Source organism: Leptidea sinapis, chromosome 30, assembly GCF_905404315.1.
Source record: "Leptidea sinapis chromosome 30, ilLepSina1.1, whole genome shotgun sequence".
Classification (NCBI taxonomy): domain Eukaryota; kingdom Metazoa; phylum Arthropoda; class Insecta; order Lepidoptera; family Pieridae; genus Leptidea; species Leptidea sinapis.
Window position 1 is genome coordinate 1,876,029 of NC_066294.1, and position 559,572 is coordinate 2,435,600.

General features: G+C 35.2%; 4 protein-coding genes and 2 long non-coding RNA genes across 11 annotated transcripts; 2 read left to right on the top strand and 4 right to left on the bottom strand.

The window, feature by feature from the left end:
- Window positions 1–52,112: 52,112 nt before the first annotated feature.
- On the bottom strand, window positions 52,113–52,946 carry LOC126973744 (ommochrome-binding protein-like). The gene has a single exon (XM_050821067.1). The coding sequence runs from the start codon at window positions 52,944–52,946 to the stop codon at window positions 52,113–52,115; it is 834 nt and encodes a 277-aa protein (XP_050677024.1).
- Window positions 52,947–80,457: 27,511 nt separating this feature from the next.
- Window positions 80,458–211,604, bottom strand: LOC126973865 (potassium voltage-gated channel protein Shaw). Of its 4 annotated transcripts, none has more exons than XR_007731434.1 (10): window positions 211,396–211,604; window positions 118,006–118,144; window positions 117,432–117,642; window positions 112,141–112,258; window positions 99,803–99,997; window positions 96,742–97,422; window positions 95,642–95,777; window positions 90,121–90,246; window positions 88,483–88,700; window positions 86,596–86,741 (listed from the first exon to the last, which is right to left on the bottom strand). XR_007731434.1 is itself a non-coding variant. In XM_050821219.1 (10 exons), the coding sequence occupies exons 3-10, from the start codon at window positions 117,638–117,640 to the stop codon at window positions 86,730–86,732; spliced, it is 1,458 nt and encodes a 485-aa protein (XP_050677176.1). In that variant the 5' UTR covers window positions 117,641–117,642; window positions 118,006–118,144; window positions 211,396–211,604; the 3' UTR covers window positions 86,601–86,729. The 4 variants fall into 4 exon arrangements, 3 of the variants coding, with proteins under 3 accessions (XP_050677173.1, XP_050677176.1, XP_050677174.1); XM_050821219.1 differs by lacking the exon at window positions 88,483–88,700 and adding an exon at window positions 87,809–87,870 and having other exon boundaries at window positions 86,601–86,741; window positions 90,202–90,246; XM_050821217.1 differs by lacking the exon at window positions 88,483–88,700 and adding an exon at window positions 87,809–87,870 and having other exon boundaries at window positions 86,601–86,741.
- Window positions 211,605–217,723: 6,119 nt separating this feature from the next.
- Window positions 217,724–444,607, bottom strand: LOC126973862 (potassium voltage-gated channel protein Shaw-like). Of its 3 annotated transcripts, XM_050821212.1 has the most exons (10): window positions 444,452–444,607; window positions 399,417–399,566; window positions 351,695–351,827; window positions 317,251–317,430; window positions 290,965–291,195; window positions 265,628–265,942; window positions 259,135–259,344; window positions 221,295–221,445; window positions 220,348–220,449; window positions 217,724–219,473 (listed from the first exon to the last, which is right to left on the bottom strand). In XM_050821212.1, the coding sequence occupies exons 1-10, from the start codon at window positions 444,493–444,495 to the stop codon at window positions 219,007–219,009; spliced, it is 1,983 nt and encodes a 660-aa protein (XP_050677169.1). In that variant the 5' UTR covers window positions 444,496–444,607; the 3' UTR covers window positions 217,724–219,006. The 3 variants fall into 3 exon arrangements, with proteins under 3 accessions (XP_050677169.1, XP_050677170.1, XP_050677171.1); XM_050821213.1 differs by lacking the exons at window positions 217,724–219,473; window positions 220,348–220,449; window positions 221,295–221,445 and adding an exon at window positions 228,731–228,795; XM_050821214.1 differs by lacking the exons at window positions 217,724–219,473; window positions 220,348–220,449; window positions 221,295–221,445; window positions 259,135–259,344 and having other exon boundaries at window positions 265,805–265,938.
- Window positions 444,608–467,561: 22,954 nt separating this feature from the next.
- Window positions 467,562–468,854, top strand: LOC126973937 (uncharacterized). Its single transcript, XR_007731441.1, has 2 exons — window positions 467,562–467,731; window positions 468,734–468,854. It is a non-coding gene; the product is annotated as an uncharacterized LOC126973937 (long non-coding RNA).
- A 442-nt stretch (window positions 468,855–469,296) lies between these two features.
- LOC126973745 (serine protease inhibitor swm-1-like) lies at window positions 469,297–474,990 on the bottom strand. The gene is made up of 4 exons (XM_050821068.1): window positions 474,987–474,990; window positions 472,430–472,606; window positions 471,030–471,215; window positions 469,297–469,680 (listed from the first exon to the last, which is right to left on the bottom strand). The coding sequence occupies exons 1-4, from the start codon at window positions 474,988–474,990 to the stop codon at window positions 469,421–469,423; spliced, it is 627 nt and encodes a 208-aa protein (XP_050677025.1). The 3' UTR covers window positions 469,297–469,420.
- A 1,690-nt stretch (window positions 474,991–476,680) lies between these two features.
- LOC126973938 (uncharacterized) lies at window positions 476,681–480,007 on the top strand. Its single transcript, XR_007731442.1, has 2 exons — window positions 476,681–477,002; window positions 479,866–480,007. It is a non-coding gene; the product is annotated as an uncharacterized LOC126973938 (long non-coding RNA).
- The last annotated feature ends 79,565 nt before the right edge of the window (window positions 480,008–559,572 follow it).

Sequence of the window (559,572 nt, forward strand, 5' to 3'; positions counted from 1 at the left end):
TTTCTCTTAGTTATTTTATCTCTAACGTCAAAATTTACTGTATCTTCAAAATTGTATGTAGTTCGAGTCCAGCTTATTCCCAAAATTTTTAAAGTATCATTTGCCTTCATATGATTTAGCGTTACGTAATTTTCCAGACCCTTTTGATATTCTTCATCGTGTCTAAACTTCATTAACAGTTTTTTTTAGTTGAATAAAATACTTTTGAAGCTAACTCTTTAAGCCGTTCTTCTTTACATTTGGATTTGTATTTTTTGAACGGTCGTAATACCACGTACCGCCCATCGTTATCTCTCGTAGTTATAGTTTCAAATAGGTTTTATTACATTGAATTTCTTCTTTGGTCAACTTCTCTTTGAAAATATTATTAGATTCCGTCTCTAGTTCCCAAAATTGTTTTAGTAGATTGTCTCCTCTGATTTGAAGATGCATGTTAACTACTCTTTTGACTCGCGTATTTGTGTTATTTGACAGCTTTCCCGATATAATCTATCCAAAAATAGTGTTTTGGGCAATTAAATTGCCTTTTGGATGTTTGATCATGCCCTCTGTCAATATTTCACTATAAGCTTCAGCTCCAAGTAAAAGATCGATTTTACTAGGAGTTGCGTAGCCTGGATCGGCTAGGAATAGATTTTCAATTTCTTTACCACCAGGTGGTATAACATTAGTTGACGGAAGTACCCATGAAAATGATCTCAGCACATACGCTTCTACTTGGATTGAGTTTTTGGGATTCTGGCGTGATTCGACATGTATTGAAACCATGTGTCTGGCTCTCGTTTCACCAGGACCCAGACCTGACACCCAACCATTAACTGGTGAGCGCTTAAGTCCAAGCAGTTGAGTTGTAGCTTCCGTGATGAATGACGCCTGTGAGCCCTGATCTAAAAGTGCTCTGATATGGTGCTCACAGCCATTTCGTTCTTTTGTCTTTAAAAGCACAGTTGCAAGTAGGACCTCGCTGGGTTGAAGCTTCTCTGTTGCGAAGTTAGATATAATTCTCGTCTCTGATCCCAACGAAGTTGATAGTTGCGCAATATTCTCAGTATTGTTCGATTCTTTGTTATAGTGCAAGAGAGTGTGATGACGTCTGCCACATTTCTGGCAGGATTTTGATAGCCTACAGTTTTTAACCGAATGGGTCGGAGCTAAGCAGTTAAAACACAATCATTTGGTTTGTACAAACTCTTGTCTCTCTTTTGGTTGTTGTGTACTAAATTTTTTACACGTAAACAGATAATGATTCTCTCCACATAATGTACAAACAGGATCCTTAACCGAATTGCTTTGGTCAAAAACTGAAGTATGAAAGGATTTGGTTCTCGGAATGTGTTGAATCTGCACAGAAGCTTTACTTCTACTTGTATCAATCATTTCTAGCGCTCGAAATCTAGCTTCTAAGAATTCAGCAAGTTGACTCCATTTAGGCATTTCTTCTGGTGCAGTATTACTCATTTGTATTTCCCACTGCTTATGAGATTCAGAATCTAACTTGGAAACAACTATATATACCACGATTGCATCCCACGATGCTATGTCAATACCCAAATTTTTCAACTGTTTCAGACAACTTAGTGTTGTACCAAGGATTAGTTTAAGTGCGCTGGCTGACTCATGATTGATTTGTTTAATGGAAAATAATGTCTTAAGAACAGCGTTGCAATTAAATCTTTTATTGTCGTATCGCCTTTTTAATAATAACCAGGCCTCCTCATAGTTTGCATCAGTTATAGTTAAATTGCGAAGCAAATCTTCAGGTTCTCCGCTTAAACAACTCTTCAAATAATGAAGCTTCTGTACACTCTTTAACTTCTTATTGTTGTGAATTAAGCTCTCAAATAAATCATTAAAAGATTGCCATTCATTATATTTTCCAGTAAATGAGGGTAGTTTAATTAACGGCAAATTTACTTCATTATGCATAGAACATGTTCCAGAATTGGGCATAGAAACAATTATATTTTCCTTTTATATTAAAGATTGAAGCTGTTCAAGTTTACTTTTTAATAGTGATTCGTAGGCAGTATAAAATTCTTCAAATTGCTCGTATAAATCCTCAGAAAAGTATGATAATTCTTTTCTTATATCTTTAGTAGCTTGCGCCACAATTTCTCGATGATCACACTTAAATTCGGTCCATAATGTTTCTAAAGTCTCCAACCTAGATTCAGTCATAACCTTTGGTTACTCTCTCTTTCGGTGATTTTTTATAATTTCTCTCCGCTTTCATTAAGTTTTCAAAACGATCTTCTTGTACCAAAATTAACGACTGCATCTTTATTTGAAAACTAATTAATTTAAAACAAAAGTTCGATAAACCAAAAGTTCAGTAGTAGCACATAAACAATTTCAAATGTCCAATATATCTAAAGTTCAATCATAAACTTATCAATATAAATGTCCTATTGGCAACAACAAAGTTCATATAAGCCGCATTAACTAAGTCACTATTTCATCAAATATTTGTACAAGTTATTCTCATACAAAATTTTTCAAAGTCTATATGGATGATATTATCGTCTACAACGCGAAATTTTTCTAAGTCTAAACAAACACTGAATTGTACCAAGTCTTTTTTTTAAACACTCGAAACAGTTAAAGTTAATTTATAACCGCGATTGCACTAAGTCTTTTTCACTGATATTTACTTAAGTTCTATTACTCACAGTTTTCCCGGGTTTCGGCACCATTATGTTTAACATTTTACTCAACACTCTTACCATATGGCTCACAATAAAACACACTCTTGCACTGACACCTTTATTCTTCTCAAACACTATATTGAACAAATAATAAACATGAGTATAAGACCTTGACCTACATGAATAGTAAAGAACACATGATAGTGCGATGTAATTTTGTACCCTTTGGGCACAGCGCCATCTCTCGGAAATTTTAGGAATTTTATTAATTACAAAGCAATCATTTCTCACTAACTTAGACAACACCTCAAGAACGGCTAGACAACTTTTTCTGTTGTTAGATTTTTTGGATTTCTCCGTAATAGGATAATAAGTAATAAATTATCAAAAACATGACGAAAAAGTATTATTATAAAAAAAATAATTTTCTGATACATTTTGTATGGATTGACATTTTGATGACATCTCGAGAATAGAAAGAATTCAATGAAGTTTTTTGTTAGTTTCACGCTACATGAGTAATAAAATACAACTGACAGTGCACGTCATGTTATTCAAGTTGACTGGTTAGTGTGTTTGTTTCGAGTTTCTATTAGCTTATTGTGCCGATATTATCATTAACAATGTCACGACCAAGACGATCAAATTATTCCCGACAGAGACGTAATGCAACTAGGATTCGAAACATTGCGAATGAAAGGACTGAAGAAGAACAAGAAATTGCAGGTGAAAAGAACCGCGTCAGTATGGATCGACTTCTTGCTATGAATCACAAGAGCAATGCGAGGCAGCCCGTAAAACGGATCGGCTGGGAATACGAAATCGTCCAGTAAAACCTCAGCGATCAACAACTAGATAATTTTCGACGCACAAGAAGAAATTGATGAAGTACTGATTTGAATCGAGGAGCATTTCGATACGATTGCAGTACTTGTTACTGTTTGAGAGTGGGAAACTACCGAATGACCCCAGTTGGGGCAGACATTATCTAAGAACGAGGACATTCAAGGTATTTATTTATTGATATACTTACGCACAAGACAGTAGAAGAATAACATACTTACTATACTTACTCCTGTGTATTATGTGTGCTAATTCTACAAAAAGTATTTATAGATCAGTAATACGGACTTTGCTTTTGATATTGTAGATATAAGGACAGATTCACCATCGGATCGGATCATTGCAACCTCTCGAAGATGCACAGCATAAATTTTTACAATTATGCTACATGGGCAACATGGAGGAATAACTTGATCGATGTCAAGAGATCAATGCAGCAATGATAATAGCAATTCTTCAAGATCTGCAGCAACAACTTCATGAACATTTTGTATGTCGAGTTAGCCCGCAAATCTTTCCTTTCCGATCCGTCTCGCCTTCGCCCTGACCATTCAAATCTTAACCCCAATCCTTGAAAGTTTGTTGTCTGAATCTAGAATCCATTATGTTCAATTAATTATAAGTGGCATGTTCGCCGGATGGTAGACCATCTGCGTTATTTGCTTTTGGGCATGATAATGAAATGGTAAATGTCGTCTATCACAAGGTGCTTCAATGAAGAGTGCAACCCAAGCATAAAAATACACAGCCAATAAAGAACTTGATTTTTTTTATTTCCTGATATTTATTATCCTATTAAAATATTGACATTAATTAAATCCAAAATCTGCTCATTTATTGCCTCTAAGGCGGGACAATGTTCGCCGGATCAGCTAGTTAAAAATAAACATAATATAAATATTTTTAGGGGGTTCTTAAACACCATCATAGTATGAGATGGTTTCGAGAAACTAGTCAAGTAGCCTATTATTATAACTATCGTCATGCAACGTAACTTCGCTCTATCGAGCCAACAATTTTGCGTAGCACGAGAAACACAGTACAGCTTCAACCCGTATGATACTCATGAAAAGTGACAAATGACACGGAGGTTAAGTTCAAAATATTCCGATTCAATGTCGTATTGGTGAATGGATATAAGTGGTCAACATATCTCGTATCAAGTCTTTGTGATCCTTTGCAATAGCCTCGGTGTCACACAAAATATAAAATAATGGCACGATCGACCAGCAGATCAAATGTCAAAAACGGAACTGGTTTTTTATTTAATGAAAATAAGAGACAAGATGAGCTGGACGTTCAGCTGATGGTAATAATGATACGCCCTTTACATTAGAATGCAGTGCCGCTCAAGATTCTTGAAAAACCCAAAAATTGCGCTCGTCACCATGAGACATAAGATGTTATGTCTCAATTGCCCAGTTATTTCACTAGCTACGGCGCCCTTCAGACTGAAACAGAGTAATGTTAACACGCTTCACGGCATAAATAGGCGCCGTTGTGGACCCATAATCTATCCGGAATCCTGTGCAAAGGAGACTCACACTGGTAAAACTCTTTAAAACTGTATATATTTTATTGGTAGCGGCGACTAGTTGCGCCGCCGTGATGTCCGGTGAAATATTGTCCTTATTCTATTGTGATTATTACAATTGACCATGGTTTGTTTTCTCCCATTCTCAATCGATATCTTAACAAAGTGTGAGAAAAGTGAGTGTTAAAAGTCACTTTCGGGACTGATACAAATTTCCGACAGACGTCATAAAGATCGGGACTGGATAACAGCCAGTCTTAGGTCTGATGAAGAGCAGAGACTAACATATTAAGCAACATAGTGTTGAACTTGGCGTGCCTGTGCCGATCGTTTTACACCTTTTTTAAAAAACATTTTGTGTTGTGGAATGATTTTCATTTGTACGTAATACAGACATCGAGTTATAGTTAGGCATCGGTTATTCAATAAAGAATATTGCAAATAAAATATTATATAGTTTTTTGCTGCAAAAGTTAATAAACTCTGTATGTAGTAAGAAATAGTGGACCATGATAACAAATTACTATAGCATAAAATCAATGAAATCCCTATCGTACGTATAGAGATATATGCTCGTACAAATCCAATTAAAACGGGTCCAATAATTACTCTGAATGTTAATGAAACATAAATAATGTAGATTCACGGCGTCATTTGAACCATTAGACATGGCTTACTTCGGGAGGAAATTTGTCGCACAAGTTAATTATATGATTATCGTTGAGAAGTTAATTTAAAAAATATTTAGAATTATACAAATAAATAAAGCCAAATATTATAGATTTTTGGGACCATTTTGATAAAATTATACATGGGAGTTTCATGGCATGGTCAACGTCCGGTGGGCTTATAATTACTAAAGAACTTATTGATTTCAAATTTCATGAAATTACAAGAAAACTATCATTACGATATGCAAAATGTATCTACATATGATTCGATTTTAATAGTTCTTGGATTATTATTGTAAAAATTACAAAGTTGTTTCGTCCAAACGTTGGACTAATCCTCCAGACAAAAAGATTCATTTCAATGACTAATTTTGAATGCATGAGATAAACAACTGGACCTATGTTTCATATTTCATTTAATTTCCAGCGCAGGATTGATCGTCGTCTTGACGTCTTTCGGATGAAATGATGATAGTGACGATGTTTCATATACTTCATACGAATGAAAAAATGTGTTTCTCTGTCTCTTGCCTATTTGTTTTGGTGTAATTTTATACAGATTTACCCCGCCAACGGTGATGTGGGGCATTGAATTGAATGTTCTCGAAGCGATCGAGTTACGCCACTTACGGACGTACTGACGTACACCACATACACAATCACAAACACACTACACAATCAAACACATATATATATTCACAGATACTTACATTCGTACATACACAAATATAGAAATACATACATACACAAACATTGGGCTGAGGAGATACTGTTACCAGGCGCGTTCCCCATGCGGATAGAGGGAATGCTCACACCGACTTTCGAATAATGAGGGTAGAGACGAAATTAAATAGTCTCTGCGGACAATACACGACCCAAGCCAAGATGTTACAGACGAGACGTGGCACCAGGGGAGAGGCGTTACGAACGGTTCATCAAGAGAAATAGGTTCAAATCCAGGAGTATTTAGGCCTTATTCCAGCAACCAGGGCTGTTGGAGCGGCCCGCGTACTTCCCTAGGTTCTCGTGGAACAACATGAATGAAATGAAAAGCAATAAACAAATACCAAATGGTACAATACACAGTATGCTCAAAAGCCTCTGCAAAGTGTAAGCTCTGATATAGGAAAGGCGACTGTTGTTGCGTAGTGTTTGTGGCCTCCATCTACCCCACATGCTATGTCGCTGGAAAAGCCAGCATAGAGGAGGATTTTAGTCGGTGTACATACAAGTCCGTCATATCCTTCAGGGTCTAAGTATGTAAAGTGTATTTTCATTCTCTCAACAAGAAAAAAGCACGCATGATGCCCAATGGCGTCAGGCCACTGCGGGCACCAAACAAAATCGCGGCCATAGCAGTAGTCAACGATATAATAATGTGCACCCGTAGATGATAATCTTTTTTATTTCTATTAACAATATAAACCAAAACTTGAAGATTGAAATATGATATTAATATTCGTGTATTAAAAATGAACGATTTAATGTAATGTTATTGAGCAAAGTATTAAAGTGTATGTCTTATTAATGAAATATTAATCAATTGTTTTTGTAGAGGCGAAGTTTGTAATTCTTGTTTGTTTATGCACAAAAATATCACAGCATTTCGTACTCTTGCGCAACCGTTTTTATAAAATATTACGCGGTCCTCTCGGGGTGGGGTCGTCGACCCGCATCGGTCGTCTAGTGTCTCAGCCATGCCCGCGTCGAACGTACATCTAACGCTATAGATAAACACGTTCGAGTGATTTTTGCCTAAAGTGTTGGGAAAACCTCGCCTTAAGTGAAATGAGTTATGACGGGGTGGATATTTCGGATTAAGTATGCGGGGATATTTATTTCAGTGACGGATTTTTAAATATTAAGCCGTAAAATCACGGTTAGGATTTTTAATGTTATTCAAAATAGTAAAATAATTTATATTAGAAACTGGACAATCAATCAGAAGGTCAGTTACTCTTTTCCCTTGGAGTCAGATGGATGTATCTGTCTGTCTATGATACAAAACTCACATAAAGATCACTATCAGATTTCACATATTTATAACACATCGCATTTACTGTACGACACGACGGTTTTTAATTATTATTATAATTTGCGATCAAAAGCAACACATACCTGGATTTAATTACATGACTAAGTACGCAGCACAACTGTATAAGTGAACCAGAACTCTAGGTGCCAATAAAATAGAAAGCACGACATTGAGCCAGTCAGCAAAAAAGCGAAGAGAATAAACATCCTTGTTGCGTTTCTAATAATATGAAAATTAAAAATGATAATTTACAATATTTTGATACTTGATATATTTGCATTAATAACTGCAGTGATACTGTCCTCGAACATGGTAAACAACGATATGACTGTCATGGCCAGGTGTACTCTCTCACGACACCTAATATTATATATTAATGTAACTATGATTAACTTTAGCAGTACAGAGTGTAGAATACAGGTAGGTGTGAGAATCGGCGAACATCCAATTTTCATACCCCTAAATGATAAGGATGACCACCTCTAAATATATTTCTTTTATTTTATTTAAATAAAGCTGTGGAATGAGCTTCCTTGTGCGGTGTTTCCGGGACGATACGACATGGGTACCTTCAAAAAAAGCGCGTACACCTTCCTTAAAGGCCGGCAACGCTCCCGTGATTCCTCTGGTGTTGCAAGAGATTGTGGGCGGCGGTGATCACTTAACAACAGGTGACCCGTACGCTCGCTTGTCCTCCTATTCCATAAAAAAAAAAATATAAAATACATACAACTTAAAATTTTCGCCCTTCTACGATCTCCAACTAATTTCGTATCGCGTTTTTTATATTATTCTGTTTCATTACAATTCCGCTATAGGGTTGCAAGATGGCAATTGAATAGTAATATAATAACATAATTATTGTAGTACGATGAATTTTAAGTAAGATATAATATTTGGTAGGTTATAGAAGCGGTCGTAATCTATTTTTTGTACCCTACATATTTTAATAATTGAATTTTTTTATTACTTTATATGGCAATACAACGTTTTCTGGGTCGGCTAGTGTTTCAATAAAAAGCAGGTACATTGTTTAGTTTACAGCTGTCACATGTTTAAAATCAAACTCCTATGGAATTTCATTAATTAATAATAATATTTGACGACCTGTATAGCCGAGAGGTTAGCGATCCTACCTACTAAGCTAGAGGTTCCGGGTTCGAATCCCGGTAGGTGCAAGCATTTATATGATGAATATGGATGTTTGTTTCCGAGTCATGGATGTTTAAATGTATTTATGTATGATTATATGTATGTTTATATGTTTAACTAAGTATATTGTATTAAATATATCGTTGTATTGTAACCCATAACACAGGCTATATATGCTTAACTTGGGGCAAGATAATTTGTGTAAAAAGTGTGTCAATACTATAAAAAAAATATGAGTGATCATATAAACCCATATCGTGTAAATGGCGAAACTCCAATGATGAATCATGATAATTGGAATAGATAACTATACGGTCCAGGGCACGGGAGGTGTAGACACAAGACTCGTTCAAACTCTGATTGCAGTTTAATAATGCAAGCGCTCGAGATCGCTCTAGATGACACAAAACGAACGGACGCTATGAAATCTGCGACTGCTTTTATCGTACTATTTGTAAGAAAATTGTGTTCAAAATAAAATAATACCTATAACTATATTTAGAGTACAAAGTGTACCAAGAATACTGGCAGCATTTCCGCGTTTGATAGATTGCGATCAATATCTGTCAGCGCTGTTTCCAGTAGGGTTGTTGTTGTAGGGCGTAAAATCAAATCTAATGAAAAAAAAGTAATTTAATTACATTACACTTGAAATATGTAATTTATACATTGGAGGGTTAAGTTTTACGCGTCCGTAGGAGCTACCTAACCACAACTGCTAATGAACAACTTACGCGCCGAGTTGTAGGCAGCGGCCTTGGCTTCATCGCCTGGGCCAAGAGGAAGATAACCTCCATTAAAAATAACCCCAATCCTAAGGCGGGAAACGCGCCGACAGGATGAATGGCTGAAGGAATTCAGTCTCTAGCGCCAACCTCGATGTATCTGGCCAAATCGATATAAAGTGCCTTCCCACAGCAATGGGCGTTACCCTGTGGGCGACCAACAATTCGAACCTTGTCGTGGGAACAAAAGTGAGTCAAATCCCTCAAAAAACCTTCAACCTCAACACTAACTACTAACACAACAAGTACTCCTGTCAGATATATTTAACAGACAACGCTCTGCATCCCTTTCCGATCTAGGCAGGTTATTACAAGACAACCACATGCTTAATGATGCTGAGCAACCAAATGAGACTAGTTACTCACAGGAAGCAACCATGTTGGAAGACATCCCTGAACATCCTGCCCCACCACCATGGCAAAGGGTCATCACCAAAAAAGGACAAAAGAAGCAGTACGAAAAGAAAATACTGCAGTTCTCCACCAGAGGCCCAGAGTACTATCACTGAAAACCGCTTCAGCGCCTTGCCTTTAGACGCAACGGATGAATCATGCCCTACCGATCGTTCCAAACCCAGCAAACCTCCACCTATCGTCCTCAACGGCATAGAGGATGTTACGGAGCTATCGAAGCTTCTTCAAACCGTCAGCAGTAAAAAATGTTTCAGATTCAAATAAATCAACATAATCCTACTCCACATACTTGTCAACATTGCTGAGGAGTACAAGAAAATCATAGCAACAATAAAAGCAAACGGTCTCATAGGGCATACATTTACCCCTAAGGACATCAAATGCTATCGAATTGTCATTAAAGGCCATTGAGACTATGAACAATAAAATTAAAGGCGAAATCATCAATGCACGATACGGGCCTGACAAAAAACCCACATCAACAGAATAGTATTACAAGTTTTTATTTTCAATAAAATTTACGAATAATTTCAATTACATTATGTTGGTCTTAGTGAGTCATACATCTTTATGCCCTTTGGTGTCGACACTTGGCTCGTGGGGCCCAGAGGCGCGGAGAATGTTCAAAATACTATCTTCGCGCCCCAATAAGGCTACTGGAAACCCAAGCGCTGGCAGCTATCTCGGACAACGGATCAGCCTAGCTAACCAACGCGGAAATGCTGCCAGTATTCTTGGTACCATTACCATTCCACGTAATGACAGTTTTAATTTTATGTAGTCACAGCATTGTAAAGATAGTTATAAGATTTGTTTCATAAAATTAAATGAAAGGGAATTTGTTTCAATTACAATATAAAACGTCAAATTCTATTGTTTTAAAAAATTTGGGATATTTCAAAATACACATACCACTCAACAGTTCATCGGTGCAATCGTTTTAGTTAATTACAGGTTTGCCTAGTGCGGGTCCATTGTAAACCTTTATATTATGATTCTTTTCCTTTTTGTACAAAAAGATTTTTGTATTTTATATTTTGTAAATACCTTACACGAGTAAGTAAACGAAAATGTAAATTAATAAGTAAAAACAAGAATTATTGAGTATATACATATAGTACAATACCTACAGTAGATGCATCAATCTATACATATCGTAAATAAATTAAAGGCATTACTCGCATAATGCATAATGGCATAAAAAATAAGCAGAATTCACGGTAACAGGATCATGCAGCCACCACAAGAAGCGCCCGTAGATTTTATTTATTTATTCATTTAGAGCTGCCTAGAGATGTCCATCCCATTTCCATTTTAAACGTTTACAATATATAGCTACATCTTTTGCTTTGGGTTTCTTTGTCATTTTAATGTTTTTAATGTTATCTCTTAGTCTTAGCCCCATATAACTTCTCTCAATTCCCCTCTGACAAACTTTAGTTTTTCTAAGTTTCTATCGGTCAGAGGCCATGTCTCGTAGGCATGAGTCAGGCGTGGCATTAAACAAGTGTACATAGCTTTTTGCTTCCTTGGCAAGTTTGATTAAAAAATTTCCTTCAAGCACACAGATAGTACTTCAAAAATATTCCATGTCTCTGGTCTCCACAGGCCAATTATAACCCATCGCTTGAGTTCAAAAAAGGAGGAGGTTCTCAATTCATCGGTATGTTTTTTTTTTTGTTTTTTTTTTTTATGTTTGTTACCTCAAAACTTTCGACTGGGTGAACCGATTTTGGTAATTTTTTATTGGAAAGTATATACTTCAAAGATAGTTTGGTGAGAGTTTGGATAGGTTCTGATCACGAAATCCATGACAAAGTATATGAACTCTTCAATTCTTAGGAGCAAATTAATGATACTCGCCCGAATCATTTTTATGCAGTTAGGATATTTAAGTCAACTACCATAACAAAGTTATGGTCAAGTAGTTGTGGTAGTCGAATATGAAAAACTGTAGGAGTCGGTGTCATCCAAGATAGGTTTGTAACTACATACATAGGTATAGGTGAGATGTGCTTGAGTCGTGAGGAGGCGAGAGGCGAACCGGTACTAGGCAGCCCGCCTAAAACTAAGAATGCTGTTCTATATGAAGTGGAATATACACATTATATAGCTGAAAGTGCTGGCTTGAAGATTTCTTTTCCATTGAATTTTTGGTTTCCAAAAAACGCTGGGTAACGGTATAAAAATAAAATTATAGCTTCTCTAATTTAATGATCAAGTTAATAACGCTTGTAGGCTATTGTAAAATGTATTATATTGAATATATTAATATTAGATAATATATAAAGCTGCAGTGTTTGTTTGTTTGTTTGTTTGTTTGAACGCGCTAATCTCTGGTACTACTGGTCCTATTTGAATGATTCTTTCAGTGCTGGGTAGTCCATTTATCGAGGAAGGCTATAGGCTGTGTTTTTTTTTCAAAATTAGGGATCTGTAATAAAATTGCTATTTTGTAACACAAGGTGTAAAATCGAAAACCTATTTTTGCGTGCGCTGCAAAAACTATTGACAATAGAACAAAATGATGTACAGGCTATAATATAGGCAATATTTTATTACTTATAAAACTATCGCGTGAATTATACTTTATATGGCAAAACAACGTTTGCCGGGTCAGCTAGTTTTTAGGTATATACGTTCGAGCCCTTTTTGCCTATAGTGTTGGTGAAACCTCGCCTTAATCAATTATACAATAATATAATGTGCTTGGTAATATCAAACAATATGAGTAATAGTATAAGTAATATCGTGAACTTTTCTGCAATAATTCAGATGTTTCGATAATGTTCTACAATATTCCATATTTCCCAGGATACTCCAGACTTATCCAGAATGTCCTAGGATATTAAAGATGTTCCTGAATACACCGAATATTTGTAATCGATTTCTCATACATTATTTACAACGTAAAATTAACGTATAATATAATATTGACACCCTGTTACACAAATTATCTTGCCCAAAACTAGGCATAGCCTGTACTATGGTACAAGACAACGACATATTTAATACAATATACTTACTTGAACATACATAAATATATATAAACATCCATGACTCGGAAAGAAACATGCATATTCATCATATAAATGATTGCACCTACCGGGATTCGAACCCGGGACTTCTAGCTTAGTAGTCAGGGTCACTAACCATTCGGCTATATGGGTCGTCAATATAAACTGATTTTGTAATTAGGTGTGCTACATAATTTGACCCGGGTAACGCCGGGTTTCCCTGCTTGTATTAGATAATTTGCGTCTACAGACTGTGACAGCTATGAACACTCCGAAAAAAATAGCGGTGAACTGCTAGCCTCTATTTTCAGCAACGTATAAATTATCTAAATTTTCTTAATATTACTGTGCTCCGGATCTGAACAATAATTTCGAAGAACTGTACTGACTTAAAAAATATTAACAATCATTCATTATAAAACTGCAGTAAACAAAATGACAATCTAGTGGCCATACAACTCAGCTCGTCTCAGGGAATTACTTAAACTTAGCTGGAAGGTATGTGAAACAGGTTAAACTATGTTTCGCATATTCTAATTGTCGAAAACAGAATTGTTTATATTTTACATATTTTATTTTTGTTATATTTGGCTGTCTTCCAAATAAGGATTTTGGTATATATTTAGATATTATAAATACATTATCGTATATAGTGTATTAGTAATGTCTCATATATGAAGTTAAATTGAAATCATGTATTTAAAATATTTATATTAGTAGATATAGCTAATAAATAAAATTTTAATTCTAATGTATTTCTATGTTGATGATGCGAGGGAGTCAAAATGGGGTGCGGTGTAATGCTCGATGTCCAGGTTAAGTGAGGTTGCGGGTAAGATTACCTAACTAGATAGTTTGGCCTGTTCACAATCAATAAACATAAAACGCCAAGTGGCTGAAGTACTCACCTGATACTGGTCAGCCCTTTCCTCAGACAAGCACTTCACTTGGCACTACGATGATGCGAAAGAAGTAGTATAAAAAACCACGTGCGACAATGATGCTCAAATGCGTAACGCGGCGCGTGCGTGGTCAGCGGTGTCCACTCGAACAAGGTCAATCGGTAAGGGTCGCGTTGTAAGCGGCCAGAGAGTCGTTCAGCGCCCGATGCGAGGACCAGGGTGATGCCAATTGCTCAGATTGTACATCAGCCCCCCAGGTGGCGCTATATGCTATTGAATGCGAAGAATAACGGCGCAAACATACTCCCCGGCTTGGAAATCCATGGGATTTTCAAAGGTAAAACGCGGGTAAGGAAAAGGTGTAAGAAAGTTTTTTTTTTTTTTTTTATGGAATGGGAGGACAAACGAGCGTACGGGTCACCTGGTGTTAAGTGATCACCGCCGCCCACACTCTCCTGCAACACCAGAGGAATCACAAGAGCGTTGCCGGCCTTTAAGGAAGGTGTACGCGCTTTTCTTGAAGATACCCATGTCGTATCGTCCCGGAAACACCGCACAAGGAAGCTCATTCCACAGCTTCGTGGTACGAGGAAGAAAGCTCCTTGAAAACCGCACTGTGGAGGACCGCCACACATCCAGATGGTGGGGATGATATCGTAACTTGTGGCGTGTCGTGCGAAGGTGAAATTCGGCGGCAGGAATCAGGTTGAACAGCTCTTCGGAACACTCCCCGTGATAAATGCGGTAGAAGACACACAATGAAGCGACGTCTCTACGCAACGCCAAGTGATCCAGCCGTTCACAGAGTACTGGGTCCCCGACAATTCGAGCTGCTCTGCGTTGCACGCGGTCAAATGGATCGAGCTGATACTGGGGTGCGCCAGACCAGAGATGACAGCAATACTCCATGTGAGGCAGGACCTGCGCTTTGTAGAGCGCTAGAATGTGGGCCGGCTTGAAGTATTGCCGTGCTCTATTTATGACGCCCAGTTTCTTTGAAGCCAGTTTGGCTTTGCCCTCCAGATGCCCACGGAATTGGCAATTGCTCGAGATTTCGAGACCCAGTATTCCGATACTAGGCGAGGCTTTAAGGGAAGTGTTCTCGAAGAGCGGTGATACGGCAAATGGGGTTTTTTTTTGTGGTAAACGCGCAAACTTGAGTCTTCTGGGGGTTAAATTGGACAAGGTTCAACTTACCCCATTCCGCGACCTTCTCGAGAGAGGACTCGATAGAAGACACAAGTTTCACCCGGCACTGGTCGACGTTTTCCCGAGAGAGACCTGCATGGCCCGTGTATACGGCATCACCAGTGCTGTCATCTGCATAGCAATGCATGTTGGCGGTGTCCAACATATCATTGATATGCAGAAGAAACAGCGTGGGAGATAGCACACAGCCTTGGGGCACTCCAGCGTTCACGGGCTTGGGATTCGAGCAATAACCGTCGATAACGACCTGTATGCTGCGCCCAGTGAGGTAGCTGGAGGTCCACTTGCATAAGCTCTCGGGAAGCCCAAATGATGGAAGTTTTGCGAGGAGCGCCTTGTGCCATACACGATCAAAGGCCTTCGCTATATCCAGACCAACTGCCAGGCCTTCCCCCTTGCTTTCAATAGCCGCCGCCCATCTGTGTGTTAGGTATACCAGAAGATCGCCAGTCGACCGACCATGGCGAAAGCCGTACTGCCGGTCGTTGATCAACTGGTGACCCTCAAGGTATACCAAGAGCTGGCGGTTAATTATGCTCTCCATAATTTTGGAGAGTAGGGAGGTAATAGCAATAGGCCTGTAGTTTGCCGGATCCAAACTGTCTCCTTTTTTTGGGATCGGATGGACAAGGGCTGACTTCCATGAATCAGGGACTACGCCTTTTGAATAAGAGTGCCGGAATAAACGCGTTAGCACCGGCGTCAACTCAGGGGCACACGTTCTAAGCACGATTGGAGAAATGCCATCCGGCCCGCTCGACTTCCTGACGTCCAACGAAAACAGAGCTCGCCTAACAGTTTTCTGTCGGAACTGTACTTCAGGCATGGAGCTCTGACACCGCGGGATGGTCGGCGGTGTTTTTCCGTTGTCGTCAAGAGTCGATTTGGAGGAAAAAAGAGTGCACAGGAGATCGGCTTTCTCTTTTGCCGTATGGGCCAGGGTGTCATTCCTCATCTGCAACGGCGGCATGGACGGCTGGTTGAAGTTACCAAGAGCAGCTTTCGACAACGACCAGAACTTGCATGTTCCGGTCGGGTAACTGGAAAGCTGCTCGCCAATTTTGACGACGTGCTTCGATTTCGCACGGGCGATTTGCCGCTTAAAAAATCTGGAGGCACGGTTATATTTCCTCTTCAGAACTTTGCAGTTCGGATCCTTTGAGCCCAGCGCCGCAACCCAAGTTCGATACGCCTGTTTTTTGCAGTCAGATGCTGCTTTAACTGACGCATCGAACCAGGGCTGTGATCTGCCACCGATCGGTACTACAGAGCTTGGTATAAAAATATCCATGCCCTGCAGTATCACATCGGCTACTGCAACGGCGCAGGCACTAGGATCATCTTGAAGGAAACAAACCCTGCCCCAAGGGTAGGATGCAAAAAAGGAACGCATCCTATCCCAATCTGCTGACTTGTAGTGCCAAACGCGGCGGGTCGCTGGTGGTCTGCGACGTTGGCGTCGGATAGGCACTACACTCCTGACCAGGCAATGGTCGGACGTTCCGAGAGGGGCGTCGACAGAGACCTGGTAACCATCGGGATGTGTAGTCAGCAGAAGATCTAATAAGGACGGCATGTGGCTATCCACATCCGGGAGCCGCGTCGGCGACTCAACCAATTGGGACAGACCATACGCCAATGCAAAATTATGCACAGATCTGCGTAGTCTGTGGTACGTGATCCAAGCCATTCAGCATTGTGCCCGTTGAAATCACCCAAGACTACGATTTCAGCGGAGGGGATCTGAGCAAGCACGTCATCAAATGCCGCTTGAACGCAGCCCATGAGGTGATCCGTTTCTGCGTTACCACTATGGGACCTGTAGACACACGCATAGATGCGGACGCGGTCCTCTAAATCTACGCGGAGCCAGAGAGTAGACAGGCCCCTACCCTCAAAATTGCCGAGACGGCGACAGCAGATATCCTCCCTAACGTACACACATACCCCGGCATGAGGCATGAAATTATGCTCAATTTTGTACCCGGGGTACGTTAAATATGACGTATCGCTAGGTCGAGATATCTGCGTCTCCGTAAGGAAACACAAGGCCGGCTGCGCCGTCTCAAGGTGGTGGTGGACGGCGTTTAAGTTGGAGTGAATTCCCCGGATGTTACAAAAGTCCACATTAAGCGTGGAGCGGGGTGCCGTGGTGTTGCTGCCCTGTTTGTCCTGTGACATACGCGGTACTGTGCCCTCCCCAGAATACGAGGGGCAGCCCGAGCGCGAATGCTCGGGGAGGGATTCTCCGGCTCTACAAGAGCCGGTTCCCTCCTGGGGTAATTTATTTTTTAGGACCACTCTCATATTTTGTTGGGGGGGGGGGGAAGGACGGAGGGGAATGGCCTCCGGTCCTCGACACTAACCTATGCGAAACATAGCGGCACTAGGCCGCTACTTCACGCCGGTATTCTGTGCGAGTGTGGTAAGTAACCCGGACGAGTCTGGCCCGATTGTGCTGACGTCATAAGGCAGCAGCGTGACTCTCCCACTTTCAAAAAGCCCGTAGTCGCCTTTTACGACACCCTTGGACCTGGGACTACCCTATTCTTTTTACGCCCTGAGGCAGCACAGGGCAAAAAGTAGGAGAGGGTTATGATCAGAAAATTTGGCATGAACATACCAATATTTAAAAATGCGGTGCGTAATATATAATATGAGATGCGGTGATGCGTTAAATTAAATACGAATACAAAAAAAAAATGCTTAAGAATCTATGTTATTGATAAATGTAATAGTTACTGAACAAAAATTATTGTGATGGAAGCGGACACAACTTAACTACTGGACGCTTAAAAGTTCCAGTAGCAGTGCATACTAATGCAACGCGAACAACTCCGTCTTTTCCGGGGAATACTTGTTCAATAATACCCGTAGGCCAGCGCAATGGTGGTGTATTATCTTGGTGAATGAGAACAAGAGTACCTGGCTGAATTGGTCTATCTGGAGTGTTCCATTTTTGTCTATGTTGCAATGTGTGTAGATAATCTACATGCCACCGTTTCCAATAACTATGAACTAAACTGTCTAAGAGTCTCTTTCTGTTCGAGAGGCTCATAGATTCGTCCATTTCATATGTGGGCAGAGACTGTAAAGGTGTCGTGTTTAAAAAATGTGCGGGAGTTAGAATAGTATGTGGTTCATCCGATATTAAGCACAGTGGGCGCGAATTTAAGAGACATTCAATTTGCACTAGTAAAGTCAACAATTCTTCATAACATAACAACTGTTGACCTATGCAGCGATATAAATGAGTTTTTATGCTTTTTATGTTGCTCTCCCACAGTCCTCCAAAGTGAGGTGCGCGTGCAGGAATATTCCGCCACGTTATTCTATGGCTGTTTAATTCTGTTTGCAATGCGGTAGACATATTTTTTGAACATAAAAAAATGTATAATTCATCCAATTTCCGTTTCGCACCAATAAAATTGGTTCCATTATCGGAATAAATACAAGATACTGGACCCCTTCTAGCTAAAAACCGTTTAAGGGCGTCTAAAAAAGTTTCGGTGCTTAAGTCAGATGCAATTTCAATATGCACTGCCTTCGTTGTTAAACACACGAATAGACATATGTATGCCTTTTGACTTTTTACGCCACGTTTTCGGGTAAGAGTAATATTGACAGGCCCAGCATAGTCGATGCCAGTGTGTGTAAAAGGCTTAGCTTGCTGTACACGAGCAGGAGGGAGGTTTGCCATTATAGGCGAAAGATGCGACGGTGCGACCTTAAAACAGAAATTACAATTTCTTATGCGTTGTCTGATAATATTTCTAGCCGAAATTATCCAATATCTCTGTCTAAGTAATGACAGAAGAAGATGAGAACCTGTATGACAATTTGATCGATGATAATCATCAATTATAATATCAATCAAATGATCACGACGAGGTAAAAGAATTGGATGGCGATTTTCAAATGGTATATTTGCGTTTATTAATCTACCACCAACACGAAGCAATCCGTTATCATCTACAAACGGATTTAGTTTTCTTAAAGAAGGGGATGATACGTTACCCTTTTTTATGTTTTTTATTTCGTCAGAAAAATATTTTCTTTGTAATTCTCGAATAATTACCAGTTCAGCAGCCTCAATGTCAGCGATGGGAATTGTAGTGCTGCGTGGTAGTTTTTTCATAAAACGAAGTATATAAACAATGATGCGTAACAATTTTTTCCAAGAAGAAATTCTATGCGATAATTCCAGAACCGGCGAATTGTTAATATTAACTGTAGCAGTCAGAGTAACTGTACTTTTAAACTCGGGAACTATACCATCAATACGTGATGGTTCAAATGGCACTATAGGCCAGTCCGTTGTCGGACGGCGCATCCATGGAGGACCATACCACCAAAGCGGGTGATTTATTAATTGAGAGGGTAATAAACCTCTTGATAGGCAATCACTTGGATTTTGTGACCCATCTATGTGAAAAAAGCGTTCAGGCGAAAGAATATCTTGTATTTTACTGACTCGGTTGGCAACAAATACTTGCCACCGATGTGGAGATGAATGAATCCAAGACAATGCGATTGTGGAGTCAGAGAAAACATAGATTTCGTCTATAGAATAGCGGTCATGAAATGCAGAATGCACTTGTTTCACAAGCTCAGATGCAAGCAATGCGGCACATAATTCAAGCCTTGCTAAAGTAATTGTTTTAAGAGGAGCCACCTTTGATTTGGCGCAAACAAAATGTATGGAAACTTCATGATTTGGATGTGTTACATGCAAAAATAATACGCAGCCGTATGCTTTGATACTAGCGTCCCCAAAGGCGAGCATGCGCACAGTACAGCCAGCTGCGACACCTAAGTGGCGTGGTATTTGCAAGTTAGCCAATAATGATAATTCATTTTTAAATTTAATAAAACGTTCGGTTATAGTTTCCGGTGGTTCCTGATCCCATTCTACTTTTGCAAGCCAAATTTCTTGTATCAAAAGTTTTGCGTATAATATGACAGGTGCAACAAATCCTAGAACGTCAAACAAGCGAGCAATAGTTGAAAGTATCGCCCGTTTAGTACTGCCTACAGATGTTGAGGATATAGTAAACGTGAAGGTATCGGTAGTAGGTATCCACTTCAAGCCTAACACCTTTAAATTACTATTGTCATCGCTGAACTCAATCGACGCGCGGTGTGACTCCGGTAAGTGTGTGAGAAGAACGTGCGAGTTACTTGCCCACTTTACCAAATTAAATCCTCCGGATTTGAATAACGCGCGTAACTCGTCCGCCAAGCGTATACCGTCGTCAACAGAGTGTACTGAGGTGGTCAGATCGTCCATGAATAGTTCCTGTGTAGCAACATCAGCAGCGAGAGGAAAGCGTTCACGTTCATCCTCTGCGAGCTGTCGTACAGTCCGCATAGCTAAGTACGGACTAGAGCGAAGGCCAAAAGCCACTGAATTAAATTGAAAAATGCGATTTGGTTCGTTATCAGCGAAGCGGTATAAAATTTTTTGATATTTACGATCATTTTCTGACAAAAAAAATCTTAAATACATTTGTTTTATATCTGCGTTTAAAGCGATTTTAAAATAACGAAACCTTAAAAGAAGTGTAAATAAATCTCCCTGCAAGTTAGGCCCAATATGCAATAAGTCATTAAGCGATACGCCAGAATCGGTTTTAGCACTTGCGTCTAAAACTATGCGAGTTTTTGTAGTCGATTTATCTGGCCGAAAAACAGCGTGATGCGGAATAAAGTAGCCGTCAGATATAGCGTTTAAAGAATAGGGAATTTCTGATAAGTATCCATTTTCAATATAATCTACAATAACTTCATTGTAGGCTTTACGTAAAGCGGGAAACGCATGGAATCTTCGTTCCAACGCGGTCAAACGACGTTGAGCGTAAATAAAAGAATTACCTAATAACTTAGGATCGCTCTTAAAAGGAAACGAAACGATATAGCGACCACAAGAACTTCTTGCGACCGTTGATTTAAAAATCTGCTCACATTCCTTATTTTCAGGACTTATATTATTAACAGAAGGCACTTGCTCCAGCTGCCAAAAATTTACTAAAATGTTATTTAAATTATTTACTAAAGGGCCGAAGGACCAGACTATATCGTTAGAATGAGTGGAAGGTATTTCCCCCATAACAATATAGCCAAGCGTTGTTTCAAGCGCGTGGGGTGCTGAGCAAATGACACTGGACGAGTGAGCAGAGCGACCGAACGGTGGTGGTATAACTTTACCGCCCAATAATATAAAAGCGAACATCTGAGCACCGAGAATGGCGTCTATATTTCCGGGCGCGTTCCAAGATGCATCAGCGAGCGATAAATGTTCAAAATAATGTACAGTCGACTTGTCAATCGTGTGCGCCGGTAACGGTTCAGTTATATTATCTACAACTAAAAGAATTAAATTGTATTGAGCGTCTGAAACACGTGACTGCATTGTAAGCGAAACGTAACCTTTAATAGGAGTGGAAATAGACCCTAATGTCTTAATCGATGAATTTATGAGAGGTTTAACATCTAAATTTAATCTAATGCAAGAAGCGCGCGTGATAATATTATTTTGCGAGGCGCTATCAATTAAGCACCTTATAGTACTTTTTCGACCACCAGTCACAACATATACTTGCGTGGTTGGTAAAATAGATAAAGTGTCAAAACTATGCAAATGACGTAATGCGACGTTACTATTAGCCGAATGCATGCAGAGCGACTGCGCACCATCCTCGAGCGGCCGCTCAGCTGTACTGGACGAGCCTACAGCTGTCTGATGTTCCGTATGTATCAGCGGTTGCGGAACCGGTTTGTTGTTAACAAAATGGATTAATGAGTGGTGCTTCTTATTACACTGCTTGCAAGTATTTTTTGAATTACAATTAATCGCCATATGTTTTGAACTTAAACAATTAATACATAACTTATTATTTTTAATATAATTGAAGCGTTCATTAACTGGTAGTTTTATAAAATCCGGGCATTAATATATATGAGAATGTTTTGCGGTTTTACATAAATTGCAAGTGTTGTTGTCATTGTGTATTATTGCAAAGGTATGAGAATTATGCGATGGTTTAGAAACGGTTCCGCGAGATCTTTGAACGTTCGATATATTATTTGGTCGACTGGTGTTGGTTGTTCGTTCTAGAACCTTAACGTGGTGTCTTATGAAATCAACTAAGTCGGCACTCAATGGAATATCTTTTTTAATGGATGATTCAAAGCGTTGTACTAAATTTGTATCTAATTTCTTAAGCGCGAGATGAAGAAAAATAAAATCTGTTAAATCTGAAATTTCTAATTGTTTTAATGCGGACATAGACGCATGAAAATTTTCAACAAAACTATTGAGGTGGGAGGGGGTCTCAGATGCATACCTAATGTCGAGTATGTTATTTAAATATATAGTACCAAGTGCTCGCTTGTCTTGGTATTTATCAACTAACGACTGCCATATTGTCGAATAGTTATGTTCATTAGGCATGATACCTGCAAAAATGTTAAGCGCGGTTCCACTTAGCTTGCCTACCAAATATTGCACTCGTTGCGAATCATTGAGTTGCTTATTATTATGAACGTTTGTGCTAAAACTGTGATAAAAGAGAGGCCAGCTTTCGGGTTGTCCTGAAAAACTAACCAAGTCAAGTGGTGGTAGGCGACAATCATTTTTAACCGAATTAGATTTATCCGGTTCAACTTGATGACGACGAGATTGTAATAACTCATTCCGAGTTTGCTGTACAACAGAAAATAATGTTTGAAATGCGGTCCAATTGTTAAAATTCAATTCAAATTTTGGGTTTTGTTCCAATAATAAAGCGTTATGTTGATCACATAGATCGTTAAATTCGCTATATAATTTCTCAATATTCGCCGACGTGGCCACAAATTCTTGTGAACTTCGAGTATTTGTATCAATAGAAATCTTTTCTGCAGTGCTATATAGTTCATTTATATGCGAAAATATTGCCTGTTTCTTACCAACTACAGGTTTGATTTTTGTTTCAAGCACCATATTGAAAATGTGTTGTAAACTTGTAATGCTTTTTTATGAAATGTATGTTTCGTTATGATACTGTTAGATTATGCGAAATTAATGAGTAACGTGTTTATTATTGAACAAATATTTATATAATAAACTAAAGTAAGTAGCTAAATATATTAACACAATGCGAAGGTTGGAAATAGGTATGAATTGCGAATCGATTCTAAGTTAGGTAAGCAAAAATAAAAGAAAATTAAATAGCAAAAGCTGCTGGTTCTATCCGGCTCGAAGGACCAAAATTAATGATGATGCGAGGGAGTCAAAATGGGGTGCGGTGTAATGCTCGATGTCCAGGTTAAGTGAGGTTGCGGGTAAGATTACCTAACTAGATAGTTTGGCCTGTTCACAATCAATAAACATAAAACGCCAAGTGGCTGAAGTACTCACCTGATACTGGTCAGCCCTTTCCTCAGACAAGCACTTCACTTGGCACTACGATGATGCGAAAGAAGTAGTATAAAAAAACCACGTGCGACAATGATGCTCAAATGCGTAACGCGGCGCGTGCGTGGTCAGCGGTGTCCACTCGAACAAGGTCAATCGGTAAGGGTCGCGTTGTATGCGGCCAGAGAGTCGTTCAGCGCCCGATGCGAAGACCAGGGTGATGCCAATTGCTCGGATTGTAAATCAGCCCCCCAGTTGGCGCTATATGCTATTGAATGCGAACAATAACGGCGCAAACATATGTTCTGATATTAAAAAATATAATAAAAACAAAACAAAAACAACACTACTACATAAAATATAATTAATGAGAACGAACGAGAGAAATAACACGTATTTCAATGATATTCATTTACGAAACTCACGAATAAATATTATTTTAATATCGACGAGCAATAACGGGCGGGTTGTCGCAACTTAATATTAACTTGCAATATTGAAACTCATTGAATATTTAAATGAAGAGGCTTTTAAAACTTGTCTGTACGCTACAACTATTATTTATACGACGTGATACTTAAAAGTATTAAAACAATACTAGGCTTCTTAATGATTAGATAACTATATGGAGTTGATATTTATTGATTTGATTTTAGGAAAATGATTAAAGAAAGAAAAATATTTATTTCACAAAGCACTCACAGGATACACTTAATATAAAAAAAGATAAAAGTACAAAACAAACCAAAAAAGAACGTAATATTTAAATAGTAATTGTTTTTTGATATTGGAGAGTTCCTATGCAGTGCAGGAAATGGGTCACCGGCTCAGGATTATCTGTGACACGGCCATGGCTATATAACAACGGTTCCCGTTTGCCTTTGGAGATACAACAGTGTGCTCGACATGTAAAAATAATTCCTTATAATAATATATACATAAATCTTACAACAATTAACGTATTTAGATCGTGATGGTAGGGTCCATGTGTCGGACTTAGCTCGAAATCGATCGAATTTAGTCCAAAAGCTCTTCCAGCTACATAGAGGGGGGGAATCGTGGAGGTCTCAAACCTTATAGCTCATAGACACGCGGCATCTGGAAGCGGGAATTGAACTTCGGCCCGACGCGACGGCGCGCTGGGGTTGAGACAAAATTCGGACATTTGGATTAAAGGTACTTTGCAATCCGCGGCAGTATGTTGCAGTGTGTATAAATGTGTATATGTGTGTTATTTGTGTATGTTGTGTGATTTACCTGAAAACGATTGCATGTCAAAATATCTTGTGGGGGTTCCATCAGGGTATTTAACTTGGTCATGTTCTAATTTGAGGACAGCTATCCAATGCGTGCCAAAGGTTTGGTGAGTGTGACCACGCTAACATCTTCGAACGTGATGTTTCTGTATGGTAATGTGGCAAAGTTTGTCACAACTTTCAAATGTGCAGGAAGCTTTGTCGAGTGAATGAGTGAATATGACTCTTGCGTATGACAAAATAAGACGTACTGTGTTTACAACTTTGTGTTTGAACAGTAGTTCGTAGTAGTATTCTCTGCTTGCGCAAAAGTGAAAAGAGGCAGCAGAGAATTAATATCAAAACTGGACTTTCTACTATAGTAGCCTTCATAGGGTGCTGGGATTCTCCAGATATTGCTCGTAAAGAGGGTCACAATCTTGAACATCTGATGGTGACAGTCAAGGTAGATGGCAAACGGCCCAGACGACGCAGTCCCACGAGATGGTCGGACCAAATACGATCTTCTCTGAACATCAACTTCCACAATGAGTACTGCTGGTTACGATAGCTAAGTACTGCCTCAAAAAGATCTACCACGCTTTACATGAACTTGTCTAAAACCTCTCTTTCGCCTGTCTTCCAGTTATGTGCGGGGAGCAGGGTGGCGCTTCGCGTGACTTGTATTCTGGCCGCTGTGATCGGTTCGGTATGCAAGCCATGCGAAATGACTAGTTATATTTTTCATAACTACCCTCCAACAAACGAACACACCAATCAAGTATGTCATATTATAATATTACATTAAACTATTTATGTTTAAAATGTAACAGTTGTTCTGAAAGTAAATTTTATTAAAGACCTGTAAATACTTAGCCTGTTAGTTAGGCATATAAGATAATGTACATAAGTGTTTTACTTATGTTTGTTGTATGTTTAATATGAACAAAGAATTTATAAAAAAAAAACAATAATATGACGACCCCTATAGCCCAGTGGTTAGTGACCCTGCCTACTGAGCTAGAGCTCCCGGGTTCAAATCCCGGTAGGTGCAAACATTTTTATGATGAATATGAGTGTTTGTTTCCGAGTCATGGATGTTTATATGTTATTATGTATGTTTAAGTAAGTATATTTTATTAAATATATCGTTGTCTTGTACATGCCTATTTTGGGGCGAGATAATTTGTGTAAGAGTGTGTCAATATATTATTATTATTAGTATAATTATGCTCTAAATGAAAATTGCAATACTGAAAACAATTTCCAACAGAGGTACTCTCCCTTAGAGTTTTGTGTATGCAGCGATGACTGGGTTGTTTATTAGTGCTACGACGGTACATTAAAATTCATGAATCTCCTAAATAAATAAAAACACTGTATAAACTGCGCATTATCATTAATTCAACGTAAGCATTACTTGCATAAAGCGAGAACAAACGCTGCAAAATTTTCAGCATTGCATGAAAAAGATAAAGCATGCTTGGAACATATTTTACTCGTACAACCTGAGGCCGGATATTAAAAAGGCTTTCATGGCTCGTTTGCACAGAACGGCGCTTTGTTTAAAACAGATGAGTAATAGATTACCAAATAGTTGTCCATTGTATGGCCAGTACTACAAAGTCCGGCCACGGGTTCTGTTACAATTAGAAAGCCACTATTTTATCATGAAATAATGTCAGTTAAATAAACATTGTATGTATGTAGCTATCGAATATTCGGCAATTAATGAAAAATAAAATGAACGAAATACAACAATTACCATACATAATAAACAACGACCTTTGGCTTCGAGACAGGCCTTTAAATCATCAGCCTGGAGTAGATTTAGAGAATTTTGGATATTTTCCCCAATTCATGTAGAATTGTCATTCCTTGAGCCTGTGTATCCAGTCTTTTCCACTTCGGTCAATGCACGTCTATTCATCGTCAGTACTAACGCAAAGGTATGCTAGTATATCTCTCGGCAAGAGCTAGACCACGACTGAGCGCCACGCAGATCATGAAAGCCTCGTGATGGGTGAGTGTGTGTCGATGATCCCGTTAATAATAATAATAGTTCTGTTCTATAAGAAATAAATACTCTACTCTTCTCCTTCCTTCCCCGTCCTTTCAAATTCAAATTCAAATATTTTTATTCAAAATAGGATGTGAAATCACTTATTGAAAGTCAAAAAACTACCACCCATTCCAAAGTGAATGCCTCAGGCCTGAGAAGAATGGGCGCAACAAGCTCAGCGGGCTCTTTTTTTTCATCAAAAATATGTTTTACAATTAAAGTAACATTTACAAAGTAACAAAGTAACATTGTAAAATTAAACTTATTATTTAATAGCCTGAGGGTTGTCGCTCCATTCCCAATCTGTGGTATCATTAAGAAAGTCATTTATGTTATAGTAACCTTTACCACACAAACGTTTTTTAAGAATTCTTTTGAATAACGTAATACTTTTGTTTTGAACATTTTCTGGGATCTTGTTGTAAAAGCATATACCCCACAAAAGACTTACTAACTCGACTTCGCCGAGTAGTAGGCATCATCAGTTTATGTCTGTTCCTGGTGTCAACATTATGGTTATTTATACAGTTTCTGGCAAATTCACTACAGTAAGACTTAAGACGTTAATAAGATTAGTGGCCCGAGTGTATTAGACAGGTAAAGAAAGAAAAACACAGTGCCGCTATAAAAACAAATAAAAACATCAATATGGTCAAACATGGTAGTCATGCGAATAATAAAGTTTTTTTAAGTATTCCAAAAGTAACTACTTAGTGTTATAATTTGTACTATGTGAAGGGACCCTTAGTGGCTGACTCACACTTAACCACCTTTTACTATTCTATAACTGTCATCAGATTAAATGGTTGTATATATTTTATAATTAAATTTATTGCTAAATGGTTAAAATTTTCACCAAAGTCAAACTCGTATGCTCTGTTTTCAAAAAATATTTATAGCAAATCGTTCGTGAAACACATATTGTCATTAGTGCGTCAAAAGCTTAAAAAACAAAGAGGATCACGGGAATGGATTGCTGCGAATGTAATGGATTAGTTTTACTGATGAACGGGTTTGGATTGCTGACAAATAGAATTTTATTGTACGTAGCGGTTGAAACTAACGCGAGGAAAATAGGACATTGAAAGTCCAATTCATTTTATTTGGGAAAGGTGCTGTTTTTGCATATCATATCGCAATAGTATAGGAAATAAACAGTGTAGCATATAAGATTCAGATATGGGCTAGTTGAATACCAGTCTTCAGCTTATATAAAGCTTTGGATTCGACCATTGTGCATTATTTAAAAGTCAATTGTTGTAACGCTACGACACGCTTAAAACACGATGAAACGAGGTCTGTTTGGCTGAAGTATTCCTTCGTTATTCACAAACATTTATTGTTGTGAGGCCTTGATACCACGACTGACGCAAGTTTTTTTTTTATGATAATAAGGGATGAAACGAGAAGGACGTTCAGATGATGGTAATTGATACGCCGCGCCCATAACAATAAAAGGCATAAAGGCATTTATTTTCTCAAAATTGATTCCTTTAGAATTCTTTTTGATGTCATTTCTAATAACTACTAGATACTACTACCGCTTCGGAATGCAGTGCCACTTCGGAGTGCCGCTTCTAGAAAAACCCAAAAGTTCTGAGCGGCTCTACAATAGCGCTCGCCACCATGAGACAGGTCTCATTTGCCATTTGCCCAGTAATTTCAGTAGCTACGGCGCCGTTCAGACCGAAACACAGTAATTTTACACGCCTTACGGCAGAAATAGGCGCCGTTGTGGTACCCATAAACTAGCCGGCATCCTGTGCAAAGGAGCCTCCTACTGGTATAAAGATCCAAAACAAGAGCCAAAATGTATCTACACTAATAATTGAAGAGCCGGTTTTTTTCCTTCAGTTATACTACGAAAACTACTGAACCGATCGGAATAATACTTATATTATAAGATGCAACGTGTTTCAGTGATTGTTTTTGTATATGATAAGTGGGTAATTGTTTAGGGAAGGGAAGGTGCCACGATGCCGCCACAAGCAAATAAAATTTAAGCATGTTTGACAAAGCCTCAATCATAAAATAAACAAGACAGCAAAAAGCATGGACGCACTTCTTTGCAAGTTGTCAGCCTTTGGTGATCTTTTGATCTCATCTACTGACAGAACAGAGAGTACTCGTCTTTTAGTCGTGACACAAAATGAGTCAGGCTTTTGGTTACAAGCGTTGCCTTTTGTGCCGATTGGGACACTACTTGACAATATGACAATGTTAATATGCGTATCCCTCCGGCTAGGAATAAAACTGAACGAACCACATCAATGTAGATGTGGCGTTCAAGTAGATGCCCTTGGACGTCAGGGGCTATCCTGCCTAAAATTGGCAGGCCGTATTAGTGGTCATGCCAGCATTAATGAAATCATCCGCAGGGCATTTGCCACTCTTAAAATACCAGCTGTTTTAGAGCCTAATGGTATTAGCCTCCGGGATGGCAAGCGTTCTGATGGAATGACTCTGGCAACTTGGGCACGAAAAAGGGTGCTGGTGTCGACACTCTGGCTCCTTCTCATGTCCAAGTTACGCCAGTTGGTGCTGGGGCTGCTGGTTCGACTGCTGAAGACAGCAAGCGTCGCAAATATGTTGGCCTTTCATCTTTGTGTCGTTTGGTATCGAGACACTTGGCAGGTGGGGCCCAGAGACGCGGATATTGTACAAAGTACTATCGGCGCGCTTCAATAGAGCTACTGAAAACCCAAGCCCTCGCAGCTATTTCGGTCAACGGATCAGGCTAGCTATCCAACGCGGAAATACTGCCAGTATTCTTGGTACGATTCCCCGTAATGATAGTTTTATATTAATGTAATCATAGTATTAGAAATATAGTTATAAGATTTGTTTTGTTCCCGAAGTACCTCTTCTTACAAAATAGTTGGTTATGAGTTGTCATGACTGTAGTAGGTATTACATCTTTCTAACTACTTCAGAAGTTTCTGTAGAGCTGTGAGCGTACACTTTATCGATTTGCTCTTCAATATTGAAATTTTTTAGAAGAAAAGATATTCAGTAACATTGTAATAATATTCCAGACGATTTCTAAACAACAAAAGTTGCTCAGTGAATATATTACCGAGTTAATATTGCGAGCAGTAGCTGCCAGTCGGCACGTCAGAGACGAGCAAATCCTATGCAAATTATGTTTGACCGATGTCTTTGTTCCTTCATGTTAGAAGTCTGGGTCATGTTTGCAGTGTCAAGCTTAGCAGCCGAACGGATATCATTAGTTATCAGTTACTAGTGTTTTTGTATCGACACAATTTTAAGTAGCCTAAGACCCACTTTTCGGCAAACGGGTTAACAATTATAATAATATATAATCAATCTAAATGAAAACTCAAAAAAAAGCAGTACACAAACTAAAATAATATCAACCACGTAAACAAAAATATTCATAAAATCAAGAATCACGAAAATCGGCTAATCAATCTAAGCGTAATCGGTGTACATACATAAAAAAATAGCAATCGAATTGAGAACCTCCTCCTTTTGGAAGTCGGTAAAAAGAGATTGGCTCGCAATAACGCTAGCTTAGTTTTTGTATTGTCCTAGCAAAAATACTTATTTTTAAAAGCATAATGAATAGTCATATAAGAGGGATTGTTTTTGAAGTTATATTTCTTTAGGCCCGTTATGATAAAATGATGAGAGTGAAATTTTAAGATGCCCGCGCATCACTGTAACACAAAAGTAACAGGTTGAAGTTATATCCTAAATTTTCTGACGTTTGCGACATTCGTTATTTTTTTTTTGTTTTTTCTACCATTATTAGGACAGGCATAGGGTTCAAGCCCATACAGCCGTATTCATTATTTAATAATTAATTGTTAAAGCCATCTTTCCAAGATTTTTACAAAATTGTTCTTTCTAAAAACGTAAATAGCACGAGGAATATTTTAATGACTTTTGCTTTATTTGGCCAAAGAAGTATAACTTCTTCCGTGCATATGAATGCACGCACACACTTTTTTTTGAATTACTGGTAGATCTGCTAAAACCAAATCTTTCACGATTTGAGAACATTTATCGAAGATAATCGATTGCAATGTTCATAGGATGGGAGAAGTGACAGTAACAAATCGTTACTAAACGTGGTCAGCATTAGCCACTGAGACTCAATCTCTCTAATCGGATTACCTCACTGCTATCTTGTAACTACGATACTTAAAGCTAACAAAAATTCAGATAGAGCATATAGGAGAAATTAAGTGTAAACTAAACTTCTAATTCATAAAAAATTAATGATACCTCAGCTATGCTCTCACGTCCCGCGCGCCCGCAGACGTCACCCGCTCAGCTGTTTTGGCGCCAAACATGGCGCGGCTACTTGAGATGCTATAGCCACTTGTGTTTACAATAGCCGAGGTATCATTATGCGATCTATGTTACAGGTTACTAGATAAACGAGCTTGGTTATTGTAAATGAAAAACGTGATTTATGATAGATTCGTGCTGTGATATCGCCGCTCTTTCAGAGTTGTACGAGAAATTGTGACTATTTTGCTAAACGCGGCAAAATAAAAATATTGCAATTGAATTCACTGTATTATTTTTACTATAGTGGAGACGAGATATTATGATCTTATGATTTCTTTCAAAAAATATTTTTTTTTCTAAAATAAATACACAAAATATGTTCGCTGTATGCTAAACAAAAATGACTGCCGCCAGCTAAATTCAAATAAATACTAATATATTTTGTCTTCAAAGGCCTTGCGGGTTGTTTTACGGCTCTTAGAACCAATATCAATTAATAATACACCCGGTAAAAATTCTCTCTGGTGTTTTTGTGTACGGATAAGTAGATTTAGGTCTTAAAAGAAAAAGAAGTGTTAAAATCTGAAAAGGTTGAGCTATAATGAATGACGGTTTTCATTTTGATTTAAGAGTGATAATACCAGTGGAAGGCTCCTTTCCACAGGATGCCGGTTGAATTATGGGCAACGGCGCCTATTTGTGCCGTGAAGCAGTAATGTGTAAGCATTATTGTGTTGCGGTCTGAAGGGCGCCGTAGCTAGTTAACTTACTCGGCAAATGAGACTTAACATCTTATGCCTCAAGGTGACGAGCGCAATTGTGGTGCCGAATAGAATTCTTGGGTTTTTCAAGAATCCTGAGTTTTAGGTTTCGAAACGCAATTTTATTTCGTTCATTCTTCATAAGCGATCCAAACGCCATTCAGTAAAAGGCATTCATGGTATGAATTTTAGTGATTCAGCTTAGGTACCTAAACTGAACTGCATCGGATTCGCATCGCTTATTAAAAGGTAGGCCCTCTGCTCGACCCACAGACGACATCGACATAATTGTTATAAAATAATCGAACTGTGAGCTCAGTTGGGAGAGCACTCAAATTCAAATTCAAATATTTTTATTCAAAATAGGATTTATAATCACTTATTGAACGTCAAAATCTACCACCCATTCAAAAGAGACTGCCTCAGACCTGAGAAGAATGGGCGCAAGAAACTCAGCGGGCTTTATTTTATATAAAATATGGATTACAGTGTAATATCGTACAATAAACATTAATAATTAAAGAGCCTGAGGGTGTTCGCTTTAATCCCAGTCCGTGGTGTCATTAAGAAAATCGTTTATGCTATAATAACCTTTCCCACACAAACGTTTTTTAACAATTCTTTTAAATTTCGTAACACATTTGTTTTGTACATTTTCTGGGATCATATTGTAGAAGCATATACATCGCCCAACAAAAGACTTACTAACTCGACCCAACCGAGTAGTAGGCATAACAAGTTTATGTTTGTTCCTCGTGTTAACATTATGAATGTCACAGTTTCTAGAAAATTCCTCAATGTGCTTATGAACATACAAAACATTATCAAAAATGTATCTCAATACATTCTACTTCTCAAAGCAACAGTCAAAATGTTTATTTCTTTAAATTTTTCTCTTAATGATTCTTTAGGACCTAGGTTATAAATCACGCGAATAGCCCTCTTCTGCAGCACAAAGATAGTATTAATATCGGCCGCACTGCCCCATAACAATATACCATAGGACATAATACTATGAAAATAACTAAAGTATACTAACTCGCCGTATCTATGTCAGTTAACCGTCTGATTTTCTTAACCGCATATGCTGCAGAACTAAGCCTATTCGCCAATCCTTCAATATGGGGGCCCCACTGCAATTTGGAATCACTCTTGATGCCAAGAAATATAGCAGATTCCACTGGTTTTACCACCTCTCCATTTAATAAAATATTCGCACTCGCACGGAACGCGAGAGGTCGTGGGTTCGAGTCCCGCATCGTTCATAAAATTTTGTTTACAAATTTTATTTGTGTATAAATATGTAATATATTAAACATTAAATTGGGTAATCAAGTTAGAAACCATGTGTTAAGAATATAATAGTAACAAATAGTTATTAAAAGTTAGAACCCTGAAATTTTTTTAAGACAATTAGTGTCTGGTACTTTAGATTATAAAAATATTGATAAGCTATGTGTGAATTATTGTTTGTTTATATAATATAATAAAATGCATAAAATATTAAAATTTATTTCGTACCGTCTATGTCACAGTAAGTCTTCGTTAGTGTAAATCCTCCATGTAGTGACCGAAGCTTACCTTGTTCACCAACTTATTGGATTCGTGTCCAATGGCCGAACCAATGTAGAGCTTATGTGCTTGATAGAAAACGGTTACAATCATTTTAAAGCTGGTAATAGGATCCAGGATAAAATGGATATTTTGGCTCTTATGATATATAAAACATTAAGAAGAGTATGATTCTGTATGTTAAATGTTATGTGTATATCTACCTATATATGTATATTATTTTTATGAATTACTTCCGAGTACACTGTTTGATATCATTACCGCTTCCAAAGCTAGCAGACTCGCGCCAGATAAGACACTCGTTCCTGTAGACAAACTGTGGGAATAGTATTATAGGGATTTCTTACTATGTGAATATTAATAACTTGATAAAATATTAAGGCAACGCCCTATATTTGCTGTACCATTCTGTCGCACGAACTATAGGAGAAATACATTTATTGTAAGAGCTTTTTATACTGACACGAGAGTGGGTCAGGGATTGGAAATAATACTCCGCTTATAGGAACGAGTCTTTATTTGCGTTCACTTTTTCTGAACTTGCACTTCGCCGGTCTGCCGCTGTTCCTCTTGTGGGCGGCGGTACCTTCAACGCGTCACACCGCACCGAACACTAAGTCTCTTCTATCTTCTTCTTCTTAGAACACTTCCACTTTTCACTACTTCTTCTTTTCTTCTTCTTCTTCTTTACACTTTCGAGTTAGAACTAGAACTGCCGTAGGCCACGCTTAGTACGGCTTATATACCCCCGGATCTGTTCTATTTTCAAAATGATTCTCCCATTCCATCTTTAAATTTAAATTGTACTAGATATTTTATTATTATTGTAAATTATTTTAACTATTTTTATCGTGCTTACACATTTTACATCCCTTTTTTTCTGTTCGATTTGATCCTGAACTTACTAGAAATTTCCATTAACTTAACAAAACCCAAAAAATTCCATACACTGGTAGGTGTATCAAACCCGGGTCTACAGCGTCTAAAGTAAACACTTTTACGCTAAAGCTACGAGTATTGCTGACGGAGCTGTTGAAATTATCAATGTCTTGAAGTTTGACAACTCTCGTCATGTACGTTGCTGCACGATATGACGTTTGACAACTCTCGTCATATACGTCGAAGCGTTGCTACGCGACACTACAATATTTTTTGTGACACGGATAGATCTTTTTAGCTCCAGTATTAATTCAATTAGAGCCCATTTGGTAAAACAATTTAGTAGAGATTAACATATTATTAACATTAGGTGTGAAATCACTACTTTTTTTTCCTTGCTTGAAACTGGCGATTGGAGTGCGAGAAGTTTTATTTAATAATTTTTAATTGTTGTTTGTTTAATTAATATGTTAGATATAATAATGTTAAACTTGTTTCATATATACATTTGGAAGCCAATTATAAGCTCGAATGAATTATGTTTATTAATTATTTTACTATATGTACAACTAGCTACTTTCTTAAAAATATTAAAAATATATTAACAATCTCCCAACCTAATATACCGAATTCGAATTCCCGGGTTCGAATCCCGGTAGGTGCAAGCATTCAAATGATGAATATGGATGTTTGTTTCCGAGTCATGGATGTTTAAATGTATTTATGTATGTTTTTATGAATTTATGTATGTTTAAGTAAGTATATTGTATTAAATATATCATTGTCTTGTAACCCATAACACAGGCTATATATGTTTACTTGGGGCAAGATAATTTGTGTAAAAAGTGTGTCAATATATAATATGATCATCTAATGGCAGATATAAATTTGACACCTATAGACATAAGTTACGTATATACCACTTAAAACTTAAACTGAATATAAATTTAATATGTAAATATTAAAGCAATTTTACAAGCACATTCAATAATGTGTTCGCGACCGAATCATAACCGATACAAGCGACTGTGGTTGAGTATCATCCGACCAGAGCAACGATCGTAATTGACATCGGCGGCTCATGTCAAATTTTCAGCTTTCGCTCTACGTCCAATTCGAATCCGTATTCGTGAAAACACGGTCCGAAGTACTCGTAGAACTATTTCTATGGTAGTTTACGCACTAGATCCGGCTTCCGTCATCCGATTTCTCTCTGTCAACCGTTAGAAATTGTATACGACTACATCGGGCCATATTTGCATGGGTTCATATCAGATTCGAATCAGTCGTAGTGCGAAAGCTACTATCTACTAGCTTTATATACTTACTAATATCGTATATCGATACGTAACATTTAGTTTCCATAGTTTTTAGCAATGGGCATACATCGTGCACCCTGTAAGTTACAATAATTTAATTTGGCAGTCCAGTTATTAATCGAAATTTTCAAATTACTTTCTGAATAAGAAACATAATACAAATAATATCATGAACAACAATCAGTTATAGTTATTGTGGGACATAAAGTATTTGCTTTATCTCTTTGTATTAAATAGCAAAACAAGCACGCTTCACTGGCTAATTCCTTCAAAATAGATAAAATGCGCTCATAAAATATTGATTTAAATGGCCTAGAAGTCTTATCAGTTCTTCTCCATGTCACATCCCCTTTTAGATGACGTTAGTCGTTTACTTTATTTGTTTATGTCATTGTCATTCCCTATTTAACTATTTATTTCTATTCTATTCAATTCCTACAGTCAACAATGATATTATACAAAAAGGGAATACTGTTATCCTGAGCAAAACTAGTATTCCCTTTTTTCTATCCAAGTATTCGTAGTGGCCAATGAAACAACTATATTCGATAAATAAGTACTTTTGAATTGAAACAGGCAGATACATGATACTAAGAGCCTCGTAGTGGAACATAAATAATTCACAATCTTAAATGTCAAAAGTTACACCAGCGTGAGTTGATAATCAATTAGTGTTAATAATCTGTAATACGTGGGTAACACTGAAAATGTTTAGAAGTGGCCATTTAGAAACATTGCTAATGAAATCTTTTTTTGAATTTTAACTCTAGAACTCTTGGTAACCTAATGTAGTATATTGCATTCATTTGTCATTTGTTTTTGTGAATTGGCGGCAAATCTAAAACTCTTGTTACACGTGAAAATGAACCTAACGCGAGGTGTTGAGATAATGAGTTATCCACCATACAGTCCTGACCTGGTGCCCTGGGACTTTTATTTATTCCCAAGAACTAAAGATAAAATTTGAGGTAGTCGCTTTACGAGCCCTGAAGAAGCGGTGAAAGCGTACGAAAATGCCATAGAAGAGACCGCTAAGGAAGAATGGGCCCACTGCTTTTTTCAGTGGTTCCATCGAATGCGACGACGTGTAGAGAGGAATGGAGATAACTTCGAAAAACAATAAAGGTAAAAAAAAGTTAAAGGTAAAAAATTGACTTTTGACTTGAGATTTCTGAAACTCATAATTTTATATTTTATGGAATGGAAATGGGCGGGACATGTGCCAATGCACGTCGACAATACCAAAGATGGACCAAAAACCTGACTGTATGGAAAGGACCTCAAGGGGTACGAATAGGAGGCAGACCTTATGCTAGATGGGAAGACGAAATTATTCAGTTGGCTGGCAGTAATTGGTTTCAGCTAGCACAAACCAGAGTAGACTGGCAATCCTTGGAGGAGGCCTTCACCTGTAGAGGGGTTCTTGCAAATATAAACTAAAACAAAGAAAATACATTAAGTACTCACAATTATTTTTACGAAAGCTACTAACCATAGCAATTAAAAATTTGTAAATTCCTTAATGCAAGAAATATAAGGTCGCAAACAATGTTGGTCGCAATTTCACCCGTACCTCTGAGACCTACATACTCTGCGCTCTTATACTACGCAAATCAATGCCGCAGTAATCTATTTAGATCTTTTCAGAACTTTCATTTGTATTCCAGCTTTTATAGAGAGTTTGTGGTTAGGTGCGGATTGATAAAAGTTCTTTTTATTTAGCTGGAAAATAACGATGTTGGCATTTAAATATTAGCATCGGGCCGCGACGGACGTTGACAGAAGCGTCGCGCGTAGCGCGGAGGTGTTTTCGAAAATGACGAATACGTTAAAGTGCAACAATTGTAATATAGTTATCGATGAGCTATTAGCTTATATCCAAAATAAAATATCCATCGCGGATGAAATTAGTTTGGTGCGAATATGTGAGTCAGCTTTCTCGTTCGAACAAATTTTAAAATCGAACAACCTTCTTCGGGAGTCGTTACCGTCTGACTTGTGTAAGACAGCACGTAAAGGCAAAGGCAAAGAGGGACGCCTATTGAATGACATTATAGGCTTGTTTAAAGTGACCGATCCAGATGTCATGCCTATATTCGTAGCTAGGGATTTGGAGAAGCTACCACCTATAACGTTTGATCACCTAGACGTCTCCAAGCTCCTTAAGGATATGATGTTGTTGCAGGCGGAGATTCAAAACATAAAATCTTCGTATGTGACAGTTGAACAGTTTGAAGAAGTAAAAAAGGAGTGTCAATTCGGAAAGTCTTTGTCGCCGCCTTTCTCAGCCGTAAAAGTTAACATGAAAAGAGGAGCCTACCGTGATAGTGGACCGATAGGATTATCTCAATTAGACGATACCATAGTTGTGACTAATTTAGAACATTCAAATTGCCAGCAATCTTCCCCTAGTGAATATAATCTGCAGTATAGAAATATGAATATAAATAACAAGGAGGGTAGTCCCGCGTTTTCAAGTAACGTATTTAAACAAAAAATCAATCGTTGCATCACGAGCGGTGGACGCGGCTCGGAGCCCGACGCCGCGGTGCGCGCGGGCGCCGGCGGCGGGGAGCAAGGTGCGTCATCGCACGTTATCACTAGCGAGCCGAGTGATCAGTCGACGGGGCCAATGCAAAAGCAAACTTATGCAGGCGTCGCGAAGGTCCATGACCCAAACGAAGGCTGGACGGTGGTGCAGAGGAAGTCGCAAAGATCTAAAAACCGGCTCATTGGTAATACAGGAAATTTTGTAGTAGAATGCGAAGAGAAATTTAGGGCGGCAGATAGGAAAATACCCTTATTCATTACGAATGTACATAAAGACACGGTGGAATCGGATATAATTAATTATATCTCGAAGAAAACAAAGGAGAATGTCACTTTGGAAAAAATTTCTATTAAACGACAGTGTGAACACCACGCATATAAGCTTTTGGTATCTCAAAGCAAACTCCCATTATATCTAGATGAGAATCTCTGGCCACAGGGAATAATTTTTCGTCGGTTTGTGCATTTCAAACATAAGCGTCTGAACGAAACGCCTGTTACAGAGGTCCCGCTGAATAATACACCTACTGTTAATGGATAAAGGTTTCTTATGTAATTTTGTTACTTTTAATTGCAAGAGCGTGAAGCGATCTGCACAATGTATTAGTGAGTTATGTAAAACTTCAGATATAATTGCACTTCAAGAACACTGGTTGCTCCCGGAAGAATTGTCTTTTCTTGACACTTTGTGCGATGACTTCAGCGCCACGGGAGTGTCTGCGGTGGACACATCGGCGGGTATTCTACGTGGAAGACCTTATGGAGGGGTCGCGCTGCTGTGGAGGCGTAGCGTTTTTCAAAAAGTGTCAGTGATTCAGTGTAACAATCGGCGCATCTGTGCTATAAAGGTAGTGTTACATGAAAAATCGTTTATCATGATGAGTGTATATATGCCTACGGATGTGATTGCTAACCTAGCGGATTTCACGGACATTCTAAGCTCGGTGAGTGCCATTATTGAGACCTACGGGGAAAGTTGTGTATATATACTTGGGGACTACAATGCGCACCCTTCGGAGCGCTTTTATCATAAACTTACTCAGTTCTGCATAGAACAAGAATGGAGCTGTATAGATGCGGAAGTGCTAGGTCCGTGGTCGAATACCTATACTTTTTTAAGCGAAGCACACGGGTCTAAGCGGTGGCTCGATCACTGCCTAGTAACTAAAGCAGCGGCAGACTCCGTGCGCAATGTGTCAGTTCTATACGATGTGTTGTGGTCGGATCATTTCCCTCTGGTAGTGGAATGTAATATTGACGTTTTGATACCTAAGAGAGCGGATTGTAATACCTATTTAAATGAGATTTACTGGGGTGAGCGAAATCAACATCAAATAGACACATACCAGAGGGAATGTCACGAGAGGCTGAGGATGATTAACTTCCCACAGGAGCTTCACGGTTGCTGTGATCGTACATGCAGTGACATCAGGCATAGAGATGTAATAACTCAGTTGTACAGCAACATCGTTCAGGCCTTGATAGAATCGTCACTGGTAGGTCGAGAGAGCACTAGGCGCGTAAAAAGAAAGAAGGTCCTTGGTTGGAATAAGCACGTAGCCGAAGCTCACGGGATGGCCAGGCAAAAATTTTTGTTATGGTCGTGGTACGGTAAACCAACTTCGGGAATTATTTATAGAGAAATGTGTGAGGCTAGAAAAATTTTCAAATCTCGTTTGAAATGGTGCCAAAACCATGAAGAGCAAATTAAGTTGGATATTCTAGCCTCGCATCACTCAAAAAACGATTTTCGCGGATTTTGGAAACATACAAATAAAATGAATAACAAACCGTCACTGCCTGTGAGCGTTGGTGGCGTGTGTGAGCCAGACAAGATTTCCGATCTTTTCATGGAGCACTTCGTAGTTAAATCACCCCGGGGTCCTTCACAAACGATGCTTGATGTTGAGGCCAGTATTGAAATGGAAATTCAATTTAAGTGTAAAGACGTTGCTCACACAATTAAGCATATGACCAGAGGAAAATCTCCAGGTCATGATGGTCTCAGCATTGAGCATCTACAGTATGCTGGGCCACACTTACCCAGAGTGCTCACAATGCTCTATAATATTTGTATGAGCCACAGTTTTATGCCTAGTGAGATGATGAGGACTATAGTTGTACCTATTGTGAAAAACAAAACCGGCGACTTAGCGGACAAAAACAACTATAGGCCTATCTCATTGGCAACGGTCATCTCGAAGGTGTTTGACAGCATGCTTAATAACCAACTGAATAAGTTATTTAGGCCACATGACAACCAGTTTGGATTTCAACCTGGAGTGTCGACGGAGAGCGCTGTGCTTGGTCTTAAGCATGCTGTCACATACTATACGAAGCGTAAGACTCCAATTTACGCCTGCTTTCTGGACCTATCCAAGGCTTTTGACCTGGTATCTTATGATATCTTATGGAGAAAACTGGAAGGAATTAAAGTTCCACTGGAACTCATCAATATTTTCAAATATTGGTATGGAAACCAGGTCAACAGCGTGCGATGGGCGGGCGTATTATCACGTCCGTATTTGTTGGAGTGCGGGGTGAGGCAGGGGGGTTTGACTTCACCTACGCTCTTCAACCTATATGTGAACGAGTTGCTCGGCGAGCTCAGCAGCACCAGGACCGGCTGTTACATAGATGGGGTTTGTTTGAATAACATTAGCTACGCTGATGACATGGTGCTGTTGAGTGCGTCGGTTTGTGGCCTGAGAAAACTGTTGGCGATTTGTGAAGCTTTTGTGGAAAAACACGGTCTTACTTATAATGTAAAGAAAAGTGTGGTAATGGTCTTTGAGGCCATGGGCAAAACACCGAAGAAAGTTCCACCCATCTTTCTAAATGGAAATGCACTAGAAAGAGTGTATCAATATAAATATCTAGGGCATATGTTGACCCCTGACCTCAAAGACGATACTGACATCGAGAGGGAACGGAGAGCAGTGTCAGTGAGAGCGAATATGCTGGCTCGCAGGTTTGCACGTTGTTCCACCAATGTAAAGATAACTTTGTTTAGAGCCTATTGTACATCTTTTTACACGTGCAACCTGTGGGTCAAGTACTCCACAAAATCGTACAGCGCTCTCCGTGTCCAGTATAACAATGCCTTCAGGGTGCTGATGGGGCTGCCCCGGTATTGCAGCGCATCAGGGATGTTTGCGGCGGCGCAAGTTGATTGTTTTTATGCGACAATGCGTAAAAGATGCGGATCCCTGGTGCGTAGATTGCGGAGCAGTTCCAACAGCATTCTGAAATTGATTGCCAGTCGATTGGACTGTGTATATGTAAATCATTGCTGCGCCGTTTCTAATGGAATGGTGCAGCGATGACCTACATACTTAATAATTAGGTACTTAGTGTTTTTCAGGTTAATTTACTAACATAGATATAAGCTTTGTATTACTAACAATATGAGTCTATGTTACTTGAAATAAATATTTATTATTATTATTATTATTATTATACAATGTTAGAGTGATATATTGTGGTCTTTAAGACAAGGAGTTGCAATAACTTCTTAATTTTGATAAGCACAGCTTACGACACTGGTCTGAGACAAGAACTACGATAAGATTGAAAAGAAATTAAGAGTCACTGAATTGTTTCCCATATATTTTTTGTACTGTTATGTACCGGAACACGCAGTGTTGGTAGGCCCCCACAAGATGGACCGACGATGTGGTCAAGATCGCAGGAATACGTTGGATGAGGGCAGTGCAGGACCGATCGTCATGGAAATCTTTGGTGAAGGCCTTTGTCCAGCAGTGGACGTCTTCCGGCTGATGATGATGATGATGAAAACATAAATTAAATTCCCAGACATTGTGACGTTCTCGACAGTACAGCAGTATAATGAAAAACAAATTCTTGTGCTAACTCTTCGGCTTAATTAAGTGTGTAAGACTTTTCGTTGGGCTAAGAATAAAGCGATAATATAATATTATAGTGTGACAAAAAAAAAGTTTACGTTTTATAGTATTTTAAATGTTAGAAGTTGAGTGATCGCCATGGGGCTCTTTCAACCAATATATTTCAATTGTAATCTATTTCGGCGTTAAGCAATTGTGAAATTCAATGAATTAGAATTTCTCCGTCTCTAAGAGTATCGGGAACTATCCAAGTGGTAAGAATATAATCATAATAGAATGGCTTGATTGATGGAGCAATGAACTACATTCTAGTCGTAATGTGAGGACACGACGCACGTTCAGAGTTCAGTTTTTGAATATTCCTAAACGATGTTGTTAAATATCGAATTTATTCCAAAAATGTTGAATATATTATAATAATATATGATTATTTAATACAATTTTTATAATAGTATAATTTTTACTTCTCAACGTTGAGAAGTCAAATTCCCAACATAATGCTGACTAGACACCGTTTTGGTTCTTTAATGTCCATATTGTTATTATTTATAAAGAAAGAAATGAAAAGAAAGAAAGATATTTTGAAAAAAAGGAAGATTTCTGTTAAGTTTTTGAACCAAATAAACCTTTTAATTATTTATTATTATTATTATTACTCGATCTAATACTTAGTAACTACAACCTTCAACATATTTGATTTTAATGAGACTATATAACTAGTTAACCACCATGTACTGTCACACACCTTGCAAAATTTCAGTTTTATTAATTGGAGATAACTGTTTTAAAATTTAGTTCCATACTCTAACAACATTTAATCCAAGTTAAATAAAAGTTTGTTATAAACTTAATCCACGACAGCCCAGTGCATCATCAGGAAAAATAAAGCTCGGTTTAGTCTCGGCAGGAAAATTCAATTTTAGAGAATCGTATAATGCTTTAAATTCGTTAGAAATCTATGTGATAAATTTTAGTTAATATTTTCTAAGCCTACCTGATTTTTTTTTAATTAATAGTTTTCTTTTTAGTTCTGTTGATATGTTTGATTGCCGTGGAATGCCTGAAACTAGTACTTACTTAAATTTAATAGTTTTTATATTATGATGGGATTGTATAAAGACATTAAAAAATATTAATACATCCTGATAATAATCTCAAAAAGAAAAACGCCATCTAGAAATAACATACTAGTGCTAGCTAGTCAGTTTCCTGTAGAGAATTAAGAATATATTTTAAAAATAAATAGTACTTAGTTAAAAAAAACTAAAATCCATTCCTGCCTTATAGACCAAAGAAAAAAATATATAAATTAACAAAAATCCTATTTTGCAAAATGAATAATTTTACCAAATTAATGTATTGTCATGGGTCCTCGATAAGTCTACCAAGTTTGAACGAAATCTGGCCAATTAAAGTGGGTCAAAATCGTACCCAAATGAGTCGGTTAAAAATAAACATACATACAGATGAAGCTAATAAAAAGCCTGTAAAAACGGCACTTATACGTCTAACGTCCCTACCATATTTCATTACAATTTTATTTGTGAAGGTATTGTGTGTTACATATGAAATCCAGTCCGAGGCATCCTCTATAAAGTATTACTTCTAAACAGCATTGCAAATACTACGAATACTTAATATTTCAATACATTTGTGCTACAAAGGCATGTTAGAACTTAGAATAATATGTACCAGGTAATGTAAAACACTTCTGGAACACGTCCAAGTCTAACTTTAGTCAGGAAACTCTCGAACCTTCTAGTTTATAGACACTTTATTGTTATTTGTGTTTTATTAGGGTTCCGTAGCCAAATGAAAAAAACGGAACCATTATGAATTCGTCGTCTGTCTCTCCGTCCGTATGTCACAGCCACTTTTTTCCGAAACTATAAGAACTATATTGTTGAGACTTGGTAGGTAGATGTATTCTGTAAACTGAATTAACATTTTCATACAAAAATAGAAAAAAATACTTAGAACTGAAACTCAAAAAATTCTAACATCATTGTTTTCTAGACTGAATAGTTTGCGCGAAAGACACTTCCAAAATGGTAAAATGTGTGTGTGGCCCCCGCAAATATATGATTTACATTACCATGCAAACCTCCACCGAAAATTGGTTGGAACGAAATCTAGTTAGTAGTTTTGTTAAATACGTATAAATGATGAGAGCTCATTTGCCCTGTATGATTTTAGCAACAATTAATAATTTAATATCATTTTCCTTTCTATATAACTTTTATATTATGTTCAATTGTTTTTGGTGTAGGTCATAGCAAAACAGATTTACCAGTAGGAGACTCCTTTGCACCGGATGCCAGCGAGATTATGGGTACCATAACGGCGCCAATTTCTGCCGTGAAGCAGTTATGTGTAAGCATTATTGAGTTTCGGTATGAAGGGCGCCGTAGTTAGTGAAATTACTGGGCAAATGAGACTCGACCTCTTATGTCTTAAGGTGACGAGCACTGGTTTAGTGCCACTCAGAATTTTTGGGTTTTTAAATAATTTTGAGCGGCACTGCATTATAATGGTCAGGTCGTATCAGTTACCATCAGCTGAACGTCCCGCTCGTCTTGTCCATTACCTTCATAAAAAAAGTTATTTCAGAAATTACACTTACAGGATTCGCTTCATATATCGATATTCGATATTCGATAAAAGTAGAAACAAATCAAAAAAAGAATGTATTTAAATAGTAATTGATTTAATACTGTAGAGTTCCTGTGCGGTGCAGGAAATGGGTCACCGATTCAGGATTATCTGTGAGACAGACGTGTCTATGAAACAACACTGATTTTCAGCGGTTTTCTCTTACATATTATATAATTATATTTTCTTTCGTAAATTTTGTTTACGAGCCGGTCTTCCTAGTGAATTATTATTTTTCATGGCTATGAATGTTAATTCAGCCTAAGTTACTTCTTTTAACAAGCCAATGAAAGTCCCGGGAAAATAAGTCATTTTGGAGATGACCCGGAACAGATACAAAATAGACAGAAAGACAGATAAAGAAATAATTATATTTTGTTATAAATTTCAGGATTATCTATAGAACTTGGTACCTATTTAGATTCTCAGTCGATGAGGTGGAACACGTATATATTTAACAATTTGTTATGTTTAAGTGATATCCCTCATCTGGGATTAATTATTATACAATGTTTTTCTTTAAGATTCGTAATTTAATTTATAATTGCATTAAACTCTTACATTTATATACACAGAAATAAAAAAAAAAAAATAAAGGAGTCCCTTTAGACAAGGTTCCGAAGATACTGGCAGCGTTCCCCCTTTGAACAGTTAGACTAATTCTTTGTCCGAGGTAGCTGCCAGCTCGACTAACCTTTTTGCTATTTCCTAAAAACCTAATAGCGCTAGGACCCCATGGACCAAGGGTCTCGACACCGAATGGGACAAAATCATATTCAGAGCCAAGTAGTAACAAAAATTTATTTGTAACCAAAATTTATGAACGATGTGGGACTCGAACCCTTCGAATCGAATACTTCGTATTGATCTTTGCTCTTATTTTCAGATTTTGTTTTTGAAGTATCATTCCCTATGAACTTTATAATTGTAACATGGTGAATTGGATGTTCTCACTTTTAACTTAGTGTTGCTGTGTGCAAAGAGCCTAATATATTACTACAATAATACTTAGCATAAAAGCCTGGCTTTATTAGAGACAGACACGCTCCCATTATCTGTATTTAACATGTAATATTTCCGTGCTTTCAGCAAAACCGCGTTTAGGAAGGGGACACACTGGCCTTTTTATTTTTATTTTATTAAATTAACGGACGAGACGAGCAGGACGTTCAGTTGATGAAATTTTATACGCCCTGCAATTACAATGCAGTGCTGCTCAGGATTCTTGAAAAACAATACAATAGCGCTCGTCACCTCGAGACATAAGATGTTAAGTCTCATTTGCCTCGTAATTTAACTAGTTCTTTTGTCCCAGTTTTTCTAAAATGGTCTATATTTTTATGCACAAATATTAGGTTTAAAAATATGTATTGACATGGTACTGTTAATATGTTTATCTGCTTAAAATTATCTTTCAATAAATGTCTACTGGATAGATATATTTCAATGAGCTTTAATGTTTTTTTTTTATGTTTCTCCAGCTTTAAAATATCGGTCGGCTCAGTGAAGTAGGTGAAGAATAAAGCACCTGGATATCAACGCTGGAGTGGCCACCGCGTGGAGTTCCTTTTTTGATACATACATACCTACACCTAAGAGACAGGCCTGGTATAGGTAATCACGGGCTATTTTCCGGACCTCGATGTGTACTGTGTACCTATTGTTCGTGGTTACACCTACTAGTATGTTGATAATCCAGTTTGTTTGATAACGAGTAATGGAATGGATGTCATAATATGACCGAAATGTGGAATTTGTCAATCACGATTCTTATTAACGAAATTATCTCGATAAATTTGATTATCTTAACGTTTCTACCATCTAAAAATATTTATAAGTGGATTCATTAAATATGATAAATATTTGAATTAATAGCGTTATTTATTACACAAATGAAATTTAAAAACAAATTTTATTAGCGATGTGGGACTCGAACTCGCGACCACTCGCGTTTAGTGCAAGTGTTCTTTCACTGAGCCAACCGTTCGAGTGACGTATCGTCGATAAATATTGTATATGTCATGTTCAACTCTCAGGTTGTGGCTTCATCAACAGGATCTCCTTTACAGTTGACAACCTACTCAATCCCAACCAGCCATTAATCTCAGAAGTGAGGGTTATGACTTTAAAAAAAATTACAAATTGCTAAGGGTATTTATTATTGCTTAGAATATTTGCCTAGGTGGAACTTAAGAGGGGCGAATCTGTTTTCGTTTCGAACATAATGTTTAGATGTGCGACCCTCCTAACACTACATCTATATGAACGGTTTATTCGTGTTCTAAATATATCTCCTAACATTTTAACATCACATTTTGTTGTTACGTTCTTTGTGGTAATGTTAGAACTAAGTAAAAATGACACGAGACTGCCTCATTAACACAATGGCAAGTCGGTTATGTTTGTATACAGGGTTGTTCTACAACAACAACGTTGTTTTATTAAACAAATTTATGTTATCAAATGCTGTTTTCAATTAGGAAAAATATGAATGATTTTATGGCTTACCGAAGTTAAGAATCCTGTTGAGTGCCTTGTTTCAATCCAGGTCTCATCATTAAAAGTATTCGCTTCTCGACCACGCGTTACATTTTTTTGTTCTTTCAAGATTGGATGGTTTTCAGGTATATTTATTATATTATTTATAAATATTATATATATTTTTTATCAAATCCAGACCTTACATAATTTACTTACTTTTATTGAATTTTATTAGTACTTTTTTTGGAATAGAAGCACAAAGTAGCCTGACACCAATAAATATATCAGATCGATTAGTCATAATAGCCTAAAGAGTAATCATTCACTGCAATTATGCACTGTAATGTAATAATTCGTAAATGAGAAGTATCCTGGTTTTTTGAAGGGAAATCATTTCTGGGCGCGCTTAGCTTATTACTCTAAAAGAGGATGTAAGTACTACTGCCTTAGTAAAAATTTAAATTTAGCTTAGAATGAAACGTTACTCGAAGTAATAAGCCAAAGAGGAAGCAGTGAGAGGCTCCTTTGCACAGGATGCCGGATAGGTTATAGTAATGTGTAAGCATTACTGTGCTTCGGTTCGAAGGGCGCCGTAGCTAGTGAAATTACTGGGCAAATGAGATTTGACATTTTATGTCTCAAGGTGACGAGCGCAGTTGTAGTGCCGCTCAGGATTCTTGGGTATTTCAAGAATCCTCAGCGGCACTGCATTGTAATGGGCAGGACGTATCAATTACCATCAGCAGTCTCGACCCTTAGTTTCATAAAAAAATAAATTGGAGATATTATGACCTGTCATAGCACTTTATGTTACAGAATGAATAAAAACTTACCATTCTAATTACAATCTTAAGCCCCAGGATGATGCGATGTGATGCAGATTATATTGTCAGTATTATGGACTGTAAATGATGTTTAACTAAAATTAACTATAAAAATAAAGTGTTTGTGTACTTAAAATTATTTATTCCTCATGCTATTCTACGTTTTAAGAAAGAACAATTAAGTAAAAATCTTGCAAAGATGGCTTTGACAAATAATTATTAAATAATGAATACGGCTGTATGGGCTGGAACCCTTTGCCTGTCCTAATAATGGACGAATCGACGCAAACGTCAGAAAATTTTAGAATTTTTTTCAATAATATTCTTTGAAATTCACGACACTCGGCTTCAGTTCAGTTTTCATAAAAAAAGGCAGCTAAAATTAATAACATTCATATTGGCATTGTCTACATAATATTATTATGTGTATGTGCCAAGAGTCGGCGGGGGTTATAGCTTCTCTTATTCTTGAGAAAAACAGAGTAAGCGGCTAATACATGAAATCTACGTCGATGCAAAAAATATGAGTGATGTTCTATATTTAAATGATACTCTATGATAAAATAAACGTTATAAAAACAAACCAAAGTTTCATTTATTCGCGTAAGCTTCACTCACGTGAGAGAGGTTTTATTTCCCGTGAGAATTCGTCAAAATAAAATAGACTATGCGACTTGGGAATGCTTTGCGTTGTAGCACGATATGATAGAGATTAGTTTATATAGAAAATGTATTAATTCAAAATTATATACTTTTATTAAGAAAAGGATTATAATTAGTTATTGAAAATCGAAAATATATTGTGTAATTTAATATTTTTTTTAAAGTTTTCACTCCTCCAGATTCAAACGGAACTAGCCGTTCCAAGTCATCTATTTTTGTTTAGTGCGTTTTCTGTTATTTTTCTTATATATATATTATAAAAACGTACATTTTTAAATAATTTAAAGTATTATAGTAAATTCTAATAGCCATTATTTGTTCCAATACTAACTGTTGCTCAATCATTAAATGACATGAGACCGCCTGAGTAGTCAACTCAGAAGAGAGAGTCTTAGAAGTAAATAATAAGAATAGTTTAAAAAAACATAAAAAACACGTGTTGCTTGAAAATATAATAGTTGGAATTTAAAATGAACTTCAATTCCTGCCTTATCAACGTTATATGAAAAAATTTATCATAAATCTTATTTTGCAAATTGAAAAATGGGATAATTTTATCAGATTAATGTATTGTCATCGGTCGGATCGAAATTTGAACGAAATCTGGCCGTATAAAGTGGGTCAAAATCGCGCCCAAATAAGTCAGTTACAAACAAACATACATACAGGTGAAGCTAATAAAAAAGCGTGTAATATAGAAGCAAACTAATTGTTAATTAATTTCAATAACATATTAACCATATCAATGGGATAAATTTTATAATTCAAAATAAATTGAGAGATTAACCGAAACATTATATCTATATTTCTCAATTCGTCTTTTATTCACAGGATAAACATGAACTTTTTATTAACAAAATATTTTTTTACCTCAATATTAAATGAGGCAAATTAACAAAATGGTCATATCTCACTTTACTAATTATTGACTGAGAAAGTTTCTAATTGGTAAATATATTATCAAGAAGCTAACCCGGCAAATGTTGTTTTGCCATATAACTTATTTATAGTTTCCGACTGATTCTTCTCCGACGAACTTTACTAATCCGACTTCCACGATAAAGTATTTTGATTTTTCGTGTTGATACTCACAACAAATGAGCTAGAGGTGTTGGTTACTCTAGTAGGTTCTAAGTACATATTGAATGGATTATATGAATTTGACAAAGTATCTGATTCTAATACTGGTGGTGAATTTCCTAATAAATTAAAATTAAAGTCACTATTTGAAGTATGATATATTATTATGATATGAGTTCATAGATTCAGATAATTATTTTAATAAAATTTCTTCCAATATACCCTAAACTCATATAATGCATATTATATTTGCAACACTGTACATACATAATAAAGAGGCTCACAATATCTTAACGCTCTTTGAATTCAAACTATTTTCATATATGTATAAGAGAGCTGCCATGTGAAGCCTTTTATCTACCAAACGCACTTGCCACTTGAGGACCACTGAAGTTAAAGATGAGTTTATAGTTTCTTAGCTCGTGCTCTGTTTAACATAAATAAATTTACTTCTAGTATAGTTCTACCTTACAATCCTTGAACGTTTTGGTTCATAAGGTTTGAAATTTTATACTTATTATTTCTACTAGTACTTGTGTATTTACATTGCTAGAGGAACTTAAAATGACAAATAAAACTACTTTAAAAAAACCTTAAAACGTTAAGAGTTAATTTAGTACTCTCATAATCAAACTTAATACCTTTGCTATTAATAAAATACTTTTATTTGTATGTGCTACCTATTGATAGATATTAAGTCTTATCGGAACAAGAGCTAATAACAATATTAATAATCATACAAATGAAAACTTTTAAAAAAGCTGTAAACAAAATAAAATTACATCGTTCATGCAAACAATAACATCATCCACGTAAATATGAATATTCATAAAAAAAAATCATATAATGAAAACTACTGGGTCAAACTATGCGAAATTTTAATGGGACCACATAGATCTAGATAGAGAAGAATCGAGGTTTACATGCATAAAAAAACACAAATCGAATTGAGAACCTCCTCCTTTTTGAAGTCGGTTAAAAACAGTTATCTATGTGTAAAGCATTTTTTTTCTAAATGTGCACCTGCTGCATTCACATACATCCTTTACTTTTCATAAATGTATAATCACAATGAGTTCAATATCCCATGCTGGAGAATTTATCGATTCCCAATATAAACTTTCACCCCCATTTTCATCCATTTCCATCAAACTGTACTAAATGTAAGTGTAAACATGTAAATTCTATCTGGATCAGTTAGCTCAGTGTTTTAAGATCAAAAAGGTAACGGACAGACAGACAGATAGATACAGTTACTAGTTAAATAGTTAGACAGACAGATAGAGTTACTAGTTAGTTAAATAGTTGAAATAGACGTCCTGTTAAAATGGCTGATCCATGAAGCTTTGTTTCATGAAACACAAACAATTTCAATAAACGAATCGAGTTAATGAATGGCGGAGAACGTTTCAGTAATTAAAATCAATTGTTTGATCAATTAAGTCCGCGTTTATTCACATGTTGACATTTGTAATGCATTTTCAATTGCTGTTGATATAATGGTAAAAGAAATATTTTGATGCATGTTTTTGCAGAAAATTTATACAAAATTGTATCTTGGTAAACAAAAAGGGAAAAGCTTATCTTACTTTGACTCTATGGTGAAGTCTAAGGTTAATCCCAGCCACTGTTCAGGCATTATCTATAATTAAATTTAAATGTTTTATAAAAAAAATGTCTCTGTCGTAAATCCTATTACTCCACAGTTGAATATCTATGTGATTGGACAGCCTGAGACTAGATTATGATTATTTTATAGCGATAGAAATGACTGTAGAATATTCAATATTTTTATTGAAAAGATGTCAAAAAAGGAATGTTGGGAGAGTTTCTTGCGCCGCTTCTTCTCTCTCAGAGCGCCATTTGTTTTCGAAGCGGTAGTAGTATCTAGTATATTAGAAATGACATCAAAAAGAATTCTAAAGAAATCAATTTTGAGATAATAAATGCCTTTTTATACCTGCCTACTTACAAAACCTCTACAGTATATATTTTTAGTAAAAATCTGATATTTTCTTAAAGTATAATTACTAAATTGTATATTTCTAATTCTAAATAAGGAAAATAAGAATTTATAATTTAATACAAGATATTCATAGCACAACTGCCTACAGTCTTTAATCTGGTTGGATTATGCCAATAATGGATATAAATTGTATGAAACAAGTGCATATCTCATTTATTTTATATACGTACGTAGCTTCAAATACGTACTAAAATGCTTTTTCCCATCACATTAGTGCCACACTCTTAACCAAAATTAAAGTCTGCACAGTACTGTTTAAATTACTTTCAAATAATAGTTAATATGTAGGAATGGGCAACAGGCGAACCATTTCATGAGAATCCGAGTAAATTAGATTATTTTCCGAATCGAACGTCATGCCCAACACACCTTGTACATTCACAACTTTTTTCACCTTCAATACAATCTTACTAATTATATAAATACCGTCTTCAGCACACAAATGAACATGCCCCAGATTATCTGAAGCCATGCATAAGAACTTAGGATTGTCTTTCAAAAGAACAGCTTCTGACTTATCTTTTTTAATTCCAAATAAACCGGATCCGTTAATGAAGAATATGTTGTTGTCCCCGTCAAATACGAACTGATTTACTGTGTAGTTCTGAAGCTGTCTCACTGGCTCAACAGATCTATTCTTGTAACAATATGCTTTCAAACTTGGAAACCTGACGAAGTATAAATGCTTTTTCAAAATCAACCACCAAATGTCGAGGTTCTTAACGACTAGTCGCCTCAGGGTTTTCGTCATTGTATTATACCTGTAGATGCCGTGAATACCTCCAAAGTATATTTCACTGTTGGCTTCATCACTTGCAATGGCAAAAGCATCCTTAATGCCATGGAGAATTGTTAGCTTTCTGGTTTCAATTTTGAGTGAAGCGGGTAAGTATTCAGCCCGACCCGAGTCAAAGCTAAAATACAGCGAGTTAGTTACTTTGTCGACGGCTAATTGGTTCGGACTGTGGGCGAGGGATGCTAACGTCTGTTTCACAAAACAGTGCTTCTCCGGTGCCATAGATATAAGGTCACAAATCGCGCCTTTATTCTCTATTAATATTGCTTTTCGTAACATCGAAAGTGAAATGAATATTAAAGTGTTTATATTCATATTGTTTAAGAGACGTGTGCACAGAAGCAAATGAAAACACTGAATGGATGTATATAATATTTGTATTGTAAACAAAGTCTTGGTATTCGTAAACAAAAATTATTTCACTTTATACTCAAATACATTGAAAATTATGCTTGTCTTGATTAGAAGGCAGAGTTTCCCTTCATTTTCCGCATTGCTGACACATTTCGTTTGCTTCTTTCACATGCTTTAAAAAAGTTCTATAAAACGAAAAATAAACTTTAAGATAATTCATTTTTAGTTTGTTTTTGGTTCTCTTTGGTCTTTCGCAATACTTCTATCCGCACCCATATAGTGACGCCAAATTTCTCGAAGCTGAGTTTTCTTTGAGGCTGCAAAAGACATCAAGTAATACTCTTACTACATTAAGTAATACTTACCCAACTCAGACCAGGGGCGAAACTTTTTCCATCGTCTTAATAAAGTTTTTGGTATCGAGTGGAGTAGATCTTGTTTGTCTATTAATGCTTCTCACATTTGGGTATTGAATGCTAACAGTATGAAGAGTGTATACAATGTAGTATGGTGCAAACAGATAGTCCATATTAAGCAGCATTATCTGCCCACACCAAAAGTAATTTGAGTTAAAATGACACAACCACACAAGCAACTGTCTAATGTGTCCGTAATTACATTGCCACGAACACCCTTTAATCCGATCGGAAGTAAATGTAATTCTACTGCAAAAATGATGGCACTTTCTCAAATTACAGCTATACCACACCAAAAAATAAAATAATTAGTTCTTCAATGTATAGTTAAACGAAGGAAGAAAGTAACTTAGACGTTGAGAAAAAATAGCAAATTGGTTGGAACGTTAAGTTTCTGAACAAAAGAAAAGTTAAAAGGACTAACTCAATCCAATTTATTAAAGAAGTTTGTTACGTGTTCTCAAAGCAAAGAAGTGACAGGGTTCTATAACAATAATATTCTACAGAATTTGTATTTATTGTAAAATACGATAATCTTATTACAAGTTGACGCAATGCAAGGTTTTAAAGAAATACTTTTGTAATTGTTATAGAAATTAGCCTAAATATTCTGAAGAATACAAAGTACAAGACGGAAATGAACTAAGGTGATATATTAGTCCATTTATTTTAGTTATATTAATCACGTGAAAATGTAGTAGCCGACGATAGTACGAGAAAACACCTCGTTTTACATTGGCTGGCAAATGGCATTGAATGAATGAATGAAAACACTCCATTGCACTGAAAATAAAAATTATAAAATTTATTTATAAAAGTTACGGTAGCACTATTAGGCGATTATTATATTTATCGCTATTCAGCCATCTCTTCCAGGTAACTTAATTGGGTGGCATTTCAGATTCTGTTTCCTGCATATAATCTATATATATATATACATATATTTAAGGTACTGTTAAATTTTATGTGGAAAAACGTCGCCTTCTGGCACAGTTAATAGAGGGTTACATGCAATATGTTTATGCCATTTCTAGTACTCTTATAAATAATTATTCCTTTTTCATTTTTCATAACACATATTTCATTTTTTGCACAGGCACGGTATACAAAATATGTTAATTTTTGTACAGTAAGTACTGCAGAAGCGTTTGCAAGTTTCGCAACAAAGTTATCGCCTAATTTGAAACTCGGTTCCAGTTTCCAAACTCTTTCTAACTTCATCCATTTACTTTGTTCGGTTTGCTTCGGAACTTCGCAGTATTGTTTACAATATAATTGGCTGCCATACTTATATGTTATCGTTTCTCTATAAGCCTTACAAAATATTAAAATATTAAAATATCACAAGTCACTAGTTTGGTTGTGATCATTTCTATTTTTAATATATCTGTTTGTAAAGAAGTTCCTGTTAATAGTTAGGTACATAATTATACATTTGACAAAAAGTTACTAAGTATACGTGTACGTTTGACGACCTCTATAGCCGAGTGGTTAGCAATTCTACCTACTAAGCTAGCGGTCCCGGGTTCGAATCCCAGTAGGTGCAAGCATTTATATGATGAATATGGATGTTTGTTTCCGAGTCATGGAATTTAAATTAAATCTAAGGATTTAAATTGTTTAAATCTATTTATGTATGTTTATATGAATTTACGTATGTTTAAGTAAGTATATTGTATTAAATATATCATTGTCTTGTAACCCATAACACAGGCTATATATGCTTAACTTGGGGCAAGATAATTTGTGTAAAAAGTGTGTCAATATTATTATCAATATTATTATTATAACATTATATATAGATAGACTAAAAATATCGGTAGTTAGATTTGTTAGTAGAATGAATGCAAACAAATTCTTACACAATGTTCTTAATTTCAACCACTTAGCTATTTAGATAGTATAGATATTGGAATTTATATAAAGGGTTGTTATTATGTATGTATGCTTGCATTAATATCTAATATATAAAATTCTCGTGTCATGGTGTTAAACTTTGAACTCCTCCGAAATGGCTTGACCGATTCTCATGAAATTTCGAGTGCATATTGGATAGGTCTGAGAATCGGACAACATCTATTTTTCATCCCCCTAAATGTTCAGGGTGGTCCACACGAATTTTTTATTTTTTTATTTTTTTTACATTTTTTTTTTAATTTGTTTGATTATGAGCCAGCATTAAAAAATACATACTTACAACTTCAAATTTTCACCCATCTACGATCAACAGTTACTTTTGTATCGCAATTTTAATATCGGCAATACAACGTTTGCTGGGTCAGCTAGTAGTAGCTTGACTGGTAACGTGTTAAATATATAAATATTTAACACGTTACCAGTCGATTTCTTTGTCACATTTTTATAAAAAATATTTACATAAATTCTTAAAACAAAGGATTTTTATACAATTGAAGAATATTTCAAGATAATGTAAGTTATAGGTACTTTAGTTGTTACCTCAACACATACTTCTCATATTATGGTGTCTCTAACACCTAAATTTTAACCCAAATTGAATATATTTGTTACTAATTACCTACTCTTATTTAATTAGTTTAGTTTTTTCCAGAATCAAAAGGAATTCTTAATCAAATCAAAATCACTTTATTCATGTAGGTCACAGAAATGACACTAATGAATGTAAAAAAAAAAAAATCTTATTGAATTTACTGATATTTTGTAAAGGGTTGAGCTAATGAGAAGAAGTAGCTTCTAAAGGAATCAATTTTGAGAAAATAAATAACCTTTATGCCTTTTCTAGTACTTTTTTTTACCATTTTAATTGAATTTGTATATTTTGCCTTCGAATATTTTTTATGTCCGAAAATGGCGGATAAGTAATAAATATTTTATTAGTTTTGAAGATCTATGTAAAAATTTATGGTCTTATTCATAATAACTTATCGGAGGCTTAAAAATCGTTGATAGAGACTTAGTAAAAATAATTACTTTCCTGGGCTTTAGAAATTAACACTTATTATCGTATCTATTCTTAACTACTCGAAGAGATAAATAGCAAACGTACATTAAAAATCATAAAATGCATTTATTTTCTAATAATTGATTCCTTTAGATTTTTTTTTGATGTCATTTATAATATACTAGATACTACTACGGCTTCAAAAACAAATGGCGCTCTGAAAGAGAAGACGCGGCGCATCAAACTCTCCCAGCATTCTTTTTTTGCGCTCTTTTTAATGAAATGTACAATATTGTACTGTCATTGCAAAGACTAAATATAATAAGATTATATCAACGTACAAACAGAAGACATATCAAGAGACTGCGGGACTGGTTATATTATGTTATAAGTCGTAATTTGGTCGTCATGAACAGTAATGCCATTTTTTCTCATTTTCACACCGTCGTAGAAGTAATATATAATTTACGGGCGATTATGTTTCTAAGTCACATTATAATGTTTCACTATAGGAATACTTTCTAACGCGATTAGTTCACAGTTAAGTAAATCAAAAGTTATCAAATAGCAATTTAAAGTTTTCTATAATATCTTTGAAACGTCCTACATTTCACTGAATAACACAGGGGAGGATTTACCAGTGGGAGGCTCCTTTGTACAGGATGCCGGCTAGATTATGGGTACCACAACGGCGCCTATATCTGCCGTGAAGCAATAATGTGTAAGCATTACTGTGTTTCGATCTGAAGGGCGTCGTAGCTAGTGAAATTACTGGGCAAATGAGATTTAACATCTTATGTCTCAAGGTGACGAGCACACTTGTAGTGCTGCTCAGAATTTTTGGGGGTTTTCAGGAATCCTGAGCGGCACTGCATTGTAATGATCAGGGCTCATCAATTACCATCAGCTGACCGTACTGCTCGTCTCGTCCCTTACTTTCATAAAAAAAAACTGAATAACACATTCTTATTGCAAAGTCTATCACAGTCTTCCTATAGTATGAAAACTATGTCTGAAGATAATATCATAGACAGAACGTATACGCACCACAAAAAAAAACATTTTCATAATCATCAGCGTTAATATTAAAATGATCACATTTTTAACGGAGGTGCCAAGTAAGAATTCCTTAATTTTTTATCTGTTTATGACCAAAGAGAATGTAAAATTATTAATTATAGTATAATAAATAAGAGACTGCCTAAGTAAAAGTTGAAATTTAGTTTAGTATGAAACATGCAGTGTTGACATAAGTTTGAAATAGTAGTAATTAGGCGGTTGGCCACGAAGTGTAATCCTGCTAAGTTTTAAAGCGAACAGTTGCTTTATAACGTAGAGGATTTCAGCTATTTCCGTTTTTTACAAGATTATAGCTGTCATCTGTCAATCTATCAATGACTGCACGTTTCGTACAATCGAGTGAATCGCTTTTTGAAGTTATACTTCTTTAGGCGCGTTATGAAAAAATTATGTGAGTGAAATTTTAAGATGCGCGCGCATCACTGTAATACAAAAGTTACAGGGTGAAGTTGGTTCCAAAAATTTTCTGACGATTGCGACATTCGTTATTTTTTTAAGAGAGTTTCGCAAGGCTGTTTATGATTGCTTAGAGTCATAAATCAACCCGGGTACCGGCAGAAGAAGGTGGTCTAGATGTTGATCTATACCTAGTCCTTAAAACTTTCTTTAAGCAAAAAATTATATTTGGAATAAAGCTACTTATTATAATTTTAGTTTTTTTTATGAAAATTAGGAATTTTTTTTTGACATTCCGTCCGTGACCTATAAAGTGATTTTGTTTTGATTTGAATAAAAACATGTTATATTTGAGTGAAATATCTGATGAATCAAAAAATGGCGTACCAATAATTATTGAAGCCAGGAAATAGTTCAAAGTTGTCAAAATAACTGAACACTTGAAACATATAAAAATAGTATTTACTAGATATCAGCTCCGTCTAGGACTTGCAAATAATGCCTAAGACCGTTGCTGAAAAATGTGATTTCATAAAATTAAACATTATATGCAATTATGCACCATACTCGGATGTAATAAGGCTAGTTTTTCCCTATCGTATTTTAGAATCTAAAGAGATCTGTTGACATCCATAAAGAATAATGAGAGGGAGGTAGTTTGAAATGTCAAGAAACGTTTACGGCTTATTAACTGGATAATTTTGTGGTGTATTTGGCCTTATTCTCTCCTGACATAATAAAAGTATCGTATCTACACTTATCTTTGTTGCCATCAACAAGATAATAGGTTTCTATGAAAAATATGAACTCACGTATTTATAGTGAAATATTTTTATTATTTGGGTACGTTGAGTACCTACTGTTATACATCAGTGACATTCAGTGTCGACATAAACAAGATGTATGCCGAGCCTAAAAGTTTTACGTAATATTATACGTGTGTGTAATAACACAATAGACACACGTGTAACATTTGTACGCGAAGCTAATAATTATGACCTGTACAAAAATATTATGTATTTGTGAGTCATGATCTATCATAATACTATATAACATTAGAGATACTTGCTGTGATTGATAAATGTTTACTTAATATTATACGTGTTGTATATATTATGTATTTGTGAGTCATGATCTATAATAATACTATATAACATTAGAGATACTTGCTGTGATTGATAAATGTTTACTTAATATTATACGTGTTGTATATATTATGTATTTGTGAGTCATGATCTATAATAATACTATATAACATTAGAGATACTTGCTGTGATTGATAAATGTTTACTTAATATTATACGTGTTGTATATATTATGTATTTGTGAGTCATGATCTATAATAATACTATATAACATTAGAGATACTTGCTGTGATTGATAAATGTTTACTTAATATTATACGTGTTGTATATATTATGTATTTGTGAGTCATGATCTATCATAATACTATATAACATTAGAGATACTTGCTGTGATTGATAAATGTTTACTTAATATTATACGTGTTGTATATATTATGTATTTGTGAGTCATGATCTATAATAATACTATATAACATTAGAGATACTTGCTGTGATTGATAAATGTTTACTTAATATTATACGTGTTGTATATATTATGTATTTGTGAGTCATGATCTATCATAATACTATATAACATTAGAGATACTTGCTGTGATTGATAAATGTTTACTTAATATTATACGTGTTGTATATATTATGTATTTGTGAGTCATGATCTATCATAATACTATATAACATTAGAGATACTGGCTGTGATTGATAAATGTTTACTTAATATTATACGTGTTGTATATATTATGTATTTGTGAGTCATGATCTATCATAATACTATATAACATTAGAGATACTTGCTGTGATTGATAAATGTTTACTTAATATTATACGTGTTGTATATATTATGTATTTGTGAGTCATGATCTATAATAATACTATATAACATTAGAGATACTTGCTGTGATTGATAAATGTTTACTTAATATTATACGTGTTGTATATATTATGTATTTGTGAGTCATGATCTATCATAATACTATATAACATTAGAGATACTTGCTGTGATTGATAAATGTTTACTTAATATTATACGTGTTGTATATATTATGTATTTGTGAGTCATGATCTATCATAATACTATATAACATTAGAGATACTTGCTGTGATTGATAAATGTTTACTTAATATTATACGTGTTGTATATATTATGTATTTGTGAGTCATGATCTATCATAATACTATATAACATTAGAGATACTGGCTGTGATTGATAAATGTTTACTTAATATTATACGTGTTGTATATATTATGTATTTGTGAGTCATGATCTATAATAATACTATATAACATTAGAGATACTTGCTGTGATTGATAAATGTTTACTTAATATTATACGTGTTGTATATATTATGTATTTGTGAGTCATGATCTATCATAATACTATATAACATTAGAGATACTTGCTGTGTCGAGCATTTATATATAAATATGGATGACAAAAATATTAAAAAAAATGAGTGGTAATTATACTTTTGAACTAAAAATCTTGAAATTAACATTCGATTTAAATAATTACGTGTAATACATACATATTTCTGTACTGTGACTTTTATAATCATTTGTACAGGTCATAATTATTAGCTTCGCGTACAAACGTAACACGTGTGTCAATTGTGTTATTACAAAATTAAATTATTTTATTAAATTTGTGTATTAAAAACCTTAATAAAATAGTAAATCTAGGGAAACAATTGGAAATACTGTTAGGAATTGTGATATTATTATTATTATTACGAATTACGAGTTCGTAAAAACGTGTTATACTTCAAATTCCCTAAAACACGGAACCACTCTACCGCGTTAAAGGGGGAAGTAGCTGTATAACGCAAATCTTCAATTTTCTTCTTCTTCAAGCTTCAATTTTTCTTATTCATTTAATGTTTTAGTAACCACAAACCTATTGTTTAATTCTAAGAGTACGATTCTTTTTTTTATGTTGAATAAAATAATGTATTTCATATTTTTTCACCGCCTCAATGCAGTTTTTACCGCTGTCGTGTGGCACACGTCGTTTTTTTATTAAAAGCATGATTTATACTTTATAAAAAGATTTACGTCCTTAAATATTATAATATGTTACGACGTTATTCCTTTAAATTTGAATTAGTTTATTAGATATTAGTAATGAAGCTGAATTAAGCAGACTATGCTCAAATCGTTGAAATTACCTGTAGAATTTTGCTGTAAGCGCTAAATTTCACGGATTTAACAAGTTGCTCTGAGCAAACGGGACCGCTCGGACGTAGACTCACTAGCCTTTGGGAGTTGACTTATAGTGAAGGATCAACGTATATCGATATAAATTAAATCGAACATTACTTATTAATACGGCTTTACTTACGATTTATGGGTGTGGGTACCAAATCAAATCAAATTAAATCAAAATCAGTTTATTCACGTAGGTCACGGAAATGACACTTATGAATGTCAAAAATAAATAAAATCTTATTGAATCTACCCCTAATTCGTAATGGGTTGAGCTAATGGGAAGAAGTAGCAAGAAACTCATTGCCACTCTTTTATATCAACATTTACATTTTCATCGATTTACAAATCATTTCAATTACAATATGTAAAATGATGCAACAAACACACTCAAACGTCAAATAGTAAATGTATTACACGCCTAAGTCAAAAAAGTAAATGTAAATTAATACAAAAGTTATTGAGTACTACTGTACTCAATAACTTTTGTATTAACTACTGCATCATCCACATTGCAGCTACTGCTGCATCATCCACATACACCATAAATAAATAAAGGTATTCTGTGAGCATTTTATAAGCGACTATAAATAAATAAATATGTCTATATCCATACATATATATACACACAATAACTTTTAAGAATCTGAAACCGAGTGTCCGGCAACAGGATCATCCTGCCACCACAAGCAGCGCCCGTTCACGAGCATGACGCATGAGCCAGCCATCGCCTCCCTCAACCATATTTTAGGGAAGGGGACGACCCGTCCCATGTTACCGCCGACTAGATTGCGACCATTCGATGGTCCTTCATCGTCTCTTACTGCGGACTTGTGCTCGTAGTGCGCGGCTGGATAGGGTGAGGGCGCGGGGTGCGTCGGTGGTGATGAAGAGCACTCTGTCACTGACAGTATGTCACTATTGGTGTCCACGGGTGCACAAAATGTACTCACAATGTCCACTACGTGACCATCGGCACTACGAGTCTTATTGCGAGATGTGTTTAACAACACGAGTTTCCATATTTGTTTCCATATTCCTTACCACCGTAGCGCCCAACCCTCGTTTCTATTAAATTTAGGTCGACGGTCGATTTCTATGGCTTCCAGAAGATTGCGACCCAAAGTTTTTATCGCGGGCCAATACTTTCACTCTATAGAACCTAATATAATGTGAGGTGTCGGAGTTTAGGGCATGCTCTGCCACTGCCGAGGTGTTGGTGTCCAATTTGCGTAAACTACGTACATACATACGTAACACACCAAACCTTTAGATACATTATAGATATATATTCGTTTTATTAATTTTTATTTAATATTTAGTTAGTCTTTCAGTGTCGAAAATTTGTCCCTAATCTATTCACACTCTTATTTTTCGGCAATGTATCATTTTTCATAAAGTTACTTTTTCCTTACGAGTATCTCGTCAATAGATTTGATTTATTTGAATAAACGCGACGATTCTACTATTTTTCCCGTTCTTGTATTACAAGTTTTCATTGTAGAAGTCGGATAAATTCTAATTTTTTTTTATTAAGAAGTATAGAATTTCATAATCAATCGTTCAATTGTCAAATATGTACGTAGTGTATTAAGTTTGTAACTTTTAGTAGATAAAGGAGAAAGTAATTTGTAGTTAAACCACTACCTTAATTTTTTGTGAAAATTAAGGTAGTGGTTAGTAATTTCCAAAAAATCAATATAAATTGTTACATCAAATCCCTTTTACAAACTATTACATACTTAAAGTACGCGAATAAAGGCCTGTTTTTTTTGCAAAAGAGTTTGTCTCTATTCGTACCACTGATATTTCTGAGCAGAATGAATGTTTATTTGACCTCCACTGAGTTAGTGCAAATTATCCTCATATTCTAACTAAATATTTTTATTTGGAATACATCAATTGTTGCAATTTTTTTATGAAACATACACTGTCACATATCAGTTGACAACTATAAATAAAACTTATTTTATTATGATATCACTGAGAAATAATAATAATGTGGTATGGATAAATTGTCAAATCGAGGCGTACCGTTCTGTTCATAGCTCATTTTTTTTTTAATTAAAGAAGCTTAATAAAATATGACACTTAATTTTATGAACGATACGAGACTCGAACCCACGACCTCTTGCGTTTCGTTCGAGTACTGTTCCAACTGAGCTAACCGTTCGAGTGACGTATCATTGATAAAATCTTGTATGCTTTGTTCAAGTCTCAGGTTGTGGCTTCATCTACAGGATCTACTTTACAGTTGATAGCCTGCTCAACCCCAAGATTGGCCTATTAGAAAATTGACTTGAGATGTCGCTCTTTAAAGATTATCAACTGCAAAGTAGATCCTGTAGATGAAGCCACAACCTGGGAGTTGAACAAAGCATACAAGATTTTATGACGATACCTCACTCGAACGGTTAGCTCAGTTGGAAGAGCACTCGCACGGAACTCGAGAGGTCGTGGGTTCGAGTCCTGCATCGTTACTACAATTTTGTTTTCAAATTTTATTTGTGTGTCTTGTATTTTATTTGTTTATATGTGTGTATTAATCCCAGAAGTGAGGGTTATCAGTGATAAAGTTTCAAAGTGATAACTTATCACTTAAAAAACATAAAAAATTGTTAAGAGGCTTAAATCATTTTAGCACTATCTCAGTTTTACCATTGTACTGTGAAGGTGTTTACACATTGTGTTCGTAGTTAAAAGTGATTCGATAAAGTATGAAAAATAATCTACTAGCGAGCTCGTAGCAGCTTCCTAACTTATGTGATAAACTTTTATGTCGTACTCAGCGCGCTTGGTCGCACATATTGCGACTTTCTATAATATTATAAGTACTACAAACAACTAACAGCATTGTGAAGCTGTTTACTCAAATACGATATAGATATTTATCATTTTATCACTACATATTATGAAATCATCCAGGAATACGACCTCGTTTCATTTTTAACTCATTAACTTTCATTACACACTTCCAATATATTTAGACTACGTTATTCTCGAATACCTAAATTTTTTTTTTTATTTACAGAACAGCGTTTGTCGGGTCAGCTAGTGTTCGAAGTCACCGAGATAATTATAGCATCGGCGGTATCTACGTTGGTCATCCAGGGTGGTTTTGGATGTTTTTTTTTAAATAATTGCTTATAAAATTTGTTTATAGTGTGTGTATGATGCAGCTACTGTACACAATAACTTTTGTTTTGTATTAATTTACATTTACTTTTTGACTTACTCGTGTAAGGCGTTGACTATTTGACGTTTGTTGCGTCACTTTACATATTAATATATTCTAATTGAAATAATTTGTAAAACGATGAAAATATAAGTCTTGATTTAAAAGAGTGGCAATGAGTTTCTTGCTACTTCTTCTTATTAGCTCAACCCTTTACGAAGTAGTAGTAGATTTTTTAGAAAAATTTTTTTTTTGCAATTCATGAGTGTAATTTCCGTGATCTACATGAATAAAGTGATTTGATTTGATAAGATACCAGCATAGGAGACCAGCTTTTTCTTTTGCGTTGTGGCTCAGCGAGTGATCTGTCCTGTGCGGTAATAGAATAGTAGGCTCTATAACCTTGGCAAGTGACCATATTCTACGAGTTCCTGAGGATGTTTTCGGGTCTCAGTCAGGTCTTTTCGATTTCTTACAGACAGAGTCTTACTACTCATACAATGACTTACTCGTGTAAGGCATTTAGTAAGTGACGTTTGAGTATTTTTGTTGCACCTTTTTTTTTAACATATTATAATTGACATGCTTTGAAAATATGAACCTGTAATACCATTCTGTTTTGAAAAGAGCAACCTTAGAGTTCCTTGCCCGTTCTTCTCTAAGGAAATCCGCCTTCCGAATGAATGCTGTATGAAAACATGACATATTTCAAATGTAATGCAAATTACCTAAGAAATAAAATATTTTTGATTTTAAGTCACCAACGGCACCCACCAAAAAAGCAAATAATACCACTTAAAAAACATATCATACATAAATATGGCGACCCGATATATGTTTGTTTCAGAGTCATGGATGTTTATATGTATTTATGTATGTTTAAGTAAGTTTATTTTATTAAATATATCGTTGTCTTGTACCCATATTAAAGAATAGTCTTTAAGCCTGCCTAAATTGGGGCAAAATAATTAGTGTAAAATTGTGTCAAAAAATACATCAAATCTGATATAACTAAATATCACTAGGATATATAAAAATTTAAACTCAAATCAGTCTGTAGATTATTATCCTGTTTGTTCTTGTTCACTGTTTAAACTGTGCTCTTTTAATACGTATTCAATGAATAATATAAGCATCGTTTGAAAGTCATTCAACTGATGTATTGCTCAGCTTCGTGTGAACATTTTGCTATAATGTCGATTTTCGGTCAATGCTCTATAAATGAAAGTGCCTTTGTAAAAGACCGCTTTTGAAAACGCTAGCAAGAGATATATTACGAGAAAATTCCTCACTCTTTTGAAGTGAAAACTTCTGTTAGTACGTTGGACACCAATTTATTATAAGTATAGACAACTGCAGTATCGACAACTATTTTATTAATTAGTTTTGGTATATAATAATAATAATGAGAGAATTGTTGAAATTATGGATGTAATTTTGAAAAAATCCAAAGTCATGTTGAAAATAAATTAAAACACGAGAACTTTATGTAATGTTTAAAAATAAGGAAAATACTAAAATAGATAAAAATACATTATAGATATTTTCTATGGAAATGGGATAGTGTTTGAGAGTTTAAAATTCTGTTAGACAGATGTCACTTCGTATTTCCGCACCAACAACAATTTAAGTGATATTTTGCGAAAACTTTTTAGATGAAAGTTAAAATTAAAGTAAGTATTAAAAGTAAGCCTACACCCTAGTCCCCATACATACATGACGTAGGCTTTTTACCATCCAAGGTTCATATCATTCGCCTCCAACACTGCATCTGGAATGCATCAGTCCTTTGCTTCTCCCGGGCGAAGATTATCCACGTTTCTACTCCATACAGGAAGATAGGGAAAAACCAATCTTCTTTTTTTATTATGAAAAGGACAAGACGAGAAGGACTTTCAGCTGATGATAATTAAGACGCCCAACCCATTACAATGCAATGCGGCTCAGGACTCTTGACAAACCCAAAAATTCTGAGTGGCATTAGAATTGCGCTTGTCACCTTGAGACAAAAGATCTTAAGTCTCATTTGCCCAGTAATTTCACAAGCTAGAGCGCCCTTCAGACCGAAACACAGTAATGTATAAACATTACTGCTTCACGCCAGAAATAGGCGCCGTTGTGGTACCCATAATCTAGACGGCTTCCCGTGCAAAGTAGCTTCCCACTGGTGATACTATTCATATCAGTCTAGTCTTAGTTTTGATACCAATTCCTCTTTTCTTCCAGATGTTATTTAGTTTGGACATTGCATATTTTGCCATCCCAATTCTGCTTTTAATCTCGGGGACACAACTACCGTCATTGTTGATTTGGGAGCCCGAGTACGCGTAGTGATCGATGTTATTAATGACAGGAATGACAATCACAAAACAGTCGTATCACCGTTCTTAGAAAGCACTTCCCCTTAAAGCCTCGCCTTGTATCGGAATACTGGGTCTCGAAATCTCGAGCGATTGCCAATTTCGTGGCCATCTGGCGGGCAAACACAAATTAGCTTCGAAGAAACTAGGCGTCATTAATAGAGCACGGCAATACTTCAAGCCAGCCCACATTGTAGCGCTCTACAAAGCGCAGGTCCAGCCATACATGCAGTATTGCTGTCATCTCTTATCTGGCACACCCCAGTATCAGCTCGATCCATTTGACCGCGTGCAATGTAGAGCAGCTCGAATTGTCGCGGACCCAGTGCTCTGTGAATGGCAGGATCACTCGGCGTTGCGTTGAGATGTCGCTTCTTTGTGTGTCTTCTACCGAATTTATCACGGGGAGTGTTCCAAAGACTTATTTAACCTGATTCCTGCCGCCGAATCCCACCTTCGCACGACCATCTGGATGTGTGGTGGTCTTCCACAGTGCGGTTTTCAAGGAGCTTTCTTCCACGTACTACAAAGCTGTGGAATGAACTTCCTTGTGCGGTGTTTCCGGGATGATACGACAAGGGTACCTTCAAAAAAAGCGCGTACACCTTCCTTAAAGGCCGGCAACGCTCCTGTGTTTCCTCTTGTGTTGCAAGAGATTGTGGGTGGCGGTGATCACTTAACAACAGGTGACCCGTACGCTCGTTTGTCCTACTATTCCATAAAAAAAAGGAATGTGAGACATATATGAGAGTGTCTTCCGAGAGCAGACAAATGGGGTTTTCTGAGTGGTTCACGTGCAAAATAGAAAGAGCATGTATCCTTATATAATTTCCAGTGACTATGGTTGTAAGCTAGAGGTACATCATTACCGTATTACTAAAGATTTCACTTTCGTCCAAAATTGGGATGAGTTTGAAGGAAAATTGAGTTTACGGGTAATCGGACAGTGATTATCTGTTTCCAAAGCTCACTTACAAAACTAGAACTTTAATGCAGGCCATAGACAGGCACATTAAGCTGAAAAACAATGCTTATTATTCTGAAAATAGGTAACAATGACCTATTTGGTTTCTTCAAGATGTATACGTTACTATAAAACTGTTTGTATGTACTTATATAATACATTCAAATACTACATGGTAAGTATATAATGTTATTATACATTAATGCATACGAAATCTGTCTTAAGCATAGCTTGTGACGTTGTAATACTCCAATTGGTATCTCCCTCAGGGCATTTCCTTAATTACATCCAATCACTTTCAACGTTCAGCAATGAAATGATTTGCTTTCATCAATATCATAAGTAAACCACCACAAACCACAGCTAAAATGAATATAGCATTTAGGTACTTGATATTATTATGGTAACGTCGATTATTTGTTAAATTTTCTCGAATATTTGTAGAGTTGATGTTATTTATTTGAACTATATAAATGAAGGTGTGCTTAATGTAAGTAGTATATTTATTGTATGTTTTCAGTTTTACTCAGTGATTTAGTATTTCATAGGAACGGTGGAGGTGAAACAATGCCTAATTGAGGCGGATTTCAGTATAATAACTAATTACGGAAACTTTCCAACAACCTGCAACAATTATATCAAAAAAATAATATAATTTCATCGATAGGTCTTTAAAATACAAATTCATTTTTTTTTTCAAAATAGGTTTTAAAATTACTGACAATCATCGTCAAAAACTACCACCCATTCAAAAGTGAGCCTCAGACTTTGTTTATATAAACTGCTATTATTGAAGTGAAAACTTCTTTAGCGGCGTTGAGTAGTTGTCTAGGGATGGGTATTAAATGTTAAAGTCGTATCAGGACACGTGACATGATCGAAAATTCGTGAGACTGTCGTTGAAATTATGGATGAAAGTTGATTTTTCTGAGAGATAAACTTTTTAATGTAAAATAATTGTAATACATCTGCAGTGTTAAATTTATGTGATATAAATTGTCATTTTTGTGTACGATAGCGCAATAAATGAATATATATATATATATATATATATAGGCTAAATATAATAATATTTAGCCACATAAATGCTAGAACTATTTTTTATACTGATAAATAAATAAATTCATGCGAAATTATTCCCAACCCTTTCCAAAATATTCAAAAATGCACAACGTTAATATTCAAGTTCTACCGGCACTCCCGGAATAAAATAAATCGATAAATTTCATTGTGAGAATAAAAATCTCATGAATTTATTCGTATTGGCTTCACTGTCCCACTGTTGCAGCACAAGTGCGTCAATAGCCAGAGGTATATAACATAAAGGTGATAGTCATCCTGCAAAGATAGAAATAGAAATCTTCCCACTTGTATTACTCTGTTATTTACATTTATATGGGGATAACTAAATTAGGCAGGGAAGCACTGTTAAAAACACTTTGAAAGTTCACTGGAATAAGCAGCTGACTTACATCATTGTTACGTTCCGTTTGCCGGCTATCCGAAGATCCCAGGAGAAATAAATGACAGTACCGTTTCCATTTGGACTACTTTAAGACAGGAGGATAGTTCTGGAGGATGCGTCCCTGAATGTCCACCAGCCAGTGACTGATGGCGATCGTTCACTTTCATCTTGATAGTTTATTTTTTAAGTCCAATTCTCATTGAATATACTGAAAATAAATATAATAAACGCGTCTCTTTTAATGTATGTACAGGTAGAAAGCCTTTATATATTTTTATTCATATTGAAAAATATGATTATTTAAGAGTCTGTTATTGTTTAATCATAATAATTGGTTTGATAGATGAATAGAAGATAGAAGACAATGAGGATTTCCCACTTAGTATGAATAAATTTACTGAAATTAATATTCCTGTATCGTGATAAAATATTAATAAATGCACCTTTATTTGATTATGTTGTCAACATTGGTCAATATTCATTTAAATGAGTTAAGAATTTGGTTTCTTTTTTTTACAGTTTTGCACCCAATTCTCTACCTAACATTACACACAGAAAGACAGAAAAAATAACGTTTTAACTGTTCTTCCAATATGTTATAATTATATATGGGGTATACTCCTTGTGAGAACGCTCAAGGTCGCTCAGAGGGCAATGGAGAGGGCTATGCTCGGAGTTTCCCTGCGAGATCGAATCAGAAATGAGGAGATCCGTGGGAGAACCAAAGTCATCGACTTAGCCCAAATGATTGCGAAACTGAAGTGGCAGTGGGCAGTTTACATAGTTGGACGGACAGGTGGCTGTTGGAGAAAAGTCCTCGAATGGCGACCACGTACTGGAAGACGCAGTGTTGGTAGGCCCCCCACAAGATGGACCGACGATCTGGCCAATATCGCTGGAATACGTTGGATAGTGGCAGCGCCCGACCGATCGTCGTGGAAATCTTTGGGCGAGGCCTCTGTTCTGCAGTGGACGTCTTCCGGCTGATGATCATGATACTCCAATAACATTATTGTCGCAGGTAAGATTCAATCGTACAAGATCATACATAACAATTAATGTAATACTAAATTCAAGTCCTAAACTACATAGTATTGTTTCAAATAACTAGCATTTACGATATTATTAATAAAGTTGCCCTGTGCTCCGATCGTCGATATGAGCCGCATAATTCGCTGTAAGCTCTAATTTTCACAGATTAAACAAATTATTCTATGCAAGTGGGACCGTCTGGACGTAGCCAACGGGAGTTTACTAGGGATGGGTTATCGTGTATCGATAAATGGTAGTCTATCTATACAAATATTTTAATAATAGATTACATATTATATACTCTTCTGCAGCAGTATTGTATTTTGGTCTGAAGCGCGTCATAGCTAGTAAATGAGACTTAACATCTTATGCCTCAAGGTGACGAGCGCAATTGTTGTGTCCCTCAGAATTTTTGGGTATATCAAGAATCCTGAGCGCCACTTCAGTATAATGGGCAGGGCGTATCAATGTCCATTATCTTAACATCCTGCTCGTCTCATCCCTAATTGTCATAAAAAAGACTTAAATATTTAAGAAAATATCAAAATTTCATTCACATCACAGAATTTATTCAATAGTAATTTAATTAAAAAGAAAAACCTATTTTTTTATGGAATAGGAGGACAAACGAGCGTACGGGTCACCTGGTGTTAAGTGATCACCGCCGCCCACATTCTCTTGCAACACCATCAAAAGAGCGTTGCCGGCCTTTAAGGAAGGTGTTCGCGCTTTTTTTGATGGTACCCATGTCGTATCGTCCCGGAAACACCGCACAAGGAAGCTTATTCCACAGCTTTGTAGTACGTGGAAGAAAGCACCTTGAAAACCGCACTGTGGAGGACTGCCACACATCCAGATGGTGGGGATGATATCCTAACTAGTGGCGTGTCTTGGGAAGGTGGAATAATAGGCGTAGTTGTATTTTTACACTCCCATTTGCAGGTTGTTAAAGAAAGTATGTATTTATACTCGTACCAAAACCTACATTGTTGATGTACATTAATGTTCATTATTCGAATTGATGCCTGCTAAACATCTGGATCCAAATGGCGACTTCTTCTTTGATGTTTTCCTGCAAGGCTTGATAGGTTTATTGGTTTATTGGTTTATTGTGAAAAACACGAGATTTCAAAAAGCCCCAAAATTAAGAAGTCTGGTACATCTAAAATTTGTAAATGAAGAATTCCTTCTAACCATACATGCTCACTTCAAATTATTGCAAAATCTCAGATCTTTGACTTAGCCTTTAATATATCTTCACGTTGTTAGCTATGCTCCAACTGACATCTCCCTCAGGACATTATCTTAATTACAGTAAATCCAGTTTGACGTTCAGCAATGAAACAATTGCTTTCAGCTTAACTGATTCAGATCAATGAATACACTTGAAATGTTGGCGTCAACGATAAATTTATTTGTTTTAGTATTACTTCAAATCAAATAAATTTCTACAAAGAAGACTTTAGAACAAGCTTCTAGGAACACAAGAGTTTATAGGAGAATAGGAGAGTTTCTTGCATAAAAATGGCATAAAAGGAATTTATTTTCTCAAAATGCTTGAGTCAATGCTTTCGTTTAGAATTATTTTTGATGTCATTTCTAATAACTACTAGATACTACTACCGCTTCGGAAACAAATGGCGCTCTGAGAGAGAAGAAGCGGCGCAAGAAACTCTCCCAGCATTCTACTTTTGCGCTCTTCTCAATAAAAATATACAATATTATGCAGTCATTTCTATTGCTATAAAATAATCACAATCTAGTCCCAGGCTGTCCGATCATTTAGATAATCAGCTGTGGAGTAATAGGCTTAACGACAGAGCCTTTTTTTTATAAAACATTTAAATTTATTTATAGATAATTCCTGAACAATGGCTGGGACTTTATTACAGAAGTGTATACATTTACCCTTAAAGCTATTATGTATCTTATGAAGCACCGCTTCTTCTTTCTCAGAGTGCCATTTGTTTCCGAAGCGGTAGTAGTGTCTAGTATAATAGAAATTACATCAAAAATAATTCTAAAGGAATAAATTTTGAGAAAATAAATGCCTTTTATGCCTTTTAATAATGGAAAGAGGTGTTCAAGAAAACGGAATTTCAGTAATTGTCTTGTATATCTTGTTGTGAACTGCAATGTCTTATTGTGAAAGTAGATGCTGGACATTTTCAAGACATTCCATAATACAAGAAGATCTGAATCTTGGTACAGATCGTCAAAATATAGAACATGCCCTAATTTATTCCATATAGTTCCGGTGAGTAGCTATATCAAAATATTTGAATCTCGAAACTCGGGTGAAATATATATCCATCTTTTCAACCAGTGTGTGGTGCCAGTGATGACTTACGGTACGCAGACGTAGTCTCTAACTATGGGCCTTACGAGAAAGCTCTTGCTCGCGCAGAGGGCAATGGAGAGAGCTATGCTCGGAGTTTTAGTACGAGATCGAATCAGAAATGAGGAGATCCATAGGAGAACCAAAGTCACCGACATAGCCCAAATTATTGCGAAACTGAATTGGCACTGGGCAGGGCACATAGTTCGACGGACAAACTCCGTTGGGGCAGTAAAGCCCTCGAATAGCGATCACGTACCGAAAGACGCAGTGTTGGTAGGCCCCCCACAAGATGGACTGACGATCTGGTCATGATCGCCGGAATACATTGGATGAGGGCAGCGCAGGACCGATCGTAGTGGAATTCTTTGGGGGAGGCATTTGTCCAGCAGTGGACGTCTTCGAGCTGATGATGATGATGATGATAATGATTCTTCTCACTGATGAGAAAATGAACACATCTAAGCAGCACAATGACAAAGTGTACGCTCATGACTCCAAAGCAACTTCACAAGTGGTCGGAAAAGTGAGACATAGTGTGGTAGGGTGGTGTATTATCAAATAGTCAGTTTGTGAAAAAGGAGTAAAAACTTCAGGCAAAGTGTATCAAGAGACTGTCTTAAGTCGTGTTGTGAAATCTCTCCCTAATACATAATTTTTTAAAAATGTACCGTGGAATATCCTGACTGGTCAAGAGGCACGGTTTGCCCAGCTTGGCTGGAAGTTAACGTTCCGGAATTTGAAGAGCTAAAGTATAAGTCCTCGTATAACCCAGATCTGAAACTCTTGGCCTACAAATTATGGTCAGCTTTAGAAGACAAGGCCTACTGGCCTACGATCTACCTGACCTGGACTAAATTTCTAATAGAAAACGTCCGTAGCTCCATGGAATTCTGGACAGACAGTTTTTATTTTATTTTTATTGGTGTCTCCGCATTCTACTTCATATCTGTGTCAATTATCATACAGGTTTTTTTTAAACACAGTGTAAATATAACGGTAAAGATCGAAGTTGGTGTGATCGCTACTATTTTTTTTTATGGAATAGGAGGACAAACGAGCGTACGGGTCACCTGGTGTTAAGTGATCACCGCCGCCCACATTCTCTTGCAACACCATCACAAGAGCGTTGCCGGCCTTTAAGGAAGGTGTACGCGATTTTTTTGAAGGTACCCATGTCGTATCGTCCCGGAAACACCGCACAAGGAAGCTCATTCCACAGCTTTGTAGTACGAGGAAAAAAGCTCCTTGAAAACCGTACTGTGGAGGACCGCCACACATCCAGATGGTGGGGATGATATCCTAACTTGTGGCGTGTCGTGCGAAAGTGGAATAAAGGAGTTACCTTCCGGCCGTCGCGTCTTTAAGCTTTCGCTGTATTGTAATTTCAGTTGTCGGTGAGAAAATAAAATTATTGTTATTAATACAGCAACCTACAGTCCATTATAAATGTTACAATCCATTGAACCAAATTAACTACCACATAAAAAAGTGATATTATAATGAAAGTGCTCCATGATTAAGTATAATATAAATATTATATATTATAGGAACTCTTTAAATAATGGTGCAATTTACCAAAGTAATACCTACTTTGTAACTTTGTGATAAACAGAGTTTCAGTTAAGCCTTTTTTGTTATGGTTTTATCTGTTAAGTTCGAAATCTGGGTTAGATACTACTGCTCCATAAATTATATTACATTCTTCATTCTTATCATAAAAATATTCGTTAAGGAACTTTACAATGATAAAAGTAAAGTTATTCAGAAACCCGATAATGATAAGACGCAGTATATTTTTCAAGTTGGAAGAATAATGACATTCAACAGTTGGGAAGCTCTCGAAAACTAAGAGATAATGGGGCTTGTAGTTACAAGGGTCACACTTTAAGAGTTTTCTGAATGGCTTCATGTGACCAACATTGATAAATGATATTTAGACCATCATCTAAGTCAAGATATTACGGCTTATTTATACTACTTACCAGAGGAAGGCTCTATTGCACAGGATGCCGGCTAGATTATGGCTATCACAACGGCGCCTATATCTGCCGTGAAGCAGTAATGTGTAAATATTACTGTGTTTCAAATTGGAAAATGAGACTTAAGATCTTATGTCTCAAGGTGACTAGCGCAATTGTAGTGCCACTCATAATTTTAGGGTTTTTCAAGAATCCTGAGCGTCACTGCATTGTAATGGGCAGGGCGTATCAATTACCATCAACGGAACGTCCTGCTCGTTTCGTAATAAAAAAAACTCTTGCGGGTGGAATTTCATATAATCCGTACACAGCTAACCTCTACTTGGCGAAAAGAATATTACTAAAAAATTTCAAGTCTCTACGCCTTATGTTTGTAGAGATACTGTCAATATATAGGCAGATATCTCTTTTATATATATTCAACTATTAGCTTATATCGGCTGCTTTCAATATTCGATATATATATAATCTAACATTTTTTATTAATGTAAAAAGTATTAAGACAAGCAAAACATTCACCTGATGATAAGTCCTACGCCCTGCTGCAGCGAATTTTTTATTGAGCACAATAATCTGAGCTCTGAATAAAAAGTCTCATTAGTTACGAAGCCCTTCTTACAGAAACAAAATCATATTTCCACATTTCTGGTCCAGCCGGCATCGTGTCCAACGAAACCGTAACTATTTTGAATCTAATCTAATCTCGTCTATCGATGCTATTTGCCAAATCTATAATGTATCTATATATATAAAAGATTTCCACCTATATACAGACTCATCAAGATATCTCTGGAACCATAACGCGTAGAGACTTGACATTTGGTTGGAATATTCCTTTCGCTGAGTAAAGGTCTGCTAAGAATTTTAACTTTAACTTTTAATTACTTTATTTCCCAAACATTACAATAATTAATAATAGTATTACAAGTTAAAAATGTTTCTAAATTATAATATTAATTATTTACATACAATACAGGGAGCAAAGACAGCTAAACTAGTATGAAGTGTGGTTCAGCTGTCAGAGACTTCACGGTACCAGATATAATTACCTACATAGTCAAATCAAATTATCATAATCAGATAAAATAAAATAAAAATACTGTCTAAATACACAAGTGAGATTAAAATTAAAATAAAAGTATAACTTCTAAGAATATGTGTGTGTGTGTGTGTGTGTGTGTGTGTGTGTGTGTGTGTGTGTGTGTGTGTGTGTGTGTGTAGAACGGATTTAAGAAAATTCCACCCGCAAGAGTTTTTTTATTATGAACAGAACAACGTTTGTCGGGTGAGCTAGTATAATCTACATAATAATCTAATATAATCTAATAAACATAATCTAGGCAGGATTTTTAAATTATGACATGTAATGAGATCTGTTGATATTTTCTTATATGAAGAAATGTCAGTATATATTATGTAGGCATAATAGTAATCGTATAGATACGATGACTATTATGCCCGCCCGCATATTATATTGTACGATGGTACGGAACTCTCAATGGGAAGGCCATAATTTACATTCAAGCCAAATGCATAAAAACAAACCTTATAGAGTTTTTCATCATTGATTAAAGTATCTCGGCAACTCATAAAAAAATTTACCTGCAACTTTAGGTAGGTAATTTGAATTAATAAATAATCCTTTTTAAATTGAAATAGATAATCTAATCTGCGCGTTAATTATGTTCAAAAGAAAACCACCTTCCTCGAGTGACGGCGACTCATTAAAAGTTGTTTTAATTAAAAATGTCCGATCCAACGCCATTTCGAACTGTGCTGTTATAACAAACTTGTAAAGAGATTCTATAAACAAAGAGTACCTCCCTATTCACTCTCTGTAAAAATGTCAAGAGTCTAATTGACTGTAGACGTATTTAATTATTAATTAACATATACAGACATTTTTATTCTGGGGGTTTTTTTATGCCATAATCGCCACGCTTGGCAGGCGGGTTGGCGATCGCAGTAAATATTGGTTCTTCTCGAAAGGATGCTGCCGTCTATCCTCCGTTCTATGTATACCTTAGTCGCCTCTTCCGACACCCACGGGAGGAGATGGGGTGATGATATTCTCGTGTGACACCACACACACATGGTCGAGATCGCCGGAATACGTTGGACGAAAGCAGTGCACTGCGCAGGACAAGTCGTCGTGGAAATCTTTGGGGGAGGCCTTTGTCGATCGAATCGAACGAAATAATAAATAATTCGTTCAGGTATTTACAGTCCTATAGAGCAAAACGGTTTCTTGGGTCGTATGAGGACTATTCTCTTGCAACACCAGAGGAATCACTACGCGCTGTTTTTGAAGGTACCCATGTCGTACCGTCCCGGAAACACCGCACAAGGAAGCTCATTCCACAGCTTTGCAGTACGTGGGATGAAGCTCCTTGAAAACCGCACTGTGGAGGACCGCCACATGTCCAGATGGTGGGGATGATATCCTAACTTGTGGCGTGTCGTGCGAAGGTGGAAGGTGGTGCTTCTTCTATTCCAATTAATACGATGGTGCACATTCCGCAGTCTATGTTAAAGTCAGTGTTGCTGTTAACGTCAAATTTGACGTAAGCCTTCACTATTACAGCTCAAATGATACAAACCAGCCTTAAACTCTCATCATCGTTATAATAGACAAAATAAATGATTATCATAATAGTTTAACGATTGTTGTTATTTGTATTCTAGAATACTCATAAGTAAACAATTGAATTTTTTTAAATGAAAATAAGGATCGAGACGAGCAGCACGTTCACCTGATGGTAATTGATACACCCTGCCCATTACAATGCAGTGTCTCTCGGGATTCTTGAAATGCCCAAATATTCTTAGCGGCAATACAACTCCGCTCGTCACCTTGAGACGTAAGATGTCATGTCTCATTTGCCCAGTAATAATTTCACTAGCTACGGCGCCCTTCGGACCGAAACACAGTAATGCTTACACATTACTGCTTCACGGCAGAAATAGGCGCCGTTCCTGAGCCCATAATCTAGCCGGTATCTGTACTGTAATCTTCGTTTCTCGATAGAGGAATTTATTTTTCAAAGCAATGTTTCTTTCCTGACGTCGTCTAAATTTCAAATACTTGCAGGCGTCCTGTAGTAATCTGCTTGAAGGTCCACGTTTTGGAGCTGTGCATTACGACAGGCCATTTTAATGTTTATTAATATCAATTTCACCACGGAGAACTACTAGTCTAACATAAATCATTCATAACACATGAAAATAAAGACTACAGACTAATGCAAATGCTAATAAATAAAACCAGTGGAAAGATCGGGATAACAAAGATAATTTATTTCACCATTCCGGAACTTGTCTCTCCAGAGATGCCAAGGTCTATAAAAGTTTTAGCGCGAGTGATCCCGACCAGCGGTGGTTTGATAAACATTGGACTAAATAAACTTTGTTTTATTAATGTGATTAGAGTTGTGTTCGCTTCCATTTTACAACGCCTCATGGATTTGTGTGGTCACAACGAATTGAATTAAAATTTTAATGTAAAATTGAGTGTGTCTTCCTGTTTCTTATACGGTTTAGGGAAGCGATGACTGGTCCGTGCGGCATGCTCGTAAACGGGCGCTACTTGTGGTGGCTGGATGATCCTGTTATTGACCCTGCTTTTGTTGTTACATATATATTTTCATTAAAAAGTTCAAATTTGCGTAAAATATTCGCCGTAATGTCTTTATTGAGCGAAGCTCTCACCGGGTGGCTCCCATTGCTTTCTGTGTTAAATTATTTCTCGACTATTTATGGACCGATTTTAAAAAATTTTGAATAGAATATAGAAAGATAGCCATAGAAAGCGTTCGAAATTTTCTAGGTTATTGTCATGATTTACAAATTGTTCTAAATTAGCACGCGCTTTTTATATTTATTTATAAATTGAGCCGATTGATCAAATAACAATAAGTTTTTATTGTAACACTGCTAATTTTGTTATGTTTTTGTAAACAGACTTAGTTTACCTCGCTTCGCTCAAATATACGCCGCAGCAAAGCGGTACGACGAGCGACTGCGGCATCCTAGTAATAATTTACAATGTGTGTGAATTAATCCATCCATTGTACTCAATAACTCTCGAGTTTTTTTTATTTACTTATATTTTTATATAGTCACTAAGAGTAGCAGTGAGCTTCTCGCCCCTTCTTCTTATTAAAGCTCAACTCTTTTGAAGTGGTGGTAAATGGTAAAATGTATAATAAAGGGATGTCAGTTGATCAACCTTTTTTTTACAATATGGCTTTCGCCATGGTATATTGTATATTTTGTATCTACAATATCTAGGAGAAGATGTTGTGAATTACATAATTATAATATAAACACACACATATATATATGTGTGTGTGTGTGTGTGTTTGTCATGTCTATATTTCTTTATATGCGTGCCTTTGTCCGCATGTCTTTATTTCCTCTTTTTCTTTTGCTCTCGTGTAAACAATATTATTTAAGACCAATGCATTTCATAATTATTTCGTCGACGAGTTTGAGCCCACCTTTCTCCACTTAACAAAAAAAATCGTAAAATAAGTAAGGTAAGCACTTTGAGATCCTTGAAAATAATGATGTTGGATTTTTCTCGGCAGAATATTTCATGTGCTTTGTTTTAAAACTATAGAGCTCTGTAATTAGTGCGTTATGTATAATTATATTGCCTGAGAGTTGGTATTTTTACAAGACCTCATCTGTGGATTGTTCAGTAAATTAAAAATAAAACAAAAATTTGTTCAATAAACATAATATTACATAGCGGCCCTATACGGTCTCATATCTTTTAGTCGGCATCACACTGCTGCCTTATAAGGTAGTTTTAATTATAATGCAACTAAATGCTGGAACAATATACCGCCACCTTTCAAAGCCTCCTTATCAGTTAATTTGTTATGTTTTAAAAGTGATAACCCTCACTTTTGGGATTAGTGCACAAATAAATTTGAAAACAAAATTTGATGAACGATGCGGGACTCGAACCTCCTCCACGACCTCTTGCGTTCCGTCTTTGCGTCCTCTTCCAATTGAGCTAACCGTTTGACTGACGTATCGTCATAAAATCTTGTATTATTTGTTCATTTCTCAGGTTGTGGCTTCATCTACAGGATCTACTTTACAGTTGAGAACCTGCTCAACCCCAATATTTGCATATTAGGAAATTGTCTTCAGATGAGGCTCTTGCAAATCTTGTCTCAAGGTGATGAGCGCAATTGCAGTGCCGCTCAGAATTTTTGGATTTTTCAAGAATCCTGAGCATTGCATTATAGTGGGCAAGGCGTATCAATAACCGTCAGCTGAACGTTCTGCTCGTCTCTTCCCTTTCTTTAAAAAACGGCGGAAGACATTTTTGCAATCAACAAAAAAGCCCGCTGAACTCAGAAGGAACTTCTTGCGCCCATTCTTCTCAGGTCTGAGGCAGGTCTCTTTTGAATGGGGTGTAGTTTTTGACGTTCAATAAGTGATTTTGAATAAAAATATTGGAATTTGAATATAACACGCGTTGATTTGCCAGCACGTTTCTAGTATAATAACTCTAGGTCAGGTCTGAAGGTTCATCTGAGCTGTGTCGGTTGCCCAAATGCCGGTAAAATTTACGTAAACACTTAAATTTTATTTTTTTTTGCTAAAGTTAGTAAATGGCTTTTAAAATCGTTCCCCATGGCACATCTAGTAAATCTTCAAAGTTGACCTTGCTGCTGAGTTCGGAATCGAGTTGCCTACGTTATGAAGAGAAGCTCCCTAATTTTTATTATGAATAGTTTTTGATTAATAAATTTTTACTCAGCTTTAAATTTGCTAAATGCTGACAATGGTTTTAACTTTTATGTTGTAATTCCTAGTAATTAATGATTAATGTATTTGCTGAAACAGAGAAATTTCAGGTCTTGAACACATAATATCTACCTTTTCTTTCATAGTCTCTACCACGCATCATATTATTCCTTCATTCCATAGGTTTCTTCTGGCCTTTTTTATACAAGAAAAAGGTATAGTAAGTCGATTAGCAGATTCTATAAGGCTTTATTTCATAAATATTTTGAAGAGGAAAGTAAATCATACACAATATCATAATTTTCACGTTTATTGAACAATGCTTCAAATATTCACCATTCATAAATGTATAATAATGTATAATATATAGATTATACAAGCCCTGTTTATTCATTTTAAGCCTTATTCTAATATTTTGTGCCAATCTTATATATTACGAATATAATATAGTAGATAGCGGCGAAAACTTTATTACTAATATAAAATGACGATGCATGAAAAATCGATCAATGTATCAAGTTCAATGGTTGTGGTCAACGAAAATCATGAGTATTTGAGGCACTATAATGACGTCATTAAATGAACACACGGCTAGAGCTAACCGTAATTATAAAAAAAAATTAAAAAAATCATCTAAATAAATTAATTATCCGTAAAATAATTTTAGAACATCTGTAAGTAATCTAGTAGCCGCGAGCTAAGCTAAGCGTAGGCATGTCTGACACCTTCTAATTCTTCCACGCCACGCCGTAGCCGTTAGAACGCATCGGTGAATAGCACCCACTCAAGGTTGATTAAATTTTTGTTCTCTAAATGTATAATTTGTTTGTTTGAAAATTTCAAAATATCAATTTTTTTTAGGCTTACGGTTAAATAGCTTTGGTGTGTTCATTTAATGTCGCCATTTTAACACCAAGCTGTGTAATACTTGCATCAGAGAGTTGGACAAAATACAATACGGCCGAGCATTGGCACGAGCGCTACACATACGTAGGTCACACTAAAAGTTTTGCGTAACTTAAAAAAACAACATGTTATAACCAAAATATTCTGTTAATTGCTTTTCAAAATACTCTCCATTACTTTTTAAACATTTATTCATGCGATCGAACCATTTTTTGCATGAAGGCATGTTTTCTACGTGCTGGTGGAACGCTATCACTGCCTCTTCGGAATTGGTAAAAGTGAAACTTCTCATCAAATCTTTGATTGTGGGGAAAATACAGAAATCACAGGGTGCAGGGTAGGGCTCTGTGAAGGATGGGTGACGAGTTGTACTTTTTCGGAAGCTAAAAATGACTTAGTTTTGTTAACCGTGTGTGAAGAACCGTTGTCATTATGTAGGAGAATGCGGCTTTTTGGTCGTCTTTCGCGAACTTTTTTTTAACACCCTGGGTAAACAAATGGTAGAATACCACTCGGCATTAACACTCTTTTGATTTTCAAGGGGAATTATGAAGATGACAAATTATTTCCTGCCAATTTTTTTTTTATTACTAAGAAGGTTGCAACGTTTCAAAAAATATAACATTCGAAATTCAAATAGTTCGGATTAGCTAGAAGTACAAAACTTTTAGTGTGCCCTATGTGTAAGTGCTTATAAAATAAACTTTTTATCACGCTGTATTTAATATTAGTTGCTGGGCTGTATGATTAAAGTGACATTTCTTCAAGAATATTTTCCAGACGTTTATACGATGCTCGTAGCTATTCTTACCCCTAGTTGCAGAAAGCATTCTTAATTTAATTTTTCATTAAATATACATTTCATTATATCACATGCTATTTTCACGGTGACAGTCAAACATAGCATGTGATATAATGTAATATTGACTTATTAATGATTTCTGCAACAAGTGATAAGTCTGTACGTCCCATATTTTATATTCTTGTCTAACAAAATTAAATAATGTTTGTACTAACGTTCACACAGTTTAATATGTAGTTGCGTCAGGAAAATTGTGAATAAGTACAATCTACTTAATTGCTGTACGAAAGTATTAGTTAATCTTTTCGAAAATATAAAGAGCAAACAAATTATAAAAACAACTTTAATAAGGGATATTGTATAGTTTTTTACAAGTTATATTTTTGATGTTAAGTCTATATAGTAGAAACATAATCGTGAACGTGATACCAGATAATGATTCGATAAAGCGATATTAGTAAGTTTCGATATTTTGTTGCATTAATCGTTGATTAGTTACTAAGATGAGATTATATCTATTTTGTAATAGAAATTATTTATCAACGAAGGAAAAATATTGCACTGCTTAACACACAACCAGGAATATTAAAATTTAAGTCATATATTGAGTTTGAAGAGTAAGTAGCTTTAATGATTTAATAAATTATACGTTTAGCTTGTAATGAATTTTAAACCTTTATTTATAAACGTAGTTAATTAAGCTTGGTAGAGAATAATCTTGGTTTTTTTTTAATGAAAATAAGGGACGAGACGTGCAGGACGTTGAGTTGATGGTAGTTGATACGCCCTGGCACATTACAATGCAGTATCGCTCAGGATTATTGAAAAGCCCAAAATGTCTGAGCGGCACTACAATTGCGCTCGTCACCTTGAGACAAGATGTTAAGTGTCGTTTTCCCAGTAATTTAACTAGTTCGGCGCGTAACAGTAAGGTACTGCTTCACGACAGAAATAGACACCGTTGTGGTACTCATAATCTAGCCGGTATCCTGTGCAAAGGAGCATCCCACTGATTAGTTAATTAATATACAATTTAGTGGAGAAAAGAGGGGCAGCGTTTCGGTAATTCGATTTATTCAATTGCGTTTATAGTGAACCTAGATACGGAAAATACTTACAAAGTATTGGATAATATGGAAGGAATTTAGATTTTGTGAAAATATTACAAATATTCAAGTACGTATATTTTTTTGGGTAGCTGGTCCACATTTATTCTTATTTAATAATGACAAAAATCTTTTCACAAATTAAATAGAAAAAAAATAGTTGAAGTGACAAAATAATGTATGTGACATAATTCAATGAGATGAATATGAACTACATAAAAGAGAATACGTCTCAGTTCATGTTTACATGGCGTCGTGTGTTTCTCTACCGAATCGGTTTAATTTGTTCGGGATGGTTTTCCTAAAGGCAAGCGTACATCAAATCCGTCATCGGCCGAATTTTGCTCGGACTATCGAATCAAACACTTGTAAAATAAAGAGAGCGCGTACACCAACACGACCGCCATCGTCCGATGACGCCCGGAAACGACCGATCTACCGTCGAGTCCGAACTTGTTGGGATTTCTTGCCTACAGTGCAAATTAAGTGTATTTATTAAAACACATTGTAAAATATTCGAAGAACTTGATGGATTGTGATAATAATTCTGTAAAAAGGTATTCACACGGTAGTTTCATGAACATAATTAAAATCATGAAACAATACACGCCGATGACGTCAACGATTCAAATTGCGGCATAAATTTTCAAAAGAATATATTTCTTCGAATTATTCCATTTTAAAAACGCTTCGCAACACAATCAACTACAGAATAGCGGCAACGTCCAATGTCGGCACTTTTACAGCATTGGCACATACACGTCCGAGATACTGGTCTGTCATCGGCCCACAAAATTGGTCTTGGTGTACGTCTAGCTTTATACGTAGGTACCTAGTACATATTTACTCAATGACAATGATTAATTATATTTTAGATTCTGTCAATCACTCAATTTCCTTTTTTACTACTATTAAGACATTTTCGCTTCTCAATAATCTCTGAAAGATAATAAAATAATATTATGTTATTAATGCAAAACATGTTAATATATTATCTATTGTGTAGTTAGAAAGACGTTTCTTTTAATGAATGTGATTTCAAATTAATAAATAGATTCAGTGTATAATATGTACTTGCATCAATTAAAAAATAATACCTAATATAGTAAATATGACGACCGAATACAGTTATTGTGGCAAAAGAAGTAAAAGAAGAAGTAAGTAAGTAAAATAGGTAGCTGTGCTATTTTTTATATATTTTTGATAAGCATGAATAAATCACATTAAAACTTACACTTTAACTAAATAAATCATATAAAACATATTCTATAATAAAGCGTGTATATTTTTAAAAATTAAGTTTATCATAACATTAAAAAATTTTACAGTAAAATTATATTGTGCTATCTACAATTATATTTAAAATTATTGCATTTTATGCGTTATTCATATATCGCATTAACATAACTAGTATAACGTTAGTACCTATCTTAAGCCAATGAGAGATATTATTTAAAGAACGTTTTTGTACAAATTAATTAGGGTTGGTCAAATATTATTACAAAGTTGAAATGTTTTTGAACTGTTAAGTCCACTTATACTTATAAATATTTATATCACTGTATTAATAGTTTACATGATTCATAAACTATTCACGTGCTTATAATTTTGGAGATGCAACTAAATTCTACTGTTAATATTAGACATGATAATATAGCTTATAGTTATTATGAAAACTGAAATATTATTTCACTCTGTCATATTAGTGTAATATCTATCATGATTCGAGTAAGGTAAATCCGAATAGCGTGTTACTAGCTAGGTATTGATATTTCCGATGACGTATACAAGTTTTTATGCCGATCCACAAATAATTTTGATCCTTTATTAGAGGGAGAACAAAATACGAGTTAAATTCAAACAAATTACAGTACCTAGTAAGCACGATACTTCAGAACAAATGGTTAGAAATATTTGAATGAAATATTATTTTATGAATTAACACATGTATCTGATATTCAATATTAATTATTTCATAAAATTAACATTACTTATGATCATTTCGTTGGTTTTGACATCAACGTAACAAAATCACATTTTTACCAAATAATAATATTAATTTCACGAAATTATTATGTAGCCGGCATAAATACTATGTTGTAAGAATGATAATAATACTGTTTTCATTATAATAATATTGTAATATACACAAATACAACTTATATTTATTGGGATATATAGGATTTATAAAAAATTGTTTATTGGATTAACACTTTATAACCTTTGATACCTACATGGACAATTTCAATATTTAAAGTTACAAGAGTATGTTAAGAATAAAATATTTAGTTCCAACTAACTACTCTTAACATAGATTATAATGTATTTTATACACACGTAAAAAAATAATACACCAAGAACAATGTGCAGATGATATGTGTTTCTAGATTTAAAATGATAGTAATTATATAAAACGTTTATTATAAAATTATTTACATGTTACATTTCTAGTTGCGTAATTTATTTTATCTACACCCATGCGTTAAATCCTCTATTAAAGATTCTAAATCAGTTAGCTTATGCCAACATTAAAACACCCAATGTCCTAGTAACCATTACATCATCCAAACGAATGTTGTAATGTTGTACTGAATTTCATTACAACACTCCTTTGGATTATGTAATGGTTATTGACTGTCTTTTTTAATGCTAGCAGTACACTAACTGTTTCAGAATCTTTTATAGAGGATTCATATTATAGGTGTAAATAAAGTCATGTATGCAACTGTTGATAATTAGGTATTAAAACACTCATGTGACACTATTATCGCACATTCGTGTTTTAATACCCCTTATTACACAAGAGTTGCATAAATAACTAATGAGATATAATATTAAGCGGAATAGTATATACTATAATAGACAAGCCCTATGCTACCCATACTTATTCAGGGACACTCTACGGAACTATTTTATTATGTGTTTCATTCTGTTTGGGCCATTGTTGGCAGGATTTAATTTTACGAAAATAACACGAAATTCGTTAAACGTTACCATGCTTGCAATTTGATTTTTAGAGTTGCCAGTTAACTATTAAGTATCTGAATGTCGAATAGAAACTATATTACCAGAAATCGATATATTTAGTTAATGTCATTTTATTCGGACGAGAGATAGGTATTCCTTTTCAGTAGAGTACCCTTCTAATGCTAATTAATGATATAGAGATAAACACACGCATCATTCCAGGTTGTCGGAACAAATAAAGCCATTTAAAAATTAAAACATAAAAAATAGAATACTGGATAAGATATGATCTAAACAACAGTGATTTCATTAAATAAAACTGAATGTAGAAAATGAATATTGAATTTCATACACACGAGTAAGTCAATAACACAACGTTACTAGAGCTATAATATTTTCTATAATGATCGTCGTTGCTTTCTGCTAAGTCGAGGCTGAAGATTTACGTTTCTCAACTTTAGTATCCCTTAATCTAGTTTCATCAAGCGATTCTATTTTATGATCTCTTAGCAATGGAGTTCTAACATCAGATTTATCTTCATTTTTATCTACAAACATGTCATTTTTTAAATTATCTTTGCTACCTTCGTCGGAGTTACGTCGACTTGATGTCTTCGTGCTTGACTTGTCTTCAGATTTTTCGCTGTGGTACGCTATATTGTCAAAGCATTGTGAAGGTACTATGTTAACAGATTTCATTAGAGGAATTGCTATGGCGAGGGCTGGACTCATATCTCTTGGACTGGGGGTGAGGCGTGTAGCTACAGATAAATCCATTCCTGGCATTAGGCTTGCGACTGTGAAGAAAAAAAATACATTAGATCTTATCCAATGTGAATGGAGGAAGGAAAATAAAATTCCAACTTACCAACGTGCTTTTTATGATCGAATATAAAATAATTGAATTAGTACTTTTAACAAAACTTGTTGAAATTGTAGTAAGTCAGTTTTGAAAGAAACATGCATCTCCATCATGCTTTATCGAATTTATATTTGAAAATTAGATGGATGAGATATCTTACGCCACATTCACAAATCACATATTGCCACTAATGATGTCTCTGATATATAACACTTACACAATAGCGACCAACGAACATCACAACCACATAGAGAGATTTCTATATAAATAAATATAACTATGAGTCTTTTGTGAGAAGCATGTAAAATTTTAAATTATATTCATGAGACTAATTACTAAAACATGTCGAAGCTATAGTATTCAAAAATATGATACCAGCGTATTGTTTTATAACATATGGGAGATAATATTATGTAAAAAAAACAAACGATTGAAAACTACTAAAAATAATAAGATGAATGGAGTCGTTAAAATTAAATAATAATCAAACAGATAAATCAAAGGTTTTCTTATAGACGAAATTTGGAGACTTGACTTGCAATGATTAAGACTCCGCAATCAATTCTACTTTATTACGAAATCAAAAGATATTCTTTAACGCTTTACTCGAATTCATTTTTAAGATTCCAGGAAAATGTCAGAAACACCTTTCTTTTAAATAAAAGATTGTCAGAATTCACAAAGGACTCGTGAAATCATTAGTTTTTGTTAAGAGTTTAGATGTTGTTAAATATCGAAGGGTTTGCAGTGGAAATTTAAATTACTTTATAATCCGGGGAAAGTTTCTGCTATAAGGAACGATATATTAATCACCTTTGTGAAATTTGATATTGACGTGTTCCTTGACGATATGAGTTGTTTTATTTTTAATTTAAACAGTAAAGTTGAAACCGATTTTTTAATGAATACTGTCAAAGTTGTTTCGCCTTCTAGAATAAAAAGTAATCTTATAGTTGATATAATTTAAATTTTCACCGCGTAATAGGATTGGCTTTATAATACCGCCGTGTTCAATGCGGGTAGATTTGCTTGTGGTGATGCTTTTATTGTTGTTGGGTGCAAGCCTGAAAATAAACGGTCATTGGAATATTCTAGTACAACCAAATAAATTTAGGAGTTATAATATTATTGTCACTACTACCTTTATTAGTACTACTACTATTGATTATATTGTACAAATAATAAAATATAAATATAATTATTTACGCACTTCAACTAAAGGGCTACTGGAAACCCAAGTGCTGGCAGCTATTTCGGTCAACGGATCAGCCTAGCTATTAAACGCGGCAACGATACCAGTATTCCTGGTACACTTCCCCATAACGATAGTTTTAATTCAATGTAATTTAATCTTAGTAGTGTAAATATAGTTATAAGATTCGTTTTGTTTGAATATATTAGCATTTAGATTAACAAATATTTCTAATCAATGTTGAGTATCTGTACCTGCTGTTGAAAATCAACTACAAACTAATTCAATTCTGAAATCAATTGATTTAGTATTAACCTTATTATGAAAACTTAAAACACACCTTACTAAAAAGAAGTTAATGTTGGGAGTACAGTCAACATTCTATGAATAGATGAACTCATGACAGAACTTCCTAATATAATATCTCTAATAGCTATTAACATCACAGGCAGCCAAGCAGCTAATGTTTCAAAACATATCGAACCTTGTGGGGTTAGCGATGTAACAATGGGACCTAGGGCGCCGTGTCTTGCTGTGCTATGTATGTTAAAAAGTGAGTTAATGATTCTTGTAAGCTTTCCTTTGTGCAGGCGTCATAAAGTGCCCGTTCCGATGTCGCTTATTAAAGCATGTTTAAATTTTTTCGTTTGCAGTTATTTGGTGTTGTTCGAATCATAGCTTCGAGTTCGCTACGATCACCATCTGTGGAGAGTTACATTGCATAAGCTGTTAGTTATGTCAGTTTATATTACACGTCATAAAGGAGTTTGCTAGGATCACTGACCTGTATAAATACCACTGGACAGGCTGTCCCATATGTTTGACAGCACATTTTTTGTGCCTATTTGAAGCGCCACTCGCGAGCTAATTTTGACGTATAATACAAATGCCTGCGAGAGAAGCATATAGTACTCTGAAGTATTATTCCATTTTGATTTAATAACGGCTGTTTTCCGTGTTATTTATACTTCAGGAATCAACGTAATAAAGTACACATTTTTTTTGTAAATAGTTTTCCTATCGATGTTTGTTTAGCAGAGGTTGTCATCACTAGTTTTCGTACCGCAGACTCTCGCTATATGGCCAACAGCGCCAAAATGGCGTATGTCAAACAGGCATAAAAGCACTTTGACAGCCACCAGTCCAGTCGTAAATAGTAGAGGTCAGTGGGTAGGATTAACATGGTAGTTTGGATGGCAGCGAGCTTATTTCATATTCAAAGAATAAATACAGCTCCATCTACATCTAATTATTTTAAATAGAAACTGTTGTTTACAACAACAACAATCTAGAGTGTATTTCACTCAGTAAACATGATTTAATGGAATGACAACATTAATCACATATCAATGACTAGTCTCCCTATTAAATATTTGAGGATCTTATAATATTCTTACTATAATTAACGCACGATCCATCAACTTTGTTAAAGTTTACTGAGCGCTCAAAATTCACAAATATTTTGTACGAAAAATTAATAATTTACAAGAAATCTAGAAAAATTCAACCATAATATTATGTATTTTTATTTGTTAGTGAAACTTTGAATTTAGAATAGCCACAATACCACAAATGACTGGATATCGATTTGCTGTGTATTACATCTATTCGTGTAAGCTAGATCGTGCTATGTTGAACGATCAGATGTCAATTATGAGATATTTAATACATTTCAGCCTTAATTGACTGGTGACCCGATTGGCAAATGAGGTTCAGCTAAAAGCTTGGCACAACTATGCGCCTAGCATATTAAATTATTGCGGATAATACTTGTTGGTTCATCGTTTTGCTCATGTTAAACAAACTCCTTTATTAATGATAATTGTTATTTTACTACAAATCCAGTCAAGCATATTCAATAATTAGTATAATGATCGAAATTAATAATTCTATAAAATGAAACCCAAGTTCATCCACTGCTCGTTTTTGTTACAGTTCTTTATCCATCAAATTCTTTATGTAATATTAAATATGCATGCTGAATGTTGTTTTTGTGTTTTTAAGTAATCTCAGTGAATTTTGTGTATTTTTTAACTATATACAGTTTGCCAATTGAGACCTTAATTCTTGTAAACTCAACTTATTACTCTGCTGTGAAAGTCTACATTTTGCCGTAACTTACCCATATTAGGTCCCATCATATCTTTAGGATGATTAGTTTTAATTGCATTCATTCTTCTATTAACAGCTTGAGTACCCATACCTGGGGGTAGAGGTCCTGCAGGACAGCCAGGAGCTCCGGGCGCACCTTAAGTAAAATTTAAATTAAACAATTTATAAGAATACCACCAGATTCTGTTGGTGACTTGGCCTTCAAAACTTGGACGCAGTTAAGAAATATATGTATAGCGCGTATGAATAATGCCTAATTTTTTTGTCTATAACAATCATTGTATTCTGTAACCAGCTTGTACATTATCTTAGTTACAAAAAGATAAAAAGATAAAGTAAAAAGTATTAAAAAACAAAATAATATTCTTATCTCAGTGGTACAAACTTAATAAAAGACAGGAGAGGAATGATCAATTAAATTTATAATTATATATGAGATGTCTACTTATAAAATATAGTACTCCTGTCGGTAAACATTACTGAAGTATAAATAATTATATACTCGTACTAACATAATAAATTGTAGTTATTTATGCAACTGTTGTGCAATAAGGGGTATTAAAACACGAATGTGGGTTTATCATATCGATACCCCCGACGCATAACGTCTAAACGTAATGTTAAGGTTTTTTGAATAAAATTAGAAAACTACATTAAAATAATCTTTTTAAATGATAAAAGGCATTCCTGAAAAAAAAACAAAAGTTAATTTTTTTGATTTCATAGAAACGCCGATAGTCGTAACATGGAAACAGTCCCGCGCAAAGGAACTTTTCACAAGTTACAATGTTATGCGCTGTGTGTTTGGACCGCGTGCCAACAAATCACAGGTCGTAAACGACATCATACGACTGTTTGCTTACGAGAAACACGTGCCAAGTGAGGCTACTTTTTAATATTTTTTTATGTTTTTTGTTTTGCCTATATTTTTGTCGAGATCGAGTAAACTTGTGCCCCTGGCATTAAAGAGCAATGTTAATTGGACCTTGTTATGCAGAAAACAGCCATGTGGGTAAAAGTACGAACAGAGTTATAAGCATTTTCCTGTCGATATTTTCACTTTGGTTATGTTTTGTTTTTCTGGTAATCAATAATAGGTTGAACAATATTTACTTAAGTATTCTTTATCCTATCCAGTATTATGAACTGTTGCTATTAAAGCAAATAATTTCGTTTAGACGTGGCTGTTTCATACAGAAAAATATAAATTACACTTATCACAATAAAGCTTAATCCAGCCAAATGAGTTGGCTGTATTTTGAATTATTTTTAAATAACAAAATAAATAAAAAATCATACGAAAAGTCCATACCAACAAAAATAAAATACAAAACAATTAAAATTATTTTGCTAATTTCATATTTTTAGGGTTCCGTACCCCAAAGGGAAAAAACGGGACTTTTATAGGATCACTTTGTTGCCCTGCCTGTGTCTGTCTGTTTGTCAGTCAAGACTCTATATCTCGGGAACGTGTGGAGGTATTGAGTTGAAATAATTATAACAATATAAATAAGTCGTCTCATAAAGCTGTGAAAAAATCAAACTTCTAAGTTAACGTAAACAAAGATACAGCCGTTTATGCCGAAAAAAAACGTATATTTCGACGCTCCCAAGGAAATTAAAATTTATAGCGTATTTTCCGTTGACCTAGAACTATGAAATTTTGCAAATAATAATGTATTATACTACACGTATACGGTTTTCCCTAGAATTTTGTCTGAAAACTCAGATAAAATAGTTTTATAACTTTATAGTTAAAACACTTGTCCAGTTCTTTTTGAACTGTTATTGTATTTTATTAAAATAAATTATGTGAAGCTAAATGTATTTTAAAAAGTATTTAAAAAGTATCGCGACTGAACTTTAGACAAATTCTCGTAATCACTCTTAAAATATAAATATAACTCAAGTGTAAAATGCGTCAATGTCGTCTTCAATATATTGTCCACTTGTCAAATTATTATAAAAATATCGAGTATCCTCTAATTTAAGATGTCCTATTGATATGATGTAACGTAACCAGAGCCTAGCTCTGCGATAGGTTTTCCATATGTTAAGCCTTAATGCGTCGGGGGTATCGCTATGATAATTTTTTTTTATGGAATAGGAGAACAAACGATCGTACGGGTCACCTGGTATTAAGTGATCACCGCCACCCACATTCTCTTGCAACACCAGAGGAATCACAGGAGCGTTGCCGGCCTTTAAGGAAGATGTACGCGCTTTTTTTGAAGGTACCCATGTCGTATCGTCCCGGAAACACCACACAAGGAAGCTCATTCCACACCTTTGTAGTACGTGGCAGAAAGCTCCTTGAAAACCACACTGTGGAGGACCGCCACACATCCAGATGGTGGGGATGATTTCCTAACTTATGGCGTGTCGTGCGACGGTGGAATAATAGTATCACATAAGTGTTTTAATACCTAATTATCAATAGGTGCATACAAGACTTTATCTACACCTAGAATATGAATCCTCTAAAAGATTCTGAAACAGTTAGCTTATTGCTAACGTTAAAACAGCCAGTCCTAGTAGTAACCGAATATAATCCATTACTGATTTTATACAAATAAAGTATTATTGCAGCGTTTAAAATATCTGGCGGTGTGCTGTCAAAACTTAAATCGCTCATTTTTTGTAAACAAAACATTAAAGATATCTAAGAGAAATGGCAAGAATTCCAATAACCTACTTTTTTTTACGGCACGCGACGTTCCGGTAGTGTGGAACGCGCGTAAACTAAAATGTTATCTTTTTTTTAATTCATACATATACCACGGATCAAGCAATAAGAATGTGGCTGTCTGTTGAAACTCATTGGGCATGAAGGGATCGAAAAAAAACAAAGGAGTGTTATTATAAAATTCAGTACAACATTAAATCATCCGTTTGGATGATGAAATGGTTATTAGGACATTGGGTGTATTAATGTTGGCAATAAGCTAACTGTTTTAGTATATTTAATAGAGTATTTAAAGCATGGATGAAGATAAAATACTTTACAATTCAATGTATAATAATAAACCGACGTTGGTGTCGTCTTTGGTTGCTACTCCAGGGATAAAATATGAATAGTAATATGTAAATAAGAAAAAAATTACATTAATTCAGGTTTGGGTGTAATTTTTTGCATATTTACTCATACAATAAAAATTGGAAACTACCATTTTATAGTATTTTATGCACAGTTCTGTAAAGAAGGTCGTGGCGTCATTTATTGACTTCACCCGCGCCACTCGCGTTTTTTGACCTATATAAACAATATGTCGCATACAATATTTTTTCTATTGCCGCTAAAATGGGCGGGAAATGATAAGTATACATACTTAACTCTTAATTTTTCCTTCAAGGAACGGAAAGGTACACCCATACAGCCAACGCGGGAAAATTGAAAATTATAGAATATACCTAGCAGCATCTTGGCAAAATATATCAAGTTTATTTATTTATTTATTTATTTGTATGGATCTCCAACAGTTGTACATATTAACTTACATCTAACACATGCCTTATAACTAAACATTTGTATGTACTACCAATTATAGGAGAACACATTATTCCATAAAAATAACAGAGACCCTAATTTGCATTCAAGGTGACTAAAAACTACTTAAGTATCTTAAAAATAAATAGTTGGAAGAATATGGTTTTCTGAACAATAACAAATGTTTAATATAATAGAAAGTTAAACACTAATTAATTGGCCAAAGCGTCGCTACATTTGTTCAGAAAAAGTCCATTTATATCTACGAGTATCACACCAATGTCCATTTTCTCAAGTTTGACATAAAAATGTTAAGTCTTATGACTTAAACAATGTAAATATTATTATATATGTAATATAGTATCTATATACTACCTAATATTTTAATGAACCTACCATACCTTAACTAGATTTAAGTCCGATACACGTATGTATATACTTACGGCCGTTTTCAATAACGTATCTCTAGTTACCTATATATTGCTGTCACCGTTTAATGACAAGATCTTATCTATCCATAGTTATCTTCAATACAGTTATAGGCCAATGCTTTATGCCGATAGGTTCAATAACCTAATATAAGTGTAAGTAAGCGTAAAAGGATAGATTTGTCTACCTCTAGTAAGTTAAACTAGGGCTAGGTAGGTTATTGAAAACGGGCGTTAGAGTACATATTGGAGTAGAAAATATTATAAATGTTAGTCTTTAGTTGTAAAACAAAAGCAGGCTTAATATTGTATAAATGTAAGTAGGTTGGTTAGTAATGTTCTAACTCACGATCTAAATAAAATAATTTTGGAAAGTTTTCAATAAAAACCCCCTGAGACAACAGCTGCTATGTTTCTTGCCCAGGAAATGATTTATATCAGACGTGCCCTGAATTGTATTCATAAGATAAAGAGGCACTATTAGACCCAAAAGAAAATTGTATTTTTATTATGGACAAAATATAACATTATTCAATTTTCCTTAATACACACAGGCTTACTTTTACATTTTTAATCGTAGAAATTGATATTACTGTTCCTTACAGCTAGAAAAGACGGTTAAAATGGTCCCTTATAGGATCACGTTGCTGTCTAACCGTCCTTCTGTCTGTCAAGACCATTTACCTTGCGAACGCGTCAACTTAATAGTTGATAACGTTATATTCAAGTCTAGTCTCTTGAAGCTGTGAAAAATCTTCTTAATTATCGCAAGAAAAGGATATTCCTCTTCTGGATTTTAATAATACTAGAATTATTGGGATTGTATACCCCACTTTATTTTACAATTATTAACTTTATTTCAAGGAAAACTTCTCTCACTCAAATCATGCTGCTAACTATCCAGAGCACCTTTTTTGGATTTAAAATTCAAGTTAAGTACAGGACGAATTAAATTAATTAATTAATTCAAGTAAAGTCCTCGAATGGCGACCACGTACCGGAAGACGCAGTGTAGGTAGGTCCACCACAAGATAGACCGACGATCTGGTCAAAATCGCCGGAATACATTGGATGAGGGTAGCGCAGGACCGATCAAATTCAAATTCAAATATTTTTATTCAAAATAGGATGTGACATCACTTATTGAAAGTCAAAAAACTACCACCCATTCCAAAATGAATGCCTCAGACCTGAGAAGAATGGGCGCAACAAACTCAGCGTGCTTTTCTATTTCATCGAAAAAATAGTTTACAAAGTAATATTGTACATGTAAATTTATTATTTAATAGCCTGAGGGCGGTCGCTCCATTCCCAATCTGTGGTTTCATTAAGAAATTCATTTATGTTATAGTAACCTTTACCACACAAATGTTTTTTAACAATTCTTTTGAATAACGTAATACTTTTGTTTTGAACATTTTCTGGGATCTTGTTGTAAAAGCATATACATCGCCCCACAAATGACTTACTAACTCGACTTAGCCGAGTAGTAGGCATCATTCCAGAGGCCTTTGTCCAGCAGTGAACGTCTACCGCCTGATGATGATAATAATGTTGATGACGATTGTTTGTTTTTATTTTTGATGGATATTATGAAACAATTTATTAATACTCACGAATAGGTGGACGTGTTGGTTCTACATTGATGACTCTACGGCGTTTCTTCGGTAGTTTTGCCCGAGCTTGTGTGTGAGAGTAGTACATGGCGAAGTTTGATACTATAACTGGTACAGGCAGGGCTATTGTCAATACCTAATAGAAACAAATCTCATTAAATAGTACGTAGAATATTAATCTTAGTATTAAGAATAGCACCAAATGCTTAATATAGACTCGATTTTATAAATTACCCTGGTGTTCCTATCTACGGCCATAATTATGAACATAATATTGTATTGGCATTAGTAATTTTAGATGTCATATATACAGGATGCCCCAGAACGTAACGAAAACAGGGCATTGTGAGAAATGACCTCTTATGATCAGCGAGTAAAAAAAACAGCGTTTTACACACACTAGTGATAGTACTCGAGTACCAACCATTTTATCGAAAAATTCAAAATTTACTAACCGGAGTGGAATTTTTCGGTATTGCGACTAGAGTTTTGAATTTAGTTGGTAAATTTAAAGCACATTTAACTAAAAATTGTTTCCGTATCGTTTGATTTCCCCAATAGTCACAATGCTAAAAAACTCGACATCCATATATTACCCATATTTTTAATTTTTTCAGTAAAATGGTTGGTACTCGAGTACTACCATGTGTAGAACGCTGATTTTTTACTGGCTCATCATAGAAGGACTTTCTCCCGATGCCAGGTTATCGCTACAGGACATCTGTATATATAATGATGTGAGTGAAAATCAATACAATAATTATTATTCTATTACATACAGCAGTTGAGGAGTGCAGAAACATAAAATTATTAATACTTATTCAAAAATTTACTATATATTTGACATTTAGATATTGTGGTATATGTTTTTACAAAGATAAAGTTTTTGAATTACAATAGTTCTAATTTAAGATTCGTTCCTCTTTCCCTAAGACTCAAGATAATTGAATCCCAAACACTTTTTATACTTTGAACAACTTCAATTCAATGTAAAGAAATCTAAAAGTAGATTTATAAATCTAAACTATACTTTCAGGATAGTGACTAAGATTATCTCAAATAGGTTTATGTATAAATCCATAAAAATTGCTGTCACTTACTCCAGCCAACGCGCAGAGAGCTCCGACAAACATTCCGACGTATGTCTTCGGAGCCATGTCTCCGTACCCAACCGTAGTCATAGTTACAAGCGCCCACCACAATCCCAGAGGTATGCTATTAAAGTCATTGTGAGGATTCGTTTGTATCCTCTCGGCATAGTACACCAAACTCGCGAATATTACTATACCGAGCACTAAGAAGAATACTAAAAGTGTCAGCTCCTTTGCTGAAGCTCTAAATGTCTGTATCAAAATCTTAAGTCCAGACGAATGTCTAGTTAACTTGAAGAGCCTCATGATTCTAATTATGGAGAAGAACTCCAAGATGTCAGCGTTCTCAACGTGGGACGCGTACTTCTGGAGAATCAAGTCGATGTAGAAACTCATTGTGGCGATGTAATCGATGATGTTTACAGAAGATTTGATGAATTCGCATTTATTGGGAGAGGATATGAATCTAACGAGGATTTCGAGGGTGAACCACGCGTTGCACACACATTCGATGTAGAAGAAGGCTATATGGGCGTTTGTTTGCACTTTGTCCAACGCCCAACTTTGCGTCTGGTTTGCCGTCGTCACAGAATAGTTTCTTATCACTGGCACTCTCATGTCCGGATGTGTCTTCAAGCAAAACGATATAATCGATACACAAATGAAGAACACAGATATCACTCCAATAATCTGCAACAAAGGGATGTTTTATGTAAGTATCAATTAAAGTAATATTAACATTATGAAAACGAAAATTTCTTCTCATTTAAATAACGAAATGCATTAAAACGTCCGGTATTATTTTTGATATACTTGTAATAGCTTAACCTCATCATACTTAAGAAAGAAGATTAAATAATAAATAATACCTATACTACCACGAATAGTACAAAAGAAATTAAATGAATACACAGCATAAGAATAAATAGGATTATTACTACTTTAATAGAAGCATACAAAGCTACGATCTTTAGGGCCCACACTTTGTAGGTCAGTGGATAATTTAAATTGGATTAAAAAAGGTTTGAGAGAGAGAGAGTACGTGAACTCTGGAGCGGGTGTACAATAATTAAATTAACATCAATTTGAATAATTATAAAGAGACCAAAAACCATCAAAGGATAACAAGGTCTAAAATTTGTTTTATAATATTATCTTCAACGCAAAAATGTAGAGATATGAGAATTTCAATGGAGTAATTTGTTTTAATGACAATGGAGTCTGGAAAACCAGAGGCGGCTTAAAAAATACAATTTTATTTCAAAGTAAGGACAAGTGTTTTCGGTTCTTTGTTCGATGGATTATCAGTCTATTCTGGTAATCTCGTAAAACATCGTTTTTTTTTCTAAACTTTAATATGTTAGCTATAAATATCATCAAGTAATCGGTAGACATGTTGTTATTCGTTTTATAGGCAGCAGTTTGTTTTTCTTAAATGTGCTTATGTTAGAACTACCAGTGTGCTTTGATATATTTTCAGTTACCTGCTTGGTAGCTATGTTATATGTAAGTAAGGAAAGTTATGTAAAATTTCACAACGAGAATTTGCTTTATAAGTAAAAAGTACAAAGATTATTAAGAGCGTGTATTTGTTTTTTGGCGATAACTTCGTGTTTTTGTCAGAGAGTGTGAGCAGATTCTTCGATGATTTGAAATAATTTCGAAAGATTAAGTCTTGATTTAGTAGGTACATAGTAAAAATATAATTTTAATGATAGTTTTTTAAATAGAAGGCAATCCTTTCGAGGATGAATGCAACCATTGTAATGTGTAATGTGTATTGTTATTTTATACGTTTGTACAGCAGAACACATAGTCTTAGAGAGCACTACAGAGCCCAGTCACGAAAATATGGCTATTGTAAGTATTTGCAATGTTTGATTCGCTTTAACATTTTTTTAACAATATTTGAATAATAACTTTATTAATACATTTATTTTATGTAGATACAGGTATGTAGACACAGTTTTTTTTTCAGTAAATTGTATTTACCGTTTACCCGTTTATTTAAAAATATTTTTAAAACATTATAAATCCTCGGGCGCCACCATTTGCCGATCAATTTGTGTAGAGCCCCCAAAATCGCTTTCATAAGAAAGGCGGTAGAAAAAGCGCTACTATTCTGCTTTTTGGATTAAACAGTTCTTACACATACATAAATACTTTGTTATCTATTCAAAATGCTAGAAATTATAATACGCTGGAGCAAGAATGAGCTCTTCTCCAAGCGTTTGATGAGTGGTGAGCTCCTGAGGATGCTCAGTGAAACGAAATAAATTCTAAAGATTATTATTATTATTCCTACTCCTAATTCTTCTATATTATGATCAGTTTTTCATTTCAAATTAATTTTTAGTTAGACTCTCGACTCAACAACTTATGATCGAAGTTGAAAGGTATTGACATTTTGAGGTTGTATCTTTCATTGATGTTGTTTTTATCTTTATAAAATTAATAATATAAGCATAGTCTACGGCATTTATTACTTTCGGACCGACGATTTTTGATTCCATGAACTATGCTGACTATAAGTCATAATTGAATATTTTTTTTATATTTTATTTTTGGCATAAGACCAAATTCGTCATATCCATTCATCCTAGTGAACAATGTTTTATAAAATAATAGTATTCCTCGTCTAAAGAACAGATGAGAGATAGAGATTGAGTTCATAAAATACTCTAGTAAGTACATATTCTGTTAAGCTTATAACATTATAGAAAATTTCAATAATTTTTATCCTTTTCGTTAAGTGATCTGCATGTTAGCAGATACAATAAGTACGGTTAATATTGTAAATATCACTAACGTCTTAGGAGGTGTAATTAAAATGAATTCCCTCGATAGAAATATTAAACCGAATGTAGAACATTGCGCGAATAAATCAAATCAAATAAAAAAACTCTTTATTCATGCAGGTCACGTAAATGACACTTATAAATGTCAAATAAAAATCTTATTGAATCTACTCCTAGTTCGTAAAGGGTTGAACTAATTAGAAGAAGTAGCAAGACACTTATTGCAATACAAATATAAAAGCCTATTAACATCATGTATAAAACAGAATTACCTTTGCAGCGTTAGAACTGTACGGCTCATCAAAGAGTGACCACATTTGCGGCTTGAGCTGCTGCCACCAGGAGACCGTCCCGTTGTAGTAATCTTCTTCAAAGCCAAACTTTCGGGCCACTTCTTCATCGGACGGCTTCTCCGTATCTAGATCTAGTCTGTCTAAGACTGCCAGAGTTTCTTGAGTATCTCTGTGCTAGAAGATGATTGAAACATTAAATTTCTTTGTAATATATAATTAAGTATTGCTGTATATGAAATATTTTATCATCAATCTCGAAAAATATAAATAAAAAAAATATGAATAAGTTATAGTAGTCACGCCATCATTAATGAAGTCATGCGCATGACTTCATTAATGCTGGCATTTGCCGCCTTTAATATACCAGCTGTTTTAGAGCCACATAGTATTTATTTGTTACCCACCGCGCTGGCAAGCGTCCTGAAGGAATGACGCTAATGGTATGGGCACGGGAAAGGGCGCTGGTGTGGGACGCGTCGACACTCTGGCTCCTTCTCATGTCATAGTTACTGCCGAAGACAGCAAGCGTCGCAAATATGTCGGTCTCAGTGCGTCATACATCTTTGTGCCGTTTGATGTTAAGACATTTGGCCCGTGGGGCCCAGAGGCATGGAGAATGTACAATGTTCCTGACTCAAGAAGGCTACAGGAACCCCAAGCACTGGCAGCTATTTCGGTCAACAGATCAACCTAGCTATCCAACCCGGATATGCTGCTAGTATTCTTGGTACGCTTCCCCGGATAGTTTTAATTTTATGGAATCATAGTCTTCTAAATATAGTTATAAGATTTTTTTGTTTGTTAAAGTGTACCTACTTGTTCTGGATACCAATAATATCTAATATTTTTATTGACAATTTATATGAGAGAAAACTCCTTATATTCATTATTGAAAGAGAGATTATTATCATCATTGATCGTCAGCTGGAAGACGTCCAATGCTAGACACAGGCCTCCCCCAAAGATCTCCATAACGATCGTCCTGCGCTGCCCTCATCCAACCTACACCGGGGATCTTGACCAGATCGTCGGTCCTTCTTGTGGGAGGCCTACCAACACTACGTGTTCCTTCTTTAGTTTTAGTTCTTCTTGAATTGATTAGATTGATTACATTTTCATAGAATTGAACTATGTAAATAAGATTAACTTTTTTACATTTTTTTATCTACCCATTATAATTCCATTGTTACATATTATGTAGATTAAGACTTATCGCTTCTTTAAGTTTGCTATACTTTATATAAACCCGATGGCTTAGCTTTCCAATCTAAACCTAATTAAAACTTATTAAAGCTACGTATAAAAAATATTATTATTATGTAGATTTCAAAATAAAACTGAGTATCTAAGATAAATTGTTCATTGAAATCTTCTCCCCAGTAATGTTAAAAACAGGATCAACTTGTCTGTTGTTTCCTAAACCTAATTAGGTTCAACGTAGTATACAAATTAAAATTAAATACAAATTTCCTTTCTGTACAGTCTGTTGCAAAGCCAATGCATATTTAATTGCATTGAATAATATAAAGATTACTTGGAACGATTTATGTTGGGAATCTCGAATAGTGAAAGACTAACAGCTTCATAAGATAAATTTACAGATAGCTTTAAGGGTAAATATACACTTTTATAATAAAGTTCCAACCACTGTTCAGCATTATCTATAAATAAATTAAATGTTTTATTAAGAAATGGCTCTGACGTAAATCCTATTACTCCACAGCTGTATATCTAAGTGATCGGACAGCCTGGGACTAGATTGTGATTATTTTATACCAATAGCAATGACAGTACAATATTGTTTATTTTTAATATAAAGAGCGCAAAAAAAGAATGCTGCGAGACTTTCTTGCGCCGCTTCTTCTCTCTTAGAGCGCCATTTGTTTCCGAAGCGGTAGTATATATTTGAAATGACATCAAAAAGAATTCTACAGAAATCAATTTGGAGAAAATAAATGCATTTATGCCTTTTAACATTGAATGTAATCCATTTATTATGAACAATACAAAAATCCACTATGGGCGGAATATTTAGCGGCTCCCGATTTTGATATTTTTTTAACCGACTTCAAAAAGGTTATCAATTCGATCGGTATTTTGTTTAGGGCTTGGCACCGACTAGCATTTTATTAATATTAAAGGATAAGGTGTATTAAATTAAATTTTTAGTTATTTGATACTTTTCAGTTTTTGAAGTCAATTTTTAAACGTAGTTTTTTATTATTATTATTCCAATACTCATCGAATAAACAAATGCTATGACAACAAATAGTAAACACTGAGATTATGAATTATATAATTGCTACGATGGACATAAAAAAATATATTAGTTCAAAGGTTCACTGTTTTAGATCTATTACGATGCTACGGATTCTGTCGTTTATGGGTCCGATCCGATTCAAAGTAATTTCTAGTTCAATGACTGGGAGACAGGTACAATAATAATCATCATCTTAAGCTGGAAGACGTCCACTGCTGGACAAAGGCCTCCCCCAAAGATCTCCACGACGATCGGTCCTGCACTGCCCTCATCCAACGTATTCCGGCGATCTTGACCAGATCGTCAGTCCATCTTGTGAGGGGCCTACGAACACTGCGTCTTCCGGTACGACGGTGACTTTGTATCTCCTACGGATATTTATATATATTCTCCTTTGCCTGCTTATTTATGTGAAATAAATTACGCAGGTTTGGATCAGATGTCACATGAATATAAATGCAATTGCCGAAATGGTGCCAGTATACATATACTAGTATAGATGGATACATATACTACTTGCTCTTAATTAAAGAAGGTAACATTATAATTAGTCAGACAATAAAAAAAAGTATATTTTGTAAATCGTTAAAGTATGTTACTGGCAATATATACAAATCAGGTATTCCCCATAATACCTAGACAATGAATGGAATATTTAAGGCATCCAGGCAGTAATTATAAAAAGGCCTTAAAGGCAACAGTAAGGTTTGAACTTCATTCCTTTGTAAAATGTTTTTTAACTGAACTGAATTTAAATTGATGAAAGGGAGCAAAATAAATAAAAGCCTTCATGGTTTTTATATAACAACCCAAAATCCATGTGAAGTAAATATTACATGTGAATTGTGTCCTTTAACTAACACTTTCTTTAGTTGATTTTCAAATATTTTTAAATAAAAAATATTGCGTTTCATATAAAAGGTTAATTAAACAATGTATTTTATGCTTTCTAAATAATATTAACACTTTCGTATAGCTTGGAACAAACTAGCCACAAGTGGGAGTCTCTTTTGCACAGGATTTCGGCTATATTATGGGTACCACAACGGGGCATGTTTTTGCCGTGAAGCAGTAATGTGTAAACATAATTGTGTTTCGGACTAAAGGGCGTCATAGTTAGTGAAATTTCTGGGCAAATGAGACTTAACACCTTATGTCTCAAGGTGACGAGCACAATGCTGCATTATAATGGGTAGGGCGTATCAATTACCATCAGCTGAAAGTCCTGCTCTGCCCTTACTATCATAAAAAACATATTATAATATCAATTTATTTGATTAATTTTATGTATTGGTCAAACTGGTGAATTTTTTACTTCAACTTTATACATTGCCTAGGTAATATAAAAAATGCCGGAGTATACAAATTGCCTGTAACATTATATACTCATACAATCCGATTGTAATTACAAATTCTATCATATAGTAGGTTCGTTACCACGACAAAACCCCCTGACATTTCATTATTAAGTTTTCGTTTCGATTTTCCGCAAATCGACAATAGAAGCGAACACCGCATTCAGTCCCCACTTGATATTTAATTTTTCATATTTGATATGAATATCCGGACCGCATGTTTCCGCGTCAATAAATACAGCTGTGAGTTTTATGAAATTGCAGTCCATCGATCGTCGTTGTTTCTATACCATCATGTAAGTAATCGTATGTGGGCAAATCTACGAAATCTTTGTTAAAATATTTGTTTATACTTAGTCTGGCCATATATTTTTTATGGAAAGGGAGGTCAAACGATCGTACGGGCCACCTGATGTTAAGTGATCACCGCCGCTCACATTCTCTTGCAAGAACGTTGCCGGGCTTTAAAGAAGGTGTACGCGCTTTTTTTGAAGGTACCCATATCGTATCGTCCCGGACACACCGCACAAGGAAGTGCATTCCACGGCTTTGTAGTACGTGGCAGAAAGCTCCTTGAAAGCCGCACTGTAGAGGACCGCCACACAACAGATGGTGGGGATGATATCCTAATTTGTGACGTGCCGTGTGTGTCGAAGGTGGATTTCGGCGGCATAAATCAGGTGAAACAGCTCTTCGGGACACTCCCCGTGATTAATGCGGTAGAAGGCACACAATGATGCGACGTTTCCACGGAACGCCCAGTGATCCAGCTGTTTATAGAGCACTGGGTCCAATGGATCAAGCTGATACTGGGTGCGCCAGACCAGAGATAACAGCAATACTCCATATGTGGCCGGACCTCCACTTTGTAGAGTGCAAGAATGTGGGCCGGCTCGAAGTATTGCCATGCTCTATTTATGACGCCCAGCTTCTTTGAAGCCAATTGGCTTTGCCCTCCAGATGGCCACGGATTTAGCAGTCGCTCGAGATTTCGAGACCCAGTATTCCGATGCTAGGCGAGGCTTTAAGGGAAGTGTTGTCAAAGTCCGGTGATACGACAAATGGTATTTTTTTGTGGTAAACGCACAAACTTGAGTCTTCTGGGGGTTAAATTGAACAATTTACTCCATTCCACGACCTTCTCAAGAGAGGACTCGATAAAAGACACAAGTTTCGTCCGGCACTGGTCGAAGATTTCCCGAGAGAGACATGTATGGCCCGGATATACGGCAACACCAGTGCTGTCGTCTGCATAGCAGTGTGTGTCAGAGCTGCCCAACATATCATTGATATGCAGAAGAAACAGTGTGGGGGATAGCACACAGCCTTGGGGCACTCCAGCGTTCACGGGCTTCGGGTTCGAGCAATAACCGTCGACAACGATTTGTATGATGCGCTCAGTGAGGAAGCTGGAGGGCCACTTGCAAAGCTCTCGGGAAGCCCAAATGATGTAAGTTTTGATTATATAGAAATCATTAGTATTTCATTGGATTAGGCGCCGATCAAAAAGCGCAACACAATAATGCTTGCATACTAACTTGATGGCAGAAAAAGTGCCGCTGTGTACGTAGCCATACAACTAGCCGTGCCACCAGCTAGCCTACTACCCTGTATTAAGAAGGCTCCCTCTAGTGTGCTTTATATCTGATTTGTACTTGATATCTTTTTTCACAGATCGAGGGGATGATCCAAGGTCTAATGTGAAGCAGCATCATCTGCCCATAACAGTCTCACTATTATCTGAGTCGTACGTATAGACATCTAAATAAGAAGGTAAGTAGACCAATCGACGTTAAGCATCTAGCTTCACATGTGACTTACAGACCACCAGTGGGTAAGTAGTGTTATAGTGTTAATCAGTATGGCGGACGCCTCGTTTGCCATCATATTGCACCCCACTGCACACGAGTCTTTCAATATCCGCAGCGTTGCAAGTGTACGCAGCAATATAATAATTGTTTATGAAGGCAACAGTCTCCCTCATCTCTACAGTCTATTATTTACTATTGTTGTTATTAATATAACACTAGAAACTAACTCCTTGTAACTAATTCTAGTAGGCTTCATGAAATACTTTTTTTTAGCTTTAAGGGTATATGTATGCACTTTTATAATATAAATAAATTTAAAGGTTTTATTAAAAATGGCTGTCGTAAATTCTACTACTTCAGAGCTGAATATCTGAGCGATCGGACAGCCTGGGACTAGATTAATATTTAATAGCAATAGCAATGACAGTACAATATTGTATTTCTTATAAAAAAGAACGTAAAAAAAGAATGCTGGGAGAGTTTCTTGCGCCTCTACTTCTCTCTCAGAGCGCCACTTGTTTCCGAAGCGATAGGAGTATCTAGTATATTAGAAATGACATCAAAAATAATTCTAAAGGAATCAATTTTGAGAAAATAAATGCCTTTATTTATTTATTTATTTAGAAATACCAACATTTGTTTACATTGATGCGTTATATATTTATAATACAGACTAAATATAATGTATCAACTTAATGTAAAAAAACAATTACAGGTATCTACCACATGATTTAATAATTTTCACAAAGTAAATATTAGTTTAAGAGGAAACAAAATATATGCTAACAAGTAATAATTGTTAAATGATTTGGTTTTAAATTGTTATTATTTAAGATTATCATTATATATATTATAAAACTAAGAAATAAAACTATTATTATGACTACATTTTATTCACTAAACTAACATACAAATAATTTACGAACTGTATGGACAGAAGTCGTGAAATTAATATCGATGTAATCGCTATATATGTTTACCATCTTGCACAGCCTAGGAATAGGAGAGTTCGCTCCAAACATACATCTTCGAACCGGTGGAACTAGCGGAATAATTTGCGTCCTGGGATATCTACTAGGGACACGAAAATTAATTTTATTCAGAAGCTGAGGACAGTCAATCTTGTCATTTAAAAGTTTTAATACAAAGATAAGATCGATTAGAGTTCACCTGTCTTCTAAGGAAGTCATTTTGAAAAATACGAGTCTATTAGCATAGGTAGTCAGACTTTTTATTGAAAGTCCATTCGAATAAATTAAATGCCAAATGAATCTTTTTTGAATTCGCTCTATTTTTAACATGTGTGTCGCATAGTGAGGTCTCCAAACTACCGATCCATATTCCAATATGCTTTGTACCAATGAGTTGTAAAGTGAAATTTTTAAAAAGTTGTTACGAAATACTTTTATGTTTCTTATTAAAAATCCTAGACCTTCACTTTAAAGAAAGACGTAAGGCGTCGAAAATGAAATGGTGCAACTTTATTTTCAATTTATCTATTTTAATAAAAATAAAGATTATTTTATATCATGCAATCACGCTCACGGCGCTAAAGTTTGTATCGAAATATGTGAGATTTAATATCGGCGCTGGTAACACTTGTGTCATAAACCCGCTCAATTTCGCCAACATTGTACAACAAAGTTTTTCGAGATTGCGATAAGTTTTTTTATCAAACAAGTTGATCTTTATTGCTAAATTTTTTGCTTAAAGATTTATTTGAACTTCCTTAGCATCGATTTTATGATTTGAAATACAAATTATTGTTTGTGTAAGTTTTTGTTTCTATTCATTTGCTTATTTAAATACTTAGGTCAATTCCGGTTGGTGCAAATATTTATATGATGAATATAAATGTATTTCCGAGTCATAAGTTTTTACATTCACTAGTGGGAGGCTCCTTTGCACAGTATGTCGGCTAGATTATGGGTACCACAACAGCGCCAATTTGTGCCGTGAAGCAGTAATGTGTAAGCATTACAGTGTTTCGGTCTAAAGGGCGCCGTAGCTAGTGAATTTACTGGGCAAATGAGACTTAACATGCCGCTCAGAATTTTTGGGATTTTTCAAGAATCCTGATCGGCCCTGCATCGTAATGGGCAGGGCGTATAAATTACCATCAGCTGAACGTCCTGCTCTGTCTCGTCCCTTATTTTCATTAAAATCAAAAATATATATGTTTTATTTTAATCTTGATCAATTTATAGGTCATTTCATGGTGTATTTTATGGTCGAGTTTATTGAATATCAAATGTAACGTTGTAGATTGGGAATATTTTAATATTTTTTATTTATTTGGCATAACAGGCAAGTCATGAGTTGAAGCGTGTATCTACCACCTTCACTGACCTGTATAAATACCACTGGACACGCTGTTCCATATGTTTGACAGCAATTTTTTGTGCCTATTTGAAGCGCCACTCGCGAGCGTCCAGAGAACAAATTTTGACGTGTAATACAAATGGCTGCGAAAGAACGTACTCTGCAGTATTTTTGCATTTTGAATTAATTTCGTTCGTTTTCCGTGTTATTTATACTTCAAGAATCAACGTAATAAAGTACACATTTTCTTTTTGTAAATAGTTTCCCACCGTCTATCGATGTTTGCTGAGGTTGTCATCACTAGTTTTAGTACCGCAACTCTCGCTACATGGCCAACAGCGCCAAAATGGCGAATATCGAACAGGCACAAAAGCACTTTGACAGTTTCGAAGTTACAGAGTGTGTACGCATAATTGAGATTTTAAAACAATTACAAAAGTAATATTTATATATTTAAGATTACCTACAGAAATTACACCATACATCCCACTATATCTACAACATACTTAAAAAAATGATAATTGCGTTCGACATACAGGCATGCATAAAAAATAATTTTATGACGTTGTTTGAAAGAAATAACGAGATATGTAAATGAAAAACATATTTTACAAATACTTCTACACAAATAAAAAGAAAACTATTTAAGAACAAAATTGACGTCACATATTGACGTAATAGCAATTTGAAAAAAGGAACATTTCTGTATAATATTTTTCATTTCTCATACTCGGAAAGTAATGTTGTCTTGATGTAAAAGGAAAACTAATAAAAAAAAATCTGGAGCCATGTGACTTTCTTAACAGCCAGTGTAAACTAAGCGTAAACTTAGCTTAGTAAATTTAGCTAACTTAACAACATCATATTTTATGTTAAAAATAAAAAGATTAACTTGGCGGTCGGTCGTATGAAAACACAAGTGAAGAAAAAGTTTTTATTAAAAACTTGTTTAATGCGATTTATATTGCTATTAATAAATTTAGGCTTCTAATTTTATCCACAGCTGAAGTTATGAAGTTATAGCCGGTCGAAAATGGCCTGAACTGCTTCGAGAAAAGGATGGTACGGTCATGTCGCTTGTTTATCTCTCAACTTGGCAGGCCCCAAGGTCAAAGATAGCTACTTCGTGGAAAAGCATAAGTAAAAACTATAGAAGGAACACAATAAATCACAATTAAAAAATATTACTAGTGGGAGGATCCTTTGCACAGGATGCCGGCTAGTTATGGGTAGCACAACGGCGCCTATTTCTGCTGTGAAGCAGTCATGTGTAAACATTACTGTGTTTGGGTCTGAAGGGCGCCGTAGCTAGTGACATTACTGGACAAAGTAGACTTTTCATCTTATGTCTCAAGGTGACAGGCGCAATTGTAGTGGCGCACAGAATTTTTGGAATTTTCAAGAATCCTGAGCGGCACTGCATTGTAATGGGCAGAGGTAACCACAGAATATGTAAAAGACATTAAAATGGCTATCACGCGTAAATTGTATAGGAACCACTGTCGCCACTCGATGTTCACAATAGAGCCCTATAATTGGTCAACACATAAATAATAAGACTAATCAATTACCATCAGCTGAACTTCCAGATCGTCTCGTCCCCTATTTTCATAAAAAAATACTGATCGCTTACAAAAACGTTACATAAACAAGGGACTAAAAGAAATCGAGTTATAATTTGATATGATTTAAAATAAGAAGTCGATCTAATAAAAATGCATTAGAATACATCCAACTTGAAAATAATAGTGTATTCACATCTGAATGTGATAGAGTATCAATGAGTTTATATCAGTTTGTAGAACAGGCGAGAATCGCTTAAAACTTTTCACATACGAGATCTGAATCTCGTACGTGTTCTTACTTGCGAGAACTAGTTACTGAACTGTCAGACATTCCACACGCTACTGTAGTGAAGAAACTGAATACAAAAGAGTTGTAGTTTTATTGCCGCATGAAGCTTTTTGTTGAACAATGCTAGAGATATTGCCTAGACAGCTAGATTAATAGTATCGTTATAAAAATAATAAATCTAGGGTTTCAAGAAATGATAATAATATTATAATCCAAATTAATATTTACATTCAAATATTTTTATTGATAAAAATTATTAGAAATAGGATTCAAAATCATTTACTGAATGTCAAAAACTACCATCCATTCGAAATACCTCAGACCTGAGAAGAACGGGCGCAAGAAACTCAGCGGGCTTTTTTTAATAAATATATGGATTACGATCTAATATCGTCCTATAAACATTTATAATTAAAGAACCTGAGGGTGTCCGCTTCATTCCCATTCTGTGGTATCATTAAGAAATCATTATGTTATAATAACCTTTCACACACAAAGGTTTTTTTTTATCAATTCCTTTAAATTTCATGATACAATTGTTTTGTACATTTTCTGGGATCATATTGTAAAAGCATATACAATTAAAGACATACTAACCCGAATTAACCGAGTAGAAGGCATAACAAGTTTATGTTTGTTAGGGCCGATTTTTCAATCCTCAGTTAAACAACTAGATAAGAGAAATTCGACGAATAGCGCAATTTCGTATTTTTCAACAGGCAGATAGAAGTTATCGGACAAATTAAGACTATATCGGGTGATTATATTTATCGGCCCCTTTGGGAGCCGGTTAAGAGTTATCGGTGGGATAATTAGGACGTGTTTTTAAGATTTTAAGGCTATATTTGTAAATAAGTCATTCTCTAGTTATAAGTGTATTATCTATGCTCGTGTCAAAATATCTAATGATCTAATAACTATCATCTTTTGACGACTACACACGTAATTTATGTTATTACTATATAATATAGTAGAAATTGTAATATAATGGATATTTTTGAGAAAATTAACGACTTCGCGATTGAAGAAGAAATTCATTTCCTCAACTTTGTGAACTCTCCGGACAGAAAAACCAATGTTGTGAGAGAGAGACCAAATCACAACATTATCTGGAATGATAATGAGTTCTGGAGGAGAGTTCGACTAAAAAAGATACCTACTTAATCTCATTGATTGAGGATAAAATTAAATAGGAAACGCAAAGGTTTGTAGTATTTTTTTAATGATACCTCAATATCATAAAAGGTACTTACTTTTACACGAAACCAAATTTAAATTTAAATAAACTGAACAAATAAACGACTGAATTAGGGGTTTGTAGTTATTAATTGTTGTGATAAATGTCTAATGTCAAACAAGCATCCTTTCTCTGTCTTATGCGTTAAATAATATATATGTCCATCTCGCTTGCACCTGCTTGCACATGAAGTGTGAAGTTGCTTCGACAATACCACAGACAACTATTCTTTGGATAAAAAGCGATTGAAAAATTCAAAACTTTTAATCGTTAGATAAACACTAAGTTAATTTTATTCTCTCGATAGTTATCTGGTGATTTATCTGAGGATTGAAAAATCGGCCCTTACTCGTGTTAACATTATGATTGTCACATTTCTAGCAAATTCCTTAATGTACTTATGAACTAAACAGAACATCATCAAGAATATATAAGAATGTAACAGTCAAAATGTTTATGCCTTTATATGATTCTTCAGGACCTAGGTTATTTATAATATATTAAATAGCACGAATAGCCCTCTTCTGCAGCACAAAGATAGGACATAATACTATGAAAACTTAGATTAAGGATTGGTCTCCGCTGCGCTCCAACTAGGTACCGCAGGCGTAGTCGCAAAGTGCGGCTGTTCTATTTAACTTTTACCGGGTTGCGTAGTAAATTTTGTGAAAATAATACTACAAGAAACAAGAAAGACACTGGGATCACATAATATGTGAAAAAAATAACTGATGATATTATCATTGAGTGTCAAGGTGCCACGCACACAAGCAACTTATAGTTGCAGTAATAAAAATGCTATTGTTCTTAGGTAGTGCGGTATCTAGTTGGAGTGCAGCGGGGACCAATACTTAATGTAAGTACGAAAATAAATAAAAGTTAACTAGTCGCACCGTATCTATGTCAGTTAAGCGCCCAATTTTTTATGCTACAGAACTAAGCCTATTCGTCAATGCTTCAAAAATAATATGTAAAGGAGTAAAACAAAAAAACAACATGCTTCAATATATTATATCTGTTAAATTTCTGTAAAAAATTGCATTAGAATTTAACAGCATTACGTATGTTCACTGCTGAAACTATTAGTTCACTCCAACGGAGAAATTAATATTCAATGAGGACAGTTCATCGCACAGCAATAACCACGTGATAAAGGCATAATAATCAGCAAGCTAAATTTATGGCGCCATAAACGTGCTGTCGGCAAACTCCGATAAAAAATCGATTGAAATCATCGCCATAAAGTAAAAAGTAGTGGGTGATTATTTGGGGATTTTATCAGCCATAATCTCTGCCGTTAAATTTTTATATTTTCCGTGCAATGTTTTTAGCTTACCTGGACTTCTTTCTTATTCATTCGCTGTTTTTGTTTTTGAACTTATATGATCTTGTTTAATGCTGAGATAAAATTTTAATATATATTTCCTTAATCTTATCTTAGCTCTATTTCACACAAATAAATAACCTTCAATAAATACCTGAGTGTAAGTCATCCAACAGCATGGTTCCACCTGGTTGGCATCCAAACCCCAGAACTCCAATTCTTCCTCAAAAAGCGGCCCGCACACATCCGTCGGATAATGCAGTTTTCCCGTCCTAGGAAAATAAACATATTTGATACAACAATATCTTATGCATATTGTTAAATAATTTCGAAAACACTTCACTGTGGCTCATTCTTAAAGTATAATAAGCCTTGCTAAAAAAACTCGCCACCATATCTGACTATTGACAGAAAACTGAAACCTGTCTAGTGGTTCAAAAGTGAACTGAGACCGGCCTTAGATAAACTAAATTATTAATGTATTTTATATTTTCTTACAAAGAAATAAGTTAGTACAAAAATAATTATAATAGGAATTAAATCTATAAATCAGTGTACACAGAGGATTGCAACTACTACATGATTTATCTTTAAATGACCACTATTCTACCACTAAAGTTAATTTCGTGTTCCTTTACATCTACACCTCATATATATATATATATCACAGAGATTCTTTATTTTCAAAACCACTTCCAAATACACATTTTGCCCCCCGCAGCTGCTGAATCATCTGTCGGCTGTTGAAATTAGAGACCTTGAAGCTCAGAACACACTCCTATAATACCTCAAAGTCCGGCAACTTAACCACTGCTATTGCGGATGTAGATGTGCAAGATAAGGTGAGCCATCCAAGTAACTTTTGTACGAACGGCTAACAAATTAAGTATGACCAATAAGTACGCGAGAACTAAACCCAATCTCAAACTGTGTTGTTAATAAAGGTGAAGTAAAATTACTCCAAATTTAAAACTTTTTCGACCTTACAGATAAATTTGGTATAAAGGTATATAACTGAGAAAATAAACCAAGAAAATGCAAAATGTTTACAAATAGACTTTTGCTTATAATTGGTTTGTTCGGACGTAAAACTTCAGATATATCAACGATATTGTCAACATTTTGCATATTCTTGGTTTATTCACAGGTATAACTTTTAACCAAGTTTATTTTAAAGGCCGCTTGTCTTTATCTTACCTTTGTCATTACAAATAAATGACATCCGATGTAATACTAAAGTTTGAGTTACTTTACATTGCGTTTATTAATAAAACGGATTAAGTATACTTATTTAGTAATGTAGATCAAAAAGGTTAAGCTTGAATCTTCAAGCTTAACCTTGTAGTATTAACAATCATCTGATTGTCAATGTTTTATATTCACCATCACATCGGAATAGTTTAATGAGAAATGGCAAGAAACTCATTGCCACTCTTTCAATTATTAAAGCTTCATTATATTACTGATGCAAAACAAAAGTGGAGATGGGCAGGGCACATGATGCGAGATAAAGTGGGGAAATGGAGCAATAGACTTACCGAATGGTACCCAAGAGATGGCAAAAGACAACGAGGAAGACAGCAAACAAGGTGGGAAGATGTAATAAAATTTACAGCAGGACCTAACTGGAGAAGAGTTGCCCAAAACAGAAAAGAGTGGAAATCGTTGGAGGAGGCCTTTGCCAATCGGCACGCCGAACTAAGAGACATTTTATAGTTTATACTTTTTAGCTTAAGATTATTGGTTATTCAAATGTGTTGTTTGTGTATGTATGTTTTTTAGTTCGGAATAAAATGGATTTATTATTATTATTATATTACTAATGCAATAAAATACTTAAACGTTTCAACTCCCAGATTGAAGTGGAAAATAAATAAATTAACAATAATATATACTAGTTAGTAAGCCACAAAGAAAAACCTCAGGAGTTATTTATTGATTACAGTGGATGTATCAGTCCACACACATTGTACCTAAATAAATATACACATCATCATCATCAGCCGGAAGACGTCCGCTGCTGGACAAATGCCTCCCCCAAAGATATCCACGACGATCAGTCCTGCGCTGCTCTCATCCAACGTATTCCGGCGATCTTGACCAGATCGTCTCTAAATCTTGTGGGCGGCCTACTAAGACTGCGCCTTTTGATACGTGGTCGCCATTTGAGGACTTTACTGCCCCGACTATGTGCCCTGCCCACTGACACTTTAGTTTCGCAATCATTTGGGCTATGTCGGCAACTTTGGTTCTCCTACGGATCTCCTCATTTCGGATTCGATCTCGCAGGGAAACTCCGAGCATAGCCCTCTCCATTGCCCTCTGAGCGACCATGAGCTTTCTCATAATTTGCGACCACATCTGTGGTAAATAAAAACATATAGGTTTAAAGTTAAGTAGGTGGGTGGGAATGGAATAGAGAATGGTTGAGATCTTTTTAAGTGACTGATAATGTGTTGCGTAATGGGTTTATAATAGTAGGTCAGTTTGTAAGTAATATTATCTATTTAATATAAGTTTGTCTGTCGTGGTGCGTTGGTATTTTAACTGTAATGTCGTGATAATGCATACATGAATGAAAATATAAGTAAAATGAAAAATATTTAGCGTTCTTATTCACAGGATCTTCCAGTTACAGCAAGTAGCGCTCGTTCACGAGCATGAAGCATGGACCAGCCATCGCTTTTCTTGAACTTATTTTACCTGCCCCTTGAAGCCGCCATAAACATTTTTTTAAATCTTAAACACACAAAAATGAACCGCCGTCGCTGTACGCCAGTACAAATTATGAAATTTTAAAGTTGCCATAATATTTTAACCTTCTCAACAAAACAGAGACTATTTTCACAACATATAATATGCAGAGACTGTTGATCCCCTCCTGACTATGTTATAAACATCGTTATAATAAAGCTGTTTTCCGGAGTCACCTTTTTCTACCTTTCCGGAGGTGTCCTTTACATTCCTTTCAAAAGCACTCAAGCGAAAACAGCCTTGTATGAAATACACGTGAATAGCAAAATATTTAACGCAAAATAGTTTGTTATATAAAGTAAGAATACTGAAGTTCTTTGGTCACGTCTCTAGAAATGAGAACTCGATGGAAAGACTGATAGTTTAGGGCCAGGTGGAAGGCAAGAGAGCACGCGGTCGATCGCCAACCCGCTGGATAGACGCCATCACAAAGGCTACTGAGTCCACAATAGTCAAGTGTACTCGCAATGCCTCTAACCGTCAGAAATGAAGCACATTGCCAGGAGATCTACCCTCAGAAAGGATATTGACCCACCGAACACCCCACCATATACATCAGCGCAAACACGACCCCTCTGACAAGAGTCCGACTAAGAAGAAGTTTGTTATGTATAAAGATAGGTAAGCTGCTAAAAGTATGTTTGCCGGAAACACTTATAACGTGTTTTAATATTTTGATACGCTGTATTAGTATAACTAATTATGTATTTTTAAGATTTTTTTAAGTTCCCGATAAGAAAATTAAAAAATTGTCGAAAATTTTGGGAAGTTATTGGTTTTACCCCGCTTTAAGAAAATGTTGTTTTCATCAGATATCGACTATTCCCGCGATGTGTTTTAGTGTATGTATGTAGACCTCTTATAACTTTTGAACAGCTCGACCACTTTCATCGCAGTTGGTGCTATTAAAAAGGCCTTGACCAAACTTATAATTAGAATACAATTTACGGTAGATCTTAAGAAATCTCAAAAATTCATGAAAATTTGTGTGTTTTTTTATAACTTTTAAATTGCTTTACTGATCGACTCTAAAAGCAAGGCTTATCAACTGTTAACATCAAAAAACCACATCGATCGCCAACAAGCCGGTTAAAATCGGTTAATTCGTTCCTGAGTTATCGTTGACGGAAGAAAACCGAAGGAAGTTTTTTTCGGAATTACTTCAAAATTCCGAGTTCGATCAATCAAAACTCAAAGATTCTATATGAGGTTCAAAAAATTGCGTCGAATGCTATCAACCGCAGGTATGGAATAAGCAGGAAGTTGCAGGGATGGCCGCAAGAGTCAACAGTTTTTACTAATTTTTTATACTATATTAAATACGAAGCTTAAAATGTATAGCCTCCTTTATCTTACAAACTAAACTAACCATTGCATATAACTTGAACCGGCAACTAAAATTATAAGTCTCTCTTCATTAAACAATCTATGTATTAAGTGAATTGCTTATTATTACGAGTTTTTAACATAACAAGTACTTTATCGTCTACACGGACGGAGTATTGCCTTGAACTTTGCAAAACCATACGGTGTATCAAACACGCAAGTACTAAAGTGGCAGTTCAATTTTGTATACTGTTAATATTGATTTGAATACATTTATAAAATAATAATAATAATATATTTATTTGCAAAAAACATAGTATACAATGGTGTTTAAATATTATAATAATGACCTTATATGTTTTGCCAGTACTATTCCTAGCATGCAAATAATTAACCACAGTGAATATCAGAACTTCATTTCCATAAATTCCTTAACACTATAAAAATTATAACCATTTAGCCAACTATATAGCTTATTCTTAAATAATCTAGAATTTAATTTTTTTATGCTACTCGGTAACTTATTATAAACACGAACACAATTACATACACAACTTTTATTATATTTAGTTATTTTTGGAACATCATGTAGAACGAGTCTTTGTGGATCACGTCGGTTCCGCGGATTTAGATCATTAGCTGATTTAAACAATTCTTTTTTATTTTTTTTACAAACGTACATATCTCGAAGATGTAAAGCGACGGCAAAGGTAACAATGCTGGGCGGGATCAACAATTCCTTGAATAAATTTAAACTTAGTGTAATATACTTAGACTGTGAAATCATAAACGGTAAGAACGTGCCAATTTCGATGAATTACTGGAGTGAACTGAACATACAATATCTATAACAAACCTGTTTGAGAGTATCTTCGACACAAGTTACCTGTACTAGTTGAGAACCTGCGCGAAGAACACGGGATGTCTATCAAAGATGTATTCGTTGAGGACCGGGTCGTAGTTACCTGTAATAGTTGAGGACCTGCGCGAAGACCCCGGTACGTCTATCAAAGATGTATTCGTTGAGGACCAGGTTGTTGTTACTTGTAATAGTTGAGGACCTGCGCGAAGACCCCGGCATGTCTGAAAAAGATGTATTCGTCGGGGATCGGGTCGTAGTTACCGGTAATAGTAAAGTTGAGGACCTGCGCGATGACCCTGGGACGTCTGTCAAAGATGTATTCGTTGAGGACCGGGTCGTAGTTACCTGTAATAGTTGAGGCCCTGCGCGAAGACCCCGGGATGTCTATCAAAGAAGTACTCGTTGAAGACCGGGTCATAGTTACCTGTAATAGTTGAGGACCTACGCGAAGACCCCGGGATGTCTAACAAAGATGTATTCATCGAGGACCGGGTCGTATTTACCTGTAATAGTTGAGGACCTGCGCGAAGACCCCGGGATGTCTGTCAAAGAAGTACTCGTTGAGGACCGGGTCGTAGTTGGCGAGCGCCTCCGTCAACCGTGACAGCCTCGTCGCGGGGATCTTCTTCAATGTCGCCTTGTACGTCTCGTGACGAATCCCTCCCACATTTAGCACAACGCGGTTTTCCGCATCCATGTTCAAAAGATTCATTTCTGTGGAACAGAATTAAGGTTAAATTAAAATTGAAAAAAAAAAAAACCGAAAAACTTTACAATGTATGTACAAAGAAGACGAAATGAAAGAGGTAAAATTTGTGTTTAAGCTATAAAGGTACCAAAAAGCTAATATTTAATATATAATTATCTAATTTATTTCTGCATAATATGTAATTTTACTTTTTGCTTGGCTGATTTTGTTACTTATTTTTGAATCTAACACCTCATTGTTTAAAACATTCGTCAGACTGAGGGTAGCGCTATTGTTGAGATCTTGATTTTATATATAATTCTGTGGTAATTTATTATTTTATATCTCTTTGCTAAAATTAAAGTCATCGTTATGTGTACAATACATACTCGCAGCCTCTCCTTCTTCCCTCGGAACTGGAACGCTAAGGAGATCTACTCTGACCTCTTCGCCACATAGTCTCTATATAATCATCCTCCAATCTGCTGATCCTCATGTGTTCTGGCATTTCTGACGCAGAAGTTGATCCTGCAATCAATAAGCTTAGTTGAGATGGAAACTTCATGCAGAGTGTTCATTGCAATTGGTTTTGTTATATGACTTCTAGAAAAAGATCCTGAGCATGTTTGACACAAGCTAACAAGGAATATCTGACACACCCAAAAGGGCCGGTGGCGCGATAGGAGGAACCATTCACTCTCAACTCAAAGGGCGAAGCCAATCTTCCAATGTAATATTATCAATTACCAAATTACATTAAAAATAACTCAGTGTATATATTTCTCACTGTTTAATAAGTATAGTAGAAAAGTTAGAAGGTATATTGAATTTTAAAATAAAATACACTGAAAATTATCAATTTCTACAAATCGGTTCGGTTTCATTACGTTTCAATAAATATTCGCAAATGTGTACACGGTGCATTAAGTTTCTATCAAAAAGCTCATTTAAGTATTAATTTATTCATTTATTGCTCGAACAGGATGAACCTCAATACAATTTCTTTATAACTAACAAAGATATTTTTTCAAACCAAAATCAACTTTTGAAATGTACATAAATAGCGTATTACCTACATATCAGCAGATTAATATTATAAGATGTTCAATCAGACAACCTTTTAATGATATCGTCGAAAGTGAACATGTGCCCGATCAATGGAAACAAACCATAATAATACTTCTGTATAAAAAGGGAGAAACCAAAATGATAGAAAATTACAGACCTATAAGTTTAATGCCAAATCTCTACAAAAATCTTTATTTTTTTTAAATTAAAACACAAATATTTTTAAATAGAATAACTAAAATATTAGAATAATCTCAACCTCGACAACAGTGAGGCTTTCGTAATAACTTTTCTACTGTAGACCATGTACTGGTAATCAGACAAATCATTGAAAAATGTTATGAGTACAATCAATGGCACTATATAGGTTTCGTCGATCATAGTAAAGCCTTTGACTCGATCAATCACAAATATCTTTGGAATCATTAAATGAAACACATATATTAACATTTTTATTTATTAACGAAATAATATTTTAAATGTATATAATTTCTTCTTTAGATTCATTCTTTTTGACAGAATGGTAAACAAATGAAACACTGCTGGAGCAATATTTTACTAATTTGATTTTTTCATATCACCTTTTAATGTCATTTTATTACAAGTTTAAACATACTTTAAGCGAAGAAACTTTTTCCCTGACCTTATATGCCTCAAAACTGAGATTTCGCGTCGACTCAACTAATACAATATACGACATAACTTCGACAAATAATTTGAATATCACAATAATTTTCTACGCTATACAATAGAGTGATTACAATAACACTGCGTCTAAATAGAAACGTGGCCATGACACAGCGGTAATTGAGTCTGTTTCCTCGATTATGGCCCTTAACGACTATCGATCGAATGCGGGTTAAAAGGTTGTTACAAAAACCTATTCTGTTGCGTATTCGTTGTTATTCCTCTTTTAGGTGTTGTTTGTTAGACTTTCTTTATGTTTCGCTAATGGGAATTTGTCTGGAATATCCAACGTTGTTTACCTAGTCTTAAAATTAACTTCAATAAACTTAAATAAGGAACTGTTGATTAAAGCACTAGTGTAATTTAATTAGCTTGTTGCTATCAGTAAAATATCGATATCATGATTATATATATTGATTTATGCAAATTTATAATGTGAGCCATTAAACAAGGCATGCACTTCTAATAGCAGACGTGTGTGCTATAATTTGTTGGTTCCAATGGAAGATAGGCGCTGGTTGCTCTGTTAATCAGCATTATGCTGAAGTGTGACCAATTTGTGATAAATTCTTCAGAATGCCATGTCTGGCTAGTTTGTGATTGTTATGATTTATTGTATAAGTATTGTGTTTGCAAATCAATATATTTCTATTTATTGCATAACGAATACGAAGACGTTGGATTTCAATTACAATAAGAAGAGGAACAAACATAAACTTGTTATGCCTACTACTCGGCTAAGTCGAGTTAGTAAGTCTTTTGTGGGGCGATGTATATGCTTTTACAACAAGATCCCAGAAAATATTAAAAAGAAAATTAAGATATTCAAAAGAATTGTTAAAAAACGTTTGTGTGGTAAAGGTTACTATAGCATAAATGACTTTCTTAATAATTCCGCGAATTGAATGGAGCGACCGCCCTCAAGCTTTTAAAAAATATTTGTACAATATTACTTTGTAAACATATTTTTGATGAAAAATAAAAGCCCGCTGAGTTTGTTGCGCCCATTCTTCTCAGGTCTGAGGCATTCATTTTGGAATGGGTGGAAGTTTTTGACTTTCCATAAGTGATGTCACATCCTATTTGGAATAAAAACATTTGAATTTGAATTTGAAATATAGTTTTGTATGTGATTTTATTAAGCAAAGCGATAGCGTAGTTTTTTATGAGAAAATCGTTGCAAAAAATGTTTATAATTCAGATAAAAATATATTATCCACTCAAGGTTTATCATCACTATGAACCTAAATTTGAACGCGAGACAATACTCGAAGGACCAAAAAAATGTGTTTGAAAAAATCACGCAATATATTTATTTTGGAGGCGGGATGATAAATTTATACACCGCCTTTGGGAGTCGTGGGATAGAGCGATATTTTGTGTAGAAACATAAATTAATATTATCAAAGAGCGTTGAGAAAATGTGGATGAAATTTCACTTACCAGGGGTATCTAACTTTTGTTTCCACTAAACAGATCGATAAATTCGCTGGTTGATGCTACTTACGTCAACAGCTCAGCTTTGACAGTCAGAAAAATATTGAGTTCTTTTTGTTCTCCAGTTTCATTTGCAACCTAAGATATAAAAGCAACGTGTCTTTGATTGTTCATTAATATGACGATTCACGCCATTGTTTTTGTGCTTGTCTATTGAGTATGTTGATGACGTGATTTAATAATTACCTGCATACGTCAAGCCGCAACAAATGTTAGTGAACCTATATTATCTCTAATAACACTTATCAGTGGGAGGGTCCTTTGCACAGGATGCCGGCTAGATTATGGGTGCGACAACGGCGCCTATTTATACCGTGAAGCAGTAATGTGTAAAAATTATTGTGTTTCGATCTGAAGGGCGCCGTAGCTAGTGAAATTACTGGGCAAATAAGACTTATCTCATGTATCAAGGTGACGAGCGCAATTGTAGTGCACTCAGAAGTTTTTGTTTTTTTAAGAATCCTGAGCGGCACTGCAGTTTATGGAGAGGAAGTATCAATATCAATCAGCAGAACGTCTTGCTCGTCTCGTCCCTTACTGTCATAAAAAAAACCTGCATATGTCAAGCCGCAACCAATTTTAGTGAACCTTTACTATCTCTAATAACACTTTTCCGTATATCAAAATATACTTTTGCAGTTAAAAGCATAACAAAATATGACACAAATAACGTAGGTACTCCGCTTGCAGTTTCTTCATGAATTATTTCCGCGTAATCCCTGTGGGGGCTCCAGAAAGTTGAAAACAGAATATAGAGCAAATTTATGCAAGCAAGCTACAGCTGATATTCAGGCTTAATCTAAAACTAGCTATGCCCCGCGTATTCACCTCATTTATATGCATAAAAGTGTGTGTGTACTTATGTATGTACGCAAGAAGTTATACTTCTTTGGCCTAACGAAGCAAAAATAATTAAAATGATTTATTCCTCGTGCTACATTATTAGAAAGAACAATTTAGTAAAAATCTTGCAAAGATGGCTTTGACAATTAATTATTAAATAATGAATACGGCTGTATGGGGCTTGAACCAAAAAAAATAAATAACGAATGACACAAACGTCAGAAAATTTTAGGAACCAACACAATTTTTTACTAATGCGCGCGCATCTTAAAATTTCACTCTCATCATAACGCGTCTAAAGAAGTATAACTTCCATCAATTTTCATATTCTGAATGTTTTTTAAATGTTGGTACTAAAGATCAATAGTATCTCGAAGAATTTCGGGAGCGTTTCTAATTTTAACATATTAATTATGACTAGTTTAGAGGTGGAGGCTAAGGCATGGTAGCCTATACCTATTCCTCATGTATCTGGCTATAACTTATATAAAGGAACATAAGACTCGTTGATCCAGAGGCTTCCTATTAGCTTTGTAATTTGGCTATAGATCAATCTTAATTACACTAATATTCAAATACATTCACTCAACTGAACTAAACTCACTATAATATTATGTCTGCTTATTCGACACCGTTGACGATAGATTGCAAGTTTTGCGTGATTACTGTCACAATTACTCAACTTGAATTAAGTTTTATAAACCCAGTAATAATGGTTGTAGCCGCCATCTTGTGCAAGGAAGTCTCATAGGTATGTATAGATAAAATTCAGGTTGTATATCTCTATGTAAGAAAAACATGTGTAAAATTTATAACACACAACTTCAAATCACATAAAATGATTTAAAACGCCATTTTTCTTGGACCTTCGCGATGGATGAGGCGAGCTTACTGCCAGGAGAGAACTAAAGTGGCTTGCGTGACCAATTTGCATATAAAGTACCGCTGATTTTATCTCTGAATATAAATGTAAAAAATAACTTAAATATTAGAAGAAATGTTAAAATGGTATTACCGTTTAGATAATTTTGGTCCAAATTCATAGCTTAGGAAACATTTGCCAATTTATATAAGTAAGCTTCACCTGTATGTGTTTATATAATTGTAATCGAAGTTTTGAACGTGAGTGTCACAAATTAAAAAAAAAAAACCTCGACTAAATTGGAAATTGCAATTGAACACTTTTAAAAATAGAGCGATGACTACAAAATATTATCGTTACTTTAGCCACATATTCTATAATACATATATTTCATATTTTTTTTTTATTTTTTTTATTGGCCAATACAGAACAAAAACATATATTTTTATAAAATAAGTACCACGAAAACCTCACCGGTTTATCTGGGTACCTAGCCATTCAATTCTTTTTTTCCAAATTCTATTCTTTTTTCAGGAAGTATCTTTTAAAGCGAGTTTTGATTTTCGTGGTATTTATGTACATTTCTTGCAGCTCTTTGGGCAGTTCGTTAATGTAATCTGGTATTACGTAATTGACCGTTCTCTTCCCATATTTATTATTAATTTTTGGTAAATATGATATGGAACAGTGGGAGGCTCCTTTGCATAGGATGCCGGCTAGATTATGGGTACCACAACGGTGCCTATTTCTACCGTGAAGCAGTAATGTGTAAACATTACTGTGTTTCGGTCTTAAGGTCACCGTAGCTAGTGAAATTACTGGGCAAATGAGACTTAACATCTTATGTCTCAGGATGACGAGCGCAATTGTAGTGTCGCTCAGAATATTTGGGCTTTTCAAGAATCCGGAGCGGCACTGCATTGTAATGGGCAAGGCGTATCAATTACCATGAACCGAACGTCCTGCTCGTCTCGTCCCGTATTTTCATAAAAAAAAACAGAAAGTAGGTACAAGGACTCAAACCCAAGACTTAAAAGTAAAGTTATTTAGTAAAAGTATTTTAATTATACTAAAAGATTCACATGCAATACCATTATATATAAAGTCCTAAAGGTCATATTTTAGCGACAACATTGCCCATTTATTCAAGATTAGGGTCCGAAGGCTGCCAAGGTTTCCAATTTTCATTCAATGTGTATTTGTCGGGAAAGGGCTTAACTTGGACAATGAAACGGGCTGAAATGTAAGCCTGGGCCGCTGCTAAAGTAAACAGCGTACGTCGGGAAACAGGCGAGGTGTCATTAAATACCAACTATTTCCCCTGCTTGCTGCCTGGTCACACGTTTTAAGGTAATATAAATTATTGGTGTTAATTATAGCACGGGTAATAATCGCTTTTTGTACCATCAAACTGTATTGTTCAATCATGATTTTAAGGGCGCCGTAGACTTATAACTGACTACTAAGATTACACAGGCTACATGGATGAGTGCTGAGGTGCACGTGCGTTAGCAACGAGCATAGTTTCTTGTATTAAAAAGGCTGCTCATGAAGGGTTCCGAGCATATTTAAATGAAAAGGCAAAAAACCTTTGCTCAAAATCATACGGTGCAAATGAGCTCTCATCATTTTAACGTATTATAAAAAACTACTTACTAGATCTCGTTCAAACCGGTTCGGTGGAAGTTTGCATGGTAATGTACATCATATATTTTTTTAAGTTTTATCATTCTCTTATTTTAGAAGTTACAGGGGGTACACACACATTTTACCACTTTGGAAGTGTCTCTCTCGCAAACTATTCAGTTTAGAAAAAAAAAATATTATAGACACCTTTCATATTTGAAGACGTATCCATAAATACCCCACACGTATGGGTTTGATTGATGAATTTATTATTGTTTCTCTATTTTTGAGTAAAAATGTTAATGCGGTTTACAGAATACATCTACTAACCAAGTTTCAACAATATTGTTCATATAGTTTTGGAAGAAAGTGGCTGTGACATACACGGACAGACAGACAGACATGACGAATCTATAAGGGTTCCGTTTTTTTGAAAAAATATCATGAACTCCAATTTCACACCTTTCATAGACAGAAATTCTCCTCTACAATCAATTCCTTCCTCAGTCATCTAATGACAAGGAGCATATAACAAATTTATATTGTTAAGTCAGTAATGGGTAGGGCGTATCAATTACCATCAGATGAACTTCCTGCTCATCTCGTCCCTTATTTTCATAAATAAAAGTAATCACTAACTTATAATAGGTATAAGTATTAATATCTATCGGTTCTTTAGTTTTCGCAGTATCACCGAACAAAATAAAAATTCAATTAATTAGTTTAGATTTTATTTTCCATGGGTACAATACAAAGGAGATTGAAACGCTTCCATACATTCCTGGGCCCAAGTGATAACAAGATGAAAGTAGCACCATTTAAAAGATAACATTTAAATAATCCATAATAGAAAATTTTGTAAGATTTGTCAATCTAGGAGCTGAGTAATCGAAGATATAAAAATGACGCTATGTCTTAAACTATATGTTGACAGCTCATCTATAGTAGGCTTAATCACATACTTACATTAGATGGGTACCAACCTTGGTTTTTTTTTAGATGAAAAATTCCTACCTATCTACTACTGTAACGTCATTTTTTTGCATTATAATATAAGACAATTGGTAATTAGATATAATATTATAGTATACTTACCTAAATTAAAAGATAGTTTTATTTGCTCAGATAAGAATAATATATACTCATTAGCTCATACATGAACTGTAAAACATACTGCTAGAGACAACGAATACAACAAGAAACGAAGTGACAATGACGAAGAAACGAAATAATCTGTCAGACTGTCATTGTCTAAGTGAAGTTAGCGTTGAGGAACAAGGATTTCAATAGTATTAATTTTTTATGTAAATTAATATATTTTCCTGAGAAAATAATATATTTTATTTATAATAATATAGTCATTTGAACATAAACTATGCACCTAACTAATATTATTGAAATAAAACCACTGGATCTTAATGTTATTTTAATCGATTAAAATATTCATTCGATTACATTTTAATCGATTTTATTTATTTTAATGTTTTTTCGGTTTGTAGATTGCAAAATGAGCTAGTTTTTTGTATTTTACATTAGGAAAATATACGCTTTTTTTAAGTATATTTCAACTTGTTAACCATCAGGCACAAAAGTCCCATTTTCCTATACCAACATAGTCAGAAATATGCGTGCATTGTAGATTTCAGTAGTAATTGTTGATACTACGGCAAACTAAAGTCATCATGAGGTGGCAACAACTCATCGACTCCTGTCAGAGGTTTTATTTTTGCTGACAACTCAAACATTACCCTCAGATTATATGCCACAAAACAGACACAATTATCAAAGGGTGACCGGACAAACAAAGACGACAATACAAAGCCTTTCCAAATTATTACCTTAACAGAAGAAATTCGTCTTCTACCAAAGGAAGTATTTGATTTGAAAGAGTTTCTTTCATCCTTCACAAGTTCATTAGCCCTTCTGCAGACTCGCTTGGAAGATGTAACAAGGCATCTTACCCCAATATCTTTATGATACATACGAGTTAAAATAGTTATGGTTTATACCATACCTTATGGTAAAAAGCAAATCAGATGTCTTGAAGGTGGTAAAAATAAAGTACAAATCCCCTTTACATAGATAGATAGACATAGCCCAAACAAATTTATTTCTAAACTAGATATATTAAAATTAACAATACCTATATAGAACATAATATAGATAATATAAAAAATAAATAAACGTACTTTATCAAGTAACGATACCCTTTTACACAAAGGATTCACATTAAATGAACGGGTAAGTAAACGGCTACAACATATGGCTCACATCGACAATATCACGCTCCATGGCACCGTGTTACAACAGACTCAAAGTTGAAACTACGTACAAAATACTGACATGAAACTTGTACATATTAGCTCTATCGAAGTACTTTGAAATTATTGTGTAAGTTTCAGTATTCTTGTTGAATTGAAAAGTAAAGTAATCGTTTTCGGATCCATTACGAAATAGAAAGTTATCTTAATACTAATGTCTAAGCAGTTTGCTGTTTTTGTAAGTGATATTCCTCACTTTTGGGACTAAATATAAAAATTAAATTTGTACCAAAATTAATGGAAGATCCTCTTCTTGGTGTCTCAGCGCTCTACCTACCACGACGGCTGGCTTAGTTGATAGTGTGCTGGAAGGTGCGGGTTACGTTCGGGTCCGAATCCCGCAACGTCCATAAATTTTAGAACAATTTAAATTTTAATAATATTAATGTCCTTAGATGTTCTTATTGTCCTTATAGCGTGTTACTGTAACATGTTTATTAAAAAAGTTTTGCTTTTGCGAATCAATTCATGATACTCATAACCAATTTTGATGAAATTAACAGTTTTAATATAATTTTGGTACAGCGATAGACTACAGCTTGGGAAAGGACATAGGCTACATTTTATCCCGGAATTTGCAAAAATTGAAATTCACTTCGATGAGCTATAACCATTCCAATTATAGTACGCATAGTTTGCCATAGCAATCTTCCTCAAAATAAGATTCATACAGAACTGGAGTAGGACAATATATATAAGGAAGAAGAATAGGACATAGACACTCTCAAATTCCTAACTTGCTTATTATTTAAAAAAAAACATTTTATCTACGCAGACGAAGTCGCGGGCATCAGCTAGTCATACATAAATTAATATCTGGAGACCATATTCGTATAATATAAATGAGTAGAGGAATAAAAAAGTGACGCTGTACATTATATGTGCTGGGTACTCATAGTTTGTTAGTACGCTGAAGAATGATACTTGACAAATGCATTGTGGATAAGACGGAAGGGTGGATGAAGGTGAATTTTTAAGCCTAAACAATTACTCATGGTTATTCGATGGGATGATGATCTTCAATTTCTCATTAATTAATACTTTTAATGTTTCAAGTAAGCCGTGATATGTGTATAAAATATACACTATGAAACTAACTAAGATTAAAACTGTAAGGGGCGAAACACACGATAACTATTATGATCCCAAAAATATATCTACCAACGTTAAATTTTGCTCACGAGTAAATCTTAAACAATTTATCTATTTACGATTAGCAATTAGATATAATATAATTTCACATACGCTTACAATTAGAAGTATTTACTATTTACATACTTAAAGGTATGTGCAAATTTACTAATTATACACGCATGCAAATTATAATTTAAAATATATAATTAATACACTGCTAATAATAACTTATTTACTTATAAAGATTCATTATTTTTAATGGTATTAAAGACAACTGCTTTTTTATTAAATTTTTCATAAATATATCATTATGATTTGATTTAATAACAACAAATTATATGTTTAGTGAATAGCAAAAACAGTCTTATGAATTATTAGAATCCAAACGCGAAACAAAGACAATAAATCACACAAACCATAATTTGTTTATGGATGGTAAAACAAAATGTTGGAAGTCAATAAAATGTGCGTGAAACACAAAAATAGTTTGTTTATTTACGCTCACCGCAATGAGAGTTCGCGTGTCTTTAAAAATAGAGGCTTACATTTTCTAAAGCTTGTATTTTTGTTCAATGTTAGAAGATAAAATAAGATTATACAATGTTATTTCATATAATAATAAAGAATAGCATTAACACTGAATAACACAGATTGCATGGTATTGGTTGACAATATAAAGTGCTGAGTTTATCACATCAACTTATCTTGATCAGATCATCAAATGAAGTCATCCGCAGGGCATTTGCCACTCTTAATGCTGTTTTAGAGCCAAAGGCAGCTATTTCGGTCAACGGATCAGCCTTGCTACCCAACGCGTTATTGCTGCCAGTATTCTTGGTACGATTCCACGTAATGATAGTTTTAATATTATGTAGTCATAGTATTCTAAATATAGTTATAAGTTTTGTTTTGTTTAATAATATACTTATCTTGTATGTACAATAATAACTTTAGAGAGATACGGTTGTATATCTCCTTTGTCATAAATGTTATGGTCTTCTTCAACTACAATATAGATAAGCTACGCGCTGTATCGAGAACGAAGTCACGGTTACAGAACATCCGCGAATCGACCAGGATTGACAAAGGGATGGCCTACTAAAATTGGTTCAAGATGGACTGAATTTCGTTGAGCGACGTCCAATCTACACTAGGTACTATACCCCTATATTGAGAAGAAGGTAACGGAGTTTTTTTTATAACAAAAACGAGGTAAGACGTTCATCTGACGGGGATTGATACGTCCTTCCCGTTACAATGCAGTGCCGCTCAGGATTCTTCAATGAACCTAATATTTTGGGCAGCGTCGTCATTGTGCACGCCACTTTGAGACGTATGATCTTAAATCTCAATAGTAATTTCACTAGATATGGCGAACCCTTCAAACTAAAATATAATAATGCATTTTTAGTTACGATACTTAACTGCTACCAAAAAAAAGTTGTACTTTGCGTAGCGCCAGTACTTCGGTACCGACTTTCCAGTACGGAAAAAGGAAGAATTAATAAATTATACATCAATAAAAGTTCGATTTCCCACGGGCTTATCCCCATTCAACGGCAGTAGATCTAAAAACCTTGAATGAAAACCTTTTCCCACTGTGAATAGATTTTTTTATAAGATTTAAAATGCTAGTAAACTTATTTTCTCATATCAATCTATATGAAAAATAAATTATGATAAAATTATTAAAGATTGGCTTCGTTTGCCTTACAATTATAGTATTTAACTGTTTAATTAAATATTATAATTTAAAGGATAGGATACAATAGGTTTCTATAAATCTATAAACTTTGTGAGTACTAAAAATTACTGTTTGTAAGAAAAACAATAAATATTATTAGTACAAATATGTCTTGTAGAGCAAGAGATGCTGTGCCTGATTTATGTACGTTAGTATTATTAGTCTGGCCTATATTGTAATAACTTAAAATATTTATTATTTTTAATTAAATTTTGAGTTTTTTTTTTGGAATAATATTGAATTTTCGCCCATTTCTGCCATGAAACAGAAATGTTTTAGTATTATTGTTTCAGTCAGAAGGGCGTCGTAGCTAGTGAAATTACTGGGCACATGAGACTTAACATCTTATGTCTCAAACTGACAATTGTAGTGCCGCTCAGAATTTTTGTGTTGATCAAAGTCCTGAGTGGCACTGCATTGTAATGGGCAGGGCGTATCAATTATCATCAACTGAACGTCCTTCTCGTTTCGTCCCTTTTTTCATAAAAAAAATCACAATAATGGAATGGGATGATTAAAAAATACAGAATTGCAGTGAAAACTTATACAAAATGGGTATGGGCCATCGGACAATTTCATGGTACGTCAAGCTAGATACTTCATCATCATCGGTCATATATTCGTATATAATACTATCAATAGACGTTATACATATCAACATATCCTCTGTCGAAGACCATAAAAGATCGAAAGTTTTATTAATATTACCTACATTACGTTATAAAAATGCATTTCAATTGTAACAGAACAGAATATGGCCAAAATGTAAATATAAGATAAAAGAATAACTATACTATATTTTGAAGTCGGTATCGTTTAGATACCGAATCCAATTTTCAACTTGCATACGGACGATAGTATTTGTAGAAAGGAAGGATACGCGTCGCTGTGTCAGGTGGGTTAGGTTACTATTGCCATGGTAACGGCAGTAACAACTGGTTCAAGGTGATGGGTAATGATTTCAATGAAGTCTTTTATGTTGTTGAACGTTTGTCGAACTTAGTTTTTGCCTTGAATGTCAGTGTATGTATTTATGGTTCTTAAGTGTCAGTATTTGATTTCAGATTATTGAATCAAGATATTTATGAAGTGAATTAGACTTAGATTTCACACTAAGAAATTTCAGAAAAGTTGAGAATCAATTTGACGATATAGCAAGAAAATAATTATGTATGTAACTATAATCTTATATATAAAATTCTTGTGTCACAATGTTCGTTCCCGTACTCCTCCGAAACAGCTTGACCGATTCTCATGAAATTTTGAGTGCATATTGGGTAGGTCTGAGAATCGGACAACATCTATTTTTCATCTCCCTAAATGTTAAGGGTGGTCCACGCCAATTTATTTTTTTTTAATTCTTTTGACATTTTTTTTTAATTTGTTTGATTATGAGTCAGCATTAAAAAATACATACAGCTTCAAATTTTCACCCATCTACGATCAACAGTTACTTTTGTATCGCGATTTTAATATCGGCAATACAACGTTTGCTGGGTCAGCTAGTATATTCATAGAAATGCTGATCATGCATTGAGTTACTGGGGATATGATTTAAGGGTATGATTGTACAAGTCAGTGGGAAGAATTGGATATAAATGAACTCATATTGTTCGCCGTATCCGCAAGTTCAGATGGTAATATTTATAAATAATGGCGGCATTAAATACGATGATAGAATTTCCGTGGCAACAAAAAGAAAAAGCTACTTGGAACACAGCCAAGATAATATAGTATGAGATCAAACTAATCAGAATAAACTATTGATTGATTTACTAATAGAACTATGATACATATTGAATAAGAAGTGAAACATTGCAAATCGTGCAGACAGAACTGGAATACTAATTTTGATATTATATAATACAGCCGTCCAAAAAAAGCGATATCCAAACTAACAGATGCCCTCTCCTTAAATCAATTTATGGGATGAGTATTAGCACAAAGTCGGGATGGATACTTACGTGTATTAATACTTTTACGTTGCAATTTATAGGAATGTTGTCCGTAACTTTATGGATTTGGAAATATTGATATAATATTAATATGCAGATTCAGGATTGATTGATTGATGCCAAACATTTTATTCCAAAAATTTAGAAATTTTAGTTAATAGTGAAAAAGCTATGGGAGCAAAGAGAATTTTCAAGGTTCTTGGAATCGTATAGAACTAATTTTAGATTATTTACGAAATCAAAAATTCTCGTCGCGCAAAGCATTCCGCAGATGAAATGACGGGCAAAAAATAGTTCCAAATAATCTTAATCGCAGATAAGCGACCTACATTTGATGAAACTAATAAAGGGTAGATTAAAATGCAATTTCATTCACCCACAAGAATTGAATATTTCACTATTGTCATTGATATGTGACAATAAAAAGATTTTATACAGTGCTTTTAGGGCGTAGAAAGAATACGGGACTCCCTGGCCTAAGGGTGTCGCATGAGGCGACTAAATGCTTTTAAAGTTGGAGAGTAATACTGCTGTCCTTTGACTTCAGCACGAACGGATTAGTACCACACTCGCACAGAAAACCAACGTTGACTGACTACTCATCCTTATAGTTACCAGGTGTCAGTCGAACGTTTGACCGTTGCCTGGTCAGGACTGTAGTGCCTAGTTATCAGTCACGACGCAGATCACCAGCGACCTACCTCGTTTGACACTACACCTTTTGCGCATCCTAGCCTTAGGGAATAGTTTGTATTCCCTTGGATTATCCCAATGCCTATGCCGTTGCAGTGCTCAATATGTTACTACATGGCATGGATATTATCCTACCAATCTTTGTAGAACGAATCGGTGGCAGATCATAGCCCTGGTTCGATGTGACTGCGAAGAAACTGGGCGTCATAAATAGATATCAGCAATACTTCACGCCAGCCCACATTCTAGCACTCTAAAAAGCGCAGGTCCGGCCACATATGAAGTAATATCTGCTGTCATCTCTGGTCGAAGGCACCCCAGTATCTTGATTATGAATCAATTGACCGCGTAAAATGCTGAGCTGCTTGAATTGCCCCACGTGAACCTACATTGCCTTGTCAGTTTGCGTTGCAGAGAGACGTCGCTTGAATGTGTGTCTTCTATCGCATTCATCACGGGGAGTGTTCCAAGGAGCTGTTTTCACCGCTGCCAAATTCCACCATCGCAAGACACGCCACAAATTAAAATGTTATCTCCGCCATCTGGATGTGTGGCGATCCTCCAATGTGGTTTTAAGGAACATTCTGCCACATACGATCTGTGGAGCTTCCTTGTTCGTTGTTTTGACATGGGTACCTAAAAAAAAAACGTGTGATTTGCAACACTTGACGGTTGAAAGGGAATGTGGTCGGTGGTGATCAGTTCAAATCAGATGACCCGTACACTCGTCTGTCCTTCTCTTCCATAAAAAATATAATGAATGACAAAATCAGGTTTAATCCATTGCATCGCATTCATTGGTTTATTTCAATCAGTGGCACATCTTAACTGTCAAATCTTGTAAAACTGATTAGTACCATTTTCGTTTGATTTCCTTAACAACTTTTGTTGTATCATATTTGTTTCAGGGTAAAAATAAAACAAGAGAGGAAACTTGTGACGGTTCCGGGTATGGACCGTTATATATTTTTTTGTATTTCATCTACCGTCCACGCTTTTCATAAAAGCACTGCTAGTTTTATGAGAAAATTAATCTTTACTTTTATTATTTAAAATTTTATGCTGTGTAATTAATTTATGTATTTATACACAGTTGAATCATTACGGTGGATTATAAATTTTACTTCAAAAAAGTTACCGTTTCAGAATCATTTCCGGCAAATTAATTGCATAACGTTTGGAAGCCTGTAAATAATTGAAACTGCTCTCGCTGTATTTACCCATTCCTCGACAACTTTTTCTTTGATGTTGAAATACGATTAAGTATTTTAAATATTTAAATTTTATACATCTCTCTCTGTACGTAAATCCTCTTTCTCATCTGCTCCGAAAGGAACTATTGTTCCAATTCTATAAAGATGGTTGATGAAGAAGTTTAAACTTTAAATTATAATGCCAATTCTTAATTATGTTTTGAAACTTGTGATTGAACAAATAATAATTATGAAATGTTATGAAGGCTAAATGAATACTTAAATGAAACAAATAATTACAAATTGTTGGACGGCCTGAAGTTGACACGTGTTTTAATATTTATTAATTTTGAAATTATTATAAAACCTCATGGTCTTTCTGATGAATGATGACTTTTTGTGTTTCTAAGACAAAAAATATATCTCAAACACGCGAATTTTACGGGTCAGTATTAATAATTATCAATTTTGTAATTTTTTACGTGCAAGTTAAAAAATTACTAAAAAATTATACAATCTCTTGTTAAGTATCAATTGGGTACAGGCTATCGAAACTCTCTAAGAAAAAAGCGATTCACTTGATTCTATGAAACATGCAGTCATTGACAGATTGACAGATGACGGCTATAATCTTGTAAAAAAGAAGATAGTCGAACTACGTTACAAGCAATTCGCTTTCAAACTTAGCTGGATTATACTTAGTGGCCAATCGCGATACTATTATTACTACTAAAAATAAATTTTGTTTTTCAAATTTTATTGGGACGAAGTTCCTTACGGCAGGCTTGGAGGAGATAGGGATTTTGCTGCGGGACCGAACTGAAAAAAATGTGATAGTAAAACCGTAAGAAAAAGTCCGTGGAATAAAACCGTTAAATGAGACGTGCCCAGGCGCGACAGTCGTATACACAAACGAGTATGTATAATACCTTTCTCTTTCTAATGGACTTTATTATGTGAGTGCAAGAAATTTTAGCAGGGTTGACAATCTTGTCATTGCCAATCAAGTAATAGATGTAATATAACTTAAAAAAATTAAGATGTATAGCAACTCTACAATTGTTCCATACATTTATATAACATTACATTTTGGTTGCATGCAGGGTTTTTAAATTACGATACAACTGTATCTTCTAGAGATGGCGGTAGTATGCATTCGATGACCACGTAACTTTAGTACGGCATGTAAGATGGCGCCACGTTCTCTGTTTGAAAATATTTTTACAATTTTATGAAATCTGATTTGAAAAATAAACAATTAATTTTAATTTTAATTATTAATAAAGAGACATATTTTGTTATTTTAATTGATAATTTGGATTACCATTTTTTTTTATTTTACGTAATTTATTATTTCCTAAAATACTGAATTTCCTAAATACTTTCCTGTACTTAAATAAAAACTAATGTGCAAAATTTAAGAGAAAAATCAAGAAAACCTACATAAAATTGAACACGATTTTTTTTACAAATTGTGCCCATTCTACATTAGCCGAAGGAACTTCGTTCCTACCTGGTGTCCCACGACACCACATCTTTTTTTGTATTAATTCTAGAAGTGAGGGTTATCACTTTAAAAGAACAACAAATTGTTTATTACTACTATTTGAAACTTATGTCGAATAACTGCACGTTTTGCAATTTCAATTTTTACTGAGGCAGTCCCGCCTTACGTAGTATTTACATCGTCTTTGATTGGGTACTTTGATTTGATCATTGTGTCAACTAATAGAGCTGTCAAATTTACCGCCACTTTGTATGTTAAACCTCAAAGCATGTTAAACGCTATTTTGGTACTGGAACGCTGATTAGGTTATGATAATACTAATCTATGAGATTAGTATTATCTTCTCTCTCAGGAATCTTTGTATTTTGTTCTCTTGAGTATGTCCCTAGCATGTATGCTCGCTTAAATATCATGGCATCTAATTTTTGTTGACATATCACCATCAATGTTTACTCGTTTCTTATCAATGTAATATCGTCTTATATAAATTTATATTGTATTAATTCCAGTAAATAAAACAACAACCAATATAATAACACATATTAAGTTTTAAGCTTAATAATAAAACTAAAATTTAAAATACTCTTCTGGTAATATTGGAAGGAAGAGTTAAAGAGTTTATAAATTCACAATATCGATGTTATAATATTTAGAGTATGTACATCGCCGAGGCATATTGACTGATGATTTGTTGTAGGTATACCATCATAATGTCGTTAGTACTGTATTATTTTTATTTATAAGACATTTTAATATTATTTTTTATATTTGTACTATTTTTACTTTAATACTCTTATCATAATAAAATACATATAATCAATTTTGTTGTATTTCAACCAGAAAAAATCTATATTATTTACCTACAATCACTATCAATACTACCGCTTTAACATACATTGCCTTAATTTACCAGTGGGAGGCTCCTTTGCAACAGTTGCCGGCTAGATTATGGATACCACAACGGCCCATATTTCTGCCGTGAAGGAGAAATGTGTAAGCATTACTGTGTTTCGGTCTGAAGGGTGCCGTAGCTAAAACTAAAAAAAACGAAATTACTGGGCAAATGAGACTTGACATCTTATGTCTCAAGGTGACGAGCGTTGTTGTAGTGCCGCTCAGAATTTTTGGGTTTTTCGATAATCTTGAGCGGCACTGCATTGTAATGGGCAGGCGTATCAATTACCATCAGCTGAACGTCGTGCCGTCGTCTGCTCGTCTCGTCCCTTATTTTCATAAAAAAAATATTTCGGTTGACCAATCTAGCCAGAACGCTATGAACACGAGTGATTATTAATCACTGTAAAATATGGCTTTGGTATAGGTATACTTCTGAAGTGTTATACTTGGCTGCATTAGCTTCCCAAAATTCATCTTCTCAAAGTTGATCTTGTCAAACATAATTATGTTGACTCAAATTACCGGTGATTTGCTTGAAGTGTTAGCAATCCAAATAATGTATATCCAATTAACCTGTGTTAACTCCATTATAAGTTTGATCGGAACAAATGGCTGAATTTGTTCGACGAAGCGATTATCGATATTAAGGATTTCCGTATCAAAACCTTTATCATAGATTCAATGGAAGTTTCAAAGTTCTGCCACTCCCCATACTTTCAGGGTTGTTTTCCAAACTTCTGTAAGCCATAAATAATAAGGAATTTGAACAGATTTATTTATATTTATAATTTCGTTTATAAAACATTCATGAAATTAAAATTACAAATAGAAATCTGAATTTGAGTTCGGTAGTTTGATGAGTTTCCGAGGGAAAGCCATATAATTGAATGGCTTATTGTTTAAAAATAGTCAACTGTAGAGCAATTTTTGAACGTTAACAGTTACAATAAATATACTATTATTAGACTAGCTGCAAATACTAAAATATTAATTGATATAGAACGATTACTAATTGAATTGCGCCGAGGAAAGTAAACTACTTGTCAAAGGTTAAAAAATTTAAATTTTTATTTAATATTTCTTAAATTACTGATAAATTAAAAAAAAAAACTATTATTTTGACACAGTGAGCGTGTAAGATCACACGACAGGCGTGTAAACTTTATCAAGACGAGGTTGATAATACGAAATTAGTATATTACTCACCTAGGGAGAAACGTAGGTCATTCTCATCCGCGGAATATTTATAATATCCTACTTATCTCACGTGGTGCGGATACGATTTTTGGATCCCTGGTACGAGGGACTACTAAAAGCAAGCTAACGTTCAGGTGCGAAAAAAAGTATTTTGTTTTACTATTATCCACGAATTTTTTTTTAGTATTCAAACCTTCCGTGGACCTTATGGAACATCCAAAAATAAATTAGCCGAATTGGTCGAGCCATTCTTGAGCTATTACCAATATTCATTTTTATTTATATAGATGTAGCAATAAAATGATTAGGATTAATATCGGATATTTGTGCAAACAGCTTTTTCATTACCGCTTTATAATTGCCAAAATTAAAAATTAAAAATTAAAAAAAATTAAAAAAGTATTAAAATGGATATAGTATGTTAACCTACAAAGATAGAAAAGATGCCACTGCGGACTTTTCTGTAGACGTAAATAAGATACACAACTCAATCATATCATATACTTATATAGATATCATCGCCACCATCTGGATGTGTCCGCCACAATGCGGTTTTCAAGGAGGTTTCTTCCACTTCCTTTGTTTTTCTCTCCGCTACATTTCCCATTCCCAATTACCATTGTGAGGCTCCTTTGCACCGGATGCCGGCAAGATTATGGGTACCGCAACGACGCCTTTGCCATGAAGCAGTATTGTGTAAGCATTACTGTGTTTCGGTCTGAAGGGCGCCGTAGCTAGTGAAATTACTGGGCAAATGAGACTTGACATCTTATGAATCAAGGTGACGAGAGCAGTTGTAGTGCCGCTCAGAATTTTTGGGTTTTTCAATAATCCTGCACGGCACTGCGTTGTAATGTGCAGGGCGTACCAATTACCGTCAGAAGCTCCCAGCGTGATGCCAAACAAATTCTTTCCTCTTGGTAAGCATTTATGTCCATTAATTATCCGTCACCCGCACCACGAAGTAGGCTGAATATAACAAGAAACTTTAGGTAGGTCTTATTAAATATTTTCAGTAGTATTCTGGTTGCTCAATGCGTTGCAAACCGTCACAAAAATATTTTCCAAGTGAAATAACGAGGAAAGTTTATTATACTTACTTGCGGAATAATATCAGAGACTGTTTGTTCGTAACAAACCCGCGAGGAAGTAATAACAGATGTCCAAACAAGACTGTAATTTCATAAAAGGCACGCTGTATCAACTTGTTAATATCGATAGAAACAATTTTACTTGTCAAGGAATTTGTGACTTATTTTATATATCAAACAATTCTCAAGGAATCTTTGGTAAAATATGTGTCCAGGTATTGAAAGTATATTTGTATCTGAGCATCAAAGTTAGTGGCAGTATAACTGATTATTTTTTTTTATGGAAAAGGAGGACAAACGAGCGTACGGGTCACCTGGTGTTAAGTTATTAACGCCACCCACATTCTCTTGCAACACCAGAGGAATCACACGAGCGTTGCCAGCCTTTAAGGTTGAAGGTACCCATGAAGTATCGTCTCGGAAACACCGCAGAAGAAGACTCATTCCACAGCTTTGTAGTACGTGGAAGAAAGCTCCTTGAAAACCGCACTGTGGAGGATCGCCACACATCCAGATGGTGGGAATGATATCCTATTTTTTCTGGTTACTAATGCAAACTTGAAAAGACCTCTGAATACCGCACCTTATAAAGACGCAGCGTAATATTGCAACATTCATGCAATATTACTATGTAAAAGAAATCTTTAGTATTCCGAAGCGTTTCTCGAATTTTCTGAACTATTTCCAGTCGCCGAGTTCAATCTAAAGTATTTCTTGTGTTGAAATATTGTTTTCAAATATGAGAGACGAGAAAAGTACCGCAAGCTAGTTCATAAAATTCTTTGAAATGTTACTTTGGTGTTGCAAAAGATGAATACAGGTCTATATTAATTCTAAATTGAATTTACTGCAAAAGTTATAATTATTCTCTTTCTAATGTTACGTTGAGTAAAGTTTTATCTGTTAGGGACCTAGGAGTTATCTTGGATAATAAATTACACTTAAATCTTCATATTGACAAAATTGTTAACACTGCTTTCAAAATGTATGGATTTATCATGAGAACATCCATTGACTTTAAGAAGCCCTATAGTTTTTTACATTTATATAAATCCCTTGTACGTTCCCAATTGGAATATGCCGTTCCTATTTGGCACCCTTTTTATAAAAAGTATTACGAAATGATAGAAAATGTCCAACGTAAATTCTTAAGATCCATGAGTTACAGATGCTATGACAATTACAATATGTCGTACGCAGATTTGATAGATAAGTATAAACTACTATCCCTTCAATCAAGGCGCAAACTTCTTCAATGTATGTTTCTGCACGGCATTATACATAGCAAATTTGATTGTACAGAATTGACCAACAAATTAAATTATGTTATTCCTAGAACAGCCCATATCCGAGGACTGTGTAATCGTAAACTTTTTGCAACAGGTAAATTTCGTACTAATGCAGGAATAAGATCACCTCTGCATCAATTAGTTGACAATTACAACAAAGAATTCATTAGTGTTGACATTTTCCATTTATCCGAGAGCCAGTTCAAGTGCCAAATAAAAAAAAAATACTGGATAATATTTGATTTATTTACATACATTCTTTTAAATACCTACTGAACATCATAAGTACTTTAGGTTAATATCATTGTATATATAGTCATAATTTAGTGTAGATTTGTGTAGATAATTATTTCTTTTGTTTTCCTTTTTGTGTTTATTAATTGTTTGATTTCTATAAATTTAATTTACTCCAACTAGCCATAATATTAAGAACATTGTGTATTTCTCTTTAGTTTCAATTAGTATTGTATAAACATTTATTTTTGTACCTAACGTTGAATACCTCTAAGTTTTTCATAGTAAGATGTGGATAGCGTATCTGACTACAATTTTATTAGACTTAATTGTTATTTCTTTATGTATCTACTTTGTAAGTTGTAGTTGTTTGCTTTTCCTAATAATAAAAAAAAAAAAAAAAAAAAAGTTGCGGGGAATGCTGGTTTTTGATGAATAATGATATGTTTGATGAAAATATATTATAACATTTATACGGCATGATTATGTAGCTTTATCGTGAGCTGAATTTGAATTCAAGGTGGACCAATTTTTTTTTAATGAAAACAAGGGACGAGACGAGCAGGACGTTCAGCTGATGGTAATTGATACGCCCTGCCCATTACAATGCAGTACCGCTCAGGATTGTTGAAAAACCCAAAAATTCTGAGCGGCACTACAGTTGCGCTCATCACCTTGACATAAGATGTTAAGTCTCATTTGCCCAGTAATTTCACTAGCTACGACGCCCTTCAGACTGAAACACAGTAATGTTTACACATTACTGCTTCACGGCAGAAAAGGCACCGTTGTGGTCCCCATAATCTAGCCGGCATCCTGTGCAAAGGAGCCTCCTACTGTTGCAATTGCCATCAGCTGAACGTCCTGCTCGTCTCGTCCATTATTTTCAATAAAAAAATATTTCGTTAGTGTGTTAACATCTAATCTCGGATAGATTCGAAGATAATAGAAGTAGGGTATGTCTGTAATATTTCCTGCTTATGTCATGTAAGCCGAAACAAAATATTATTTTATTTTCCTATCCATACGCAGAACACGAAGGTTCGTAACGCTTTGTCTTTAAGTCACCAAAATTGTAAATAAACACAACGACAATAACTGCATGAAATGAAATCTGTAGCTGAAAGACATAAGCAATTTTACCTTTGCCAGTGGTCTACCAACCAATCTTTTTTAAATTTTATTATGGCAAGAAGTAACGAACAAAAAAATACCGCTATGGTGTCCCAAGAGAGTCTTCAATACAATAAGTTCAATTTTATCCATTAGGTAGTTATAAAAAAAATCTATAAATCTATGCATAAATTATTAAAAAGCAAATACCATAACAATTCGAATTTCATACGAAACCTTTTATTTATTTATTTATTTATTTATTTATTTATTTATTTATTTATTTATTTATTTATTTATTTATTTATTTATTTATTTATTTATTTATTCATTTATTTATTTATTTATTTATTTATTTATTTATTTATTTATTATTTATTTATTTATTATTTATTTATTATTTATTTATTTGTTTATTTATTTATTTATTTATTTATTTATTTATTTATTTATTTATTTATTTATTTATTTATTTATTTATTTATTTATTTATTTCATATAGGAAGACCAACAGCGTACAATAGTTTTAAATAAAATCTGATAGTGACAAAAAGCCAATTAAAGGTCCTCACGGATAGCGACATATTAGTTTATAATAGTTTCGAACCCTTCAGTTAATACTGTCAACGATAGTGATAGATATACTTATATAATAAATTACATACTTATACTTATGCTCTAACAATTCAATGAAAGAATTCGTTACTCAACATGTGTCTAGCCGATGTTACGCTTGTGCAGAATAGGTCTAAGCCTACTCGCTTATCGAGTTTATTAAAGTTACTGCTCACTCGCCACAAGTAGGAATTTTGCCTGTATTTGGTTTTAACTAATGGTGTATGTATAAGAGGTTTGAAACGCAAAAGGCTAACAGGGGTATTAAATTTTATCAAAGGTAATAATATAATTGGTGGTAATTCGGGACAGTCAATTAAATTGGAAGTAATTTTCAAGGGGAAAGATATATCTGCTGTTTCTCTTCTCATGGAGAGAGGGAGTATGTGAAATCGTTTGCAAAGATTATAATAGTTATCTGATTTAAAAGAAATTTTGAGTCGAAAACATAAATACTTAATAAATTTTAATTGTATCCTCTCAGTTCGTCTAATGTATGTGTCGTTTTGTGGGTTCCACACCTGGGAAGCATATTCGAGTATACTGCGTACGAATGTGCAGTAAAGAATTTTAAATGTTTTGATGTTTTTGAACGAAGCACATGTGCGTTGTACAAATCCCAGGGCGCTTGAAGCTTTCTTGACTATATGTTCAATATGATCATCAAATAACAGTTTAGAGTCATATAAAACTCCAAGATCACGCACAACAGTTGTTTTTTGTTAGTGTTTGACTTTTTAATTTATAATCCGATGGTATAATGTTATATTTACGTGTAAAAGTCACTACAGAGCATTTGGAGGGATTGAGATCAAGCTTATTGGTTTGGCAATAGTTGTCCAGTCGGTCTAGGTCAGCTTGAAGGTTCTCAACATCACTAAGAGTCGCAATGGTATTAATTATCTTCATATCATCAGCAAAACAGAGCAAGCGAGTGTTATGAAAGCAGGTGGAAATATCATTTATAAAGATGGTGAATAATAAAGGACCAAGTAACGAACCTTGCGGAACCCCACTGGGAATAGTTACCCAGCTCGAGATATAGTTACTGATTACCACAGCTTGTGACCTTCTGTCAATATAAGATGAAAACCACCGATGCAAGTCCCCGACAATACCGAAAAGTTGAATTTTCGATAAAAGCGTCTTATGGTCTATTCGGTCAAAGGCTTTGCTATATACTACATCTACCTGGCTACCATTGTCCGTGGCTTCAGTCAGAAATTCACTGAGCAAGATAAGATTGGATACAGTAGATCTACCTTTGAGGAATCCATGTTGAGATGGGTGGAAGGAGTTTTTTAATGAGTCGTAAACCTGGGTGTGTATTATCTTCTCAAAGACTTTGGCTATTAGCATAGCTTAGATATAGGTCTGTAGTTTAATACATCCGTTTTAGAACCTTTTTGGTGTATTGGTGTAATATAAGCTGATTTCCAAATTTGAGAAATTTTAATATAAAACTTCCTCATCAGGTTTCAAAAAAGCTTCACTGTGTTTCGCAAAAAGTTATTTCAAATTGATGGAAACAATTTACAAATGTTTAGTTCTGTATATTAAAGTTTATAACTGTTCCGTTCCAGTTGTTAGCGAACGTAAGCACTGTTTTCACGTTTGGTTTCACAAACTCCAACTTAGATCCTTGTATGGATGTACGTTTCGTTGGGTGAAAATATGTTTTAGTTAGCAGCTAACTTAATTAATGAAGTAATTTACCTTCTTGCCACTTCCTATAGGCATACAGGCTGTCAGAAAAAAACTCTTCAGTTGCATACCTACATGTCTCAAGAGCGACGTGTCAGAAATTGAAGAATCAAGCACAACGAACGGTTTATCGATTGAATTCAAATTGCCCTCTAAAAGGGATACAGGATCTTAATTCAACTCAAGATTTTAACTGAGGACAGTGAATCGTTTGCAGCATAGGTTAACATTAGTCATTAGTACTGCATTTGTGGAGAGCCATTTTTGTTACTAACAATGAAATCACTGCAACTGTAACGTAGGCCTGATATAGGACAAATCTCATGTCAGTAATTTCAGTACAAATATGCCAACTTGAAATAAAAAAATGCTGTTTCACAATATAATTACCATTTAGCTTAGGTACTTAGATAATACGTCTAGCAGCCGTTTTCAATAACCTATCTATCCTTAGTTTAACTTACCGGTGGTAGAAAAATCTATCCTTTTACGCTTACTCACATTTCAATAACCGACGAATAATTTCGACATAAAGTATTGGACTATAACTATATTGGACATAACAATGGATAGAAAAGATCTTGTCATTAAACGGTGACAGCAATGTATCCGTAACTAACTATCCGTAAGAGATACGTTATTGAAAACGGCTGTAGAAAGGGTCTTGCTGTTAGACAATCGATAAAAACAGGAATATTAGTGTAGTGTGCGTGACAAACTACGTCTTACACTCGGAATTTGCATGACACTTTGTGTTTGTGTGCGTGAATTGCTCAAAATAGAGTTTAGTTCTAAACTCAATTTTTTCGACGTTTTCACAACTGTCATAGTATATCGAGACGTATAAATAATCTAAACTAAGATACGGTCTATTGTAAAATTTGCTAAATATTTTGCAAATATTATAAAATATGAGTAGAAATACCTACAAATCGAATAATTGTCACTTGACATTGGTCGGATTGTCAGCAGACACGTATCACTGTCAAATGTGAGATTGGTTAAATAGGGGCCTGGCACTTCTGAGACAACTCCCTTTGTGATTGTGGCCTAGATGAAGGAAATGTGGATCATTTGTTGAATTGTCCTTTAATGCAATCTTCTTTGTAAAATTTTATACCTGCGAAAGCTACTCGCCCAACTTCCTTTAAATGTCTCCTCTCCCTAGTTTTCACTCCTTTTGTAAATATTTTGTGTACATATATTAAAAAGAATAAGATTAAGTTGTAAATATACTTATTTTATTAATTTATGTAATTATAATTGTGTTTGGCCTTTCAAATTCAAATGTTTTTATTCAAAATAGGATGTGTCATCACTTATTAATTTTTTTTATTTATTGAAAGTCATAAAGTACCACCCATCCCAAAACGAATGCCTCATGCCTAAGAAGAATGGGCGCAACAAACTCGGCGGGCAAAGTAATATTGTACAATTAAAATTATTATTTAATAGCCTGAGGGCGGTGGCTCTATTCCCAATCTGTAGTATCATTGAGGAAGTCATTACTGTTATAGCTTTACCACACAAACGTTTTTTTTTACAATTTTTTTTGAATAACGTAATCCTTTTGTTTTGAACATTTTCAGGGATCTTGTTGTAAAACCATATACATCGCCCCACAAAAGACTTACTTACTCGTAATTATGTCTGTTCCTAGTGTTAACATTATGATTATGACAGTTTCTAGCAAATTCACTTATGCACCTATGAACATACATTACATTATCAAGAATATATTGAGAAGCAACTAAACTAAAATAAGAAAATATAACTTATTTCAATCTTTAGCACCGATCACTACCATTAAAATTAGAATACAAATACTCTAAGCGTGGTGGTCTACTTTAACATGACATAAGCTTACTTGGGGTATACCTTCCACAGAAGCTACAGTAGGAAGAATAGAATCTCGAGGGAGGCGATGGCTTGTCCATACGTTATGCTGGTTGCCCATACAGGCGCTACTTGTGGTAACTGGATGATCCTCATCAGTTACCAGGAACTCTGCCAAATATTCTTAAAATTAAAGTAATTTAATATAGTTATATTTTATAATCGCTAGTAAAACGCTCGCACAATACCTTTATTAATTTACAGTAGGTATCTGTGGATTGTTGTACTCAATAACTCTTGAGTTTATTTATTATTAATAATTTAATTTATTTATTATTATTATTATTATTATTATTTATTTACATTTATTTTTATGACTTACTTCGGGTAGACCTGTAGGAATAGGTGTTCCGCAGGGTTCTATTCTCGGTCCTTTCTTGGTTCTTGTATATATTATCGATTTACCTTTTGTGGTAGATGATAGTCATGGGATTGCATTGTTGGCTGATGATACTTCACTTATTTTTAAAGTAAAGCCATGTGCAAATATTGATGACGAGGTAAATGTAAAGGATTGTGCGTTGGTTTGAGACGAATTATCTGCACTTAAACAGTAAAAAAATGTTTATAAAATGTTTCCGAAGCTGTGGTAGTGTTAGAAATGACATCAAAAAGAATTCTAAAGAAATCAATTTTGAGAAAATAAATGCCTTAATGCATTGTTTATTTGATGTTCGAGTATTTTGTTGCATCACTTTACAATAAGTTATATATTGTAATTTAAATTTTTTTGTGTCAAGTCAACATGAGCCGTCAGTAATATTGTAAACTGTTATTAGGAGTAAATGGTCCCTAAGGTATAAAAATTAAAATACTGCTTGCATCAGGTGATTGTTAAGAGTCCTCAAAAAGAAAGAACCATGGTAAGTAAAGTTTTTATGATCCTGTACTTACTTAGATGCCAGCGGTTAGTTAAATGTAGCGCAAAACATATCCTTACAATGTACAAGAAAACATTATTTGCACGATCAAAGGCCAGATGTTGCCAAGTGAAAACAACGCACTAACAATCAATTCACTCCGATGTAGGTTCTACTTTTATACAAAATTTCGCCAGCTGTCTTAGAACAACAAACTCTATTCCGATGTGTTTCAGTACGAAATTGTTTGGCAAGAAAAATGTATGAAATAAGATTCCTTACCGTAATAAACTTATTGGAAGAGCTATTTCTTGGTATTTACGTATTACTATACTGCTATCGAACTAGGTATAAATTTATTTTGAATAATTCCGAGTAATGTTTTGTATGAGGACTAAACTGGTATTAAGTTCATTAAGATATTTAAAAAATCAGCACTAGTTTAACTCTAATCAATATCTTTTACTTTTTAATTTGCGTTTCTTGTACAAATATTAAGTAAGTAGGGCTAAAGCCTTTGAACATACGAGGGTGGTTTGCGAAGTATCAGAATAATCTGAACTGTCTTAAATGTTCTGAGCTACTGGAAGGAGCTGGGCCGTTTGGAGTAACTGCACACTCAATTAAGGTATACCATACCCATTACGTTTAATAAAGACAGTTAAGTTCTAATATAAACAGCTGGTACCTATTTGTTTAAGAATATAAAAAGGAGACAAAGAAAAACATAGTGCATTTAGTAAAAACGGACTTAAATTCACCAGAAATAACAGAAATTTACAAATAGTAAAAGAATTCAATGCAGACGATTCTTGCAACTATTTCAGAAGGACAACAATAATGGGCCAACTTGATCAAATTCAAAGCATTCTCCTGGCACGGAAAATAGGCGCCTATAATCCACAAAAATAAAACACCCTTAACCCTTCATTGTTCACCAAGTGGCCAGTATCAAATAACCAGTATCGTTTTCATTAAAAAATATTGGCTTATAAGTTGGCTCTTATTTTTGTTAGAAATAAATGATTCCATTTCAGCCAGTTGTGATTTCAATACGAAAACACTTTCCAGATGCTTATAAGTTTTTTATTTCAACATCCAATTACGTATTCATAAAAGTCGCGAGTTGTCGTCCTAGAAGTTTTTTCCGATTTTAACATGTAATTATTTATGAGATACAAAATACTCCAAAAACTCCAAATAAAGTCAGAATTCTCTATTTTTGTTTCAGAACAATTTCAAAGTTATACGCATCTGCATTTATGAATCGTTATTAAATAAAGTATAGGAGAAAATGTAAGCACTGAGGAAAACAGTCACTCCTTATTTATATCATTACCGAATGGTTGAACAGACTACGTAGAAAATCTCTCCGTCTTTCTATCTTAAAATCAATAGATGTGTTACAAGAATATCGATAGTTTTATGTAAGTTTATTATTAGTTGCATACTAGATATTAATATAATATAATAAAATACAATATTTAAATTGTCAGGAACTGTTGCAAGGCCACTCAATCTTGTATTGTTTTTTTTTGAGGTCGGAAGAGATTGATTAGTGATAATCATATTATAAATATATTGATTATTCTGCTCTGAAACAAAAGATCATAATATGATCTACGATGAGGTCACTGAAGGCATCATAAGTACATTGTACTTAGCTCACTAAAAGTGCAGTTATAATAAAAGACAAAATTAATCAAAAGTTAAAGAGAAGCTCTTTGGTTGATTTTTTTTTGGAGTGATGGGACACAGGTTGATATCCGCTGGGGTCTAATGAACGAAACTATGATTATGTGTTAGATTAAGGATTGGTCTCCACTGCACTCTAACTAGATACCGTAGGCGTAGTTGCAAAGTGCTGCAAATAATACTACGACCAAGTAGGCGTACTCGAGCCAGTCTTGAACAATGTGTGACGTTGACGTGCCACATGTCTCTGTTAAACTTTTCCAATAATTGAAACTAAAATGCCGGGTTGCCTAGTTAAACTTTGTAAAAATAATGCTACAAGAAATCAGAAAGACACTGGGATCACATATCATCAGTAAGTATTTTGTATTTTATTAATTTAAACGTGTTGTTTTTCACGAAGTGTATGTTACAAAATTTGAAAGATGCCATTTTGTGTCAAGATGCCACGCACACGAGTACCTAATAGTTCTCAGGAAGTGCGGTATCTAGTTGACGCGCAGCGGAGACCAATCCTTAATCTAAGGATTATGTTTATTTTTATTGGATATCAATCGGGTGACAGGACTAACAATAAAATATAATTTTCTCAGTATTGAAAAAATTTTCAAAATCAGAACGAGAAGTTCAAACAAAAAAAAAACGCGACGAGTGGTATTGATGCTATATGAGCAGGGGTTATAAGATATATCAGATTGTCACTTTTAAGCAAGTGTCTAATTAGGCCAAAACATAAAATACTAAAACTGAAATTAATTTCGATTCTGTACCGACAAACGCGGTTTAATGTAATCGCATAACGTTGTAAGCTATCAGTTGGGATTATGCAAGGCCGTAATCCTCTTTGAGTACGAGGGAAATGGCCATTAATAAGCCACTTGGCGGACAAGTAGATTGGCTGTCGGTATTATGTTGCGATTTTGCGTGTATTCGAAGGATCCCTAGTAACATTCCAGATTTAATTGTTTATTTCAATTCAGATTTTAGAAAATGTTTGTAGACATTCAAAATACTAATGGAAAAACGTGCCCTCTTCGCCAAGCTTAGTTCAGTTGTTAGCTAACTTTCTTAACTTAGCTAAAAATTATGCGGGAAAACTTTGTTTCAAATTTTAATTTTAGCGAGAGGTCGTGGGTTCGAGTCCCGCATCGTTTAAAAACTGTAGTTGTTTAGAATACATTAGAAAAAAGTGACAATATTTACACTCCGTCGTCTTAAAACTAATACAAGTTTAAAGGAAAGAGCAAATTGGCTCATGCATTTGATATGTATTTGTCTGGAATGGTAATGGGAGAGTCACGTCGCGAAAAAGGAAAATTCCTAATGTACAACTATACATCACTGGCAACCTGGGGAGAAAAAGGGTCCAAGAGGAGGTTTATGGGGTGAACTGGTTTCATGTAGCCAAATATATTATTACATGGGGCCAGCTAAGTAAGGCCTAAACGTTTACAATCCAAACTTAAAAGGAAAAGAGAAGAGTAGAGAAGAAGTAATATAAATAAAACAAAGGACAAACATAAGTCAGTAAGTATAGAAATAATTAGCAAACGATACTGCTGTTCATAGAATTAATGTATTGGGATGCTGCCAAGGATCAACAGGTCTGATAACGCTCGCGTCTCACTAAACATAATGGATCTTTTTGTGAAGCAATTCGTAAATCACGACATTATCTTCAACTTGTTGCACTCGCAAGCAGATTCAAACTGTTTAGTTATTTCCTGTTAGGAAACGGTTAAAATAATGTGAACTTACAAATTGTCATCATAAAAATCGGTGAGACTCGCCTTGAAAAAATGTGTGTGTACTTATGTATGCACACAAGAAGTTATACTTCTTTGGCGTAAAAAAGGCAAATATCCTTAAAATTAGTTATTCCTCCTGCTATTCTACATTTTGTAGAAATCTTTGAAAGATGGCTTTGACAACTAATTTTCAAATAACGAAGACGGCTGTATGGGCTTGAACCATTTGCCTGTCGTAATAATGGACAAAGAAACAAAAACAAATAACGAATGTCGCAAACATATAATGACATAATATGACATTATCTTCAAAGCCCTTTTTGAAGCTTCTTCTATTTCTATATAACAAAAACGACATAAAACAATACAAAGACGGCTTCTTTCTTTAAATAATGATTAAATTTATCTTCCCGTGAGCGGTATTGTAATAATTAATATCGAATCGATCATGATTACTTTGGCTCCGGCGAGGTTAACCCAACTTGTTATTATAAACACTTCGCGTTTATAGCGGCCACGGGCCATAATAAAGCATTGTCTATTTTTAACTTTATAGAGACTACATAAATTTAAATTTATTAGTCTGTTAGAAAAAGATCGTGTGGATTATACATAGAATATAGCTATTAATAGCAAAAAAGGTACAGCTTTAGTATAGATTATGTTTATATCTGATCGCTTAGCATCAAGTAATCTTCGTAATTGTGCTGCTTATAAAAACAAATATTTGATAATTTTGAAAGTTGTCGTGGTCTGCCGGAAGACGCAGTGTTGGTAAGAGATGGATCGACGATCTGGTCAATATCGCTGGAATGCGTTGGATAAGGGAAGGACAGGACCAATCTTTGTGGAAATCGTCATGGAGGCCTTTGGCCAGCAGTGGACGTCTTCCGGATGATAATGATGATGAGGCCTTGATTTTACTCATTTTCGATTTAATTTTTTTACTCTTGGAAGCTGATAGGCTACAAGTAGAGTTAAGCAGTCGCTGACCGCAAAACCACAAACTAAGATATCATCTTCGCGTGTTCCGCACCATCTGGATGTGCGTTCTTCTACAGTGCGGTTTTTAAGGAACATTCATCCACGTACAACTGAACTATGAAATAAGTTTCCTTGCGCGGTGTTTCCAGAGTGATACGATATGTATACCTTTCAATAAATCAAGTAAATTTTTTTTAAATACCGGCAACGCTACTGTGATTTCTCTGATTTTGCAGGTGAATGTAGGTAAGTAGAAAACGATTCTTCGAAACTTGGTATAACACCCTCCCCTCCACCCATCGCGATACCATACGTATCGAATGAAAACTATTTCTTTCTGTCTTTTTGAAATACCAAAAATGTTAAGATTTATTATCCCCAAAAGATTTCGCTTACTATTTAAAAAGGTGTTGCTGTCTTCATTAGAGTTGAAATAATGTGATAAACACCTTTGTGTACTTATTCTTAAATTTACTCGTGTATTCACACATCATCACATCGGCATGTTTTTTTTTATCGAATAGGAGGACAAACGAGCGTACGGGTCACCTGTTGTTAAGTGATCACCGCCGCCCATAATCTCTTGCAACACCAGAGGAATCACAGGAGCGTTGCCGACCTTTAAGGAAGGTGTACGCGCTTTTTTTGAAGGTACCCATGTCGTATCGTCCCGGAAACACCGCACAAGGAAGCTCATTCCACAGCTTTGTAGTACGTGGAAGAAAGCTCCTTGAAAACCGCACTGTGGAGGACCGCCACACATCCAGATGGTGAGGATGATATCCTAACTTGTGGCGTGTCATGCGAAGGTGGAATTCGGCGACAGGAATCAGGTTAAACAGCTCTTCGGAACACTCCCCGTGATAAATGCGGTAGAAGACACACAATGAAGCGCCGTCTCTACGCAACGCCAAGTGATCCAGCCGTTCACAGAGCACTGGGACCCCGACAATTCAAGCTGCTTTGCGTTGCACGCGGTCAAATCACCATCACCAGTGCTGTCATCCGCATAGCAATGAATGTTGGAGGTGTCCATATCATTGATATGCAGAAGAAACAGCGTGGGAGACAGCACACAGCCTTGGGGCACTCCAGCATTCACGGGCTTCGGGTTCGAGCAATATCCGTCGACAACGACCTGTATGCTGCGCCCAGTGAGGAAGCTGGAGGTCCTCTTGCACAAGCTCTCGGGAAGCCCAAATGATGGAAGTTTGGAGAGGAGCGCCTTGTGCCATACACGATCAAAGGCCTTCGCTATATCCAGGCTAACTGCCAGGCCTTCCCCCTTGCTTTCAATAGCCGCAGCCCATCTATGTGTTAGGTATATCAGAAGATCACCTGCCGACCGACCATGGCAAAACCCGTATTGTCGGTCGTTGATCAACTGGTGACCCTCTAGGTATACCAAGAGCTGACGGCTAATTATGCTCTCCATGATTTTGGAGAGCAGGGAGGTAATAGCAATAGGCCTGTAGTTTGCCGGATCCGAACTGTCTCCTATTTTTTGGATCGAATAGACAAGGGCTGACTTCCAAGAGTCAGGGACTGCGACCTTTAGAATAAGAGTGCCGGAATAAACGCGTTAGCACCGGCGTCAACTCAGGGGCACACGTTCTAAGCACGATTGGAGAAATGTCATCCGGCCCGCTCGACTTCCTGACGTCCAACGAAAACAGAGCTCGCCTAACAGTTTTCTGTCTGAACTGTACTTCAGGCATAGAGCTCTGACACCGCGGGATGGTCGGCGGTGTTTTTCCGTTGTCGTCAAGAGTCGAGTTGGAGGCGAAAAGAGCGCACAGGAGATCGGCTTTCTCTTTTGCCGTATGGGCCAGGGTGTCATTCCTCATGTGCAACGGCGGCATGGACGGCTGGCTGAAGTTACCAAGAGCAACTATCGACAACGACCAGAACTTGCGTGTTCCGGTCGGGTAACTGGAAAGCTGCTCGCCGATTTTGACGACGTGTTTTGACTTTGCACGGGCGATTTGCCGCTTAAAAAATCTGGAAGCACGGTTGTATTTCCTCTTTAGAACTATGCAGTTCGGATCCTTTGTGCCCAGCGCCGCAACCCAAGTTCGATACGCCTGTTTTTTGCAGTCAGATGCTGCTTTAACTGACGCATCGAACCAGGGCTGTGATCTGCCACCGATCGGTACTACAGAGCTTGGTATAAAAATATCCATGCCCTGTAGTATCACATGGGCTACTGCAACGGCGCAGGCACTAGGATCATCCGGAGGGAAACAAAACCTGCTCCAAGGGTAGGATGCAAAAAAGGAACGCATCCTATCCCAATCTGCTGACTTGTAGTGCCAAACGCGGCGGGTCGCTGGTGGTCTGCGACGTGGGCGTCGTATAGGCACTACACTCCTGACCAGGCAATGGTCGGACGTTCCGAGAGGGGCGTCGACAATGACCTGGTAACCATCGGGATGTGTAGTCAGCAGAAGATCCAATAAGGACGGCATGTGGCTATCCACATCCGGGAGCCGCGTTGGCGACTCAACCAATTGGGACAGATCGTACGCCTATGCAAAATTATGCACAGATCGCCCTGCGTAGTCTGTGGTACGTGATCCAAGCCATTCGGCATTGTGCCCGTTGAAATCACCCAAGACTACGATTTCAGCGGAGGGGATCTGTGCAAGCACGTCGTCAATTGCCGCTTGAACGCAGCCCAGGAGATGATCGGTTTCTGCGTTACCACTATGGGACCTGTAGACACACGCATAGATGCGGACGCGGTCCTCTAAATCTACGCGGAGCCAGAGAGTGGACAGGTCCCTACCCTCAAAATTGCCGAGACGGCGACAGCAGATATCCTCCCTAACGTACACACATATTGGCCTCCGGTCCTCGACACTAACCTATGCGAAACATAGCGGCACTGGGCCGCTACTTCACGCCGGTATTCTGTGTGAGTGTGGTAATTAACCCGGATGAGTCTGGCCCGATTGTGCTGACGTCAAAAGACGGCAGCGTGACTCTCCCACTTCTAAAAAAGCCCTTAGTCACCTCTTACGACACCCATGGGCCTGGGACTCCCGGGAAAATTCTTTTAATTCTTTTTACGCCCCGGGAAAAGTACAGGGTAATGTACAGCATAGTCTTGGTCCGCTACGACTTACATACATAGCATACTCTAAATTCAAAGGCCAGCAACGCATCTCTTGATATCTAATATTGTAAATATCTTTGGGCGGCTGTGTTTTCTTTCCAACAGCTTAGCGACTCGCACCTTTGCTCATATATATAAAAAAGTTGGTAACGCCAACCCATGACTTTTTTCACCAAACAGGTTTTAACTTTATAAAAATCGGTTCGCAAATATTAAACAACTGCAATAACTACCAATTTTGTGGCTATTCTAAAATATCCACTACACTATGTGACTTTTACACACACAATAAATATTATTTGTCATCCATCTGGTGTTGACATTCAATAGATATATGGCAAGTTCCAATATTTAAAGATTGAGTCTATTTTATGAAACGTTTGCCAAAAATGCTTTCCTTTAAAAATGTTTGCTTCAGAAAACAAACTTTTGTGATAACTTCAGCATATTAAAAATAAACTACTAAATTGATTTCATTACGTTTAAGTTTAAGATGAGCAAAAAAGTTGCATAAACATAAATGAAATACTAAGATAGAATGTAAAATATTACCAAATATATTTACCGAAAATTTATGAATGGTGGTTAAGATATGCAGCGTGTTTTTAATAATGATGCTTACGAGCATGTTTGATGTTCTTGATAAACATGATAATAACCGTTTGACAAAATAATTGATAAATTAGATTGAAGCTCGTTGTTTATATGAATTGGTAGTTTAAAAATGGCCAGAAGAGAGAAGTACCGAAAGACGCAGTGTACCTCCATAAGATGGACCAATGAGCTGGTCAAGATATGTTGAATGAGGGCATCGCAGGACCGAGGATCGTCTTCCGGCTGATTATGCTGATGATGAAGATATGGCCAGAATGGCTACTAATTAGAACTTTTTTATTTTTGTAGTGAAAAATTCTCTAGGCATGTAGGTTACTTTTGGATTGGAGATAAAGAGAGAATGAATGAAGCTTAGCCTCTGTACGTGTGTTTACACCAAGACTTGAAATTTGGTAGGAATATTCTTTTCACCGAGTAGAGGTCAGCTAAGAACGGATTTTCCAAAATTCCATCCGCAAGAGCTTTTTTTTATTATGAATAGAACAACGTCTGTCGGGTCAGCTAGTGTAATATAATATAATACAACTATTAAGTATAATAATATATACAAACTATTAATTATTAATGGATAATCGATGCCAAGCCAAACGTTATATATAATAGCAGATCGTCTAGAACCAAACAACCCAACCGGCCACTACCGACCTAAACCATATCAATAGGTGGCACATTCAAATAATAGTATTTTATTAATTTTAAATGCTTATAATATTTAAGTATAAGATTTGCATAAGATTTGTACTTAATTAAATCTGTATAAGGTTATTTTATACTTTTGATTTTTTGATGTCGGGTTTTTAAACGTAGTTTTTCTTAAACTTATATTTGCCGTCAGCTTTTTTTAGGAAGAAGCCATTTTATTTTACTTATTAGTAACGGAAATGAATGGTAAAGTAACTTAGATTCGTGGAAAATGAAATATAATAAGAAATTACCATAATAAACATTTCAATGATTATGTCTTATATAGGTATTTCTATGATATTTAAGGAGTCTTTTCATACCTTTCACATCATCAGATTTTTTTTTAATAGTAATCCTTAATTTTCCTCAACAATATTTTTTATTTCAAATAAATGTTAATGCTTAAATAAAAAGAAAAGTCCGTAAATAAAGTTAAAATAAAACCAAATAGTATCGTAAGAAAATACAATTCCATTACTGTAATAAAACAACATTACCTTGTAAAAATTGATATAATTTCATTTCCCTCTAAGAAATAAATTCACAAATCTCTAACCTATTTCAAGCCTAAAATTGAACATTTCTCGAAGTAAATTTCTCTCGTCTCTACAATAGAATAAAACTTGAATCGAGGTTATTGTAAGGAAATGGAATAGTCTATATTTTAATTCAAGTGAATAGAACCGGGCTCTGCGGCGTGACAGATGGCGTGGTGTCTTTGATACTGAGACGCTAAGTTATAATAAATAGATAAAGAACTGATTGTCAACTAGTTGAAAAGACTTATTTGAAGAAATATTTGTAATAAAGAGTTATTATGGGGTATCCGTCTAAAAAGAAAATAACAATAGCGAAATAACAAACACACAAACAAAAGAGTTAATGCTACGGATTTATTAAATGGTAGTACAGATGGTTGGATGTTTTTATGGATATGTTCTCTTGTGTAGTCTGCCTACCAAAGCATCGGTTCTAACTATAACGTTTATTATTATATTAAGGTTTATTATGTGCATAACAACTTATGCATATAATTTAATAAAATTTGGCATTTTGATACTTTATATTGCCTGCCAACTATCAGTTGGCACTGCTGTAGTGCCAACTAACTTACACAAATCAATTTAACTAAAGATCAGAATATTATACGCTATGATTTATTTCTAATCAGTAATAATTATTTAAAATAACATTACTAACACAGAAATGAGTTAGTTAAATAAATGTAATTATTAATTGGGATATCATATGGCAGTTCATTAGATTGGCAGCGCTTACAAATACATCAAGCTGACAGTTATTATTCGTCACAATTGTCTTAAGTCAATAACAAAAGAGTAGAAGTCTTTTCTATGAAGTTATCCTCTTCTAATCTGATTTAGATATTGAATAACGTATAGCCAATAAGACTCACCTTATCCAATCGAGAAAACTGGCTTTTCTCGAGCGATTTCCATCATTCTAATCGGATCACGTCTGTGCGAGCCAATTGGAGACCTAACACGATATATATCAAGACTATATTCCCTTGACATGAACCGATCTAGGTGACAGACACGCTTCATAACGTGTTACTCGAGAAAATAATAAGATTTTATAAATATATAATTGAGAAGTCATTTACCGGCTGAAATCTCATTACTACCACAAAACGGTGGTAAAGCTTTTGAAAGTAATGATAATAACAGCTATTGTGAACTATTGAAGAGCCTGGGACTAGATCTTGATTGTTTTGTATCAATATATTTTGTGATAATTGTATATTTTATAGAGCGCATAAAAGAACGCTGCGAGAGTGTCTTGCGCCGTTCCTTCTCTCACAGAGCGGCATTTGTTTCCGAAGCTATGATAGTGTTTGAACTGACATCAAGAAGAATTGTCAAGGAATAATTTTTAGAAGACATTATATGCCTTTTATAAATTTCTCGTACAAAATATTGCTTAGAACGATCTATTCTCAAAATTATAATCGAAGATAGTTGGGTTTTTGCCCTGTGAGTCCGAATAATACTAATACAGTAGGTTACTCATCATCATCATCATCTGGAAGACGTCTACTGCTGGACAAAGAGAACTGGCCGTTTAAGTGGTTCAAATTCGAGCCCAAATGAGTCGGTTAAAAACAAACATACATACAGGTGAAGGTAATAAATAGCGTGTAAAAATAATGGTAAATAAATACTATTGTGAACAAAATAAAAAAAATACAAAAAATTAAAAAAAAGTGGACACAACAGAATTTGCAAACTAATGAAAATTAAGTTTAACATGAAAGTATTTAACGTAAACTTCCAATTTCGTACGACACGCCACAAGTTAGGATATCAGCCCCACCATCTGGATGTGTGGCGGTCCTCCACAGTGCAGTTTTCAAGGAGCTTTCTTCCACGTACTACAAAGCTGTGGAATGAACTTCCTTGTGCGGTGTTTCCGGGACGATACGACATGGGTAACTTCAAAAAAAGCGTACGTATACTGCGTACACTTTTCTAAAAGGCCAGCAACTCTCCTGTAATTCCTAGTATTCCTAGAGAATCAGAAGACCCGTACGCTCTTTTGTCCTCCACTTCTATAAAAAAATGTCTTTAAATCTACTTAAAAAGGTATTTTAGAATTTGAATTCAATTCCTAATTCATTCAAGTACATAAACACGTCGATAAATAACACTCAAACGTAATAATCTAATCTTATAATAATTCTCGTAATTTCATCTAAACTCTCGAAACTAGGTCTTCTATTTAGCGTGATGAATTGCCACATTCAATTAAACAGTGGCCACAAAGTGGTTGGCAACATCTAAGACCGTGTTTATCTTAATATTACCAGACGCCGCAGCGGTTCTCAAGTGTAATATTATCAAGTTTAATTCTGTTCTTTGATGTTGGCATCAGATGTTTCATATTTAATGTTAAGCTGGTTGATGTTAGTATTGGTAATGCGGTTCTGAACAAATACTGGGATACACGCATTTATAACTGGTAATAGCATAATAACCCGATTATGAGAATTTGTAGAGAATTTAATGAAGTGTGTGCTGATTTTGATATATTTCATATAAATGTAAATTTGTTTAAAATACTCTAAAAACTAGCTAGTATTTTTTTATGGAAAAGGTAAAGGAGGACAAACGAGCGTACAGGTCCTGGTGTTAAGTGATCACCACCGGCCCACATTCTCTTATAACACCAGAGGAATCACAGGAACGTTGCCGGCCTCTAAGGAAAGTGTACGCAGTATACGTATGCATTTTTTGAAGGTACCCATGTTGTATCGTCCCCGAAACACCGCACAAGGAAGTTCATTCCACAGCTTTGTAGTACGTGGAAGAAAGCTCCTTGAAAATCGCACTGTGGAGGACCGCCACACATTTTTTCCGTGAGTTTCTCACATCTCGTACATATCGTGTGAAGGTAGGCGATTCCCTCAGTGGGGAGGTGAAGGTACAGTATGGTGTACCTCAGGGTTCGGGGTGTGGGCCAGTATGCTATCTCATGTACTTTAATAGCTTATGTGGTGTACTACGCCGCTGTTCAGCATACATGTTCGCGGATGTATGTTCGCCTATGTACTCTTCGTGCCGGCACCGACCTCGCTGTGACGTGTCGCTTGGTTCAACAGGATATTGACTCCGTAGTCAAATGGTCACACAACAATGGTATTATGTTAAATGCAGATAAAACAAAACGTTTAGTGATTGGCTCGCCTTTTCTTCGTTCTACAGGTTCACCGCCTTTCTTGTATGCACACAGTTTTAACTGCTTTCATAATAATTTAAGTAATTGCTTATCTAATCCTATAGAAAAAGTTAAATTTGTAACATACTTAGGTATTGACTATGTTGACTTTATTTGTAGCAAATTAAGAATTCTACTAGGAAAATTTTACCACCTTAGTCTTAGAATACCCATTAGTACCCAAAAGTGCATATACTTTTCTTTGGTGGAATCCATAATTGATTATGCGCTTGATAGCTATGGGCTTACTTTTAAAACATAATATATCGATACACTCGAATCACTTCAAATGCGATTTTTAAAATCACCAAAAAAGTTAAAAATAATTGTAAAAATGATTACAGAAAATTATTTAAAATATGTAAAGTATTGCCAGTAAGCTTAAAACATAAGTACTTATTAGCCATTAACAATCATGGCAATCAAGAACATAACCCAATTATGCACAATCACGATACTCGGTTGATGTCCTCTGGTAAGTTCGAGGTTCCTAGAATCAATAACTACTACGGAGATAAAACTTTGAAAAAACGTCTACCTTATCTATTAAACAGCTTGCCTGAGGACATCCGACTAGAAACCAGTAAAAGAAAGTTTAAAACTATACTTAAGAAATATTTACTGTCAACACTGCCTTAAAATTAAAATTAGATTTTTTTATTATATTTTTTATCAATATTTGTTAATTACACTAGTATAAAATCAATGTTCTAATAAGCATTAATGTATAACAAGAGACTTGATCCTGCAGACAAACTGTCCAAACAGTTTTGCGGGACTATGTTAACTTTTAAGATTCTTTCTGTAAATGATTAATAGTATAAATAAATAATAAAACTTCAGATGGTGGGGATGGATATCCTAACTTGTGGCTTGTCGTAAGAAATTGGAAGTTTACGATTAATACTTTCATGTTAAACTTAATTTTCATTAGTATGCAATTTCTGTTGTTCCACTTTTATGAGATATTTATTATAAGCTTTATCTGTCTAAAATGGCTACAAACCGTGAATAATGCGGTTTTAGAGAAACAAAAATTGCATATTTCATGTTTTGATATAAGAGTTGTTAATAACCACTAGAAAGCTCCTATGTACAGGATGCCGGCTAGATTATGGGTACCACAACGGTGCCAATTTCTGCCGTGAAGCAGTAATGTGTATATAGTTAGTCATATAGTTTTATATGACGAAGTAAACAATGCTCTATCTGACATCGTGTACTGGTTTAGCGCCAATAACTTATTGTTAAATAGTCATAAAACCAAATATATTAAATTCACCACGCCAAATGTCAAAAATGTAGATACAAATATTTTATTAAATGGAGAGGTGGTAAAACCAGTGGAATCTGCTGTATTTCTTGGCATTACTCTTGATTCCAAATTGCATTGGGGCCCCCATATTGAAGGATTGGCGAATAGGCTTAGTTCTGCAGCATATGCGGTTAAGAAAATTAGACGGTTAACTGACATAGATACGGCGAGATTAGTATACTTTAGTTATTTTCATAGTATTATGACCTATGGTATATTGTTATGCGGCAGTGCAGCCGATATTAATACTATCTTTGTGCTGCAGAAGAGGGCTATTCGCGCGATTTATAACCTAGGTCCTAAATAATAATTAAGAGAAAAATTTAAAGAAATAAACATTTTGACTGTTGCTTCTCAATACATTTTTGATAATGTTCTGTATGTACATAAGCACATTGAGGAATTTTCAAGAAACTGTGACATTCATAATGTTAACACGAGGAACAAACATTAACTTGTTATGCCTACTACTCGGTTGGGTCGAGTTAGTAAGTCTTTTATTGGGCGATGTATATGCTTCTACAATATGATCCCAGAAAATGTACAAAACAAATGTTTTACGAAATATAATAGAATTGTTAAGAAACGTTTCTGTGGGAAAGGTTATTTTAGCATAAACGATTTTCTTAATGACACCACGGACTGGGAATAAAGCGAACACCCTCAGGCTCTTTAATTATAAATGTTTATTGTACGATATCACATTGTAATCCATATTTTATATTAAAAAAAAAGCCCGCTGAGTTTCTTGCGCCCATTCTTCTCAGGTCTTAGGCAGTCTCTTCTGAATGGGTGCTTCTTAATAAGTGATTTAAAATCCTATTTTGAATAAAAATATTTGAATTTGAATTTGAATTTGTAAGCATTACTGTGTCTCGGTCTGAAGGGCGCCGTAGCTAGTGAAATTAAAAGGCAAATGATACTTAACATCTTATGTCTCAAGGTGACGAGCGCAGCTGTAGTGCCGCCCTGAATTTTTGGGAGTTTTCAATAACTCTGAGCCTTCTGCATTGCAATGGGCAGGGCGTATTAATTACCATCAGCTAAACACCCTGCTCGTCTCGTCCCTTATTTTCATAAAAAAACAGCAATAAATGGTTATCACCTTAACATAACAAATTCTCCAAAATAATCTCCCTAAATTGCTATAACGTTCGGAGAAAAATAACATCAGTTGCCTTCGTTGTTTTTTCAATTTTTCACCTTAAAGGCGAGTGACAGCACATTATATAGATATATCTATTGTCTGTGAACCTTGTTAACGTTACATTTATCTGTAATGATAACGAATATGAAAATAATGTTAATATTCTGCCTTTGTTATTCATCAATTCAAATATTTTTATTTAAAATAGGATGTGACATCACTTATTGAAAGCCAAAAAAACTACCATCCATTCCAAAATGAATGCCACAGACCTGAGAAGAATAGGCGCAACAAACTCAGCGGGCTTTTTTTTCATAGAATAAATATGTTTACAAAGTAATATTGTACAATTAAACTTATTATTTAATAGCCTGAGGGCGGTCACTCCCAATCTGTGGTATCATTAAGAAAGTCATTTATGTTATTGTAACCTATACCACACAAAGATTTGTAACAATTCTATTGAATAAGGTAACACTTTTGTTTTGAACATTTTCTGGGATCTTGTTGTAAAAGCATATACATCGACCCACAAAAGACTTACTAACTCGACTTAGCCGAGTAGTAGGCATCATAAGTTTATGTCTGTCCCTGGTGTTAACATTATGGTTATGACAGTTTCTGGCAAATTCACTTATGTGCCTATGAACATACATTACATTAAGTACTTCTTTTGTGGACTCCAATCTCAAACACATTTCAGTATTTGTAGTACCTTAAATTTTATAATATTTTCACATTGCGAATATCAAATTCAAATATTTTTATTCAAAATAGGATGTGATATCACATTTTGAAAGTAAAAAACTACCTATTCCAAAAAGTATACCTTAGATCAGAGAAGAACGGGTACAACAAACTCAGCAGGATTCTTTTTTATATAAAAAATATTGTTACAATGTTATATCGTACAATAAAACTTATTAATTTTATTAGTCTGAGGGCGGTCGCGTCATTCGCAATCTGTGGTTTAATTAAGAAAGTGATTCACCTTTACCACACAAATGTTTTTTATTTGAATTTCGTAATAGATTTATTTTAACGTTTTCTGGGATCTTAAACTCGTCTTAGCCGAATAGTAGGCATTATAAGTTTAATTCTGTTCCTGGTGTTAACATTATGGTTATGACAATTACTAGCAAATTCACTTACGGCTGTTCCCAATATTCAGGTTCTATCTCCGGTTGTGGCCTACATGAGATAAAAATCGTAACTATCGTTGACTTTTCTGTCCCAATAAACTTATCGACGGTAACTCACCTTATCCGTACACGCTGTCTGTCAATGGGAGGTCGTATAGCTTACCAGCGATAGAAATTTGTATGGAAATTGCAATTCACGCGTCCCAATATAAGGCGATAAGAACGACTTATCCGGTATATTGGGACAGCTTCAGATTAATGATAGCTAATTACTGATAGTAGAAGGTAGTAATTTATCTCTATCTGTAGATATTGTATTGGGAACGGCTGTTAGTGTATTGATGTACTTATTGAACTTCAAGTTTTAATCAACCGTTCATTTGTTATATAGTTTAATTTCATGTTTCAAATTCAAATTCAAATTCAAAAACACTTTATTCATGTAGGTAACGGAAATGACATTTTTGAATGTCAAAAAAAATTAAAATATTGTGAATTTACCGCTACTTCGTAAAGGGTTGAGGTAATGAGAAGAAGTAGCAAGAAACTCATTGCCACTCTTTTTAAGTCAAGATTTACATTTTAATTGTTTTACAAATCATTTCAATTACAATAAATGCAAAGTAACGCAACAACAATACTCAAAAACTGAAAAACTGAAAGGCTTTTACGAGTAAGTCAAAAAAAGTAAATTAATACTTATAAACACAAGAGTTATTGAGTATAGTATATGCATGAATCCACACATACCGTAAATAAAAAGAGGCATTATATGAGCATTTCATAAAATAAAATATATAATAACTTTAACTTTATATCATTAAAATATAATAGAACCAGCTGACCGAGCAAACGTGGTATTGCCGATATTAAAATCGCGATACAAAAGTTGATCGTAGATGGGTGAAAATTTGAAGTTGTAAACAAATTTAAAAAAAAAATGTCAAAAAAAAACATCCTCAACATTTAGGGGGATGAAAAATAGTTGTTGTCCGATTCTCAGACCTACTCAATATGCACTCAAAATTTCATGAGAATCGGTCAAGCCGTTTCGGAGGAGTTCGGTCCCGCACACCGTGACACGAGAATTTTATATATTAGATAAACTTAATGACATCTGCATGTGATCTACCAATAACATCTAGATCGTGTGTGAAAGGACAGTAGGTACTGTGAAAGGAAAATGAGACGAAAAAAACACTAAAAATATATTGTGTCTCGAGCACCTCTGTTACAGATAAAATAAAACATCCAATTAAAGTTAATAGCATGCGTATGCGTAGAGTAAGTCTGCGTAAAACGATCCACGAAAATATTGAAAGCAATTTCACAGTGCCCTGATAAGAATATATCCGTAATACCTAGCAATATGTCACGCACTTTTATCCGAGCTTACAACGTAAAAGCTCCACTTTATCTAGAGGACTTTACTACCTTTATTTGTATAAGTTTACTCTAGATTAGATTTACGAGCATTTTCAGGAATATTAACTTGTTGTTTTGCAACTTTAATTAAGATTATATTCACAAATGAAATTTAAAAAACAGAATTTTATGAACGATGCGGGATTCGAACCCACGTCCTCCGGCGTTCCGTGCCGATGCTCTAACCAACTGAACTAACCGTTCGAGTACCGCCTCGTTATAAGATTCTGTTTACTTTGTTCAACTCTCAGGTTGTGGCTTCATCTACAGGATCTACTTTACAGTTGATAACCTGCTCAACCCCAATATTTGCATATTAGGAAATTGACTTGAGATGTCGCTCTTGTAAATCTAAACCATATGTTATGTTTTTAAAGTGATAACCCTCACTTCTAAGATTAATACATAAATAAAATTTGAAAAACAAAATCTTATGAACGATGCGGGATTCGAACCCACGAACTCCGGCGTTCCGTGCCGATGTTCTAACAGCTGTATGTTCGATGAGCGAACAGTACGAGTACCGCCTCGTTATAAAATTCTGTTTACTTTGTTCAACTCTCAGGTTGTGGCTTCATATTTGTGTATTAATCCTAGAAGTGAGGGTTATCACTTTAAAAACATAACATATTGTTAAGATTATATTCAACATTGTATTACATTTATTTTAATAACATTTTTAGTTAAATACTTTTAAAATAGCCAGTCGTAGAGAGTGCACGTCAGTATGAAAACTGTTTATGTTCTGAAACTTGTAAAAATTTTTTTGGGTTGTTTATAAATATTTTGTGAAGTACAAAATAATAATTTCGAATTACAATTCGAAATTAGTTTTATCAACGGCTCATCTTATATAATACGCCATAAATTTTAAATACACGTAATAAATTGTGTTTAATCAATTTGAATTTTCAACAATTTTAATACATTATTTTAACAGCTATCATTATTGTTATCATCATATTCAACATCTGATTCTAACGAGTTTGTGTTAACGAAAATGGGAATGGAATAATTTTGATTAACGTCCATTTTTAATAAAGTATATCAACTTACGGATACATTGCTGTCAACGTTTAATGACAAGATCTTATCTATCCATAGTTATGTCCAATGTAGTTATAGTCCAATGCTTTATGTCGATAGGTTCTTGAAATGTTAGTAAGCGTAAAAGGATAGATTTTTCTATCTGTAGTAAGTTAAAATGTAAAGTAGGTTATTGAAAAGGACCGTAAATTGTCGAAGACCTGTCCAATTTCAAATTCGTGATGGCCTTGCGAATTTCGTGCTTAATCCTTAATCCATAATAATAATAATAATAATATTAAAGCCTCATTTATTTCATAACTCTTTTTACACAAAGCGAATTATTAGTAGGTAAGATATAATTCTAATAGTTTGGTGTTAGTAAGATTAGTTGTTTATGCTTCTATTTATTTGAGTTGTGAATCTCGTGAGTAAAGGCCTCCTCCAGTTTCTTTCAAAGTGTTCGATTTTAGCTTTTATGCATCCAGTCTTTTCCTGCTATCTCTATTAAGTCATCTGTCCACCGTTTGGTTGGTCTGCCGACTCTTCGTTTGCCTAATGTTGGTCCATTCCATCTTGTGGTTAGGATTGTCCATCGATTATCAGTGTATCGTGAAATATGTCCTGCCTTCAGGGCTCGTGTCAGTGCATCTGAAACTTCTATATTTTGTCGTATGGACTAATTTTTCATTTTTTGTTTTTTTTTTTCAGAATGCTTCTTTCCATAGCTCTCTGCGTAGAAAGTAACCTTATCACATATGTGCACAAAAATACTTTAAGAAGTTTTAACTGCAAAAAAAAGCTTGATCTTGAACTCACTCTGTGTGTGTTATTTTCTTGTAACTTTAGATAGCTTCTGTTAATAATATAATCAAATTGTGTCAAATTAGTTTTATCATATATATAAAAGTCGTTATTTTGCTAGTATAAGATTCTAGTACGTGAAAAAAAAAAATTACAAAAAAATATGTATTGTCTAAATATGTGTAGATATACTAAATTTTTCAATGCACCAATGAACGTAAGCACTTTGCAATTTTATTACAGACAGTTAGAAATTCTTCCACAGATCGCATCCTTACGTGTCATTCACGAGTTCCATTGATCATCATATTCGACTACGACAATTACTTGACCATTATCCTACTAGTATGAAAAATATTCCCCCGAGTATCGTTAATTTGCTCCTAAGAATTAAAGAGTTCTGTTATTTTGTCATGGATCCCGTAATCCAAACCAAAAGATAGTTTATCTTTGAAGTATATCCTTTTTAATAAAAAAAGAATCATCCAAATCGGTTGGCGCGATATTGAGTTCTTCGTAAATTTGTCGTCCAAACACGTATATCAAATTTAAGACTTTTATGGTTTTCTAATGGATGCCATCGTCAGATCTGGACCAATAACAATGGGACTACAGGGAAAGCACCAGCTTTCAGATAAAAAAAGGATTATCAAAATTGGTTCACCCAGTCGAAAGTTTTGAGCTCAAAGAAAGTGTTGAAACTCAGAACCTCCTCCTTTTTTGAAGTGGGTTAAAAACTTGGAAAGTTATTATTCATTATCAAAGCATGTTTGATGTTTCGATAGCTACATCGGGTAGCAAAGTAAGTAAGTAAGGGTATCAATCTCGTACTTGGAGAGCTTCCAATGTTGATTGTCTCTTTTTAAACTTGAGATATCTAAGTGTCTACAAAGCTAAAGTGTCTCTTAACTTCAGTCGAGCTTGATGTAATAAAAACGTATTCAATTGATACTTTATTGAAAACGGTTCACGAGGAGTCGATTGGAATTGGGACAAAATTTAAGCAAAATATTTTAGTTTTATGATATATTTAATTTACTTATTGGGTATTTATTGTAATTCAATGTTTTAGCGTTCACAGTTATTCTTTCCTTTTAAATAACCATTTTCAACATAACGAAATATTAAAAAAGCGGCCAAGTGCGAGTTAGACTCACCCATGAAGGGTTCCGTAGCAGCGAGTAACATTGAATGAAAGGTAAAAAAAAAGTACTTACATAGATAAACATCTCGTTCAAACCAATTTTTGGTGGAAGTTCGCAAAGATGGTAATTAATGTACATCATATATTTTTTTAGTTTTATCATTCTATTATTATAGAAGTTACAGGGGGAGGGGGCACATTTCACCACTTTGGAAGTGTCTCTCGCGCAAACTATTCAGTTTAGAAAAAAATTATATTAGAAACCTCAATATCATTTTTAAAGAAAGAAAGTATTGGTTTAATGAAAAAAAAATGAGTTTCAGTTCTAAGTGTATAATATTAATTCGGTTCACAGAATACATCTACTAACCAAGTCTCAATAGTTCTTATAGTTTCGGAAAAAAGTGGCTGTGACCTGTAACATACGGACGGACAGACAGACAGACAGATATGACGAATCTATAAGGGTTCCGTTTTTTGCCATTTGGCTACGGAACCCTTAAAATGGATAAATCCGACCGCCTTACAAGTACCTTCTGTGAGCGCAGGTTGACAAGCGACTGCTTGTGGATATTAAATTAATATTGCTAATAAAAGTAAAAATATCTGCCTACCCTCATACGTCTTTGTTACGTTCACTTTTATGACTCGTTTCATTGAGATCGCAACACTGTCGAAATATTGAAAGCTACTTTTTGGCACGACAGGTGAAACGTAAGTGACATTTTCTAGTGTTTTTTTTAAGTGTACGCCCGTTTTTTTAAGGTACCGATGTTATGTGGTACCGGAAATATCGCATAAGGCAGCTCATTCCACAGCTTAGTTGTTCGTGGAAGAAAGTACCTGGAAAATCGCACTGTTGATGGATGCTACATATATATATACATGGCGATGATGAAGACTCGTAAATATTCGGTAGAAAGATTGTGTATTTATGATTTCCTTAAGTCCAGTTTGTAAGTCTTTTTTGAGGCGATGTATATATATGCATATACAACAAGATCCAGGAAATTGTTCAAAACAAAAGTATTTACGTTATTCAAAAGAATTTTTAAATAAATAATATTTAAAAAAAACTAAAAAGCACGCTTTATAATATAAAATTGAACTAAAAAATAGAAAATAAATTTAAATTGAAAATATTGTAAAAAAAATATATTTTATAGTAAAAAAATGCTGGGGTGCTTTTTAAGATATTATTAAAATAATAATTCTTCTACACCCCACGCTTATTTTTATTTATTTTTCATTTTTTAGTTAAATTTTCTTTAAAAGCGTATTTTTAAAACTATTAAGTACATTAACATCAATTCCTGCCTTATCGACTATAGATGAAAATTATATAAATTAACAAAAATCATATTTTGCAAATTGAAAAATTTAATAATTTTCAAATATTAAATTAGTGTAATGTCCTCGGTCCAGTTTGAACGAAATCTAGCCGTTTAAAGTGGGTGTAAATCGCGCCCAAAGAAGTCGGTTACAAACATACACGTGAAGCATAAATATAAAGCGTATAAAAACGTTTGTATGGTAAAGGTTAACATAACATAAATGACTTTCTTAATGATACCACTGATTGGGAAAGGAGAGACCGCCCTCAGGCTATTAAATAATAAATTTAATTGTACAATATTACTTTGTAAACTATTTTTTCGATGAAAAAGAAAAGCACGCTGAGTTTGTTGCGCCCATTCTTCTCAGGTCTGAGGCATTCGTTTTGGAATGGGTGGTAGTTTTTGACTTTCAATAAGTGAGGTCACATCCCATTTTGAATAAGAATATTTGAATTTGAAATTCTTTTTTAAAATTAAATATTGAAATTAATGCTGTTCTTTAATCTGTCCGTCCATTAGTATATGGATATATGCGTTTCCTTGGGATGTTTTGTCACTGCTTATTCTACATTTCGCGAGATCGTGTCGCGGTTATGTCGTTTAGATCCAATTATTGTGATTTAACATTAGCCTCGAAAAAAAAAAGTATTAATGGCGGGCAACTATTGGACTATTATAAACATTAATATTTGATTATATCTATACTAATATTATAAAGCTGCAGTGTTTGTTTGTTTGTTTGAACGCGCTAATCTCTGGTACTATTGGTCCGATTTGAATGACTCTTTCAGTGTTGAGTAGTCCATTTATCGAGGAAGGCTATGATTTTTTTTTTCAAAATTAGGGATCCGTAATAAAATTGCTATTTTGTAACACAAGGTGTAAAATCGAAAACCTATTTTTGCGTGCGCTGCAAAAACTATTGACAATAGAACAAAATGATGTACAGGCTATAATATAGGCAATATTTTATTACTTATAAAACTATCGCGTGAATTATACTTTATATGGCAAAACAACGTTGCCGGACAGCTAGTATATAAATATGTAATTGTTTTTTTTTTATATTTTATCTGCCAAGGTGATGGTAATTTAAACATAATAAAACTTACACTTAATTACTTAACTTACACACATAATTAAACTGTTACATCTGTTACCACACTTAGAATTACAATATACACTTATTATTAAAAATTTAAAGACAATTAGGGCATAGTGTCCCCTTACAAATCACAATAAGTAATGCCTCTTCGAAAAAAAAAAATTTCAAATTTCTATATCTGATATTAAAATATATATACAAAATTAGTTAAATCTACTTATTAAAGCAAATTACAATTAAGCCTTATATATGTAGGTATCAGAAAACTTATTTCTACAACCCTATCTACGAGTTGGGGGATAAAACTTTATTATTCTTAAAAACTAATACATGACATTTGTGGGGGGGGGGGGGGGGGAATCCAGGAAACTGGGAAAACCTGGCTATTTGCTATGAATGCCTCCTCGAACTTAGCGCTCTGGCTTATATAGGGCTCGACCGTCTACCGTGATGATCCTACCAACTGTTAGTTAGCACTGATGTAGTGCCAACTAACATACACGAATCAAGTTAACTAAAGATCTAAATATTGTATGCAATTATGGTTATTTTTAATCATAGTAATAATTATATTAAATATGTAGTACGTAAATATTAACAGTGGTTAAAAAAATGTATTTATTAAATGGGATATCTTATGGTAGTTCATGACGTTGGTAGCGCTTGTTAACATGTCAAGCTGACACAAATATTATAAAGGGGACAAGGCTGGGCAAAGATCTCGTCTATTGCAAATATTATTTAAATTAAACAAATCCATTTGTTTTATGCATTTTCTGACCTCTGCTTATTTTGTTTTACAATTCACTGAAAGCAGATAAATGTTGTCCAGTACACATAGCAGTCGAATAACTTATTATATAGTAAACAAAAATAGTCGGGAAGTTGAATTCGTGAGGCGAGATGTAAACAAACGGTGTGAATAAAATAAATACAAGCTCTGTGTAAGATCACATCCTTGCTGAATGTTATATAAACAGATAGCTTTATAAATAGCTTGTGAAATACAAAGTTACTTCTACACCACTGTTCGAGCTCCATTCGTGAATGAATCAAATGTTTTTGACTCAATGCAGTAAGTATTCAAAGTAATTCAAACAAAAGTATTCAACTTTTAGCATTTTTTTTTATTTTATGCTTTGAACCTTAAAAGGCATAAAAGGCATTTTTTTTTCTCAAAATTGATTCCTTTAGAATTCTTTTTGATGTCATTTCTTATACTACTAGATATTAAAAAAGGCATAAAAGGCATAAAAGGCATTTATTTTCTCAAAATTGATTCCTTTAGAATTCTTTTTGATGTCATTTCTTATACTACTAGATACTACTACCACTTCGGAAACAAATGGCGCTCTGAGAGAGAAGAAGCGGCGCAAGAAACTCTCCCAGCATTCTTTTTTTTTGCGCTCTTTTCAATAAAAATATACAATATTGTACAGTTGCTATAAAATAATCACAATCTAGTCCCAGGCTGTCCAATCATTTAGATATTCAGCAGTGGAGTAATAGGATTTACGACAGAGCCATTTTTTTATAAAACATTTAAATTTATTTATAGACAATGCCTGAACAGTGGCTGGGACTTTATTGTAGAAGTGTATACATTTACCCTTAAAGCTATTATGTATCTTATGAAGCCTACTAGAATTAGTTACAAGCAATCCCTTATTTCTAGTGTTATAATAATGAAAATCACTATTAAGAGCAAAAAGGTGACGATTTTTGTGAACATATATTAAATTTTCATAAATGTACTGACAATAAACAGTCATAATATTTATTTCTTCAAATTTTTCTTTGAGAGACTGTCTATAACCAAGCTGATATATAGCACGAACAGCTCTCTTTTGCAGAGCAAACACTATATCAATGTCAGCAGCATGACCCCATAGTAATATACCGTACGTCATGATGCTGTGAAAATAACTAAAGTACACTAATCTAGCGGTCGCAACATTCGTGTACTCTCTAATCTTTCTAACTGCATATGCCGCAGAGCTGAGTCTATCTGCTAGATGGGTAATATGTGGACCCCACTGAAGCTTTTTATCTAACGTGATACCCAGGAAGACCGTAGTGTCCACAAGTTCCAATCTCTGGTCATTTATAAGTACGTTGGTTTGTACCTCCGCTGTGTTTGGTGTAATGAACCGTAAACACTTTGTTTTTTTACTGTTTAAGTGCAGATTATTCGTCTCAAACCAACGCACTATCTTTGAGAGTGCATTGCTTACCTCGTCATCAATATCCGCACGTCGCTTCACTTTAAAAATAAGTGAAGTATCATCAGCAAACAATACAATCTCATGGCTATCATCTACCACAAACGGTAGATCGTTAATATATATAAGAAACAAGAAAGGACCGAGAATAGAACCCTGTGGAACACCTATTCGCACAGGTTTACCCGAAGACCGTTTGCCATTTACATCGACTATCTGAACTCTTTCGCTTAAATATGATTTTAACAGATTTAGGGCTCTATTTTTCACTCCATAATGCTTTAGTTTTAGGAGTAAAGTTTCATGGTGGACGCAGTCAAATGCTTTTGACAAATCACAAAAAATGCCCAATGCATCCTGTGACTCTTCCCAGGCGTCAAAGATGTGCTCAATGAGTCTAGTACCCGCATTAATTGTTGATAAACCCCTAGTGAAACCAAACTGATTTTTGTTCATTAATTTACAAAAATGCATTTGTAGCTGTTGAAGCAAAAGTTTTTCAAAAATTTTACTAAAAACAGGCAGCACTGAAATAGGTCTGAAATTAGCAGGGTCAAAAGAACTGCCCGATTTAAACAAAGGTATAACTTTGCTGTATTTCATGAGGTCAGGGAACACACCCTCATCTATGCATTCATTAAATATTATTGCTAATTCAGGTGCTATAATGTCAAGTATGTATTTAACAATATTAGTCGAATGGCCCCATAGGTCTTTTGTATTTTTTAGGTTAATTAATTTGAAGATTTTTATTATATCGCTACCTGTAACATACTTAAATTTCAAGTCAGTAGAAGATACTGGTACGTGTAATTTAAGCATATCATATGCTGCTTTTGGCGAAGCGTTAAGGTATTTGGTCGTGACAATCGGGATTTCGGAGAAGTATTTATCAAATTCATTTGCAATTTCTATTTCCGAATTTATAACGCGATTATTAATATTTAAACAGATAGAGGTGTTACGGCAATTCGATCTACCAGTTTCATTGTTAATTACACTCCAAGTCGCTTTTACTTTATTATTACTGTTTTTAATTTTATCTGCAATGAAACGTGTTTTCGCTTCATGACAAACTATTTTAAAAAGCTTGGAGTATTTTTTTACATATATTTTAAATTCTTCACTATTATTGTAATGTTTCTCATAATAAAGGTCATATAAGCCATAAGCGTTAATTAAACCATAAACCATAAGCGTTTACGACTTTTGTGGATACCCATTGTTGCCCAATCATTAAAACTATGTTTGTTGTTTACTGTCACCGTTACTGGAGTAAAAATCCTGTCAAATTCCTCACAGAAGGAATTGAAGACTAAGTTATAGTGAAAATTAGCAGTTTCACCACAGTGTAAAAATGGTATCGTATTTACCAAATTATTTCTAAACCTCTCAAGACGGCTACCCGTAACTTGTATAATCGTCACCTTTTTTGGTCTGACATTGTCCAATCTTGTATTTACTTTTATAAGTTGCCCACTATGGTCGGACTGAAGATTATTAATTATGAGTTTACTAGTAATAGTAACATCTGTATAAATATTATCTAAACAGGTTGCTGTTGTAGAAGTGATTCTAGTAGGTTCCCAAAATACATTGAACAAATTAAAACTTTGAAATAAATTTTTAAGGCTAGTACAATTGGCCGATTATTACTACCGCTTCGGAAACAAATGGCGCTCTGAGAGAGAAGAAGCGGCGCAAGAAACTCTCCCAGCATTCTTTTTTTGCGCTCTTTTCAATAAAAGTATACAAAATTGTACAGTCATCTATCGCTATAAAATAATCACAATCTAATCCCAGGCTGTCCGACCATTTAGATATTCAGCAGTGGAGTAATAGGATTTACGACAGAGCCATTTTTTTTAAACATAATAAGCCTAACAGTGGCTGGAACTTTATTATAGAAGTGTATACGTTTACCCTTAAAGCTATTATGTATCTTATGAAACCTAGTAGAACTAGTTACAAGCAATCCCTTATTTCTAGTGTTATAATAATGAAAATCACTATTAAGAGGAAAAAGGTGACGATTTTTGTGAACATATATTAAATTTTCATAAATGTACTGACAATGAACAGTCATAATATTTATTTCTTTAAATTTTTCTTTGAGAGACTATCTATAACCAAGCTGATATATAGTACGAACAGCTCTCTTTTGCAGAGTAAACACTATATCAATGTCAGCAGCATGACCCCATAGTAATATACCGTACGTCATGATGCTGTGAAAATAACTGAAGTACACTAATCTAGCGGTCAAGGTAGGTTTTAGGTAGTTTATACGTTTAGGTATAGTCTCTTGCTGTTAGACAACCGATAAAAATAGGCACGCAATATTACTTTAGTGTGCGTGACAAACTACGTCATACATTCGCGATTTGTTTGACACTTTGTGTTAGTGTGCATGAATTGCTCAATATAGAGGTTAGTTCTATATTCTTTTTTTTTTCGAGGTTTTCACAACTGTCATAGTCTATCTAGACGTATAAATCATCTAAGATGTGAACCTATTACTTCAATATAACTCTGTTAATTAGTATGTTATATATCAGACTAAGGAAGAATTTTTGTGTTTTGTAACAATTTTCAATTACGGCAACTATATTTTGAGCATAGACTGGAAACTTTAAAAGAATGTTCAAAGCTTCAAATGAATTGAGAGACAATTTCTGCTTTAGTTTTTTTTACTACCCAAAAGTTATTAACAGTTCTTTTGAATTTTACAATAAGACTTAATAAATTGACTTAGCAGAATAGGAGGCTTAGAAAACAATATTCCTGTTGCTAAAATTATGATAATATAATAAAATGACATAATATGCCATACACCATTCTAGTTATAATTGCAAAATACTGTAGCAAAAATTAGCCCCAAAAAGTGACAATATGACATGAGTTGTTATAAATCACATGATTACATGCCTTTCAAAGTCAAAGTAAATATTATTATTCATGTAGGTTTATAAAGCACTTTTGAATTATCGACTATTTTTCTAACACTATTCGCTAGTAGTAAATCTGCTTGGATATGAAACTCTATAATTAATCCTCTTAGAATCAGATTAAAACAGTCTTCGTATTTTAATGCAATATATATTATTATTGTATTAAAAAACTCTGTGATCTAAGATATCAGGACAGATGTGAATAATTTATCAAAGCGAGGGATGCAAAACTATCTTTTTGTGTTAGTCATAAAGTAATTATATAAAAATAAAATATAAAATCTAAAAAAAGAAATTTACAGTTATAAAGCGCCTATAGGCGGCTATAGTTGACTATTCGAACAAATCTTAATACATACAAAATAAATATTATAAAAACTAATAATAATTTAATTAAACCTAATATATAATAATTTATATTTATATGTAATAATTTAAGTAAAAAAGCGGTGGTAGTTATAATACAGAGCTGTAGGAGTTCGTACCTCTCGTGCCTCTTGTTCTTGATGGTTTGCATGAGTTCGCGTTTTTGATACGTGAAAAAAAAACCAAAGCAAAAATAAACGTTATCAATTGCCATGCAGTTATAGCCACACAAGTCTCAATAATATTATAAGAATACTCAAAAAAGAATTTACACAAATAATAATTACTTTGTAACCGACTTCAAAAGAGGAGGAGGTTCTCAATTCATCGGTATGTTCTTTTATTTTATGTTTGTAACCTCAAAACTTTCGATTGGGTGAACTGAATTTGATAATTCTTTTTTTATTTGAAAGCTGGTGCTTCCCGTGTAGTCTTATTGTAATTTGGTCTAGATCGGACAGTGGCATTTATGAGAAAACCATAAAAGTCTTAAATTTGCTATTCATACGTATAGCAAAGTGCATGATAAATTTACGTATAACTCAATATCGCGCCAACCGATTTCGTTGATTCTTTTTTTATTGGAAAGGATATAATTCAAAGATAGTTTGGTGAGAGTTTGGTTAGATTTTGATCACGAAATCCATGACAAAGTTACGGAACTCTTCAATTCTTAGGAGCAAATTAGCGATACTCAGCCGAATCTAATTGTCGAAGTCGAATATGATCAATGGGACTCCTTAACGACTAACGGTAAGGGTAATTTGTGGCAGAATTCCTTTAATTAAACCTATTTATTATGTTACATTAAGTAAATGTGATGAAGTACCCTCCAAATAGTTGCAATGGTTCAAGTTATAATAAACACAGAAACATACTTCTATCCTTATAGTTAAGTTGGAATCAGAATAAATTTTATCATATACGTCTTATAGCGAAGCATGACTTACCCTAAAGTAAAGGCTATATTTAGTCCCTGAACGCGACGCACATAAAAAGCAGTCAACCTTTTCCTCGACATTTCCCAAACGGTACGGCACAATTTATCTAGTGTATCGTTTCTAATGCTTGCCAATTTTGTAAATGATTCTTCTAATTTACGTTAGTAGCTATTTTTGTTGACAAGCCAGTTCGTTAAGTCGTAAGAAATATTGGTTAATAGCTGTGCCAACTCATCATTTATCAGAAGACGTCCACGACTGGATAAAGGCCTCCCCCAAAGATCTCCACCACGATCGGTCCTGCGCTGCCCTCATCCAACGTATTCTTGCAATCTTGATCAGATCGTCGGTTCATCGTGTGGGGGGCATACCAACACTGAGTCTTCCGGTAGGCTCCGGTGGTCGCCATTCGAGGACTTTACTGCCCCAACGGCCCTTTATTATTACGGCGAATTATGTGCCCTGCCCACTCCATCTTCAGTTTCGCAATCATTTGGGCTATGTCAGTGACTTTGGTTTTTTTTATCTCCGCATTCCTAATTCGATCTCGCAGGGAAACTCCGAGCATAGCCCTCTCCATTGCCCTCTGTGCGATTGTGAGCTTTCATAATAATAAGTAAGGCCCATAGTTAGCGACCACGTCTTATAATATATAGTAACTTGAATTGACAACTTGACTTTGTTTAAGTTTCCGAGAAGCTGATGCTTTTTTAACTGTCTGTGATACTAAAGTTAGAACCTTTGACTCTGACTGAAGTTCCCCGGTTCGATGCTCGTCAATGAGTTTTTGGTTATTGAATACCAATGTCCGTTTATAAGACCACTATATGAGGTCGGTAATACTCTTGTAACTACACCTCACTGTGTTATGAGAGATTTGTGCGCTGATCACATACCATCAGGTGACCCTTAAGTATTCTGGTATGTTATCCTCTTCCCTTAGATAATTTATAAGTCTAGATAGTCTCTTGATGTTACAACCGATAAAAACAGGCCAGGAATATTAGTTTAGTGTTCGTGACAAGCTACGTCTTACACTCGCGATTTGTATGACACTTTGTGTTAGTGTTCGTGAATTGCTCAAAATAGAGGTTAGTTTTAAACTCAATTTTTTTCGACGCTTTCACAGCTGTCATAGTCTAACTAGACGTATAAATGATCTCAGCCACTAAAATAAGTTGATACTCATTTGGCTTTTCGATTAGAAAATTATAATTAAAGTACTCCAAAAAAAGCAGTTACTACTTCTTCCATGGAACTGCCTTCCTTGTATTAAACAATATTTTTCTATTTATAAATCAAATAAGTGCATTAGCATAAAACAGTGACGTCACTAGTGAATTATCAGAAAAATATATGATTTATTTTTGATAAATTAGATCAGCCAGAACTAACTTTTGATTTTGCCACGACATGTGGGAAGTCACGTGTGGTCGCTAGTTTTATAACTCCTTATAAACGTGATCTAGTTCATCGAAAAACTTTCATATCCAAAAACAAACTCGAACATAGTAGAAGACTCTTGAGAACTCCTACGCCGTGTTCTGCAATATTATAAATTCCACTGAAATGTTTCTCTTTTTAAAGTAAAAAAGCGGCGGTAGTTATAATACAGAGTTGTAGAAGTTCGTACCTCTCGTGCCTCTTGTTCTTGATGGTTTGCATGAGTTCGCGTTTTAAATACGTGAAAAAAAAACCAAAGCAAGATTAAACGTTATCAATTGCCATGCAGTTACAGCCACACAAGTCTCAATAATATTATAAGAATACTCAAAAAAAGAATTTACACAAATAATAAATACTTTGTAACCGACTTCAAAAGAGGAGGAGGTTCTCAATTCATCGGTATGTTCTTTTATTTTATGTTTGTTACCTCAAAACTTTCGATTGGGTGAACTGAATTTGATAATTCTTTTAGAGCTGGTGCTTCCCGTGTAGTTTTATTGTAATTTGGTTTAGATCTGACAGTGGCATTCATGAGAAAACCATAAAAGTCTTAAATTTGCTATTCATACGTATAGCAAAGTGCATGATAAATTTACGTATAACTCAATATCGCGCCAACCGATTTCGTTGATTCTTTTTTTATTGGAAAGGATATAATTTAAATATAGTTTGGTGGAGTTTGGTTAGATTTTGATCACGAAATCCATGACAAAGTTACGGAACTCTTCAATTCTTAGGAGCAAATTAGCGATACTCAGCCGAATCTTTTTATGGTATCCGGATATGTAAGTCACCAAAACATATTTATGGCCAAGTAATTGTCGAAGTCGAATATGATGATCAATGGGACTCCTTAACGACTAACGGTAAGGGTAATTTATGGCAGAATTCCTTAACGTCTGTAATCAAATTGCGAAGCGTTTACGTTCATTGCTGCATTGAAAAATTTTGTATATCTAAACAATTTACCCAAATTGTTAGTTAGTGTACTTCAAATTCACTAAAAATCATAAAATAAAAAAAAATAACAAAAAAACAACCGATTTCAAAAACAATAGATATAATATGCACTAAAAAGTATAAAAATAATTGCGTATTTTTAAAAATACAATCTAATTAATTAATATAATTCTAGTTACGATTATTGTAATTTTTGCAGTCAGTGTCATCCAAGATAGTTTTGTAACTACGACATACGTACATACAGTTATAGTTGTGAAGTGCTTGAGTTGTGAAGAGGCGACAGCGAGTCGCGGCGGAAGGACACTGATTCCAAAAATGACAATAGTCGTAACTAGAATTAGATTAATTAATTAGATTGTATAAAAATACGCAATTATTTTTATACTTTTTAGAGCATATTATATCCATTGTTTTAAAATAGTGTTTTTGAAGTCGGTTGTTTTTTTGTTATTTTTTTTTTATTTTATGATTTTTTTTTGTCTATGGACTATGATAAAAGTCAACAATGTTTATTAACAAAGAAGACAACCAACATTGTGTGGGATTATCTTTTAATTGCAACTTTTTTGTTATTTATTGTCTGAATTTAGGTGCTAGCCCTACTTTTTCTTAAACATTAAATAATATCTTTCACTTCATTAGTAAGTTTGCTTAATTATTATAGAATGTAATATTGCGTTTTAAAATTAAATAAAAATAAGGGAAAGGTGCTTTTCTATCGAATGGTCTCAATAAATCAATGTTGCTTACAGTTGACCATAACGAGTGGTTCATCAAGTCCCTTGAGGAATGAGGCTGACATTAATTTTCATGCCCTTGTTTATGTTTATTTTTTGTAATTTCGTCTCTGCACATAATACGAGTATGTGATAGAAATGTAATTTCTACCACCACAAATGTGATATAATCACTCGATATTAACGGCTCGGTCACTTGGCATTGCGAAGAGTCTTCTACCGCATTTATCACGGTGTGTGTTACACAGAGCTGTTTCACCTGTTTCCTGCCGCCGAGTTCCACCTTCGTATTTCTCAAATTAGTATGTCATGCCTACCATCTGGATGTGCGATTTCACACTTTTTCAATTTTCTTTGGCGAGTTACCGGGACGATAAGAAATGGCTACCATGAAAAAAATTTAAATGATGAAATTAATTTATTTGTTTCAATCGTGGTAACACAGTTCTTAGCAATTGGTAGATGCACAACACAATTCACCAATATGTCGGCATACAAATATTTGATTGTCAATATTGGAATTTTTATATTTATACGTCATTAATATACTTTATTAGCCATATTTTATAATTTTTATGCATTATTTGTCGTACACCTTCCGTAAAGGCCGTCAACGCTCCTGTGATTCTTCTGGTGTTGCAAGAGAATGTGGAAGGCGGAGATAACTTAACACCAGGTGACCCGTAAAAAAAATTGAAAACTCAGTCATCATCTCCTAGCAACGTTTCTCTTACGACTAAAATAATAAAAAATCAACTGTATCATTGCAAATGTTTACAAGGTTTATGTAAATATTTACCCAATCCCGATAGTTGTGGGATTTTGTTTAGACAACGCGATTAGTCGGCTCCGATCGTAAATTTAATGGAATCTGATGATAATGTATTTATTTACACGATACGGTTTTTCGTTGTGGTTACTTCTAATCGATCTGTATTTATATCTCTGTTACGTGTGGCCTTGTCTGCATAGAAGTCCGTAGGAATACAGTTTTTAGAAATCCACACATGTATGTATTGGAGTTTCTTCCCACTTACTTACGATACGGACTTATAAAAAAAGAAGGACTCCGCGCCGTGATATTAGCAAGTGAAGCACCTTTATGCTAGTGTGTGTGCGGTTACGGGATATACCATATACACAATTTTTTCTCCCTTAAATAATCATTTATCCATAAATACTTTTAAAGTATTGTTATTACACTTTTACACAACGCACGACGGCATTTTTAATATATTTTATTGCGACGCAAACTGATCTGTCACAGACGATGGCAAATCTCATAATGGCGGCCGATCGGCTTGTATTAGTGTAAGAGTATGCGTGGGGCTATGTATTTACACGTTTACCGGCTTGTTTTGGTACGTCACTGTTATGTAAGGTGACAGGCATTCCTTCTTATTTTATTCGTCCGTGACTTACGGCTTCTTTTACGATAAATAGTGACGTCACGAGCAAGACTACCCTAGTGGTAAGTTGTGGTCCCACCGAGGACTCTTGAAGGACCAAAATACTGAGCGACATTCGTTAACCAGATAATAAAACAAGTTACTGCAGTAGCTTAGTAAATCCACTAGCTATGGAGTTCTTCAAAACGCGATTTAGTCTTGCCAGCACCCTACTTGTATATATAATGACTCTCCTACTTAATAAATGACTCTGTCGTAAATCCTACTACTCCACAGCTGAATATCTAAGTGATCGGACAGCCTGGGAATAGATTATAATTATTTTATAGCAATAGCAATGACAGTATATTTCATTAAAAAGAGCGCAAAAAAAAAATGCTGTGAGAGTTTCTTGCACCGCTTCTTCTATCTCAGAGCGCTATTTGTTTCCGAAGCGGTAGTAGTATCTAGTATATTAGAAATGACATCGAAAAGAATTCTAAAGGAATCAATTTTGAGAAAATAAGTGCTTTTTATGTCTTTTAATAATAATATCTATGTTTTGGCGTAAATTTAAAAAAAAGTAAATTCAGAAGGAATTCAATTTCAATGTTTCAATTTCAACCAATAGTACTAGATATAGCACGTGTGTACTTTTGCAAAAGAAACATTTATTTCATTGATTTTTTTAAATACCATCTTTGTTTTTTATTATCTGTTACCATACCGGTATTACTGATACACGCTATTGCACCTTATGAGAAATAGCACGCTGACAGACAGCCCACGGAGAAGTCTACTAAAAATAATAGGTCCTCGTTGGTTACCCTTTGGGTATGGAATCTTAAAAACTTATTCTGTTTAATTGATGAAAGGTGAACCACATTAACATAAATTGTGTGGGATTAATAGTTATTTATGCAACTGTTGTGTGATAAGGGGTATTAAAACACGAATGTGGATTTATCACACGAGGCGAAGCCGATCACATGAGTGTTTTAATACCTAATTATCAACAGTTGCATACAAGACTTTATCTTCACCCAGAATATGAATCCTCTAAAAGATTCTGGAAAAGTTAGCTTACTGCTAATATTAAAACACCAGTCCTAGTAGTAACCTAATATCATTCATTACTGATTATATACAAATATACTAAGTATTAATAAAAAAAATATTTATTTTAGTAGTAATTTACATTTTGTATAGTGAAATAATTAAAATTCACTCGAATATAATGGTCTTTTGCAGTGTTTAAAATGAATCGCTCATTTTTTGTAAACAAAACAATAAAAATATCGAAGAAAAATGGCGGGGAATATGATGAATGAAGAGATAAAAAAAAACATAGGAGTGTTGTTATGAAATTCAGTACAACATTACAACACTCTTTTGGATGATGTAGTGGTTATTAGAACTAGGTGTTTTAATGTTGGCAATAAGGTAACTGTTTCAGAATCTTTAATAGAGGATTTAAAGCATGGGTAGTAAGTAGATAAATAAATATACCCGCGTGCGTATAATGTCAAAGTTAAATAGAATCCTCCCGGATAAGGGTCTGAATTACCGCTAAGCTATCATCACTATCAATTTGATCGCACTATTTAGAGAATCACCTTCAATCAACATTTACCCTCCGACCTGTCTCGATAGCGTGCCTCACTAACATAGCTTTAGGCACTTATTTTAAGGGCTATCGTAAAACTTTATCGAAACCCAACCCTATATTTGAGATAAGGATACTCCTATGAATGGTATTATCTAAATATAGGTCAGATATTTGGATATTAAGTACTTTTCTGTGACGTAATCCCGATTAGATGTGATAAAGTACGCCCTCTAAATATATTTTATTGTTGCATGCTCACTTCAAATATTTCAGATATTTATTTGAGATTAATATATTACATTATGTCCTATTTTGTATATATACGCAAATACAATAATTTTTCCGCCATGATATAAAGAATCTGCTTAACTAACTATTTGGCCTTTCTCAGGTCTAGTTGATTCTAGCCTTATAGCACGAATTGCACATTGTCGTATTTTGAAAGATGTGAAATCCTGTGGAAATAAATAAACATTTGACCCAGTTTCTATTCAGTCGTGTGTTCTTCAGTCACGTCTGCACCGCATGGGTATCTGAAATAATCCTGAGTAAATATCTTGCTGTCCGGCTAAGTTATGTGCGGCCTGCTAAAGTCGGCCCTCATCTATAGCAGATTTTGAAACATTTTGGACTTAAAATCTTGGTAACTTTTCGAAGACAATGCTATAATTGTCGAACCGATATCGAGTCTCATAACAAATCCCAATAAAATGCAGTTGCTTACTTTTCCATAGAAACAGTGTAATCTATACTAATAATATTATAAAGCTGCAGTGTTTGTTTGTTTGTGTGAACGCGCTAATCTCTGGTACTACTGGTCCGATTTGAATGATTCTTTCAGTGTTGGGTAGTCCATTTATCGAGGAAGGTTATAGGCTATGTTGTTTTTTTTTTCAAAATTAGGGATCCGTAATAAAATTGCTATTTTGTAACACAAGGTGTAAAATCGAAAACCTATTTTTGCGTGCGCTGCAAAAACTATTGACAATAGAACAAAATTATGTACAATATATATATAGGCAATATTTTATAACTTATAAAACTATCGCGTGAATTATAGTTTATATGGCAAAACAACGTTTGCCGGGTCAGCTAGTTTCAAATAAAAAGGTCAAAAGCTAAATTAAGCTATTTTTTATGCCAATACGGGACGATACGAGCAGGACGTTCAACTGATGGTAGTTGATACGCCCTGCCCATTATAATGCAGTGCCACTCAGGATTCTTGAAAAACCCAAAAACTCTGAGCGGCACTACAATTATGCTCGTCACCCTGAGACTTAAGATGCTAAGTTTCATTTGCCCACTTATTTCACTAGCTACGGCGCCCTTCAGACCGAAACACAATAATGTTTACACATTACTGCTTCACGGCAGAAAAAGGCGCCGTTAATACCCATAATCTAGCCGGCATCCTGTACAAAGGAGCCTCCCTGGTAGTGGTAATTGGTAGAAAGAAGCTAATTGGAATATAATATTAATTAATATAATAATGTTACATAATATGATATAAATATAATATATCATAATAATAATTAAATAATTATCAATTTTATTAAGATCTTATGGCCGGACTTAATAAAATTCTTACATATCAACCATTCCTCGTTTAATTGAAACACTCTTTTGTTGGACATCTTGCTAAGTATGTCGGGCATGCATTTCCGACGAAAAGACGAGCCATTATCATGTTCCGGTAAGAGAGACATAAACTAAAGGAAATAATGACATGTGTTATAGTCATAATCGCTGTGGTTAAGAAGGATTTTCGATGTTGTATGTAGAATTTTATTTAATTTTTCTTGAGTAAAAATAGAGGTAATGAAGAAATATAAGATAAGAAAATCAGGAAATGCTGTCGTTAACGTATAAAAATACGATAAACCACGTTTACCCAGTATCTGAAGACGAAGGTTTTCAACCAGTGTGTGTTGTCAATGATGACTGGTGACGGTAGGCAGACGTGGTCGCTAACTATGGGCCTTATGAGAAAGCTCATGGTCGATCAGAGGGCAATGAAGTAGGTTATGCTCCGAGTTTCCCTGCGAGATTGAATCAGAAATGAGGAGATCCGTAGGAGAACCAAAGCGACCAACATAGCCCAATGATTGCGAAACTGAAGTGGCAGTGGGCAGGGCACATAGTTCGACGGACAGATGGCCGTTGGGGCAGTAAATTCCTCGAATGGTGACCACGTACCGGAAGACGCAGTGTTGGTAGGCCCGCCACAAGATGGACCGACGATCTGGTCAAGATCGCCGGAATACGTTGGATGAGGGCAGCACAGGGCCTGATGATGACAGTTCTGATGATGATGATGATATAGAGTTTTATTTATGTTGTCTTGAGAAAAACTATAGAGGTAATTTTCTTCATTAGATATAAGATAAGAAAATAAAGAAAACATGTCGTAAACGTATATTAGTACGATAAACCAGGTTTAAAACTACAGATTTATTTAAAAATGTCATTCGAATACATAATATATAATACATAATATTATGTGCAATGTCGTAATGTTAGGGTTAAAAGCCAGCATCTATTTGTTGTACTACGACAAGGTTCCCGCGAGTTACTCGCACAGAATACGTTTACGATGCAATATGACACTTGAACTGGTTTTATTTATCACTATCTGACCCGGCAAACGTTGTTTTGCCATATAAAGTATAATTCACGCGATAGTTTTATAAGTAGTAAAATATTGCCTATATTATAGCCTGTACATCATTTTGTTCTATTGTCAATAGTTTTTGCAGCGCACGCAAAAATAGGTTTTCGATTTTACACCTTGTGTTACAAAATAGCAATTTTATTACGGATCCCTAATTTTGAAAAAAAAACATAGCCTATAGCCTTCCTCGATAAATGGACTACCCAACACTGAAAGAATCATTCAAATCGGACCAGTAGTACCAGAGATTAGCGCGTTCAAACAAACAAACAAACACTGCAGCTTTATAATATTAGTATAGATATAAGGCGTGAAGGTATACTTACAAATAGTCACATTCGCACTCATAATAATAGTTCGGTTCGGAACAGCATTAGAAATATTATAGGGTAGCTAGGGTTAAGGGCTCCTTTACAGACCTTGTATTCATTTTTACAATAAAATACCCGACAATTTCAAGAAATATATAAAAGTTTCTTTGGCAAAGAAGTAAATGATATACAATAATACATATAAGCATGGTTCTTGTCTTGTTCTTCGCAGACCACATAAAATTGTATACTTTTCTTTATAGAAGGCTAGGCAATTTTGTTATTATGTGATTTAAAAAATAAGCTGTGTCTTCACTGTCAGTTATTCTCTTCATAACAAAGGTCTTTTTTACGAACCGATGTAGCTTCACGGGTTTACGAAGTGTTGTAGTAATAATATTATGGTCACTCCCTAAGACAAATATATAAATTAATTAAATAGTTATCAAGGACTAGTAAAAAATAAGGACTCTGTGTAACCTTAGATAACAGTGTAGCACCAAAACAAACCAATTTGCGTGTAAATACATACTCGTAGCCCCACGCACAATGGCCATTATGAGAATTGTCATCGTCTGTGACAGATCAGTTTGCGTCTCAATAAAAGATTTTAAAAATGCCGTCGTGCTTTGTGATAAGTTTAAAAACGACACTATAAAAGTATTTGTGGATATATGATTATTTAAGAGAGAAAAAATTGTGTAACTAGTATCCGCCGTAACCGCAAACACACTAAAGTAACGGTGCTTCACTTGCTAATAGCACGGCGCGGAGTCCTTCTTTTTTTACTCGTCCGTGATAGCTATATATAAAAATATTTGACTGGATGGGAAAAACGAAATAATTGAGTAATTTATGTATGTACAACTAAATAGTTACACATTAATCAAGTGTATAGTTTGACAGCTGGTATTCTCAACGGTAATCCATCTAGCCTAGCTATGCTAATACGATTAAAATATCTCGGTCCACATCAATAACTGAGGCAGCCAATCGTCGCCGATCTTCTGATTAACAGTCGGTTAACGGCTCACAAAATTGACCGTTATTGATTTAACTCAATTAGCACAGATTGTTATGGTCGGCTTAGACTGTGTAACTGAAGAAACGATTTATAACAGATAAGACAATCTGCGTTTAGGGGTGATAACAGTTATCCAGGTTATATCTTGTGTGACCAATTCTAGCTACTTAATACCAGTGGGAGGCTCCTGTGCACAGGATGCCAGCAAGATTATGGGTACCGTAACGGCGCCTATTTCTGCCGTGAAGCAGTAATGTGTCGGTCTGAAGGATGCCGTAGCTAGTAAAATTACTGGGAAAATGAGACTTGACATCTTATGTCTCAAGGTGACGAGCGCAGTTGTGGTGCCACTCGGAATTTTTGGGTATTTCAAGAATCCTGAGCGGCACTGCATTGTAATGGGCAGGACGCATCAATTACCATCAGCTGAACGTACTGCTCGTCTCATCCCTTATTGTCGTAAAAAAATAGCTGATACCGGAGTGCACCATATGTCACCAAATCTGGTGTTTGAGTCGGGTTTTTTATGTATGAAGCAAAGGTCGCGGCTGATCAACATTGACATCGATATGCGATCTATAAATTATATTATCTTATCCTTTGCAATATTTATGTTTTGACTTTGTTTTAATTATAATCTATATCGATCAAGTTCAACAGACAGAAAGGAATTTAGATTATATATAAATATAATAAAAATGCGGCTAAGTGCAAGTCGAACTCACCCATGAAAGGGTTCCGGAAAGGAAAATGATATTAAATTATTTAAATGGAAAAGGCAAAAATCTTTGAACTAAAACATATAGTGCAAATGACCTCTCATCATTTATACGTTTTAAAAAAATGTACTTACTAGATCTCGTTTAAACCAAATTTCGGTGAAAGTTTCCATTAATGTACATCATATATTTTTATCAGTTTCACACATTTTACCACTTAGAAAAATGATATTAGAAACCCCAATATCAATTTTAAAGACCATAGATAACATAAGACCAAGACCCCACACTTTATTTTAGAAACGTCGGGTTAGCGAAAATAATAATAAAAATTTAATTTAACAAAATCTAATGTAAAAGCAGTCACAATTACACGCTTTTTAATCCTTTAAAAAAGTAGAAAATACCACTAATCTTTATTTTAAAGTACCCATGTCGTATCATCTTTACTTAACAACTAGCTAGGGCTATATTTCATAGGTCCGTAACCTCGAAATAGAAGTCTATTTTAATAAGGTTTGATGAAAAAAAATGTTTGAGTTTCAGTTTTAAGTATGGGGAACCCCCAAAATTTAAGTTTTTATTCTATTTTTATGTGAAAATGTTAATGTGTTTCACAGAATACATCTAACTTTCCAAGTTTCAATAGTATAGTTCTTATAGTTTTGGAAAAAAATGGCTGTGACATACACGGACAGACAGACATACATGACGAATCTATAAGGAATCCGTTTTTTGCCATTTGGCAACGGAACCCTAAAAACAGTAAAATTTATGTCAGGGGCTCATTCATAATTAAATATTTAAATTACAGAGGGTACATTACACATATTTATTAAACAGTAATAATATGTTTGTTATGGGCCACAAAGCGACACACAGAAAGGAAAACTTGTAAACGTATCGATCCCGAATGTTATTAAAATTTCATATCCTTCAACCAGGAAAGATCATTTCCGCATAATTAATTATGGATTGGTGACACAGATGCGGAGGTTCATGTTCATGTAAGAGCAAGTACATTGTTAAAATATATATACAACATTCAATATTTGTATATTTTTACTTTTAATGTTATATGAAGCTAGTGGACCCAACAGACGTTGAACTGACACGTCTTAAATTTGAAAAATCGGTCCAGCCGTTAGAAGGAGTTCACTAACATACACATGAGCAGGAGAATTTTAGTATATGGATGGAATTGAGAATCTAAACCAATCCCAAATTCACTGGATCATACAAAAAAAATCATCAAAATTGGTCGAGCCGTTTAGGAAGTAGCTCAATTGTGAATGTAAACCATTCTTGAATCTACCTGAAGACAAACACCAATCTCAAATTCACTAGAACACACAAAGAAATCATCAAAATCGTTCCAGCCGTTTAGGAGGTAGTTCAATTGTGAATGTAAACCATTCTCGAATCCACCTGAAGACACACAGAAAGTTTCATTAGAATCGGTCCAGCCGTTTAGGAATAGTTCAGTTACAACAGACGCACAAAATAAATATATATATTAAGATATGCTGATACCATAGTTGTTTTTTTGACTAGCGCGTGAGTTACGCTGTTAAATAAAACACTTTTTAAAGAGGAACTGTGCATTTATATTAGGTTTTCTGACCTTCACTTCACCGACACGGTTGTGTCGATTGTTGCAGATTTGGAAGAGTCACGAAACGTCGGGTTAACGAAAATAATAATAAAAATTTAATTTAACAAAATCTAATTAATCACTTTTTTAAACTTTGTTAAAGCAGTCACAATTACACGCTTTTTAATCCTTTAAAAAAGTGTTTTTTCATCTAAAATTGATGCATATTTGGATTCGCTTTTTTTGTAAAAAAGTAGAAAAATACCACAAATCATTTTTTGAAAGTACCCATGTCGTATCATCTTTACATAACAACTAGCTAGGGCTATATTTCATAGGTCCGTAACCTACCAAACTAAATACCATACAGACACCAGAGTCATGACGCGTCAGAGCCAAATCACTCATTAACTGACGTCGAAATAGAAGTATATTTTAAGAAAAACGTACTATTTCAATAGAAATAATGATTTTTTTGTGGAATAAGAGGGCAGATGGGCATGAGGATTACTTGATGGAAAGTGATCACTGCCGCCCATGGAAAACTGCATTAAAATTCAAGTTCAAATTCAAATATTTTTATTCAAAATAGGATTTAAAATCACTTATTGAACGTCAAAATCTACCACCCATTCAAAAGAGACTGCCTCAGACCTGAGAAGAATGGGCGCAAGAAACTCATCGGGCTTTTTTTTTTTTAATCTAAAATATGGATTACAATGTAATATCGTACAATAAATATTTATAATTAAAGAGCCTGAGGGTGTTCGCTTTATTCCCAGTCCGTGGTGTCATTAAGAAAATCGTTTATGCTATAATAACCTTTCCCACACAAACGTTTTTTAACAATTCTTTTAAATTTCGTAACACATTTGTTTTGTACATTTTCTGGGATCATATTGAAGAAGCATATACATCGCTCAACAAAAGACTTAGTTACTCGACCCAACCGAGTAGTAGGCATAACAAGTTTATGTTTGTTCCTCGTGTTAACATTATGAATGTCACAGTTTCTAGAAAATTCCTCAATGTGCTTAACATACAAAACATTATCAAAATTGTATTGAGAAGCAACAGTCGAAATGTTTATTTCTTTTAATTTTTCTCTTAATGATTCTTTAGGACCTAGGTTATAAATCGCGCGAATAGCCCTCTTCTGAAGCAAAAAGGTAGTATTAATATCGGCCGCACTGCCCCATAACAATATACCATAGGACATAATACTACGAAAATAACTAAAGTATACTAATCTCGCCGTATCTATGTCAGTTAACCGTCTAATTTTCTTAACCGCATATGCTGCAGAACTAAGCCTATTCGCCAATCCTTCAATATGGGGTCCCCACTGCAATTTGGAATCAAGAGTAATGCCAAGAAATATAGCAGATTCCACTGGTTATGGTTACGGGGCTCTGGGGGAGGAAAAGGGGGTAGACCTACGGGACTGTGGTGGAGGTAAAGGTAGTGAACCTCTGGGACTCTCACTGACCAATCGAAACGCGACAACGTAGCTGCCACTGCCACCTGATTTCTCGCATGGAGATTTATCTACAAATCATCCGAGCTCTCTTGAAACAATGAAGATACGTTTCTAGGAACGCCAGTTGATCGAATCGTTCACAGAGCACTGGGTCCCCGCCAATTCAAGCAGCCCGGTGTTGCACGGGTTGTCAAATGGTTCGAGCTGATACTGGGGTGTACCAGACCAGATGTGACAGCAATCCTTTATATGAGGCCGGACCTGCGCTTTGAAGAGCGCTAGAATGTGGGCCGGGTTGAAGTATTGCCATGCTCTATTAATGACGCCCAGCTTTTTCGAATGTGGATAACGTAGTTGATTATACATGTATTTATTAATATTGATTATATGAATTGTATTTATTAAGTAAGATGTCCGTAATTGTTCGTTATTCCCAATAAAATAAAATAAAAATAAATAAACAAAAATAAAATGGAACACGTCATTTTTGTTTAAAATTATGTCTTTATATAACAACTAGTTAGGGCTATATTTCAAAGGTCCGTAAACTACCAAGTTAGACACCAGAGTCATGGACGCGTCTGAGCTGGTTTCGCTACTAAATTGGTTGGTACCAAAACGGTCACCAGGTGAGTAACTTTACAGCCTTAAATATTTTGTTGGTTTCGGTGTCCCGGTGTAATACAGCCGTAATACAAAGCCTCATATTATTATTTCATAAGTCTTTTCAAAGGAGGTCTGAGTACGTATATACACAAACAATATGTACAGTTTCAAGAACCACACTCGAGCAAGTTATTAATAATAATGCAATGCGAAGGTTTTCTCAACCCCTGCTTACACAGAAAGGGTCATCTTTGCATAATTACTGCGTGAGTAAAACGCTAGCTTCGGGATTAGAGTTCTGGATTAATGTATCTAAATTTATAGTTGTTTTGAATAGTGCTGTGTAGCTATTTTGGATAATAATTGGATACAAAATATTTGACGATCCCTTTAGCCCAGTGGTTAGTGCCCCTGCCTACTGAGCTAGAGGTCCCGTGTTCGAATCCTAGTAAATGCAAACGTTTATATGATGAATATGAATGTTTGTTTCCGAGTCATGGATGTTTATGTGTATTTTTGTATGTTTAAGTAAGTAAATTGTTTTAAATATATCATTATCTTGCACCCATAGACCCACATATGCCTAGCTTGGGGCCAAATAATTTGTGTGAGGGTGTGTCAGTATTATTATTATTATTTTAATGGATACAATAGAAGTACCAGTGGGAGGCCCTTTGCACCGGATGCCGGCTAGATTATGGGTACCACAACGGCGTCTATTTCTGCCGTGATGCAGTAATGTGTAAGCATTACTGTGTTTCGGTCTGAAGGGCGCTGTAGCTAGTGAAATTACTGGGCAAATGAGACATAACATCCTATGTCTAAAGGTGACGAGCGAAATAGTAGTGCCGCTCAGAATTTTTGGGCTTTTCAAGAATCCTGAGCAGCACTACATTGTATAATTATTAGCTCAACGTCCTGCTCGTCTCGTCCCATTTTCATAAAAAAAAAGATTAATACAGTAACAAACTAATAATGTTAAAATAAATATACCAAACTATATGGCACCCGTTTCCGAACACTCAAAAAGTTTCATTTTATTTAACAACTGAATCCGTTAATATTTTGTGACATGACATCAGATTTTAATCACATTATGAGAGACAGATATACCGCGAGGTTGAAACAGTCGAAGTTATTTTTAATCCTAAACCACAAACACAAAAGTTTTTATGTTTCGTAAACCCCAATACAACATCAACAGACAGTTTATTTGTCATGTAAACAAAAGCGGTTTTGTTTTACCTAAATCGGTGTAAGCTTTGTGTTTTGCTTTCAACAACTCGGGCTTAAGAGATAATTTAAAACAATTATCTGAAATTTTAACGGGTCACCTGATATATTAGCGATTTTGAATATTCTTTCGGGTGATTATAATAATAATAATCTTTATTTGCATTTGAATATGGTCAGTTTTATAATCAGTCTTATTTTATTTAGATTACGTTTCTCTTATTCTACTTACAAGGCATGTAAATATATGTATTATAAATTTTTATTTTATACAAAATTAAACCTAACCATTAACATTACTTATTCATTATAGTCTGCTAACTTAAAGCATTGTTAATTCTCACTCTGTCTTCTTCTATTGACCTAAGTCAGAATGAGAAAAAACACTCCTTAGCGGCTGTTTTAAGTTAGCGGACCATTTTGAATATGGGGGTAAGTGTTTATTACATACCACATATAAACTAAGCAATTCCATAAATTTAAATAGTCATTTATTAAATAAAAAAAATATTAATTAGCCATGTTTTTAATCTATTCTGAAGTTGATTACATGTCATGTCTTTTAAATGGTCGGGTAACTTATTATATATTTTTATCGCCATGTAATGAATATTTTCTTGGCAGAGTTTCAATTGATAGTTAGTAAGTTAATTATCGCCACAATGTGTTACTAATAGTATTAATACGGCTCTTTCAATGTTTTACGAAAAGGCTTCCTTGTAAAATGTTTCCAGGACAATACGAAATGATTTATTAATTTATTTACTTAAGGGTCAACCCACACCAGGATACACATATCAATTTATAAAATTATCACACATAGTAATGCACCAACTCCAAGAATAAAAAATCACTCCGTAAAAATAGAAAAGAAAGCAGCCAAGTGCCAGTCCGACTCGCCCATGAAGGGTTCCCTAGCAGCAATTAACATAATTTAAAAGTTATATAGAAAAGAAACGATATTAAATTATTTAAATAGAAGAGGCAAAAAAGCTTTGCTCAAAATCATACAGTGAAAATGAGATATAATCATTTATATGTATTAAAAAAATCTACTTAATTACTAATTCTCGTTCAAACTAATTTTCGGTGGAAGTTTGCATGGATGTACATCATATTATATTTTTCTTACTTTCATCATTCTATTATTTTAGAAGTTACAGGGGGGGTCTCACGTTTCACCATTTTGAAAGTGTCTCTCACACAAATTTTTCAATTTAGAAAGTGTAAGTGTGAGCGGCGGTGGTCACTTAACGTCACAGGACAAAGTCGCACTTGCAAGGTACAGATCCATCACTATTACAAGTGCATACATTATCATTATCATCATACATATTATATTTGAATTAAGAAATGAACATTTTGGCTTTAGTTAGTGCATATTCCGTATTATGTCTAAAATGTTTGTTGATCGATGTCCGATGTCGAGACCATCTGTTAACGCATTTGTAATTTTGGGACACAATTGAGTAGGCTCAACTTCAATATTTTAAATATTGGGATCAAATCAAATATTCCAGTATTTACTTCGATTTTTCTGAGTTTAAATGTATTTTTTATTCTTGTTATGTTTCTTTTTATTCGACTAACATGGGCACATTTAATGGTGGCTGGATGATCCTATTACGAAGAACCCTCCTTATATTGTTAAAAAAAAACGTTTAAATAGTTTAAGCTTTAAAGTATATTTATTGAAACAAAACAAATCTTATAACTATATTTACAATACTATGATTACATAAAATTAAAACTTTCACTACGGGGAAGAGTACCAAGAATACTGGCAGCATTTCCACGTTGGATAGCTAGGCTGATCCGTTGACCGAAATAACTGCCAGCGTTTGAGTTGCCAGTTATAGCCCTATTCAGGCGAGAAGATAGTACTTTGTATATTCTCCGCGCCTAATAGATGCAAACGTTTATATGATGACTTCACTGTACTCAATAATACAAGCCTACCGCAGCGCACTGACATTCATTGCTGTAATGTTATTTCCTACATGAAAAGATATCGATTTTTTTTTTTTTTTTAAAAATTAAGTTGTTATTAAAGCGGTCTTGCTAAGTTACCGAGACATTGGGATTTATTTAAAATTTTAAACTATCTTTGTTCAACTCTCCGGTTGTGGCTTCATCTACAGGATCTACTTTACAGTTGATAAACTGCTCAACCCCAAAATTTGCATATTAGGAAATTGACTTGAGATGTCGCTCTTGCAAATCTAAGCAATCTGGTATGTTTTTAAAGTGATAACCCTCACTTCTAGGACACTAAAGTTTTGTTTTCAAATTCTATTTGTGTATTTCAAATTATGCTTTTTATACATTTGCATTTTCATTCAATTTGTTCATTCTGAAATCTTTTAACTTGTTGCCTAAAACAATAACAAAAAATATATAGTTAGTTACTGAACAGAGAACAAGTGAATACATTGAACTCCGAATACGTACTCAAATATTGATTTTATTCAACGTATTCCACCATATCAATCATTTATCATGTTAAGTGTCCTTCAGCGGCGGATACTATCGCGCTCAGTAACCACGTGATGATAATGGCTACCTAGCACTCTAATGGTCTCCTCTTTTCTCACTTGAACTCTTTCATTCAGGGTTGACGGTAGCAACAGTAAGTGAGAAGAGCACCTAAGATTTTTTCACGAAAATAAGGGACGAGACGAGTAGAATGTTCAACGGATGGTGATTGATACGTCCTGCACATTGCAATGCAGTGCCACTCAGGATTATTGCATAATTCCAAAATTTCTGAGCGGTACTACACCTGCGCTCGACACCTTGAGACATAAGATATTAAGTCTTATTTGCCCAGTAATTTCACTTGCTACGTCGCCCTTCAGACCGAAACACAATAATGATTACACATTACTGCCCCACGGCGGAAATAGGCGCCGTTGTGGTACCCAAAATCTAGCCGGCTTCTTGTGCAAAAGAGCCTCCCACTGGTGATATATTTATATTCCATCTAAGTCTCAGAGTGACGAGCCCAGAGCGATGTGATAGGGTCCGTATCGTAACTGTAGATTATATTTTGATTGCGTCATTGTACATATTATATACATATTTAGTTAAATTTATACAATATTACTTAGAATGTCTTAAGCGTTTCTTCTTACACTCCGTATACATGAAGACATCGTGTTCTTGTGAATTGAATTTGGTAGCACTAAACATACATGCTATAATATAAAATATAACAATAATAATAATTATACTTAGAAATGCTTAGTTGTTTTGAGTATTTATGACGATAATTTTTTTATGGTATAAACTAATAAAAGTGTAGCTAAACCATAGACTCATTGTTCTATATTTAAATTATCAGAAGTTATAATTAATTACAGGCAAGCCACCGTACGAAGCAGGTCACATTCTAAAGTACGTACACTATTTGTCAAGCGGGCGACCTTTTGTGTCAAGTTTATCAAAAGATTGCTGAAAAAGTGAGTGATTCACAGTAAGCACGAATATAAGTGAACAATGAAATACTACTCACAGAATGGTTATGCATAGCTGTTTATTTTTAATATAACAAAAAGACAATAAAATTTTATTAAATGTTAAAATTTTTTAGACTTACATAATGTCACATAAATAAAAGTTGAAAACAACATTTATGAACGATGTGACACTCGAATCCACGACCTCTCAGGTTCCGTGCGAGCACTCTTTCAGCTGAGCCAACCGTTCGAGTGACGTATTGTTGATAAATCTTGTATGCTTTGTTCAACACTCAGGTTGTGGCTTCATCTACAGGATTTACTTTACAGTTGATAACCTCTAAAGATCTGAACCTTTATATAAATCTTTCAAATCTAAACTATTTGTTATATTTTAAAGTAATAACCCCCACTTCTGGGATTAATTACAGAAATAAAATTTATGAACGAAGCGATTTTTTGTACTTAATGTTAATAAATAATGATTCATCATCTACATACAGCACGAGTGCTTTATAAATCACGGAGATAAATCTCTCGCTGAGAAAATCCTTTACAAAATCATGAAAAACGAATGTTTCCATGTGTACAGCCATCCTTAGCCTACATGTCTTTAATGATGTCGTCCATTACTTCTTGAGCTCTCCACACGAGTCTCTTCAACTAAGTCAAGAGTCAAAAGTTAGCAGTCGCTGCTAGCGAAGCATGGATTCATTTTAAGTATTATGAGGTGAAATATCTCGTTATGTCTTCGAAAAGAATATAGTTTGAATAGACTAGTTTATCCCAGTCTTTGTTTCCTTATTGGTCATTATCCCGTTGAAATAAGTGGAAATTATTTTGCCGTTGCCTAATTAAAAACAAAAAATAATTGTGTATAAGAGAAGTGAATTTTACAAATTAATGGTTTGAAACAACCTAAAAATCTTTTCAATTTTTAACTAACTCAATATATGGATATATAATATATATATATACTCAATATATTAATATGGACTGGATTCATGAAAAAAATTTAAGAAAAAAAATATTGAAGTATCCGTTATTTTGGGGAAATCCATAATTATCCAAATGTTTTGAGTTTATAATAATAATAATACTAAAATTTCAAGTTGCCTCAAATACATTTTTTATATTTTTTGCAAAATATTTTTGCACGCGTCTGGCAATGTTAAAGCCCCGAATAAATCGTCTGGCTTGTTTTTTGTTATATTCTTTAAACATAAAACTAACAACATATATAAATTGCATATTGCCACTAACATATTTTTGGAAAAACAAAAATTATATTTTCAATTCTTAAGGGGTTTTATTTAGCGCCGTTGCTCACCAGCCAGGTCTGCAGCTCCGAGTTGGTGTATAAAAGGAGAGGTATGGAATTAAGAAATAAGGGACGAGACATGCAGGACGTTCAGCTGATGGTAATTGATACGCCATGCCCATTACAAAGCAGTGCCACTCAGGATTTTTGAAAAACCCAACAATGCTGAGTGGCACTACAGTTGAGCTCGTCACCTTCAGACAAAAGATATTAAGTCTCATTTGCCCAGTAATTTCACTAGCTACGGCGCCCATAAGACCGAAACATAATGTTTTACACATTACTGGTTCACGGCAGAAATAGGCGTCGTTATAGTAACCATAATCTAGCCCTGTCAATAAAAAAAAAGGTAAATCTACTCATGGCCTCAAATACCTACAAAAAAATTGGTGTCAACTCTGGGACCAATGAAATCGATTGGTGATGACTTCGATGATTGCCCCTTACGTTAAATATACTTTCCTTTCTTTTTAACTTTCTTGTAACTTCAACGATGATGCCTATTTCTATTTCTAAACATAACAAAATATTCATTAATGTAAACAATTATTATTTGTATGTGTTTTCCTTATATTTTAAAACGAAATATACACGTTTAACATAATTTATGAACGATGCGGGATTCAAATCCGCAGGCACAACTTTAGAGTTAAACATAAATAACGACATTTATGGATTTATGGAACTAAGATCAACATTCGTGTTAAATTGTTCTTAGCTTTCCAGGTCACTTGGTATATTATGTGCAATGTGTTATCCATGCTTCTAGCTTTGAACAAACATAATACGATACGACATTGATGTACGCTATTGCAACGGTCACGAAAGGTAAGCGAATACAAAGAAAATAATACATTTATTTAACTGTTTGCGGTTAAAAAACTTGCAGGTTATGTAGAGTGAAAGATTTATTTATTTATTCAATAAAACTATAATAAAATGTCCAAAAAACGTGTTCCTGCAATTACAGGTGAACACATCATGCACATAAACATACAAACAATTCAGTTCATCTTAATATATATAAATTAAGTGACACGTTGTTTGTCCGCGATGGACTCCTAAACTAATGAACGGATTTTAATGTAGATTAATTACTTCATGGAGTGCAGTTTAGTCCAACTTGCGAGATAGGATAGTTTTTATTTCGATTGGGGAGCCATAATTATTTTTATTTCCAATATTTGTTTTGTATGGAAATATTTTCTATGAGAGACTTGATTGACGCACGGTTTGACAGTTCTGCTGTGAAACAATTTCATTATAACAACACGGAACATATTTTACGAAATAATTCTTGATATTGTGAAATATCATTGCAGTTTTCATAAAAAAAAACAGTATTTTAACTATTATGTACAGAACAACGTCTGTTGGGTCAGCTAGTAGTTATATAAAAGTAAATTGAAGTCCCAAACGATAACATATAAAAACAATATAAAAAGATAAATTGATTCCACAAATTATTACAAGCTACAATACAGTCACTTCAATATAATCACTAAAATACAATAAAAAATATATTTTGTCAACGCGTTTTGGTGCAATAAATATTAATTAAAATTATAAGTTAAGTGCACAAATTTTATAAGCGAATGAAAATGTGGGCAGTGTCGATGATATACGGGAAAAACATTAGGTCAAGAGCACCGGAAATAACAGAGTTATTATTTATATATTTACGGGCATTTATTTTCTCAAATTTGATTCCTTTAGAATTCTTTTTGATGTCTTTTCTAATATACTAGATACTACTACCGCTTCAGAAACAAATGGTGCTCTGAGACAGAAGAAGCGGTGCAAGAAGGAAAAAGAAACCAAAGAAGGGATACAGCCAGCCTGATAGTGCCCATGTCTTTCGACTAGTAAGTAATTCCATTCAAGTAAGTTGATTGTATTTTATTACAATCATTTGTTGGCAGTTGTTCGCTTATAAATGACACATTAGATAAGCTGGCCTTTCAGGAATGCTTGTTTTAAGGATACTAGATCTTAAATTTTGGCGTCATTTAGGTGGAAGGCGGCAGGTGGTGTGTTATATGGTAATAGATAATAAGTGTTACAATCCGTCAAACATAATAATAATAGTACATATGCCAAGAGAACTTAAATATTGGAAATTTTGTACGTCTGTCGGTCCAATAGTTCGTGGAAGCTAATTTCTGATATAACTTAACGGCAAACTCTTTGCAGCATTCATTGTTTCATTGCTATCCGCCGAATTCATCGCGGGTAAAATGGCGGACACCCGTAAATAAAACTGTTCATACAATCAGCGCATGCTAACATCCTATGTAAAGACTGATAATGTAATAATGAAACGCTCCAGTCTTCCTCGAACTTTCCAGGTCACTGGTGTAAATAACGATTTGATATTCACACAGTGAACTTACGCTAAATAAACACGGTATTGATCTGTGATACCGTAACACCGTCACGAATTTCGAGAACGAATATCACAGGAAATAATTAGTTCCTTAGACTTCAACTGTGTTGTGTTTGAGTCATTTTGCTGTCTCTGAAACAAATTCGTTTCAAAATTTTAATATTGCTTAATACGCTAAGTCAAAACAACGGTTGCCGGCTAGATTATCGGTATCAGAACGGCGCCTATTTCTGCCGTGAAGCAGTAATTCGTAAGCATTACTATGTTTCGGTATGAAGGGCGCCGTAGCTAGTGAAATTACTGGGCAAATGAGACTTGACATCTTATGTCTCAAGGTGACGAGCGCAGTTGGAGTGCCGCTCATAATTTTTGGGTTTTTCAATCATTATGAGCAGCCACGCATTGTAATGGGCAGAGCGTATCAATTACCATCAGATTTACGTCCTGCTCGTCTCGTCCCTTATTTTCATTAAAAAAAAACAACGGCTAAAAACAGGTTAACAACCCTAGATTATTTTACCGGCAAATCGCATGTACGAAATATATAGGTAAAGACGTTGACAAAATCAGCGGGCAGATTTCAACATGTTCACGAACAGGCAAGTTCTGGGCGTTGTCGACAGTGGCTCTTGATAACTTCAGGCATGCATATAGGTAATGACATTTTTGCCCATTTGAGATGAGAAAGCCGATCTTCTGGACAATGAAAAGACACCACTGGTCATTCCGCGGTGTCTCAGCTCTATGCCGAAAGATGAGGACAGTTCGAGTAAAAAACTATAAGAAGACAACTCTCGTCCGTCTGACCTCCAAAAAAAGGTAACAGCTCGGATCTGGACAACTATATAAACTAATAGAGCAAGACTTCAAGCCATGTGCACCCGTTAAAAGCTCTAACCATTTCACCGTATGCACCGCAGAGCTGCTTGCATTATTGGAGATAGATGGCTACATAGAGGCAGTATAGACATCTCATTAAATATATGTCTTCTTCCAAATTTATCATCATCGCCAGACACGACCCAAGCTTTCTTCTATGTATGCAAACATTATGTTTAAAGAAAAAAACATTTAAACTGTTGCTTCTCAATACATTTTTGATAATGTTCTGTATGTTCATGAGCACATTGAGGATATTTCTAGAAACTGTGACATTCATAATGTTAACACGAGGAACAAACATTAACTTCTTATGCCTACTACTCGGTTGGGTCGAGTTAGTAAGTCTTTTGTTGGGCGATGTATATGCTTCTACAATATGATCCCAGAAAATGTTCAAAACAAATGTGTGACGAAATTTAAAAGAATTGTTAAAAAACGTTTGTGTGGGAAAGGTTACTATAGCATAAACGATTTTCTTAATGACACAACGGAAAGCGAACACCCTCAGGCTCTTTAATTATAAATGTTTATTGTATGATTCACATTGAATCCATATTTTTATATTAAAAAAAAGCCCGCTGAGTTTCTTGCGCCCATTCTTCTCAGGTCTGAGGCAGTCTCTTTTGAATGGGTGGTAGTTTTTGACGTTCAATAAGTGATTTTGAATCCTATTTTGAATAAAAATATTTGAATTTGAATTTGAAATTTGAATATGATAATAAAAATGTTTCCAACCATTTCGACGCGAGTTTAGGTACCTCTATATGATGTATACTCAGGAGATGTTGACTCGCTATAAATTCTGAGATAGTTATGGTTATATATTCCGAAAAATAACGCCAATTTCAATAAATTTTCTTTCTCCTTAGTATAATCAAACTATAGAATGAGCTTCCTGCGCAGCGTTTCTAAGATGAAACGACATAGGCTCTTTCTTCTTTACCTTCTGTTCCTCTGGTTCTGCAGGGTTATAATATGGGCGGCATTTCACTTCATTAATTAACGTCAGATGACGTGCCAATAATTTTGTTTGCACCTCTTTTAATAAAAAATGATCTTACGACAAAAATCAAATCTTTTTTCAAGGTAAGGTTAACAACACGAAATCTAAAGGAAGGTATAAATTAAAAGTAATTCACAAACACACACACACAGACGCACTCACACCACATCTTATTATATATATATTGTAAATCAATTATAAGTAAGTTCTACGATAGCATTATTTATAACCTAACTTAAGTTCTGTGGATTTTGTAATGTATCAAATAAATAAATCTCCCTTAGGTGACTCCAGCATTCAAAAGCCACAAATTAATCACTGAGTGCACCTAAAGTAGTTTTCATTTGAAAATAAGTTGGTGGTACTACAGTATGTTGCTGCGAGTGTGCGCCAGTTCAAAGCTAAAGAAGTTTTCACTCCAATGACTTTCTAGTTTTAGTGTCGAAACTTCGCCGAGATGGCCTTTAGATATTTTCAACGATTGCCAAAAAATATGTCTATATTTTGATGCATGCAGACGAACTATCAATTTAAATTAGCTCTCAATATGAAATGTATGGAAGTTCGATATTCGAACTAGGACTAGACGACAAGATGTTTACGAAAAGGACAGGAAACTTTTTCAAATAGTTTCTCCCACTTTGCTGATGTCTTTTTTGCATGAATACGTCTTTTAAATTGCTTTAATAGTGGAAGGTACTCCAGTATTTTGAAGATAGTAGCTACATTTGTCATCCAAATTCAAAGTTTTGATACACCACTTGCCACTGCAAAGTACAATACTTTCCCAGGCGAGTCAGTGGCTGAATCTTCTATCAAAAATTGTAACGTAAATACCTTGTTGTTGCTAAATTGTATCGTACTTTAGCATCACAGACTATGTTCAACGATATACTTACGCAAATAGAACTGATTTTTTTATGAACTATGCGGGACTCAAACCCGCGACATCTCGCGTTCCGTGCAAGCGCTCTTTCCATTAAAGCCAACCGTTCGAGTGACGTATCGTTTATAAAATCTTGTATGCTTTGTTCAACTCGCAGCTAGAGTTAGTCAGGTATTGTTAAGATATAATTACGTATAAAGTATAACTATGTTATCTATCTCTTCTCTGTGAATCACTTTTATAAAATGGAGCAGAAGTTTTTGAGTTCTTTTCTACTGTTCCAATCAGCTACTGTTCCAATCAGCAATAAATAATGGCAAAAACATCCATGAAGTCACATGTACAAATACGCTCCCAGCCTCTGCGGATTTTTCTCCGAAGACTTGTTGCAAGCAAAACAGACAAACTACTCAAACCTTAAGACTGGCAAATAAAATATTACATCAGATATCCTACATTGTTATCTCGCTGTAGATATAAATAAACAGCCCGCAATGATATTCCCGCTTTCACGGACAAATAAACAGAACAATCCATCATATTTATCGCGTCTCGCGTAGCTTGCTGTATTCTTGTTTCATTTTACTTCTAATGTGATTTTGATCTGTTCGTATTTCGTATTTTGCGAAAAGTTCTGTGAACATTTTTGCTTTACATTGTTGTTAGCTTTTTGCGGTATATAATATTTTATTACGTCAGTAATGTAGTATATTCGATTTTATTGATATAATATTAAAATGGCTTCCGACGGTTAATAGCGTATGGCGATGAAGACTAGAAAGTTGATACAAAAACATGTGTTTTTTATTGAAAAGGAAGAAAAGGGAACATTAATTTGGGTCAACTGATGGTATATGATTACCGTAGCCCATATTCTTCATGTGTCGATGTCGATGTTTCCAACTTCCCGTAGAGTAGTAGCCAACATAAATCGAAAATATTGTAGATTAGATTTAGAAAATATTATAGTTAGATAGGCTTACATTCTTGAAATGGTTTAGTCCAAGAGAGGAGTGACTAAAGTACAGACAGGAAAAGATAGCGTATTCAAGAGTACAATAATGTACCAAATTAACTTTTAACTTAACCACTTCTGAGTTACTAAGATGAGTAGATTGAAATAATATTGGATATTAATTACTATGAAAATTTATAGAAAAAATTGAAAGACTTTGTATTAAAGTGTTGATGTTCTTGAGATGAATTAGAAGTACTCCAGAAGTAGTACGTCAGTGGTAGTCCATGATTTCCTAACCTAACCTAACTATCTCTGGGAAACATGGCTGTATTTTACATACATACTAGCAGACCCGACAGACGTTGATCTGTTATAAAAGAAAAGCTCTTGCGGATGGAATTTCTTGACGAAAGGTATAATCCTAACAAATTTCAATTCCCTACGCCTTACGGTTCCAGATTCACAATTGAACTACCACCTAAGCGGCTGGACCGATTTTCATGATATTTTCGTGTGTTCCAGTGTTTTTGAGATTGGTTTAGATTCTCAATTACGTCCATATAATATAATTCTCCTGCTCATGTGTATGTTAGTGAACTCCTCCTAACGGCTGTACCGATTTTTCAAATTTAAGATGTGTGTACAGGACAACGTCTGTCGGGTCCACTAGTTTATATATACTCAATATATATATACACTGGCCTGCAAAAGTAAGTATCACACTTTTCAAATTAATTGTTTTTCTTAACTATAGAAGGTAGAGATTTAAGATTAAAAACGTTTTGTTGCAAATTTTATAGGCTTTAATTCTTAGAAACTAAAATTATACATTAGTAACATTTTTAACTTAAAAAAGATAAAACAATGAAAATAGACATTTTTAGTTTAGTGTAAAAAAAATTAACTAAAATGTATTACATGTTATTTAATTTTTAATAACTGGTATTGCCTCCTCGAGCTCTGATTACAGCTTCGAGCCGGTTTGGCATACTGAACACTAGGTTTCGGAGCCGATGTTGGGGAATATTCTCCCATTCTTCTACCAGGGCCTGCTTTAGTGCCCTGAGGGTAGTAGGTGATGGTCTGCGATTTCTGACTAGCCTCCCAAGCTCATCCCAGGCGTGTTCAATCGGGTTGAGATCAGGACTTCTTGATGGCCAAGCCATCACGCTGATACCGACCTCCTGAATACACTCTTGTACGATATGAGCCGTGTGTGGCCGGGCATTATCATGCATCAGCATCGATCCATCACCCATATTTGCTAAATACGGCCCTGCATACTCATTGAGAATCTCTTGAGCATATCTTTGTTCAGTGAGGGTGCCATTTTCTATGGCTACTAGCTCTGTGCGACCTTCTGAAGATATGCCAGCCCATACATGTACACTGCCTCCACCGTATTAGACTCTTTCTGAGATGCAGGCTTGAAGGTATCGCTCACCAGGTCGCCTGTAAACACTTCGCCTTCCATCAGAAGTGTAAAGGGAGAATCGAGACTCATCTGCAAACAAAATTCTTGACCATTCTCCTTCATCCCACTGCATGTGTTCACGGGCGTATCGCAGTCTCGCTACTCGATGCTGTCTCTCGAGTTTTGGGCCACTCGCTGGTCTTCGGGGTTTCAAATTTGCTTCAGCAAGTCTTCTTCTCACTGTACTGTCACTAATGTAGTCCCTCCGGGTCTGAAGTAGCTGTTGCTGGACTTCAACTGCATTTTGGTGGCGATTTCTTAACACAGTGGAAATAATATAACGATCTTCTCGGGCACTGGTACACCTGGGTCTGCCATTACAAGGTCTCCTCAGATGGTGTCCAGTCCCTTCGTACCTTCGCTTTACCTTCTGGACCGTTCGTACCGTCACACCCACCATTCTTGCAGTGCTACGCACACTGATGCCTAGTTCCAGAAAAGCCTAGATGATCCTAGCACATTCTTCAACTGAAAGAGGCATGATAAATAAATGTTATGTGCTTTTTAGCATAAATTTTTAAAACAAGACCCATCGATCTTGAATAAAATTTAGAACAGAAAGAAAAATGTGAATGGTAAAATTGTAATTCGGAAACGTCCACTTTGAAAAAGAAATGGTTTTGTTTTTGAAGTTTTTTTTCAGCCAATTCTTAAAAGAAGGTTACCGACTATAAAGTTTTTATGTACAAAATTAAACTCTCTTTGGAGTCCCTTTTATTTCGAAAGTATATCTTGTGAACTTAAAACGCTATCCCAATTTTAAAAGTGTGATACTTACTTTTGAAGGCCAGTGTATATATATAATATGTCATAGAAACATTTGGTTTCTATAGCTGCATCAATCTCTCCTCTGGAATTATTCCTACATAGTAATTTCTATAAAATAAACAAATTAGTCATTGAATTAATTTGCAATCATTATTTTAAGCAGTTGTTTAGGCCAAATATGCCTAAAGGGTTTTTATAAATAGTGAAACAGTCATCGCATTAATTAATTTATTAATAAATTAAATATTGTGGGTGCAAAAGAGTTGCACTAATTCCTTCATTTCCTACCTGCACCCTATCCCTCCCACTTTCGGTGTAGCGCGAGCGCAGCTGATAGTTTCGTTCCGCGAGGAGTAATTACTTAATTAGTATTGAACTAGTATTGGACTTGTCAACGCCGTGATAACTCATTAATTCGTCTCCTTACGTGTAATCTCGTGATTAATAATTGATTAAGTTTATACAAATTATAAAAACCTGCTTCTTTTTTTAATTAAATTTAATAATTATACATAGATTATTAAAAGAATCTTATTTCACGAATTAAATTTAAAAACAAAATTTATGAACTCGCATTCCGTGCGAGCGCTCTTTCCAATTGAGCCAACCGTTCGAGTGACGTATTGTTGATCGCTTCGCTTCATCTACAGGATCTACTTTACAGTTGATAACCTGGTTAACCCCAATATTTGCATATTGAAAACATAACTTTCAATTGAATTAAGTGAATTAGAGTCGATTTGTGTAATTAATCCCAAAAGTGAGGGTTATAACTTTAAAAAAGAATTCAATTTTACGTTGGGCTGTGTTTTTCGATTAGAAGTTAATAAGATTCTGAAATAGAAGGAATTATATCTCATTCTAACTTTATGATTGAAACTTATAGTTGAGCTAAAATATAATTTCAGAGACCTTGATTGATCACCAGTGCCGCTGTTGATTCAGATTGAATGGAAATTAATCACAACTTTATAATTGCTTCATTAAGGTGATTGATGGTCTTATTTTGATGTTGTTTCATTATTATTTAATTGTTAAAATGATGCAGTTGAGGCGCAAAATGTTGGAACTAGAAATGAATGTTAAATTTTCAAAATTATGCAAAAAATTATTGGATGCGCCTCAATTATCTGTGCTTTTTTTTCAAATTTTTTTATGGCAAATTATAGTGCAGACGGTTTCTTGTAGAAAGAATACATAGAGAGATACCAAAGACAACAGACTCATTGCCATCTGATTGGCTAATCAAAGGTCAGTTTTCTCTTGCGCCGAATATAACCAACATTGTCACCGAGCAACACAGTTCGCAATATACGCTTAATATAATAATAGTAAATTGAGGCTTCATCAGTGATCAACGATCTAATCGCCTCACATTAAGTTCTCGGTGTTATCGCAACGCATAAATCCATTTCCTACACACGCCGAGAGGAAGCAACACGCACCTGAACACCAGGAGTTCCTATAGGAATAGCGGGGGCCCTCAGCTGCTGACCATAGCGCCTCGGAATCTCAAGTAACTCGGCATATTATTTAGCCATAACTGATTTGCAATTTTAATCATATCATATGTTTTTAAAAGCACGCCCTAATACAATAATATAATAAAAATATTTTTATATTTATGAGAAGCTGCGCCCTGCAGATCCACAATCGTTTTGTAAAATGCAAACTTTTGTGACTACTTAAGAACTTAAATATTATTCAGGCCAATAAGCCCTTCGGAAATTCTATGATAAATGTGGTAGAAGACACACCGAGGGGCGTGTGGTGCTCTTGCTGTGTCACAGTGGACTTTGGAACAATTGGTCAAGTTTGTTCATTCAACCTGATACTTTTATGTTTGTATATAGGCACATAAGTGAATTTGCTAGAAACTTTCATAACATGTTAACACCAGGAACATAGTGATAGCTATTGACATCCAATGAGTGATATCACAGCCTATTTTGAATAAAAATATTTAAATTTGAATTGGAGTACACGTATGTATGTATGACCACTAAAGTATATTTTTTTCAGAAGATAATGTTAGTGATTCCTAAGAGCATGAGTTCGTAACCATGAGGTGGACTAGAGGGCTTTAAAACATTCTGTAGTAGAGTATTAACAAATCACACTTTCTGCCAGGTGATAAAGACCTTAACCTATGATCAAAATAATATATTTATTATATCAAAAAAATTGAGATATAAATATCACAAATTGATCGGACGAACGACCCTTGTGTATAAATTGTTACTGGCTAGTTTCGATTTCCCCTAAAATATTCAAAGCCAAACAAAAATCAAATGAAAAACACATAACAAATGGTCTTTCATATATTTTTCTGTCCGCTGAACCACGCGTTACAAATAGATTTTCAAACAACATTTTAGCCTGCATGTTTGTTCGAAATAAATTACTTAGTGTCGGCCAAGTTATATCATCAACTCGAAGGCTCTTACTATAACAGCATAACATAATATTGCCCCCGGCACCAATGCGGTTTAAGTTTTCGAATTAATATCTACGTTTATTATTCAACTTTCAACTTTCAATTTTCTTTTTAATGTAAATGAGCAACGAGACGAGCAGGATGACGTTGATGAGGACGACAACAAAGCAGTGCCGCTCAGGATTATTCAAAAACCCGAAAATTCTCAGCGGCACTACAACTGCGCTCGTCACCTTGAGACATAAGATGTCAAGTATCATTTGCCCAATAGTTTCACTAGCTACGGCGCCCTTCAGACCGAAACACAGAAACAGTAATGCTTGTACTTTACTGCTTCACGGCAGAAATCAGAAATAGCACGCCGTTGTGCCAAAATCATAATCATAATACCCATAATCTAGCCGGCATCCGGTGCAAAGGAGCTTCCCACTGGTAAATTTGGTTCACTGGTATCGGAAAAGAGTACGGGCCTCAAATGTATGCTCGTTTGATTACCTCTTCCATATAATAAATAATTAATATAATCTTTGAACATAATATCCCTGTGTGTTTTGGTGGTGTTTAATATTCACCACTGTTAAACGTATGGGCCGGGTCGTATTTGCTAATTATTTTAAACTGAATTAGTGAATGGAATTGTTTAATTTTAAAATAATCTCGATCGTCGGTGCTTCGGTAAATAATTGGTCACTTACTATTAAACAAGATTTCAACCTATAAAACAATATACTACAGAAAATGAATTAATATTATCTCAAGTTAAGCTTAACTCAAACCATAAACATAATATTACCTACCTATTTAACATGGTCATCATGGTCAGAGGTCAAACTCTAAAAAAATTAGCTTTGGTTTAATTTGGAATTTTATTCGTAGCAACCCTGGTATTAACATAACAAGCAATTCTATTGTGTTGAATAAAATTGAAATAATTTTCATTGGATACTGTACTCATTACAATTTTTTGCAGTTCTGCACTAAATAGTGATTTTCATTACTAACACTAGAAATAGGGGATTGCTTGTAACTAATTCTAGTAGGCTTCATAAGATACATAATAGCTTTAAGGGTAAATGTATACACTTTTATAATAAAGTCCCAGCCACTGTTCAGGCATTATCTATAAAGAAATTTAAAAGTTTTTTAAAAAAATTGCTCTGACGTAAATCCTATTACTCCACAGATGAATATCTAAGTGTATAATTTTATAGCAATAGCATTAAAAGTACAATATTGTATATTTTATGAAAAAGAGCGCCACTTCTCCTCTCTCAGAGCGCCATTAATTGTTTCCGAAGCGGTGGTAGTGGTAGAAATAAGATCAAAAGAATTCTAAAGGAATCAATTTTGAGAAAAATAAATGCCTTTTATTTTAATAAGAACCTCCGTTAGGTTTATGGGCAAAACACAATTCTTGGTTAGACCCCCCTTTTTAAATAAAAGGGGTTAGGGTATGAAATTTCCCTTTAAATTTAACTTCGAATTGACATGTACCTATGTAGTTCTTCTTTTAAGAAATGTACAACATACGATTATCGACTTTCAATTGTTTTTTTACTCAGCTTAGACAAGAAAGATGGATACTTCGAAAATTCGAGTGATTTTTGAAAACGAGTGCCGATGCGTCCCTAGTACGGCAGAAACCACTCGCAATAGCAATGTTGCATTTGGAGAGGGGTCTGGTAATGAACGCATCTTGCGATTTTGGTTTTTAACGCTTTCGTGATGGAAACTTTAATTTGAAGAACGAACCACGTGGCAGACCGCCCGTTACACAGGTGAAAAACAATGAATTGAAAGAGATGGTGGAAGCCGATCCGAGCCAAACTACCCAGGAATTAGCGGCATGGTTTGACGTCACCTTACCAACAATATTGACTCATTTACGTCAAATCAATAAATTAAAAAAAATATATAAAATTGGGTGTCTCATGATTTGACTGATCTGCAGAAAGAAACGCGTGTTGGAACTTGTGTTGCCTTGTTGAATCGATACAGAAATGAAGGAATATTGGATCAAATGACTTGCGATGAAATGTGGATTCTATATTTGGATTAAATAAATAATTTAAATAAAAAAAGACTAATTTCAATTTTCAGTACAAAAACAGTAATTTCATAATTTAACCCCTAATATCTGAAATGTGCTTGTTAAACATAACATGCAATGCTTGTAATCGATGTCAGACCAGACCACAAAGTGTATTTGCATTATGTGGATAATACCTTAGAGACCACAGAGTAAACAAGATTTTACAAAATAGCTCATTGTTAGACACTTGGTACGGCATTTCGATTGAATAAATATATCTATTATATATAAAATCCTTGACGATTCAAATTGATTATTTAATTTTATGTTTTACTTTTAGCCACAGCATAAAATAGTCCAACAAGAAACTGATTTGAAATCCAGCGCTAGAGCAAACATGCTTAGCTGGGACAATTTTGTGATATAAATTTATAAGGTTACGAATGTTAGGAACTACACAGTCAAGAGATTGGAGCATAAAATAATTATTTAATACTACCAGTTTATTAACCGACTTCAAAAAGGAGGAGGTTATCAATTCGATTGGTATTTTTTATGCAATTACACCAATTACGCTGTGATTTATGAACCGATTTACGGGATTCTTCTTTAGTTTGATGCGGAATAGTTACCATCGATACCATAGGCACCGACTTTAAACCTATCGATAGCAAAACGCACCACATGCAAATAATAGTATTTTATTAATATTCAAGGAATTAATTAGGTTTGCATAAGAGGTGTATTAAATTAAAACTTTATTAAGTAATTTTATACTTTTAAGTTTCTGAAGTCGGTTTTTCAAACGTAGTTTTTTTTCCATTTTTCATCCCATTTTGTTTTATCTTACATATTTCTATTGCTTGTACATCAAACAAATACCACTTTTCTTCTCTTTCTTCTATGTGTTGCTACGCAATGCTAGTTATGCGATATTGATAAAATGCGTAACCATCACGTCGCTACGGGGCCTACGTATAGTAGCGACGTAGCACGCACGTAGCCCTTGCATAAAATGGTACCGATATAATTTACTTAATGCATGCATAGGACTTATACTAGAATTATATTGTGCGTCTGTCAGGACCAAATAAACGTCGAAACGGCTGGAATATTTTTTCAGAACTAAGGCTACTTTTATTTGAATTTAAGTTTACCGTAAAATCACAAAACACAACTCTCAAAATACTCTTTTAATAATATTAATAAAAAATAAAACATACTATATAAATTTTATTTAACAAAAATGTTTTATTGAGTACTACAGCCCGTAGATTTTCTTTTGTACCATCAATGTAGTGTCAATGTTGCTGTGGTACTTTTCTTATCAGTATAAAACAAAAGTTTTTTTTATCGGAAAGTGGACAAATGAGCGTACAGGTTACCTAGTGTTAAGCGATCACCAACGTCCTCATTCTCTTGCAACACCAGAGAAATCACAGGAGCGTTCCCGGCTTTTAAAGAAGGTGTACGCGCTTTTTTTGATGGTACCCATGTCGTATCGTCCCGGAAACACCGCACAAGGGAACCACATTCCACAGGTTTGTAGTACGTGGATAAAAGCTCCTTGAAGACCACACTGTGGAGGACCGCCACATCCAGTTAATGGGGATGATATCCTAATTTGAAGAGTGTCGTGCGATGTTAGAATTCGGCCGCAGGAATCAAGTGAAACAGCTCTTCGGAATACTCCCCGTGATAAATGCGGTAGAACACACACAATGAAGCGACGTCTATACGCAACGTCAAGTGATCCAACCGTTCACAGAGCACTGGATCGCCGATAATTCGAGCTGCTCTTGCACGCAGTCAAGTGGATTGAGCTGATTCTGTGAAGGCACCAGACCAGAGATGACAGCAATACTCCAAATGTAACTGGACCTTCGCTTTGTAGAGTGCTAGAATGTGGGCCGGCTTGAAGTATTGCCGTGCTCTATTTCAGCTTCTTTGAAGCCAATTTGGCTTTGCGCTCCAGATGACCGCAGAATAGGAACCACTCGAGATTTCACGACCCAGTATTCCGATACTAGGCAAGCCTTTAAGGGAAGTGTTGTCAAAGAGCGGTGATGATAAATGGGGCTTTTTTTGTGGTAAACGTGCAATCTTGAGTCTTCTGGGGGTTAAATTGGTCAAGGTTCAATTTACCCCATTCCGCAACCTTCTCAAGAGAGGACTCGATACAAGACACAAGTTTCTCCTGGCACTGGTCGACGATTTCCCGAGATAGACTGCATGGTCTGTGTATACGGCATCACGAGTGCAGCTGTCGTCTGCATAGCAATAACTTTATGCGAGCAAGACGTATTTACAAAATATTGAATAATAAAATGACCGTAATACCATAACGTAAATATATCCAAGCTTCCTTAAATTATTTTTTTTCAGCAGGTTAACTTTTTTTTAAATCTTTCAGTAGTACTATTTTGATTAGCTAATTACTTAATTATATAATTTAATCAGATTATCTGAATAGGCTAGCATTAATTAATACCATGCTTTTGCAAATTCAAATACATATTTATCTATAAGAAGCCGTATGTAGCCAGTAAGACCACCTTTTTAATACAGTTTGTATCTTATCCAGCGATGGAGTATCATTATTTAAATTTATTTTTATATTAAAAAAAAAACAAAATTCTATTTTGTATTTTATTTCCCTTACTAAGGCAAACTGTACTAAGCCTTGATAATTTTCAATTAAAAATATTTCAAGGCAGTGCTAATTTATGATGAAAATTAATTTCCATTTTTAAGGACATATATACAGTTCACGTTTAGAAATAGGAACGCATTAAAATTGTTACTTAACTTAACTACTTTGTTTCTAGGCACACGCAACCAAGCAATTTAATTTACGAACCTGTATCAAAATTAAATGAACGCAGTTTTCACTCACAGAAACACGCCACTGCAGCACTGTGAAGAAAATTAAAAAAAAAAACACAGAGTAGCTAACTGTATAAATTAATAGGTATGCTATACAATTCTTTTTCAATTCAACTATTCGAATTTCAAATTTAGAATAAAGCCGGCGGTCGCGGCGGTTGACCGCGCGCGCCTTCCACGGCTTTCGTCTCGGCACTGACGTTTCTGCGTTTAGTTGAACGCATGCGCGGCGGTAAAAGTGTTCTAATAGTGTTAAGGTTCTGATCGACGGACGAGCTTTGCTTTGTTGGCTAAACATGTTTCACGTTCTTTATTTTATTCAAACAAAACAAAACTTATAACTATATTTAAAATACTAAGACTACATAAAATTAATAATTTTATTACGTTGAAGCGTACCAAAAATACTGGCAGCATTTCAGGTGATCCGTTGACCAAAATAGCTTCCAGCGTTGGGTTTCCAGTAGCCTTATTGAGGCGCGAAGATAGTACTTTGAACATTCTCCGCGCCCCTGGGCCCCACGGGCCAAGTGTCTCGTCACCAAACGGCACAAAAGATGTACGACTCACTGAGACCGACATATTTGGACGCTTGTTGTCTTCGACAGTCGAAGCAGCAGCCCCAGCACGAACTGACGTAACTTGCACATGAGAAGAAGCCAGAGTGTCGACGCAAGTTACGTCCCACACCAGCGCCCTTCCATCAGCGCGCTTGCCATCGCGACGGATAATACCATTTGGATCTAAAACAGCTGTTATATTAAGACCGGCAATGCCCTGCGGATGACTTCATTAATGGTGGCGTGACGACTGATACGGCCTGCCAATTTTAGGCAGGATAACCCGTGACGCCCAAGATCATCTACCTGAAATTGTTGTTTAAATATGCGTACAACAATCATTCAGGTTAGTATCAAGCAATTTATAATCTCATAAGTCCCTTGATACTCGTACTATGGCAAGACACATGTAATACTTTAAATACTTAACATGATTTTATAATTTGTAAGAGTTGTACGGACAATAATAAGTTTCCTTTTTAGCCGATTTCAAAAAAGGAGAAGTTTCTCAATTGGCCGGTATGTTGTTTTATATTTGTTACCTCAGAACTTTCGACTGGGTGAACCGATTTTGATAATTTTTTATTTGAAAGCTGGTGCTTCCCGTGTGGTCCCATTGTGATTTGGTTGAGATCTTACAATGGCATCCATGAAAAAACTATAAAAGTCTAATATTTGCTATAAGTATGTCTACGCGATTCCAAAAATAACAATAATCGTAACTAGAATTAGACTATTAGAATTAGAATTAGAATTAGAATTAAATGGATTGTACAAAAATACGCAATTATTTTTATACTTTTAAGTGCAGATAAAACCCTTTGTTTTAGAATAGTGTTTTATAAGTCGCTTGTTTTTTTGTTTTTTTTTTTCAGTTCAAAACCAAAATATAGGATTTGGTATTATATTTATAGGTTATACAAGTCGTTATCAATAAGGCTGTGGACATAAATATATATATATCATGCCAGCAACGGCGGAACCATGAGTGAAGTATAAAAAAAGGTGTCACGAAAACAACATATAAAATAAAACAAACACTGCGAATACTATAAAATATCTTTGTGGAAGAAAGAAGGTGCTTTGGCAATATGCAAACATACGCAAATTTGGAATCTGCCATATTAGTTTGTGTTATTTTGTTACTTGGCAACAGCAATACACACACTCTGTCAAGATTTAGCCATCAAAATATTGGGTTATCTATAACGAATCGTCACTGATATATAAATATGTACTACTGACTAGATGCCAAATAATGCGTTAATTAACTTTGTAAATCTGAAGTAAAATTTAACGCGCTGAAATTTCAGGGTGAAATTCATTGGACGGTATTTCCTAGTCAATACGATAAGGCCTTATATTTCAACAAAAAGTAAAATTGTCGAGGATTAATTTATGTGACATATATATGAATTGCTTACACATTGAGTTGAAAATTGTCCTTCTATAGGTTTTAATGTATTTTATTGCAACCTGAACTTTAAGCCAATGTTTAATAAACAAATATTTATTTCTATAAATTTTATCTGTTGCAAGCTGGTTCTTCTGTCGATTAAGACCTTAATACTCAGGTATATATAATATTTCGTAATGAACTGAAACTGCCTTTCCACTCTCGTACTTTTCATGTAAAAAATAAAGGTTATTATCGCATGTTGAGTAAATAAGGTGCGTACGAAGTTGAAAAATATGTTAATGTGCACCTGTTTCTCTTTTTCTTGACATTTCTTGCATACGTGCATCTCTTTCATAATTGAGTAGCTCTAGGACGTATGAATTGTTAAGAGTCTTATATAATAAAAATATATCTGCGCGTTCTAACAGATTCGCCCAGCTCTTAGAGGGTAATCACCCCCTCTAAAAGCATCTATTCTGCTCTCCCATATTGGGAATCGAGATGCTATAAATAAAATAATATTATGATTAAAATTTAATAATTCTTAACATTTAATATTAAGTCATATTATAAATTTTGTTTTGTGAAGATAATACTCAAGTGGTAGTATACAAAAATATTTATAATATGTCAATCTCTTAGTTAATGAACCATTTTTTTTTATATAATATAATGTAATAATATCTATGAAAATAAGGGACGAGACGATCAGGACTTTCAGCTTATGGTAATTGATACTCCCTGTCCATTACATTGCAGTGCCGCTCAAGATTCTTGAAAAACCCAAAATTTCTGAGCGGCACTACAATAATTGCGCTCATCACCCTGAGACATAAGTTCACTAACTACGGCGCCCTTGATACCGAAAGACAGTAATGCTTACACATTACTCCTTCACGGCAGAAATAGCCGTCGTTGTGGTCCGTATAATCTAGCCAGCATCCTGTGCAAAGGAGCCTCCCACTAGTAAATGCACAGCACGGAGCTTACTTGAGATTACCTCAATATGAGCGCCCCATTGAAGTTTTTAATCTTATACTATTCCAAGAAACGTAATAGAATCTACAAGTTTTAAAGGTTCCCTATTTAACCCTACTCATTTAATATTATACTTTTTAACACTAGGTAAGGAGAATTCAATACATTTTATTTTAATGGCATCCAGAGACAAATTATTTCCCTGAACCATTCAGATATGTTTTTCAAGCATAGGTTAATGTTATCTTATTACATCTTAAGAAGAAAAGAAGCATAAGCTAAAACAAATTAAAAACACCATACTCCTTCAATAAAGAAAAGAAAATAGATATTTATCCTAAATGAATCCAAATACACAGAAAGGTTTTCACAGAAACATTTTCTTTGTTAATTAGGCGGCGAAGGCAACAAGTAATAATATTAGCAAGTACCCAAGAGTTGTAATTGTGTTTCTTAAGCTAAGATTCCTTCAAGGAGAAAATTATTATAAAAACTGGTCAAGTGTGTGTCGGCGTTACACTGTAAGCAAACTTGATAAATATGTACGTTTGTTGTTTTTATATTTTGCACTACCTTCTTTTTCCAGAAGCACTTTGGCGCATTTTAAAAACCCCATATCTAGCTTAGTCTTGGATCATGAAAGTTGAAACTTTTTTTTAGGTTTTAGGATTTGAAGTCCTTATCACCTTTATCATACCTCTACAGCCTTGCTCTACTGAAAAGGTTGGTTAAAAATTTTTGAGGTATGATAAAAAAAGGAGTCCCTTTAGGCAAGGTTCCGAAGATACTGGCAGCGTTCCCCATTTGAATAGCTAGACTAATTCTTTGTAGCTCTTCGGTCTCCGGTAATGTCTACTAACCTTCTTGCTATTTCCTTAAAAAGCCTTATAACGCTAGGACCCCACGGACCAAGGGTCTCGACCCCGAATGGGACAAAATCATATTCGGAGCCTAGACCCCTGTATTTACATGCTGTAAATCTAATTTAATTTTTATTTGGTCTTGTTCCGGAAGTACTGTAGTGAGGAGTATCCTACACGTTTTACTAACTGTAGAGTTATTTGTATGTGCTGTGATCGTTCAGGCACTCACACACACACATTTTTCTTAGCAAAATAATAAAAAGAATATTCGTTATTTTGTGTTCCAGCTTAGTGGATGTGGGTACAGTAACAAAAAAAATCTATCTTAAGACTCACATTCAGACTCAGATCATACATATGTGTCAAGAGGAGAGAGAGCCCGCTTCAACTGCATAAATTTCAGCATCAAGTCACATAAAATATAACGGGAAATTTGCAACAACACATTAATGAAAACCGCATTAAAAGCGGTGTTATCGTTTCTGAGCTTAGCGTGCACAAATGCCCAAACAGGCAAAAATTTCTTAAAAGTTTTTTTAAACCTCGTAACATAAGTACAAAGAAAAAAAAATCTAGAACTGACCGTCCAGCTGGCAACGCTCCTGTATTTCTTCTGGTGTTGTAGGACCATTTGGGGGGTAGGTGATCACTTCACAGCAGGTGACCCGTACCCTCGTTTGTCCTCCTCTTCCAATAAAAATTGTATTGACAGTATTGACTTCCGAGATTTTTATATTATATGTAGATGATACCGCTTAAGATCAGGTAGATCACCATCAATAGATCATTCCATCATGACTTCCGTAATATTACAACATTAATAAATAACTCAGTAATAGAAATAATAAAATAAATTTCACGAATGTGAATATAACGCAATATAAAACCAATATCGCACCAGAATCAATATTTACTGAACGATAATAGAGCGCTCGCTCCGAATTAATTAATCCCTCCTTGCTCTATTTATTTCTCATTTCCTTACTCGCCCGATGATAATTTCATCAGATCTCATAAAGGCCTGTCGATCAGTGCAATAATTAATGAACTATTATAAAGCTATTTCAGTGATAACCAGCCAAACGAAGTGATCACGGTTTAGGTGATCACTATTGGGAATAATTCAATTTTTGAAGTGAAACTATGAGACGAATTTTATAGCAAATCGAGAGCCATGATGGGTTCGGGTCCGACATCGTTCATAATATTTAGTTTTCCAATTTTATTCGTTTATTAATTCCAAAAGTGAGAGTTATCGCTTTAAAAAGATAAGAAATTGTTTAGATTACTCATTTTGTTAATTATTAATTATACGAATTAAATTTATAACCTAAATTTATGAATGATGCAGGACACGAACACGCGACGTCTCGGGTACCGCCCGAGCGCTCTTACCAACTGAGCGAACCGTTCGAGTGACGTATGGTTCGTAAATCTTAATATGTCTTCCCTTAAGCATTGTTTTCCTAGTATAATAAACAAGGTACCAGATGATCGCTACTAATAGACAATAAGTGAACGACTTTCAAGAAGAATATTAATAAAAAATGTTTCTTTCAATACGATTTACAAGAACTATCAAAAAGTTCATTTTGTAAGTAAATATTTGACTTAATGAGAATAAGATTGATTTCACGTCAAAATTTTGGGGTGAAATAATTAAATTCTTTGAGATGTAAAAGAAAATTGTGTGCTGAAAGGGATTGCTATGAATCACTGATTTCTTTGACTGGACTTTAGATTGATTTTAAATAATAAAAGTTTTAGGATGGGAACGAAATATTTTATCCAGTTCTGGTGATTTTCAAATGGAGATCACGACACACTAAGACTTGTGTACCATTAAAAAGTCCTAATATAAACTTATTATTATACTTCTTCATCTCACTGTTAGTCTTCACTTGCCTATCGCAGGCTTGCTACTCGATGCTCTCTCTTGCTATTCGAAGACCAAAGGGCTGAAGCCCCTGAATCTGAAGATTTGCTTCAGCAAGTCATCATCTCATTGTACTGTCCCTAACGTAATCCTATCGAGCCTGAAGAAGCTGTTGTCAGACTTCAATTGCACTAAGGTGGCAATTTCTCAACACAGTTGAAATAATATAACCTTTGTACGAGTCTTCCCAGACACTCATACACCTAGCACATATTTCAGGTGAAGGAGGCATGATTAATAATAAGTATGTGCTGTGCAACTTAGCTTTATAGAAAAATTGCAACCAAATACAAAAATAAGCTGAATGCTAAAATTGTCATTCGAAAAGGATTATTTTTATTTTATAGACTATTTTATATACAAACTATTATATAAACTTTTTTTGATTACTTTTATTTCGAAAGTATGCCTTGTGTAAGTAAAAGGTATTGCAATTTAAAAAGTCTGATATATATTTTTGATGTATCACTATTTAACATGTAGGTAATGTAATGTAATGACTACTATGACTATGAGTATCGGTAATACTCCCATGACATGTGCACGTCTTTACAATAAAACAAAAATACACATTAATCATTTATTGATGACAATCTTTTATAATAACACACTTTTATAATAACAAAAGTGCAATTTTTTTTTTTGATAAGAATAATAAGTTCATAACATTAAAAAAAATATTAAGATTAAAATGTAACATTGAAATTTGGCATGGCTTTAAAATAACGAATATTTCCCACCATATTGGCGGTAGAATATAAATGCTTCTATAGAGATGTTAGACTTTCGTTTTAATAATATCTTATATTAATTATTTTTATATAAAGTTGAAATTCCGTAATCTTCAACATAAAATATTTTGCTTGGGAATTAATCATAGTGTAAGCTATGTAAATTAATATAATATTCAAATATTTAACGATATATATATATATATATCATGAGCAATAATCATCAGTTGAAGAATTAATTTAAATTAGTTGATATTAGAAATTATATCTTAACGTAAATAAAATGCTTTTTAATTCAAATCTTGAACTATAAATGCAATGAAGCGTAAGGCTAGTTTTAAAACCCGACTTGTGAAATTGTTTTATACAAAAACCTGTTGCAAAATTTCAGTATCGATTTCGCGTGTTTAAATCCATCATTTTATTTACATATAGGATACTCAAGTTGTTCAACGAAAATACAATATCATCAACACTTAAGGCAAATATAAATATTTTGTTATCAGTACAATCAGTACAGTGTGTCGCGGTAACGATCACCCTTGTGACCTATTTTAGATACAACGGAGTCTAACAACTCTTTTTCAAACAAGATTATTTTAAATCGACTTGTTATTTTTGATTAATTTATCTTTACAATTATTAATAATACCAAATAGTTTTAGGATGAAATTTTATCAATTACTCTACTTTATTGTTAAATACGTTATATTATCTAGCTCTATTTATGAAATATCTACGCCTTAAAATGCCACTTTGTTATTATTGTACCCAAATTCAACTTGATTAATAATTTAATAACACATAGTTACATTTCACCACAGCTGAGCAATGCTATTTTTTTTATTTATTTTATGTGATACATTTCTTATATCTTCCGCCACTTCATTTGGTTTAAATTTATTTCCACTTATTAACAAACTTTACAATAACTTCACTGTTACGTCTTTCATTTACAAAATATACTTGAACATAATAATATCGCTAATTTACACAAAACCCTACGTCCTATACTTTGGTCTAGAAAAAATATTTCATTTTTAATTTCTTTTTAGGTCAATTTCTCTTTTTATATTAAATTTAAATCTAGAATGAAATAAAATGAAATATTATAATATTTACTCCATGTTATTATTAGAACTTTTATCATTTGGGTTTCTTATTACAGGTGAATCTGTCTTAGTATCAACAACATTGGAGTTAATTTCGAATTTCGTAGGATTATTATCGTTAATAACATTATCGTTCTTCTCTATAATTTCATTTCTATCTAATTCACACAATTCTTTACAATTATCTACATTTAATGAGTTACTAGAATCACATTTCTCTATAATAACATCTACAATGGGTTTATATTCGAGTTTTTTGTCTAAGTCTGGCGGGCGTACTGTGGATAAGGTGCTAGATAAGAATGACGACTGCAGGTTGTATCCAGGTAATAATTTTGGTTGTAAAGGTAGCATTAGGTCAAGGGCTCCAGTAGTTGCAGGGCGTGGTTGTAAAGGTGGTGCGGTGATTAATGGTGGCTGCAGTGATGCTAAAGAGATCGCCCCACTTTGTGTGTTTATGATTGGACTCTCCACTGAAATAAAGTTAATGCATTAGGGTATTCTAAATAGAAATATTATCTTGGGGTTCCACTAGGAATAGAACTATTACTACATTTTACATCTACCGCGTATTGTATTTGATATACAATTATGTACATCATGATATGTTACTTGTGTGCTCAATTAACAAGTTGTACTTCTTTAGCATAACAAAACAAAAACGACTATTTTTTTTAAAAGAATTTAAACTTTTTGAATTCAAAAGTTTGATATGTTTTATATTTGGACGTCATGGTTACCATAGTTATCTATGGTAACGAACTGACAGTGTTGTTTGCTACTAAATATATTTAATATACATATAACATCAAATACACTAGAAGGTGATTGGTCGCCAATCGTTACATAAGATGAGCCAGGTCCTTCAGACATCCTTCAGCAAAAAAACAAAACTTTGCCTTGTAAGTAAATTAATTATTTTAATTAGAAAACATCATGTGAGAAAATAAAAACATTACTGCAAAACGTGGTGGTAACAGTGAGTATCGGATTTTGAAAATTAAAAAAAAAACTATTGGATCCATGAACCTCATTTTAATTATTGTTTTAGAGGTTACAACTAATTTAGCAATTGTTCAATGGAATAAAGTAACATACATAGACAAAGGGTATGTATGTGATCAAAATGACAGATGTCATTTTGATTTTGATGCTGTCAAAACAGAATTCTGTATTCTCCGTTTTTTTCGAGTTGCGTGAAAGTTTATGAAACACTTTTGTATATCCACAAAACTAATAATTCAAGACATCCCCATCCGTTATATATATGTTACGTATATAAATTAATGATGATTAAATTGCTCAGATTAATCAGTATAATAACTTAATGTGTAGATAAAAATATACCTATTGGAGCTCTGGCCTGTAACGGCTGTGCAGTCTGAGGAGGTCGAAGCAGATTAGATGGTCCTTGAAGTGCAAGACTTATCATGTTCATGCCGTTGACACCTATTAACAATTTATTATTAATTTATAACTTTATATATTATATGTGATGGAAAACACGACAATCTTTATAGGATTTTCTCTAAAAACAAAATTAGAATATATTAATTTTGTGATAAAAATAAGATCTTTTACCTATTCTAGTCGTCTTGATATTTTTTTGATATTTAGAGCTTTCACAATATCAAATCACAAGCTCCCACGCAATATGCTTGAAATATGCGATACAAATTATTAATAAATTACGTATTTAAAAGTCTACAACTTAACACTAGATAACACGAGTTGTATCCATCGCTGTGCAAACAGAGTTTTAAGAAAGACTAAGATTATTAGTAAAATAAACTTTCAATGTCATGAAAAAAGTAAAAGTTCTATTTAAATATCTTTCCTGTAATTTATTGAACTTACAATGATGTCTCTACTGAATTTTGTTAAAAGAAAATTTTAATACGACCTACAGAGTGATTATACAGTGCCTTTTAAGTAAATATACATAAAATGAATTGAATATTCTAATTCTCAAAAATTTACTAGAATGATGACATTCTATTTTACAATAATTATTTTATACATAATTAATAACAAAACATTTGGATTAGCGTAATAAAAAAAAAATGAGTATCACTAACGCAATTTAATAGTGGTACAAGAAATCATATAGTGCCTTAGTAGGTAGATTATCACTTAGTTCTTCGTTAGAATATCTATATTATGTTTAATAATGAACATTAATCATAATTAAATAAAATATTTTTTTTTTTGTTGTTATAATATTTTGTGTACGTTCTTCTCGTAGCTAGCAACAAACACCATCTGTTGAAAATTTACAAAACTAACTTACATACCATACTTATTTCCAGCTTGAAGCTCTTTCAAAACGACAGGATGTTGTTTCAAAGCATTCACGCGTCGGTTCGAAGCACCTGCATCACGCTTACGTCGGGGTTGTTCTACAGGCAGAACTCGACGTCTCTTCTTAGGAAGTTTTGAGCGTGCCTGTCGATAGATGGCGTTGTTAGCAAAAATTATAGAATTTCATACAATTCTTACAGGACGTTAATGCACCATACTACTTATTTTCTATTCAAAAGAAATGTCTTTATTACGACCTCATAAATAATGCCATAGTATCGAGTTGTATTAATTTTTTTTCCTCAAATATCAAGGTTTACTATCGCATATATCGTGGATTTGTTCTCATCCATGAAATAAACGTAGCCTTACTATTTAACCATTGAATTTTGACTTCGCCGAACTAATCTTTACTAATATAAGGGCCATAGGGTGCGAATTACACGTCGATTTTACCACAGTTTAAGAATCTCCCCACAATAGAAGTCAACATAGATCTGTGGTGCCACTCTTATTATATATACAGCGGGAGTGAAAGCATAAAGTGAACTTTACTTCTGTTCTAATAAAACAGGGAGCCAAAAGAACTGCCGATGAAGTGAAAACTTGTGCCCCCTAGACGACTAAAGCTGATATCACCCGAACAAATATAAATAGCGTGACGGGTCATTCCAATAGATTATAGAGTATAGATTAGACGAAAATAGCATAAATAGATACATAATACATTTTTTTTTAATTTTTCTTATTTTGAGGTTATGTGAAAAAAGTGTAAATACAAAAGTTTAAGATCTTTTTACTACCCACAACTTTGCTTTTTAACTTTTTTCCATAGGTCTTGTAGTTTTGCCGAAAATAGTTTTTACCCTAAAACCCCCCCACTCTTTTCCACTTCCCGACCATAGAGAGCCCATAATTTATTTTTCCTTTCATTTTTGTTATATTCATGTTCATACTACTGCAGTGGTCTATGAACCAGACATTGATTTGAAAATTGGCAAAGAAAAAAATCATAATTATAACGAAACGGCGCGCGTAACGTAAACGAACTGCGGCCTTACAATAATTAAGCTGTTTGACTTTTATCAACATAGGCAGCGTGTTCTTATGAGAGGTATCAACGACATAGCGCTTACTGAGATTACAAAATCACGATAATATTGCAACTTTTAACTCAGGTTGACGTGCGAAGTGCAAACTTATCATTATGCCCTAACCCCCTTATTAATAATGGTCCGCTCACTTTAAACAGCCGCTAAGGAGTGTTTTTTCTCATTCTAACTTAGGTCAATAGAAGAAGACAGAGTGAGAATTAGCAGTGCTTTAAGTTAGCAGACTATTATGAATAAGAGGGTAAGTCGTTTCGTGTAACGACTTGGATTATATTTTCACTACAATATATTATATTCATTTTGTCCATAAATTCCATGAAAAAAAAATCTTTTGTTATTTACGTTTTTCAGCGCTTGCTATCTCGAAATTTATTGTTAAACAGTCATATCACCCGCAAAATATTTAAATAGTTATGACAAACACGATGAGAGCGTACCAAACTCCGCTTAGAATTTTGCTGAAAATTGTCTGACGCAAAACTGTGCGAACGCGTCTATTAAGCAAAGTTTTCGTTCAGTTGTGTTTCGACTGCGCTTTGAATACAACGCCACGCAATGACAAAGTGTTCAGTGAAAAACGTTCCAAAATGACGCATTTCCAAACTAAAAAAAAGTGGATTGTCGTATTTCAGGTAAGTGCCCCTTAAGATCAACAAAATTTTGTAACCAACTCTTTCTCTCAATTTTGTCTCCTGCTCACGTTTGCCTAGCGCGTGAAGTTTTTCTTCTTCTAATGAGCGTATACAATAGACATTACACAGTACTACCACAAGATAAGGTGCTAATTTGAATGAATGTCTTAATAAGTTTTTGTATAGATGTATACAACGCCGCTTGGAAATTTTTGATGAACTTTTAATAGGCAATTGGGAGCTTATGATCCTGTAGCTAAATATAGTGCCTCTATTTCAGATATAAAACTGCCCGCAGAAAGACAAGAAGCATTATAAAGGTATCAACAAATAGGCTATACCATTGAAAGTAATTTAGGCAAAGCCTTGATAACAGCGTGTATACAATTTGCAATACTGGCGCTCAACATAAACCTAATTTAAGTGAAAGCTATTTCTTTGAACGTCACACTCGAAGCTTCGCCGAAATGTACATTTGTGAAATGTATTTGTAGAAAAAATTGCCAACTAACACCGGACCATAAAGATATGTTTTTTTTGGAGTTGGCGAACAAATTGGCATGGTATCACTTGTTGGTGAATGTTTTATAAATAGTCACTTAAGGTTTTTCTAGCTATAATAATCTAGTATATAAGAAATTACATCAAAAAGAATTCTAAAGAAAGCAATTTTGAGAAAATAAATGCCTTTGATGCCTTTTACATAAAAATCAGAGTAATGAAAAGTATTGCCTCCCGTTACAAAAGTTTACAGGCTTTATTTGAATGTACTGGTGGTTTTAATCCGATGTGTATTCGTGTGAAATGCCGAATGCCAATATGGAAGAGATGTTGATATGGGACGTACGCCAATGATCATCTACATGCTATAATATTTTATGATTTATTATTTAATAATTATTATATTCAGATGCCTATATGTCCAAGTATTCTCCGTAGTGAATAAACAGCCAAGAATTTAATTAAAATGAGGACCCAGATATGTTGTAAAGTAAGTAGGGTTCAAAGCTAAGCGCCCCCGATGAAACTTTCTTACATGGGTAGAATTCGTAATATTGATCTTGAAGCAGTATCACATATAAGCACGTAATTAGTACTTGTTTCTTAGAGGAAGTTGTTTGACCATAAATATTTTAAAATTTAATTTAACCTTAAACTTTACTTTGAGGACTTTTTATCTAAACTCTTAAATTAAAATCTTGATATAGTTAAAATTTTCATGCAGTAAATATAACTTCGTATTCGTAGCATGAAACTTTTTTATTTGAATATTTCCTGTGTAGTGTGACAATATCAGTAAGTAAGCAATCAACGAAATTTAAATTTATTGAAGTCAAAACGTCTTCAGCGTCGTTGTGATTTGAAAGTCAATGAAACGAAAAAGCATGACAGTAAAAAGAGACAGACAGAAAAAACGAGATAGGAAGCATTACACAGTTTGGAGTATACATTAATATATCATGACGTCATGCATATGACGTATTACTACATAGACACAAGGAGAACATAAATATGGTAGCGGGGATAGTAATGTCTTTCATAGCGGTTGAAATGATGTGTCATCCTAGCAGCATGTACCAGGCCTTTATATGCAGTTTAGAGGTTTATGCACAATGCATGACATGACATGTCAGAAGTGAAACCTACATTGTGTACTATGTGCGCACGTAATTTTTTTTATAGACTATTAATACTTTTTTCTCTCTCATTTCATCGTCATTGACTTTGTTTTAATAATGAAACATTGATATGAAATACACCGATCAGGTAAAGAAGCACCGAAAAGAACAAAAGAGTGAGGCAAATGATCTCGCAGCCTATGCTTTTGTATAGACGAGCCACTAAAATGTTACCTGACTTATAGAAAATTCATTTCATTTCGCTTCACTTAAAAGAATGTTCCTTGGTAAGTACAATGGTTTTCTTGTCACGCTGATTTCGATCCGAGTGCGGAGCTTCTGTCCACACGCAAGGCAATGTCCCACCCGCAACCAATCCGCGTTGCTCGCACGTGCAGCACGCCTGATAGGAAACACATCTATAAAATAATAGGTAGTCCGCACGTGGACTAGATCCGCACGCAGATGAAATTCCGCATGAGAGGAAAAACGCCCTAAGAATATTTGTTGTAAGGTGTTGGAATCTGGCATCTTTAGTTTCTAATTCAATAGCTCTTCGAAACACACTCCATGATAGATGCGGTAGAAAATGCAGATTGAATATCGGTCTACACAACGCTAATGTATAGAACGATTTACAGATTTTTGAAACCAAAAAAAATAAAAGTATGATGAAGAGAAAATAATCAAAAAGAAAGGTAAAATAAATTATTTCGTAGCAGCAAAAATATGAATTACAATTAATCAATTATCCTTTTTACATTTATAGATAATCGATTTTTTTTTTTAATTTTTCACATAAAATTTGAGGTTATGTGAAAAAAGTGTAAAAACAAAATTTGTAGATCTTTTTATTACCTAGCACCATGGCCATTTAACTTTTTTCCATAGGACTTGCAGTTTTACCGGAAATCGAGATAAACCGTTTTTTACTCTAAAACAAGGAAAAGGGGAAAAGGAGGGGCCCTTTCCCTTTTCCACTTCCCGACCTCAGATCGTCCGTAATTTATTTTTCTTTTATTTTTTGTTATATTCTCTTCCGATTCCAGTAGGTTTCATCCTACTATTGTTTTTTCACTTTTTATCATTTTCAAAGGCTTCAGCACTAATCTATGACAGTTGCAAGCGTAGTTGCAGTGTAGGCAGAATAGTTGACTCGCCGATGTGTTTTCGTTCTTAAAGTTCATGTTTGTTTATTCGATGTTTTAAGGTTGGAAACACTCTTTGTTTGCGATAAAGAGTACGGATATCACATACAATTAGGTGACTAGTAGTTAGTATACGTTGGTCCTTCACTTTCATAAAAAAATCGAGTAGCTTTGCTTTGCACGTAAATATCTTAGTCTTTACAAGTGTTAAGACTTGTGATATACCCTTTCATAATTGCAAGATACATGTTATACCTAATATGTTAAACGTATACAAAAAGGGAGGTATTGTTTAAAATTTTATACCACCAAGAAACTAGAACTAAAAAGTAATTACTAATAATTATAAACTATCTTAAGTATTTCGAAAGTTTGAAAATTATATTTTTTTATTGATATTTCTACTGTTTTACTTTAACACTTAAGATCGAATATCATTAGAGAAACCATCCTCACGAATTGAAATCTCTTCTAGATGGCGTGATCAAGTTTTTCAATGACAATGATTCTTAATCCATCCAGTTTAATTTATATTAAAAGGTTTATACCTGTAGTGTTTAGCACAAGTACGACAGTATTGCATCGTAAATTTGCAGATGGCTGCCAATTTGCGAGACATCCGATTTAATTTGTCGCCTTACGAGTGATTTGTGTCGCCAATCTAGCTGGTTCAGACGAGACATGTCTGTCTACGAGGAGGGAAGCTAGTCTAGAGTATAGCGTGAGACTTGTTGACGGATACTTCATGAATATAATGCGACGTACGTATGTCTATATGTCGAACCTCGATGTGTCAAAATCGTGCAACTCGTGCGACAAGTTGTAGAGGGTAATCGACAACTTGCACATACTATTTTATATTACAAATGCGACGATTTATGTATTATTTCCGACTCCATATTCGTTTATAAACTTCTGTAACTTAAATTATATTTTATTTGTTAAACTGTCAGCTGAGTCAATCTCAATTATTCAGTTTTGTGTTAATTTTTGTTATTATTTTAGCAATTTTATCTAAATTTGCGAGTGCCAAGTATAATTTGCATGCGATAACTTTTCGGACTCAATGCTCGCACGTGATTTTAAAATGGGCAAACGGCTCTATTTCAACCGCAACAACGAGCGCCAAGATTCTTTAGAGAGAAGTCTTTCCCCCTTCTTCATAATAGTCTGCTAACTTAAGCATTGCTAATTCTCACTCTGTCTTCTTCTATTGATCTAAGTCAGAATGAGAAAAAACACTCCTTAGCGGCGAATTTAAAAAACTATTGAATTAATATTTATTGTTGCAGTAACATTTGTAAAATAGGCTTTAAGATTTATTTTATGAGACTCGCTCGATCCTGTAGACAAACTCTGTAAACAGTTTTACAGGACTTTGTATTATTTTAAGAATAAACTGTATATTTATGAATAAATAAATAAAAATAAAGTATTATTTTTTGTATCGATGTGAAGGACGCTGTAGTTACTGAAATTTCTAAGCTATTGAGATGTCACATCTTTGTATTAAAGCTATATAGTTATATATAGTTTATGAGGTTCAATAAATGAATTTAATCCTATTTTGAATAAAAATATTAGAATTTGAATTTATTACTTATACATAATGTTACACGATGCTACTAGTATTTTTGGGGTTTCATAAATTCTATATTATAACGTCCACAGCCTTCTGTTCGCCCAAATATACTCATATCACTAGCAACGCAGCCTTTAATATTTATAATGACCCTACTGCGTACGTTCAAAGCACTTCACATTATCGAGGACACTCGTCCAGTTATTAATAGATTAACGTTTTATAATAAAAAAGAAATATAAAGCTGGATAAATATAATACACTTAGTTATATTTGCTTTCACTCTGAAACAAAACATTGTTATAAGGCTTCGTTTTAATTAGTCATAAGAACAAGGGAAAACAATTTTTCAATGTAAGTCCAGACGGTAAACATGAAAAATTTAAAAGATAATACACCCGTATTAGCTTATTAACTTGGTCTCTGATATTATTATAATATAACTAATGATGTTATAAATAATTCTAAGACTGAGATTTAAATGACTATTTACTGTGTAATTTTTGATTAAACCAAATAAATATTTGTAAAGTGCCGCTCAGAATAAGGCTTTAATTTGCTAAAAAGTATGAAAATAATTGCGTTTTAGTGTATATAATATGCACTAAAAAGTATGTCTAACTATCTATCTATCTATTGTTTTGGAGTAATTTTTAATATTAATGTTAATTTTTTTTTACAAATACAGAACCCACTGTACTTTTATAAGAAAACCATATTTTAAGTTTTGTTTATTTGTTCGTTCCGGCTAATCGAAGATGAATTTGGATCATTTTACAGAATTTTCATTAGAGACAGCTTTATTATATTTATTATAGCTTCTAACTTATTTTCATTTCATAATTGCGAAAAAAATTGATTCCAATGCTCAGATTGTCAGGTAAACGAAGCGATACAACATATTATTCGATAGAACTTAAGTTGACGTGTTTTAAAAAGAAACTATTTAATGTGCTAGTGACAAAATCGTACTATTCCATAAAAGACTTCTTTTCAGATACAACACTCAATTAACATTTTTTAAATATCATATTACTTAATTTAATTTCTTTTTACCAATTTCACTTGTTATATGTTATTTCAAAATATTCAATTATTGATATGTACATCAATTAACTGTCATTGTGTATAAATATATTTGTTTGACTTGTTATTAATTACTATTTGTACGCCACAGCATGCGGGCAAGGAATGGAGAACTTGACTTTAACATCTTGGGGTTTGTATTTACTAACAATAATGGCGCACTTGAGCTCTGCACAGGCTAATTCAATTGTACGTTCAACAGAGAGGCCCACAATATCTTCTCGTTCTTTGAATTTAAATAATTTACTTACAAGAATAAGAGAGCCGCCACGTGTAGCTTTTTCTCTGCTAAACGCACTTGCCACCTGATGACCACTGAAGTTAAAGATATAAATGATAAACAAATAAATGATCTTATCTTATCTTATATATTTTACATATTTCTACTCCAATGAGGTATCAGGTAGGTAGGTTTTTAAGCTAATGAACCTAACTAAACAAGAGGCTCATGTGTACCAGCATCTGATGTTGATAAAACCAGCCTCTTTGTATTAACTTAATTATTAACGCTTTAGAACCACACGGTATTCATATCACGAGAAAACTAACATTGAATTATTTCATACTAAAAACTTTTATTTTTTTAAAATAATAACCACATTGAGATAATATTAGTAAGCTGCAATATAAAATAATAAACATTTTAATAATAATACTAGCTTTTAATCACAACTTTGTCTGCGTGGAATAGTTACTATGGGCAGTTTTTTTTTTGACACTTTGCAAATAATACACATACAATCTGCACTTTCCTCTGCTAGTGGCGCTCTTCTATGATACAGCGGATATCCCCTGTCATTGTGGACTGTCTCTTTAATAGTATTTTCCTGTGAACTTTAATCTCCTATTTCATCCCCATGTAGGTCAAAGTTTTAAGAATGCTCGATCAAATACTTATAAATTACTTCTTATCAAATACCTAAACACAAAGTTTTATGATGGTGTTATGATGACGAACTTCTATACAAACTTCCATGCCCTATCCCAACCCCTCCATATATTTTTTCGCAATAAAAAGTAGCCTATGTCCTTTTCCAAGCTCTAGCATATTTCTGTACTAAATTTCTATTACAAACTTACATTCAAATTTATAATATTAGTAGGAAAGAATAATTATACCATAGGGTTATATTAATAATTGAATTTAATTTGTTAATTAGTACCTATATTCCGTAATAACTTTTGTAAGTTTTATGTTTGAAGTTATTCGGTACCTTTAAAAATGTTATCAATTTTTTTCCATCTTCAGCTATGGGGCTGAGACATGGACACTAAAAAACATTGGACAGCATTGCGCACTAACCAATATATCCTTCACACTCAGGTGTTAAAAACCAGACTCACATCCTAATAACTGCCTCTATAGAATCTTAGAGTACTTTGGACATATTGCCAGAAAAGATGGCTACAACCTCGGACAACTGATGGTTACTGGGAAGGTAGACAGACGACGACCTAGAGGTCGTAGCCCTATAAGATGGTCTGATCAAATCCGCACATCTATGGATACCGGACGTAGCCATAGACAGACACAGATAGCGAGCTATTGTCAAAAGGTTGGATCCTCAGAGAAATCACGACCCTCAGCAATGAGGCATAAGACGCGAGGAGGAGGAGGATAAAAATATAAAACAGTTGAACCTATTAAAACCCTCCTTTTCCATTGCTCCTTAAATATTAATACTATGTGCATAGTTTACTTGTAGCACTTTTACCTCGAATTACTACGTAATAGGTAGACGAAAATAATTTCATGTGAATTCATACAATACATTTACTCGAAATGCTGAATTTGTAAATAACAATCTGTGTATTAAAGCAATCCTTGTGAGCTTTGCGTCAGAATACAGACAAATAGATAATTTGGCTGTTGAAATTATCTCTGCAGTCATATCATTAGCTGAGAAGTGGGATGGCCCTATTCTAGCCTAGTGTTAGTTATGTTATTGAGAAATCGTTGCCAACAAGTATATTAACGACGAAATTGGTCTATGATGCAAGCTGAAGAGATTTAATATTTTAAAACATTATAATTTAAAAGTTAATCAAATTAAATCAAAAATATTTTTATTTCGTAGGTAAATCATACACTTGATATATGTCATTTTTTTCATACAGCTCATTCGGAAGGCAGATTTCCTCAGAGAAGAATGAGCAAGAAACTCTAAGGGTGCTCTTTTCAAAACAGATACGTGTTATAATGTCTTATTTTTAATGCAATTTACAAATCATTTCACTTACAATATATGCAAAGTGACGCAACAAATATACTCAAACGTCAAAAACTAAAAGTCTTACACGAGTAAGTCAAAAAAGGTAAATTATAACACAAGAGTTATTGAGTATAGTAAATACATCAATCCATACATACCGTAAATTACTAACTAAAATAAAATCAAATAAAAATCACTTTATAGTAGGTCACGGAAATGACACTTATGAATATCAAAAAATTACTTTTCTTATTGAATTTACCGCCACTTCGTAAAGGGTTGAGCTAATCAGATGAAGTGGCAATAAATACATTGCCACTCTTTTAAATCAACATTAACAGCTTCATCTTTTTACAAATCATTTCAATAATTATAATATTATGTAAAGTGATGCAACAAAAATACTCAAATCAAATACTAAACGCCTTACACGAAAGTACAGCTGCGGCTAAAACGTTTTTTTTATTATGTTGTCCCCTTGGTTTACTAGATATACTAATAACTTGATGGAAAATTGAATCTTATGGTAGTAATTATTATTTTAGCCACTGATATATTTTTGCTTATTTGATAAGTAAATTTTTAGATGATTCCAGTTACGGATCTTTGTACAAAAATTTCCTTCTTTTTATTTAGCTAGAACCTAATAGTCACCTTTGTATTACTAAGCACTTCTGGACAACTGAAGAACAAATGATCCATGTTTCCCTCATCTAGGCCACAATCACATAGGGAATGATCTCTAATTCTAAGTTTAGCTAGGAAAACAGTGGAGTGCAGGCGTGGTTTAAGCGTAAGTGGCATATAGTTGAGATTATTGCTTTATTATGTATCCTACATTTTGAGAACCAAGGTTTTTGAGGAATTTCAGGTTGGAGTTACTTTAAAGTTTAATGTCCAAACTCAGATTGACAGAGTTGTCAGTCAGTACTTTTTTGCCATTTATCAAAATTAACAGAGTAAACCAGCACTAAATCTAAAATCGAAATTAGACCACTCGTTGTCACAGACCGAGATACACTGCGGTATTTAATATAATTAAGTTAATTGCGTGTAAGGTTCTCTTTATTTTTTGATTAATTCACTTTTTTTTTTGCTTTTCAATAGTCTTAGGTTACAACCAATAATTAGCTATTATTTTATATTATACTAGCTGACCCAGCAAACGTTGTATTGCCGATATTAAAATCGCGATACAAAAGTAACTGTTGATCGTAGATGGGTGAAAATTTGAAGTTGTATGTATTTTTTAATGCCGACTCATAATCAGACAAATTTAAAAAAAAATCAAAAAAATTAAAAAAAAAATCGTGTGGACCACCCTTAACATTTAGGGGGATGAAAAATACATGTTGGCGATTCTCAGACCTACTCAATATGCTCACAAAATTTTATGAGAATCGGTGAAGCCGTTTCGGAAGAGTACGGGAACTAACAATGTGACACGAGAATTTTATATATAAGTTATTTTTTATATGTCGTCGTCACCAAATAGCCCAACGGAAGACCAGCCCTGGTTGGAAACCAGCAAACATGCTGAGTTGGGACCACTTTGTGAAAATAGAAAATAATATTCCTCAACCTTCTCCTTTTGTTTACGTTTAATTTTTAAGTCTTTTGTATTTAGATATACTGTACTTTAACGTCTCAATTATACATTTTTCTTTCTTTTCTTTTCTCTATACTCACACCTTGATAAACTATTACGTATTTTCGCTACTTCAAAGAGAAGAAAAACATAGAATACAATTTAATAATTAAAAATATTAATAAGCTTAAAATATGGACCAACCAGCTTATCGTACGAGGAATTTAATTGCATTTGGACGTATTTAATTGAAATGGGTTAAATTATACAATAGAGCACCTAGGAGTACGTAACTGCATTTACATCAAAGCCCCGTATTTTGTTATTTAATAAGACTTGCAGAGCCGTTCCTGAATTTAAATAATTTTGTTCCCGTTTTTGCTGATATAAGAATGGAAAGTTCCCTTATAATCCATGTATTTCAAAAGAGCAGGTCTGGTGATATTTGCGAGCCGTTTATGCTCTTTTGTCTTGCTATACTAAATATTGATATAATTATAAGGTTTTGAGTGTTCAGGAAATAAGAAATAGCTGGTAATGTCTATACAGTTAGAGGAAGACACTATCTTATTTTTTTATAATAGGACTAACTTTCATTCATGCTCTTTCGTGAAAGGAAATCTGAACAATTAGTTAACTAAACAAAGTTTAAATCTTAAAATCAGTATTTTTGAATTTGGGTATGACGAAAATATGAAAATAGAATGTTGCTTAAAAGGACACGTGAGCTTAGGTCTTCTTTAACCGACTTCGAGGAAGAGGAGAACAAAGAGGAGGTTCTCAATTTAATTGGTATATTTTTTATGTTTGTACACCGATTACGCTTCTTTAGTTTTCTCAGTAGTTTTCATTAGATTTAAGAATTTCAAAAACAATATACTGGCTAACGTGAGCGAGAAAACCATCGGTGCGATTTAAAATCGTTAGTAAAATATTCAAAAATCAAGGTTTAATTTTCGACAAATTCCTCCTACAGAGATTAACCAATCGCTACGAAATTATGGAAAAAATCGAATGGGAAGAATTAAGAAAAATTATGTGTCTGACATATAATATTATATTTCGATTCAAAGTCAAATAAACTTTATTCAAATAGGCTTAAGCTAAGCGCTTTTGAATCGTCACTACAAATATTTATTTTATATTACCGAATGTATGGTCGTAAAAAAGTAAAGCTCGTGAGAAGAACATACAAGAAACTGAACGGCTAATCAAATAATACAATGGCTGTAATATACATAACAAATTAGTTTGTAATACAATATATGAATCGTGTTATTTTCGCTTATTGTTGTTGGATTTGTATCGTAGGGCTTTGACCAGCCTATAGAATGAAGCCGTTTTAATCACTTTAAGTACTCTGGCATTTACAATAACAAAAATATCAAAGCAGAGAGACACAGATATTAATCTTCTTTGAAAATAAATTTGATCTAAGGTCAACAATCAAGAAGATTGTGTAGAAAGATGGCCGCTAAGTCCTCTTAAGGAACGAGTTAAGACACTTTCTAATTATAAACAAATCATTTTTTATGTCAACTCTGTTACTGGAAACGATTCCGTATTAAATCAACATGAATTAACTACACCAACATAATTATTACGAGCAAGTTTAAAGCCTTATCTATACTAACACAAATTTGACATTAAAAAGTATTGCGGAATTACTAAAGCTATTTCAAGTTCAACGATGAAAATACTGGTACTCGTAGCCCTTCAATAAAACCGATGTATGTTTTTGTTGCAATTTTACATGAGATTGCAATCCCAACTGCTGTTTCAATTTTCTTGAAAGAAATATCTGATATATTATAGCTTAAAAAAATAAAGTAAATATTAAAAAATTTAAATAAAATTAAAAACGTAACGTAAACGCTTAACAAAACCATTGCAATGATAAGTCACAAAACACCATTAATTTTTTTCTGTTTTCAAAATTAAGAATGTTAATTAATATATTATTTACCTACAGAGTGTTCAAAGCTAAAGTAAAGCCGAAAGAAGCATAAATGGGGCCTTATAGCGAGTCCATTCACGATATTTAAGAACCGTAGTAATGCTGTATAACATATTATCCCAAAAAACTAAAAAAAATATTACTATTTTCACTGATTTGCAAACCTTATTTCAGTAAAATTAAAGAGTAAACTACTATCTACATTTCTACCTAATTCGCGTAAAGACAAAAATTTTAAAAGACCTAACCTAACGAAACTACCTAAACGAACACTAACTTTCTCATAATAAACGTCAAATTTACAGAAACAGCTCAAAGTATGCTCCGCCTTGCTCAATACACAACCTCGCTCGTCGGGATATGGCTTGTGTGGCATTTTGCACCATTGTCGGTGCTATTGATGCGAAAACCGATCCAACACGCTATTCCATCTCGGCAACCTTTGGGCATTCGGAGAAATACATCCTGTCCTTCACATAACCATTTTTTCCAAGTTGACATTTTTTGAAGCCAGTACTTGAGGAAAATGACATCCTTGTATTGAGGTAGCAAACATTTATGAATGAAAAATAGAAAAACTATTGTAGTAACCAATTATTAGGTAAAATAGGTGCGTGACAAAATTTTTGCCTTTGATAATTAATTATATTATTTACGGGTATTTTGTAACACGTTATATAAGCTTAAGGTTGACGCATGCAAAATTAAATATATCTATTACCGAGATATTTAAAGTTCGTAGGCATTAATAAAATATAATGACATTTTACATTGAAATCCTTACTTTTGCCTCGAATAGATCAAACCTTAAAATCGTCATTACTTTTAAATGCCAATCGCACATATAAAGTCGATGTATCTTATTTCTAAGAATATAACATGTTGTAAGAAGCGCTTTATGACGGTATTGTAATAAAATGCTGATAAATTTTGCATCGCAAAAATACTCTCAGTCTAACAATGTATTCGCTGATAGAATTATTTTAAAATACTTCCTTGAAAGCTTATGAAATTTTATGAGTGTTTACAAGCCATTAGGAGAGATGTAAATATTAAACAGACTGTGGCTCAAGTTTATTGTTACAAAGATAAGTTTGTTTTCGGCTTACAAAGTGACGATGGATGAATGTGCGTATGTAAATTTTGTGTAAACATACTTTGTTGTGACACAAGATGGCAGACAAATATTAAAATTAACTTTTAACATTTCAACTTTTAACATTAAATAATTTTCTTTTTATAAATGTGTAAACTCATCATCAGGTAAGACAATAAGATGGATCAACGATTGTTAGAAAGATCGAACTCTTTCTCTGACACAGGGTGCTTACATTTCAACTCTCGAATTCTTATTTATTTATACGCAACGTAAACATCAACATCATGTTATATATTTTAATAATCAATAAGTCTTACTTTATAAAGGAATATACACTATAAAAGATCACTCACTTTGGTTCATAAATAAAATTTAATACCAAAAACATACAACAAAGTAACAATAATGGTTATGAGAACAACAAAAGTAAAAGTTTTTTATAAAGTTATAAATAAAGCTACAAATTAGCCATTTTTATTTTAAAAGAAGTATTAAAGAAATAATATAAAAATGAGTAAAAGTGCATCTTAAATATTAGAGTTGACATTTAAAACAAACACTTAAGAAATGAATGGTGACAATATCTTGTTTTTAAACTATTTTCTGATTCATAAAATATGTCTAGATGTAATTTAGTGCTACCTACCTGCCAACAAGAAGAGAGTTAAACCCAATATTATTTCTTCAGTAGGGGGTATGAAAAATGATAGTCATCAGTTGTCTTGGGATTTTGAACTGAAAGAGATATTTTATTTTGTATGTCTATGCAGTTAATTTTCCTGTCATTGTCACATGGGACCTCAGGGATTGCATTCTGAAAAAGCGTAGCCGTTGTTCATAAGGATGCCTATATGATATTCCCTCTGAAACAAATAGTACGATACCTGAGAATCTTATAGATACCTGGACAAATCTAATAAAAAGTGCATGGTGGAACGCTTTTACCTACTCCGATACATAATGCTGATCACCAAGTTATATTTATTCCACTTTAAATTTTCAGTAGCTTTTGTAGTACCTGCCGCTGATTGTTACTATAAAACCAGAGAGTGCTAGTGTCCGCATAAGTCGCGTCTTACTCAAGTGATCATGACTGACCAAAGTTCATTAAAATATTACTTAATTTCCCGCTATCCCTCCAAGATTGCGCCATACGATTGCGTGTGAATATTCGATCCTATAAAGTTGTTTACGCCATTCGTAGCAATACAGATAAATTCAACAATAACTATTATTTTACAGTACGACGTAACAAACAGCTATAAATCTAACCGAATCATCTGAAAACAATTCACTATAATGTAAGTGGTAAAACGCTAAGGCTTGGGTATTTGTTGGAATGTTATTCCAAAAATAATCATTTATAACCCAACCGTTATATACGTCATCACATAATTCACGCAATTATAAGCTTATATCGAGCAGGTTATCCACTGTAAAGTAGATCCTGTAGAGTGATGAAGCCACAACCTGAAAGTTGAACAAAGCATACAATATTTTATGGCGATACGAAAGAGTGCTCGCACGGAACACGAGAGATCGGGGGTTCGAGTCCCGCATCGTTCATAAAATTTTGTTTTCAAATTTTAATTGTGTATTAATCCCGGAAATGAGGGTTATCACTTTAAATCATAAGAAAATTGTTTAGATTTACAAGAGCCATACATCTCAAGTCACTTTCCTAATATGCAAATATTGTGAAATGAAATGAAATGAAATGAAATGAAATGAAATGATTTATTTGTATGAATCGTGGTAACATAGTTGTTAACAATTAAATGGTGCACAGCACAATTCGCCAATATATCGGCATACAAATATTTGATTGTCAATATTGGAATATCATATTTAATTTATACTTATACGTTCTTAATACACATTACATAGCTTTAATTCAATGAGATAATATAAAATAAACATTAGTTTGTAGGTACCTCTCAAAAATTACATTTGAATACTATTATTTTTGGCTAAAGAATTCTTTTAAACTATAAAAGCATTTATCTATTAGCCATAATTTTAATTTTTTATGCATTAATGTTTTAGGCATCTCTCTAATATTCTTTGGAAGGTGGTTAAATACCCTAATACACATAACATTTGCGTTATTTTGATGAAGCGCTGTTCTACAGTATGGCATCAGAAGGCGAGTTGGATCTCTTAATCCTAATATGGAATAGTCCTTTGCTGGTTTAAAAAGTTCACCATGTTTTTTAATGAACATACAAATTTCTAATATATATAGACCAGTATATGGTTGAGCATGTTATAAACTGTAATGTAGATCCTGTAGATGAAGCCACAGCATGAGAGTTGAAGAAATCATACAGGATTTTATCGACGATACCGCACTCGAACGGTTGGATCAATTAGAAAGAGTGCTCGCACGGAACGCTAGAGGTCGGGGGTTGGCTCCCCGCATCGTTCGTAAAATTTTGTTTACAAATTTTATTTGTGTACTAGCTGACCCGACAGACGTTGTTCTGTATATAATAAATAAAATAATGTTTTTATATGAATTCGTCAATAATATATCATAACATCAAAAATTACTTCGTATAATATGCAGCCTGCTGTCGTAATGAAATTGTTTCACAGCAGAACTGTCAAACCGTGCGTTAATAAATTCTCTCATAGAAATTATGTATGGACACATCAAAGGAAAAACAAATGTGTTGTTTTTATTTAATTTAGCAGCTCACCTTTTAAACCTTCTCTGGACTTCCACAAATAATTGGAAACCAAAATTAGCCAAATCTTCCAGTCCGGTCCAGCCTTTCTCGAGTTTTAGCGAGTATAACGAAAAGCAATTCATTTTTATATATTTGTGTATTAATCCCAGAAGTGAGGGTTATCACTTTAAAACATAACAAATTGTTTACAATTATAAGCTTTACTATCTGGAATGTTCCGTCCAGCTCTCAAGCATCATATTGCATCCTTTAATTAAGCTATAAAACTTGTAGAAACAAACAAACATGGTAAAGGCAATACTAATGAATGAAATTAATTTACAATTGGAATGACACAAACACGAGGTGATGTATGAGTATTACATGACTTAACATAAATGTAACGGGTTGCTTGCCACAACACATCAGAGAAATCAATTTCATAGATTATCATGCACAACAGATATAAAAATGTTCGGACTCGGTAACTAATATTAGTTACAACGTGTAAGAGATTTGAAGTAATATGTAATGTTAAAAATTTATTAACCGTCTTCAAAAAAGGAGGAGGTTCTCAATTCGTCGTTATATTATTTTTTATGTCTGTTACATCAGAACTTTCGACTGGGTGAACCGATTTTAATAATTCCTTTTTTATTTGAAATTTGGTGCTTCCCGTGTGGTCCACACCAAAATAACAATAATCGTTACTAGAATTAGATTAATAAATTAGATTGTATAAAAATACGCAATATTTTTTATACTTTTTAGTGCATTTATATCTTTTTTTATGGAATAGTGTTTTTTAAGTCGGTTGTTTTTTTGTTATTTTTTATATGTAGCGAAAATGTTTGTCTCAAAACAGTAGTGTCCTTGATAGATATAAAACATGGCTATATCGCGGTGTAGCATGTCTTAGGATACAATGAAATATTATTTTTGTAGGTATATATATATACCAGTGAAGTCGTGGGTATATTTATCACGTCGATTTTCAATAATCTTGAGCGACGCTGAATTGTAATGGGCAGGGCGTATCAATTACCATCAGCATCCAGCTCGTCTCGTTCCTTATTTTCATTAGAAAATATAGCAGGTTTATTTATATTGTTACGTTTACACTAACGTAACGATGGGCAGAAATAGTAGAAATACATTAACTGTCCATATTATATCATATATGACTGAAGTGCAATATTGTATTGCCGGATATTACATCGTTCTATTTATATGCAATTAGTAGAGAGATAGCAAATGAGAAAACATTAAGTATTATTTATTTTAACATATGATATGAAAATGCGAGGGATAAAAACCTAATGTTTCAGTTTGTCCATGATTTAGGAGAATACTCAACTTAAATTCATTCGGAAACAAAATAAAATAACGCAAAGAAAAAACAATTACACAATTCAAAATACCGCCATATATTTTAATAATATCTAGAAAAAAATGTAAATGGCATATAAATCAAGTTAATCAGAAAATTGGATGTTATATAAATTATTGTGTCTGTAAGACGTAGCCTATTTGTCGCAAATGTTTTTAAGATTTATGAAGATGTTTACGTCTCTTTGTCCCAGTCAGGTAAAATTCGTCTATCTACCCAATTGTTTACGAATAGTTTGAAAATGAACAAAATAGCTTTATTGGCTGATTAATTTCCCGGCCCTTTCATTACTATTATACACTGGCCTTCAAAAGTAAGTAAGTAAGGACTTCAACTGCATTTTGGTGGCGATTTCTTAACACAGTGGAAATAATATAATGATCTTCTCGGGCACTGGTACACCTGGGTCTGCCATTACAAGGTCTGCTCAGATGGTGTCCAGTCTCTTCGTACCTTCGCTTTGCCTTCCTGACCGTTCGTACCGTCACACCCACCATTCTTGCAGTGCGACGCATACTGATGCCTAGTTCCAGAAAAGCCATGATCCTAGCACATTCTTCAACTGAAAGAGGCATGATAAATAAATGTTATGTGCTTTTTAGCATAAATTTTTAAAACAAGACCCATCGATCTTGAAAAAAATTTAAAACAGAAAGAAAAATGTGAATGGTAAAATTGTAATTCGGAAACGTCCACTTTGAAAAAGGAATGGTTTTGTTTTTGAAGTTTTTTTTCAGCCAATTCTTAAAAGAAGGTTACCGACTATAAAGTTTTTATGTACATAATTAAATTGTCTTTGGAGTCCTTTTTATTTCGAAAGTATATCTTGTGAACTTAAAACGTTATCCCAATTTTAAAAGTGTGATACTTACTTTTGCAGGCCAGTGTATTATAAATAATGTCTCCCAATAGCGTATAGGTTTCACTTGGTGATTGCGTTTTAGCTAGAATTTTTACCAGTGGGGGCTCCTTTGCACTGGAAGCCGGCTTGATTATGCATACCACAACGGCGCCTATTTTGACCGTAAAGCATTAATGTGTAAGCATTACTGTGTTTCGGTCTGAAGGGCACCGTAGCTAGTGAAATTACTGGGCAAATGAGACTTGACATCTTATATCTCAAAGTGACGAGCGCAATTGTAGTGCCGCTCAGAAATCTAGAGAGAAGACTCCTAAGCGCCACTGCATTGTAATGGGCAGGGCGTATCAATTATCATCAGCTGAACGGCGTGCTCGTCTCGTCGCGGGTTTTTCATAAAAAATCTTAGTACTGTAAAATAGTAATAGGTCATATAAAAGACAAAATGAATCCTATGTTATTGATCTAATTACATTTAATTTTTCGTAAAATAAATTTCAAACACAATTCTTTCTATTTCCCAGAGAACTAGAACCTCGGTGATACTAAGAAGTAACAATAATATCTTGATAAAGAACACTCAAACGTAATTGAATGAAATGCCAAGTGTAATTTCAACTTCTTAACTGTACTTGTAACTGAGCGTAGAAATGAAACTTGGAAGATATAATTTTTTGAAAACAGATTTTCATAAGTTTTCTTCTATTCTAGTTGTAATAATATCACCGCTCTTCGACAACACTTCCCTTAAAGCCTCGCCTAATATCAGAATAATGGGTCCCAAAATCTGGAGTGATTGCAAATTCCGTGGTCATCTGGAGGGCAAAGCCAAATTGGCTTCGAAGAAGCTGGGTGTCATAGGTAGAGCACGGCAATAGTTCAAGCCGGCCCACATTCTAGCGGTCTACAAAGCGCAGGTCCAGCCACATATTATGGAGTAATGCTGTCATCTCTGGTCTGGTGCACCTCAGTATCAGCTCGATCCATTTGACCGCGTGTAATGCAGAGCAGCTCGTTAATTGTCAATTGTCGAGGCCCAGTGCTCTGTGAAAGGGTGGATCACTTGGCGTTGCGTAGAGCCGTTGCTTCATTGTATGACTTGTACCGCATTTATCACAGGCAGTATTCCAAAGAGCTATTTCATCTGATTTCTGCCGCCGAATTCCACCTTCGCACCATCTGGATGTGTCCTGCGATCCTCCACAGTGAGATTTTCAAAGAGCTTTCGTTCACATACTACAAAGCTGTGGAAAGCTTCCTTGTGCGGTGTTTCTGGGACTATGACCGACATGGGTACAAAAAAAGCGCGTACACCTTCCTTAAAGGCCAGCAACGCTCCTATGATTCCTCTGGTGTTGCACGAGAATCACTTAACACTAGGTGCCCGTACGCTCGTTTGTCCTCGTTTTCCATTAAAAAAATATAGTAATGTTAATTCTGGACGCTTTGATGGTAAGAGACTAAAATATATTATATAACGCACAGATGTTGTGAATTCCTTATTTTTATAACATTGAATTAACATATTTACTGGTTTTTCCAGATGTACACCGATTTTTTCGGTAAGAATGCGAATGCACGTACGTTATGCGCTAGGCTTGAAATTCCTTAATAGCCGGCAGATGCTGTGCAAAGCAAACAGATTCTTTAAAACGTGAAGTAATATTTTACCGGACTCAGCGTGCTGTGCACCTGAACAAATCCTCCAAACAGTCGTCAGAAAACATGGCTTATAACTAAACCGCCCTTTTCGAAGTTCATTTACAGAATTAAATTAAAATTTTTGAATATTTCTTGTTTCTTTTCCAGTACCTCAATAAAATATGCGAAATATTTAGAAAGTTATCTAACATAATGTTATGTGGTGTACACTTTTAATTAAATGTACTTTTAAAATTTTAACGCTCTTGATAATATAAGTTTAAAAAATATCGAAGTACCTTAATAAGTAAATATTAAACGATATTCGAAATAATAATACAGAATGCTTTCAACTGAATAAAATATAATATATTCCACAGTTTAATACGTATTTCAATGCGGTCTAATGGGATGCCAGGAAGCTAGCGAGCGTCGGGAATTAATTTAAACGTTTTATTTCTTGTTGTATTTCCCCCCGTACTGCGGTATGAGCAGATTGAATCAAGTTACTGTTCACAAAGATGAAAAGTGAAAAAGGCAAGCTAAATGCTGTGCAGAACCTCGGTGACTTAAAGATAGCGTTTTGAAAAGGTCTTATCGTATATTGACGCCAACAGACGATCATGTGATTTAATTAAGTTCACAAGGCGTAGCTATTTTCTATTATTGATTATGAGAAATTCGTGTACACCAGTAACCACCGCACTTGGTTTGGAGGAGTATGAAGATATATGTATCTTATGTCACTCGAGAAATTATCTCTTTGCTTGATTTCATAAGTGTCATTTTTTGACCTAAATGAAATGATATTGATTTCATTTGATATATTTTTATTGAAGTTGGCGTTACTTTGCATAAATCCATAACTATCCAAATGTTTTGAATTTATTTGTTTCTAAACAGTTCGACACGTCTCGTGCCAGAGTTTGGCAAGTCAACATGTCCTGAGGATGCCTCGTGTAGAGGTGAAACACGTATTGAATTGTTTGAAAACAAATATTGGCGGAATTAACACTAAAGAAAACTCAAAACATATTTTGGATATCGATATATTTTGTGTATGTATATATAGATATATAATAAAACAACGTTTTATTTTTATAGTAAACGAGGGTAAACGAGCGTACGAGTCACCTGCTATTAAGTGATCACCGCCGCCCATATTCTCTTGCAACACCAGAGGAATCACAGGAGCGTTGCCGGCCTTTAAGGAAGGTGTACGCGCTTTTTTTGAAGGTACCCCTAATAAAACAAAGTTAAATAATTGTAAGTCTGTGACTACATATAGAGGGTACATTTAATAATACTTACATAAATTTTCTAAGAGTTGAGAGGTAGCTAATGTAATCGTTAAAGTTTGCACGTCGTAAAGTTTAAGAACCCAACACGTGATAAATGAAGTACGTGGCAGAGTATATTTAAATCATTAAAATAACTTTTTATATGCAATAGTAATTAATGTAATGTGAAATATTGATGTACAAAGCAGGACTACTTATAATTGTATCAATCTTGCTACAAAACCAGATTTCACTGATTTAATGTCTTTAGTAAAATATGTGGAGGTTCTAAATTTGAAACAGTATGCTTGAATAAAAATAAAGATTTTTACTATCTTCAACAATATATTGTTTTTACTTTATTTATTTTTTTGTATATAAATTTGTATTTAACATATTGTGTTACATTTATTTTAATCAATACCATTAATTTTTAATTCGTTGTTCCTTATATGAGGAACATTAAGCATATCCTTTGAATTAGTATTAAAATATTAATTGTATTCGTGTGTCTTTGGTAATAAGACATTGTAAGCAGGTATAGTATAATAATTATTATTGCTAAGTTATTATTACTTACACTAAATTAAACGATATTATAATGAATTTAGGTAATTTTTGTATAAATATTCACAATATCATTAACCTTTTGACATTTCCTCTATCACACACCGCAAATCAAACGAACCGCAGTGAAACGAACAATAAACGACAGGTGAGGTACATTTTTCACAGCTATTCTAAAAAGCCCAGATCACAATCGACGCCGTGGGAGGGTAAAGTGGCCATCTTTTATTGGCTGGCGCTGTATTTAAGGTTTGAAAATGAGTATAATGTAAAATGTATTTTCTTTGTTATAATTAGATAAAGATAATATTGACGAGACATTTCGATGAAGTTTCTCTTAGTTTTGGAATTTTATTTGTTGTGAGTTTGCAATCAGACTTTCTGTTATTTATATAATTTATAGTAGTTTGATTCATTTGACAGGCAGTACAGTAAAAGTAATTATACTTTATCTACACCCATGCTTTAAATCCTCTATTAAAGATTCGAAAACAGTTAGGTTATTGCCAACATTAAAACACCCAATATCCTAATAACCATTACATCATCCAAACCAGTGTTGTAATGAAATTCAGTACAACATTATAACATCAGTTTTCATAATAACACTCCTTTGTATGATTATTATGTTTACTAGGACTGGCTTTTTTAATGTTAACAGTAAGCTAACTTTTTCAGAATCTTTAAGAGGATTCATATTATGGGTGTAGCTAAAGTCTTGTATGCAACTGTTGATAATTAGGTATTAAAACACTTATGTTTAACACTATTATCATAAGACCACATTACCCCTTATTTCACAACAGTTGAATAAATAACTATAACAGTTTTAGTTATTTTGTACAGCATGAACTTTCTGCCTGTTTTTCTTTATTTCCTTCAAGATTAGTCAAGTCTATTTTATTTATCAATTATGTTCTACTAAATTAATTAATAGTTTCCGGAATCTTCCACGAACTATTGTTACGAAGGTCATGTTGGAAGTCGAGAGTGTGGATGATGTAGCTGTACTCCATAACTTTTGGTTTGTATGAATTATCATTTACTTTTTTAGTTACTCGTGTAAGGCATTGACTATTTGACGTTTGAGTATGTTTGTTGCATCACTTTACATATTATATTGTAATTGAAATGATTTGTAAAACGATGAAAATGTAAATCTTGATTTAAAAGAGTGGCAATGAGTTTTTTTTTTGACTTTCATAAGTGTCATAAGAATAAAGTGATGTTAATTATTTTATTATTTTGAAAATGCCGAAGAGTTATAGAATTCGATAAGAACCTACCACATATCTTGGCATTAACATACCCAGCTATTTTGTAAACATCTTGTTTATTGTGTGTACTTTTTAATTGTGATACTATTCGACATTATTTGAGAATAATCCTTACGGTATAGAGGGACATTTGATTAATTATTGGGTCATTCAGTAACTGAGCGATGAAGTGAAGTTAGAAAACCGATAAAAACAGGCCAGGAATATTAGATTAGTGTGCAGGACAAGCTTTGTCTTACACTCGCGATTTGTATGACACTTTGTGTTAGTGTGCGTGAATTGCTCAAAATTCAGGTTAGATCTAAAGTCTATTTTATTCGACGTTTTCACAGCTGCCATAGTCCATCTAGTAAAAACCAACTATGTAGTAAACAGAACTTGACCAGAGCGTAGTGTGCCGTACGGCACTTCCAATTTTGGTGTATCTGAAAAGTCTAGTGACTTAATGAACTTCCCGATTTTGGAAGGCTAAGCGCCATACCTATAACATGCGATACAACCATTAGTGAGTTTTTGGTAATCAGTAATACCAACTGAGTAACGAGTTACTTAGACCTAGTTAAATGTGTACTCTGGCGTATGAGTAATTATAATATATTTGCGAAAATCTACTTCACATTATTTTTAAATCAAAAAGTTTAAATTTAAGTGACCGCCAGAAAAATACAGTGTAATAAATCTAAAGCTACCTATATTGAGCCCATCACACCCTCGTTTAGAATGTAATAGTATCGAAAATGCCCTGAAGAGGGATAAATCACCTGCATTTGACGTAAAATTTCAACTGAGTAAAATTAACATTATATTAAATTTGAAATACTGGTACAGTAATGGGGAAGTTCTGAAATTCACATTAAAACTCCGAGTGAAATATGCAACTCTCATTTCCGTGAGTGTTTAATTTTGTTACGTTAGTAAATGTTGAAAGACACTTTTTTTTATGGAAAAAAAAGGTGGCCCACCTTGTGTTAAGTGATCACCGCCGCCCACATTTCCTTGCAACACCAGAGGAATAGCAGGAGCGTTGCCGGCCCTTAAAGAAGGTGTACGCGCTTTTTTTGAAGGTACCCATGTCGTATCGTCCCGGAAACACCGCACTGGGAAGCTCATTCTACAGCTTTGTAGTACGTGGAAGAAAGTCACATGAAAACCGCACTGTAGTAGAACGCCCGATATACAGATGGTGTGAATGATTTTCTAATTAGTGGGGTGTCGTGCGAAGGTGGAATTCGGTGTCAGGAATCAGGTTAAACAGCTCTTTGGAACACTCCCCGTGATAAATGCGGTAGAAGACGCACAATGAAGCGACGTCTCTACGCAACGCTAGGTAATCCAGCCATTCACAGAGCACTGGATCCCCGATAATTCGAGCTGCTCTCCGTTGCACGCGGTCAAATGGATCGAGTTGAACATTTCAGATAGTTGGTGCAAGTACAACAATCAAAGAGTCATTGACCCATTAATATGTCACATACTTCGCTTCGACAAACTATAAAGCATACTCAACTGTTTTGTTGGCGGTATTTTCTGCTGTTCTTGCAGTTTAACAGCGCGTTCATTACAATATTTGTTGTATAAACTTCCCGCTGATAAAATATAATTGTTGTCGAATTCTCGAGAGAGCTCTGCTTCGCATTTCAATACATATTGTATCCTTACAATATGTTTAATACTATTTGCATATTAGAGTTATCCAACATATTTTCACGAGAGTGGGTCAGGGATTGGAAATAAAAAGAAACGATTCTTTATTTGCGTTCACTTTTCCGAAGTTACACTTCGCCTGTCTGCCTTCACACTTCTTCTTCTTCTCCTGAATCACTTTCCACTTTTCACTACTTCTTCTTCTCTTCCTTCCTTTCCTTTTCATTTTTGAGTCTAAACTAGAACTGCCGTAGGCCACGCTAGCACGGTATATATACGCCCGGATCTGTTCTATTTTCAAAATGTTTCTATTCCAATCAATCTTTCAATTTAATTTGAACTACAACATTAATTTAATTTAACAAAACTCAAAAAAATATCCTTGGTCTGGTAGGTGTATCGTACCCGGATCTCCACCGTCTGAAGTAAACACTTTTCCGCTGAGCTACGAGTATTGTTGACAGAGCTGTCGAAATTATCAATACCTTGAAGTATGACAGCTCATGTAATTGGGTATGACACAGGTTTAGGGAGCATTAGGGCTTACAGACTCATCGATGGTCGTCTTTAAATCGATTAGTCTGCAGCGCCTTTAAAACTTGTAACATAATAACTGCAATAACATAAGGATTTCTATATAGTGGGATTCCAAGATCCTGCCTCAGGTTGTATATTTATACTTGAAATAAAACTTAATCGTCATCCTACTATCAGACATAAAAAGTTTATCAATTCTATATATTCTATAAGATAAACATATTGTATTAAATTTACGGTCGGGCAGGTGAACATAATTAATCCGGTTAATCCCAGTCCGGTTTCAGCATTGTTGTTGACAACTCATTAGAGCAAAGTGTGCAGGATTTCAACATACAGATAATTGGGATTTCAATAAATTTTATTTCAGTTCTCAACAATTTGCGGTTATTTAATCAACATGTTTTTTTGTTTTGTTTATAGAGGATGTAAATACTATGTAATAAGTGGCGGGACTGACTAAGTAAAAATTAAAATTTAATTTAGTATGAAACGTGTAGTCATTTGACATAAGTTTGAAATAGTAGTAATTACAATATGACGACGAAGTATAATACAGCTAAGTTTGAAAGCGAACAGTTGCTTAAGACATAGTGGATTTCGGCTATCTCCGTTTATTGCAAGATTATAGCCGTTATCTGTCAATTTATCAATGACTGCACGTTTCATACAATCGCTATTTTCTTAGAGAGTTTCGCTAGGCTGGTACTCGTGTCATAAGTAAAATTGAGTTCAGGCATAGAGTTCCAACTCCACGGGATGGTCGACGACATAGACTTAGATTTAAGGTACCACCTAGACGATGTGACAGTCCGATCGTGGGTGACCAATCGTATTGGACAATGGGTGCGTTAACCAATGTTTTAATATTCATAATGTAGCAATGAGTTTATTGCTACTTGTTCTCATTAAGTCAACCCTTTAAGAAGTAGCATTAGATTCATTTAGAAATCAGTGTCTTTTCCGTGACCTACATGAATAAAGTGATTTTGATTTGATTTAATATAATTTAATTTAAGATAGTAAAAAAAGGCCAGGTCAAGAGTACCCTAACCGGAGAGCATGTATGAAAGGAATAATGAAAGTGGACGAATCGAAACAAGTATGTAAGGATACTATGCTATATATGCCTACTCCTACGGGAAAGAGGCGTGATTTTATGTATGTATGTATGTATGTATGTTGATTTAATACTAAAAAGCTAATGTAAAGCGCGGCTGACTGTTTACAACTTGTAAATAAAAACCGGCTACAGTAACAATTGCTTACTTTTTCTACCTTGCCGAATCTTCGTTAGAGAGGTTCTTCTCTGGCAGGTTTTGTTTGTCCATATGTGAGTATATAGTTGACGGTGTTTTTATACTTTTTTTTATGGAAAAGGAAGACAAACAAGCGTACGGGTCACCTGGTGTTAAGTGATCATCGCCACCCACATTCTCTTGAAACACCAGAGGAATCACAGGAGCGTTGCCGGCCTTTAAGGAAGGTGTACGCGCTTATTTTGAAGGTACCCATGTCGTATCGTTGGGAAACACCGCACAAGGAAGCTCATTCCACAGCTTTGTGGTACGTGAAAGAAAGCTCATTGAAAAGCGGACAGTGGAGGACCGCCACACATCCAGATTATAGGGATGATATTCTAATTTGTCAGGAATCAGCTGATCAGAATGAAGCCACGTCTCAACGCAATGCCAAGTGATCCAGCGGTTTACAAAGCAGTGTCGTGAAGATACCCGTTTTTGAGTAATGGTAAATGATTACCTACAATTCTAGAGGAATCATCGTTTGATTGTACGTGAGTGAAAGACTGCTGAGAAACGCTGTGAGGGTGAACACCACAAATCATAAACATTTTGTTATGTTTTAAATTGATAGCCCTCACTTCTAGCATAAATTGCACAAATAAAATTGGTAAACAAAATTTTATGAACGAAGCGGGACTCGAACCCGCGACTTCTGCGCTCTTTCCAACTGCGCTCACCGTTAGAGTGACGTATCGTTGATAAAATCGTGTATGCTTTGCTCAACTCTCAGGTTGTGGCTTCATTTACAGGATCTACTTTACAGGTGATAACCTGCTCAACTCCAATATTCGCGAGAGGTCACGGGTTCAAATCCAGCATCATCATAATTTTTTTTTTTCAAATTTTATTTGTGTTATCACAAATCATATTATGGTGCCACTGCGCGAATTCACCTACTACCATCAGCTAAATATCGACTCATTTTTGTTACCAATATCATATTATTACGAATCTTGAAATAACTAAGTACATTTACTCATTTCACGAGAATATTTTATCAGAAAAAAAACAGTGAAATAGATGGAAGCCCAGTGTTTCGTGAAATATGATCCCCTAGCAATTCGTTGAGTAGTTTTTAATTAATTGAAACAGTCATACGAGCTATCCAAATAAATTCATACGCTATTGACTTTGCAAAGGAGTAACTAAAATTTGGCAAATATTAACTGAAGTCAACTTCAGTTTTTATGTTACTTTGTGATCGTATTAAAGTACCGTATTTACGTTAAGGCTTCATAAGGTACATAATAGCTTTGAGGGTAAATGTATACACTTTTATAATAAAGTCCCAGCCACTGTTCAGGCATTATCTATAAATAAATTTAAATGTTTTATTAAAAAATGGCTCTGTCGTAATTTCTACTAGTCCGCAGCTAAATATCTAATTTTATTGCAATAAATGACAGTACAATATTATATATCTAATTTATTAACACTGAAAATGTTTAAAATTGGCCAGTTAGAAACATTGCTAATGAAAACTTTTTTGAATTTCAATTTTAGCACTCTTTGATAACCTAATGTAGTATATTGCATTCATCTGTCATTCGTTTTTGTGAATTGGCAGAAAATCAAAAACACTTGTTACACGTGAAAATGAACCTAACGCGAGAAAATTTTCTGTGAATGATTTATTATGACTTTCATCGTGGGCTTATTCAACAACAAAGCTATGATAGGCTGCGATTAGCATTTCTTAATGAAACTACTCGTGCCACTATTTACAATTGGTTTAACGAGCGATGCATGATAGAGGAAGATAAGAGAGTGACCTATCAGCAGATACGGGCAACATTTAGGCGTCAGGAAGCTTTCTACCAGACGGATTCCGCATACTTTAACCGACTACCAGAAACACCTTCGCATAGACTGATGTCGCGAAATGTTAGACAAGTTCAACGGTGGTGACTCAAATGCTGTATTTGACATCGTCACAGGTGATGAAAGCTGGATAGAAACCAAAAGACAATCAGCTCAGTGGGTGTTCATTTCGAGGATCGGCCAACTAAGGTAAAGAAAGGAAGAAGTCAAGGAAAAAAGATGATTGCCTCATTCTTTGGTCGGAAAGGTCATTTCGCGACAGGTGCGATAGAAGATGGAAGGACAGTTATTGCAGACTGGTATTTCAATCGCTGTTTGCCTGTTGTCTTGGAAAAAATTCGACAGCAGCGCCCTCGAAGCGGTATCCTCCTTCAGCACGACGACGTGAAAGCGTACGAAAATGCCATAGAAAAGACCCCTAAGAAAGAATGGGCCCACTGCTAGTGTCAGTGGTTCCATCGAATGCGACGATGTGAAGAGGGGAACGGAGATTACTTCGAAAAACAATTAAAGTATTGGCAACTTTCTATATCTAGCCGTTTTTCATTTTCGAAACATTTTCAGTGTTACCTTGGTATTTCATTTAAAAGAGCGCAAAAAAGAATGCTGGGTTTCTTGCGCCGCTTCTTCTGTCTCAGAGCGCTATTTGTTTCCAAAGCGGTAGTAGTATCTAGAATATTTATTTATTTATTCGGTCCACCAGTGATAATTACATTAATTCAAGCAACAATAAAATATTTAACCTAAAGTTAATTCTAAATGCATTATCGTTTAAGGTAGATACAGCATGCAATTATTATGAAGCTTACAAATATTTATATCAAACTAGCTGACCCGACAGACGTTGTTCTGTATATAATAAATAAAATAAAGTTTTTATATGAATTTGTCAATAATATATCATAACATCAAAAATTACTTCGAAAAATATGCACCCTGCTGTCGTAATGAAATTGTTTCACAGCAGAACTGTCAAACCGTGCGTCAATAAATTCTCTCATAGAAATTATGTATGGACACATCAAAGGAAAAACAAAATTGTTGTTTTTATTTAATTTAGCAGCATTTTCCTATTTAACTTTCTCTGGACTTCCACAAATAATTCAAGACCAAAATTAGCCAAATTGGTCCAGCCGTTCTCGAGTTTTAGCGTGACTAACGAACAGCAATTCATTTATATATATATATATAGATGAAGTACTTATACATAATTTAAAAAACGTATTAACTTATTACCAAAAAAGAAATCACAATGAAATAGTTCTAGGTACGAGTAGTTCGCTAAATTGAAATCAGTTAAATATATTTTGTTAATATTACAAATTATTTAATTTATCACTTAATAAAATTTTACTTCGGAATGTTTTGTGTGAGTCCCCGAAAGGATCCAAATATTTGCAACTATCGTTTAGTATTTTAGACATCCTGGAAATTGGTGAGTTATTTCCGAAAACAGTTTTTCGAAAAGGTCTTTGAAGAAGTGTCGTGAAATTGCTTTGCGGGGATATCGAAAGGGAACATCAAATTTAATCTTGGAAACTTAATCTGGATTATCATAGATGTTGTTAAGACTCTTATATAGAAACATCAAATCCAACAAATCTCTTCTTTGGCTCAAGCTATGTATATTAAAATATGTTAACCTTTCTTTGTACGAAGAAAGTACTTTAGCTTTTAATTGAGAGAAAGCTAGATGAGAGAGAAAACGCCTTTGTATCCTCTCAATTCTAAGGCAGTGTGTTGCATAATGTGGCTTCCATATGACACTACCATACTCTAGTGCTCTTCTTACCAAGCTGTTATATAAAAGTATTTTGGTGTGTACATTTCGGAATACTTTGCTGTTCCTCAGGACAAAACCCAACATCTTTGAGGCTTTACTGACTATATTATTTATGTGTATGATTAATGTTAGCTTCTCATCAAGGACCACACCAAGATCCCTGATGATATTTAGGCGTTTTAAAGGAACATTAGCAATGACGTAAGGGTTATAATTGGGTTCTACTTCAGGATTATTCCGAGTAAACGATATACAAGAACATTTTTCTATGTTAAGTGCCATTCCGTTAACTTTACACCAATGATACAATAGATTTAGATCTTCCTGTAAGTGTTTAGCGTCTTCAAAGTCCTCAATGATCTTAAGGTCATCAGCATACATGAAGGGTGTTGAGTGTTGAAAACTATTTGACAGGTCATTAATGAAGGTATTAAAAAGTAAAGGACCTAGGTGCGAGCCTTGAGGTACTCCAGATGTTATGTTAAACTTTATAGAGTCATAACCATTTGCAACAACATAGAAACACCGATTATTGAGCTAAGATTTTAACCAGTCCAATATAGTTCCAGTATGTTGTTACCATATGCTGATAATTTTATAAGGAGAAGTGAAATGGGAACCAGATCAAATGCCTTGCTAAAGTCTGTATAGACTTCATCAACGCTTCTTCTCTTGTCAACAGAGTCGATTAAAATTTCAGTATAGGTAACTAAATTGGTGTTGGTATATCTCCCTGTTATAATACCGTTTTGATGCTGACTAACACAACCCTTAAACTGAGCATATATGTATGGATAAATTAAAGTCTCAATTTTTTTTCCGAACACTGAAAGAATAGATATTGGCCTGTAGTTCTCTTTCTTTTTCACTCTTACCACTTTTAAAAATGGGAACAACTTTTGCCATCTTCCACTTAATTGGAAATGTGTAAATACTTAGTACTTAGTGATGCATTATAAATTATTCTTAGAGGTTCAGCAAGAGATGATGCACAGTTCATTAAATAAACTGGTGGTATATCGTCCGGTCCTGCTCCTTTATGCGAAATTGCATAATCTAGGTTCTGCAATTTCTTTAAAATTTCGTGTTTATTTAGTTGAATGTATGATAGAACACAGTTTGTATTAGCGTCACGAAACATGTAAGCTATGTATCATTAAAAATGTGAACCAAATGTGTTGCAAATGTTACTGGTACCGGAAACTTCGACATTATTTCTCGTCATAGTAGCCGGAAATGCATGAGAATATAAGAAATGACATCAAAAAGAGTTCTAAAGGAATCAATTTTGAGAAAATAAACGCCTTTTCCATACAGATGACACAAACCCCGCTCGGTGCGGTGACTCTCCAGGTGATTCATCCGAAACCATATTAACTTTCGCACACTCATCGATCACCAATAAATATCACGGTAATGTTATAATTCTGTCTGGTGAACAGAGTGTCTACCAAACTTTAGCCACGTGGTTATAACTTGTGTTGAAGGCGTTTGGGTGAATAGAATACTGTTAGATTACATTACCGTGCCAATTTAGTGCCAATACGTAAATTGAAGGTGTACGGTTCAAGGCATGTGAAATCATCATACAATTTAAACTAACACTCACATTCCCACGTCATACTTAGAACTATCTCCTATAGCGTATAAAGGAGATTCAGATTTACCACTCGCCTTGGTTTTTAAATATTTGCCTTGCTTATTATACTCCCATCAATATCCCCAACAAAAATTGTCTTATAGAAACACTATAACACCGTACCTTTCCCAAAACTTCCCATTACATTTGCCGTATTTAGTGCATTCATTCTATTTCAACTCTATATCTCTTCTACTCTATGATCACTCCTTAACACACCCTCGTAAGTGATTAATTTCATCTTATTTAACTCCACAATACTCAAGCCACAGCTATAGAGTTGAACACATATACCGTTTCAGAACTACATAGTTCGGAACACACTAACACATTTATCGCTGGTTAGAATCGCGCCGAATGTTTTTCAGGAACGCTCAGTCATTGAATAAATGAATAAATTGACATTCTAGTTTTTATACAGAATCAACAAGAAATAATAAACAAGTAAACATGTTGATAATGTAAGAGCGAGCTATGTCATACTCGACGTTACTACGCAAGGCATACGGTCGACATTCCCTAACACCAATATGTACTCAACGAAATGAGTCATACACGCGAAAATTCGTAGTGACATTCGTAAAAATCAACAAGATTTGCATATTATGATGCGTCATAAGGACGATTAGTTAAGCGCTCCACTGGCTAGTGCAACAGGCATCAACTGCGGAAGCGCAGATATGTATAATTTTATATAATTTTTCTTATTCCACAATTTTCTCCATTTTTATTCTATATAGTTAAACCATTATATGACTAAATGCAAGTACAGAAACTTTATAATATTGCAAATAATGTCATGATCTGTTCATTTTCGATTTATAGAAATGCAGACATAAATTAGACAAGTTCGGTTGACCCCAATACTATTATTGGGACTAAAAGGTCAGTCTATTATTCTTCGAGCAATATTGTCGGATTGGTGTCAGCTTTTTATATTTAATTTTAAATTAAATGTGGGTCATGAAATATCATCACTCGAAGTTTTAAACCGAGTCTTAATTTGACGCAAATTAAAAATTAGGTCTTAGAGAAATAATATTATTTCATTTTAACTGAAGCCTCTTCATATATTCTTGAGTAAGTGCATAGAAACATTTATTATCATCATGATATCAGCTGGAAGATGACCACTGCTGGAGAAAGGCGTCTGCCTAGAACAATACTAAAGCATAAATCAACACACAAATAGTTTTACCGACAGAAAATGCATATAATTAGCAATGAACGCGTACTTTACCGTACAAACTATTTTTAACAGACAGCCAGGCCATTAGAGTGTGTAGTGTTAATCTATAATAGGGTTCTCTAAGAATTTTTCTATCAAATATCACCCGCATCCTCAATGTGAACCGACAGAGAGAAACAGGCGTTTAAGCTTCCGCGATTTGGGCAATTTTTTCTGAAGATAAAGAAGGACAAACGAGCGTTTCGTGATCACCGCCGCCCACATCCTCTTGCAACACCAGAGGATTCATAGAACCGTTGTCGGCCTTTAAGGAAGGTGTACGCACTCTTTTTGAAGGTCTCCATGTCTTATCATCACATCACATTTATTCCACAGCTTTGTTGTACGTGGAAGAAAGCTCCTTGAAAATCGAATGTGGAGGACCGCCAAACATCCAGATGGTGGGGATGATATCGTAATTTGTGGCGTGTCGTGCGAAGATGTTATTCGGCGGCAGGAATCAGGTGAAACAGCTCTTCGGAATACACACATGCTCACAATTAAAGGCCGGCAGTTCCTATTATTCTTCCGATGTAGCTTGAATAATTGCACAGACTTTGACTTTAATTCTGGCTAGCTGATAGAGGGCGCCTTTTTCTGTCGTGACGTAGTAATGTGCAAACTTTATTGTGTTTGGGTCTGTAGGATGCCATAGCTAGTTTAGTTTGAGCACAATTGCAATGCTGCTCAGAATTTTGAGTTCAATCAAATTTTCGTAGTGGCAGCGCATTGACCAACTGAACGTCTCAATTACTCTTTTTTAGGATTTCCTACCTCAAAAGGAAAAACCGGAACAATAATAGGACCTCTTTAGAACCTCGGAAACGCGTGTAGATATCGAGTTCATATTAAAACGATATATTCAAATCTACATATATATAGGTATAGGTTAGTCAACAGTTCTTAAAGCTGTGAAAAAATCATGCTTCTAGGTTAATTCAAAAAAAATTGGGCGTCTATGCTGCAAAAAACGTGAATATCGACACTCTCGAGGAAACCTAAATTTAATTGGTACTTTCCGTAGACTTAGAACTATGAAATTTGAGAAGAAATACCAAAATAATACTACAAGTATAGGGAAAAGTTTGACAACTATACATTTGTAAGTTAAATAATAAAAAACTTTCTGCAAGGAACAGCGGTCCAAAGTTTGAATTAAGATAACCGAGTCATATGGGGTATCGTATGAAAGGGCTTTATTGGCATAGTCATTATTTTTATGATTTATGACGAAAAATGAAAAAAAAAAACCATTTCCTTTTTTACAAATATAGGTTTATACCTAATAATATGTACGGAATCCACGGTGGGCGGGTCTGTCTTGCACTTTTCCGGTTTTTTATGGATTTAATGGCTGGTAATACAATAAAAACTTGCAGTGAACAGGGCTGGGGCGCTAAATGTATCTCCTATGGGACTTGAATCTGAGCCTGTTTTTGCGTTAAGGCAATTTGAAAAAGATTTAAAACCAAAATATCATTCTGCGATTAAAGTGCATCAAATTACTAAATACATAATAGAACAACTACAATAATTTTATTAAGCCACCAATTAACATAAGACCTATTTTATAATTACCAGTCGTTAGCTTAAGCATAACATAAATTCGTACATTTAAAAGCAATTAATTACTTAGTCTTCTAATAAAGGAAATATTTCAAATTTCATCCCAATTATCCCGTAGACATCTTCAAGACATTAGGAAATTCAACTTTATTGTTACTTATTAACGTTTATATTCCTTCTTACTATAAGTTCTTAGCCTGGCTTCAGTTTCCCGGTTGGCTGGTTCGTTCGCTTCATTAATTTAGAATCCGTCTTAGATTACCGTTGGTAAAGTTTTAAACGGTCATTATCTAACCATGATTAAGAAATGTTTAAAAAGGACGACTAATCTACAATAGTGACTTTTTATTTACTTATGGATAAAAATTTTATTATGCAAACTTTTTTAATCTCAGTTGATTATCTTTTAGAGTAATGTCTCGTCTCCGGTCTTTGTGTTTGCGGCAAAAAATTAGGCAAATAATAGAGGAAAATAACAGGGCTGTCAAAATTGGGTTGAATTATGATCACTTTATGGTTTTTTCAATAAAATGCAATGATTTTAGGGATATATGTACCAGCTACTAATTAACTCAATAATGCAAAATATTACTTAAGTAGTATGTTGTTTGAGTAAGGCAAGAATCCAACATAATATTTTAAATAATGTTCTAAAAGGCGTATGATAACAACAAAATTTTGTTATTGGTTGTTTAATAAAAATAACTATTTTATCTATATTCGAGTGCGTTTAGTCGACGATTTAAAAGGTCGACAAGAGTGATACTTCTAATAGTATGATAATTGCGCTTTTCACTTGAAGACATAACGTGTTAAGTTTAGTTACCCTAGTACTCTGCAAACCAAGAGACAATATTTCTCACACATTTCTTCTTCACGGCAGACAAAAGCCAATATGATACCAAATTAGATATCATAGTTTGGAAAAAAGAGGCATCAAATGGAATGTGCTATGACAGATGTATAAACACACCTAGAGATCCTATAGGCTTCCCATATTTTTAGATTCGGTCGTACAGAATCCTGAAAACTCATAATACCAGCAAATGTAGTCCGAAATGTAATCCAAGTATGCCAATAAAATGAAGTAATCAAAGAAACAAGCCTCAACGAAGTTTATTTTTATTTTGCTTTTAAAACTACGTCATTTCTATACACGAAGGACGGGGCGGAGTTACTTAAAAGTTCTGAACAGTTAATAATACATTCAAATGAAAACTCTCTTACAATATATTTTGCTTGATTTTTACTGCATTATGCTGTGTCACTATTACACAAATTTAAATCTGGCAATCATTTTAGTTTTTTCGATTGATATTTTTAAACCGACTTCAAAAAAGGAGTTTCTTAATTCGTCGGTATGTTTTTTTATGTTTGTTACCTCAGAACTTTCGACTGGGTGAACCGATTTTGATCATTCTTTTTTATTTGAAAGCGGGTGCTTCTCGTGTTATTGTAATTGTAATGTAACGCGCGAGAGCGGGCTGGAGGACACAGATTCAAAAAATAACAATAATCGTAACTAGAATTAGATTAATTAATTAGATTACGCAATTATTTTTATTCTTTTTAGTACATTATATAGCTATCTATTGTTTTGGAATAGAGTTTTTAAAGTCGGTTCTTATTTAATTAAAATTTTGTTTCCTTTTTGCTTGACTTTGGTTTGATATAATCCTACAATTTCCGCTTAGACATTTCGAATAAGGATCACAGAACATAATTTCGCTAACGAACTTTCGTTAAATGTAACTAATCATTTGAGTTATGAGTGAACTTAACATACCTTCAACATTGCGGGATGAAACTTATTTTGTCCAATTACCCTTACCAGTATCTTCAGGATAAGCGGTATGTACATCAACAAAGTTCATCAAAGTACCAAAATATTTTATAATTCTAATATGTTTTTGCCTTTTATTTCACCAATTCTATTTTTTAGCTATGAATCAATAAATGTGTATCATCATCAGCTCCTATTCCCAAATTGCATAACGACATTAAAACAGGTAAGGGTGATAAAGATTATATTTGAACGAGCTTCTTTGTACGTTGTTTCCGGGACAATACGACATGGGTACGTTCAAAAAAAGTGCGTACACCTGCCTTACAGGCCGGCAACGCTCCTGTGATTCCTCTGGTGTTGCAAGAGAATGTGGGCGGTGGTGATCACTTAACACCAGGTGACCCGTACGCTCGTATGTCCTCCTTTTCCATAAAAAAAACTAATTATATAATTAACTTATGTTTAACAACTATTTGTACAATTACTTTTATTTCTTGTATAATGTGTTTAACTATCAATTCTAACGACTAGGGCACATAGCCCGATGGACAGATGGCCGTTAGGGCAGTAAAGACCTCGAATGGCGACCACGTACCAGCAGACGCGGTATTGGTAGGCCCCCACAAGATGGACCGACGATCTGTTCAAGATCGCTGGTATACGTTGGATGAGGGCAGCGCAGGACTGTTCGTCGTGGAAATCTTTAGGGGAGGCCTTTGTCCAGCAGTGGACGGCTTCCGGCTGATGATGATGATGTTGAAATTTAAAAATAATGATTTAAAGCTACTGTAATACTATATCACCTGAGTGTGCGAGTAGAACATGGAGAAGTTGGAGACAATGACAGGAACTGGTAGAGCGATGGTCAGCACGCCAGCGAGCGCGCACAGAGCCCCGACGAACATGCCCAGATATGTCTTGGGAGCCATGTCACCATAGCCCACGGTTGTCATGGTTACGATCGCCCACCACAACCCCAGAGGAATCGATTTGAACTGGTTATCAGGATTATCCTGTTGGCAACATATGAGAAAATATGATAAGAGTCAACAATAACATTGTGATTGATTGTCAAATGTTTAATAAAAAAAATTAAGATGATATATAAATTCAAAATAAAGAAAATTGAAATAAGTTGACAATGACGTTCTATACATAATTAATTATATCCATAATTTGAGAACTAACTTTTTTGTGTCTACTTTTAACCAGTGCGAGGCTCCTTTGCACAGGATGCCAGCTAGATTATTGGTACCACAATGGCGCCCATTTCTGCCGTGAAACAGTAATGTATATGCATTGATGTGTTTTGGACTGAATGGCACCGTGGCTAGTGAAATTATCGGGCAAATGAGACATATCATCTTATGTCTCAAGGTGACGATCGCAATTGTAGTGCTGCTTAGAATTTTTGTATTTTCAAGAATCCTGAGCGGCACTGCATTGTAATGTGCATGGCGTATCAGTTAGTATCAGCTAAACGTCCTACTCGTCTCGTCCCTTGTTATCATAAAAAAAAAATCATTGACGTTTCGTTAATATATAAGTATGCCATTGCGTAATTCAGTTACTCATGATATAAATAGAATATTCTCTAAGGCTTATAACCTAGAAATGTGTAATTGGTTGTTTCCGTAAAATAACATTATGTTTTATCTCTATACAAATGTGTTTAATCGACACTTTATAGGGTCGGAAACGGTCATGTGATTCATCAAGTGGCATCGCTCCTCGCTTTCAGCTATAAGATTTTAATTGTCACTAGGTATTGTATCCTTCAAACCAAAATGGCACCGCTGTGATGACCACCTAGCCGCTATCCTGTGCAAACAAGCCTCAAAGTTTAATCGGTGCAATTTGTTAAGTTTTTAAAAGTGATAACCCTCACTTCTCGGATTGATACACAAATAGAATTTGAAAACAAATCTTGCGTTCCACAATCTGAGAGTTGAACAAGGCATACAAGATTTTATGATGATACGTCACTTGAACGTTTAGCTCAGTTGGGAGAGCACTCGCACGGAACGCGAGAGTTCGTGGGTCGAGTCCCGCATCGATTCCTACATTCGAAGCGGGATTCCTGTGTCATATAGACAGCAACACGAGTGACCCTACAGCGTTAACTCTTACCATAGCTTTTCATTCAAACGTACGGAATCCTGAGAACTCATAAGTCTTGGAATAGGGTACGATTTCGCCATGTTCCTTTATTTATAGATATTCTTTTTAACATCTGCTAGGACTTTATTATAAGAGCTTTGAAATTTTGTAAGATGATGAAAAGTAATCACTGCCTCCCAAAGTCTCTTGCAACACCAGAGGAATTACAGGAGCGTTGCCGTTGTATCAAGTAGTGGTCTCGCTTTCCTTGAAGATACTCATGTCGTATCGATCTGGTACACGGTGCAAGGAGTTAACTGTACTCGAGCAAATTTTATATTGCTTTTAAATAAAAGTCTTTTATATGATTAAAACGCGTGTAATTGTAACTTTCTTTTTACATTACATTTTTGCGTAAAAGTTACATTTCAGGACCTTTCCAGATCTCTTTTTCAGGGGGACTGCAGATGAAATGAGTCAAAGATAGTATTTGTCATAGTTCTCATTATGAAGTTTAGCGCCATTTATTGCCTCGGAGGTGGTATTTACTATAGACCGATGTTTTTTGGCAAAATTTACTGACAGTGTCCACTTCTTTTTTGGTATGTGTAGTTGAGGGTTTAAATTTTGAGATTATTGGATCTCAGGTGTAAGATAATTTTAGACCGTCTTCTCTATTGAAATTTGGATGTTTTTTAATTTCGATGGCTTTACGTACCAGTCTTGGGAGAAATCTATTCTCTTTTACCAAAACTAACCACTACATCCGGTATTACACTATCCCTAAAAACGAGATCTGGAAACGTCGGGTTAACTAAAATAAAAATGTAACTTTTACGCAAAAATCTAATGAAAAAACAGTTACAATTACACCCGTTTTAATCCTTTAAAAGATTTTAATTAAATGTGTAACTCTTGCGTTAATCAAAGAAAATACTTTTTATTACTAGTTTAAGCCGGCCAAGTGAGTCAAAGTAGGAAATGAACGTAGATATTTTATGCAATGACGAGAATAAAAGGCGTTATGGTAAAGATAATTTGTACGAGAAAATGAGAAATGGAAACCATAATGGTATACTAGGTATAGTCCAAGACATAGGAAAAAAAAACAATGAAACAAACAAACCTATTAAGAATATAGAAAAATGCAAAGAATATCCTTTAAAATTATAGAACGAAATCAGATAGAGTAGGCCTACGTCACAGAACGAACAGAGATCAATGAAATTGTCTTTATGATAACTGTGACCAAGATTATTTGTAAATGTCTGAAATAAAGGGTTTTATTATTATAGTAATTATGAATATTAATTTATGTAAAACATTTTAATTACTAGAGATATGTATTGTCTCAGTTAGTGAATTTGTATTATTATTGTAAAAAGTAATTCGAATAGTTTCCTTGAATTTATTATTCTGTACAAAGTCGCAAAGTATGTAAATTTACACAGGATTTTGGACGGCTTATAGCACTTTATTAAACATGCAAATACGTTCATTACGATGGTTTTAAATTAATAAATCAATATTTATCGCATAAGCTTGTTAATACTATGTAATTATGTAAATTGTATGATGATTCTATGATCTTTTATTACTTTTTCATTTGTATACACGATGGTCAATAGTTTTTCAATAAAATTTGGATGGATATTCTTTTTCAGTTTCCTAGGTTCCCATCAGATCTTTAAGACTAGATATTGGCTTATTTTAATAATCCTGTCAAAAATATCTGGCGCTATATAAGAATGGAAACACGTTTCTCACCATTTATTCTCACTTAAGATTAATATTTCCAAAGTGGTAATAGATGTTTTTATAATATAAAATAATTGCATTTACATAATCAGTCTTGGGACTTGAATAGTAAATTATATTCGACCATAACTTGTCATCAAGAAACTTTCCTTGCTTCTACAATTCTTTACAAATATCATTTGCTTTTTTACTTCCATTACTTGCCCGTCGGTTTGTAAACTATGAATAGGAATCTAATATTACAGTCAATTAAATATAAAAGGCTTGCTTCGTGTCTGTATCTTATAAATGCTGTCGCTCAGGTAGTACAATTCACAGCAATCTTTTTAGTATTAACTTATAATAAACTAGCTTTTACCCACGATTTCGTCCGCGTTGAAAAGTTACTTTGGGCATTCTTTTTATTTTTTCGGATCTTTTCAAATAATACACATACAAACTGCTCTTTCCGCTGCTGGCAGCGCTTTTCTATGATACAACGCATATCCCTTGTCATTGTGGATAGTCTCTTTAAAATAGTATTTCCCTGTGAACTTTAATGTCCTATTTCATCCCCATGCAGGTAAAAATTTCAAAAATGCTCGAACAAATGTTTATAAATTATTATTTATCAAGTGCCTAAGAACTAAGCCATATGCTCAAGCCATGTCGCACCTACTCTCGTAACAGTTGGGAACTGTACTCTCAAAATTGTTGACGAATACCTTTACCTTGGACAAATGATCCAGGGAGGCAGGTCCAATTTCGGGAAAGAGGTAACTCGACGAATCGGATAAGCAGCGTAAGGAGCTTCCGTAAAATCTTCTCGTGCAAAATACCACAGTGTCTGAAGACGAATGTTTTTAACCAAAGTGTGTTGCCAGTGATGACATACGGAACACAGACGTGGTCGCTAACTATAGGCCTTATGAGGAAGCTTACTGTTGCTCAGCGGGCAATGGAGAGGGCTATGCTCCGAGTTTCCCCGCGAGATTGAAACGAAACTGAAGTGGCAGTGAGCAGGGACATACCTCGTCGGACAGAACGGCCGCTGGGGCAGTAAGGTCCTCGAATGGCGACCACGTACCGGAAGGCGTAGTGTTGGTAGGCCCCCCCATAAGATGGACGACGATCTGGTCAAGATCGCCGGAATAGATTGGATGATCCAATAGCGCAGGAGGAGGCTTTTGTCCAGCAGTGGACGTCCTACGGTTCAAATGAAGACGAAGAAAAGGCCCGAACAAAAATAATTGAAGAAATAAGAAAGAAGCACAGATTTTAGTCAGCTGTAGTCAACTGATTCAGTAAACGTTTCTGGTAAAACACGCATGTCAGTGCTGGGTTTTGTGTAAAATATTTTTTTAATGTTTTAATAACTCGCAGAAGTCAATGTGTCTGCGCCAAATTTCATTGCTCATTTAGGAACGAACTTGTAACTGTCAGAGTCAACGTCACTTGCCAAGTTCTCGTTTCTACTCCTTCCGTTCATCCCTCTTTCCGCTCCCCGTTCCCTCTACCCCTGCCTCGCCCTACACTCTATCGTCGGTAGATCACGCGCTCACGCGCTTGCGCAGCGCTTTGCAACCCGCGTATTTTCTTAATTTATCTAATTTATTAATATTCAGTCATTAAGTGACCTAAACACCAAACACAAATTAAATGAAGAAGAAAGGATCTGATTGGTTTTTATACCAATTGTATCCCCCGGGGGCTGAAGAGGAGTACCAGCATTTACCAGGTCAGTTCCTTCCGTCCCTGTTTATCTTTCCTCACCCGCACCCACAAGGAGAGACTTTTCACCACTGAGTTTAACAAAATACAAAACACACTTGATTGACTTATATTTGTCGATTAAAAAAACTGACGACGCATTTTCCCGGTGACAGCTGGTAATTTATATATTGGTACGCATTCAATGAATCTGAATGACCATTTGAAAAACCCCTATAATTTATTCTCTCTAGAACCTACGAAATACATATTTCTTCAATGAAAGCGTTTCATTTTATGTGATTGCGGGATTTCCAGATAAAAACTAGATAGAAAATGAACGCCGAAAACCCTTTCTAAATCAAAAATTTAATGATTAATAAGGGCAAACAATAAAAAACTGTATATCAAAGAGTTGCACTGGTGTTTCAAATAATAAGTCTTTACATATTAACAGGAAAATTCAGTAAATTGCTAACACAATTTCAGTTGAAGCCTATATATAAGCCTATCAGTAAGATTAATGTATCAGAATACAGAAAAAACGAGAAACCGTCAACGCGCTCAATAGTAAGACAGTGTAAGCTACGCCGGAAAGGCGTAGTTTGTTAACTTGGCAATCAGCAGTGGCCGACTCGCGTACTGTTCAGAACTAGTTGCAGTTGTTAGTTTTGATACCATTACGTCCTTGAGTGTCGTTCTCACTTGCAAAAATCATATGGGGTCACATTTCAACTGCTACTAGCACATTTACAAATCATTTTATCAAAATATTTAATTTATTAAATAAGCCCTAAAAGCGGTAATGTATGGAGCGTTGGAAGGACTGAGCGGGGAGTGAGGCATGGGGAGGGAGGTTTTTTGGACACAATGCGCTGTACACTTTTTTCGAGTTTAAAACAATAAATTCACGTTTCATCTCCTGAGACAATGCCATAAACGGCACTAGAATGTCCTTGGTCGTACTTCATTAGCATCTGTGAGCACCATTCTGCTCACCACGCTTCTGCTCCGCTGTCAGTTCATGAGGGATCTAACGACAAAAAGTTTCCGAATTTACAATTCTTCGTAAAATTTTCTGAATTTGGCTCATACCAATCCCTAATAGTCCTCGAATTGTCTCATAGGTAATCCGCGGGTTTTCTTCAATTAGCCGCTTAACAGAAGTTACATTATTTCCGTTGACGGCACTTGAAGGCCGCCCTTCACGAAATTCGTTATGTGAGGAAACCCATCCTCTTTCAAATTCAGCAAACCATCGCCTCATGCTGCTTAAGCAAGTGCTTCTCTCACATTTTGAAAACGAGCGGCACAGTCTTTCGGAGAGAGAGAACTTTTAAAATCATAAAAAATAATCGCTCTAAAATCTTCTCGACATAATTCCGTTTTCGTTGCGTACGTAGAACTTTGATGTGTGATAAAAAACAATTGACAAATGATTTCCCGCCAATGGTTTTTTTATTACTAAGAAGGTTGCAACGTTTCAAAAAATATAACATTCGAATTTCCAATAGTTCCGATTAGCTAGAAGTGCAAAACTTTTAGTATATTTTCTCAAAATTAATTCCTTTGGAATTGAAATGGAATATCTAGGCTGTCCGATCACTTAGATATTCAGCTGTGGAGTTGTAGAATTTACGACTGAGCCATTTTTTTATAAAACATTTAAATTTATTTAAAGATAATGCATAAATATCAGTGAAAATGGGTAACATGCATTCCCTGTTATGAATAAATATCAATACACACCTGAGACTTCTCAGCATAATACACCAGACTTGCAAATATCACAATCCCCAGCACTAGAAAGAACACCAGAAGTGTCAGCTCCTTCGCGGACGCCTTGAAGGTGTGCACCAGTATCTTCAGACCAGGGCTGTGCCTCGTCAGTTTGAACAGTCTTAATATTTTAATAATTGAAATAAACTCTAAGATGTCAGCCCTATCTAAGTTTCTTCTGATCACTGCGAGTTCAACGACCACGTCCATATAAAAACTAAGTGTAGCTATAAAGTCTATTAGGTTCACTGGGGACTTCACGAATTCTATTATGTTTGGAGCTACCTGAAACAAAAGAAAATACAATGAATATTCATTATCAATGCTTTGTTTATCTTTATAATACAGACTTACACGTAAATTATAGGTTTTATAGAGGCCTCTACCCACTAGCCTTTCAGAAAACAACAAGAAAGATACTAATTCATCCTTTACTAGAAACATGCAACGAATTTGGCCAGTTCACAGGTTTTGATGAAGTGTTTTTATGAACTTAAAATGCTATTCTTATCATTCCAAATAGCTTCTTGATGTTGAATTTCAACAAAGAATTTCGCAGTATCGAAGTTCGTGATTGCGTAATTCAAACTCATCGAAGACTCGAGAAAATAAATCAACAAGATGGCAGCCAGCTCTCCATTCAACCGCCGCGGCTGAAACTGGAAAACTGTTAGTGGTCCCCACGGTTAGCCGCTAATGCATAAAAGTGCTAAGTAAATACTTCTATAGACACATTGAACAATTTTTGGAATGGGAAATACATTAGTCTCCCAACTTGCTAATATAAACGTATTTCTGTTACTCCTCAAGTCTCAAATTAAATCTCAAGCTTACATTAAACTGGTTGGCGGCTTAACTTTAGTAGATCATAATGCATATTATGAAATTATAATTTTTGCTGATCCAAAAACCTTATTTCAGAATCCTATGATTTCACTTTATTGTGACAGCCCTTACTGGCTCTCTATTTCTAATAAGTTGAACCACAGGTTTAAAAATGTCTTAGATAATTTCTATTTTATAAATAAAAAAATACAAATATATCTTTCTGATATCTACCATTAGAAATAGTCTCAATATATTAAACAATAGGTACTTGGAAATCTTTTTTCTTATTAAAAAAAAATGATTATTTATATTATATATTAACTATGTTATATGCTATTTCATTCACTAACATGTCTTGCCATTAATTTAGGCACATACTTTTACTTAGATGTTAAAGTAACACTACCTATATAACTCTGGTGAGACCGAAACAGGTAAAAACCTAAGCCTGTAAGATCAAGATGTATTAAGACTTCCAGACTAAACTTGTGTTTCGTCTGGCGTTATCAGACGTCAAGACAGATATTGCAACTGAAGAGGTTTGACTACAATTTACTTATAAAATAAGAAATTAAATCAAATCAATATAATATCACTTTATTCATGTCAGTCACGGAAATGACACTTATGAATGTCGAATAAGAATATTTTTTCTTGTTGAATCTACAACCACTAATTCGTAAAGGGTTAAGGTAATGAGGAGAAATAGCAAGAAACTCAGTGCCAATCTTTTAAATCAAGATTTACATTTTCACCGTTTTTCAAATCATTACAATTACAATAAATGTAGAGTTATGCGTCAAACATACTCAAATGTCAAAAAGTCAATGCCTTACGAGTAAGTCAAAAAAGTAAGAAAATACATTATACCCGAACTAATATTAGCTTCTGCCAGCCACGCTTAACTGTGGTTCATTCTTATAGCATATAGTAACCAAAATATAATTAAATATTGATTCTATTGCTTCCAGATCAATCGCTAGGCTAATTTTCAGACTGTCTGAATCAATAGATTGCCTAGAACTTTGAACAAACATAATATACATACCGAGTTCTTGAAAAACCATTGGAGAAATACACTTACAGAATATGTTGTTTAACATTAAGTTACGCCTTTTAATATAAACTATCTGCCCGTAATAATCCCGGAAACATCGGTCGCGCAGTTTTGGAATAAATGGACAAGTTAACAACCAGCAGTCGAATTTCACTACCGGACATTACGTCAAAATGCTAAATTCTAATGCATTACATTTCACAAGAAACTTTTTGCCTCACACAGCCCCGTTGCGTCAGAAATATGACTTAGGCCGCTTTAGACTCAGAGCATATAAACCTTTAGAACTTTAGTGGAGGCGCGTGTCGTTCTGCACTTTAGGTACGAAAACATAATATTTACACGAGAGCGGAATCCTCATCTCACCTCATCGCGACTCATTGCCGCTTTTATTCCAGTAATTAATACATATTTTCTTTTCTTTGTAATTCTTATTTGATCGAGTTATTTATTTATTTATTTATTAAAATACAGTGTAACATTTCAGAAAAAATCAAGATAATATCCTAAAGAAAGAAAATAATCAAAATTGTAAACTAGTTATCTTATTTTATAGAGCTTACAAGCATCATACTCTCAAATCTTTTCTTACATTCTTTGACCAAACATCCCATCGAGCTCGCAAATAACACTGTGGTGCTACCTCAAGTACAGAGTTTAGAAGACAGATGGCTCGTATTACAGGCGTGGGCTTATGCACTTGAGTGCGGGCAGGCGGCTGCGCTAAAAGTGTGTGTCACCGTGCGTATGTATGTATGTGCGGTGACAAAGAAATGCAGCAAACGTTTTAATAAGGATGTGCAGTCCACTCTGTCACGATTTATTTTGAGAACAACTTTCGTAAGAGCTACCTGCGTAACTGCAGTGAATCAACGCCCAGATGTCCTTGTAAAAAAGGGGTGGCTACATAAATGGATAGTATCCATATTGCCTCTTATACAGATGTCTAAGGAACTTTTTTTTGATTAGAAGTCTACTCCAGCATACCGAAGCATAAAAATAGTTTTAGACAAACAAAACCAACATAAAAATTAGACCTAGGTACATTACAAGTAAGCAAAGTATATTATGTACTTACGTAATTCTTTACTCTGTCATTGTTCGAGTTATAAGGAAGATTTGGCTTTGTCAGATTGGCCCTCAAACTTTCAACCACATATAGCTAAGTTACTTGAGGGGGTAAGTTTGAGTATATCGTAGTGTGCGTAAACCAATTTATCGATATATTGTGAGTAGCTGTGGACTGAGGACGACTTCACACGGTTCTTATTTGGGGTCAATTAAAATAGTTCTTTCTTCAAGGGATGTTACGAATTGAATCTTCAATACTACTACACTTTATTCTATGTTTAAAGGTAATCCATCAGGTTAGCCTCTTACGCGTTATGATAAAAAATTCATAAGTCAAAGTCAATAACGAAAGATTTGTATATATAATTAACATCGCCCGCCTTTTTCGTTTGAGTCGTCGCGCCGCGCAGCTGATGCTAGTTTTACACCATTGGATTTAGGTCAGGACGATGTCCTTAGTTTACTGGTATAATAAATAATCCAGGAGTTCTCAAGATTTTTGAAAACATTTATTAAGAAATGTTCTTTTTATCGTAGCATTTAATCTAAGTTGTTTTGATTTTTTATTGAATTTATAGTGGTGTCTCCAAATTCAACTACATATCCGTGTCAAATATCGCACAGGGTTTTTTAACATAATGTGTACTATCTTGTCACTGACACAACAATCTATCTTGGACAAAAACCACTCGAAAAACGGGTTCCAAACACGCATTTAACAATTTTGTAATTGTTAATGATTTATTTGGAATACTTCAGAATAATTCAGATGTAGTCAATATTTGGCATATTCTTGGTTTATTCTCATAACTATATACCTAGTTTATTTGTAAGGCCACGGAGCACGGCAATACTTCAAGCCGGCCCATATTCTAGTGCTCTACAAAGCGCAGGTCCAACCACACATGGAGTATTGCTGTCATCTCTGGTCTGGCGCACCCCAGTATCAGCTCGATCCATTTGACCGCGTGCAACGCAGAGCAACTCGAATTGTCGGGGACCCAGTGCTCTGTGAACGGCTGGATCACTTTGCGTTGCGTAGAGACGTCGCTTCATTTTGTGTCTTCTACCGCATTTATCACGGGGAGTGTTCCGAAGAGCTGTTTAACCTGATTCCTGCCGCCGAATTCCACCTTCGCACGACACGCCACAAGTTAGGATATCATCCTCACCATCTGGATGTGTGGCGGTCCTCCACAGTGCGGTTTTCAAGGAGCTTTCTTCCACGTACTACGAAGCTGTGGAATGATCTTCCTTGTTCGGTGTTTCCGGGACAATACGACATGGGTACCTTCAAAAAAAGCGCGTACACCTTCCTTAAAGGCCGGCAACGCTCTTCTGATTCCTCTGGTGTTGCAAGAGAATGTGGGCGGCGGTGACACTTAACACCAGGTGACCCGTACGCTCGTTTGTCCTCCTATTCCATAAAAAAAAGCCGTATATCTGCCAAATTCGACGACGACCATTCGACCACGTCCCGGAATGCAATGCAGTGTTGGTAGGCCCCCACAAGACCTACGATCTGGTTAAGATCGCCGGAATACGTTGGATGAGGGCAGCGCAGGACCGATCGTCGTGGAGACCTTCGGGGATCATTAACCAGCAGTGGACGTCTGCCGGCTGATGATGATAATGATAATGATTTAATCTCGGAATCAATATCATTTGTTGATCCAATATCATTTGCTTCTCTTCGTACACAACAGACGACAGTATTTCAATACGGCGAAGTTATTAAAATATTCCATATAAAATATTAATCTGTTAATCGTGACTTGCGATCGCGATTTCTTAAATACAAGAGTGATTTAAAACATAGACTTTGTTCATCGCAATTGTTCCTCTTGCCGGGTCTCGCATTTTCGTGACCGAAATGCGAACAAGTTCAGCTATTCACTCAAAAATATCTATGTCAATGTTTTATATTTTACGCTATTGTTTGTACTGTGACCTTGTTCTTCTAAAATTTGAAGCTAGCGAAAATATTATAAATTCTACTACCAATTTACAAAATTTTGCAAGATACATAATAACTTTAAAGGTAAATGTATACACTTTTATAATAAAGTCCCAGCCACTGTTTAGGCATTATATATCAATCCTATTACTCCATAGCTGAATATCTAAGAGATCCGACAGTCTGGGATTAGATTATGATTATTTTATAGCAATAGCAATGACGGTACAATAATTATTGCATATTTTTATTAAAAAGAGCGCATAAAAAAAGAATGCTGGGAGAGTTTCTCTTCTCTCTCAGAGCTCCATTTGTTTCGAAAGCGATAGTAGTATCTACATAGTATATTAGAAATGACATCAAAGAGAATTCTAATGGAATCAGTTTTGAGAAAATAAATGTCTTTACGTCCTCTCCATTGCAATGTAATACCGATCAGGTTTCTTAAAACTATCAAACATCGCAATTACGTTCCTCATCTGGAGACATATTATTAAGATATTAACTCTTGGTAGACAGCTAAAAGTATGTTTAACATTATTGTAAAATTTTTTAACTCTCCAATTTTTCAATGTTGTTTCAAATGTCGGGGTTACGGGGCAATACATTACACACACATACATTAGCATAAGAAATACTCAAATATAAAAATAAAATATATATGCAGTAATTAGCGTTGGTAGATAAAAATTAATGTCTATTTAAATGAAAAATACCTAACCAAACTTATTAAGTTTACGTGGGTCAAGATTTTATATTACTGCATTGATAAAAAAATGAGATCGATTGAGAGAGAGTGAGATAGGGCGAACGTAGCATGAAGCACATAGCGCTGCTAGTAAGTAGAACATCTTCCCTAATAGCGTTGTATCGTGAAGGTTTATCGCTCGGCCACTAATACGTAGGACATCTACCCTACAAGTATTGTATCAAGCAGGCTTAGCGCTCGACCGCGAGTAAGTAGAACATCTTCCTAACTAGCATTGTATCGTGCAAGTTTACCGCGCGGCCACTGATGATGTCCTCCCAGACGTATCCGTCGACGGTGACACCCTTAGCTCGTCTTCGTCTGGGCTCTTGCATGAGCGCGAGCATGACTCGCAAAACCAAATTTTGTTTTGAAGGTCCTATTGCAAGAAGCGCAGTAAAGAGACCCACTTGAATTGTGAGTATAGTTGTAGGAAGGCTTGGGTCGAGTTTTTCGGATCAGGCGTTTGGCGTCAAGGTCTTCAAGACGGGAACGCTCAAAGTTTTCTATACCCGTGTTGACAGCAGTTCGCCACTCCGACCACTGCGTTGCAAGCTCCTCTCATGACTCTCTAGACATGCCAATAGCAGTCAAGTGACGTTTTAAGACATCCCTGTAACGCAGAAACTGTCCTCCAGGCTTTCGTTTACCGGGGCTAAGCTCGGAGTAAAATACCTTTTTTGGTAATCTGGAAGACTCCATGCGTACAAGGTATCCACACCAGCGTAGTTGGCCTTTCATTAGCATACACTCCATTCCAGCGAGCTTAGCTCGACGTAGAACCTCCGAGTTTCGGACACGATCCTGCCATCTCACCCGAAGAATCGCCCGAAGACACTTCATGTAGAAGGTATCAAGGCGTCTGATATCTCCCTTGTAAAGACACCAGGTCTCCGAGGCATAGAGCAACAATGGTAAGATTATGGCCCTGTAGACAGCGAGTTTTGTATGGAGTTTCAGGTCATGTGATTTCCAAACTCGTCGATTAAGACCACCGAAAGCTGCAGCTGCTTTGGCGACTCGCGCAGAGATCTCAGACTCTAGACGATTACCACTGCGCAAAATAGTTCCAAGGTACCGGAAGGTACCTACTTCTGGCAGTGGTGTTCCTCGTAGGTAAACAACACCATCGTCCGCAGATTTACCTTTCGCAGGTTGTTTTAGAATCTGGGTCTTAGAAGCACTGATTACTAAGCCGAATTTACGACAGGACTCATCTAATTTGTCCAAAAAACTCTGTAAGTCGTTCAAACTGTCAGCCATAAGGCAGACATCGTCGGCATACAGAACATCTATTACTGAAACAGAGTCTATTTTGCGTTTTGCTCTGAGACGTGCGAGGTCGAAAACGCTTTTGTCCATGCGGACATTTATGGTAATCTTGTCATTACAGCTTTTAAGAGCGTCATTCATTACTGCAGCGAAGTAGATAGCGAAAAGGGTCGGAGCCATTACACAGCCTTGCTTGACACCGCTAGTGACCGGGAACTGGTCTGTAAAGTTGTATTCGTGACGCACACGGGCTTTCATGCCTTCGTGGAACTGGCGCACTAAATTGACGAACTTTGCAGGACAGCCACATTTTTCTAGAACAATCCAGAGGGCGGTCCTAGAAACACGGTCAAAGGCCTTTTCCAGGTCCACAAAACATAAATAGAGGTCGCGGTGTTGTTCAAAACTTTTTTCTTGAAGTTGCTTGACTACAAAGATGGCATCAACCGTACCTCTTTTAGGTCTGAACCCGCACTGGGTCTCCGGAAGGAAGCATTCAGCTAAATTACTAAGGCGACTATTGATGATGTGCGCCAGAATTTTGCCAGCTGTGGAAAGCAATGCAATGCCTCTAAACGAGCCACAATCAGAGAGGTCCCCTTTGCCTTTATACAGCTTGCTAATAGAAGCATCCTTCCAGTCCTGTGGAACCATCTCAACATCCCAAATCAGTTTGATAAGTTCAAAAAGTCTGGACCTGATACTCGGTCCACCGTATTTGAAAATTAAAAGACTGAAAAGACAGACTGTCCGAACCAGGTGATTTACCATTTTTTAAACGGTTGATCGCAGTAACGAACTCGGCGTACGAAGGCAGGTCATCCAAGCCCGAAGCAGATGGCAAGCTCTCAAGTGAATTAATGTAAGACTGATCTGCTCCTTGACTACCGGGATTGAGCACTTCATTAAAGTGTTCAGCCCAACGAAGAAGAACCTCATTTGGATCTGTCAACTTCTTAGCTTTATCTCGCGAGTAAACAGGGGCAGTCCTTTTAGCGCGGGGTCCGTAAACGGATTTTAGCCCTTCGAAAAATTTTGCTGTTTGGCTAGTGTCAACTAACCATTGTAGTTCTTCGGCTTTACGGCGCCACCAACTATCCTTTTGTTCTCGGATCTTTGCTTTAAGATCCTGCTGAAGAGACTTGCGCTGCCCTGCACTGATGACTCCTCTTAGAGCGAGACGATAGTTTTCAACAAGCTGCCGTATTTCCACATCAGAATCATCGAACCAGTCTTGATGTTTTTTATGTGGTGTGCCAATAACTCGCTGAGAAACACCATAGAGAGCCTTGGAATATGTACACCACCTGGCATCCACTGAGGTAATATCATCAGTGCTGGGCATTGCTGCCTCAAATTCCGCATCTAGCTCACGACACAGTCCTTCATCACGCACCAAACGCGCACAAGTAAGTCGAGCTGGAACCCTGTGTTCTGCTCTACGCGGAGGCTTGTAGTAAAGCCTCATCCTGGATCTAATAAGACGATGGTCAGTCCAGCCTTGGGCACCACGCATTGCTCTTGTAATAAGTACATCTCTCAGGTCTCGCCGGCGTACAATGATGTAATCAAGAAGATGCCAGTGCCCAGAGCGTGGGTGCATCCAAGATGTCTTGTATTTATCGGGTAGCCTGAAGAATGTGTTTGTTATGCTGAGGTTGAATTCGGAGCATAACGTCAGGAGAGCAACACCATTGGTGTTGCACTTACCTACTCCATGTCTCCCCAGTACGTTCTTCCAGGCGATATATTCTGTGCCAACACGCGCATTAAAGTCACCCAGCAGAATCAACTTGTCACAATCTGGAATCCCCAGCAAAACATTACGCAGATTCTCATAAAATTGAAGTTTATCCTCATCAAGTGTTGTCATAGTAGACGCATACACGCTTACAAGATGTAGGTATTTCCTGGGAGCCATGTGGAGTCGTAGTGTCATGAGCCTGTCATTGATCCCTTTTGGAGGCTCCACTAGCGATCTAGCGATGTTGTTTCGGATCGCAAATCCAACACCATTTGCGGCTCGTTCATTTGCAGGTTTACCCTCCCAATAATACGTATATCCACCCAATTCCGCACAGAGCTCACCGCTATCCGCTAAATGAGCCTCACTGAGTGCAGCTATGTCGATGTTATAGCGGGACAATTCACGCGATATGAGTGCAGTTTTCCTCTCAGGACAGAGGTTGTTTTCATTGTCCAGTAGCGTTCTTACGTTCCACGCAGCTAAATTTAAGAATGCATTAAATTTGTTTCTTTCGACCGCTTTTAATTGGTGACCAGATGACCGCGGTTAGCTACCTGGGTTGCATTGAGGCGAGCTTTGCTTAGGCCACCTTTTCTAGGCCCCTCCCCGGATTGGGGAAAGTAGTGCGATCCCTAAATAGGGCTGCTTTGTGGTCGGGTGAGCTGCCGTACCAGTTCTCTCGCCTCTAGTGAGTTCCAATACGACCATCACCACCCAACCACCGTACGTGCAAAGATCTAGCTAGGGACCAAACTCACCTGCTCAGTGCCCACCGCCAGTCCTCATCGCCGCAGGACTTGCACTCTCCGTCCAGAGCCAGGGGTCATCAGCGCGGGAATATATTAAAGTGGGTAAGCATTTGCGCATACACGAACCCACTCTCTCGTCTTCCAGTCCTTATTACCAGTGGGGCGGAAGTCCGCTACGACTGATTAGCACTAGAAGATGCAGTGACTGGCCGCATATCGCTTGGATCCCGACATACGCCCTATCAGGCATATCACAGTGCTGCAGCGCCACGGTCGCCGGGTTTGAAGCCATACTGACGGTGTCCGCCTTCCGAGCCGATGCAGACTTTATGCAATTTATGGGGGAATCAGCCCATTAAACTAAGTTTGTGAAACTCAGTCCCCTTCACTGGATTTAGCCCGTGGATCGACACGGTTTACCGGGATACGGCCGCTGCATGCACAACAGCTACTTGGAGCCACCAGTGAACAGATTTATGGAATGTTTATAATGTAGACAGAATCCACCATCTGCGATGCAGATCGATCGGTAGTATTCTGCAAGATTCCACTGCAAAACATCCCACTTATATCCCTCTACTAAGTACTACGTAGACGTGCGCGGCCACTACTAAGTAGAACATCTTCCCTACTAACATTGTATCGTGCAGGTTTAACGCGCGGCCTTTGGTAAGTAGAACATCATGTCTAGTAGCGTGGTATCATGCAGGTTTGTCGCGCAGCTTCTAGGTAAGTAAAACATCTTCCCTACTACGTTGTATCGTGCAGAGTACATTATTGAATTTCATTTGAGCATATCGTTTGAAATCTCTTATACATACATTATATAAATTATCTTTTCACTTACACCACTATATAACTATATATCCTGGACTAAAACCATTCAAAAACGGGTTCCAAACGGCAATTTAATGATTTTTTTTCTTGTCATAACAATAATTTAAACTCATAATATATACTACATATCAAACCTTATTTTATTTTTTTCGGAACCAAAAAATGTATTTCGGAACAGGGTAATAATTCGTACAAGGTTTAATTTGTGAGTCGTGACTTGCGAGCGTGATTTCTAAAATACAAAAGTGATTTAAAACACTGGGCAGCTCACCACAATTATTGTTCCACTGGCCGCGTCTTACTTTTTCGTGACTAAAATGCGAATAAGACGGCTATTCACTCAATTATATCTATGTCAATCTAAATTTTATATACATAGAAAATGGTCTTTGAAATTTGGTTGGAATATTCCTTTCGCCGAGTAGAGACGGATTTTACAAAATTACATCCGCATTTTTTTTTGTAACAGAATAATGTCTATCCCCTAGTGTTTTACACTTGATACTATTGCTTGTGCTGTGACACTGGCATACGTGTGTTTTGTGCTGGTGTACAGTATAACTTGTATTATATTATTAATATTTTTAAAGCAATTTTTAACGTAACATAAGCAGATTAACTTATCAATTTTAATGTAAAAGAATAACTGAACCTATATTAACCAGAAGGAGGCTCCTTTGCACTGGATGCCGATTAGATTATGGGTACCACAACAGCGCCTATTTCTGCCGTGAAGCAGTAATGTGTTAACATAACTGTGGTTCAGTCTGAAGGGCGCCGTAGCTAGTGAAATTACTGGGCAAATGAGACTTGACATCTTACGTCTCAAGGTGACGAGCGCAATTGTAGTGCCGCTCAGAATTTTTGGGTTTTCAAGAATTCTGAGCTTCACTGCACTGTTACGGGCAGGGCCTATCAATTAGCTGAACATTCTGCTCGTTGCGTCCCTTATTTTCATAAAAATATATATATAAAAGTATTTTTCCAAATCTTTTTGAATAAAAATATTTGACGTTCACTTTACATAACAATTCAAAGAGCCCATAAGAAGTCATGAGTTCTAACTTATCCCAATTATAAGTTTCATCAAAGGGACTCGAAAACATCACACAAATACAAAACTTAATACCACAACATAACGTTGAAATCGCTAAAAATCAAAAAGATCAATGAGATTTCTGCGTAACTAAATCGTTTAACATTGTACAAAAATAAATGAAGACAAACGGAAAAGGCTAACGACTCTGTGATTATGTTACTCAGTATGAAGATTTCTCAGACCGAAAACGTTTCAAATGACATTAGCATAGAAATGAGATGAGGCCAAGTAATGCTTTTATCTAAACAATTTGATGGCTTTATGCAAAACTAAATCCATTCTATTAAAATCTTGAAACTGTCCTCGATAGAATATCAACTAAAATATTATTTTTTTACTATTGTATTTTGCCATCATTTATATTATTTTAGCCTATTTTATAACTTTATCAACTTTAATACTAGTAATAAGTTACTAGGTACCAAATTTCATTAGATAAAATTGTTTTAAGAGCAATAAATAAAACAGATTCGGAGTGATTCAGACTTAGAAACCTTTTGATATTATTTATATATTATATAGATATCTAAATTAACTGCTTCATTTGTCGACACATAAGTTGAGATATAATTTCTAATACTAAAGTTATGACAAATTCAATATAAGTATCAATTAAAATAAGTACACAGTTGAAGTACATTATGTAAACGAATATGTATATGTAGGACACATAATAGCTAATAAATAATGCTTGGCTAAAGAGCTGGGACGCAGTTATACAAATACTTAGAAAATATACTGGTCACTATAAAAAGTTATGAAAAACAAAAACTTAAAAATGTATCATAAAAGGAAAGTATATGATGCGTGTATGATTTATGCTTGCCAGACCTGGGCATTTGCTGAAAAACAACAAAAACAATGTATGTATGTCAAAACATTATAGAAAGAAGTGTTTTAGTTATTCGATTAAAGAACAGAATAAAATAACACCAAAATAAAAAGCAAAAGCAAATTAGAAATGCCATTAATTTTAGCAAGAGACAAAAATGGAAATGGATAGGACACATACTTAGAGATACAGGGGACAAATGGACAAAGAAAGTTACAGAGTGTATACCACTTAACAAAAAAAGGAAGACAGTTTTAAAGATGGGAGGATGATGTACGTAGTATAGCTGGCCCCTTGTGACTACGAATGACTCGACATAGAAAGGAGTGGAAGATGCTAGAGGAAGCCTATGTCCAAGGACAAGCAAACTGGTTGCCAAATTATATTGTAAGATACAAATGATTTCAGTTTTATTTAGTGTTAATACCGCAAATATTTGTCTTTAGACAATTCGACACGTGTTTCGCTTGTTGTTGTTGTTTTATTATTTCTAATTGCTCTAACACATTTAAGCGGAATCCTTTTTCACATGTATGTAAAACATTAAAATTATAATTGTTTCCGAGTGAGTGACCGGTATCAATAAAACATCAAAAATAACATGTTTACATTGTTGAATGAACAAACAAATTTAGTCCGATCATCTTTGTTACGTATCTTCCGGGGGTAATACGTCACAACAGCCGACCAATCACAGCGCGTCATTTCATGGGACGTGGGTATAAAAGAGCGGTTTCCGGCTCATTTAATTCAGTCCCGTGCCAGATTTTGGCGAAACAACACGTCCTGAGGATGCCTCGTGTAGAGGTGAAACACGTGTCGAATTGAATTGAAAACTCAAATCATTTGTATAATTATGGATTTCCGCAAAGTAACGCCTTCTTCAATAAATTTTCATATATTGTAAGAATTTGAAACATTGTAATACAGCAATAAAGGCTATTATTATAAGTCAAGACATATTGTTGCTCCTTAAATATACAATTTTTAATAAAATCTATACCCTGATGGGTGGTCTTTTATTATATCCATAGTCCAATTATTATGCTTCGTGTGCTGTTTCTTCAGAGAAGTTTGGTGATCTACATCGCTATTTTCACATTGCACGCAGCTGCACAAAACAGGGATCCAGAGCTCAAGTTAATCCACTCCCTTAGGTTTTCCAGTCATGATGTCCGCCATCTACCTGGTCTTCGTTTTCCTTGGACCTCATCTCTCCATGTGTTCCAGCAGCTATTATTTATCATCAAGCATGGTATGGTCAAAGTATTGCATTTTTGTTTGGCTAATTTCTCTGATCGCTTCAAGTTTCGTAACCGGAGCCGTCTCATACTATAGTTTTATGACAGTAAGGGACGAGACGAGCAGGACGTTCAGCTAATGATGTTATTGATACGCCCTACCCCCTACAATGCATTGCCGCTCAGGATTCTTGAAAAATCCAAATATTCTGAGCGGCACTACAATTGCGCTCGTCACCTTGAGATATGATGTTAAATCTCATTTTCCCAATAATTTCACTAGCTAGGGTGCCCTTCAGCCTGAAACACAATAATGTGTACACATTACTGCTTCACGGCACGGCTAGCCGGCATCCTGTGCAAAGGAGCCTTCCACTGGTTCCAATATCTCCATGAAATTCTCAGAATCCATTTACATTTTCAATAACACCATATTTAAAAGGTTTTAAGCCATCGGACATATCCCTTTTGACTTTTAAATTGATCTATTACTGTCTATTTCAAATGATATTTTTAGTTTGAATAATTTTCTATAGTCAATGGGTTGTTATTGTACAAACTATTTCCTGGTTGAGAGGCAATCGGCATCTTTTAAAAGACATAAATCATAAGCATTGTATTCAGTTGCTAATTGTAACATAATCCCAATAAAAATAATGCAAAAATCGCTCACACCCCAACTACGTATAAACAGTAATACCATAAAAGAAATTTAAAATTGTTAAAAGAGATCTCTGTAATTTGTCAAAGCGTCTATAATCTGTTCTGAATGTAGCGAGGTAATGGAATTTGTTAACTGTGGCATGCAGACTCGGTGTGGAATTGAATTAAATTTGTTTAGCTGCCTCGGCTTAACCTGCAACTTAAAAACTCCATCTCAACGCTTCTATTTTTGTGAAAAACTTTCTTTTTTTATACAAGAAAGTGAGTATTAATGAGAGGTTTCAAAAGTATCAGATAGAAACTATAACCTCACAAAATGCTAAAAAATACTGACTAATTATCAGCAAGTTGTGATACCATGATAACCATATAGGTTGGAAACAAAATATCACCCGTACCAAGAAAAATCAAACTCTCGATTATATTTTTTTATGGAAATAAGGGGCGAGACGAGCAGCACATTCAGCTGATGCTAATCGATACGCCCTGCCCATTACAAATGCAGTGTCGCTCAGGATTCTTGAAAACCCCAAAAATTCTGAGCGTTCTCGCGATTCTACCATTGCGCTCGTCACCTTGAGACATAAGATGTTAAGTCTCATTTGCCCAGTAATTTCACTAGCTACGGCGCCTTTCAGACCAAAACACAGTAATGTAGCCATATCTAGCCGGCATCCTGTGCAAAGGAACCCCCCACTAGTAAACTGATTATATATACATGTAGCCAATATTTCTAGATCTGCTATGACCAAGATTGATGCAACCATGAGTGTTTGCAACAAAGGAAATGTTTAAGATCCTTGATCCATTTAGCTAAAATTAACTCAACAAGAGAATTTCTTTGTTACAAGTATAGCCGCAGTTAGGAAAGAAATAGACACGTCAGAACATTAAGTGCTTGTAATTGGGCAGAAAGAGAATAATAATTCTCTCAAGCGTTTCTGACGCAAATTTATGGCTTTAGTTCATAATGAAAGTCATCACGAAGACATTACACAGATAAATAAGGGCTTTCTGTATAGATTTGCAAAGAAAAATTAGATTAGATTAGATAGGTAAATAAAATTGAAGCTATTACTAAATGATGTTAACACTACAATTTTTTTTTTATTTGTGCCCTTCTCTCTGTTAGTCTGTTTATTCCGGTAAGTGGGCCAAAGATTAATTCATTTCACTTTCCCATTTATTGTACCCAAAAATCTTCAAAAAAGATCACGCTTTTTTGAAGATTTTTGGGTACAATAAATCCTTATACACCTTTCTGTACAAGGTGTGTGCAAAACTTCATGATGATTGGTTGAGGCGTGAAACCGAAAAAAATAAACAAACTCACATTCGCATTTATAATAATATTAGATCTTTGATGATACCTATATTAAACATGACACATGACTACCTATATTAAATTAAACTATCATTACGGTGAAATGTCTCAACACCAGACGGCACAAAGGTGTATGACTCACTGAGGCCGACATACTTGCGACGTTAAAGAATTAATAATTAATTATTGGATAGAATATGAAAAACAAGTTACTAGTTATGTATTTTGTTTATTTATAACATTATTACATATATATAGATAATATGTATGTACGATCAGCCGACTGCGCTCCTGTAAATGTTGAGAAATTAATTGATACGTGTTCGGTTGTAGAGCATTATTAATTATAAACCCAATAAAACGTGTTTGGGATATACGAAAAGTTGTTAATGTTGATACTGAAAAGGTTACACGATGAAACAAAAAAGATAACACAAAAAATTTAATTTAGCCAGGGTTATATGAAATACCCTTTCGTTTTGTACATCAAACAAGTAATTAATTTTAAATTACAAAAGAGAAAAAAAAATTTTTTGGATTTTAAAGATTAGGCAGATAAGTATTTTTATTTACATAAGCCGGTAAGACATGATGGTAAGCCGGTACATATGAAATTGGGATTAATTGGTTACGGATGATATATTCAGTTATATCAGCTAGAAACTAAGAACTAGTAGCTGTTAAAGTTTCATGTCCGTTACATTTGAGAACGTTCGTAACATCGTTCAACTTGTGAATAACTTGCTTAGTGTGCAAGTAAAAATCAACTAAACTTTCCTAATCTTTGTTTTCCGAATTCTATTTTGTTCATATTTAGTATTCTTGTTACATACACTTAAAGTATCTTTATATTCATATACCTCTCCATTGTCTGACCACGTCTTGACCACATTTTAGCCACAATTACTACAAATGCGGATATTTTTGTACTTCTACTACCTTTATTAATATTATGTTTTGTATAAAGGACGCCATAGCTAGTGCTGGATAGTATAGTATCTTTTGTCTTGCGAATTGTGAAATTACGAATTCACTTCTAATTTAAGGTTTAATCAAAAATTCTCAGCGGTACTGCACTGTAATTAGTTAACTTTTAAAATCTTCTTCTTTTAGTTTTGTCTTAAAGGTTTTTTTTAATTCGTCCCTATCACCGGTGAGGTCAGTTACTCGACGAAGGTTATTTTAAAGTCCCGGATCCTACTCGTACATAGTCAGGATTTGCCGGCGCGTCTCAAAGTCACAGTCAAAGATGCTGTGTGATTACTGTCATAATTAGTAATTGTATCCAACAAATTAAATGATTTATTTTATTTTTGTATACCGTTTAGTGTTGTAGTTATTATCATTACAGAGACTGACAATGAGAATGAAGAGTCTACCGGTCCGAGTGTCATCCAACCTTCTGCTGTGGAGCTGCCTGATGACGTGATGGCGGAACACAGAGGTCGTTGCCAACTCTGGAAACAGATCTCCAGAGTTAGAAGATTAAGGAGCCCGAGGACGGCCTGCTGTCAGGAAAGGCCATGTTGACAGTGACAGTGGACAGGTTGAATATGTCTGTAAAAGGCGATGCTTCTCTTCCGTTGACACACTGACTGACGGACTGACATACACCGCTTACACAATCTCAATCACACTCCACAAACACAAACATTAACACTACTTACATACATACACACTAACATACATTACACAATACATTACCACACTCGCCGGCGAGTGTGTTCTTCCCATTTTTTTTTCATCTTCATTTCTTTCCCACAAGCACACAGCCGGTCCAAGGTCCGAATCTCCTTAGGAGACGCCGCGCGACTGTTGTTGCGTAGTCTTTGCGGCCTCCATGGCCCACGTCCTAAAAAACGTCCGTCGCTGTAAAAGCCTTCAGGGCTGGCAGCATAAAGGAGGTTTTTATTCGGTAGGGCCCGACGTATGGGCCCCGTTCCGGGGTCTTCAATAAGTAAATTTATTTTCCTCCTCTCGAAAAAAAAGCGTTGACACACTTTCGCTGAAACCGTTGATGAGTTAGGGCGTTACTCTGCCCGATTACTGTTCGAATATAAGTCATTGTGTCATTATTCGTAATTAATTCTTAGAAGTTTGTTTCTTTTAAAGTTCTTTAACGTTTTATCTAATGTTACAGTAAATATTTAGATGTTAGCTTGCTTGTGAATTTTTAGTAGGTAGTATTAAGATTTGTTATAAAAACACCCCTTTTGATCTTTTTTCCTAGATTATAATTATGTATTTGTTATTTTAATAATTAAATATTAAAGCCATTTTAAACTTTGCACGCATTGCAGTTAAATTTGCCAATATGTTCAGTTAAAATACCGACCAATAAAATTCTATTGAATGCACAATCCATACACGCTTCTGAAGCACACTTGACTTGCATGAATACCGTTTATTCGAGCAATTACACACATTGAAACTAACGTTGAAACAACCCTCTAAGCAATCATTGCATGGCATAACTTTGAATAAATCTCGTATAAAAATAATTAAAAGCATTATATAAAAATAGCATGCCCTATTTTTTCGAATTGTATCAATATTCAGAGCTGTTTCCAAAATCATAAATAAATTCAACGAAAATTTTATTATTAATGCAAATTATTCATGATGGAATTCATAACATTCGTCACCTGTATTTGCATGAAGTAGCCTAATTACCTTAACTATTATTTAAATATGCCTCTTACATTATATTCTTTAATGAAATACATCTTAATATTTCTTGTAAATACAAAATTATGTATTTTCTTATTTATAAGAGGCATATTATAATGTATTTATATTATTCCTCGTTATGCCCAAACCTTCGCTGCAGCGCTAAAGCCTTAATTTATACTCTAACCAGTCAGTATAAGCACGTAGCGCTAGAACACTTTTACGTAGAGCAGTGTTCCTTACGTGAGGCCCACGCCCCAAAGGTGGGGGTGCAATTTCAAGTAAAGGGGGACAATTTAAAAATGGACTCAACACGACTTTCACCCTTTCAATTTGGGATATTTAAAGGCAATGCGTGTAGCATCGGTGACAAATTCAATCAAAAAGGCAAATTCGAAGAATGTTCAAGAAAAATTTAACTACCGTCTCCATATTCATATTAAGCTGAATGTGGATTAATGTAAATTAATATATAAGATAGCTAAAAAGTGGTTGCGAAGCTGCAGTCCACGCTGCAAGAACTTTTTTGGAGAGGAACTCTGGTGATGTCTTTCTAAAATTAGATGTGAAAAATTCTTTTAACTCTGTTGATAGGGGAGCTCTGCTGAGAGAAGTTAAAAATTCAATTCCTTCAATCTATCATTACATTTGGCAATGTTATAGTAAACCATCCAAATTATTATTCAAAAATCATAATATTTGGTCTTTCGTTGGCTGTCAGCAAGGCGACCCTCTTGATCCAGCAATATTTAGCCTTGCCATTCATTCCGCCATAACAAAACTAAAATCAAAATTTAATGTTTGGTACTTGGATGATGGTACTTTGGGTGGTGAAGTGGACTTTGTTTTAGATGATTTGAAAGTTGTAACAGAAAGTTTTAGCTCAATCGGCCTTGAGTTAAATTTTTCGAAATGCGAGCTTTTTATCGGCGAAAATTTCCAAATTTCAGACCGGGTTGATATTACCAATAAATTTCATGTTCTGGCCCCCAATATTAATGTTTTGGATAAGAATTCACTTCACCTTCTTGGAGCTCCATTATTTCCTGTTTCAATTCCAACGATCTTAAACGACCACATTAAAAAATTTAATAACGTTTCGGACAGATTATTGAAAATTAATTCTCATATGGCCTTAACTATTATTCAGTCTTGTTTATTTGTTCCAAAATTTACGTACCTCTTAAGGTCTAGCCCGTTATGGAAATTTCCAAATTTGCTTGATATTTCACTTAAAAATATTTTAGAAACCATTTTGAATTGCGTGTTTACAGATCGTGCATGGTCTAAAGCCTCTTTACCGATACGGTTTGGTGGTTTGGGTACTCGCAAAGTTTCGGGCGTTGCGTCGACACTCTGGCTCCTTCTCATGTCCAAGTTACGTCAGTTGGTGCTGGGGCTGCTGCTTCAACTGCCGAAGACAGCAAGCGTCGCAAATATGTTGGTCTCAGTGAGTCATACATCTTTGTGCCGTTTGGGGTCGAGACACTTAGCCCGTGGTGCCCATAGGCGCGGAGAATGTTCAAAATACTGTCTTCGCGCCTCAATAAGGCTACTGGAAACTCAAGCGCTGGCAGCTTTTTCGGTCAACGGATCAGCCTTGATATCCAACGCGGTAATGCTGCCAGTATTCTTGGTACGCTTCCACGTAATGATAGTTTTAATTTTATGTAGTCGTAGTATTGTAAATATAGTTATAAGATTTGTTTTATTTAATATAAGATAGCTAAAAGCTGTTGGTTTTCCGAATTAAAAAAAAGAAGTGTCATTTCTATAACCTAGCACTCAAATGCGCATATTTGTTTCAAACGCTCGTAGACAATAGACTGTGAGTTGATGACAGCTGCCGAATTTAAGCAACATTTCCTAGCATAAACCATGCAAAGTACTTTAAACATTTTCTAATCGACGAAAACCCCAAATTCGTGTCGCTTTAAGCTAAGATGTAAAACTATGGCTTGGCCCATGTCCAATTTTGGTAGAAGTGAATCTTTCGAAACCGCCCCAATTTGGCCAGGTGCCCGTTTAAGTAATAAATGAAACAACTTTGGTAATGGATGTCTGATTCTTGTTTCTTAGGAATAACTAGAGCCACCATTGCAAAAAGCGAGGTGCATTAGAAATAAAATGCATGAAAATAAGTCTGGTATAAAACTCCAGGAAATTTGAAGAACCCTCAAATTATGTGTTCTATTTCCATAGTAAATTAGAATTATTAAGCTAGAAATACATATACTACTACATTCTATTTTCAAAAATTTTTAGGGCTCCGTAACCAAATGGCAAAACACGGAACCCTTATAGATCCGTCATGTCTGTCTGTCTGTCTGTCCGTGTATGTCGCAGCCACTTTTTTACAAAACTATAAGAACTATACTGTTGAAACCTGGTAAGTAGATGTATTCTGTGAACCGCATTAAAATTTTAAATACAAAAATAGAAAAAAAAACAATAAATTTAATTTATATGAGAGGGGCTCATATAAAGTAAAGTTAGGATAGCAGATTCTGATCCTGACCTATGACCCCATAGTTCATGAATGTTTTTATCTAATATATAAAATTCTCGTGTCATGGTGTTAAACTTTGAACTCCTCCGAAACGGCATGACCGATTCTCATGAAATTTTGAGTGCATATTGGGTGGGTCTGAGAATCGGACAACATCTATTTTTCATCCCCCTAAATGCTAAGGGTGGTCCACGCCAAATAGTTTTTTGAATTTTTTTGACATTTTTTTTAATTTGTGTGATTATGAGTCAGCATTAAAAAATACATACAACTTCAAATTTTCACCCATCTACGATCAACAGTTACTTCTGTATCGCGATTTTAATATCGGCAATACAACGTTTGATGGGTCAGCTAGTATTTATATAATAATAATATGTATATTGTATTAAGAATAATCAAAGTACAGTCACTATCACTAGCATATATAGATGACCATTATCTTTTATTATTTGGTAGAGTTCTCGTGACAGGCATCGGCATGCGTCGCTTATTGCCACTGCTTGTGGCGGTGACGTGGGGCGGGTTGTTCCTTACCCTAAAATATGGTCGAGGGAGGCGATGGCTGGTCCATGAGTCAAGCTTGTGAACGGGCGATACTTGTGGTGGCTGGATAATGCTCTCACCGGGAAGTATGTTATTTTTTATTTCTTTATTTTTTTAAATTATATTTATTTTACATTTTTAAATAAAGTGCTCGCATAATGCCTTTATTTTATTTACGGTATGTGTGATTTGATGCATCAACTGTATTGAGTACATTACATTTTTTTGACTTACTTGTGTAAGGCATTAAGCATTTGACGTTTGAATATTTTTGTTGCATCACTTTGCATATATTGTAATTGAAATGATTTGTAAATTTAATTGAAAATAAGAACTTGTAATACCATTCTGTTTTGAAAAGAGCTACCTGAAAGTTTCTTGCTTGTTCTCAAAGAAAATCTGCCTTCCGAATGAGCTGTATGAAAAAATTACATATTTCAAGTGTAATGCAATTTACATACGAAATGAAATATTTTTGATTTTATTTGATTTGATTGGCCGCGCGAAAAATTACGTGGTTGTAAACGCTCGTCTGGTAGAGACCTCGTTAGGAACTCAGAGTAATCTACAGCCCAGGCAAGTGTAGGTATAAATAATCGAGTACATATTAAATGCTTAACTTCTGTGCCACATTATTATCTTAAAATATATAAATTACGTGACACGTTGTTTCTCCGCGATGGACTCCTAAACTAATGAACGGATTTTAATGGGGATTACGTCATGGAGTGCAGTTTAGTCCAACTTCAGAGATTTTCAATATTTGTTTGTATCGGACATATTTTCTATGAGAGAATTTAGTGACGCACGGTTTGACAGTTTGACACTGTGAAACAATTTCATTATAACAACTAGGAGCTTTTTTAACGAAATAATTATTGATGTTTTGCAATATAATTTGCAAATTCCTATAAAACAGTATTTTTTTCATTATCTACAGAACAAAGTCTGTCAGGTCAGCTAGTCTTTATATATATAATTCTTCTGTACGTGTGTGTGTTCAAGTGGATTCGAGGATATTTAGATTCACAATTGAACTACCTCTTAAACGGCCGGACCGATATTGATAATTTTTTTATGATTGGTTTAGATTCTCAAATCAGTCCATAAATAATACTCCTGCCCATATGTATGTAAGTGAACTTCTCCTATCGGATGGACCTATTTTTCAATGTCTTTATTTTATGATAATAAGAGATGAGACGAGCAGGACGTTAAGCTGTTGGTAATTGATACGCCCATTGATTTGCCCATTACAATGCAGTGCCGCTCAGGATTCTTGAATAATCCATAAATTCTGAGCGGCACTACAACTGCAATCGTCACCTTGAGACATAGGATGTTAAGTCTCATTTGCCCGGTAATTTCATTAGCTGCTGCACCCTTCAGACCGAAACACAGTAATGTTTACACATTACTGCTAACCGTAATCTATCCGGCATCCTGTGCAAAGGAGCCTCCCACTGGTAATGTCTACAGAACAACGTCTGTCGGGTCCGCTACTGATATTATATAATGTGTATTAGTCTTAAGTTAATAATAAGAAGATGTTATTCTGCCACTATTTCCATCTAAGAGCAACTTAAATACTAATGTAGTAGTTTGTCATTGTGATACCGTTCAACTTGTATGTCAAGTCACGTACAATACTTGTTGACACGATACTCTGTCGGACAAGAGGGCAAATTGGAATCGGATTTCTTAAGGAGTTCGAACACCAGAAAGTTAAATCAACATCTTACACTGGGTTCGAGTTGCTTATTAACTTGTTTCAACTTACTTTCTTTCCAATTTTCTTTTAAAATTCTACAACGATCAATCTTCAAGGTATGAAGATATGATAAAGATATTTAAAAAATATGTTTTTGAATATATAATTACTTAAAACACTAGCTGTTGACTTCGACTTCGTCCGTAGTTACCAATGTAACGTTATTAGTTATTGTTCCATGTATTAATGCACAAAACAATCATCGCTTAGACTTAAGACAGCTAGTTAGAAACGTTTTCGTTCATTCTTTTTTTTTACCGACTTATTTAGCAAATCTTATATAACTACCACGAAATTTTTTTTCATTTTTCGGGTTTATATCAAATACTATAATATAGACTTATGACTTTCACAAATACTATGGCTTTCTATTTTGCTTTTACAACAAGATCCAAGAAAATGTTCAAAACAAAAGTTTTTTTTATGACAATAAGGGACAAGACGTGCAGGACGTTCAGATAATGGTAATTGTAACACCCTGCCTCCAGGATTTTTACAAAATCCAAAAATTCTGAGGGGCACTACAACTGCGCCCGTTTTGTTGAGAAATAAGATATTAACAATATGTTATGTTTTTTTTAAAGTGATAACCCTCACTTCTAGGATTAATACACAAATAAAATTTGAACCTGAGAGTTGAACAAAGCAATCAGAATTTTATAACGAGGCGGTACTCGAACGGTTAGCTCAGTTGGTTAGAGCACCGGCACGGATCGCCGGAGGTCGTGGGTTCGAATCCCGCATCGTTCATAAAATTTTGTTTTTAAATTTTATTTGTGTAATAAGATGTTAAATTTATTACAAAATGCAAAATAATTGTTAAAAACGTTTGTGTGCTTAATATAAAAAGTCGAGTATCTTGCGCTTGTTGTACTCAGGTTTGAGGCATAGTTATTCGAATCTGTGGTAGTTTTTATTATTTAAATTAAATATTTAAATTTGAATTAGAATTGGAATTTTAAAAATTGCTTCAGTAGATCCAAAGATACCCCGTACAACCTCATACACTTTAACTCATTATAATATTAGTATTTTTTTATGACAGTAAGTGACGAGACGAGCATGTAATATTTAACCAGCCTCCCCTCTTTCGACCATTTTCATGGAAGGGGCGAGAAATCATTTTTAATTATCACACACTGTTTTTAATGAAAAGGACAATAAACGAGCGTACGTGTCTTTAATGTGAAGATATAGGTCTTAAAGAATCATTAAGAGAAAAATTTAAAGAAATAAAAATTTTGACTGTTGCTTCTCAATATATTCTTGATAATGTTCTATATGTTCATAAGCACATTGAGGAATTTGCTAGAAACTGTTTAAATCATATTAATGTTAACACGAGGAACAAACATAAGCTTGTTATGCCTACTACTCGGTTAAGTCGAGTTAGTAAGTCTTTTATTGGGATTCGATGTATATGCTTTTACAATATGATCCCAAAACATTTACAAAACAAACATGTTACGAAAACGTTTGTGTGGGAATGGTTACTATAGCATAAACGATTTTCTTAATGATACCACAGACTGGTAATAAAGCGAGCACCCTCAGCACAGTAGACACATATCTCTACTGTGCCCTCAGCCTCTTTAATTATAAATGTTTATTGTACGATATTACATTGTTATCCATATTTTTATTAACACGCTGAGTTTCTTTCGCCCGTTCTTTCCAGGTCTGAGACAGTCTACTTTGAATGAGTGGTAGTTTTTGACGTTCAATAAGTGATTTTCAATCCTATTTTGAATAAAAATATTTAAATTTGAATTGCCGCTTCTGCACTCTTTGAAAACTCCAGAAGAATTACAGAAGCATTGGCAGTCTTTTTGGTGGTTGTACTCGCTATAATAGAGTTCCGTAAAGTAACATCAGATTGAATTAAGTCTGATTATAAAATAACTATCGAACAACTACTGAAAATAAACACCACAGTGTCTGAAGACGAAGGTTTTCAACCAGTGTGTGTTGTCAGTGATGACTTACTGTACGCAGACGTGGTCGCTAACTATGGGTCTGATGAGAAAGCTAATGGTCAAGCTCAGTGGGCAATGGAGAGGGCTATGCTCGGAATTTCCCTGTGAGATCAAATCAGAAATGAGAAGATCCGTAGGAGAATCAAAGTCACCGACATAGCCCAAATGATTGCGAAACTGAAGTGGCAGTGGGCAGGGCACATAGTTCGACGGATAGGGGCAGAAAAGTCCTGGAATGACGATCACGTACCGGAAGACGAAGTGTTGGTAGGCCCCCCATAAGATGGACCGACGATCTGGTCAAAATCGCCGGAATACGTTGGTTGAGGGCAGCGCAGGTCTGACCGTCGTGGTGATCTTTGTCCAGCAGTGGATATCTTCCTGCTGATGATGATGATAAAACAACTCACCACGGATCTAACAAGCAGCTCAATTGTGAACCACACGTTGCAGACTAGCTCGATGTAGAAGAACGCTACGTGAGGCTGCCCGTTGTCCTCCCAGAGGCCCATCAGTGTTATGTTCTCTGTGAGGTTCTCCACTTCTGGCAAGGGTTCTATCACACGAAGGTCGGGGTGGGTCTTGAGACAAAAACATAGCACCGATATGCAGATGAAGAACACTGATATAGCTGATATCACCTGAAAAAAAAAAACACACTTTAGATAAAGTAATTCATAAAGATTGTTTAGTTGTTGATTTTAATTTTGTTTATTTTAAATTTGACCTTGTTTTCAGAAGTTTTTATTTTATTTTTTGTATTAGTTATAAGGCAGTTTGTTAACATGTTGTGCGTGATATTTTGTAACTGAGTTTTACTCTGTTATTGTGAAACGATGACTATAACATACGAATCCAACATATTAATGGAGTTTCGATCACCATGAACTATGATGATATCCAGGATGATTAACACGTAAAATTACACTTATTTGATCAACAGTACCGAGACGGAATTGATTTCCTATCCAAATTTTAAAGCCTGTTTCCGATTGCTTGTAGAGGGAATTCCTCAACGGTTAACAGCACAGACATTTTAAGAAAAGAATAAAAAAAAAGGACCATGAGCTTGGAGCTTACGTAGTTTATCTCATTCACATTCTTACAGTATTAATAATGCACCGTCAATCGAGTTCTTTTCGCTTTAATTTCTAGTAACTGACGGTATGAAGCTGTTGATTCTTTGACATTGACATATCTAGTTACTCGGGTAACAATACATATACCCAAACGTAGAAAAATTTGTAATATATCAAGCGAAAATCAACCCAGCAACCCTCGTCAAGATATGAATAGTCCTGTTCGTTTGTTAAGGGTAATAAATAATAAAAAAGGGAGTCATTGGGATAATTGAATTGGTGAGAATTATTAAATGGATTGTTAAAAATTTCAAAATTATTAACTTTTCATACGAACTCCTCAAACTCCAACTCAATATTTTTTTTCTCGCTACAATATTTCTCAAAGGTTGCTTGTTTTTTGTAGGAACGCCATAATTTCCATAATTCTTCAGTATATTGAATGACTTAAATACGATTGTAAAATTTCCAATAAAATTGATGATTGAATAATAGAAAAATGTTTAAATAGAATATTTATAAAATTATACATTTGACAATAACAAATAATTGAAGTTTTTTGTTTTCTTTTTACTAATTTAGGATGATGCGCATAGACGACTTTAGGGTGCACTTTCTTTTTTCGTATTTATTTAGATTATTTCACTATTACCGTATATTGCGTGCGAAGTATCGCTCGGCTCATTTATAATAGTTAATTTACACTTATATTATTTAGGCACTTTAAGTATTAACATAAATTTCAGTCATGATTCATCTAAATAATTTCAACAATACCTAAATTATTCGTCAACTATTTCCTTATAATATTTTAAACATTTTAACGTAAGTATGTTACAACGCAACCCGGTGTAGACGCCACCTCGGCCGAGTTGGAGAATCCACAATTTTTTTTTATGGAATAGGAGAACAAACGAGCATACGGGTCACCTGGTGTTAAGTGATCACCGCCGCCCACAATATCTTGCAACACCTAGGAATCACAAGAGCGTTGCCGACCTTTAAAGGTGTACGTGCTTTATATTTATCTCGTACCTAATACAAACTGCCTTAAGAAGTCATCAAACCAAAAATTTATACTATTTTAAGCAAAAGTAGATCATTGTTTCATTTGTGTACGAGTACGGCGTATCCTCAAATGTCAATAACAGCGCCTGAATCCGTACTAATAATATAAGTTTGTTTATTACGCTTTCACGCCTAAACCACTGAACCGATTATGATGAAATTTAGTACACAGATAGACAAGAGCTTGGGAAAGGACTTCATCTTTTATTGCGAATAAAATGCTTGACAGGGTTGAAGTAGGGGTTGGAAGTTTGAAAAACTCCGTCATTATCGAATTTATATTTATGTTTTTAAAAATAAATTAATGCGTAATTGTTCTAGCATTTTTAAAATTTAGATCTGTGTGGGGCTGGAAAAGGGGAGTGACAGTTCTATACTTGGTAGCTTTTAAAAATGTATTAACCACAGCTGGTTTGTAGTGTATTATTTACAAATTCAGTATTATAAAAAAAATAAAAATTATAAAAAATAATAAATAATATTAATAAATTTCGTTTATTTCAAAGATTACGTATACATATTTTAGTGGTTGAGACTTCCCAGTAAGTTGTCTTAGAACACTTGTATTGGGAATATCTCGCAACTTCCTTAGCAGATACATTTTATTTAGTAAACAATATAGAAATAAACAGAAATGATTAAGAACCAAATTTTACAATTTACTATTAATTGTGTGTGTGCGTGTGTGTGTGAGTGAGTGTGTGCATGTGGGTTTGAATTGGACCTTTAATTGGGTCCATCTATACAATGCGTGTGCTTGTCATGTCAGTCTGATCAGAAGATTTTCCACTTCATCATAAGCAAGACAAGTTAGCCAATTATTTAAAGCTTTTCTGCATAAATGCATGTAAAAATGCTGTCCAAAGTAACCTTTGCACGCGCACGATGTCGCGGGTTAAAGCTAGTTACTAATAATTCCATGTCCTTTCGGTAGAATTAAAAGTTGTACCCCTTGAAAACAAGGTCTACTTGGCCTCTGCAAACACAGTACACAGTGATAATTTAAATACTTACCAATTTCTTTTTTTCATGTTTGGAACAATATTATAAAATATAAAATATATTTAGAAAATCACCGGATTTCCCTTTGAGGAAAATCGGCTTTCGCGGACGGGAAGTGCGTCATAAATTATTGCATTATTCTGCGACAGTTCACATTTTTCTTAATTCAGTACAAGCTATAAGCACAAGCGTATTCAAAATCTTCAATGGGCGAATATCCAACAGTTATTTGAAACGCTAAACGAAAATTTTTTAAATTTAAACTTCTTTAATGTATATTTTTGCATGTTAGTGAGAAAGGATGGAAGGATATCCATTTTCAAGATAATGTATTTTACTGATTGACAGGCTCAAAAGTAAATACGAGCAAGGGTTTTTTCAATTTAAAAAAATAAACTTAAAATATATAATATTTTAAAAAGACATTCTTAACAAATTATCATATCTTATACGTCTATCATATAATGTCATACTTGGGTAGCCCGAGATGTGCGGGTTCGAATCCTGCATCGACCAAAAATTTTTGGAAATAGACACATTAATATGTATTATAATGTATCCCAGAGGTGATGGGAATTGCTTAAAATATCATATTCTGTAATTTTGTAACTAGATATTTTTTTTTAATTAATGCACTTACACAATATATCCTTTGTACTTGCACCACACGTACTTAAAGTGTAACATTGCATTGCATCTCTAATGATTCATTCTTTTTTATAGATTTATGGTCGGGGTTCAACGCAGAACACAGAAATGCGGCTGAAACACATGACATCACTTTGATTAGTTGCAGGGTGACAGACTATGTGAGCACTATGACATATTTTATGTCTATTTATTTATATTGAGTTTCGAGTGGGATCATAATACAAATGATTTAAGTTTTCTTTAGTGTTAATTCCGCTAATATTTGTTTTTAAAGCAGTCTCAGTGCCTCGTGTAGAGGCGAAACACGTGTCGAATTGTTTTAAAAACAAATATTGGCGGAATTAACACTAAAGAAAACTTTAATCATTTGTATAATTATGGATTTCCGCAAAGTAACGCCTAATTCAATAATTTTTTTTGGGATCATAATGTTTCTGTTTTAAACTAATGCCGCTTAGTATCAGGCACAATATTATTTTGTTCCATCAATTGTTATTGTAAGTTAATAAAGCTAAATATGTATATTTAATTATTTACTCGCTTAATCTTCTCACTTGCACCGATGTCACTTTAGGTTTTGTGCTTTCATCATGCTAGATGTTCACTCATCATTTACTTTAGATGTCTTTAACAAAATACTAAAAATTTATAGGCCAAGGATAACATTGGATTTCTGAAAGGTTTTTCTTTCTACATTTTCAACAAAAAATTGGGAGGAAATTATAGATTCAGAAAAACTACATGAAGCGAATTAAATACACTCGTCCAATGCAGTGATAGGAAAAAAATTGTTTATTCGTTATTTTGATTAAAGGAATGGAATGATTAATGCTTAAAAATGCAATTTAGAAATAAGGTAGCTGCAAGATTCTACAAACATCATTCTTATATATATGCTAGCTTTTATCTTTAATACTATTTCCCTGCAAACTTTAATTTCTTTAACATCAGTTGGTGCGAGGGCTGCTGTTTTGACTACCGAAGACAGCAAGCGTCGCAAAGTTGTCGGTCTCAGTGAGTCATACAACTTTGTGCTGCTTGGTGTCGAGACACTTCGCCCATGGGGCCCAGAGGTGCGGAGAATGTACAAAGTACTATCTTCTCGCCTCAACAGGGCTACTGGCAACTCAAGCGTTGGCAGCTATTTCGGGCAACAGATCAACCTAGCTATCCAACGTGGAAATACTGCCAGTATTCTTGGTACGCTTCCCCGTAATGGTTGTTTTAATTTTATGTAATCATAGTATTGTAAATATAGTTATAAGGTTTGATTTGTTTGAATAAATATAAGTTCATATGAAAAAAAGAAGAGCTTTGATAATTTTGAAACAAACAATCCATTTACAGCTTAATATACAACATTCGAAGCTACATAAATTACTTTTCGGCTCTTGTCAACCTTAGTCACCCTTGAAAACGTTGTATTCGAAAAACAACGTGAGCAAAACAACAAAATACATCAATAATGTTTATTTGTTCCAAATGAGCACTTTAAATATGTATTAGGTTTCCGATCAAATGAACTTTATTTCCTCACTTTCTTAAGTATTTTTTGAGCTTACTCTTTAAGAATCAATTTTCATATAAGGCGCTCGGTATGAGAAAAATGTTTGTAACCGACTCTATTGGACTTGATTTTGTTTAGTACTTGTTCAAAGACAATCGTTCTTGAGGAGTAAACCCCAGTCGTGCGTCGTAGCTGACAAACACACTTTTAATTTATACAATTCGGTCCGACTTATTTGTTTCTGTATATATAAGATATATCTTATATATTCATTTTATATATCCATTTTCATAGTAAACATTTACTGCTTAAAACCTTCACAATCGATATCTAAATAAATAATGTACGTATTATTGTTCAAGGCTTCCGGGCTCCATTCCCAGACGGAGTATTGGTTTCTTTTTTATCGATGAATGCAGTTTTTCTTGTCAGTAAAATCGATGACATGGTTCCTAAGATCAGGTTTTGTATGTCTAATAAAGTTTGTTTCTTTGACCACCCCATTTTTCTTCGTTTTATCGCATTCAAAAAAAAATGCGGTCTGACCGGTAAATGTTTAAAACTTTATCCAGCAAGCATTGATGGAGTATACAACTTGTTTTAAATAAATATTATACATAAACTTCAATAAAATTAACATTACTTGTAAAAAAAACATGTATGTCAATGTATCAGACTGGATCAATCATGTCTCAGACCTATACGTTAACACAGATGTGTTTTATACTTGTATAAAGACTTGTTCGCAACACAGTGTGAACGGAAGTTTGTTTCAGACAATTGAAATAGATGTTTAAAACAAATACTTATGTTTTGACAAGTATTCTGCAAGTTTTGTTTAAAACAAGTTTTTGACTTATTTCTTGGTGTAAACGAGGGGTAACTTTTTTTATGAAACTAAGGGACGAGACAAGCATCTGATGGTAATTGATACGCCCTGCCCATTACAATGCAGTGCCGCTCAAGATTATTGAAAAACCCAAAAATTCTGAGCGGTACTACAACTGCGCTCGTCACTTTGAGACAAAAGATGTCAAGTCTCATTTGCCCAAAAATCTCACTAGCTACGGCGCCCTTCAGACCGAAAGACATTAATGCTTACACATTACTACTGCTTCACGGCAGTAATAGGCACCGTTGTGGTACCCATAATCTAGCCGGCATCCAGTGCAACGGAGCTCCCACTGGTGGTGTAGTATCTGTATTTGAAAATCTCGTGTCACGATCCTTGTCTGTTCTGTCAATGAAATATTTAAAGCAATTAACATCATTTTTTTTGCTAATCACACTATTCCCATTTTAAACTTTTTGAAAACTATTTAGCTACTTCTTTTTAGTTTGGTTTCCTATTAAAGCATATTTCTTACATTTTTACTATCATTTATAATTTCATATTTTCTTTTTTTAATGAATATTTATATGATAAAGTTTTTGACGCAGCGGCAGTTCTGCTATGTGTTATCTATACTAATATTATAAAGCTGCAGTGTTTGTTTGTTTGAACGCGCTAATCTCTGGTACTACTGGTCCGATTTGAATGATTCTTTCAGTCTTGGGTAGTCCATTTATCGAGGAAGTGTATAGGCTATGTTTTTTTTTCAAAATTAGGGATCCGTAATAAAATTGCTATTTTGTAACACAAGGTGTAAAATCGAAAACCTATTTTTGCGTGCGCTGCAAAAACTATTGACAATATGATGTACAATATATATATGCAATATTTTATTACTTATAAAACTATCGCGTGAATTATACTTTATATGGCAAAACAACGTTTGCCGGGTCAGCTAGTGACTTTATATTATTAGAAGAACGGAGAACAATGAAATAGTTGTTTATGTAATGTTTTTACTACTACAAATTGTCGTAAGTATATTTCTGTACAACTGACCAACTATCCAAAAAACGAAACGAACAAAAAAGAATTAATCCAATAGAATAATATATTTAATAACAGCCAACAACAATTTGTCCTCTTTATTGGTAAGTACAAATGGGTTTTCCTTGTTACAAAGTGTTTTATTTTCTTACACAAAGGAAACATTCAAATATATTTTTGTAAGGTTTCTCGGCGGCAAATTTTATACAAATATGCTTTTTAGGTTCGCGTTTCTTTGACTGGCCACTAAATAATAATAAATTTCATTTACTGTTTATCCAGCTTTCGTTAATTCGGTTGTCCTTTATTAGATACTAGCTGATGCCGCGACTTCATCCGCGTATATAAAGGCTTTTTAAAAATAATAAGCAAGTTTGGAATTGAAGATTATCCCATGTCCTATTCCAGTTCCGGTTCCCGTTTTCGCTCCTGTTCCCAACATATTATATGAATCTTATTTCGAGGAAGATTGCTATGGCAAATTAAACCTAGTATTGGTATAGTAATAGCTCATAGACGTGAATATCACAAATCCCGCGGGAACCATAGATAAAATGTAGCCTATGTCCTCTCCCAAGCTCTAGTCTATCGTTGTACCAAATTTCATCAAAATCGGTTCATTAGCTCCAACAAACTTACATTAACATTTATAATTATATTAGTAGGGATTTGATTATGTTTTTAAATATTCAGAGATCTAAGGTACGTAATGTTTAATACTATTTTATTTTCCTATTATCGTGCGCAAAGTTCGATTTTGCGCATGCATTTGCGTTCGCAAAGTACCACGTACACGTTGACAAGAGCGTGTGGGAATGTAGTTGAGCGTGCGGAAATGTATAAGAGTATACGAGCGATTCCAAGGTGTATACGCGCGCGTCATTCTGGCACTCTGACACTGTCTCCCCGAGCCCGAGCGCTCTTACTCGTGCCGGTTTGTTTACTTTGTTTGTCGTCTGGAATGGACCTGTCAAAACGATTGTCAACGCCGCCAATCTATTACGTTGCAATTATTCAAAATAATTGTAGTGGTCAAACTTTGCGCAACTTAATAGGAAAAATAGTATACGAGACTCGTGTGCCCTTTGCCTCTGTTTTCAAATTTAAACTGTTATTATTTCCATACTGTTATGTCTTACGGTATATTATTGTGGGGACACGTTAGTGATATTCAAACGATTTTTGCACTGCAGAAAAGAGCTGTTCGAGCAATCTACAATCTGTCCTGTAGACATTCGTTGAGAGATAAATTTAAGGAGATCAACATATTAACAGTACCATGTCAATACATATTTGAAAACCTAATATTTGTGCATAAAAATATAGATAGTTTTAAAAAAACAGTGACATTCATAACTGCAATACTAGAAATAAACATAATCTTGCTCTGATTCATACAAGGCTAACGAAAATAGACAAATCATTCAGAGGACAATGTGTCGTTTTTATAATAAAATCCCTGAAGAAATTTGCAAACTACAATTAAAAAAGTTTAAAATATTTGTTAAACAGAAACTTTTTAAAAAAGCTTATTATACAATTAAAGATTATATAACAGATAAAAGTGCATGGGATTAAAGCAATGTAAATAATATTATAATAATTTAGCAGTAGGACTGTATTATTCTATTATTTGTATATTTTCTTGACTTCAAAAAGTGATGCGGTTATCCTATTTTGAGAAATAAACTATTTGAATTTGAAAAAAATAACCTACTAACACTTTGAGGATTACCTTATTGCTGAACAAATTTTGTAACAGAAATTTTGTGCGCATAACTATTAATTGAATCTCTGTATAGAAACAAAATTTGTGTAAATTATATATAATGGAATCAAATGCTTTGGATTAGTCGACGAATGCTATGTAAAGCGGCAAAAAATTCATTGTGGACATTTTGATTCAACTTTTTGTTGAAGGTTTGTATTGGTGTCGCAATTGTTTAATATTGTTGTTGTAATTTCTTATATGGCAAACTATAGTGCAGATAGATTCCTGTAGATAATAGAGAGATAACTATGGACATAATTGACTCTCGCGCCGGTTAATAACCAATTGTCACCGGGCGCCACTTTTTTTTATGACAATAAGGACGAGACGAGTAGGACATTCATCTGATGGTAATTGATACACCCTGCTCAATATAATGTAGTGCCGCTGAGGATTCTTGAAAATCCCAATAATTCTGATCAGCACTACAATTGCGCTTGTTACCTTGAGATATGAATATGTTAAGTCTTATTTGACCAGTAATTTCACTAGCTACGGCGCCCTTCAGGCCGAAACAGAGTAATGCTTGCACATTACTACTTCACGGCAGAAATAGATGCCGTTGTGGTACCCATAATCTAGCCGACATCCTGTGCAAAGGAGCCTCCCACTGGTACAAACGCATATTCATTCATCAGTGGTCAACGGCTTAATCGCATCGCAAAAGTACTCGGTATAACGCATTCATTCACCACGAAGATCTCCAAGGATGTCTTTGGAAATGATAATTTAAAAATTATCTTACTTGTAAATGAAATAATCACTGACTAACGTACGGATTTTATAAATCTTGGGCGAAATTAACTCAAGCATAAACCTTTACCATTCAATACTGTTAAATCCGACTTACTCATTTCGGATAATCTTTTGGATATTTATTATGCTTTTGAAAATGGGGCAATCTCTCAAAAAAATATACAAGCACTAAAACTGATAATGTGTTTATTATTGTTTGATAGTTCTGACATCATCAAAGTACGAGAATAAATACGACCAAATCTACCAACAAAAGTGGCAGAATTAGATCTGTTTGAACAAATAAAGCCAAAATTTATGTAGCTTTTATAATCAATCATCTCCGTTTCGCTAAAGTCGAAAACTTTACTCGGAATATCTTTTGTCCTTCTTTCTGAATGAACAACGTTGAATATTAAGCATTGAATTCTGAGATAATGACAAAATTCATTAGTATATTTCTTAAGGTCTATCAAATTTAAAATAAAGATATTATAAATGAGTTTCACCTGGTGAGTGAGTTATATTTTTGCCATCATGACCTTTTTATAACTTTTAATCTTAGGCACATCACACGTCTAACCATTGAACATGCCGGTCAGAATGAACAATAACCTTTACAGTACGCGTCTAATTATTGACCAGGTCGGTCAGAATTAACAATAACCATTTGTATTATTAATAACCATTTCAATACGTGTCTGACCATTGACGCGACCACTCATAATTGCCATAGCCATTAGTATTTATAATAATCATTACAGTACGCGTGGCTCTTACCTATTCTGACAAAATAAGAATGATAATTATAGGTATGTAATCGTGATTTAAAATCACAGAACAGAAAAAACTAGTAGAAGTGGCATCATGTCATTTTACTATGGGAACCCACGTTGCAAAACTCACACATTTATCTATTAAATATGTAATACACACACTTAATTCCTGCTTTGTGATAGGCCTTAATTCACAATCACGAAAAGACATAACTACACATTTATTTACATCAATTTCGATCTTAGTACCATTACGCTAATCTCATATTCTTAGAGTGATAATGACAACCTCGGAACTTTTTCTTAAATTGCAAAAAATAACATATTATAAAAACTTGAAGAATCAGGAACTCTGTAACCATAGATTTGACTTCAGTCAAAATACCTAGTGTTGTACGAAAATTAATAAACATATCGATAAGTTAGTGAAAACTAGAAATGATGTAATCAGGGTTGATGAAGTATATTACTAATTCATGGTTTTCGATCTATTTTTGTACAATTCTATGACGAATTTCCTCTACTCCATGATTTGATGAGGTTTTTCTTATAATCCACCTCGACTCAACCTTATCGGTGAAACCTCAATATATTAAAATTTAATTAAAAAACTTGTTTGTCTATATTTAAAAAGTGAGGCTTAAGTAGTTTCACTGAAATCTTACACTTATTCGTTAAATAATAATTAGCTGTACCTAAGAGACAATTAAAACTATTAATTTGAATTTATCGTAGTCTCTCTTGTACACAATTACCACAACCATATTATAACTTTTTGCTTACTCACACCCTTATCGCATGGTGCATTGAAAAGAGCAATAGTCGATTACAATTATCTATAAAGAAAACATTTATTTCGATAAAATTATATCGATATGTCCATGCATGTACTTGTTGAGTAGCAAGCTATTTTTATTGTTTACATTAATTATTCTATCATAAGCTACATCGATTAAACGTAAAGGTAAATGAATCATACGTCGTAATATTATGGTTCATATTTAATTGTATATTTTGCATTACACATAAAAATATTAATTGCATTTAAATCGGAAAATTATGATTACCGATGATAGGAAATCCCTTCATTGCAAATATTTTTATTGCGGCTATGATTTTTACATTCCAAAATGGCGCAAAAAGGCATATTTGTATTTTTTTAAAAGATAATCATCCTTCACTTGACATCAAAATATGACTGGTCTCGAGTAGGTATATTGTACACAGTAGTGGCGTAAGGGTATTGCCACTTCCACTAGTCTTTTTTGGTACTTGTTTAAATTCAATATCCTTTCGTTGTCAAACCTACATAAATAAATAAATAGAGAGCTATCATTAATGGTAATTTCATTACAATAATAATCACATTTAATTAAATTGTTTCAGCGTCTTGAGGAAGCGTTAAAAGTTTAATTTCTATCGCAATGACCTTTAATATGCATTGCTTTATTTATGTTTCTTCATTTTTAAAATATCGCAAAACAAAACGCCTGCTCGCTCGTGAGTCCCGACTCGCTGGCATATTAAATTAGGTTTAATACCTATAGAAAACATTCTTGTGTACAAGAACACTAAATAATGTGCATTACAAGCGACACCAATTAAGTAAAATTCAATCTAACAGAAATAGCTATAGGTTATATTTTCCAACGCAGGGGGAGAAAATGAAGTGTTGAGTACGAAGATAGTATAGCTAAAGTTTTCCACTTCAAATAACTTCTAGAACATTACATGCGATGAGAGATAATTGAAATGCATGGCTTATGAAATTTGCTTGCTTTTGCGGAGGAAGAAGTGTTTGGAAGGTTTTGAATTTATGTTAGTAAGTAATATTTAAATTATAATAATAATTTAAAGTTGGGTAGGGTAGCGTTATGATGGGGTAATATTTGAAGTGAGGGTGCTTACCATGCACATATGACCATTAAATGTTTTTGCTTGAGGTTTCTCTAATAAATAACTAACAGTTAATTTAAATTACACCTTTTAACAAATTTAAATTAATATTTATATGAGGTACATGAGAAATATGGCGGTAATGTATTACTTAAAATATTTTTCTGTTTGCTCCGGCTATAGAAGTTTCACTGGTAGATCTCAGTTATATGGAGACACCCTGAGAATTATATTTACACCACTACCGTCATATTTACTACACTATCAAACCGGAATAGACTTTAAAATCAACTTCAAGTAATATTATATTTAAAACCAATTCAATTAAAATTTAAATACTTATGTATCATTTATTTAATGTAACTAGCACCCATAAAACAAAGAAACTGATCAACATCATTTCATAACTTGCAAAGATATTAATAACCCGCTTGTTTTTATCGCAAGGAAAATCAAGAAAAGAGTTCATCATCATCATATGCCGAAAGACGTCCACTGATGAATAAAATCCTCCCCCAAAGATTTCCAAGACGATCGGTCCAGCGCTGCCCTCATCCAACGTATTCCGGCATTCTTGACCAGATCGTCGGTCCATCTTTTGGGGGACCTGCCAACACTGCATCCTCCGGTACGTGGTCGCCATAAGAGGACTTTACTGCCCCAACGGCCATCTGTCCGTGGAACTATGTGCCCTGCCCACTGCCACTTCAGTTTCGCAATCATTTGGGCTATGTCAGTGACTTTGGTTCACCTTCGGATCTCCTTATTTGTGATTCGATCCCTCAGGGAAACTCCGAGTTAAGCTCAGAAAATACAATACAGAAAATTTTTGAAATTTCTCCTTTTTGAATTTGGTAGAAAATTATTACTGGACATTATCCAGTAACAAGAATGTTTACAATTCTATTCTGAAATATTTTGTCAACTCTCATTTTAATTTAATATGCTTATCACTCAAAATTTATTTAGGATCATGCTCTGTTTAGTCAATTAAAACTTTCCATTAAAGGATTTACGGCTGAACACATTGTTTCAATTGAAATAAAGTTCGTATCAGGCTAAGAAATATTATAATTTTCCGAAGACCTAAAGATATGTTTAAAAATATATATAATAAGATTTACATTAGCTTCGCCCTATCTATATATGAATATGAAACACAATTATTTAACGTGATTTTTTTTACCCACTCCAAAAAAAAATGGTGTGAAAATGGTGGTGATAATTACGTAAAGAGATCTATTTCATTTCATTTTATTCGACTGAATATTTAAGTTACTATCAAACTAAATGTTTACTTAGGTATTACACTAATAGTAATACCAGGCCTGTCTCACTCCCCATGTAGGTATCGAAATATGCATAAATATTAATTAAGAAATAAATATTATGGTAGAGAAAATTTATTGAAAGTCTCGTGCCAGATTTTGGCAAGACAACACGTCCTGAGGATGCCTCGTGTAGATGCGAAACACGTGTTGAATTGTTTAAAGACAAATATTGGCGGAATTAACACTAAAGATAACTCAAATCATTTGTATAATTATGGTACAGAAAAAATACATAATATTACAAATGTTATATTCCAAAATCTCCTGCAGCCTATCAGTTATATTTGATCGTGTCACATCCAATTCAATTAATCAGTAAGTCGACCGTACGTCGTAAATAGAGGGACTCAATAATTTATGATCCCGTCGCAGCTGTGATTTGTGAATTGAATTGCTTTATTAGAGAGTACAATATATTGTTCAACAGTCTGGCCCAACTCAACGTTCTGGCAATCGGTTATATGAATCTTGTTACTGAAGAGAATATTGAATAATTCCTGGACCCAGAGGGAGGCTTCTCTACACAGCATATGGCTACCACAGTGGTGCCTTTTTCTGCTGTAATATAATAACGTACAAGCCTTAGGTTTAGGATTGGTCTCTGCTACGCTCCAACTAGATACCGCAGGCGTATTCGCAAAGTACGGCAGCTAATACTACGCCCAAGTGTACTCGAGCCAGTCTCGAATAATGTGTGACGTTGACCTGCCGCATGTACTGTTAAACTTTGCTAATAATTGAAATTAAAACGCCGGGTTGCGCCACTTTGTAAAAATAATGCTACAAGAAATAAGAAAGACACTGGGATCACATTTCATCAGTAAGTATTTTGTATTTTATTTATTTCAATGTAAAACAACACAAAGCTTATGTTACAAAATTTGAAAGATGCCATTGAGTGTCAAGATGCCACGCACACAAGCATCTAATTGTTTCCGTAATAAAAAAGCTATTGTTCTTCAGTAGAGCGGTATCTAGTTGGAGCGGAGCGTAGACCAATCCTTAATCTAAGGTGCAAGCATTATTGTGTTTTGGTTTGAAGAGCACCGTACCTACTGAAATCCGGATAGTGAAAGTATATATATATGCTATATCTAGTTTGGGTTAAGATAAGTTGTGTAAAAAGTGTGATAATATGATAATTATATTCATCATGATCAACGTCATCATCAGCTGGAAGACGTCCACTGCTGGATAAAGGCCTCCCCCAAAGATCTCCACGACGATATCCAACGTATTCCGGCGATCTTGAACATTGATCGTCGGTCCATCTTGTGAAGCGCCTACCAACATTGCGTCTTCGATAATGCGATTATTCTATTATTGTAAATTAATTCGTTTGTTGAATTATTTTGAATGTACAGACAATTTTATTATATGTGAAGATATTATGGCTCGTCTAATCTTCGAATAGTACAAGATATAACCTGGAACCTTAGACCTCAACATGAAAAGAACCTCCGATCGTAACATGTAAAAAAAACTATGATAACTTTTTGCGCCAAAAAATTATGAGAATGTTTTTAAGAGTTCCATCGCAGCAATAACAACCAAATCTAAATATAAATTGAGGCTGTCCAGAAAACTATTCAAACAATTTTCATGGAGAGCATAATTAGCCGCCAGCTTTTAGTATACCTAGAGGGTCACCAGTTGATCAACGACCGACAGTACGGCTTTCGCCATGGACGGTCGGCAGGTGATCTTCTGGTATACCTAACACATAGATGGGCGGCGGCTATTGAAAGCAAGGGGGAAGGCCTGGCAGTTAGCTTGGATATAGCGAAGGCCTTTGATCGTGTATGGCACAAGGCGCTCCTCTCAAAACTTCCATCATTTGGGCTTCCCGAGAGCTTGTGCAAGTGGACCTCCAGCTTCCTCACTGGGCGTAGCATACAGGTCGTTGTCGACGGATATTGCTCGAACCCGAAGCCCGTGAATGCTGGAGTGCCCCAAGGCTGTGTGCTATCTCCTACGCTGTTTCTTCTGCATATCAATGAAATGTTGGACACCTCCAACATACATTGCTATGCGGACGACAGCACTGGTGATGCCGTATACACGGGCCATGCAAGTCTCTCTCGGGAAATCGTCGACCAGTGCCGGGAGAAACTAGTGTCTTCTATCGAGTCCTCTCTCGAGAAGGTCGCGGAATGGGGTAAATTGAACCTTGTCTAATTTAACCCCCAGAAGACTCAAGTTTGCGCGTTTACCACTAAAAAACCCCAAGCCGCGCCTAGTATCGGATTACTGGGTCTCGAAATCTCGAGCGATTGCCAATTTCGTGGCCATCTGGAGGGCAAAGCCAAATTGGCTTCGAAGAAGCTGGGCGTCATCAAAAGAGCACGGCAATACTTCAAGCCGGCCCACATACTAGCGCTCTACAAAGCGCAGGTCCGGCCACACATGGAGTATTGCTGTCATCTCTGGTCTGGCGCACCCCAGTATCAGCTCGATCCATTTGACCGCGTGCAACGCAGAGCAGCTCGAATTGTCGGGGTCCCAGTGCTCTGTGAATGGTGGATCACTTGGCGTTGCGTGGAGACGTCGCTTCATTGTGTGTCTTCTACCGCATTTATCTCGGGGAGTGTTCCGAAGAGCTGTTTAACCTGATTCCTGCCGCCGAATTCCACCTTCGCACGACACGCCACAAGTTAGGATATCATCCTCACTATCTGGATGTGTGGCGGTCCTCCACAGTGCGGTTTTCAAGGAGCTTTCTTCCACGTACTACAAAGCTGTGGAATGAGCTTCCTTGTGCGGTGTTTCCGGGACGATACGACATGGGTACCTTCAAAAAAAGCGCGTACACCTTCCTTATAGGCCGGCAACGCCCCTGTGATTCCTCTGGTGTTGCAAGAGATTGTGGGCGGCGGTGATCACTTAACAACAGGTGACCCGTACGCTCGTTTGTCCTCCTATTCCATAAAAAAAAAAAATTTCGAAAATTTTAGAAAAACTTTTTTTTTCCGATAATTTGGTACTTCTTTCGTAACTAATCTCTATCATTGGTATATATTATCTTTTTATTTTCCATTTTCACATCACTCTCTAAGTCTTGCAATAAAATAAAGCGTTAAGGTTATGTGATGATACCTATGGTAGTCACTTATAAATCTTCTTTCTTCTTCTTCTTATCTTATCCCGTCATGCGGGGCCATCAAGATTTTCGTCACTGAGGCTAAGGCGTTTCATGTCTTTTTGGACATTTGTCAATTAGGTAGTTTGAGGTATTCCCCTGCCCCTCTTTCTTTTTTTTCACCACATAATCGTCGGGTCTACACATTACGTCTCCGTACCATCGGAGCCTACGATCTGATATTTTGTTGGTTATGGGTGCAACTTTAAAGCTTCAAACTTATATATTTATTTTGTACTTTGTCCTTGAGTGTTACTCTTTTTGCGCAACTCAGCATACGCATTTCGATGCTATGTAAAGTATGCCCAAACTTCGCAACCGTGCAAAAAAACTCACTGTTCTGGGAATCGGTTATATGAATCTCGTTACTGAAGAGTGTCTCGAATAATTCCCGGACCCAGGAAGGTTGTCGGATATTTACCACAGCGGTGCCTTTTTCTGCCGTCATACAATAATTTGCAAGCTTTAGATTAAGGATTGGTCTCCACTGCGCTCCAACTAGATACTGCAGGTGTAGTTGCAGAGTACGGCAACTAATACTACGCCCAAGTGGGCGTACTCGAGCCAGTCTCGAACAATGTGTTACATTGACCTGTCACATGTACTGTTGAACTTTGCTAATAATTGAAACTAAAATACCGGGTTGCGTTGTAAAACCATGTAAAAATTTATAGACCTTGTTTTAATTTTTATTAGCATATATTTTACCACTTTATGAGTGTAGTCATATAATTTTATCAAGATGGGCCAAAATGTTTTGCAAAAGAAATAAGTACCACAATGCACACGTCACATAATTACATATTTATATAAAATACATTTAAATACGTCATGTTTTTAAAAATAAAAGTTATTAAACTTTTTTATAATCGCTAATAAAATGCTCGCGAAATACCTTTATTTATCTACGGTGTGTGTGGATTGATGCATCTACTGTACTCAATAACTCTTGTTTTAACGTATTAATTTATACTTCTGCCCCTGTCGTAGCCTCATCGGACGTCCCTCAAGGATCTATCCTAGGACCATTTCTATTTGTACTATTCATAAATGATATCTCATCTTGCTTCAAACATTGAAATTTCCTTTATATGCGGATGACTAAAAGATAAACTCCTGTGTTTGCGATCAAAATTATTTAAAATTAATACAGTCTGATTTAATAAGATTTGAAGAATATTCTTAAATTAATAAACCTTTTTTGGCCCGTAGCAAATGTATTCATATGACATTCACAAGAAATTTTAATATATTAACTACGAGTTTTCAACTAGGTGGCTACATTCTTAACTCAGAAAAAAGAGACCTTTGTGTGTATCTAGATACAAAACTTACTCTTGATGTGCATGTAGAAAATGTACTTAATAAAGCTTACCGAATGCTAGGTTTCATAAAAAGAAATACTAAACGCTTTAAGCGGAAAGACACGTTTACCTGCCTTCTTAATAGTCTTGTTAGATCACATTTAGAATATGTGTCACCAATCTGGAATCCGTTTAATGCAATCTACATTAAAAAATTTGTAATGATTCAATAAAAAATCCTAAGAACACTTAATTACCGTATGCGTATACCCCGCTGCTCTTACAATGAACTGTTAGCTAAACATAATACCCTATCCTTGAGTAACCATAGACAGTTAATTGATGCAGTGACGCTGTATAAAATTTGTAATGGTGAGATTAAGTCATCCCAATTGTTATCTGAGATTAATTTCCGTGTACCATCTATAGCCACTAGATCACAAAATTATTCCACATCTCTAAAACTAGGACCAATATTGGTAAACGTGCACCACTTCATAGAATATATAGACTGCATAATCTCACGTTGAATAACATTGATATGTTTTCGTGCTCCATTTTTACCTATAAAACTAATCTTAAACAAATATTCAGTTCTAATGAAACTTAAGTCTTATTATTTCTGTTTTCTACATTCTAGTTTTATAATTAAAAAGTTTACTTTTACCAAGATTTACATACCTATGCTGCGATTAACTTTTATTGTAGATTGTACGTGCACGCTTGCACCTAAGTAGATGTCGCTTTTATCTTTAACATCTATGTTCTGAGTGAGACGTTCCAAGGGAACAATTGTAATAATTTTAGTTAGTTATAATTTAATCATTTGTTTCTGTTTTTGTCTCCAATAAAGTAAATAAGTAATTGAGTAGATGTGTAAAAAGATGAAGTTGTAAATGTTGATTTTAAAGAGTGGCAATGGGTGTCTTGGCATTTCTCATTAAAGCTCAACCCTTTCCAAAGTGGAGGTAAATATAAAAATAAATGAAAACTTTTGACATACATAAGTGCAATTTCCTTGACGTACACGAATAAATTGATTTTGATTTGATTTGATTTGATACGTGTCATTAAATATTTACACTAATTATATTATTTATCCTGATATTTGCATGCTGTATGTGTGTACGTGTGACTAAATACCATGGTGCTAAACTGGGTTATTTCTGTCAACCATCCTGTCGCATTTTTTTCAATGCAAATAAGAGACAAGACGAGCCCGACGTTCAGCTGACGGTACTTGATACGTCCTGCCCATTACAATGCAGTGCCGCTCAGGATTCTTGAAAATCCCCAAAAATTCTGAATGGCACTACTACGACTGGGCTCGTCACCTTGAGACATAGATGTTAAGTCTCATTTGACCAGTAATGTCACTAGATACGGCATTTCGCATTAAAGTGTGACGATGCAAAGTACAAGTTTTTTATCAACCGACTTCAAAAAGTTATCAATTCGATCGGTATTTTTTTTTTTATGTATGTACACCGATTACTCTGAGATTTATGATTTGTGTAGGTACCTTTATTACATTTGGCTTGGCACTGACTTCAAAGCTATCAATATGTAGCACGTACAAATAAAAGTATTTTATTTATATTAAAGGTAAAGGTTTGGATAAGAGGTGTATTATATTAAATTTTGATACTGTTCAGTTTTTAAGTCGGTTTTTTTAAACGTAGTATATTTTTAATTAAAAAATTATTTATAAGTATTAATTGTTGTTCAGTTTTACTGAAATAATTACTTATGAATATGAAAGATAACGTTTGCTCTATAGAACACCTCTACCTTTATAGTATTCCATATGATAAGAGATAATTGAAACGTGTGGCTTATGGAGTTATCTTGTTTTGCGGTTGAAGTAATTTTGATAAAGTTATTAGTTAATGTATGTATGTAAGGTATTAATTCATAAAAAGTTACACTTTCATTTAAACCATGCCCCGCAAAACTACTTACCCATTTTGACTGCAGCTTATAAATTAATAAATTAGGTTATATTAATACAATAAATTTACGTAAATGTTTACAATGTATTTAACAAGTGTTTTTTAATAAACTTTTAAATTTAGTAAGTGTAGGCTCACGTCTTATGTACTCGGGTAAACTATTGAGTAATAACTCGTTTTTTCAACTTTCTATCTCTATAGTAGTTTCGTACCATGGGTATTTCAAATTTACCTTAATTTATTAATGTGAGTGTATGAAATATGAGTTTACGTGTTGCTTGCTTTGTAATATGATACCTTATCATCATAATATGTTATTGAGAGATTTTGTGGTGAAACAGAAAGATTCAAGACGAACTTAACAATAGTGGTTAATTTTGTCAATATTGAAATATGGTGTGTCTAATCACAAAACATGTAAGTATATGACCAGTGGGAGGCTCCTTTGTACAGGATAATGCTTACGCATTACTGGTTCACGGCAGAAATAGTCGCCGTTGTGGTACCCATAATCTAGCCGGCACACACAGTAATCTGTGTTTCGGTCTGAAGGGCGTCGTAGCTAGTGAAATTACTGGGCAAATGAGACTTAACATCTGTCTCAAGGTGACGAGCGCAATTGTAGTGCCGCTCAAAATTTTGGGTTTTTCAAGAATCCTGAGCGGCGCTACATCGTGATGGGCAGGGCGTATCAATTACAATCAGGTGAACATCCTACTCGTCTCGTCCCTTATTTTCATAATAAAAAAAACATGAGATCGCTACGACATTCTTGTTAATATCATCAGAAATAACATGTACTGTATTGTATAATATGGGTTATCTTTATATATTTATTAACACCTGAAACTAATAAAACGTGCCTGCCTTGAACTAACTAGAAAGATTTATTGTTTGTTCGTCCCTAAGGGTTTGAATATGTGATGGTAAACGGAATAGCTTCAGTTGAAAATTAATTCAGGTAAAGTTCCTAAATTGCAAAATTTAACTTAATATTTTGGTTGTTGTTGTATGATAAGCATTTTGCAAGTAAAGATATATATATATATATATATATATATATATATATATATATATATATATATATTTTATGGAAAATAAGGGATGATAGAGAAAGCAGGACGTTCAGCTGATGGTAATTGATACCACCTGCCCATTACAATGCAGTGCCGCTCAAGATTATTGAAAAACCCAAAAATCCTGAGCGGCACTACAACTGCGCTCGTCACCTTGAGACATAAGATGTTAAGTCTCATTTGCCCAGTAATTTCACTAGCTACGCAGAAATAGGCGCCGTTGTGGTACTCACTATCTAGACGGCATCTGGTGCAAAGGAGCCTCTCATTGGTAAAATATAAGTTCTTTTGGATAATTAAGTCAATATTATAATTTTTAATTTTTTTATAAAATGACATGACAAACATGATTACAAAATTCTGTTATTTGAAAAAAATACTGCCCGCCCACGTGTGTTTGTCCGCTGTCCTCCGAGCAATGCCGTCTTCAAAACCAGTCTTTGTGAATCCAATACACGACTACTAAATGTAAATCCAAAATTTAAAGGAATATCCAAACATTGAATTGATTTTGATTAAATAATGTTAATAATAAAACGAAACTCGATAGAAAGCTTAGCTCAGCAATAGATTTTGATCTCTTTATAATCTCTTAGTCATGAATTGATTATTATTCATTCGAGGATTATATTATCACATAAACATACAGTATTTTATCTATCAGTAAACAAGTTAAAACATGGCACGCTCCATAATAACTTAAAATTGCATTAATGTTATTTCATAGAAATCTATACTTTTTTGAATAAATTTTACATATAACTTGCTGAGAGTCAAGCTCAAAGTCAGTAAAGAGCTTAAAAAAATGTTTTAGTCATTTTGGAGAGTGAATATTGAAATCAATTATATCGATATTTTAAAATTTCTTTTTAAAATATTAGTTTAAATTTACGAGTTATTTTCAAAAAATAATATTTTAACTTGCGAGTATTTGTCATGAGTTTTCTGCCAAGCAAAAGCCTCAATGTGAAACTTTAATAATAATAAAGTGTTCCTTTGCTTTTGTTAATGTTTTTCAACACACGTAGGACCGCTTTTCATTTTTAATTAAAAGCGTTTTTCACGACATACTTTCAATGTTGATTTTTCACCCGTTCCACACATCGCCCTAGCTTTAAACAACAGTTTTATAATGAAACACTGGTATGAGTGGGATTAACCCTCATATTGGGATTCATATAATTATTGTAGCTTTAAATATAAGAAATTCTGTTATGTTGTAATATAAATGAACATAAGCTATTCATTCAATTGAATGATACAAGTTAAGGCGCGGTCATACCTCAATATTCACAAAAATTGGTTTCTTAGAGAGTCAATTACAACATAACGCAATGAAAATATTCCGACGTAAAAAATACAGTGCACAAAGAACGAATTAAAGAAAATTTTGAACTGAATAGAATATATATATATATATATATATAATTTGATATATCCAATAAAAAATTTGGCAGTTGCTTCCCAAAAATAAACTTTGGAGTCAAAAACCTCCGAATATTCAATATAACCACATTCTTATTTTAAAGAATTTAATAGAATTAGTACTTTTCTAAACCTTAAACCAAACAATTTTTCAATTTAATACGTAAATTTTGAATAAACAAAAGAAAATCAGTAAAATAAATGCCCATTTGCAGCTTAACCACATGATCAAATATTTTAGGGTTGGTTTTAAAAGAAATTACCATTTTAGTGCCAAATTGCACTTAATCGCCGCCCTTTGTGAAATTTTACATATTTTATCCTTTTTTGTATTGAAAAAGGAGGACAAGCGAGCGTACGGGTCACCTGGTGTTAAGTGATCACCGCCGCCCACATTCTCTTGCAACACCAGAGGAATCACAGGAGCGTCGCAGGCCTTTAAGGAAGGTGTATCCTTTCGGACTAACATACTTAACTCTTACTCAACGCCGCTTGACCAAACGTCGGAGAGCATTTACGTGAAGGAATATAATGATTTTTAAAGTAGTTTGAGTAGAATATAAAGTAGATTTTTAGTGAGTTAGAATTCGAAAGTACTTAAAAATCATCATCATTTCAGCCGGAAGACATCCACTGCTGGATAAAGTACTTGGGGTAGCACCACAGTGTTATTTGCCTATGCTCTATGGGATGTTTGGTCAAATAATTTAAGAAAAGATTTGAGAGTATGATGCCTGTAAGCTCTATAAAATAAAATACCTAATTTTATACTTTGATTGTTTTCTTTCATTAGTATCTTTGTAACGCTTTGGATTTAATCTATAATGTAACATTGTGTTTTTTAATAAATAAATATGAAATATGAATAAAGGCCTCCCCCAAATATAACCATGACGATCGGTCCTGTGCTGCCCTTATCCAACCTATTTCTATCGGCAACTATTTCTGCCGTGAAGCAGTAATGTGTAAACAGTACTGTGTTTCGGTCTAAAGGGCTTATTTTTTTGCTTAGTTAAATAAAAATATTTGAATTTGAATTTGAATTGAATATGTCTCAAGGTGACGAGCGCAACTGTAGTGCCACTCAGAATTTTTTGGTTTTTCAAAAATCCTGAGCCGTAGGTACTGCATTGTAATGGGCATAGCGTATCAATTACCATCAGCTGAACGTCCTGTTCGTCTCGGCCGGCCATTATGACCAGATCGTCAGTCCATCTTGTGGGGACCTACCAACAATGCGTCTTCCGGTACAGATACGGTAGGCATAATACTTAAAAATATGTTTCAAATAAAATTTACTCATATTGTAGTTTACGTGCATGCAGTACAATCTTATCTTATATATGTATAAAATTCTCGTGTCACAATGTTCGTTCCCGTACTCCTCCGAAACGGCTTGACCGATTCTCATGAAATTTTGTGAGCATATAAAGTAGGTCTGAGAATGGGCCAACATCTATTTTTCATACCCCTAAATGTTAAGGGTGGTCCACACGATTTTTTTTTTATTTTATTTGACATTTTTTTTAAATTTGTTTGATTATGAGTCAGCATTAATAAATACATACAACTTCAAATTTTCACCCATCTACGATCAACAGTTACTTTTGTATCGCGATTTTAATATCGGCAATACAACGTTTGCTGCGTCAGCTAGTATAATATAAAGATTTCGTGTCCCGGTGTTTGTTAACAAAGTCTGAGAATCAGCCAATATCTATTTTTCATACCCCTAAACGATAAGACCCACCCCTAAATATATTTTCCTTATTTTTTTTATTTTTTTTTAATTTTTATTGTATTATAATTTAGCATTAAAAAATACATCGATCTACAACTATTTTTGTAATTATACTATTCTGTTCCATCCACAAAATCGCTATAGTAGTAGTACGATATATTTGGTAGGTCTGAGAATCGGTCTGCATCTATTTTTTATACCCCAACAATTTTAATTATTGTTTTTTTTTTTACTACTTCATTGCCATAGCAATACAACGTTTTCTGGGTCAGCTAGTAATAATGTAATGACTAATGAGATTCACAAGCACTTGGAAACATAAAAAAACAATAAATTTGAGTTCTAAATATGATTACTAGGCACATTAGCTGTCCTCTCAACATCTGATAGTTTTCCAAATTAATTTTATTTTTAATGATAATAAGGGACGGGACGAGCAGGACGTGCAGCTAATGGTAATTGATACGCCATGCCCATTACAACGCAGTGCCGCTCAGGATTTTCAAAAAACCCAAAAATTCTGAGCGGCACTACAATTATTGCGCTCGTCACCTTGAGACATGAGATGTTAAGCCTCATTTGCCCAGTAATTTCACTAGCTACGGCGCCCTTCAGACCGAAACACAGTATTGCTTATACATTACCGCTTCACAGCAGAAATAGGCGCCGTTGTGGTACCCATAATCTAGCCGGCTTCCTGTGGGAGGCTATTGGTGGTGGTCATTTGAGGCCAAAGCGAATCTTCGACTGGCGGTAGCACTGGTACCAAAGTGTCACGTGATCGCATCCTTTGTGTCTCGCTTATCACACAGACTATCAATAAGCAGTTGTGTGTATACAAGTGCCTGATACTAGCCAGAAGAAGGTAATTAGAGATGTTTGGGAAGTAGTTATCATTTACAGTTCCAAATGTCAAAAATGTAGATGCAAGTGTTTTGTTAAGCGGAGAGGTGGTAAAACCGGTAGAATCTGCTATATTTCTTGGCATTACTCCGAATTCCAAATTACAATGGGGCCCCCATTTTGAAGGATTTGCGAACAGACTCAGTTCTGCAGCATATGCGGTTAAAAATATTAGACAATTAACTGACATAGATACGGCGCGACTAGTATACTTTAGTTATTTCCATAGTATTATGTCCAATGGTATATTGCTTTAGGGCAACGCTGCCGATATTAATACAATATTGGTGCTATTCGTGCTATTTATAACCGAGGTTCAAAAGAATTATTGAGAGCAAAATTTAAATAAATTATACTTGAAAATGTATTGTATCTTCATAGGCACATAAGCGAATTTGCTAGTAAGTATCATAACCATAAATGTTAACACCAGAAACAGACATAAACTTATAATACCTACTACTCGGCTAAGTAGAGTTAGTAAGTCTTTTGTGGGAAGTTGTATATATTATATGTTTTTACAACAAGATTCCAGAAAATGTTCAAAACAAAAGTATTATGTTATTCAAAAGAATTGTTAAAAACGGTTGTGTGGTTAAGATTACTATAACATAATGACTCTTATAATACCACAGATTGCGAATGGAGCGACCGCCCTCAGGCTATTAAATAATGACTTTGATTGCACAATATTACTTTGTAATCATATTTTTTTGATGAAAGAAAAACCCGCTGAGTTTGTTGCGCCCATTTTTCTCAGTTCTGAGGCATTCGTTTTGTAATTGGAGGTAGTTTTTGACTTTCAATAAGTCTTGTCACATCCTATTTTGAATAAAAATATTTGTATTCGAATTTGAATTGCCCACGCCTTTTGCCAGTACCAGCCGGAGATATCCTACTTCTGACTTCTGCGCGTTCAATGACAGTTCGAAATTTGCGCTGGTTTATATATGCTACATAGCTTTATTAGTCAACATTTGGATGAAATTATAATGGTCAAACGGTTGTCTCAATTTCCATTTTAATTTAAGATCTGCAAATTCTATACAGTTGTATTTCATAATAACCATTAAATAGCACTTACTACTCGTATGTTTTTGCGCTTGAAGTAGCAGGAATTCATTTGTAAAACTTTATTTTGACACTACGTAATGCAAGTCTCGTGTGCTTAAGCCTGGTAGAAAATATAACTATAAAATATCAATATATCAATAAAAATTGTAATTTCACCATATGAACTTAACCTACCGGTAATTTCAGTCCAATTTTTATTTATTTTTTACCTTTATTTTTTACTTTTAGTTTTTTTATTCCTTTTAGTACCAACCAGATTCGACCAAAATACCAAATTTACCAAATTCTCAAATCAGACAGCAAATCCATATCAGTAGTTTCTATGTCAATAAAATTTTGATCCCCAAGTCAAGGTTAACATCATCTTAATTGCATATGAGAACTTACCTTTGCGGCTGGTGAACTTGAAGGCTCGTCAAACAATGCCCAGACTTTCGGCTTAATCCTTTGCCAAGGTCCCAGTTCTCCAGAGAAGTATGCTTCTTCATAGCCGAAGAGTCTGGCAATTTCTTCCTCTGAAGGTTTTTCGCTATCAATATCCAATTTGTCCAAAATCGCCAAGGTATTCTGAGGACAAACAATGATTTTTTTAATTATATTTTAGATGAGAGGTGAATATTATATTGCTTAATCTTTTATGTAACTTGTAAGTTTAAAGCAAGCATCAAGTCTAACGATAGATTTCACCGTTAGAATTACCTCAGACTTAACTTTCGTAAAACTTACCTGAGTTTTATTTATGAAAATAAGGGACGAGACGAGCAGGATGTTCAGCTGAAAATAACTGATACGCCCTGCCCATTACAAGGTAGTGCCGCTCAGGATTCTTGAAAAACCTCAATAATTCTGAGCGGAACTACAACTGCGCTCTTCACCTTGAGACATAAGATGTTAAGTCTCATTTGCGAGGATGTGATTCATTGATGAGGAGTGTGATAAAATGCGATCTTGACTTTTGCATTAGGATGCCTTAGCTTAAGCTCCGCATAATTTCAGCTGTCAAATGACTATAAAAAGGAATTTAAGATTATGATTAGCTTACACTCAGGTAAGTTTTACGTAAATAAAGTATTAACAAAGTCTAACCCAGCCTATAACATATAAAATACAATATATTTTAATTTCAATCAAGCGAGTTGTTTTAAAGTTGCGGTAATTTTCATTTCTGCATTAATTAAATAACGCTGCGAAATATCAGCGCCGTATTATTTCATATTATGTTTCCCATCTTCTAGGAATATAACTCATACATAAATTCATTCCACAACCAAGTAATAATCATCTCAAATCTACACAAGCCCAAACTGTTGTTTTATTGTAATTGCCAGGCTCTTCAGTTGAACCCTCAATACAATCAAATGTAATTATCAACTCGTATTAACATATAATGGTGGAGTTATTTTGCTTGACTACAGAGATTCGGTATAATACGCTGATAAATCGTATGGAAATACAAAACCCATACATCTGTAATTCTTAGGTGTATTTTGGACTTTCCACTGTATCAAAACTTTCACACAAACTTTTATTCTGCTACCTTTTAGTACAACCCTGATATGATCGTAGACCTTACCTAACACTTCCACCTACAAGCACTCTTTTACGAGCAACCATCCTACTTATTTTAAATCATTACACCACTGGTAGCTTAAACAGACGCCCTTCATGCACATGATACACCATCATGACCAGTGGGAGGCTCCTTTGCATAGGATGCCGGCTAGATTATGGGTATCACAACGGTGCCTATTTCTACCGTGAAGCAGTAATGTATAAACATTATCGTGTTTCGATATGAAAGGCGCCGTAGCTAGTGAATCACTGGGCAAATGAGACTTAACATCTTAAATCTCAAGGTGACCGCAATTGTAGTGCCGCTCAGAATATTTGGTTTATCAAGAATCCTGAGCGGCACTGCATTGTAATGGGCAAGGCGTATCAATTACCATCAGCTGAACGTCCTGCTCGTGTCGTCCCTTATTTTCATAAAAATACAGACCCTTCATGTACATGATAAACCATCATGACCAGCCTCCACAACCCGATAAGCCGACCCCACTCAAAATGAGAGGGATCAAAGAAGAAGTATACCGGAGGAAGAAACAAAAAGCCGCCTTAGTGGAAATCACTGCAGCGCCGCTTTCTGTCATCAAGCGTAGTGTGCAAGCAACCAACATCATTGATTTTAGTGCTTATGAAAGATCACAGGGTTAGCCAATAGCCATTAGAAATAAATCTATCATTGGGAGTGATAATATCATACCGTAACAGCACTTTTTAAATAAACGTCATAAATTTACATCAGTTCGTAATGAGGCTTTGACAAGGGGAGAAAAACTAATAAGGAACTCTGTGTACATCTTTTAAGTTGAATATATAATAACAAAATTACTTTGACTTATTATAAAACTAGAACAAAAACTTAGCTCAGAACCAGACAGGAACCATGCATTATTACACTGGCCTTCAAAAGTAAGTATCACACTTTTAAAATTGGGATAACGTTTTAATTTCACAAGATATACTTTCAAAATAAAAAGGACTCCAAAGAGAATTTATTTTTGTACATAAAAACTTTATAGTCGGTAACCTTCTTTTAAGAATTGGCTGAAAAAATACTTCAAAAACAATACCATTTCTTTTTCAAAGTGGACGTTTCTGAATTACAATTTTACCATTCACATTTTTCTTTCTGTTTTAAATTTTTTTCAAGATCGATGGGTCTTGTTTTAAAAATTTATGCTAAAAAGCACATAACATTTATTTATCATGCCTCTTTCAGTTGAAGAATGCGCTAGGATCATGGCTTTTCTGGAATTAGGCATCAGTATGCGTCGCACTGCAAGAATGGTGGGTGTGACGGTACGAACGAAATCCCGAATACCAGCGAGTGGCCCAAAACTCGAGAGACAGCATCGAGTAGCGAGACTGCGATACGCCCGTAAACACATGCAGTGAGATGAAGAAGAATGGTCAAGAATTTTGTTTGCAAATGAGTCTCGATTCTCCCTTTACACTTCTGATGGAAGGCGAAGTGTTTACAGGCGACCTGATGAGCGATACCTTCAAGCCTGCATCTCAGAAAGAGTCCAATACGGTGGAGGCAGTGTACATGTATGGGCTGGCATATCTTCAGAAGGTCACACAGAGCTAGTAGCCATAGAAAATGGCACCCTCACTGGGCAAAGATATGCTCAAGAGATTCTCAATAAGTATGCAGGGCCGTATTTAGCAAATATGGGTGATGGATCGATGCTGATTAATGATAATGCCCGGCCACACACGGCTCATATTGTACAAGAGTATATTCAGGAGGTCGGTATCAGCGTGATGGCTTGGCCATCAAGAAGTCCTGACCTCAACCCGATTGAACACGCCTGGGATGAGCTTGGGAGGCTAGTCAGTAATCGCAGACCACCACCTACTACCCTCAGGGCACTAAAGCAGGCCCTGGTAGAAGAATGGGAGAATATTCCCCAACATCGGCTCCGAAACCTAGTGTTCAGTATGCCAAACCGGCTCGAAGCTGTAATCAGAGCTCGAGCAGGCAATACCAGTTATTAAAAATTAAATAACATGTAATACATTTTAGTTGAATTTTTTTACACTAAACTAAAAATGTCTATTTTCATTGTTTTATCTTTTTTAAGTTAAAAATGTTACTAATGTATAATTTTAGTTTCTAAGAATTAAAGTCTATAAAATTTGCAATAAAACTTTTTTAATCTTAAATCTCTACCTTCTATAGTTAAGAAAAAAAAAATTTGAAAAGTGTAATACTTACTTTTGCATGCCAGTGTAATTTGATATAATTTGTAAAAAGGCATAAATAATTTTCTCAAAACTGATTCCTTTAGAATTATTTTTGATGTCTTTTGTAATATACTAGACACCACTACCGCTTCGGAAACAAATGGAGAGAAGAAGCGGCGCAAGAAACTCTCCCAGCATTCTTTTTTTGTGCTCTTTTTAATAAAATATACAATAATGTACTGTCATTGCTATTGCTATAAAGTAATCATAATCTAGTCCCAGGCTGTCCGATCACTCAGATATTCAGCTTTGGAGTAGTAGGATTTACGACAGAGACATTTTTTAATAAAATATTTAATTTGATTTATAGATAATGCCTGAACAGTGGCTGGGACTTTATTATAAAAGTTTACCCATTACCCTTAAATCTATTATCTATTATTTTTCTAGTATTACAATAATGGAAATCACTATTAAGAGTAAAAAAGAGTAATAAGAGTTCTTCTATATTTCAAATTTGGGATCACATCTGTAAGCTGTAATATGGTTCCTTGGGAACTCTTTAAAACTCATAAATTCCCCTTTATCGTTTTGTGTACGCGTGACAACGTAAGTGCAAATTTTCATAATGATCGGTAATGTAGTTGTTAAGCCGTGAAATCGTGGTTAACAAATAAACAAACTCACATTTGCAACAAAAACAAAGTCAATTGTGAAACGAAACATCACAGGAACATATAACTTGAAATGCAAAACAATATTTATTGTTCTATCAAGCAAATCAGCCCTTTGAGTGCTGACGCATGAAATGAAAGTTTACAGAGTCGTAAATTTGTGGGTTAGTTAGAATCAGTGCGGAGATTTGTAGAGCGGGTGGCAGCGATTTATTGCCTGGAGATTCTGAAGGTTTCTATTAATTACTATGTGCATGTATTATGTTATTATAATTAATCTTTTAGATTTAAGAACGGTGGTGAATGAGAGAACTGAAATTTTCTCTTAGTGATACGAAACAAGGCTTTTAGGCTCTAGATTTGATTTGATTTGATATATCACTTACGCTTGTCAGACATGGCCTCTTACCTATAGAAACTTAGAAAAAATTAAAGTTTGTCAGAGAGGAATTGAGAGAAGTTATATGGGGCTAAGACTAAGAGACAAAATTAGTAATATCACAATAAGAAAGAAAGCCAAAGCAAAATATGTAGCTTTATCTGTTCCAGGTTTAAAATGGATTTGGCCTGGACATATACAAAGAAGAGAAGATAAAAAGTCCAAAGTAGTAATGAACTGGTACCCTATGAATAGGAAATGAAATCAAGGCAGTGCTAATAAGAGATAGAGCGATGACATAGTAGAAACAGTAGGAAAGATGTGGATAAGAATTGCAAGAGGTAAAGTCTAAATTAATGGAGGAGGCTTTTACCGGCCCTATATCGAAAATAATAAATAATAAGACATTAAAATTATTTTATTTAAAATAGTGAAATATCAACACATAATAATAAATACAATTTATAAATAAATACCTAAATGTATAGATGTAAGGAAATCAAGCTCTAAATAAAATAGACTATCATAATAAATAAAATTGACTATAATAGAGACTTACAGTGCTGCCTTACGGCCGTTCCCAATATTCAGTCCATCTCTTACTTGAGATAAAAATCGTAACTATCGTTGACTTTTCTGTCCCAATAAACTTATCGACGGTAACCTTATCCGTACACGCTGTCTGTCAATGGGACGACGTATAGCTCTAATAGTTGCCGCAAGTTGAAATTGGTAGATGTTTTACAGACGGAAGAAATATAATTATCAATAAAAAATGAAACTTGGGCCAAACCACACAGCCCGAAGCAACAGTTGTTGCGTTGAGAAAACTTTGGCTAATAAACTTTAAAATTGTTTTTGTAGACCGTTTTACAATGCCTGGTCTTGTCATAAATATTTATATCATTTTATTTTATTCCGTGTCTTCTGCTCTCGAAATTATAATTTAAAAGTTTTTAATTGAATGGCTAATTGAATGATTAGGCATAATAATATTAATGAGTCATTCCAAAATCCAATTTAAAATTCTGTTTATATGCATAAATGTTTATTTTATTTATTTATACATATATTCAATGTATACGTGTGTGTGTGTGGGAGTATCTGGTTAATTATATTATGTGGTTACAAGTATTAACATTATGTGAATGCTAACCTATCAATTAATCAAGTTTTAAAGTTATAATTCAATATTTGAATAAATACTAATAAGGCAAAATAAGCCTTGTAAAATATGAGAACCAATTTCAATTGATAACATTGTTGTATTTCACCAAAGTAAATTCACATTAATTATAATTGTGCTTATGCGGTCATTATTTGGACAAAATTCTTTATGCATAGCCACCGTGAATTTCTTTCTGAATATCCGTTCATTATTGTCGAGATTCGTTCTAAAAATAGTTTTTTTTTGATGTTATACTTCATTAGGCGCGTTATGAAAAAAATATGAGAATGAAGTTTTACGATGCGCGCGTGAAAGTCACAGAGTGAAGTTGGTTACTAAAATTTTCTGACGTTTTCATCACACGTTATTTTTTTTTTTTTTTGGTTTCTTCGTCCATTTTTAGGATAGACAAAAGGTTCAAGCCCGTACAGCCGTATTCGTTTTTTAATAATTAATTGTCAAAGCTATCGTTGCATGATTTTTACAATATTGTTCTTTTAATGATTTTTGCTTCGTTGGGCCAAAGAAGTATAACTTCTTGCGTGCATAAATAAGTAAATTTTTTAGTTCGTTTTGTGACTGTAGTCTGTGCTACTGTAGGCAGTTGTGTTGGTGGTAGTAATGTTCATGTAGAGAAACCTAAAGCTAAGCTAAGCTAAGAGCTTTCCTTTCATCTTTGGACTTTGAACACAAATTCAGTTGTAGTCAAGTAGTCGTTTTTAACATGCTTTTTACGACTTGAGCCAGTCAACCGTGCTACTAATTCATTAAAATGAAACGTCATGTTGATTTCTTGAATCTTTTTTATGACAATAAGGGACGAGACGAGCAGGACGTTTAGTTGATGGTAATTGATACGCCCTACCCATTACAATGAAGTACCGCTCAGGATTCATGGAAAACCCAAAAATTCTGAGCGGCACCACAATTGCGCTCGTCACCTTGAGACATGAGATATTTAGTCTCATTTTCCCAGTAATTTCACTAGCTGCGGTGCCCTTCAAACCGAAACACATTACTGCTTCACCGCAGAAATAGGTGCCGTTGAAGTACCCATAATTTAGCCGGCAGCCTGTGCAAAAGAGCCTCGCATTCGTAATTAATTATTATGGTTATGAGTATGATTTTAAAATATCAATATACTTATTAAAAAAAGAGTATTTTAAATCTAAATTAGATTATTACGGTGTTATATTTGTCAAACTTTGCATGAATATTCAAAATCCCTGAGTTACTGTAGTTTCTTGAAATTTATTATGAATAATAAATTGTCATCTCAAAGCTCTTCGATAAATTGAAATGTTCTTGAAAACTCATTCAACTGTTTATTAATTTCGAGCACATTATCATAAAGCAACCAAGTAATTAAGAGCTAGATCGTAAAACCGACGAGATTGCCAGTAAAATTATTACGATTTGTAAGCAATAACGTTATGATTTTGATATTACGTCGTAATGAAATTATTTCATAGTTTTTAATGCATAATGTCATTAACGTTTTGTACAATCAGTGGGGTATGAGTGGTTATCTAAACCACAAAAACGTTGGGACTGCTGCTTCGAATGCCGAAGACGGCAAGCGTCGCAATTATGTCAGTCTCAATGAGTCTTACATCTTTGTGCCGTTTGGTGTTGAGACACTAGGCCTGTTTTCGCGCCTCAATAAAGCTACTGGAAACCTAAGCGCTGGCATCTATTTAAGTCAACCGATCAGCCTAGCTGTCCAACGCGGAAATGCTGCCAGTATTCTTGGTAGACCTCCACGTAATGATAGTTTTAATTTTACGTAGTCATAGTATTGTTAACATAGTTATAAGATTTGTTTTGCTTGAATAAATGGGAAGACAAACACTTAATTCTAATCCTATTTTATACTAGCTGACCCAGCAAACGTTGTAATACAAAGTAATAAGAAAAATATTCAATATAAAGAATTTGTAGGGTATAAAAAATAAATAACGACCGATTCTCAGACCTACAAAATATGTCGTACTGCAATAATCATTTTATTCGATTACTATCTTCCAACCCTATAGCGGATTTGTGGATGGGACATATAATACAAAAATATTAGTATTGATCGTAGACGGGTGAAAATTTGAAATAGTACGAGTATGTATTTTTTAATACTGAACCATAACAAAAAAAATAAAAAAACATATTTAGGGGGGGTTACCCTTGTCATAAATAGGTATGAAATATAAATAGCACCATATCTTGCAATATTCTTTAATAATTGTATTAATCGTGGTGTGTTTCCTGATCTTCTGAAACATTGTAAAATTACACCAATATTTAAGTCGGGTTGTTCTTCTGACCCGAATAACTATCGTTCTGTGTCGTCTTTGCCGAACTTTGGTAAAATTTTTGAAAGAATAATTTTAAGTCAAATGCTTACTTATTTTAACTCTCATAAGTTACTTCATTTGAAACAATTTGGCTTTACTAGGGGACGTTCAACAACGGATGCAGGTGTTGAGCAGCTAATCAAGAATATTTTTGATGCCTGGGAGGAATCGCAGAATGCACTTGGCATCTTCTGTGATTTATCTAAGGCTTTTGATTGTGTTCAACATTCAACGCTGGTCAGGAAGCTATGTCATTATGACATAAAAAGAACTGCGCTCGATCTTCTGACTTCACATCTAAATAATAGAATTCAGAAGGTCGACGTGAATGGCAGGAGATGGCTCCTGGGACTACTATCAGTATGAGGGTACCACAAGGATCTACTCTTGGACCGTTCCTCTCTCTTATCTTCCTAATCTTAAAGAGAAAAACATAACATTGTTTGCAGACGACTCCTCACTAATTTTCAAAGTGAAAAGAAACCAAGCTATGTATGACGAAGTGAACGATATTTTATCTGACATCGTGTACTTGTTTAGCGCTAATGACCTATTATTTAATAGCAAGAAAACGAAATATATAAAATTTACCATACCAACTGTCAAACATGTAGATTTAAGTGTTTTGTTAAGCAGAGAGGTGGTAAAACCGGTAGAATCTGCTATATTATATGTATTACTCTGGATTCCATATTATAATGGTGCCCCCATATTAAAGGATTGGCAATTAGACTTAGTTCTTCAGCATACGCGGTTAAAAAGATTACACAATAAACTGACATAGATACGGCGTGACTAGTTTACTTTATTTATTTCCATAGTATTATGTCCAATGGTATATTGCTATGGTGCAACGCTGCCGATATTATTATATACGCGGCTATTAGCGCTATTTATAACCTAGATCCTAAAGAATCATTAAGAGCAGAATTCAAAGAAATTAACATCTTGAATTTTGCTTCTCAATATATTCTTGATAATGTAATGTATATGCATAGGCACATAAGTAAATTTGCTAGACATTGTCGTAACCATAATGTTAATACCAGGAACAGACATAAACTTATAATGCCTACTACTCGCCTAAGTCGAGTTAGTAAGTCTTTTATGGGGCGATGTATATGCCTTTACAACAAGATCCCAGAAAATGTTGAAAACAAAATTATTACGTTATTCAAAAGAATTGTTAAAAAATGTTTATGTAGTAAAGGTTACTATAGCATAAATGACTTTCTTAATGATACCACAGATTGTGAGTGGAGCGACCGCCCTCAGGCTGCTAAATATTAAGTTTAATTGTATAGTATTAATTTGTAAAGAAATTTTTTCGATGAAAAAAAAAGCCCGCTGAGTTTGTTGCGCTCGTTCTTCTCAGTTCTGAGGAATTCGTTTTGTAATGGGTGGTAGTTTTTGACTTTCAATAAGTGATGTCACATCCAATTTTGACTAAAATTTTTGAATTTGAAATGTTGGCCGTTTCTCAGACCTACCCGATATTTACACAAAATTTCATACAAATCGGTTTAGCTGCTAGCCGAGGAGTTTGGTAACATACGTGGCGACACCAGAATTATGTATTTGTTTTTTGTTTGTAATCCAAGCGTTTATAGCAAGATTGCCATCCATAGGCTTCCCGAGAGATTGTTCCGAACAGCCAAGAAGCTAGTGACCTAGCTTCTAGGCTGTTCTGAGCATCAATGTCGCTACCGATGGTGCATACTCTGACCCAAAACCCATAAACACCAGTGTCCCCCAAGGCTGCATGCTACACCCTACGCTGTTTCTTCTGCATATCAATGATGTGCTGCAAAAATGTATTTTTTTTTTTTGAAAAATCATTCGGTTCGATTTGCATCAAATGTCAAGAAATTTTAAAAAACTAAATATGCAGTAATTGTTTTCTTATAAATTGAGGGCATGGCCCCTTTCACGACTTTTCTCTAATACTCGTAGTTTCCGACTTGGCCATCACTGCCCTTCTCAAAAAAACCACCTGTATAGCAAATAAATAGAAGTTATCGCCTGGCAATAAAGGAATAAAGTTGTATTCGGGAAAGCGACAGGAAAGATAGACGACCCATTAAAATATACCAAATATCATAGACATTCCAGCAGGATTGAACTTTTTCATAAAACCGAATGATCTTAACAATAATTATTACCCTAGCCATGATCTGAACCCTACAGAGTCTTAGAAAAAAGTATTTACTTCTTGTAAGAAATAACCACAGTAAGCAGTGGCTAAATTTTCAATAGAAATAGAGCATAATTCCATTGATTACGGCCATATATATTAAAAAAACTATTGGTGTCCTATTTTCTGTCAAAACTCAATTAATATTTTAATTCATTCTTTACTTCGGGTCTCTTTACTGCGCTTCTTGCAATAGGACCTACAAAACAAAATTTGGTTTTGCGAGTCATGCTCGCGCTCATGCAAGAGCCCAGGCGAAGACGAGCTAAGGGTGTCGCCGTCGACGGATACGTCTGGGAGGACATCATCATCATCATCAATATTTTAATTCATATAGATATAAAATATTTATTTTTGACCCTCCTCGTCGTTCTTGTAGTGTTATTTTGTTTGTTAATAAAGAAATCACTTTGTAAAAAAGCAACAATACTTTTAGTGTTAATATTGAGGGTATTTGTAAATTATTTAGTTTTGTAATGTTGTTCATAAAATATCATAGCATCTAAATGTTTATGCTTTTGTTTTCTTTTATTTTTTTTTCTACATATTTAATATTTGTATGTAGTTTTAAATTTTTTCCTTTTTCTTTTATAATTAATAAAGTATTACACTTCAAATTTAAATAATACTACGTATTCCAACGACCTTTTGTACACGGTAAAACTCAAATGAGTTTATGGATGTACAAGAATTTTGATATCTATAATATGTAATTTGTCAATTAGAAATAAAATAAATAAACAAATATAATATGAAAGGCAATGCAAATGTAACATAACTTATGACATGACGTTTCATTAGTTAAAGTCCAAATTGATCTCAAGTTTATTACATCATAAATTTCAGTTATCATATTTTTATTCAATGCTTGTGAGGTCCCAACCAAAAACTTATTTTTAGGCTTTTAGGTAGTTAATAATCATCGCTGAAAATTATTGCTAAATGTGGCAATAATAACTGGCATATTTGAAATCTTTATGAATAAGCTCTAAAAGCTCATTTAAAGGCTCGTAATAAGCTCCACCGATTATTGAGTACACTATATATAGCACATAGCATTTGATGCTGAGCAAAAGATTTTTCTTTGCTCGAAAAGTTAGTACCCAAAAGATACGAGACAATTCAAAATTAATTTAATATTACGTGTTAAAGTATGAAATGGCCGATTTGTACTAAAAATTTGAATTTGTTTTTTTTTTTAATTTAATATATTTATTTAATCAAAATAATTACCATTGCTATCTATACATTGCTGCCATCTAAAAGAAAGGTCATTTATGTCTTTGCGATAGAACTGCGGTGATCTAGATTCGACAAACTGTGTGAAAGCATTATGTACTTCCTCATACTAAGAAAACTTATTATCACGTAGAAAATTGTCCAAATCACAAATAAAATGGTAGTCTGTTGGATCAAGGTATGGCGAATACGGAGGGTGACGAATGGTTTCTAATTGCACGTTCTGTAGAGTTAAAACGGTTTCTCATACTGTATGAGGTCTCGCGTTATCATGGAGCAATAATGGTAAAGATCGATTCATGAGTCGGGGCTATTTCACTGCTAGTTTTGCTATCGTTGTTCACAGTAGACATTTGCGGTAATTGCTTGTCCAGATCGGAGAAAGCTATAGTGAATAACACCATGCTGAGACGACCAAACGGTTACCATTACCTTTTTATTGGTAAGCTTTGCTTTCGGACACTGTTGTGGTGTTTGACCTGGGGTCAGAAATGGGGTCAAAAATGCAATGCATTTTTAGCTTACGGTTATCGTAAAGAATCCACTTTTTATCGCATGTCACTATATTACTTTATTTCTGTATCGATTCAACAAGGCAACATAAGAGTCAACACGCGTCTTTCTGCTAAACTATCAAATCATGAGGAACCCATTTTTCATATATAAATACAACGCCAACGTCTTACAGTTTGCTTGAAGTATCGCGAAAGTTATCTGAAAGTCCACTTAGTTCAAGATCCCTTCTGGTTGTGAGCCAAAATTTGAACAGGATTGAGTTTGAAAACACGTTCTATGTAGCGTTTTGTATTACTTATTAGGTAGTGAATTCTCTAGAGAAGTCCTCAGAGGAACAGTTTTAGTTGCAGATTTTTTAAGCCGCATAGCAGCTACCTTAAAGACACAGGATATAGTTTAGACTTTAGCAGATATAACAATTATTTCTCAATTGATGCTATGATTCGCATAGATAATTTGTTGACCCACTCTAATAAAATTTTATTCGACAAATATACCTGTCTCGGATATTTAAAAATATTGGGATTTGCACTATTTCTTTATTTACAGGCTTTGTGTATTAAAACGTATTATTGACTTGAGAGACATAATTATCAAAATTATAATGGATACGAACTAAAAAATAGAAATTTTTTCCTACTTTTTAGTTTGGTTTATTTATAAAAGCGTGTTTAAACTATTATTTTCCATTGTTGAATTTAAAATTCTCTTTGGATAAATCGGTTCAAGATAATGGTAGAAAAATAAAATTAATATCAATTGCTGCCTTATAGATGAAAATTAAATAAATTAACAAAAATCTTATTTTACAAATTGAATAATTTTATTAAATTAATGTATTGTCATCGGTCCTTAATAAAACTACGGAAAATTTAACGAAATTTGGCCGTTTAAAGTGGGTTGAAATCGAGCCCAAATGAGTCGGTTATAAACAAACATACATACAGGCGAAGCTAATAAAAAGCGTGTAATAATAAAAGAGAAGTTATTTCCTAAGCTATATACAGAAAATAATTTGTTTTTTGAACGGCGTATGACTAATTTAGTCTCCAATTTTAACGCTAAATTCTAATGAATAATTGATCGCACTTATCATACAGTAAAGAATAACCTGTCTACGAAGTATTTGAATTAATTTGTATTGTCCTTATTGCCTGTAATACATTTTTCAGTTAGCATTCCGTATGATGAGAAAACAATGTATGTATGAATAAATTTAGAAGATTAATATAATATACCTTCCATAATTCTAGTTATCTTCATCCGGGAGCTATTGTCACAAATCCTTAAGAAATTTCCGGCAGAACATAAAGAAGAAATTGAAAGTAAGTAAAAAATATTATGCGAGCAAAACTTTGAGGTTGAAATATTTGACGACATTACGTTGTATCTAATTTTTAATTATATAATTAATAAAATTTATACCACGTACAGAAATGAATGCATGGGCATTGCTCTTGTGACTCCTAGGTTAAGCAAAGACTTACTTGCTACCTACGCTTGTATGGCCTCCTCTAGAATAAAAAGAAACACATCATCATCATCATCAGCCGGAAGATATGCACTGCTGGACTAAGACCTGGTCAAGGATTGGTAAAAAAGAAAAACATTCTCATTCATTCTAAGATTATAAGAGAAAGAAAGAAAGAGAGAAAAAATGTTTATTGACGTCATTACACATTCTGATAATAGTTCTTAAAGTTATACTATTCTAGTTATGATCTAATGACGCCAATGGGCCCCCAACTCAGCATAGTTATGGTTTCGATAGAATCCACAACGCTGGTCTTCCCTGGAAACCCATTATTTCACCAATAAGTTCCTATTATAAAAAATGTAGAAGATATTTAGGGATTAGTCACATTTTTATTTAAAACATACGTCTTATCACATGTTTTATGATCTCACAGTTTCGGCAGCTTTTTTAAAAAACTAACTAGATAATATTTATTCGTGACAAAAGGTTCGCACAATGGTCGCCTACTTCTAGTAAAGTAGATAGACCCTTTGTTATTGAAGTATATTAGAGTAGATGCATGAATATATAGAAGGAGCATCTCGACATGTATATTTTTTTTTAAATCTGAACAAAAGCAAAAGCAACTGTAGAAATATATAATTACAATATTGGTTTCAGGTCAAAATTACCAAATTCAAAATAATGAGGAGTAGTTATTTTAATTGATTTTCGTTATGAAGAGTAAATATTTTTTACGTCATAGTTTTATACTTTGTGCATGTGTGGAGTCGTGCTCCACAAAATGATTAAATAAATGTTAAAGTATGAAATTACCGATTTGTACTGAAAAATTGAAATTCGTATTTTTATAGTAACATATTTATTTAATCAAAATAATTACCGTTATTATCGATACCTTGCTACCATCTAATAGGAAGGTCATTTATGCCTTTGCTATAGAACTGTGATGATCTAGATTCGATAAACTTTGTGAAAGCATTTTGTACTGCCTCTTGAAAAGAAGTTTTTTTAGTCGTAGAAAATTGTCCAAACCACGAAAAAAAAGGTTGTCCGTTGGAGCAAGGTCAGGTGACTAATGGTTTCTAATAGCAGTTCCTACATACTACAAGTGGCACGAACAAGTAATAATCATAAAAGGGGAAAATACCAATACTATGTAAAAAAGGGGGTTTCATATATTATATGAAATTTTTTTTATTAATAAGTATGATTATTTATTTATATATTTTTAAATATTATATGAATATAATATTTAAAAAGTACGAACGTCTCATGACAATTTTAATAAGCCCAAACACGGCTAGGATACATAGATCTATTAAAGTTGTATTTGCATTGTTGTAGCTTCCAGCTTCATCACCAGATCTAAACTTAAAAGGAAATGAACCAACATTAATTCCTTTTCAATTTGGTTGACTAAAGTAGCTCAACTATAATGTCCACACGTTAAATACTACATAACATATCTGTTGGCCATATGATATCGGTTCCACATCTACAAATAAGACTTTCTGTATTCAATTTATTAATTATTATTGTGTTGTGCTGTTCAAAAACCCAGAAACACCATATTCATTTACGGCCGTTCTCAATAACCTATCTACCCTTAGTTTAACTTAAGGATTGTCACCGTTTAATGTAAAGATCTTATCTATCCATAGTTATATCCAATGCTATCTGTCAATAAACGGCGTTAGTGATTTCATCGACAAATATTTATTACCATGAAATCAATTTGAGGGAACAACTTAAAATAAGATTTATTTTTAAATCCATCAATGTACAAGGTCACAAACATTGGTAATTACAATAGTACATTTATAACTAATGCTAATTTACAAAGGTCTTATTAGTAAATGCATTTCCTTTTAAGGTGAAACCGCATGCGAATATATGTGTGAAATAGTTATATAAAATAAGTATAAGTTATAAAACAACTATTCTATGATATAAATAAATTAGGAAATTAACAAAATCTACCAAACATGTCACGATAAAGGTACCAAACATCTTTTATAATTATGCATAATCGCGGCACAGGTGAATTGATCCCCAAAATAGTTCTGCAAGAAGATTTTTCAAATAAGTTCACAGGTTTACGTGGACATCCAGGCACTCTAATTTTAAACATAGACACAAGAAAGGAGTTGTCAACACATATAAAACAAAAGTCTTTGCCTTTGACACCACAATGAGAGAAGTGACAACTTCATCAAGACAAATCTCCCTTAGTTGACTTGACCCGACTTTACATAACCGAACTTTATATAGTCGAGAATGATCACTGCTCAGTCTCATTTCATACAAAATAAAATGCTCAGCACAACTGAAAAATTCTATACCTAAATTCCAACGGCTCTTTCTCTTCTTCATATATTTCGAGTATATTAAAAATTTAGTAGACTATTCTCCATTATATGCAGAGTCCGTGTATGGGCCCGTATAACGGTAGAGTAGTAGGGACGCTAGGAACCTCAGTACATTTATAGCGTTTTACCTCATTCCTTCACAGCTTGAGCCCTAGACATACATCTATAGTGGTCTCTTTTTAGATAGACGTTTTCATTTCATAAAAAAAAATTAACAAAATAACAACCGACTTCAAAAACACTATACCAAAACAATAGATATAATATGCAGTAAAAAGTATAAATATGTTGCATATTTTTATATAATCAAATTAATTAATCTAATTCAAGTACCGATTATTGTTATTTTCGGAATTGATGTAGTGTATGGCCCGCCACTGCCCCGCTCTCGGCTCTCGTCTCATCACGTCGCGCGTGCGACTCAAGCACATCACACCTACACTATGTATGTAACAGCAATAAACAGAAGCGCATTGCAATTTGATTAACCGACAGTTAGAAATTCTGCCACAGATGACACCCTTACTGTAAGTCGTTAAGGAGTTCCATTGAACATCATATTTGACTACAATATTTACTCGAATATAACGACCTTACGGTAGGTCACTCATATATCCGGATAGCATAGAAAAGATACGGCCGAGAATCGTTAATTTGCTCCTAAGAATTGAAAAGTTCCGTTCATGAATCCCAGTATCAGAATCTAACCAAACTGTCACCAAACCACCTCTGAATCATATTCGTTCCAATAAAAAAGAATGATCGAAATCGGTTTTCCCATGGATTGCGATTGGCAGATCTCGACCAAATTGCAATGGATCCACACGGGAAGCACCAGCTTCCAAATAAGAAAGAATTATGAAATGTCCACCCAATCGAAAGTTCTGAGATTATAAACATAAAACAAATATACGACGCATTGAGAACCTCCTTCTTTTTTGATCTCGGTTAAAAATACAATTACACCGATGCAAAAAAAGTTTCTCCTCAAAAAAAATCAAGTTGACTTTGGAAACTCTTCCTTTTTTCTAAGTTTGAAGAAAAAATAAGCCGTATTGTTATTTAATCAAGAAGTCCAACAAAATAGACTTTATTTCTCGCTCTGTCTAAATATTACTTACGTGACATGATTGACTATTGAGTACACAACACATCGCCAACATATCAAAGTATGATTGTGTTTTGGGATGGTGTGTTGATTGCGTAACTTGATCAATTTTTGATTGATCGTGTATAGAGATGTTAATAATAGCATGTTGTATTTATTTGAAATATGAGGACAAAAGGAACGCGATGGGAACATATGAGGCGTCTATACTCATTTTAAGACTCACAACGCTAGAGGAATTGCAAGAGCATTACCGGCCTTAAGGCGAAGAGTAAGCAGAAAACACGCAAACATGGTGTTTTTAGACAAGTTTTGTGGTGAAAGTATTTGGAGCTATGAACACTACTTAATCCTGTTACACATATCCTTAAGTCTTATTTGTAGGTTGCTAATGCTTGCTGTTGGTTATAGTTAACACTGCCAAGCCTTTTTGAACTACCACTTTTCTTTGAAGTTAAACAAGTTTTTTGGCATGGCGTGACGCATTTTTTTGGTACTTCTCTCAGAAAAGTTATTCTTATAGCTTGTACTATTTTGTGTTGGTTCATTTATTAAGAGTAGTGGTGAATAACAAGGATTGTAAGAATATAAACTGTTTTCCACCCAAGAATTTTGAAAATATTGGCTTTGATATATAGATGGCGGGCCGGCAGCCGTGAACTCATATCGCTCAAGGTCGCTGGCATTTTGTGTCGCTTTAAGGAGAGATGTACAAATACACTTTTGACAAGTATGTGTTTTATTTGCCCTGATAGTTATTTCTTTAGTATTCGTGTGTCAAATCTAGAAACTGAAATTAGAATTTGCTACCAATTTGCTGCAAGTTATGATATGCATAGCTTGGAGTGACTATCCTGTTTAGCTCCACACAAAGTCAGAATCAGTACAGATACAAATTTTTAGTTACGCATTTATATGAAGAATGGACTCCAATATATGAATAAATAATCTGAATATAAGTAATACTAGTCCAAAGAAGAATTGCAAACTTAATTATTTATATAAAAACTTTAAAATGAAAAAGTTAAATTTTAAACAAAATAAATATTTAAATAAATGTTTTGGAAGGCATACACATAATCTATTCGCCCAGAAGACCCGCCATAAACTGAAGTGGTAAATACTCAAAATAACATACAAAAAATAAGTCTTTTTATAAGAGCTCCTGCCTTCGTCATATAAAAAATACTTAATTCATATTAATAATAGGTCGTTAAAAATAACTTTAAGCTTCATAGTGTAATATTATAAGGTCGAATTTTCTTTCTTTGCTTGTAACGCTTTCATGCCTTAACTACTAAACCGATTACTATTTAATATTGCACACAGATTTTCAGGGGTAAGTGGTACACCCTAAAATTTATTGCAGTTTAGATCTAGTCGCATATATTTGACTTTTCAAGAGTGGCAATAAATTAACGACTACTTCTCTACTACGACTTTTCTCAATAAGCTTATATTATCCAAAATGATAAGATGTATATCTTCAACATCCAAAATTACCAATATATTATAATGTTTTAAAAATTAGCATGCAAGCCTCCTACAAGCGATGTATCTGACTTTTTATTATACACATTGTACTCGTACGTAGGTTGTTAACGGCATTAAGTTATAACTTATGTTCAGTGGAAGCGAGAATCAAGTAACGATGCAATTAAGTTGATAATGTGCTTAAGAGCTTTCCGACTATTGTTGATACGATCGAGCAACGATGTTTTTAAATTAATTTACAATTGCTGCTCTACAATACATTGTTAAATGGTCGATACTATATAGTTGCACATGTTTTACACTGACACATTATTTTACTCCATTCTTCTAGTTCAATTAACTCTAATTATGTTTAGGTTTTAAAATAATGAAAAATATACTCAAATTAAAATTCAAATATTTTTATTAAAAATAGGGTTCAAAATCACTTATTGAACTTCAAAACTACCACCCATTCAAACCTGAGAAGAACGGTCACAAGAAACTCAGCGGGCCTTTTTATACTAAATATGTTTAACAATATAATATCGTTCATTAAATATTTATAATTAAAGAGCCTCGGGGTGTCCACTCCATTCCCAGTCTGTGGTATCATTAAGAAAATCATTTATGTTATAATAACAAACGTATTTTAACAATTATTTTAAATTTCGTAACACATTTGTTTTGTACATTTTCTGGGATCATATTTACTTACTAACTCAGTTTAACCGACTAGTAGGCATAAAAAGTTTATGTTTGTTCCTCGTGTCAACATTATGATTGTCACAGTTTCTAGCAAATTCCGCAATGTGTTTATGAACAGAACATTATCCAGAATATATTGAGATGCACCAGTCAAAATGTTTCTTTCTTTAAATTTTTCTCTTAATGATTATTTGGGACCTAGGTTATAAATAACCCAAATAGCCCTCTTCTGCAGCACAAAGATAGTATTTATATCGGCTGCACTGCTCCATAACATAATAGGACATAATGCTATGAAAATAACTAGAGAAAAAAGAATTTCTATTTCCATAAGAAAACTTAATTTTCGCAGTACCTAACAGTTGCCTTTCACAAATAATTCTATGCAAGGCAAACGGTATTAATACGACTTTCGTGGTGCAGAAGAGGGATTCGCGAAATATTTATAATGAACCTAGATAATCATTGCGAGACTATAAATAAATGAACATTTTAACCGTTGCTTCACAATATATTCTGGACAATATAATTTCTATACTTAGCTTAAATAACATCCCAATAATAGAAATATTCACAATATTAATACGTACCAGAAAAAAACATTATTTGTCGGAAAGAGTAGATATTGTTTGTATAACAGGATCTCAGTAAATGTACAGAATTTATAAGAATTGTTAGAAAATGTCGTTGGGTTAAATAGTAGTAAAACATATAGGTATGGGGCGACCAGCCTATCAGCCTAACTCATATCTTTAAAAAAACCGCTAAGTGCTTGCGCTTGTATAAAGTCTGAGGCATTTATTTTAGTATATTCTCAATTTTAATAAGTAATACAATACAATATTGAAAAAAAAACACTCCATAAGAATGGTACGCTCTCTTCTTCGAATCAGGCGTGGCATTATTTTCAAATTTGGGAGTAGACTGTGACTTCCTATAAATAAACCAATAATCATCAGCCGGAAGACGTCCACTGCTGGACAAAGGTCTCGGCCATAGATTTCCACGACGATCGGTCCTGCGCTGCCCTCATTCAATGTATTCCGGCGATCTTGACCAGATCGTCGGCCAATCTTATGGGAGGCCTACCAACACTGCGTTTTCCAGTACGTGGTCGCCATTCGAGGACTTTACTGCTCCAACGGCGATCTGTCCGTTGAACTATGTGCCCTGCCAAATGCCACTTCAGTTTCACAATCATTTGGACTATGTCGGTAGCTTTGGCTCTCCTACGGATCTCCTCAATTCTGATTCGATCTCGCATGGAAACTCCGAGCATAGCCCTCTCCATTGCCCTCCGAGCGACCATCAGCTTTCTCATCAAACCAATAGTAAGCGACCACGTCTGCGTACCGAAAGTCATCACTGGCAACTCACACTGGTTAAAAACCTTCGTCTTCAGACACTGTGGTATTTAAATAATCCAATGTAAAATAAAAATATTTGAATTGAAAGCTGGTCGCAAAAGAATTAAATCATTTTTGATAATGCGCACTTAGAAAGTATAATTTATCGTCACGACATTTTGTCTCCGCAAAATATATAAGTGCCGAACGTTTTACGATATTTTTATTGAGTGAACTGAAGAGGAATAAAGCTCTAATATTGCTTCGTATTCACTGTGAAATATTTCATATTCATTCTAGCGTGGCACACTTATCAATACCATATAATAATACAGGATATTTTCAAAAGGAATTTATGACAAACTATCTATCAAACTATCTGAGCTGACAGACGTTGTTGTCAAGTAAGTATTCGGGAATGATGTAGTCTAAAGCCATCAGACATGTGTAATCAAATATAATGAGTTAAAAATGAAACAAAAACTTTTGACTGATTTTATAATATTATGTAGTTATAAAATTATTAGGATTCATATCGTATTTGCGTAAACAGCTTTTACATTATCGCTTTACAATTGTCAATTTCATACAGACCACCGCTACTCGGTCTGGTTCACGCATGACATTATTCAAGACATAAAACAGAAGTTTAGACTGCACAGTAAGTGGATATGAAATAGATCTGATGAAATCTATAAGCAATTTTCAGACATTAGGGCTTCATTTAAGTGTAGAGTAGAGTTGGCCTACAAAAGCCACCTCGAGCAAATTGAAAATGAAATAAAGGACAGTCCCCGTAAATTCTGGCATTTTATCACCGCACTGCGATCCAAAGGAGGTTTTGAGCCTATTGTCACATATCAGGGTGAACCCTTCTCTGGAGTAGCAGCTGCGGAAGCCTTTGCAAGCTTTTTTGTTGGCGTTTTCTCGCCAAAAGTACCAAATTTAAACTCGATCTTGTGGTAGGTGAAGATATTAGCTTCAACAGTAATTATGTCAATATCTTAAAATTCACTACTTCGGATATCTTTTATGGTATCAACAAACTCTCTAAGTCTACTAGTTCTATAGGACCAGATAACATCCCATCAGTGATTTTAAAACAGACTAAAAATCTGAGCCACTATGGTACATATTGAATTTAGCTCTAAGAACAGGCATTTATCCTCCTCAATGGAAGATGTCAAGAGTCACTCCAATTCCTAAATCATCTGGCAAGTCTGCAGTTGAACAATACCGGCCAATAGCTATACTTTCGTCTCCAGCAAAAGTTTTCGAAAATGTATTGCATAGGTTAATTTACTCACAAGTAGAAAAATATCTTTCAAATGTCCAGCACGGATTCAGAGCAAAACGATCGGTTAACACAAGTCTTTTGACAATCACTAATTATATCTCTGCACGGTTGGACCGCGGCCTTCAGGTGGATGATCTTTATTTTGATTTCAAAAAAGCTTTCGACTGTGTCAATAATGACATTTTACTGAAGAAGCTTAGTAACATTAGTTTTGCACCTGAGCTTTTAAAACTCCTAGCAGACTACATGCGAGACAGGCAGTTCGATAGGTTGGGTATTTATGAACCTTACCACACGCGCTCGGGAGTAAGTCAGGGTTCGATACTCGGTCCTTTGCTGTTTCTTCTTATGGTGAACGACTTACCGACAGTTCTTGGGCATGCACAGTATCTCCTTTACGCAGACGATCTTAAGTTATACACTGAAGTTCGATCAGAAGCAGACTGCATGGCGATCCAGGAGGATGTTCGTGCGATACATGAATGGAGTACAGCAAATGACATGGAATTTAACATATCTAAATGTTACATAATGAGTTTTGGATACTGAGATACCCGATTTTATTTAACTACACAATTGGGAACACTTCACTTGCCAGAACTTTAATAATGAAAGATCTGGGTGTCACATTTGACCAACAGCTCACCTTTAAAGATCATATAACAACCGTTGCAAAGGAATCCTTCCAGCGGTTGGGATTTGTCTTGAGAAATGCACGCAATTTTAAAACAGAATGTGTCTTTCGCCTTCTATATAGATGTTCTAGTTCGCAGTAAATTAGAAGCAAGCTCATGTGTTTGGAACCCCCATTATTCCACCTATGACAGGCTACTTGAAAAGGTCCAAAAAACTTCAGCATTCCTCCTGGGCTGCCTTAGTTACAACTCGCTTAAGACCAGGAGAGTGAATGATCAATTAGTCATGGCATGCAAAATAATCCGAGGTCTGACTGATGCTCCGCAACTACATGATGAGCTGGCCAGGCTCTATACTCCAGACAACTATTGCCGATCCCGGAAGCACAGTCTCCTTGCTGTCCCTTTCTGTCGGACAGTTGCACGGGACAGCTCCCCCATTCCGCGCACCCTCACTTCCCTCAATGCGCTCCTGGAAGCCTTTCCTGACTTTGACTTATTTGCGGATGCATGGAAGGAAGTCTTGAATGTTCGCCTGAGGTTCAGTGAGACACTTTGACTACATTTACGATGTTACAAATAGGAATTATTATTGTTATTATCATTTTATTATTATTTTTCTGCTATTATTATTAAGAATTGTTCTATTTGACTAATCCATTATCTTATTTTTTTTAAGACGACGATTGACAACGGTTGAGACGACTTTGATTCGTGTGTTGTATCAACATCTGTGTTAAAATTTTCTTATTACTTTTGACATTGTTTAAATTTTATTGTTAATTGAATTTAATGTTATTTTTAATTTTATTTGTAAACAATATTATATTCTGTGTTAATAAGTGTAATTGGTTATAGGCCGTTCTTGTTAACAATAAATAAATTAATAAATAAATACAATTTTAAAAGGGATATAATATATTATCCTTAAGAGGTAGACATATGCCACCGCGGACTTTTCTGAGGACCTTTATAAGATACACAATTCCACAATACATTACTTTGTTATTTCATTTAAGTGTTTAGGCAGCGTTATCGTTGAAAGCTCCCAGACAGCTTATTTTTTGCGACACCTCCAACAAATATCATTATTGCATACATACTTGTATTGTAAACATAACAAATTATATACTAAAACCTTCCTCGAGAACCACGCTATCCATTAGTGAAAACAGCGTGAGTATCGGTTGAGTAGTTTTTGAGTTCATCGCGAACAGATTGACGTGACGGAGGACTTTATTTTATAATATGAAGTGATGATGTCAAAATATTCTTTATTTCCTCGTAAATATTCATTTTATAATTGAACTAGTTAGGATATTATACATGGTTTTATGTTAATATTTTTATTAAAAATTGTATTCTCTTTTGCCGTATAGGCCAGGGTGTCATAACTCATGTGCAGTGGTAGGGACGGCTGGTTGAAGTTACCAAGAGCATTTTTGACAACGCCCAGAACTTAAGAGTTCCAGTCGGGGAGTTTAAAAGCTGCTTGCCGATTTTGACTCTAGAATTCGCACGGGCGATTCGCCGCTTAAATATACATAATGATACAAAGCAAGTAAGACTTAAAACACTTAATAGAAGCCAAGCTGAAGGACATTCATGATTTTAAAGTGTATGATATTTAAAATATTGTAGTTTCTATAGCGTATAAATGTACTCCTTCAAAATGAACATTTAAGAAATTTCGAAAACAAAATGAACTTTCCTACACAAAAAATATTCGATAGAAGAGAAGCAAGAAAAGTAGTGATACAACTTTAGTTAATACTGGCTTAATGGATACGAATTAAGCTTTTATTTTATTGTCTCGCTTAGTTTCGTTCATGAATTGTATTAAATATAAATAGATTGTAATAAATCAACGTAGCTCCAATGTATTTTTTAGTAATCACTAGAAAATATGGCCACATTCTGATATAACTTCTCAAGTAATGTTATAAATATGAATGTAAGTTTCATTGTTACACTTTCACGCGTAAACCACTGAATCGATTTTGATGAAATTTAATACAGAGATAGACTAGAGCTTGGATAGGACATATACTACGTTTGATTATGGAATTACATGTATAGGTTTAAATATGGGATGGAAGTTTGTATGGGAATTCGTCATTTTTTGAGATAAAGCAGAAACTTTGCATTTAGGCATTTGATATGTAGTAATTTATAAACATTTGTTCGAGCATTTTTGAAACTTCGACCTACATGGGGATGAAAGAGGGTATTACATTAGATAAATACTAATAAAGAGACTCCACAATGACAAAGGATATCCGCTGTATCATAAAAGAGCACCACCAGCAGAGGAAGGAGCAGTTTGTGTGTGTATTATTTGAAAAGTATCCTTAAAATGAAAATGCTGCCCAAAGTAACTATTCCACGTGAACGAAGTCGCGAGTAAAAGCTAGTATAATATTAGTGTAAGTTTTTATGGAAGAGAGAGAAGGAAAAATGGACGTTTGGCCTTTTAGGTTTACCCTTTTTATACTATTTTTAGTGTCGAGTCATACTGGCAACAACGCGCAAGTAAGGTTCTGCAACCATAGAACCAAGAGATAGCCCTGGAGAACTCCAGCGTGCATGGCGGTTTGAGTTCGATCAATATCGTTTTAAAACGACCTGTATGTTGCGCCCAGTGAGTAAGCTGGTGGTCTATTTGAAAAAAACTCTTGGGAACTCCAAATCATGAATGTTCCGAGAAAAGTGCCTAATGCTATACTCAATCTAAAGTCTTTTATTTTATTAATTCTTAGGGTTTTGTAGCCAAATGACAAAAACGGAAGCGGAACCCTTATACATTCGTCATGTCCGACTGTCGACTGCCCGTCGGTATGTCACATGCACTTTTTTCCGAAACTATAAGAACTATACTGTTGAAACTTGGTAACAAGATATATTCTGTGAACGGCATAAAGATTTTCACATAAAAAAAAGAAAATACAATAAATTTTGGGGGTACTGCAATACTTAGAACTGAAACTCAAAAGTGTTTTAAGCCCGTACGTGCTGGTTTTTTTTGGATTTATGGTTAGGTCTTCAAAAATGATCCAATATCATTTTTTTCTACACCGAATAATTTGCGCGACAGACACTTCCAAAATGGTAAAATGTGCCCCCCCCTCCCCCTGTAACTTCTAAAATAAGAAAGAGTTTTTAGAATGGACGAATATATTATCTGGTAAGAAATTTTTAGTACAGGTACAGCAGACCACCAAATTCTGAGGCCTAAATAGAGGGAGTAAGTAATCGGGCCGTCTGCCTTATTATATATTTCGGTGTATTTTTCTAACCGAATAGATTCTTAATAAATAATCGGACGAATAAAGTTAACTTCAATTTAATGAGGTTAAGTATATATATTAAATGAAGTATAGTATATTAAATATAGTAAAAAAATACATTTCGAAATTTTGTGTTAGTTAAAAGTTTGACTTACATAATTGTAACGTTAAATTAATAAAAAAATATTTTCTTAATAACTAATGACACTGAACTGAACTGAAAATTAATTAATAACACATGTTTTGGTTCTTTACTAAATAAAGAATTTGATTGATTGATTGATTACAGTACTATCATATTTAAAATAATAGAATAATCACAATATAATATAGTGTGGTATCACCACTTAAAACAAAAATACATGAACATATAACCTTATTTAGAAATAAAATTCTGCGGCTTTACCATATGGAAAACTATGAAAGTTATGCGGTGTTTCTGGGACGAAAGGACGCGACGGTTCCTTCAAAAAAGCGCGTGAGGAATCGAGCAGAGCTAGGTTACCTCTCTAGCACAAGATGGCCATACTTTTAATTTGGAATTAGAAGCTTTTTTATTGTAATAAATACATACATAATTTTCTCTAGTAATTTTTAAAACAATTTAGAATCATATATGTGAAAACTAGTTAATGGCTTTTAGTTACACAACTAGATGTCAACATAGTTATAAATAGCTGTAAGTTTTCTTAATAAATAAATAAATAATACAGTTTTCTTTACAAAACTAACAAAAATTTGTCAGGTTAATTTGGTGTACAATTAATAAATTTCGGTACAATTTAAGATTGAATGATTAGGATGGCTCCAACTGTCAAAGTTAGAGGTATTTTGGTGATTTTTTTTCGTTCTGACTGTAAAAAATAAATGAATTGTATTCTCACATTCAGTAGACATAATATTATTGCTACGTGAAAACTCGCAGCAAAAACGCTATTTGCTGCGAGCGTGAAGCAAAGTGATTTTATCTTATCGAAATTGAGATTTATAAATTTTGCTATTGCCTTTTTAAAGACAATATTTAATATAAATACTAGTAATGATATTTATAATAAACATTGTTAAACATTATCTTAATTGTTTCTCTCGCATATAACCTATAACACTTTTCTCGTAAGCCGAGGTGAAAAGTTGTATGTTTCACATGAGAGCAATTTTTTTTTGTCTCGTGCCTTTAAATCACTACCTCAGTAGTCTATATTAAAATCATTTGCTACGCTCGTGATTCAATTCTAGACTACTTCGCCAATTCGTGATTTAAAGTCAGCATTCGCAGCAAAAAATAACTTGCTCTCTTGTTGAACAAATAACTATTTTTGCAGAAATATAAGTTTTATATAAACCGTCAAGAAATGGTCGCAGCTATGTGCTATTTTGACGATGTCTCGGGATAGCCTTAAGGGCCGGCAAAGCTCGAGTAATTTCTCTCGTGTTGCAACAGAATGTTTGCGGTGGTGATCACTTAACATCAGGTGACACGTCTGCTCATTTGTCCTCCTCGTTCATTAAAAAATTCATATAATTCTTTCGATCACTTACAATATTTAGCCATCAATCACTTCAACAGGTATATAAATCCCCAACCAACAATAAAGCAAATCTTTACCCTTACTTTGGGTAATTCCAAGTCAGTTGCGAGTATCCGAGCCGAAAATTGTTCATTAATATAATGTGAGTATAGTTGTCTGCTCGTTGGATTTAAGTGGATCAAATAGTAGTATTTTAAAAGTAATTTATTTATTAATAAACACTTAAAGGCCGGAAAAGCCCCTGTGATTCCTCTGATGTTGCAGGAGAACGTGGGCGGCGGTGATCACTTAATACCCGTACGGTCGTTTGTTCTCTCAAAACTCTTTTGTCCAAATATTTCTAAATTGTTTTTAAAGGCATAATAGTGTATCACTTTGTAAAAAGTGTGATTTTAAAGGAACGTACAGAGGACGTTAAAAGGAATCATTATAGGAATTTCGCTGTCTGACTTTTCGTGTTTCAGCTCTTTTACAAGCTTTTATTTAGAGAGCCAACACACTCAGCGGTCAGTGCGTGCTGTGCTGTGCATTCATATCCCAGAATTCATTAGATGTCCGCATCGTGTGCTGGCTGCCGCGGCCATTTGCACCCGTGCGTAAGAAGCTTTTGTCTCTCTGAACAGAACTCTCGAATATATCGAACAATAGATTTCATGATCGGATGACATATTCGAAGAAGAAATTAAGTCGATTGACAATCAACCGGTAAATTATAATATCAATGCTTGGATATACAATAATTAACATATATGTAAGGAATTTTATTTATTAATTAAAATTCCTTCATACGTACATTTTGCACTTAGCTTATGAGCAAACAATAAAAATTCGTCATGAAAAATGCTTACACATTACACAAACAGATGTTCTCGTGAAATACAACGCTGTGTTACGGTTGACTAGGAAATTATGGCTTCCCCAGACACACGGCGGCGCGGCGTTATGACTTGCGGTAATCATCATTATTTAACCTCGAGTCCTTTTGACTGAGGATACATTTTACAAACCTTTATAACAAGTTCGAAAAGAATGTTTACGGAATGATACGAATTTTTAGTTAAAAAATTGTGATCTATGAATCCGAATAAGGTCTATATCGAGAGCACAAAATAGTGCGCAGAATTGAAATACACAAAAGTACATAATACTATTTAAAAATTATGAAAGCTATAAGTCTAAAAATCTTCTTTCCCTTGTTCTTTTGGGTTTGTAACGTTTGTAGGTCTCTCCCTGCTTATCATAAAAATAAAATATTATTTGGTTTGAATTACTTGTCAACTTTATAGATATTCGAAGCTTAGACTGAAATTTTAAAATACCTGTACCTATAGTCGTACAATAACAAAAATGATAAAAACAATTTTAATAATCCATGGTACACAAAGTATTTGACAAAAATAGCTTTTAAATAAAAGCCACTAAGCTTATTTTGAATTTCTTTATAATTTCTATTATATACAGTGAAATGGTTTTTTTGTGTGACAGTAGCGATTGTTTTGTTTTTGTTATTATTAGTATCGCAAAACCGTACGTATTCTGTGTGTTGTGTTGTCAATATTGGAAGATTCAATATCCAACTAATACAAGAGATACGTCTAGCCTAAATCTCAAAGTTACTGCCAATATTTCCAAGACTTTACGCACGTATGTGTCATGTAGGATTACTTTTATTTCATACTAATATTATTAAGAACGCATAAGGTTATAAGTCTGATTTCATTCAATATATTTCTTTCAATATATTTTGAGTATTATGTACGCTACCCTAGTCAACACGCTCCCTAACTCAGTTACGTTGTTGACGAGAGACTTGTGAACGAGGAGAAATTATATAGGATTATCGAGTAACCCCACGACATCCCATCGTAATCTGTTCCGATTTCTCTAGTTCGTCCAACTTCTCGTCGGTCCGCAGTGTCTTGGCAATGTATTTCGCCAAGGCCAATAGTCTTCGTTTATGGTAGCTTTGCCAAACCCGGGGATTCTTAGCACCCCTGCCACGTCGCATATGTGGCTGCTACCGTGGTCACCACGAGCGGGGCCGCCGGGGAACTGCGGGCCGGGGCATTAGTGTCTGTCAAGTTTGGGAGTTTTTGCCATTATCGCCACGCTTGGCAGGCGGGTTAGCGATCGCAGTAGATGATGTGCTCTTAACGGAAGATGCTGTTGCCCATCTTCCTTTGTTTGTATCCCTTAGCCGCCTCTTACGACATCCTCGGGAGGAGATGGGGTGGTGCTGTTCTGGTGCGACACCACACACACTAGAAATTTTACTTAAAACTCTAGAATATACATACACTATTATTCTTTTTCATAATATCTTTCTCCTAAAAAGGCATAAAAGGCATAAAAGGCATTTATTTTCTCAAAATTGATTCCTTTAGAATTCTTTTTGATGTCATTTCTTATACTACTAGATACTACTACCGCTTCGGAAACAAATGGCGCTCTGAGAGAGAAGAAGCGGCGCAAGAAACTCTCCCAGCATTCTTTTTTTGCGCTCTTTTCAATAAAAATATACAATATTGTACAGTTGCTATAAAATAATCACAATCTAGTCCCAGGCTGTCCGATCATTTAGATATTCAGCAGTGGAGTAATAGGATTTACGACAGAGCCATTTTTTTATAAAACATTTAAATTTATTTATAGATAATGCCTGAACAGTGGCTGGGACTTTATTGTAGAAGTGTATACATTTACCCTTAAAGCTATTATGTATCTTATGAAGCCTACTAGAATTAGTTACAAGCAATCCCTTATTTCTAGTGTTATAATAATGAAAATCACTATTAAGAGCAAAAAGGTGACGATTTTTGTGAACATATATTAAATTTTCATAAATGTACTGACAATAAACCGTCATAATATTTATTTCTTTAAATTTTTCTTTGAGAGACTGTCTATAACCAAGCTGATATATAGCACGAACAGCTCTCTTTTGCAGAGCAAACACTATATCAATGTCAGCAGCATGACCCCATAGTAATATACCGTACGTCATGATGCTGTGAAAATAACTAAAGTACACTAATCTAGCGGTCGCAACATTCGTGTACTCTCTAATCTTTCTAACTGCATATGCCGCAGAGCTGAGTCTTTCTGCTAGATGGGTAATATGTGGACCCCACTGAAGCTTTTTATCTAACGTGATACCCAGGAAGACCGTAGTGTCCACAAGTTCCAATCTCTGGTCATTTATAAGTACGTTGGTTTGTACCTCCGCTGTGTTTGGTGTAATGAACCGTAAACACTTTGTTTTTTTACTGTTTAAGTGCAGATTATTCGTCTCAAACCAACGCACTATCTTTGAGAGTGCATTGCTTACCTCGTCATCAATATCCGCACGTCGCTTCACTTTAAAAATAAGTGAAGTATCATCAGCAAACAATACAATCTCATGGCTATCATCTACCACAAACGGTAGATCGTTAATATATATAAGAAACAAGAAAGGACCGAGAATAGAACCCTGTGGAACACCTATTCGCACAGGTTTACCCGAAGACCGTTTGCCATTTACATCGACTATCTGAACTCTTTCGCTTAAATATGATTTTAACAGATATAGGGCTCTATTTTTCACTCCATAATGCTTTAGTTTTAGGAGTAAAGTTTCATGGTGGACGCAGTCAAATGCTTTTGACAAATCACAAAAAATGCCCAATGCATCCTGTGACTCTTCCCAGGCGTCAAAGATGTGCTCAATGAGTCTAGTACCCGCATTAATTGTTGATAAACCCCTAGTGAAACCAAACTGATTTTTGTTCATTAATTTACAAAAATGCATTTGTAGCTGTTGAAGCAAAAGTTTTTCAAAAATTTTACTAAAAACAGGCAGCACTGAAATAGGTCTGAAATTAGCAGGGTCAAAAGAACTGCCCGATTTAAACAAAGGTATAACTTTGCTGTATTTCATGAGGTCAGGGAACACACCCTCATCTATGCATACATTAAATATTATTGCTAATTCAGGTGCTATAATGTCAAGTATGTATTTAACAATATTAGTCGAATGGCCCCATAGGTCTTTTGTATTTTTTAGGTTAATTAATTTGAAGATTTTTATTATATCGCTACCTGTAACATACTTAAATTTCAAGTCAGTAGAAGATACTGGTACGTGTAATTTAAGCATATCATATGCTGCTTTTGGCGAAGAGTTGAGGTATTTGGTCGTGACAATCGGGATTTCGGAGAAGTATTTATCAAATTCATTTGCAATTTCTATTTCCGAATTTATAACGCGATTATTAATATTTAAACAGATAGAGGTGTTACGGCAATTCGATCTACCAGTTTCATTATTAATTACACTCCAAGTCGCTTTTACTTTATTATTACTGTTTTTAATTTTATCTGCAATGAAACGTGTTTTCGCTTCATGACAAACTATTTTAAAGAGCTTGGAGTATTTTTTTACATATATTTTAATAAATGTTTTTGAATAGCGTTGAACTAGTAATAAGTTTTAGTTACATAGAGCTAAATTACAAAGAGGCAAATGCATAGACATTACTTCTATTACTATAAACGATCTGTTGAACTGTTTTGCCATGGACCTTTGATAAAATAATATATACATATACTTACTTTAATATTGTGGGTAATCCATCACCTTCCTTAGACATCATAATCTTAGTAAATAACATAGTTCTTATACTTTATCGTACCATCCCACATCATCATCAACATCATCATCAGCCGGAAGACGTCCACTGCTGGACAAAGGCAAATCGGTCGGTTCTGCGCTGTCCTCATCAAACGTATTCCGGCGATCTTAACCAGATCGTCGGTCGATCTTGTGGGCCGCCTACCAACTCTTCCGGTACGTGGTCGCCATTCGAGGACATTACTGCCCAACGGTCATCTGTCCGTCGAACTATGTGCCCTGCCCACTGCCACTTCGCAATTTTCTTTTGGGCTATGTAGGTAACTTTGGTTCTCCTACAGATCTCATCGTTTCTGATATGATCTCGCAGGGAAGCTCCGAAGCCCCATCCTACATATTTATTCAAAATTTTACACGTGTGTACTCGATCGCCTCTTGAATATATTCGGCAATCAAATATAAAAATATCGTTGAGCACAGCGAAAATTGCAAATGCATGGGAGTAATAAACATTGTAGGGCCATAAAACAATGAGTTCACGAATTAACATAAGAAGATTTAATACGAGACTGTTTGTATGATAACTGCTAAGATTTCTTGCTACAATATGAGGGTAGGGAAATTACACTTTATATTTATTTGCATTGTCAGTCATTCGAGCATGAATCTGTGTGTATTTAGATTGCTTTTACACATTTTTTCATATAATTAAGGGGTGAGACGAGCAAGACGTTCAGCTAATGACCCATTACATGGTCAGGGCGTATCAATTACCATAAGCTGCGCCACTCAGGATTCTTGAAAAACTCAAAAATTCTGAGTGGTACTACAATTGCGCTCGTAAACTTGAGACATAAGATGTTAAGTCTAATTTGCTCAATAATTAGACCCTTGAGACAGAAACACAACAAGCAATTGTGTGGTTTTTTGAAACCACGATGCAAGTGAAACATTTTTTCCACAAAATAACATAGGTTGTAATATCAGTATACAGAAAAACAAATTAATATTTTGTGCTTTACATTTTCATAAAAAAAAACCTTTATCAAGTGTGCGCGGTTCGAACCTACTCTTCCACCCGAACGCAATTGCATCCAATATGCGAACTATAGGCGCCGCCCGACCGTCACGCGACATGCAACACACAGACAGACGAAAAAGTTTGAGACGATGTAATAAAAGTTTCAACTTTAATAATTCTAACACATTACTGCTTCACGGCAGAAAAAGGCATCGCTGTGGTACCCATAATCTAGCCTGTACAAAGGATCCTCCTACTGGTAAATATATACTTTTTATTTTAAAATATTTAAACATAATCAATACAGAAATTACTGGATCTCAATAGTAATTAGTTTTAGAAAACATTTTCGCCTAATTTTGGAATAATACTCGGTGGTAATTGAGGGTTCAATCAATGAGAGATTTATCAAAAGTTCGTGAACTCCTTACAAAATAGACCGTACATTTCATCAAATTGAAGGGAAAGAAGCTGAAAGTTCAGAATTTTCGTAATCAACTGAAATCTCTTTAAATACAACATCTGCGATATGGTTTATTGAATTTTATTCAATAAAAATCGTCACTACATCAAGAGAATAATTACCCATTCAAATTCATATTCAAAATAGGATGTGACGTCACTTATTGAAAGTCAAAAAAACTACCACCCATTCCAAAATGAATGCCTCAGGCCTGAGAAGAATGGGCGCAACAAACTCAGCGGGCTTTTTTTTCATCAAAATATATGTTTACAAAAATAAAATTGTACAATTTAACTTAAGTTATGTCATTATATATGTCATTTATGTTATAGTAACCTTTACCACACAAAAGTTTTTTAACAATTCCTTTGTTGTTTGTTATAAAAGCATATACATCGCCCCACAAAAGATTTACTTACTCGACTTAGCCGAGTAGTAGGCATTAAAAGCTTATGTCTGTTCCTGGTGTTAACATTATGGTTATGACAGTTTCTAGCAAATTCACTTATGTGCCTATGAACATACATTACATTATCATGAATATATTGAGAAGCAACATTCCAGAGACTTAAATGATTTAAAAGGAAATCTTCATCTATCCCACGGTTGAACTAAACTAAACAAAATAATATAATTATCATATTTCTACTATATCAGACTTGGCAAACCATCCAGAAATTAGATCAAGCAGAAAATTGAATCATAGCACGAGGGAATGGAGTCTCTAATTGCAAATCTAGGTCTTATGTAAATTGTGGTAATCTCCGAAACTCCGGTGAGGCATTGATAGAAATCGTGGTAATATAATATTCTCTTTTTGAAAAGGGTTCAATTAGAATAACATTAGTGGGACAAAAGTGCGAAATAAGATATTTGAAATGTCATAACTACATTAAAATTAAGAACAGACTGGAAGAAACAAAACTATACAAATTAAAGTTAGCAAAATTTATGAATGATGCATGACTTGAACCCTTGACTTCTCGGGTTCCGTCCGAGCGCTATTTTCAAAGAAGCCCACCGTTCGAGTACGCATGGGTCGTAAACTTTGTATATGATGTTCGACTTTCTGTTGTGACGGGTTCGAGCCCCGCTTCGTTCATAGATTTTGGTTAGAAATTTAATTTGTATAATTAATCCCAGAAGTGGTTATAGCTTTAAAAGTAACAAATTATTCAAATAAAATTAAATATTTTACTGAGGTGGTCGTTTTAGTAAAGAAGATACATTACCTGTGTATCTCTGTGGATGCTGTAGGTAGACCAGCAGCAAGGCTCAACCTGGTTAGAGTCCAGGCCCCAGAACTCCAGCTCCTCTTCGAATAATGGTCCGCACACATTGGTGGGATAGTGAAGTTTCCCAGTTCTGAAAGCAATATTTTTTTTGCAGCCATATTTATACTAGAACAACAATTTTGTGAAGTTTTCGGATAAAAATGAGTTGTAATAGATATTGTGATTTTTTCTTACTATAGAAAATTTATATTATTCAAAACAAAACAATACTTATAACCAATATATATATATATATAATAATTTAATATGATGGCACGAAATAAAAACTATCACTATTAGCAAAATATTACATAAATATTAAAATTATTATATCATCATCATCATCATCAGCCGGAATACGTCCACTGCTGGACAATGGCGTCCCCCAAAGATTTCCATGACGATCGGTCCTGTGTTGCCCTCGTCCAACGTATTCCGGCGATCTTGACCAGATCGTCGGTCCATCTTATGGGGCGTCTACCAACACTGCGTCTTCCGGTCCGTGGTCGCCATTCGAGGACTGTACTGCCCCACCGGCCATCTGTCCGTCGAACTATGTGCCCTGCCCATTGCCACTAAAGTTTCGCAACCATCTGGGCTATGTCAGTGATTTTGGTTCTCCTAATTTCTGATTCGATCTCGCAGATTATTATTTATATTATTTGAATGAATAGTCAATGAAGTTTTTGTTTGTTTGTTTGTTTGAACGTGCTTATTTCTAGATCCACTGATTAATTCTTTTAGTTTGTGATACGGGCATTAAATGGAAGCACGTCTCAACTCAAATATTTTAGTGGAATAAGTCTGAAAAGAAGTGCTGCTGAATTGGTTGAAATGCGCTGGCGGTATCATGGTTAAAGACTTAATTTTGTACAATTATTCTTAATACTAAGCTGAATATATTTCATAATGAAATATCAATACGCACATTAAGTTAATAATATTTTGTACTACGTACCTGTGGAGACGTCAGACCTTGATTTCACCCATTTTAATGCTAGGTTTTGCTTAAAATATGCCTTCGTCTGTATTGAGATACTGTTAAATGACAATAGAACTAAAATTCAATCAATAATCTTTCACCACAAGGTCAACATATCAATTTTAAAACACGCTGAATTGAATTATATTTTGAGGATTTCAGTGGTGTCGATATGTCATCGCGATAACAGCTGGCGATTTATATATAAACATCACTGACCTGTATAAATACCACTGGACAGACTGTTCCTTATTGTTTGAGATCAAATTTTTTGTTCCTATTTGAAGCGCCACTCGCGAGCGTAGAGAACTAATTTTGACGTATCATACAAATGGCTGCGAAGGAACGTACAATACTCTGACAGCATTTTTGCATTTTGAATTAATTTCGTTCGTTTTCCGTGTTATTTATACTTCAAGGATCAACGTTATAAAGTTCCCTTTTTTTTGTAAATAGTTTCCCATCATCTATCGATGTTTGCTGAGGTTGTCTTCACTAGTTTTAGTACCGCAGACTCTCGCTACATGGCTAACAGCGCCAAGATGACGAATATCAAACAAGCACAAAAGCAATTTGACAGCCGCCATTCAAGTGGTATATAGTAGAGGTCAGTGATAAACATTGAATGAATGAGAATGTCAAAGCACTCGACGACTTCATTGTGTACGGAGGAAAACCACGGGATGAAGCTAGTCCTGCTATATCTCAAGAGTTAGAATTAGGGATACAAGCGCTTTTTATTTTAAAAATAAGGCTATTAACGTGATTTAGAGTATCACTCTATCATTCTACCAAAATAGAATGAGATTTATTGCCTATTATTAGCATGCTGTAGAAACGTTACAAGTATCTTATATCAATCAAACATGTAAAGCTGTCAGTCAAGTATATAAATTGTCTAGTCTTGCCATAAATATTCTAAGAAGAAAATAAACTTTTATTTTCTAACCTGGAAACTGGTTATCAATTGAAATATGGTAATATTATTGCCAATCATATGAAATTTTATAGAAAATGTGGGAATGAGAGTCAACATCTTATGTCTCTACGTGACGAGCGCATTTCTAGTGCCGCTCAGGATTTTTGGGTATATCAAGAATCCTGAGGGCACTGCATTGTAATGAGCAGGGCGTATCAACTACCATCAGTTCAACGTTCTGTTCGTTTCATCCTTTATTTTCAACCGACTTCAAAAAAGGAGGAGGTTCTCAATTCATCAGTATGTTTTTTTTATGTTTGTTACCTCAAAACTTTTGACTGCGTGAACCGAATTTGATAATTCTTTTTTTTTATTTAAAAGCAGGTGCTTCCCGTGTGGTCCATAAAACAATAAAAAGCCTTAGATTTGCTATACATACGTATAGCGAAGTGGATGATAAATTTACGAATAACTCAATATCGCGCCAACCAATTTCGATGATTCCTTTTTTATTGGAAAGGATATTATACTTCAAAGATAGTTTGGTAAGAGTTTGGTTAAGTTCTGATTACGGAATCCATGACAAAGTTACGGAACTCTTCAATTCTTAGGAGCAAAGTAAGGATACTCGGCCGAATCTTTTTTATGGTATCCGGATACTTAAGTCATCTGTCATCGTTAGTTAGTGTTACTTCAAATTCATTCAAATCATAAAATAAAAAAAAAATTAACAAAAAAGCAACCGACTTCAAAAATACTGTTTCAAAACAATAGATATGATGTGCACTAAAAAGTATAAAAATAATTGCGTATTTTTATACAATCTAATTAATTAATGTAATTCTAGTTACGATTATTGTAATTTTTGGAGTCGGTGTCATCCATGATAGGTTTCTAACTACATACATAGTCATAGGCGAGATGTGCTTGAGTTGGGAGGAGGCGAGAGGCGAGAGCGAGACGCGGCGGAAGGATACCGATTACAAAAATGACAATAATTGTAACTAGAATTAGATTATTAATAATAATAATTTATTATGTATTTATTATCTGATTAATTAATTAGATTGTATAAAAATACCAAATAACAATTGGACCACACGCGAAGCACCAGCATTCAAATAAAAGAAGAATTATAAAATTCGTTTCACCCAGTCAAAAGTTTTGAGGTTACAAACATAAAAAAAACATACTGACGAATTGAGAACCTCCTCCTTTTTTTTATAAAATAGCCCTGCTATAATTGTTTGACAATTATAATCCCCCTCAACCCTCAAAAATTTGGTCTATCGCGCTTCCATGACTTTTTTTTGGGTTTCTTGAATAGTGTAACACCGGAAGTAAGGGATTGCTTGTATCTCATCCTAGGAGTCTTTATAAGGTACATAATAGCTTTAAGGGTTAATGTATCCACTTTTATAATAAAGTCCCAGACACTGTTTAGGCATTATCTATAAATACATTTAACTATTTTATTAAAAAATGTCTCCGTCATAAATCCTATACTCCACAACTGAATAACTAAGTGATCGGACAGCCTGTGACTAGATTATGATTATTTTATAGCAATTGCAATTACAATACAGTATTGTATGTTTTATTAAAAAGAGCGCAAAAAAAGAATGCTGAGAGAGTTTCTTGCGCCACTTCTTCTCTCTCAGAGCGCAATTTGTTTTCGTAGCGGTATTAGTGTCTAGTATATTAGAAATGACATCAAAGAGAATTCTAAACGAACCAATATTGAGAAATTAGTCCCAGTCGTTATGACAATAAATAATAAAAACCAAGCTGATGGTGAAAACCAAAAGGAGTGTAATTATTATATAACCAGTGGTTTGGTCATTATCAATGAGATAATACACTGAAGCTCTTCAAATTTGACTTTGACTTTGACTTTCACCATCACGTGAACGTTTAGGCAATCCAGCTCCTTGACAACACTAATATAGTAAGAATACTTAAACGAACAAAACCATTTGAGTTAGTGTAGTGCTAGTGAATTAGTTTAATACAATATAAAATAGTGATATTATAACAGACACATGATAAAGTGATAGAATTAATAGAGACATTATGAAATCGGTTAATGGACCCATTCAAATTCAAATTCAAATATTTTTATTCAAAATAGGATGTGGAATCACTTATTGAAAGTCAAAAAACTACCACCCATTCCAAAATGAATGCTTCAGGCCTGAATGGGCGCAACAAACTCAGCGGGCTTTTTTTTTTCATCAAAAATATGTTTTACAATTAAAGTAACATTTACAAAGTAACATTGTACAATTAAACTTATTATTTAATAGCCAGAGGGCGGTCGCTCCATTCCCATTCTGTGGAATCATTAAGAAAGTCATTTATGTCATAGTAACCTTTACCACACAAACGTTTTTTAACAATTCTTTTGAATAACGTAATACTTTTGTTTTGAACATTCTCTGGGATCCTGTTGTAAAAGCATATACATCGCCCCACAAAAGACTTGTTAACTCTACTTAGTCGAGTAGTAGGCATTATAAGCTTATGTCTGGTCCTGGTGTTACCATTATGTTTATGACAGTTTCAGGCAAATTCACTTATGTGCCTTTGAACATACATTACATTATCAAGAATATATTGAGAAGCAACAGTCAAGATGTTAATTTCTTTGAATTTTGCTCTCAATGATTCCTTAGGACCTAGGTTATAAATTCTTTGTTTAATCTATCTAGCAGTTTAAGTTAAAGCAGAATTACTTATTAGTCTAAGTTAAGGCTAGATTGTAATGCAAGTGGGACAACATTATAATAACTATAATATTATGTTCCCAAGTGGAAAAAATAGTAATTGTAAAGAACAAGGATATCAATAAAAGTAGACGTATAAATTTTCGTACGTTTATATTGTCAATGAAGAAATTTAAATGAATAATCAAGAAGATATCCAACTTATTAGCAAGGCTGTCTGTCGCTTTGGCTTAATGTTAAATCAGTCTTAATTAAGTGAAATTGCCTCAAGGGAGACTAGCTTAGATATGTACTTAGTCCGGCAATTAAGTTACGCTTATTAATTTAAACGGTGAATCATATAAAATTGAAATATGATGATTTAAATATAGCATTCGATAAGTTATTGCTAGTAACACCTACTGTATACGTTTATATTATTGATTCACAGAGCAAACAATTTAGTCAATCAACTGAGTGGTCACGGTGATATTACGACCACAACATAAAATTATTGGCTGGTTTTAATCACAAATAAAATAACTAAAAAACTTAAATACTGTATACAACCGCTGAATAAATAACTAAATGATGATCACCTGCTATCAAGTGAGTCCGACGATCGTCAAATTATTTTGCAAAATAAAAAAATATATATTATTGGGTAAAAACGTTAGATAATGCAATGCTCGTTTCTATGTCAGTAATTAGCGAAAGGGCTCATCAAATATTATAAACTCGTACCTTCAAGATTTAGTCTATTACAATTAAATTTTTTGCTTCATCATCATCACCAACCGGAAGACGTCAACAGCTGGACAAAGGCCTCCCGCAAAGATTTCCATGACGATCGATCCTGCGCTGTCCTGCTATCAAACGTATTCGGGCGATCTTGACCAGATCGTCGGTCCATCTTGTGGGGGGCCTACCAACACTGCGTCCTCCGGTACGTGGTCGCCATTCAAGGACTTTACTGACCTAACGGCCTTCTGCAAAATTTGGCTGGCTAGTAAATAAAAAAAATTATACGTACTATATAGAAATGTATCTAGACAACTTAAAATGTTCGCATTTGGCTGCGTAGTGGTCGTTATATTTCTTGTATATGAATCAAATTAAATCAAATCTGTCTGTGTAAAAATGGTCGCAACCGAGGGTTGTTAGCTAAAGATTGCATAGAGTGAAAGGGGATTACCGCGCTCTACCATAAGTCCGACAAGAACGGGGATTGTCAGCCATGACACTTTTTTAAGCCAGTGTTTTAAATTGAACAGCACTTCCTCCTTGTAATGTTTTCGAGCTCAGTTTTTAAAACACAGCGTTTTTCTATTTAATTTAATAATATATAGAAGCTCCTTCCCTCATGATACCGGCTAGATTATGAGTATCACAACGGCGCCTATATCTGCCGTGAAGCAGTACTGTGTAAGCATCACTGTGTTTCAGTCTGAAGGACGCCGTAGCTAGTGAAATTACTGGGCAAATGAGACTCAACATCTTATGTCTCAAGGAGACGAGCGCAATTGTAGTGCTGCTCTGAATTTTTAGGTTTTTCAAGAATCCTGAGCGGCACTGCATTGGAGGATCCGTAGCTACTACGTAAGTCGGTACTTCCTAGAAGCTGATCTAATTCCTAGCCAACAGATATGTTTGAAGCGTTTAAGCAAAAAGTGAACTATAATTGTACTCGTAATGGGCAGGGCATATCAATTACCATCAGCTGAACGTCCTGCTCGTCTCGTCTCTTATTTTCATAAGAATAAAAAACATTGACACCTACTTGTCCTACGCTGCACCGTAGCCGTAGTAGGTGATTGAATTTTTTTATTGAATTATTTTAAATAAATAAAATGTTTTATTTAAAATTTCAACTATTACTTTATTTTTTAGACTTTTTTAAAGATTAAGGTTAAGTAGTTCTGCCGGATGTTCATTTATTGACACCATTGTAGAGTGACGCTGTATATGACCCGATCGATTTTGATGCTGTAATACAGTCGTCGCCCAAGTATCTTTGATTCGTTTCAATCAGTCCAAGTAACTAACCCTTACCTACATGACCGTTTGTTACGTATTAACTTCAAGCCGATCCCTGCTCCGACACCAAGCAGACTGCACCATACACTTAATATACACCTAAATAGGTTGTATGCATGTAACTTATATTTAGTTGAAAAGTTGTTTATTTTTTATTATTGACTTTATTTTAAATACATTTATTCTTGTCAAATTTTTGCTGAATAATATATATATTAAATAAATAAAAGTGCATGAAATACGCGCAAAATATATAACATCGAAACACAATACCACACAGTGTGACGTCAAAGTATAGATTAACAAAAGGTATGGTTCCTAGACATTATTTTCAGTGGTTAGCGATATATTAAATTTTATGTTGTTTTTTTTTATTATTCAATGATCTGTATAATTATTATTTGCAATAACTGAAAGTGGATTTGTTAAAGCGCAATCAGATAATAATCTATAAATAGACGCGTTTGTGATGCTATTTTATAACGCGTTTTTAATTTTTCAAAGCCAGATTTTATTTCTTCGGTATTTAAAAGAATGAAACCTGTAAGGTAATTTTGTGATAGGCAATAAATTTATTAGTACAATATAGATTGTTGATAATATACACACTGAACCCCGAAAATGGCGCGATTGAATAGCCGAAATATATTGGCCGAAAAGAATATTTATTTTTTATTTTAATAAGAATGTTTTTATCAATAATTTGATGTGTTTTATAACTTTGAGGATGTAAATAATCAAATTTAAGATTTTTTTAAATAATGCATATATCCTGAAGTATCGGTTAGCAATTATATTATTAAAACTTTCGTGAGTCACCTCTCCGAGCTCATGTCCGCAGTAAGAGGTGGGACGTTATCGCGAACCCACCACACTCACCCTGATGAAGGACCTCCGAATGGTCCGAAACTAGTCGGTACCGACACCGACAAAAACGTGAGTAAAGCCGTATTAACAGATAATTTAATGCATATATCCTATTTATATTTCTTCTGGTATCTAAGAGAGCTTAGTTGAGGAGTGCACTATGCAGATTCGATATTACACGATAACATATACCAGACAGCATGAGATACTATTATACTCACAGAATCATCCCTAATCGGCTTTCAAGCAATAAGGTCAGCTCAACACAGTTTAACACTCCACTGATCTTGTCTCAAGACATATAAACATAATTGTAACTGCTAGGGTTGTCAAACTATTTCATATTTACGTAGAACGAATGTTTTTTTTTTATTTTATTTATGTACAACATTAAAAAATACTTATAACTAATAATGTTACTTACTATGATTACATAGAGTAAAAATTATCACTTCGAGGTTGTTTACCAAGAGTACTGGCACTATTTTCGCTTTAGATAGCTAGGCTGATCCGTTGGCTGAAATATCTGCCAGCGCTTGGGCTTCCGGTAGCTCTATTGAGACGCATCGATAATATTATCTAACTACTAATACTAATAATATATCAATTACAAATTAGTTGTGTTGTGTCGTATCGGAAGACTTCGCCCATTTTAATAAAAATATAAAAAATAAAATAAATAAAAAATAAAAATTTTGGGACTCGACATCTTATTTTTTATTACTTTAATTAATATTAATTATTAAAAAGATAAACACTCTGTCAAGGTTTCAGTATTTCTTCTCTCTAATTATGGCGACTCATGAGACACAGCCCGCTGCATGTACAATAGGGTTATCACTGGTAAGTTACACTGTAGATGCGAACCCTAAAAAATTACGTTTCGTGTCATTTTCATTTTGTGTCAGTGAAAGGAACGATGCGAAAAGAGAGATACTAAGAAAGTCAAGGGGGTGATAGCTCAGTGTATTTAAACACTAAACATGTGTTTCAGAGATGATTAATATCCAGATTGGTTTTTCTGTTCTCCGATATTGAGGGGCCACAATGCCTTACCTCCTCTCGACTTCTTTATGTAGGAATATCTCAAGAGATAGAAGATAGACTAGATAGATTTTTCAATAAAAATCTAAATATACTAGAGCAAAAAACATAAAATTCAAGTTATGAAAGCCATTTAATTGGGGACTTTAGTGCAGGTTTTTGAAAATGTAAGGGTTTCTTTTTGAAGAGTGTTTCACTCATAATTATCAGGACATATTTTGATTGAAATAAGTTTTAAAAATAAAATAAGCATACAAGTCCTCTTTTAAAAGTGCAAAAACTCTCCTTGTACTAAATGCAATTTTTTACTTTTTACTTATTATTTAAATGTGAATTGCATTATTCTTCTCAATTCTTATTACAACTATTCAGTAGGCTGAAATATGTTTTGTAAATGTGCATTTACAAAAATGAGTGATAGCCCTAGGCTTGCATCGTAAAATACACAGAAAAACCGGTAAAAATACCTATTTCCAAGATAGTTCATAAAAACTTCATACTCCTTGGACATTAGCGTGTAACGAAACGTGAAATTTCTTCGTCGGCGCTTCACCGATAGAAATATTTATCAAGAAAATATTTTATGAAGCGGTTGAAAATATATGAGATATTTCCTCAACTACAACTTTCTTTTGACTTTATACATATGTCAGTAGACAGTGCTTTTGATGTAGGTATAATAATAATAATCATTTATTCAAGAATTATAATATATCGTACAGAATGTTTTGTGCCCTACCCTCTGTGGTAGGATACCCTGAGTTGCAGAGGCTTGGTCTTTCCGAAAGGTAATACATTATTATACATAATTAGCAAACTCATCAAAAAGAGGTAAGTGTGTGTGCGTGTGAGTGTTTACGTGTGTGTGTGTGTTATTTAATGTATGTTCTGATAATACTTGTTAAATGATTTTTTGGGTAATTGGAAATGAAAATGGTATATTTTCTCTGCTTATAATTTCATAAATATAAAACGTCATTACTGTTATATCTTTAATATTGTATATGTATTTAATTCATGAAAAGTGTTAACAAATTCTTCTTCTATTATTACAAATTTATTTCAATGTTCTTATTACGCTACGAAGTATATGAATGGGGCTTTACATAATTACCTTGAAAATAATGTAAGAACGGGGGTTTTAACTCACTCAATGAACATGTTTGGTCGATTGAAAATCCCCACGCCGTAAAGCCTATATATATACATTTTCAACATTTTCAAGTGGCGTATCACACATTGTACATTACAATCTCATCGGACCTTATTTATTAAATCAGTCGTTTTTTTTTATGGAATAGGAGGACAAACGAGCGTACGGGTCACCTGGTGTTAAGTGATCACCGCCGCCCACGTTCTCTTGCAACACCAGAGGAATCACAAGAGCGATGCCGGCCTTTAAGGAAGGTGTACGCGATTTTTTTGAAGGTACCCTTGTCGTATCGTCCCGGAAACACCGCACAAGGAAGCTCATTCCACAGCTTTGTAGTACGAGGAAGAAAGCTCCTTGAAAATTGCACTGTGGAGGACCGCCACATATCCAGATGGGATGATATCCTAACTTGTGGCGTGTCGTGCGAAGGTGGATTTCGGCGGCAGGAATCAGGTTAAAACAGCGTAACACTCCCCGTGATAAATGCGGTAGAAGACACACAATGAAGCGACGTCTCTACGCAACGCCAAGTGATCCAGCCGTTCACAGAGCACTGGGTCCCCGACAATTCGAGCTGCTCTCCGTTGCACGCGGTCAAATGGATCAAGCTGATACTGGGGTGCGCCAGACGAGAGATGACAGCAATACTCCATGTGCAGCCGGACCTGCGCTTTGTAGAGCGCTAGAATGTGGGCCGGCATGAAGTATTGCCGTGCTCTATTGATGACGCCCAGCTTCTTCGAAGCTAATTTGGTTTTGCCCTTCAAATGGCCACGGAATTGGCAATCACACGAGATTTCGAGACCCAGTATTCCGATACTAGGCGAGGCTTTAAGGGAAGTGTTGTTGAAGAGCGGTGATACGGCCAATGGGGTTTTTAAAGTAGTAAACGTGCAAACTTGAGTCTTCTGGGGGTTAAAATGGATAAAGTTCAACTTACCCCATTCCGCGACCTTCTCGAGAGAGGATCGATAGAAGACACAAGTTTCTCCTGGCACTAGTTGACGATTTCCCGAGAGAGACCTGCATTGCCCGTTAATACGGCATCATCAGTGCTGTCGTCTGCATAACAATGTATGTTGGAGTCCAACATATCATTGATATGCAGAAGAAACAGCGTGGGAGATAGCACACAGCCTTGGGGCACTCCAGCGTTCACGGGCTTGGGATTCGAGCAATAACCGTCGACAACGACCTGTTTGCTGCGCCCAGTGAGGAAGCTGGAGGTCCACTTGCATAAGCTCTCCGGAAGGCCAAATGATGGAAGTTTTGCGAGGAGCGCCTTGTGCCATACACGATCAAAGGCCTTCGCTATATCCAGTCTTACTGCCAGGCCTTCTCTCTTGCTTTCGATAGCTGCCGCCCATCTATGTGGTAGGTATACCAGAAGATCACCAATCGACCGACCATGGCGAAAACCGTACTGCCGGTCGTTGATCAACTGGTGACCCTCAAGGTATACCAAGGATGAACTGTCTTTTATTTTTTTTTAATTTAAGGTCTATTTAAGTATCTGCGGGAAGAGCTGAGTAAGCAGTTGGACACCTGAGTCACAGTTTTATTCGGCAAATGTGGTTCCAAAAGATTAGGGCTCTACCATATTTTTTTTAAAAAGAAAACTGTAAGAGTATATCTTGCACTGTTTCTTCTCTATCAGAGCTTTCTGAAGGGTTTATTTCAAGACCGGCGTGATGTGATAGACTGGAGAATTTGAAGTTGGTTTTTTTACACGTAGTTTTTTTTTTTACTTTTCAGTGATTGCAACAGGTTGTTTTGTAAACTACAGTATGATTTTTCTATATTATATCAGGTAAACTATAAGATTTTGTTGTTTTTTTTATTGTCTTATATTATTTAGAACTTTATGGCTATTAACTATTGGCAGGCCTACGAAAGGTACCGAAAGCCTTAAACAATATAGATTCCAAGAAACGGTATCGGAAAAAGGCATCAACTCCGAAAAACTGTTGTTCTAAACTCGTGTTTCACGTTCTTGTGAGATAATGAATAACCATGAAGAACGTTTGTTAGCTATGAATGACAGGTAGACTAAGACCCACTTATCGGGACACATTTTAATAATAATAAATAATCAACCTTAATGAAAAATCCTTAAAAAAACAGTACACAATCTATAATTATATCATCCTCGTAAACAAAAAATTTCATAAAATGTTCATACGATGAAAAGTACTGAGCCAAACTATGTCAAATTTTAATGGGTCCAAATGACAAACATTCCTCATCTAATTAAAGTTAAATCATAATCATAAATCTCTGCGTAATCGGTATACATATATTTCATACATACAAAAAAATAAAAAACATTGCGTGCGTACAAAGTACACATGTCAGAAGTGAAAACTGCATGGTGCATGAACCTCTAAACTGCATATGAATTCCTGGTACGTGTTGCTAGGATGACACATGATTTCAACCGCTATGAAAGACTTTCCTACCAACACTAATATATATAATAATATGTTCTCTTGGTATCTATCTAGTAATACGTCGTGCGCTCCAAAGTCCGAATATATTAAGGTATACTCGCGCCATACTTAAGACAATCTCTTCTTTAACTATGATCGCCTGGTACCAAAACATTGTATTATGCTTTCTATCTCATTATCTCCCATGTTAAATATTATGAATTGATGTGACTGCTCTTTTTATTGTCGCTTTTTCGTTTTATAGACTTTCAAATCACAACGATGATTAAGAAGTTTTCACTTTAATAGTATGCATATTTCTGTCTCATTCTTTGCCGGCTACATCATACACATTTTTGTATTTGTGTCTCTTACTTGTTTGAAATCACAACTATTCTAAAGAAGTTTCACTTCAAAAACACCGATTGAATTGAGAACCTCCTCCTTTTCGAAGTCGGTTAAAAATCAATGATTTTTATAAAAAAAAATATTAGCGTTATGACATGAACAGCTTAAAAAGTAGTTGCCTCTAAACAGCTTATGTTCCATTCTACACTATACCATAAGAAAATATAAGAGTATATCTATCGTATTAGAGTGTATTTATATACATTGTACATTATTTATTCCATTAAAACGGAATCTGATATCACACACGACTGTTAAATACTTGAACCCAATAATTTAAGGGTCAACGGGCCAGAGGGCCCGAGCCCTTACAGCTTTGTATTGCTTTAGTAGCCAACATTATTTTAGTGAAATTTTGGCGATTGTAGAGCTTTGAAATAGAAAGGAATATGGTTCATTTCTATTATTAATAAGATGTTTTTTTCTTTTCCTAAGGAAATTAAGTGCACACTGGTATAGAACTCGAAGTGTTATTTCTTATTTTATAGTAATTGGAGAACTCATAGCTAAAAACAATAATAGTTAGGAAAATATTTACATAAAAGGCTATTTACAAGTTTTCACAGATATTTAGTAGCTAATTACAAAATAAATGATTACTAGTTTAATTTTGACAAATCGAAGATAAAAAAATCTAACCTAACACCATGGTAAGTAAGATTCGTGAGTTTCTATAAGAATGATAATGTATTATAGGTACATAAAAATTTAATAGATAAACGGACGTGCATCTACACGCAGGTGTTCAATTAAGACTGGCACAATCGAGAATTTGTCTATACTATTACTAGCCGTTCCCGCCCGCTTAGCTGGGCGAATTTTATAAGGTAATAAATTAATGAAGGAACGTTGAAATTTAAAAAATAAGTAGCTGGTGGTAGTTTCATACGATCAGTGATTTAGGCTTGATTGAGCCTCAAACAAAGACCATTTTCATTATTTTAATATACGAGTATATAAATTACTTGACACGTTGTTTGTCCGCGATGGACTCCTAAACTACTGAACGGATTTTAATGGGGATTACTTCATGGAGTGCAGTTTAGTCCAACTTAAGAGATAGGATACTTTTTATTTCGATTTGGGACCCATAATTATTTTTATTTCTAATTTTTGTTTTGTGTGGACATATTTTCTATAAGAGAATTTAGTAACGCAAGGTTTGACAGTTCTGCTGTGAAACAATTTCATTAAAACAACAGGGAGCATATTTTACGAAATAATTTTTGTTGCTATGAAATGTTATTGACAAATTCATAAGACATCAGTATTTTTGTTTTATTTATGATGTTCAGAACAACGTCTGTCGGGTCAGCTAGTATATATATAAATAATTTAAATTATTTATAGCCACAGTGTATCTCGTGATAATTTCAATGATCGAAAATATGGCTAGGATATATTATTCTATTACAGCGATTTTAAATTCTGCCTTCATGGCAATATTAGTCTTAGTATCGCCTTATTTTCTCTATATTGTATCATCCATCTATCATACGTTATATTTAAAAAAACTGAGAATAAATTTACCTATTTAACATCCACTTTTAACAGAAATAGTACTAATGAATAAAATCTGGATTTCTTTGTATTATACACTTTTTTGTAATAGAAATCTATATTATTGGTAATAATTAAGTGCTGAAGAAGTTTTAATAGCCAAACTATTATATTACTGGTACTTAATACTACTACTGTCAAAACTGCATTTGCATGTCGCCTTCCAACCTTTTTGTACCCCCGGATTTATAATAAACTGGTCCAGCTATGTAAATTTAAAGAACACTCCATCTTCAAGGCTAAAGAGCCTCTATCAAAATATTTAATACAACTATCCTATATGGAAACTAAAAATCTTCTTAAGTACAATCCTAAAAAATACATACATACACATATATACAATACACACACTTTCATCTACATATACACACAATTAATACTTGTATAGTTATTACTTTTAGTTTATTTTTTAATATGATAAGTTAAATTTTAGTAATCAGCTTGTTGTCACTAGCCGCTTGTATATCTTTATTTTCTGTTAATTGTACTATTTTCCCCACGAGACAGGCAACGCCTAGTGTGGGGGTTCAGTATAAAATGTTAATTTGTACATGAAAAGTGCCAAATAAATGATTTTATATTTTTTTTAATAAACAATCTGGGTATGAATAAAAGTAAACGCCGGAAGGACAGTAAAGCAACTTTAGCACCAGGAGTTCCTAGAGGATTAGCGGGTCCCCAGCTGCAGACCATCTCTTCCTCGGAATCTCAGTTATGTATGTCTATTGTTACGTCATAACTGATTTTCATTTTTAGTATCATATGTTTTCCTACCGCGCTAATACAGAAGTGAACATAAAATATATATTTGTATTGAGCGTCTGTTGTAACTAAACTCCCCCTAAGCGGCTGGACCGATTTTAATGAAACTTTCTGTGTGTCTTCAGGTGGATTCGAGAATGGTTTAGATTCACAATTGAACTACCTCCTAAACGGTTGAACCGATTTCGATGATTTTTTTTGTGTGTTCCAGTGAATTTGAGTTTGGTGTGTGTCTTCAGGTGGATTCGAGAATGGTTTAGATTCACAATTGAACTACCTCCTAAACGGTTGAACCGATTTTGATGATTTTTTTTGTGTGTTCCAGTGAATTTGACTTTGGTGTGTGTCTTCAGGTGGATTCGAGAATGGTTTAGATTCACAATTGAACTATCTCCTAAACGGCAAGACCGATTTTTAAGATTTTTTTGTGTGTTCCAGTGAATTTATTTAGATTCTCAATGCCGTCCATATAATATAATCACTCCTGCTCATGTGTATGTTAGTGAACTCCATATAACGACTGGACCGATTTTTCAAATTTAAGACGTGTGCACAGGACAACGTCTGTCGGGTCCACTAGTATTATTTGAAAATAGTCTAGTCTACAAATTACAATGAATGATATCGGCGAGAGGTTAACCAAACCAGTTACCGAACAATAAAACTGTCGAACTTGTGACTTATGAACGTAAATACGAACGTGAAAAACATACGATTAAACAAACTATAAACTATTGTCTCGCCTGTGTTTACGGCACAAGAAATACGCGGATATTTATTAATATTAACTTTGAAATAAACTCACCGCCAGCAATTCGGTTTGTTTGCGTTAAATAAAAAGTTAAAATTACTATTTAAATAATAATTTAAATCGAGGTCACCACTAAATTAGGGTAAAACTAAAAAGATTAAAGCTTATTGTACTTTTCCAATTTATACACAGATCCTGTGCCAACTAAATTTGTAGTTTCCAGCCTAATTTTTTCCATGATTTTTAATATTTGCAGCATTAAGTTAAGATAAATAAGAATTCATTTACTATACACAGACACCAGTGGGAGGCTCCTTTGCACAGGATGCCAGCTAGATTATGGGTACCATAACGGCGCCTATTTCTGCCGTGAAGCAGTAATGTCTAAAGAACGCCGCAGCTAGTACAATTACTGGGCAAATGAGACATGACATCCTATGTCTCAAGGCACAACTGTGCTCTAGGTGACGAGCGAATAGGCATAGCCTGTCCTGTAGCCAACCAATTTACATTCTATGGTTACAAATATGACGTGAAAGGCCAAAAAGTGTTTGTGTTTGTGTATGTGTGAGTATCTGATTCATCAAGTTACCAATTAATTATAATGTATGCCAGAAGTGTGTTCCTTTAAAATACGAAAACTTTACGCTATGTAAAACTACTCTTTATAATATGTTCTTCTGAAATTCGAAGAATAGTGATGGTCACAGGCCTAGCGGCAGAAACGAAAAGTTTGAACGAATAAACATTGTGTTGTTTCAGGCTAGAAACTAACCCTATAAAATAGCGCAATACACTAAAAAATCTGCCACATATAAATTATCCAAATTAAAAGATTTAAAATTTATACAAAATTTCCAGCTATCATCAACCAATCATAACGTGTCTCTTCAATTCCACTCATCATAATAAATAATTAACTGGTCTGGCGAAATAATTTGCGCCTGACTGAAGAAGCAAAAACACAGCTCCAGAGCAGAAATGGCAATCCTTAGGAAAAGTTTTTGTACGACATAGTTTAGTGGATATCTGGGAGAGATCACCAGGCCAGGCTGGAAAAACATAGTCACAAAGCAAACGTTTTTGTGTTCGTGAAGTAATTTCAAACTACTTTGGAAAGTCCGAAAAGTCGTCTACGCCGCCTACTGAAAAATAACGTATTAGGAAATTGTTGAAATAAAAATAATAAAAATAATTAACTAGTACGCAATATGAGTGACATGATGACTGAAAGGTAAATACTTATTTTTTTTAAGAAACAAACACTAATGTGACGGTGGGCTAAGCAAACTTAGTAGCGTACTTCCTATGGTAATACCAGAGGAATTACAGGAGCATTGCCGGACTTTAAGGAAGGTGTACGCGCTTTTTTTGAAGGTACCCATGTCGTTTCCTAAAGTGTCATTAGTATTATTATATTATTCTTCTCATAAAGCAACACAAAACAGGTCAGGAGCGTAGTGCCTATCCGACGCCAACGTCGCAGACCACCAGCGAACCGCCGCGTTTGGCACTACAAGTCAGCAGATTGGGATAGGATGCGTTCCTTTTTTGCATCCTACCCTTGGGGCAGGGTTTGTTTCCCTTCGGATGATCCTAGTGCCTGCGCCGTTGCAGTAGCCGATGTGATACTGCAGGGCATGGATATTTTTATACCAAGCTCTGTAGTACCGATCGGTGGCAGATCACAGCCCTGGTTCGATGCGTCAGTTAAAGCAGCATCTGACTGCAAAAAACAGGCGTATCGAACTTGGGTTGCGGCGCTGGGCTCAAAGGATCCGAACTGCAAAGTTCTGAAGAGGAAATATAACCGTGCCTCAACATTTTTTAAGCGGCAAATCGCCCGTGCGAAATCGAAGCACGTCGTCAAAATTGGCGAGCAGCTTTCCAGTTACCCGACCGGAACACGCAAGTTCTGGTCGTTGTCGAAAGCTGCTCTTGGTAACTTCAACCAGCCGTCCATGCCGCCGTTGCACGTGAGGAATGACACCCTGGCCCATACGGCAAAAGAGAAAGCCGATTTCCTGTGCACTCTTTTTGCCTCCAACTCGACTCATGACGACAACGGAAAAACACCGCCGACCATACCGCGGTGTCAGAGCTCCATGCTTGAAGTACAGTTCCGACAGAAAACTGTTAGGCGAGCTCTGTTTTCGTTGGACGTCAGGAAGTCGAGCGGGCTGGATGGCATTTCTCCAATCGTGCTTAGAACGTGTGCCCCTGAGTTGACACCGGTGCTAACGCGTTTATTCCGGCACTCTTATTCAAAAGGCGTAGTCCCTGATTCATGGAAGTCGCCCCTTGTCCATCCGATCCCAAAAAAAGGAGACAGTTCGGATCCGGCAAACTACAGGCCTATTGCTATTACCTCCCTACTCTCCAAAATCATGGAGAGCATAATTAACCGCCAGCTCTTGGTATACCTTGAGGGTCACCAGTTGATCAACGACCGGCAGTACGGCTTTCGCCATGGTCGGTTGACTGGCGATCTTCTGGTATACCTAACACATAGATGGGCGGCGGCTATTAAAAGCAAGGGAGTTGGTCTGGATATAGCGAAGGCCTTTGATCGTGTATGGCACACCGCGCTCCTCGCAAAACTTCCATCATTTGGGTTTCCCAACAGCTCATGCAAGTGGACCTCCAGCTTCCTCACTGGGCGCAGCATACAGGTCGTTGTCGACGGTTATTGCTCGAATCCCAAGCCCGTGAACGCTGGAGTGCCCCAAGGCTGTGTGCTATCTCCCACGCTGTTTCTTCTGCATATCAATGATATGTTGGACACCGCCAACATGCATTGCTATGCAGACGACAGCACTGGTGATGCCGTATTAACGGGCAATGCAGGTCTCTTTCGGGAAAACGTCGACCAGTGCCGGAAGAAACTTGTGTCTTATATCGAGTCCTCTCTCGAGAAGGTCGCGGAATGGGGTAAGTTGAACCTTGTCCAATTTAACCCCCAGAAGACTCAAGTTTGCGCGTTTACCACTAAAAAACTCCATTTGCTGTATCACCGCTCTTCGAGAACACTTCCCTTAAAGCCTCGCCTTGTATCGGAATACTGGGTCTCGAAATCTTCGCTTCCTTGTGCGGTGTTTCCGGGACGATACGACATGGGTACCTTCAAGAAAAGCGCGTACACCTTCCTTAAAGGCCGGCAACGCTCTTGTGATTCCTCTGATGTTGCAGGAGAGTGTTGCCGGCGGTGATCACTTAACACCAGGTGACCCGTACGCTCGTTTGTCCTCCTATTCCATAAAAAAAAAAATCATCTTCACTGAGATGGTGAAGCCAGTGAAAGATCTCCAACACACACTTCTTCTATTTTCTATCTTGTTCTATTGCATTCATACTTTTTACTTTTTTTTTGTGTGTTAGTTTGATACATAAATATAATACAATTTAAAATATAAAAAGCTTATTCGAAGTGGTGTCCATTGGCTGCAATACAGTCTTTTAAACGTTGAGGCCAGTTATCAATAGAAGCACACACTCTTTCCATGGGAAAATTCTTCACTGCCAATCGTACGGATTGTTTTAGGGACTCCAAATTAACATGGCGTTTAGAGCAAGCCGTACTCTCTAAAACAGACCATAAATCATTATCTAGCGGATTAAGATCGGGACTAGACGACGGCCAGTCTTCAGCTCTGATGAAGTCTGTAACAGTATTTATGGCCATTAAGAAGTCTGTAACAGGATGTTATAGGTATCTGTTGTAAGAGCAACCAGTCACGAACGAAGTGTATTGAACTCTGTACCGGGTACTTGTGTAGTGGCTTAATAAACTATCTGTGACTAAAATGATATTTTAAACCTGTCCTCACATCACGATCACCTCTAATCAAGTAAACAGCTAGAGATTCTTAGCCGTCGATTTTTCCGTCGATTGTTACATCTGGATCCGCCCTGAGATGGCAGAAATGTATGAATAACTATCGTAAAATGTTTTAATTTTTCAGTAAAAATTCAGTCACTTTGAGACATAAGATGTTAAGTCTCATTTGCCTAGTAATTTCACTAGCTACGGTTCACACCGAAACACGGTACTACCCTTCACACCGAAACACAATAATGCTTACACATACACTGCTTCACGGCAAAATTAGGCGCCGTTGTGGTACCCATAATCTAGCCGGCATCCTGTGCAAAGAAGTCATTGGTACCATTCCCATATAATATATTTATTGAAAAAATAATTAAATTAACATATATAAATACAGTATTTGTATATGTAAACATAATATACCAATATATGTATTTATTTTAACTTTTTTTTAAATTTGTAAGTGTTATTTTGCGCCACAAAAGTACAAACAAAAAAGAGCAAATTGTTATTAGATGCATTGTTTTTGTTCTCGCTGTATCATAAAGTAACAAATCACCTCAATAATTAATCATTTGGAAACAAAGAAAGCAACACGATAAGATATTAATACAATAGCAGATGTCAAGAAAAGAAAAACAGCTCGTGTAATATTGTTAGATGTCGAGTTGGGTCACTCTGATTGCATTTATATGATTGGCTCCGGGAGTTCGCGGGGAAACTTATTTCTATTGTTTGTGTTACTTAATAACTTACTGCAAACATTTGCTCCATAAGTAAGGACGTCGTAAGACTCATCTGCAAGTAATAATACAGATTTATTACCAGCAATATTTAGGAACCTACAGGCACCATACTCTTCAAAGGTTCATGTATTGTCCTTCATACAAATATTGTACTTAACGTATTCTCAACTTTCCTAGTTCTAATAAGCTTTACTAACTAAAACTCGAAGAAAGTATTAAGTTATTAATAGCTGAATACATTTAACAGCCTTACAAATAAACTTGGTATAAGGATATACCTGAGGATAATCCAAGAATATGAAAATTGTTTACAAATATATATTTTGCTTATGATTGATTTATTTGGACGTATAGCGTTTCCCGCGTTTATTTGCGAGGCTGCTTGACATTCGGAAAACAGCAGAATTATCATTGTATTGACAGTGTTGTCAGCGATATACGGTGGCTGGATGATCTTGTTACCGGGAGGTCTGCTTGATGTGTTTTTTTTATTATTATTTCCTTTAAAGTTAAAGTTATTATATATTTTATTTTATGAAATGCTCACATAATGCCTCTATTTATTTACGGTATATGTGAAACAAACACACACATAAAACTATTTTTATTTTTTTTGACATTCATAAGTGTCATTTCCATGACCTACATGAATAAAGTGTTTTTGAATTTGAATTTGAATATAGTCAACATTTTGCATATCCTTGGATTATTCTCAAGTATAATAACATTATTTATAGTTTATTTCTAAGGGCTATTATGTTTAGGCTTACCACAGTTTCCATCATTCAATGGTAAGAATGGACATATTTATTATGCATGATGATTTTAGATTCTTCTTCTTTAATGTCAGTGCACGTTTACATTTTTCTAATAAAAAGCTTTATTTCATTATTACAACGAGGTACTTATAGATTATATATATTAGTCGTAAGTTGTTGAAAGTTATTGATAATCGGTATAGGAAAACAAAAATAGCTCCAAAACTTTTATATTTACTATAAATATATAATAATACAATTTATATTATAAGCAAGACGAATTAGTAATCTTCGCTTTCATGAATATAGTTAAAAAAATTGTTTTATTAACTTTAATTAAAACTTTGTCTGTAGAATAAGGATATTTAAATTGGTTATAGGGGTTAAGGTTTGGTATATAGTTATAATATAACCCTGACAGAAAGGATAGTGTCCGATTTAACCATATGAAAGGAAATTATGTACATAATGTTTTAACGTGTTCTCCTAAAAGATGCAAGTAATCAACTAAGTTAAATAATAAGTGTTGACGAGGGTACAGCCTTCGTGTTACGAAGTGAGAGACATCTCTGTTGCAATGACACGGGTTAAATTGTTAGCTCCAGCCATTAGTTTAAATACCTTTTAAATGAAGATTTCATGTTCAGTAAGATAAATGTTTAAATATCTATTCTTCTTTGGCAAAACAAAAATAACTCTAAAACTTTGTATCTATATGTAAATTATGTGACGAAGATATGTAGGCAGTGATAACTTTTCTCCCGTATAAATATATTTTATAAATAGCTAGGCTGATCAGTTGACCGAAATAGCTGCCAGCGCTTGGGATTCCAGTTGCCTTATTGAGGCGCGACTACTTTGTTCGTTCTCCGTGCCTCTGGGGCCAACGGGCCAAGTGTCTTGACACCAAAAGGCACAAAGATGTAAGACTCACTGAGACCGACATATTTGCGACGCTTGCTGTCCTCGGCAGTCGAAGCAGCAGCCCCAGCAGCAACTCACGTAACTTGGACATGAGAAGGAGCCAGAGTGTCGACTCAAGTCGCGTCCCACACCAGCGCCCTTCCCCGTGCCCAAGCCACCAGCGTCATTCCATCAGGACGCTTGCCATAGCAGCGGATAATACCATTTGGCTCTAAAACAGCTATATTAAGAGCGGCAAATTCTATGCGGATGACTTCATTAATGATGTCGTGACGCCTGATACGGCTAAAAAGTAAAACAAAACTTGAACTACACAAGTGGCTTGTGGGACCAAAACCGCTGAAAGTCGAGCTCTGTTGTAAATCGGATCGGAAACTTTTCAATAAATTGTGAACTCCGATATACGAAACCCAGCGGCCTGAGTGAAGCGATAACACATACATACACATACATAGATACAGTTTCGTCTGCGGTAATCAGTACTATCTTTTAAACAAATAATGAAAATAAATATCTATTTGTTTTCTCCTCACAAAGATCTTAAAGCTAAAAAAATACACTAGTTTTTTTTATATAAGAGGGGGCAAACGGGCAAGAGGCTCATGGGATGGGGAGAGGTGAGCCAACCGCCCATGGACATCCGCAACAACTAGGAGTATGCTTTTTTCATGAAGGCCCCTAAGTCGTATCTGTTCGGGATTGGGATAATTGATTCCACAACGTGGCCTCGCAGGCAAGAAAATTCTTGCAAAACGCGCGGATTGGCGAATGTCAGACGTCAACAAAACATTTACGTGTCAACGAAACATATAGGGTTACATTTTTAACAGCTGGCATTTTATGAGTATCTGGTGTCTGAAGTAGGTCGTACCTGTATTATAGATCACCAGGACCTCACCCCTAAATATAAGGATCACAATTAATAAAATATAATACATCTTTACTAGTAGCTAAAGAAGCATTAAAAATAGTACTAGATTACTTCAAACTTGTAAATTACTAGCAATTTAATGTGTGTGTGAGTGTGTGAGTGTATTGTGCTCTCAGTTACTATAGTGTAGAAGGTTTTCAGTGGAGATATAGTCCACTTTTTCTAGATAAGCTTGCATTTAGTTTAAGTTTAGTTTATCATAAAAGATAATTATATAACCAATAGTAATAATATCCAATATTATTTTTGTCCTTTTATTCTTCTCTCTTAAAAGGAGAGTATCTCCTTTTATTTTTCAGGTGTGTCCATAGTACGAAAACATGGATTATTGATTTGTCATTCAGTCGTTTGTACATCACTCATACAATTGCCAATTTTTTTCTTTATTTTATGAAAATAAGGGCAATGATCAGGACGTTCAGCTTCAATACAATGCAGTGCCGCTCAGGATTCTTCAAAATTCCAAAACTTCTGGGTGGCACTACAATTTGCGCTTGTCACCTTGAAACATAAGATGTAAAGTCTCATTTGCCCAGTAATTTCACTAGCTACGGCGCCCTTCAGACCGGACCTTCAACATATACCGTTATCTATTCCGCGAAGTATTGAGACAAAGCAGTAAATGTAAGCTAGTAAGTAGGCTTCAGAATAGGAAAACGAACTTAATCATTTTAGCTGTATTTTACGTAAAGGGACTATGGGTCCAACTTGTTTATAATCTCAAATATTTTTGTCAGGGAAATGCCATTGAAATGAAATTTATTTATTGCGTCAAATATAGGTTTATAATATAGATCTTAAATTTATTGTAGTGTATTCTATTCTGCTGATTTAAATTAGCATGCAAAAAGTTTACTTAAAATTTAAAAAATCCCTAACACTATGAAAAATTTTGTCCATTTACAATTTAAACAATAGTCCAGTAATTCGTTTCTGTGGTAAGTTTTTATATTCTAGAGGTAGATGATTAAATAATTTTATACACATTGCGTAGCTACTATTTAGATATAATGTTGTTCTGGGACAGTGGTCATAAACCAATCTATCCGGTAGGTAATCGGGTGGAACGAGAATTCAATTCAAGAGCACTTTTAAATAAATGATTATTTTGTTTTATAAATTTACACGCTTCAAATATATACATACATATTGGGCAACGTCAAAATATTAAACTTTTTTAATAAGTCTGTACATGAATATCGATCGCACCAATTCCACATATACAACGAATACATTTAAGTTATAGTAATATGAACAATTTCTTATTCCTAAGTCATTTAATTCTATTTTTAATTTACTGGTCGTAGTGAAATTCGAAACCTGTGTTTCTAGAGAAACCGCCTCCAAAGCTTTTAATCGCTAAATTGATGATAAACCTGGGTATGTTCGTTGTTAATCATTGTATTTGTTGGATGTGGTTATTATTATTTGAAGAGGGTTGCTATTTGACTAGTCCTGATGAGTGCTAGTAACACCGCGTCCAAAATTGAACTATTGTGTTCGCCACTCATACTTATAGCTCGTCGTTAAGCCCTGCCGCCTTTACGAACCGCAGTATCTTCTTGACACGAGTATTACAAACAGCATCTGGGAGCAGGGTGTTGTCACCAAGGATGGTGTTACACTCATGCATTAGTGGGCCGCAAACGCAGAGGAGATGAAGAGGCGTTTCATCAGTCTCAAGGCAAAATCTGTGTGTTTTATCGTTTTTGATTCCGAACACACTGAGTTGCTTGTTTAGGTGACATTGCGAAGTTAGGATTCTTTTTGATGTCATTTCTAATATACTAGACACTCCCACCGCTTCGCAAACAAATGGCGCTCTGAGAGAAAAGAAAGTGGCGCAAGAAACTCTCACAACATTCTTTTTTTTGCGCTCTTTTTAATCAAATATACAATATTGTATATACATTGCTATTGATATAAAATAATCATAATCTAGTCCCAGGCTATCCGATCACATAGATATTCAGCTGTGGAGTAGTAGGATTTACGACAGAGCCATTTTTATTAATACATTTGAATTATATTTATAGGTAATGCCTGAACAGTGGCTGAGACTTTATTATAAAAGTGTACCCTTAAGGCTATTATGTATCTTATAAAGCCTACTAGAATTAGTTACAAGCAATCCCTTATTTCATGTCTAAAATAACTAACTAGTTACTGTTTAGTTAGTTTCATAGGAAAGTGCTCGAAGCGATAATGTCAGCTCTACATCTAAGCTTTATACAGTTTATAAAGTTCCAAGTGTGTGGTTTGTGTTGTTAGATAAACAGTTTTCATATATCACTTCAAGAGTGAGGCGCCTATTTCTGACGTGAAGCTGTAATGTGTAAGCATTACTGTGTTTCGATTTGAAGGGCGCCGTAGCTAGTGAAATTACTGGGCAAATGAGACTTAACACCTTATGTCTCAATGTGACGTGCACAGTTGTAGTGCCACTCAGAATTTTTGGGATTTTTCAAGTATCCTGAGCGGTACTGCATTGTAATGGGCAGGAGGTATCAATTACCATCAGGTGAACATACTGCTCGTCTCGTCCCTTATTTCATAAAGAAAAATAGTGAAGATTTTTTTTAGATATTGATTCTTCATCCGGCTATGATAATTTAAATCAATCACTAAAAAAATCATATGAATTATAATTAGATAAATTTATAACGAACAACCAAACTATTAATTCCACAGTTTGGTTGCACATCTTTGCATGGGGTTCCCAGGACGAAAAGACACGGGGACCTTAAAAAAATGAGAATCAGCTGACCCTAAAGGCCATCCCTGCAACTTCCCGCTAATTCCATATCTAAACGCTTCAAATTGCTACTTATTATGACGATATTGAGCTCTTCTAACTCAAAAGTCTGATAAAAATTGAATAAAACCCTATTTTATAATAACTTTTGAATGAATAAACCAATTTTGACGCGGTTGGCAGCATTCAAGGACATTTTTTGAGCCTCATAAAAATTCTTTGAGTTTCAATGGATCGAACTCGAATTTTCGAAAAAATCAGAAAAACACTTTTTTCGGTTTTCTTTTGTCAACGATAACTCACGAACGTTTTCACCGATTTTCACCCAGCTTGGTGGTGATTGACGTTGTTTTTTGATGCTAAGAGCTGATTAGTTTTTGGAATCGATCGGTAAGACGTTTAAGACTAATTAAAAAAAAACACATATGATAAAATTCCATTTAGTGTTTTTTTTGAGATTACAAAATCTACAAATCCGAATCGCTCCAAATTGTATGCAAAATCTAAATTTGGCCGAGCCCTTTTGAATGGCATCAGCAGCGATGATATCGGACGAGCCATTCAAAAGTTATAAGGGGATAACATACATCCATACATACACACAAACACACACACACACACATATAAATACGGACGTAGGGACTACATCGCGGGAATAGTCAGGGAAGCTTTCTAGATTCATAACGTCGAGATCTGATGAAAACTCGATTTTCGAAAAACAGGGTGAAACCAATAACTTCCCAAATCATTAAAAAGTTTCAATTTTCTTAGGATGAAGTTAAAAAAGCGTGTTACCTACATTAAAATAACAGTAAGAGTTGAAATGAAAAATTTTATTTTTCTCGGAATAGGGTATGTCCGGATCTTAAATATTACAATATGTTCTCTATCCAGCTTAAATTAAAAACATGCAAAATCTTAACATTTATTTAAATATTCATTATTACTTTAAAAAATATTTTCAAGCAGCCATTTAAAGAGTCTTTGTATAAACATTTTATTTGACATTATATTCAAGTCCTCAGGCAATTTGTTATATAATTGTATACGTCATGTTATATCTATTTTTAAGAAAAACTGTTGTTTTAGGACATCAGTCTATGCGGCCGTCTTGTTACTCTAGAATTCATCTCAACGGCTGACGTGAAAAGATATCTGTGGTGACCAATTACGTTCTATGCGTGGTGACGCACAAATTTTCCAATTTTCTTGTTAAGCTCTATAAATTCACAAGTACCATAAATCATTAGAAGCGAAAACACTGATGTAATTCTTAGATGTAGAGCATCCGGTAAAATTAAACAATGAAAGAATTGTACAGTTCTGATTCCTACTGTACCATGTGGTAACAATTCTAACGTTTAATTCCACTCAACAATTAGTTAAAAAGATGAAATAAATAAAACGTTGTGTTATTTTTTAGCCCCCCTTTTGCCACTCTTTTGGCTTATAATAATTACCAAAATATTTGAATAAAATTCCAAATAATGCTATCATTTTTATCTCAATTTAAGCCGATACAACATTCTCAACTTAATTTACTACTCATGAAAGCATAGATCACTGATCTACTGACCATACGTTCGTTTGTCTGTCGCTCTATCTCTCAGAGATTGGTATCTTATAAAACGCAAATTAGCTGAAAATTGTATTAACTTGCTTTATTAATTATTGCTGCTATAATTAATAATAATGTACCTACACAAATGTAGAAGGGGTTGGTAATTTAAACACTCTTAATAAGATTGAAATATCTGTATTTTACAGTTTCCACTAATAATTGGAAGTAGTTCCTGAAAAACGTTCCAAGCCACAAACACCACATTTTAAGGAATTTGTGTTTAAAGTTTAATAAATATTAGTGTATTCCATACATGTGGGTTGGGCTACTAACTAATGATGTCATTTATAGAGTGACAGTAGGACTGCCATTTTTTGTCAGCCCCGTTAATACGAGGGGCACACTGAAATGATCGGGAATAGAATATTTCTGATTGAGTTACAATATAACCTTTTTTAGAATTTGAATACTGGTCTCTTAGAACCTTAATGACATTCGTACAATTAAAAAAAAAGTTTAAAAACAAAAACTACGTTGGTTTAAAGTTGACACGTGCGTCGTTGACAGAAATGGAGCTTACGCGTGAACTTTTTCGTGCCATAATTTATCACAATTTTCGTCGTGGCTTATCTCAAGATAAATGTCTCAATGAACTTGTTTCGACTTATGATGTTGAAGCACCGAGTCAAACGACAATATACCGCTGGTATGCCGAGTTCCGACGCGGTCGTGTATCGCTCAGCACTGTTTCTTCTGCAGGTCGACCAAGAACAGCGGTCACGCCTGAAAACATCGCAGCTGTGCAAACTATTGTATTAGGTGACCTTCATGTGATATACGAGCAGATTCAGGCTGTTATCAGTATCAGAATGAGTGCAATTCAGTCTATATTACATAATGAACTTTGTGTAAGAAAGCTAGTTTCGCGATGGGTACCCCACAATTTGTCCGAAGAGCAGAAGGCGGCTCGTGTAGATTGGTGCCGGAATACTCTGCAACGCTTCAACGGAGGAAAGTCAAATGCCGTTTATAGTATCGTCTCAAGTGACGAATCATGGATTTATTCATACGAACCTGAAAGAAAACATCAGTCAGAAGTTTGGGTCTTCGAAGACGAGGTCTAACCAACGAAAGTGGTTCGCTCCCGCGGCGTGTCAAAGAAAATGGTCGCTACGTTTGGCTCGAAAAAGGGGCATGTTGCTACAATTCCTTTACAGGATAGCAGAACGGTTACCGCTGAGTGGTACATCACGGTTTGTTTGCCAGTAATGATAGCCGAACTCCGAAAAAATAACCCGAAACATCGCATCATCTTACATCACGAAAATGCGAGCTCCCATACGGCTCGGAGACAAATGATTTTTTGAAGCAGGAAAACGTTGAGCTGATGGGCCATCCTCCGTACAGTCCTGACCTGAGCCCAAACGATTTCTTTACATTCTCTAGAATGAAAGATTAATACGCGGTCAACGGTTTGAAGACCCCGAAGCAGCTGTGGAAGTGTACAAACCAGCCATTTTATCAACATCAACTTAAGACTGGAATAACTGTTTTAATGATTGGTTTGCACGAATGAAAAAGTGCATTAAGTTGAACGGAGAATACTTAAAAAAATAATAAAATACAATTTACCTATACTGTGCATGTGGTTTTTCTTATTCCCAATCATTTCAGTGTGCCCCTCGTACGAATCACGTGACCAGTTTTGTGTTACCAAATATAATTATTAATTGGGATATCTTATGACAGTTCATGACGTTGGTAGCGCTTGTTATCACATAAACTAATCAATATAATATTGCTGGCACAAATCATATAAATACAAAGTATTATATCTATACTAATATTATAAAGCTGCAGTGTTTGTTTGTTTATTTGTTTGAACGCGCTAATCTCTGGTACTACTGGTCCGATTTGAATGATTCTTTCAGTGTTGGGTAGTCCATTTATCGAGGAAGGCTATGTTTTTTTTTTCAAAATTAGGGATCCGTAATAAAATTGCTATTTTGTAACACAAGGTGTAAAATCGAAAACCTATTTTTGCGTGCGCTGCAAAAACTATTGACAATAGAACAAAATGATGTACAGGCTATAATATAGGCAATATTTTATTACTTATTAAACTATCGCGTGAATTATACTTTTTATGGCAAAACAACGTTTTCCGGGTCAGCTAGTGTAACATAAAATATTTTCTGAGGCTACGGAACCCTTTTATAAATTGAAAGTTTATTTTTCAAATAGGAAGTGAGCCAAACAGTGCAAGTGTCGCCTTATTGCTGCCAGTTTGTTTCAATAACGAAACTCCTAAAAACAAAACTCATTCTAAAATCAGTGGCGGCTTACTCCAAATGTCGGTATTTGAAATAACTTGCAAATTGCTTTGGCTATTGCCATGAATATTTTACAAGTTTCAAATATTATTTCACTTTCAATTTCGCCTTTATAATATTCTTGTATGTTGCAATAATAATATTATCAACAAAGATATGAAGACATCATCTGATCTATACTAGTATAACAAGATACCAGTCGAAATATACTTTTATTAACAGTAAGCACACTTTGATATGATAAACCCAGTCTTTATTAATATGTAAAACGTGGCTTTTTATAAAACTTAATTATATTACTAATTGTTATTATAGATTCAACATACCATTGCTATGTTGAGATTAAATTTATTAACAAATATATATTTTTTATGAAAAAAAGGACGAGACGGGCAAGACGTTCAGCTGATGGTAATTGATACACCCTGCCCATTGCAGTGCCGCTCAGGATTATTGAAAAACCCAAAAATTCTGAGCGGCACTACCACTGCGCTGCTCACCTTGAGACATAAGTTGTTAAGTCTCAATTGCCCAGTAATTTCAGCTAGGGCCCTTCAGAACGAAACACAGTAATGCTTACATTTAACTGCTTCACGGCAGAAATAGACGCCGTTGTGGTACCCATAATCTAGCCGGCAACCGGTGCAAAGGAGCCTCCCACTGGTAACTCTCAAATATTTGGTGGTTTTTAATACAGAAGAAGAAACGAATTTGTATCTTAAAACAATACTCAAAATATATTTAAACTCAAAAATATTTTTAAATAATATGAAGATTGTATTTTGTAACGAAATAAAGTCACCTCATTTAAAATAATGAAACAGATTCTCAGTGGACGTTACTTCGCTACAGAACGAATTTATAAAGAGTGTTTTAAGCTTTCTTGAAACCAAAATTTATTTAAAATTGATTGCAAAGATAAAAATGCTTTTTGATGTCTGAGACTAAATAACTAGCGAAAGAGATCGTGTAGTAATACAAACAATTATTATAATTATAACACAGGCTAGTGTACGCTTCTTCTATAAGTACAACAATGACTAATAAAAAAAAATAACATAAAAAGAACCACTTCAAAAAAACTATTCCGAAACAAGCACTAAAAAGTATGAAAATAATTGCGTACTTTTATATAATCTAACTAGCTGACTCAGCAAACGTTGTATTGCCGATACTAACTTAAATAACGCGAAATTAACTGTTGTAGGTAGATGGGTGAAAATTTGAAGTTGTATGTATTTTTAATGCTGACTCATAATCAAACTAATTAAAAAAAAATCTCAAAAAAATTAAAAAAAAAATCTTGTGGACCACCCTTAACATTTAGGGGGATGAAAAATAGATGTTGTCCGATTCTCAGACCTAATCAATTTGCACTCAAAATTTCATGAGAATCGGTCAATTCGTTTCGGAGGAGTTCAAAGTTTAACACCATGACACGAGAATGTTATATATAGATTAATCTAATTCTTGTTAAGATTATTGTTATTTTTGGAATCGGTGTCCGCCGCGAGCCCTCCTCTCGCCTCTCGCCTCCTCACGTCGCGCGTGCAACACAAGCACATCTCACCTATAACTGTGTATGTAGTTACAAACCTACTTTGGCTGACACCGAATTGAGAACCTCTTCAGTTCGATAATTTAACAAATCTTTCATTAAAGCAATTGTCTATGTTATCACAAGACTCAAAACTGCAGAATCGCAGTATTCAATATGTTCAAGACAATACGAAGAGGCGTTATTTCTGGTGTTCAACGAGCTGGAATCTAGGATATACCTTATCTATTCTATTAATCTTGGAAAGTAGAATCGAATTCCGTTCAATGCAGTGGATTACGTAATTTTGAATAAATTTTTGTGATCGAAGAGTTTTGCGGTGCTGATTCTTTTTGAGATCGAAATAAGTTGTGAGCATCTTCGGGATAGTAAATATTTACAAGTTTTCAAATGTCTTTTGTAACGAGATTCAGGTGATACGAATGAATGGTGATAAAAAATCTATGAAACAGGTATATGGTAAAAATATCGCAATCTCTTTTGTTACAAAGATGTTTGGTGTTTAAACTTTTCGATATTCGAATTATTAACACAATTCAGATTACAGACGTCGAAGGGGGCTTAAATTAAAAACATATGTTTTTAGGTGAGAGGTTCCGGTGGGAGGCTCCTTTGCATACCAATCGGAGGCTCCTTTGCACAAGAAGCCGGCTAGATTATGGGTACCACAACGTCGCCTATTTTTGCCGTGAGCAGTAATGTGTAAGCATTACTTTGTTTTGATCTGAAGGGCACCGTAGCTAGTGAAATTACTGGGCAAATGAGACTTAACATCTTACGAACGCAATTGTAGTGCCGCTCAGAATTTTCGGGTTTCTTAAGAATCCTGAGCGGCACTGCATTGTAATGGATAGGGCGTATCAATTACCATTAGTTAAATGTCCTGCTTGTCTCGTCCCTTATTTTCATAAAAAACTGTGAAAATTAAAAAAAACACCGCCGCTACGATCGCAGACGAAAGTTTGCGATGATGTGCTGTCAAAAAAAAAGTACATTATTATTAAAGATTCATCATCATCATCATCAGTCGGAAGACGTCCACTGCTGGACAAAGGCCTCCCCCAAAAATCTCCACGACGATTGGTCCTGTGCTGTCCTCATCCAACGTATTCCGGTGATCTTGACCAGATAGTCGGTCCATTTTCAGGGGGGCCTACCAACACTGCGTCCGGTACGCAATGTTGGTAGCCCCCCCCCCCCCCCCCCCCCCGTTGTCGTTACGTTGTCGTCTTTGGAAAACTTTACTGCCCCAACGGCCATCTGTCAGTTGAAGTATGTGCCCTGCCCGCTGCCACATCAGTTTCGCAATCATTGGGCTATGTCGGTGACTTTGGTTCACCTACGGATCTCCTCATTTCTGATTCGATCTCGCAGGGAAACTCCGAGCATAGCCCTCTCCAGTGCCGTCTGAGCGACCATGAGCTTTCTATGACGGCCCATAGTTACCGATCACGTCTGCGTACCGTAAGTCAACACTGGCAACACACACTGGTTTAAAACCTTCGTCTTCAGACACTGTGGTATTTTAAGATTAGCTCAACCTTATTATTATAAACAGTATCGTTCTTTTCGAGCATACTTCCTGTGCCGGCTTGTACACATGGAGACACGTCCTTGATTTGAATACTATACATTTGTTTTATACTTTTAAAAGATAAAATAAACATACGCGTGGATTTCATCTAACATTCAATCTGACTTCAGTTTACATTATCACACGATACAATAGTCTAAACATTAAACTGACTAAAATAGTCTAATCATATTATTTCCAGTTGAATAAACAATTTTTGCTAATGTTTCGTAATGAAATAATATGTCGACACATAAGACTAATAGATAAGTGTTATTGGAGTGATATATAAATATTTACTGTAAAATGTACAAAACAAATACAAAAATAGGTTTTTCTTCCATTTAGATGGAATAATATTTGAGACATTCGAAAAAGAGCTGATAAATCTTTGGAAAAAAGGAACAGACACTTGTCTTCGTTGGGTTGTGTTATTCAGAATGTTTCTTGGAAAATGCACTTTGGTGGAACACATTCAGATGATGAGGATGATAGAAAAGTTGTGGCAAGATTCAACGACAGGAATCATTCCCTGAAAAAAATGCGGTAGAAGACACGTAACGAACACCGACATTGACAGAGAAACCCCGATGCAATGCCAAGTGATTCAAATCATAGTAATGGGCAGGGCGTATCAATTACCATCAACTGCTCGTCTCGTCCCTTATTTTCATAAAACAAAAAATAGATTTTTACATTCGTAAGAAAGAATCTTGATAGAAAGACGGATGTACGGAAAGAGAGTGATTAGATACCCTTAAAATAAATTCTCAAGAAAAAAGTATATTAATGTTAATAAAATATTATGAAAGACTAATATGGTTATGAGTAAATTTTGATAGTAAACGAACGATGGAATACTAATTATTTTAGCATTAAGTCAAGGACTTACACGCGCCAAAATAAACAACTCTAAACAGAACAGAGTATTACATAAAACTACAGTAAAACTGATAGTTTTCACGATCTATATGTTAGTTTTATCTACCGAAGCCGTATACCGTAAAAACTATACCATAGTACAGAAAAGTACAGTGTAGCAAAATAAAAACCAAATCTCCAAGCGACCATCCAAAGCAGAAATTTTTCGTAGACAGTTACTAGGTATATATTATACGTAGATAGGTTACTTACATCAGGCTTGTCTCACTTCCCGTGTAGGTATCAATATCGTAACTACGTGCGGCGGCCTCTACACAGTAGGCCAACCAGTAAAGCCTCACGAGCGAGCAATGACGTACGCGCTAGCCTTGTTGTCACCTACTTAACCGATTCGGTTGATTTTAAAAATGGAGAAGTATAAATAAAGCAAAGCATTTTAAAGGTCATTGCGACCCACATTTAAATTTTTTAAGCTTCCTATAGACGCTGAAACAATCTTATTTAAAGTGATTATTATTATAATGAAATTACCATTCATGATAGCTGCCTATTTATTTTCTATACTAAGTAGGTTTGACTATGTCGTGGTCTTCCATCGCACACATTACTATATGCAACTAATGTAGGTTTGACAATGAAAGATTATTGATTTAAAATTACGATAACATACCTGTTTATAATATAGAAAAAACTGAGCTATATTTAAAAGATGACCTAATACTAAATACATACAGTTTTAAGTAAAGAACTAAAAAGATATCCATATTTTTTTTTTCATGAATATACGGGACGAGACGAGCAGGACGTTCAGATGATGGTAATTGTACGCCCTGCCCATTACAATGCAGTGCCGCTCAGGATTATGGAAAAGTCCAAAAATTCTGAGCGGCAGTACGGTTGCGCTCGCCGTCTTGATACATAAGATGTTGAGTCACATTTGCCGAGTAATTTCACTAGGTACGGCGCCCTTCAGACCGAAACACAGTAATGTTTACACATAACTGCTTCACGGCAGATATAGGCACCGTTGTGGTACCCATAATCTAGCCGGCATCCTGTGCAAGGGAGCCTCACACTGGTATTTCGTCAGAAGAGGTAAGAGTCACGCGATAGAAAGAGAGGCAACTTCTAGGAGAATGGTCTAGGACCTAGGTGAATAAAAATGTAGGTTAGTAGCGCTGTGCAATCTAAATTACATCTTATTGTATGACTGCAAGAGTCCCTATTTCTTTAATAGATAATAGTGAGACTTTCGTACTTGTAGAATAATATATTCTTTGCTTACGTTTTGGATTCCATTGAATCTTTTTTATTATGAACAGAACATCTGTTGGGTCAGCTTATATAAAAAAAAAATGGGCCATTCAAATTAATGAGGTTTGGTGTTTTTTTTTTTATATATTTAAGTTGTAGATAATTTATACCTCCAGATAGAGTCTCTTGCTATTGGGCATCGCATGACATCAGGCCATGTTTATCACTGTAATGTGCATGACAGCTACTTCACTCGCGATACATAAGTCTTTTTGTTTGTGCGTGCGTGCATTGCTGAAAATAAAAAACAACTATTGCCCTCTATTTTTTGTGACTTGTTTACAGCTGTCACAGTCTATGTAGATGTATAAATTATCTAAGAATTTAGTAAGAAGTTAAAGACTTTAAATGGCTGCTTGAAAATATTTTTTATAATATTATTGAATATTAAAATATGGGTTAAGTTTTAAGATGCTTTTGATTTAAGCTGGTTAGAGAATACATTGTACAATTTAAGATCTGGACATACCCAAGCAAAATAAATAATTTCATTTCATTCATTAATTTCATGGGATAATAGAATCAAGAAAAGAAGAATCACTTAGAAACAAAAAGAATAATTTACAATAATAGTTTACGTAGTTTTATTAATAAAAGTAATACACATTAATAGAAATGTAATTACAAAACAAGAAGAAAATGTTGACATTTTAACCATTGGTGGTTTGTTAATAACTGTTATTTCTATACTGTGGTCACCACAACTTTATTGTTGTACGTTCCGGAAATCGCTTACTGTGCAACCGTCCTTAGCGATTGTTATATGATTGGTATACAGATTGCATGCGATCTAAATTTGTAACTCCAGTTCTTAGTTAATTACCACACACACTCGTTAGTGTAGAATATTAAAATACATCTTTCAAAGTTATTCGGTACATTTATAATAATACCCCAGCTATCAAGCTGTACCAGTGGGAGGCTCCTTTGCATAGGATGCCGGCTAGATTATGGGTATTTCTGCGGCGCCTATTTCTGCCGAGAAGCAGTAATGTGTAAGCGTTACTGTGTTTCAGTTTGAAAGATTCAGTTTGAAATAAGGGACGAGACGAGCAGTACGTTCAGCTGATGGTAATGGATACGCCCTGCCCATTACAATGCAGAGCCGCTCAGGATTCTTGAGAAACCGAAAAAATTCTGAGTGTCACTACAACTACGCTGGTCAGCTTGAGACATAAGATGTAAAGTCTCATTTGCCCAGTAATTTCACTAGCTACGGCGCGCTTCAGACCGAAACACAGTAATGCTTACACATTACTGTTTCGCGGCAGAAATAGGCGCCGTTGTGGAACCCGTAATCTAGCCTATATATAGTAAATATAAATATTTCTATTCTTCTAATATATTCTTCACGTTTATAATCTTCAATCTCTCCATCTTCATCAGTAATAGAGAAGGTCACTCAACATGCATTATTTAAGTGAATTAAACAATTTTCATCTATACTACATAAACTAACCTGTACTTCTGTTTGTAATTATTACGTATTTTTAGTGGAATTTTTATATCTAATTGACACGAATTCTACAAATTTTTAGGGTTCCGTAGCCAAATGGCAAACAACCGAACCCTCATATCTGTCTGTCTGTCCGTTTATGTCACAGCCACTTTTTTTCAAAACTATAAGAACTATACTGTTGAAACTTGGTAAGAAGGTGTATTCTGTGAACCGAATTAGCATTGTCATACAAAAATAGAAAAGAAACAGTACATTTTGGGGGTTCCCCATAGTTAGAACTGAAACTCAAACATATTTTTTCATCACACCTATACATGGATAGGTCTTCAAAAATGATAGGTGAGGTTTCTAATATTATTTTTTTTTCTAAACTGTATAGTTTGCACGAGAGACACTACCAAAGTAGTAAAACGTGTGCCCCCCCCCCCCCTGTAACTTCTAAAATAAGAGAATGATAAAACTTAAAAAAAAAAACATAATGTACATTACCATTCAAACTTGTAGTAAAAAGTAGTTTGAACGAGGTTTAGTAAGTATTTTCTGCCTTTTGCCATTTAAATAATTTAGTATCATTTTCTTTTATATATAACTTTTATATTATTTTACTTGATGTTACCCTTTATGGGCGAATCCGACTCGCACTTGGCCGCTTTTTGAAATCTTTGTGTTTGTCTATCTGCATATCCTCTTGAAAGTTAGAGTGTATTTAGATCATCTGATTGGCTAATAGATTTGCTATAAATGATGATTATATTCTGGCCGACAGAAAATCTGCATTTAGTTCATAATCGCTCATCTTTGAGAAATTTTGGGATCTTAAACTCTTCTTACCTATGGTGTGTATGTAAAATTTGCATTCTGTTATGCACTGTTACTATTATTGTTTGTACGCCCATAACAATAGGTCTAGGAAAAGAGAGCTGTGTCCGCTACTTATCATAAATCATCATCATCAGCTGGAAGACGTCCACTGCTGGACAAAGGCCTCTCCCAAATATTTCCATGACGATCGGTCCTGCGCTGGCCTCAACCTTCGTATTCCAGTGATCTTGACTAGATTGTCGGTCCATCTTGTAGGGGGCCTACCAACACTTATCATAAATATAAGACATAAATTTCAGCGTCTTGGAAAATAACAAAAACATTAATAATTTTTGTGTAGAAGAACATGTAATTACGTAAATTTTAGAATATATTACATGCTGTTGGTAATTATAAGATATACATTTTGTATTCTTTATTTTGGGTTGCTATAGTCATCATTACAATACGTGGTTTTACGTTATTTATCTTATTATTATTTTCTCTGAACCAGATCTGTCTTTTAATCTTTTTGTTTATTATAAAAGTAAACAAAGTGGGTGTTGGGTTTTTTATGCGAACGATTGAAAATATCAATGTAACTTTTCATAAAATTGAATTTGTTTTTAATTTAAGACAAGTCAGTAATCAGTTCAACATTTCGGGTATATAATATAGCGAGACAACTTTCAGCACAGTTAAAGTTCCCAATAGTTTATAAACGCATTCTAAGTCACAGTCAGATAAACTTTATTCAAATAGGTTTACACTAAGCGCTTTTGAATCGTCACTACAAATATATCTTTTAAATTACCGAATTTACCATAATATGTTCGTAAAAAGTTGAGCTTGTGAGAAGAATATAATATAAGGAACTCAGCGGCCAATCTTTTCAATAGATCATTTTACAGTGGCTGTAATATACATAAAAAAATTGTTTGTAAGGTGCCGCATCAAATATTATATGAGTCGTACTGAATTAATATAAATTATTTCATGGAAAGTAATAAAGAATTAAATGTTTTAATATAAATTATCGTAAATTGGATGCATCAACCTTTACAGGTTGAACTCATTGTTTGTGTAACAATGCTTCGTGAACATGACTATATTAATATTATTACACTATTAGTAATTGCATCCAACAAATACAATGATTAATTAACTATAACAGGTCGACCTGGTACCACAAGCAGTACCCGTTCATGAGTTGACGCATGGAACAGCCATCGTTCCCTTCGCACATATTTGAGGGAAAGAGACCACCTGGCACACGACGCCACCGCAAGCAATGCCATTCTGTCAGATTGAAAGTCAAGAGGAATGGATATTTTAGCACTTTGCACGCTACAGATAATTAATTTTTAATTTAAACCTCAATTTACCTTATTGCTTGTATATTCCTATTATTTTAAACATGTACGGTGTAAGAAAAATATTTAAACATGGCTTAGACACGTGTTTTGTTAGACTACACTTAAACTAGTTAAAACGTCAGAGACCTAACAATGAGGATGTCTAAAATGGAGTTTATCTTTTTCTATAACGAAATAGTGTTACCCTTTTATTTAACTAAAACTTCGTTAAGCACATCAAACTGAAGTAAACAGGGACAAATTAAGGCACGGAATGCAATTTTTGACAGATGTCATCTATCTGTCATCAAATAATATAAATATAAACATGACCTATCTATTAGGCACACCTTAGACAAGCTTTGACTCGTGTTTAAAATATAAGCCATTGCTTATATTCATTGATTATAGACATTTCTAAAGATGTTGATGAGCTGAACGTTAAAGAACAGAAAGACACATATTTGTAATAGAACTTTTTTAAAACAAGGGTTCAAATCATGTTGAACTTTTTGTAATAACACAGGTACAGTTTGAGCTTATGTAACTCATTACCTACCATTTCAAAGACACTCTTCATTACGAGCGTAGATTTGAGTGTGAGTTAATTTTTGGTGGCCTTATAGCGGTCATAAATAACTTTTACGCCCACCTTTCTAGAAATGACATTTATATTTTAATACATAAGCAATCGATGTGACTTCCTGTAAATCCTGAGATATAATATAATAATCCACTGTACATCTTACCCAGCTAAAAACAAAAAAAACGGTCTAAATTTTCATAATGCATTTTATCTTAACAACATGACATGCCGAGATAGATTTGAGTACACGCTGCCGAAGTAATGGGCACAGTTCCTAAATAAAAAAACCTTTTATAGCATTAAAACGCGTGCAAGTAGTTAGTTATAGATCAATAAAACATTAAAGTTTTAAATTTTTCAAGTCTAAGTAAATTAGCTATCCAACTTCAGCTGTATAGTTTAGTAAGTAGAGGAAACTGTTGAACCTTGGCACTATGTGTACCTAGGACATTAGGCTGGTTTCAAAAATTCCCGCGTCTAGTGTATACTGTACGTCACTACTGACTATTCAATTTGAAAATAGCCACTTACCGCCATTAAGCCGGTGTTTGGTGTTATCGACGCTAAAAAGTTTTTGGGGAAAAAAGTAAGTATTTATAATATGCTTTGAAGTCTGATAGTTTTAAACGTTTTTTAATAGTCACTGAACTTTTATATGCAATTGGTTTTTTTCTTTAACTAGAATTAAAACAATCATAAAGTCACGAGATAAGTAACCCCAAATTATTTGAAATCCACCATTTTGTTGAAGTTGGAGAACCTATTGTCAATCAATTGTACCTTGGTCAGTGGACAAGGTACATTTAGATGTTGTACTTTGGCAAGGAGAATATTTTCTCAATTTCACGTAATATAATATTCCTAATAAAATATAAAAGATTTGTCTCATTAGAAAAAAGAAACAATGAATATCATTTTGATTTTGTTCAGAATTTGTGAGTTATTTTTTGTTAAATATGTTATTTAAACGAAAAAAATGGTTTTAGTTAAGAATAGTTACATATTCCATAAATTACACCCTATTCCTCAACGTGTCCCAGGTCCACCATAGTACTGAACGAGCTACATAGCATATGTTGTATCTTAGCCTTAAATCCCTTTTTTCGTTTTGATAATTAGAAGACATATAAGTATCAAATATACATTTTTGATATTTTGGTGGTGAATACTCAAATAATTGACCATTCAAAATATGCAAAAATGGTTTGAGTAAAATTCGTCAAATAAAAATAAAAAATAGATATCTAACCTGTTGTATCTAGGACAGTTCCTAGGTACAACAGGTTGCCCTAACTAACTTAACGTAATTTGTAAGCCTGGGATTAGTAAATAAATCGCGGTAAGTGAATTTCCTCTGTAACGCGCAAGCGACCTAAGTACGAACAAATAATTAATCATTCTACCCTCTTCCTAATGAACAACGTTATTGGTCGATCATTATTGATTCTCGATTCAAACCATGAGGTCCGTATTCCAGAAGTCGTCTCAATATATAATCCGTGACCAGCGTTTTTATCACTGTCTTCATAACTGGGAGTGTCTTCCAGTGGGAGGCTCCTTCGTACAGGATGCCAGCTAGATTATGGGTACCACAACGGCGCTTATTTCTGCCGTGAAACAGTAATGCCGCCAAGAATTTTGGTTTTTGGGTTTTATCTTGAGCGGCCCTTCATAGTAATGGGCAGGGCGTATCAAATACCATCAGCAAAACGTCCTGCTCGTCTCGTCCCTTAATTTCAAAAAAAAGTAAATTTAGATTAAATAACTTTCTATATATATATATCTATATTTCTGCCGTGAACCAGTAATTTTTTAGCATTACTGTATTTCGGTCTGATGGGTGCCGTAGCTAGTGAAATTACTGGGCAAATGAGACTAAACATCTTATGTCTCAAGGTGACGAGCGCAATTGTAGTGCCGTTCAGAATTTTTTGGATTTTCAAGAATCCTGAGCAGCACTACATTGTAATTGGCAGGCCGTATCAATTACCATCAGCTGAACGTCCAGCTTGTCTCGTCCCTTATTGTCATAAAAATACACCACAAGCAAACAACAATTTTACCTTTTAATATAATATATGCTGGCAGTAATACAGTGTATTTCCTCACCTACCACGTCAACTGAGCACGTGTTATGCTAAGTCAATCATGTCAAGTCTCGTTAGTTAGTAATTTCACACTACATTGCCTTTCAAAGCCAAACATACCACTGTAAAGACGTGCCTGATATGAATATTGGTGCTAAATATTCAGCATTGTTCTAACTACAAACTACAAAAATATATGCATGCATAGTTTTCATAAAATCGTGCTTTCGCAGTATTATTTTTTATCTAGGAGCACGGCCGTATTATCCTTTTCTCGAAGCAGTTTAGGCCATTTCTGGCCCATATAACTTCATTGTGGATAAAATTAGAAGCCTGAATTTTATTACGCAAGCAGATATTATATAACCACGGTATATTTAAAGTTTCATTAAATTTGAACCAATAGTTTAAGAATTATAACCAGTCAAAGTTTCTTAATTGTCACCCACTGACTGACTGACTGACTGACAGATCATCAAAAGTTTAAAGCGCTTCTAGCAGAGATAGATGGTTCAATTTTATAACAGAACATCAGTTGCCCGCGACTTCGACCGCGTGGAAATAGATTTTTAAAAATCTAATGGGAAATCTTTGATTTTCTAGAATAATAAAGTTTCCAAAAATCTACAAAATTTCTAAAAAATTCTATATTGATCAGAAAACTGGGAATTTAATTAAGATCAATATAGAAATTTGTACAACATTCTTGGTCTTTCAGAACACTGGCATCCATTTTAGAGCTTTCTAAATCGTTCTGGAATATTCTAGATCATTCTTTAAATCTCAAGATCATTCTAGAACTACAACATCCTAAATTATTTTAGATAATTTTTAGAAATCACATGTTTCAACCACCATATCTTCCACACCCACTTGTACGTACGTAGTACGTAAGTATCCACTTGGTTGCTTGTATACATATATAATAGTGTAAGACTCCCAGTCTTATACCTATTTCGATATACAAACACTATGCGTCTGCGACGTGCAGTTTAACCTGCAAAGTGAAATATAGGGACACACACCTCTATTTATATACTTAGTCTGGCCATAAATACTGTTACAATTAAAAATAAACAAAATATTACATTTGAATTTCGAATCTTTCATTTTATATGATTGTTCATTTTGGCACATATATATTATGTAGATTGTAAAATATTTTGCGATATTAAAATGAAGTGATAAAGTTAAACCGAATCGCTGTGATTGCATTATACAAAGTAGGTATGGATCCAAATGCAATTTTTAAAACCCTCCATACGCTTGATATTAGTTATAATGTTTGTGTACCGGGCTATTAATAGGTACAATGAGACCTCCTCTGTTTTTGACAGAAAAATATTTTTGTGAAAAAGGTATCAAAATATCGGCACAAGTATTTCAATTATACAGAAAAATAAATAAGAAAACTAAACAAAACTTACAAAACTACAGTTTATAAACAATACAAGAACTTCTGGAAAAAATAGGCGGAAGGGAAAAAGCATTCGGAAGATAAGAAAATACCTAATAACTTATTAATGTTATTAAGTAACACATCAGAAACAATCGCTACAAACAGGCAAGACATTATGCAGATAGTTACGCAACAGCTCGGGTATAGATATAGTGGATAAAGAGGAAATCTGTAACGTGTATAGAGGTAATGAAGATCAAGTCAAGTCAAAGTCAAAGTCAAAAAAATCTTTATTCACTGTAAAACTTTATAAGTTATTTAGTGCAAGTCAGGATGAAGTACAAAAGTTACAATAGCATTCAAATGAGTATAACAATATTCATTAACATCAAAATTTAGAACATTTATTCCAACTATCTTTATCATTCAAATAATCTTTCACATTATAATAGGCCTCAGATGTTAATTTATTTTTTACGATAAATTTAAAATTTTTAATAGGTAATATTTTAATTTCATTAGGGAGTTTATTATTAAATATAACACAGTCCACTTTAAAATATTTAGCAATATTACGGAGCCTAGTAGATGGAATTGCGAGTTAATGTTTGTTTCGAGTATTGACACTGTGTACATCACTATATCCAGCCCTACCCTTGTTGAAAAGCGTAATAGATTTCGCAATAGATAAACTCAAGGCTGAAAAAAGTCCAAGTGCAGATGGAGTGACTAATGACATTTACTCAAGTCCATACACACATCCCTCGTGTAAAATGTGATTTATTTAGTAACTAGTTGACCCGATAGACGTTGTTCTGTATATAATAAAAAAAATAATATTTTTTATTTATTTGTCAATAATATATGATATATTATAACATCAAGAATTATTTCGTAAAATATGCACCCTGTTGTTGTAATGAAATTGTTTCACAACAGAACTGTCAAACCGTGCGTCCATAACTTCTCTCATAGAAAATAATATGTCCATACAAAACAAATATCGGATGACGGGGGACACATCAAAGGAAAAACAAAATTGTTGTTTTTATTTAATTCCGAACACTTTCATATTTATTCATCTTTTAAACCATCCCTGGACTTCCACAAATAAGTCAAGACCAAAATTAGCCAAATCGGTCCAGCCGTTCTCGAGTTTTAGCGAGACTAACGAACAGCAATTCATTTTTATATATATAGATTACAAAAATGACTTAAGAAAATATTGTATCGAGCATTTTCTAAAACAGTAAGTATTATGAATCCGCATCTACTCTGAAAATGAGCAGGAAATTACAAATGGCGTCATAAAAAGGTTCTTATTACACATCAAACGACAAAGCCAATGGAAAACATTAAATATTTAATGTTGTTTCGTCAAACAATAAAATATTATTGTAAAAGTTTTTATACAACTTTTTTCTATTATTATTGTTTACTTTTTCATATTGTATCACACAATACCCGGGTGATCTGAAAAGTTTCCGATCTCAACGTGAAAATAGAACGATTTCAAAAACTCCAAAGCTGGTCAAAATCGGTTGATTCGTTCGTGAGTTATCGTTGACGAAAGACAACCGAAAAAAGTCCGGGTTCGATCAATAGAAAGTCAAAGATTCTTTATGAACGTAATATTAATAAAAAAAACTGCGTCGAATGCCGCCAATCACGTGAAAATCGGTTTATTCATTCAAAAGTTATTGCCGTTTGAAAATTCAAAAATATTGTGTTTTATTAAACTTTTACCAGACTTTTGAACTCGAAAAGCTCAATAATATAGAACAGTTAACTCGTTGTGCTCGAAGAGCTCAAAATCGTCATAAATACAATTTGAAGTTTTTAGGTATGGAATAAGCGGGAAGTTGCAGGTATGGCCTATAGGGTCAACCTGTTTTCCAAATTTTTTGTTCCAGGGTTGCCAACCTTAAAATAAAAACTAATTGGCGGCACATGACGTAATGTCATTACTGAATTTGTCCCTTATTGACTGACATAGAAAAAGGTTTCAATTTCAAATTAATGAAAGTGTTGTTAACGTTTAATGTTTCACAAACTTTTCTTTTAAAATAAACTAAAAATACAGAATCGATAGTCGATACATCTCGTACGTTCCGTGCACCAATAAATCAGATTATTCCGTCATTTTATAGTTTCAACACATTCAGTAAAACGATATAAAAATACAACATGTTTGCGTCTACATCGGAGTTAGATAGAAGGTCACTTGAATTGTATGTACTGAATATTTAACATGATTATTTCGAGAATATTCCAAGAAATATAATTTTGATATAAAATAAGTAGACAGAGCATTGCACACGACAAAGTGTACATTGGCACTATTAAACTTGCTGACACTATATTATTGAATTTCGAACAAATATGTAGGTACTAGTTTATGGTCTTTAAAATGGTCAGAACAATAAGAGCTCAATAAACATGTGGTCATATCTGTCTTGATTATGGTCCAACCTCAGCCAACGATCGGACGTGGTAAAATATCTCAGTATGCTTTTATGGACTGCGTAAATAACTAGCGAAACAGTTAAATTTGAAAAGGTTTCTTTCATTCTTTGGTTTATTGTTATTGATTTATATAAGTTTCTGTTACACACATAAATTGAAAACAAAATTTTATTAACTATGCGGGGCTCGTTGATTTTATCAACTGTAAAGTAGATCCTGTAGATGAAGCCACAACCTGAGAGTTGAACAAATCATACATGATTTTACGACGATACGTCATTCGAACAGTTAGCTCAGTTGGGAGCGCACTCGTATGGAGCACGAGAGGTCGTGGGTTCGAGTCCCGGATCGTTCATAAAATTTTGTTTTAAAATGTTGGTGAAAGTTCATTTACTTCACAGGATATGAACTAACGTTAAAGTATTGGCCATTGTATTTATTTTATACATAATAAGTATGTGTGGCTCATATATTTTTATTACTTACATACCACTCAATACTTCAAGTGTGCAATCATATATTTTGTTAACTTAGTTTAGGAATTCCGAGATAGAGTCTGACTCAGTGTGAGGTCCATTGCAAGTCCTTTTGTGGTTTGTCTTTTTATGAATAAATACTTTTGTAATTGAATTTGTAAGATATTATTTGATAAAGTTGTATATTCTCTAACTACTATATAACTCTTGCATTAAGGGGTTGGTGAAAGTGAAAAAGATGAAGCCCAAAAAATTACTGGGCAAATGAGACTTGACATCTTATGTCTCAAGGTGAGTAGCGCAGTTCTAATGCCGCTCAGAATTTTTGAGGGCCAATAATCTTGAGCCGCCCTGCATTGTAATGGGCAGGGCGTATCTTTTACCATCAGCTGAACGTCCTGCTCGTCTCGTCCCTTATTTTCATAAAAAAAGACCCGAATAGTATAGTAGGAACGAAGCACATGGATATCGTGTCCTATCTCAACAACTCTGAAAGGTTGTTTTGTCGTTTATTATTATTTAATTATGTAATGTAATTCTTTTAGTATAAAATACGCATAATGCTTTGATATAATAATATACAATTTCATATAATTGTAACAATAACATCGGCAAATTTGACAGTTCTAAAGGATTTTGATACTTTAAGGTAGCGAGGGAACAGTTGGGCCTTTATAAAGTGATGTTAGCAAATACATAGTCAAATATAAACTATGAAATATATACATAATCAAATATAATTGTATAGCTGTTGTAGAAATGTTGTGGAGATTTTGGCATAAGAATTCTAAAAACCCTGTCTACTATGTACTATAAGTTCTTCCTCACTATCTTATGGCTATGTCCAACAACATGAGCAATATACCATCAAAATAGATCCAAGCATTTTGGATATTAGCTAGAACAGATAGATGTTTTAACATGATTTTCTGGTATAATTAAGAATCATTACTTTTTTTATTTTTTTTTATGGAAAAGGAAGACAAACGAGCATACAGGTCACCTGTAGTTAAGTGATCACCGCCCCCATATTCTCTTGCAACACCAGAGGAATCACAGGAACGTCGCCGGCCTTGGTGGCGCGCACGGAAGGTGTACGCGCTTTTTTGAAGGTACCCATGTGATATTGTCCCGGAAACACCGCTCAAGGAAGTTCATTCCACAGCTTTGTAGTACGTGGAAGAAAGCTCCTTGAAAACCGCACTGTGGAGGACCGCCACACATCCAGATGGTGGGGATGATATCCTAACTTGTGGCGTGTCGTACGAAGGAGGAATTCAGCGGCAAGACTCAGGTGCAATAGCTCTTTGGAACACTCCCCGTGATAAATTTAATATAAATTGATAACTTGATAAGACATTATAAATTTATTTAGTTAAAATCTTTTAATTTGTCAATAATATTGTCATCATTTATAAAAACAAACATAACAATTCAATAGATTTTTTATATTTAATTTTATTAACATACAGAATGCGGCTCCATCTATTTATTTTGGACCTAAGTAGATCAATGTATCGAGAATATTCGAGATGTATTTGACATATTACTAATGCAAAAGATGAGAGTGATCTATGGCGGGTATGCGAGGAAACCGTATAATGTTACAGCGACAGTTGCCTTACAGATGGTTCACGGAACCCCGCCACATTCATACATACATTCTACATCCCGCCTGCCAGAGACTCTGGCATGAGTCTCGTGCCAGATTTTGGCGAGACAACACGTCCTGAGGATGCCTCGTGTAGAGGCGAAACACGTGTCGAATTGTTTTAAAAACAAATATTGGCGAAATTAACACTAAAGAAAACTTAAATCATTTGTATTATATTTCACTTACAACTGACTTAAGATAGAGATGAAATATTTAAATATACATAATTGTAATTATAGATTTCTGAATGTTAGAACTATAAGAGGACTTTTGCACTTCTGATTAAAGATAAGTTGGCTGGACCTAACTTTTACATACATAATACGTTTACATAGTACGATGAATGAGAATTAGACAAGAGGATCTTCGACCTAGTTACCTGTAATGGGTGAGGACCTGCGCAAATACCCCGGGATGTCTGTCAAAGAAGTACTCGTTGAGGACCGGGTCATAGTTACCTGTGATAATTGAGGACCTGCGCGAAGACCCCTGGGATGACTGGCAAAGAAGTACTCCTTGAATGCCGGGTCATAATTTCCTGTTATAATTGAGGACCTGCGCGAAGTCCCCGGGTAATGTCTGCCACAGAAATACTCGTTGAGGACCGGGTCGTAGTTACCTGTAATAGTTGAGGACCTGCGCGAAGACCCCGGGATGTCTGTCAAAGAAGTACTCGTTGAGGACCGGGTCGTAGTTGGCTAACGCCTCCGTCAACCGTGACAGCCTCGTCGCTGGGATCTTCTTCAATGTCGCCTTGTAGGTTTCGTATCTGAAATGAAAATAATTGTCACTGTCATTGCATAATTTATTTTTATTTATTTAGTTCGATGTGACAATGTAGCTTTTGAAATTGGATAACATTACAATGCTTAAATACTGTTGTCAGTCATAAAACTACAGCTACCCAAAACCAAACGGACAGACAGACAAAAAATTAAAACACTTTCTTGTTGTTGAGTTTCATTCAAATATCGCGCGAATCACAGAAAGTGAATATGCTGTCTATGCGTCGCCTTTTTTGCATTTCCTTGTTCATTCCCCCTCCTTTGGACAGTTAGAACGTCGCGAGCTGCTAAATAAGACACACCGGTGTTTTGGTGTCTGACAAAACCCTAATGGCCGCCCTCGTGTGACGCGATACATATACATATAATACTAAACACTAATATAAACAATAATAAAAACTTAAAATATAGTACGATTCTAATTTAAAATATTATAAATTATGTGAGATACCGTGAAATTTAGCAGGCCTGCTGTGTAAAGTGTTTTTGTGAACCTTGAGAAAATCAGTGGGCTGGCGTGGACTACCCTGGACTGGTAGTGTGGATCTGAGCTGAATTTGCTCCTAATTAATATACAGTCCACCAAAAATATTACAATATAAAATAGCTCATTAAAGATCCACCCCTCAGACAAAAATAAATTCTGAGGATTGCCACTATCATTAGTAAATTTTATGCCTTTCTAAACATACCAACCATAGGCAAATTAGTAACCACTCGTACATTTGTGATTTTTTTTAAGTCAGATAATCTCGTGCTTTCCAATTAAAATTTGTTGTATTTTTTACTTCTACAAAATATTTGCGTAGAATCAATTCAAATTAAAAAAAATCTTTTCATTTTTGGTACGTTGTTGTTCGATGCTTCTAAGGGTTATTGTTCGATTAAATATTCAATATGAAATGTTCCGTTCACTCCGAAACACTTTGAACATAATTTACAACAAGACTGCCATATTGACAATGCATTTTAAATTTCAATTTTAGATTCGCAGCGCTCTTGAAAATATATATTTAAAATTTGTGAAGCAAACACAAAATTACTTCCATAATATATTTTTATGTTCAATACTATTTCACTATGTACCTACGTTTTATTTATTCAGCGTGACGCTACAATGATGACACTAAATAAACACACGGGTCGCTATTCGTATCAGGCCTGTCTCACCCCGTCTGTCCCTATGTACTTACACATCCAAATCGTAAGTACATGCGGCGGCCTCTACAGAGTAAGCCAGCCAGTAGGGACTCACTTCCGACTGATATTTTAATAATGAATAAACATAAATAAAGCAATGCATATTTATTAATTATTATTATTATAATCAAATTACCATTCATAATAGCTACCTACTTATTTCATTTAAACTAAGTAGGTTTGACTATGTCGTAGTCGTCCAACGTATAAATTACTATCTGCAGCTAATGTAGGTTTAACAATGAAATAATATTGATTTTAAATTACGATTACATACCTATTTATATTATAGAAAAACTGAGCTATTTTTATAAGTTGACCTTATACTGGGTAGATACAGTTTTAGACATAGAAGTCAACCCTAATGTCGTCAGAAGAGGTAAGAGTCACGCGATAGAAAGAGAGGCAACTTCTAGGTGAATAAAAATGTAGGTTAGTAGCGCTGTGCGGTCTGAATTACACCTTATTGTATGATCGCAAGAGTCCCTTTTCCTTTTGATTTTGCGGAGTGAGTCTTCCGTACTCGTACTTGTACTTTACTGCTGTTAAGGAAGTAGTGTTCAAGCGCTAATTGTTGCGACTTGGCGCCGTAGCTACTACGACTTAACATCTAATGTCTCATAGTGACGATCGCAACCGCGGTAGAATGTAGGGCTTCAAGAATTCTGAGTAGCACTGCACTGTGGTGGGCAGGCCGTTGCTCTTGTCATCTGGTTTGTGGAGTCTCTATCCTCTTATATAAATTCTTTACTCGTAGTAAATATCTTCCTCAAAGGCGGACAATGTTCCTACAGCTTCTATGTCATTATAAAAGTACATCGGCGGCGTTCTTCATTTACACTGAGGAGATTCACTTCGGAGATATAAAGCTATAAGAAATACACAAAGGATAACCCTCAAGCTCCTTTGCTCCAATTATTTCAAAAAAGGAAAATGAGATTAAACTTCAGGAAAGTAGTCATCTTAGTTCATTGGGCACTTAAAAATACACCAATCGCTTAGAGCATTGGTATAGTCTACCACCGTTAATTGACCATTCCACGATATTCTATTGAACAACACAACAAAACTTCGATTGTACAAGCGAGCTGCCTTCAATAGCTGATACAGCCTTGACCGGAACATCCAACTGTACAGATTAGATATTTCCAGAGCAACTTTCTTAAATCCTACCACTGTTTTTACTAATACTGCGATATTCAAAATGGAAAACTTTTTGTAAAAAAAATAGTCTTGCTCAACATATTAAATTCCAAATAAAATCCCCGAATTGACGGATAACACACAAATTAATTAGTTTTTTATTCCTTCTATGTTTATGTCCTTGTTGATAAATATGAGTCTTGAAAATCCAAAGATAAATCTTAGCAGCATTGAAGTCTACATACATTTAAGTAAGTTACTTTTGCGATCTATTTAAATAAATAATATAAATTTTGTAATGATTGTTTTTAATGTTAACGAGCAGTTGTTCTACTTTACGTACCCGTTCAAACTAAACAATGTTTAAAAATATATTATGAGACAAATAGTAAATATTAAAAGTCTAAACTTTTACAATAAAATCAAGAGTAAAAACACTTGCTATAAAATATGTTTTTGTGGCACTTGGTGTAGCTATAATGATCAATCCATAGACTGAAAAATGCAGCGTTGGTATAAATAATAAACACTAGAATGTATATAAGTCTGCATCAATCGGTTGAGACGAGTTATAAAATAAGCGGCCTCACTCTGTTATTATCTACTCTAGAGTATCTATGTATGTATGCTCCACTTTCGAGATTAAACTCTTGACGGTTTTAAAAGTTTCGAAATAAGCTTCATTACATAATATTACGTGCCACTCTTCCTCGTAGAAAGTTATTTACCAGTGGGAAGCTCCTTTGCACAGGATGCCGGCTAGATTATGGGAACCACAATGGCGCCTCTTTCTGCCGTGAAGCAGTCAGGTGTAAACATTATTGTGTTTCGGTCTGAAGGGCGCCGTAGCTAGTGAATTTACTGAGAAAATGAGACTTAACATCTTATGTCTCAAGGTGACGAGCACAATTGTGGTGTCGCTCAGAATTTTTGGGTTTTCAAGAAACCTGAGCGGCACTGCATTTTAATGGGCAGGGCCTATCAATTACCATCAGCTTAACATCCTGCTCGTCTCTTCCCTTATTTTCATAAAAATAAATAAGGAGTAGAGAATAACAACTAAGTTTTCGAGACTTGTAGTCTCAATCTTAATTTTAGTCTGCTTTAATAGCTGATATACTGATGCATCCATGACTCAGAAACAACCAGTCATCTCACAGTCTATTAAAAATCTCAAGAAAGTGAGTCTAGTTGTAGGAAGCCGTTTCCGCTATGGGAGAATAATCGCTAGATAGACCACTGCTAGCAAGAGGTTCTCAATAGCAATGAAAGAAAAACATTAAAAATGTTTAAATACATTATTATAATTTAAACAATATATTTGTTATTGTAACAGTTCTATAATATATTCAATTCGTACAATAAGTCATAGCATACACTTTCTAAGAGGCTGGCAACGCTCCTGTGATTCCTTTGGTGTTGCAAGAGAATGTAGGCGGCGTTGATCATTTAACATTAGGTTTTTTTTTGTTAAAATAAGGGACGAGATGACCAGGACGTTCAACTGATGATGATTGATACGCCCTGCCCATTACAATCCAATTCCGCTCAGGATTCTTGAAAAACCCAAAACTTCTGAGCGGCACTGCAATAATTGCCTTGAGACATAAGATGTTAAGTCTCATTTGCCCAGTAATTTCACTAGCTATGGCGCCCTTCAGACCAAAACACAATAATGCTTACACATTACTGGTTCACGGCAGAAATAGGCGCCGTTGTGGTACCCATAATCTAGCCGGCATTCTGTGCAAAGGTGCCTCCCACTGGTGCTAATAATAATAATAGGGAACCGGAATGGAGACTGCAGCACAGTTCAATTGTTTGACAAGTGCCGGCTCTATATCACTTAATAGTCTATGCTTCATCGTTGAATTATGTGCAACTACCGAAATTAGACCCTGAAAAGCGATCGATAGCTTTCTGAATATTCGTATCAATCGTGAGTAAGAGAGGATGGTTGATTTTGAAATAAAAATAATAAACTGAACTCATTCAGATCTTACACAAAACTTTAAAAAAAACAATCGACGATTGTAATGCGACATGCGATAGATGGGCGAAAAAATTTACGGCGATATAACAAAAGTTTCACTTTAAATATTCTGCAAAATATATTTACCAAAGATTGTTTTATTAATAGTCTGGTGGTGTTCATACTAAGACTGACATAATGACAAGTCTTTGAAGAAACTTAATTGACACGTAAATATTGTCTGAATGAATTTCAGTGGATTGTTTACACTTAAAAGATTAGGTCAAGAATATTTCGAGCCTGCTGTATTGCAATAATATTAGTATCTGATGATTAATACAAATATATCACTTAAATAAAAGCTTAGCAGCAGCAATTATTTATTTATATTTATATTTTATAAGTCAACAATAATATTCAACATCAAAATCAACATATGATATTCATTCATTACCTTTGAAAAAAAAAAAATACAGTGGGAAATACTACAGCAAAGGTCACGAGGGGCTGCTGAAAACCAGTGTTGTGTTGGTGTCTTCGGTACTGATTAACGATGTACTGAGTCAGCTCTTTTTAGCAGGGAATCACGCGCTGCACAGTTCATTTTTTTTCTTAACCTTTACAAGGACCTTTAAAAATATATGAGTATATATACTGCTAGTTACAAGGATCACACACATTTATTTCAATGTCTCAATCAAGAACTAGTTTTTTTTATGGAAAAAGGAGGACAAACGAGCGTACGGGTGTGGTGTTAAGTAATCACCGCCGCCCACATTCTCTTGCAACATCAGATGAATCATAGGAGTGATGCCAGCTTTTAAGGATAGTGTGCGCACTTTTTTTGAAGGTACCCATGTCGTATCGTCCCGGAAACACCGCACGAGGAAGTTCATTCCATAGCTTTGTAGTATGTGGAAGAAAGCTCCTTGAAAACCGCACTGTGGAGGACCGCCACACATCCAGATGGTCGGGATGATATACTAACTTGTGGCGTGTCGTGCGAAAGTAGAATTCGGCGGCAGGAATCAGGTGAAACAGCTCTTCGGAACACTCCCCGTGATAAATGCGGTAGAAGACACACAATGAAGCGACGTCTCTACGCAACGCCAAGTGATCTAGCCGTTCACAGAGCACTGGGTCCCCGACGGTTCGTTCTGGTCTGCGTTGCACGCGGTCAAATGGATCGAGCTGATACTGGGATGCGCCAGACCAGAGATGACAGCAATATTCCATGTGTGGCCGGGACCTGCGCTTTGTAGAGCGCTAGAATATGGGCCGGCTTGAAGTATTGCCGTGCTCTATTAATGTCGCCCAGTTTCTTCGAAGCCAGTTTGGCTTTGCCATCCAGATAAATTATGAATTCTTAACTTTTACAGGCTCCTTAAAAAATATAAGAGACTATCACATAGATTTATTTCAATGTCTCAATCAAGAACTAGATCCTAGTAGGGGTCAATTAAAATTTAAAACAACTCTGCTTGAAAATATTCTTTGCTTTTTTCATAAAACTTCGCTTGTTAGAAAAATTGTAAAAGGATTTATAAGAATAATACTTAACTATGAAGTTGTAGAACTACTTCTTTACAATGTTTCCCGTTTTAAAATATGCTACTATTTTCTTTGTTCCTAACTACCCAGGATTAGAGAATAATAGAATAAGTAATCGTTTGAATGTATATAATGTAGTGTAGAAGAACGTGCAGTTAAATTTTGCAATGAAATGTAGTTAAATGTTATTTCGTTTACATTGCATTTTATTGTTACACAGTTTTCACAATCTCACACTTTATTAATTAAAAAATATCTGGACGACCGCGCCTTGCTCAGATTTTTAAGAATGTACAAAACTTGAACAAAAAAAAATAGGACATCTGGAATTCGAACCGGAGTCTTCTACTTTCCGGATCACCTAATGTCCCATCTGAGCTATTATAGTCTTGTCTATAGTGGCGAAATTTACCTTTGTATTCTCGTGTTATTGTAGCTGTTTCTCGTTAAAACACGGATAAAACTACATTTTTTTAAAATTGAAACCTAACTAGATCGATTTATCGCTCCCGAAATCCCCTGTATACTAAATTTCAAGCAAATCGTTTGAGCCGTTTCCGAGATCAGATTATATATATATTTATATACAAGAATTGCTCGTTTAAAGATATAAGATGACGTCGAGTGCTGAAGAACACACGACTAAAGTGAACTAATCATCGCGAAGTCGATGTTGACTATACGAAATACAACTATTTATTTCATTTATGTTCATAAAATAATATATATAAATCCAGTGTCCTAATATTTATTTCCAGTGAACTCCAAAACTAATCACGGATTTTAATGGGGATTCCTTCGTGGAGTGCAGTTTAGTCCAATTTGAGAGATAGGATAGTTTTTATTTCGATTTGGGACCCATAATTATTTTTATTTCTAATATATGTTTTGTATGGACATATTTTCTGTGAGAGAAATTATTTATTGATGCACGGTTTGACAGTTCTGCTCTGAAACAATTTCGTTATAACTACAGAGAGCATATTTTACGAAATAATTCTTGATGTTACGAAATATTATTAACAAATTCATAAAAAATCAGTATTTATTTACTATGCACAGAACGGAGCCGTCTGTCGGGTCAGCTAGTATAATCTAATTTTAAATCTGTATAAATTACTCTGGTAAAATAAGCTTTGACTGATAGCGCTTTGTTCTTGACCTTGAACGTAGACCGGCGTTATAGCAGGGCATGAGAACAGAATTAAGGACTCACAGAATAAATGGCTTTAAAAGAAAATTCAAGATAGTGAAAGCCTTCGATCGAGTGTGTCAGAAAGCGCTTTTAGTGATGCTGCCATGCTTTTTGGCTGATCCAAGTCGTTATCAATGGTACATGCTCCGACTTAAACCCATAAGCGCTGGGGAAAAGTGCGTTTACCCGTAAATAGTCTCAGTTTGTAGTATCCCTTTCGCATTGTGATCATTGCGCTAACTGCCACTGCTAGCATCAGCTGAGCATATTGAATGACTTTTACTAAGGTGGACCATTGGAGTGCACTAACTTCCCCGGTAATATGATGATATTAGAGCTGATTGAAAGTATGGACACTACTAATAGTGTGAGTCGTGAATAAGGGAATCAAAGATCAAAACGAATTAGGCGCCACTTGGACAGATTGATGTACTATTAGTGTCAAATGTCAATGTGTCAAGAGTTTCTCGCCGCCTCCGCAGTTCTCCTCTCTCTCCGCGACAGCGATTCATGCAATTGGATCGCAATATCGACACCAAATTGATAAAATGAGTACTCATCATAATAATCTTCGGCTGTAAATTTAGATAGAGGAAATTTCTAGAATTCTTGTTTAAGATTATCATGTTAATATTCTATGTTAATCCTTCTTATTATTATATTCACAAGTAAGCCATGTCATCATACCATTTACATTTTATTATCTTCTCTCATATTATCATAGTACGATATTTGTTATTAAACTCACACTCTCAGAGAATCCCATAAAAATAGTTTACTTAAAATTATATGACAAATGCGTATAATAAAAAAAAATGGAAGTAAAAAATTATAAATAATAGTAAACTTAATTGAAGTTGCTGTCTGCTGCTAAGGTGTCCAATAATTTCCTAACATTACCTCATAGATAGGCCAAAAAAGATGAACAAAAGAAATTTACCGTCTTGGACGCTAAATGATCGCTTCAGAACTTTTAACCACCCTTACGCTCCAGTTTACACCCTTCATAAATACGGTTGTTAACTCGCCTATAAATAACTATAAAATGATCGATACTTTAATTACTACCTATTAAAATTGTCTCAAATATTTCATTTATATGTGGTGATAAAGACATGATATTATGACTAACTAAAGGGGTAACTCCATGATACTAAAACATTATTTAAGTAAAGTAAACCATAACTTTAAGATAGAAAAGCTTACATGAAGAAATAACAATTAACAAGCAGCCACTTTTCATTCCATCAAACATTTACAATTTTAGTACCTAACCCTCAATAAATATTTAATTTTCCTAAACTTTCAACGAATTTAAGCAACCTGAGAGTATAAGAGTACACACTACTGTACTGTACACCCTGAAATTTGTTAAAAACATATTAATTCTGGTAAACCTGTAAGAATAGGTGTACCGCAGGGTTCTATTCTCGGTCCTTTCTTGTTTCGTTAGTATTTATAATATATTAACGATTTACCGTTTATGGTAGATGGTAGATAGGAACTTGTGAACACTAATGTCTTCTTGGGTATCACGATAGATAAAAAGCTTCAGTGAGGTCAGGTCCACATTCTGCCAAACTAGCAGATAGCCTTAGCTCTGCGGCATACGCGCGCCGTTAGAAAGATTAGAGAGTACACGAATGTTGCAACCACTAGATAAGTGTACTTCAGATATTTTCACAGCATCATGACGTACGGTATTTTGCTGTGAGGTCATGCTGCTGACATTGATAGTGTTTGCTCTGCACAAGAGATCTATACATCCATGTATCAGGGCGTCGAGGCGGCTTTCATATGCTAAGAATGAGGCAGTCTTCAGGCCTTTGCCTTGTATACAATATTGTCCTTCAAATGGCAGCTTTTTACTAATTTAATTTAAAAAAAAATTGAATTTTTCTTGCTCACCCAACCCAGCAATATGTTGTGATCGGTAACCACCCTTCTTACGCCTGTGTACAATTATTATAGTGCTAATTAAGCGTTACTGACATATATTAAAGGTTATACATATACCTGACCCACCCTCAACAGTTAACTGTCAAACGTCAATACATAGCAATTATTTCTATTATTGATCGAAGCAACTCTTAAAAGGCTACAGATGTTTGGAAAGAGTACACACTACGTGGCAATAACTATGTACAATACATTTCCCGACGAGTATAAAAGCAGTACTTTTAATCAGTTTAAAAGGAAAACTCACGAGTTGGTTATAAACAAATGCTATTATAATATTTCTTAATTCTTAGTGACAATCTTATGTTAAACCAAGAACTACGAGTACCTAACGGTTAAGGACATTTTAAAGTTATTGACAATTATTTGATTTTGGACACAAACACCAGTTGAGCGGGTAAAATGTATAAGGCTCATCAGAAATTATTTTCGACCAATTATACCTGCATTTTATTGAAGAAATAAATCATTCATTGATCATTCATTATTTCATCTCCGTAATCAACATGCACGAATCCTACCTGTAAATGGACAAAAGAAGTGATGAAACTGCTCAAACACTCACACTGAAACACTAAATATTGTAAGTTAATTTCAATTAAATTAATAATTTGACGAATTTCAGCTTGTATTTTTCTACTGTTAATTTTAGATAAATTCTATACTGCCACACAGAACATAACAGAAATAAAATGCATAAATAAGCGATGAACTTGCCCGGATGAATCGTGGATTCATATTTTCATGCAGCGCGGTTTTTCAGCCATCCCCTCCCCTCTGATGTCGGGTGGGAGTGGATGTAATATTATAATTATTACTGGTTTTCATTGTTTAAGACTCCTCCTCATTTTACTACTCATTTTAAAGCTAAAAAAAACTAACAAGTTTGCAATGTTAAAAAACCAAAAATAGAATATAACCTTCAAATTTTTTGCTAGAGACTTTAACCGAGCGTGGTTCCTGAGTCGATTTTGCTCACGAGTGTATTTTTTATTCAAAACATTTTGGTTAAATTTCCCATTTTAGCTTCAGCGTGTTTGTTGACCATTCGTATTTACATTATGCGAGGATCTATAGCTGTTTTACTCTATGTTATCCGAGATAAACCCTCAAAATATTTCCTCTGACCCAACATAAACTTATTATCCTGATATTATGTCGGGTCATTTCGTTTTTGGCGACCCTTCACGGCATTCCAAGAACACATTTTGATCTTACGTATTTTGCGTAACACATAATAAAATGTACAGTCTGCATCAAAAAGATAGCGGCACCCATTGTATTCAAAAACATGGCAACACCACCATTCTTACTATATTTTTTTTATGAAAATAAGGGAAAAGACGAGCAGGACGTTCAGCTGAAGGTAATTGATACGCCTTGCCCATTACCATGCAGTGCCGCTAAGGATTAATGCAAATCCCCAAAAAGTCTGAGCGACATTACAACTGCGCTCGTCATCTTGTGTAATAAATCGTCTGGTATAAATAGATTCACCGAAAATAACCAAATAGATAGCGTCATCCAAAGTAGACAAATATATCGGGACATCATAAACATAGCTACATTCAAAGCACTAGATGTATCGCTACACACAGTGTTAAAAAATATGGATACATTTGGGGAAATTTAACTTTCGGTATAAGAACATAGGATTAAAATTCGATTGTCAACAACGACGGCCATCGGTCCTCGACACTAACCCATGCGAAATATAGCGGCACTAGGCCGCTACTTCACGCCCGTATTCTGTGCGAGTGTGGTAATGAACCCGGACTTGTCTGGCCTGATTGTGCTGACGACAAAAGACGGCAGCGTGACTCTCCCACTTCTAAAAAGCCCTTAGTCGCCTCTTACGACACCCATGGGCTTGGGATAAGTTATAGATAAGTCATAACAAAAAAACCACCACATATTCCCTCCGTATACCTCTAGAATGTTTTACTTATAAAAACAAATGATCAATAATGTAAAACTTAGTCAACCAACCTAAAATATAAAAAATACCGCACGAAAAATTAATGAACGGCAATAAATATAGAGAGTATTTATAAATTAACAAAGTTGCGGAACAATACCCAATGTATCAGCTATAAATCTTACAATAAAGCATTTCTTGTGATTAAAAGAATCTCTTTTATGTTCATCAGTTCACAAAGGCAGCAACATCAAAAGCTCTCGCTAAATAAGCAGGAACAGAGCACATGACAATCTCTTTATTGAAGTAAAACTAGAGCGGAGTCATCTATGTCTTGAACACTATATTCATGTTTATGTATACCAAATTGTTTTGAACGTGAAATAAAAAATACAGGAATTAATACGATTTCTTCAAATCTCAATATGTGGGAGTTAATTGGTTTTTTTTAATGAAAATTAGGGACGAGACGAGCAGGACGTTCAGCTGATGGTAATTGATACGCCCTACCCATTACAATGTAGTGCCGCTCATGATTCTTGAAAAACCCTAAAATTCTGAGCGGCACTACATTTGCGCCCGTACCTTGAGAGATAAGAGTTTAAGTCTCATTTACCCAGTAATTTCACTAGATACGGCGCCCTTCAGACCGAAACAGTAATGTTTACACATTACTGCATCACGGCAAAAATAGGAGCCGTTGTGATACCCATTATCTAGCCGGCTTTTCAGGGAACTTTTCAAAGGAGAGTTCACCGTATGTGGGCTCTCCAACATACGTGTGGAAGCCCCACACAAGCGGGGGTTCCCCGGTCAATGTCACCGCTGCCAGATGTATGGTCACGCAGCGGCAAACTGCTCTGCCCCACCCAGGTGCGTAAAGTGCCTCGAACCCCACAGCACCAAAGAGTGCAAACGCACTCGCGACGAGGTAACAACTCCCGCATGCGTGCTCTGCGGGCAGGAGGGCCATACCGCGAATTATCGCGGATGCCCTTGTGCCCCTCGTTCCGCCCCGAAGGCTGCTAATAAGCAGACTTCCAGGCCGCCAAAACAAAGGCCACCTCTGGCCTCTAACACCCAATCCCATTTTCCTCATATGAGGAATAAAACTGTCGGGCCCCAACTCTCCACCTCATGGAGACAATGAGCCCCTCCCTCTCAGGCATTCAGTGTCTACTCCCGCCCCGCCCCGGCCACCTTCAGTGGCCCCAGGCGGGCAGTACCTCCCCAGGCTCAATCACAGGTGCAAAGCACCCTGAAAGACCTGGAAGAGATCTACGCCTCACTAGGCGAAGTCGACATCCACGAAATATCCGTCCTGGCACGGAAACTCACGACGGCTAAGTCCTCCAAGGAGCGCCTCTTTGCGCTGGCGGAGCAGCACCATTTGGTGGCCTCCTTGTAATACCTAAAGCGCTTAACGCTTACCACATAGTGCGGTACGAGTGAAGTGAAGCCTAGGGGCGTATCACTCGATCTAACCAAATCACTATTTTTAATTTTTTCTCCTCTTTCAATCTTTCGTCTGACCTGGATTGACAGGTACCAGATACATGTAGCCTCACCTCCCGTTTGTGATCATCCTTCTGATGTCGCCAAGTCTCTATTAGACAGCACCTTCTGTGCATTCCCAGCGAACACTCCCTAGGGTGTGCCGCTTGCGCCTCTCTTCCCCGAGAGATGGTCGCCTACGATGAAGGCTTAGAGGGCACACTGCCCAAAGCCAACCTCAGGTGGTGTTTAGTGGGTAGGCACTTAGGTTCTTTACGTGAGTCCCACATAACACAATGCTCATGCATACCAACGCAGCCTTAGGCTGCGTTGGTATGCATTCACCACCTCCCTCCCTTCGTAATCCCGGAGGGTAGCCCTTTCCCTTTGTCTGGGCGCAAAAAAAAAAAAACTCATTTGTTTCAGTCTCGTGCAAGATTATGGCGACTCAACATGTCCTGAGGATGCCTCGTGTAGAGGCGAAACACGTGTCGAATTATTTAAAGACAAATATTGGCGGAATTAACACTAAAGAAAACTCAAATCATTTGAATACTTATTAACCTGTTTACTTAACAAACCTACAATATTTTATTATACTTATCTAATCAAGTATGTTTATGATAAACTAGCATGCAACAGGAAAAAAGGTACTGTTGAAAATATGTACCCTATCATATTATTACATTTTCATTTTCCTCAACGTCGAATAAGAGTAAGTATTCAACATGATACAATTTTCTCTCATACAATTCAGGAAGTTATGAATATTCCTAGAACTCTGATTAGGTTCATCAATTTACTACCTTGTATTATTGTGATATAGATATTTTTCATTTTGAATGATATTACTAGACTACTGGTACTTATGATTAAAGTAACAGATGTAATATCACAAGCGGATATTTTTCATAATGAAAATGAAAAGTCCTACATTTATTAAGTAAAAATACATTCGCATCATCATTATCAGCCAGAAGAACCCACTGTTGGACAAAGGCCTCCCCTAAAGATTTCCACGACGATCGGTCCTGCGCCGCCCTCATCCAACGTATTCCGGCGCTCTTGACCAGATTGTCGGTCCATCTTGTGGGGGGCCTACCAACACTGCGTCTTCCGGTACGTGGTCGAGGACTTTATTACCCCAACGGCCATCTGTTCGTGGAACTATGTGCCCTGCCCACTGCCACATCAGTTTCGCAATCATCGGGGCTATTTCGGTAACTTTGGTTCTCCTACGGATCTCCTCAGTTCTGATTCGATCTCACAGGGAGACTTTGAGCATAGCCCTCTCCATTGCCCTCTGAGCTAACATGACCATTCCCATCAGGCTAATAGCGACCACGTCTGCGTACCGTAAGTCATCACTGGCAACACACTGGTTGAAAACGTTCGTCTTCAGACACTGTGGTATTTAGGACGAAAGGATTTTATGGAGATTCCTGAACAAGCTACTAAATAAATACACAAGCGCATGGAATTAATGAATTGTTGTTTAAATTTAAAAAAATTTAAAAAAGAAGAATGTTGTAAAATTAAATGTTTTTTTTTTTGTTTTGTTTGTTAGCTCAGATCTACGTGGTTATTGGACCGTTTTGGAATTCTATTTTTCGTCTTCAAAGGTATACTTCACACAAATCTGATTTTAACACGAGGAACAAACAAATACTTGTTATGCCTACTACTCTGTTAAGTCGAGTTAGTCCTTTATTGGGCGATGTATATGCTTTTACATCATATTCCCAGAAAATGGTTACTAAATTCAAAAGAATTATTAGAAAACGTTTGTGTGGTAAAGGATACAATAACATTAATGATTTTCTTAATGATGCCACAGACTGGGAATGGACCGAACGCACTCAGGCTATATTATTGTAAATTTTATTGTACTATATTACATAATGTTGTAACGAAATTTAAAAAAATACCCGCTGAGATACTTGCCTCAGTCCTGAGAAGAAAATTCTTCTCAGGCCTGAGGCATACTATTTCGAATGGGTGGTAGGTAGTTTTTGACGTTCATTAGGTAATTTTAAATCCTATTTTGACTAAAAATATTTCAATTTGAACTTGGATTGATTATAAAATTTATTGATGATCGATGATGTAATTCAGGAGTTATTTGGAGAACTTCATAAGTACACATATAGCTTTTTTCAATAATAAATGAGGCAGTTTTATACAGAAGTATAATTTCGTGTTAAAAACACTGATGAAAACACCACTTATATTGCCAACGGGATGAGTGACTCATAACTTTGCAGTGATGAGTATTTCACAAGTGGCTAGAAGGCAGTAAAACGATCATAACCAACTACCTAAATATTCAATGAAAATTGTGGGTTCTAAAGATACCAAATTCATTTGATACCAAATTGGTATCATGTAACTATTCGGTGATGAAAGGCATGTAATGGAATTTCTTTAAGAAATAAAGATCTGATTCATATATATTTATTGTAGATTTATCAGCCTCATTTGACACCCAGATAATAATGTTAACTGCACGCCTAAAGGAGTTAAAAAAATACTAGGATCAATTTTACCACTGCAGTCACTGGAATGACTACTGTCGTACCAGAATGAAGCTTTTCGCTTTAATATATACGTCCTGTCCATTACAATGCAGTGTCGCTCAGGTTTCTTGAAAAACCCAAAAAGTCTGAGCGGCACTACAACTGCGCTTATCACCTTGAGACATAAAATGGTAAGTCTCATTTGCCCAGTAATTTAACTAGATACGACGCCCTTCAGACGGAAACACAATATTTTTTTTTTATGGAATAGGAGGACAAACGAGCGTACAGGTCACCTGGTGTTAAGTGATCACCGCCGCCCACATTCTCTTGCAACACCAGAGGAATCACAGGAGCGTTGCCGGCCTTTAAGGAAGGTGTACGCGCTTTTTTTGAAGGTACCCATGTCGTATCGTCCCTGAAACACCGCACAAGGAAGCTCATTCCACAGCTTTGTAGTGATAATTATTTCTCTTTGATATGATTTCTCTACGTTGCACGCGGTCAAATGGATCGAGCAGATACTGGGGTGAGCCAGACCAGAGATGACAGCAATACTCCATGTGTGGCCGGACCTGCGCTTTGTAGAGCACTAGAATGTGGGCCGGCTTGAAGTATTGCCGTGCTCTATTGATGACGCCCAGTTTCTTCGAAGCCAATTTGGCTTTGCCCTCCAGATGGCCACGGAATTATCAATCGCTCGAGATTTCGAGACCCAGTAATCCGATACTAGGCGCGGCTTTAAGAGAAGTGTTCTCGAAGAGCGGTGATACGACAAATGGGGTTTTTTTAGTAGTAAACGCGCAAACTCGAGTCTTCTTGTATAATGCTTACACATTAGTACTTCACGTCAGAAATAGGCGCCGTTGTGGTACCCATTATCTAGCCGGCATCCTGTGCAAAGGTGCCTCCAACTGGTAAAAAGTTAGCTTAATTTGTAATTATTTCTCTTTGATATCCAATCACTATAATATTGAATTAATGCAATACGCTACATCGTCTCTCTCCTACAGATTCATTATGTCATTCCGAGTGGATACTAGACTATACTAGTACAAAATTATGTTATACAAATATAATTTGTACAAAAATTCATGGACGATGTGGGACTTAAACCCGCACCTCTCAGGTTCCGTCCGAACGCTCTACAGTTTAATTAAATTTTAGAAAGTCTTATTCAACTCTCAGGTGGTGGCTTCATCTCCAGGATCTCCATTACAGTTGATAACCTACTCAGCCCCAATAATTGCATATTAGGAAATTGAGTTTAGATGCCGCTCTTGACCTCCCTCACTTCTGGGATTAAATATATAAATTTAATTTCTACCAAAAAACATGGACGATGCGGAACTCGGTAACGGGTAACTATACTATCTTATATCTTTAAACGAGTAGTTTTTGTATATATATAATCTGAATCTCGGAAACGGCTCCAAAGATTTTCATAAAATTTAGTATACAGGGGATTTCGGGGGCGATAAATCGATCTAGCTAGGTTACTATACAAAGGTAAATTTCGCTACTATATACAAAACTATAATAGCTCAGATGGGACATTAGTGATCTGGAAAGCAGAAGACCCCGGTTTCAATCCACGTTCCATAGTCCATTCCATCCACAGTCCTATAAGCTTTTTTTTTGGGTTCAAGTTTTGTACATTCTTAAAATTCCGAGCAAGGCTCCGTCGTCCGGATATTATTTCTTAAAGGTCAGAATTTCTGCAAAAGTACGTCAGCCATTTTTATTACACAATAAGAAATACATACTGTGACCTTTTAACCGCCAATTAAATAAATAATCAAAAAGTAGCGAGTACAGAACAATTACAATAAAACAATAAGTTTTAATGAATATCTCCCATACATTTGTAAAACATGTCGCGTTCCACAAAAAGAACATTAAACGCTGACTCTGGAGCACCTGTGTCAAAGTGAATACAAAATTAAGGGAAGTAGGATGTACCGTCAGCTATTTAGCTAATTGATATTCTAATTAAACGATGCAATTCTAAACATATTTTTTGTGTTTTTTTTTAATGAAAATAAGGGACGTTACGATCAAGACGCTTAGCTGATGGTAATTGATACTGGATACGGCTTGCCCATTACAATGCAGTGCCGCTCAGGATTCTTGAAAAACCCAAAAATTATGAGTGGACCTACAATTGCGCTCGTCACCTTGAGACATAAGATGTTAAGTCTCATTTGCCCAGTAATTTCACAAGCTACGGCGCCCTTCAGAGCGAAACACAATAATGTTTACACATGACTGCTTCACGGCAGAAATAGGCGCCGTTGTGGTACCCATAATCTAGCCGTCATCCTGTGCAAGGGAGCCTCCCACTGGTGTATAGAACTAAATTAATTGAAATATTTCAGTGAACTGACATAATACTTTTAAAAAGTGCTCCGAGATATTTCTCTCTTAAAAGTTGACGTGCACTAATCATTAAAAATTTTTAAAGTACAGGAAAAATCCATGAAAACCTTTTACAATTTTGTACATTGACAATTGTGACGAAACCTTACATAAATAATAATACTACTAATAAATGATAATGACCCTTATTTTTTATAACCCATTTCTTTTTCTTCTTTTTTTTAATGATTTGTATGGCAATGCAACGTTTGCTGGTTCAGCTAGTTAACGAATAAATATCACAACATTCGGATAATAAATTTACATTTTACATTCCAAAATCATTGTAAATAATATTTAAAAGTTCCAAAACTGTATTGTGTACTTGATTAAGATATTATGCTCACATATTTTTAAAAGTCTCTTATCTCAATTCTGTTGAGAAAGTAAAAAGGCTTTGTGTCTTCTGGGGATTATTTTGTCTGACGAAGCTTTTTCCGTCAGGCAATCAATCATTGTAAGTGATACATATTGATTTCCTTAGTACAGGTAGAGCCCTTGCCTGATTTCATTCAATCAAACAATGTATCAATGTGGAAACATTTATTTAAATATTGTAGAATTGCAATTTTTCGAATTTTCACCGCAACATCATTGTTATTGATTGTGGCTAAACTTCAACAGAGAATGTTTATTTAATTTAAATATTAATATTCTTTATACTTGTAAATGATCCACGTTTGTAAAGGCTTAAAAACACTGCCGTAAGCGTTATAAATTCTAAAGTATTTATTGGAAAACATAATTTTCAAACAACAACGTGCGGAGGCCAGTAAAGGTGTTTTTATTAATTGTGTATAAATACTTATTAACTAGGTTATATTATATACAATACTAGTGGTATTCACTAGTATTTTATATAATATAGACAGACGTTGTCCTGTAAACACGTCTTAAGTTTGAAAAATCAGTCCAGCTGTTAGGAGGAGTTCACTTACATGGGTAGGAGTATTATATATGAATTGAGAAACTAAGCCATTCTCAAATTCACTGTAACACACAAAAAAAATCATCAAAATCGGTCCAGCCGTTTAGGAGGAAGTTCAATTGTGAATCTAATCCATCCTCGAATCCACTTGAACACACACAAAAAAATTGATTTATCGGCCCAGCCAGGAGGAGTTGACTGTCAATACACGTACAGATGAATTATATTTATAGAGATTGGCCAACATCTGTTGGCCAATTTGTAATAATTAGGAAAAACAATATTTTGTTTTTTATTACAATAAATGTAGATTATGAAAGTGTGTGCTATACTGGTCCTACGCTCGAGGAGTTATTACACGCCCGAACAAAGGGAGTACGATAAGGGAACCTAGAGTGTCATGATGTATTCACACACTTTTTAATTATAGTTAAGAATAATTATAATATAATAATAATTATCAACTAACCAGTGAATAACGGTAATAATTACTCACGTTTTATTGATTTTAATTAATGAAGGAAGTTTATCTAAGCAATTTGTTATTTTTTAAAGTGATAACCCTCACTTCTGAGATTAATTACACAAATAAAATTTGAAAACAAAATAGATCCGCCTCGCATTGACGCGTCCTCTCACGTTCCGTGCGAGCGCTCTTCCACTGAGCCAACCGTTCTGTTTTCTTATTTAATTTGTGAAGTTTATCTAGACATTTATTAGAATGTGTACTTAAAACATTATCTTGAATAAAGCTACTAAACAATTATTTGTAAGGATTGAAATTAAGTATTTTTGGTATATTTAATAATTTTATTTTATAACTTTCAATAAGACACAAACTCAACTGGAATATCTTAAAATTCTTATAACTGCCCTAGTGCGGAAATGTAAACTGTATAACATCTTCGAAATAAGATCGTAATAAAATCAATCAAAGGGTGTTTGTTACCAAACTCCTCGAAAACGGCTGAAACGTGTTTTTTTTTTGCATATCGGGTAGGTCTGAGAATCGGCCAACATCTATTTTTCATACCCCTAAATGATAAGGGTGACTAACCCCTGAATATATTTTTTTCTTTTTTATTTTATTATGATTCAGCATTGAAAAATACTTATAACATCAAATTTTCGCCCTTCTACGATCTACAACTATTTTTGTATCGCCATTTTTATACAATTCTGTGCCATCCACAAATCCGCTATAGGGTTGCAAGATGGCTGGATATTTGGTAGGTCTGAGAATCAGTTAATTTTTTATACCCCAAAACTTTCTTTTTATATCTATGTATGGCAATACAACGTCATTGCTGGGTCAGCTTGTAATGTTATATGATGTTAATGATAATAATATAATAAATACATACAGTTACAATAGAATCTGATAAAAAAAATTACCTCAAACCTTTTCGTTGTTACAAAACAAGTACCAATAAATATAGACCGTATAATAGTACAGAGGTTGTTGAATCCACATAATATAACATAGTTCCATATAATGTATGTTCCTTGTGAATATTTTACAATACTCAAACTGTGAAAATGTTAAGTTCGGCTTATATTATGACGAGAGTACTTTACGCATGGCTTCATCATGAAACTCTTGTTTAGTATATAATCACAATTAAAGTGAAATCTCTTGTTTTGTCGTATAAAATGTTTATTATTTATGTATATCTAAAAATACTGACATCAAGAATATTTTGGTAAACATACAATTACCGTACAATGTAATGCTAATAGTCTAATTTAGTGTTGTATAAGATTTTAGAAAAGATTAACTTATTATTTACGTTCCTTAATGTTAAGTGAATTTTATCGTTGTATAAAGAATTTTAATTTACTTTTTTAAGCAACGAACAATACCACATATTAGGAATGGAGCTGTTTAAATTATAAATTTGAGTATAAAGAAATTTTATCAAAAAAAATTGGGAGCTCTTCGAGCTCAAAAGTCTCATGAAATTAAAAAAAAACTATTTTTTTGCAATAACTTTTGAATAAACCTACTTTTACGCAATTTTATGAGCCTCATAGAGAATCTTTGAGCTTCAATTGATCGAACTCGGAATTCCGAAAATGTCACGACTTTTTTACGTCGAAAACGTCGACGATAATTCACGAGCGAATCAACAGAATTTGACCGGCTTGGTAGCGATCGACGTGTTGTTTTAATGTTAGAGCTGATTAAATTAGTTCTTCTCAGCTCTGAGGCATAAATTTTTTTTTTGAGGCATAGTTTTGACGTTCAGTAAGTCATTTCATATCCTATTTTCAATAAAAATATTTGGAATCTGAATGTGGGTAGCGCGTTTCATGACGTTTCATAAAAATAAGCTCAAATATTGCTGAGAATCATGGTTCTGTAAGAAGTTTTAACCTTTCGGCTTCATTGACAGAACAGTTCAGCGGTGTCTACTATTTTAATTACAATCCTTAAGAAGAGACCGATTATCCTATTGGACCCTCAATTTAATGATCCTTTTACATGGTCTAAATAAAAATATCAGTATTTAAGACTAGCTTTATATTGGTTTAATTGACATATGCGAGGTATTTCGACATTATAATTATTATTAGTATTATTGCGACACTTTAAGTCACCCAATCGATCGAAACTACTCAATATATTATCATACACGTTGTCAGTAAATTATATCTTTAATTTCTTAAGAGATCCTGAGGGACTGCATACTTATGTTAGGTCAGGTCAACACAGCAATGGTCCATAAGATATAAGAAACAGAATCATTTCCATGGTTCTCGGAATGGCAAACAATTAATTTGGACAATTTTTGAAAGATGGCCATTAATATTACTTGTATTTGTAAAATATTATAGAGTTCATAATAACGCAGTCATTATTTTTGGCCAGGAAAATAACACAAATATTACGTATCACTTATTTTTATAATCATGCCTATATTTGACATATTTACTAATGGAAGTATCCTTTCAGGGGCGGAGAGCCTGTAGTAGATGAGTAACTATCAGCGGCGCAGAATGAGCTATATAGTTTGAATTCTTTATAAATTTTTTAAGTGAAACTTTTATTACATCGTCTCAAACTTCGTCTGTGTGTTGCATGTCGCGTGACGGTCGGGAGGCGCCTATAATTCGCAGTAGCTGACCCTGTAGTGTATGGGCTATTACTCATTTGTGCCAGTGCTCCACGCTATTTTTAGTTACATGTCTATAATGTGAAAAAAAGTTTCACTTTTACCGTGGTTTCATAAAACCACACAATGTTTTTTTTAATTATTATTCTTTCTTTGTTGTTTTTCAGCATTTTGTGAAGAAGACTTGGGGAATTAATTACGAGTCTTTACACGATCGAACAAAGTATAAAAATAATTGAACTTTATTTTTCAAACCAACAGTCTCTTGTGTTGACATTGCGTGCATATCGTGGCGCATTTTAATGTGCGCATTGCACCCACAGCGTCAGCAATAAACTTTTTAATTGGAAATTTTCGTCAACATGGATCTGTAAGAACCCTTCCTGGTGCCGGAAGAACACCTACCGTGCACACTGGGCAAAATATTGAACGTACACGGGAGAGCGTGCAGCATTTTCCATCAACATCAACAAGGAGGCGTTCAACACAACTTGGACTATATATAGACTTGTTCCCATATAAAGTTCAACTTGTGCAAGAATTAAAGACGACAAGTAACGTCTTGAATATGCCAATCGTTTCCGTGAAATGCAGACTTTATTCACAATTTGCTAATGAGCGATGAAGTCCCTATTAAATAGGTATGTCAACAAGCAAAACTGCAGGATTTGGGCTACGAAAAATCCAAGAGCAGTTCAACAGTGACAATAACACCCACTTCAGTGTACTGTTTGGTGCGGTGTATCCTCCGAAAGGATAATTGGCCCCTATTTTTTTGAAAATGAAAGTGGTGTCTTAATATCTGTCAGCGGTGGTGCATATCGGACGATGTTGGAAAATTTTGTTAGGGCGGCTGTGGAAAACCATCCAAACTTGTGGTTTCAACAAGATGGAGCCACAGCACATACTGCAGGTGCCTTAATGGCTTTGTTAAGGCACATATTCTGCGAACGCATTATTTCGCGCACAAGCGATTTTAACTGGCCTCCACGTTCACCAGATTTAACAGCTCCTGACAGTTTTCTTTTTGAAAGAAAGAGTGTACGTTAACAAACCAAGAACCATACTCCAACTTAAATCCAACATTCGAAATGCTAAAAAGAGCACGTATATGGGAAGCAGAAAATGGACATCACTTACAGGATATCATTTTTCAAATTTAATTGCAAAAAAAATCCCCAATAATATACTGTATTTAAAAAAAAATATAATAATCGCATAAATAAAAAAGTTATAAGCTATTTAAACCAAATAGCTCGTTCTGCGCCATCCTGTATTTATGACGTCAATTGTGAATTTAGCGAAATTTGTGAATCATTTACTATTTTTATTTAATTTTTTGACACTGTATTTTCTCATAATATTGTGTTATGATATTAACTGGACGAACTGAATGAATGAATCAGTTATTTATAATTATATAATAACGGTGTATAAAATGAGGTAAAAATAATTCAGAGATATAATATGTATCTCTACAAATGTATTATTTCGGTTTTCGTGTGTGTTTTTTTTGTGTTATTTCGCTCTTAACGCACAATTTTTTTCTTCCGTGATAGTTTTTAGAATTCAGACCACAATATTGGTTTTATTTAGTATTAATGAGCGTTCCTTATTAAATATTCTTATTATACGTCTTGGTTATTAACACGCTTTTTATTAGCTTCACTTGTATGTATGTTTGTTTTTAGCCGACGCATTTGGGCGTAATTTTGTCTGTTAAATCTGGCTCTGTAAAGAGGCAGAACTTCGTAGATTTATCGAGGACCGATGAAAATACAATAATTTCATAAAATTATTCCATTTTTCAATTTGCAAAATAAGATTTTGGTAATTTATATAATTTTCATCACTCATCTATAATTAGCAATTGATGTTAATTTTAAATTTAAAACAAAATTTTATTTATTTTAGTTCTGTATTCTATAAAAAGCGTGTTATTTTAGTTTCTTTTTTTAAACTATTATTTATTTTTTTAAAACTGGAGCTCCCTGGCGTAATAAGACATTAGAAAGAGTTCTGACAAAGTACGAATGTTGGAACTAAAATAAATATCATGATAAGAAAACGAGATTTTACGACTCATAACTTTTATCGTCTTGGCGTCTAAAATAAAAATTTTACAGTAAGTAGCGCACAAGGAATGTTACATAAGAACAAAAAATACATAATATTAGCACATATTTTTTATGATTTACATAATATATTTATTTTTTATTCAAATTGTGCCACTACAAAATATACCTGAATCATCTTGCATTGATATTTGATACTTTGTGGAAAAGTACAAAATTGAAACACAACTTCTATTGTATGTAACGGTAATGGTAAAGTATAACTTTTACTTTCATAACTTTGCACGGAAATAAATAAATAATTATTAATAATAACTTTTATAAATGACGCTGTTTCAAAAAGATCAATGAAAAACTGTTCAAGTAGAGCTCGGAGTCACCACACGATGGATTATGCCACCACATGCTCGAATATGTAACGCTGTTCGAGTGAAATCTGCTCGAGTCGACCGAGGCCATCAAACACAGCAAAACTTATCAGGGTAATTATACACTTAATTATATATATATATATATATCTATCTGCGCAAATACTACAACACGAATTGAAATCACGTGCACGTGCACCGAGCCTCATAAATACGGCCGCATTTCAAAACACGTGGAGTAGTACGTGCGCCGGGTCCTATAAATACAGCCGCACGGTCGACACTTGAGTTAGGGAATGTCACGAATGCTCGCATAGTGTACGGACCTATTGTTAAGTCGCGAATCGCTTTTGTGTTCAAGTTTTCTGAGAAAATCTCTGCATAGAAGCACCCGTTGTTGAGGCACCGGAGGGGAGTGTCTGTGCAAGCCGAAGCCTGACCTAACATCACGCATGGTTAGGCCCCCAAGGTCACACGCATACGTCGAAAGAAGAAGCTACGATGGATCCTCTCGAGGAACCACCACCTGGCCCGTCACAAGGCCTAACAACAGAAGATGAGGAAATCATGAAGACGCAAATCGATGTTGAGGGTACTTCATAAAAAGTGCCCCCCCCCCCTAGCACACCCGCCGCTGACATCCGCGCCGAGAACGCCATACCGCACCAATTATCGCCGACAGCACTTTATGAGCGTGATATCCTCACGCTCTCTCAGTTAATGCTAACTGAGGTGCTGTCGGACGGTATGCTGAGTTGGATGGCCATGTATCTGCACATCCAGAAGGCCGAACAAGAAGGTACGGAGCTTTCAGTAGACGACCAGGTCGCACTTGAGTTCGCGCAGAAGTCTATCCTTACACTGCCGCCAGTAGCTGCCAAAACGTCGCCGATGCAAATAATCGACGACAACAACCAAACGTCTCGCAAGCGACCTCTGCGACGCTCGACATCACCAGCGCAGCCAACCCGCGGGAAGCAGACAAAAACCGACGTGTCTCCGGTTTCGTCTCGACCGTACACAGAAACACCGAAACCACAGAGGATGACTTTCGCCAAGGCGACCGCTGCACGCCCCACGCAACCCTACGTTACCCGTCCAGCGCCGCCAAGAGCCGCTCGTCCGGCACCGCTCAATGTCACCAGACTTGCGCCATCCAAGGGCGCCGGGCAAGCACCGATAGCGGCAACCCGCCCATCACAGCCCAACTATGCGTTTCCTACGCCACCCGCTTCAGAAACGCAACCCAAGAAGCCTCGGTACCCGCCAGTAGTGATCGAAAGGCTGGAAAACTGGTCTAGCCACTTCAAGATACTGGTGGGAAAACTGAATCGACCGCCAAACGGCCGCCCGTATAAAAACGGATTCCGATTCCTGCCGGACGACGAGAATGAGTACAGAATGCTGCAGGCCTATTTCTCGGATCTCGAGAAAGAGACAGGGCTGGAGTGGCATTCATACTCACCACCCGAAGAGAAAAGTGTAAAGGTGGCGATCCGAGGGCTGCCAACGGAGACTTCTACCGAAGAGATCACTGAAGCCTTAAATGCAAAGCAGTTTGACGTTGAGCATATTAAGAACATTAAAGGCAGACAATCACGTCCCGGCAGTATATTTTACGTGTCACTTAGAAAGACACAAAATATACAGTCGATATACGGGGTGACTGAATTATTAAATATGCTGGGGATCACCATTGAAGCTTGGCGAGGCAAGAAGGGCCCTTCGCAATGTCACAGATGCCAAAAGTTTCGCCACAGTGTGTGCGCTGTGGAGAGCCTCACAGGGCCAGTGAATACCCTCGCCCAAAGGACGAGGCCGCCACGTGCAGGAACTGTGGCGGACCGCACCCGGCAAACTATTAAGCCTGCCCGGTATTTGTGAAGGAGATGAAAAACAAGCACGGCGGTACGGTACCCGAAACAAGTCAACCTCGGAGGAGAAAGGGCACTGTACTGACCGTGCTATCGACGGTGGAAGAAACGGCTCCGACTTCCCTAATGGCCCCAGCAAATCCATACGGCGGCTCAGTTGATAAGAAGAAGCGGGGCAAAAAGACAAGGTCAAAACCAAACGCAGAGTTACCAGCAAAATCGGCGGAGATGGGGCAGAACGTCAATGTCTTGAAAAACATGATGAAGCTGCTCCAGTCGCTAACTGACGAGGACAGGAACACCCTTAAAGGCTTGAGCCAGCTGATTCAATGAAATGGAAATGGAGGGTAAACTAAAAATAATATATTGGAACGCAAGTACCCTCAGAGGTAAAGCACGACGGGTGAATGCATTTTTACAAGATTATCGAGCTGACATACTGCTAGTCAGCGAAACACACCTGCGGCCTAGTGATAAATTTAAAATACCTAACTATCACATATATAGAAAAGATGAGGTATCGCCGTCGGGACAGGTGTACCGACTAGCAGGATTAGTGCAACGGAGGGTGATACACCAGTTGATACCCGCCACTGAATACGGAACATTCCAAGCATTGGGAATTCTTATCAACGTGGCGGATAAAATAATGCGTATTCATTCAATTTACAGGCCACCCGGAACAAGCCTAGATAAGATGGAGTTAAGGTCATTATTCGACGGGAACATTCCAACGATAGTGGCAGGCGACCTTAACTCCAAATACCCCGCCTGGCACTCAAGCAAGATATGCACGACGGGGCGCATTCTGTACAAGGAGATGGTTGAGGAGAGATATGAAGTCGCAGGCCCTACATCGTAGACCCACTATATGCCTGATGGAAGCGGTGACGTGATCGACCTGGTACTACACAAAGGACTCGACACCGCAATTCCAGAGTTGAGCGTACTGCACAAACTCGACTCTGACCACAGACCGGTACTGCTCACTCTGGAATTCCTTCCCAGTAGGGTCTCACATCCCCCTGCGAGACGGAAAATCAACTGGGAAGTGTTCCGAAACGAATTGCATACAAGAAGCACAACAGGGCTTGTAACTACAAGCAAAGACGTAGAAAATGAAACCGAGGCACTCACGAACGCCATCCAGCTCTCTCTCAAGTCAGCAACGCGCACCTCTAAGCCGGGGAAAAAGCAAGAACAGCTCCCGGCGAAGATACGGATACTAATAAACGATAAGAGAGAGACAAGGAAACTGTGGCAAAACACAAGATGTCCTACAATCAAACGTCGCCTCAACCATCTCATAGAGCAAGTACGCATAGCTTTGGACGAGTACGCAGCCATGGGGTGGGAAAGTCACATTTTAAAAATAAATGACAAAGTACCCTCAGTCCACAAGCTATGCAAACAGCTCTCCAGCAGCCCCAAACCAGTCCAACCACTTTTGGACCGCGAAGGCCTTCTGAAGTTCGCAGCGGCAGACAGGGCGGAAATCCTGGCCGACAGTCTGGAGCGACAGTTCGCACCAAATCCAGACTTGGATCCCCAGCACACCAGAAGGGTGGAGGAACTTGTGGAGGCATATCTAGCAGGAAGAGAGACCACAAACGACCAAGACCAGCTGTTCGTGACTCCAGGCCAGGTGTCGAGGCTTATCAAACGCCTACCTACAAGAAAAGCACCTGGTCTGGACCAAATTACCAATGAAGCACTGAGGAACATGCCAGGGAAGAGTGTGGTCGCGCTCACTCGCATCTTTAACGGCATATTCCGCTCCGGCCATTTTCCAGACGCCTGGAAAACAGGCAAGGTGTGATGCTTCTAAAACCAGGGAAGGACGCCCGCAAACCGGAAAGTTACAGACCCATCACATTGCTAAGCACTCTCTCCAAACTGTTCGAGAGAGTCTTACTGAAACATGTAACGCCATACACAATACCGAGAGAGGAGCAATTCGGGTTTAGAGCGGAACACTCCACCACCTTGCAAATCACACGAATGGTAAACGAGATGGCCGTGAGCCACAACAAGAAGGAACATGTCGCAGCCGTACTGCTAGATATGGAGAAGGCCTTCGATCGCGTATGGCACGAGTGGTTGCTGTACAAGATGATCAAAACTGAGATGCCAGTGCAAATAATCAAAATATTAGCTGCATTTCTCACAAACAGAAGATTCCTTGTCTGTGTGGAGGATTGCCAATCGAGTGTTAGGCCAGTGAGAGCCGGAGTACCTCAAGGAAGCTGTCTCTCTCCGCACTGCTATGCCTGGTATACTGACGATATCCCGGTCGTTGGGCAGGCTAAGCTAGCACTATACGCGGATGATGCAGCTTTCTACGCATCCTCCTACAGACCTGAGTTTACAGTGAAAAGACCAACCAACACTAGAAGCGCTACCAGAATGGTTGAAGAAATGGCGATTAGTTGTGAACGTAACGAAAACGCAGGCGATCATCACCGGAAATACAAAACTACCCTCACCCTTGAAGCTGATGTCGGAGGAACTCCCATGGAGGCAGGACGTCAAATACCTGGGAGTTACCATTGACCGGAATCTCAGCTTCAAGAGGCACATTGACAACACCATCGGGATGGCGAGGGGTGCTCGCGCCAAGCTCCAGCCCATCCTACGGTCCAAGCTGCCACTAGGAACCAAATTAATGATTTACAAAACATACATACGGTCCAGGCTGACCTATGCAGCAGCAGCTTGGTACCCGTATCTCACAGCGTGGAACCGGGATCGCCTGCAATCACAAGAAAACCTCGCGTTGCGTGCCATAGTGGGGGCACCGCGATACGTACGAAACGCAACAATCTCCAAAGACTTGAAAGTTGAAAATTTAGACGCCCTCGTAAGAATGATAACAACAGACATGTACCGGCGAACAGACGCCTCGTCACACCCTCATCTGGTGGGAATTGCCCCGCTACATGCAAGACCCCCAGACGAGGAGGGTAGACGAAAAATGAAGGCGTACTCAAGGGACTGCGTAAATGAAGAGGAGGATGAAAACTCCACAAGACCCCGGAAAAGGCGAAAACTGACAGACTGACCGACTAAGCTACGAGCTAAGAAACAAAAAAAAAAAAAAAAAACAAAAAATATCATCAAAAAAATAAAAACAAACACAAAAAAATAATCGTTGTGCCCCAAGCAAGTAGCGACGACTCCAACTTTAACCAACTGACTCTCCCAACGTCTTGGGAGAAGAAGTGCCAGGGTATAAGGCCCCGCCCTGACACCCTCCTTCCGCCCTCACACACAGGGTGAGAAGAAAACTCGACGACACTTGAGTCAGTCGTGCTCGGGCTGTCGTACGGTACGGACCTCTCTGGGACGTCGTAACGCTGCCCGTTGAATAAACGAGAGTAATAAAATACCTACTCGTGAAGTTTTCTTTAGAAGAACCAATGAGTGATCTACAGCAAGATAGCAATTGTTTTGTCAACAGTAATGACGTCACACCTTTTAAAAACAATACAGAGGTTCGTTCCTCATCATCAGAAGTGGGATACGACCTCATCAATTGCAACCAACCAACATCCAGCAGAAGGGACCGATACCAAGTCATTTCTTGATGCAAATGATGGAGACGATGCAGAAAATGTCGGTGCACTTATGTGCTTTATCTACCGAAGTGAAGATAAAGGATTCTAGTCTACTTAATTTGACTGTAACGAGTGCGCTGCAATGCGTAGTGCAGAACGACGTGTGATGTTACATAATACCTTGCGCAGTATTCGCATGATACAGCGACGCTTAAGGGCTGGAAGACCAATGTCCCTGAGACTGTATCGGCGGAAAACGAAGTACCCACTCACCGAGATCCTATTGCGCAACACACCCAGCCCATTCCATCAATCATATAAGAAAGGCTGCAGTCACACTAAGACTCAGTGTGAGGATAATCAGTGTAAAGGGAAGTACCTCTATTCAACAATTCAAACAACCAGATGAATATCTTTTATAAATCCACGAGGGAGTCCTACGAGAAAAGTGCCTGAAACGTGGTACCTCTGGCGGTGGTAGATCAGGTTAACAACGTCATACATTTGTGATAACCACGTTTGCTTGATGTATCCATCAGAGATACCGTTGGGACGCCTTGTGGAATCGTGAGTAGACTCGTAGACGCCACAGATCCGTATGAATATCTGGAGATTGGTACCTCTGAGCTAATCATGTCATAAACTTGGAAAACCACGGACCCATGATGTATCCATAAGAGAACCATGGAGATACCGTTGGGAAGACTTGTGAAATTGTGATTAGACACGTACACACCACAGATCCATACGAGTGTCTGGAGAGTGGTACCTCTGAGCTAATCATGTCATAAACTTGGATAACCACGGACCCATGATGTATCCATAAGAGAACCATGGAGATACCGTTGGGAAGCCTTGTGGAATTGTGATAAGACACGTACACACCACAGATCCGTATGAATATCTACAGAGTGGTACCTCTAAGCTAATCATGTCATAAACTTTGATAACCACGGACCCATGATGTATCCATAAGAGAACCATGGAGATACCGTTAGGAAGCCTTGTGGAATTGTGATTAGACACGTACACACCACAGATCCATACGAGTGTCTGGAGCGTGTTACCTCTGACCTACTCATGTTTCCCACTTGTGCTAACCACGGACTCTTGATGGAAACACAATGTGAACAGTTTTATTCTATAATTCAAAACATCCTGATGAAAACCTTTTATTAATCTACGAGAACTCTACGAGACCCTCCGAGAACTCTTCGAGAACCTCCGAAAAGCATCTTAAAAATTTTATATTTTCACAGTTCAACGAGAACTCTACGAGACCGTCCGAGAACTCTACGAGACCCTCCGAGAACTTTACAAGACCCTCCGAGAACTCTACGAGAACTTCCGAGAACTCCTCGAGAACCTCCGAAAAGCCTCTTAAAACTTTATATTTTTGCAATTCAACGAGAACTCTGCGAGAATCACTGAGAACCCTCAGTTATAATTATAGCATTTGTGTTTATGTAACTACAACAAAGCAACTCAAGTTGATAACAGATGCACTACTCAGAAAAACTTTCTATACTTGCAGGTCAACAAGAACCTACGAGAATCTGCGAGGACTCTGCGAGAACTTCCGAAACCTCTATGAGAACCTCCGAATCCTCTACGAGAATCTCCGAGAACTCTGCGAAAAACTACCAATCCTCTGCGAGAATATCCGAGAGCCTCCCAATTCTCTACGAACATCTTTGAGAAATCTACGAGAACACTCAATCCTCTACGGGAATCTTCGAGAACTTTACGAGAATCTTTAAGAACCTTCGACAACCTACGGTTCCAATAACAGTCGATAAGAACTAACGAGAATCTATAAGAATCCACCACAACTTACAAATACCAACCAGGCTGGTGCAGAGCGCGCACCGCCTGTCAGAATGGCCGTATCGGCGCAAATACTACAACACGAATTGAAAACACGTGCATGTGCACCGAGCGTCATAAATACGGCCGCATTTCAAAACACGTGGAGTAGTACGTGCGCCGGGTCCTATAAATACAGCCGCACAGTCGACACTTGAGTCAGTCGTGCTCGGGCTGTCGTACGGTACGGACCACTCTGGGACGTCGTAACGCTGCCCGTTGTATAAACGAAAGTAATAAAATACCAACTCGTGTAGTTTTCTTTAGAAGAACCAATGAGTGATCTTCAGCAAGATAGCAATTGTGATGTCAACAGTAATGCCGTCACACCTTTTAAAAACAATACAGAGGTTCTTTCCTCGTCATATCTCATATGTAGGTATTTATTAAAGTGAATATTCTTTAGAATCATTGTCATTTGAAACTCAATGAAACGAAAAAGCAAGACGATAGAGATGCCGTTGCTAGCTATCATTTATAAAACCGTTATTTTCGCCGTGCCAAATTAACCGTGCCGTTCTCAAGGGTGCAGAGAACGAACTTGGGACCATTTATTAAATCCAAGATGGCCGCCGTGCAAAATTATTAATTTGGGCTATTCGTATGCGTGGTGGTAATGATTACGCTAATGCAAAACAATATTATATTGAAGATGTGATGATGATGTGTGAAGATGGAGCAGTTGTATTAACTGCTCCATTTTCACGGACTGATGATGCAAATGAGAATGAGAGTGACGGTTATATTATAGATAACTTAGAAGAAAACCAATCTCGTGAATATAAAACAAATAGGCGGATAGCTGGTTTTGTGGTGAGATCTCTATGTCACCATTTAAAATGCATGGGTTACATTGACTTGTTAATTGTAAATAGTAAGTTTGAGTAACACAAATTAGTAAGCTCATGAGAAGGAGGTGTAATAATATATCCCTCAAACGACGTATATGAGGTTTGTAAAGCTGCAAAATTTGTTAAATAATACTAATATTAATAATAATTGATATACAATACTAACACTACGTGGACGGCCAGATCTTATTCTGTCACAAACAGAGGAGGTCTCATTGTACCTATTAATAGCCCGGGACACAAACATTTTACTAATACCAAGCATATGGGGAGTTTTATAAATTGCTTTTGGCTCCATACCTAATTCGTGTAATGTGTAATGCAATCACAGCGTTTTTCTTTATCACCCCACTCCATTTTATTCGCAAAATATTTTACAATGTATTAGCGCCAAAATGAGAAAAGAACTATTGAGTTCTTATTAGAATTTTTCGTATTAGAGAACAATCATATAAAAATGTCAGATTCCAAATTCAAATGTAAAATATTTTGTTAATTTTTAATTGTAACAGTATTGGCCAGACTATGTATAAATATTAAGTAAGTAGGTTCCCTTCAGAAAAACAAAGTTAGAAACTTATTCGCTCGTTCCGGAACTACGAGAACTTATGAAAGTGTTAACGGGTAACTAACTTGTTTTACGAATATATTTTTTCCAGAATATGCAATTCTGTGTAAACTACAATTTTAATTAGTTTTCTGTAAATCCAACTACTTTTTTTTACTTTTTTGCTTAGAAGGATCATTTACCACGATTAATGGAGCGATTTACGAGCGTAATGAAATCTAAAAATCAAATTTGGTAGTTTATTCCACTATAATATTTGTGTGTGGAATATAATATTATATTGGTGGAAGTAGATTTTCATAGTAAAATGCGAACGTATTCTTTTTAGTATTACAATGGAATATAGGGAAGAAATATACTTCTGATAAGATAGACTTTCGTTTTTTTTAATAAACTAAGTGAAATAATTAAGTAGATTAGGAATTTTGTAGTTTAAAATCTTATTCAAGCTGTGCGACCCTATAGGATTGCAATAAGATTCTAATGTAATTTAATTAAGACTTCAGGTTAGAAATTATTGTAATCCGTTTGGATTACCTAAATAAATAAGTAAAAAAGGGCGTTATCAAATTTAACGCTAAAAACCAATTAAGGTGTCACTTACATTAATTATTATGAAGTTTTTATATGTTATTATTTGTATTAATTAAAAAATAAAAGACGTAAGTTTATGTTATATTTTGCATAAACTTTTAAAGTTGTAAATATTTGATGGTTTGAAAGAGAGTTGGACAAGTTTTTTACCACTGCTTTTCATCAAATTTTTTCAAATGGCGGATTATATGAATATTAAAAACTTTAATATTTGTAAGTAAAGTTTTGAATTAATTTGTTTTGTTTGGCAGGACGAGCCTAACGAAACCTAGCAACCTAAAGCATTAAGACTAGAGTGAATGGAATCGATGGAGGAGGATTTGCTTCAAAAAAGACCGCACTTGTCTGAAATGACCTAGAAATATAATATGACCTGGTTATATAAATAAAGTCCCAGATGTATAAATATTTTTATCGAAAATAATAATATACGGTACGGGTCCCTTGTTGGTTGTTCGGATCACTACCGCCCATAATCTGTTATAACACCAGTGGGAGGCTCCTTTGCAGCGGATGCCGGTTAGATTATGGGTAACACAAAGGCGCCTAATAACGCATTATTTGAGCAACGCTTAGGACGACACAGCAAGCGGCGCGTCGCTTCATTATGCATACTGTTAATAATTGTTAAGTTTATAGAATTTTGTCTTCGACATTCTGAATTAAGTGTGAAATCGAGTAAAGCGATTCAGAAAAACAAAAAAATTTGGTATTCAGAAAAGGAGCCTCCCGCTGGTAGATATGTTGCGACGAGCAGTGCGAAATGCTAACAAAATGATTGAAATCATATTTTGACACTTAGTGCCGCGCGGTGCAGCGCTGCACAGAGCCGCAGTAATGCGTTCCGGCCTTAAACGTACACGTGCATTCAAAAACCGAAAAAAATTGGCGGAAGAGGATACAACCGTGTAATACGGAGTGAGAGTTAATACTTGTTCCTAATGCGCCACCTATCCGTATATAAATCAAAAACAGAAAAAAAAACGATAAGTTCACATAGCATGTGGGTGGGTTACTTGTTTTAGATTTCAAGTTATGAGTTACACTTCGGAAATGTATTTTTTTTTGTAGAAAATTATTTCTATATACAGATAATAATAATATTCACACACTCTTACACAAAGTATCTTGCCCCAAACTAGGCATAGCCTGTACTATGGGTGCAAGACAACGATATATTTAATACAATATACTTACTTAAACATACTTAAATACAAATTAGCACCCATGACTCGGAAACAAACTTTCATATTCATCATTTAAATGGTTGCACCTGCCGGGATTTGAACCCGGGACCTCTAGCTCAGTGGGCAGGGTCACTAACCACTGGGCTATAGGGGTGTCATTTCATACATGTATTTATAACTTCAAAAGATACATAATATAATTATTAAAAAATAACAGTGTTTCCGCTGTAGCCCTCCACTCTTACATAAGTTTTAGTGGCAGTTGTAGAGTGCCAGATAAAGTAACAGAAACCTCCCAATTTGCGTGGAAAGTGCTAGACTAATCTGTCAACTCGTTCAGAATAGTTTTATATAAGAGCAGTCGAGTTCCAGTTGAAACCTTATTACAGAGACATAAAACTCTGGTAAGGAAAATACTTTTTGTTAAAACACTAGTATTTATTTTTCCAGAGGTTATATCTGCAGGTATTTATATTAAATTACCCTGGGTTACGACACTCTGTTCGGTATATAAAGGAGCTTCGTGAGTTTTTTGCTACATAAGAAACGTTGACCCTAAACAACGAAAATGGTGAAGCTGGATTAGAAAACAGAGAAAACGGGCACGAAAACTGAGCAAATAGTTAAAAACATTTGTAGTAAATACGTTGAAGACATTTCAGAGATTCATGAAATATATTTACTTAAATAAATCGCTTATATTATATTGTAATGAATTATTATATTCGCGTGGAGTATGTATCTACGTAGCTAAAAAAAATTTTGAACTTGATTTTCATTTACTTTAAGACGTCCTGTTTACTATTTTTTGTTTATAGAAAAGGTAGAATGGTGTTAAGCGATCATATCCGCCCACATTCTGTTGCAACATCAGAGGATCACATGAGCGTTAACGGCCTTCAAGGAAGGTGTACGCGCTCTTTCGAAGGTGGCCATGTCGTATTGTCAGGAAACACTGCACAAAGAATCTCATCCCACAGCTTCATGGTATGAAAGAAAGTTCTTTGAAAACCGCACTCTGGAGGTGTTCTTCCAGAGTGCGGAGAGACTGTGGTGTTACCACACATCCAGATGGTGGAGTTGATATCCTAATTTCTAGCGTCTCAGGTGAAGGTTGAATTCGGCGGCTGGGAGCAGGTAGAACAGCTCTTCGGAACACTCCCCGTGATAAATGCGTTAGTAGACATTGCGTCGACTCTGCGCATCGCTAAATGATCTAGCCATTCACAGAGCAATGGATCTACAACAATTCGTGCGTTGCTCAAAACTTAGCGCACGTATGGCCCGGTGACAAAAATACCGTCTACGTTGTTATCTTATATCATAAGCAGGATCGCTACGATAATAACATCAATTTATGTATAAAAACAGAAGAAAAATACAGACTAATAATTATTCCATGAAAGAAACTGTTGATTAATGGAGATGTATTCAAAATAAAAAATAAATAGTGTAGCGACAACACAGTCTTAACACTTTTATTTAAGCACAGAATCAGTGGGAGGCTCCTTTGCACAGACTGCCGGCTAGATTATGGGTACCACAACGATGCCTATTTCTGCCGTGAAGCAGTAATGTGTAAACATTACTGCGTTTCGGTCTGAAGGACGCCGTAGCTAGTGAAATTAGTGGGCAAATGAGACTTAACATTTTTTTTGTTATGGTTTTTCAAGATTCTTGAGCGGCACTGCAATGTAATGCGCAGGGTGTATCAATTACCATGAGCTGAAAGTCCTGCTCGTTTCGTCCCTTATTTTCATAAAAAAAAATGGTGCGTTAGTAAAGTACTACCCATACTTATTATCTCACGGGGTCGCAGTCTGTCCCCGCAGTGAGCAAAGATTATTTTCCACGTAGTAAAATATTTATGTTTGAATTACAAGTTAAAAATATTTTTTTATATATTCAGACTGAATAGGTCTCTGTTTCCGGTCGATTACGTCTCAGTGAAAAACGCTCTAAATGTCGGGGGATTGTTTTGTCTTGCGAATTCCTTTTTGGAGAACAATCAATCACTGTAAGTGAAACACGTCTAACAAGGGTTAGACGTTTGTTGTGAGGACAACTGACAGATTCCTCGTCTGTTCGATCAAGTTCAACCGTAGATAGAAGATGAACAATAGATACGTCAGTAAAATATCAATTATAATGTGACAGAGACACATAAATTAGATTGGTGTTGAGAGTAAGCGAGATACACTACCATATCCGCCTTCCCTTTCGCGTACCTATGCGATTTTTTTGCTTGGACCCAACTCATTGACTCGCAACAAACAATGGCTGCCGTGGAAAAATACTATTAAAAATAAATTCGAATTGAATTAATTCTGATTTTCAATACGTAATTGATTTGGTGTGAATTTTTAAAGTTATTATTAAATAATGCGACGTTGTTGTCTATCACGTTACACAAATCGTTCAGAACGAAATGAAAACATAACACACGTCACAGATTATTGCTATCTCATTTACATACGCTGACAGCGTATCTAGTGTTCATCTTCTATCTACTAACTCAACATATGTATATAACGTGTCAAATCACCACCAGTGGGAGGCTCCTTTGCACAGGATGCCAGCTAGATTATGGGTACCACAACGCCGCCTATTTGTGCTGTGAAGCAGTAATGTGTAACCATTACTGTGTTTCGATCTGAAGGGCGCCGTAGCTAATGAAATTACTGAGTAAATGAGACTTAACATCTTATGTCTCGAGGTGACGATCGCAGTTGTAGTGCCGCTCAGAATTTTTGGGTTACTCAAGAATCCGGAGCGGCACTGCATTGTAATGGGCAGCGCGTATCAATTACCAACAGCTGACAACAGTCCTGCTTATCTCGTCCCTTACGTAATTCCTTTATTAAACTCATTGAATATTTATGTTCATTTTCGTTACAAAACACTTGCAATGATAAAAGCATGAATATTATATTATGAGCTGTCAAATCTCATCGCGATAATCTCGAGGATACCTCCGCCGTCACACCTGTTTCATTGCAAAAAAATAATTAATATACTTCGTCTGGGAATAAAATGTTATCCACATTTGAACTTTGCAAATATTTGTGTCTCCTGAAATATTGTTTTTGATACCAACCGCGTATCAAAACAATGAGCCAATGTCATTCGATGAACACCACTGTCACCCATTTAAATAAATTGTGGTTAAAAAAAACTAAAAAACACGCTATTTATAGAAAACCGAACAAAAAAAGAACTAAAAAATAGAAAATTTATTTTTAAATATAAAATTAACATCAATTGAGCCTTATTGCAATAAAAATTATTAATTAACAAAAAACTTATTTTGTAAATTGAAACATAGAATAATTTTATCAAACTAATTTATTGTCATCGGTCCTAGATAAATCTACGAAGTTTGAACGTAATATGGCCGTTTAAAGTGGGTCAAAATCGCGCCCAAATAAGTCGGTTACAAACAAACATTGACCAGTGGGAGGCTCCCTTGTATAGGAAGCCGGCTAGATTATGGGTAACATAGAGGTGACTGAAGGGCGCCGTTGCTTGTGAAATTACTGGACAAATGAGACGTAACATCTAACGTCTCAAGGTGACGAGTGCAATTGTAACGCCGCTCAGAATTTTTGGGTTTATCAAGAATCCTGAGTGTTACTGCATTGTAATGGGCAGGGCGTGAGCCATCAACCATGAGCTGAACGTCTTGATCGTCTCGTCCCTAATTTTCATAAAAAAAAAACATCAATATAAGCTTATTAATTTGTAATTACAAATTTATTTATTTATTTATTTGCATGTAATCTACAGCGTCACAATTTATATACATTATAATTATAATATAAAGTAGAAAAATAAGGCTGATTACAGTATATAGGTATTAAACAAAAGATGTAACATTTTATGATTTAAACAAGCCAGAATAAGATAACAAAATATTTGCAATTACTATAATAAGCTACTTAGAAGGTAAACTTTACAAAATAAGGTTACAGGAGTGTGTGTGCGTGTATGTAAGGTTGTGTGTAGTGTATTTGAGGGTGTATGTAAGGTTGTGTGTAGTGTATTTGAGGGTGTATGTAGCATGTGTGTGTGTGTGTGTTTAGATAATCATTGCAGTCGATGTATATTTCTTATTTCTTTTTTTAGCTGTACTTTGGACAAGCAAAACATATCTAAATTAAAATAAGCTTTATTGTAGGTGAGAGCCAGACGTTGCAGAACAGAGTTTTGTGTGTAGTTCGTCTTAGCTTTTGGTACAGCCAGAAGGTGCGTGTGACGAGTTCTAAGTGATGGGACGTTCAATGAAAAACTCGCTAATAAGGAGGGACAATCAATTTTACCATTTAGGATTCATCATCAATTTTGATCAATTTCGTAGTGCTTACAAGCTTCTTCATAGCATGAAAAGTTTTTAAATTGCTTGAACGCTAGATACTTTAGGAATTGCTTTTGTATGGATTGAATCCTTTGTGTGTGTATGATATAGTAAGGTGACCAGATGTTACTTGCATACTCAAGTGCACTGCGAACATAACTGAAGTACAGACTTTTTATGCACTCTATGTTGTTGAAATAACTTGTTGTGCGTTTGATGAATCCCAGCTGCTTATATGCTTTATCTGCTACGATATTAACCTGGTCGTTCATAGAAAGCTTAGTATCAATTTTGACTCCCAAGTCTCTAACTGAGCTCACTTTAGATAGTGATACGCCGTTTATATAATAATAATATTTTTATTTTTTTTATAATCGAATATTATGGATTTTACTTTACGTGTCAATGTTATGTAGTGGCATTTTTTAACGTTAACGACAATCCTATTATTACTATAATATTCAGACAAAGCATTCAGGTCTGTTTGCAACTTGTAACAGTCGTCAATGTCACGTATTTTGAGGAAGATTTTTTTGTCATCTGCAAACATTAAATATTGGCTGTGAGTAAAGCAACTTCCTATGTCAAATAAATAATAAGATGAATTATTAAAAGGCACTTTAGCTTTTACTTATAACAATATACATAGATCTGTGATGACGTTTAAGCGTTTTCTATCCCTGGCGTGTTTGGGATAGTTCGACTCTCCATAACACGCACTTTTTCTATAAATGAATTAATTGATGATAATTATATTATATGTTATTAATTCTATAACTGCTTCCATTTGATAGATGTGTTCATCTTGATTGTTACATATTTCAGAATTGTATCTAGCATTAGTTTGTAGAAATGTTAAATATATGTAGGGTAACCTGTTGTACCTTGGCACTATGTGTACCTAGGGCAGGTACACAACTCCAACTCAATTGCAACTCAACTGCCAACTCATTGATATCAACAACAAAGAACTGTGGAGCAGTAAGTTCCCAGCCCATATAAGCCGTTTGGCAGAGAACGAGAGAGAGAAATCAAACTTGATTTCTGAAAATAAGTGGACGGCTGTAAAACAATTACCCAAAATAGAGCAAATCGTATTTGATACATGGAATAGCCTTCAAAAAAAACAAGAATAAAACTAGCATTTGCTATATTATATCAATCTTCGGCTCTAGATATTTATGTGAGCAAACTTTTTCGTTTATGAATCAAATTAAGAAGCAAATTAACCGATGACAATTAGCAGTAGTGCCTTAAATTAAGAACGAGTAATTACTTGCGAGACATAAGCAAGCTTTCGAAAGCAATGCAAGGACACCAACTAAAAATAAAATATAATGTAATTGATAAGATTGTTATTTTTACAAATGTCTAATAGTAAATATTTTAATTAAATTTTGCAGTATTTTTTTTTATATGAGAGGGGGCAAACGGGGTAGAGGCTCACGGGATGGGGAGAGGTGAGGCAACCGCCCATGGACATCCGCAACAACAGGTGTGTCAAGAAATACGTTTAGTATAAGCAAATTAGACTAATTATTGGACTAATAAAATTCATGTTGCGGCTCTTTGAAGGCATGGGAAAATCTACGAACTTGATATTTGACTCATTTGGATGGTAAGTCTGCCGACCCCTGACCTAGGCCATTAGCACAGTAGATGTCTACTGTGCCATTGGGCTGCTTTCAAAAATTCCCGCGATGTTAAATTCTAGTGTCTAGTATATTCTGTACGTCACTACAGGCTACTCAATTTGAAAGTAGTCGCTTACCACCACGTACAAGTATAAACTTTTAGATGTTGTACTTTGGCCCGGAGAATATTTTCTTAAATTATTTCACAGTCACGTAATATAATATTCCTAATGAAATATATATAAAAGCTCTGTCTCATTAGAGAAAAGAAACTATGAATATCATTTTGATTTTGTTCAGAATTTGTGGGTTAATATGTTATTTAAGCGAATAAAACGGTTTTAGTTAAGAATGTTTATATTTTCCATAAATTACCCCCAATTCCACAATGTGTCCTGGGTACACCTGGCCAAGGTAAATAGGGTATGTACCTTGTTTTCGTTTTTATTATTAAGACACATGTAAGTATGAATATACATTTTTGATATTTTGGTGCTGAATACTCAAATAATAAATTATAACCTTTCAAAATATGCAAAAATGGCTTGAGTACAGTTAGTCAAATACAAATAAAAAATAGATATCTAAAAAACTGTCCTAGGTACAAGAGGTTCCCCTAATGTTAAAGATCCAAATAAATGAATAAAACAATAAAATATTAAGTCGCAATCAAACCGGCGATAGTAAGAACCTACCGTAACTTTACCCGATGAAAAGAACGAGTCCCTTGACATTATAAAATAGAAAAGGCTAATTTACAAACTTATTGAAGCCTTTACACAATACGACAATGATGCATAGCTAATTAAATTCATGTTACATTCACATGTCAAGCGAACCAACCAGTTACAACTTGACATACATCAGCGATTCAAACAAGAAATGGTCTTGTTGCACTAAACCACGTGCTTTACACAAACACCAATTAAAAATTATTATTATTACTAGCGTACATTACAATAAATGATATATTTATTCTAAGGAAAGTAGTAATACGCACAGATTATAAAACATCTTAAAAGGCATTTATTTTCTCAAAATTGATTCCTTGAGAATCGAATTAGAATTCTTTTTGATGTCATTTCTAATATACTAGACACTACTACCGCTTCGGAAACAAATGGCGCTTTGAGAGAGAAAGAAAGAAGCCGTGCAAGAAACTCTCACAGCATTCTTTTTTTTGCGCTCTTTTTAATGAAGTATACAATACTGTACTTACATCATTGTTCTTGCTATAAAATAATCATAATCTAGTCTAATCTTTTTCTTTTAGAGACTGTCTATAACCAAGCTGATATATAGCGAAAATCTTAGAAATAATGCTAGATCTAACTAGAAATTACCTTGGTTAAGAACACATTAGAAAATTTTTTGAATTGAAAAAATCTCAAATCAGTTGTTTTTATAGTATAAATTATAATATTTGTGTTTAATTTGGAAACTTGAGGAAACAGTGAGCTGTTTAATATTTACTCATGAATCTCTTTGCTTGATGAGAAATTGAGATGATGATTGAGAATGATGAATTTGAACAATGATAATAATTATGTATTCCAATATTAAAAATACCAGAGGAATCAAAAGAACTTATTTGAATTCTAAGTTGGGTGTGTGCGCTTTTTGGAAAACCTGGAAATAAAATTGAAGGAAGTGTTTTTGTGGAAAAGGATAAAATACTTGTTATACCATTAAAAGGTATTGAAGACTTAAATAGTTTAGTGGAGACGTAATATCATAGAGTATAGACGTATTATAGATCATAGATAATTTAACACTCGGAGCCGCGCCCGCCTTAATATCACAACTTTTTTAGAGAGCAGTGATTCTGTTTAGTAATAAACATACATATTATAATCATAATATAATAAATTAATTCGTATTTAAACTTATGTCTATAAAATATTAAAATCGTAACGATATATTCTAAAATATTCCTTAATGTTATTGAGGAATAAATATTTTTTGGACAAAATGTCGGTTTGTAAAACGCACAGAGCGTTTGTGCGCAAAAAGCTCAGAAATAGTAGAGCCAATTTTAATGCGGTTTTCATTGAAGTATTGTGGCCAGTTATCCGTTGTATTAAGTGATTCAATAGAAAACAAAAAAAAATATAATATGGACTTTTTTGAATAAAAATAAAACTTAATTTTTCGATTAAGGATTAGTCTCCGCTGCGCTCATACTAGATACCGCAGGCATAGTCGCAAAGTGCGGCAACTTTTACTACGCCCAAATGGGCTTACTCGTCAATCTCGAACAATGTGTGACGTTGACGTGCCACATGTTCTGCTAAGCTTTGCTAATTAATTGAAACTAAAATGCCAGGTTGCGTAGTAAAACTTTGTAAAATAATACTACAATAAATAAGAAAGACACTGGGATCACATATCATCAAAAATTATTTTGAATTTTATCAATTTCAATGTAAAATAACAAGAACCGTAATTTGAAGATGTCATTGAGTGTCAAGACGCCACGCACACAAGCCGCAATAAAGAAGCTATTGTCCTTAGGTAGTGCGGTATCTAGATGTGGCGCAGTGGAGACCAATTCTTAATCTAAGTACGTATATAACCCAATATTTTTTGTAGTAAAATCAATTTCAACTGTCACATTGACTTTTAGTTTAGCTATTAAGTTAACCTTTATGATGGAGTTAACCCACCTTATTCACACTAAAACGATTATCGATGGTATAAACCTATATTACAACGTGGAGCCTATTAATCGTTGGATTTTTTTTATTCATAATCGTTTGTTGAACCTCCTACAACTATAATACCCTCTATCGTATACAATGTTACCACTCCGGAGAAAAAAAATGTGTTTCTTTTTTTCTTTTTTTTATGGAATAGGAGGACAAACGAGCGTACGGGTCACCTGGTGTTAAGTGATCACCGCCGCTCACATTCTCTTGCAACACCAGAAGAATCACAAGAGCGGTGCCGGCCTTTCAGGAAGGTGTACGCGCTTTTTTTGAAGGTACCCATGTCGTATCGTCCCGGAAACACCGCACAAGGAAGATCATTCCACGGCTTCGTAGTACGAGGAATAAAGCTCCTTGAAAACCGCACTGTGGAGGACCGCCACACATCCAGATGGTAGGTGTCGAGCGAAGGTTGAATTCAGACTATTAATCGGCGTTCTACAGTGTAGTGATACGAAAAAAAAATTATACATATTGATAATAATCATGATATGGAGACATAATTAGAAACATTACAATAATTTCACCACATTAAGTCTAGTAATAATGGTGATGTTTTTTTATGACATTAAGGGACTAGACGTGCAGGACGTTCAGCTGATTGTCATTGAAACGCCCTGCCTATTACAATGCAAAGTCACTCAGGATTCTTGAAAAACCAGGAAATTCTGAGCGGCACTACAACTGCGCTCGACATCTTGAGACATAAGATGTTAAGTCTCATTTGCTCAGTAATTTCACTAGCTACAGCGACCTTCAGACCGAAACACAGTAAAGCTTACACATTACTGCTTCACGGCAGAAATTGGTGCCGTTGTGGCACCCATAATCTAGCCGGTATACTGTGCAAAGGATCCTCACACTGGTAACTATCATATCGAAACGTAATATTTTCGAGGATTATTTTTAAAAATTTAAGCTTTCTACAACACTAAATACAAACCTGAAATTTCCTGAAATTTCATCATAATATTAATTATATGGAATCCTATACATACAGATAATAATATAATTAAAAAGATATAGTGATCTCTCTCAGACAATATTTTGAGATATCACAATAATAAGTTAATTTCGATAAGAATATTTATTGTCATACAGAGTCAGGCTTTAGATTATTAAATGACAAAGGCCCTGCATAAGTTGAGGTGAAGTTGTACTTCATTTTTTTCGCTAGATTCTCCCAATACAAATTATAAGTTGAATAAATTGATTTACAAGACTCAGAAATACGTATATTGAAATAAAAAATTAACGTTAATAACACTAGAAATAAGGGATTGCTTGTAACTAATTCTAGTAGGCCTCATAAGATACATAATAGCTTTAAGGGTAAATGTATACACATTTATAATAAAGTCCCAGCCACTGTTCAGGCATTATCTATAAATAAATTAAAATGTTTTATAAAAAAATGGCTCTGTCGTAAATCCTATTACTGCACAGCTGATATCTAATTGATCGGACAGCCTGGGACTAGATTATGTTTATTTTATAGCAATATAAATGACTGTACAATTTTGTATATTTTTATTGAAAAGAGCGCAAAAAAAGAATGCTGGGAGAGTTTCTTGCACCGCTTCTTCTCTCTCAGAGCGCCATTTGTTTCCGAAGCGGTAGTAGTATCTTGTATATAGAATCAATTTTGAAAAAATAAATGCCTTTTTTTTAACGTATTGTCCTTACAGCCTACTAATATCTGTTGTTTTTTCACAAGTGTAATAATTAAAACGCTACGAATAACTCTTTTTTTTAAACATATAATAGTTTAAGTATCATACGTTGGATTTAGACGCATTTAAGAATTTTGTAGATTGACGTACCGAATGCCTCCAACGTTTAAAATGATCCTATTTTCTCCATCCATCCCTGCTCATACAATCGTACCGTCACTGAGAATCACATCGTTTCGTAGTTCACAGCGCGAACCGAGACGTGCGCACTGGTCGGTGGCGCGAATGATACTGAGCTCCGGATGCTGGGTGGCAGATGAAACTTATCCCGGGGTGGCACTGCTCCAAGCTCCCTCCACCTGTAGACCGAACGCACTGCAGTCACCCTTGCGCCTTTTGAGTTACTCTACGTGACTGTTTAGCGAGACAGTTTAGGCTTTAAGCGGATTTACGCAGCTTTAGACTTCGGAAAGGCCTGTTTGTTGAGCAATATAAGAAAGGGCCGCACGCTCGAAATATTGTATGTGAGTTGTATTGTAATTATTATTTCCTATCACTACTCGTACTACGGTTGCTACGCCGGGCTACGTAAACTGTCCCTTTATTACTTATAATACTACTAATTGGCTACGACGCGAGCTACGTGTTTTTGTATATTCTCACCATGCTACGCAATAAATTTTGATTGAGAAATTAATTAAAATTACATTATTTTTTTTATTGAGATAGATCCGCTTATTAACTGTATAAGTTAGATTAAAGCAATATATTTAATTTTTATTTTTAGGAAATAATTTTGGTTTGTATAATTTACGTAACGTTCTACCAGAGGGAGCCTCCTTTGCACCGGATGCAAGCTATATTATGGGTACCACAACGACGCCTATTTTTGCCGTGAAACAGTAATGTGTAAGCATTACTGTATTTCGGTCTGAAGGGAACGTAGCTAGTAAAATTACTGGGCAAATGTGACTTAATTTGTTGTTAAATAATTGCCTTTAAACCTTAATGAGTTTTGAAGTTTGGTCATTGTTAAACCTCCTCATACATTCAGTCCAGCTTGACTTTTCGACTTTTCTGAAACGGACGAATGGTACTTTATCCTTCGATTTCTACATCTTGTTTGATTGATCGATTGATTAACGAAACAAACAGACAAGTGGTTGGATACCCTGCCTACTAAGCTAGAGGTCCCGGTTTCAAACCCCGGTAGATGCAAAGATTTATATGATGAATATAGCTGTTTGTTTCCGAGTCATGGATGTCATTGATAGATTGACAGATGACGGCTATAATCTTGTAAGAAACGGAGATAGCAGCAATCCACTACGTTTTAAGCAACTGTTCGCTTTCAAACATAGCCGGAATATACCTACTTCGTCGCCCAATTGTAATTTACTATTTCAAACTTATGTTTTCTCACAGCACGTTTCATACTAAACTAAATTTTAATTCAAGTCCCGTCTCTTATTACATAGTATTTACATCCTCTTTTGTTTATTGTATAAAATATATCGTTGTCTTGTACCCATAATACAGTTTGTAGCCACTTTGGGGCAAGACAATTTATGTAAAAGTGTGTCAATATTAAAAATTTATATATTTTTTATGGTTTATTAAAAAATGAAATTATACCGGCGGCGATCGAACTACCTATACGTCGCTTGACAGTTACTAACTTATAATACTAAGGGTTCGTCACATTTTTTCGGTTGAAAAAATGTAACGAACAGACTGTGGATTGAGCATCCTTGCTCGATATTTCCAGATCGATATAAAATGAGATCTTCAAATAAACAATTCCATTAGTGTTGCAAGAAAATATAGGTTGCGGTTACCCGAATTTGTGTTTTGAAATAGCTTGATAAAATATTTTAACTGAGGCTGCAAGTGATGATATACAAAAGTAACAATGATTCTTGCCACTTTTTCTCATGACAAATAATTTATTGAATGTGGTCGTGAATGATTAAATTAGAAAGATCTCTCGTATAAATCAGTATTTTTTCCTCAATTAATAGTATTCCCCTTAATAGAGATACTAAGAAAAGTGTTAATGGACACATTCTCAGTTAAAGCTATCTAACAGTTTAAGTTAAAGTACAATTACTTATTAGCCTAAGTTGAGGCTAGAGTGTAATATAAGTGGAGCAACATTATAATAATTATATTATTATGTTCCCTATAAAAGAAAAAAATGCTGATATTGCAATTGATGTTCATGGATTCATACTAAACATCGCGTTAACCACTTGCCTGTATGTCTGATACATTAAAAAAAACTAATAAGTGATAATGAATCTATAACATTATGGCAATAATAAACTCCAAACCTTTGATTAGGTTAATTCTTGCGACTAATTAATATAAATTATCGCGCCACTAGAATTACTCATCTTTAAAGATTAGAATGGCAGTAAAGTACAATTATGAAATAAGGCAGATGAATCCGAAATTTTAGTGTAATTTCAGTTGTTTCATATATATTTTTTTATAGCAATAAGGGACGAGACGAGCAAGACGTTCATGTTTTGGTAATGTATACGCCTTGCCCTACAATGTAGTACCACGCAGGATTCTTAAGAATCCCAAAAATTCTGATCGGCACCACAATTACGCTCGTCTTCGGTTAAGTCTCGTTTGCCCAGTAATTTCACTAGCTGCGGCGTCCTTCAGACCGATACAAAATAATACTTACACATTACTGCTTCACGGCAAAAATAGGCGCCATTGTGTGTGTATACTTATATTTAAAGAGATTTTAAGTTTTGGAATGGTTTTAATTTTAGCTGGATAGTGGCAACATTGTAATATTTAAGATCTGGACATACCCTATTCCAAGGAAAAAAAAATATCATTTCATAAAAAAAAATCATTTCAAATGTATAAGTTTTGATATTTATAATAAGTGTCATTTATCAACCTTAATGAACAAATCTACTTTGATTGATTGACACGAAACATAGGTTCAGTTATCTTAATAAGTTTCCAAACAAGGCTCATTGTTGATATATGACAGCATCTGTCCTAAGGGCTAAAGTTAAATTACTGAGCTTTGTTGAATGGCCTGGCTTAAATTTTAATAGTTCCAGTTCATATTTAGTTTTAATTATAACTGGATCCGTTTTCAAGTCAATATGTTTATCAAGCCAACATTGAAGCAACTTTTTGGACTGAGTTTTTGCTTGTTAGAAAGGGATATTGTAGAGAAAGCGGTTTGGCAATTCTAGTAATTTAGTAATGTTTGTTATTCTAAAACTTCCAAGCCAGAAGATTTTGCACTAACTACACTATTCGCATCCGTTATTCTCTAGGTGTATATTTAGCTCTATATCTAGGTCTCTCGCCTCAGCTTAAGTCAAAATTAAGGCTATAATATGATTTAATAAACATAATGAATGTTACGTGTACCTTATCTACTGATATACAAAAATATAAAATACCTTCTGTTTATTTGAGTGTCATGCCCACCGTTTATAGCGAAAACACTGTATTTACGTATTGTCTTTATGTATATATTGTATGTTTGTCCTGATTGGTGGACGAAATAAAAAAATCTATTCTTGAAGAGTTCTGCGGGTTATGCAAAGTAATTGAATAGCCGAATGATTAACAACCTGTGAAGACAGGTCATTACTTCCCCAGAATAAAATTGGCCCTTACCTCATCAGTTGAATAAGTAAAAAATCTATCAGTGGAACATATTCGCGATATATAAGTGACACAAGTGGGAAGAGACGGTGCGGTGGGAGCAGAGGACTCTAAACTGACACACTTCTGAGTTTTTAAATAAAAATAACTTTATAATAAAATATCAAATTAATTAATTTTCATTTAATCTGCCACAATTGATTAAATTTATTTATGGTATTTAGGGACAAGATGAGCAGGACGTTCATCTGATGGTAATTGATACACGCCCTGCCCATTACAATGCAGTGCTCCTCAGGATTATTGAAAAACCCAAAATCTCCGAGCGGCACTACAATTGCGCTCGTCTCCTTGAGACATAAGATGTTAAGTCTCATTTTCCCAGTAATTTCACTAGCTACCGCGCCCTTCAGTCTGAAACACAGTAATGTTAATGCTTCACAGCAGAAATAGGCACCGTTGTGGTATCCATACTCTAGCCGGCATCATGTGCAATGGAGCCTTCCACTGGTAAATTAATATAATATAAAAATAATATTTTTTTTTAATGTAAGTCAAATTACTAATTCATATTTAGATGACATTGTTTTTTGGTGTGTAAGTATGATAATAGTGGTAGAATAAATATGATTAGTGGCTTTTTAATAAAAGGTGTTACAGAGTTACAGCAGTTTACATGACGTGTCTTATAGATTTGATATCAGCGAAGATATGATCGTAGGTGCGATGTCAACATCGCGACAGCACGTTGGTAAGGAAGGCGTACTACTGACTGGGGGCTGCGCGCTCCAAATACATTCTTCTTCTTTTGCTCTTTTTTTTCTCCAAACTTTATTATACAAACTTCCTAGAAGGTTACTTTGTCAAGTGAATTCAAAGAAAATGTAAACGACGACCCCTATAACCCAGTGGATAGTGACCCTGCCTACTGAGCTAGAGGTCCCGGGTTCGAATCCCGGTAAGGATATTGTATTAAATATGTCCTTGTCTTGTACCCATAGTACAGGCTATGCCTAGTTTGGGGCGAGATAATTTGTGTAAAAGTGTTTGTGTAAAATGTAAAAAAATGTGGCTAAACAAACCTACGAAAACCATACTCTTTAGTTATGTTCACATCACAAATCCTTTCAAATCAAATCAAAAGAATCAAGAAATATATAATATTTTATCGCAGTTATAAGTGCAACATTAGATATATCAAACATTGCTAAAATTTTCAAACAGAAGACTGTTAAAGATAAAAAATTTTAAATAAAACAACCTTTCCTCGCAAAAATAGCTTAAAGCATCAGATGAAATGAATTGGAGGCAAGATATTTACGAAACAGTACAGAGTAACAGCAGCAGACAAGATAAGCAAGACAAAACACCTTGAATATAGTTGCAAAGATAAGTTATCGACATTTCGAAACTGTTTCCACTTCTTGCTGTACATTACTAAATTATCTAAAAGTTTTATCTCTAAGCTACGGACACACTAGGGATTTTTCACGGGATCACATTTTTTATGTTCGGAAAGTTTCTTTACTCTTTATATTGAACATTTGTTGTACTTTATAAGACCACAATAATTAATAACACACAAACCACAATAACTCCATAAAGGAAGTCAGAATCTGTGAGCACATAAATTCAAATTCAAAATCAAATATTTTTATTCAAAATAGGTTGTGACATCACTTATTGAAAGTCAAAAACTACCACCCATTCCAAAATGAATGCCTCAGACCTGAGAAGAATGGGCGTAATAAACTCACAACATAGTATTATTGCTTTTTAAAATAACCAACTTTTTAGACAAAGATATGGTATTATTATAACAATAGCAAAGATGGGAAAAGGATAAAATAAAGGATGAAAGTAAAGACTTACACCCTCTATGATTAGCCACAAAAAAAATATAACAATACGCCAAACCTTTTTGATATTAAAGTAAATCTACTGGTAGCACGATAATTTGAATTTGAATACGCCTAACGTCAGGTTAAAAATAAAAGATTACGTAGTCTCTTACGGCCTTACAAATAACCTTGATATAAAGTTACAACTGATGATAAACGTAGAATATGCAAAATGTTTACAATATCGTTGACAACACTGTCAATAGAATGACTATTCTGAAGTTTTCTAAATGACAAGCTGCCTTGAAAATAAACGCGGGAAACGTTATACGTCCGAATAAATAATTCGTAAGCAAAATATCTATTTGTATACATTTCACATATTCTTGGTTTATACATACATACATACTCACTAACTCACGCCTTGTTCCCATCGGGGTAGGCAGAGACAATAGAATGCCATTTGCTTCTATCCTTACAAACCTCACGCGCTTCCTCTACATTCATTACTCTTTTCATGCATGCTCGCCGGTTGCGGGTGCTTCGGACCTCTCTTTTTCTCAAAACGTCCCCAATTTGATCGACGAATGTTCTACGAGGTCTCCCGCGACCGACTTGCCCATACACACTTGCCTTATATATTTGATGCGTCATTTTTTCTTCACTCATTCGCTCCACGTGTCCAAACCATTTCAGCATTCCTTTTTCAGTCCTTGTCACAACATCCTCTTTCAAACTACAGCGCGCTCGTATTACCGCATTCGGAATTCTATCAGTCAGTCTTACCCCACACATACTACGCAGTGATCGCATCTCAATTGCGTTAATTCTGCTTTAATGCTTCTTCTGCCATACCCAACTCTCACTTCCATATGAACAGCCATTCCCTCTTCTATTGGCACAGTCTGACCGTTTATAATAATATAAAGGCATGCAGCGGTTGGTTAGTGGTTTATGCTCTCAGCTAGCTGAAACAGAGAAAAGCTAGTTATCTTAAGTTGCCTTTGTTTTCTTCTATTTGGAATAAGTTTATATGGATATCGCCCCAGAAATTTAAGATATACAAAAGGTAATTAAGTACATCTGTTCGTTGCCATTGACAATTTCTCAAAGTGACGTCTATGCCAATAAGACAATATTTCTTATTATATTTTTATAGTTATATGCTTATATATAAAAACCATAGCTTTCATATGCAATGCTATACTAACAGTGTGTTCAGTTTATTATTACAAGTGGGAGGCTCCTTTGTACACGAAGCCGGCTAGACTATGGGGTACCACAATGTTTCTCTGTTTCGTTTCTCTCGTTTGTTTTTGCCGTAAAGCTGTAATGTGTAAACATTACTGTGTTTCGTTCTGAAGGGTGCCGTAGCTAGTGAAATTACTGGACAAATGAGACTTAACATCTTATATCCCAAGGTGACAAGCGCAATTGTAGTGCCGTTCATAATTTTTGGGTTTTTCAAGAATCCAGAGCGGCGCTGCATTGTAATGGGTATGGCGTATCTATTACCATCAGCTGAACGTCCTGCTCGTCTCGTCCCTTATTTTCATAAAAAAAAAATCAAAAATCAAAGCAGTTAAAGATTACTTTAAAGTTAATGTTGAATGTGATGTAAGCGGATTATTCGGTGTGTCCCTAGCACAATAGCAAATGATTTATCTCAATCCATACAGTTTACAGTCAAAAATAACTAAGAGATCATGACAAGCACAATGTACGTGCAAACATTATTTTGTTTATTTCTGTGTGTGTTTGTGTTGAGCTACCCGCAGTATTATGAGACGCAACATTTCAAAGTCGGGATTGAATATGACCGTAAGTACATATAGCTTTGTTTCTATTGAATTCAAATTCAAATATTTTTATTCAAAATATCATTCAAAATCTCTAACGAACGTCAAAAACTACTACCCATTCAAAATAGACTGCCTCACACCTGAGAAGAATGGGCGCAAGAAACTCAGCGTGCTCTTTTAAGAAACATATGGATTACAATGTAATTTAACGTACGATAAACATTTATAATTAAAGAGCCTGAGGGTGTTCGCTTCATTGCCAGTCTGTGGGAATTAAGAAAATCGTTTATGCTATAGTAACCTTTCCCACACAAACGATTTTTAACAATTCTTTTAAAATTCCTAACACATTTGTTTTGTACATTTTCTGGGATCATATTGTAAAAGCATATACATCGTCCAATAAAAGACTTACTAACTCGACTTAACCAAGTAATAGGCATAGCATGTTTGCTCATCGTGTTAACATTATGATTGTCACAGTTTCTAGCAAATTCCTCAATGTGCTTATGAACATAGGACATTATCTAGAATATCTTAAATTCGGAAGCTATTTCTGCCTGCTTCCTGCATCACTATCCGAATTATGCTACGCCACATAGCGTTATATAAATGAGCAATTTTCAGAGAACTTTCATTACATTGGAAGACGTCTGGCATTCCACAACCGCGCGTTTTGTTCGAAATTTCTTGCATCGCACAGCCACTTTGTGGAATCAACTACCGGCAGCGGTCTTCCCGAACTCACACATACTACCACCTTAAAGGCCGGCAACGCATTTCTTGACACACCTGTTGTTGCGGATGTCCATGGGCGGTTGCCTCACCTTCCCCATCCCGTGAGCCTCTTGCCCGTTTGCCCCCTCTCATATAAAAAAAAACGCAATAGAAGAACAAACACACGTACCTCATGGTTTGTGACCAATGCCGCCCATATGCGATTATTTTAAGTTGGTATGCAACTGAGAGCACTACGTAAGAAAATTCATTCCACACATTTTTCATTGTACTGCTTATCAACAATCCATATGGCATTGAATCTTCAAGGGGAGGATGAGTATATCCTCCTCTGTAGGGAGTGTAAGAACTCCAATGCTTGCACTATCTATGACGATAAAATCCTCCAAGATGTTCTAAGGATCTCCAGTCCTTTCACTTCAGCACTACACAGGATCGATTCATTTTCACTTATTTTGGCTCGGTGCCCATCCAGATTTCAATGACCAGGAAGGAAACCTGTGACTTCGCAGTATTCTCCTGTCTGTTTATATATGGTTATGAACTCCATCTGGTAGCTGCCCAGGAGCAGATTGGCGATGGCCTGTTAACGAAGTCTACAAACTCTGGTGAGGGTTGTTTCTAATGCAAATTACCCTATAGGTATTGCTTTAGCAACAAACTGATAAAATATTAGGCTTACAAAGTGGTATCTTTTGATTGGATTGATTTAGAAGCTTTAAGGGGCCGCAGTTTAATATTCCTTTCAGCTTGATATTTCCTTTCTACTTTTCTCTTAGAGGTATACTGCACTTAAATTGAGAAAAAAGATGCTAAAATCCTACAATTATTACCGACTATATTACTATTCAATGATCATATCTTTTTTTTTTTTGCTGTGACAACCCTAAGGCATAGTTCTAAATTGAATTTGTCCCAATTAACTTTAATTGTTAAATCATTTAATCTAGCATTAATAGTGATGCATTAAGTAAAATATATTCTTAAAAACTCAGTTTATAAGTAAACAACAATGTATATGTTAAAACTTTCGTGTAATTAACATGTATTCGAATTGTATTTTTGGTGATTGACGTTGACGAGCAATCTTTTGATTTTATGTTAATAAAATATCTTTGACTTTGACAAGAGTGTTATTGTGTATTATTTTATATAACTTTGGTAATTGTGCCTTTCCCGTGATCCGTCAGCTGTTATAAAAATGACCCGAGGAAACAAAGCCCGCCAAACTGTAGAACAGCTCCAACTAACCCTCATGGAGCTAAAAAAATGCAAGAGACAATACGAACAGCTTCTTAAAGAAAGGGACGACAACGATATTGAGGTTGTAGACTTTATAAATAAAAATTTAAAAACTGATCTATGTCAATTGCACATAGAAACCTCGAAGTTATTAGAGGAAAACAAAAACTTGCGTGCAATGGTCAATGGGATCGAGCAGCATAGATGAGAATACGAGGAAACCTTAGATCTGGTGGTAAAACTAAAATCCTAGCTATATGAGGCTGAGGATATTATTATTTTTCTTCTTCGTTACACTCTTGACAGAGCGGTTGGGGTCATCACAAGGTGACACCTTTTGCGGCAGATGTGATTCGCCTCACGAGTATTCGCCACTTTTCCCTGCTGGCCGACAGTCTGGTACACTCATTCAATCAACACCAAATCAAGTCTGCTGTGGGCGGTCCATCGCATGGGCGACCTTCCTCGCCCTCTGGTGCCCTCCACTTTGCCCTACACGATAAGGCGCTCTTTGGTCTCACTCTAGCGCCGGGAGACGTCTCCGAAGAACTTAAGAATGCGAAGGATATTATTAACTCTCTTAAAACATCTGAACAAAGTTTCAAGGCTTCTCAAACTCAACGCCTATTTGATGAGTTGGTTGGAATTGCTCCTGATTTAGTCTCACCAGTCAAAATACACAATCTTAAAAATAAAAACCCAATAATAGAAATTTATAACGAGAGGATTGACGCTTAACATATTGCAATGATAAACATGTGTTACGTCATAATGCTTCACTTTCCGATCCCCGTATCAGTCGTCCATCAATCAATGTTTCGCGGAAATGTATCGCTTTTATACTGGAATTAGATTGCAGAAGGTATGATGTCATTGTTAGCACTTATACCTTTAAACAAGCAATCTATGAAAATGGTCTGTGTTTAAGGCTCTTTCAAGCCTAAACCACTTATCGTATCGACATGACCCTACCACCATTCGATGCAAAATTGTAGATTACTATAGATTATTTTTCGAACAACAACGTTCCTACATTCTTTTAAAATTCGCCTAACGAAGCGGGCGTGAACGGCTAGTTCTTGTATATATATAATCTGAGTCTCGGAAACGGCTCCAACGATTTTAATGAAATTTAGTATGCAGGTAGTTTCGGGGGCGAGAAATCGATCTAGCTAGGTTGAATTTAAAGAATGTAGTTTGATCCTTGTTTTAATGAGAAACAGCTACAATAACATTAGAATACAAAGGTAAATTTCACCACTATATACAAGACTATAATAGTTCAGATGGGACATTGGGTCCAGATATTATTTATTTATGCGATATGGTACTTACGATCAGTAATCAGCTAAGTCTTCTAGGAACCAGCTTGGACTCTCAGTTACCCTTATCAAAGCTGTATGCTGTGCCTATACGTAATTATATTACCTCCTTGAGCTGGGTCACAGTTTTTGTCTGATCCGCACTAAACAACATCACTGAACAAGTCGTGGTCGTATTCCTCCGTATCAGATAAAAAGATATCGATTGTGTAAAATGCACAGGTCTTTTTCCGTTTAGACGGCATCTGCTAAATTTAATATGTAAGGGACGATTTGTAATTAATCTACTTACACATCATGACTTGCATAATAAAATGTTGTTAAATTATTTTATCAAACTTTCGTAAGCAGGTTAGTTTGTTCTTCAGTAACATGAGATAACTATAGTACAAATTACATAATATTCATTTTAAAATTCCAACGAGCAAACTAGATTGCACTGGTGTCATTAATAAACAGTTCCTTTTTTTCTGGTTTTCAAAAATAAAGGCATAAAAAGGCAAAAGGCATAAAAGATTTGTACACGTTGCGCGTACACCTTCCTTAAGCCGGCAACGCTCTTGTGATTCCTCTGGTGTTGCAGGAGAGTGTGGGTGGCGGTGATCACTTAACACCAGGTGACCCGTACGCTCGTTTGTCCTCCTATTCCATAAAAAAAAGAAGCACTTTTTTTTAAATAAAACAATAAATATCAAAATCGGTTGACGCAGTGGAAAATTCTGATGTAACAAAGAATAAAAAAATCATACCAGTGAATCGAGAACCTCGGCTTTTTTTGAAGTCGGTTAAAAATAGCTCGAATAGAGCATAGGTTAAGAAAGTAGCAAATTGCGAGGTAGTGCCTACTTACATATACCTGGGGGCACTGATTTCAAATAATGGCGGCTGCATAGACGAAATCAAACGACGCATGGCAATCTCCAGATCGGCAATGGATAAATTGAGGAAAATATGGAAGGATCGCAATATCACAAAAACCAAAAAATACGACTTGTAAGGGCTCTCATATTCCCCATATTCCTCTACGCTGCTGAGACATGGACCCTACGAGAAAGTGAGAAGAAAAAGATCAATGCTCTTGAGATGTGGTGCTGGAGAAGAATGCTCGGTATACCGAGCATTCGGTCCACGATATACGTGGACCGAATTCCGAACCAATGAGTCCATTCTTCGGGAGCTCGGCATCGAACAGAGACTGTCCACTACCGTACAAGCTCGCATTCTCACTTTCTTCGGGCATGTATCGCGACGTGGAAGCGACTCCATAGAACGCTTAATAGTGCAGGGTAAAGTCGAGGGCACTAGACCAAGAGGCAGGTCCCCGATGAGGTGGACGGACCAAGTGAGGCAAGCTGTCGACGGTACTCTGCATGAATGCACGAGAAGAGCGGCAGTTCGCGACGAGTGGCGTCGCATTGTGAAACAGGCCACTAATCTCGACGTGACGACCACGACCACTCTGACAAGAGTGTAACGCCGAAGAAGAAGAAGAGAGCATACCGTGGTATCTATCACCAAACACAGATGCGTCATATGACACTAGATCACTGGCTTCATAGTATTGACAGGCATAACTAACAGAATTCAACAACTTGCCAGATGTATAGGCACATAAGTGAATTTGCGAAAAACTGTCATAACCATAATGTTAACACCAGGAACAGACATAAGCTTATAATGCCTACTACTCGGCTAAGTCGAGTAAGCAAGTCTTTTGTGGGGCGATGTATATGCTATTACAACAGGATCCCAGAAAATGTTCAAAACAAAAGTATTACGTTATTCAAAAGAATTGTTAAAAAAAGGTAATAATAATAATACCACAGATTGGGAATGGAGCGACCGCCCTCAGGCTATTAAATAATAAGTTTAATTGTACAATGTTACTTTGTAAATGTTACTTTAATTGTAAAACGTATTTTTGATGAAAAAAAAAGCCCGCTGAGTTTGTTGCGCCCATTCTTCTTGGGTGGTAGTAGTGAAGTAGAATGGGTGTAGTTTTTTTTGACTTTCAATAAGTGATGTCACATCCTATTTTGAATAAAAATATTTGAATTTGAATTTGTGATACAATAAAAGTGAGAGCCCTTAGCTGTACTGTCAAATATCGAGATTACAATAACGCCTAGAAGTGGCCTGTCCCAGAATGTGTTTACTATGTTAATTTTGAAAGTGGCCTACCCATTACGTGAAATGAGCTACAGTTCAAGAGTAATGCTAAAAATATTATGTGATGTCCTATTTGAAAGTTGTGACCACCAACCCTTATTTTCTCGTTTCTTCGAGCCTTGGATAAGTCACTCAGAAACATTTTCGAGGCTTGCAAATTTGTGCGTAACCACAGACATCTTTTCACGTCCGCTGTTGAGGTGAATACTAGTGTAACAAGATAGCCGCATAGACTTGTATTGAAACATTGTCCTATAAGAATAAAAGCCATAACATGTGTATAAAATTATATAGCAAATTGCCTGAGGATTTGAAGATACTGTCAAATAATCTATAAATTTATATTTTATTTATATATAATTTATACCAAGAATCTATAAATAGCTGCTTGAAAAAAATTGTTTTAGTATTAATGAATATGTAAATAAGTGTTAAGTTTTTGCATGCTTTTAACATAAGCTTGATAAAGAACACATTGTAATATTTAAGATCTGGACATACCCTATTCTAAAGCAAAATAAATAATTTTATTTCATTTCATAGTCGTACTCCTAGCAAAAAAGACGTTAAAAGTGGATAGGGAAAAGAGGACTGTACTATTAATAATAATTACATTTTTTTTCCAGGATCTTTACCGATGAGCGGCGGCTCTGACAGGCTACGTCACAGGAACAACTTCGATCCGTTCTTTGTAACTGTCACAGCAAAAGCCAAGGTAAGAAAACTACAACGATGCAAATTATCAAATCAATTTGTGTCAATGTGGCAAGAAAGTTTCATCAACCCCTTGGTTAGTTGTTGTCATTTGTTACATGAATACCAGTGGGAGGCTCCTTTGCATCGGATAACGGCTTGATTATGGGTACCATAACGGAGCCTATTTCTGCCGTGAAGCAGTTATGTGTAAGCATTACTGTGTTTCGGTTTGAAGGGCGCCGTAGCTAGTGAAATTACTGTGCAAATGAGACTTAACATCTTATGTCTCAAGGTGACTGATCCTAATCCCGGCACTGCATTGTAATGAGCAGGGCGTATCACTTACTATCTGCAGCAATCCTGATCACCTCGTCACTTATTTTCATTTAAAAAAAGTAGCTGTTTGCTGTTACATACCACTAATAGCATGCAGCAAATAATTTATATTAACAAAATAATATTATACAGAATTATTTTAAACAATTCTTATAGTATTTAAATCATTTTTTGTTCAAGTTTCTTTGCAGTTACGAGTATAACTTAATTATAAACTGTAAATTATTCATCAATAGCAGAATTGATGTAAATAGCAGAATTGGAATGTATTAACACCTATCAGTATTTTTTAATATACGAGACATGCAAGACGTTTGTCAGATGGAAATTGATACGCCCTGCTGTTACAACGCAGTGCCGCTCTATTGATTAGCAAAATTATTGTGAGTTGCACTATGATAGCGCTCGTCACCTAAAATCTTAACACATTATATGTAAAGTCTCTGCAACCGGGTAATTTTACTACTAACGGCGCCTACCAAACTGAAACGTAAATGTTGTTTGGACCTTGGACACTTGTAGCCTAAACAGATGGTCGGATTTGGACAACGCCAATGGACAATGCGATATATTCGATGGTATATCAGATTTTCCATGTACATAATATGATGGTATAACGCCCGGACCAATTAGTGCGAGGCGCTGTCTTTAGGCTACTACTGCTTAGAGTAAAAAAAAGGCGCCTCTAGCCAGAATTTCGTGTTGAGCCTACTGTCCTGGTAGTAATTTAATCTAAGCTTAGAGATTGCTCAATAATATAATAATTATAAATACATTTTCATTATTATAACACCAGACATAAGGGACTGCTCGAAACTAATTCTTGTAGGCTTCATAAGATACATACTAGCTTTAAGGGTAAATATATATGCGTTTATAATAAAGTCCTAGCCACTGTTCAGGCATTATCTATAAAAAAGTTTAAGTTTTATTAAAAAATGGCTTTGTAGTAAATCCTAATACTCGACAGCTGAATATCTAAGTGATCCGACAGCCTGGGACTAGATTAATAGCAATAGCAATGACATTATAATATTTTATATTTCATTAAAAACAGCACAAAAAAAGAATGCTGGCAGAGTTTCTTGCGCTGTTTCTTCTTTCTCAGAGCGCCATTTGTTTCCGAAGCGGTAGTAGTATCTAGTATATTAGAAATGACATCGAAAAGAATTCTAAAGGTATTAATTTTTAAGAAAATACCCCTTATGCCTTTTATAAAGTAAAAAATTATAAAGCCTTATATTTCTTTCAAAAAATTACAGTACAAGTAATGATTTTGCTGATATGCATATTATTTCCCATAGACTAAACAATATACTCTGCTACGTGCCTCACCTTTATCCATTTAAGTTTCAGAAATTGAGTTAAAAGGTAGACGCATTTGTTTTTTGTACTTATTTTTTGCACTTTTATGAACATAGTGCGATCAATTTCACGAGGTCATTTTATTTCTAGATTTTTTAGTAGTCATACATGATTAATGTGTATTAGAATAAAGAGTCGATGGAATTTAAGAAAATGGATTCGGTTAGAAACAATAAAGTGGTACTAAGTAAAAGAATCTAATGAACTAATGAACGGAAGCTGTTTATTCTCTTTTCACTGTAACATTAAGGGCCCCCTCGATTCTGACGACGTAAAACTACCAATTACTCTGCCCATTTGTGGAAACCCTCAGCATAGACAAAGAGACACTTTTATTTCTTTCATTCAAGAATCCTAAAAAGCTTCTTTATAGTCATAAGTAAAACCTTAATATTTCTACGAAAAAAAATCTAAAATTATATCTATTGTTTTGAAATAGTGTTCTTGAAGTCGGTTGTTTTATTGTTATTTTTAGATTTTTAATAAATTTGAAGTACACTAACTAAAAATTTTTCCAAATATGTGTAGATATACTAAATTTTTCAATGCAGCAATGAACGTAAGCGCTTTGCAATTTGATAACAGACAGTACGAAATTCTGTCACAGATCGCACCCTTACTGTAAGTCGTTAAGGAGATTGATCATCATTTTCGACTACGACAATTACTTGACCATAACTATGTTGGTAATTGACTTATATACGGATAACATAAGAAATAATCGGCCTAGTATCGTTAATTGGCTCCTAAAAATTTAAGAGTTCCGTTACATTGTAATGGATCCCATAATCAGAACGTAACTATTTTATATAAGCATATCTTTGAAGTATATCTTTTCCAATAAAAAAATAATAATCGAAATCGGTTAGCGCGATATTGAGTTATTCGTAAATTTGTCACGCACTAACTAATAGCAAAATTAAGATTTTATGGTTTTCTAATGGTTGCCATTGTCAGATCTGGACCAATTTGGACTACATGGGAAGCACCAGCATTCAAATAAAAAAAGAATTATTAAAATCGGTTCACCCAGTCGAAAGTTAAGTTAGAGTTAACAAAACATACGCATTGAGAACATCCTGCATTTTTGAAGTCTGTTAACTTATACCAATGATTATAACTAACTTGCACATAATTTCTAAAACTTGGATTAGATATACAAACTCTCTCTCTCTCTCTCTTCATTCGCATGTGTTCGTATGTATTCGTATCAGATTTTGATAACGACAAATTTTGATACAATTAGGTGCTACGTTCGACATAGAGATGGTATTATAAGCATCATCTGCAGGTGAGCGATAACAGAGACCCAAAAGAATATTGATCAATGCCCTCGCCTAGCATGCAACGTTTTCTCAATTAAATTGCATTAAAATAACATGTGTTAATCTGCAAATCTTCCGGGATTGCATATAATATGTTTTATTCGCTTCATCAATTCCTCTTTAAAACTCTATTTTTTCCTCTGAAATAGAAAGTGGGCATCGGTGATCACTTATTTTAACCTGATGAAAATCCACTCCCATTCCATATAAAGGCTACTGTAAGAGATATTGTTATTATAAAAATAGTACAGTCAATATTGCATATTTTTTAAGATATACTTCTTTAGGCGCGTTAAAAAAATATATGAGAACACAATTTTAAGATGCGCGCGCATCACTGTTTCACAAAAGTGACAGAAACAGGGTGAAGTTGGTTCCTCAAAATTTTCTGACGTTTGCGACATTCGTTATTTTTTTTTTTTGGTTTCTTCGGGTCAAATCCGTCCAGCCGTCTTCGTTATTTAATAATTAAATGCCAAAGCCATTGTTGCAAGATTTTTACAATATTGTTCACTCTATAAACATAGAATAGGACGAGGAATAAATAATTTTAAGGATTTTTGCTTTCTTAGGCCAAAGAAGTATATCTTCTTGCATGCATACATAAGTACACACACACTTTTTATTATTATTTTCAATATAAGCTTTGTTTACATCATCTCTTCGACTACAAGTTCGTCTGAAGCTGTTTTATTTTAGCTGCGGTGATTCTATTTGCTATTTGTAACCTCGCCTCGCCAATCATTCATTACTTTATTACAACATAAACGCTAGGGAATACGAATCCTAATATATCGGCGTATGATCAGAGCTTATAAATAAATATTGAGGTATTATTGGTCTTGGTGACTGGTTTTGCGCAGGCTTTTTTTGTTTTTTTATGATTTAAAAGATGGGCTGGGAGTTTCTTATTCTTAAAAGATATGCTTTTCCCGATATCAAAGCCTTTTTACAAACTGATGTAGCTTCGTAGATGGAAATGAATTAAAATCAGAAGAATCCGCTTAGGAATGAATAAATATTAAAAAGGAATATAACCAAAACTATAAATAATTGCCCAACAAACAGGGGGGTTATATTTATATTACATTATAATTTTAAAATAACAATTAAAAAGCACTGTACCATAGAACTCAAATATTAGTTGTACTAACATATTTTCAATGTGATTGCAAATAATATAACGCTGTGTACAATATTTAGATTTACAATTTTATAGTGATAAGATCTTTATTTTTATTTTATATTTCACAAGTTTTACTTTGTAATCGTTTTTGTACCTAAATTAAATAAATAAATAAATATGTTACCCTAGGGGCATTGTATCTAACACTGTATTTCTGTTAATACCTGTATATCTAACCTTTGGATATCATAAACATTTTTTTATGACAATAAGGGACGATACTAGAAGGACGTTCAGCTGATGGTAATTGATTCGCCCTGCCTATTACAATGTAGTGCCGCTCAGGATTCTTGAGACATAAAATGTTAAGTCACATTTGTCCAAGAATTTCACTAGCTACGGCGCTCTTCATACCGAAACCCAGTAATGGTTACACATTGCTGCTTCACGGCAGAAATAGGCGCCGTTGTGGAACCCTTTCGTCCAGGAATTTCACTAGCTACGGCGCTCTTCAGATCGAAACCCAGTAATAGTTACACATTGCTGCTTCACGGCAGAAATAGGCGCCGTTGTGGTACCCATAATCTAGCCGGCATCCTGTACAAAGGAGCCTCCTACTGTTAACAGTTATAGTGCCTCAAGCTTACCAGTTCAGCATCGCTAGTTGAAAATTTGGTATTGCCAAAATGTTAAAATATTTAAAATAATTAGCCGCGCATCACTTTTAAGAGATATCGGTATTTTATATGTACTTTTCACTAGAAAACAAAATGATGACAAAATTACTTTTTCAAGATGGCGACTGCTGCAGCTGTATTTTGTATTTTTTCCACACAAACACATAAATTGGTGGCTAGTGTCACCAAGTATCACAGTCTGTTCACAGTTATTTCGCCTATGACCTTTGTACATTTATTTTCCGTGTAAGAAAATGTGGCAGAAAAATAGTGCTATCCGCACGTTATTTGAGTGAAAAAAAAGCTACCAGGTGTGTGAAATGGGCTTACCCACACTTGACTTTTCCCGCATCAGTTAGTGTGTAGTGTTAAAATACCGTTCACACTATAGACGGCTGGAATTGTTGAGATTTTAGTTTGAATTATACACCACTAAGATTTGCTATTCAAATTCAAATATTTTTATTCAAAATAGGATGTGACATCACTTATTGAAAGTCAAAAACTACCACCCATTTCAAAAAGAATGCCTGAGAACTGAGAAGAATGGGCGTAACAAACACAGCGAGCTTTTTTCTCCATCAAATAATATGTTTACAAAGTAATATTGTACAATTAAAGTAATTATTTAATAGCCTGAGGGTGGTCGCTCCGTTCCCAATCTGTGGTATCCATGTGGTTTACCACACAAACGTTTTTTAGCAATTCTTTTGAATACCGTTATACTTTTGTTTTGAACATTTTCTGGGATCTTGTTGTAAAGTCATATACATCGCCCCACAAAGACTTACTTACTTCGACTTAGCCGAGTAGTAGGCATGATAAGTTTTTTTCTGTTCCTGGTGTTAACATTAAAATGATAAATGTATGATACAAATTTATGAAGGGACAGGTATTCTTTTTAATAGTATTTATTAAAACCTATAAAGCTTCTTCGATAGTTTAAAAAAATTTATCATTTAGCTCTAAGATAATTTATACATCTAGACACATACTACATAGAGTCTTTTGCTGTTAGACAACCGATAAAAACATACCACTAATATTAGTTTAGTGTGCGTGACAAGTTACGTCTTACACTCGCGATTTGTATGACACTTTGAGTTGGTGTGCGTGAATTGCTCAAAATAGAGATAAGTCCTAAAGTTTATATTTTTCGACGATTTCACAGCTGTCATATTCTATCTAGACCATAGGTTTTCAACGTGGGTGATAACACCCCCTTGTGGGCGTTTGAGACTTTCGGGGGGGCAGTAGAAGACCCAGAGAAAAATATGGGGGATGGAGATGGTGCATATGGGGCGTGGGTAGATTAAAAAATATAGTCTAAAAAGGCAAAAAAATACGCGAAAATACTCTAGAAAAAAACATATTCTCAAAGTGGGCGGTGAGCAAAATAAGGTTGAGAAACTATGATCTAGACGTATAACGGCTGTTCCCAATATACAATCTACAAATAGAGATAAAGTACTATGTCTACTACTGTCAGTAATCAGCTGTCAATAATCTGAAGCTGTCCCAATATACCCGAAAAGTCATTTTTATTGCCTTATAGGGACGCGTGAATTGCAATTTCCATACAAACTTTATATTGCTGGTAAGCTATAAGTCGTCCCATTGACAGACAGCATCCACGGATAAGGTGAGTTACCAAGTTTAATGGGACAGAAAAGTCGATGATAGATACGATTTTTATCTCAAGTAAGAGATAGACTGAAACGGCCGTAAATGATCTAAGATTTGGTTTTATTATTTCATCTATATTTGAAAGAAATTATAGTAAAAGCGAGACCCAACTCGGCTAACGGCCGTTTTCAATAACCGATACATTACTGTCACCGTTTGATGACCAGATCTTATCTATCCATAGTTATGTCCAATATAGTTATAGTCCAATGCTACCTGTCAATAGGTTATTGAAATGTAAGTAAGCGTAAAAAGATGATTTGTCTACCTCTAAGTAAGTCTACCTCCTCTAGTAAGTTAAACTAAGGATAGATAGGTTATTGAAAACGGCCGTAAACCTGCATGCATAGTCACCCCGTACCGAAACTTAGTCTCGAATGTGCATCCATTGTCTTGTAACTGTCTTCACTTTAATTATTATAAGTTTAGTTAGTCTTGTACTAATTATCATAGAAGTAAGTTTCCAGTGGGAGGTTCCTTTGCACAGGATGCTAGATTATGGGTACCACAACGGCGCTTATTTCTGCCTTGAAGCAGTAATGCGTAAACATTATTGTGTATCGATCTGAAGGGCGCTGTAGCTATTGAAATTACTCTGCAAGTGAAACTTAACATCTTGTGTCTCAAGGTGATCAGAATTTTTGAGGTTTTTTCAAGAATCCTGAGTGGCACTGCATTGTAATAGGCAGGGCGTATCAATTACCATCAGCTGAACGTTATCTCGTCCCTTATTTTCATAAAAAGACAAAGTAGCGTTAAATATTGTGTAAATTGTTATTTAAAAACCCAATTCCCCACGTCCGATACATAGCTACTACAGTCATAATGTTTTATTTTATTATAATTTATCAACAGGTTAACTTATAATTAATCAGAGATATTCGCACACTCTGGGGCACTACCTAATAATTATTCACAAAAAAAAATCATTGAATAATCATTAGTTATCCCTACTTAATATTATAAATGAAGATTGATTAGTTTTTTTTTAATGACAATAAGATACGAGACGAGCAGGACGTTCAGCTGATGGTAATTGATACGCCTTGTCCATTACATTGCCGGGCCGCTCAGGATTCTTAAAATATCCAAAAATTCAGAGCGGCACTACAACTGCGATCATTACCTTGAGACATAAGATGTTAAGTCTAAATTGCCCAGTAATTTCACGTAGCTACGGCGCCCTTCAATCCGAAACTGTAATGCTTACACATTACTCCTTCACGGCAGAAAAAGGCGCCGTTGTCGTACCCATAATCTAGCCGGCATCCTGTACAAAGGAGCCTCCCACTGGTACAGAGATAGACAAGAGCTTAGGAACGATATAGGCTCACTTTTATCGTGAATCAATGTCTTGGCGGGGTTGAAATAAGGGTGGAAGTTTGTATTCGTCATCATCGAATATAATGCCATGAAACGTTGTATTTAAGCACTTGATTAAAAATAAATAAATATTTTTTCTAGCTTTATTAAAATTTACACCTGTTTGGGGTTGAAAAAGGGGGATGAATGTTCTATAGTTTGTAGCTTTTATTAAAATGTATTAACCACATCAGTTTCTATGTGTATTAATTGCAAAGTGAGTATTTAAAAAAATTAAAAATGCTGCCCATACTAACTATTGCAAGCGAACGAAGTCGCGTGTAAACCCTAGTATCAAATAAAAGAGCTACATTAAGTAAAACCTATTTATACTTATGACTTTGCATCATTGACATAAACAATATTATTTTGTTTAATTTTTAATTCGTATACTAAACTTATACATAATTATTGAATAGCAAGGAAGAATGGTATGAAAGCAAATATGGCAATATAAAGATAAGGCCACAGAATATAGATAACAAGATAACTGTAAAGCGAGAGGTAAAATAATTTAATGTAAGCGGACTGTAGGTACGAACTATGTCGTAATGTAAAATTAAAAACACTATCCAATAAAATTTGATAAAACCCTGACGGCCTACCATCAACAGTTAATAAGCGATGCGATTGCGACACAGTTCAGTTTAGGTACCGAAACTAAATCACTAATATTCGTACCATGAAGTGTCTTTTTCTGAATGGCGTTTGGATCGCTTATGAAGAATGAACGAAATAAATTTGTCTGAGCTGAGAGGTCCGCGGTGTGAGATGACGCTCTACAGTCGTTGCATAAGTTTGTCTCTCTTACTCGAACATATGCGTTGCGTTTCGAAACCTAAAATGATATGATTATAGCGGTTTTTTTGCGTAGAAAATACTAAAAATACATTTTAAAATTGCGCTTTACAGCGTCAAATTATAAACCATTAAGCCCTTTTTTGTACTTATTAAATAATAGTAATATAAATAAATATAGTTCTTTGAATTACAAATTAAATGTTTGCTTAGGTGTTTTGGTAAAAATAACGAGTTATAAACGCACCTCCATTAATGTTTGATTTGACAGGACCAAAGAGTACTTTTTTTTTAATTCGTTCTTGCGAACAGGCTATAGCCCGGGCCCTTACTGCCTCGTCTTTAGTATTTTCATTTTTGGTATTTTTTTTTTACAATAAAGTCCATTAAAGTATTCTCATCTCATCTTTCATCAATAAAATTTTCCTTTTCTGTATGTTTTCACTATTTTTAAAAGTTATTAATAACACGATTGGCTTTCCTCTCACGCTCACTTTGCCACATAAGCTATCCAGTTTAGGTTGAAATATTACCTCATGGTACGAATGAATGAACGAACTAAATCAGTTTGTGATTCAATTGACATCATTTTTGACATTCAGTTGATATCATTGCGATTTAATCAGTTGATTTGACGTCAACCCAAATTAGATAGCTCTAATCACGTCGTGGTACGAAATAGCAAAAACAGTTCATTTTAGGTTGTCAATTGAATCGCAATAAGAGTTCATGGCAGGCCCGCAGGCCTGTCTAACTCCGCGTGCGGCGGCCTCTACACAGTAGGCGTTTAAAATTTAAAATTCTTCTAAAACAATATTCTTTACGATTACATACTTATTTATATTATAGAAAAAACTAAGGAATTTTTTAAAGATGACCTGAAGACAACCGTCATGTCGTCAGAATAGGTAATAGAGGCAATTTCTAGGTAAATAATGTGGGTTAATAGCGCTGTGCGATCTGAATTACACCTTATTATATGGCCGCAAGAGTCCCTATTTCTTTAATTGATTTTGCAGAGTGAGACTTCTGTACTTGTACTATTACATATTCTTTGATAAAACTTTAAAATGTTTCAGGATGGCTACGTGATATCTTACATCGAGGTATCAGCCACAACTCTATCCTCCGGTAATGTGACCTTCTCCGTGCTCCGCGGAGGAACAGGATCCAGGAGTATCTCCTTCCACCTGGCATCCAACAACAGTGACTTCCTAAAGTACGACTACCTGACCTACGGCATCAGGGACGAGGAGTATAAAAAGGTGATGAGCGCCTCAAATCCTTTGTTTAGGTTTGTTGATAGATTTTATTCAAATTTTATAGAAATCTAAATAAGAAGATACTAGAATTGTCTCCCGCGAATACATGTCGCCTCAAAGTTATATAATATAATACCTTCGATGGAATATAATAATAAAACAACAGATTAACAAATATCAAATAAGTCTAATATTTACGAGAAACGAAATCTTAACGAGATCAACTAAAGAGTCCCGAACTGTTATCGAAATGTCAGACTATTTTAAAGCCTTTTCAAATTAATAAATGGTAACCCTAGCGGGTTAGTAGTGATAAATTATTAATCGGAACAGCAAAAGTAAAAGAACGCGTAAATAATATAGCATAGTGCATTGATACCAATTATTTATTTAATTGGTAAGTCTTTTCATAGCTTAAAGGTTTTTAATAAAATATAAAGCGATCATTTCAGTTTCAGTCATTTAAGTTCTGATTATGAGATTCTTTATTTGTAAAAGCGTCACCTTTCACACCATTGCTGCACAAGTTCCTCAATATCGAGAGTTTTTTAAGCGTACGCAGCAATGTATGCATATTTGTTTCTATTAACTTCTTATTGAGGTTTCTATAGGAACTAACATTAATTACTGCAGAAAATATATGATGAAGATTTTTATGGAGAAAAAAAGAGATAACGGGTCACCCGATAGTTCTAATATCCGCCGCTCACATTGGCATAGCAACACCAGAGCCGTGAGGAACCACAGAGCGTTTACATGCAGGTAGATTTATTTCAGTTTCATCAAGAAAGGCTATCAGATACTATGATTATATTTGCCGATGTCCAGTTGTGTCCGGAAATGAATTAATTATTATTTGTATGAACAAAAGACACAATGTATGTATCAACGCCATCTAGTGTAGAATACGGGAACTCCAACACCGCAATACTTGTAGTATAACCTTGTCCATGTTAAAGTTTGTGAAGCTTCATAATCTTCAATAATGTCGCTAGATGGCCTGTTATAAATAATTCTGTCTTTTTACTTTTCAGCTCGCCAACATAATATCGGTTCCTATGAAAAACGCCGGTTCCCAACTGCTGTCATCAATGAATATACCATATTATTTATTTTTAATGTATATCATAAAACAAATAAATTTGATTTAAATAATTTTATTCTTACAATTTTCAATTCTTAGGTAACCTAATAATTAATAATATTACATTCTTATAAAATATGTATAACGAATTATGCCTGAATAGATTATTCTAATAGTATCTGCTGAATACATTAATAAAATACCCTTTTGATATCGACATTAGGATACTTAAAAAATTGGAAGAAATCATTTATCAGTTGCAGTAGACAACTTATTTTTTTAATCACGGGTTCGAGTCCCGCATCGTTCATAAATTTTGTTTTCAAATTTTAATTTGTTTACCTAAACTAGATTATTATTTCTCCTTAAGTATGTATTTAACAACTAAACAACCTTTGTTTTCTAATATTTATAAACAATTACCTAAATTAAATAATACATTTTTGCGATACAGAAAAGCAATTGGTGAGTTTTAATTTTTTGTTCAATTAGTTAGTATAACATACCAATTGCTTCTGTGAACTAATCCGAATAGTTTAAGGAGGAATAATGTATACAAATTTTTTACTATTAACAGTTTTAGTACCAAAATTTTCGGTTGAAGTGACTTTTACAAGGCCCACAGTTAAAATTCTCTTCAAGCGATCGTCAAATGTAGAATCTTGCTAATTTCGTTCAAGTACTTCCTTAATGGACCTGGTGTTGTCCCGTTGGTGAGCGGACATTTGTCAACGGTGAGACAAGTGCCGTTGCTATCTCGGAGCAGGCCAGGGGCACACACACAGCCCCCGTTACAAGACTTGGTGCAGATCGGCTCCGGGTCGTCACAGGTCGGCTCGCACAACGCGTTGCAAATATCGTAAACCTCATCCTCGTTGAAGCAAGGTTCTAATGGCTCTGAAACATAGAAGTTAAAAACCCTGAAACATGAAACAACCAGTGGGAGGCTTTTTTCATAGGATGCCGGCTACGTGAGTACCATAGCGGCGCCTGTACCTACCGTCACGAATTAATTGTTGAAAGTAAAAGTAATTTGAAAGTAAACGTACAAGTATTGTTTGAGTTCCGGTATGAAGGACGCCGTAGCTAGTAAAATTACTGGGCTAATGAGACTTAACATGAGAGTTTTTCTTCGATCTTTTTATAGCTTTAACTACTAAAGTTTTTTTTTCCTTTAACGTCAGGTAGATAAGTACACCCACAACTTTTCTGTTCCATAATCATAGAGTAATATTGTTTACAATATATAGAATTATAATTGTTTATAAATTACTCTGTTTAATTTTACGTTAGCGCACTTCCTTAGTCGATTATTCCTGGACGAGCGTCACATAAAGATAGCGAATCAGAATTTCAAAGCCCGACTATAAAAAAAATCACTTCTTAATTAGAATTAAATCTTGACTTTTCAATTCCCTATCGGAAAAGACTCAATGAAAAGTCACACTTACTTAAGTAATCGGCGATTTACGCTTCATTAACCTTGAAGGTCATGGAAACTATGTTAAAAACTTGTTTTGAAAAAAGTCAATGATTTAAGTATAAAAAAATTAGATCATTAATTGTATTTGAATTTATTTGTTTGTTTATACTATTTTATTGGTCAGACGTTTTGATACTTCCCGTCCAGGAAAGGATAGCAGGTCCTGTATGTAGTGTTTGAAAATTATTTTCACCAACTTTACGATAATATCTGATTCACTTGAACATTTGCACTTGTATCAGGAATCAGTGAAAGCAAAACATAAAGGGTTTAACAGCCTTAAAAAATTATACTTGTTGATTTACGGAGTCTTAGGTTATGTGAAATGTACTCATCTCAGCAATTTAACTTCTCTAGTCAACTATTGGAATAATTACACACAGTGGAATACTTCGTTCTCAAACTGAATAACTGTTCAATAATTAGTAAGTTACCAAAGAGATTACATTTTAATCCATATTTTTATTAAAAATAAAAGGCCGCTGAGTTTCTTGCGCCCGTTCTCCTCAGGTAAGGTGGTAGTTTTTGACGTTCAATAAGTGATTTTGAATTAGGATTGCTATTTTGAAGAAAAATATTTAAATTTGAGTATCAGATATTATAAATGGGTGTAAGTACCATGCCTAAGGACGGGTACAGGCTAATTGGACAATAGTTAGAAGGGTTTATTCCTGTTTACCTGTTTTTAAAGGGATTCCTTTGTAACGCGGTCCGCTATGACTACGGATAGACTACGAACTAAAAATAATTGTGTAATTCTTACCAGCAGTGCAGTTGCTGATTACAACACATTTGTTCTGCACCTCATCTCTGACAAAGCCTGATTTGCAGAAGCAGCCCATACTGCAGGCACCCACACATTCAGGTTCAGGGTTGGAGCAGGTGGCAGGACAAGGAGAACCACAGGAGAGGAACTCTTCGTTTGCGCCACATACAGATGTGTTGTTTGCTGTAGTTGTAAATATATTAAGAAGTAGAATAATTTAAAATTCACTCTAAGTCAATGACATATCGTTGTTCGAGCAAGAGAAATCGAACCCGATATCAATTTATCACTAAGAAAACACTTTATTTCACTAACTTAGTTAGGAAAGCATAGTTTATTTTTACAAGTGTCGTCTTCCAGATCTTGTGATATCTATTTCGATGCAATAAGCTCTCATCTCTCTCACTGAAAACCCAGGCTGACTTACCCAGGATGCCAGCTAAGTAAGGGTACCATAATGGCACCTTTATTTGTTGTCAAGCAGAAATGTGTAAGCATTATTGTGTTTTTGTTTGAAGGGTACCGTGGCTAGCAAAATTTTAAGATTCCTGAGTAGGCCCCCCACAAGATGGCCTGATGATCTGGTCAAGATCGCAGGAATACGTTGGGTGAGGGCAACGCAGAACGTAGAGGCCTTTGTCCAGCAGTGGACGTCTTCCTGATGATGAAGATGATGAGTAGTACTGCGTTATACAGGTGTATCACTAACCAAGTGAACGATTAGCTTGTCTTGTCATTTTTCCTGGTAATAATATCATGTGACTAGTGATATCAACTTAAATTTAGTCATTCAGTAATTCAATGCCTCCAAAAACAGTGACATAATAATGTACTGAATTTCATTCAGGCTCTAAGGACTGACTTAATTTGTACTTGGAACACTAAAATATCAAAAATATTCATTGAAACCTGTGTTACATGGCATATTCATAAATACCTAGAAATATTAAAATTTTACAAATTCAAACAAAAATTTTGTCTCCGATCGATATTTTGTATACAGTTTTAGATTTTTCAACAAAAAAAAATGAAAAATTACAACCGCTTGGGAAATGTAGAGATTTACCCCCTTATTCATAATAGTCTGCTAACTTAAGCATTGCTAATTCTCACTCTGTCTTCTTCTATTGACCTAAGTCAGAATGAGAAAAACCACTCTTTAGCGGCTGTTTTAAGTTAGCGGACCATTATGAATAAGGGGGTTAATGTGAAAGGGGTAATGGGCACACATCTTTTTTAAGTATTAACAGCTTCACCGTTTTTCATTATATTTATTCAATGTCGTGGTTCAATCTTTTATATGTAGCAGTCAATTGACCCCAAACCCTTTACATTCACTGGAGGATATATTGCAGAGCTCGATCACCCAGGTATTATTAGTTTAAGTAAGGACTTACCAGCGATACATTGATCGGTCGTGACACAAGTACCGTTTTCGTTTCTCAGGTAACCAGATTTGCAGAAACACCCTTCGACACAATCGTCGATGCAGTTCACAGGTCCTGCAGGGTTGGTGCAATTAAAGGGGCAGGCTGAACCACAAAGAAGATACTCCTCATTTTGGGGACAATCTCCTGAAAGGAACAAACTTTAAATAAAACTGATAACGACTTCAAATATAAGAAGGGAAATTAATAGACAGAGTATCTCTTATAATATTTCTAGTTAGCCTAAACTATGTTAAAATAGATGGCATGTCTGAGACGTGAAAGAGAATCAAAGCTGATGTAAATACTACGAATAAGAGTTTCGTAAGTTTTGCCAACCTTTTAGAAACCGTAGTACCTATGTCGTATCGTCCTAGAAACACCGCACAAGTTGTACATGGAATTACTTACTTGACGACTGACTATATTATGAGGCAGATCGATTAGAGATAGATTATTGTTTCTGATAAGACATATCAAGAATTCAGATGGAGTGACGTATTGGTGAAATATTTATATACAGGGTGGACCAAAAGTCTCTTTACATTTGAATCGGTTGCCGCGTCTAGCAGCGGCGGCGGAGCGGGGTGGAGGGGTTACGCATTGCAAGAGCGGCCAATAGGAATTTAGTACCATGGCGTCGTTCAGCGGTAGTCAACGTGCGTTTTGTGTACGCGAGTACTATCGAAACAACGATTCTGCGACCTTAGCTCAACGAAAGTTTTGCAATCATTACAAGATACGACACAAAAATCAAGCTCCATCAGGTGTGTTAATTAAAAAATGGGTGCTCAAGTTTGAGAAGACGGGTTTAACAATGGATTTACCTCGATCTGGCCGGCCTAGAACGTCGAGGGACCCCGAAAACGTGGAGCGAGTAAAATGGTCTGTTCGTGACCAACTTGGACTTTCAACTCGAAAGCGGTCTGCTGTCCTTAACGTGCCAAGATAATGATGTATTAAACCGCATTCTCAAGAAAGATTTAAGTCTACATTCCTATAAAATCCAAATGGTGCAGGAATTAAGGCCTCAGGACCATGCCACTAGGTTGCAGTTTGCGAACGAAATGGTAGAGCGATTCACCAGTTTTACAAACATTTTTTTCTCAACAAGGCACACTTCCACCTAAATGGGCATGTTAATAGACAAAATTGTCGTTATTGGAGTGACACTATGTCATGGTGATCAAAAACCCCTGCATTCCAGCCAACCAACCCAGTAACTCTTGACAAATTAAAGGATCGTATTCGCACAGAAATTCAAAACATTTCAACAGAAACATGTAAAGCTGTTATCGAAAATTTCCGCTCTAGATTGCAGCAATGCCAGAATAATGAAGGATTGCATATGAATGATGTGACTTTTAAGAAATAAATTCCCCTTTTGTTTACTATCGAAAACAATAAACAATTTTAATCTACTGTAATTAGTTTTTTTTTAATCATCATTCGAATTATAAACAGACTTTTGGTCCACCCTGTATTTGGGCAACTAACAAATTACACTCTTTACATGCTTAAACTTAAAATATAATAATAATATGAATAAGAGTTAATTCACTTATAAGCTACCACAGCATTCATAATTTTTACTACGCTTATAGGACAGTAATTTTAACAATTTATTAACAAAAATCTAAAAATATTGTAATATATTATTTAAAATAAAAATGAAAATATGAAAACAAGGTTTCTAAGTCACATGTGTAAATTAAGTATTTTCTTTTAATATTGAGCAAGCGGAATGAATAAATCAATGTTCTGCGAATTGGCCAGTGAATTATATGACCTACAGAGCCTAAAAATAGTTGCGTTTTGACACAGATTAGTGCTAGATTGTGGTACTACAAACAACGAATAGGCATTTTTTCTTATTAATTTTGGAGGAACGTTTATTTTGAATTTGGATAGCAATTATGGAGAATCTATTTTACCGCTAAAATTATTGTGTTAAAACAAAAGATCTAACACTATCCTTCTATCAGCCAGTGGGATCACACCGTAATGTTTTAGCGTTTTTTGGTAGCTTGAGTTCTTTTTCGCTAAGAAGTCATTATAAGATATATGATACATAAAGCGTCTTTGCACACTCTTAATACGCCTAATAAATATATCATACTGTGGACTCCAAACTACGCTGCAGTATTCTAAGATGGACCGTACAAAAGAGTTAAATAATGTTATTTTGGTATATATGTTATATAGATACAATATACAATAACGTATTGTGTTACGGTGAGTTAAATGATGATATATTTGTAAAACATAAACGGCCTGACAAGTAAACTAGGTATAAAATTATACTTGAGAATAAACCAAGAATAAATAATATGTTTACAAATGGACATATTGCCTCCCGCGTTTATTTGGAAGGTTGGTTGACATTCGATATCTGCAAAATTATCATTGTACTGACAGTGTTTTCAGCGATACAGTTAACATTTTGCATATTCTTGTTTTTTTTTTTATGAAAATAAGGGACGAGACGAGCAGGACATTCAGCTAATAGTAATTTGATACGCTCTACCCATTTTAATGCAGTACCGCTCAGGGTTCTTGAAAAACCCAAAAATTCTGAGCGACACTACAATTGCGCTCGTTACCTTGAGACATAAGATGTTAATTCTCATTTGCCCAGTAAATCCACTAGCTAAGGTGTACTTCAGACTGAAACACAATAATGCTTACACATTACTGCTTCACGGCAGAAATAGGCGCCGTTGTGGTACCCATAATCTAGCCGGCATCCTGTGCAAAGCAGCCTCCCACTGGTAAAGTTTATTTGGTTTATTTGCCGCTGCACTTCACGACGCTTTCATTTAAACGCTGGTCAATTGCCCCACCCAAATTAGTCAATAATCAAACATTCCTTAACACAATAGTGATTCGGGATCACATATAGCTTATATACGTGGACATAACATATTGTTAACCGCGCTTTAATTAATCACATAATGAAGCAGGAACAAACCCTACATAATACAAATCACACAGCTTCTGTTACAGCTACGGTACAGTAATTATTATCACAAAGACGATATTATAAGGACGTGCCAAACTAATTTCACACTTGAATAATTAACTATTGAAACTGCGAGCCAAATCTGTTTGATTAAGAGAACGATATAAGGCTGGTGACACAACGGTTCCGTAATAATAATTCCTTCAATTTCATTTGCGTCTTTACATATCGTAGCCCGTTTAAATTAGTACCTCTATCGAACTTTTGACTATTGTGTCCCGGGTTTAATCTATCTTTAATATTTCAAGAGAGCAGACTATTGTTTTTAAATTAAACAGTACCTAACAATTAGCTACTTGTCACCAAGCTAATAACAATTTTCCTATATTTTTGCTTTTCTATGTAGGCATTTTTCATAATATTTTATGCTATAAACTTCTCAACATTTTGCTGAGTAGCTTTTTCAACGATTATAATGCTATAGCATGATAGAAAAAACTAACAAATTCCTCAATTTCCCATTAAATAGTAAACAATGCTTGCGCGATTGCTTACAATTTTTTCAAGGCCTAGAAAAGACCTTCAAAACAAGCGCGAACACCTTTATTAAAGGCCGTCAACTCTCCTGTAATTCCACTGGTGCTGCAAGAGAATGTGGGCGATGGTAATCACTTGACAGGAGGTGACTAGTGAGCTCGTTTGTCCTCCTTGTCTATAAACTACTGCTGCAGTTTGTGGATTTGACACTAGCCGAAATATAGGCTATGAGACATGATTAGAACAATCCAATAATGAATGCTTTCACCGACATAACTAAAATACTATAGACTTTAAAAACAAAATTCTTTTGAATGTATTGTACGCATCTTGCGTGTAAATATTACTTCACTTTTAAATGATATGCTCGAAACTTATGTAATAAGAAAACTTTGGCATGATTTACCATGAAAGTAAGAGCTCTAGCTTCTAGTCAGTACTTGCATAGTTTATACATACAATTATTTTGGAAAATGCAGTGCCAGTAAATGTTTGTCAATTTTAATGATAGGTTGATTAGTCCTTGCCACTTCAGTATACTAGGATTTTTAATAATATATTTTTATTTTAACTACATTTGACTCAATAACTTATCGTTTCCCGCAAGGGTTGCAGTGCAAATATTTTACCTACATTCAAAGAGGTCTTCGTTAACAATTGTCACTATGAAACTCTTTGAATTACTAAAATGTCTCCCCATTTACATTCTAGTTGGCCATGGTATGACTAAGTAAACTATAGCTCAAAAAAAATAGTCTAATGTCAAGTATGAAAATGTGTAATGAAAAAGAAATGGTAAAATACAATAATACTATTACAAACTTATTACGAATCTACTAAATATGAATTGTTATTAAGTGCCAATGTTTTTCACGTATTAAGGCTTTTAATGAACAGGCTAAATTATTTTAAGTTAAGTTGAGCTCAGTACAACCCCATCCCAAGACATGTATCACTATAAACTGGTATGTGCAGTGGAAATGAAGCTAGCGTGTTTGTTGACGATTTTATGTTTATTAAAACATGGAAGCACTATTATGATTAGTAAGTAAATATCTATATATATAAAAATGAATTGCTATTCGTTAGTCTCGCTAAAACTCGAGAACGGCTGGACCGATTTGGCTAATTTTGGTCTTGAATTATTTGTGAAAGTCCAGGGAAGGTTTAAAAGGTGAATAAATATGAAAGTGTTCGGAATTAAATAAAAACAACAATTTTGTTTTTCCTTTGATGTGTCCCCCGTGATCCGATATTTGTTTTGTATGGACATATTTTCTATGAGAGAATTTATTGACGCACGGTTTGACAGTTCTGCTATAAAACAATTTCATTACAACAACAGGGAGCATATTTTACGAAATAATTCTTGATGTTATAAAATACTAGCTGACCCGACAGACGTTGTTCTGTTCATAATATAAAAAAAACTCTTGCGAATGGAATATTGGAAAATCCGTTCTTAGCTGACCTCTACTCGGTGAAAAGATATCGTGATGAGTGACTATGTACGTGGAAATCTCTTATATATATATATATATAGATTGAACTTCGGAAATGGATTGTCTTGATTCATACCACAAACTTTCAAGGATTGGCCTCAAGATTTGAATCGTCAGGGTGAATGCGAGACAGATCGGAAATTAAAGATTTGCGGGCTAACTCGTCATGCAAAATGTTCATTAAGTAGTTGCTGCAGATCTGAAGAATTGCTATTATCACATTGCTGCATTGATCTCTTGACATCGATCAAGTTATTTGTCCATGTTGCCCATGTATAATTGTAAAAATTTAAGCTATGCTTCTTCGAGAGGTTGCAGTGATCCAATACGATGGTGAATCTGTCCTTATATCTACAATATCAAATGCAAAACCCGTATTACTGATTTATAAACACTTCTTTTAAAATTAGCATAAACAATACATAGGAATAAGTATACTACGTATGTTATTCTTTTACTGTATTGTGTGTAAGTATGTAAATAAATAAATACCTTGAATGTCGGATTAAATCCTCGTTCTTAGATGTCTGCCCCAAATGAGGTCATTTGGAAACAAACATTGTATTTTTGAGTGTTTTCTAGAACATGGCAGCACAATTCTTGCGTTTCTCCGCAGAATACTCACAAACAATGTCCATCGGCCCAATGCGAAAGCTATTATGCAAGCAGTACTACAGTACAGTATAAGTACTGCAATCGTATCGAAACGCTGCTCGATTCAAATCAGTACTTCATAAAGTTCTTCTTGTGCGTCGAAAATTATCTATAAATTGTTGATCTTTGAGGTTTTACTGGACGATTTCGTATTGCCAGCCGATCCGTTTTACGGGGTGCTACGCTTTGCTCTTCTGATTCATAGCACGAAGACGATCCATACTAACGCGGTTCTTTTCACCTGCAATTTCTTGTTCTTCTTCTGTCCTTTCATTCGCAATATTTCGAATCCTAGTTGCATTACGTCTTTGTCGGGAATAATTTGATCGTCTTAGTTGTGACATTGTTAATGATAATATCGGCACAATAAGCTAATAGATTTTCGAAAGAAACACACCAACCGGTCAACTTGAATAACATGACGTGCACTGTCAGTTGTATTTTATAACTCATGTAGCGTGAAACTAACAAAAAAATTTATTAAATTCTTTCTATTCTCGAGATGTCATCAAAATGTCAATCTATGTCCGTCTCCTGGCTCTAAGCTACCTCCTCAACAATTTTCAGCCATATCGGTAAAGCCGTTCTTGAGTTATAAATAGTGTAACTAACACGACTTTCTTTTATATATTATATAGATTATTGAAAAATTCATAAAAACAGCATTTTATTTATTATATACAGAACAACGTCTGTCGGGTCAACTAGTTATTAATAAATATGTGGCTATATATGATTATATTCTATACATGTTTAAATTATATATTGAACAATATCAATAACAAACTAACTAAATGTCTTGCGATTGAAAATTGATCGAATTGCATGAATAATAATAACGTAAATGATGTATGATTGTGAAACTGAAGTCGTAGTGGGCAGGGCACATAGCTCGGCGGACAGATGGCCGTTGGGGCAGTAAGCTCCTCAGATGGCGACCACGTACCGGAAGACGTAGTGTTAGTAGATCCCCACAAGATGGACCGACGATCTGGTCAACATCGCTGCCCTCTCTCGCCCGCAGATCTCTCTTTGGGGGAGGCTTTTGTCCAGCAGTGGACGTCTTCCGGCTGATATAATGATGATGAATAATAACGTGAATGGAAAAAAGTGACGGCTACTGAACCAATCCAACGTAGGAATTCTCAAGCTAAGAGCATACTGTCACTTCAAATGCATCTCCGAGACATCATGTGTTTCAGGTTTCAACCATGGCAATCTAATTCCATGTAACTATTAAATAGATTCAACCGTAAATCTGGGGATCTGTTACCAGTGGGAGGTCACTTTGTACAGGATGCCGGCTAGATTATGGTTTTCAAAAGTCTGCCTATTTCTGCCGTGAAGCAGTAATATGTAAGCATTACTGTGTTTCGGTCTGAGGGCGCCGTAGCTAGTGAAATTACTGGCAAACGAGACTAAACATTTTATGTCTCAAGGTGACGTGCGCAATTGTAGTGCCGGTCAGAATATTAGAATTTTTCAATTATCCTGAGCCATACTGCATTGTAATGGTCAGGGCGTATCAATTACCATCAACTCAACGTCCTGATCGTCTCGACCCTTATTTTCATTAAAAAAATAACAATTTTATTTGGATGGTTATATCCTAAGGTTATATTGCTTTGTCATGCGAGCTGTGACATATAATTTTACGTCATTCTTCATTTATAAAGTGATGTGTCTTTATCTCTTCTCTTGCTACTGTTCTACAGGTATATTGATGGTAATTCAGTACGCCATGGTTTCAGAGCAGGAGTGTCCGCACAATGAGTTGTATCGATCCTGTTCCTTCACAAACGAGTACACCTGTTGGGAGTCCCAGCTACAGGACACGAGAGTGATGACGATCCCGGAACGACTGACACACTGTCGCTCGGGATGCTATTGCAAGTAATACTATCTTATCTATAATATATACTAGAACAATGCTATCGTCACTTCAGTATCTTAGTTCTTATACGAGATACATATAAATTGAGCTTAGCCTTATACTGAATAATGAAGATGAATATAATTGGTACTTCAATGTTAAGGTTTCATACAGCATGAAAATTTATTTTTACACAAAACCTTGATCTCCTTCTAGATAAATCATTTACGTTATTATCTTCCCATGATTATTACTTAAGTATCGTGATCTGCTACTTATCATCTTATATCAGATGAAATTAATTAGAAAGCAGAAAGCATCCTAAAGCAAGGAGCGGTCTTCAATTCGACTGTTTTTTTTGTATATTTATTATATAATTTATCATACCATCATCATCATAATTTTACTAGTGGGAGGCTCCTTTGCACAGGATGCCGGCTAGATTATGGGTACCACAACGGCGCCTATGTCTGCCGTGAAACATTACTGTGTTTTGTTAGAAGGGCGCCGTAGGTAGTGAAATTACTGGGCAAATGAGACTTAACATCTTATGTCACAAGGTGACGAGCGCAATTGCCGCGCAGAATTTTTGGGTTTTCCAAGAATCCTAATCGGCACTGCATTGTAATGGGCAAGGTGTATCAATTACCATCAGCTGAACGTCCTGCTCGTCGAGTCCCTTCGTTTCATACAAAAATCAAAATTAAAAAATTGCAGAGAAAAATAATTGTTCCTTTTTAGTTGCATAACTTGTTTTAAAGCATGTGTATTATTGTATTGAGAATTTAATCTGAATTTTAAAGTGAAAAAATTATGCATTCAATTCAGTTTGGCCGAGTTGTCTAAATAATGTAAGCTCTAGTTCCCGAGAGAGCATGGATAACATTATCATATAATTTTATGAACAAGCATAATATTTTATATAAGTAAGAAGAAATAAACGCAAAAGCAAATAATTTTAAATATATTGTAATCGAGTAGTTGATTATTTCTTAAGACATATACTCACATACACATACATACACACACTTATACACTCATACACAAATAACCTAATATAATTAGGACATCGGCCATCGCATAAATTGTAATTAGTTAACTTTCATGCGCTATTGGTTCAATAATAATAATAAAATAAAAGTAGTTAAAAAAAACTAAAAAACACGCTTTGGTTGAAAATATAAATTTGAAATAAAGTTGAAATTTAAAATGAACATCAATTATTATGAACCTTATCGACGGTAATTGTAATAATATATAAATTAACAAATGTCTTATTTTACAAATTGAAAAATGGAATCATTTTATCAAATTAATGTATTGTCATCGGTTCTCGAAAAATCTTGAAAAAGTTTGAACGAAATCTGGCCGCTTAAAGTGGGTCAAAATCGCGCCCAAATGAGTCGGTTACAAATAAACATACATACAGGTGAAGCTAATAAAAAGAGTGTTATAAAGCTTACCATAAACTGTAAAACTCACGATCTAGTTTACCGACATTTATAAGATCATTATAGATTTAATTAACCTTACCTTCAGCAGTGTAAAAAGCGCCAACAACTACAGCGGCGACGAGCAACAAAATAGTTTTACCAATCATCTCTTACAAATATAATTTTCTAAAAAATTATTTAAATTTTTAACAACACAATTATATGCGACTACAATCGGTCAAGACAAATAATCGAATCTGGTTCAGTACTGAGAGTTTACCTTTGTTGCGCTTCACTTGATATTTATATGACAAAAAATTCGTGCATCCTTGAAGCCAACTGAACATTGTGTAGACTAAGAGTCAGATATAATTTTGAGTTAGAATTTTGAAAAGATATGTAATTAGCTAACTCCACTTAAGAGGACACAAGTGGAAAAGCTAATAAAAGTACTGAAGTGATCAATTTTTCCCAGCGTTTCCTTGGACAGTCAGTAAGTTTATCGTAAATATAATGCGCGACTAGTATACTTTAGTTATTTCCACAGTATTATGTCCTATGGTATATTGCTGTGGGGCAACGCTGCCGATATTAATACAATAATTGTACTGCAGAAAAGGGCTATTCGCGCTATTTATAACCTAGGTCCTAAAGAATCATTGAGAGCAAAATTCAAAGAAATTAACATCTTAACTGTTGCTTCTCAATATATTCTTGATAATGTCATGTATGTTCATAGCCACATAAGTGAATTTGCTAGTAACTGTTATAACCATAATGTTAACACCAGGAATATACATAAGCTTATAATGCCTACTACTCGGCTAAGTCGACTTAGTAATTCTTTTGTGGGGCGATGTATATGCTTTTACATCAAGATCCCAGAAAATGTTCAAAAGAAACCGCAGGTGGCCATTTTGATTATAATTTTTTTAGTTATTGCCGAGATTTAATTTTGCAGTCACATTTTACTTTAATCGCCGCGAGATTAAATACATGACCAACATGAGTGTAATGTTTTCGTCCACAGTAATACCTAGTACAATATAGTACCAAATACTATTTCTTTATTCCAGAAAAGGAGAGGTGCGTGCTTATCCAGACGGACCGTGTGTTCCTTCAGGATACTGCAGGGATCAAAGACTTTCCTATGTCTTCAACAAACTACCTTATCAATTAGTTGACTTTTAAAATAAAGGTTATTAATTCATGGGCTTATAATTTAAATCAGATTTAGCAAAAAGCTTAAAGTTACTATGTTTCTCATAAACTTACGAGTTTATGAGAAATAAGAAAAAATAAATTCAAAATAAGAAAAGATAAATCCAGGGTATTAATGGCGTTAAAATAGAATGGTGTCGTCACTGAAGGTAAGTTATTTATCATAATACATAAACTGTGCATGTGAATATGCACCACATTTATTAAGACCTGCCGTTAACTGAGAGTATCATTATTGGTACTTAAAGGAGTTCCAAATTATAAGCAGCTCTTTGTCTACAAATACAGTGTTATACCACAGATAATAAAACACTAGAATAGCGCTTTTTGTTCGCAAAGGGTCACATTTGGGTCACCGGTTCACGCACCAATTTTATAATGGTAAATGGATACCATAACAAAGGCCTTACGCAATATAATTTAATGAAATTAATTTGCGTTTTCAGTAACCTTTTTATGTTAGTAAATATATTATTATCTTTCTTGCAGTCATTTTTATATATCTATCATTGCGGGTGTTTTGATATTATCTTCGGTGTTCTCTATGGTGTGCCCCGGGACGTGACAAATGATATTGGTAGCGTAGTTTTCTTGACATTATATTCAGAGGTTGATTGAAGGTGAACAAAGAATGATTTGCTGTGGGAAGCGAAGAAAACTAACGATGAAACTTTACCATTTAATAAGGTAAAATTAAAGTTATTTTTTGAAACATTATTAATCAAACACTGTTCTTTGCAAAAGTTTTGCAGTTTTTAGATTATAAAAAAAATCTTGAATATCTTTACGTGTCATTGTATTGAATCGATTTCGCAGAATTTATATATCTTCCGACTGTAGTTGTTATGACCAGTTCTTTACTTTTAATGCTGTATTCTCTCATCTGTCATTTTAGAATCTTGTTGTAGAATCAGGCATAAAGGAATAAATGGCATTTATTTTCTCAAAATTAATTCCTTTAGAATTCTTTTAGATGTAATTTCAAATATACTAGATACTACTACCGCTTCGGAAACAAATAGCGCTCTGAAAGAGTTGAAGCGGCGCAAGAAACTCTCCCAGCATTATTTGTTTGTTTTAATGAAATATACAATATTGTACTGTCATTGCTATTACTATAAAATAATCATAGTCTAGTCCCAGACTGTCGGATCAGTTAGATATTCAGCTGTGGAGTAGTAGAATTTACCACGGAGCCATTTTTTAAAAAAACATTTAAATTTATTTATAGATGATACCTGAACAGTGGCTGGGTCTTTATTATAAAAGTGTATACATTCACACTTAAAGCTATTATGTATCTTATGAAGCCTACACTCGTAGAATTAGTTACAAGCAATCCCTTACTTCTAGTGTTATAATAATCATTAGTTTAATCTGCATCAGAGTAACATTCAACCATTATTGTTTGATCTATCATGAAACACAGTGCAAAATGTTTGTGTCTTGATAATGATTTTTAAAAACTTAAAAAGAGGCTTCACCGCATTCCAGTGCATCTGGCCAAAGCTATTAAGAACGCTGCCTGCAGTAGCATACATGAAGTTCGGTCTGTTCAATGCGGAGCTCTGGGTTCTGCTCTATAGCAGCAAAAATATGGGAACCCATAGCTTATGTGTGTGTCGAATATTTTTAACCGACTTCAAAAAAGAGGATGTTCTCAATTCGTCGATATGTTTTTTTATGTTTGTTACCTCAGAACTTTCGACTGGGTGAACCCATTTAGATAAATATTTTTTTATTTGAAAGCTGGTGCTTCCCTTGTGGTCCATTGCAAGTTGCCAATTTGGCCTGATAATGGCAATACAGAAAACCATAAAAGTCTTAAATTTTCTATATGTGCGCGACAAATTAACGAATAAGTCAATATTGATAATAATAATAATAATATATTTCGATGATTATTTTCTAATTGGAAACGATGTAATTTATAATTCACTTCAAAGCTTATCGAAATAATCCACTAAAATAGTTAAAACCTATCGAAATGATCCAACAAAATAGTGAAACCTAATGATCCACCAAAACAGCTTCAGTTTTATTCCATAATTTTATAAATGACTAGTCTAACCCGTCCACGATTTACTATGGTTCGTCTATTCATAGAATGATTAAAACATAGTAACTGCATGATACAATGTTTTTAAAAGCTTCAAAAAGATTTACACATTATATATATACGGGCGTTTTAAATAACGTATCTCTAGTTACGGATACATTGCTGTCACCGTTTAATGACAATATCTTATCTATCCATAGTTATGGCCAATATAGTTATAATATATAGTCCAATGCTTTATGTCGATAGGTTATTGAAATGTAAGTAAGCGTAAAAGAATAGATTTGTGTACCTCTAGTAAGTTTAACTAAGGATAGATAGGTTATTGAAAACGTCTGTTAATCAATTTAAATGTTACGAAACGTTTCAGTCTGATAGAAGGCTACTTTTTCATAGTAATTCTCCGGAACGATATAACATCCGGTTCCTTATTTTTTTATTGCAGCTATCGGTATCGGTAAATAGTTTTATAGAATTGACTTATTTAATAAAAGTCTATATAATATTGGTTTTTTTTTTTTTTTGGGCCGATTACTCTTATTTATGATTTGAAGCTTTTTTTAGTTTGAACCGAATTTGATGCAGATTTTTATTTAGCAGAAAAACAAAAGGGCTTTAGTTAATACTAGATTACTAATACATACTAATCATACCAGAGGCCCCTTTGCAGAGGATGCCGGCTAGATTATGGGTACCGAAACTGTGCCTTTTTCTGCCGTGAAGCAGTAATGTGTAAGCATTACTGTGTTTCGGTCTGAAGAGCGCCGTAGCTAGTGAAATTACTGGGAAAATGAGACTTGACAACTTATGTCTCAAGGTGACGAGCGCAGTAGTAGTGCCGCTCAGAATTTTTGGGTCTTTCAAGAATCCTGAGCGGCACTGAATTGTAATGGACAGGGCGTATCAATTACCATCAGCTGAACGCCTGGCTCGTCTCGTCCCTTATTTTCTTCTTATTGAATTTGATAGATAGATAGAACATTATCAAACTTACAGTCTGTTAATGTGCGGTTATATACTTGTATAAGTTACCTACTACAAAAATAAGGATTCATTCATCTCGAAATAAGAAACATAATGACACAAGAGTGGATCAGATATTGGTAAATAATAGACAGCTTGAAGGAACGAACCTTTATATGTGTGTCCACTTTTTTTTGAAACTACGAATCATTTCAAAAGATATGCTGAGCTAAGAAAAACGACAGAAAAATGTGAAAGGTGTATTTATGATAAAAATGTAATACAATTAAATTTAGCTCATGTTATACGCTGGTGACAATCGTTCAATTTCCAAGGTATGATATATTTTATAATATAAATTTATACTCTAGTTTCCTTTACCTTCTATTTAATTTCCCAAAACATATATTTTTAAATTTTTTGGGACTTCCTAACTCCAACAAACCGAGCAGTAAGCATAACAAGTTAATAGTAATCCCTACTAATATTATAAATGTGAATGTACGTTTGTATGTTGCGCTTTCACGCCTAAGCCACTGAACCGATTTTCATGAAATTTAGAGACAAGAGCTTGGGAAAGGACACGGCTACCTTTTATCGCGAATAAAAGGCTTCGCGGGGTTGGAAATTTCTATAAGAGTTCGTCATTATCGAAGAGAACACCATGAAAATTTGTATTTAGGCACATGATAAGAAATAAATAAGTATTTGTTCTAGCGTTTTTAAAATTTAGACCTGTGTGGAGATGAAAAAGGGGGATGAAAGTTCGATAGTTGGTAGCTTATAAAAATGTATTAACCACAGAAGTTTGTATTATTTGTAAAGTGAGCATATAAAAAAATTAAAAATTGCTGCCCAAACTTTGCAATTTTGTAGCAGAACAAAATACTTGTGTATTGACTAATTAAATTTTAAAATAAAACGTAACCATAGCAAATACAGCTAATAATATCTAATAGCTTTTTTTGACTTCGTAGTCGCGGGTAAAAGCTAGTTTTTAAATAAATCTGACTTTAACATGTGCCCATTACATCATACATAGAGCATTCCAGCATAACACCATACATCTGACCGGGGATCGACCCACAATCCCTCAATAGACATATAGATATATAAGAATTCATCACATTACAGAACATAGAACATAACGATTTTAAAATTTAACGCCTACGAGTTTAATTGTAGCAAAATTCTGCTGTAGTGTAACACTTCAGCCTCGTCTATAAGGCGTTAAATTTTTCGCCAGGATTTCTCAACGGGGCCACAGCGAATTTAAAAACTTTAAATAGAAAAACCTATTTTAAGACTTTGTAAAAGCATTTGACCTACTTGAGTCAACCTGACAAAAGCAGGAATGCAATTCTCGTCCTTACGGTCTACTTAGCCTAAAGCTTTTAGGGCCATAACATTAGCGATAAAAGCTTAGATATAAGTTCACGGGACTAATGTTAAGTTTCATTAATCTTGTTGAACTATTTATCGCGGGATTTTGTTTGCGAAAATCTTTAAATATGTCACATTTATTTTATATCATTTATTATTGAGGTATGCTCTAGAGTCTAGATTCTAGAATAAGATAAAATATTATTTAAGATGTTCAATATTGGCTTATGTTGAAGGAGTCTCTTCAAAGGTTATAAACTATATTTTAGCCTACCATTAGATAACCCATATAATCGCTTTTAATCCTATCTCGTAAAAAAAGAGTTTCATTTCTAATTAATATATATTTGTGTGCAACTTTCCTTCATCATACTCACTGCTGACTCAGAGGGAGGACTTCAACAGTGGGAGGCTCCTTTGCAAAGAATGCCGGCTAGATTATGAGTACCACAACGGCGCCTATTTCTGTCGTGAAGTGTAAGCATTATTATGTTTCGGTCTGAAGGGCGCCGTAGCTAGTGAAATTATGAAATTACTGGGCAAATGAGACTTAAAATCTTATGTCTCAAGGTGACGAGCGTAATTGTAGTGCTGATCAAAGTTTTTGGGGTTATTCAAGAATCCTGAGTTACATTGCATTCTAATATGCAGGGCGTAACAATTACAATCAGCTGAACGTCCTGCTCGTGTCGTCCCTTATTTTCATTTAAAAAAATAAGACAGTAAAACTACTACGGTGGTACTAGCACCTATTAGCAAATTTCACGACAAGCGGCCGACGATTGGACCTTTCTTAATAATAATTCTATTGAAATGTATTTTTCTGATTTTATTGTGTGATATTTTTCTATTTGAAAGTAATATTGAATGTATTAGTGACATTTAATAGCGCTATGAGGAATTATTAGCATTTATTGCTAACGTAACGTTTTTTTTTAAATTTTAGGTTAAAATTCAAACTTAATTAATTTTTTTGGAGAGTGTCTTGCGCCGCTTCTTCTTTCTCATAACGCCAATTTTTTTCCTAAGCGATAGTAGTGTCTAGTATATTAGAAATGACATCAAACATAATTCTAAGGGAATCAATTTTGAGAAAATAAATGCCTTTAAATAATATAATATACAAGGGTAAGTATTTTTCAAAATTCGAATTACGTTAGAATAGAGTCTTTACATGATTTAAAAAAAAATATATAAACTTAGTTTGAGATTATTTATGGGTTAAAAAGGTAGGAATCGGGTAAGTTAGGTACTCAATAGACAACTAAATGGAAGAAAATAATAGTTAACCAAACTATAAAATAAATTAGCTGTCAAACAAACTTAATTTGAATGGAAGAAAGTTCCTTAATGTGCTTTACTTTCAGCTATTCATTCAGATTTCTTAACTTTATTTCTTGCAAGCTCATCTGCGTGAACTTTTGTTTCTTGCTAAGATTTTATTTTCTATTTCAGTAGATTTAATATCTGTAGATTTGTAGTGCCGTTAACAAGAAGAGATGATATTATTTCGAACACTCAACAAGCAAAACAAAATTTGTTCATTTAATTTTTTATCAAATTTTGTATGTTTGTCTATTGATTATATATTTAACTGAAGAGAAATAAATTATTTCATGATCCTATAATATTACCATCACCTATTTACATAAAAACTTCGTGCACAAATGGTTTTTCGTCAAAAAACATCGGGATATTAACTTACTTTGTTGAAAAGCATCTAATTCAAGCGTCTTCCAGTTTAGGCATTTATATAAAAAAGTGTCTAGCTTTTTTTTAAACAATTTTGCTTAGCTTAGCATTCAAGCACCGGTATTCGCCATTTTAGCATGCGCGGAAACCAATATCCAAAAAGGCTACTTGAACCAAAACATATACATTCAATCTGACAGTCAGGTAGCATTGTTGGCTTTAGACGCAGACTTGACAGCGTCAAAGTTAGTCAAAAACTGTACTGACTGCCTAAACATATTAGGCATAAAAAAGAGTGATTCTCAGATCCCAAGGCATGGCGGAATCATAGGCAATGAAATGGCCGATGAGCTCGCAAGATCTGAAGATAAAGCAGTCCAATACGGTCGGGAAACTATTTGTGGACTGCCTAAGAGCTCCATTCGTCACATCCTGAGGAACCAATGTCAACTAGAAGCACTTAAACGCTGGAGCAAATCAACAGGCTTAAACCATTCCAAAGCACTGACAAGGCATTCAATAACAGAAACTCCAATGAAGTCCTATCATTGAGCCGGAAAAACCTATGCATACTCACCACGATGCTAACTGGCCACTGTTGCCTAAATAAGCACCTTAGTGTGGCCGGAATAAAAAACGAAAGAACTTGCAGTTTCTGCCTTAAGGCCGATAAAACGCCTCTTCATCTCCTCTGCCTTTGCGGCCCACTATTATCCATTAGTGGGCCTCAAAGGGCCCTTTGCACGTCCAGAGGCCTCTTGGCGTAACACCATCTTGGCGACTACATTCTGATACCACCTGATACCCAGATGTTGTTTGAAATACTCGCAAGACTTGACGACGAGCTATGTGTGGCGAACACAATAGTTCAATTTTGAAAGCGGTGTTACTAGGACTCATTAGGACTAGCCAAATAGCCACCCTCTCCAAATCACAATAATAGCTTAGCATTTATAAAAACTTACAACTCGCGACTCTTTAATACGTAATATTCAAAAAGGAATATAATTATTTAATATACTAGTCTATTTTGTTTTCAAAATGAACATGTCTACTTCATACCTGTATTAAATCTATCTCGTATTACTCTAGTATCGCAGCGTCGACATTTTTCTGTCAACGTCACTAAATTTTTCTTGCACAAACCGAGTTATCGCACTTTCAAATCTTATTACGTTCTCGATTGTAAGAAGTGAGATTAAGATATAAGCTTAGAGAGATTAAATTTATATCCATTTTTGCATTTCTTTCATCTTTTAAATAATATGTACCAGCTTGAACCTAGATGTAATACAACGTCAAGATAATTTCGACAATATTTCAGAATAAGAGTATTCTGGAATATTGTTATTCTGGAAATTTCGAAAAATTCTTATTTTAATAACGTGCACAAAACATCGCTTACAATTCTTGTTAAAATTAGTATTAAATCGAATTTCAGTTTTACATTCCGTCGTCATGCGATGCCGGTCTTTAAATGCATGTAATAAAAAAATCACAAAGACAAACATTCTAATCTACAATTTATATACTTATATTGCCATGATATATACAAATGAGGTATTTTGTTGTGCAATGCCGTCGACATGAATAGAGTGAATGAAAATTCTTTTTCATTTCTCATACTTGGAAAGTAATGTTGTTTTGATCTGATTATTGGGTGGAAAATGCTGCTTCCCTCCATAGAGAGGGAAAAACTCATACAAATTACTTCCCACCTAAGGCCTGGAATGAACTTTGGAAATAGAACTGCGTTCAGCTGTGAAGAGGTTTATGTAATAAACTAATTTGAAAAAATCTGCGGCCATGTGACTTTACAAACAGCCAGTGTGAACATAGCGCAAACTTCTTTGAGCGATAAGCCGCAACAATTACGCGGTGAGTTCCATATTAAAAAATTTAAAAGTCGACGTAAATTATCCTAATTTGACAATTCATTTTAAATAGGTACTACTAATATTATTATATATTATCAATAAATAGTTTATATAAACAACTAGTTTTATTTTCCTCATATTTGAAATGAAAAAAGCGTGTTTAACACGGGTCGAAAGAATCAATTCCTACTCGGACTATAGCCGCCCTCACTGTGTTCGGGTGTCTAAATACCTCGGGAATTGATTCTTTCGACTCGTGTTAAACACGCTCGGTTAACAATCTACTACATTGTGCTAGGAATAACAATTACAATTTTTTATATAAGAGATATGATAGCAAAATTAGGCGACGTTATCGCCAATAGATGATCTCTTCCAGGTAAGGTACAGGTTGATTTTATAATAACTTGACTAGGCAATATGCTACAATTTCCATGTGTCCTTGTGATGATGTGAAAATTTAATTTTCTGAAATAATATAAATTCACTAACAAAATATTTTAATTAAATTAAATTACATATACGATGCTTGTAGGGCACACTGGCAGAATATATTGCTTGTTGATTGCTATTTAGTTCGCCGATTGCTTGACAAAGGGAGCACTGTTATTTATTTGCTATCGCATTGTGATTAATTTTTAGATGGTATGAAATTGCAAAAAAATACCGTAAATTTCATAATTTCAATTTAATTGTTATAAGGCCGCGTATCTAAACGCCCGGACGTGTCACTTACACCACCCGCAGGTCACGTCTAGATTCAGGCGGAATACATGAACAGATGGGGACCAATACTTCGTTATTAAATCAGCTGACTGCTGAGCAAACACTACGTCACAGATACGAACAGCAACAGTAAATAGATTTATTCATATTCAATCATAGCGAGTACCGCGAGCCGATTCGATTCATTTCTCGTTCTATTTTTAAATTTTCTACCTCTGTAGCTTATGGAATTAATTATTAAATCTTCGTGAAACGTTATCCCAACAAACTTTCTATCCGTCTTATTAAGAAGGAAATTAATTTTATTTTGCCATATATGAGATGCTCTAGTATATTAGCTATCTGTTTTATTTTGTAATGGAAAATTTTTAACACAATTTTATTTATTTATTAGGAAAATTTATAGCTATTTATACTATGTTGACACCTATTTGTATAACAAAAAGCCATTTACTAGTTTTCACATAAATGATTCTAATAATATTATTCCTATTATTTTACATTATTCAAATTATATTATATTCGTGATATAAAAGAGTGGCAATGAGTTTCTTGCTACTTTTTCTCATTAGCTCAACCCTTTACGAAGTAGCGGTAGATTCAATAAGAAAAAATATTTTTTGACATTAATAAGTGTCATTTGCGTGACCTACATGAATAAAGTAATTTAGATTTGATTTGATTTTGTTTAATTTAAAAAATTACTAGAGAGTTATGTATATTTTATAATCTATTACATTAGTTCTAAGTATAGAATTAGTACAATATTATAACTATATTTTAGTTAGTATTTCCAAGTGCTTCAAGATACCAGCAAGAAGTTTACATTTCTAAAATATAATTACATTAAATAATAATAATCATACAATTAAAGTTAAATACTTATAATAATAATAATAACATAAGTCTTTATTCAGACAAGTTATACAAAAGTTTTACTTAACCTAGAATATGGTTGCTGAGGGAGTTTAAAATTCATTTAAACTTCCTCAAACCCTGTCTGTTTGCCTATTATTGGCATAGACCTCCTCCAATTTCCTCCATAAATTTCTATGCCCCGCAGTTCTAGTCCATGTGCTTCGTGCCACAGTTCTTATTTGGTCCACCCATCTTTGGAAAGGTCTACCCCTTTTCTTTTTCATGTGACCTGTGTACCAAATCATCACTGTTTTACTCCATTTTGCCTGTCCTCTGATTGTATGCCCTGCCTACTTCCATTTAAGTTTATTAATGGTTATAGATACGTCTTTCGCTCCTGTGTGCTTTTTTATCGTTGATATTTTTAATCATGCTTTATAATCATCATGATTAAAGTTAAATACTTAATTTAAGTTAAATAATAGTTTAATTTTATACTGTTAAGTTAATTACTGCCGAAAACCTAAAGCGGAGGAAATATGCATCACTCAGTGATGGATACATATACGTTCCCTTTTGGGTGGAGACGATGGGTCCTTGGGGTTCATCTGCACTAAAACTAATAACAGAGTTATCCAGGCGTCTAACCGATTTAACAGGTGACCCAAGATCTGGTACGTACCTGTCAAAGGATAAGTTTGGCCATACAAAGAGGTAGCGTTGCCAGCTTCTTGGGCACCTTACCTGCGAGCCCTACAGCGTTCGTAATGATATTTACTATTTGTGATTAATTAATTTTATTAGATTATTTAAGTTTTATTCTTTATATAAATAGTGTTATTAATTATTAAGTCATATTAAAGTTTACATTCTACACTATGTCCCTAATTTATTGTATTAGGCTTTGAGTTTCTCACTCTCAGGCACTCTCGTTCAAGATTTCGTCGAGTCAACATCTTCTAAGGATGCCTCGTGTAGAGGCAAAACACATGCCATCTTGGTTGAAGCAGAGGTTACGTTGCCGATTAACTCGATCGTAAGGGGGGGGGGGGAATTTACACTTCAGATAACATTGAGATTATATGATTAAGTTGAAAATCACTCACCATCTGCATAATTATGTGGTGTTAGTAATGTTACTTCAAGTTACATGTTACTTCAAGAACTTTCTTTCAAGTACAACTAAACTTTGATCGTGGTCTTACTCGAAATGCCGGTCCATACTCCTGAGCCTCATAGCCTAGTGGTTGGTAATCCTGACCTCTAATGTAAAAATCAAGAGCTGAAGTCATAGTATAACATAAATATTTGTTTATATGTATGACTTACTGCATTGCAGCCCAATGGCTGCAACCCTTCCTTACTGTGATATACATACAGACCCTAGGGATTGTATAGGCTACTCTCTGGCTCACGGCATTATTGAAATAAATTTATTTAAATTGAAACCAGTCCTCCTTTGCACAGGATACCGGCTAGATTATGGGTACCACAACGGCGCCTATTTCTGTCGTGAAGCAGTAATGTGTAAAAATTACTGATTTCGGTTTGAAGGTAACCGTAGCTCGTAAAATTACTGAGCAAATGAGACTTCTTTCGCCGCTCAGAATTTATCAATTACCAGCAGCTGAACGTGCTGCTCGTCTCGTATTTTTTTCCGTCATTTCCCTCCATTATTTATGTCAGAAAATATTTTCATAAAAAAAAAATATTAGGTTTAAGGTTAAGGTTAAGTTTTAGGTACATGATTGAAATCAGTATTAGTTTCAAATGAACTGCATCAATGTAATACGATTTTAAAAAAGTAAATTTATAGTAATGTTTGATAATACTTTTATATTTTTTAATTGGCGGTATTAAATTGTTGTTATTGTGGCAGTTAAATAAAATAACCCAAAATCCTTCCAACCGACCCTTCTATTTTAAAAAATTGAATAATAAATGTATCCAATTTTATGTTAACCCGCGAGCACTCGCGCTATGAGCATTTTGCTTACAGCAAATTTAAAACACGCGCCATTTTGTCAAATTTATTCGTACGTACATCGTTCATTTGGTAGCTGAGTTTTATTCCGTCCCCCACCCCTGTATGCAGTTCACTTCTCGCCAGTGTGCGCCAGTCACTTGGACGAGATGGTTTGTTACGCTGTGTACCATAAGGCGGCGTTTGCTCATCGCGCGGGTATCGATGTAAGTACTTTTTTTTACTCATGACTTAATTTTTTTTCATCTTAAAGACAGTTTAACTGCTACTTTTATGTAATATTATGATTTTACATTACTGAAATAGTAATCTATTATGTATTTCTATTATAGATGGATCGTGATCGAAGAGACGAACAAGTTTTGGCATGGTTGATGGAGGAAGATTTAGAAGACATTGAGGACCCGTCTTTTAGAGCCGATGATATTGAAAGCGATAGAGACAGTGAGCACAGTCATCATTCCACTAACACCGAACAATCGTCATCGGAAGTAGAAGGTGAGGTTTCTTCAATTTCACTGGGCAATCAGCTGTGTTACGTAGGCAAAGATGGGTGTACAAAATGGACCTATAATCCACTTCGTTCCAATGTGAGAACAAGAGCTCACAACATTGTCGAAAAACAACCAGGGGTAAAACCAGTGGCTAAAAATGCTAACACTATAATGGATTGTTTTCTCCTCTTTGTGAGTGAAGAAATGCTGACTGATATAGTTCGCTTTACAAATATCCACAAAGAAAAATCAAGGACCAATTCTCAAGGGAGAGAGATTGCAAAGAGATTGATATTGTAGAACTAAAAGCCTTTTTTGGTATTTTGTACAGGGCTGGTATAAAAAAGATGAATCACTTAAATTTGAAAGAGATGTGGGACAAAGATGGCACGGCACCTGATATTTTTAGAGCTGCTATGAGTCGCAATAGGTTCCTTTTGTTGATGAGAGCTATAAGGTTCGATGACATAAACTCCCGCTCCGAAAGGTCAAAGTATGACAATATTGCTCCAATTCGTGAATTATTCGAATCTTTTGTCGCAAAGTGCCGAGCCAATTACCAAGTAGGAGAGAACGTCACTATAGATGAAATGCTCGAATCGTTCCGAGGATGATGCAAATTCCGCATGTATATAGCAAACAAACCAGCTAAGTATGGTATAAAAGTATATGCTTTGTGTGATTCAAAGAATTTTTATACAAGTAACTTAGAAATTTACCCGGGAAAGCAACCGAACGGTCCACACAAATATGATAATACTGCATCTGCAGTGGTGAAACGTTTATCACAAGATATTTTGAATACAGGCAGAAATATTACGGCTGAAAATTATTTTACATCGATTCCATTGGCCGATGAATTACTAGCTGCACGGACTACTATCGTTGGTACACTTAGGAAGAATAAAAGGGAAATTCCACCATTTTTTCTCGACATCAAACAATGACCAAAACCTAGTAGTATCTTTGGTTTTCATAAGAGCAAGGTTCTGGTGTCTTACGTACCAAACAAAAAGAATAAAAAAAATGTTCTTATGATAAGTACACTTCATAACGACGACCGAATCGATCCAACTACTGGAACTAACGCGAAACCCGAAATTATCACCTTTTATAATAAAACGAAAGGAGGTGTTGATGTTGTAGATCGACTAAAAGAAGAGTATTCTGTGGCAAGAGCGGCATGTAGATGGCCGCTGAGATTATTTTTCACGATCCTAAACATAGCCGGAATCAACAGTCAAATCATTTACAAAGAAAATACGGGTATAATCATCACGCGCAGAGACTACTTGAAACAACTAGCTCTTCAACTAATACAGCCACATATCCAAAGAAGAAGCACCTTCCAAAATACTTCATATCCTCTGCAGCAAGTGATCAAACGTTTTGTACCAGAATCTGAGTTACCAGAAGAAGAAAAACCAAGTGGTATCTGCGCGGTTTCAAGGCGCAAAAATCGCAAGACCAAAAAGAGCTGCATTTATTGTCAAAATTTTTTATGTACCGAGCATAGTCGTACATTATGTGATATGTGTAAAGCTCGCGTATATGACGAAGATTAATTATTTATACTTAGTTTAGAAGTTTTTTATTTTTAAGTTTTTTTTTTTTTTTCATTTTTTCCGTAAGACTGCCTTACAAGACTGGCAAATTAGTTCCTATGATTGTTAATTAAAATAAAAAAGATTAATATTGTTAAATTTTTCAATATATATTTTGTAGAATAAATAATGTGTATTTTATTTAATAAAAAATTTTTTTATTCATATTTTTTGGTAAAACTTGCATTTATTGACATTCATAAACGTGAGCAAAATGCTCTACACGCGAGTGCTGATGTAATTTCTTAAGGCGCGAGTGCAGGCGGGTTAAGATAATATCTCTCAGATTACGGATAAGTTTTCAAACTAACAAAAATTATTTATAAATCTTACAATTTTCCGCGTAGTTCCGACCAGATAAAAATATACATTAACTTGATTGGAAATAAAATAATGACTGTTAACTCTTTTGCAAAATATTTTTTTTAAAAGAGCGACCGTCATAATTTAAATTTTAGGAAATAAGAATAAACTCGAAGTGCTGAAGACTAGGCTATATAAAATAAATAATTCATCTGTAGTTAAATTGTATATGCATTTACAACAAACTTTGTAAATTAATAGATTTAATAAAATTTATGACTCACATATTTAGAATAGATATTCAAATATTTTTATTCCAAATAGGATTAAAAATCACTTATTGACCGTCAAAAAATTAACAGCCATTTGAAATAGGATGCCTCAGACCTGAGAACAAGGGGCGCAAGAAACTCAGCTACTCCGAATAATATGTACATATCGTACACTAAAATTTATACCTAAATAGCCTGAGGGCGATCGCTCCATTCCCAGTCTGTGGTATTAATAAGACAATCATTTATGTAATAGTAAGCTTTAGCACACAAACGTTTTTATAACAATTCTTTTGAATTTCGTAACACATTTGTTTTGATCAATTTCTGGGATCATGTTGTGAAAGGATATAAAACATCGCCTAAAAAAAGGCCTATTAACTCGAATTAACCGAGTAGTAGTCATAAGAAGCTCATGTTTGTTCCTCGCGGTAACATTATGAATGTCGCAGTTTGTAGCAAATTCGTCAATGTGCGAACAAAACGAACATGATCGTATTTTCTTAGTGTTACACATTTAAAGGATTAAAACGCGTGTTATTGTAACTGTGTTTTTACGTTATATTTTTGCGTAAAAGTTACATAATTATTATTTTAGTTAACCCGACGTTTCAAGACCTTTCCAGTTCTCAGATCTCGTTTTAAGGGGGACTGCAGATGAAATGAGTTCAAGATAGTACTTGTCATAGTTGTCATTATGAAGTTTAGCGCCATTTATTGCCTCGGAAGTGGTATTTGCTGTAAACAGATGGTTTTGCAAAATTTACTGCAGTATTATCTGCAGTCCCCCTGAAAATGAGATGTGGAAAGGTCCTGAAACGTCGGGTTAACCAAAATAATAATAAAAACTTTTACGCAAAAAAATTTTAAACCAATAAACAAGCGACTTCAAAAACCCTATTCCAAAACAATAGATTTAATATGCACTTAAAAGTATAAAAAAATTGCGTATTTTTATACAATCTAATTAATTAATCTAATTCTAGTTACGATTACTGTTATTTTTGGAATCGGTGTCCTTCCGCCGCGACCCGCTCTCGCCTCTCGCCTGCTCACGACTCAAGCACATCTCACCTATAACTACGTATGTAGTTACAAACCCTTCTTAGATGACACCGACTCCAGTTAAAATTATAACACGCGTTGTAATCCTTTAAAAGTGTTTTATTTACAAGAAATAAGTTTGTCTTTAAATTTTACTCTTATTGATTCTCTGATTATCTCTTATATGATTCTCTTGGTATATATAATGTTCTTTTGACCGAATTTAGATTATAGACAGCAATTTTGTTAAGAAAGCAAGAATAAATTATGCCTTTCCTTACAGCACATTTCTCAAGCTATGTGTTAATTTCAGTTGAAAAGGAAGTTAGTCAAGACGTTGATATTGAAGTATTTCAATAAAGAATTGAACAAAAGAAGTCATACTTCAGTCCTCAGTCCCAGAATCCTGCAGTGAAGTTATGAGAGATTCCGATCTCAATACTTCGAATTCATTGACATAGGAATAAATAGACGGAGTGTGCTTTTAAAAAAAGAATAAAAAAACTCTTAACACAATTTTAATAGATGTGACGTGATTAGAACTGTAAAAGCTATTTTTTTCATTGAGCTAATAGATTTTATATCATGGTGTTACTTAATACATTTAACGTTTTCGTAATTCTACTATTAAATTGTACTGAAGTACATTTATATCGATTTTTGTACTTTTTGAAACTTAATTTATCTTTCAATCAATATAAAAATCATCAATTCATTTCATTTTATTATTTTCGTGATGCCTAAACTCTTGTAGCAATTTTTTTAATGTTTATATGTTTAGCAAACATTAATAAGTTAAGTTCCCGATTTATACAGAAAAGAGGGTGAACGGGAAAGGGTGCGTGAGTAGAAATTTTGAAGCAACCTCCCATAGACATCCAGGCAATACTAGAGGAAAGGAGATCTCTTGCCGGCCTTTAGGTTGGTTAAGGAAAACTTCAACCGGTAATTGGTTTCACAAAGTGGCTGTACTAGGCAAAACGTTTCTCTTAAAACGGTTGTAGAATGACAGACGTCAACATGATGCAGATGGAATTTCGCAGAGCACTGAGGTAGACCGCATATATCACGCGGAGATGCGGAAACAACCAACATCTCAAGAATCGAGCCGATTGGAGATGACTTGATCGTCGATGATTCAAAGCGGTCATTGTTATTATAATATGCGGTCAAATGAAAGAAGTTGGTACTGGGAGAAAGTTATAACAGTTGACGCTGAATTTGCCCCATAACGTTTAACGTTATCTTTGCATATACGTCTATGCGAACCATGGAACCAATAAAGAGTATAATTTTGACCGCGAGAAATAATCTTAGTATATATAAATCCAGTGTCCTGATGTTTGTTTCCAGTGAACTCCTAAACTAACGAACGGATTTAAATGAGGATTACTTCATGGAGTGCAGTTTAGTCAACTTGAGAGATAGGATAAAAATTATTTCGATTTGAGACCCATAATTATTTTTATTTCCAATATTTGTCTCGTATGGACATAATATTGTCTATGAGAAACTTTATTGACGCACGGTTTGACAGTTCTGATGTGAAACAATTTTATTACAACAACAGGGAGAAAATTTTATGAAATAATTCTTGATGTTATGAAATATTATTGACAAATTCATAAAAAAACAGTATTTTATTTATTATGTATAGAACTACGTCTGTCGGGTCACCTACGAAATAATAAAGTATTTATAATTCAAACTGATTCTCCGTCTACAAAGTATATGGTCCATGTTCTTATGACTTTCGTCTTTAGCGGCATCCAAGTTATCCGAATATTTTCTACCACTATTCTCCTGTATTTGAAATAATGTTTACGCATTCACCAATTCGCGGTTTTATTTTGAATGTTAATAAAATTGTTAAAAAAATACTCGTGTGTAAAATGCTACGTATTTTAAGGTATTTATTAATGTGCCGAACGGAACATGACCTTAAGTTAAGGAGTAATGATGGTAATTCCTGCATTCCCACATCTCACCACTATGCGGTACCACTCATATTTCTCGTAACCCCGAAATTCTGAGCGGATCCAGCATTGCGATCTTCACCTGGAGACAATTCAAATTGGTGTATTTTTATTCAAAATAGGATTTTTTAAATCACTTAATGAACGTCAAAACAATTTAAAAATCTGCCTCAGACCTGAGAAGAAGGTGATGCGGTTATCCTATTTTGAGAAATAAACTATTTGAATTTGAAAAACGGGCGCAAGAAACTAAGCGGTCTTCTTTTATTCTTAAATAAAATTTCCTAACAAACGCATTTATAATTAAAAAGCCTTTGGGCAGTCACTCCGTTCCCCAGGTGTCATTTAGAAAGTCATCATTTGTATTATAGTAACCTTAACTAAACATTCGATTTTTTAATAATTATTTTGTCTTTCCTAACAGATGTTTTATATATTTTCTGGGGTTATGTGGTATCGCATCGCCCAATAAAAGACTTAACTAGATATAACCCTTACCAGTGGGAGGCTCCTTTATCTAGCCGGCAACACCGGATGCCGGATTATGGGTACCACAACGGCGCCTGTTTCTACCGTGAAGCAGAAATGTGTAAGCATTACTGTATTTCATTCTGAAGGACACCGTAGCTAGTGAAATTACTGGGCAATTGAGACTTGACAACTTATGTCTCAAGGTGACCAGCGCTGTTGTAGTGCCGCTCAGAATTTTTGGTTTTTTCAAGAATCCCGAGCGGCACTACATTGTAATAGGCTGGGTTAATAGGTGGATTGTCTCGTCCCTTATTTTCATAAAAAAAACTTTAACCTTAAATATAAGGGTGAGCCTTGAACCTTGCGTAGAGATGTGGGACGTCTCCGTATCTTTTATCGCATAATATATTACGGGGAGTGCACAGAGAAGTTGTTCGGGCTCATTCCAGCGACGCCTCTCATTACGACACCCTTATTATGTTGACGTCTGGCATACTAGAACCGCGTGTTTTATGAGAAACTTCTTGCCTGACAGTGACAGTGTGGAATCAAGTACCTACTGAAACACAAAAAACTGCTTGCTCCAATAGTCGGCTGTGCAAAGGAGTGGGAACCAGTAAAGAATCATCATAAGCCTTGAAACGTGTATTCCACAAAAGTCTTTGACATGCACGTATTTTGGTGAAGGGGTGTGTTCTTAATACCTTCATCTTCTAGGTATTCCCGTCCCTTTGTTAGTACAACTTAGTTTAACCTGTCCATACAGTTCTATAGCTCGACGGAAAGATTGCCGTTGGGGCAGTAAAGTCCTCAAATGGCAACCACGTACACCAGCCGGAAGACGTCCACTGCTGGACAAAGGCCCCCCCAAAGATTTCCACGACGATCGGACCTGCACTGCCCTCATCCAACGTATTCCGGCAATCTTGACCAGATCGTCGGTCCATCTTGTGGGGGGCCTACCAACACTGAGTCTTCCCGTACGTGGACCAATCGAGGACCTTACTGCCCCAACGGCCATCTGTACGTCTAACTATGTGCCGCACTTCAGTTTCGCAACCATCTGGGCTATGTCGGTAACTTTGGTTCTCCTACGGATCTCCATGTTTCTGATTCGATCTCGCAGGGAAACTCCGAGCATAGCCCTCTTCATTGCCCTTTGAGCGACCATGAGCTTTCTCATAAGGCCCATAGTTAGCGATGATTAGTTTCTACCAACACAGAAACAAACGGTAAGGTATCTCCATAAAGAACGTTCGTGCACTACTTTTCTTAATATTCATTTACGATCTTGTTTAAGGCGTTGTCGTGGCAATCCAAATAGGTTTATTACGTTGTTTAATGTCTCGTTTCACTTATTCGTTAAATAATTTATTCAAACGACACTAGTAAAACATGAACGTAGACGAATTCATTTAGTTCAGAGGGCGGATGTGTTTCCAGTCGTTTATACCACAATATAATATGATAATTTAGTGCATTTTCACCTTGGCCTGTGGAGTTTGTCATAAGTTGAAGCGTTTCGAAACCACTATAAACTCTATGATTAATTGAGTTTAAGTATGAATTTGCCGTTCTAGCGTACTGCCGTACTTTAGGTTAAAATTTAACTTTCTTGATGCGATATTTCACAGGAATACTTTTTTGACAACAAATGTACAACACTGGATTGTTTGACTTTTTTTCTGGCTGCTTTATGTTTGACTGGATTGTTTGACTTTAAATTGTTTTTCATCTGGCTTTAAAAGGATAATGGAGGATGGAGGAAATATATATGAAAAGTAATATGTGTAAGTATAGAGTAACATTAATACTGTTGTTCCGGCATGGAAGTGATGAAGCAAAAACAGCTCGCAATATCAATGCTTTGATTGGAGAGGGCACGGCTAATTAATGCACCGTTCGTTTTTGTTTAAATCCCTTCCGTAGAGGAAACTTTGACTTGAAGTATGAAACCCAAGATAGATGAGCCACTTAGGTAAAGGTAAAGTAAATAATGAAGATTTTAATGAGTTGGTAGAAGCTGATTGACATCAACCTACCACGGAATAAGCGGCATTCTTAAATGTTAGCATATTCACAATATTGACTGATGAATGCATCAAATCGGTAAAATAGAAAGGCCTGGTAATGGGACTCTTTTGGGACCTAATAGTGAATAAAGGTCGATTCTTTCAGATAACAATTGGTTAATTACATTTAGTATTTTCTTTGATTAAAGCGAGTGTTACACATTTAATTAAAATACTTTTGAAGGATTAAAACGCGACGTTACGTCGGGTTAATAAAAATAAAAAGATACTTTTACGCAAACATCTAATGTAAAACCGTTACAATTACACGCGTTTTAATCCTTTAAAAGTGTTTTTAAAATAATAAATAAAATAATAAAATCATTTTATTGCAGGTCAGGGGCCCATAGAAAACATGTTTACATATAAGTAGGTAGTCAAAATATTTTAAAATTATAAAAAGAATATGTATGAAGATAATTAATTAATTATTTAATGATTACATTTATGCATAACTAAAAAATAATGTCTATACAATAAATACAAGAAACAGACCAATCAGAGTCAGCCTCACAAACTAACGACCAGCAAAATAGTAAAAACATTATTTCCTTACAATATCACTTATAGTGTACCCGTGATATTACAATGTCACTAAAACCAGGCCGTTAATTTGTATCTACCGTTTTATTATAATATCACTAGTGAAATTGTAATATCACGGAATTGACAATATGACTGTGGCATATACATATGAAGCAAAATGTATATTATGGTAATAATAAATAGAAAATATTAACTTGTAGCTATAACCGACTTTGTTATTTATAATATACCTATTTATATATTATATTATTTAACATTTATCTTGAGTGTGATTGATGATATATATTATTATACTTTTAATTTTATCCTCGCTAGCGCCTCTTACTTACGCCCGATCCAAGCACGATACTATACGGAGCTTAATAATGCATTTATACCCACCAACAATCACTTGTGTTACACAATGGGAGAGCATTACCGTGGCGCTCTGTGCATATTAATATTTATAGGAATTAATTGTGCCCAAATCATTATCAACAATGTTTTGATGTTATTCAACTCTGCTGTAATAATTATACATAAGTGAGCACGTTGAATTATTTACCGCCCACTATATATCACGTGACTTTTCTCGTAAAATTTATCAATATCCATTAGTTTCGGTTCATTGAAATAAGAATAGAAATGATTATCTATGACTCCTATCGAAACATTACTTACCAATTTCTGGACAGTTTTGGACGTTGATGTAATTAAGACAACAGTTAATATATATACATAAGAATGGCAATATGATGAATAACAAAGGATTAAGCGTACCACACAGTGACGTTCTATACAATGCACGTCATACAAAATCAAAGCCGAAATATGGCACATGCCACAAATGACACCATAAAAACTTTCGACCGATATTTCTATACATTTCTGCGTTCAAAGCAAAGTTAGACTTGGTGATAGACACACAGCTGACACACGACTAAGGAGAAAAGTGTGCTTACATTGTCTTTAAGCACACTTTTGCCGTTCCGCTATCAGACTGCGAATGATATGTCCATACATATAGAATGTCATTGGTACCACAGTATTATGAACCCAAAAACTTTCAGCGACGTCGGCTACCATGAGACTAAAAGATGCAATAACTCACTTATTTGTTCCTTCATCGAATAGTTCAATCGCCCCGCCATTCATCGCTATAAATAGGTGTGGTGGCAGTATTTAAATTGTTATAAAACAATTTAAATCAAAGTCACACTCATGTACCCAATTATAAAGGACACAATTCAAGCATGAAATAATAAACAGTTTAAAATTCAGCAAACAATGGACAGCCAGTGATCAAGTTGAAACAATGAGCCGTTGATATCTCCATTGATCCCAGAGCTTTCATTGAACATCAATTTCAATATTTACCATTTCCGACCTTTTACTGTCAGGATTTTAAATAAAAGGCGTATAAACGCGAGTCTGACACAAACACTAAGAGTTCCGTAGGTTGAAATAGCTCAAACAAATACTTTAAATTAAACGAAATACGTTGTATACGTTGATGCGGGTTAATATTGCTATTATATTGCAGGTGCTACGAGAGCGTTTGGTTTGTAACAACAATGTAACGTCAAACGTAATATTAGAACGTTACCGTTGGCAGGCTCCTTTGCACAGGAAGCCGGCTAGATTATGGGTACCACAACGGCGCCTATTTCTGCCGTGAAGCAGTAATGTGTAAGCATTACTGTGTTTCGGTCTGAAGGGCGCCGTGGCTATTGAAATTACTGGGCAAATGAGGCTTAACATCTTATGTCTCAAGGTGACGAGCGCAATTGTAGTGCCGCTCAGAATTTTTGGGTTTTTTGAGAATCCTGAGCGGCACTGCGTTGAAATGGGCATGTCGTATCAATTACCATCAGCTGAACGTCCTACTCGTCTCGTCCCTCATTATCATAAAGAAAAAAAAAACGTTGGCCTTTTAGTAATTGGACCCTACAGGTATTAATTTTTCTAAGGCGCGATTATTGCGCCTTAGAAAAATTAGGAGCTAAATTATTAGCGCATTTAATTAGGAAACTTTAATATAAATTGATGTTAGTTTCCAATTGATATCTTTTTAAAAACCGGTCTGGGGCTTCGAGCTACGCCTTGACAGGTTTGACTGCCTAGCATGTATCAGCTTTTTCATTTTAAACTTAACCCCCATTGTAACTACTACCATTGTCACCACAAGTTGCACCCCTTCACGAGTATGACGCCTTCTTCAACCATATTTTAAGGAAGGGAAGGGCTCTCCCCGCGACACAGCCGCAAGCAATGACATTAAAGTGAACATGGCCGAAGTCTGCCACAAAAACCCAACGAAAAAATTTATTACTTTCCTACCATTTATAAAAATATTTTTAAGTACATATCTTGCGTAAGCTTGAAATAAATGTGTCTATTTGATCTTTTTTCAAAACAGATTGAAACGACATAGGCATATCTCAGCCGTGTGGTAATAATACCTACTTGTTAAAACAATACTCAAACAAACCATCAAAAAAGTACCAAAAATACAGTAAGAACGAGTCTAGCAAGTTTTTTTTTTTCTTATTTTTGTTTAATTATTAGTTTATATATTGCGTTTATTTTTATTTGTATATAATTAATAGTAGTTTCTGGGTTTGATAAAAAAGGTCACCCAATTTGGTGTGTTTTTGTATCAAAATAAAATGTATTTATGTTCCTTCTCTTGTTATATGTTCAATAAATCAATCATATATCTAAAAATATGCCTGTTAACCACATAATGAGAAATGGAGAAAAAACAGCAGTTTTTGAATGTAAGCCTTTAAAAGAAAATTTAAAAAATATACCTCATTTTCATGGTTAACATTAACATACTTGTAACCTTCTAAGTAGTCGAACCGAAACGGTAACTAACCTCCTAATCTTACGTATAGTTAATCTCAATTTAAGGACGTGTTCAGTTAAATTAAACATAGATTATGGAACATTCCAGAAGCCGTGTTACATAATTAAGCTTTAAAGCTTCCCATTAATCAACGCCGGTATCTTTTTAATGGAGTGAACAATGGAAAACTAAACTTTACATTTACTGCTTTAACAAGATAAGTGTGCTTTTAGTTTTTTTTATAAAAATAAGGGACGAGATGAGCAGGACGTTCAGCTGATGGTAATTGATACGCCCTGCCCCATACAATGCAGTGTCGCTCAGGATTATTGAAAAATCCAAAAATTCTGAGTGGCGCTTTAACTGCGCTTGTCACCTTGAGGCTTAAGATGTTAAGTCTCATTTGCCCAGTAATTTCACTAGCTTCGGTGCCGTTCAGACCGAAACACAGTAATGCTTACACATTACTGCTTGACGGTAAAAATTGGCGCCGTTGTGCCCACAATCTAGCCGGCATCCCGTACAAAGGAGCCTCCCACTGGTAGTTCTTTAAAAATTGGAAAAATTCGGGTTTTTATGTGGATTTATACTAAAATAAGTACTACCTCGTTTTTTCAGAAATACTTTTGGCGCAATTCCATACATTAATCTTGTTATGAAATCTTTGACAGTAAATTGAATAGTATAATAATATATATAGCAAACAACCTGACCGGTTGTGACAGAAATAGTAAGGAGTTGATAATCGTTAAAATCTAAAGTTAAGTTTACTTTTTTAAAAATGAATGATTAATTATAGAAACATTTATTGCATGTTTTACAATATCATTGTTTGTAAAACTTGTCTCGGAAAGCATGGTACCTACGTCACCAACGGGATTGTCAAATGGGAGAGAGTAGATATTTCCCCAGAGTGTGCAAACATCTTTATTTGATTGATTTATGAGCTGACAGCTGTTTTAGACGCCTTTTACGGACATATTAATTTGGAAGAGCTCTATTAGCTATGTCCCTTTCACAAAATAACGAACGCATACATATATAACGAAGAATAGACAATATGAGCTATTTGAAGTTAAAAGACAGTAATTCCAACCTCACGCGAAATTAAGTTAAATTGCAAATTTCAGAGTTAAATTAATAACTGTGAACTAATTATTGTACTATTACATTATTTTGGCAATGATTTTTTTTGATGATATCCCTACATACTATATAAATACTAGCTGACCCGACAGACGTTGTTATGTTCATAATAAAAAAAAACTTGTGGGTGGATTATCGTAAAATCCTGTCGTAGAGTTCTTAGCTGACCTTTACTCGACGAAAGGAGTATTCCTACCAAACTTCAAGTCTATACGCCTTATGGTTCCAAAGATATCGTGATGATTGACTATATATGTGGAAATCTCTTATATACATATATATACGAAAAAATTTATTACGTGTCAGCTTCGATTTTGCTTCCATATTTTGTCTTCCAAAAATAATTAATTTTATGTTAATATTTTTCAATAATTATTAATGTAAAACTCACTCGAATCCGGAGATGGTACCTACATATAAGCAATATCGTTTCTTCGACCTTGATTCTATGTGTACTTAGACATTAGGGCGGCCGAAAAACTTATTTCATTATTTTATTCTGTAAAAAAAGAAGATTACAACAAAATACAACTATATTTTACATCCTTTTTATAAGCTTCACCTGTATGTATGTTTCGTCGGTTACAAAAACCGACCCATTTGGGCGCGATTTTGACCCACTTTAATCGGCTAGATTTCGTTCAAACTTGGAAGATTTATCGAGAACGATGACAATACATTAATTTGATAAAATTGTTCCATTTTTCAATTTATAAAATATTTCTTTTATAAACTTAAGAATATATATTATATTTCAAATTATTTACATATGACTTAATAATTAATAACGCTATTTACATAAATAATAATAAAATAAAACTTAAATAATCAAACAAAATTAATTAATTACAAATAGAAAATATCATTAATATCGCTATCGGCAGGTAAGGTGCCCATGAAGCTGTCAACGTTACCTCTTTGTATGGCCAAACTTATCCTTTGACAGAGGTACGTACCAGAGCTTGGGTCACCTGTTAAATCGGTTAGACGCCTGGATAGCTCTTTTACGAGTTTTTGTGCCGATGAACCCCAAATACCCATCGTCTCCACCCCAAAGGGAACAAATATGTATGTATATTTTTTATTAATTTATTTAATTTCCATCTACCTTCTATAAGGCAGGCGTTGATGTTCATTTTAAATAATTTTTTTTAATTTTTAGTTTGGTTTTCTATAATAAGCGTGTTTTTACTTTTTTTTAAAGACTATTTATTTATATGTCAAGAGCTAGTAATAAATCCTGCCATATTCAAAATTTTAAATGCTGATAATGTTAAGTTTTTTATAGTCTATTGTTAGCATGATATACAAACTAAACTGTCGCCTGTTTGTGTATTTAGACTATTGTATAGATCCACAAATCTCGTCTCCTAGGTCTTTTAACGGTTGTTCTTCTCTAGGTAGAAGTCCCGAGTTATTTGCGTGTTGAAATGCCAGGCTTCGTCATGGCTGCTTCAATTACATTACGTGTGGTGGCGTTGTGGGACGGACTCTTCTCTTTTTTTTTATGGAAAAGGAGGACAAACGAGCGTACCAGGTGATAAGTGTTCACCGCCGCCCAGATTGTTTTGCAACTCCAGAGGAATCACAGGAATGAACGCGCTTTTTGAAAGTACCCATATCGTATCGTCCCGAAAACACCGCATAAGGAAGCTCATTCCGCAGCTTTGTATTACGTGGAAGAAAGCTAATTGAAAACCGCACTGCGGAGGACACACATCCAGATGGTGGGGATGATATCCTAATTTGTGGCGTGTCGTGCGAATGTGGAATTCGGCGGCAGGAATTAATCTATTTAATAAATAAATAAATAATTATTGTTTATATTATTATTAATAAATAATAAATTTTTATATCTAATTAATAAATCTCTTCCTTTAAATTGGGGAAACGGTGGCTGTTCTTTGCGTCATGTTCGTCAGCCGTAATTTTTTACCTCAACGAGTATAAAAGTAATTGTGTTTTAATTTAACACTAGTTACAACCGGAAATAACAAAGCAAGAGAAACGATTTTATTCAAAAAATAAAGCACCAAACACTTAGTTAGATTGAACTAGACACGTTTCGTGAACAAATACGTAACCACCTGTGAATTGTTAAATTGTTCGTGAACTTGATGTATAGGGCTCTCTTATTGCTTCGAATGTATCATTTGTTTTTACGGAATCAGATCTCGATGCTTTTACACCGGAGTAAGACAGAGATAACTGTAGAGAAATGGAAGAATGATATGTGACAGGCTGTTTTCTCGTTATTTCTTCAAGATCTGTAGTTTTTACACTAAGCTTGAGTTGATGCTGAAAGTAATAATATATTTTCTCTATGCTTCTGTCGGTTTATTCATGCAAATAAGGTATCTTGGAAAAATGTGCTGCCATTTTTCAAGCCTTTTGTTCTAATATTATGACTGTTTACTTCCGAACTGGTCAAATTATCTGAAAAACTCAAATACTCTGAGCGGCACCACAACTGCGCTCGTCACCTTGAGACATAAGGTGTTAAGTCTAGCTACGGCGCCCTTGAGACCGAAACACAGTAATGCTTACACATTACTGCTTCACGGCAGAAATAGGCACCGTTGTAGTACCCATAATCTAGCCGGCTTTCTATACAAAGGAGCCTTCCAATTTATTTAAATTAAAAATAAAAGTTTATTAAACTATTAAATCGTATCTCACCTCTTTCTTATTATATCTGTCTCTTTCTAATCAAGATTTAACTATCATCCCGTAGCTTTTGACCGCGTGCATCGCAGAGGTTTTTACTTAGAGCTTAGCCAGTGAACGGCGATCGTAAAACCCCTAAATTAATACACGCTCCGAGAGAAATGTCTCTGTGGTAAATTGATTTACAACTGGGCGTCTAAGTACCGAAACTATCTAGAAACAGATTGAAACCTAACTTACTTACTTACTCTTGTAGCTCGGCAACTTGTTACAGACATCTAAGATAATTGTAATCTCTTGCTAACTTCAATTACACTTTGAACTTAGTTAAAGTTAGCTATAGTTATGAGAACTAATGCTGAGAACTCTGACCGCATGTATTAAATATACAAGCTTAAGTAATATCTTCGATTTACGTTTGCCCTGTGAGTTTCGATCTGAAATCTAAATCAACATGGCCGCGTTACTATAGTAAATACTGATCGAAACGGCGAATTTTTTTTATGATAATAAGGGACGAGACGTGCAGGACGTTCAGCTGATGGTAATTGATACGCGCTGCCCATTACGATGCAGTGCCACTCAAGATTCTTAAAAAACTGAAAAATTCTGAGCGGCACTACAATTGCGCTCGTCACCTTGAGACATTAGATGTCAAGTCTTATTTGCCCAGTAGCTTCACTAACTACGGCGCCCTTCAGACCGAAACATAGCAATGTTTACACATTACTGTGTGTAAAGGAGCCTCCCACTGGTATTTTTTTGTAATTTAAGGTAATTTCTTGTAATCATATTGAATATAGTAATAAACATTGTTTTCTTCCTACTTGTATTAGATAGATAAATTCATTATAGAAGGGAAATTTTGTTAGATATTTATAATATATAAATAACGGCTTCCGTCTCTTAATTCCCCCATGGGCAGGAAATGCATCTATAATGTTTTGGGTTCCGTTGTATACATAATAAACTGCCCACCACATTCCAACCACAATAGTTTTCCATACAAATAAAGAAACATCTATTTCCTTTGTTACAATTTTATTTTTACTTTCTCTCATGTGGTATTCAGGTCCCACTGTTATAAAACTGTAAGTTTATAATTATTTTAATGTTATCGTAAATTATAAATAGCCCCGAAACCGCGTCTTGTGAATTCAGTGGGTTTTCCTTTACACCACACGATGTTTCTCACGTGTATTAAGTCAGCCATTAACTGATAAGTATGGGACTCATGTTATAATATAAGGGATCACCAATTACATCTCGAATGCGCAGTCCGCTCAGGAGTCTTGAAAAACACAAAAATTCTTAGCAGCACTACAATTGCGCTCGTCACCTTTAGACATACGATGTTAAGTCTCATTTGTCCAGTAATTTCACTAGCTACGGCGCCCTCCAGACCGAAACACAACAATGCTTACACAAAGGCTTCCGTGCAAAGGAGCCTCCCATTAAGGAGCTATCCTTAGGCCTGTGAATTCCCTATTCTTTTTATGCCCCATGGAAGAACAGGGTATATACTTAGGTATGTACTATACATTTTATACATGATATAAATACAGGAACATCTCGTTTAACAACATCAACCACATTATTTTGCCAGAATTCACAAAACCTATTCGATCAGATAATCGTGTCCGCAAGTCGTCACGTAGTCGTTGACACTAAAATAACATCGTGTAGGTTTGTTTAGTATTTTATTGCGTTTTCCGTGCCCGATAAACATTTTTACAACAACACATCGTAACGAAGACATCGCGTGTCGCAATGCGATTACCACATTCATGTTAAAATGATTTTGTGTGTGCATTTGATTCACACCGCCTATGGCTGTGTTTTGATGTTTTTTTAGATTTACATTTGAATCGCGTGACTTTTTTCTTTATAGCTATAAAACTACCATCTCAGCTGTTACTGTGGTAACACCTAAAATAAGGAATGACTTTATAGCGTAAAACAATTTAACTACATTCATCAAAAATTTCAAAGTTTGGTTCTGTTTAAAAACAACGTTAACGAATATTATTGTTTCAATTTAAAGTAAAATTCCTTAGATGTCTGATTTGTTCAATAAAAATCTTTACTTAAAACAAAAATGATTTCGCGGCGTATTAAAACCACAAATTTTATCTTAAGGCGAGATAATCCAGTGTCCTTTATATAATGATATGACATAACAGCTCCGCGTGTGGCCTGCCTTATCTCCGCGTTGATAACACGCGTGACGCGGCGGCCATTGTTCCCGATCGTAAGGTACTATGGAAACTCGATCTTTTCATGTTAAGTGTGCTTAACGTAGGTACGTATAGTATCTTTGCCTAGTCAATAAGTACTATAGACACCAAATATTTTAATAATCGTAATCAAGATGAAAGTGCGAACCTTTGGAACCGAAAAAAAGCTTACAAGTGAACCTATCCAAAAGACACAGTCATATAAACTGGAGATGTAACATTACCGACTGCAGCTTTCGCCAACCGATACGACTTTATAAAATGAGACCAAAAGACTCACTTCAAGAATAATTCAAGTTGATGTAAATCCTAACCCGTCCCTCATAATACATATTATATAAAAATATAACGTATGTTAGAAAAAATATTACTAAATTTAAAAAAAAAAGTGATTTCAATTAATTAAAAGAATTTAGAAGAAAGAAAAAACTGTATTTGCTGTTTAATAAGTTAGCTAGAGTTAAGGGCTCCTGCATAGATCATAGTATTCAATATTATAACAAAATACCAGACAGTATACTAAGACTCACTGATCACAAATTTAAAAGTATATAAAATCTTCTTTGATAAAGAAGGTTTACAATAGTGTAGTAGATTATATAGAGGATAAGGATGGATAGGTCTTAACTGGTTCTGCGCAGTCCACCTAAAATTGTATAGTCTTATATTAAGTAGGCTAAGTTGTTTTAAGATTTAAAAAATGGCCTGGGAGTTTCTTATCAGTTCTTCTCCTCATATCAAAGACCTTTACGAACTGATGTATCTTTATGAAGTTTACCAAGTGTTGTTGCAGTATGTTATGTTATTGTCACACCCATTTATCATAGTAAATAAATATGATTCTATTTCTAGGGATTCTATTAGGGACATTCAAGATAAGATTATACTTCCAACTTAAACGCCGGTAACGCATCTCTTAACCTGAAGTTGAGGTGTGATGGAAAATGGTGAGGCACCCGTCCATGGGTTTCCATCACAGTCTTGTCCGTTTGCTTAAATAAAATAAATGTTCAGCAAGTAACAAGGCAAGCACAACACCAGTTTATTAAAAACCAGTGGGAGGCTCCTTTGCACCGGATGCCGGCCAGGTTATGGGTACCACAACGGCACCTAATTCTGCAGTGGACCAGTAATGTGTAATCATTACTGTGTTTCGGTCTGAATTGGCGCCGTAGCTAGTGAAATTATTGGGTAAAAGAGACTTGACAACTTTTGTCTCAAGGTGACGAGCACAGTTGTAGTGCCGTTCCGAATTTTTGGTTTTTTCGATAATCCTGAGCCGCACTGCATTGTATTGGGCAGGGCATATCAATTACCAATAGCTGAACGTGCTGCTCGTCTCGTCCCTTATTTTAGTAAAAAAAATGAATGAAGAGTGAAACCATAACCTTGTATAGCGTCTTGAAAAGTAATATTGATTGCACACATTTGTAAAGCCTTAATAAAACATAACGTTTTAGGGACTACGCGCACTTATTCAGCTCCATTCGCGTTTCGCTGAACGATTTTGGTCACACTTATACAGCTCTGCTTCTATCAGCCGCGTACGGAACTTTAAATCACGTCTGCACTCTTTAATCTTTGCGTGCATAATGATTACGTCAAATCAATGCAGGAACAATACAGGTCGCAACTTGTCGACAAGGACTCGCGAACCATCCCTGTAAAGAGCTGTTCCGCCGCGTTCGACGTAGAACAGGAATGCTGTACGCGGCGGAACAGCGCCGAACGCATTCGTACAATAAAAACACATTTATCCTCATTTTATGCTGGTTTCCCGCGAAAGCAGAATGGACGCGTAAAGCTGAATCGACGCGTACCCGTCTCCATACACAATTGTTGTTTTCTATGGACAAAAGCTGAAAAGAGCTGAATAAGTGCGCGCTCCCTTATTTGAAGTCTGTGGTTTTGCTACTTCATTTGTACGAAACACGATATAAAGATATTAATTACACGGTTTTTTCTGGCAAAATAAATTTATTACTGCCAGATCGAATCAGAACTGAGGAGATCCGTAGGAGAACCAAAGTCACCAACATAGTGCAAATGGTTGCAAAAGTGAAGTTGCAGTGGGCAGGGTACATAGTTCGACGGAAAGATAGCCGGTGGGGCAGTAAAGGCCTCGAATGGCGACCACGTACCGGAAGGCATAGTATTGGTAAGCCCCCCAAGACGAACCGACGATATGGTCAAGATCGCCGGAGTAGGTTGGATGAGGGCAGCGCAGACCGATCGTCATGGCGATCTTTGGGGGAGGCCATTGTCCAGCAGTGGATGTCTTCTGGCTGAAATGGAAAATAAATTATTACAATGTGGGCTTGACCACTATAAAAATCGCGGCTTCTCGGAAAATGCTGAGGAGTCGTGATCGCTAGCATAATTTTATATTTTCATATAAATAGATATAACATATTGCGTTAGATGTATTAAGATTTATGGTATGTATTTTGGCATTTAAAACAAGAGAATTTAAATCGTTATAGAGAAACTAGCTGACCTAGCAAACGTTGTATTGCCGATATTAAAATCGCGATACAAAAGTAACTGTTGATCGTAGATGGGTGAAAATTTGAAGTTGCATCTATTTTTTAATGCTGACTCATAATCAAACAAATAAAAAAAAAATAAAAAAAATTGGCGGAAAAAATCGATGTTGTCCTATTCTCAGACTTACCCAATATGCACCCAAAATTTCATGAGAATCGGTCAAGCCGTTTCGAAGGAATTTAACTACAAGCACCGCGACATGAGAATTTTATATAATAGATTTAATATTTATGTTTTCTCTAACATTGTTACTTAATAATGTGTTTGGTTGAGTCGCGGTGTATAAACTAATGAATATTATTACAACAAGGTGAATCTCATACCTTACGTTTAAAAATAAGTTAACTTTCTCAAATGTTTTCTAAGAATTTTATGACACTACCTTTTCAATTTTATTTATTCACATCACATAATATATACATCTATGTATTATCGACGACATTAAGGTTTTTCGTATAATCACACGGGAAAGTGAATGTAACGCTAGATTTAAAGCATGTAAGTTAACGAAATTTAAGTTAAAGTTTATACTTAGCATTGGTTAGTTTTGATCAAAACAGCCTGTCAAAGATATTAGGGCATTTCCTATCCCTACTAATATTATTAATGTGAATGTAAGTTTGTTTGTTACGCTTTCACGCTGAAACCACCGAAACGATTTTGATAAAATTTACTACAGAGATAAGACTAGAGCAGGTGTGCTCAAGTTTGAACTGCTGGCGATCTACCACAAAATTGTTTTACTACGATCGATCGACTCTGAGAGCGTTCAAGTATGTGTCATGAAGGATTGTCGTCTAGGTAGAGTGTCACGATGACATAGATATTAGCTTTGCGCAAAATATGCAATTTTTTTAGTCAAGGTAAGTGTAGGTTGCTCTTAAATGTCAATGAAAAATTATTATTCAAAATTGCGAGTTTATTGGTTCTTACAAAACAAACGCGTTCCAAAGTTCTAAGTTTAACTAAAGAGTGACTTTGGATGTTGAAGCATGATACTGCATGTCCTGATCATACTTTTCATAAGATGGTACGTAATTACCGATTTTAGTTTATTATTATTATTTTATTTAATTATTTTTTATTATTTTTTATACCGGATTTTTTTCTCGAGTACGACTCAAAAAGCACTCGCGATCGACCTGTCGATCCCGATCGACCGTTTGAGCACCCCTGGACTAGAGCTTGGAAAAGGACAATGGCTACTTTTAATTGCGAAAACATAAATGAAGGAACTGAAATAGAGGATGGAATTTTGTATGGGAATTTGCCATTTTCGGAGATAAAACTATAAACTTTATATTTAGGCACTTCATAAGTAGTAATTTATATACATTTGTTCGAGCATTTTTGAAACTTTGACCTACACGAGGATGAAATACGATATTAAAGTTCGTAGGGAAATACTGTTAAAGAGACTGTCCACAATGACAAAGGATATCCGCTGTATCATAGAAGAGCGCTGCCAACGGAAAGAGCAGTTTGTTCGTGTATTATTTGCAAAGTATCCTAAAAAATTAAAATGCTGCCCAAAGTAACTATTCCACGCAGACGATATCGCGAGTTGCAAATTCAGGAGTTGCAATTTTGTAAGCACTAGGCTATATAATATATTAATTAGACTAGTAGACTTAGGAGAAAAAAATAAATATCATTTTCTAAATGCAGGGGCCTTTAAACCTCATATAGGTTCTGTTTGTGCTGATTTTAGAAAGTTCACTAATCTTCCTACTTTATGATAAAAAAAATCCCAAATTCAAACTCCTTATGCTTAAGAGTTGTATATATGAGGACATAAATTTTTACCATTTAAGAACATTTGAAAGTGGTATTAAAAATGTGGTCCATTCGTATTCGATGAAAACCGTTTATCTATAATTACAGCTCTTTTATTAAATCGGAAGATAAAATATAGTCCTCATTTCACATCGCCGAATTTATACAATTAACCAAACACGAAACTCATCCGAATCAATAAAAAACAATTAGTAAAGCCTCGGAAAAGTAATTAAATGAAAAACATCACTCATAAATCATTGAAAACGCGTAAAATTACTTTTCTGTTTACAATTGATTTGTTACCGCCGTTTGCATGAAAGGTACGATAACAAAATGGCGGGCTTTCACAAGAGCATTTTACACTCGATATATTTTCTTTGATGGTAGTGTAGTGAAAATAATTAAGAAGCAAAGATGGAGCGAAGGTTCACGGGAGAGGAAATTAGACCAATTAAAATGAATGAAATTCTTGTTTAAGTATTATTAAAAAAAATTGAAGCGTGATATTTAAGAAAAGTTTTAAGGAGACAAGTAACACTGAAGCAGAATTAATGGCTGTTTTATACATTTTAATTATGTAGTTAGGCATAAGTTAATAGGGATTTGTAGCTCCATAGGAAAAAAGGAACATTTTATCAGAGGCGTAGATGTATCAAGTTAAATACTTCCTACTTCTTTAGGATTCTATAAATAAAATTAAACTCAGATAATTTGGCGAGTAACAAAATATCACAACTCGAGTAATAAGATCAGATAATTGACAATTCGAAAGAAAGAGTGTAATTGTGAGAAAATAGGGTTTAATTGCATCTGTATAGATGATCCGTGTCAAAGAAAGCATTTTTTTAGTAACTCTGACGCTATCGTGCATGATAATAGTATTATTATAGCATTTTTAATGATAAAAGACGACAAGACGAGAAAGGCGTTAAAGTAATGGTAAGTGTTACCATACACTTACCATGGAGAACCGGTCAGTTCTTGAAAAACACAATATTCTGCGCGGCACTCCAATTGCGTTCGTTACCTTGAGACATAAAAATTGTAAGTCTCATTAGTCCGTAAGCTTCACTAGCTAAGGTGCTCTTCTGGTACCTGTGCTAAGAAGCCTCCCAACGGTATATCTATGACGCGATCGTGGTCAAATATCACCACTTGGTACGTGAAAGACAAAACGCCTCTGCAGCATTAGAGGAACTAAAGGAGCACTGTGGTCTCTAAAGGTACTTTAATAAGGAACCCGTGTTGATTAACCAGTAAAAGGCCTCCAGGATGTATTTAACACAATTTGGTTACATATCAAAGAAAGATCCGTGAAAATCGCTCTGTTGACAAATGCCACTTATTCAGATAGTGCTAATCCAATTTAGTTAGCAATCCAAATGATGTGATACTGGCTAAAGTATAGTCTCCATTATCATCATCAGCCGGAAGACGTCCACTGCTGGATAAAGGCCTCAAGGACCACTACAACTCGACAATCAGTCCTGCGCTGCCCTCATCCAAGCTATTCCGGCGATCTTGACCAGATTGTCGGTCCATCTTGTGGGGGGCCTACCAACACAACAGCTTCCAGTACGTGGTAGCCATTCGAGGACTTTACTGCCCCACCGGTCATCTATCCGTCGAACTATGTGCCCTGCCCACTGCCACTTAAGCTTTGCAATCATTTGGGCTATGTCAGTGACATAGTCTGCATATGCACGCAAACCAAATTCGTTATCTTAAATACTCCAACTGGAATGTTACTTTTTCGTCACTTTTTATACTCCACAATAATAACAATATCAATGAAGCAGGGACAAGTGAACGCCGCACTGCTGATATTACTCATAACTTTGGCAATAACTCAGACGTACGTCTAGATTCGGATATACAAGACCAGTTTGAACTTGAAATGATCAATATTTATGTCTGAACACAGAATAAAATGCTTTTATTACCGTCTGCCGTTTACGGTTTGTCTGATGGCTTCTTTTTTTATGACAATAAGGGACGAGACGAACAGGACGTTCAGCTGATGGTAATTGATACTCCCTGCCTATTACAATGCAGTGTCGCTCAGAATTCTTTAAAAACCCAAAGCAGCACTACAATTACGCTCGTCTCCTTGAGACATAAATTGTTAAGTCTCATTTGCCCAGTAAATTCACTAGCTACGGCGCTCTTTAGACCGAAACACAATAATGCTTACACATTACTGCTTCGCGGCAAAAATAGGCGCCGTTGTGGCACCCATAATCTAGCCGGCATTCTGTACATAGGAGCCTCCCACTGGTACCTACTGGGCTTCACATTGGTCTGTAAGACCCATTCTAATTTTATGCTTGATTACGATGTATTACGTGTTTTTACAACATGATATCAAAATAATAATCCAGTCAGGGTCAGTTTGGACGATAGTTCAGGTTTCTTTTCTTTCGATTGCTCGTATAAGTATTTACTCTCTATATTTATGACCCGACAAAATGTTTAATAACTTTCTTTGGTAATATTGCAATTAAATTTAATCGCCCATAATAAAGACTTGCTATATCAAGTCTATTCTCGCGTTACCTACATGTTAACTACTGGTGAAAATTTATATTACGTTTACACAAATAAAATTTGAAAACATAATTTTACGAAGTATGCGGGATTCGAACCCACTACCTCTCGCGTTCCGTGCGAGTGCTCTGCCAACTGATCTAACCGTTCTAGTGACGTATCGTCATAAAATCTTGTATGCATTGTTCAACTCAGGCTGTGGCTTTATCTACAGGATCTACTTTACAGTTGATAACCTGTTCAACCCCAATATTTGCATATTAGGATATTGACTTGAGATGTCACTCTTGTAAATCTGAACAATTTGTTATGTTTTAAAGTGATAACCTACATTTTATTAATAAGTACCACATTTAATTTAATTAAATATCAATTTATCCTAGAAGTGAGGGTTATCACTTTAAAAACATTGAAAACGCGCTGTTGTGGAATGCCTGACATTATCGTCGGGTGGAATTTTGCATTTTGATGTAATGTCCGGTAGTGGAATTCAGTTGCTGGTATCAACCCGAACAATTCCTTTGAGCACTCGCCGTGATAGATTCATGCATGGAGAGCTGGAGGAAAGGATAATGAGAATCAACTTGCACTCGAAGGGTTCCGTACATCAATAAAATCACATTTCTTTAATTAGATCATTAAAATTACTATTCCTTAAAAAAAACTTATTGAAACTCTTTCTAATCAATATTTACAGCTTCACTATTTTACAAATTATTTTAATTATAATCTATGCGAAGCGATGCAACAAAAATACTCAAACGTTACACGAGATAGTTGAAAAAATATATTTTAAAATTATTTTAAAAATATACTTTGCCTGAAAAATAACTAGAATAACTGAATCAATATTTAAAATAAGCAACGTCGTTAAAATTCAGCTCGCCAAATTCACTTTAAAATATATTTATCTATCTGTACTTTGTGTTTAAGGCGCGGTCATACCTCAATATCCACAAAAACTTTTATTTCTTAGAGAGTCGATTACAACATTACGCAATGAAAATATTCCGACGTTAAAACTACAATGCACAAAGAACGACTTAAAAAAAAATTTTGAACCGAATAGAATATTTATATATAATTTGAAATATCCAATTTAAATTTGGCAGTTGCTTAAAAAACTTAAACATAAACTTTGGTTTTAAAAATCCCCGAATTTTCAGCTATAACAACATTCTTTTCTAAAAGTGAAACCGTGCAAATTTTCAATTTAATAAATAAATTTTAAATAAACAAAAGAAAATCAATAAAATGAATGCCCACTTGCAAGCCACATGATCAACACAAATATTGTAGAGTTAGTCTAGCATTTATAATCGTAGTCAGTCCCAGCCTTAACAAACATTGAATATTAGCAAAAGTTTCCGAGTATAATACAAAATCACAATTCCCAAACATAACGTAAGAAGCAATTTACAAAATGTGACATGAAACAACAAAATTAACTGATCTTTGTTCAAAACGAAACCAAAAATACATTCCCCGAATCGTAAAAACTACTCCGAACGTAAACAAAAGATGAAAGACGAACACAAATATAGATCGTTAATGTTTTAATGGCCAAATGAAGTGGAAGTGTGAATGAAGTGTAGTGACACTTATGACGACGCCGTGCCATAGATGTATTTACATTATTACAGAAGCATAACACAGACTTGACAATACTACGTCTAATATTACCTATATCTGTAGGTATAGAACAATATTTTTGCATGTTATTACTGTGCACAAATTTAAAAAAGAAATGACTTTGACAATTAAGGCGTACTCCTGTATAGTAGACTAGCGAACCTGACAAACGTTGTTTTGCCATATAAATATAAATAAACCTTCCTTGAGCTTCAACGAATCTATTACAAAAGATTTCATTGAGATCGGTCGAATAGTTGAGGAGTTATTAGGGAACATACAAACATACATTCTCTTTTATATATGTATATATATTATTTCAAAAAGGAAGTAAATACTACGTAATAAGAGGCAGGACTGCCTAAGAAAAAATTAAAATTTAGTTTAGTATGAAACGTGCAGTCATTTGACATAAGTTTGAAATAATAGTATTAACAGTATCGCGATTGGCCACGAAGTGCAATCCGGCTAAGTTTGAAAGCGAACAGTTGCTTAAAATGTAGTGGATCTCCTGTTTTTACTAGATTATAGCCCTCATCTGTCAATCTGTCAATCTGTCAATGACTAAACGTTTCATACAATCGAGTGAATCGCTCTTTTCTTAGAGAGTTTCGCTAGGCTGGATTATATAGAGGACAATATTTTATGGTTCATGATTGGTTTTGGTATTAAGTAGGCCTAAGCAACTTTAATATTCTTTGATTTAAAATATGGGTCGGGAAGTTCTTATCAGCTTCATGACATTTTTTACAAGTTTTATTCCAAAATGTTATTGTCACTCCCTATGGATATTTAATAAATTTCTATTCTGTAAATGGGAAACATAAATAAAATTAACACTGTCGGTCTGTTTTTTATACTGGAAAAATTTAAATTTGATGAAATGTAGCATGGTGTATCATCTGAGGTTAGGCCATATTTATCCCAAAATTTCAAAAAGTGCTCTAGATACAATATTTAATAGAATTTTTGGCGGTCGAAATCGGAAGTAGATAATATGTGACGCTAACTTGAAATTGTACGAGGATGTATTCACACTTTCTCCTCATGAAACATAGTACACTTACGAGGAAATATAAAATAATTAATTACACTTAATATAAATTTAACGACATAGCCCAAATGAATGCGAAACTAAAGTGGCAGTGGGCAGGGCACATGGTTTGACGGACAGATGGCCGTTGGGGCAGTAAAGACCTCGAATGGCGACCACGTACCGGAAGACGCAGTGTTGGTAGGCCCACCACAAGATGGCCCGACGATCTGGTCAAGATCGCCGGAATACGTTGTATGAGGGCAGCGCAGGACTGATCATAGTGGAAATCTTTGGGGGAGGCCTTTTTCCAGCAGTGGACGTGTTCCGGCTCATGGTGATGATGAAGAATATAAACTTCACAAATTGAACTAAAGGAGCAATTTGAAACTCCTATAAATTCCTATAGATTTTACGATTGAAACAGCCAGGAATGGCTTCGAAGAGCCTTGGGACGGTGTCGTGTCTCCATTGACCCAATCTTTCAAGACGTATCCTCTCGACATCGGCTGTACCACACAGATGGTGTGTTGTCTTATGATACCTTAGGTATTAATACGTCAAAATTTTTATAATAAAAACTTGCAATCTATCAACCAACATCCAGCAGCCTCGCCTAAAAGTTTCAGTTGTCCTGTAATTGCAACTAAATCAGTTTTTCTCTCCAGTACAAGTAAATATAAATTTCTGTTTTCAATAATTCTTACCAAATGCACATTCCTAAGTCTATGGTGTTAACAGTAAAGATAAATATTGTTTACTCCGTGTTATCTTCGTGGGTGTTTCAAATGAGATAAATGTGAACTATTCCCATACACGTCACATACCAATCATATCTGGTGATAATGAAAATAGGTATAGAAAGATACCGAAAGATTAGTTAAACTAATAAAATTTGGAGCTCATAACGGCCGCTTTGTTTTTTCTTATGATAGTACGGGACGAGCCGAGCAGGACGTTCAGCTGATGGTAATTGATACGCTCTGCCTATAACAATGCAATGTCGATCAGGATTCTTGAAAAACCCAAAAATCCTGAGCGGTACTACAATTGCGCTCGTCCCCTTGAGACATAAGATGATAAGTCTCATTTGCCCAGTAATTTCACTAGCTACGGCGCCCTTCAAACCGAAACACAGTAATGTTTACACATTACTGCTTCGCGGCAGAAATAGGTTCCGTTGTGGTACACAAATCTAGCCGGCATCCTGTGCGAAGGAGCCTCCCACTGGTTTAGTTACTTATTCCAGTCATACTTAGAGTAGACAAATGACCAGCCACGTGAAGATAAGTATAAAAGTGATTAATTAATTCGTAAATGCATGTACGCTTGATCAGTCATCGCTTTGAAATATTCCCTCAGTTAGCTTATCTAAACGACGTCTAGCACGCCATGGGGGCGCCAACAAACTACAGATTACAAGCGTTTACAACTTGTAAAGGAAATTGAGTTTAAATTAGGCATGTAGCCCGTACCCTCGGGACTGGCTCACCGATATTGGCCTACGGACACTTTGATCACAAACAAAATGGAACACGGCTCATTCGAAAACCGATAGAACGGAATCTTCCTTGCAAAAACTTGCAAATAAAAACTAATTTATATTATACATATGTTGGTACATAGGCTGCACCAAAAGTATCGGGAATGGAATATTTCCACTGTTCCTGTCATATTAAAATCTTTTTAGTTAAAAACTCCTTGGTTTTAAAAATCGGATACCATTTATTTATTAAAAAAAGATTCTCGGTCTTGTCACAAAGTCTTGTCAAACTTGTTTAGTCGTTGAGAAAATAGAATTAACTCGAGAAAATTCTCGAGCGATGATTTATTATGACTTTCGAAGTGGTATAACACTAAAACACTGTGTTGAACGGATGATTTCTGCATTAGGTGATGAAGCCCCATCCAAAACCATAATTTATCGCTGGTTTGCTGAATTTCAACGTGGACTTGTCAAGCTCAGTGATGATTCCCGTCAAGGTCGTCCAAAAACTGCAGTAACCAAAGAAAACGTTGATGCTGTGCGTAAGCTGATTGAGGAAGATCGACATGTGACATACCGCGAAATTCAGGCAACTTTATACATTGGCATGAGCCACATACAAATAATCTTGCATCAACAATAAGGTGTAAAAAAGTTGTTTTCGCGATGGATACCACATTTACTCTGTGAAGAGCAAAAAGCGGCTCGCGTTACTTGGTGCGTCAGAACTCTCGAAAGATTCTACGCAGGATCCTCAAATGCTGTATACAACATAGTATCAGGTGACGAATCCTGGATATACGCGTACGAACCCGAAACAAAAACCAGTCACGAGTTTGGGTGTTCAAAAATGAGTTAAAGCCAACAAAAATTGTTCGTTCACAGAGTGTTGCAAAAAAAATGGTGGGCACGTTTGCCTCCAAAAGAGAGACTTATGCGCAATAAAAATACTGGACAGACACATCCTTCCAACTCACCAGAGAGCGATAGTGGTCGCCTCCGTCTATATGCCGGACGGGGAAGACCCACCGCCGGAAGAACTTGTCAAACTGGTGAACTACTGCGAGACAACCAAGAGCGAGCTTATTGTGGCTGCAGACTGCAATGCACATCACCCGCTCTGGGGCATGCAAACAACCAACAAAAGGGGTAAGCAACTCACTGAATACCTTTTTTCTACTAACCTTAATATCTTGAATGTAGGTTCAGAACCCACCTTTGTAAATAGAAGGAGCAAAACAATTATAGACATCACCTTAGCAACAGAGGGAGTGTCTGATTATATATCCAATTGGCATGTGTCGAAAGAAGCATCCTGCTCAGACCACAAATGGATACTTTTTAACATGGAGGTAAACATCACTACACCGCCTCCCAAGAGGAAACCCCGCAGAACGAATCTTACTCAGTACAAGTCGCTGATGGAATCGCGTCTAAAGGACGAAACACTCCCAGCCAGGATAATCGGAGTAGACAACATCGAAAACCAAATAGAAAAAAATATACGAATTCATGACTGCCAGTTATCATGCTACATGTCCCCTCACCAGCCCTCAATCAGACAGACCAAGACCCCAGACCTGGTGGGGACCTGAATTAGAAAGGCTCAGGAAAAAAGTGAGGAGACATCTGAACCGCGCAATGAACACAGGCGATCAATACGACTGGGACATCTACAAAGAGTGTAAGTCTGAATACAAGAAACGCATCAGATACAGAAGATCAGAAGGCTGGCGTAAATTTTGCAGCAGCATCCAATGCCATAACCAGGCCAACAGGGCAAGGAAATTAATCTCTAACCAACCCAGGCAAATCCTTGGATCCCTGCTGAAACCTGACGGTACATTTACCAACTCACCAGAGGAAACAGAGCGAGTCCTGACGGAAACTCACTTTCCAGGATGCAAAATAATGCAGCATATCGAGTGGGTAAATGAAAACATAACCGCTGAGGAAGCTGACTGGCAACAAGCACACAAGTTGGTGACAACCGATAAAATAAAGTGGGCTATAAATTCCTTTCACCCCTTTAAGTCAGCAGGACCTGATGGGATCTTTCCCGCCTTGTTACAATGGGGAGGAGAAGGTCTCCACAACCGGCTGATCAACATTTTCAGGGCGTGTCTAGCGCATAGATACATCCCTAGGATATGGAGGGAAGTTAAAGTGATCTTCATACCTAAACCAGGTAAAAGTGACTATTCAAACGCTAAATCTTACAGACCCATAAGCCTTACCTCTTTTACCCTAAAGACCCTAGAAAGGTTGTGTGAAAGAGAACTGAGGGAGAATTACCTTAAGAACATACCCCTACACCCCAACCAACACGCATACAGTCAGGGTAAAAGCACCGAATCTGCACTCCACGCTGTAGTGAACGTTATAGAGGGCGCACTTTCGGAAAAAACCTTTTGTCTAGGAACTTTCGTGGACATTGAAGGAGCCTTCGATAAGACAAAATTTACAAAAATAAAAGAAGCATTACACCGCCATGGAGTATGTACAACTCTGTCATCATGGATTGAAAACATGCTCAAACACAGAGTGATTTTACTAAATGAAAGTGAGACACAGAAAGCATTTGTAGCTAAAGGCTGCCCCCAAGGAGGAGTTATCTCACCTCTTTTATGGAACTTGGTAGTAAATGATCTAATTACCACTCTAAACGAAAATCACTACTTTACGGTAGGCTACGCAGACGACCTAACTATATTAATAAGCGGAAAGTTTGCCAGTACTATATGTGAAGTAACAAATGCAGCATTGAAAATCGTGGAAAGATGGTGCATAGATAACGACCTATCAGTCAACCCACATAAAACAGAATTGGTATTGTTCACAAACAAAAGAGTCCTGGGTAACTATAAACTGCCAAAACTGTTTAACACCGAACTCCAACTAAACAGCGAAGTGAAATACTTAGGAGTTATACTTGACAGCAAGTTAAACTGGGCGGCCCACTTGGAAACAAAAATAAATACAGCTACCGTAACCTTCTGGCAATGCCGTAGAATGTTGGGAAAGACATGGGGACTTGCCCCGAACATCGTACTATGGCTCTACACAGCTGTGATACGACCTATGATATGTTACGGCGCAGTTGTATGGTGGCCACGCACCTAGCTGATCACTACTTGTAATAAACTGCAACGATTCCAAAGACTAGCGTGTATGGCTATCACAGGATGTATGCGAACTACACCTACCGCGGCTGTAGAAGCTATGCTGAATCTTCCGGCACTACACCTCTATATAAAACAAGAGGCGGCCTGCGCCGCAGTAAGGTTGAAGACATTAAATCTTTGGAAAACCACTCAATCCCCACACCCAGAGGTTCTAAATGAGGTGATTGAAAAGGAGCCTCTGCTGTTGGCAGTAAGTGATAGATCTCCAAAGGAATACATATTCGATAAGAGATACAAAATACAGCTGCATGAAGAACTGAAAGAGGACCTCAGTATAAAAAACCTCAGGATTTTCACAGATGGCTCAAAGACAAGGTCGGGCACGGGATACGGAGTGTTCTCGGATGACCTAAATATAAGAATAGCTGCATCACTAGGAGCTCATAACACTGTCTTCCAAGCAGAATGTATGGGTATCATAGAAGCAGTCACTGCTACTTTGACTCGAAAGGTAAAAGACTACTCCATCCGCATCCTCTCAGATAGCAAATCAGTACTACAAGCCCTACAAAGCCACACTATCACCTCTAAGCTAATATACAACTGTCACCAATGTCTGAGGGAGTTATGCGAAAATAACAACCAAGTAACTCTTCAATGGATAAAGGGACACAGTAACTCACGAGGGAATGATGCCGCTGATGAATTGGCCAGGAGAGGCTCAGCGATGACAGCAAAAGGACCAGAACCAACTATCCCTCTCCCGCCTAGCTGGCCTACGAAGGTAATACGCCAACACACCAAGGAATTACATAATAAGTACTGGATGAACGTAAGTGGGTGTAGACAAGCAAAAGAAGCTCTACCACAAATAGACCCCAAGCTCTCTCGCAAGCTAGTAAAACTTCCACGACCTAGGTTACGGAAAATAACTCATGTACTAACGGGTCACGGCCCTTTTAACAAGCATCTGTTCAATATAGGTGTCACCGACAGCCCACTGTGCAGAGCCTGCACGGAGGCGGACGAAACGGCCGCACACGTCATTTTGGAGTGTAGGAGTGTGGCCTCATACCGGGCCAAACACCTGGGGTCACCGAGGACTCTCCCCGAGGTCATGGGTGACATCAGAGGTTTGATACATTACCTTGAGGAACTAGGGTGGCAGGATTAGCCGCCCTCCTCACCACGCAAAATAGGCGCGCTGTAGTCGTCGAGTTGCGGATAATAGCCCGTGATAACCTATAACCTATAACCTTGCCTCCAAAACCGGCCATGTTGCGACTATTCCTCTTGAGGGACAAAGAACGGTTAATGCAGAATGGTATGCTAGCATTTGTTTGACACAGGTCGTTTCTGAACTCCGTAAAGAGAACTGCAACCGCCGCATCATCCTCCATCACGACAATGCGCGTTCTCACACCGCGCACTTAACAAAAGAGTTTTTAGAGCAAGAAAACATAGAATTATTAGACCATCCACCGTACAGCCCCGACCTAAGCCCTAATGATTTCTATACTTTCCCTAAAATAAAGAATAAATTGCGTGATCAGAGATTTTCATCGCCTGAAGAAGCTGTGGACGCCTACAAAACGGCCATTTTGGAGACCCCAACTTCCGAATGGAATGGTTGCTTCAATGATTGGTTCCATTGTATGGAAAAATATGTCAAATTTCGCGGAGAATACTTCGAAAAGCAATAAATACATTTTTAAATAGTAATGCTGTGTCACTTCCTTGATTCCCGAAACTTTCAGTGCTGCCCTCGTATATTAAGTTTTTATTTGTAATTATATCTGTAATTTAATTAAAATGAAATTAATCTAATGTAATTTCAGTTAAGATTGTTTGTAGATCTATGGGTGAAATGCCTGAAAATAAATGATTTATTTATTAATTATTATATTATATCTTAATTTTAATTAATTCTAAAGAACTTGCAAATAAAAACTAAATTCTAGATATAAATATATCGGTATTATACCTAATGTTTTTGTGGAAATGACTATTAGAAAAAAAGCGGCCAAGTAGTAGTCGGACTCGCCCATGAAGGGTTCCGTAGCAGTAAGTAACATAATTTAAAAGTTCTTGCAGTTCGTTGTTACGAATTACGTATTAAAAATAACTACTTACTAGATCTCGTTCAAACCAATTTTCGGTGAAAGTTTGCATGGTAATGTACATAATATATATTTTATAGTTTTATCTCTTATTTTACCACTTTGGAAGTGCCTCTCGGGCAAACTATTCAGTTTAGAAAAAAATGAGATAACAAACCTCAATATCATTTTTGAAGACCTATCCATAGATACGCACAGACTTGGGGATTGAGGAAAAAAAATTTTTCAAAAAAAATTTCAGTTCTATGTATGGAACCCCCAAAATTTATTGTATTTTTTCCTTTTTTTTGTAAATACCTTAATTCTGTTCACAGAATACATCTACTTACCAAGTTTCATCAGTATAGTTCTTATAGTTTCGGAAAACAGTGGCTGTGACATGCGGACGGACAGACAGACAGACGTGACGAATCTATAAGGGTTCCTTTTTTTGCTATTTGGCTACGGAGCCCTAAGAAAGCCGGTGCGAAACTTACAATACAAAACTACAGAGGTCCTTTTAAATACTTTTGTAAAATTAACACTTTGATTTGCATCGGGGCCATTTGGATGTTAGGTAGGTCCTAGTGATTACGGCATCTTGGATTTCATTATTTGGTTATAGCATCAATAGTATAGATTTACAATATACTAGCGTATATACAAACAAGTCATGCGAGAGAGAAGAACATCTATAATAGCGATACAGCAAGAAAGAAAGGGTTAGTGAATTTATCGTTACTTTTACCGAATTTGATTTACAAGTCGTAAACAGTCAGCCACGCTTGGCATTTCACATTTTAATAAAAATAATATATAATAATAATGATATTGACACACTTTTACTCAAATTATCTTGCCCCAAATTAGGGATAGCCTGTGCTATGAGTACAAGATAGCGTATATTTAATACATTATATAATATACATACTTAAACATAGATACATAAATACATGACTCGAAAACACACATCCATATTCATCATATAAATGTTTGCACCTACTGGGATTCGAACCCGGGACCTCTAGCTTAGTAGGTAGATCGCTAACCACTCGGCTATATTGGTCGAAATTTGTATATTAAGCCACTAACTTACGCACACATTCCCAAATCAAAATAGATCGTGATGTACTTAATAAATTTCAGATAACTTTTGCTGCTTACTAGTCTTACCACTTTTACTAGTTTGCCACTAAAAAGGTGATAGAAAATAAGTGATCAAGATGCATGGGAAATACTATTTTGATGGCAGTAAAAGAGTTCCCTTCTCCAACCGTACTCAAAACAGAAGGTTTAGGAGTAGCTCAACAGAAATCTCTGTAAATACTATTTACATATATGATTGCCCAAAGTCCTCCGTTAGGCACTTTTCTGAAATATCTAAGCTCTCGAAATCTTGGTATTTTAAACCCTGGCAATAAAAAGACCCCTTTTCTTTAGGTGAATCTCATCAACATTCAAATGAATCGGAATTGAATCGAACCTCGGGAATACAGAATTTAATAAATAAATTTAATTCGAATGCAATCTGATCTGAATGTATGGTAGATTCTACATTCAATAAGTGATTTCTAAAATCCTACTTTGGGTAGAAATATTTGAATTTGTTTTAAATTTTAGTGTACAGGTCAAACTGCCTTAACATTTAAAAGTCAAATTCAAATGTTTTTATTAAAAATCACTTACTGAATGTTATAAACTACCACCCATTTAAAATAGACTGCTTTAGACCTGAGAAGAACGGGCGCAACCAGCTAACCCAGCAAACGTTGTATTGCCGATATTAAAATCGCGAAACAAAAGTAACTGTTGATCGTAGATGGGTGAAAATGCTGACTCATAATCAAACAAATTTAAAAAAAAATGTCAAAAAAATTAATTTCGTGTGGACCATCCCCAATATGCGCTCAAAATTTCATTAGAATCGGTCAAGCCATTTCGGAGAAGTTCAAAGTTTAACACCGTGACACGAGAAATTATGGTATAATAAACATTTATAATTGAAGAGCCTGAGGGTATTCGCTTCATTCCCAGTCTGTGGTATCATTAAGAAAATCGTTTATGCTATAGTAACCTTTCTCACATATACGTTTTTAACATTCCATTACCACATCTCAATCTGTCTCTGATATTATTCTCAATACAAAATCAGATTCATAATATGTTATATTATAATACTGTCATACAAGGAATAGGTGAAAAATTATTAATACCGACATAACTTCAGCCATTCCCAGTGTCGGCAGATTACTTTATTTACATACAGTAAATCACTCCCATGTAAATTGGATATATTGGTAGCAGATGTGGGTTGTCATATGCAATCATCGTAGGGAACTTATTTTCGTTTTATTTTGAGAACGCACTGCGGTAGGTAAGAGACATTTACAATATCATTCGTACGAAGGTGTAGTTTTATGATAAAAATAATGAATGGAGAAACTGATAATGATTTTATTATCCACTCCATTTAGCAGGGTATAATGAATCATGTGTATTATACCTTATCTGTTTTATGAATAAACGCAATATAAAGTTACTCCAAGCAAAGAATATATAATAGTACAAGTACGGAAGTCTGACTCCGCAAAATCAATTAAAGAAATTGACTCTTGCAATAAGGTGTAATTCAGATAGCACAGCGCTACTAGAAGTTGCCTCTCTTTCTATCGCGTGACTCTTACCTCTTCTGACGACATTAGGGTTGACTTCCTTATCTAAAACTGTATTTACTTAGTATAAGGCAAGTTTAAAAAATTATTTTTAACAAAAAAACAACCGACTTCAACACTATTCTAAATTATTAGATATAATTTGCACTAAAAAGTACAAAAATAATTGCGTATTTTTATACAATCTAATTAATTAATCTAATTCTAGTAACGACTATTGTTATTTTTGGAATCGGTGTCATTCCGCCGCGGCCCGCTCTCGCCTCTCGCCTCCTCACGACTCAAGCACATCTCACCTATAACTATGTATGTAGTAACAAACCTATCTTGGATGACACCAACTCCAAACATTAATGTAACCTACCTAATGAATCGTAATTTCATTACAATAATAATTTATTTATTATGTACCGAATAACGTCTGTCGGGTCAGCTAGTATTTTCATATAATTTTGTAAAAAAACCACAAGCTTAATTTTATCTGAAAAAATAAGCAATATTTTTTAGTAGTCGAACGGTGAAAAAGATTTCTCACAAAGTTACATTTTGTGACGAAGTTGTCCATGAAAATACAGCAAATACGTCACAAAGAAATCTATTCATGCATTATAGAAGAACGCCACACATCCAGACAATGATGATGATATTATAGTTTATGGTGTGAGGTGCTATGGTGGAATTTCATAGCACATGAGTTTTTTTATTATTAATATATATATATCAAACCTTAGATCATTAATTATATGTCTAGATAGACTGTGGCAGTTGTGAAAACGTCGAAATAAATTGTGTTTAACAGTTAAGTTCTATTTTGAGCAAAGCACATACACTAACACATAGTAACATACAAATCGCGAGTGTAAGACGTTGCCTGTCACGCACACTAAAGTATAGTAAAGTTTTTACCAGTAGGAGGCTCCATTGCACAGGATGCCGGCTAGATTATGGGTACCACAACGGTGCCTATTTCTGTCTTGAAGCAGTAATGTGTAAACATTACTGTGTTTCGGTGTGAAGGGCGCCGTAGCTAGTAAAATTATTGGACAAATGAGACTTAACATCTTATGTGTCAAGGTGACGAGCGCAATTGAGTGCCGCTCAGAATTTTTGGGCTTTTCAAGAATGCTGAGTGACTTGTAATGGGCATGGCGTGTCAATTACCATCAGCTGTACGTCCTGCTCGACTCTTCCCGTATCTTCATAAAAAAGGTAATAAACCTGGCCTGTTTTCATCGGTAGTCTAGCAGCAAGAGGCTATATATAGACGTATAAATTTTCTAAAGGTGCATTTAAACTAAACTAACAAAGAGCCAGAGCTAGAACAAGAGCATTCTTTCATTTAGTGTAAACGAAAGCTCTTCTCCAACTTCTACACCAAAATATCAACGATTTGAACCAAGAACTAGAACTCCGAACACGAAAGAACGCTCTAGGCAATTGTTCGCACGCTCTAGCGCCGTTTACATCAAGCGAGCGAGCATTCTTAGAATATTCCATAGAATGTTTGTGAACGTAGACAGAACAAAGAAAGAATGCTCTAGGTCCGTTTACACAAAAATAATTTAATAATAGAATGAACATTCGCTCGTCTAGTGTAAATTGGCTTTAAGTATAAAACATTCCGATTCATTTATTTAATAGTTCGGATAATAATGTCTCTGCTATGTGCAAATGTGACAGCTCTACATAATGAGAAGCATTTGCTCGTTCCGTTAGTTATTTATGAAAAAAAAAAAAAACAAAAAAAGTCAAGCTCCCCACCTTCGTCGACTGATCGCCATTAAATGTTCATAAGTGATTATAAGATATGATTATCCCTTAACTAGTATGTGAGTACAAAGAGCGTCAAACATATTGGGTTTCGATTGTGTTGTCAGAGGCGATCGCGTGCGGTCGACCGGTGCTATTGTACCGTCGGCATAATAATAGTTCTCGTAAAGTATAGTCTCTATCTAGTTGAACGGTGTAAAGCGTCCATTTTTTTAAAAACAGATCAATTTCCGTTTTGGATTGAAAAACTTTTATTAATACATGTATTTGTTTTTTTTTTATGAAAATACGGGACGAGACGAGCAGGACGTTCTAGTGATGGTAAATGATACACCCTGCCCATTACAATGCAGTGCCGCTCAGGATTCACACCTTGAGACACAAGATGTTAAGTCTCATTTGTCCAGTAATTTCACTAGCTACGGGGCCCTTCGGACCGAAACAAAGTAAAGCTTATACATTACTGATTCACGGCAGAAATAGGCGCCATTGTGGTACCCATAATCTAGCCGGCATCCTGTGCAAAGGCGCCGCCCACTGGTTAAATGTTAAATTATGGATGTAATAAGTAATTCAAAAATTAATTCTAATGGCTTCTTTTGGTTGAAATCAAGCGCATTTGTTCAAATACAAATACCAAGTATCCATACCTATAATCTATAAAATATATTATATAAAGTAAATGACTCGAAAACTATTTATATGTGTTCGAATATACAGTTTAATAAGTAATTTATATGTACTGCCACCAGATATAGGCCGCAAATAATATATTGTCCTGAAATTATTTGTTGAATCCAACTAACCGTTTTGTAAAGTAGCTTGTATCTTGATAAATAACAACTTTTGTGTCCCTCTCATCCTTAAAACAACAACATTTCAAATTATAACCACCTTGCTGTAATTGTGAATTAACTCAGAAAACGCTTGAATAATAATTTATCTATGAGAAACCGTACTAGATATTTGCAGCGTAGAAATAATAATAGTAATAAATCAAGTTCTCGGTCATTGTTTATGCCGACCGTACCGAGAAGGGTTAAGCGATTTCGGAAGTGAGTTCAAATGATTTATAAAAGGCTGTCTCATTTGAATCTGAATGGCTAGTGTCGGATTACGAATCCCGAACCCACCAGCCACCCCGTAGCGTGGGCGGCTATCGAATTATGGGCATTATGTGGTTAGCTGGTGAGATTTGAACTATCGAAATTCAAAGCAAATTTTCGAATTCACACCTTTATTCCAACGCTTTTTAATAATAATTTTTCTTATTGCAAGAATTTCAAAGTTTTATCTAAAAGGTCAGTTTTTCGTTAGGGTTTATATTGTTTTTGTGATCAGCTGTTTATATATATCTGCCTTTGGTATTGATCGTCCCGTAAACACTTTTTGATATTACCTAGCAGTATTGCCAAAGAATATATAATAGTTTGCCAGAATATTATTTATTATACCTAAGTAAATAAATGTGCATTCTTTAATTCTCTAATTCTTTTGAAGTACTTTGAACAAAACTCTTAATAATAATGAGTGTAAGTGATTCAAATATCGTATCTTTAATTAATTTTATGACTGTATGATTTAAAATGCGTAATGCGTAAACATTATATATATTTTTAATCTATTAATATAAAAATCTTACTTGTGACAGTTTTTAAAGCACAATCTATAACGCTGCCATTTGTGTTCGAGTTAAAACAATTTTTTTCGTGTTACATATAATAATATAACAATATAATTACATATAATATAAGTTTTTGAAACCTTTGAAATATAGAAAGAAAGCTCAATTTTCTCTTCATTGAGTTTAAAGTGATACATATTTTTTTAAAGCATATATAAATATAAGCCTAGTGTTTTAGACCACCCGATGGAAAGTAATCTTCATCAAACCGAAATTAATATAACGAAATACAAATATTTTTTGTAGTACTTAATTATAACTGCTCTTTGCTATTCTTTAAGCGTTATAAGTGCTCAGTCTCATCAATACTTACAATAAATAGTGCTCATGCACCTAAAGAAGGTTTCATTTTAATAAGATAAAGTCAAAGTCAAATAAACTTTATTCAAATAGGCTTAAACTAAAAACAAAAATATTTGTTATAAATTACTGAATTTACTATATCATGTTCGCAAAAAGTTGAGCTCGTGAGAAGAACATAATATAGTTACATTTTAAACAACACTGGAAAGACCGAGATTGCACAAAGTTCTAATTTGACATAAATTCATAATTCAAAATGTTAGTCGACATCACAGGAGACCGAAGAGCTGGCAGCTACCTCGGACAAAGAATTAGTCTAACTATTCAAATCGGGAACGCTGCCAGTATCTTCGGAAACTTGCCTAAAGGGACTCCTTTTAATAATATATTCTAGTTATTATATTATATTTTTTATGGTTTCTATTTTTAGATTGTGCTCAAATTTGTAATTATGAATATTTTTTATTTTAGTAAGCTATTTTATTGAAATGTGCATTACAAATATTATATTTAATATATAATCTTTTTAAGCCGCTAAAAATTGTAAAACAAAAAATAGTTTAAATACTAAAAAAACAAGCTTTCATTCAAAATAGTTTTAAATAGAACAACATTATTGAAAACAAATTAATATGACGCAACATAAACTACACTATCAGACAATCTACACAGATAACCCGCAAATCCTCTATCCCCTCGTCAGCTTGATTTAACACGTAATCAGCCGGCTCTAAAGGGCTCTCCACACAGAACTCTACAAACGGATTCCTGTATTTCAATGGCTGTTTATTTGGTTTTGACAACAGATAAAGCCTTCAAAGGGTTCAAAGGAGACTTTTGATGCGTGTTCTTTTATCAAAACAATTGGGGACCACTTAAGCAATTTAATATTATTTATATCACATTTAAATTATACCTATTAGCTTTAAGAATTGTACATACATAATTAAAATAACATTCCATTATTATATTTCATAAATTGCAATGGGGCACCCATATTGAAGGATTGGCGAATAGGCTTTGTTCTGCAGCATATGCGGTTAAAAAATTAGACAGTTAACTGACATAGATACGGCGTGCCTAGTATACTTTAGTTATTTTCATAGCATTATGTCCTAAGGTATATTAATAAATAAATTTTTACGAAATTTAAAAGAATTATTAAAAAGCGTCTTTGTGGGAAAGGTTAGTATAGCATAAAAGATTTTCTTAATGACATCACGTACTGGGAATAAAGCGAATACCCTCAGGCTCTTTTATTATAAATGTTTATTTACGATATCACATTGTAATCGATATTTAAAAAAAAAACACTTAGTTTCTTGCGCCCGTTTTTCTCAGGTCTGAGGGAGTCTATTTTTAATGGGTGGTAGTTTTTGACGTTCAATAGATGATTTTGAAAAATATTTGAATTTGAATAATCAACTTGGTTAATGCTAAAAAGTATCACTTTAACATTCATAAGTGTCATTTCCTTGACCTAAATGAATAAAGTGATGTTGATTTAATTTGATATAACCAGATAGATAAAGAAGATATAAAACCGTTCACACTTAAATCCTTAATAGATGATGTATAGACGAGTGGGTGAATAGATCCATTGAGCAGTTTTTTTGAATATAAGAGGAGACAAGAGGGGAGAGGCAAAAGGCTCACGGGATAGGGAGTGAGGTCCGCTCGTGGACATTCGCAAAACCAGGTCAAGAGATGCGTTGCCGGCCTTTAAGGAGGCAATACCTGTGCTCTTGACAGTCCCTAAGTCGTATCGGCTTTATTTATATATATATATATATATATATATATATATATATATATATATATATATTAAATATATAAATACTGCGGGTTATTTTATTTTATTTATTTAGAACTTTATTACCTTATACCGATACATTCAGGTATTTCCTTATAAATTTTATTTGTCAGTAGTTTGAATTAATATTTTCGATGCTTTACAACGAAAATATTAATTCAAATCGGCTTTAGATTTAAAAGCTTCCTCCATTAATTTCCACCCGTTCCTATCTCTTGCAATTCTGGTCCACAAATTTCCTGCTGTTTCTACTATGTCATCGTCATTTGTTTCCGAATTATAGATGTTTATAAGTATATAATAAAAAAACATTTATTTCAGGCATACCACCCATATAAATAAAAAAACACGTTAATACAATATTTGACAAAATCTTATAACGATTTGTTAGTGACAATATTCACTTAAATCTATGTTAGTTACTATCGCTAATTCTTGAATTTACCTTAAAAAACTACTTGCACCTAGTACTAATGTGAGCCTCGTTCCAAGTTTTCCAGAGAGAACTATCTAGTCTAGATGCCAGTGTGCTGAGGAGGACATTAGTGCTACTGGCAAGTCTGCTATACCTAAAAGTAACTATATTCAATTAAATATATCGTTGTCCACCCATAGTACAGGCTATGTCTAGTTTGGGGCAAGATAATTTGTCTAAGAGTGTGTCAATATTATTATATAATATCTTCATATCTCTTATCTTAAAGGACGCTAAGTTGTATCGTTAAAATTGCAGCCCGTAATTGATTCCACAAAGTGACCGTTCGAGGCAATTATAACAATAGCAAGAATTCTAATAAATGTGATGAATACTTCGATCAATAACTTTATTAAGATGACTTGTAGGAGCTGCAAGGTTACTTTTGTTTCTGGTATTAATACAGTGAATATCAATTTAATAATTGTAAGTTTTCCATCACATAATATTTAAATGTATTAGGCCTACAATGGTAATAATATTCATAAAAATTTGAATCTCGTGGATCTTATTAAGTCTATCTAATTGCTTTTTTTTATATCAGTTGTTTTACCCTAAAGTAAGACGATGTAAGATATGATAGAGTGAAAATAGGAAAAATACACTAAACGAGCAGTTTCCACATTTGTTGATTGTTTTCTATCCGTAGTGGCGAAAGCAGCAGAATTTAATTTGAGATTTGATCTTTCAATTGCTATCTAGAATCTAAAGAGTCCTCTGAAAATAATTTTGAAGTAGTAATTCTAAAGTTTCACCATTTAGTATAAAGGTGGTTCTACGAGTATAGTTTGCATACCACGGTATAATTAAAACATTTCGTTTTCTTTTCTTAGTTATTCGTGACATTCCTGCCAATATGTTATATTTATGGTTTTTACAACGCAGTGAACATTGCGAGCGGTGATTTGTTTCCGGGAAAGAAATTTATTAGTTAAACATACCCCTCGAGATGAATGTGATACGAATACGATTGTACGAATGGTGGTACGTTTCTCCATAGGAATATAAAATTTAAACAAATTTATTTAAATATATTTTTAGAGTAGCATGCTAATAAGAGACGGAAGATGTGAAAGAGATATTGAAAGGAGAGTGACTACAGGAAACTGTGTGAATGGAGCGCTACATGCCTTTACGAACGGCCAGACTGTGCCAAAAGACTTGTGAAAAAATGTGAAATTACTGGGCAAATGAGACTTAACATCTTATGTCTCAAGGTGACGAGCGCAATTGTAGTACCACTCAGAATTTTAGGGCTTTTCAAGAATCCTGAGCGACACTGCATTGTAATGGGCTGGGCGTATAATTTACTATCAGCTGAACGTTCTGCTCATCTTGTCTCTTGTTTTCATTAAAAAAAAGCGCACTTAAAGGTTACAACAAAATCGTTTAAATAGCTCCATATTTTATCGACTCCTAGTTCTAAAACTTATAATATAATGAAGCCAATAATGCGGATCAGTATGAAAAAATAGTATAAAAGTTAGTAACCGCACATACTTATGAAATAATGCTCTTGTTCTTTTTCATTTCATTAGACGAGCCAAATGACAAAAGCGAATCAATCACTAATGCGAAAAGACCCTTTGGGTTTCATTGCTAGGGCTGCAACGCGCCCGATTAAAAAAATACATTTTTTCGTGTCATTACGTCTTGGCAGTTTGAAAATTTTTATGATGATTTATTACTTTAAAATTACATATTTTATTTAAATTTATTTATTTTGAAAAGGTAATTGGGAATACTTTATTTATGATTTAGAATAAGGACAATAATAATATTATTTTACAAACTTATTAATGCAAAAACTTTTGCTAACACATTTATATTGACGTCTTAAATAACTCCCTAATATTATGAAATAATTATTATTATGAAGATAAAATATAAAATATATATCTGTTTGTGTGCCTAAACAAATAAATAAAATAAAATAAGGGGTTAATTGTCCTCTACGCGTAATCATTTCACTTAACAACTGGGCTAGTTCGTTATATGGAACCCTGCTGATATCAATTCGTCTTATGGTTTGGGATATGTTGACTTGCCGAACTCTGGAAACAGAGTAAATGGGTCTCATTCGGTGCGTTAACAGGTGATTACCGCCTCCATGCAACACCATATGAATTACCTGAGAATTAAGAGTCGGTTGTGAAAGTCTAGAGTCTCATCCAGAAGGCGATTTAGTTCGATTTATCAAATTCAAATACAAATATTTTTATTCAAAATAGGATGTGACATCACTTATTGAAAGTCAAAAAAACTACCACCCATTCTAAAATGAATGCCTCAGGCAACAAACTCAGCGGGCTTTTTTTTCATCAAATAATTGGAACAAATCTGGTCTAAGTGAGGCATGCACCGCGGTAATGAGTTTTATTATTATTGAAGTTATACTGCTTTAGGCACGTTATGAAAATATGATGAGAACAAAATTTTAAGATGCGCGCGCATCACTGTAACACAAAAGTAACAGGGCGAATTTGGTTACTATCATTTTCTGACGCTTGCGACATTCGTATTCGTATTTTAATAATTAAATGCCAAAGCCATCGTTGCAAGATTTTACAATATTGTTCTTTCTACAAACTTAGAATAGCACGAGGAATAAATAATTTTAAGGATTTTTGCATTGTTAGGCCAAAGATGGTTAGCTTCTTGCGTGCATACATAAGTACATACGTCGTAGTATTACTTCCGACCTCTTACAACACCTGAAACACCAAACAGAAAGACATTTTGGTTCCGAATCATCCTCTGGATGTTAGTATTTTTTTTTAATTTCTGTTACAACTTTTATAGTGACTTGGCATCCCTATAGAGCAAATGGGTTAAGGGTACTTGATTAGGACAGTTCCTATAGTCCTTTCACGTCATTAAGTTTGAGCCGAGCTGACAGCTCCTTCCGGGTTCAATCAATGGTATTATTTAGCTTGGTTCTTATATATTTCTGTAGAACACGCGCCTCATAAATTGGGTTACGTATTTTACACATTGGGCCCTCAATGGTATGAGACTTATTTCATTGTTATTTTTTTTTTATGAAAATAAACGAGCACGATGCTCAGCTGATGGTAATTGACAGGCACCACAACTGCGCTCATCACCTTGAGATATAAGATGTTAAGTCTCATTTGCCCAGCAATTTCACTAGTTACGGTGCCCTTCAGACCGAAATACAATAATGCTTACACATTACCGCTTCACGGCAGAAATGCGCGCCTTTGTGGTACCCATAATCTAGCCGGCGTCCTGTGCAAAGGAGCGTCCTCCTATTGTGATGAAATTAATTCTAAAAGGTATTTAATAAATCTAACGCTAATTTTCCTAAGAAATGTTTGCTGTCAAAACATTAAAGTATATGCACGCAGGCATACCAAACATCAGAATATTATTTCTCAATTTATTTGCGCGATACAAACTTGTAAGTCTAGTGGACAAGCCATTGTATTTAGCAACTGTATTTGTTGACACAAATGACGGAAGTCACTTTAAAGACGTATCGAATTGTTAATAATTCTACAAAAATGTTTAGAAAAACCAACTTCAAAAACTCAAAAGTATAAAATAACTTAATAGAGATTTCATTTAACACCCATTCTAATGCAAATCTTTTACCTTTAATGTTAACTAAATACTATTTTGTCGTATTTGTATGTGCTACCTATTGATAGGGTTTAAGTAGGTGCTTGCCCGCTTGGGTTGTTTGGTTCTAGACGAAACTATCCCGCTCAAAGTCACGCGTGGCGAGTGTAGGTACCTGAAGTCGATTTTGTTAACTTATAATTTTAATCTAATATTTTACGTTAAAATTACTTGTTTGTTAAAGTTATTATATTATAAACTATGACCTATTTTAGCAGTGTAATTATGTTGCCAATAAAGTTTATTATTATATTATTATTATTATTATTATTATTATTAAGTCGGTTTTTTTAAACGTTTTTTTTATTTTTTACATTTTCGCGTCATTAATCAGGTAAACTATAAGATGTCGTTGCTTTTTATTGTAATTCCTTTTAAACTTCAAATTTCGTACTCTCTAATTTTGATTGATTTGAAATTTGGATCGGTTATTTATTTTTGTTTTATCACAGGAATGCGAAAATTAAACTATTCACATTGAAACTATAATTAAAGGGTATTAGAGCTACGCAGTTGTACTCGAGCGTCATGGTCATTAATTAATAAATGATTAAAATACATTCATGAATAGAATAATCTTTAAATAAGATGGGGACTGGCCGCCATCTTACTGTTGTTATATCCATTTTAAATATTACCAATCAGATTACGGATCAGCCTTGCTATCCAACGCGGTAATGCTGCCAGTATTCTTGGTACGCTTCCACGTAATGATAGTTTTAATTTTATGTAGTCGCAGTATTGTAAATATAGTTATAAGATTTGTTTTGTTTGAATAATAAAGTTACATGTTAAATTGATGTTCCATTGATTCCATCTTCGCACAACACGCCACAAGTTAGGATATCATCCCCACCATCTAGATGTGTGACAGTCCTCCACAGTGCGGTTTTCAAAGAGCTTTCTTCCACGTACTACAAAGCTGTGGTATGAACTTCCTTGTGCGGTGTTTCCGGGACGATACGACATGGGTACCTCCAAAAAAAGCACGTTCACCTTCCTTAAAGGCCGGCAACGCTCCTGTGATTCCTCTGGTGTTGCAAGAAATTGTGGGCGGCGATGATCACTTAACAACAGGTGACCCGTACGCTCGTTTGTCCTCCTATTCCATAAAAAAAATGTTAGATTTAACAATACTATACTTGTTTCATATGTACATGTGGAAGCCCATTATTAGCATTATGAATTATGTATGTTAATTATTTTAATGAATGTACAACTAGCTGTTGGCTTTCTTAAAAATATTAAAATAAAATAAAAATTATGATAAGGTTCCTTCCCCCTTCCAACGCACTGGGTATATCTACGGGCATGTTGGCTGTCTTACTTCACACGTAAATTTAAATGGAACTTCTTCTTTTTTATAAATTTTGGGCAAAGCAAGAGGCTCACTGGATGGGGGGGGGGGAGTGGTGAGGCTACCGCCCATGGACATTCGCAACAACAGGTGTTGCGAATTTCCATGGTGTGTTGCATGCGTTGCCAGCTTTTAAAGTGCGGCCTAAATCGTATTGGTTTGGGAAAAGAGCAGCCACTAATTGATTCCACAAAGAGGCTGTGTGAGGCAAGAAATTTCTAGCAAAATGCGCGATTGTGGAATACCAGACGTCAACGTGATACGGGTGGTATTTTGTATTTTGACGCAATATCCGGTGGTTGCAGGCGGTGGCTTATAGTGAAGTACTGTCTCTCCTTACTGAGTACACCAAGCTTTTTAGAGGCCAGTTTGGCCTTCTCTATCAAGTGACCACGGAATTGTACGCCGCTTGATATATCGACGTTAACGGCCGTTCCTAATATACTATCTACAGATAGAGATAAAGTACTACCTTCTACTGTCAGTAATTAGCTGTCAATAATCTGAAGCTGTCTCAATATACCCGATAAGTTTCTTATCGCCTTATATTGGGACACGTGAATTGCAATTTACACACATACTTTATATCGCTGGTAATCTATACTTCGTCCCATTGACAGACAGCGTGCACGGATAACTCACCTTGAGTTACCGTCGATAAGTTTATTGGGACAGAAAAGTCAACGATACTTAAGATATTTATCTCAAGTAAGAGAAAGACTGAATATTGGGAATGGCCGTAGATAAGTATATTGATACAGGCTGTGGGCAGTTAGAGGAGTGATCTCGAATCGAGAGGAGACTTTTTAGCGGTGAACTCACAAACTTGTGTGTTCTTGGGGTTGAAATGGAATAAATTTTGTCAGCCCAATTCCGAGACTTTGCAAAGCATAGTCTCGATTTCAGACACGAGTTTGTTCCGGTTCTCGTCGACGCGATCCCGGGACATGAGGTGCTTTACGTCTATATATTATGTGTGTCAACTGACAAATCCTGCATTCAATTAATTCAGCTACACTGAAATCCTGCAATTCAACTAACTCCAGACAGAATTCTATCTTCTAAGCTGTCGCTCCGGGTTCAAGACCCGATAGAAACATTTTTATCATAAATGAAGTTGTCTGGCACCCATGTTTTACTAGTTAAAGATTAAATACTCGATGTCTGTCAATTATTATTTATATAACATTTCTTATCTTAGTAGCAATACTGCTATTCATCGTTCAACGGTAGCTAATTGATGAAATTAATATGTAAGTTGTAGTTTTAGATAATAACGTGTCTGTACGCTTGTGATAAATATAATGGTGTCTGAGACGCTGAGACTCGTGTGTCTTAGTGATGCTGTCTCGCTATCTGACTGATGTGTTCCACATATAGCCACAGTGTAGGTCCTGTTCTATTTTATGTGAATCACTAAAATTCTAATCAAAATGATTGTTTGAATAAAGCACTATTTAAGGAAAAAAACGTGTTTTTAATTATAACTGATATCTTTTATATCCTAAACAAAACGACATGAGCAATAGATTACCTCAGGATGTCAAAAAAAATTCAAGTTCATAGCATTTTTAAAACGAAACTATTAATGCTACTTTTACAAGTACATTAAATACTGACCCAAGTCAAAATTCGAATTTAAGCAATATCACATATTTAGCCATCGATTCGATGATAACCCCTGTTTACTATTTAATTACTCATTAATAACTATAATATGAGTAACATATGGGTTTGTTCCTATACATTTTGAGCATTGTCCTTTTCCCTTGTGTAGGTACAAAGTTTTGGTAACACTCAGTGTAACTTCTTTTTACACCACACTAAAAGGGTAGAAGGCTACTATTAATAAGCAATAATTACACGCGTCTTAATCCTTTTATAAATATTTTATTATGTGTGTGATACTCATATTTATCAAAGAAAATACAGATAGCAGCGATACGCAAAGAGCAGTGTGGAATGTTCCGAAGACACGATTGATATTAGTTATTTATACGACAAGATGCAGCGCATGTCTCGCATGCTTTCTGCGATATGCGGCTGGATTGGCGTATGTATACAGACTATGTATAAATATACTAGAAATAACTTGTAATGTAATTAATATAATTATCTATCTTTTACCCGTTTAATGTTAAATTTTCTGTAACAAAATAATATTTTTAACAAATATGAAATGTTCAATAAACTCAAACGATAAAATAATGAACTAATCTTGTTTTATTATTCTATCGATAGATGCACGATGGGGTACACTGATTGGTATCACCAAAACCTAAAGCATAATCTGGTACTGCACCCGATTTTTAGGGTTCCATAGTCAAATGGCGAAAATCGGAACCCTTATAGATTCATCATGTTTGTCTGTCTGTCCGTTGAAACTTGGTAAGTAGAGGTATTCTGTGAACCGCATTAACATTTTCACACAAAAATAGAAAACAAAACAATAACTTTTGGGGGTTCCCCATACTTAGAACTGAAACTCAAAAATGATACTTTGTTTTCAAATATCATTTTTTTTCTAAACTGAATAGTTTGCGCTAGACAAGAGCGGACAGACATTTTTTCAAGTGGAAAAATGTCTGTCCGCTCCCCTGTTACTTTTAAAATAAGAGAATGTTAAAACTTAAAAAAAAATATTTGATGTACATTACCATGAAAACTTCCACCGAAAATTTGTTTGAACTAGATCTAGTACGTAGTTTTTTTAATACGCCATAAATCGTTACAACAAACTACAAGAAGTTACTTGCTGCTACGAAACCCTTCATAGGCGACTCGCACTCGGCCGCTTTTATTTGATAATATCGCGTCCACAACTTTAACAAATATTTTTCTCATACTAATAACTGTGCAAGCGGGATAGATCGAACTTAATACAAAAATTAATTAATTATACTTATTACGCGTTAAATGTTAGAGTAATAAATATAGTAAATATGACAAGCGCGTGTCGGTCACGAGAGCGGCATATGGCAATACTCCCCGGTTCACCCCCGTACCAACTGATATTGTATTTTGTCACGCCTGACTTACGTTTAATTACGTCATTAATAAGATAAATGATAACACGACATGATATGAGAACATCTGGCTGTAAACTGTTCATACATTACTATTTCCATTACTTCACTCTGTTACTGCAATATTAACTCATATTCTAGACGTGACTACTGTTCCCTTTTATGTTTACAAAATAACTTTGTAGAGTTGCATATCCGATCCGATCCGGCTATTTCCGTCCGTCTTTATGTCAACCTGTTGGATGTCAGGAAGCCCAATAGTAAGAAAGACAACTGAAATTTTGACGTTCGTATTTTAATATACCTTCGAAGTGGGAGAACCATATAAGCTGGAAAATCCCTAACTCATTACGATTCTGTAAGACCCAGATCATTCTTATTTATGTTACTGAATCTTCTTCATAGTAAAGGAACCAGTTTACCAGAGGGAGGCTGGGCAAAGCCCAGGATGCCGGCTAGTTTATGGGTACCACAACGGCGGCTTTTTCTGCCGTGAAGCAGTAATGTGTAAACATTACTATGTTTCGGTCTGAAGGGCGCCGTTGCTAGTGAAATTACTGGGCAAATTAGACTTAACATCTTATGTCTCAAGGTGACGAGCACAACTGTATGCCGCACAGAATTTTTGGGTTTTTTCAAAAATCCTGAGCGGCACTGCTTTGAAATTCGTATGGCGTATCAATTACCATCAGCTGTATGTCCTTCTCGTCTCGTCCCTTATTTTCATAAACAAAAAATTAGGAAGAGTAAAAATGGGCTTTTTTCGCAACTCAACGGCTTAACATGAGCCTATTTTGCATGGGATTACAGTGTTACTCCTGCCAACCCAATTTTACCAGAAAGCCATGGAGATCCTTGACGATTTCAATGACTCGATGTCTAAGGGAAATATTCAAAGAAATTCATATTATGACCATGTACGGCCAATATATTTATAACAATCTCCTACATGTACATAAACATTATAATTTATACAGTAAAATAAGCGGCAGCCATAATTTAAACACTAGAAATAACTACAAGCTAATAGTGCCCCCTACTAGGCTCTGTAAAATACTTCTTTTGCGTGCAATGGTATTAACTTTTACAGTAAATTACCCAAAAGTGTATCTGAATCATCTATAAATAAATTTAAATCATTTATTAAACGCAGACTCATTTCGAAGGCTTATTACAATATTAATGATAACGTTAATGATATTATAATATGGAAGTAAATAATATTATAGTTGTTAATTTTTACAATTCATCCTTGTTGTGTTTTACTAGACTGCATTATTTTAAAAATATATATGTATAAAGTTTTGTGAAATTACCATGTATTTTAGTGATTGACGTTGACGGCGCAATCTGCTACCTCCGGACATTCAAGAACGACATGGGCTGCTGTTTCTTCTACTCCTATACAGACTCTGCAAAGAGGGCTGTCTGTAACACCTAAAGTAAATAAGTTTGCTAAGCATGACTGGTTCAGGCCCCGGATAGTAACCGGCGCTGCTGCTAGCATTCGTTAGAATCCACGGTTAAATATCGGAAGAGTATCTCTGGCTCGCCTGCAAGTGCTATAGGTAGACCAGTGTTTTTGATATACTGCCTTGATAGATTGTTGAAGTGAACACCGGAGTCAAGCGTCTGGAATAGGCAAGAAGGGCTTGGTAACCATAACATTCATCTCAGAGCCCCTTGTTGCCAATTCATCTATCGTTAGGATCCATCTTTTTCATAGTGCTTAGGGCGTCAACAAAGCTCCTTCGTCTAGCCAGTAGTCTCGGCTACTGGCCACATCTCTCCACGTCATCTTTAAAGCTCTACTTTTACAAATATTGCTAATCGTCTTAGGGCTCCCACGTTCTGGTAACAATAATTGGCTACTTAATACAATATATGGCTTGACTATGATCTTCGATCTTAGAATCGCGTGTCAAATAGGTTTAGTAATCAATTTCGATCTGCTGTTGTACTGGCGACTCGGTGTAACTTGCAACCTCGATCTCCTATTTAAATTGAAAAAAAAGTGAATATATATTTGCATACTATTTGATATATGTAAAATTGTAATTTTTTTTACTCACACTGAATAATAATCAAACCTGTTTGTTGCAATGGAAATTTAAAAGGAGAGAGAAAACTGAATCTCACAAAACCCCACTGACGGCTAAGGGTGAAACGTACCATGTGCCGATTATCAAACTCCGATAGATAAGAACCCATTCCTAGTATAAATCATTCACTTAATTGAAACCAACATTAAAACCCAGAACAAAATGAACCAATAAAGAATAAGATTCCATTTTTCCTAACTAATTTTCCTCTCTTTTTTTTTATATGAGAGGGGCAAACGGGCAAGAGGCTCACGGGATGGGGAGAGGTGAGGCAACCGCCCATGGACATCCGCAACAACAGGTGTGTCAAGAAATGCGTTGCCGGCCTTTAAGGTGGGAGTATGCTTTTTTCTTGAAGGTCCCTAAGTCGTATCTGTTCGGGAAGACCGCTACCGGTAGTTGATTCCACAAAGTGGCTGTGCGAGGCAAGAAATTTCGAAGAAAACGCGCGGTTGTGGAATGCCAGACGTCTACGTGATGCGGATGGTACTTTGCACGTAATGTCCGATGGTGGAATTCGGCCGCTGGAATAAACCCGAACAGCTCCTCTGAGCACTCCCCGTGATAAATGCGGTAGAAGATGCAGAGAGAACCCACATCTCTACGCAATGCTAGAGAATCAAGCCGATCGGAGATGACTTGATCGTCGATGATTCGAGCCGCTCTTCGTTGTATGCGGTCAAATGGAAGAAGCTGGTACTGGGGAGCACCCGCCCAGAGGTGAGAACAGTACTCCATGTGAGGCCGAATTTGCGCCTTATAAAGTTGCAGGCGGTGGCTTTTAGTGAAGTACTGTCTCGCCTTACTGAGTACACCAAGCTTTTTAGAGGCCAGTTTGGCCTTCTCTTCCAAGTGACCACGGAACTGAACGTCACTCGATATATCGACGCCAAGTATGCCAATACAGGCTGTGGCAGTTAGAGGAGTGATCTCGAATCGAGGGGATACGACAAAGGGAGACTTTTTAGTGGTGAATGCACAAACTTGTGTCTTCTTGGGGTTGAATTGGACTAAATTTTGTCGGCCGATAATAATATTCCGAGACTTTGCAAAGCATAGTCTCTTAATTGGCTGTTAATTACAATAGGGGCTAGAGTATAACATTTGAAATGTTATTAGTGTTATTAATTTATGGATGTGAATGTTCCTTTCTATTCAATAAATACAGCGCGGAAGAAATAGGTGCGGTGGTATCACATGGCGGTAACAAAACACTGCTACTGCTAGCGTGGAAATAAAAATCATTACTCATTTAGACCAAGAAATTATACTTACGAATTGCAAAGATTCAATATTAATACAGCATACTTAACATACATTAATGACCAACAAAAATTTTTTTTCATGACAATAAGGTACGAGACAAGCAGAACGTTCATCTGATGGTAATTGATATTATAACCATTTTAACGTAACGTAGTGCCGCTCAGGATTCTTGAAAATCCCAAAAATTCTGATCGGCGCTATAATTGCGCTCGTCTCCTTGAGACATAAGATGTTAAGTCTCGTTTGTCGAGTAATTTTACTAGCTACGCCGCCCTTCAGATCGAAACACAATAATACTTATTTACATTACATTACACATTACTGCCTCACGGCAGAAATAGCCGCCGTTATGGTCCCCATTGTGTGCAAAGGGGCCTTCCACTGGTAAATGATGCATCAATCTACATAGGATGTAAATAAAAAAGGTATCGTTTGAACATCAACATGTGCAATAGGTTTTAAGAAATAATTTGAACTACTATTACTACTATTACCAATAAAAGCAGAGGAAGTGATGAAAGAATAGTCCAGCCTAGAAGCATTGCGAATGGACCAGTCATCTCAGCTGCTCTCGCCATAACGCTGCAAAGTCATTCAAGCGAGCATCGCGAAGCTGAGGCGCCTCAATCCATATAGATCGAATTGGGAAGAAAGTGACAAACTTGTTCAATCAGAGTAAACAAACACCCTACATAAATTTCCATCCACGAAATAATTGGGCTGTCGTCTCGCCAGGGAATGGTGAAGTTAAAATCAAATATTTTGTATTCAATAGACCTTACTGCATTAATACATTAACTGTATTTAAAATTGTAATGAACAGAGTGCGTACCCACTCTCTTTTGTCTTTTAGTAAATTTTAGTACTTTATGGCTTATTTTCAATCTAAGTCTTATTTAGCTCGTGGCGGATATCCATAGTAAAACTGTCAAGTAAATACGCAATAATAGTTTGAAACTCTGGGTACGCCTTTTTTACCAGCTTATACCAATCTCGTGTCGTGGCTCGATGACTCGAATAAAATGTCTTCTTTAAGGGTAGTTTATGAAAAACTAAAATATTGTATATGAAATATAAAGTGATAAAATTTACCAAATAATAAAAACTTTATGTTTTATACAGATATAATTAATATGAACCAAGAAAACCTATCTACCTATATTTTTTACACAGAGATATGAGAAACAATTTACTTCCCCAATAGTTTATAATTAATTAGATTTTAATAAAATAATGCAAAACCCATGCGTAAACATTGAGACACCAAAATCCCTTTGTTTGATAACTGTTAGATAGTGAGAGTGGATTATGTTTAACAAGCTTTTTCTGCGTTAAGTAAAATACCATCATCGTGCTACCACTTCACGACGGCATCAATGTCCCGTTGAACAAGGTTATACATGTCAGCTTCATGAATACCGACGCAGAACGTACATAGTTCATTACAGAAATGTTGTAAGACTTTAATATTGCTTACGGTGTGACATGGATACCTTAATACGCTGGCAACATGGGTCTGATTCCTGTTGTGTTGCAAGAGAGTGTGGGTGGCAGTAATCACTAAACATGCCCTAACATTCGTATGTCTTCCGCGTTCCTTAAAAAACACACAGACTGTTAACTTGTATCAGATAGCATATTGGCCCACACTTTGAGCCCTGCGGCACTCCACACCGCAACGGCGTCTCATCACTCAACGTGCCTCCACCTTCACCCAGTAACTTCGTGAAGTGAGATCATCACGAAACCATAAATAAGGTGGATATATGACACTACATTTGTCCATCCTGTTCAAAAGTATTACTGTTTCAAGCGTGTCGAATGCATCTTTAAAGTCGTAAAACCGTGCTACTAAAAGTTTTTTGTTATCTAGTGTGTAATTGTGTGTAGTGTAATTAGTATATATGTAGTATAATTATGTATTTGCGCCATTTACATAATCTGTGAACTTTAACAATAGTGTAGACCATGTATTTTGTAATATTTTTAGAACCGTGCTGGCATTTGACAGACGACCCCTACAGCCCAGTGGTGAGTGACCCTACGTACTGAGCTAGAGGTCCCGGGTTTTAATCACAGTAGGTGCAAACATTTATCCGATGAATATGAATGTTTGTTTCCGAGTCATGAATATTATATGTATTTATGTATGTTTAAGTAAGTATATAGTACATACAGGCTATGCCTAGTTTGGGGCAAGATAATTTGTGTAAAAGTGTGTCAATACTTATATAATTTTATACTTATTATTTATATAATGTTATATGTAGAATTTCGTTGGGTTTATAATTTTATCAATGCTACGCAGTATTGTTACAGTTCTATAATAAGAAAAGCATAAATGGTCTAATTTTTTGTAGATTGGACGGATAGCTTATTAAAATTTATGACGATATGTCTGACTGTCAGTAGATAATTCTATAAATCAATCCATAACAATAGTTAATTTTTATGCATAATACGCTAAATATTTTAATCTATGGATTTAGATGTTAAATATTAAGAGGTTAAATGTATATTATATTGATAAGTGTAATTTTTGACATAAGTGAATAAATACTATCATTTTCATTTGATTTGCATGGTGTGTATGTATATATTTATTTTTCCAGACGAATAAAAGACAACGCTTGTTTTAAAAAATCATAACTATAAGATGTAGTGCTACTTGTTATAAACATGTCTACAATAAAGATAATAAAAACATTAAATCAATCATGTGCAACTGATCATACAAGGCAGGTGACATTTCATTCGAACGCTCGGAATGCAGTCGCCAGTACTGGTTCCAGCGGAAAGCAGACGGAGACGCGTGCACAGACTAGTTTCTACAGTGGCGCCATTGAGAAAATTACATTTCACCTGTACGTCTTTATTTATTATATGGTGTTGCCATACACAACTTGGTTTCTTTGTACTAAAGCTCAAAGAGGCCGCCTTCGACTAAGCCTTACCAGTTATAATTTAAATAGCCTTTTCATAATTTTATGAGTTTTAATATTAGTTTCAGCCATTTCGCAGATAAGCTGTATTGTGGGACACTCCATCCGTGGCTATTCTCGCCCATAAGGTCCCTACAACAATTTTAATGTAATCATCTGTAGACTGTATCTCCTTGATTCCTTTTTATTGACGCGCTATTATAATAAATGATGCATAAATAATACAAATTAAATTTTTTTAGTGATTTATTTTGTTCCTTAAATTTATCATTTATATTTCTTAAGGGAAGAAAATAATTTTAAAGGTTAAAATATATGTATGGGGGGCATAAAAATTTTAGAAATGATAAGGTGGGGCATGGCCTAAATAAGGTTGGGAAACACTGCTTTATACCAATCGCAAAGAAACAGGGCCATTTTGTATAAATTTTATTTCTTAAAAGAAGCGCAATATATAAAATACTGGGAGATTTTCATACGCCGTTCTTCTTTCTTAGCGCCATTTGTTTCTGATGCGGCGCTAGTGATTTTATAGACGTCATAAAGTATCCGAAAGGGTTAATTTTGACAAAATAAATGTTGTGTTCCTACTCCTAACTTCATTTTATTGGTGGAAACAATTTGAATGCTGCCTGAGTCTATTGTAGCCGAACGGACACATTACATCACATTACCATCGTTAAAAAATAGCACGAGCATATTTTAAAATTTATACCTAGAAGATAGTTTGGACATATTTATATAAGAGGGGGCAAATGGACTTATGTGGCTCATAAGATGGAAGGTGAGTACCTACCGCCGGCCATGGATATCTGCAATGCCAGAGGTCTTTGTGATGCTTTAATGGTCTTAGTGACGGTTTAATGCTCTAAGCTTGAAGGTCCCTAGTCTGCATTCGGGAACACGCCAGACGTTATATTTTTTTTATGACAGTAAGTGACGAGACGAGCAGGACGTAATGCTGATGGTAATTGACACGCCCTGCCCATTACAATGCAGTGCAGCTCGGGATTCTTGAAAAATCCAATAATTCTAAGCGGCACTACAATTGTGACATAAGATGTTAAGTCTCATTTGCCCAGTCATTTCACTAGCTACGATTATTATATATGTATTATATAATGATTCCACCATGTCCCTGTGTAAGGTAAAAAGAGAGTGCCATCTTGAAAATAGCGAGGTTGTAGACCTACACGTTATGTGAGTAAATTATGTACTGCAAATGTATTAACTAATTAAAAACAATCCGTTCATACTGTTATAATGTAACGTGGATTCTGAAGAACTGAGACCAAAGACAAAATTAACATTAACATAACAATTTGTTATGTTTTTATATTTTATGTGACTCGAAGCCACGACCCCTCGCGTTCCGTTCGAGTGATTGCTCTTTCGAACTGAGCCCACCGTTCGAGTAACGTATCGTCATAAAATCTTGTATGCTTTATTCAGATCTAAGGTTGTGGTTTCATCTACAGGTTCTGCTTTACAGTAATTGATAACCTACTCAACCCCAGTATTTACATATTAAGACGCCACAACCTGAATGCAATTTTTTTTTATTTTAATGTAAATTTTGTCTTTGGTCTCAGTCCTCCGGTTGTCCAGGATCCAGGTTGTCTATTAACATATTTTGATCTCAAAAGTTAAATATATCATGGTCAAACGACCACTGGGCGTGGTATTGTTAACTTAAAAAAAGGAAAAGTTAAACTGTAACTATTCTGAAATTAATGCTTGACATAATATATTAAAAAGGGGATAAGCACGTGTCTGACTCGCTTACCAAGAGTTCCGTAGTTACCCTTAAATTTTGTTGTATATAATATATGCTTGGCTAATTGTAAAGTTTAGAAATTTATTGAATTATTATTGATAGATGCCATCATCAAATCTCATCTGTTTTTAACGAGACTAATTACGAAGTAATTTCAAACCTAATAAAAATCCAACGTCCTCTTTTTCGGTGTCGGTTAAAAATGGGTTTTAATAGATAGGCTTATAGACAGATGTAAACTTCAAGATTACCGGCGGAATATCTAAGCGATCGGATAGACTTTTTTAAATGAAAATAAGGAACGAGACGAGCAGGACGTTCATCTGGTGGTATTTGATACGCCCTGCCCATTACAATGCGGTGCCGCTCAAGACCTTTGAAGGCTCCTTTGCACCGGATGCCGGCTTGATTATTGGTACCACAACGGCGCCTTTTTCTGCCGTGAAGCAGTAATGTGTAAGCATTACTGTGTTTCGAGACTTCTTGTCTCAAGGTGACGAACGCAACTGTAGTGCCGCTCAGAATTTTTGGGTTTTTCAAGAATCCTGAGCGACACTGCATTGTAATGGGCAGGGTATATCAATTAACATCAGCTGAACGTCCTGCTCGTCTCGTCCCTTATTTTCATAAAAAAAAGACACCAACGAAATCACAGGAGCGTTGCCAGCCTTTTAGAAGAGTGTACGAGCTTTTTTGATGGTGTCACCATAAGTTCATAGTTTAGCTGTGGTCGGCTTTTTCTATTTAGAGCCACGGATCTCTTAAAACAAGAACAAGACCACGGTAAGGTTCGTCGTATCTATGAAGTGGAGTGGCTCCTGTTGCGATACTAATTTGTTATGTTGTTAGTTATTAATGATGCCTCGCGGGATACTGGAGTTTGTGTTAACGTACCGCCTCACAGTTATAATGTGCCTACTTGACCAGAGGTGTTCACTTCATATTGATGTTTATTTCATTCTTATCATACGTCCAACGGCTGTTTTCAATATCCGAACATTAAATTAAGATTATTTTGAATCCAGTCATAGTCTAGAGTCCGTTAATCGTTCCTGAAGAAGCGTTTCAGAATGTTAGGGCTATACAATTTGTTATGTTTTTAAAGTGATAACCCTCACTTCTAGGATTAATACTCAAATAAAATTAAAAAAAAAAAAAAATATGAAGGATGCGGGACTCGAACCCACGACCGTTCCGTGCGAGTGCTCTAACCAACTGAGCTAACCGTTTGAGTGACGTATCGTCATAAAATCTTGTATTTTTTGTTCAAATCTCAGGTTGTGACTTCATCTACAGAATCTACTTTACAGTTGATAACCTGCTCCTGCTCAAATTGTTTAGATTTACAAGAGCGACATCTCAAGTCAATTTCCTAATATGCAAATATTATTGTAAAGTAGATCCTGTAGATGAAGCCACAACCTGAGATTTGAACAAAAAATACAAGATTTTATAACGATACGTCACTCGAACGGTTAGCTCAGTTGGTTAGAGCACTAGAACGGAACACCAGAGGTCGTGGCTTCGAGCCCCGCATCCTTCATAAAATTTTGTTTTTCAAATTTTATTTGTGTCTTAGGACTATATTTTACCAGGACACCATGGTGGCGCAACCAGTCGCCGCTACCAACAAAATATATACAGCTCTATATGGAGCTACTCACCTGGTGTCAATTTGGTTGCGCAATCAATTTGGTGGTTCGACCAGCTCGGAAGCGTCATGACTCTGGTGTCCGTATGGTGTCAAGTTTGGTAGCTTACATACCATCACCATCCATGTGCTCCTGTGTCCAAGTCGACATGGCAAGACAGCCGTCTAAAAACTGCCAATATCTACTTATCCATAGACAAAAACACCAGATAGAATTTTTTACCGCGTGTTATTATTAATTGATCTTGGTCAGGTCAAATCATAAGATCATATTATAACGTGTCCACTATACTAAAAATAATACAAAGATTTCAATTGCAATAATTTTATTACAATTTCACGTACAACTCTGAAAGAACGGCGATTTCACAGCACGAATCTATCATAAATCACGTTTTTTGTTTACAATAACCAAGTTTGTTTATCTAGTAATCCGTAACATATACCGCATAATGATACCTCAGCTAATGTAAACACAAGTGGCTAAAGCAACTCAATTGGCCGCGCCGGGTTTGGCGCCAAAACAGCTGAGCGGGTGGCGTCTGCGGGCGCGCGGGACGTGAGAGCAACGCTTAGGTTAATATACCCCTTAATGTTAATAGTTTAGAGACTGAGCGTTTGGAGATTAAATAAAACAACTGCTTGAGTAGTATGAAGACTGTGAGGAATATGTGGAAGATGATATTTCTTACTTCAGTTACATGATATATATACAAAATCCTTAAAACTAGATAACCAATTACAATTGTTACTTAAAAAATATTTACAAGTTTAGAAAATACACACCAATACTAAAGCTTTAATTTTGACCAATAGTTAAACGTTTCATTTAATAAGAATTGAGAATAATATTATAATAATAATAATAATAATAATAATAATAAATCTTTATTTGTTGCAAAGAAAAAATACAATTTTGCTTAAAATTACCCTCGACTCCCAAACTAGGACAGCCCGTGACATGGGGGTCAGTCTCTTCCCAGTTGTGCATTGTAAAATGTCAAATAACCAACATCAACATATTTTAAGGTCTAACAATGGAAGTTATGCAACAAATTATGAACACAGAAACTATTTTATATATAATTTAGGGCGTGTATTGTGTGTTTGTGTGTGTATGTGTATGTGTGTGTATATGTGTGTGTGTGTGTGTGTGTGTGTGTGTGTGTGTGTGAGTATGTGTTTAGCTTTTTACTTTTCAAATGCTATACCTGGTTTAAGTAGAGGTTATCGAATAAGATTTTCAGTAGCTTCGTAATTTAGGTTTCTTAACATGTTCTTGAGTTTATGTCTAAGTTCATATATATTACAATGCATAATTTTAAGTTTTGTATTAATATTTTTGAAAAGATATCGTCCCAAATAGTTATATTGGCGTTGTGCAAATGAACTTTTTGTTCGGGGAATGTGTATTACAGGTCGACGTCGGGGAGTACTGTCCAGTGGTGGAATTCGGTGCATCCGATGGTAACGTGTAACGCTTCTGTCTATATACAGCTGACGTACCGTAAGAAGTTCAGTGATTTTGTATAGTTCCTCAGTAGAGAATCTACGAGGTTTACCGAGCATCACCTTTATGATAGCTCTTTGCGCTCTTTCTACCTCAATAAGGTGTGAGGAGGCTGGAGGCCACCCCATGCAGATATGCAATAGATCAGTAGGGATTGATATAGTGCTTTATAAACCTGTATTATCAATTTGGTGTCAGCAACGTCACGGAGGTTTCTAAATACGGGGATTAGCCTCCTGACTCTATTAGCAAGTGCTGTGATGTGGGGATGCCACTTTAGGTTTTCGTCGATGACAACTCCCAAGTACTTCATGGTTACTTCTTTACCGAGTACTTCACAGGAGCAGTCATTAGGAGTGACTTCTAATTTGTTACAGGGAAACGTGTGTAACTTAAGTTTGAAATTAGAAGGGGGCTGGGTGACTCGCGTTATGCTAAAGCAAATGTACTTGGTTTTTTGAGCATTTATGGTGAGTAGATTATTTTCCAATGTTTTTGTGATCCTGCTAAGTCCAATTTCAGCTGTTGTGCGGGTCTCATTCCACGTTCTCCCATGAAATATTATGGCAGTGTCATCGGCAAAGGCAATAAGTTGGGCATTATCTAGTCTTATGTTGCAAATTTCATTAGCGTATACTAAAAAAAGCGTCGGTCCCAACGTGCTACCTTGTGGAATGCCGTGTGTCACATTTAGGTTCTTGCTAAAATATTCTGCTACTTTATTATGTGTTCTATCTCGCTCTAAAACTAATGCTATCGCAGTAAACCGGCCAGCGAGCGCGTGCTTGTGTAAACTCGCGTCGAACCTCGATCATCCGATGTCAATGAGCATTTAGCACCCACTCTGTCGCTCATTGATTAAAATTGAATGATTAGTGATCGACGCCGCGACGCTTCAGTCGAGTACGCTCGGCCTTGCTGTGCGGTTGTGTAACGCGGAGCATATGACTGATCACGTGAGTATATCTGCGGTCTTTGAGAGAACGTAACGATGCTTGTACTTCGATGAGGTGACTACTGGTGATCTGTATGATTCTATGAGTTGATGTACAGCATTATGAAATGGTTCTTATAAGAGCTAATATTACGGTATATAAAATAAAATGTTCTTTTCAGAACGAATCTTTCGGCATACGCTTATTACAGTTAATATGCACGATTTATATTTCTACTATCTATAATGCAACGAAGGTATTACGTTACAAGTTAGATATTAGACATTTGTATTAATTGATGTTATTGGTTGTAGGTACAGCTACAATAGTATAGGAAACGCAGTTGCGTCCAAAAAATCACCAGTACATCTCTAACATATCTCAAACATCGGTTATTGAAATAAAAACGTATGAAATGGATTTAAATATAATTTTAATTTAAATTGCTAATTTATGAATATATTTAATAAAGCAAATTTAATATTTAAACATAGATGTCTTCTGATATTAAAACCTGATGAAAATTCTTTACTATCGATGGTATAATATCTTGAACGATATGTTTAATTCTCGACAGGAGATAATCCACAAGTTCTCGGTAGTGATGTGAGGACATGTGTCTCCGGTATGAGTGACATACATACAAACGGACAAACATAATCGGATCGATGTTATCGATTACTCGAACAGCGCTCGATAGAGATTTACGTTGAATAAATAAACTTAGGCCATAGCCACACTACGCTTAATACGATTTCTATTTTAAAAGATGTTTAAAAAATTAATATAACGCAGTAATTTAATTGACAAAGCGAAAAAAGAAAAGCAAATTCAACATTTTTAGAGATAACTGCTCTACATATAAAAATTACAGATTTTTTGCATTCGGCGCAATCTCGTGAAAAATGAGTACCGCAGCGTTCATAAAATTTTGTTGTTTTTCAAATTTTATTTGTGTATTAATCCTAGAAGTGAGGGTTATCACTTTAAAAACATAACAAATTGTTTAGATTTACAAGAGCGACATCTCAAGTCAATTTCCTAATATGCAAAATGCAAATATATTGGGGTTGAGCAGGTTATCAACTGAAAAGTAGATCCTGTAGATGAAGCCACAACCTGAGAGTTGAACAAAGTATACAAGATTTTATAACGATGCGACACTCGAACGATTGGCTCAGTTGGTAAGAGCACCGGCACGGAACGCCGGAGGTCGTGGGTTCGAGTCCCGCATCGTTCATAAAATTTTGTTGTTTTTCAAATTTTATTTGTGTAAATGTATATCAGTTGCAAAAACTATTTCTAATCTAAAAACAATGTGAATATACTTTTCTGAGTGGGAAGAATCTTACCAATAAATTACAGCGCCGTGGTTGTAATGTCCAACTTACGACGTCAAATACGTACGCAAGAGATGAATTATGTAATAGCTGCTGTTTCTAAGTTGCGAGGAAGATAAATGCAATAAAGATGAAGAGCTTAAGGAAGATAAAAGTAGTGAAATGACAAAATGAAAATTTCAACCCAAATGATATAGCGCTATATGTGTGAAAGGCGGTTAGTAGAAATTCATGGTGAGTATTTTAAACAAGGGAAAGTAACTTGTATATATGTAGTTATTATATTTTTATTATAAGACGTCTATCTTAATTTTTAAGGTTACAGATGCAGGGTGATCTGTATGTGTAAAAATTGACAGATACTAATAAAAATTTATACATTTCACCATTTCAGAAAAGTCAAGCTTTAATTAGAAGTGGCAAGAAAGTCTTTTCCACTATTTCTATTAATATTTACAGCTTCATCACTTTATTAATAATTTTAAATACAACCTATAAAAATACTCAAACGTTTCAGTGAATAAGTAAGTAGATTTTACGGGGGAAATATCTTCTTCTCTTATTATATAATATATATAATATATTACTTCCGTTTGGGATACCGACGCTATCGTAATATGAGTTCATCGTGTTAAACTCTAATTAAAATAAAAACCCTCACTTAAGAGTTGTCAAAGTAATTTTTAATTGTTTTCAATTTCGATGTGGCCAGCACCTTGACAATTTTACTTTCAGATAATAATAAAATGATTTGATTTATTTTTTTCGATAATAGTTTTATTAAGTTTATTATTAATTTTTGATCAATAATTCATGTAAAATTGATTTAGCACCGTGAAAAATATATTACAAAATTGTATATATTATTGGGACATTGTGACATTGTTAATAAAGCATTCAAGTACATGGGTAAGTACCTTTATATTCAAATATCGCGTCGAGAGAGATGCTTCGAATACATAATTAGTTTCTCGGACGATTTCAGCTTTGATACAAAATGCAGGTGTTGCTTTAATATTACACATCACAAGTTTATATTACATCTTTAGAAATGTTGTTTGGCTTCAGCCGGTTGTTATCATCACCGTCAATGTCATCTCGACCATCTTAATGCGATATCATACCTACCCAATCTGTCCTTAGTTCAGTTACAAAAAATGAATTCATTTTTAATGCCGACTTGTATTTATTTACTGTAGTATCAGAAATAA

What these genes read in the sequence shown, in the direction of transcription:
- LOC126973744 (XM_050821067.1), bottom strand. Translation starts at nt 52,946, where the DNA reads ATGAATATAAACACTTTAATATTCATTTCACTTTCGATGTTACGAAAA.
- LOC126973865 (XM_050821216.1), bottom strand. Translation starts at nt 117,640, where the DNA reads ATGAATCTTTTGAACATGGATGCGGAAAACCGCGTTGTGCTAAATGTG. An exon ending in ACAGTTCTAACGCTGCAAAG is followed by an intron (nt 97,423 to 99,802) that starts GTAATTCTGTTT and finishes CCTTTGTTGCAG; the next exon opens with ATTATTGGAGTGATATCTGT. An exon ending in CTCTCTGCGCGTTGGCTGGA is followed by an intron (nt 95,778 to 96,741) that starts GTAAGTGACAGC and finishes TGTTTCTATTAG; the next exon opens with GTATTGACAATAGCCCTGCC.
- LOC126973862 (XM_050821212.1), bottom strand. Translation starts at nt 444,495, where the DNA reads ATGGATGGAGAAAATAGGATCATTTTAAACGTTGGAGGCATTCG. An exon ending in TGTTCTACTCGCACACTCAG is followed by an intron (nt 221,446 to 259,134) that starts GTGATATAGTAT and finishes ATCTATCGACAG; the next exon opens with GCACGCTCAAAACTTCCTAA. An exon ending in TCAAGCTGGAAATAAGTATG is followed by an intron (nt 220,450 to 221,294) that starts GTATGTAAGTTA and finishes AATTGTTAATAG; the next exon opens with GTGTCAACGGCATGAACATG.
- LOC126973745 (XM_050821068.1), bottom strand. An exon ending in GACCGATCAATGTATCGCTG is followed by an intron (nt 471,216 to 472,429) that starts GTAAGTCCTTAC and finishes TTACAACTACAG; the next exon opens with CAAACAACACATCTGTATGT. An exon ending in AATCAGCAACTGCACTGCTG is followed by an intron (nt 469,681 to 471,029) that starts GTAAGAATTACA and finishes TCTATGTTTCAG; the next exon opens with AGCCATTAGAACCTTGCTTC.